The sequence below is a fragment of the Myodes glareolus genome, chromosome 22, assembly GCF_982192425.1.
Source record: "Myodes glareolus chromosome 22, mMyoGla1.1, whole genome shotgun sequence".
NCBI classification, from domain to species: Eukaryota; Metazoa; Chordata; class Mammalia; order Rodentia; family Cricetidae; genus Myodes; species Myodes glareolus.
In genome coordinates, this window is record NC_142047.1 from 765,652 (window position 1) to 1,314,171 (window position 548,520).

Consider the following 548,520-nt stretch of genomic DNA (forward strand, 5'->3'; position numbering starts at 1 on the left):
TGAAACAAAGGAACTCCGCCCTGTTTCACTCACTATCCTGTCCCAAACCTGAGAGGCTGAGCTGGAGGAGCTTATGACCCCGAAGAAGGGAAGGGGTGCCTGGGAGCAAGCTGGGATAGACTAGGAAGTAGCCGGGGAGAGAATACCCTGCAGAATGACCAGAAAGTTTAGGGGGTTGAGGAATGTCTGTGCTCCCTTTCCGGGGCTTCTGCCGGCAGGTCAGGAACACACTCCCATGTACAGGTATAGGATCAGGGTCCCTTGCTGGCCAGGGACCTCACAGACAAAAGGACTAGCTTAGTGAAACAAAGCCCAGTACATATATTTTAAAAAAATGGCATATCACTTGTGTGGTAGTCTGAATAAAAATAGCTCCCATAGGCTCAAAGGAAGTGGCACATTTGAAAATATTAAGAGGTGTGGTTGTGTTGAAAGAAATGTATCACTGAGGAGTAGAATTTGAGTTTTCAGAAGACCAAGCTAGGTCCAGAGTCTCTCTTACTTCCTGCAGCTTGTGGAGTCAGATGTAGAACTCTCATATACTTCTCCATCACCATGTCTGCCTGTATACCACCATACTTCCCATCATGATGACAATGGACTAAATCTCTGAAATCGTAAGCAAGGTTATGGTGTATTTTCACAGCAACAGAACCCTAAGACAACTTAATTACATGGAGGTTTGCTATAGTATCTCTTGAATGCCAGTCCTGCTATCAGAGTTCCACAAATGCTTGGAAGCAAGTTTATTATCAGAGGCCTCAAGAAAGTCCATTTACCACATGGGGTTGTTAGAAATAGAAGCTCTTGGTGTCTAGTGAATAAATGTGATATTGATGAAATCCTCAATGTTATTCCTACATACAGGAAGATTAAAAAATATAAGTGGGACTGAAAGACAAGATCAATTCCCAATGGCTAGGCCTATTTTGTTCATTAAGATTTATCATCTTGTGTTTATTTGAATCCCCAGAAAGTTGAACAATCAAAGGAATGGACCTGACAGACATAGAGGTCTAGGATTGATTGTCAGGGCCCTTAACTAATCTCTCTGAGGATTTGTTTTCTTTTTTTAGTTTCTTGTTTGTTTGGTTTGGTTTGGATTTTGGTTTTATGTTTTGTTTTTTCAAGACGGGGTTTCTCTGTAGCTTTGGAGCCTGTCCTGGAACTAGCTTTTGTAGACCAGGTTGGCCTCGACCTCACAGAGATGCACCTGCTTCGCCCTCCTGAGTGCTGGGATTAAAATTATGGGCCACCACTTATGCTTTTGATGTAAATGTCATAAAAAAAAACATGTCTATTGAGTCAACAGGAGAGTTTTCTGTAGGTAGGCTGCCCTAATACCCCTTATCCATTAGACTCTTCAAGATACAAGCTCCACCCCCACCCCCAAACTAACCTATCCTCCTGTAACCTCGGTGGAACTCTGAAACACAGCTTGCTGCAATACACAGAGTACCAAGAGGTGAGTGATCAGCCACAAAGCAGGACACCCACTCTCTAGGTCCTCCATAGTGGGGCAAAACCCCAGGTCCCTCCCATACCTGCCGTAGCTTCTCTAGCCAGCCAGCAGCAGAGTTTTCTGCAGGCTTCTCTAACACCTCCATCCCATCCATGGGACCCTGAAAGCTACAAGTATCACTCTGCCTCCAAACCCTCCAATCCCCCAACCCCATACCCTGCAACCTCAGAGGAATGCTGAAACAAGCTGCAACTACACAGAGAGGACCAAGAGAGGAACACTAAAACACAAACTGTGACTACACAGAATGGACCAAGAGAGCAAACCAGGAGAGCAGATCAAAAAAGCAGGCTAAGAGAGACCTCAGTGCCTCCCTGAGACACAGGTATTGATAGTACAGAGCAGAACAAGAACAGTTCCCAAAGATGAAGGCAGCCACTGCAAGGATTGGACCAAGACACATCAATTGAAGGAAGACATTGGTAGGCACCAATGCAAGAATTCATACAACAACCTAAAAAGCAAACTTGTAACACCATAACCCAGTGGTCATACAACAAGAAGACTTGATCATCCTAATACAGAAGATGGAGAAGAAAAGAACTTAAAATGTAACTTTATAAAAATGGTGAAGATCTTTAAAGAGGAAATGGTAAACTCCCTTAAAGAAATGGAAGAAAAGACAAACAAAAAATTGTGAAGGTCAAGTAACCTATAAAGGTAGACCTATAAGAATTATATCAGAATTCTCAATGGAAATCATAAAATCCAGAAGGCCCCAGGGAGATGTGCTTCAGACATTATGAGACCACAAATGCAAGAACAGACTACTATACCCAGCAAAGCTTTCAATCACCATCGATTGAGAAAACAAGATATTCCATAACAAAAAGAGATTTAAACAATATGTATCACAAATCCAGCCCTATGGAAAGTACTAGAAGGAAAACCCCAACCCAAGGAAGCTAACTGGAACTACAAAACACAGGCAACAAATAACCTCCCACCAGCAAATCCCAAAGAAGGAAAACACACACACTACCACTGAAATAACAGGAATTAACAACCACTGGTCATTAATGTCTCTTAATACCAATGGACTCAATTCACTTCTAAAAAGACACAGGCTAAGAAACGAATACGAAAACAGGATCCAGCCTTCTGCTTTATACAAGAAACACACCTCAACCTCAAAGACAGACATTACCTCAGAGAAGGGTTGGGATAAGATTTTCCAATCAAATGAACCTAAGAAATAAGCGAATGTAGCTATCTGAATATCTAACAAAAATAAACCAGAAGAGATGAAGAAGGACACTTCATACTCATAACAGGAACAATTCATAAAGATAAAGACTCAGTCCTGAACATCTATGCCCCTAATACAAGAAACATTATTAAGCTTAAACCACACATCAAACCCCAAACACTAATAGTAGGAGACTTCAACACTCCAGTCTCACCAATGGGCAGATCAACAAGACAGAAACTTAACAGAGAAATTAGAGAACTAACAGATGTCATGACTCAAATGGACTTAACAGACAGCTATAGAAATTCCACCCAAACATAAAAGAATATACCTTCTCAGCACCTCATGGAATTGTCTCTAAAATTGACAACATACTAGGTAACAAAGCAAACCTCAACAGCACAAAAAAACTGAAGTAACCTCCTGTATCTTATCAGATCACTATCGTTTAAAGTTAGAATTTAGCAACAACACTATACTCAGAAAGCCTATAAACTCGTGGAAATGGAACAGTAAACTATGAAACCACCCCTGGGTCAAGGAAGAAATAAAGAAATTAAAGCCTTTCTAGAATTACATAAAATGAAGGCACAATGTACCCAAACCTATAGGACACTATGAAAGCAGTCCTAAGGGTAAAGTTTATAGCACTAAGAGCCCACATAAAGAAAGTGGAGAAAGCTCATATCAGTGACTTTACAGCACACATAAAAGTTCTACAAGAAAAAAAAAGTAGACTCACCCAGAAGGAGTAGAAGATGGGAAGTAATCAAATAGAAAGTTGCAATCAATAAAATAGAAACAAAGAAAATAATACAAAGAATCAATGAAACAGCTGGCTTTTTGAGAAAAATCAATAAGATAGACAAACCCTTATCCCAACTAAGCAAAAGGCAGAGAGAGAACATCCAAATTAACAAAATCAGAAATGAAAAGTGGGATATAACAGACGCTGAGAAAATTCAGAGAATCTTTAGGTCATACTACAAAAACCTATACTCCACAAAATTGGAAAATGTAAAAGAAATGGACAATTTTCTGGATAGATACCATATACCAAAATTAAATCAAGATGAAGTGAACAATTTAAATAAACCTGTAAACTGCAAGAAAATAGAAGCAGTCATCAAAAGCCCAAAAGCCTCCCAACCAACCAAAAAAAAAAAAAAAGGCTCGAGGGTTTAGTGCAAAATTCTACTAGAACTTCCAAGTTCAATACTTCTCAAACTGTTCCACATAATAGAAACAGAAGGAGCATTGCCAAACTCTTTTTATAAGGCTAAGTTACCCTGGTACCAAAACCACCCAGAGACTCAACCAAGAAAGAGAATTACATGCCAATTTCACTCATGAACACAAATGCAAAAATACTCAATAAAATACTGGCAAACCAATTCCAAAAACACATCAAAAAATCATCCACCATCATCACGTTAGCTTCATGCCAGTGATGCAGGGATGGTTTAACATACAAAAATCTGTCAATGTAGTCCATCATATAAATAAACTGAGAAAAATATATGATCATCTAAGTAGATGTTGAAAAAGCATTCTACAAAATTCAACATCACTTCATGATAAAGGACTTAGAGAGATCATGGATACAAGGAACATATCTAAACATAACAAAAGCAATATACAGAAAACTGAAAACTCATAGCAATTCCACTAAAATCAGGACCAAGACTGGGCTGTCTACTCTCTCCATATCTATTCAACATAGTTCTTGAAGTTTTGGCTAGAATAATAAGACAACAAAAGGAGAACAAGGAGGGTTAAATTGAAAAAAAAAGAAGTCAACTTTCATTATTTGCAGATGATATAATAGTATATATAAGTGACCCAAAAAATTCTACCAGGGAACTCTTACTGACAAATAACTTCTGTAATGTGGCAGGAAACAAGATCAATTAAAAAAAAACAGTAGCCTTTCTATATACAAATGATAAAAAAGCTGAGAAATAAATCAGAGAACATCACTTTTCACAATAGCCACAGATAACATAAAATATCTTGGGGAAAACACTAACAAAAGAAGTGAAAGACCCATTTGACAAGAACTTTAAGTCTTTGAAGAAAGAAATTGAAGAAGATATCAGAAAATGGAAAGATCTCCATGTTCTTGAATATGCAGGATCAACATAATAAAAATGGCAATCCTACTAAAATCAATCTATAGATTCAATTCAATCCCCATCAAAATCAAAACACAATTCTACATAGACCTTGAAAGAACAATAAGCAACGTCATATGTCCCAGGAGAGCCAAAACAATCCTGTACAATAAAGGAACTTCTGCACAAATCACCATCCCTGACATCAAGCTCTATTACAGAGCTATAGTGTGAAAAACAGCTGGGTGCTGACATAAAAACAGAGAGGTTGAACAATAGAATTGAATTGAAGACCTGAATATTAATCCACATGCTTATGAATACCTGATTTTTGACAAAGAAGCTAAAACTATACAATGGAAAAGAGTGAATCTTCAACAAATGGTGCTGGCATAACTGGATGTGAACATGAAGAAGAATGAAAATAGATCTATTTTTATCCCCATGCACAAAATTCAAATCCAAATGGATTAAAGACCTCAATATAAATTTGACCACACTGAACCTGGCAAAGAAAAAGTGGGAAGTAGCCTTCAATGCAAGGGCACCGGAGAGCATTTCCGAAATATAACCCTGAGACAGTAGCACAGACACTGAGAGCAAAATAAATAAATAGGACCTTCTGAAACTGAGAAGGTTCTGTAAAGAAAAGGACATAGTCGATAAGACAAAAAGGCAGCCTAATGAATGGGAAAAGATTTTCACCAACCCCATATCAGACAAAAGACTGATCTCCAACATATAAAAAGAACTCAAGAAATTAGAGATCAAAATTCCAAATAACCCTATTTAAAAAAATGGGGTACAGAGAATTCTCAACAGAAGAAGTTCAAATGGCCAAAACACACTTAAGGAAATATTCAACATCCTTAGTCATCAGGAAAATGCAAATCAAAACAACTCTGAGATACCATCTTACACTTGTCAGAATGGCTAAGATCAAAAACACCAATGATAGCTTATGCTGGAGAGGATGTGAAGTAAGGAGAACACTCACCCATTGCTGGTAGGAATGCAAACTTGTACAAACACCCTGGAAATCAGTATGGTAGTTTCTCAGAAAATTGGGAATTAACCTACCTCAGGATCCAGCAATACCACTCTTGGGCATAAACCCAAAATCTGCTCAATCATATTACAAGGGCATTTCTTCAACTATGTTCTCAGCAGCATCATTTGTAATAGCCAGAACCTGGAGACAACTTAGATGCCCCTCAACCAAAGAATGGATAAAGAAAATGTGGCACATTTACACATTAGAATACTACTCAGCAGTAAAAAACAATGACATCTTGAAACTTGAATGAAAGTGGATGGAATTCAAAAACTCCATCCTGAGTGAGGTACCCAAACCCCAAAAGATGTATATGATATGTACTCACTCATAAGTGGATACTAGCTATGAACAAAGGATATTGAGCCTATAGTTCATGATCCTAGGGAAGCTAAGTAACAAGGTGAACTCTTAGAAAAATATATATAGATCCAACTGGAAAGTCATAATAGACAAGATCGCATGCATGTGGGGGTAGAAGGGAGAGTGGAAGGGAAAGAGGAGGCGAGAAGGGGGAAGGAGAACTCGAGGGAATGGAGTAATTGAGATGGAGGAAGGACAGAGATGAGAGCAAGGAAAGAGGTATCTTGATTGAGGGAGCCATTACGGGCTAACAAGAAATTACTAGAGAAATTCCCAGGAACCCAGAAGGATGACCCCAGCTAAGACCTTAAGCAATAGAGGAGAGAGTACCTGAACTGAGCTCCCAAAATTCAGTTGAAGAGTGGGAGGAATGAGAGTATGAGCAAAGAGTTCGAGACCCTGACGGGTACACCCACTGAAACAGCTCACCAACTCCAGCCAGACAGGGAAGGAACAAGCATAGGTCGAAACTAGTCCCTCTGAATGTGACTGACAGTTGCATGGCTGGGGCAGACTGAGTTGCCACTGGCAGTGGCACCAGGACCCATCCCTACTGTTTGTACTGGATTTTGGGGAACTTATTCTCTTTGGATGAATATCATGCTCAGACCAGATATAGTTGGGAGGGCCTTGGACCTTCCCCAAAGCAATGTGACTTACCCTCTCTGTGTAGTGGATTGGGGGCAGTGGAGTAAATGGGGCACAAGTGGAGGTAATGGGAAGAGGGAAGGCAATGGGAACTTGGATTTATATGTATAATAAAGAAGATAGCTTGTTCTTTTTTGAAAAATAAAATAATGAAAAAAAATTAAAAAGAAAACATTCCTATCACTCAGCTTATTTGTTCTCCCCTGCTTCAGTCCCTGACTTACCATTGCCTATGGTATTCAGTGTGATTCATATCCATGTGAAACAACCCCATGAAGACTTTCAATTCAATAAACATCCATCCCCATACATGAAGCACTTCAACAACCATTTTCATTGTCCAGTAGTGAAGCAACTAAATTAATAATGTATCCTATGGGGAAATTCTTTCCCAGAACTGATGGCATTCTTTTATCTTGTAAATTATGGTACCTATCAAGACCACCTAAATATGTCAGAACAAATCAATGAGCAAATCCGCAATTAGAAGTCCATTACCTCCTTTCAGATACCATTAGTTATACTTAGAAACAAAAAGCTGCTTACTGAGAACATTTTTTGCTTAGCATTTAAAAACAAAGCCCATGATATATCTAATATCAGATCTTGTAGGTCTAGAACCTTTGAGATTCTCGAGATAGTTGTGAAATTTCATGAATACTAGTGGCATTAAACTGAAATTTTTCTTAAGATTACAAGAAAACAAGATCAAAGCATGTCACCAAAAACTATATGTAGATATGACTATGGAATCCCAAAGGCTATCTGCAACATTACATGGTAAGGTCATAACATGTATTAGTGCGAGGATACCGGTTTTGAAGCCAGTTAGATTTTGTTCTCATTCCAAAGCATTGATTATTATCTATGGGACCCTGGGAAGAACATGCACATTTTCTAAGACATATCTCTACCAGCTAAGTAAGAAGGACATAATATAGCATGGCTGCCATGACCCAGCAGTGCCAACTACAACTGAAGTTTAGACTCAATAACATGGCTCTTATCATCTTCATTAGTAGAGTGCAGAGATTCCATCTAGGAGGAAGTTTTCTTCATGTTTCTCTACCAACACAGAACTCCCTAAAGATCTGGTTAACAAAAAGCATAGCCTTAACTCAGACAGGAATGTTTTTTGAGAGGAACAGTATCAACGCAGTATCTGTCATTTTACAATAGAGCTCTAAGAATCTATTTTTTTAACTCAGTCAATATGCATTTTATAAGTCATTTCAACGTATTTACTGGCAGTACTTTGAAGTAGTTTGCTAGGCTGGGGCTCAAGGGGGGGGAACCTAAAATTTTATACTTTTATCTGGGTCATTTAGCATTTAGGGAGTCAGTTTCTGTTCCCTAAAGTTGAACTCCTCTTTGCATATAAGTACAGACAGACCAGGTCTAGTTCACATGAGTTTCACGAGGTCCATTAGTACAGTTAGCTTTGAAGAATGGTGGAGTGTCTGATGTTCAGGCTTTGTGTTACTGAATGGATACTGGAGGAGGAAGCTTAATAATTTTCACTAGTAGGTTCAAATTACCCCCACCCCGCTTTTCCCAGTACATATTTATTTAGCTGTTTCTTATTGAGGGAAGCAACTGCAGTATTTTAGGTTATGTGGTTTTGTATTAAGTAGCTAGGATTGAGTTTCAAACCTGGTTTTGTGATATTTTGGATCATAGGAATTAAGGGGAAATTTTAATTTGAGTACACACAGTGTCTTCACTGATAATCAGCAATGCCCAGCACGAAGCTTTGCTCCAACTCCTTATTGAGCTGATATATGCTACTAAAGGCTCTTGAACACAGTTAGTTATTATTTAAAAGCAATTCTCCTGGATACTGAACATTTTGGAGCCAATGAGAGAACCTGCTCTTCCTGTAAACTGAAAGCCAAGCCTATTTGCATGACACCAGGACAATTCATTACAAAGTTTGTTTGATTCTAGGAAGCTGATACAAAGGAATCACCATCCTTGGCAATTACCTTGGCTCAAATGGCTACTTCCCACATATAGGTGTCTGTGCACCTACTGAGGTACCTGCTGAGGACTCATGGTGTTGGCTCCACATACTTTAGCTTCACTAGTTCCCAACTTTTGGGTTGAATTTGGTTGAATTAGACAACTTTTGAGCTCTATTTTTAAGTGGAACTAGATGACAGGGTCAGACAGTCATATTTGAGGAAAGAGGATATTTCTCATAATGGTATAGAGTGTCAGATTCTGGCTCTAATAGATTCTATGTACATGCAATTTTATCATCTACCAGTTTATGGGTATTATATCAAAGTAGTTATCATCTCCTTTCATTCTTGGGAGTGACCTTGCTTGGCTAGTAAATTATAAGGGCATTAGTTTTTCCTACAAACAGGCAAATGAAAACCAGGTGTCTGAGTCTGATTCATGTGCCAGAATAAATGTTTAAAAGAAAGCATCAGAATTTATGTGTACCTTTGGGTATGTGTATACATGCATATGGTGGGGAAGAAGGGAAAAGGCTGTGAGTGCTAAAGGTAAATATTTAATAACCAATGTTTTGTGGAGGTCACTGGAGAGAGTGACCAACTGGAAAGAGACATACAGTCAATTCTATGAGCCTGTGGTAGCTGGCAGTAGCACTATTAGTGAAGAAACTGAACTTAGCATGGCTTTGAACACCTTTTTGTCATGTTTCCCTTTTATAGTGTTCATTCATTACTTTGGTAAAGATAAATTTTGCATATATGCTATACACACAGATGCTTCCTTTATATATATATATATATATATATATATATATATATATATATATATATAATGTGATAGATAATATTGTCAACTTGCTAGGATCTAGAATCAACTAGGGGAATCACCCAAGAAACAAACCTCTAAACATGTCTGAGTGAGATTATTTAGGTTAACAGAAGTGAGAAATCCCATCCTAAGTGTGGGTAGCATCATCCCATTGGATGGGGTCCCTGACTGAAGAAAAAGGAGAAAGCAAGTTGAGTGCTGATGCTCATCTCTCTTTGCTTTCTGACTATAGGCACAATGTGATCAGTGGATTCAAGTTCCTGCTGCCATGTCTTCCCTATCATGCTGGGCTGCATTCTCAAACTCTGAACCAAAATAAACCCTATTGTCAAATATTTTATCACAGTAACAAGATAAGTAACTAACAAAGAAACAAACTTATCTGTGTCTATGTGACAATCCTAATTACAATTTTCTTCATTTTGTACAAATACAGGGGAAACACTGTTAAACATACTGAATGTAGTGGTCTCACTGATTGGACTGTTGGGGCTCCAGGGGACAAGAGAGACCTAAGAGTAGGCTATTTAATTTGCTTCTGATCTCCACGATTTGCATACTTAGAATAAAACATCACCACTACAGTGGTGAGACAGATGTAAAATAGAAATTTTGAAATGAGTTGAGGGTTAGAGGAGAAAGTAAGATCTAACTTTGAACATAGAGAAAAAAATGTAACATTTCAAACAACGAGAAAGATGAGATGAGATAACAGAGTGTGAGGTACTGTGCATGGAACTGACTTTTCCCTCTAGATCAAGGGGCTTCTTTCAAGAGTGGAGGGAGATGAGGAAGAAACAGTCCATACTTTTGTTTATTGAATGCAGCTCTCACTAGTCACATAGCAACTCAATACAAACAGCCCAGCAATGGGTAGGCCATTAACTCTTGTTCTCATCAATGGAAACACAACATTAATAGTGAAGAGTAAAGGAAATGAGTAAAAAGTTCAGTGTTTCCTCCATCTGTGAAGTGAAGAGGCGCTTACCAACCCCAGGACAAGTCCTGAGGGAAACTAAGGTCACTAACTCCTGTGCTTCCAAAAGGGAAGTGCATGACCCTTTTCTGTAAGTGCCAGACCCCTTTCTTCCAGTGGCTTCCATGTGGTCACACAAGTCTTCGGACTGGGTTACTGTGAACTATTAAGTTCTTCTAAAGGCCTGAGAGAGGAATCATACCTTCTGTGAGTACTGAAGTAGTTCCTTGAAGCCCTTTCCTTGTGACTTAGTTACTGTCCATAGAAGAATGTGACTTGCATACAGTTTTGGCTTCATTTTTCTGTAGTTTCTGTCAAAACTCTGGGTCTTGAGAGTGGGAACTCAGCATCAGGGGATCTCAGTGTTCATTCTGAAGGAAGCTGTCCATGTGTGAACATTCTCTGAGGAAGCTCATCTTTGCCGGGCCACTGCTGATTGAGGGAGTTGATTTGTCTTTTAGAGCTTTAATGATTAGATAATTGCTTTAGCTTGGAATCCTAGATCAAAATGAATAGTACCCCCCAAATTCAAACAACTCAAAACAAGAGAGAATTTGAGAATAAAGAATTAATTCATCCTACTTCTAGGTCCCTGCATATATAATGTCCCTGTGCAGGTCTCCAGATGGTAGTTGGGATCCTTGGCTTGCTCTCCACTTGGGTACCTGGCTAGGTGGCAGGGGAAATAAAATTCCCTTCCTAGGAAGAAGTAGCTTGCTTTTATTTCTTGGAGTTATTAATCCGTAGAATAGCCACTTCTTTCTCCACAGCTAGGATTTGAACCGTAATTATTAAAAAGCAATTAGAGCATTCAGAAATCCTGACTTAGTCTGTGATTTTGTGGTAAGTTGTTTACTCTTTATTTGCTTCCACCCTTCCATGTCCCATTCTGGAAGCACCTCATGGTGGTGGACTGGGTTGTTGTCCAAGATCATGGAAAAGAGCAGCTTTGAGGGGCCAAAGAGACAAAGGAAAACAAACCAAAGAAAACAGTGATACAGTTTGTCTTCAATGGCTGGGCCCCAGGCAGCAAGTGGCTCTTCCTCTGTGGTATGTCTCTCACCAGTGGTGGTCTTCATAGTGCTAGCTGTTGTTTTCCGCCGTGAGATATTTCAGGGCAGCAAAGCCGTAGCGTCGAGACATGTCTTGTTGAAACTCTTCCTTCAGGGTTTTGAGACATATGCGGTATTGCTTGTTGGAACGGAACTTAGTGATGTCGAAACTGGGGGCATGGGGCATGTGGATCATGTAGGCATTGGGCAACACGATGAACTCATACTCCTGGAAGGAGGAAGACAAGGTAGTGAGAGATCTTGCAAGTGCCTTGGGTTATATATGACTTTGAATCAAGAGACTGGAGAATAACACTAGAAAGGGGGCACACTAGCTACAGAGTAACTTGTTTCAGAACCATGCCCATGAACTTGTACAAATATCGGAGTCATCTAAACTTTGGTTTGCTCATCTACACAGTGAGAGTGAGAAAATCTATCTTGAGAGACGATTATGAGTGTTTTACTTTCTTAATTCCCTGGAATGGGTAAAATTGTGCATTATGAATACCACAGGCAAATAGAGGAGAGTATATGGTTCGTTTGCAAAAGCGCCGTGAAAGAGTTTAAAACAAAGGCAAATAAGGCCTTGGTGATGGGAAAAATAAACTTTGCTTTAAATGTTCTCCACACAACATTTCTGCTCCCAGAAATACCACTGTTCTATCTAGGAACAGCAAAGGCAGGCCAAAGCTCATGATCTGTAAACAGTTATGTTGGTTATGACATGGGTATCAACGGATGGATATCAAGCTTTGTTTTGTTTAATGAGGACACTATTCCACAACCTTCTCCCAACACCAATAGTTCTCAGTCACCTAGCATGGCTCAGACTCAATGGAACAAGTGTTTCATGGATAGCCATCACTAACCTAACTTAGTGTTCCCAGATTTTGGAGTACTCTTGCTGAGAAATATTAACACTGTGGCAAAAAGGAGAAGCCTAAGAAGAGTATGAATAGTGGGATTCAAGGGATCCAAGTATCCCCCTAACTTAACCAGAGCAGTTTTGTGCCTCTGTGCTCAACACAGGGATGACAAACCACAGCCTTTCTTGTAGCTGTCTGAAGTGGTACTGAAATCCAGCCATGCACATTTATTTAGAGGCCATCTATGGAGGATAAATAATTCTTGATCTGAGCAGGTGCAAGGTAGATTTGCAGGTCCCACACCATCTGGTCTTTTGCAGAAAGTGTGCAGTACCTAGGCTTCACTTATTTAAATTCTGCAGACTTCTGAAGTATATGTTTGTTAAGTATTGTATAAATGAATGAAGGTTTTCAAGATTAAACACAATCTAAAAGTCACTGCTGTTTTAATTGAAGGGTTGAATAATTAACCACATTTTAGTGGCCTGTTTTGTGCTATTTACAGTGACACAATTATACAATTTGAAGGCCAAGTCATCCAGTGCTTGCCTTCCTTACTGGATGGAGGGGTAAGATGATACATTGCAGGAGACTCACATTTGCCTAATCCTGGCCAGGAACCCAATTCTCATGTGCAAGAACAAAAGTTTGAGGTTTAAAGCCTAGAAAATCAGATTCATGTTCTCATTTTTAGTCCCTGACCACATCCTGTTCCTCTGAAGTTTGTTTTTAATCTTCTGTTCTCCAAGGTTCTCTTTCAGTTCTAATATCTGTACCGGTCTCCTTCCCTGAATAATAGCAGTAAGTTGCTCTGTTCCTACCTGTGCATCCAGTTCCATGATGTGAGCCACTTTGTTCCAGCCAAAGCCCACAAATCTTCGATCGTACTCAGGGCAGTCTTGTCTCACAACAACATATGGTTCAAAATCAGCCTCCCACTCAACCCGGTAAGGCATGGTGGCAGTCCGCCACTTGGCAAAGTTTGTGGGTGCATGGCCTTTAGTCCAGACGTGATACCTGGGAAATACAGAGATTGGCCAAGGAATGAAAGGATGGAAGCTGAGCTTTTCCCAACCCTGGTGGTGTGGAAGAAGAAGAAATGCATTTTGATATGTTTTTCCTAGTGGGATGTACCATGTCCCTGCAAAACCTTCATTCAAATTCAAACCTTTAACAGGAAACAGGACCTTTACAGGCACAGTTAAGTTAAAATTAGGGTGGGACTTAATCTTATGTCCCTTTATGAGAGGGACATTTGGACGCACAGATACAGTGAGACTAACGTGCAGATCAAACAGAGCTTAGAATAACAGATCCATCAAAACATAAGGGGGTATCAAGGATTGCTGGCAATCACCAGCAAAAAGGCAGAAAGGAACAATGAAGGTGTCCTTCCTAGAGCTTTGGAAAACAACTTCTGACTCACAAAATTGTTAAATAATAATCAACTGTTGTGTTAAGTCACCTATTTTGTAGTGTTTTGTTACAGGAGCCCCAGGAAATTAATGCAGTTTCTCAGAGTTATCTGTCACTACAGAGAAGACTTCATAGAAATGTCAGTGAACTTTCACACACTTGGCACCATGGAATCTATATCTGATAATTCCCACCAGGGACCACTGGTGATCTGGTGATTCTGCTTGATCCTCAATGATGGGGCAGAGAGTTGGATACCCTCTGTTTATATTATATTCTGTGGCAAGAGTGGATTTTTATAGATATAAAGCTTATTAAGCAGGTGCTTCTGTACTAACAAAAATTGAGATTGCCTAGGTAGGTCTGATATGACTCATGATTCTTCAGATATGGAAGGAAGAGAAGAATCATGTTGTGAGCTCTTTATGAAGTCAGGGTGTGAAGAGCAAGGAACTAGGAGCTAATGAGGATATACATCCAAAAGCTAGTAAAGATGAGACCTTATCCTGTGGTATGAAGGGAGGAAATCCTACCAGTATCTAACGAACAGAAAGAGGAGCATGTCGCATTGGAGGAGACCTGTATTTCTTCAGACATCTGCTTTCCATCCAGTGATACTGTGGGCAGAGAGTTGGCTACTCAGTGCAAGCTGACAGACAGTGAGGCTGAGTCTTTACTGCTTTACAGTGTTGTGTTTATGGAATTTGCTATCTGGTGATGAGAAATGACCACATGACAAACAGAAAATTGTATTAGTTACAAATTTACTATGTATTGGGATTATTTTAAATGCTCTAGATACATATTGTTTTAAATTCAAAAAATGTATCCAATGTTGGGTTGCAAATATTAACAAAGCCCAGGTAGCCTAGCCTCAAGGCCATCATCTGTGCCACTGTCCTCAACACTCATACAAAAGGAGAAAGAGCAGGGGGTTGAGGATAATTAGGATTCTGTTTGCACTCTATGCCCACGAATTTACCACATTCCTTCTTAGGTTCCCAACTCATCTCAAAAAATTTCCTTTCAGCTCTAAGATCCAAAACTCTCTCCTTTCATATCACTAGATTGATGCTCTGTTCTTATTTGTGTGCCCAGTTTCATTATGTGAGAGAGTGCACTGTGAAAGAGTGGATGGATAATCTAAAACTTGAGAGGTGTCTGAGAGGTGAGTGGGTAGGATTTTGTCACTGTTAAGTTGTGGGGAAGGAAGATGTAGGGAGTAAAATAAAGTCACAGTAGTGGCAACAAAATCAGAAAGAAGTTAGAAAACATGGTACCCTGGTGTATTGGTTAGTTTTGTGTGTCAATGTGTCATAAGCTAGACTTATCATGAAGGAACCTCACTTGAGGAAATGCCTCCCTCAGGTCCAGATATAAGGAATTCCTCAATTAGTGATCAATGGAGGAGGGCCCAACCCTTTGAGGGTGGTGCCATACCTGGGCTGCTGAGGCTGGGTTCTATAAGAAAGTAGGCTAAGCAAGTCATGATAAGCAAGCCATTAAGAAGTACCCCTCTATGACCTCTGCAGCAGCTTCTGCCTCCATGATGCTGCCTTGTATGAGTTCCTGTCCTGACTTCCTTCAGTGATGAATAGCAATGTTGAAGTGTAAGCCAAATAAACCTTTTCCTCCTCAACTTTCCTTTTGTGATGATGTTTTGTCATAGCAATAGAAACCCTAACTAAGACACCAGGGATAGATGGAAAAGCTTTGTGAAATGAAAGTAAGGGTGAGATCCAATAGCTTAGTTGTAGGAGAGAGGAATACAGATAATTAATATCTCTAATCTAGAAACATCTATGTAAAGCTAGCATGTCTGAGAGAATAAATGCCCCAAGATAGGTTGCATTTGCAGTGGCTGATGTGGGATGTCCTTCTGCATATGTGTTGCTTTTATTGGTTGATGAATAAATCTGTTTTGGCCAAAGATTTAGCAGAGTAAAGTCAGGTAGGAAATATGAATAGAGATATATAGAGGGTAGGTGGAGTCAAGGAGACACCATGTAGCTACCAAAGGAGAAAGATGCCAGAAACTTACAAGTAAGCCATAGTCTCATGGTGCTATACATATTAATAGAAATAGGTTAATTTAAGATATAAAAGCTAGGTAGGAATACTCCTAAGCCATTGGTCAAATAATGTTGTAATTAATATAGTTTCTGTGTGATTATTTGGGTTCAGGGGGCCAGAAAGCAATAGGGCAGTCAGTCTCTGTTAACAAGTGGCAGGACTGAAACTCTTTCCTAAGTCTTTGTTTCATCAAAGAGGATGAACTTCTTCTAAACCTTCATTAAACCATACAGCAAATTCAATGTTTTGCTGGGTAGGAAGGACAGGCTAAGAAAAGGCAGAAACTTAAGCTTCAGTTTCATCAATGCAGCAATTTTCACTAAAGTCAGATGTGAGAGAAAGAGATAGAGAGAGGGGGGGAAGGAAGAGAAAGACAAAGGAACTGGTACTTTAATGGATGAAGTTAAACTTTCGTTATTTGCAGACGATATGATAGTGTACATAAGCAACCCCAAAAACTCTACCAAAGAACTCCAACAGCTGATAAATACCTTCAATGAAGTGGCAGAATACAAGATCAGCTCATAAAAATCAGTAGCCCTCCTATACAGAAAGGATAAAGAAGCAGAGAGGGAAAACAGAGAAACATCACCTTTCACGATAGCCACAAATAGCATAAAGTATCTTGGGGTAATGATGTAGGAGGGTCATCTGTCTATGTGTTACTTTCATTGGTTAATAAAGAAATTGCCTTGGCTTTTTGATAAGGCAGAATTTAGATAGGTGGAGTAGACTGAACAGAATGCTGGGAGAAAGAAAGCAGAGGCAGGCAGACGCCATGAAGCTCTGGCCTGAGATGGACGTAGGTTAGAATCTTCCTGGAGAGCCACGATCCCATGGTGATATACAGATTACTAGATATGGGTTAACTCAAGATGTGAGAGTTAGTCAAGAAGAGGTTAGATATAATGGGCCAGGCAATGTTTAAATGAATACAGTTTCTTTGCAATTATTTCGGGTAAAGTTAGCCGGGTGGCAGAACACAGCCCATTTTTCCCCCCACGGTAACACTAACCAAGGAAGTGAAAGATCTATTTGACAAGAACTTTAAGGCATTGAAGAAAGAAATTGAAGAGGATACCCAAAAATGGAAGGATCTCCCATGCTCTTGGATTGGGAGGATCAACATAGTAAAAGGAAATCTATAGATTCAATGCAATCACCATCAAAATCCCAACAAAATTCTTCACACATCTTGAGAGAACAATAATCAACTTTATATGGAAAAACAAGAAACCCAGGATAGCCAAAGCAATCCTATACAATAAAGGAACTTCTAGAGGCATTACCATCCCTGACCTCAAACTCTATTACAGAGCTACAGTAATGAAAACAGCTTGGTATTGGCATAAAAACAGAGACACTGACCAATGGAATTGAATTGAAGACCTGGATACTAATCCACAAACCTATGAACACCTGATTTTTGACAAAGAAGCTAAAATTATACAACGGAAGAAAGAAAGCATTTTTTTTTGAGAAACGTTGTTGTTTAATGGTAAAGCTTAGCACACTCCAGCACCAGGACTGGCATGGAATTCAAGCAGCAGGGACGGCTGGGTGACCCCATGGAGCCTCATATGGCAAGAGGATGAGGAAGGCAACCATCAAACAGAAGAGCCCATGGCCTCAGACAGGGCAAAGCCCAGAATGGCATAGGAGAAGAGCTGTTGCTTGAGAGATGGGTTCCGGGCACAGACAATAATCAAGCTACCAAACACTGTTCCAATGCCAGCCCCGGGTCCAGCCACACCAACTGTGGCAGCCCCAGCACCAATAAACTTGGCAGCTGTGTCAATGGCCATGGAAACAACACTGGTCTAGAATTCCCGTCTGGCCACCTGGAGTAGGGAGCTGTTGCAGGAAGGCTGTTTAACCTGTTTAGATGGGGCCTCTGGTCTATTCAAGAGGGAAGCAGACACAGGCCTGATTAGACCCCTGGTGCAGAAGCAGATCAGAACTGAAGTAACAAGCAGTGCCTTGGTGGTCTGCATTTTTCAATCTGCACTCCCACTTCCCTGCAGCCCCTGCTCGGCCCACGGCACTCTCGCTGCTCAGGTTACTGACTCTGAAAGAAAGCATCTTTAACAAATGGTGCTGGCATAACTGGATGTCATCCTGTAGAAGAATGAGAATAGATTCATATCTATCATCATGCACAAAACTCAAGTCCAAATGGATTAAAAACCTCAATATAAATATGACCACACTTAACCTGTTTAGAAGAAAAAGTGAGAAGTAGCCTGCAATATATGGGCACAGAAGACCACTGCCTACGTATAACGTCAGTAGCACAGGCAATAGGACCAACAATGAACAAATGGGACCTCCTGAAACTGAGAAGCTTCTGTAAAGCAAAGGACACTGTCATTAAGACAAAAAGGCAACCTAGTGATTGGGAGAAGATCTTCACCAACTGCACATCAGACAAAGGTCTGATCTCCAAAATACATAAAGAACTCAAGAAGTTAAAATTCTTAATGACACAATTAAAAATGGGTACTGAACTGAACAGAGAATTCTCAACAGAAGAAGTTCAAATAGCCAAAAGATACTTAAGGACATGTTTAACTTCCTTAGCTATCAGGGAAATGCAAATCAAAACAACTTTGAGATACCATCTTACATCTGTCAGAATGGCTAAAATCAGAAACACCAATGATAAACTACGCTGGAGTGGATGTGGAGTAAGGGGAACACTCATCCATTACTGGTGGGAATACAAACTCATGCAACTACTTTGGAAATCAGTGTGGCGGTGTCTCAGAAAATTGGGAGTCTACCTACCTCAGGACCCAGCAATACCACTCTTGGGAATATACCCAAGAGATGCTCAATCATACTTCAAAAGCATTTGTCCAACTATGTTCATAACAGCATTATTTGTAATAGCCAGAACCTGGAAACAACCTAGATGTCCCTCAATGGAAGAATGGATAAAGAAAGTGTGGCACATCTACACACTAGAGTACTACTCAGCAGTAAAAAACAATGACATCTTGAATTTTGCATGCAAATTATGGAAACAGAAAACACTATCCTGAGTGAGTTAACCCAGACTCAAAAATACAAATATGGTATATAGTCATTCATTAGTGGATTCTAGTCATAAACAATGGACTATAATTCATGATCCTAGAAAAGCTATGTAATAAGGTGAACCCAAAGAAAAACATATACAGATACTCCTGTAAATTAGAAGCAGACAAGGTCACCAGGCAAAGGTTGGAAGCATAGGGGTAGGGAGAAAGGTAGAGAGTAGGGAGAATGGGAGGGTCTCAGTGAGGGATTGTACATATTGGGTTGCCCTGTGGGAAAGTCTGTGTAGGGATTGTCTTGATTGCCTTAATTAATATGGAAGACCTTCCCTAAATGTGGGTGTTACCTACTGGTAATAGCCAGACCTGGAAGAAGGAAAGCTTTTTGTTCACTTGGTTTTCACTCTGGCTGACAAATTCATCTATCCAATTCCTCTTACCACTGCTAGTTCCTTCTGTGGTATTAGTACCAGCTTCTTCAGCCTTTCAATGTGTACTAAAGAGAAACAATCTTGGACCATTCTGATTGTATTGCATGTGGCAATCTAATAAATTTATTTTAAATATGTATATTCATTCTATCAATTTTGTTTTTCTAGAGAACATTACCATGTACACCAAAGGCAGAATTCTGAGCTAAGGGATAGTGACAAGGTGCTAAATGGAATTTGTCATGCCTTTTAAAGTATGAACATAAATGTGTGGCTTCTTGCCCCAGCAAGCCTCTTTCCATCTGGATGCAGTCCCTACCATCCATGTATAAAGCAAAGTAAATAACATGTCAGTGAGAAAGAATAGCAGAGTCCCAAGGACACCGGGATTAGTATCTCTCTTTGGTTTTATAGTGGACTAATGCAACACACTGACCTCTTTGCCAACATCTTTGACATCTGGGTGTCCTGGGAGAGAGGTGCTTTGGGAACTGCAGATGTTTGCTGTGAGGGTCACTCACCTGAATGTAAATAGGGTCCCCATGTCCAACATTGACAGAAGCTCTGCTTTTGACTTGGGGAAAGAGAGTCGGTATCGTAGTGTCTCGAATGCGGGAATAATCATTGCTTTCTTCGTGTTGGCAAGGTCAAGCTGGATGACAGACTTCCTAAAAGAGATATAAACAGAGATATAGGGTGCCATGGATGTCAGATCAAGTCTCTTCCTTGTGAAGATAAGTTGATGGACAGTCCAGGGAGGTTAAGCAACTGTTCAAATGCCTCATACAGAGCACAGAGAGGAACTGACAGGTTACCATTGCTAACCCAGAGCAGGCTAAACAGTAGAGGCGGGTCTACTGCCCACAGAATTGCAGTGTGCACTACTATCACAGCCAAGAATAGAAGGGGAAAGTCTCAAAGAACCTATGTCCACCTCTGCTACAACACTACAAGTCATAGAAGACCAGGGATACAAAACCAATGAGAGGAAAGACCACCCATGACCCCTCAACTCTGGGGTAACCCTGACCCTGAACCTGCAAAGTAGGTAGAAACCCTTTCCATATATGGCCAGCACCAGTCAAGGTAAGTCAGAAGTCTGATGGATTACTTGGAAGAGTTCTCCAACTTCATTGACTCCCACCCAGTCTTCTGCTCCTCAGAACCTGGCTCCTGCCCCTGAGTTGGACTGTTGGCTACCAGTTCCAACACTATCTCTTGGAAAAGGAGAAAGGCTCAGAGATAGCAGTATAGCATGATACTTTTAAGAAACACAAACTGCATTTGAATTCTGGCAATGCTACTTTGAGTCTTGTCCTGGTCAAATAACTGAGCTTCTCACTACCTCACATTTCTCCTGCCCAGAATAGTGACAATAATTCCTGCCTACCGTAGATGAGGCAATATCACACCAAGTAGTACACATGGTAGGATGCACGTATGCAGTGATAAGAAGAAAGTATCATCTGCAGTTTTGTTATTATTCTGTGGCCTGATCTACTGATCTACTTTTGGCTATGATCTTAGTACTTCATGTTGTATATAGTCATACCACTGACTTTAGGATCTTAATGCACTCATGGACCTTCTGTGTCTATTTCTACAATAGAAAAAAGAAAACAGCTTGAAAGGCTTAAGGGAATGGCAGACACTGGAAGGCATCTTGAAAAATCCTGGGAGAAGCAGCCTTCATAGCCATGTGAAGCCACTTCACTTAACAAAAGTTGGAGTCTGAACTTAAAGCCCGGACTAGAGATGATATTCAAAGAGAAGTCACATTCTGTTTTAGTCACTGTGTTAACCTGGTCCAAGGCAGAGCAGAACAGGGCCACAGGCTGAGAAGCACATAGTCAGGACTTTATAACAATTAATGGTGATTAATGGTGATGAAGACTATGAACCAGGACAGATAAGGACAGATTTCTGAGACCATTCTTTTAGTCTTATGCGACTTTGGTGAATAGATAAGTGGTGTCCAAGAAGTATCCTGGAAGCTCATCTTGGAATCCCTTGAATATCACTATATTGAGTCCTTATAACTACAGTGATACACAGCCCCACATCACTACTACAGAAGTTTATAAAGGATGACAGAAGACAGATGTCTGTAAACTATACTCAGCAAGTCTGAGAGTCATGGGTGTCAGTCAATCTGTCCTGGCCTGCATTCTTCTCCCCCTTGTTTGTCACATATCTACAGTTCCTTCCTCTGTGGCCAGATACCTAGAATCAGGCTTTTATAATAAACCTACATTATATACACAGTTGAGCCCTTTACCTTTCTCCCAGAAAAGGTATGGACCTATTTTAGATGTAAAATAAGAATCTAAGTCTAAAGAATATTCTTGGGTCCCTGGGACTCTAGGGCATAAAAATGTTGGAGGATAGAGTAGCTTGAATGTAATTGACCCCAATAAGCTCACTGCGAGTGGCACTATTAGGAAGTGTAGCTTGGTTAGAGTAGGTGTGGCCATGTTGGAGAAAGTGTGTCACTGCTGGAGCAGGCTTTGAGGTCCGCTACGCCCAAGATCTACGCCCACTGTCTCAGTTCACTTTCTGTTACCTGCAGATGAAGATAGATTAACTCTCAGCTCCTCCTTCAGCACCATGTCTGCCTGCATGCATCCATATCCCACCATGATAATGGACTAACTTCTGAAACTATAAGTCACTCAATTAAACTTTATAAAAGTTGCTGTGGTCATAGTGTCTCTTCATAGCAAAAGAAACCCTAAGACACAAGATATTGCTACTTAGTCAGTGATCACTGTACATCCATCCATCATGTGCCAGCTACATAGAAATACAGCCACCACACACTGCCCAGATAGTACTTACATGATGGCATAAATGGCTCTATATGCTAAAAGTCTGAGGACAAAGATCTCTAAATTTGAAGCAAGACTGCATCTGTGGAAACTTAAGCTATAAATTGCATGAAAATAGAGTAGGAGGTAGGGAGGGCAAAATTATGAAGGGAACAGGACATTCATTTATATGCATATATAAACATGAGGTTCTCTATATAAGCCCCAGCTATTGCAATCACAGTTACTAATATGTATGTGTGCTTACATATTTCTGGGTGCATTGTGTGGAAGCCAGAGGTCACTCTTGGAATATCTATCATTCCTCATTCCATCTTGTGTTTGGAGACACTGTCTCTCATTGGGAACCAGGGCTTGCCAATCAGGTTAGGTCAGCAAATTCCAGGGATCACCTGCTTCCGTATCCCCAGTGCTGGGTTTATAGGCATACATTACTACATTCTGCTTTTTCTTGTTTAATTCTCAGATCAAACTCAGGTCCTCAAGCTTGCCCAGGAAGCCTCTTTTCTGACTGAGCTTTTGGTTCCCACTTGCAGCTACCCTGAAAGCCATTTGTTTTAATGCCATGCTCAAAACTAATTCTCCTTTCTAAAGGGCTATTTATAAAAGCTGCTCTCAGAGCTGCCTGCTCTGTCTAGGGGTATATACTCGGCCTAAGGGAAAAAACACATTTCTCACCCTTGGCAATTTATATAGAAACAGAGCCTGGGAGACCACACAGATGACTTTGTTGGGCCTCTGCAGGTTTTTGAACTTCTGTTGCAGAGATGCCTAGAGCTGCTCATCTTAACTTTGGTCTCACTGCACTGGCTTTCCAATTCTACTTTGATTCCATTAGAAGATACTTACCATGTGATTTATTTTTACTATAATTATATTCTTATAACAGAACTGCTATCTGTTACTTACAATCAAACACTAAATGGATATATTGCAAAGCCTATATTGCAACAGACAGACCCAATGTGCAGCATACCTTATAAATAGGCTCTGGTTAGTTCCTTTCCCGCCACAGAGAGTATCTGATTCTGCAGGGATTTCTACAAATTTCTTTGATCTCACTGAAACATGAACTGCCACAAGGATATTTCTGTTCCCAGATTGAGTCATTTTGACTCAGTCTTCTATACCAGGTATCCACTGCATGGTCACAGGAAGATTGTCCTATCACTTCTAGCCTTCCTAAGACTCACGAGGAAGAAATGGAATGATCCTCATGTCAAGGAACATGGAGGTACCTAGATGCCAAGCCCAAGTAAATGTTCTCTAAAGAGGTGTGGTGATTTGAATGCAAAATATGCCTTACAATTTCTAGACGTGATCTCAAGCTAGCGGTGTTGTTTGGGAAGATTTATGTGGGTAGCCTTGCTGGAAGATGTATGTAAATTGAGGATAGGTTTGGAGATTAAAAGTCTCACCTATTTTCAGTATGCTTTCTCTGCTTTGTGCTTGTGGCAGAAGATATAAGCTCATAGTCTCTTGTTCTGCAATCATACCTGCTACTTGCTGTCATGTCTCTTTGCCAGGATGGATGTCTATCCTTTTGGAACCATAAGCCCAAATAAACCTTCTCTTCCTTAAGTTGCCAGTGATCATGGTAATTTATCATAGCAACAGAAAAGAAACTCATATATGAGGATAGAATCCCCTTCACTTAAAATGGGGTCACATCCTGATATACTCATCATACATTGAAAGCATGGTGTATGGGAAATCCATTTACTATGCCTAATCTAGTTAACATCATAGCTTAGTCTTGTAGCACAGTGTGGAGTATCAGTTGTCCCACACCACACAGTTGACTGGAGCTTCTGTCACTGTTCAGCCTAGAATCAAGAGAAGATTCTATGCTAATTGCTTGCTGGGAAAACCCGCAAAATTCAAAATCTTTAAGTATGGGTTCTGTAGATACATCATTATATAGTTGAAAAATCAAAAAGTTAACCATCATAGATCAGATACCATTTATCTGTTTCTCATGTCCATGAGAGAAAAAAATGAAATAGTTCCACGCAGTTACCCAACTGTCCTGAAGGTGGCGGGGCATTTGTAAGGGAAGGTCCTGCAGTGAGAACTGGCAAAGGAGTCCCAAACTGACAACTGTGAGCCTGCCATGGGGTAGGGAATTCATTCCTGTGGAACATCTACTATAACCCAGCAGTGGGATATCAGTGCCCCTTCTTTGGCTGAAAAAAAAAGAAAAGCTTTTTCGGGAAAGTTTTGGGAAATGGAGCAAGCTGCCCCAAGTCATGTACTTGTTCAAATGAAGGTCTGTGCGGTTTCTACATGGCCCCTGACCTTACTAACAGTTCTGTGATCAAGCATGAAAGCTGGGTCTCTAACAGCTACTTTACTAGACACAGATTGGGCTGGAAGAGAATTTGGTGATACTCTGCAGCTCTGCCTATGCATAGATACAACTTCATTATTTTCCAAATGAGCTGTTTGTTTTTGCTATAATATTAGCAGTTGCTAAGCAACTGTTCAGTGAGCTGAAATGCTAAACTTTTTTTTAGGAACTAAGAGAGACCTTAAAAAATGTAACATAAGCAGGAGTTTTGGATGCAGGAATGAACTGGTTTGCTGTCCAGTAAGCAAGCTATGCAGGTAGAAGGCCATTTTCTCTTCTTTCTGACATTAATCCTTCACTTCCCTGGGCCCTATGTTTAGTCACCTATAGAAGTGTTTACCTCAGCTGGCAGGGTTTCCAGGGTGTGATATTTGTGGTATTACTATTTGGAGGTTAACAGAGTTTGAATAAAACATTTTTGCTACATTTACATGTGAAAAAGTGAGTCTCTACCAGGTTCTACTGGCCTTCTTGGAAACTACATATATTGTAGCAAATAGTACCCTGAAGCTCATCTTAAACTAGTAATAGCACACTGCTCTCAAATGTACCCATGGGTGATTAACATCAGAAGCAAATACCTGGTAATCACTATATATTTTTTCTTCAAGCAAATCAAATCAATATAGCTGTCTACATTAAAAAATGAGACTGAATTTATTTTGGCCTTCTGATTGAATTTTTACAGACTCTCAAAATTCTGGTGTCTAGAAACAATGTAGGTTAGAGGTTACACACTGGTGAGCAGGTGAGAGAGGAATAATGTTGCCCAGAGATATAGTTTGGTTCCATAGCATTAAAAACTCATTTTCAAATATTTGCACGTTTTTAAGATTTTTATTTTATGTATATTGGTGTTTTGACTATACATATGCATGTGTGTCACAAGTGAGCTTGGGTTTAAGAGAGGGTCAGTTCTCTGGGAAAATGAACGGCTATGAACTACTACTCCTTCACTTTCTTGGTACCCAAGTTTAGCCACCTGTAGAAACGTGGAAAGGTACTGGGAACTGAACCCATGTCTTCTGTAGGAGCAACAAGTGCTCTTAACTGCTGAGCCATCTCTCCAGCTGCCTATTATTTGATAATATTAAAACATTAGAACACATGAAAACTCAGGTCCTCTGAGAAAACATATAGAGTGAGTAACTACAATCCTATTCTAACAGAGGTAATTCCATACCTGGGGAGATGGCTCTTGCTCAGATAAGTCTGTGAACTCTAAATAGTAAGAAAGTGATAGGGTTTGAAGAGCAATCTGTAATATCCCAAAATTTCTGATGAGATTCATAAGGTGACCCTTGAACTAAATAAAACAGATAGTGGTGAGACATGTTGCCTAGCACTGAATTGCCATTAGCAATTTTAAGTCTTTGTCCAATGACAGATACAGATATAGAAGAAACAAACACCTATTCCTATGTGCTGTGTTGTAAAACATGCTGCCCATGAGATAAAGTTGGGAAATGGGCCACTGAGATGAGAGTAGGGCCTGTTAACTTTCAATTCATTGTGGTAAAGACTTCTCAGGAAAATCCTAGGTTATGGATGGGCAGGGCACAGTCCTCTAACCTCTCTCTTCTCAGTCTAAGCCAAGGATGGCCCTAATTACCTAGTTATACCTCCAGTATGTAACCTAGCATCTTGCTAACTGTCAAAATTCCCAAGCTTAGAGGGATAAGGCAGAGTTGAGAGTATCTTCTGATCATATGGGGTACGGGGTGCCTTGTCCTACATACTGGAATTTTGTCACCCAGTTGGAGTTGGACCTGAAGAAAAATCAATGAATGGACTCTGGCAGAGTCAGGAGTCCTAATTCACTCACAGGCTTTGAATCACAACTCTGTGCTGTAAGGTTATATTGCTTGGGGTCAGTCACCCTTTCATTCCCTGACAGCTGAGGGGGCTCGTCCATGATTACCAGGAAGGGACTGATATCTCAAACACCTTGCAATGAAAGTCTAATGTGCTAGAGGTTGAATGTGGATTCAACCTTAACAAGGATGCCTTCTCTTGCTGGAGAGGGAGGGAAAAATGGAGGGAAAATGGGAGGAAAAGGGGTGTCAATATCTGGAGAACATATCCTGGGCAGCTAGAAACCCCAGAGTAGTTAGGCAAGGTCTGAGAGAGGGACCTGTCAGACACTGCTTCAAGTCTTATGGCTGCAAGGTCTCCAGACTTAAAACTGCTATTTTGCCTTTTCAAGTCTTAAAGACCCATGATGCAACACACAGGGCAGCTCCACATGCTTCTGAGGATTAGTATGTGCATCTTAAAAAGACAATATGTACAAAGCATCTCTAGGGATATGGGATTCCAGCAGGCACTATCTTAGACACAGAGGAAATCCATGCTGACAAATGACAGTTGAAAAAGGGCCCTTTAACAATGTTTTTGAACCACGTATACCCAGTGACTTTACTTTTCTCCCACGTACAATTTCCAGCCATATGAATTCTACAGTCCCTTTCAATTCATATTGTTTATGATGCTGCAGTAAATGTAATTCTCTATAGAGCCACCCAGCCTTATACCAGTGTACTCCTTTCTGCCCTGCTATGTAGGGATAGGTAGAAAAGATCACTGGAAATTCATATGGTTCTAATATTAGGTGTCCTGTGCTGTGACTCCCTCTGCTCTAGTTATGGAACATAGAACAGCATCGTCCAGTCTTGTTAAGCAGCTTCCCATTTGTAAAATGAAGACAAAAATATGATCTGTGGCATGGACCACGAGAAAAGGAAACAGAATGAGATCTTATCTGTCAATCACTTTCAGGTACACATCAAGTGCTTCAACATATGTTAGGCATCATAATTACTTAGGTCTGCTTTAAAGAGCAGGCAGTGATCTTTTGAGAATGGTTACAGGAAGTCTGTCTGCTGGAAAACTGGAAGAGGGGCAGGCATTTTGAACAAAAGGAATTTTTCTATACAAAAATTAACATGTCACTATGGAAACTCAGACCCAGTCTATGCATGGGACAATAGAACTTTGTATGCATCTTCCAATCCTGTAGGAACCCTTTAACAAGGGTCCAACTGTAGGGAGGAACAATCTCTGGGCAGACCCCTTTTCCTTTTTGGGTTTCAGTTGCCCTACCTATAAAAGGTGAGTGGCAGACTGGACAATGGTTCTAACTGAGGACCTTCTGCTCTAGTTCTTCATTATCCTATGTGAATGCCAGCCTGCAGAGTGAACAGAGCAGTCAGGTCCCCTGGGGTCCTTACCTGAGGTACTCATAGAGACCATACATGGGCAGGAAGTCAATGTCAGATAAGAACACGTAGGGTGTGCTGATGTGCTTCATAGCCACATTGCGCAAGAGGTTGACAGGATAGAACTGACCCTCCTTATACACGATGTGGTAGCCCACATTGTGGCGGCTCATGAGCACCTCGGATCCCTGGGCATAGCGGAGGAACTGCTGGGCTTCAGCATCGGACAGGTAGAGGGCCAGGCTGATGGGCCCCTCCCAGTGTTTACAGATGGCCTCTAGCATCTGGAGTCTGGAAAAGAGGGGAAGAAAGCAGCATCAGCATACCACCTCTGAGTTTCTGTCTCTAGCATGTCCTGGTCAATCAGCTGCAAATCCAAATCTCTTGACTAAATATGACTAAGTCCATTACCAGTAAAGCAGACACAGAACACCCACCTTGTTGATCCTAATCTTCCTCTACTTGCAACTGATTGCATGACATGTTTCCCATTTTAAGCCTCATATTCATCTCCACTCACTCTAAGTTTCAGATTCATCCTCAAAGATGCTATGACTTGGCTGGGTTTTCTACCCAAGGTTCATAGATTGAAAGTCAGGACCTCTGTGTGGTGGTATTGAGACTTTTAAGAGATGGGACTGAGGGAAGGTAGCTCAGTCATTTTGGGTGCCACACTTAGAAGGGATGAATGTAGCTCTCATTGGATCTCAGTTAATTCTCACCAGCATGGGTTATTAAAAAGTGACTCCCTTTGCTTCCTTTCTCACCAAAGATCTTGCCTTCTTTTGGAAGTCCACTGCTTTTCATTTAAGAGACAGGTGAAGGTGGGCACCTTTACTTCCAGCACTCAAGAGACAGAGCAGGTGGATCTTTGTGAGGTCAAGGTCTGTTTGGTCTATAAAGTGAGTTCCAGAACAAAACAGGTGAGATTTTTGAGATACTTTATCTCAAAAAACTAATCCCCCCAAAATGAACAAGGAGACAGACAGACAGACAGAGAGACAGACAGACAGACAGACACACACACACACACACACACACACAGAGGCCTTTTTAGATGACGCTGTTTTGCTTCCGGCTTATTTGTCATGTTTTGACAGCAAAGGGGGCCCTATGGTTCCTAACATTCACATGCATTTCTGTTCTCCTTGTCAAACACCTAGTTCCCTAGAGTTTGAGCAGACTGCTACATTTTGGATTTACAGTTTCTAATGCTGTAAAGTAAATAGATTTCTTTATAAACATTTAGCCTCAGATATATTGTCATAGCAACACAGAATAAATATTGCAACTGAATATGTGTGGGATTATAGCATAAGGTTTGAACTCTTCTAGTCCAAACCCCTATTCTTTCTCAGCGAAGGCTTAAAAAAGATTGTGGGTCTCCTAAAACACTGACCATCTCCAGAAACTTGGTCCAAAGCAACAAAATGAGAAATAACTATAATTATTGACATATTCTGGTATGCTAAACACCTTCCAGAATTCTCCCAGCACACTTGTACAACTTCTTGTTGAAAACAATGAGGCTCCACCTTTATTTGTGAACTTATTGACCTGATATATAGATATAGGTAGAGATATAAACAGTTACCTTAATGGGGTCTTGGAGTGGGTGAGAAAAGAATAAAATGAATGTTTGGTGAAAGTAACAGAAAAAACACAGTCAAGTGTATGTGAGGTACCTAGGGTGGTGTCATATTCAGTTTTCAGAATTTCCTGCTCCTGGAAGCCCTGAGCAACTTGGCAAAGCTAAGCTAGGCCTGGTGGCTAAGAATGCCTTAATTCAGGAGGCAAAGGCAAGAGAACTGCTGTAAGATCAAGGCTAGCCTATGGGTTATAATAGTCCAGTCATCCTCGGCTCCAGAGTGAGATGCCATCTCAAGAAAACCAAAAAGTGTCCATTTTGATCACATGCTCCCTCACTCCCAGTACAGCTGGCCTTGGTGAGCTCTCATTAGATCAGTCCCACCGTCTCAGTGGGTGGATGCACCCCTTGTGATCCTGACTTCCTTACTCATGTTCTCCCTCCTTCTGCTCCTCATTTGGACCTAGAGAGCTAAGTCCAGTGCTCCAATGTGGGTCTCTGTCTCTATCTCCATCCATCGCCAGATGAAGGTTCTGTAGTATGAAGGCTGGCTTGTTGGGGTTTCTGTCCCTCCCAGTACCCCAACAGCCGGCAAGCAACAAAGAAAAATTACACACAGGACTCCATAAGGTTATAAACTGATTGGCCCATTAGGTCAGGCTTCTTGTTAACTCTTATAACATATATTACCCCATTATCCTTATCTATGTTAGCCACATGGGCTCAGTACCTTTCTCAGTGTGACAGCTTACATGTTGCCTCTTCGGTGGTCTGCGCAGGAGTGGCTGAGAGAGAGCTTCTGCTTCCAGAATACTCCCAGTCTCTTTGCTCCACCCCTACTTCCTGTCTGGCTTTCCTGCCTATACTGCCTGCCTGGCCAATCAGCGTTTTATTAAAATATGATTGACAGAATACAGATAATTCTCCCGCACCAAGGTTCTATGGTGGTATGCAAAATATTCATCAGTATGGCTATGGGCCAAGGTCAGTTCAGGCACCCTCTCCTCTGCTGCCCAGGGAACAATCTGGGGACCTCTCCTTGGACCTGGGAACCCCTCTAGAATCAAGTCTCTTGCAAACCCTAAAACGGCTCCCTTAGTTGAGATATTTACTTCCCTGCTCCCATATACATCCTTCCTCCTTCCCACCCATCCCATTCCCCCAAGCTATCCTGAATCCTCCCCTTCTTCCTTCTGAGACTGATGGAGCATGTGATCAAAATGGACACTCTGAACATGGCTGGCAATGAAGGCTGACTGAGAAGCCAAGGACAATGGCACTGGGTTTTGATTCTACTGCATGGACTGACTTTGTGGGAGCCGGGTTTGTTTGGATGTTCACCTTTATAGACCTGTATGGAGGGGGGAGGACCTTGGACTTCCCATGGGACAGGGAACCCTGACTGCTCTTAAGACTAGAGAGGGAGGGGGATGTGGGGAGGGAAAGGGGGAGGGAAAAGGGAGGTGGGGAAGAGGTGGAAATTTTTAATAAAGAAAGAAAGAAAGAAAGAAAACCAAAAAGTAAATCAAAATCTAGACCAAACAGAAACAAACACATTAAACAACTTTGCAGGGCTACTGTGAAGTGCTGAGGGGATGGAGGAGTCACATGAAGTCCAAAGAAAGAACAGCAACAACAAAGGTGTCTCCAACAGGAATGAGGCAGCAAGCAGATTTGGCAATCAATCATGAAGATTCTATTTCAAAGACATCAGATCATCAGAAATGTCTGGTGTATAAAGCCTGTGCAAAAGACACAGCAAAAGCCTATTTCAGTGCTTTTTCTTCTGCTCAGTAAGAGGTTGCTTTCATGTAATCAGTAATCTCCTTGTCCGAGTGCCCGCTTTATTGGGGCAATTACCAAAAAAAACCGATTATGTGCATAGAAATGCATGGAAACAAAAGGAACAGACATACCTGCCTCTGTTCAATGTCATTCACCCTGGACTTCCAAACTTTCTTTCAATGATTCTATTAGTGGATACTGCCCTGATCTGCTGCTTCTTTTACTGGGAATGATTAAGAGCCTCACCATGGTAAAATACCTTTGTTTTCTGTCCCGTTAACCACAGTCAATAAAATGTGATTTAAAGGCTGCTAGATGCATGGACCCTGAACTTGTGGGTCCATTTCTGAAGCAGGTTTCTGCTTTTGTCTGGTCCCTGAGCATCTTTCTTGATGCTTCTGTGGAGGTGGGGGACTCTGAGCACCCACAGAGAACAATGGCTACGAAACCTTTCGGATTTGCTTCAAATCCTCCTGTGTCGATAGAAGTGCTGCTGGAGGCATGGGGTGCAGGATGTGTGTTTGATTTGAGAGAAGATGGTTTAACTCTGTCTGGTTTTGAATCTGCATTTTATAAGCCAAGGAGCAGGCCCCATCTGGCACAGCCTTACTCCAAGATCCATGAAGGTTTTGGAATGAAAATATAGTCAGAGTACTTAACGTTCTCAGGAGAAAGGTGCTGTTGACACATAAATAAGCCAAACTTTAAAGAAGATGGTGCCAAATGTTTTCAGGAACCCTAGTGAGGCACAATTGCTTCATCTAGCCTCTTCTTCCCCAGAGCTGACCTTTCAGCAAGGATATGCAAACTAATAAACTGAGTTTCCCAGCAAGGACAATGATAGTATAAAAGGTGATACTGTAATGAACTTCTTACTACCAGGTGCCAGCCAATTGGTAGCTGTTATCATATTTATAATATTCATAGTGACTATCAAGTGAAAGAAGGGAAGTGATTCTGTGAGTCAAGCATATGTAAATTAGAAGGGTGACTGGCAGGACCCATGCATCTCCTGGGAGTACACAGGAGTGTAGAGTTTTTAGTATATGGCAAAGTACTGTTGAGTTGCTTGCTGTAAGATAGATCCAGCAAGAAGATTCTGCTCTATCGATAGTCCATGATTCCCCAGAAGGATGTCTGGTTTTGGGTCTTTTCTTTCATGGTCTTACTGATGTTGCTAGAGGGATTTCAATGGTCATTTGGCCAAAGGAGAATAATGAGAGGATGGAGAACAATTCCTCTGGGGAATGTGTGAAAAGATGAAACTAATGGGAATAGTATGGAAATAGATAAACGTTCCTATGCTTCTTTACTCCTATTTAGCATAATTTTATGACTACCCCAACTTGCTGTAAAAAGAAATTGCTTTAGTTGAACCCACTAAGGAATACTTAATGTGTCCTGTTGATTCCAGGAAATATTTCTTGGATAGATGATATTAGGAACTTATTTGTATGTAGGCAACTGAAAATTGGGAACATCTGATTACATAGAGAAGGTTTAAAGTCTATATTATGCCTAAAATACCTGTTATAAGATCAAAGGGACATGGGGAAAGTGTACTTATAATTAAACCCAGAAAACTTAATGCTTACTATGCTACATGGTTCAAAAACTACACCAGTCCTCTTGAAGAATGAAACACTTTTAGATTTGTTTCTTTTTTGTTTTTTTAAGTTTATTAAATTATAAAAGTTTCCATTTCCGCCCCTCCTCTTAAGACTCAATGTCTAGTACCTTGTAACCAGAAAAGACAGCTGGCCAGAATATTTTAGTTAAAATAAAAAGACAGAATCACCTGCTAACCTCAGAGGCCAGCTGTTTCCTGCCTGACCTGCCAAGACAGGTGGTGCTCTTTGAGTGTAGAATTCATGATCTGTGACTAACTTTTGTTCCTCAGACATGGAGGGAAAAACTAGGTAGAAGGATTGGGAAACATTTTGATGTAATCTTGAAAGTTCTTGAGACTAAGTTTTACATGCCTTGTTGCACATAATGGTTTCATTATTAGAAGGACAAATAAAAGGGGTCTTTTCTTAAAAAGACAGAGTATGTATAATCAACACATCACTGTGCATGTCTCTACTCTTTCCACACTAACTCCATAACTACTACTTGGAACTCTGGCATGTGGTGCCCAAATGTGGACTTTATACTCAAGTATGTTTAATGCAAAGTTTGACCAAAATCCAGGTCACTAGCCAATGGATAGGTGTTAGGATCATAACTGACACTCCATGTATTTCATTCTCCTTGCCTGCTTCCCAAATAAATATGTGTGTTAGTTTCTTTTCTTGCTGATTTGAACAATAGCTGACAAAAAGAAACTTAAGGGAGTCAGGGCTTATTTTGGCTCACAATTTTTGAAATGGTTTTCACTGTTGGAAAGCCAAAGTGGCAGGAGTGTGAGGCTGCTTTATAAGATGTCTGCAGGCAGGAAGCAGAGAGGAGAGAGGAACTTCTGCCTGCAGTGATCCTTTTCTCCACAAGGCTCTACCACCTAAAGCTTCTATAACCTTCCAAACTAGCACCAATAGCTGGGAACAAGTGTTTAACCATTTGAGCCTATGGGAAACATTTTACATTCAAACTACAATAAATGTGTTCTTTTCATGTTCTAATCAGTTAGTCTCTATTCCTTTCCCTTCCTTTATTTTCTCTGACTCTGTGACAAAGGACTATGTTTCTCTCATGGCTGTTGTAATTCATTCACACCTGGTCCTTAAGGAGTATCCACCCCATATATGATATCAAATGACATAAAGCTCTGTGCATCTTTTTGATCCCTGAGCTGGAAAGATGAGACAGTCAGGAGAGGCAGATCTGGGCAAACCCATTTTGTTTGTTTTTATTTTCTTATTGATTTTTTTTTATTGAGCTCTACATTTTTCTCTGCTCCCCTCCTTGCCTCTCCCCTCCCCACTTCAACACTTCCCCAAGGTCTCCACACTCACAATTTATTCGGGAGATCTTGTCTTTTCATACTTCCCATGTAGATTTCTTTACTCTGTATGTTCAGTGTTTTGATTATTATGTGTTGAGAGGACTTTTTATTTGGAACTAGCCTATTTGGTGTTCTGTAGGCTTCTTGTATATTCATAGGCATACCTTTCTTTAGGTTGGGAAAGCTTTCTTCTATGACTTTGTTAAATATATTTTCTGTGCTTTTGAGTTGAACTTCTTCTCCTTCTTCTATGCCTATTATACTTAGATTTGACCTTTCATGGTGTCCCATATTTCCTGGATATTTTGGGTTAAGATTTTGTGAGAGTTAATGTTTCTTTAACTGATGAATCTAATTCCTCTATTGTATCTTTAGCGCTTGAGATTCTCTCTTCCATCTCTTCTATTCTGCTGTTCATGCTTGTGTTTGTGGTTTCTGATTGCTTTCTCATGATTTCTGTTTCTATAATTCCTGCTGCTTGTGTTCTTTATTGTCTCTATTTCAGATTTCAAGAAGTTCTGAATAGTTTCTTTTATATGTTTGACCTCCAGGAACATGGAGTGACCTATGGGGTTGCTGGACTGTGGCCCTGACTGCTCCATGAGAACCTCAGATCCACTGATAACGGAAATCACCAGACACACAGACAGCCCCAAGTACACCAGATAGAGGAAAAAATGGGTAGACAAGGTAAAAACACCACAAAGAGCAAGATGACACCAATGAAAACTAGTGTCCCTACAATAGCAAGACTTGAACAACCAAATATACATGAACCACAAGAAAATGACATAAAAATAATTTGAGGTGAATGTTTGAGTCCCTTAAAAAAGAAATAAAAAATTCTCTCAAAGAAATGGAGAAAAAGACAAACAAAAATTTGGAAGAAATCAACAAATCCATTAAAGAAAACCAAGAAAAAGCAATAAAACAGATGAAACTATTCAAGACCTGAAAACCAAAATAGAGACAATAAAGAAAACACAGACGGAGGGAAAATAGAAGTGGAAAGTATGAAAAGAACAATAAGGAATCACAAATGCAAGCAAAAACCGCAGAATGGAAGAGATGGAATATCAGAATTCAAGTGCTGAAGATAAAGGAAATAGACTCATTGATCCAAAAAAATTAAATTGAACAAAAGCTTAACACAAAATATCAAGGAAATATGGAACACTGTGAAAACACCAACCTAAGAATAACAGAATAAAGGGAAATCCAATAAAAAACACAGAAAACACATTTAACAAAATCATAGAAGAAAATTTTTCCCAACATAAATAAAGATATGCCTATGAAGATACAAGAAGCTCACAGAATATCAAATAGACTGGATAAAAAAAGTCCCCTCAATACATAATAATCAAAACACTAAACATACAGAGAAAAGAACAATTATTAAGAGCTGCCAAGCAAAAAGGTGAAGTAACATATAAAGTCAGAATTATACCTGAATTTTCAATGGAAACAATGAAAGCCAGAACATCCTAGTCAAGTATTGTGCAGACATTAAGAGACCAATGACGCCAGCCCAGACTACTATATCCAGCAAAAGTTTGAATGTCCATAGAAGGACAAAACAAGATATTCCATGACAGAATCAGATTTAACCAATACCTAGCCACAAACGCAGCCCTACACAAAATACTAGAAGGAAAACTCCAACCCAAGGAAGTTGGGCACATCAACAAAAACACAGAAAATAGATGATCCCACAGCAGCAAATCCCAAAGAAGGGAAAAACACACAAAATAACATCATCAACAACAAACACTAAAATAACATGAGGTAGCAATCACTGGTCACTAATATCCCTGAATATAAATAGACTCAACTCACCTATAAGAAAAGATCAACAGATTAGATATGAAAACTGAATCCATCCTTCTGCTGCATATAAGAAACACACCTCAACATCAAAGACAGACATCACCTCAGAGTAAAAGGTTGGGAATTTTTTTCAATCAAATGGACCTAAGAAACAAGGTGGTGTGGCTATCCTAGTATCTAACAAAATAGACTTCAAACTAAAATCAATCAAAAGAGACAAAGAAGGACATATCATATTAGTCACAGGAAAAATCCATCAAGAGAAAATCTCAATACTGAACATCTATGTCCCAAAGACAAGGGCACCCTCATATGTAAAAGAAACACTTCTACAGCTTAAATCACACATCAAACCCCACACACTAATAGTGGGAGACTTCAACACTCCCCTCTCACCTCTGGACAGGTCAGACAAAAAATGAACAGAGAAATTAAGAGAACTAACAGATGTTATGACTCAAATGAACTTAATAGACATATATAGAACATTCCATTCAAACATAAAAGAATATGCCTTCTTCTCAGCACCTCATGGTTTCTCAAAAACTGACCACATACTAGGTAACAAATCAAACCTCAACAGATACAAAAAATTGGAATAACCCCATGTATCTTCTTGGATCACCATGATTTAAAACAACACTAATTTCAGAAAGCCCACGAACACATGAAAATCAAACAATGCTTACCTGAAGAAATAAAGGAAGAAATTAAAAACTTCCTAAAATTCAATAAAAAATACCACAAACCATACCCAAATGTATGGGACATAATGAAAGCAGTATTAAGAGGAAAGTTCATAGCATTAAAAGCCTACTAAAAGAAGCTGGAAAAATCCCACACTAATGAGTTAACAGTACATTTGAAAACTTTAGAACAAAAAGAAGCAAACTCACCCAGGAGAACTAGATGTCAGGAAATAATCAAATTGAGAGCTGAAATCAAGAAATCAACAAAATAGACAAACCTTTATCCAAACTAATCAAAAGGCAAAGAGAGAATATCCAAATTAACAAAATCAGAATAGAAAACGTGGACAAAACAACAGACACAAAGGAAATCCTAAGAATCATTAGGTCATATTTTAAAAACCTGTACTCCATAAAATTGGAAAACTTTAAGGAAATGGACAACTTTCTGGATAATTTTCACTTATCAAAATTAAATCAAGACCAGATAAGCAAATTAAATAGACCTATAACTGCTAAAGAAATAGGTGTGGAACATATATACACTAGAGTTTTACTCAGCGGTAAAAAACAATGACATCTTGAATTTTGCATGCAAATGGATGGAAATAGAAAACGCTTTACTGAGTGAGGTAAGCCAGACCCAAAAAGAGAAATATGGTATGTATTCACTCATAAGTGGATTCTAGCCATAATTAAAGGTCTTTGAGCCTATTATTCGAGATCCTAGAGAAGCTAAATAAGAAGGTGAACCTGAAGAAAATCATGTACTTATCCTCCTGGAGATTGGAAATAGACATGAGTCCCAGGTAACCTCGGGTGCATGGGGGGGGTGGTTGGGAGGGTTGTTGGAAGGGGAGAGGGTTAGAGAGAAGGGAGTAGGGGAGGAATGGGGAAAACTCGGGGGACTGAGATGGAGGGAGGGAGGAAGGATGGATATGGGATCAGGGAAGAATATATCTCAACTAAGGGAGTCATTTTAGGGTTTACAAGAGACTTGATTATAAATGGGATCCCAGGTCCAAGGAGAGATCCCCAGATTGTTCTCTGGACAGAGGAGAGGGTGCCTGAACCGGCCTTGGCCTATAACCATACTGATGAAGATTTTGCTTATCACCATAGATCCTTCATCAGAGGATGGATGGCGATACAGACGAAAACCCACAATGGAGCACCGGACTGTGCCCCCCATGGTCCAAATGAGGAGCAGAAGGAGGAAGAACATGAAAAAAAATCCTCAGGACCGCGAGGGGTGCGATCACCCACTGATACAAGGGGACTGATCTAATGAGAGTTCACCAAGGCCAGTTGGACTGGGGCTGAACGAGCTCGTGATCCAACCAGATTCTCGGAATGTGGCCGGATTCTCTGAATGTGGCTGGCCCGGAGTCTTTCTGAAAAGCCATTGACAATGACACTGGGACTTGTTTCCTCCGCATATACTGGATTTTTGGGATCCAGTCTGTCTGGATACTCACCTTCCTGGACCTGGAGGGAGGGGGGAGGAACTTGAACTTCCCACAGGGCTGGGAGCCCTGACTCCTCTTAGGGATGAAGAGGGAGGAGGAGGGGGAGAGGGGAGTGGGAGGGTGTTGGGAGGAGGGGCGGAAATGGAAACTTTCATAATTTAATAAACTTTGAAAAAAAAAGAAATAGAAACAGTCATCAAAAGTCTCCTAAACAATAAAGAAGGATGGTCTCAACACAGAATTCTACACGAATTTGGAAGAAGAACAAATACCAACTCTCCTCAAATTGTAGCACACAATAGAAACAGAAGGAACATTGCCAAACTCTTTTTTATGAAGCTACAATTACCCTTATACCCAAACCATAGACATAACCACAAAAGAGAGTTACAGACAAATCTCTCTCATGAACACTGATACAAAAAACTAATAAAATACTGGCAAAAGGAATCAAAAAACACAGTAGAAAAATCATCCACCATGATCAAGTCTGCTTCATCGCAGAGATGCAGGTATGGATTAACATATGAAAATCTGTCAATTTAATACACTATATAAACAAACTGGAAAAAATGCATGATCATCTCATTAGATGCTGAAAAAGCCTTCGACAAAATACAACCTTCATGATAAAGGTCTTGGAAAGAGCAGGGATACAGGGAACACACATAAACATAATAAAGGCAATATACAGCAAGCAACAGCCAACATCAAATATAGAGAAACTCAAAGCGATCCCACTCAAATCAAGAACAAGACAAGGCAGTCCACTCTCTCCATATCGATTCAATATAGTCCTTGCGGTTCTAGTTAGAGAAATAAGACAATAAAAGGTCAAGGGTATACAAATCGAAAAAGAAGTCAAATTCTCACCTTTTCCTGATACTATTACAGTTTACACAAGCTATGTAAACTTCCAAAAAATTCCACCAAGGAACTTCTACAACTCATAAACACTTTCAGTAATGTAAAAAGATACAATACAAATTAAAAAAAATATCAGTAGCCCTCCTTTACACCGATGATAAATGGGCTAGTGCTACATCCACGCTGTCTCGCCAGTGTAGCAGAAATGCTGACTGGATGGGCAAATATTGCCGGCAGGATTGGGATTTGTGCTTCCAGGAGCTGTGTGTTCCAGGCGGGTCCCTGGCAACCAGTTGTGGTGTAAAGCTACCTGAGTTGCCATTAGTATTGACTCGACCTGGCTGTCCTTGGAGCCATATGTGTGTCTTCTCCTTTGTCTGTGTGTTCTTTGTGATTCTTGCAGATTATCAATAGATCAGACTATTCCAGGCAGTTGCGGATACAAACGAGACTGCTAAGGACATTTTTGAATTCTGCTCCGCTATTAATCAAAGCCTTAAAAAAGTAGCCAGTTCTGAAATTGCCAGAATCATCATTAGGACAATTCCTTGATGATATGGAACAAAAGGAGTTAATTTTACTAGGATACATCTTAGAAGCTTTAGGCATTTGCCTTAGAAATATGTGCAATTGTAAACAGAAGGCCTATGAAACCTTTCTTGTGGGAAAAGAAAGACCTAGCCTAAACTGACAATATCTGAGCCTGGGAATTGAGAAGGGAGGAAAGTTGAAGTTAGTGATATAATGTAAACTTCAGAAAGACTCAAGACTATGTATTAGAATTTTCCTAGCAGAAAGCTTTCCCAGGGAGATAGTAGCCTTTTTTCTTTCTCACTCAGGCACACAAGGTCACTTAGCTCAAACCAACCAGCCACCTGCAAGCTGATAAAGATGGTCTAGCTCAAGGGCAGTGATCTCTATGAAGGCAAGAGGAGAGAGTTTGTTTTGTAAAGTGTGAGAGAGCAGAAGTCCTTGTGCCCAAGTCAAAGCATCTTCAAAGATTCTTTTTGTAAATTATTTTATGCTGTTCTTTTCTGTCTTATGATTTGATGATGTATGCCTTTGCCAAGTTCTTTGATTGTAAAAAATATATATAATCCTGCACTGAAGTAAGTAAATCGCAGCAGCATGTCTCAACATTGAGAGTGTCTGTGTGTCGCTTTCCTCGCCGTATCCTGATCTCTCCTGTGCCTTCGCCCTGATTCCCTACAGTCTGAGTTGCTCCCCTGAGCCGGTCCGTAGCAGGCTAGGAGAGAAATCAGAGAAAAATCACCCTTCACAATAGCATAAAATATCACAAAGAAACTCTAACAAAACAAGTGGAAGACCTATATGACAAGAACTTTAAGTCTTTGAAGAAAGAAACTGAAGAAGACACTAGAAAGTGGAAAGATCTCCCATGCTCTTGGGTAGGTAGAATTAATATAATAAAATGGCAATCTTACCAAAAGCAATGCCCATCAAATTCTAGCAAAGTTCTTCAAAGACCTTGAAAGAATAGTACACAACTTTATATGAAAAAGCAAAAATCCCAGGATAGCCAAAACAATCATGTACAATAAAGGAACCTCTGGAGGCATCACAATTCCTGACTTTAAACTCTACTACAGAGTTACAGTACTGAAAGCAGCCTAGTATTGGCATAAAAACAGACAGGAGAACCAATGGAATCAAATCAAAGACCCAGCTATTAATCCACACACCTACGAGCACCTGATTTTTTACAAAGAAGGAAAAAATATAAAATAAAAAAGGAAGCATATTCCACAAATAGTGCTGGCATAAGTGGATGTGAACATGTACAAGAATGAAAATAGGTCCATATCTATCACCATGCACAAAACTCGAATCTAAATGGATCAAAGACCTCAACATAAAGCCAATCACACTGAACCTCATAGAAGGGAAAGTAGGAAGTACACTTAAATGCACTGGCATAAGAGAACACTTCTTAAAATAACCCCAGTAGCACAGACACTTAGAGAAAAACTTAATAAATGGGACCTCCTGAAACTGAGAAGATTCTGTAAAGCAACGAACACAGTTAACAATACAAAACGGCAGTCTATTGAATGGGAAACGATCTTCTCCAACTCCACATCAGACAGAGGACTGATCTCCAAAATATACAAAAAACTCAAGAAATTGGTCATCAAAAGAAGAAAGAATTTAATAACATAAAATGAGGTACAGACCTAAACAGAGAACTTTCAACAGAGGAACCTAAAATGGCTGAAAGACACATAAGGATATGCTCAACATCCTTAGCTATCAGAGAAATGCAAATCAAAACAACTCTGAGATTCCATTTTACACCTGCAAGAACGGCCAAGATCAAAAACACTGATGACAACTTATGCTGAAGAAGATGTGAGGTAAATAGAACCCTCCTCCATTACTGGTGGGAGTGCAAACTGGTTTAGCCCCTTTTGATATCAATATGGTGATTTCTCAGAAAATTAGGAAACAACCTTCCTCAAGACCCAGAAATACCACTTTTGGGTATATACGCAAAGGATGCTCAATTGTACCAGAAGGACATGTGCTCAAATATGTTCGTAACAGCATTGTTTGTAATAGCTAGAACCTGGAAACAACCTATGTACCCCTCGACCAAAGAATGGATAAGGAAAATGTGGTACATTTATATAATGGAGTACTACATAGCAGAAAAAAATGACATCTTGAAATTTGAGGGCAAATGGATGACTCTAGAAAACATCATATTGAGTGAGGTAAGCCAAACCCAGAAAGAGAAATATCATACGTGGCTTTTAGACATAAAGCAAAAAAAAAAAAAACCAGCTATAATTCACAATCATAGAGAACTTAGGCAACAACTAGGACCCTAAGAGAGACATACCTGGATCTAATCTACATTGGAAATAGAAAAAGACAAGATCTCCTGAGTAAATTGGTAGCATGGGGAAAAACAATTTAGAATGAGAAAGCAGGTCTCACAAGATCCTAAATATGCCAACACTTCAATCTTGAACTACAAAATCTCTAGATCCATGGAAAATGAGCTTTTGGTATTTACAAGTTTTTGGAATATCCTATTTTGTTAAAAAAAACATGGTAGTCTAGGTGTGGTAGTGTACATTTTTAATCTCAGCACTCTGTATGAAGAAGCTGGCAGATTTCTGTGACTTCAAGGAAAACCTGATCTGCAGAGCAAGTTTCAGGCCAGCCAAGGCCGCATAGTGAGATCCTGTTTTCAAGATTAAAAGAAAAAAAAAGGGAGAGGGAGTGAGGAAGAGGGAAAGAGGGAGAGGGAGAGAGAGAGAGAGAGAGAGAGAGAGAGAGAGAGAGAGAGAGAGAGAGAGAGAGAGAGAAAGGGGGGAAGGGGAGGGGGAGAGGAAAAGGGAGATCCTCTTTGGGAGAGTCACAGGGAATAGGTTTAGCAAGAGAGCAACAACTCTGGGTAAAATCAGCTTAACATAGCCAAACAGGATGCTACACAAGTGAGTGGGTAGGTGAGACACACCTGGGAACTTGATTCAAGCACATTCCTAGGGGTTTGGGGGGTCTGGGTTGGGGCTGATACTCTATATTTCTAGTTCTTTCTTTTCTGTGTTTAGAAAGAAATGAGGAGATTCACCAGACCCATGATACCTACAACCATAGTTAATTATCCAACATCTCTGTCAAAGGGACACTAAAGGACAAATCTGTTACTAACCCAACGTATTACTATGGTGATTTTATCTTTTCCTTCCTTCCCTTCCTTCCTTCCTTCCTTCCTTCCTTCCTTCCTTCCTTCCTTCCTTCCTTCCTTCCTTCCTTCCTTGGCATTATAACCTTAATAATATCATCATTCCCAGGTAACAGATAAGGAAACTGAGGTTTAGAAAGGGAAGATGGCTTCTGCAGAAAGTTAAGTTGAAGGTCAGAGCCAATGATAACACACAGTGTCTGCCTCCTAGGACCAGTGTTGTGCATAGCTACGCTATCAATGTGTGTGTAAGTCAGAGGTCAATGTTTAGTGTCTTCCTCCACATTTCTCTCACCTTTTTTTTTTGGGAAAGGCACCCATTTTCATTAATTACACTCAGTAAGTGTCATTCCCAGACAGCCATGACATGGAAGTTTCCACTCATTCCATGCTTCCCAGATGGTGCTCTGTGGCAGCTGTTCTCAGCCAGGTTGTGCACTATTTGTGTTCTCCACCTAGACGTACTATGCAGCAATAGAGTCTTACACTTCACTGTCATCATAAGCAGATTTGGTTAAACAATTTGGAATTCTTAAAGGGGAAAATTAGTTTTAAAAAGATAAGAGTTTTTCCACCATCAAAAAATGGGAAACACTATTATATTGGAGGAAGTTAGGTCTCTGTAAGATTGCACAATAAATGGTTTAAACAATAGAACTGAATCAGGAGATAATTAACTTAGCTAGGATCTACATAATGTCAATTATAAACAGTATCTGTTTGGTAATTCTTGTTTTATCCATAAAAAAGTTGGTTTATATGAGCACCAAGAAACAGGCCTTAGAAAAGTTACTGAGAAAAATAATGCAATTTTGACTGATACATTACAAGCTTTAGAAAAACTTCCTAAAACAGATAGAGATATTGAGACATAGACAGAAGAATTTAAAGGAGAACCAACCTCACCATTATATTAGAAGCAGCCCAAATTTATCAACAAACCAACTTTAATTTATCTAGTCACCCTACAGGAAAAACTACCAAGTAACAGGTATCCCCAAGGCTATGTAAGAGCTGACTGCATTTCTGTGGATATGTTAGCTTTGAGGAGATTTAAGGAGGCAATAGGTTTGTAAGGTATGCATTCATTTTTCGTGAAGGAGATGACAAATTTATGGTCAACTAGTAATAGAATTGTCCATCTGGAAAGACATGATTAGAGCAGTATTGGAACATGGTCCTCAGTTACAGTGGAGGACCAGGTGGAAAGATGAAACCATTGAACAATGAAGTAGGGCTAGAGGTATGGAAATTTCCCATGGCCAATTTCATGGAGAGGGCAATTATTCTGATGTTCAACGACAGTCTCTATATGATTATCACACCTTGTCTCTAAGCCATGCAGCAGTTTTAAATGCTTGGGACAGAGTTTAGGAAGTTGGAAAGAGAATTGAGCCATTTACTAAAATTATACAGCATCCAAAAGAAACCTTCATTGATTTTTTTTTTTAACAAAGATTGACTTCAGTTGCAAATAAAATGATACCAATGAAACCAAATCCAGAAGCCAAATAATCATTGAATCTTTGGCTTTTGAAATGCTAATTTACAATGAAAAGGGGTAATGAGGCAAGATCAACACCTATAGATGAATGGATCCAAGATGCAGCCAATATTGAATCTCATAGCCATGATGATACTTGGATAGGAGAGGTGATTTCCAGAGGCTTGAAAAAAAATTCAAAATGTCATATGTTTTCATTGTGGTAAACCAGGTCACATAAAAAGGGATTGTGGGCAGGGCGTTCCTAGAAACATTTTTTCTAAGAATAATCAAAACAGAAGGCCTGTGCCTTCTGGAGTATTCAGAAGGTACAACAAAGGCCAATATTGGACCAATGAATGCAGATCAACAAGGGACAGTCAAGGTAACCCTTTGTCATCAGGAAATGACTTGCAGGCCCCCATGTCAAATTTAGTTCAGTCATTTCCTGTCATCATAGGGGAAACTCCTCTCCAGAGTACTTAAAGGATCTAATGCCTATTGTAAAAACAAAACAAAACAAAAACATATTGCTCTGGATAACAGAACAATTTTAGAAGATAAATCAAAAATTTCCAGAGATAACATATAGGAAATGTTTTGGCAAACTCCTATAAATTATCAAAGACCAAAGATAAAAATGCAAATAAATGACATTGTACAGTTAAAAAAAAGCTATGGATGCTATCAGCACTGATAAAGATTAGATTAGAGGAAAGACCTCTTGGTTAGAAGAGGTGATAATTTATTAAACAGCATGACCATCCAATCTAAAGTAACTTATAACACTAACAAATGTTTTTCATTTTATCAGATATAATTTGCCAAAAGGGAAACTCTCCAAAGATAGGGTTGGGGCAGGGTTTCACTTTTGCCTTTCTAGGAGAATGAAGGCCCAAACTAAGGAAACTGAAGACCACTGGATAAAAGAGACATCTGAAGAAAAATGATGAATCATCCAGAGAAAATGTCTGAAAGAAAAAAGTAAATTGGTTTTTTGGTATATCATAATTCCAATAGGATAAAATTTCATAAATCTTCTCAAATGTTTGTTTCTGCTGCTCTCTACAGACATATAATGCAAATAATCATTTTGAAGTCACAGATTAATTAATTAAAACTGATTTTGGAGTTGGAACATGGTACTCTTCTCTAAACCCTAGCATGCTTGTTAAAAGGAAAATCTAAAATCTGTCTCATGTCAGAAAAGCCACCAGATATGGGACAGAAGAAAAACCAAAATTAAGGAACTATTCTATTGTCACTAATTTCATAGTACTTTGGTATTATTTTGACTCAATAAAACTCAATAAAATTAAGGTATAAATATTATGTCAAAATTTATAAAATTTATATTTTACACTTTTTGTCATGATATTAATGGTCATAAAGAGTACTACCTAATTTTAGAAAAAAGGCTTCACCTAGCTTCCTGCTCATAATTTCTGATTTGAATCTCTACCAGGAAACTAGAAATCAAGTTTTTCACTCTGGATGTACATAACAAATTTTAGTCATTTAACTTCTTTGAGATATGCTACATATAACCTTTAAAAGTGAACTATGACCATGTCTAATACAGACCTTTGAAGTCACCAAAGGAGTATGAGGCCTTGCAAAGATGATTCCACCTGGATTGTGGTAACACCACTAAGCTGACAAATGTCACCCAAAGATCAGCTTTGGACTACAGAATGCTCAGGACAATTTCAAGGTAGCTAGCTGAGATGGTTGAGCCTCACAGACTACTTTAGCCAGGACTTGAGATAAGCCCTGCACTTTCCCATTAAACAGGAGACTGGAAAACAAATTATACAGCTCACTCTCCCAAAACTTGACAATTATTCAGGGTCCCATAAAGATGCTGCCATCTCCAGAGAGCAGGAAGTAATTTTAAGAACACAACACTCACATTCCCAATAGGTGGGGTGGGCAGGTTTTGGTCATTCAGTAGGTTATGAATATTTGCCATTAATTAGGTGGTTTGGTTACAAGTTTTTATTGGTAATTATCAGGAAAAAATTGAACAAAAGATATTAGATTCATGGATCTCATTCTAAAAAATAAAAGGAGGGCTATAGATATTATAAGATAAAATGCAGATTATTGAATCTCAAAGCCAAAAAAGCATACTACTCTTAAATATTTTACAATGGTATAGGTTTTTGTACAATAATACAAATCTGAAGCTATCTTTGATACACTATATATAAGTTTCTACTCTTATTAAAGACATGTTTATATATTGATAGAAGCTTAAGGTTGTTTTGTGTAGAAAATATTGTACATAGATTCCTACTCTTGTTCAGTGTATTTCACCTATACAGCTCATCTAACAATGTAATATAAATTTCTGATCCTCAAAATTTATTATTACAAAGTATTTAGGATAATAAAGAAATGCAGGTTAGTAGTTAGTCATCTATTATGATCAAGCTTGTACTCAGGTTAGATATATTTTCAAAAACAAATAGAGATATTTTATATAAACAGGTGGTCTTCCAAACCTTGGAAATCTACAAAATATGTCACTTAACATATTTTAATAACATAAGGTTCTTTTTTTAAGACAATGAGACATGTCTGTTCCTGGGAGCACCAATTTACTTCAGAGAAGATGATAGGCATCAAAGAAAATCCAAATGGAGTTTACTTTCTATGTGGTAAAAGTTAGCCACTGGGCAAGAAACTGCTCTTGCCTTGACTGCTGACAGCAGGCTGTCCGAATTGGACAATCCGGGTACAAAAGAAAGTGACTGCCGAACTCTGACAAGAAAAGGTGGGAAAGTCTTTCAAAAATCCTGCTTCACATAAATTTCTGTCATATATACCTGTAGGCCAGGTATGGATGCCCCAAGGTTGCAGAAGAACCTTCGGTGAATTCCAGGCAGTCAGCTGTTTCTGTCCTTTCCTAGTTTGCTTTGCACTTTTTTTTTAACCCAGGTAATATATCCTTTTCAGGTTTCTGATGGAGTTAAGAACAGATAGCTATGATTATTTTCCTTGTCAACAAATTCAGAAAAGAAACTCACAAAAAAGTGTAAAGTGTGAAAAAAGGTTGAGAGATATAAAAAGAGACTTTTGCGTTGGTACTGCAAGTTAGGAAAGAAAGTGAATTAAGTACAACAGTTTGGACTCAACAAGATAAAATGGAGTATTTTCTCTGAATTTGTCAAATGCTATGGATTAGACACTGCTAATGTAATTATTGCCTATATATATTTGTATATAGTTATTGTACATATTGTATATTGTTTTTCCATTAATTACAACCTTTGTTTTTTATTTATATAAAAAGGGGGAAATGAGTGATAATTTGATTGTGTTCTAGCAAATAAAGCTTGCTTGGAGTCAGAGGGCAGAACTAGCTAGGTTTGGAGGACTGAGAGAGAGGAGACAGGACATGGCAAGGCAGGGCTGAGAGAGGAGTCCTTGTCCTTTTTGGACAGAGGAACAAGCTGCTACTGATTCTCTGATCTTTCAGGTTCTTACTCCAATATTTGACTCCTGATTTTGTATTGATTAATAATTAGATTAACATCTCATTCTGGCACAAAGTGTACCAGATAAGGACAGCCACTGAGGATCATGTGTAACTTAAAGAGGAAGCTGCTCAACCAGTATGAGAGTCAGCTATGTCAAATGGTTTGGAAGAGGAAATCCGCTTATCTCTAGGACAGTCACCTCAGGGCTTCAAATTCATTCATCTCCGGTAGTCAGTGAGGTTTGCAAAAATATAAGTAACAGCCGGAGAGATGAATGACTTATCAATTAAGAGCATGTATTACTTTTGCAAGGAACTGAGTTTGTTTCCCATTGGCCACATCAGGCAGTTCACAACCATCTATAACTCAGCTAAAGGTGATACAACACCCTCTCTTGACTCTGTGAACACTGTACACAGCTAAAATTATTTGTATAGCTATGCTTTTCTTCGGTCCAATTGTTGTGCAAACAATCTCCCTCCCAACCACAGGCCCTTTGGACTTGCTAGTTCATCTATCTGGAAAACTGGTGCGTCTAGTTTTCCTCCTTACCTTCTTCATCTCTACAGATATGTCTCTTAGGAAGATTTTGCCTAATGGCATAATCTAAAGAAGATCCCCAAACTGACTGACACTATCTATCCCAGTCCCTTCAAAGACCTTATTGCCACTATAATATTACTAAATTATTTATGGATATCTATACTCCTGATCCTGGGTCACACACTCCAAACTTAAAACAACACCACAACAAGGATTCTGTCTTAATCAGTTTGCTATGGAGCCTGGGTATGAATTTGTCTCAAAAGCTCTCACTGTGACTCAATTATCCTTTGTCATGGTTAAGAACCTGCCTACCAGACTGTAATTGAGAAAGGGCTACCATAACAGCAGTGCCACTGGGAAATGCCCAGTGAAGGACTTTTACATCAGGACACAAGTGAGGAAGAGAAATGAGCCATGTTTTGCTGCCTCCACATTGGCAGTTTGAATAAGAATGGTGCCCACAGTCTCACACATTTAAATGATTAGTCATCAGGGAGTGGCACTTGTGTTAGGAAGACTAGGAGGTATGGCCTTGGTGAATGAAGTGTGCTGCTGGGTATGGGCTTTGAGGTTTAAAAAGTTCATGCCAAGCCCAGCATTTCTCTCACTCTGTCTTCCTTTCAGCAGATCAGGATGCAAGTTCTCAATCCCATGCCTACATTCCTGCCACCATGATATTCATAGATCAATCCTCTGAAACTGTAAGTAAGCCCTCAATTAAATACTTTCTTTTGAAATAGTTTCTTTAATAATGATGTCTCTTCACAGCAGCAATAGAGCAGTAACTAAGCTCCAGTGTGTAGCCTTTTCAGCAGGGCTTTACTCCTGATGAACGAATTCTTATTATTATCCTCAAGCAACACAAAGAGGAAACCCCTGCTGTGCAGTACTAGGGAGATGATTTAGATTTAACCCAACTTGACATTCCAAGACTAGGAGACCATCGCTTATCTTCCATTTTTCCATGGGGCAAAGAATATCAGTTATGGGGACTGTGTGGTGGGTGACATCATTGATCATACCTGTCCATGGAGAGCTGAGCTACCAGGGTAACGTCTGTATTGTCAGCAGCAGGCTCGAACTCATAGTGCAGGAAGTACAGGTGGGTTCGGTGAACAGTGAAGCGTTCTCGCCGGAATTCATAGCACAGGTCATCCTCATCCAGCTCTGCCAGCTGCTTCTGAAGCTTCAAAGGAAGAAAAAGGTTTGGAGAGAGGAGGAAATAAACCAACTGACCCAGGAGCCTGCCTGCAGTTGTCTGTCCTTCCTGTGTTGGTAGTTTAACAAAAAAAAAAAAGACTCCTATTTTATTTCCTGAGCCATTATTCTAACTTCAAAGGGTGATCACAAAGGCAGGTACTTTCTCCATATGAGAGATGAGCCCCCTTGTGACCAAGAGAGACAGCAATGCTCACTGACAAATAGAGTCCACACAAAATCCTCACAAATAAAACAGAGGGTTTTCTGGGGCAAGTCAGTCAAATGGTGATCTAGTTTCAACCAACCCAAAGAAGATACTTCTAGATGAAGAAATCCCATATGTGAAGGTTTCTGAGTGACCTGATGCTTTTGTCTTCCTGGAACGATACACGTCAATCTTTGGGTCAGGTATAGGAGAGAAGAATCAAGCAAATGCATTAATGACACAAAACTCTTTCTATTTATTATTTTAAATTAAATTTAATCAGGATAACCTCTTTCTTTTTTACTTTTCCTAATGAAAGTCTGTCTTCATTAGTAGAATAGTATCTTTAGTTTTACTCCTTTCTCCTAGCTCACCTAACATGCTAACAAGGAACTCAGACTTTACATGGCTACAAATACCCAACCTACTATATCCCCTTTCTGGTAAACCCCACAGTATCACTACCATGCAAATGATGGTGTCTGCTTAACAGAATGAACAGCTGAAATCTCAGAGTACCTGACAAAAAGTATTTATGTCCTGGCAACACACTAACTATAGCAGTATAAAGGGATCAGGATATGTGGGCAGAGTGAGGTAAGTGGCTTGGCAGAAGACAAAAGAGTTTCTGGGAACCATCCAGGATGTGGCTGAGCAAATGCATCAAGAGTTTTTCCACAGTGAATTCTCTTCCAATTCATTTGAATCTCTGCTTACACTAATGATGAGAAGGAATCCAGCTGTTCTCAGGGCAAGAACACACTGCCAATCTATTGCCACAATACATCCAGATGGGGGAACTGAACACACAAATATCAAGACCAAAAAATATTTGAAATATTTGATCCATTATATGGGTGCCTGGAGCAGGCCTCTATACCATCTCGTGATTGAACTGAGTGCCATGCAAAATGTCCCAGAAAGTATACTTTCAAAAGCCAATGCTATTGAAGAAAACAACAGAGAACTCCTGGATGACCTTAGGTGGATACTCACCAAGGCATTTCCTACAGCAAAGATAAAGGAAAAAGATCCTGTCTAGGAATATCTTCCATCCATGAAATCAAATGACAAACTGAATAAATTTTTGGCAGTGTTTAACCTTTCCTACTGCCTACGCACAGATATATTCTACACTGTAAGTCATGTGAGAACATTGAAGTGTCAAATAACTGGGAAAGATTGCTAAGTGCTCATCTACCCTGTCTGCTTTGAAGATGGTCCATAACAGCCCACTGTCAAGAGGTTTCTTTTAATGTTATACCTTACGAATGCACGTGTGCATATAATGGGCCACTTTTTGAAAAATAAAAATATTCTCCAATTAAAAAAAAAGAGTTTCTGGGGAAAAGGGAATGACCTACATCATCACTGTGATGTGTGATGTTTACCTGAGTACACACATTTGTGAATGCTCTGCAAGCTTTGGGCAGAGAAGACTCAGTACATGCAGTTTGTATTTCAATAAAATTAAACTTAAAAAATAATAATTTTCCAAGGATTGCACAAATGATTCTGATTTTTGTCCTGTTACCTCAGCCTTCTCTATCACATAATATCAGATATTTGAATATAGATTAAAGTTTACATGGCTGGACTTACTAGCCTGTCTGAAAGCAATAGACTGGTTTTCAAAAAAAATGTGTCTTTTTTAAATCTCAAAACTGATAGCATAATTTACAAGAAAGCACATTAACCTGCTTCTCTCAGTTCCCCTCCACCACTGAAGACCACTGGGCCTCTGTAGTATTTCTCAAGAGAGTAGCTGTGGCACACATGCCCCTGGAAAGTAAAAGATATCATTACTCCTTTGCTCCTTCCTCTCTGCATCATGGCTTCACTCTGTACAGTGTACTAAAGCCGTGAGTCTGTTTCTCTGTCCTTGAAATCTAGGCTGAACTTGGGAAAGTCTTTTGTTGCTAGAATTCAAGGGAGGTCATATCCTTCCCTGATGAGGCTAGACTCCAAGAAGCAACAACGTGTGGTTCAGTACCACAGCCAAGAGACAATGCTCAGGCTAGCCGGATAGGAGAGGACAGACACCTATGACCAGTATACTTTCCTTAGTTGCCTAGAAAATGTAAGCAAACCCAGCTAAATTTAGCAAGTTGTTCTAATAAACACTTCTTGTAGAACTCTGAGCTACAGGTTGTGAACAATAGGTAACAGATAATATGGTATTAGCACTTAATGTGAGGCATGTTTCATTATGAGGCCTGATAAATCAAAGGAAAGTTTCAGCTCCTCAGCCCTGATTGCTAATAGCTCATAGTTCACCAGATGGTTTTATATAGCCCAGATGTGGCCACACCTTTTCAAATGCTCAGCTGATTATCTGAGATCTAGCGGTCTGAGACACTTCTGGTCACCTAACCAACATAATACCAGGAGGAGGAATAGAATCCTCACTCTACCAACGATTCCGTGTACCACAGGACTCCTTCTGATGTACACAATTAGACCTGAAGATCTCTGGAGACAAGCAAAGAAACCTCTCTGCAGGCTCTCCATTAGTGCTTCTCAGACTTGGTTTTCTCTCTGCCTTTCTGTGACTTCCTTGGGCATCACATTTTTGGCAAAGCCCTACCTCACTGGACTCTTTTTCCACCCCCCTCTATCTTACTTTTGAGATGGCTTAGATGTTCATTTTCTGTGAGACCACTACAGGCCCTTCCAGGACAGCTGTTCCATTTCTTCTTTAGACTTGAAAGAGTTGATCCCAAACTCCATTAGGCACTTGTCAATTTGAACAGAATTATTTAAAGACATCCATTACAAGATGGTTCCCCACATTATGCCTAGTGCATAACAGAATGCCCAATAGCTACATGTTGCAGGAATGAAAAAGATTTGGTAAGCACAAGATGAACATCATCTCTGTGCTGGCCTGCCCTTCAATTTTCCTTTGCTTCCTCTAATTTTATTCATATAAAGTAATAAATAGTTAAGCCTATTATTTTCACTATTTGCATTCAAGGGTCTTTGATGGCAGATCAAGTTTTAGGGAGCAAGCAGATGCATAGCATGTGCTTATCTGCACAGGTGCTTATCACCTTCTGAACACTCTGAGGGAGATCCTTGTAAACCTCACCTAACAGCTGAGGAAGTAGCTTCAAATTCCTAAGGTCCTTTAGACAGGTCACACCTAGGTCCATGTGTACCTATCACTCTCTAGGAAAGATGCTAATTTGGTCTCAGGTAAAGATTCTGACAGAATGCAGACACTAAGATCGCAGGTTGGATCCCTCCTCCCCTACCCCTTAGGTGAGTGGGTGGCTTCTTTATAACTTTTCTGAAGTCTGATTTCCTCAAGTATAAGGGGAAACAGTAAATATCCCCTACATCCACACAATGGAGTGAGGGCTTGGACTGAGGGGTGATTCATTCAACATCACCTGTTAACACCATTAGGAAAGAAGGTAAGCTCCTGAAGACAACTTTGGGCAAGGGCTTAGGCTAGGGAGAAGGTTCAGAGGTTAGATGAGCCAGGGTGTCTGCCATCCTGATTTTATGTATGTGTGTTTGTGTTTGTGTGTGCATGCACATGTAGAAGATAGCCTCGGGAGCAATTAACCTGGAATTTTGAGGTCGGGTCTCTCACTGGGATGTGGTGTTTGCTGATTTTGCTAAGCAGGTCAACAAGTAAGCTACTGGCCTGTTTCTGACTTCTTAGCACTGGCATTAAAAGAGTATGTCACACACCTGGCTTTTTACATGGCTATTGAATCAAACTCATCATGCTTGTATTGCAAGCACCCTAAGGGTTAAATCATGTAACAACTCTTTCTGTCCCACCAGCCCCCAAGAAATGACAGAGACTAATTATTAATTATGAAAGTGTGGACTTAGCTTAGGCTTGTCCGTCTAGCTCTTATAATTTAAATTAAACTGCTTTTATTAATCTATGTTGTACCATGTGGTTTCTTACCTTTCATTCTACAAGTACAGCTCCCTCCATGTCTCAGTGGTGTCTTCTCTGTGCCTTGATTATCTCCTACTTTCTCTCTCTCTTCCACACTGTAGTTGAACAATTTCCCGTTCAGAAAAGAAACATTTGCAAACTCCTTGAAGGAATAGGATTGGCTTTGTCTCTCCTTGGTTTTGCTTTGTGGCTTTAATATACTGAAAAAGGCACATGGCTTCTGCTTTTGTGGAGGGAAGGGAAAAGTATGTATGGATGTTTGTATGTGAGCTTTCGAGACTCACATCTTTCTTTGATGAGTTTTCCAACAAGTATCTTAATTTATGTGGCAAGGATATAACTGAAAACTCAGTGATATGTATGGGGGTTTTACTTCTCTTTACATGGACCAGTGGAAAAGAACTTATCAAGATAATGGCTCTAGGAAATACTTTCTAAATCACCCATAGAATGAATTTTAAAGGCAAGAGCTATTCATTCAAATTAGAACCCCTAAACCCAGGATACCCCAAGCACCTTAAAAGCTATATAAGCCTCTGTTGGTATCAATTACTTCATGCCAAGAAAGGGAGTGACCATCAAGGAAAATGACTCCAGAACTACCAAGGTGTAGCTTGCTCTAACAGAGAGGGCTGGGATGCAGTTCTGGAGCACCTGTGTTCTCCTTTAAGGAAATTCATGGTATCAGTGGTGTGTGATTCATACAAACCCCACTCCCACAGATGACCATCAGTGTGATGGCCTAGGAGGTATGATTGTCTGGATACCACAGAGATGTGCCAAGACAGATCTGCCTGTGAGACTTCAGGGTACCCAGACGCCAGCTACATGTTCGTAGTACCTTTTACTATCACCACCATGGGATGCACCTAACACGGCTATGGATAGAGTGCCTGCTCAGTGCTGGGTGTTGGGTGCCAAGTTAATGTTTTGGGATGCACTGCCTCACATTTTAAATCCCTTAGTACACATCTCTTTTTCAAAGGAGAAAATCTAGGCCCACCCCTTTCGAACGTCCAGCCAGGAACACTCCACACTACACAATTACTTTTTCCACAGAATGGATAGGAACTTCAAATGGAATGGCAGAAAACATAATATGCCTTGAACAAAGCATGCCATTAAAAAAGAAAAAAAATGTATATATAATAAGGTCCCAGCAAAAACAAAAATAAGAAATCCAGTAAAAATTAGTTGAGGAAAACATAAGGTTAACAAAAATTTTTATGTGAGTGATGGATTCAAAGATAAATTTTATTGCTTCTATATATCTTCCTGTAGTTAGCAAATTCTCTGCAATTTTCCCAAATGAGATAATGCATGCAGGAGTGCTTTGTAAAATGAAAAGCGTTGCATGGACTTAAACAATAAATGTGATTGCATTAGTTAATTTTTCAAATTCTAATGTTGGTTGGCTGATTGCTGTATGCGTGGCTGATGTTGTCTCAAGAGGAAAATGCCAGTTGCTTCAATGCAGTGTTTTCTTCAGCCAGTGACTGGGCAATGTCCCCAGGGAGACACTGGGCTGAAGGGAGTGCTTTCATTAACAGGCCTGAAGGCTAATGCACCCTGTTTTCTAGCCATGGAAGAAAAGAGGACTCCCGCCAAGTGAGTAAAAGAAACAAAAGATGTATTTCTTCTAAGATAAAATACATTTCCTAAATTGTTTCTTTGGGCAACCAGATGAGGCACAGGCAAAATCTGACTCAAGAAAATGGTCCTTTAAGCAGTTTGCACTTCTGTTCTGCCTTTCTATCCCGAAGGACAATAGTCTAGATTGGCCTTTGAGCTGCCTGAAGTGATGGCTGGACATGCCTGAGGATTCAGTGGAAGTGTGTTCCTAGCTCTGGAGAAAGGGACTTCTGTTCACAGTAGGGTGAAGAAACTGACTTTATGGAGATATGTGAAAACCAGAACCAGATAACCCCAACCCTCATTTTCTATGTGATGTTAAACAAGCTGCATTTCAACAATAGAACAAAGAGTTTAGGCTTCACAAAGCATCTTTGGAAAATCAGTAGGTTACTTGGAGTAGGTCTGGCAGGTTCTCCCATTTAATCCTCAAACCAGTCCCACATGTTAGGGTGCCTCTCAGTCCTGCGTTTTTGATGAAGGCTTTACAATCCAGAAGGTTCAGCCAAGTGTTCAAGGTTGTATGCTCAGTGAACACAGCAGCAGATACTGAACCTAAGGGCTTTCCGGACTTTCCGCTGAGCTTTTGTAGTCACCATGTCACTAACATGTAAAGAGGTTTTGTCGTTGTTTTTTGTTTTTTGTTTTTAGTTCTAATTATTCAGTTAGATGGTTCTGTGGCTATGCAACAGTGACGTTCCTCTGGTAGCTGCCTCAGTAAAGTTCATTTGGCTTCCTCTTTCAGGCATTCTAAATTCTAAGGAAAAGTCACATCAAGGGTTGGGCTTGACGGTACACTGGGTAAAGGAGAGGACTTCAAGTTTGAGGCAAGCCTGGTCTACATAGTGAGACAATGTTGCAAGAGGGAAAAAGTTAAAGTGGGCTTAAATAATGAAACTGTTAACTGCTAAGAAATCCTTTCCTTAAGGTCACACATCAGAAGATCTGGTGCTTTCAGCTAATATTAGAATAGTTTTTAACTCTAATATTAGAATACTTTTAAACTCTATGCATTATCTTATACAAAAGATATGGATTGTTATGGTCCTTAAACTGCAGTAAGTATGCAACAATGAAATCTCAACAATATGGTTGACTAAACAAGATTTGCATAATGACAGCGTATCTAATCTATGTGGCCATCTCTAAATACATGTACATGAGCAACACTAAAATAAATGTGGACTCAGAATGTTGTGTATGCAACACACACACACACACACACACACACACACAAACTATTAAAATTACAGAAGAGGTCATGAAACTGAGAATGAGGAAAGGGGAAAGGGAGGAGTTGGAGGGGAATAAGAATGTAAATGAAAAATACACTGTGTAGGGTAAAATGGCCAAGGAAAGAACACCCTGACCCTGACATGACCCAAGACAAGGGCCCAGGGAAGAACACACTGCCCCTAGCTTGAATCCAAGTTTAAAAAAAAAAAAAACAAGGAAAAAAAACAAAACCAAAAGTAAAACCACCAATCCCTAAACTTCAAGATCAGGCCATAAAATCCCATCAATCCCTGAGCTTGCCCCAAGATGAGGCCATATAATCCTTCGATCCTCTCAAGAAACTCTGTATATACTCTGTCTTCTGCTTAGTTCTCTGCTGATTCTTACCTAAGCAGAAGCAGCCACCCTCCTGGGTATTTTCCTCCCAGTAATCTCTTGTGTAAAGTTTGTTGTGTGGTATGACTTTGTGGCATTACTTGGCTCCTGACACATGCACTTTAGAGCTTAACACTTGCACTGGAGAATGCCCTGACCCTGACACCAGAGCAGAGCTGTAAAACTTGCATTGGTGAAGCCTTTTCCCTAAGAGCTATAACAGTTACACACTGTACTCTTGTTTAAGGTTATCTATAAACAATATCAACAAACCCCAAAATAAGTTACAGGAAGCAATATATTTGTAACTACTTCTAGGAGGTCAGGGTCATGGGACACAGACACATGCCCTGAATGAAGACTTTCTGCTCTCTATAAAAAGCCCTTTTGTGTTGGAGAGTTCCTCAGGTGGAATTTTCAAGGGGTATCTTCCTTTATTTTCCCAGGGTCAGCCCTGAAATAATTAGATTTCATCTCTATCCACTCCTATCTCCTGACTATTGACTTTTAAGTGGTGAGCAGATAGACTTAGATCTAGTAGACAGCTGTGGAAGACTTAGTGCATGCAGGGACATTATTTGCTCACCAGTACCCACACTTTTTTTGGGGGGGCACACAGCTGGCCTATATTTCCAGCTTCTGGCATTTGGGCAGATAGGCTTGTAGGCTACCACTTTTGAGTCTCACATAGACAAAAATATGTTCTTTTCTTGGCTGAAAGCCAGAGTCAAAGAGTTCCCGAGAGAAATCCAGGGCTTCATGGAAGGCAGAGACAAGACAGGAAGTGGTTTGCTCCTGAACATGGAGAAGAGTCACATGCCAATTATGAAAACTAACATGGATTTTTCTGGGCAGGATGTTGAAGCATGCTATAGCTGTTGGTATTGCCTTACAAGGCACACCCTGCCTAACAAGATAGCAATCAAGACAAAGTTCAATGAACAAAGAAGGAATCTCTGAGGCCACTTGAGAATTCTTTCATTCTGATGTCTTAGAACAACAGATAAAATGTTGATGGGTAAGCTAACAATAAGAATATTGCTCATGCTTCCAAATTACTTTGTCTTTAAATGGAATTCATACCCACTATTTGTTTTCCCTTAATACTTGTATGAGGTGGTAAGGATATGTCCTGTTGCTCTCAGATTAAAGATGAAGAAATGAGGAGGGCTTAGTGGATAGCTCAGTGAGTAAAGCATTTATTGACCACACAAGCACATGGGCCTGAGTCCTACATCAAAGCTAGAAATGATGGTACCCATCTGTAACCCCAGTGCTGAGGGACAAGAGAGGTTGCTCCCTCCCACTCCAGGTCCAGTGAGAGATTCTGTTCCAAAAAATGAAGGTGGAAAATAACAGAGAAGGATATCCAGATATCCAGAGTGTATCACTGGTCTACACAAGGGGACACACACACACACACACACACACACACACACAGTGGGGTGTGTTGCCCCAGAGATTTTCTAAGATAGTTTGGGGCACCATACTCATATCCTGAAATCTCATCCAAGGCTCTTCTTCCTTACGGCTTCTAAAAAGAAGTCAAGTTTTATTGGACCACAGAGACAGGGGTGATCTGCTGTGTGTATTAGTCAATAAGTTCCAGGTACCCTGAACATTTTTTACTCAGAAGACCAAACTGGAAGCCACTTTCAGTCTTTCATGGAAGAGGTCACATTCAAGTGTGTTCAGTGAAGGTTCAGAAGGGTTCTATCTGTAGGCCCAGATTAGACTTGGAGAAGACAGAAAAGGAAAAGGCATGGCCTCCTCTTTTCCAGACACCAGCATTAGCTACTCTATCACACACAATTAATAGTCTCTTATTTCATATCAATCTCTACTCTAGAGATGAACCTAAGGCCTTTGTTTCTGTATTTCAATGTAGTCTAGAAGAAGAGGCAAAAAAGCAAGCCAGCAATTTCTATTTGGGTTGTGGTGCTGGGATTGGAATCTAGAATCTCCTAGGTGCTAGGAAGGATTCTGTCACTCTGCTTCCCAGCTTGAAAGTAGTGTGATCATGAGTGCACCTTGATTTGATGTGGCTGTTGCCACATTGTTATAAAATACCAACACGCCTCTCATCGTTTCTTTGCTGTTTTATTCTAAAATCCTCTGACAAAAAAGCCACTTAAGGGATAAAAGGTTGACTTTAGCTCACACTTCTAAGTTACAATTTATCATGGTGAGGAAGTCAAGTACCAAGGAGCTTGAAGCAGCTGGTCATATATACATAGTCAAAATACAGCAATGAACCCATGAAGCACTCAGCTTTATTCCCTCACTCTTACACAGTTCAGGATCACCCAGAGAGGGTGAGTCTTCTTATACCAGAGCAAGATAATCCCTCTAGGCACGTTGAATGGTCCATCTCCCAAGCGATTCTTGATTTTATCAAGTTGACAGTACTGGCCATTGTACTACTTGGACTTATTTTGTCTTTTGAAGACTATCAAGTTCATATCCTTGATTCCATTGTACAGAAAATTTATACAAGTCATGTTAAATTCCACATATTTTTCATGAGGTAGTCTTATAAGAGTATACATGAGTATATGGGCATGACCACAGAAGTCAGAGTGTCAGGGGAAGTAGACTCTGTACGAGGTGGAGCTGACCCGGAACTAAAAGGCTACAAAGGTCAATCCTGTATCTAGGTATCTGCACACAGAATCTCCTGATCCTAGGCTCCTCTTCTTTTCATCTCCTCTCCTGATCTACCTATCCACACAGTGATTTTTGAGGATTTGGAGATTAACATGTTGACAGAGGGTCACAGATGGCCTTGTTCAGCCCATCTCAAGGGCCCCAGGACTGTCCATGTTGGGATAGTTCTAACTGTGTGACTGAAAAGCTGGTGGCATGCTGCTGACCCATGAGTACAGTAATACATTCTGATTTCCCTCTGAGGTCTCTCTGGGGGTACAGATGTTTCATACAAGCCATCTGTTCCTTGGCAGTGCTCAACAGAACGATGCAATAAAGTTTTTATAGAATTTTTTATATGTGTCTTAGTTTTAAATTCTAAGTGAGCCATGGCGATGCTGCTGTCTCTTCCTCCTAGTGAGCTTAGTACCAGGGAACACAGTTTCAGAGATGGCCAGTCCTTCACCTTCACAGCATAAGGGATCTGAACCTGTAAGCCTTCTTCATTTCAGAGATGATGTGATGTGAGACCTTAGACAGGTTGGAGGAAAGGTGTCTCACATAAGCATTTCTTTCCCAACACACATAATAAGAACTTCCCAGAGTGGTTGGGACACTGGACACCTTAATTTTAGCCTTCTAAACATGGCTTTCGTGGATTAAACTGGGTGACTGTTTTACAGGTGAGAAAACAGAAAACTGGACTACACTCAAAGTCATAGGTCTTGTCCAGGGCTAGATTTCTTTATCTAGCAAATGCACGTTTTAGGCAAACAACTGTTACAGTTCTTATAGTTAACAAGAATAATTAAGAAACAGATGGCAAGCAGTCTGTTCATGTATGCAGATATTCTGATAGAGAAAGAACAAAACTGACATCATGAATTGAGGCTGGGACAATGGAGTGGGGAATGTGTTTGTTACTTTCAGGAAGTAGCATATTTTTTCTACTAAAGGGAGCTCACCCTCCAAGGCTCAGTACTCCATAAACTTGCTCCATCTTGTAATGTATCTATTTGCCCAACATAAAGATATTCTTGGTATTTGACTCTCTCATGCCCTTTCCCATCAATTAGACAACTGAGTCAGACTGTAAGGCTGAGCAGCCACTAATGGGATGAGACCCAGCCACTACCTTTGCTACAACTAAAACTTGGTGAACTTCCTGCTTTCGTGTGCTTGTTAGCCTGGTTTGGATCATGATGTACCTCTCATATTGCCAAAAGAAAATGCCTTGCCAAATTTATTTTGCTTTGTGTTCTCTTTGTGTGTCCTAAAATTATTTTTTCCCACACAATGTAAGACTAAGGACCTCAATTCAAATGTTCAGTTATACATAAAAAGGGTCAGGCATGATTACATATGTCTTTAACTCTAGTATTAGATTGGTAGAGGCAGGTGGATCCCTGAAGCTTACTGGCCAGGCACTGAAGCCAATTGGTGAGCACCAGGCTCAATGATAGCCTGTCTCAAAAGATAAATTGGGAGCAATGTTGACACCCTGGTGCTACATACATGTGCACATACACAAATACACACAGACAGACAGACACACACACACACACACAGATGTCGTGACTATATCAATCAGTACAAGTGCTATTAAGAGGTGGAAGAGTGGTGATTGCGGGACATTTTAACAGTTGAAGGAATAGTGACTGATACAAATGAGAGCTTGATATCAGTTCTCCATCTGCCACCACCCTGTTCTGTGATTTTAACTCTCCATTTCCTTCTCTAAAAATGCAACCAGTAACAAATACCTTATAGGGTTTGCAAAGTAAGAAATACTATGAGAAACAAGAGGGCCTTTTTATCATCGTCATGTCATGGCTAAATCTGCAGTTCCACTGGGATGTCACCATTCTGCTTTGGGGCTTTAGAGTTAGGTAGACAGATTACAGGGACCTGCTGCCTTCGTGGGTGCTTTCTTGTCTGTCCCTAGAATCTACAAATCATTTCAACTGAGCTCTCCATTTCTGCTGCTCCTGATGAAGTTCAATACCATTATTACCTCTCTACCTGGACTGGAACACAGTCTCTGCGTGACTTTGCTATGTCAGTTTTTTCTTTTTTTATTCTGTTCTCTGCATTGACTTCTCTCAAATGTAAATGTGAGAATGCCTATAAAAGCAACAGGCTTTAGCCCAAACTCCCAACCCAGCCAAAGCCTTTATGCTACAGCTCACAGCATGCAATACTGTCAAACAGAAGCCACCATAATACTGCTTTCTCCCTCTGCTTCTGCCTCTTCAATTGCCTGCTTTATCTTTTACCTGATGTTTTATTCTCACTGTAATTCTTTACTATATTCATTCTGTATTTTTTCATGTGCCTAGTTTTGTTAAAGGAGTGGATTTGTGAGGATAATGGTTCAAAGTCTCCAACCTAGAAGCTTTATATTTGAGGAGAAAAAAAAACAGAAAAGAAACAGTCTATGTAATTGCATAGAGTAACATCTGCTATTATGGAAAGATCACAGAAGATAAGATAGATCACAGAATTTTACTTAAGGGGTTACTCTGGGCCACCGTTAAATGAGAACATTTAAACATGCCAAGTAGAGACAAGGTATTCTAGGTGGTGGGAAAGCACACAGATAGAGGACCAATGGGGAAGTGAGGCTGGTACATGGTACTTGGTGAGGAGAGACTGGGGTGCTAAGTGCTTAGACCTGGAAACCCTGGATTCTCTGCTTCACCAGGGGTTGTTAAGTGGCAGCCTGTATATGGCTCAGTGTCTAACGGGCTCTGCCAAGCTCTTGTACTCTGGCTTGCATTTACATATACATAATGAACAATCAAGCACAGTTCTAGTTTTGGAGAAAGGCAGAAAGTGACTGCTTCATCCTCTGGATATAGGGAAAGGGGACAGACAGTCTTTGAAGTCTTAACCCTGAGAACACAGGGCTGCAGATGATGGGTAGACAGTCACAGAGGGGAAATGATAAAAAACAGAGTTTACACACGGCATTTGGGAGAAAACTCCAAACAGGCACTCAACCATCATTGCTGAGAAAAAACTCTGATTTGAGCAACGAGAAATGCTTGGGTAAATGGGGTGAATAGAAAGAGTGCTTCTCAGAGCCCAAGAGATTCGAGTGCTTTCTGGCTTCCCTTCTCTGTTGTCAGCAGAGAATTGTAGATACTGAGGAGTCTAGGAGGATACAGGGAAAAGCAGGAGTAAGTAGCAACTTCACCATGGTTCAGAAGGTGGTATTAGCACTGTGATCACTTACTCCATAAAAGGCAAGGAAGGTCTTCTGACCTTCCATAGGGAGTCTAAAAGACTTCTCAGGACACCTAAGACAGCTATAAAAGCCATGCCAGTCTCAGAGGAAAATTCTAGATTGAGTTACTCTCTTTCATTTAATTTATTTTCTTTAAAACAAAAAACCCTTTGTCAGCTCACATGTCTATCTATCTGGTCATTAGATGCTACGTCTTCTTCTCTGTCCCACCCACTAGTCCTTACCCTGTTCTCCAAACCAGTCCCGTGTCTGTGGCACCAGATACAACATCTGCCTGGAAAGTATCTCTATCTCCCTTATTCAACTACAGCTGAGTTTCTTGTCAGTTAGGTTTCAGTGTCAATTTTACCTCCTCATCTCCAGTTTGTGCTCACCAAAGAAAGAATCTGCCTGGCTTTTCACTAGTCATTGCTATGTAGCACTGGTTATTAGCTAATAATTTTCCTTACAGCTTGGGTAGTTGGTTATCAATGAGCTTGCTGTGTTTTCCTGTTATGAGACCCAAACTCTGAGGGAGGCACTACTGTCCCTTCCTTCTTCCCTTCCACTGTCTGTCTTGACAGATTCATTTATTTTCATTTTAAGTTTATAAGTGTTTGCCTGTATATATGTATGTATGCCACATGCCTATAGTGGCATAGAAGCCATAAGGGGGCATCAGATCCCTTGAAATTGGAGTTACAGTTGATGACGAGCTGCCGTGTGAGTGCTGGAATGGCATCCTTTGCTGGTGCAGTCACTATACTTAACCACGAGCCATATCCCCAGTCCCCCTTTCATCTGTCTCGGTGCTCAGAATGAGAAGAACACCCTCTGTACGTGTTTCTATACTGAATGACTGAAACAACTTTTTCTGTGTCTGATACTGAGAATCTTGGCAAAAAGAGAAAAAGTACCATGTATTTTCTTAGAATCTAATACACAGCAGATGCTGAGCATATATGCCATTTCTTGCCCATTTTGCAATGGAAGAATTAGAGATACAGAGACATAGGGTATCTTGTTTGAGGTCACATAGGTAGAAACGAGAAGTCTGAACAAAAATTCCAGAAAAGAAGCTGTACTTGCAGACCGATTGACTGAGGAGAGTTTTAGGACTCCGGAGAGCCAGGAATGTTGCATGCCTTTGAGGCTAGCTCTGACTCTCCAGGACAGCCATTCCTTGTCTACCTCTGTGAACGAACATCTTGTGACTAATAGATTAAAACCTTTTACAATCTATTAACTTAGCAGTACATTAGCTTCCATTATCCTAAAAGATAAGAGAGCATCTTCGTATAGAAAAGCTTCCCCCATCTTGCAATACCTGTCTCCCTGATGTACCCACCAATGTATTTTAAACTGGTCTTGATTTATTATTATTTTTGTCCTGTAAATTTATAAAACTTCATAAAATTTATGAAACTTCATAAAAATTCCACATTGGAACATGTAATTTGGGGTGACTCAAACTTGTGTTCCTAGGCCAACTAAAATTGCCTCAAGAAACTTTTTTTCTCTTTAAGATGAGACCTGTGTTTTTGGTGTCAACAAAGGTAATGGTTAGAGTTAAACTCAGTTCATCTTGATTCTGTTTCTGTTGCTTTTGACTACCATGTTCTTTTTTTATATTCTTAAGAGTTCAGTGTTAGTCACAGTTGGCATCATTGCTTGCTGTTACCATGGGCAATTTGTTTAATTTCTCTACTTGAACTTTTTCAATAGTAAATGTTCAAAGAAGAAAAATGAGTTACCGCATATGAAAGAATAGGAAATAGCAATAACAACAAAAGCACCCAATATCTTCAGCTATTCCTGTAACTCTTCACTCAACACTTTCCTTGCCCAAACCAACTGGGAAAAAGCCAGTACCTATTGATGTCTCCCTCTGTGTCACCCTAGGCTCCCGCCAATGAATTCTGTGCCTTCATCACCACAAGCTTGCGAATTTCCTGGCCATGAAGCAGACAATGAAAACCTGATAGCTTGATCTGTCTGAAAACTCTTTCTGACCCATTCAACTGAGCCAATTCCTCCTGCCAAGTCCACAGGAAGTGACCAGATGATCTGACCATTGCCACGTTGAGCCATGGAATCTATGGCAGGTAAAGGGTCTTGTTCCTCAATGTATAGTCCTGAGCTGACCCAAAACCCAACAAGGACCCAAAACAGATAATGGAGAATGTGGCCAATCTCTCCTATTATCTGTTGAACACTCACATTTTCACTGTTGACATCAGTTTCGCTGGGGCAGCCAAACAGTTCCCTCCTCAGGAGGTTGCCATCATACTCAAGAAAGGTCAGGTAGAGGTTGCGGAAGAATTCCACATGTTTGTTTTTCACACGGAGCTTCTTGGGGGAGTTCCAGTGGATGACCTAAAGGGAAGCAAAGAAGCTGTCAGAGGGCCACACAACACAGTTCTCTATGGCTTTGGACTAGATGAGCTATGATCTATAGATCTGCAGGTCATTCACTCACCTATTGATTCTAAATTGTGAGAGGAGTGGTGGGGAACCAGTGCAGGTGAAGGATCAAATCTTGCCCCTGTTCTAAGTTGTTATTTAATCATGGGGAAGTTCCCTTATTTTCTGTGTCACAGGAGCATACATGGTTCCTGTGTGTAGAGGCTGGGACTCTTCAATCAAAAACTGTTGGGTGACGCAGACAGTTCAGGACACCTGATACTGAGGAGGAGAAGGCATAGCTGTTCCCTGGAGGTTCCTGGTACTGAGAACATCATGTAGCTCTTCCACCACCATTGGCATTACCTTCCTTTCAGAAATCCATGTCACAAATTTCCCAGTACTTAGAATAAGTTCCAAGGTCCCTGCTTCTCTGTCCAGAACAGCTGCCTGACATTGCTAACCTCTTGGGTGTGAATCTGAATTTTCTCCATGTCTTTTCTCTCGCTACTCTTTAAGCACCACACTGTTAACTGCCCCCTACAATTTCTGATTTATGTTTTATTTCAGGGCCAAATCTATACTTTATGTCTGGTTATTAGTTCTAAACATTAAATTCCCTGTTTAAATAATTGCTGAGATCTCAGTCTTCAGCCAAGACTGAGTGACAACCTCATAGAACTACTATGAAAAGTAAACACATTAGAATGCAAATCTGGCATTTGGTAAGCACTCACAAAGATGTTGGCTCCCTTAGCATCTGTAGTCTGCCAGATTGAGATATGTCCTAAGGAACAAGACCTGGGGAACTGTCCATAGACTATGCAAAGCCCACAAATAGGTAGATAGAAGGCACAGTGCAGAAAAAAGCATTGGAGATAGAAGGCATAGTGCAGAAAAAAGCATTGGAGATAGCTCTGAAATACGCCACAGAAGCATGATAGAAGATGCCTGTTTTGGAGTTCAGAGGAGAGGAACATGGTTCCTAGAAGACATGAGCTAAAGTAAGACATGTGAGGAAGATCACGCTGAAGGGGCATAGAAGATCCAGTTTTGTAGTAAGAGGTTTCTGTTCCACCTGGTCCCGCAATAAACACAAAGAAACCAAATTATTTGCAATACTGTTTGGCCAAAGCTTAAGTGTATCTCTGGCTAACTCTTAACTCAAATTAACCCATCTCCATTAATCAGTGTATTGCCACGAAGCTGTGGCTTACCAGGTAAAGTTCTAGCATGTGTCTCTGGAGGGGCTACATGGCTTCTCCCTGCCTCTGCCTCCTATCTCCCAGGATTCAGTTTAGTTTTCCCAGCCTAGATAAGTTCTGTCTTGCTATAGGCCAAGACAGTTTTGTTTATTCATTAACCAATAAAAGCAACACAAAGAGAGAAGGACCTCCCACACCACAGCTAGGCTGACCTCCTATACCTGAAAAGTCAAAATCTGGAACGCAGAAAGACCTGAACACTATAGTTCCCTGAGAGAGAGAGAAATAACAGACTAGGTTTTAGGGCCTTCATTGTGTGTAAATATGTGTCTGGTAAGGTGAACAGACCAAAATCAAAGCTAGGGACAATGTTGTGATATCCTGGTGGGAAAATGAGGCATTGGGTATACATTTTTTGACTTGATTGCAAAGAGAAAATATGAAAGAGGAAAACTAAGAAAAGTAAGTGAATATTTAAAGTATAATAAGCACCAAAATTATTCTAAATACCTTATTATTAATATTTATTGGTAGGTGCTGAGGAGTTCCATCCAAAGGGTGAGTGTATACCATCCCCAGGGCAGACTGCTCCGGAAGGGAGCATTGGGCTCCCCCAGCTCCTGCTGCAGGGGCTTCTTTGTTACACACAACCCTGCCTCACCCAAGCCTGCCCTATTGTCTGCAAGGTCCTTGGCCCAGGAACAGTTCCTGTTCCTGCACTAAAGCTATCCACCCAGAGGGGTGAATGTCTGCTGGCTAGGCAGGCCGGAAGGTTCCTGCAAGGGAGTGCAGGGCACTTTCAGATTCTGCTGCGGGGACTTCTGTGTTCCATTCGACCCTGTCCTCCCCCAAAGTTCACCCTTTTGTCTGCGGGGTCCTCGGACTACCAGGAGTCCCTGTTTCTGTGCTGAGGAGTTCCATACAGATGGGAATAGTTCCTGCTCTTGCACTGAGGAGATCCACCAAAGAGATAGTCATAGTAAAGATTGGACCAAGACACCAAGACTCTCCTGGCTGCATTTGAAGGAAGAGATGGGCAGGCGCCAATGCAAGAATTCCTCCAACAACCTGAAAGGCAGCATGTCATTACCAGAATCCAGGAATCATGCAACAAAAAGAATTGAACACCCTACCCCAGAAGAAAAAGAAGAAATCGACTTTAAACAGAACATTATGAAAATAATAGAGGACCTTAAACAGGAGGTAAAAAACTGCCATAAAGAAATGGAGATGACAAACAAAAAGGTAGAGGAAATGAATAAATCTATCAAAGATACCCAAGAAAACCAAGAAAAAGCAATCAAACAGGTAATGGAAACAGTTCAAGACTTGAAAAATGAAATGGAGGTAATGAAGAAAACACAAACCGATGGAAGGCTGAATATGGAAAATCTGGGTAAATGAACAGGAACTACAGAGACAAGTATTACCAAAAGAATGCCAACAGAGGTAGAAGAAAGTATCTTAGACACTGAAGATACTATAGAGGAAATAAACTCATTGATTAAAGAACAAAACAAATCAAATAAATTCTTAACACAAAACATCCAGGAAATCTGGGACACCATGAAAAGACCAAACCTAAGAATAATAGGGGTAGAAGAAGGAGAAGAATTACAGCTCAAAGGCCCAGAAAACATATTCAACAAAATTATAGAAGAAAACTTTCCCAACCTAAAGAATGATATTCCTATGAAGGTACAAGAAGCATACAGAACACCAAATAGACTGGATCAAAAAAAAAAAGCATCCCCTCACCATATAATAAGCAAAACACAAAACATACAAAATAAAGAATGAATATTAAGAGCTGCAAGGGAAAAAGGTCAAGTAACTTATAAAGGGAAACCTATCAGAATTACACTTGACTTCTCAATGGAAACCATGAAAGCCAGAAGGTCTTGGATAGATGTGCTGCAGAAACTAAGAGACCAAGGATGCAAGCCCAGACTGCTATACCCAGCAAAGCTTGCATTCGCCATCAATGAAGAAAACAAGATATTCCAGGACAAAAACAGATTTAAACAATACGTAGCCACAAACCCATCCCTACAGAAAATACTAGAAGGAACACCACAAACCAAGGAATCCAACAACACCCATAATAAAACAAGCATCTGACAAACCTCCACCAGCACAACTCAAAGAAGGGAAACACACAAACACTACCACCAGAAAAAATTAACCAGGGTTAAGAACCACTGGTCATTAATATCACTTACTATCAATGGACTCAATTCACCTATAAAAAGGCACAGGTTAAGAGAATTGATACAAAATCAGGATCCAACATTCTACTGTTTATAAGAAACACACCTTAAACTCAAAGATAGACACTACCTCAAGTAGTGATTGGAAAAGGTTTTCCAATCAAATGGACCAAAGAAACAAGCAAGTGTGGCTATATTAATATCTAACAAAATTGATTTCAAACTAAAATCAATCAGAAGAGAAGGAGATGGACACTTTATACTCATAACAGGAACAATTTATCAGAAGGAAGTCTCAGTCCTGAATATCTATGCCCCTAATATAAAAGCACCCACATATGTAAAAGAAACATTACTAGAACTCAGAGCATACATCAAACCCCACACTCTAATAGTAGGAGATTTCAACACTCCTCTCTCACCAATTAACAGGTCAACCAGACAGAAACTTAACAGAGAAATAAGAGAACTAACAGATGTAATGAATCAAATGGACTTAACAGACATCTATAGAACATTCCACCCAAGCAGAAAAGAATATACTTTCTTCTCAGCATCTCATGGAATCTTCTCAAAAATTGATCACAGAATTGGTAAAAAAGCAAACATCCATAGATACAAAGAAATTGTAGTAACCACCTGTGTACTATCAAATAACCATGGAATAAAGTTAGAATTCAACAATTGTAACCCCAGAAAGCCTACAAACTCATGGAAACTGAACAGTTAACTACTGAACCACGCCTGGGTAACGGAAGAAATAAAGAAAGAAATTAAAATCTTCCTTGAATTCGATGAAAATAAAGACACATCATACCCAAACCTATGGGACACATGAAAGCAGTGGTAAGAGGTTCATAGCACTAAGTGCTCACATAAAGGAAATGGAGAAAGCACACATTAGAGACTTAAGAGCACACCTGAAAGCTCTAGAAAAAAAAAGGAGCAGATTCACCAAGGAGGAGTAGAAGATTGGAAATAATCAAACTGAGGACTGAAATCAAACACAGAAACAATCCAAAAAATCAATGAAACAAAAAGCTGGTTCCTGGATAAAATTAATAAGATTGACAAACTCCTATCCAAACTAATCAAACGGCCAAAAGAGAATACGCAAATTAACAAGATCAGAGATGAAAAGAGGGACATAACCACAGACATAGAAGAAATTAAGAGAATCATTAGATCTTACTACGAAAGTCTGTATGCCACAACATTGGAAAATGTGAAACAAATGGACACTTTAAAATAAGAACCATATACCAAAATTAAATCAAGACCAGGTGAACAGTTTAAATAGACCTGTAAGTCACGAGGAATTAGAAGCTGTCATCAGAAACCTCCCTACCAAAAAGAGCCCTGGACCAGATGGCTTCAATGCATAATTCTACCAGAACTTCCAAGAAGAGTTAATACCTATACTCCTTAATGTGTTTCACAAAATAGAAACAGAAGAGTCATTGCCAAACTCCTTTTATGAAGCTACAGTTATCCTGATACCAAAACCACATAAAGACACAACCAAGAAAGAGAATTACAGGCCAATCTCACTCATGAACATCGACGCAAAAATTCTCAACAAAATCCTTGCAAACCGAATCCAAGAGCACATTAGAAAAATTATCCATTATGATCAAGTAGGCTTGATCCCAGAGATGCAGGGCTGGTTCAACATACGCAAATCTATCAATGTAATCCATCATATAAATAAACTGAAAGAAAAAAACCATATGATCATTTCATTAGATGCTGAAAAAGCATTTGACAAAATTCAACATCCCTTTATGATAAAGGTGTTGAAGAGATTGGGGATACAAGGATCATACCTAAATATAATAAAAGCTATTTACAGCAAGCCGACAGCTAACATCAAACTGAATGGAGAGAAACTCAAAGCCATTCCATTGAAATCAGGAACAAGACAAGGGTGTCCACTCTCCCCATACCTCTTCAATATAGTGCTTAAGTTCTAGCAATAGCAATATGACAACATAAGGGGATCAAGGGGATTCAAATTGGAAAGGAAGAAGTTATGTATGGTATGGATTCACTCATATGTGGATTCTAGCCATAATTAAAGGTCTTTGAGCCTTTTATTCGTGATCCTAGAGAAGCTAAATAAGAAGGTGAACCTGAAGAAAATCATGTAGTTATCCTCCTGGAGATTGGAAGTAGACAAGAGTGCCAGGCAACCTCGGGTGCATGTGGGGATGGGGGGGTTGTTGTAAGGGGAGAGGGTTAGAGAGAAGAAATAACGGTGGTGACATTCTCAATAATCTGCACATGCCAGATTATTATTTATAAACTGCCATTTTTTATAGGGGCTACATCTGTTTCCTCTCTATCTAGATGCAGTCTTTTGGTCCACCCCCACCTCCAAACAAATACTCTTTCCCCCTCTCCTTTGTTCTCTTCTGTACTCACTTGTCCTTTATCTCCTGTCTTTGTCTCTTGTTCCCTCCCTCTTGTCTCACTGGAATGGAACAAATTTCCTTTGTGTTGAGAACTTGGTCTTGGGGTGTTCTGAGCTTATAACTATCCTATCTATCTATCTATCTATCTATCTATCTATCTATCTATCTATCTATCTATCTATCTTAAAATGTTACAACAAACCCATTATTTTGTAGTACAGCAAAAAAATTAAAAAGTAGCTTTCAATTGACAGAAAGAGTGTGTGTGGTGGGGGCACTGAGCAAGAGCACTAATAAACAGAAGACTGAGTCCTTGAGTAAGGAAGATGTGGGTTCAGATTTTTCTCTACTTCTTTGTCTCTTAATATACTTAAAATTTTATTTACAAGTATATTGAAAGGAAGGATACTGGCTGCAGATTAGACAAAAGGTGTTAACAGCAATTTAATGATTACATGATTGGGTCACAGGGTTCCCAGGTATTTAACTAAGTATTATTTGTGAATATGTGAATGTTTCCGGACGACCTCATCATCTGAGTCAGTGGACCTCATCAATGGATGTCCCTCTCCTATATGACTACCATCTTCTAATCCATTGAGGGCATGGACAGAACAAAAGGCAGAGAGGCAGGAAAAATTTGCCTCCCTTTTTCTGCTTGCTTGAATTGGTGCACCCTTCTGTTTGCAGACCGAGGGTTATGCAATCATCTTCCTTGGTACTGAGCCTTGGGATTTGGGCTGAAATATCCCAGCAGCCTCCCTATCTCTCCAGCTTGTGGAATCTGGGTCTTCAGAACTTCTGTAATCACAGAGGCTAATTCTCTGTAAGAAAAGGCTGACGTAGATACAAGTAAAGACATATCTACTGGTTTTGCTTTTCTAGAGAACTTGTCCTTATTATGTAAAGATATTACACACAATCTTATCTTTTCTTAAATGCTTTGTAACATTGTAACATGGTACTTAGTTTGCCTTTATACTTTTTAATTTTCTTTTCTGAGAGAGGATTTTATTGCAGCACAGTCTTGCCTTGAACTACCTAAGTAGACGAAGATGGCTTTAACTTTTTTATTCTTCTATTTCTACTGCCTGAGTGCTGGTAACTTATACATGCATGCAACATAACACCTTTTGTTTGTTTTCTTTTTGGTAATGTGGTGCTATGGATTGAACCTAGAACTTTTTGCATGCTAGACAAGCACTCTCCCAACTCAGTTATAACCCAAATCTATTATTCTGTGTTGTATGCACTGAACTCACCTCAGAAACACTCATTGCTCTCATGGTTTAGGGACATAGTAAAGCAAAAACAAGGGTCATGTGGCTACAAGTACAAAAAATAGATCTGATGACTGGGTTAAGTCTAAAGAACCACTATGCAGGTAGTATATAAAGTGTGGCTACTCAGATAAAGAAGGCCTTAGTGGGAGACCATGTGGCAAAGCTCAAGATTACATTTTGCTACTCGGAACTGTGTATAACATAAAACATAAAACTCATTTCTGAGTTTTTTCATTTAATATTTTCAGTCCATACCTGTATTTATTGGTCTCCATCATTGAGCAAGGGGGAGATGTTTCTTGCTTACATGGGCTGTACAAACTCCACAATGCTGTTTCTATAAGGGAAGTTCTATAGTAGCTAAAATGATACTGTGAGACAGCCTGGACTTTTGAATCTTTGAATACAAGACTCAGGTTGAGTCCAACATTAAGCACAAAACGAGGCCTGGTCAACATTTGTGAGTTTGTTCTAGTGCTTTAATTTCTTCATCCCTCTTTTTTTTTTCTTTTCAATCTTAGCAATCACTAGGTATGATGGTTTAAATGAGATGGCCCCATAGGCTTATATATTTAAAAACTTTGTCCCCACCCGATGGAACTGTTTGGGAAGGATTAGGACGTGTGGCCTTTCTGGAAAAGATATGTCACTGGGAGAGGTACTCTCAGTCTCTCTCTCTCAGTCTCCCTCTCCCTTCCTCCATCTCTCTCTCTCTCTCTCTCTCTCTCTCTCTCTCTCTCTCTCTCTCTCTCCCTCTGTCTCTCTCTCTCTCTCTCCTCTCTCTGCTTCCTACTTGCAGATAAAGATGTGAGTATTTAGCTTTTCCTGTGGCCATACATTTGTTTTATCATCATGTACTATAGCCCTCTGAAACTATAAGACAGATTAAATGCTTTCCTTTTTAGGTTGCCTTGGTCATGGTGTTTTATTATAATAGAAAAGATAATAGACAAGTAATTATTACTTGGGATATTGCTATGAAATAAATATAATGTTTTTGACCCTTAGAATTTTCTTTTCCTCTTCTTCCTCTTCTTCCTCCTCCTCCTCCTCCTCCTCTTCCTCCTCCTTCTCTTCTTCTTCTTCTTCTATTTAATTTTTGTCTTTTTTTTGAGACAGGGTTTCTCTGTAACTTTGGAGCCTGTCCTAAAAAATAGACCAGGCTGGCCTCAAACTCAGAGATCCACCACTCCTTCTTGTTATTTTCAAGTCCCAGTCCAAAAAAAAAAGGTTTTTAAAAAAGTACTTCCCAGAAAAAAAAATGTACCATAACCCATGAGGAGGACAGAGCAATCCAGCTCTCCAGTTATTTAGTCAACTTGTCTGGAAAACATAGATGTTAGGATGGTGCATAAATCCCAGATGCTCTTTATTCTGAAACTCATGCTGCTGTCCTGTTTAAGGAGGTAGAGTTTGGACAGAAGAAAAAAACCTAAGAATAAGAAAATGGATAGCTTTGCTAAGATTCAGGGCTGGAGACATGAGGAGTCCTCAGATCCAGATAGATTCCCCAGTGTTCATATGGTCAATGTTTCCCTTCCTCTCACTTCCCTCCCTTTCTTCCTGTTACTTTTGTTTTTCTTCTGAGATAAAAGTCAATCTGAACTCGGCTTGTTATGTGTGAAGAATTCCTGTTGGAACACAGATGGCAGAGAAGAAACATGAGCTGTACTAATTCCTTCACATTGCTTCTTCGCAAACTACCATTGCAAGATCTGTGAGTAAAAATCAGCTCTGTGCTCTTCCTGTCTCTGTGGAATTAATTATTAAAACTGTATTCACTTGTGCAGAATCCCCAGTGTGCCTCTCAGTAGTGTGTGCTGATGTGGACAAGGAAGAGCGAGACCCAGACACCACTAGAGCAAGGCATGGAAGCTCCAGTAGAGGGATTCACTAGGTTGGTTGAAAGATATCTGGGACAAGAGTCCAGAAAAATGCTGTCAATGTGACTGAATGTCAGCAATGCCATTGGGAATACACAACATATGATTCACTGCTTGGAGTCTATGAGAAGCAACTTCTCTCAGTAGGCATCTTCGGCAGTGGTTCCCCACTGCTCTCCTGCTTGCTCAGCACGGCCTTCATTTTAGAACTGGGTCCTGCAGCCACACTCAACTTACCATATTCTTGATATATGATTCACTGACCAATCAGCCAGTCCTAACCACTCATAAAAACATTGAAATGATCATATTGCAACTTACATCTCATGAAAGGTTAACAGGGTCTTTCTGTACAGTCATCAAAAGAAAAATGGTTTCTCTCTGCCATTCAGAACCATAGGTTCTACGCTGCTTTGATTTCTGCATAATCCATTATACTACCTATAGTGACCAAAGCTACCATTTGTTTTCTTCTTAGAGGACTGTATTCCTGAGAACATAAATTCATGCAGAGGAAAAGTCTGCATTATTCCTTCACCACTACACAACCAATGGTTAACAAAATGCAGTGGATATTTGTTGAATAGCATGCTGGCTAGAGGCTCCCTGAAGCCACTTTGCCATCCATAACAGAGAACACAAAGGAGTTAAGAAATGGAGAAGGAAAGAATGACAGAAGGAAGTGGAGATGGGAGAGAGAATCTTATTGCCTATGGTATTTGTACCCTCAAATTTAATCTGGTCCATGTAGACAGTAATGAATGGTGCCTTTAACATAGTGAAGTATAGTGGAGTTTGATGTGCCAGGGAAGTATTCACCTACTCATACTGCTATATGGTGCAGGAGAATCATCTGCAATCTGTCGATCATATTTTAAATAAATGCTGATTGGCCAGGCAGGAAGTTTAGGCAAGAAAACCAGACAGGAAGTAGAGGTGATGCAATGAGAACAGGAGAATTCTGCGAAGCAGGAAGCTCCCTCCTCCAGTCCTGCCCAGACCACTGAAGAAGCAACATGTGAGCTGACCGCTGAAAAAGGTACCAAGCCATATGGCTAACATAGATCAGAATAATGGGTTAATATAAACTACAAGAGTTAACAAGAAGACTGAGCTAATGGGCCAATCAGTTTATAACCTAATGTGGACTCTGTGATTTTTCTTTGGTGTATGCTGGCTGTGGGGTACTGGGCGGGACAGAAACCTCAACAAGCTGGCCCCTCATGTTACAGATGGTGCCCACGTGGATAACTGAATCCACAGAAAGCTTGAGAAAGCTTAGAAAAGAATAGAGTACAGCATGTTTTCTTGGTAGCAGCAATTTCTTGGGTCTACTCTGTTTGCTAGAGGCAAGCAAGCGCTCTCTTCTAAGAGAGGCTTCCTGACTTAGCTTTAGCTGCAAAACCCTGCACCTCTTTTAAGAGGTCCTGCCACAAAACACTAACAGTGTTGATGAAAAGCTGAATGCATTCTTTTCAGTTTTCTGTTGTAGCAGGAAAAAGCTGCACTATTTTAAAATGCCAGCTTTCTGGGCTGTCCTGTCAGGGCAATCTCTGACTCTTTCAGGCAGGCAGTCCGACTTGAGTGTGATCTGTGAGCAGAATGCTGCAGCTTGCTTGCTGGCAAGGACCTTGAAACTCCATAGAGTTGTGGCAATAAAAATGGCTATAGCCGGTACCTCCCTCTGCCATGAGGCTGGAAAGCTAAGGAATGGGCTGGATCCAGCTATCAAAGTCATGGCTTTAATCCTCTCCTTAAAGACTCATGTGGTCAGAAAAAGAGAGATATAAAGTAAAGATAGATTCAAAGATGAAGAAAACTTCTTAATGGTTTACAGTGTGTTAAAAATATATGCAAGCTAAAAGTTAAAGTTCTTAAAGTTAAAAAGAAAAAGAGAGTAGTTGGGTGTGGTGGTACACACCTCTAATCCCAATGCCTGGGAGGCAGAGACAGACAGATCTCTGTGAGTTCAAGGTGTTGTAGCATACACCTTTAATCCCAGAACTTGGGAGGCAGAGACAAGTGGATCTCTGTGAGTTCAAGGACAGCCTGGTCTACAGAGTTATTCCAGGACAAAGATATACAGAGAACCTGTCTCAAAAAGTAAAAGTAAAAATAAAATAAATAGAGGGTAAAATAAAGCCTCATATAGATGGGAAATACACAGAGAATCTTGATACTGTATGCTATTATGCTCTCTTTGAATTGTTTGAATGCTGAGGAAGGAGAAACAGCTGTTAAAAGATATTTGTTTATAAATGCTGCTGAACTAACGCAAGATAGGTATTTTGAAAATACCCTGGCTTCAAAACTGAAGTCAAAAGGTATGTTACTTTGGAGAAGAGATTTTGCTTTTGTTTCCACAGAAAATGAGAGGCTGTGGATTCATTATGAGTTAAGAAAAATTCATTTTGATCAAGGAAGACCACCTGAGAAATCTCCGGTAGGAACAGGTGGCCCGGATGTCTGAGTTCTACATCCAGAACTGATTCAAGACTGCTGCCTGAGATGATCGAGACTCACAGGATACTCCACTCAGGACTTAATTATAACTCTAAACTTTCTTTAGGTCCCCATAAGATTATCAGCGCCCCCAACCAGCAGGAAGTAGCCTGGAAAACTACGCCCACATTCCCCAAAAAATGGACTATGGATATTTTCCTTTGTTAAAAAAAAAGAGGGGGAAATGGTCAGGAGAATCGTCTGCAATCTGTCGATCATATTTTAAATAAATGCTGATTGGCCAGGCAGGAAGTTTAGGCAAGAAAACCAGACAGGAAGTAGAGGTGATGCAATGAGAACAGGAGAATTCTGGGAAGCAGGAAGCTCCCTCCTCCAGTCCTGCCCAGACCACCGAAGAAACAACATGTGAGCTGACCGCTGAAAAAGGTACCAAGCCATATGGCTAACATAGATCAGAATAATGGGTTAATATAAACTACAAGAGTTAACAAGAAGACTGAGCTAATGGGCCAATCAGTTTATAACCTAATGTGGACTCTGTGATTTTTCTTTGGTGTATGCTGGCTGTGGGATACCGGGCTGGACAGAAACCCCAACAAGCCAGCCATCATGTTACAGCTAGATATATATTTTAGTCTATCAAATTATATTATTTGATAAGACCAAATTAAGATAATTCTCAAAAGTGCATACCTTAAAAGGTTTTTGTATTACAATCCAAAGTATAAAATGAATATGTCCTAGTCCATGTGAATGCAAATAAATTACTGATGAATCTTTTTTGTAAAGCAATCTTAATTAATATAAATAGACAATACCCTTTCTTTTTCATCCCCCAATTCTGATGCAGTGTGGATGTAGTCACTCAGTTATAATAAAGTATGGAAGAGGGAAACAGCAGTTTCATAGTACTGGCCTTCACTGTGTAAGAATAGTTAGTGTCCCTAGCCACGTCCTCAATGGAAGTCAAGTTCCTTCTGATGGCATGAGCTGAGGAGGGAACTTTACTTCTCCTCCTGAGACAGTAAAGCCTTAAGCAGCACTTCACAAAACCACTTGGTGAGTAACAAGAAACCAGAAAAGACTGGGCCACTGAGGGCTGATGAGACCAAAGAGAAAAGGTGCCTAGGGCAAAATGGATGGAATATATATATAGACATTAGGCAACTGCACAAATCCCAGGCTCTTTCTAGCCCAAGGAATAGTTAAGTTACCAGAAGTGTATGAAGACTGGTTGGCTAGTTTTGACCAATGTGCCACTGGAGGAACGTTGTCATAAGAGGCAGAATGGAACCAGACGGGAGACAGTGGGGCTCCGCACTACTTCTATAGTCTTAGATTCTTTCAGAGAAAAGTTTATATTTAAAAAAATCTAAAAAGAAAAATAGCTGAGGACATCTATGAAGACAAGCTCAAATGGACAGCAACACAGCTGAGCTACATTTCTGCTCCCAATGTAAGATCATCTTCTACTCCATAAGAAAATCTGGAAATAGGTGGTTTACTATATGGAACATGAAGGCCGGCTTGTTGGGGTATCTGTTCCCGCCCGGTACCCCAAAGCCAGCAAAGACCAAAGAAAATGATAGACAGACTCCATAAGATTATAAACTGATTGACCCATTAGGCCAGGCTACTTATTAGCTCTTATAACTTATGTTACCCCATTATCCTTATCTACGTTAGCACATGGCTCAGTACCTTTTCCAGCGGGGCAGCTTACATCTTTCCTCTCCGGTGGTCTGGGCAGAACTGCGGAGGGAGCTTCCTGCTTCCCAGAATACTCCCAGTCTCTTTGCTCCACCTCTACTTCCTGTCTGGCTTTCCCGCCTATACTGCCTGCCTGGCCAATCAGTGTTTTATTAAAATATGATTGACAGAATACAGACAATTCTCCCACATCAACTATAACTGAGCATTCACAAAAAAATGAATTCTTGTTATGTTTAAAAATGAATTAACTACCAGTGCAGATAAGGAAGAAGTTCATACTGCCCAGGCTTTATGCTTTGAGTAGTACTAAATGTTAGGCACTAGGAATTGCCAAGTCATTTCAAAACAGATCACTTGAGACATGGATACAGTGCCCAAAATGGGGTATTTACTTTTATTGTTGTTGTTCAAACCCTTGTGATAGCAGGGCTTGATAAAGTTTCTCTGAACTCCATGGAAAGATCTTAGAAGTCTCTTTGAAGATACCTTTACCAAAATGAATGATGATGAAATTCAGCAAGGAAAACATTCGATTTTCCTGTCTTGGCAAAAAAGAGCACAAAAGAAAATATTCTGTTTGATATTATCCTTTGCAAGTTCATCCATTTTCCTGCAATTTCAGTACTGAATTAGGGCTTCTCCTCCCCCGGTCCTCAGCAGCATCTGTTATGACATTTCTTGATGATACTGCTCTGATTGGGCGAGACAGTATCTCAAAAGAAGTTCTAACGGGTGGATTTGGAAAGCATACTAAGTTAAGTGGCTCAAACTTAGGAAGGCATAGACTGCACATTCTCTTTCATACAAACTTCCTAGCTTTCAGTTGATACATATGAACGTATGCATGGCATACATGTATGTGTGTCTGTGTGTAATCATGGGTAAAACCTTATAAGTAGAACGGAGACAAAGAAAGGGCAAAATAAGTAATGGGGTAGGCAAATAGACAAATGGGTATAAAAAAGAAAAACAGACCGTGGAAGGAGCTAACAAAAGGGAAGAAGGAATTGAAGGTAGCAGAGGGTGGGTACTGTTGGGGGGAAGGGAAGCCAATAAAACGTAAGTTTGAAAATATCATAATGCATTCTGATACTTAGTATGAAATTTAAAGATTTTTTTAAAAATTGAAATAATGATGGCATTGGTTGATCTAAAAGGGGTCAGAACATAATAATTTAATAATATAGGCAAATAGATATTATTGAGCCTGCCTTATCCTTAAAGAATTCAAATTACTTGGTTATTTGTATGTGTGTACATGTATTTATGAAAAAAACATAGGCATGGTGATATGTGCCTATAATTCCAGTACTGGGAGGTCAAAAAGATTCCTGGGAACCCACTGGTCAGTCATCCTGGCAATTAGTGAGTAACAGGTTCAGCCTGTGCCCTGCCTCAACAACAAAGGTAGAAAATGATAAAGGAAAGCAAGGTTTAAGATTCTTTTTCTTTTGGCCATGTGGGGCAGTGAGTCATTAGGAAAAAGTCAGGGTTTCCATCTGTACACTAAGGCTTCTCCTTCTACCTCCACCTTGCTCTGAAAACATCAGTTTGACTTGATGATATTATGATGCGGGAGAATTGTTTGTATTCTGTCAATCATATTTTAATAAAACGCTGATTGGCCAGGCAGGCAGTATAGGCGGGAAAACCAGACAGGAAGTAGAGGTGATGCAATGAGAACAGGAGAATTCTGGGAATCAGGGAGGTTCCTCAGCCACTCCTGTGCAGACCACCTAAGAGACAGCATGTAACTTGCCCAGCTGAGAAAGGTACGGAGCCATGGGCTAACGTAGATAAGGATAACGGGGTAACAAAAGTTGTAAGAACTAATGAGTAGCCTGACCTAGTGGGCCAATCAGTTTATAATCTTAAAAAAAAAGAGGGAAATGGTGTGGGAGAATTATCTGTATTCTGTCAATCATATTTTAATAAAACGCTGATTGGCCAGGCAGGCAGTATAGGCAGGAAAGCCAGACAGGAAGTAGGGGTGGAGCAAAGAGACTGGGAGTATTCTGGAAGCAGAACCTCCCTTGCCTTTCCTGTACAGACCACCAAAGAGGCAGCATGTAACTTGCCCAGCAGAGAAAGGTACGGAGCCATTATGGCTAACATAGATGAGAATAATGGGTTAATATAAGTTATAAGAGTTAACAAGAAGCCTGACCTAATGAGCCAATCAGTTTATAACCTTATGGAGTCCTGTGTGTGATTTTCTTTGTTGCTTGCCGGCTGTTGGGGTACTGGGAGGGACAGAAACCCCAATAAGCCGGCCCCCTCATGTTACAACATGAGGACAACTGAGGTATCCTAGGCATCACTTTCTGAACTGAAGGCAATCACATTACTTAGTTAAGTCAGGCAAAATGAGTGAACCTCCATCCAATGTTAAAAACTCATAGGCTAAATACATAGGTGCTGAGTATAGCCACAATTAGAATATTTTGTTTTGTGACATTATATACAGCACTAGCCAATATGCCCTGTTGTGCTGTCATCTTAAAGTCAGGCCTTCTTTAGTAGTTGGTACTGGACTTTTCTGCCCAGTCCCATCTCCTCCAGGAGAATGAGACATTTGTGCTTGCTTTCTTCACCCTGACCCTTCTAAATCTGTCACAGCTCCTGCATTATTCATTTCCTTCCACAGTTCTCTGCCCTTCTAAAAATGTTACTTGGAAGCAGGAAGTAATTAACATCACCCATATAGCACTTGGAATATAGTGGACCTCTCCACAATGGTTTTTGCTTGAGTTAAATCAATGGATTTTGGGATCTGGAATGAACCAGAAGTGGCAGCAATATGGGAAGAAGAGAAGTCCACACAAGCTGGTTCTTTATTCCAGGGGTTTTATACTGTCCAGGAATCCCAAATAAGAGTGTGAAAGAAAAGAACCAGAAGAGAGGAAAATCATGTTCTTTCTGTTCTCCCGGGACCATACATCTTCCACCACATGCCCATAGGCTTACAGAAAACTGTTCCCTGCCAGTCCCCGTACCCAGCTTCTCTATGCTCAACACAGGAGTATGTAGCACAATTAATAAAAACCCAGAGACAGATATTGGGGTTTAGTCTGAAGGTCTGAAAAGCAAAACAGGTAGTCACTGACTCTTACCTCTACCTCAGTCTGAAATGGTGATTCTACCTCCAGGAATCTCAGAATGAGACTGAAAGCTGTCTCTTCTCATTTTACATTTCTCTCCAGGGCTGGGATCAAAGGCATGAACCACTACTGTCCAGTTACTATGGCAAACTATTGTGGTTACTGTGTTTAAAGGTGTGTGTTATTACTGCCTGATCTGTAAGGCTGACCAGTGGGGTTGTTTTAGTCTCTGATCTGCAGGTAAGCTTCATTTATTGAAATACAAATGAAATATCACTACAGGAGTAAACTGAAGATATGAACCACGTCCCACCATGACACTTCTTGACCCACCTTTAAATCAGACACATCTCTGTAGCACTGCTCGGAGCGAGTGTGGTCTGACAGCTGTACATTCCAGAAGCAGGGGAGCTGATACACCAGGAAGGGGTTTTGTTTGATGACAGCATTGAAAATATCCTGTGGAATAAAAGCCACGGACACAGTCAAGTGAGTGGGTAGGTTTAGCTTACAGAAGGACATCTCTCAAACACCATGCTCTGGGAATAGGATTGTTCCCATTGTGAACAGTTTTCCCTACTGCTTTCTTCAGGAACCAATGGGTAACATCTGGGTAGGCACAGAGGAATGTCATAGGCCAAACAAGCTGACTTGATGCTTGGGGGGTCCAGCTGGTCATAATCCAGTGAGGTCACACTGGGCAGATAGGTAATGACTTTCCCATTTGAATATCATGAAATAAATCAAGTCTCTTATCTTCCCCTTATCCTACCCTAGGTAGGAGCCCTGTCATATCCTGAGCCTTCATGAGAGGAAACTGTGATGCCAAGTGGCTCAACTCATCCCGAGGGTTGAGACAAATGATAGATCCTTATTTTAAGTACCTCTTTCTCAGGATTTTGGTTGGTCCAGTGATGGATGCTATTGAATTTCTGAAGGCCACGGTACCTAGAATGCAACTCCCTATTTCAAACTCCTGTTCCAACTTGTGTAGAAAGGAATGTTCAAAATCTTTTTTGTGCTCCCTCCAAGCCTAATATGTAACCCCACTTATTAACCAGCTACTTGACAGGTGGTTCTGGGAGGTGAATTATAGGCCTTCATGGCACAAGATGGCTAAACAAACTATCCTCACTGGACATATTTTACACACACAAACACACACACACACAATTGCTAACTTTGGGGGCACACACTTAGGTCACTGCTACCTAATTTGAAATATAAGGACAGCGGACAACTTTCCCCTCAGTTCCTAGATGGCATCTGAGTTATTTTATTTTAGTTTTTCACTCACTCATGCTGTATCTCATTCCTTGGAAAAGGAGGTCAGTTTTTGTCTCCGAGGGAAATACTGAATAATAATGCTTTAAAAAAAAGTTATATAACCTTGCAGATTTTCTTGTTTCCTCTCTGTATTTGAAAACTTTGTGGGACTCTGACAAAGGAGTCATGAGGCATGAACTAATTTCGGAAAGGAAGAAATGAAAACCCAGAGACAGCATCTTCACATCCAAAGATGACCAGCAACATCACAAGAAGTAAAATCTACGTGAGAGGTCTTGAGTTCTGAGGTCAAACAGGTTAATGCCTTTCCCAATCAAAATGAGACATGTGTTTTCATAAAATTAGTTAATCATTTGTTGTAGTTGAAGGACGTTCTCAGACTGTCTGCTTAATGTCTCTTTTTTCCCTGCTTAAATGAAATTCCCTTGAGTTTACGGCTACCAGGATTAGGATCACAATAATAGTTTTATCCTACACATTACATGCTGCTTTTCAGATACATGTGAAATATCTGGGAAATACACAATGGCATTTTCTGGTCATAGGGAGCATGTACATTCCACACTGGTATTGGTAAAGAAAGATGGTATTGGTAAAGATGGTAGTGATGCCTTTTCACATAGTACACTATCATACACTTGTGACTCTGATTCCATAAGCAATGAAATTTCTGAGGTAAAGAGTCTGGTCACGGTTTAGTGGTTTAAAGCACTGGCTGCTCTTCCAGAAGAGCCAGGTTTGATTCCCAGCACCCACATGGAGGTTTACAGGCATATGTAAACTTTAGTTGTAGAGGATCTGACAACCTCTTCTGGCCTCCATGGGCACCAGGTACACATGAAGTTCGGAGACATACATGCAGGCAAAATAAGTTTACACATAAAATAAATAAAGAAAAAATATTAAGTCCTCTACTGTTATCTTCCTACATGCCTTAGTATACAATGTTCATTGAATGTCTTTTGACTGAGTGTATGAAAGAAACAATGAATTGAGACCATTCAATTATTAACAGAAGTTTTTGAGAAACAGACCAGTTCTACTGTGCTTTGGCATCTGGAATATTGTACCAAAGATCCATGTGCTAAACTACTAGTCCTAAGCGCAGAATTACCACTGGAGGTGATTAAACCTTTTATAGGTGGGATATAGTGGAAAGTTTTAAGGTCACTGGGAAAATATATGTGAGGGGGACTGTGGGACCTCGGTGTCTTCTTTGATATCCTTATTGTAAGATGATTTGATCCTCCATGTGCTCACCAGTGTTATGGTTTTAGACCAAGAGCAATATGGTCAACCAACTATGGGTTAAACCTACTAAACTGTGATCCAAAATGAACCTCATAATTTAGGCATAGTGGCATATACACGCCCATCCCAGAGCTTGGGAGACAGAGGCAGGAGAATTGCTAGTTCAAAGCAGCATGGAGTATACCCTGGGAATCTGTTTGAGAAAGAAAACAATGAACTAAATAATATCGTAACAAAAAACCCTTTCTCGGTGTTTACTGTAGTAACAAGACAACAAGCACTAAGAGGAGGGTACTCAGGTGTAAGGATTCCTGTCATTGGCCACTCACCTGGTCAGCCAAAGAGGTAGACAGCATGCCCATGAGTTCCCTCTCTGCTGTCAGTCTCCACATCTGTTCCCATTTCATCTTGCGCAGCTTATCCAGAAGCAATAGTATGACTCCTGGGCAACAGAACAGGATAAAAGAACAAGAGCAGCAGTGAGATGGAACTAGAGATACTAGCTGCTCTAGGACAGCCAATCACCTAAAAGGACGAGCTTTTCCTCCCAAATCTCAAGCAGTGAGCCTTCACCATACAGGGTGCATGGCTTGAAGATGAAGAGTCTTGGCCTCAGCACCAGGCTCTGCCAGATACTGATCAAGTGTAAAACAAAATCATATCTCTGAAACATCCCTACTATATAGGTAAATGAGTAATGCTTAGTACTTTCTGGAGATATTTTGTGATGATAGTTGCACTATTGAATTAAAATAATAAGTTTCTACTACTTATATACTATTTACAAACTATATCATAGTAATAATAACAAGAGATCCTGCTCTCAACTTGATGTGCATTACATTTCTCACAAATAGTAGCTTCTTTTCAATGTTTTTCCCGGAGACAAGGCACCCTTAGTATGGCTGATAAGTGGCACTTGCACAACACACACCATTTGCTTTTTTCAGGAAAAACACAACAACTTTTCTACAACTTTACTTTACTCCAATGACATGCTTTTGTTTCAGTTACTAAAAATTTCTTTTTGTTTGAGAGTTTGTCTTCATGTACGGACAAGTGCATTTGGTATCCACAGAGACCAGAAGAGGGTGCCTGATTCTCTGAAATTTGAATTACAGGAGGCTGTGAGATGCTGTGTGGGTGCTGGGAATAGAACTCAAGTTATGGTCAAGAGCAAGAGCTATTAACCTATAAGCCGTCATTTTAACCCCTTCTAAGTACATTATTTGGCAGTACTGAGCAGTCACACCTCCTTGACTTAGTGTTCCTGACTTGAGAACTGCTTTCCTTGACAAAGATAATTAATATGCATGTCAATTATTGGAAAGGCAGTGCTCATGTTGGGTTTTTAATTCAAATGTCGAAGCTTTGTGTTCATAAGAAACTATTAACAAGAGCCCATTACTTCCTTCTCATCTTTTTTTCATGGTGTATTTATATAGGGATGAATGTGAGCAAGTGGGGCAGGGTGTTGAGTAGTTTTCCATTGAATCCATTCTTGCGTTTGGAAAAAGGGGAAACAATTAAATGTAGTATTAAGGTCAAAAAATTCAAATAATTCTAACAAGGAACATGGAACTTGGCTTAGTTGAGTGAATTGGAGGCAGTTACCTACTAACAACTCAGTCCACGTGGGCAGAAAAAGCCATAATTAGAAGAGGTCACATGGCCAAAGTAGTGAAGGGACTTGCTACATATTTGGGTCCTCAAAGGAATCCAATTCATCATGATCAATTGAGCAGATGGGCCACTGTCTAGGTACGTAAAAAGACAGTTGACACCTAGATATAACTGACTTCCTCCTTCTAGTCAGACACACATATTGACTCTAACACTTTTTACTTATTCTAGTGGTACACGTTTGTAGGAAAAGTATATTCATCATTTACAGAAGGTTTTAGGCAGAGAAAGTTTGACAAATTTGGAAGAGTAGAGTAATACAGAGATGTGTATTTATGAGTCACAAGGTGCAGTACAGTGATTGCCTATCTCCTTCATGCATATTGGCTTTTCTTGAATACCATTTTCTTCAATGTTCCAAGATCCTTTGAAAACAACTGTAATCCTTATTTTGTTGGAGGGGAAACTGAGAGTCTAACTTAGGCACATGTCTAATTTAGAGTTGAAAAACAGGCAGACCAATATGGGTGTGCCTTACTCTAAATGAATGTATATACTCAGATGTATGAAAATGCCACAACAAAATCCCTTACTTTCATGCTAAAACTACTTAGTAAAAGAGTCTTATTTATTTGGGGAGGACAATAAAGTAAATTTGGGGGAGATACAAAATAGGAAAATATAGTGATATAAGACAGGGAAGACAAAAGCAGAACCCAGTCTAAAGTGTGTGAGAGACTTCATCAACTCTTATTGAAAAAGCTAATTTAAATTGGAAGAAGTCAATGCTTTAATATATAAAGAGAGGCTGGGCAAGCTGTAGGTAGTGATGAAAAATTTTAAGGAACATTCTTAAAAGTCGAGGTCTATGTGAATCTATAAACTATGGAGTCTGAGCTTAGCATCAGCACTTTTAAATGGTACTATGTCTTGGTGGATAGGGTGACATACTTGGTTCAGCACCAACAGTTAGGCTCTTTGGAGAGGAGGTGAAGTCTAGAATTGAGAACCAACTGTAGAAATTCAAGACTTCTCTCCCAGTTTCACAGACTGTTATGAGATGTAACTTAATTCTATAATGATTATATTTCAAGTCAACAGCAACTGTGGAAATTAATGTAAGGACTACCCCATACCCAGGCACCATAAATGCCAAAAATAAAACATGATTGATGAACCAAAAGATCCATCATGTCCTTGTACCTGCTCCCTTCTTCAGACACAATCAATCTCCTGAGGTTGTTGTTTTATGTCTTTGTATACTCTCACATTTTTTAATCTCTATCCATATGATAATAAACAATACTTGGTGGGTTTTCTGGTGTGTGTGTTTCATATCTCACATGTTCTATTCTAACTTGCCTGTATACTTATTGTTTATTTAAAAAATATTTAAAATATTTTAAGTGAGTGAGCATGTTCACGTGTATTTGGGTGCAGGCATGTGGGAAAGTACATGTGTACATGTGTTTGTATGTATGAGGAGGTCAGAAGACAATCTAAGGTATTGTTTCTTACTGGTTACTATCTATCTTGTTTAGTTATTTGCTTATTTATTTTCTGAAACTGGTCTGGGAAAAGAAGTTAGCTGAAACTTCTAAACAAAAGCTATCCAGATAAAATCATTAAAGAAGCATAGGAATGATATTTAGGCAGGGGAAGGAAGTGTGGCATGCCAAGGCAGATGCTCTTTCCTGAAGGGCATGTCCCTAGAGAAGGACATCCAGCACCTATCAGGTTATAAGTATTTCCTACCATATCTCAAGAGCAGAACTTAATAGAAAGATTAAAAAGATGCTGGAAAGAACATTTGTCTTTGCTCACAAATCTATAATTAGTCACAAATTATTTATACAATACATATCTTCACACACTCAGACTGATGCCCAGAAGGAGTCTTCTAGAACATGGAACTGTCACCAATGGGGATGCTTAATGCAAGGACAGAATATTGCAGCAAATTTGTCAAATAAGGTCTGAGAACATTACACACTGCTAATGACCCCTGAAAATATCACTGGGTGTCTGAACCCCAGTTTCTTATTTGCAACCTAAAGATTCACACCAGAGGCAGGATTGAATAGGCATGATACTCATGGAAAAATATAATCAGATAATTGATGTCCATAACTAGGAATTTATTTTTCTAGCCTGTATTAACATACCACCCTAAATACCTTCAAAAATGTCCTCTCTCTGTGTAACAAACTGGGCACTTGAAATACTGACATACTTCCAGAGCCATATCTCTCTACTTTTCTGGCAATATTCAACTTAGGGTGTTACAAGCAATTTGTGGTTATTAGGAAACCCCTTGGGGTTATTGAAAGTGACAGTTAAAGGGCACAATCAAGAAAGAGCAAAATTAATAGTGAAGGAAAGAAGATCCACCACATGGAAAATTATGTGCATAAATTATGTTATTGCGCAGTAAAAACAGCCAGCTTAAGATGTCAAATAGAATCACAATGACAAAAGCATCTAACAGATACTACTTTCTTCCAGGGCTAGGAGTTTGTGATAAGAAGGTAGGAGAATTGAAGAGTGGCATATTCAACAACAGAATTCCAAACAACTAAAAAAATAGTCAATACATTGTTTCTAAGAATGAGAGAAAACTCAGCTATTTATTGTCATTAGCCCCATGCTATAGGGAGACACACTCACTGACCACAACAGTCCTCCAAATCATGAATGGCATATAACCGTTTGATAACTAAATTCTGAAAACTGTACATTTCCTCATTAAAGTAATTATAACTTGTTGAATGTGCATAATCCCACTGGAATTGATAAAATTAATGCACATAACTGCAAAATTGGGACAAACCTTTAAAGTGAACTCTGATTCAAATTATGGAATTGGTACCATAGGAACTAGAACCTTTTCAACATCATACTTACATAAATGCTGTGCTCATTCTTTGGCAGTCTTGCAGAAGGTGGTGCCAAAAAACCTTGACTTTGGCCTTTGTCTGCAATTTGCTGCTGTATTATCTACCCATTTCCAGATTTGCTGTTGGTGTTCAGGAGTGTGGAGCCTGCCCTTTGCCGTAGGGTGTTATGCACAGAGGTTGTGGCCTTAAATTTGGCAGGATCTTTCACTGCAACTGGCTGGGATGTGTGGGGCCAAGCAGGGTTTTAGTGACAGCTGTCATGCCAGTAGTATAAGAGACCAATATGATATAAATAAACAAATAAATAATCAAAGGCTTCTCCAGTGGACATGTGGTCTAGTGGTAGACTATATTTTATCTATGGATTAGAAGACAGGGCTGTTATCCTCTGTACCAACTGAGTATGTAGTGAAGCTCACACCCGAAATGGCAAGGAGATCAAGACAGTATCCATGAGAGAGAAGAAAGAGAAGTACCCTTTAAAGCACTGCTTTGTTTGGGTTAAATATTGGGTTTTGTTGCACTATTAAAGGGAGATAAAGCTGAAGACAGTGACGCTTAGCTAGCATCTACCTGGTAACTGCTGTCCACAAGAGTCTGGATACTTTATTTATGTGACCTCTGATTCTTATAAGGGAGATGAAATGTTTCTTGTTTTAGAGATGAACACTAAGGCTCACATATGGCTACTCAGTTGCAAAATTAATCATATTGGATTATTAGTGATCTTCCAAACATGTCATGTTGCTCTCTGTGTGTGTGTGTGTGTGTGTTTGTGTGTGTGTGTGTGTGTGTGTGTGTGTGTTCAAACATGCTCATAAGTAAACAGGGGAGGCCCAGTTCTACCAGAGTTCTCAATCCAATACAAAGTAGTTTCTCCTGGAAGAACGAAGGAGACCATAGGGCATCTGCAGGTAGCCCCTGAATAGATCTGGCAGGACAGAAACATCAGAGCTTCCTGAAGACTGTCCTGTGTGATGATGATGGCAGGCATGATCCTGTGTAAGTGATCATGGTTACTGACTGGAGACCAGAAAGACTGGTATCAGGACTTGCTGAAAGCCAGAACAACTGTCTTCTACCTGCATGTGAGTACACCCAACAGATCTCTTAGCAAGTACGGGACTAGCTCTTACCAGCAAGGGGAACTAAGAGAAAATTTCCTCAGTACAGTAGTTGTTCCCTTGTTGCTATGATCAAATATGTGATGAAAGAGACTTAAGGGAAGAAGTATTTTAGCTCATAGTTTGAAATGGCATGGTTAGGTCATAATGGTGGGGAAGTTGTGGCCCCTGGGGCTTCATGGCAATAGAGGTGCGAGGCTTCCTGCTCACATTTCAGAATACTGGGAAGCAGAAAAATGAGAATGCTGACATACAGGTGTTTTTCACACCCCCCACCCCTTCTAATCCAGAATGGAATCCCAGCTTAAGGGGATGTTACTGCCCACATTTCAGTTACCTTCTCAGCTATTCTTCCTTGGAAATGCCCTCAAAGGCACATCGAAAGGCATGCCCAACTAATGCCACCTTACCTCTCAGATGCCAATCAGTTGCAAGATTTGTCTCTGTTCAGTTGTCATTCAAGTGTCCCCACCCTGAGATGCCTAGTTCTGCACAGTACAGTTGAGGTCATTTAAACACACCAATGTGTATCATAGGCACAGCAGGCAAAATCAGAGGATGCTTCTGAATGAGTTGACTAAAGGAAAGAGTTCCAAAAGAGCCGTGCTTTTTGTGACCCAATAAAGGCTCAAAGCCCATTTACACACAAACTGCTAAATGTGCTGTGATACTCAATGCCTAAAATCAAAAATCCTCTGGACTTTTGATGAAGCAGAACTTGGATGAAAGAAGCTGGACAGCTGCCCATCAGGCCCCTGCCTTAAGCCATGACAATAAAAAAGGCCATATGTCAAAATAAAATCTTCTACTTAATGACTGCCCATCTCTCACAGGATGAAAAGTCCCACAAATTTTGTTATTAGGAAGTTTTCTCAAAACTCTGGTTCAAGCAAAGGGTTATAGAAAAAACATGGGCACTGAGAAAGATTTGGGTGAGAATCAGATCTTTGTAACCTCCTGTCTGGGTGGCTTTGGGGAAGTGGCTTAACTCTCTTTGCCTCTGTTCTCATCTGTGCAGTGTGGGGCAATATAGCCTTAATCCTTGAAGAAAAGGTTGTTCCTAAGGATATTCTACTTCTGCTGATACTGACCACAAACCAAAGACAACATTAATTAAACAAAGAATCTAACTCTATCTATTGCTATTAATTCCCAAGAAAGGAAGAAACCAGGAACAAGCTAGAGAAGCTCTGTCTCACATAAACTGACTCCTCTGCTCCCCAGTTCCATCAGAACCACTGGTCTTTGTGTCAGAAGAAGCCACAAGAAGCTGGGACAGGGCAATGAAAAGAAAGCAACTTATTACTCTAAAATACACTGATTAATTAAAGCACAGTATCAGAGATGTGTGTCTCTACAATGACAGGAACATTTGGAGAGAGAAGAAATGTGTGTGGTAAGGAATTGCTTCTCAGAATGCATAGCATGCCAAGTACAGAAATGCATGTTAATAAACACCTTATTGAAATGCAAGAGAAACCAGGTAGTGGTTGCATGTGCCTTTAATTGCAGCACTCGGGAGATAGAGGCAGGTGTATCTCTGTGAGTTCAAGGCCAGCCTGGTCTACAAGAGCTAGTTCCATGTAGGCTCCAAAGATAAAAAGAAAGAGAAGGGTCCTGCAAAGTTGCCAGTGTATAAAGACTAACTAAAGGAAATAACTGCTCAATGTTCTTAGTAAGATATAAAGTAACAAAGATGATTGAGATTTTCAGTCAGGTATGGCTGTCACTGTTGTTGTAAAAGAAAATGCAAGTGTTTGTAATCATTCTATCACAGTCCAAGAAGCCCTGTACAACTCTTCCATCTTATCTCAGCTGACTCCTCTGGTTGCCATTTTCAGTCTAGGCCAGGCTAATACCAATATCAAGCCACTTTGTTCTTGCCCCTATACTCTATGCATGGCTGGTTCCAGGTTGCTCATTAGGTCACTTTCCCAGAGAGGTCTGCCAATTCTGGTTAATTGCTTTAGGTAGTAATCATAATATATCATTCCTTTTTATTCCCAGCTTGGCTCCCTCACAAGTGAAGAATGAAAACTTGGACAGATGTCTTACATCAGCACCAGAGTTAAAAGCCACAAAAAGCTCCATGGTCCAGCTGTGGCACTGCTTTACCAATGGGCAAAGCAGTAGGAATTTTGAATAAACTATGTGACACTCCTTACAAGTGGGGACTAAAGAGAAAAAACATGAAAGACTACTAGCATAGGCTAGTATTCCATAGCATACGGAATCAACCAACAAGATGCACACATACTCCTTTCCCTGTTTTATTAGGCACTTTTCTTTGTACTTCACAAAAAGTTTATGGGAGGAAGGGTTTATTGTAGTTCATGGTTAGGAGGGTATAGTGCATCATGGCAGGGAAGGCATAACCGAGGAGTGTTTGTTGGTCAGTCAAGAAATGTTTAAATTTAGGAAACAGAGAGATGAATGCTGCTCAGCTTGTTTTTTCCATTCTATTCACTCTGGATCCCAAATCCTTTGAGATGTGTTGCCTACAGTCAGGCTGAATCTTCCCACCATAGTCAAAACCTTCTGGAAATATCCTCACAAATATACCCAGGGATGTATCTTCTAAGTGATTCCATCTTCCATCAAGTAGATAATGGAGATGAACCTTCATATGTTACCTATGTGAAGACAGGTTAACAGGTTCCTGTTAACCCATCTGTGACTAAGGTAACCCACTCTACTTAATGAACAGCCAGTATAAAGAAATTTCTGGACAAGTTATTAGCTACAATGGGAATGGCCTGCCATTGTATCATCAACCAAACATTATAAAATAAATCCAGAGAATGTGGAAGACAGAAATAAGCTTTCAAATCATAGCAAAGAACCAGAAACTTTATCCAAGTGATCATAGGATGAGGTAGAAGGGGTCCAGGGAACACATTCTTATCTGGTCTCTGGTTGTCTCTCACATCTGACATGAAGCATGTCATCCTCATGCCCAATCATGCAATTGTTCAGACATATCAGCATCCATGGCTAGACTCTGCCTATGTATAGGCTTCCCTGCCCACCTTTCAACAATCCTTGTGTCCCCTTTCCCACAGACTTGTACCACTCAGCTCTTGTACCACTGGCTCTTGTCCATAGACTATATTTGTACTTTGGAATTTTTCTCTCATTCACCCCATTTCAAGAGTCTGCCAACATTTTCTACTCATTCTCAAACCAACAGTACATACTTGAAAGACATCTGGGTTTTGAAATGCTAGTGTCCATCATGAATGACTGCAGGAGTACTTGGATCTTATGCATTTTCCTGTTTTGTGTTGCAGAAAGATCTGGCAGCCCTTAAACCTCTGGGTGTTGACACTAGATTGCCACTTTATTCCTCATGATCTGCAATATCAGATCACAGAGGCCTAGAAATCTTATATGAAAATGCATAGAAGAGCAGACTTTGGTGTTTCTGTTTGATTTGCCATGTCTATAAAACAAGATTTGTTTCGGTATCAACTGTTAGTGGACTTCGGGATGAAAATGTACCCTCTCATTCAAAGATATTGGTTAATAGGCATCCATCTGTCAGGACTTACTGTACACAATAGGTAATGAGAGGAAGAAGTCCCTGATAGTAGATACCTTAAGGCCAAATTGAGTATATCTTGTTCCCTTCCCCTTTATCTTGTGTGTGTATCTCACCAATCTAAAGTACCATTAGTTCCTTGCCAATTTATTATTTTGTTTTTTTCCATAGAAAACTGTGCATAATTAATGAGAAGGGGGTGTCTGATATTTACTGAGCAACAATACTGGTTGTACATCAATAGGTTTTATGTTACATTTACAACAGCTTAGGTAGACCTCATAACAACCTATTAACTCTGGGTTATTACTCCCATTTATCAGATGAAGAAAAATAAGTGGCACAGACAGGACACCAACTCAGTTCTGCCAGAACCAGTGCGTCTGCTCTGCTATAAAAAGCTGCTGTTGGACACTCTTGTTCTTAAAGGGCTAGAAAGTAGATACTTTTGGCTTTGGAAACTACAAGACAGAAACTAGTAGTTATCAAATTCTGCCATCATGACCCCCAAAGCAGTCACAGCAAACATGAAATCAATGATGTGGCAGAAATTTTATTAATGGACATTGACATTTGGGATTCATACAACATCCATGTGTTACAAAGTGGATTATTTTATCCCCATACATAGCATTCTAAAAATGCAAAGTCTATCTCGGTTTTAGGACACAAAATTGTGCAATTTTGGCCAACCCCTGTTGCAGGGCAGACAGAGACAGGAAAATGGAATTTGACTTGGAGCATAGTGGTTTATGTTTTTATGGTGTGCTTTCCTGACCATCCCAGCTTGATTCTGGGATTCATAAAGATGGGTTCTGTTTCCTATTTCTTCAGCAAATAGTAGAGTCTATCTAAACCAGGCTGGGATTAATAAACATGGGTTCAATAAGCACAGCCTTCCTTGATAGAACAGTCATGTGGGATAAAAGACAGAATATTCCCCTTGATTATTAGTTTTTTTGTTTGCTTTATTTTATTTTATTTGTGTGTGTGTGTGTGTGTGTGTGTGTGTGTGTGTGTGTTGGAGTCAAGTTTGGATGATTCTCAATGAGTAGAATTTCTTCTATGCATGATGAATACATTCTAGGAATCTGCTGCACAACATATTGCTTGTGGTTAATAACCCACCAGTACAAAACAAAGTATGCCATTTGATTGTAATAAAATGTAGCTTGGGAATGCTGACGCTATGCAATTGCAAGTGTATGGGTAACCTGTTGCCAATCAAGATTTGAGGAGGACTCATGACTCTTTCAGATATAGAAAACAGGCTGTGGCTTATGTCATGCAACTCCATGGCAACATTAACTTCTCACTTTTTTTTTCTCAGCATTTTGTTTCTCTATCAGGGTGGTACTGACTACAGTCTCAATGTGTTTATCTCCAAATTCGAAAATTGAAACTCTAATCACCAAAGTGGTCACTGAGGTCTTTGGAAGGTGTAAACAAGATATAGAAGAATTCCTTCATCCACCCCCCCCCCCTTTTTAAAAAAAACAAACAGAAAGGATACAGGCAGAAGTTTGAATCCGCCTGAATCTGACATCCTGGCCTCTGAATGAAGTGAAATACATCCTTATTGTTCATGGTATTACTACAGCAGCATGAATGCACCAGGGCAACATTAGTATTCTTAACTCACAGTGGTGAACAGGGTATAGAAAAATGGTCTGGTTACTTTCTGTCAGGCTGTACAAGCCTGGAGGATGGGATAGTACCTATGTGCGGCAGGCCCACAAATCCTATCATGCCTCCGTACTTGAGACAGGAGGCCCAGCTCAGCTGGAGGAATCTTTCTTTTGCATTTTGCTTCTTCTTGCTTCAACTTTCTGTTCAGCAGGTGGCAGCCTGTGTGGGATTCCTCTCCGTATACTATGAATATGTTTTATTACCATTGGTTAATAAAGAAGCTGTCAGGCCTATGGCAGGACAGAATATAGGTAAGCAGGAAAAGTAAACTGAATGGAAGGAGAAAGAAGGCTGAGCAAGGTAGATACCATGTAGGTGCCAAAGGAGAAAAATGCCAGAACCTTACTGACAAGCCACTGCCTCATGGTAATACACAGACTAATAGAAATGAATTAATTTATGACATAAGAGCTAGCTAATATGCTTGAACCATTGACCAGTGTTGTAATCAATATAGTTTTTGTGTGATTGTTCACGTCTGGGTGACCAGGGAAAGAAAAAGGTCTCTGATTACAATAGCCTTGTGATCTACTTAGCAAAATGAGGAAAACATCAGACTCCAAGGCCAAAATTTTCCAGAATATGGGATCATGCATAAGGAAAAATAGTTCAGGAGATAAGAATTACGGCTGAAGTTGGGTTGCACTGAAGGTTAGTATTGACAGAGGATTCTGTCCCGTCCAGTGAATTGTAGACTGGCTTTCTTTGTTTTATGTCTAAAAGCCACTTATGAGTGAGTACATATGATATTTGTCTTTCTGGGTCTGAGTTACCTCACTCAATATGATGTTTTCTAGATCCATCCATTTGCCTGCACATCTCAAACAGACATTCTCTAGCTAACATGTCCTTCATTTAAGGACAACAAACTTCTACTTGGATCCTTTGTGATGTACAAATAAATGTCTGTTGAACATGAATATGCTACTTAATGTCCTCTCAGTCTGCCTTGCCTTTCCCAAACTCTCATCCAAGAGTTTTCATCCCTCCCTTCTTTCCTGTTGTTTACTTTTTAAGATAATCAGCCATTCATCACCATATGAACAGAAGTGAGATGAATTTTAATGAGCCTGTTAAACCTGTTTTATTTTCCCCTTTAGCTGAATGCTGAGTGAATGGCATCTTCTTGCACCCAGGAAGTGATGCATGGACAGAGGAGATGGGAATGTTCTTTTTCTCTGCCAAGAATATGGAAGGTGCCCTTAAATCCACCTGAACACTTACTGGAAAGAGTTCTGTTCTGGCACTGCCTAGTCATCTCATCTACAGCTGTTCCAGCTCCATGACACATGAGCAGGAGAACGAGTTATAACAATCGCCACTAAGAGTCAGGTGTGGTGCCAACACCAGTAACTATAGCACTGGGGACAGCAAAGCTGAGGCAAGGGCATTGCTGCCAAGTTTGAGGTCATCATGGGCTACACAGGGAGTTCTGAGCCAGTCAGGCTATGGTGTTGAGACTCTGCCTCAAACATCTTCAAGATGAAGAAAGAGGAGGTGGAAAGAATATTTCCCCATATCTCTTTAGGACCTCTGTGCTTTATGAAAGTCGACTGGAAAGAAACACAAACAGAGATGAAGTGGAAGCCTACCTGGATCTTTCAAGGGGAAGGTTTCCATTAGAAGATAACCCTAGAAATCAACCAACATTGAGAAAACACAAGCTGAGCTGCATGGGAATGGGTCTGGTGGGAAGCAGGGGCATTTGAGGAGTATAGCTAAACAGTACTGTAATGATCTGTCCTGACTTTTTAAGAGACAAGCCATGCCCACTCCCTCCCCAGTCCACTGAGGCAAGCTCATCTTAGCTCCCCCAAAGAGGCAGCTTCTGCCTTGTTCCATTCTCTCCCTACTTCTACCCTTTCCCCCTTCTGTCCCTCCCTCTCTCCCTCCCTTCCTCCTTTCCTCCCCCCTCTCTACCTCTCTGCTCTTCTCATCTTCTCCCTTTCCCCTCCATAACCCACTAAATAAATAAATATCCAACCTCACCTTGCACGGCATGCCTATCCAAGTTTCTGTCTCTCACCTGCCACGTGGCTCCCTGCCTGGGACCAGCCGCCTTCGGAGACCTGCAGCATGGTCTTGTGTGTCATTCCTGCTTAGGACTGTCTGCTCTCAGGACCCCTGCCCACTGCCTGCCCCAGCTCAGGGACCTGCAGCATGGTCTCATGGTCTACTACCTGCTGTAGCCCCTTGGGATCCTGCAGCATTTTATTTTTACCATTACAAGTACGACCTTGACAGTTAGACTGGTTCTGACAGAGTAATGGAGCCAAAGCAAGCCCCCAAAATGTTCTGGCTTACAGGTACTTACAGTGACACCCTCACAAAGTTGCCCAGATTCTGACCAAAAATTATCAAGCTTTTGGTAAAGACTATGAGCTTACAATGTTGAGTATGCTTTGTAAATTCAGAGTTTAAAAATAGAAGTCAGGCCTAAGAGGCAGATCTTGCAGCTCAAACATGTCATGCTCTGTTTTTAGAGATTTTAAGAGTGAAATAAAGTTGGGAAATTGGTATAGTTACTAAAATAGGTGTTATTTCCTATTAATTATAGCACTAAATGCAAAGCTTTACCAGACAGTGGAAAAAGGTGCATACTTGTATAAAAATAGAATGGCTAATTATTTTTCCCTGACTTTGGTGCTGAAGAGACTGTGATAAACAGCTTATTAGTTATGTACCCATCATTTCCTGATTTAATAACTGATGAAATACACATCAGGACAAAGACTAGAATGAACTGAGTACCTACTCCATGACTGACACCAGGCTGGGTTCTTAATAAGTTTCTTCCAAAGCAAGTGGTCTCCACAAGATGAGGGTACTGACCTGACAAGGCAGAAAACTAACTAAGCTAATCAAGCTGAGTGATCAAGCCTATAGTTAAGACTCAGTGGTCAAGCTGTGATTCCAACCCAAATATGTTAGAGCTTACCAGTAGCATCCACAGGAGACCTGTTACATATCACAGGGCTTTTCCCTACCTGCCGTACCCTTTCATGACCTGTCAGGGGAAAACTCACTGTCTCAACATACTAATACGAACTGAAGGTGGTTAAGACACTTGTCTATTATCATGCTATGAAGAAATATATATAAGGGAGGAACTTGCCATAGCAATTTTCCATGGTCCTAGACTTTTCTTCTCCATGCAAACCTAGATTGGTGATAAGTGCTTTAGTTTAATGAAGATAACCATGACTTGATACTGCATCCTCAATATGCTGTAGTTTATCTCTACATGAGAATTTTTATTAGCATAGGTCTCGAGGAACAGGAAGTCTGCACGACGGGCATCACATGAAACCTCCCTTTTCCATGCAAAAATATAGAGGTATCTATGTCTCTTTGAAAGCCTAGACATTAATGAAAAGATGGCTGTTTTTGCTTCATCTACATACATGATGCCTTCTCACTGACCTACTGTGAAGTCATACACAGTCCAATCTCAAATGCATTAAGAAAATAGTGTTCATGAATCTGAGGGACACAGCTCAATCAACAAAGTGCTTGCCATGCAACTTTGAGGATCTGAGTTAGGCACTCTGTATCCATGTAAAAAAGCTATGTGTGTGGGTGTTTGTATGTGTGTGTGTTTGTGTGTGTGTCTGTGTGCACACGCATGCACGTATGTGCACATATTTGTATTCTCAACTCTGTGGAGGCAGACAGGCAGATTCTTAGGGCTTGCAGACCAGGCAGTCAAACTTAATCATTGAGTGCTAGGTCCTGATAAGAAACCCTGCCTCAAAAAACATGGTGGAAGACACAGGAGATTGCTTTTTGGCCTCTATACATATGAATCTGGAAGCATGTATACACACACACACACACACACACACACACACATACAGGGAGGTGTCTCATTGTTCTTGCTGGAAGAGAGACAATATGTCCTATTTCATTATAGAAGGGCTTTGGATATTCTGCTTCAGAAACATCTCAAAAGCTTCTTAAAGTGCAATATTGACTCCTCCACAGATCCACTAGATTCCTTAAGGACAGAGCCCATTATACTTTACTTAAGAGTATTAGTATCACATATGTATGCAATGTCAGGACATTAAGGACAGTCTGGGATACATAGTAAATTCTATGCTGGCCTGGGCTCTGTCACAAAATTTAAAACCAAATACAAACAAAAAGTATTTGATGATAAAATGTTTCAATTTTGAGCTATCCAGGTCAGTAGCTAACCTTGCAGGCTTCCTTAATTAGGGTTGTACTCTTGAAATCTCTAAGCATCAATTTTCTCTAGCATCAGGATCCTATGATGCTAATTCAAGTTAGCACCTACTTCAATGTCAGACTAATGCCTAATTCTTCCTACCAGGTAGGAAGAAGTGCTGTCTTGCCATTACTGATTCAGAAGTACTTCCATTCATACTATCCTGGTCATCCTATCTTCAGTTTCCCATTCCTGACCTTATCAGAGAGTCCTCAGATTCCTCTATTATGTAGTAATATACTTATCCATTCCCTGAAGCTATGGGCTGATCTATGGTACTTAGAATTCAGATATGTGTTGAATAAGGAATGGATGCACAAATAACTATTAACAGAGAAAAAAAACAAGAAACAAAGAGAAGTTCCAAGATTGTTGGTAGTAACAAAGTAGAAAAAATACTTGACTTTAGACATGATAGTTGAGGAATGCAGTACCTAGAACTAACAATTTTCAAATACATCTGCCTATTCTTCTGACACTCGGTAGGCTATATATGAACCTTTTAGAGATAAGAATAATCAGAGAAAATATGAGCTCCTGCTGCTTTCCCAGCCTATACATGGAAGACTGCAGTAAGATAAATACTGATATGTATTGCAAGTGCAGACCCCTGAATATCCAAGCTACACATACAATATACAAGACAATATCTGTTCAATTAAGGAACTGAATATTGAATTTAATTGCTAGAGACTGGTCTCTAATTTATACCAATAGTTAAAGACATTACAGGTCAAACTGATAAAGAATTCAATGGGAGATCAGCATTAAAACCAACAGAGAGGCTTTCTGGAAAGACTGAACCATACTTCCACAGTTCAACTGCTTATTGCTTGCAGCATGACATAGACTAATAACTGAAGTGCCACCTGTGCATGTCCTACGCTCTGATGAAACAGGAAACTGGATGTCCTCCTCCACATTGCTACACATCCACTCTCTTTTAGGAAGGGACAATGAGTCTAAACTTCACTGTCTGTTGTCCCCCACCTACATTGCCATTATGATTTACCTGTGTTGTAGCCCCTTCCAAGGGCTGGCCATGGACGGTGATTTTTCCAGAGATTTCCAAGATACCAGTCACTCTGGTTCTCTACCAAGCCCAGGACCTGTTGGCCTGTAAAACACAGAGAATACAGATGTCTTGGAAGCAGCAGCTCAGGCATCTAGGGCTGGAGAGTATCAAACACAATGAATAATTATGCAGATCCTCATAATAACAGCTAACATTCACTGGGGGCTTTTATTAAGTGCTCGGTCCTGACCCAAGTGTTTAACTTGCATAAACGCATTTCATTCTTATAATTAGGCAGCTGCTTTTATTATCTCCATTTTACAGAGAAGAGACAGCTTCCAAAATGGTTAATTATCTTGTCCAAGGTCATCTACTTTTGGTAATGCCATAGTCTCCAGTCATCCATCCATGTACCCAAACATCTGTCCATCTATCCATGCATGCATAGTTTCATTCACATGAAACATGAGTATATCTTTATGACCTGACATACTAATTTTCAAGCATTCCAATATGATGTTTTCTTTTATATATTAATTTATTGGCTTTCTGCATATTATTTTAAATTAAAGAATAAGGAATTATCCTTGTTTGATGAGAGGAGAGTCCATAGTGAAGAACCACCCGGTGGCCAGCTTGTCACAGGCTTCTGTTGTTATTACTTCCAAAATACATCCGTCTATGTTTTGTTAGAGGCTACTTGTTCATTTTCTGGCTGCCCAGACCCAAAATAATCACACAGAAATTGTATTATTACAACATTGCTTGACCTATTAGCTCACATTTCTCATTTGCTAGCTCTTGTATCTTAAATTAATCCATTTCTATTCATCTTTGTATCGCCATCTGGTTGTGGCCTACTGGTACGGTTCTGTCTGATGTCCAGCATCTTTCTCCTGTGGCGGCTATATGGCTTCTCCCTTACTATGTCTACTCTCTTTCTATGTCTTTTCCAGCCTAATTATATTCTGTTAAGCCACTGGCCGAAAGCAGCTTCTTTATTAACCAAAGGCAGTAAAACATATTCATAGCATACAGAGGGGAATCCCACATCATCTATGTTACTAAGCACCATGTCAACCTCATGCCAATGCAATAATGTCATCTGGATGGATAAGTACTTTTCTGCCACCATAGTCAGCCTTGTCTCTGGTGAACCATAACATTTCAGATGGGTAGTCTATCATTTAGGGCTGTGTTTCTAGGGTATCATTAATCATATTTGGCTGTGTTTAGTGAGTATGGTCCATCACTAAGGGATGTGTGTCTGGAATGTAGGTAGGACTGAATCTCTGAGCTTTTCAGGCATGTTATCAAACTTACCTAGTTTCATTTAGACATTCTAATATAAGATATCAGAAAAAGATATCTTAGAATTATCTCTGCCATTTTATTGATTGGGGAATGAGACTTTCACACAACCAGTGATTAATACAATTACAAACAATTACTGATGGAGCTAGTATGTAAATCTGCATTTGTCTGACATCCACATCCTTTTCTTTTCAGAGCTTCACAGATCCACATTTCACAGAATGAGAAACTAAGGTTTAGGAACTTTAAATGATTTGCTAACAGTCACACAACTAGCCACTGATGGCTTTCAAAGCTAACCTTCTTAAGTGAACCTTCTCATGCTGTTGACCAACCTTAGAAATAAAGAGCTTTCTAACCAAATGAAAACCCAGCTGCATGCTAAGAAAACACAGCAGTACTGTTGGAACACAACACTCTGTGATATAGGACCTTGGTTTGATGACAGCTCTCTGAAATGATGGTGCAAAAGTTTGCTGCAATTTATTTGATCAGTTTATTAAGCTGCTATCTAAATCATTGTTCCTGCACAAACATATAAATTAGAGGCACAGGAAAAATACTACCGCCTACTTTGTCAATGTAGATGATTGCAACCCAAACTTGTAGAATCCCTTCATAAAGTGTATATTCAACTCAGTGAGTGGAAGAGCCAATAAATGCCTCAAGCAATAACCTTGGGGTTTATTGCAAAACAACCAGCTCAAAAAGACTTGGCCCCTTAGTTGAGAAGCTCTATTCAGAATCCTTGCACTGGAGAACAATTTGATATACCTACATAGGAGGATTAGACAAAGCTAAAATAGTCCTTGGAGGTAATGGCATGCACTAATTAAGGAGCCTGAGTTAGTATCATCAATGCTTTTGAACTGATAAAGGGCATCACAAATTCAGACCTGGCAAAGATGTGGTGGTTTGAATGAGAAATGCCCTACCATAGGCTCAGGCATTTGAAAATTTGGTAAACAGTTGGTAATGCTGTTTGGAGAGGTGGTGCAGCTTTGCTGAGGGAAATGTATCACCAAGGGTGGGTTTTGAGAAATTTAAGACTTGCCCTAATTCTGCTTCTCTCTCTGCTTTATGTTTGTGGTGGAAGGTGAAATCTTAAAACTCATCCCATCCCTGATCCCATCCCTGTTGCTTGCTATCACACCTTCCTGCCGTGATTTACTCTCATTTCCCTGGAACCTTAAACAAAAATAATCTGTTCTGTAAATGATTTTTTGACCATGGTATTTTGTCACAGCAACAAAAGAGTAACTAGCACAGGTACCATATACTCAGAGCTGACAAGCAGGGAATAATGAGGCTTTACTGCATTGAGGATGGCTAAATACATCTCAGGAAATATGGACTTTCAGTATCTGAAGTCCAAATTCTGTATTTTGGCACCACCCACATTTTATTTGTCTCAAACTATTGCTTCAAACAATTATTCTCCTAGCTAATGCTTCATTCCTACCCAACAAAATCGTAGGGTGTTACTTGTGTTCTTGCCTTTCTCATTCACTAATGAGACACAATCACTCCTGGCAACACCGATCTATTCCTGAGAGAATGTTGAGCACCAAAGACACTCCACCTGGAGCCTTTCTTCTTGGCAGAACTGGCCTTTGGGTAAAGAAATGCTCATACCTCAACTACTGAGTTACAGAATATCCGTAAATGGATAAAACAGGACTGTCATATCCTGCCAAGACAGGGTAAGATAGTTTTGAAGTTTCTTGCCTTTGAAAATGGTATGTCAGTTACATCAGGCCTTAGCCAAAGTTGTTTGCTTCAATGCTGCAAACATGACTTTGGGTATTTGCCCAGGTAGCCAGTTGTCTCTGTGATTTGTTACATGTTCTGGAAGTTGTTTGATTGCACTTCCTAATTACTCAGGTAACATTATTTCCCTTCTCAGATCTTCGATGGGATTGAAGATTATATAAATGTAATTACTTTCCTTTCATGACTTGGCCAAGTTATTTGTTATGCAAGACTTAAGCTAGTTAGAATAGGATATTTGTATTTATTGTATATAATTTCATAGGTTTGTACTTATTGTATATAATTTCGTAGTAGGCTTAGAACTCTCTTACTTAAACAAAAGGGGGAGATGCTGCAGGAGCTCCTTCCGCTCCTTCAGCCAATTGCCACTGAGTTATCAGCCCATTGGGGCGTGGTCTCTCTCTCTTTAAAAAAAGCAGCGGTGTCCTCCTCTCCCTCTCTGGCTTCCGGCTCTGCTTCCGGCTTCTAGACTCCTTCCCTGTTCACACGGAGGGGCTGTTGTCTGGGATGGTAATCTGTAAGTTTTTTCCCCTTTGAATAAATAACCATTCTATTAAACATAATTGCAAACTGGTGTGGTATTGTCTGTGACTTACGCCTTCATCCCTCGGCAGGGATCATACTTGCCCCTGCTAGTCCTTACCCACAGTCCTCTCAAAGTCAATATTGAGCTTGACACTTAACATATAACTCCAAGTCTGAGATATATTTTGTATTTAAGGCATCATGGCATATATTTTTATTTGGTACTTTTTATCAGTATTTGTGCCTTCAGTAGATTTACATCCCTTAAATCACCAACTGAGTAGTAATAAGCATACATGCCCCTCATGTGTACCTGCCCCATATTCCTATATTAGCAAATAGGCAAGGTCTGGGTAATATTTCAATATTTCACATACAGTAAGTTTTTACATACATACTAGTGTTCTTTCATGTCTTTGTGTGTGTGTGTGTGTGTGTGTGTGGTGTATGCATATGTATAAACAGGTATGCATGTGTAAGTGTGTGAATGGTAGAGGTTTACATCAGATGTATTCCTGTATTGTTTTCTACCTTAAACTTTCAAATTAAGTCTCTCAATGTACCTAGAGTTTGCTGCTTCAGCTGGGCAGGCTCACAAGCCCCAGGGACATTCCTATCCCTGTCTTCTAGACATGTTACAGATGTGTTCGACCAGTCTTAGGCTTTTGAGTCAGATTCCCATGATTGACCTCATTACTTTACTGACTGACTTGTTCCAATAAAGTACTGTCAATTCAACCAATATATCCACTTCAAGTCAACACTTTCTTTTACTTTCCTTTATTTTTGACTGTACTAGGGATTGGACATAGGCCTCTAAGTATGGTAGACAAGTGTTCTACCAATGTCAAATATCCTCACATAAGCCTAGGAATTTTAATAACAGTTGGTGGTATCCACAGCCCCAGCCCTTGTCCCTGTGATTTTGAAAATGCATGTCATCTCACTCTTTCCTATTCACAATAACAATGCAACTTTTATAAAATTGTTGAGCTAAGGTGTCAGTGCCCCTCACACGGAGAACTGCAAAGATAGAAAATAGCAGCAGCAAATTGCTTATAAAAAGCTTAAACTTAAGAATCTTCAGGAATAACTTTAAGTTGCCTCTGAAGATAACATTCAAATTCTTTTTCTCTCAAGCCTGGGATATCTTTCTTCTGCTGACAGCACAAAATTCCTTCACTTGATGTTGTACAAAAAAATAACTATGAACATGATTATAATGTTCATATTCATTGGCCGAAAAGAGCAAAATATTCAACAGACGATTTCATTTTGCTTTAAGTGGATTCAGTAGCGGTTTTGTCATTTATTGAAACAGTAGTGAGCAGAAGTGATTTTTCCTTATTGTTTGTTCAGCAGCCTTGGGTTCTGCATATAGGCTTGTGAATTCCCTGAGTTGTCTGCTTGGTGTGTCTCCCAAGCCCACTGAGGTCTGTAGCTATGGACAGGGCGCTGTAAGCATTAACACTGTTGGAGGCAGAGGTATAAAATCTGAACTCTTGCCCTGCTGTGTTCTTGCTGTGAAGCTTCTAGAAAACTTTTCAGCTTCTCATTCCCTTGGTATCTCTCTTGGTTCCTATGAAAACATACATTTAAATCATGTTATATGTGTCAAATTGTACAAATTTTTCTTTGGATGTCTCCTTGCACAATGCTTAGAGTATTTTATAAGTTTTCTTTTCTGGGTATGATCAAGGTGTCATCATTTCAGACACATCATGCCCCCACCACACCTGGGAATAGACTCTTGAACTACAAAATAAAAGTCAATAGCTAGTGGAAGGTTATGTCATTCTGATATTCCAGTTCCAAGAGGAGGGACTTCCTGCCTTGTTTTTGATAATGTTTTCTCTCCAATGGGAGGGTGGTGTAGGAAGTCCTACTGTATATGCGTTGCTTTTACTGGTTAATAACGAAGGCATTTTTGGCCAGTGGCTTAACAGAATATAGACAGGCTGGAAGAGATATACATAGAGAGAGGAGGCAGGGTCTGTGAGATGCTATGAAGCACCAGAGGGGAAGAACACAAGCTGTCAGCTAGAACCTTGCCAGTAGTAGGCCACAGGCTTCACGGAAACATATACAGTAATAAAAATGGGTTAACCAAAAATATGAGCTAGCTAACAATACGCCAAGTAGTGATTTAAATAATATAGTTTCTGTAGGATTATTTCAGTTCTTGGGTGACCAGGAACAAACAAGCAGTTTCCTACTACAGGTGGGAATTAACTAACTGGTGAGTTTGAGAAAACTAAGTTCACCACTTTAGCTTCCTTCTATCCCTTTATTCTCTTTATTCCTTATTATCTATTCCTTTTTCCTATGTGTGTCAATATGTGCACTCAATGTGCTCTTCCATGCTCTAGGTTTCAAAGGGCCCCATCTTGATAAGGACATCACTATTCAGAAAGCACAACAACAGGTTAGCAATTATAACTATGTTCTCAAATGTTAAGGAGACATAACATAGATACAACTTAGCACCACTTTTATCAACCACACAAGGTGACACTTTGTTTTCACTCCTTTACATCTGTGCAAGTTAGTGTGTAGTATGTGTGTGTGTGTGTGTGTGGTTAATTTCTTGAGTAATCTTACTCTATTAGATATCAACACACTGGAGCATCAATTATGACCCTGGTGCCTTGAATTCTGAATTATCAATACTTCAGATATACACTTAAACAAACTACTGATGTATCTGGAAGATTGCTTTCAGCCTTAGTTAATTGTGAGGTTCATCTGCAGGTCCTGACATACAATTAGCGTATGTGGTTTTATCTACATTCAACTCACAAACCAGAATTGTTCAGTGCTACATTTACGTCACTTTATTTTAATGTACATGGTTTTGTCTACATGCATATCAGTTCTAAATGCATTCCTGGTGCCATGGAGGACAAAAGACAGTGTTAGATTTCCTGGAACTGGAGTTAGATGGTTGTGAGCTACTATGTGAGTGCTGGGAATCGAATACAGGTCCTCTAGAAAAATAGTCAGTGCTCTTAGTCACCGAATCATCTCTCTAGCCCCAGGTAATATAATTAAGTAATCTTTGAGGAATACTCAAGAAGTAGATATATGAGAACTAGATTTTATTCACCTGTAGGCCTAAGGTAATTCATGTTTACTGAAATCACACCATTGAGAAATGTCTCAAAAGAGAGGCCAGAGAGATGGTTGGTGGTTAAGGGCACTTAACTGTTCTTACAAAGGACTCATATCTGATTCTCAGAACCCACATGGTGGAACACAACCATCTATAATCCCAGTTCCAGGGGTTCTAATGGCCATTTCTTGACTCTGTAAGTATTGAATACAATGGTGCATAAGCATACATACAAGCAACCATTTATATGCATAAATATAGCAAAATGTCCCTTCGACATCTGCTGGTACCATTATAAAAGTTCCCTGGTAGCGTGTGCTGCCCTATGTGTCCAGACTGCATATTTCCTCCATTTGCTCCCTTCCCCAGCTGCTGTTGCCCTTGGTTTGTTGAGACTTTGGTACATCCTGAGATCTACTGAGGATTTGCTTGGTCAGACACCAAACAAAATATGAAGGAATTAAATACAAATAGAATGTAGTTCTTGACCCAAAGGCAGATAGATGAGGAGAAAGATAAAGTTTTGAAGCAGCATGATACGTGGGTGACAGAAGATCTGATAAGTTGGAGATCTGATAAGCAAGCAGAGAATAACTGTTTCTGAGTAGAACGTGAGGGAAGTCTGTCTGACACTTGATGTCTGCCCTGGCTCTGTCTATCAATGCCCTTTCCTGCACAGCAGGCAGTCCTTCCCCAACAAAAGCAGATCAAACACTTAACCTTGATTATACAACCAGCTTAATGGCTAATCATACCATTAAGAAGTGAATTCCCTGGCAAATCCTGTGGGGAATGACATAGGCTTCCACAGGATCCTAAGACATTCAGCATTCTGCAATGCCTTCCTCATCTCCAATGGAGTTATTATAAGAAAACACTGTGACTAAAAGCAAATGCTTTGTCATTGTTTTTGACCCTGTGGTTATGAATTAACTGTGCTGTTCTCAGTGTTCCCTACTCTAGTCACATGCTAACTTATGAAAATAAAGCTGTCTTCTTGCTTATTCATATATCAACAGTAACAACCAGACAAGAAAAAAACGAGCAAACTATGCTGTTGGGCCTCTCCTGCTGGTGTCACCAGCCATCAGATGAATGGTTCCAGGCTCAGAGCTCCCTATCTCCCTCTTTCTGTACCTACTGGCTCCACGCAAGGCTTCTGCTACTAGGTTAGGGGGTAAGAGGGGAACAAGGAGGGAGAATTGGAGAGGTATTCTGCTACTTACAACACATGGGAAGGTGAGGATAAACAATTGTTCATTGCTGTAAGTAAGGAAGCAAACATGACCACGACAAAGATGGAGGGATATATGTACTAATTAATGTTGTTATTAGCATATATTTATTGTAGAGTATAAAAGGTTTCATAAAAATATTTTCATTAAAGTATATGATGTTTGTTAACCATATTCACCTTCAATTACCCTCTCCTGTCCCAGTTAATCTGTCCGTTCATTTCTTCTTTCCGAAGGACTTACTTCTATTTTCAGTATCTATCTCATTCATCCTATCTATCTACCTATCTATCCATCCATCATTTTTCTATCATCTGTCTATCTAATCTATCATCTATCTTCCCTTCTATTGTATCCATCCATCCATCCATCCATTCATCCAAGATTCCACATTTAAGAGAAGACGGTCAGCAGACCAAAGAAATACCTACAAATCCATGTTTTCAGCAGTACTTACAACTACTGTATTACTATACCAGCTGGTGTAATAATCAAGACATGAATGAAAAAACAAATATGGTATATACAAAGATTCAAGATTTATTCAAATATAAAGAATAAAGAAATTAAGATTGTTATTAACAGGGAAATGAGTGGAACTGGAGATCATTATATTAAGTAAAATGAGCAGAGACAGAAAGACATGGAGGTCTAAAATCAGACAAAACGATGTTAGCTCTAGTCTTAGCCACAGTTCAAGGTGATTGATCAAGGCATAATTCTACTGGAGTTTAAGTTTCTTTAAAAAAGCAAAGAATAAAATCTAGTTTTTAATCAACAAGTATGCAGATCAAATAAGATAACATATGTCTAATGCCTGGTTCATGGTAGAACCTCAACTAAAGCCATTTCTCTTACCCACTTCTGATAGTCATTATTAATAATTTCCAGGTTTTTCTATCTAAGTATTATCAATATTTACAGAGGAGGGGTATGTAAAATATATCCCTGGTACCTCCACCCCCACCCTGCTGGCCCTGACCTTGCTGTGATCAACCATTTAAAACTTTTAGCTTCTGGAATTGTGATCTCCTTGTGAACACTCACTGTCTTTTTAATGGATCCAGATCTCAGACAGTCCCCTAATCCTGCTGATTTGTACTGATTCCTTTCCTTGGTTTCTTTTCTAAATTTTAATAGGATTCACTTGGATGGCTTCAAACATCACTGACTAAAAGAGCCTTACTGATTCTACCCTTTCTCCAGACTCCTTTCTTTCTCTCTTACTTTATCTATCATCTGGATGCTCTGCAGTGACCTTAAACAAATGACCTAAACCCAATCTACAATCCTTTTCTCCTCAATATTGGTCTCCTCTCTCATCCCACCCCCTCCCCCTTAATAGAAGCCAACTCAATTGTCCTAATTTGTATTTCTTAGATTCATCCCTTTTCCTGATCCATGTTGCCTTCATCATCTCTTTCTGAACTGCCTCCTCAACTCTGATGATTTTGTTTCCTTGATTAAAATCTCACATGCTCTTAGGGCAGATGAACAGATAAATCAAAAATGAACCTTGCACACAGCCCGTCATCCTAGTCTACCTGAACCCGTGAACTCTGATGCATAGAGTGAAAGTGGGTGGATGTAGATTAGCTAATTTCCCTAGCTTGCACAACAGGCGGCACATACCATGTTCTGTAAGGTATCTTCAACACTCTTTCCCTTTCTTATACCCAAAAAAGGTCTAGCCTACATACAAAAATACTGTAGATCATTGGTGCACATCAAGCCATCTTTTCTTGATTGTATCACCTGAATACTAAATGTTGAAACTAGAATTTTCCCTGAGTATGATAGAGAACAATGACCTATAACCTCATATTTATTAGAATATGCTATTTTTTGACAGAAACCCTTTCATAGGTTATTGAATTGCATGTTTCAGTGCAGGATGTCTATAAGAAAAACACTTATAATAAGTCCTATTTACTAAACAACCTGAGAGAATAGTGTCCCTGCCCCAGGGGCACCTAGTATGTTGGTGTAAAATAGTAATTCTGAAATGTGCACCAAAAGGTATTTAAACAGCTGGTATTGAAATGGGCTGTTTATGAACTTCTATGTTTCATGGCACCTACTTCAGGAGTTCAGCTCCAGCTCCAGGCACTTTCAGATGACACACAATTAGAAGAGCCATGGGAGTTTAGCAATTGCTCTAGAAGAATCTTCTTTGAGAGATGCACTGGCAAGGGGACTGAGGTGGGCAGACACAGAATCAGTGGAAGAAATAGGTTTCTGATGTTGACTCATTCTTCCTTCCTTCCTCCTATGCTTCTCAAAGAGAGACACTGTGTCCTTCATTGAATCATAAGTTCTCACCTAAGTCAAATGCTAAGTCTTCCACATATAAAAGGCTGTCTTGGTTAAAATCTTGGGTCTTACTTTTCCTTACCTATAAAATGGTGATAGTGGCTATGCTCTGGGCCTTCTCTGGAACACTTCACCAGAATCAAGTCTCCCAATTTATACTGCATATCCCTAGGATGATGGAATGTAGACACTTCACATAATTGTTGCTCATATTAATTCTTTGGGATTCATTTTATAATGGCCAACTTTATGGGATATAGAATCATCTAGGAGACACACCTAAGTGCATTATCTGTGAGGGACTTTCCAGAGCAGTTTTACTGAGTGTTGAAGACACAATCATGTGGATTGGAGTCCCTGATTAAATAGTGAGAAATGGACTTGATCACCAACACTTTTCTCTCAGAATCTAGACTGGACATGATGTGATAGCCATCTTACATAGGTTACAGCTAGAGCTGCTCTTGCTGACATATCTTCTCTATCATAATCTAAACCCTTTCTTAGGTTGCTTTTTCAGATATTTTGCCAAAGCAACCAGAAAATTTTTATTCCCATCTATTCACTGCCCACTACAGATCCAGTGGGAGAGTACACCTCAAAGGCCCCGAGATCTAATGGTGAAGTTGATTCCTCTACAAGAAATTAGAATCTGTGTAGTTTGAAAAGTTGAAGGAATAAAGATTAAAAGAGAAATTTGCCTTGTAAGTGAGATGACCAGGAGCCACTAAATTCACCAATGCAGAAAGGACCTTCTTTATCTCGAAGAACTGTCAGGAAGTGGGTTAAGTTCAGAAGAGCTACAGGGCTCATCTCTCATGCACCAAGAATTTATTGAGTTTCTACTCTGCACTATGCTTTTCTGACAACCAAGAACACAATGGTAAACAAACCAAACCAGCCCCTGTACTTCTGGACTGAGATCTGCATAGAACTTCAATAACTGTCTTGCTTCTATTTTACAGGTTCTGTTTCAAGTGTCATTGGATAGTTTCTTTCTGGGTGAGTTTTAAAATAGTCACTTCATAAACAACAGCTGTCTTGATTCCAATGGACAACAGGGTTGGGGTGTCAAACCTCTGGCCCTGCAGGAGAGAGGGTGCATGTATGCAATGAGCAGAAGACCAGACATGATGACATGGATGATCCTTTCCAACCTTTGATGGTTATTCTTGATTATAAATCTGACTATATCTGAAATTAAGTAAAATACAAATAACTGGGTACATCTACAAGAATTTTTTTTCTCAATTAAATCATGTGAAGTGGGAAGAATCACTTCTAATCTATATCTCTGGGATGATAACCTTTAATGCAGATCTTCTGAAGTTGGAAGATCTACCTTTAATCTGGATTACACCTTCTGCTGGCAGCCTATATAAAGGACAAGGAAGGAAGCTTGATCTCTTTGCCAGCTAGCTCTTGCCCCAGCTTTACAGACTAATAATGAACGGCTAGCTGAAAGGATTAAAATTATTGAAAACCAGAGGTTATCTGAACAAGTGGATACTATGATAGACAAAATTGACTCCACATCCAAGGGTACTAGGAAGTTACCTGAAAGGATTCAGGCTGTTGAATTTGACGTTCAGACATTATCACAAAGTTTTGATAAGATAACAAACATAATGTACCTCCAGGATGGGAATCTACATGATACACAAGAAAAGTTTAAGGAGGACATGTTATCTTTGAAGGAAAAATTAAAGCTTTGGAATCACAGGTGCAGAATGGGAACCAAAAAATTGATACCTTAGGGAAATCACTAGAAACACATGCAGGTCAGGAGATTCAGGATTTAAGAGAGACAATGATAAAAAAGATTTGAAATGATTGAAGAAATTATTGGAGTTGGTGAACAGAGTAAGAAGGCAGAGTAAGAGTAAGTAAGAACACGATACAATGCCACCACCAGCTGTTAGAACTGGCTTACCCAAGACTTTAATGACATACCCTGTAATTCATTCTGACAAAGCATCAACTTCTAAAGGCTCAAAGGGAGTCAAAGAAGCCAGATGGATGCCAATAGGAATGAATGATCTAAAAGAAATTAAGCAAGCTGTCATTAATTATGGCTTGCACTCTGCATTTGTTAAGGAAATGATAAGGACTTGGGCCTCAAATGTCAGAGCTACTCCCTGTGATTTCTCTCAGTTAGTGTCTGCAGTTTTAGATGATGGACCTTCCTTGATGTTTGAAATTTATTTCAAAGAAAAATCCAAAATATGGAACAGCAAGAAAGGGCAAAAGGTGTGGAGGTTTCACAAGATCAAATTCTTGGTGTAGGAGCATATGCTGATCCACAGGTCCAAGCTCTTTATGACGAAGAAGTACTGTCCCTATGTCACAAGGCAGCCTTGAATGCTTGGAATAGAATACAAGATCCAGAAAAAAAAAGTCAAATCATATACCAGGGTTAGGCAGGGACAGGGAGAACCATTTACTCACTTTTTGCAAAGATTAATTAAGGCTCTAGATATAGGCGTAACAGACCTAGAAGCTAGACAAATAATTCTTGACTCTCTGGCTTTTAAAAATGCAAATATAGAATGTAAAAAGATAATTGGGCCTTTAAAGTCTAGATCAGCACCTATGAAGGAATGGATTCAGCATATGATGAATGTTGAGACGTTTAGCTAAAATAATGAATCTTGGGTAGGAGAAGCGATTTCCAAAGCAATGAGGAGACATCAAACTGCCAGGTGTTTTAATTGTGGTAATTAGGACATCTGAAAAGGGATTGCAGGCAAAGAATTTCTAGGAATAATATCTCCTCTGTGAATGACAAAAATAGGAGACCTCGGCCTTCAGGTATATGTAGGAGGTGAGGTAAAAGCCAACATTGGTCCAACAAATGTAGGTCAACAACAGACAGACAAGGCAAGCCGATACCATCGGGAAACCCTTGAGGGGCCTCTCGCAGGTCCCCAAGCCAAAAGTGGCCCAGTCATTCCAAATTACAGTGGAGAACGTGTCTCACCAAGAAAATTAGAAACTCCAATGTCTGCTGCAAAAAGTAATACTGGTCTAAATGATGAGTTATATGTGGAGCATGAGTCAAAAAATCCAGTAGGACAGAGTAAACGTACATTTTGGTAGACTTCTACTAACGATCAAAGACCAAAGCTAAAAGTCTGTATAAATGGCATTTTTATTGAAGGCTTATTAGACACAGGTGCGGATGTAAGTATCATTACTCCAGAATCTTGGCATCCGAATTGGCCTCTTCAAGAGATAGATGTTCAGTTCCTGGGAACTGGAACCCTATCTTGTATAAAACAAAGTACAAGTAGGTTGAATGTATAGGGCATGAAGGACAAAAAGAAAGACTAAGGACATATATATTGCATAAGGAAAATATTGCAATAAATTTAAGGGGCCGTGAACTGTTACAGCAATGGAATACCCAGATTAACATTCCTGTAGTTCCAGGAACTCACAATTCTGGGAAGGATATAATGAGGTATTATGGAAAAATGTCACCAGTCATTCAGGCTGTACAAAAACATACAGAACTAGCAAACTTTTAGAGGTACCAACAGCCCTACCTTTAAAAAGGTTAACTGAGAAGCCAATATGGATCAAGCAGTGGCCTCTAGCTGAAGATAAATTACAGGCTTTGGAACAACTGGTACAAGAGCAACTAGATGCTCACCATATTGAAGCATCAACCAGCCCTTGGAATTCTCCTGTGTTTGTTGTAAAAAAGAAATCTGGTAAACAGAGAATGGTGACAGATCTAAGAGCTGTCAACAAGGTAATTCAACCTAAGGGTCCACTACAATCTGGAATTCCTTTTCCTTCTCTATTACCGAAAGGATGGCCTCTTATAGTTATTGATTTGAAAGATTGTTTTTTTTTTTTCACTATACCTTTACAAGAAAAGGATAGAGAAAAATTTGCCTTCACACTACCTACTTATAAATAATTCTCAGCCTACTAGGAGGTATCAATGGACTATCCTCCAACAGGGGATGCTCAATAGTCCGACACTGCGCCAATATTTTGTAAGTCAGCCATTGGAAATAATCCGTAAGCAATTTCCCAAGTCCATAATTTACCATTACATTGTAACATGAGGGCCTGCTTATTGGGGTATCTATCCCGCCCGGTACCCCACAGCCAGCAAGTTCCAAAGAAAATCACACAGAGGACTCCATAAGATTATAAACTGATTGGCCCGTTAGCTCAGGCTACTTATTAGCTCTTATAACTTATGTTAGCCCATTATTTTTATCTATGTTAGCCACATGGCTCAGTACCTTTCTCAGCGGGGCAGCTTACATCTTGCCTCTCTGGTGGGTCTAGGCATGAAATGTGGAGGGAGCTTCCTGCTTCCCAGAATTTTCCCATTCTCTTTGCTTCACCTCTACTTCCTGTCTGGTTTTCCCACCTATACTTCCTGCCTGGCCAATTAGCATTCATTTAAAATATGATTGACAGAATACAGACAATTCTCCTACACTATTACATGGATGACATTTTGTTATCTGATTCAAATAAAGATACTTTAGAAAGGATGTGTGAATAAGTAAAGAAAGTCTTGCCTATATGGGGATTACAAATTGCTCCTGAAAAGATTTGAAGAGGAGATTCTGTTAATTACCTAGGTTACAAAATAGGTTTACAAAAAATTAGGACACAAAAGGCACAAATTAAAAGAGACCAGCTATGGACTCTTAATGACTTTTAAAGATTGTTAGGAGACATTTCCAGTCTACGACCAGCTGTTGGGTGTAACATGTGGGCCGGCTTGTTGGGGTATCTGTCCCGTCCAGTACCCCACAGCTGGCAAGCCCCAAAGAAAAAAATCATACAGAGGACTCCATAAGATTATAAACTGATTGGCCCATTAGGTCAGGCTACTTATTAGTTCTTATATTCTCATTGCCCCGCCTCTACTTTCTGTCTGGTTGACCTGCCTATAGTCCCTGCCAGGCCAATTTTATTTTTTTGATTTTTATTAAATATTAAATATTAAAATATTAAATTTTTTATTAAAATACATGATTGACAGAATATAGACAATTCTCCCGCACCAGTTGGGATATAATAGTTCATTTAAACAAAACCTTAGATGGTGATAAAAATTTGAATAGTCCCAGAATATTAACAGCTGAAGCAGAAAAGGAACTGACAATGGTTGAGAAAAAATTACAAGAGGCACATGTGGATAGGGTGAACCCAAATCTTAGTTGCATCCTAGTCATACTGCCTTCCAGAATTTCTCCTACAGGGATTTTAATGCAAAGGGAAGACATTATTTTAGAATGGATATTTATACCTCATAAACCAAGTAAAAAATTAAAAACTTATTTGGAAAAGGTCTCTGAATTAATTATAAAAGGTAAACTGAGACTTCGTCAACTAGCAGGTATAGACCCAGGAGACATTATAGTGCCTTTTACTACTGAGGAAGTAAAAGTAAAAAAGTTATGGGAAGATAATGAACCATGGCAAAGAGCTTGTGCTAATTTTTTGGGAGAAATTAATAGAAACTATCCCAAAAGTGATAGACTTAACCTCATAAAAAGAACTTCTTGGAGATTCTTCCTCGAATTGTACGTGATGCACCAATAACCGGAGCCCGTACATTTTATACTGATGCTAATAAATCAGGGAAGGCAGGTTACAAATCAGAAGAATTGAGTAAGGTGGAACAAAGCCCTTATGATTCTGTCCAGAAGGCAGAATTATATGCCATTCTTATGGTGCTAAGGGATTTTAAAGAACCTCTTAATATAGTTACTGGCTCGTAATATGCAGAAAGAGATATCTTGCATACTGAAACCGCTGAATTTATACCAGATGATACAGAACTGACTTGGTTGTTTATCCAGGTACAAGACATGATCAGGAACAGTCTTTGCCCTATGTACATAACACACATCCGATCCCATAAGGGTCTGCCAGGTCCTCTAGCACAAAGTAAAGCAGAAATGGATCAATTGTTGATTGGAAGTGTGCTGCAGGCCTCTGAATTTCATGAATAACATCACCTCAATAGCAAAGGCTTGAAGAAAGTGCTTTCTATTACATGGCAACAAGCTAAGGAGATTATAAACAAATGCCCTACTTGCTCTTTCTATAACCAAGCACCACTACCTGCAGGGACTAATCCAAAGAGTACTCAAAGGAATGAAATCTGGCAGATGGGTATGTTCCACTCTGCGGAATTTGGCAAGTTAAAATACGTACACCACACCATTGACACCTATTCGGATTTTCAATGGGCAACTGCTTTAAGCTCAGAAAAAGCTGATTCAGTAATCACTCATTTATTAGAAGTCATGGTCATTATGGGTATACCTGCACAAATAAAGATGGATAATGGTCCAGCTTATGTCTCTAGGAAAATGAAACGGTTTTTTGCTTATTATAATATTAAACATGTTACAGGTATAACATACAATCCTACAGGTCAAACAATCATAGAAATATCAAATTGAACTATAAAGGATATGTTAAACAAACAGAAAAGGGTGGAAAAAAAACTCCAGAAATAGATTACATAATGCTTTATTAACCTTGAATTTTCTCAATGCTAATGAGAAAGGAACAATAGCCGCAGAAAGACATTGGATAATGGAAAAGTCTGCTGAATTAAATCAACCAGTTTATTTCAAGGATGTGCTGACCTCACAATGGAAGCTGTGTTGGGAAAGGGGTTTTGCTCTTGTTTCCACAGTATAAGAAAAATTGTGGATACCATCAAAATTAATAAAGGTTCGGTTTGAAGAGGAGGAATCTCTTGGAAAGACAATTCATCCACAATGATGATAATCATACTGTTATAAGAAAAACATATAGGATGGGGGCAGGGTTATCTTCTCATCTCCGCAGGAAAACACTGATCTTCAAAAAATTCAAGGGACCCTAGATATTTGAATACTGATGGATGGAAACTATTTACAACCCAATAAGAATCAGAAAAAAAACACTAAATAGGTTCTGTAAGTAGAATTATTCTAAACATATTTTTAAATATGTATTAATGTACATTTATTCATTAATATATAGAGCTGGTTTTGGAGATGGTCTCTGGCTCAGTATCTCACCCATTCCAAGTCTGTTGGTAAGAGAAATCCCAGAGTTTCTGTCTCATGTCAAGAGCCATGATATGGGACATAATAATAATAATAATAATAATAATAATAATAATTTATAAAATTTCTTTGCCTTTCCTCATATCTGTTTGTCTTTATCATACCTTTAATTGAATATATATGTCTGTATATGTCTATATAGATAATGCTTAAGTTTCCCATAAGAAACAATAAATTTTCCTGAAGTAATCTTTGAAGTTTCCAGGAAGAAGATGGGTCCCCACAACATCAACTCCACCTGGTTAATATGACGTCACGATGCTGATAGCACTACTACAAGACCTGTTTTTTGGTACCAGCTACACAAGAGAGTTCCAACTCAGTTAGCATAAATGGTGCACATCTTTTACAACATTCTGGCCAGACCTCCACAAAACACTCAGAGACTATTTGAAATTTTACCAGACAAAATATTAGGCTTGGAATTAACCATCATGTACTTTCACAGGACCCCCTAGAGAGAATGTTACCCCCATGACAGCTGGAAGCAATTTTAGAGGACAATGTCCCCTCTCCCAGCAGAGTTTGCCCTCAGGTTTAGGGACATCATTTATGGGTTGGTTATACATGGTATGTGGTTGAGGGATGGGGGAGGTATTTTATAGGGTCAGGGGTGTTCTTGAAAAAAAAAGTGGGATAATTGGTAATGGGATAATAGATTGCTTTCTGTGAGTTATTGTTGTTAGACAATTATATTGGTATCTATTCTTGTATGTTGACACAAAGTTAAATTATATTGAATATTGTATGTGAGTATGCTTCTACCTGTTTAAAACATTTTTTATGTATTGATATATATATATATATATATAGTATTGATATATGTATATTACCATATTGCAGGGTACATTTTTACCTCTGATTAAGATACTTATATATTGTTTATGTAATGATATACATTGTTTATATTTGGAGGTCATTGTTATCATTTATTGCACAGTTGTTTATTCTCTTAGTCTTTAAGTTAGATAAGTATTGAGAATTATAGATCAATAGTCATCTATGTTTGTCATATTTATATTTAGGCTAATCAGATTCTTTAGATACTTAGCGATTATATTCAGTATATATAGTATAATCTTCAACCTCTTCAAAGAGCTGTAGAAAATGGCCTTTAAGCCTTTAATCTAACCTAGAGTTCCGTGGTAGTGAGACATGATCACTCCTGGCAACACCACTCTACTCCCAAGAGAATGTTGAGCACCAAAGACACTCCACCTGAAGCTTTTCTTCATGGCAGAACTGGCCTTTGGGCAAAGAAATACCCATACCTCGACCACTGACAATGATATAGAATATCCGTAAATGGATAAAACAGGACTGTCATATCCTGCCAAGACAGGGTAAGATAGTTCTGAAAAGTTTTTTGCCTATGAAAATGGTTACGTTAGGCCTTAGCCCAAGTTGATTGCCTCAACATTGCAAATGGGACTTTGGGTCATTGCCCAGGTAGTCAGTTGTCTCTGTCATTTGTTGCACATTTTGGAAGTTTCTTGATTGTACTTCCTGTTGACTCAAGTAATATTACTTCCCTTCTCAGATCTTTGATGGAGTTGAAGATTAGATAATTGTAGTTACCCTCCTCATGATTTAGCTAAACTTAATTTCAATACATTATTTAGACTCCTTGAAATAGAATGTTTAGTAAAACTTTTGTTATGTATTTCTTGTTTAATATTGTTTATTGTTTGTAATTTTATATTTGGTATCTGTTCCTATTGTATATACTTGTATTGTGTTTGGATCGATCTTATTTAGACAAAAGGGGGAGATGATGAGGAATTCTATTAACCAATCACATTGAATTGAGGGTGTGGCGATCTGGGCCCCAGGGAAGAAAACCTGGGGATCCAGTGCGCTTGCTCTCTGCACACGGTGTTTGCCTGACCCATGTGGACATCGGAACTTTTACCCCGGTTGCGTGAGTTTCCCCATTTTTCAATTATTAAATTATATCTGTTATTTTGAGCTGGTCTGTTTATTTTAGCGTACTGGTCAAATACACCATCAGTTAGCTACAGGAAGCAATTGCTTTTTCAGCTGCTCATACTGAAAAAAAATAAAACATAGAACAATTACTAAAGAGCCTGCATTTGGGGTTAACTCAGTACATAAAATGACTGCCACGTAAACATAAGGATGAATTTAGATCCTCATCATTCACCTAAATGTTGGGTGGGCATGGCAGCCTCCTGTAATCCCAGTCCTCGGGAGGCAGAGACAGAGGATTCCTACAGCAAGCTGGTTAGCTAAATTAGTTGAATTGGTAAACTCTAGATTCAAGTGAGAAATCTGGACCCAGTGTTATATATTGGAGAGCAACTGAGGAATTAATCTCAGCTATTAATCTCTGGCGTTCACAAGCAGGTACACACAAAGAGAAAGAGACACACACAGACACATTGATACACACATTTTGTTTTGTTTTAAAGAGACTGCATTTGTCAACCCCATTGGGACCAAATGATCATGCAACTTAAGCAGCCTGCCCATTCCATTCCTGTCTTTTCTGTCCAATTGCTGGAATAAAGGCCCTGTTAAAGCAGTGCATCCTCCCTGTGGGTCATCAGGACATGGAGGCTTTGGACAGATAAGTGTGCACAGACAGACAGACATCTGCCTTGAACAATTGGTCTGCCCATTATCACAGAAGAGATGAGAAAGCCTAAATAATAGGCTCCTGTGTAGCTAGCATGCCATCTCCACCCTTCAATGCACTGCTGAGACTAAGGGTAGTTTCCAAAGAAGAAAAGGTTCAGTACAGATGCTAACAGCATCTGAATGGTAATGCTGGAGAGTAGGATTTGTATAGCATGGTGAGAAGTAAAAACTGGAACAAAAAGGGGCATGACAGGAGGAAGTTGGAGGTTGAATACAGAGAATGTTCAAAGGCTAGATAGAACTCTTTGGCCACACAGCAGGCTGTCCTGAGAGATGAAGGGTTTTGCAGTACTACTGTGAGTCCATCACTGGCTGCTCGATGGCTCGAGCGAGGCCAGCCAGGCTTTGGGAACTCCTTGTCATCTGAGACTGAGCCCATTCAGAAATCATGTTTTGGCTCCTGTTATTTGGAATCAATTTTCTTTCTCACCCCATACTTACTGATGCACACTGCTCAAAGTGTCCTTGGCACTACTCCATAAAGCTCAGGGTGGGCTATGTTGAATGTAATCAAAGGTTGAACATCCCTGATTCAAAAAAAAATCAATGCCAGAATCAAAAATGGACTACAATCTTAAACTTTTGGATTCCAACATGAAAAATTCCTTATCACAACACCCTGTTTCACACTCAAATTTATTTTCAAATATAATTAAGATTATGTCCAAGATCCCTGAATCACAGTAGATGCTAAATTTGCCAAGCAAGGTGGCAGCATCCCAGAATTCCAGTTGCCAAAAGATCATGGGATTCAGAGACAAATTCCTCTTGACACTCATCCAGAGGCTCACCTTGGAAATAAGGTCTTCCTTGACTGAAAGAACAGAGTCTTATTTCAAACCTTCTCTACTAAAGGTGTGTTAAAAGTGTGCAAGTGTGACTGTGACCATGAGCATGAGCAAGTGTGAGTGTGAGCATGAGGGTGTGTGTGTGTGTGTGTGTGTGTGTGTGTGTTTCTGAAAAAAAAAAACAGCTACATTCTTACTTGCGGCTACATTTTTACCTGGTGCTCTGGAACAATTGTCCCACTTAAGCCTGGCAATAAAGGACAACTCTCGTAAGGGTACAAAAATTACATATACCCTGGAACCAGAGACAGTGTGTCCCAGAGCATTAGGGCTTTAGGGATATCTGTCCTACAAAGGACCTTACTTCTCTGTCTAAATTGGAAGTAACTTGTTAAATCTGAGGAGGAGATGGGAGCTAGATGAAGAATCTATATGGTTACAAACACATTTAACTCCTTTAGATAAAATCCTTATGGTGTGCCTTCTCCGTCTGACTGCTATTTAGCAAGTTGACTATTTCGTCTTAAAAACTATGAGAATTACTTGGACAGGAAAGAGTCTTAAGCAGTGAGGAAACTTACTCAGAAAGCAAGAAAGAAGCTGTTTACAGACACTTACAGGCTGGAACATGGGATGGGTAGTCATGCATAGAGATGAAAGAATCATGATAGAGGCACATGTCATGATCTAAATAAATGTGTCTCTCTATCCAGGTTAACAGCTGAAATGAGATGCAGCTGAGCAGGTTAATGACCCAAAAAAGGATCAGGTGTAGTGACATTTGTGTTTTAATAAATAAAGCTTTGCTGAAGATCAGAGAGTAAAAGAGCCCCCCTGGTCAGTCTTATAGACCAGGCAGCAGTAATGCACACCTTTAATTCCAGTAGTCACACTAGTTGCCATAGAAATCAGTACATGGTTTTAATTCCAGCCTTAGAGAGGATTATAAAATGGGAGGAGACAGCTCTCAGACATAGCCTCATTCTGAGATTCCTGGAGGCAGGATCGCCATTTCAGACTGAGGTTGAAGTAAGAGTGACTGGCTGCTTTGCTTTTCAGATCTTCAGTTTAAACTCCAATTTCTCTGAATTTTTATTAATCATGCTTCATTTGGCACCCAACTTTTGGGGCATGGATTTACAAAAAAAAAAAAAAAAGCCATTTGCTTGAGACTTTTAAGCCATCAGCCGAGTCCAGAGCTGGGAATGGAATTCCAACTCCAGGAATTAGAACACAAACTTAGTCACCTGGGTTTGGAAGAAGCACTAGCTTTCCCAGCTCCTATCTGTCCAGGCTTAGCTTCCTCTCCTACCATGACTGTCCTTGCTACCATAACACTCTGCAGGGTGCCCACTGGGCCTCCTGTGCCCCACCAGCTTCCTGTGACTCCCACAGTCCTATGATATACCCTGCCCCCCACATGCCTACAGCTCCTTTAATAGAGGCTTCTTGACTCAGCATCAGGAGCAAAAAACTTGCAGCTCTTTTAAGAGGCCCTGCCATCAAACACTTAAATGGTGTTTATGAACAGCCAGTTGCCTACTTCTCGGTGGCAGCATAGACCTAGAAATCCCACAGAGTTGTGGTAAAAAGCATAGTTCCCACCAGTGCCTCCACCATGGAGTTAATCTCTCAGAATGTCAAGAAGTAGAGTGGATACAGACACCAAAGCTGCAGCTATAATCCTAGCTATATCACTTAGCATATTAAAAACTCCTATGGTCAGAAAAAGATAAACAATAAAGACAGATTCAGATGAAACAAATCCCTATAAACAGTTTTTACTGTGTTAAAAATATATGTAGGCTTGGGAGAGAAAAGAAAAAGGATAGGAAAAGTTCTTTAGAAAAAGAAATGTAGTTAGGTGTGGTGGCACATGCCTTTAATCCCAGCACTTGGGAGGCAGAGGCAGGTGGATCTCTGTGAGTTTTAGGCCAGCCTCGTCTACAGAGTGAGATTCAAGACAGCCAAAGAAACAGAGAAACCCTGTCTCAAAAAACCAAAACTTAAAAATAAAAGAAATAGAGTTTTAAAAAAAGCCATGTAAAGATGGAAAATACACAGAGAATTGGATACTGTATGTTATTGTGTTGTCTTTGAATTGTTCAACTGCTGAAGAAGGACCAACAGCTGCTAAAAGACATTTCATTATAAATGCAGCTGGATTAAACTAACATATATTTTGATAATGCCTTGACTTCAAAATTTAAGTCAAATGATGTTAGAGAGAGGTTTTGCTTTTGTTACCATAGGAAATCAGAGGCTGTGGATACATTCTGTGTTAAGAAAAATAAGGTTTGATCAAGTTACATCCCCTAAAAAATCTCCAATGGGAAGACATGGCCCAGAGGATGCAATGTTTCAGAGAACCTCTGTTGCAGTTTCCTCTGAGTTCTACATTCAGAACAGCCTGAAGATTGCTGGCTGAGATGATCCAGCCTCACAGAATACTCCAGTCAGGACTTAACCATAATCCTAAATTGTCTTTCTGTCCCTATAAGATTATCAGTGACCCCAATCAGCAGGAAGTAGCCTGGAAAACTACATTCTTGTTCCCCCCAAAAAATGGATTATGAATGTTTGTCTTTGTTTAGTGTGTTGGTTACAAGCTGTTATAGATAATGGTCAGGGGAAAAAAAAGCTAAACAGAAGAGATTAGATTCAGAATCCTTGTTTTTTTAAAGAAAAAAAAGAGGACATGATGTGGGATAATGCTCTTGTATCCTGTAAAGATTTGTCACTTGTATTGGTTTAATAAAATGCTGACTGGCCAGTAGTCAGGTAGGAAGTATAGGCGGGGTGATCAGACTAAGAGAATTCTGGGAAGTGGAAAGGCTCAGTTTGCATTTGCCACCCAGATGTAGAGGAACTAAGATGAGAATGCCTCACTGATAAAAGGTACCAAACCACGTGGCTAAACAGAGACAAGAATTATTGATTAATTTAAGTTGTAAGAGGTAATTAATAATAAGCCTATGCTAATAGGTCAAATAGTTTATAATTATTATATGTCTCTATGTGATTCTTTGGGAATGGCTGTGGGACCAGGGAGGACCAAAATTTCTATCTAGAATCAGGATTAGCAGAGGCAAAGTCCTCATGGTAAGTGAGCTGCTTGGTTCAGAAAGTTGCAAATAAAACAAAGTTCTCTACACAGTATGTGATGATGAATGTGAATCCTGAAATGGGCTCTGAGCTCATGGCTAAAGATGCTGACAGTTCTAAAATATGCTCAACGGACTGAAATCTGGTGTCTGCTACAATAAGGATCTACTGAAAATAGTTGGCTAAGAGATATAAGATAGGCACAATAGAAACACCCTGAAATCCCATTTATATGAGCCTAAAAGAGAAAAGCATGTAGAAACAAAACAGAAGGCTGGCCTAGAAGAGGAATGGAAAGGAAAACATAGACTGATGGTTCAGCATGAAGGTACATCTTGGGAAGGTACTGCTCTCCAACCATTCAGTTGAGGAACTACAGGCTGCTCTGCACTGCCATCAACTCTACCATGGGAACTAATGAACACACTCCATACAAATGATACAGCAAACCAAAAAGACTGTCACTTCCTGAAGGAGGGGACCTTTAATTCACAATTTCTACCTTCTCTTCCAATTTCTTACAAATGTCCTTATTTTTATGCCTCTGAGCTGAGGGCAGAAAGGGAGAGAATAAAAATAGCCACATTTTCCTTTGATAACCTACTCAATTCTTCTCTTAATTAACAAGACCCCATACTACCCAACAGTTTCCAGCTTCAAATGCTTCTGTAGAGGAGAGATCACCGTATAGTGCAGTGTCCATAATGAAAAAAACTTTATATAGCCTAAATCAGACAGTCATAGATCCAGTGGTATACCTCTTAACCAAGTATTCTAGGAGAGTGTTACTCTGGGCATGACATGGAGTAACTACAGACATCAGTGAGCAAATGAGATAGTAGTTCATCATCCCCAACCTGTAGGACACTCATGGATCATCAGCCAGCATTTCTCTCCTTCCATTGAACAATATATTCACAGGTGATCAGAGTCAGATGTCTGAATACTAGTTTGCTATCCAAATACATTTTTTAGTAAGGATTTCCATTTGGCAGATGAACACTGAAGTTAATAAATTATATTTTCTTTTTGAAAATATTCTCTTAAGTTTCCATTCCTTTTCTCTGTTTCCTTTCTCATTGAATGCAGAGAAAACAATCATGATGACTTCATCCAACAATTTCAGCCCTGCCTATAAATCACTTTATGCTTCCTGGAGAAAGTGCAAATGCCTATTTGCACTTTTCTATTGCTATAGAAAAGATTCACATGCACCAAGAAGGGGGTGAATCATGACTTCCAAGTTCCCTAGTAGGAGAAGTTCTTCCTGAAAAGCATGAAAAACATGACCTCAAATTATGTCTTCATGCAATGTTGTCTCTGGAGATGTTTCTATCCAATTGTGAGAATGTTTGCATGTAAAAGAAAACTATGGCAGAAAAACACTGAAGGAAACAGAGAAATGCACAGTGGATTCAGATGGTAGTGATGTCTCTGAACCACAACTATTTTCCTCTCCTCAGTGATGAGTGCTAATTACTAACAATCAACCTGGTGACAAGAGTTGGCAGTGACTAGCTGCTAATTGGCTTCAATTTACTCCTCTGATTGTGTGGTTACAGGCATGTATTTGCTTGAGAAGGGATGGGGGTTTACAGGCAGATCTGGTTTAAGACTGTCCTTAGAAAACATACACCTGCTGGAAGTGTTCAACCTAAGACAGGATGAGCTGAAGGTGCATATTTCAAATTGCTTGGGCGTCATAATCACTCATAAGGCTTGCAGAGGTACAGACTGCAGAGGTACAGACCTGCCCTAACTTTAATTTAATTTAATATGTCCCTGAGAGGAACTCATGCTGCCAACCCAGAGCCACCTGATGAGAGCCACTGTCCCAATCAGGACTGAGCCAAGGCCAGCTGTCTTTCACCACTTCAGTGGCTGTGCCTGCATGTACCACACTGAAAATTACAGGGTTCCATGTTGAACACAGGAGTATATGGTCAAAGATGAGTTTTAGAAATAGTTCATGTTTTCCCAAAACAGTCTCTTTAATCTCTTTCTCAACTGGCCAGAAATTAATTATGACAAGATAAAGAAAGTCAATAATGCATCTTTACCTGGGCTTCACCTAGCTAAGATGTCTAGATAATTAGAACAGAGCCCCAGGCTACACTCTGGATATCATCTGTGACCTTGAATTTGATCCATATTTGAGATATAAAGATCTAGAATGCTTGAACAAAACAACAAAATAAATAAGTCAGAGCATACCTGATCAATTAGAGAATAAGCCTAAGTAACAAAATATCCTAGGCAGTCAGTGTATGTGCAGTGACAGTGGTTCACAGTACTTCCCTCTCTTAAGCCCCAATCATCTCTGTGAGTTTGAGGCCAGCCTGGTCTACAAAAGTTAGTTCCAGGATAGGCTCCAAAGTTACAGAGAAACCCTGCCTCAAAAAACAAAAACAAAAACAAAACCCAAAAATACTCCAAAAAAACCAACCAACCAAACAACAACAACAACAACAACAACAACAAAACCCAACAAAGCCTCAATCATACTCAATGTAATATAAAGACATTAGTCCTAGTACCCACAGCAACCTTGTACAAGGGTGGTAGAATGGCTGGGGATGGACATTTGCGCATCTTCTATTGCTTACCACAACTCTATCAGGACTTCATAGATAAGGAAGATAAGGTTAAAGAACTTGGTCAATATTATTTTCCATTAAAAGATGAAGTTAAAACTTCTGTTCTATTCTGTTCTGTAAGATATGTAAGCAATTATGCTAGATTCTACTGCATCAGCTAGCAAATGACATTTAGCCTAGGTACCATTTTTGGGGTTTTGTTTGCTTGTTTTTAAGACTTGGAGATGAAAATCCAAGCCTTCACAGGTTAAAACTGACTTTGCTTTGTAACTGAAGTCTGTGGCACTTGCCAATCTCCTCTAATAGTTCCATGACCTTGGGATGAGAGATGCATGGCACATGGTGCTAGGACAGTGTTAATCTGCCACACACACACACACACACACACACACACACACACACACACAGTTCTCTGAATCAGCTATTAAATAACTAATTTGAACAAGCTGCAACAACCATATTTTGTCCCATTTGAACAGATGTTTCCACATGCGGCACCTGTACTCAGACACTTTCACATAAAGCTTTCATGACTGTTATTTCTCCATACTGTAATGCCACACACATAAGTTGTACATGTGTGAACATTGCTAGGATGTGGAGGGGTCTTCTTTAAACAATGAAGGAAAGGGGAGACCTGATGCAACTCAGGAGTTATTTTCTTACCACTTAAGAGGTTTTCTCCATGTTAACCATGTTGCTAGTGTGGAGTGCAAGGTATGGCTCAGATTTGCATGGTTAACACCAGAGTACTTCAGACTGTTATAACAGCTCCCAAACATTCAGAGGATTTAGGGGTCCTAAGCATTGCCACAGCTGCCATTAATCTCATAAAGACAGGATAACTAAGGTTTAGAGAATGAAAGCCCCCAAAGCAGGGATATGCACAGGCAGTCACGGCAAGAACAGAATGTGCCCCACTGGAAGCAGACAGTGGAGAGAGATTATTTATGGGGAGGGGACACACACGCACACACACACACACACACACACACACACACACACAACTTTAACAAATAATAAAAGTCTTAAAACAATAAGGAGTAGGCTTTGGTGCTGTGGATAAAGTGTTGGCTGCATGAACATAGGGACAACCTGAAGTCAGATCTCTAGCACCATGAAAAAGTTGGGGAAGGGGGTGTGAACGTGTAGCATTTTTCAGAATACAAAGGGATTGCTTAGACAGGAGGATCTCTGGGATTTGCTGGACAGCCAGTTGTAGTAGGAGTTCGTTTGTTCATTTCCCGGCTACCCAGACTCCCAAAATCACCACACAGAAATTGTATTAATTAAATCACGGCTTGGCCTATTATCTCTAACTTCTTATTGGCTAGTTTTTACATCTTAATTTAACCTATTTTTATTATTTTATATTTTATCATGAGACTTGTGGCCTACCACCAAGGTTGTGGCATGTCTGTCTCCATTGGCAGCTCCATGGCTTCTCTCTGACTCTGCCTTCTTTCTCCCAGCATATAGTCTAGCTTTCCCTGAATAGTTCTGTTCTGGCCTGCCATAGGCTCAAAGCAGTTCTTTATTAATCAATGGTAATCACAGCATACAGAGGGGAATTCCACATCAGTCAGTCTAGCCAATTAGTGAGATCTAGGATCAAAACATAAGGTGTTGAAGTATTTGGAATAAATTAGATAGATATTCAGTACTGACTCTTACACATGTATGTCTACTTGTCCATAGGTGGGTGCACATGACTACACACACACACACACACACACACACACACACACACACACACACAGTGCAGGTTTTTGTCAGTCAAACTGTTTTTGAAACCATAGCCATTCCACAACATAACTAGAAAAGCCCTTCTGAACTCTTGATTTTACACATGGGAAGACTGAAGTTTAGGGAAGGAAATGATGTCCCTGTGAATTCGTAACACAAATGACTTTCCAAAACCATTATCATTATTAGTTAGTGAAAAAGGTACCTTAAGAAAATAAAAGTTATGCACAGAGCTTCATAATGATGTAAACACACAGAAGTCTGAGTTCCCACTCAAGCCTTTGGTCCTTTACATGCAGCCACAGTTTTTTCTTAGGCATACTGATAGTTCATTATAAACCATTAAAAAACAAAAACAAACAAACAAACAAAAACTAATCCTAGCTGGGCAGTGGTGATGTATTACTTTAATCCCATGATTGGGGAGGCAAAAGGCAGACAAATCTCTGTGAGTTTGAGGACAGACTGGTCTACAGAGGGAGTTCTAGGACAACCAAGGACAGTTAAGGCAACACAGAAAAATCCTGTCTAAAAAAACAGAAGAGGAGAAGGAGGAGGAGGAGGAAAAGAAGAAGAAGAAGAAGAAGAGAGAGAGAGAGAGAGAGAGAGAGAGAGAGAGAGAGAGAGAGAGAGAGAGAGAGAGATCTCTGATTTGATAAGCTACAACAAAAACCCAAGAATTTATTTTTGTTCTTTTGAGGTCAGAGGGTCTCACTTTGCAGAACTTCAGGCTGGCCCCCAGATCACTGTGTAGCACAAGGTGGCATTGAATTTGGTAGACAACTCAGCCTGGCCTTCAATTCATAGCATCTTCAGCAATGGGCTTACAGGCAAGAACCACCACTCTCAGGTATAAAATTTTGATAACATTTTCAAATGAAGAAAGAAAAAAAATCAGAGACATTTTCAGTGGACAGAAACAAGAGAAGGTCTTTGAAGGATAATGATTTAGTAGTAGACAGAAACTTCCTCAGCCAGCAGCCATTAGAAAAATCAATAATGCTAAATGGAAATGAAGAGTGAGGAACCAGAGCTACACACAGAAGAAAAAAAATGTCATTAGAAATATACAGAAGGAAGACTAGAAGTGAGCACTAACCTCTGAGGAGTGAGGAATGCTTGCTTTATTTCACATTTCTCTTTCTCTAATCCCTAACATTCTCTTACACACAAGGCTTTTCTTAATAAAGAGGAAAAAATCTAGTGCTATTTCATGATGACTCATGTGCTATCTATTTATGGGCACTGTTTTACGGGGGGGGGACCTGAAAAATCTGAGGGCTGGTAATATCTGTTTGTTCCTGTCTGGTGTTTGTGGTATGGAAACACAAGAGAAAGCATGGCCTTCAGGATGTTTCCAGCATGGCCATTCATTGGGCATAGGCATATGAGAAAGGTGACTTAAGATAGGCCTTCTTACAAGGAAAAAAATCTTGTACTGGCTAGGAGAAAAGATTTATAACACATTCAGCCAGCTAGTGAGATTAATGCAAGGGGAAACCACTTTGAATGGTGGTCAATTTTCAAGTAATTTAAGGGTACTCAAGACTAATTTCAAGGTAATAAAAGAAAAAAGCTAGCCATGTCTAAATTTTCGTTTAGATTCTACTATGCATGAAATGGATTGAACCTTGAGAAACTAGTGCAGAACTGAATGCAGAAACTCACTCTGGTTCACCGTATGGGTTCTTGAACCTTCTTAATGACATGAACCTTACCAGGAGGCTGAAAAACAGCTACAGGAATAGCTCAACTCGTATGCACCCAAAGCAGTGATGATCCAGTGGGTAAGTGATGCAGGAAGAAGAGAGATACCTTCCTCCTGAACTAATAGTATGATGATCAAACCATGAATATGGTACACTGGAAGAAGAGAAAGTTTCATCTTATTGGGGGCTGCCTAGAACATGTTGACCTGTAGGTTCATCTGTGGGGCAGTGCCTTGAGTGCCTTAACAGACAGAAGAAGACAGCTTGAAAGTGAACAGCAACATCCCCTGGTTTGGGGGACTTGTACAAACAAGAGCAGAAATAGGCAGCTGAGCACTAAGCATGCATGCTTATGTCTCTCTTCTCCTGAGTGTGGACATGGTGTAACTAGCTGTTTTAAGCTCCTGTTTCCTTGAACTCCTAGCCATGATGAGCCTGTAACCCATAACTGTGAGATAAAATAAACCAATTCTCCCCAAAGGTACTATTTTCAGGGTATTTTATTACCATTGGAAAGAAAGGAGAACAAGCAAGAATACGACACACCCAGAATAAGGAATTGAGTGCCGCCCCCTAGGTATTAACAGGACCAGCAGAAACTGGGAGCTCGAAGAACAGGAACTAAATTTTCTTAGTTGGGAAGATTTTCACATATGTGAAAATGTAGGGTGACATGGGGCTGGAACTCTGGCTGAGAGATGACAGTGACATATGAGGAAGATCAAGGAACTTAAAAGCTGATGATGACCTTGTTTCAATTTCTGTGATTTATGTTTTCTAATGGTAATATACATGCACAGACATACATACTTAAACATTCATAGCCTTATTTCAGGGGCAGACTACACAAACAAGAGACATAATAAGCCTAGCTGCAACACTAACTGAATCAGAAACACAGAACTAGGAAGATCTGATACCAGTAGATCACTTATAGAGAAGGACAGTGATTGGCCAGGAAAAGTGGTTTGCTAAGTTCCCTACTAGTGACAATGCACATACCAACTGCTCTGAGTGCTTTAGGTTATATGTCCTCACAGGAAAGTATACTACTGTGAGGCGATCCCTGGGTAGAGTTTAGACTTGAACCAGGCTAGATTCAGTATCAGAGCCAAGATGGGTCTCCATACTGTGACTTCAGATCACAAGCTCCTGACTCCAAAGGTAGCTGGGTCTGGCTTTTAAGAAATCTAGACTTTGAGTCCATATGCTGATTTTTTATCATTATAATTGCAAAGATCACTATAGATAGATGACAAGTCCTTGCACACAAGGGTCATCCTCCCATACCTCCTAGTGAAAGCCAATCATGGAAAGGCAGAGGGCTAGGTGGCATGTTATTAGATTCAGTGAATCCTGCATTCTAGAAGAATACTTAGGATCTGATGGAAACTCCATACATGTTTACTTAGTAGATTAATTCTGTAAGGAAACAGAAAGCTGGCAGTGGAAGTGGGAGTCATTTTCAGCATGTAATAGACAGTAGCTCTGGGCTTATTGTGACCACAGTCAGAAATGGTGACAGGTGAGAAACTGCACCCTTTATGGTCTACAGAAGATTCAGTTGGAGGTCCACAGTGCATTCCCTCCAAAGGTGATGTTGACTCTTGGGGCAGAGCTTGGCCTTTGCCACAATTACATGAATGACAAGAATTCCACAAAGGAGTATGCTAGGTAAGCAGAGACTTGGTGCCTTGACTTATGACATTTACTGAGTACTAGCCCAGAAAAAAGCTCTAAAAAAAAAATCAAGAAACTGATTGTCTTTTGGGGAATAATATTGGAATACATTTATTTGACAGTGGCAAAAATACATAAGGAATTCTTACAACTCAATAATAAAGGCAAAGACATTTTCTTCAATTTTGCAACGGGGTCTTCTATAGCTGAAGATAATGTTCAATTGATATATAGCTGAGGCTAGCCTTAAACTTCTGAACTTCTTGTCTATATGTGTCAAGTGCTGGGACTGCAGGAATAAGTCACTTATGTCTGGCTAAACAACACATTCTTGGGGGTCAGAATCTTTTAATAGGCATCCTATTGTTATTAGGTACATAAGTAAGAAGTAACTTATATATAAAGAGATTCTCACATAACCTCATTAGGTGTTTGAAATACTACAGCTTAATGCCCAGAACAGCCAAACACAAAAAGACTGTCATTTTAAGTAATGGCAAGAAACTGCCATACAATATTGGAGGAAATTGAAAATGGTATAATTGATTGGGAAAAGTTTTGTCATTTCTTACAATGTCCAAGAAAACCTACCATACAATTCCATTATAGCAGACCTTAGGAATTTGCTCCAGAAAAGTATAATCATATTAAAAGGGTCTGAGAATAAGAATATAAAAATGTAGATTCCAAAAATAAAAATGCATAAATAAAGAAATATAAAGTTACAAATCTAGGAGAATAAGAACAGACTGTCAGCAGCTCTCTTAGCAGCTTGAGGATTAACTATTAACAGTGGGTTACTCCACTTTACAACCCATAACTCTATTCATGAAGCCAAAGCATCTCTCTGCAAACTGAGAGCTAGCCTATGGATATGAGCCAAGTCAACTTTTAGGTAATAGATATATGACTTCTGAGTTACATATTATCCCTGCTATGTGAAACTGGCAGTATCAAAGGGAAGAACCAAGAAAGATAATAGATTAAGTACAAACACCAGTTTAACTGAAAAACTCTGTTAATGGAGATTGAAAAGTAAGACAATTTGTATCTGAGTTTTACCTTGAGATTGTAAAAATTCCTTTGTCCAGACCTAATGCTTGGTGCTTGTACTATAAAAAGATGGGTTCAGAAACCAGACTCAGTCACAGCCTTAAAACTCATTCCTGGCTGTGGCCTCAGCTAACTGATAAGCTTTGTGTGCCCCATGGAGAATTTTTATTTTATTTTTTAATTTTTATCCCTAGATTCTGGTTTCTGGAATAAAGTTTGCTTCTGGTTTATTAGACTTTTGTGGTCTGTCCCCATCTTTGCACAACCCCCCTGGAGCCATATGTCTCTATGAACTTAACCCAACTTCCCTGTAGCACAATGGCCCTCAGCACATTCCTACACTCACAGAAGGGCATGTGCTGACATAATCTGCAAAGGTCCTGATGGTGTCTGTAATGGATCCCTGAGTGGCTTCAGTGACAGAAGCTCTGCAGGCCCCCAAGCAGTAGCAGAGGGCAGCAGGTCCTGAGAGAAGCAGGGAGGGAACAGTTCCCAAGTGGCTGCAGTGGGCAACAAGGTGCAGAGAGTCCAATGTGGAGAGACAGACAGATGGCTACACCAAAAGACCACACAGCAGGTCTCCAAAGGTGACTTGTCCCAGGCAAGGAGCCACGCGGCGGGTGAGAGACAGAGACATGGATAGGAATGCCACGCAGAGTAAGGGTGGATATTTATTTAGTGGGTTATGGAAGGGAAGGGGAGAGGGAGTAAGTGAAGAAGGGGGAAGAACAGAGAAAACCAAAGAGACAGAGACAGAGATGGGGAAAGAGGAGAAGTGGGGAGAATGGAGCTAGGCAAAAACTGCCCCTCTGGCTTCCAAGTCTTCCAGACTGGATCCAGTAAGGCTGTAGCATCCAACCTATAGGCAGAGGACACTCTCTTATAGTTCTTGTGGTATTCGCTGCCAATTTACAGCCCACCTATGGGGGAAATTTCCTGTTATAGGCCTTGTGGTGTTGCCATTTCGTGAGTTTTCACGGTTTCAGATATGGGCAGCAAGCCATCCATGTGCGTCAATCCAGAGATGTTTTTAGAGACCCTAAAACCCCAGACCTTAATGCCCTACTTCTTCAGCTCCAACCCTCACTCTGCCAGTGTCCCACTGGCTCCACTTTTACAGGAGCTTTCTAACTATTGTCAGTGCACAGGCAAATGGAAGGAGTTTTCTCAAACTGGCCCTGCCACCGCTGTTGCTGCTAACAAGGTTGGCTGGATCCACAAGGTGGCTGTTTTCAATTCCAGCTTTTTGCTCCACACTGCGGCTTGTGGCAAGGGAGCACAGCAAGAGGGTGTATCATGCCTCTAGATCTCTCTTATTAGTAAACTTGAAATCCCTGTAGCTCCAAAATTGTGGCTATTTCAACATGTGACCAACCATTTTGACTGAGATCAGGAGACCTTACCACCATCTTAGCTAAGATCAGGTGACTTCACCACCATCTTTACTAAGGGGTTTTTCTATACAACATGTGACTGCTGCCATTTTGATTGAGGTCAGGTGACCTTACCACCAAGTTAACTGAGGTCAGGTGACTTCGTCGCCATCTTAACTGAAAGCAAGGTCAGGTGACCAAGTTCTGTCATCTTTACTGAAGTATACCAAGAGCATCCACTTCACCCAATTTCTGTTCACTCTGTGTGTGTGAACATGTAATTTAAATGCACCTATGCCTACTGTTAAATGTTATAATTGTCTGTTCATTGTATCTCATTCTGGACTACAAAGCAGTAAGTCTCATGTTTTAAACTGGTATGTACTTTTAAATCTCTTACAAAAATCTTTATATTTAATCCAACCCTGCTTTACCTGTAAATTGAGAGCCAGTACAGTCAAGCTTGGACCCAGCTCTCTAGGCAGATTCTATACTGTAGTTATAACTCATCTATACGTAAAAAACATCCTCAACTGCTCAGTTGGAATGCTTTGGGAAATATGTCATTTAAATGTTTAATTAAAACTTTTCATAACAAAAAGAGACAGGTTAGCTCCTAGCAGCACTCTATTTCCTCCAAAGTAGAAAGAAGCCAAATGGGCACAAAACAATGTCCATCCATAACTCACTTCAACTTCCAAGTGCTGACCACTGGAAAAAACTGCCTTTCATCTAAACTGAAGATCTCCAGACGTGGACAGAATCACTGGAATCAACAGCCTAGCTGCTCAGGTCAAGGTAAGCTTGTCTTCCTACAGATTTCTTAGCCCACAGGATCTTCTGGAGCCTGACAGGCCCTGCACTAAACAGCAAAAGGCAAATATGACCTTCACTGACCATGGAGGACCCTGAGGGCCATGGAGGATCCTAGTTCTAGGTGCCAACCAAGGAAGTTCTCTGTCATTTTTTAATCAGTAACTCAAGTAAAATTTCATTCTCCAAGATCTCTGATGCAGTTTGACAGGTGAGAGGGTTTGTCAGTTTAAAAGGACAACCTCACCAAACAAATTTCAGTAAAATACAAACATAAATATGAGACCTGCAAGTTAAAAAGTTGTGAGGACAAATACAAGTTATCAAATTTCTCTCCCACGCTGCCTTCCAATAGTCTTAAAAATACTTTTCATTGTGCAAAAATATCTGTCACAGTCATTCTGCTACTGTTTAAAACTTCTGTTTTCACAAATCCAAAGAATTTTTTTGAGTTCCAGGGAGCTGAATTGAAGGATTCACCTTAAACAGGTCAGATATACCCCTCTCAATTCCCTGGTCCTAATTTTTTCCCCTAAACTTAACATTGTCCTCTGTTCTGCCAATAATTTAAGGAGGTGTAAGAGACACTAGACATTTCCATACCACAAACACCGGACAGGAACAAACAGACCAGCTATGCCAGGATGTGACCAGTATCCCGCTTTCTCAGGTTACCCCTGTAAGATGGTGCCCACAAATAAACAAGAAGCAATCTCGAGAATCCACGCCCCAATTCCTTTAACCTGTTGTGCCTAAACTCCCACCTTTTTTATTATGAAAAAGAGATGGGAATGTAAAAGTCTATTTGTCCCTTTAAGAGACAAGGCACGCCCACTCCCTCTCTTGGCTGAGGCAAGATGATCTTCAGCTTCCAGCCTGAGTTCTTTCCTTTTCTCTCTCTCCAAAAGAGGCAACTTCTGACTCGCTCTTTCTCCCCACTTCTCCCCTTGACCTCCTCTCTCTGTCTCTTTCACTGTTTCTCTCTGTTCTTCCCTCTTCTTTCCTTACCCCCTCACCCCTTTCATAACACACTAAATAAACATCATGGCATGCCTATCTGTCTGTCTGTCACTTGCCACGTGGCTCCCTACCTGGGACCAGCCACCTTCAGAGATGAGCGGTGTGGTCTTGTGGAATGCCCATCTGTCTGTATCTCTTCATGGGACTGGCTGCCTCATTGAGGTCTTTCAACCACCATGCTGCTCCCTGCTTGGGACTCATGGCCCACTGCAGCCACTCGGGGAACTGCACTGTGCCTGCCAGGATTGGCTGCTCTCAGGACCTACTGCCCACTGCCACTGCTTAGGGACCTGCAGTGTTTCTGCTGCTACAGCCACTTGGGAATTTGCAGCATTTTTACTTAATCCATTACAGTGTCTGTCCCTCTCAAACAGCCCCTTTCTCTGAGGTTTCAGCAACTAGTTTTGGATCTTATAGGCAGTATTCAGAATGACAGAATCTAGTAATCTAGTAATAACTAGATAACTGCCCAAGAAGACTCAGGAGGAATGAACATTTGCTCTCTCCAGGCCCTCTAGTCTGTCTTGCCTTCTAAGCACATGTATCCAAAAGAAACGTGCATCCACAAGTACTTGCACACACATGTACTGTGCATAGCATTCTGCAAGCCTCAGAGATGAGAAAACAACAACACCATGTGGAGTCCCATCCTGAGAGCTGACGTATCCTGAGGGTGAGTGCAGGGGTAAATCATAAGCCCCTGTAAACAAAAGGTCATCTGTTGAAAAGACATCTGAAAAGAACCTCAGGGAATGAGGAATGACAAACCTGTCTGGGTATCTCCAGCCAGAAAAGAAAGCAAGCGGGATGCTGAGGGGCGCACATGTGCTAGTAAGATAACACTTTGATGGACATGATGACCTGGAGATGCAGAGAAGACACACCCAGTGTTCCACTCAGGGTGGGGCTCAGAGCTGTGCCATCTATGATGCTTGAACTAAGTATGCATGAGAACTGCTTTTGGTAGTCTACTGCTACCCACTTGAAGTACATAAAGATTTTTTATATTTATTTATTTGAATCTGCCGACCCCTGCAAGCTCCATGAAGACCAATACTACGTGGACATTAGAGGTGAGTCAGCACTGGTCCTGTTTCTCCAGAACCCCCCACTCCCTAAAGCCTCCATGTGGGAGAAAAGACAGGCCCCCATCCCCAGCTGCCTTCAACATTCCTAGCCACCAGCAGGGAGCTGCCTGGTGAGCCTTAAATCAACCATGCCCCAACCTGCCTTTCGCTGCAAGCCCCTTGAAGAACAACACTTAGTGGACATTAGAGGAAGAGATGGGAAGGCACCAATGCAAGAATTTCTCCAACAACCTAAAAAAGCAACATGGTAGCACCAGAACCCAGCAGACACACAACAGGAAGGCTTGATCATCCTAACCCAGAAGATGTAGAAGAAAACGACTTTAAATGTAACTTTATGAAAATGATGGAAACCTTTAAAGAGGGAGTGAAAAACTGCCTTAAAGAAATGGAGGAGAAGGCAAACATAAATCTGGAAGAAATAAATAAATCCCTCAAAGAAACCCAAGAAAAACCAAACATGTGAAGGAAACAGTTCAAAACTTGAAGATTGAAATACAGGTAATAAAGAAAACACAAAATGAGGGAAATCTGAAAGTGGAAAATCTGGGTAAATGAACAGGAACTACAGAGACAAGTATAACCAACAAAATAAAAGAGATTGAAGAAAGAATCTATAGAGGAAATAGACTCCTTGGTCAAAGAAAACACTAAATCCAACAAATTCTTAACACAAAACATTCAGGAAATCTGGGACACCATGAACAGACCAAACCTGAGAATAATAGGGGAAGAAAAAGGAGAACTCCAGCTCAAAGGCACAGAAAATATATTCAACAAAATTATAGAAGAAAACTTTCCCAACTTAAAAGATCTGAAGGTACAAGAAGCTTACAGAAGACCAAATAGACTGGATAAAAACAAAAACAAACAAAAACCCCAAAAATCCCCTTGCCATATAATAATCACAAAACATACAAAGAAAGAATATTAAGAGCTGCAAAAGAAAAAGGTCAAGGTCATGTAAGAAATAAAGGTAAACCTATAAGAATTAACTTGACTTCTCAATGGAAGCCATGAAAGCTAGAAGGTCCTGGATAGATGTGCTACAGACACTATGATACCATGGATGCAAGCCCAGACCACTATACCCAGCAAAGCTTTCATTCCCCATTGAAGGAGAAAACAAGATATTCAATGACAAAACAGATTTAAATAATACGTATCCACAAACCCAGTCATACAGAAAGTACTAGAAGGAAAACCTCAACCCAAGGAAGCTAACTACACCTACAATAAGACAGATACCTGATAATCCCCCACCAGCATAACCCAAAGAAGGAAACACACAAACACTACTACTGAATGATAACCAGAGCTAACAACCACTGGTTGTTAATATTACTTAATATCAATTGTCTCAATTCACCTATAAAAAGACACAGGTGGGCTGGAGAGGTGGCTCAGAGGTTTAGAGCACTGACTGCTCCTCCAGAGGTCCTGAGTTCAATTCTCAGCAACCACATGATGAGATCTGGTGCCATCTCCTGGCCTACAAACATACATGGAAGGAATGTTGTATACATAATAAATAAATAAATCTTAAAAAAAAAGACACAGGCTAAGAGAATGGATACAAAAACAGGATCCAGCATTCTGTTGCTTACAAGAAACACACCTCAACCTCAAAGACAGACATTACCTCAGAGTAAAGGGTTGGGAAAAGGTTTTCTAATCAAATGGACCTAAGAAACAAGCAGACATGGCTATCCTAATATCAAACAAAATTGATTTCAAACTAAAATCAATCAGAAGAGATGGTGAAGGACATTTTATACACATAACAGGAACAATTTATCAAGATGAAGTCTTAATCCTGAATATCTGTGCCCCTAATACAAGAGCACACACATATGTAAAGGAAAAATTACTAAAATATAAAGTACACATCAATACCCACACACTAATAGTAGGAGATTTTAACACTCCTCTCTCATCAATGGACATGTCAACCAGACAGAAACTTAACAGAGAACAAACTGAAGTAATGAATCAAATGATCTATACAGACATCTATAGAACATTCCACCCAAACAAAAAAGAATATACCTTTTTTATAGCACCTCATGGAACCTTCTCTAAAATTGATCACATTCTCAGTAACAAAGCAAACATCCGTAAAATACAAAAAAGATACCAAAAAATGGAGTAATCCACTGTGTCTCATCAGATCACCATGGAGAAAAGTTAGAATTCAACAACAATACTACTCCCAGAAAGTCTACAAACTCATGGAAACCAAACAGTCAATTATTGAACTGTTCCTGGGTCAAGGAAGACATAGAGAAAGAAATTTAAACCTTCCTTGAACTCAATGAAAATGAAGGCACAACAAATCTGAAACCTATGTGACACTATGAAAGCAGTGCTAAGAGGAAAGTTCATAGCACTAAGTGCCCATATAAAGAAAATGGAGAAAGCTCACATCAGTGACCTAACAGCATGTCTGAAAGTTCTAGAAACAAAAGAAGCAGACTCACGCAGGAGGAGCAGAAGACTGGAAATAATCAAATTGAGGACTGAAATCAACAAAATAGAAACACAGAAAACTATAGAAAGAATCAATGAAACAAACAGCTGGTTCTTTGAAAAAAATCAACAAGATTGACAAACCCTTATCCAAACTAATCTAAAGGCAGACAGAGAATATCCAAATTAACAAAATCAGAATTGAAAAGGGGGACATAACAACAGACACTGAAGAAATTCAGAGAATCATTAGGTCATACTACAAAAACCCGTACTCCACAAAATTGGAAAATGCAAAAGGAATGGACATTTTTTTTTTTAGATAGACACCATCTACCAAAATTAAATTAAGACCAGGTAAGCAATTTAAATAGACCTTTAAGCTACAAGGCTTATACGAAGCTGTCATCAAAACCCTGACAACCAAAAAAAGCCCAGGGCTGGATGGTTTTAGTGTAGAATTCCACCAGAACTTCCAAGAAGAGCTAACACCTATACTCCTCAAAGTGTTCCACATAATAGAAACAGAATGCCCACTGTCAAACTCTTTATATGAAGCTACAATTACCCTGAAACCAAAACTGCACAAAGACTCAACCAAGAAAGAAAATTACAGACCTGTCTCACTCATGAACATGGATGGAAAAATTTTCAATAAAATTCTGGCAAACCGAATCCAAGAACACATTAAAAAAATCATCCATCATGACTAAGTAGGCTTTATCCCAGAGATGCAGGGCTGGTTCAACATACAAAAATCCTCAATGTAACCCATCATATAAATAAACTGAAAGAAAAAAACATATGATCATTTTATTAGATGCGGAAAAAGCATTTGATAAAATTTAACACCCCTTCATGATAAAGGTCTTGGAGAGATATAAAAACAGTATATAGCAAGCCAAGAGCTAACATCAAATTAAATGGAGAGAAACTCAAAGCCATTCCACTAAATAAGGAACTAGACAAGGCAGTCAGCTCTGTCCATCTCTCTTCAATATAATTCTGGATGTTTTAGCAATAGCAATAAGACAACATAAGGAGATCAAGGGGATTCAAATTTGAAAGGAAGAAGTTAAACTTTTGTTATTCTCTGATGATATGATAGTGTATATAAGTGACCCCAAAATCTCTACCAGAGAACTCCTACAGCTGATAAATACCTTCAGTGAAGTGGCAGGATACAAGATCAACTAAAAAAAAATCACTAGCCCTTCTATACACAAAGGATAAGAGAAGCTGGGAGGGAAACCAGAGAAACATCAACTTTCACAATAGCCACAAATCATATAAAATATCTGGGGGTAACACTAACAAGTATGTGAAAGACCTATTTGATAAGAACTTTAAATCTTTGAAGAAAGAAATTGAAGAAGATACCAGGAAATGGAAAGATGTCCCATTCTCTTGGATAGTAAAAATGGCAATCTTATCGAAGACAATCTATAGATTCAATGCAATCCACATCAAAATCTCAACACAATTCGTCACAGACCTTGAAAGAACAATACTCAACGTCATTTGGAAAAACCAAAAATCCAGGATAGCCAAAACAATACTGTATAATAAAGGAATTGCCAGAGGCATTACCATCCCTGACATCAAGTTCTATTACAGAGCTACAATAATGAAAACAGCTTGGTATTGGCATAAAGACAGAGATGTTGACCAATGGAATTGAATTAAAGACCTGAATATTAATCCATACACCTATGTGTAATTATTCAGCCACAGATAAGGCTGCATTTCTGGGTTCTAAAGGCAGGCATGTGCGGTCAGGCCCTTGGGCACAAAAGGCCCCGTGTGACCCACGTGCGCACATGCGTGGTTGCATCCACATATGACTCAGCTAAACCCTTGTGCACATGTGTGAGTCAACCGTCATCTACGTCATCAGTGTGACATAGTCTCACCAACGACCTATGCGCCTATGTGGAGCAGCCTTTAAAAGCTGGACATGCCATTTTTCTCCCTCTCTGGACCTCGATCTCCAGGCTAGTGCACACTCCCCTCTAATAAACTCCTAAGCATGTTTGTTGGCATTCGGTGTCTCCTTCTCACTCATGCCAGATAATTTCATTGGTGCCAAGTCTCAAGAGGCTCTCACACCCCAGGCCGATCTCACAGGGTTGGTATCTGGAACGGGGGAATTTTCTCAAAAACAACCACAAGTTCCATATGCCTGAGCGCGATTTCTCTGAACAACACTGGCTTCAATTGGTGAGTCCCTCCATTCTGGCCAGCTTAACCGTTTCTTCGAACCCTAGGAATTGACCATTTAGATTCGGCAACCCTCTGCTGGTCCTTGAAACGGGGGGGAGGGGGAGGGCACGACTGCCCTCAACCAAGGTCTTCAAGGCTACCTTTGTTCCCTGTGTTGGCATGTTGGCATTCATCTGTGGATTGCTTCCCTCGGTGGTGATTGTGTTTGGAATAGCCCGGGGCCAATCCACCTGTGACCGAGGGCCCAGGGTCCCTCAGATCCTTCTTTCTCTTTTTTTCCCATTTCTTTTCTTTTCTTTTTTTCCCCTCGCAGTGAAAGGCCTCTTGGAGCAGCCCCCAGTTTCTATACCTGTCCCTTCAGGCCCTGTCGTTTCTCCTATAAATCCTGTTTCTATTCCTGTCCCTTCAGCCCCTGCCGTCGCTCCTTTAACTCCAGTTCCTACTCTTGTCCCTTTAGCTCCTATTCCTGTTTCTATGCTGGTTCCTTTACCCACTGTTCCCGACTACGCTAAGGAATCCATGTCTTCTCAACCTCAACAGGCAGATACTTCTGCTCCTTTACCTCCCGCTGCCTCACCACCCCCATCTGAAAACTCGTCATCTCTCTCTGAGAATCATTCTTCCTCTCCAGTGCCTGGCCACAGCAGCCGCCCTGCTCTGGCACCCACCTTTACCCCTCCTCTCACATGCTCCCATGCTGCTATGGAAGCTAACCCTAACAAAGCCAAGTCCGTTACAGTTCTCCCATTGCAAGAGGTGGCTGGCGTAGATGTATTGATTAGGGTACATGTTTCTTTCTCACTCTCAGAACTCTCCCATATAGAACAAAAACTGGGGTCCTATACATCTAATTCTACCACTTTCATAAAGCAATTCCAATATCTTATCTAGTCTTATAATCTTACCTTTCATGACATCTATATGATCTTATCGGATAACCTACTTCCTGAAGAGCTCAGGCTATTTTGGAAACAGGCCAGACTACATGCAAGATGAGATTCATCAAACTCTTGCCTCCCTCCTCCTGGAGCAGAGGCGGTCACAGAGCAAGAGCCACACTGGGATTATAATACTCCGGGTGGGATTTTAGGTAGGGACCGGTTTTTGACATGCCTCCTGACGGGTCTCCATAAGCCTGCCCTCACTCCAGTAAACTATACTAAGCTCTCAGACATCATTCAGGATATAAAGGAAAATCCTTCTGCATTTTTGGAACACTTCACAAAAGCTCTGTTATAATATAGTAACTTAGATCCAAAAACCATGTAAGACAGACAGTTACTAATGACTCAATTTTTAATCAGTGCTACTCTGACATTAGGGCTAAACTTAAACTTTGGAGAAAGTCCCCTTGACCCCACAGGCAGAAGTCTTCGAGTTGGCTTTTAAGGTGTACCATGCGAGAAATGACAAAGCCTGAAATCACTGTCATGTGCCTCCTGACCAGCCAAGGTGATATACTGCCCAATCCGTGTTGTCCGTGCTGTTCCCTTACCCCCCCACCCCCACCCCCGGGGCTCGAGAACCGCCAGGCCTGTGTTTCAAATGTGGCAGAACTGGTCACTGGGCCTGAGCATGCCCTAATCCTCATCTTGGTCCCATGAGACCTTGTCCGAGATGCCACAGGGAAGGACATTGAGCCGATTGTCCTCGTGCACATAGTAGCACAGAGACATCAAACCCAGAAAATTCCCATGTTGACCTTCTAGGTCTGGCCATGGATGAATGAGACTGCTCGGGCTCCTTTGACCCAACCACAGCCATCATCTATAACAGGGAGTCATGGGTAAGCATCATGGTGTCAGGATGGCCAATCTCCTTTCTCTTGGACACGGGAGCCACATACTCAGTACTGAGGGAATTCTGTGGGCCCACCTCTCCTTCTAGTTTCCCTATTGTTAAGGTAGGTGGACAACCTTATCTACCTCAGCAGACCCCACCACTTAACTGTGTTTTTGGGGTATTTATCTTACTCATTTATTTTTAGTCATGCCAACCTGCTCGGTACCTCTCATGGAAAGGGATATTTTAGCAAAAGTAGGAGCTTCCATTTCATTTGCTCCTCCCATTCACCTTACCCCAGACTCACCAGTAGCTCCATTCCTCCTTCTCCTAGCCTCCCAATCTCCCAGCCCCAATGTGTCTTTTCCTCTACCAGCCTCCCAGGTAGAACACCAAGTCTGGGACACCCAAAACCCCTCTGTTGCCAAACACCATTTGCCCATTGTTATCCAATTACAAGATCCTACTAAGTCCTACCCAAGCTCAGTACTTCCTCTCTCCAGAGCTTTAGGGGACTTAAGCCTATTATCTCTGACCTCTTAAGAAAAAACCTACTTTGCCCCACCTCTTCTCCCTTTAACACCCATATACTTGCTGTTAAAAAACCTAATGGAACCTATTGCCTGGTTCAAGACCTTCAGCTCATTGACTCCTCAGTGGTCCCCCTTCATCCTGTAGTGCCTAACCCTTACACACTTCTTCCCACTATCCCTCCTGGAACCTCCCACTTCTCAGTTCAAGACCTCAAGGATGCTTTTTTCTCTATTCCTCTCAGCTCTCAATCTCAAAACATCTTTGCCTTCACCTAAACTGATCCTGACACTAACCTCTCCACACAGTTCACCTGGACTGTCCTTCCCCAGGGATTCCAGGACAGCCCACACCTGTTTGGTCAGGCATTAGCTTCTGACCTGCTCTCACTGTCTCCCCTAAATCTAAACTCATACAGTATATAGATGACATTTTACTTTGCAGCCTATCACTGGAGATCAGCAAAACTGATACCTCCACTCTTCTAAATTTCTTGTCCAAAAGGGGCTATAGAGTCTCACCTTCTAAGGCCCAACCTTTTACTCCTCAGGTCATTTATTTGGGATTAACTACAACCCCAACTCAAAAGTCTATTACCCTTGACAGAAAGAAACTAATTCAGTCCCTTGCAGTTCCTTCCATGAGGTTTTATCATTCCTAGGAATAGCTGGCTTCCTGCATTCCTGGATCCCCTTTTTCTCTTCTCACCCACCCCTAAGACAAGGCAGCTCTCAGGTCTCTGCATGAGTCCCTACTCCATCCCATTACTAAACCTTTGCAGAGACTCCAGCAAGCCCTTATCCAGGCCCCAGCTCTTCATCTCCAAGATTTAACATGTCCTTTCTCCCTCTATGTAACAGAGAAAGAGGGATATGACCTTGGGGTTCAAGGATATCAGCTGGGACCTTCTTTTGCACCTGTAGCATTCCTGTCAAAGAAGCTGGACCTCACCACTCAGGGCTGGGCACCCTGCATATATGCTTTAGTGGTGCTGAGTTTCTTATTTGTGAGTCAAAGAAACTAATCTTAGGGTCACCCACCACTGTCATCTCCCACCACAATCTGTCTCATCTATTAACTTACAAAGATTTACAAACCTTACCCCCTTCCCGAGTTCTTTCCCTCCAGGTGGCTGCCCACCCCTTAATATCTAAAATCTCCTACCTCAACCTAACATTAATTACTCCCCATCTCACTCATGCATAGAGATCTTAGAGAATCCACTGCCCCACCCCTCACATATACATGAGGACAAACTGTCCCAGGCCACTTATACCTGGTACACAGATGGCAGCTCCTTTTTATGTGAGGGACCCATAGAGCAGGGTATGTCATAGTATCGGATACTGGGGTAGTGGAGATACAGGCACTCCCTACCCATACCACTCATCTGTTACTACAGGGACCATCATTAAACATAGAGCCAGAGGAACAAGGGCTGTCAAAAGCCCAGGTGGTAAGAAACAATAACGAGTTTGCAGCCCCAAACTCCAAAAACCTCACAAAACAGACTTTAACATAACAGGTTTACCACTGACTACAGCAGTTTCCTGGATGTTAAGGTAATACCATGATGCAAAATGAAAACCAGTGCTTCAGGATTTACTTCAGGTAAAACATTAAAGGGTCTAATAATTATCTTTTTCATTAATTTCCTACTTCTTCTCCACTTCCACAATCTTTCATTCTATCATCGTAATCATAAAACTTTTAATATGTCTAAAATTTAATTCTTTTCGAACATTTTTTTTCATAAGTTCCAGGGAGCCAATTGGACCTACCTAAATGGAACAGACTCACCTAGAATAAGTATCATCTAATTCTTCCCTTATCATTCCTGGTCTTGGGAACTCCTAGGAAATTCCCTCCTTTATCTTACATCTTGGGACTCTCTTCTCTTAATCACTGGGATCTAAAAATTTTTCCAGACATAATTTTCTGCCTTTCCAGCATCTTGTGAGGTCCAAGCTGCTAGCAAGCCAGTTCCTCAGAGCCTGGAAAATACAACAGTAATCAGCACCCCAGTACATAGTCCTCGACGACCACAAAGCCAGCATGAAGCAGTCACGAGAGATCTTACGGTGCCCCATACCCATCCATTAAGACCCCCCAAACCTCCCAAATCTTTATTATAAACAAAAGAGTGGAATGTAATTGTTCAGCCACAGATAAGGATACACTTCCAGGTTCTAAAGGTAGGCACATGCGGTCAGGCCCTTGGGCACAAAAGGCCCCGCGTGACCCTCATGCGCATATGCGTGGTTACATCCACATATGACTGAGCTAAATCCTTGCGCGCATGCATGAGTCACCCATCATCTATGTCATCAGTGTGATGTAGTCACACCAACTCCCTGCACACATGTGTGGGGAATTCTTTAAAAGTTGGACGTGTGATTTTTCTCTCTCTGCACCGTGATCTCCAGGCCTGTGCACACTCCTCTCTAATAAACTCCTAAGCGGTTTTGTTGGTGTTCTGTGTCTCCTTCTCACTCACGCCAGGTAATGTCACTATAAACACCTGATTTTTGACAGAGAAGCAAAAAATATACCATGGAAAAAAAGCAAGCATCTTCAACAAATGGTGCTGGCATAACTGGATGTCAACCTGTAGAAGGATGAAAATAGATCCATACACAAAACTCAAGTCCAAATGGATTAAAGATCTCAATATAATCTGACCACACTGAACCTGATAGAGGGTAAGGTCTCATCTTTACTGGCTTTTGGATGAATACCTTCATTAGCTCCTAGCTCCTTGCTCTCAAAGAGCTCACAACATGATTCTTTCCTTCCTTCCACATCTGAAGGATCTTGAGTCAGATCAGACCTTCCTAGACAATCTCAATTTTTGTTAGTACAGAGGCACCTGCTCAATCAGCTTTATATCTATACAAATCCACTCTTGCCGCAAAATGTAATATAATATAACCAGAGGGATGGAATTAGAAAGCACTATGCTGAGTGAGGTAACCCAGACCCCAAAGACACAAATATGGTATGTACTCACTCATAAGAGGAGTGTTTATTAGTCATAAACAAAGGGTATAAAGCCTATAGTTCATGATCCTAGAGAAACTAGGTAATAATGTGAACCCAAAGGAAAAAAAAATATAGAACCACCTGGAAAACGGAATCAGACAAAAATTTGGGAGCAGGAGGGCAGGGAAGTAGAAATGAAAGACCCCAGGTATGGGCAGTCTCTCACTCAAGTCTCAGGACAACACAACCCCCACCCCAGTCACTCATGAGAGACCATCCTTGCTGTAATGGCATGAGGTTTACTGACAGGACAGGAACCAGTGCACTGGGGCCGAGACTCATAACCCATGCAGGCAAGGAGTTTGAACCCGAGTAACTTGGAGAAGGGGTTTTTAAGGGAAGAAACCACAGCCCAGTAATCCGAAGGGAGTAGGGAGAGCATCATAGAAAATTCCGAAAATTCAGTGATGATCACAAGGGGACAACTCCCTGTTTCTCAAGATTATAATCAGTTAGTTCCTGAAACAGAATATTTCAAAAATACTAATGATAATCACAAGGGGGAAACTCCCTGTTTTTCAAGATTATTATCAAGATTACAATCTAACTTTATCTTCAGATAGTTCCTGAAACAGTCACTGAACCGGCTAATCCTAGATTTCTAATTCTTCTCTTCCTACTTAGATTTTTGGCTCTATTTTTTCCTGCTTTGGGGAGGGGGGTCTGGATTTATCCAGGTCTTTCAGAAAGAAGGGGAGAAAGGAGGGTTGAGGAGAACTTGAAGGATTGGAATAGTTGAGACAGGAAGGACAGATATGAGAGCAAGGAAAGAGATATCTTGATTGAGGAAGCCATTATGGAGTTAGCAAGAATCCTTGCTCTAGAAAAATGTCCAAGAACCCATAGGGATGACCCCAGCTAAGACCCTAAGTAATAGAGGAGAGAGTGTCTGAACTGGCCTTACCCTGTAGTCAGACTGATGATTATCTTAAATATCACCATAGAACCTTTGTTCAACAACAGATGGGAACAGAGGCAATGGCACACATTGGAGCCCTGGACTGAGCTCCCAAGATCCAGTTGAAGAGTGGGAGGAGTGAGAGTATGAGCAAGGAATTAAAGACCATGAGGGGTTCATCCACTGAGACAGTCTGCTTGAGCTAAAGGTAGCTCACCAACTCCAGTTGTCCTGGGAAGTGAAAGAGCATGGGAACAACCTAGCCACTTTGAAAGGGGTTGACAGCTGGGGCAGATTGAGGGTTCTCTGATGGTGACACTGGGATTTGTCTCTACTGGATGTACTGGCTTCTTGGAATCTTATTTCCAAATGTAAACCTTGCTCAACTTGGATGTAGTAGGGAGTGCCTTGGACTTTACACAGGGCAGGGTGCATGGCTCTCTCTTAGGATTGGAGGAGGTGGGGGGAGAGGGAGGGGAATGAGAGGAGAGGAGGGGGTAGGAAATTGGATTGGCATTTTTAAGTATTTATTATATAATATAATATAATTATTATAATTATATTATTATATAATTAGTATATTATATAATAATATAATAAATAGATAAAAAAATATTTGTTCTGCTGAAGATCAAACCGAGGGCTTTCCACATGTCAGGCAAGAGCTCTACCCATAAGCTATATCTCTGGCCTGAAATTCAAATAATTTCTCTTTTAAAATTTAAAGATTTATTTTTATTTTAAAGTTATGTGTGTCCAAAAGATGGAGTTGGATCCTCTGGATGCTGGCTAGAAATTGAATTCAGGTCCTCTGCAAAAGAGGTATATGCTTTAAAAGCATACACTGAACCAGAGTACAAGGCCAGGGACCTTGCTGGGCTCTCAGTGTGTGTAACCCAATACCATACACACTCTGTTGGAGCCCACAAGACTATACAGTGAATGCAAAGCTGACAGATCCACAGTAAGTGTATATATACACATCCACATGGAATAACCGATTTTGAAGAGATGCATGAACACTTGTCTTTTGGAAAAGTCACTGTCACATCTGTGGAAACCTCGTAAAGTCGTGATTCTTCCCTTCAAAATGGGATTCATTCCCAGAACACCTCAGCAGTGTAACCTCTGCCCAGGCAATGGAATGACCTTGCTTCATTACCCCCACTGCCCTGCCCCCCCCCCCCCACAATGAGGCCTTGGAGCAACAATCAAAATTTACATCGAGTTAATCCCACAAAATTACCTGCTAATAGACAACATAAAAATTTCTATAGAAAGGTACTAAGCATGAAGGCAGCACACCACACCTTTGCAAACAAACAAAGCTGAGCAGCCCCAGAGCTGGTTATCACCACAGAGATTAGATGAGGAGACTGGGTAAACCTAGGATTCAGGGCTGATTAGTAACTTTATCTAATGCCTTGGAATGTCAGGTACTTCCCCTTGAATGCTGGCTCTTTCCTGAGTGGTGTCACCTGTTCCTGGAGTACAGTTTTGTCAAGTTCTACAGGCCCCTTTTTGTGATTTTGATATGCCCTCGCTATGGAATTTTACAATTGTTCTGTAAAAACTAGAAACCTCATAGAGATCACCTCTTACTCTTAGTCTTCTTCTCCTTGCTACTTCTATTTCTTCCCCTTACTCCTCTTCCTCCTCCTCCTCTCCTTCTTGTCTTTCTCCATCTCCTCCTCTTATTCTTCATCTTTTACTTCCCCTTTTACTTTACATTCTCTCCTCATGTGAAAATAAAGAACATATAAAGGTAAAGTGTTTAAGTTAATTTTTTTTACTCTCAGATCCTCATCTGTCATAGACAACCCATTCTGAGCCCCAAGGGGGTACTGAGGCTGTTACTCAAGGTCCCCCGATAACACTCCAAGAAATAAAAGCTCCATTCATTCTGAAGTTGCTTGACTGGGTACATTAGGCTCCCAAAGTGGAACCCAGCATCACGGCTAGAGACCCAAATCAGAACTAAATGACACTGAAAGTTCAGCTTCCTTGCTTCCTTGCTGTATTTACACTGCTTCGATGCAGTGTAATCAGAAGGGCTCAGTGTAATCAATGGGGCTCAAGATGTGATCTGGGGAAATACACTGGGGAAAACAATCTAAGGACAACTTCCAGCTTTCATCTAAGACACAGGAATAACAGCTGGAACTTAGTTGGTGTTAGTGTGATGTGCTTCCTGCTGAGCTATGTTCCAAACAGACATCAAGTTCAAAGGGAACAAGCTCCTCCATTTTACATGAGTCAATTGATCCGCAAAAAAGTTCAGTCACCTGTGACTAAGACAAATAATTTGAGCATGCCTCTTATAGATACGCTGGCTGCCTTCAGATTAATAAAATAGGATTCTAGGTCAAAACTGAGAAATCTGGTTTTGGCCAAATGTGGAGGTCCCTGAGTTGAGCACATATAGGAAGCTCAAGATCACACTGGAAAAAGGGGCCCAATGGTTTCTGTGCCAGATATATTAAGTTCTGTTTTAGAGGGCCTCAGGCTTTTTTTTTTTTTTTTTTTTTTTTTTGCTCATTCGCTTTTTTCTACTCATTTGTACCAGAAGGGGGCGATGTCACCCTTAAAACTCAAGCCATAATCAAGAGCCAGTTATCTGAAATAACCCAACAAAACGCATGCCTGGGTTATGCAGAAACTCGAGGCTGCAGTGCCCATTCTTGTATGTGTTCACTTCTAATATTAAAAACAGCAAATAAGTTGATTCTCTTCCAGCTTTCTTCTAACTTACCGCTATTTTTACATCTGCTACTAATTCACCATAGTCCTTTAGGCAAACAATATATATTTCATATTTTAAAAGTGAAGATCAAGAATGAAACAAAACAAATGTAATTTACTTTTGTATGTGCATGTGTTTGTGCCTGTACGTGTATGTACATGTATATGAGTTCACATGTGAATATATGTGTGCATGTGTGCAAGCATGTGTGTGTCTGTTTTCCTGTCTTCCTTCACTGATATGTGGTTGCTCTCCACCTTACTTTTTGGACAAGGTCTCTCACAGAACATGCAGTTCCCCAACTTGGCCATTCTTGCTGGCAGAAAAGCTTCCACCTGTCCTCACCTACCTGAGTCACTGTGATCAGATGTTTATGGGCATGTAGCAAATTTGAACTCAATCCCCAATGATTATGCAGCATGCATCTATTTAGAAAGCCATTTCTCCTGCTCAGTCACCATATGAAATCTCACCACTTTCACACTATTGGGCCAGCTACAAAACTCCCTTTTCTGAAGTAGAAGCAGCTTTTTGTCAATCTTCAGGCTATAGGAAGGCTTATCTGTCATGTTTTTCCTACTTCACTCACTCTACCCAATCTGCCTCTTTCTCTAGGACAATCTTCTAGCCCAGGGGGCTTGCAGCCTGAAGGTTTCTCTTTTCATTGCAACACTGGGGAGAAGTAGAGCACCCAACTTCGGGAGGACTAAGAAAGCTGTTTTGTTTTCCTGATTGTTGGTATCACACATCTAGAAAAGCATACAAGGAAATTAATAAAAAAAATTAAGGCAAACAGAAAGCAAAGGCTAATTTCAGGCCCTGGAGGCTCTGCAAAGGGGTCTATCATACTTCCTACAAAATGCATGTCTCATTGGTGAAGATTTTGTTGTAGAACAAATTGGACAAGAGGGACCTTGGGAAGTTCTTTCTAAAATGCCACTGGGGATTGAACAACTGAGACTTTGACACTTATTAATTTGGTGCACAGGTTTTCTTGCTTAGCAAGGTTTAGATGTTAATGCTTTGTTTGGAATTCTTCTGTTATACAATATGTTGGTATTATCAGGATGGGATTCCATTGTCAGTAGAGAACAGGATAAGTAGGTAAAATAGGAAGGAGTCCCTTGACTTTCCAACCATATTCTCTGAAGGTTGATTGATCCCAAGAAGGTTCACATGCCACTAGGATATGGTCTCAGGAAATCTGACAGCAGAAGTCCAACAGGAAATGGGAAGGATCAAAACTCTTGCAGCAGTGCAAAGTAGAAAAAGACAGAAGCAACCAGGAAGTTGTGGGAAACAGCTACCTAATAATGCTGCCCTGTGATGCTAAACAAAGAAAATAAAAGCGAGGGTTACTAACCTGTGATGAGAACATGTGAGAATCCTTGAATGTCCCTACTGCCTCAGTTAAAGGCTAACTAACACTATCTATTTGTAGCAGACTCCTACAATCTGAATCCCTAGCACACTGGACCCCTAGTTAATTGTGAATTGCTGTTCTGAGTGGCTACAGAGAAGAGAAGAGCATTAGAGCATTCTCTTCATTCCTCACCTGTGTCCATCTGTCTGGTCTCCCCAGTAGGTGAAGATTCAGTGTACTGGTATCTTACGCATTGGTATTCCTTGTTCATGAAAAGAGATGCCTCAGATACAGAACTACAAGTATGGCAGACATTCAAAAACTTAGAGTCTTTATATGACACAGCAATTTAACTCTTAGAGAATTGAAATGTATGCCCACACAATAGCTATGTACATAAATATTCATGCAACATTATTCACAATGGCGAGGGCCTGAAAGTTGCCCAACTGGTTACTAAAAGCATTAAAAATGGTGCCTTGTGCACAAAGTAGAATACCAGTTGGCCTTGAAAAGAATGAAGCACAAACTGATGCTATACACATGAACACTGAGAATATTAGGCTGGGTACAAGCAGTCACTAAAGATCACATACCAAAGAGATCTGTTTATATAAAATATCTTGTACCTCAAAATCATACAGACAAGGGGTGTGTGTGTGTGTGTGTGTGTGTGTGTGTGTGTGTGTGTGTGCACATGTGGAGGAAGGGAGGGAAGGAGGGAGAGGGGAGAGGGGGAGAGAGAAAGAAAGAGAAGTTTGCTCACATGTATGGGCTCTCTATTTGGGGGGTGATTAAAATGTTCTACCTTTGGTGATATTGTCACTTGCACAAGTGGGTATCTGAACACACTAAAATTCATGGAAGTATAACTCAAAAATGTGTTTTATGCCTTGTGATTTACATTCCAATAAAGTTGTTGTAGAAATAAATAAAGCAGTGCAGTTTGTCCATAAAACACTTGAAGGTGGACTGGAGAGATAGCTCAGTGGTTAGGAGCACCAGCTGCTCTTCCAGAGGTTCTGAGTTCAATTCCCAGCAACCACATGGTGGCTCAGAATCATCTATAGTTGGATGCAATGCCCTCTTCTGGTGTGCTGTCATGCATACAGATAGAGCAGTCATACACATAAGTTAAATCTTTTAAAAATTTTTAGAAAAAAAAACACTTGACGATTCAGTAAAATGTACATCATTTGAAAAATTAACTAGAATGGGGGTAGAGTCAAAACAAAGTTAACTAATTAATAGCTTTAAACTTTGGACAGGATTTTCCTCTGTGCCTCTGTTAAATGTTTGTTTTTCAAAACATGGTTTCTCTGTGTAACCCTGGCTGTCCTGGAACTCACTCTGGCCTTGAAGTTACAGAGATCCACCCGCCTCTGCCTCAGGAGTGCTGGTCTAAAACACATGTACCATCATCACACATCCTCTGTTAAGCATTTCTGAGTCACACCAGGTTCTCCTACTTAATCATTTATTTTTCTGATATTCCAGAAAATCAAATAAAAGAAGATTAAATGAAATAAATTCTAGGAACAAGAGAAAACATCAGTACAATCATTATATGAATAATGTAATCCATAAAGAGTTCTTGCTGACCCACTGTGTGCTGGGTACATCCCTTTTCTTTCATGCATTTATCCTGAAACACGGAAGAATTCAAGTAACAGAGCAAGAAATATTAGGGCAGTGTAGTCTAGTGGCTTCTTCCTGTTTTCCCAGCAAGTGAGAGGCTGAGGAAGGACGATTACAAGTTTGGCCACCTTGGGCAACAAAGCAAGGCATTATCTCAAAAATGAAATAATAAAGAGGCTCATTTTAGTAACAGCTGACAGGTAAGGAAGAGCTGGATGCTGCTAGGCTTTTAGAAGGGAGAATGAACTCCAGAGAAAAGGCAAACTTACTAAAGACATGGGATTTTCAGGGTTTATCTGATGAGTATACCTAGGGTGCTCATTGGTTCACATATCAGGGTCTCCAACAAAGATAAAAATTCCACCGCTGTGCAGCATCCAGAACACAATCTTGACTGACTTCACGGAATCCTGTGCTAGGTGAGTCTTGGGGAGATCTGGGAGACAGCAGAGCAGGAGTCAATAAACTGCCGGTTAATGCCTGAACAAATGATTTTCTTTATAACAATGAGTTCTATATGGGACACCGTCCTTGTTTCAATGAGCAGGTCATGTAGGAGGTTGCCTCCCATCAGTTCCATAGAAGCCAGTGGTTAGCTGCCTTAATACATGTGTGGGTTCCTTCCTCAGAGGTGGAGGCCTATAGAGGCTTTTGAGGCCAGAGATCAATGCAATAGCTGCAAGATGCTCCTTTAAAATTTTAAATATTTTACATATATTTGTGTCTGTGTGTGTGTGTGTGTGTGTATGGTAGTGAGGGGTGTGTGTATATTTGCACGTATGTAGAGATCCAGAGGACAATTTGCAAGAGTTAGTTCTCTCCTTCTATCATGTGGATTCTGAAGATCAAACTTAGGCCATCAGGCTGAGTGGCAAGAGTCTTTTCTCCAGAACCATCTTACTAACCTGATGCTCTGGTTTTATGTTTAACTCTGTTTATTTATCATGAGCCTATGTTTATTTTCAAGAAACTAGATAGTAAGCTATCTAACTCTGAGTTTGGGCCATTTTTTAAGTGCCAAATTTCATGTTTAATTTCTTAACGTTGTAGTTGGGAAGATGGCTCACCCAGGAGAGTGTTTGCTTTTAAAGCAGGAAGATATGATGTATATAATTAAACCACATTTAGAAAACTTTGTGTAATAAGCTCACCGGTAATCTCAGCACAGAGGAGGGAGAGACAGGCAAGTCCCTGGGACTTGTTGGCTAGCCAGCCTTGCCTATTTGGCAAATTTTGGGCCAATATAAAAAGTGACACTTGACGTTATCATCTGTTCTCCTCATGTGTGCACATATACCTATGCATGTGCAAATGTACACACATGTGCATACAAATGTGCACACACACATACACACACACCATAGACAAAAAAAGCGAAGTCCAAAAATTCTTGCTCATTTTTCAAGTGTTCTTTTATTTATTGTTTTTTAATGTTAAAGCTTCTGTTATTTTTTTAAAGATTTATTTATTTATTATGTACACAACAGTCCTTCCATGTATGTGGAGGGCCGGACCACATTCTCCATTGCTTCAAGGAACAAAGGTAGAGATTGACCTCTGTGACCCCAAGGTGTGGCGGTACACGCCTTTAGTCCTGATGCCTGGGCGGCAGAGGCAGATTGACCTCTGTGACCTCAAGGCATGGTAGTACACGCCTTTGGCCCCTATGCCTGGGAAGCAGAGACAGGCAGATCTCTGTGAGTTCAAGGTGATGTAGCACACGCCTTTAATCCCAGCGCACGTGCTTGGTAACTCTCTACCGCTGCGTCCCTGCCTACTCCCGAGGCATCATCTGGGATAATGGGCAGCGGACCAATCCAAGAGTGACACGTCAGAAGCGAGGACTGTTTCCTTTATAAGGGCTGGGTTCCCCTCATTCTGGGTCTCCGCCATGTAAGCTTATGCTCTCCCTCTCAAGACGCATAAAGCTTTACTGCAGAAGAATCCTAAGTGTCCCGCGTCGTTCTTGCTGGCGAGATGGTAGCGTGGGACACATGTATGCTTGCAGGCCAGAAGAGGGCACCAGATCTCATTACAGATGGTTGTGAGCCACCATGCGGTTGCTGGGAATTGAACTCAGGACCTCTGGAAGAGCAGTCAGTGCTCTTAACCTCTGAGCCATCTCTCCAGCCCTAAAGCTTCTGTTTTATGAATGAAATTTTTGTTTCAGTTCCAGGATGATTAGATTAAGAAAGCAGTTCTTTCTTAACTGCTTCTTTGTACAACAGAGAGCCTCTGAGACTCTTCCTATACTGCCTGTCAACTCTTCACAATACACATATGTAGCACTAGCAAAAGCAGGTGGCTTGTGATCAGCAGCTGCCACTATATGCTGATGAAGTAAGTGCTGAATCATCACTGGTCCCTCAATCAGCCACAAATCAGGATTCTTCTGAAAGAGCCACCTGCTTGTAGGTATGCAGATTCTAAAGCCTCACCTTCACAATGATTATAAGGATCCATTGGTACTTTCAGAGCTTACACAACAGAGGGATGGAATCAACATGAGAACTCAGGAGTTAAGAAAGAGCACCACACAAAGCTTCACCTCTGAGGGAATGGCTCACTAAGGCATGTACTAAGCTTGCAGGAAGTCAGGTGCACTATAGCTCCACATGGCAAAGCAAGGAGACTGGGCTGGCATGAAGTTGACAGAGGCAGGCAATAGCCACCAGGAGCACATTCCTTCTGCCTGCAGCCTCAATCTCTTCATAGTGCTGATCTTAGAGAAACTCACATGAACTGCTAAGAAGGCTATGTTCTCAGAGTCCTAGATTTAGTAGCTCAGAGCAGAGCCTGGAAGAATGGGCTTCAACCTGCCCTTAGGTGTTGGCGTGGGGTGGGGTGGGGTATATTACACCCTGAGGATCAACCTCAAAATCTTGGACTCCATTGGTTCCTCAGTTTTCAAAGGGAAAACTGGAATGGAACCTTCTGACTTCTGCCCCAAGGAAGGTCTTCTGCTGCCTGGAGGGGTACAGCTTTCATGTTGGTCATTAAAGGTCTTCCTTTACACTGAAGGACCTGCAAATCATGTGATCATAGAAAGCTTCAAACAGCATGCATGAAGAGAATATTCGGCCAGGATTCATGAGCAGGGGGAGAGTTATTAACCCCTCATAGGGATGCCTATCACATGTGGTGGTGTCTGCAGCACCTAACTGTTGAATAACGTCTGAATTCAGCAAAGCTAGGTAGTCCAGATCCTGCCTTCAGTGCTAATAGGGCACTGGTCTGTGATGTTCCCATTTTTTCCCCATTCATACTGATGCTCCCCAGATCTGCTCTTTTCTCCTGACTGCTGTGGTTGCTTCTTCTGTTCTCATTCTCTCTAATGTATTTGACATGTATCTTCTTCTATTCCCTACCTGCAATACTGGAGGGATTAGAGCAGGCTCAGAGAAAAGCCATGTATTTCAGATGCCATGTTTTATAATTCAAATGAAACAAAAATGAATGCATGGATCACTTAAAAATAATGTATAAGTTGAATTGTCTGCTATCATAAAGCTGTTCTCTGATCAATATATAGAAAACCAAAATAATTTGGGCCATTCTGTTTGGAAAAACAAATCAGTTCAAATGAACAGCAGCAAAGCAACTATCTAAAGAGAGTTACAGCTGCTGTCTTATTCTGAGAACAGAAAGGAAGGCCTGAACATGAAGTACAGCATGAAGGATGTCATCCAGATGTGAGCCCTGTCACTGAGAATGGCTTTACACCTATGTTGATTTTTTATATTATCCACCTGCTGTTAACCTGAGAAACTAAGGTCAACTACAAATGTGTTCTCATTTGTATCATGCCTTACCTAGACATTCATGGCTAATTTTTAAATAGCCCAAAGTTTGTGTAGACCTCTCCACCTGAGTTTAGCTTTGTCATAAGGGGCTCCCAGCCAGAACGCTTTGCTTCTCGTTCTACACTTCTCAGTATATGGAAACTGTCCATGCCTTTCATGACAGCAATAACATTGCCCTTTAGTATTGAGGGCTAAAATTTGATGAGGTTCATGTTTTTGCTGTAACTATCAAGGCAACCAGAAATGCCATCTCTTCCAGAATCGGGCTCCTGTTTAAGATTAAATCCTCCACCACCCTTCCAAACACCCTCCTAACATTACCTGTTTCGTTGTCCTCCACATTTCTACCCCAGAGAATCCCAGATATCCAGGAAGCATCGACTCATGCTATTTCATGTTTCCATACTTTTGTCTCTGTCCTCTCCGTGGAATAGCTGAGTTTTCTTTGGCCAATAGAGAACTCTAGCGGTTTGTGGTTAGCATTGTTACTTGTCTGCAAAATCATTAATATTGCTCTCCCCATCATAGCTCACTATGCTTGGTATGCTCCCCATCTGTCACCAATCACTTGTGTTTCTAAATCCTACGTTAGAATTAGATCCACACTAAGGTAGGGAGATCTGCTTATCTCATCTGTGAAATTATTGTTGATGCAGACCATCATGGAGGCCTGTCTACAAACCTAGGGAATGAATTAGTGAAGGAAAGTAGACACATACACACATACACAAGCATGCACACTCTTGGCTCTGCTACTGACCAGATGAAAAGTTTGAGTATGGTCCTTAATCTCAGTAAGCAGAGGGCTTTCCCTTTTCTAAAATGGAGACTTGGATATATGTGTGTTAGAATTGGTGATATGATGAAAAGAGTTAATGTATTTTTCAATTTCTAGGTTATATATCACAGTCTCAACTATGTCATAATTTATGCAGTATCTTACAGAATTTCTAGATTAAAGCAGGATAAGACAGGAGTTAGAATATGGTATACTGAAACTCTATATTCTGTTCACACATTTTCCATAAATCTAAAATTATTTCAAAATAAATTCTATTTAAAAATTAAAATTCCTACACTGAGGAACAATCTTCTCATTCTGCCATTCACATGTATATTACAGGGCTCTTTAAAAAAATATTCCAGTAGGGTTTCACCTCAAAATAATACTCAAGGTTCAGGACAGATGGCTCAGAGGTTTACAACAGTTACTATTCTTATAGAGGACCCAGGTTTGACTCCTAGCCCCCATATGGTAATCCTTCTATAACTCCAATTCCAGAGGATCTGACATGTTTTTCTGGTTCCCAAGGAAACAGCATGCATGGGGCATACATACATACATACATACATGCAAAAAATACTTATACACAGGAAAATTTTAAAACTCTCAAAGTATTTAAAAATAATATTTCTAAATATGATTATTGGCTAGGTATACTTATTCTCTACTTTTTATAGGAATTTTGCTCTCACAGATACCTATTGTTTTTAAACATTTAAGCAGTAAACAAGCAAATCCCTAAAGTATCATTCTTTTATGGTCCCTGAGGCTGTTAAAAGAAAATAGGCAAAACTTGATCAACAAGACAAAAATAGAAAAAAAAATCAAATAAACAATAATAAAATATTTTCTCTTTGAGTAATGTAAAACACATATATGTACACATGTGTGTATATACTTTGTGCATGTATGTTTTGTGTGCATATGTATCTTTATCTCCCTTTCATCTAGGGGAACACTGTGGTCTGGCGAGGATGTCCATGTTCCTGGAAAAGGCCCTCCATCCACCTCAGTGCTCTGGTCACTTTATTCTTCTAGAGGAGCAAGCCTGCATGCTCTGCAAAGAATAGCCTAAAGCATTTGTCTTCTTTGATAGCACACGTCTGTCCTTGTCAAATAATAGCTTTTGCTAATTATGTATGACACTTAAGACGAAAAAAATGTCATGTGGACCTGACAGTTCCAGAGTGACATGCACTGAGTTCTTCTTTTCGTGAGTATACAGATTCGGAGCAAGCTGTTCCCTCTTGTCATTTCCAAGGCAGACCAGAAACTCTTGCCAAATCTGTGGTCTTTGGCATGTCTAGTTAATACAACTGTCTCTCGTTTATAGACTAGAGAAAATTCAGAGTTCAAATTGATTTGTTTTTTTAAAGGCTAGTGTTGAATACAAACATAGAGATGAAAGCACGAAGGGTATTCAATATGCATTTGTACATAGTGTTTATTCAGAACGTTAACTGAAGGTTTATGCATTGTTCATAATTAGAAACAGCTAATTTAGCGGTAAAAGGATGTAGAGAAAATTACTTTACTCTATTTGGCCTTATTCACACTGCACACCACCATGACCACCACTGTAACCTCCTAATTGAATTCTATACGTATCCATCAGCCACACCAGTTCATCAAGAAGTGGTTTCCAGCAAGAAAACCTGCCAAATTTTTAGTGGTGCCTACAGATACTTCTGGCTGTCACAGATGGCAGAAAGGATCTGGGAGAGTGTCTGTGCATTTTACTTATGTATATATGTGACAAATACTGGAGAAAACAGCTTTAAGAATGAAGGGAGTAGTTTGGCTTATGGACTCGGAGGACTTAGGCCTTGGCCCATGTACTTGTACAGAACTCGAAAGAGTCTTTGCCTCATGAACTGAAAGCAAACATACAAAAGACAAGGGACTAGGCTAGACAATGCCTGCCCCCCATTCTCCAACTGAATTCTAATTTTTTAAGTGTCTACAACCTCTCAAATGGTGCCACCAGCTGGAGATCAAGTTTTCAACATGAAAGTCTAATCTGTGCTGCAACGAAGATGTTTCTGATACCTCATGGGCAGACACCAAGGACACTGCACAATATCCTACCATGCATACATAAGTGCCTCGCACAGGTCAACTGAGCCAAGGTGGGCAGTCAACATACCAGAGAAATAATTCTCAAGTTATCAATGCAGTTAGGTCATTGTGGAACCTGGCAGAAGGCAGTAACCATACAGGTAATTTTAACATCAACATCACCTTCCACCTTGTAGCTCAGACCAAGTGTTCAATGGACAAAACTATAATGATCATTAGGTACTGACTGCTCACTACTCAGCTTTCCTGTCCATTTCCTGTGCATATTAAGTCAATCTGGTACATGGCTAATACAGAATGAACCTTCATGTAAGGTTCCTTAGGCAAAGACACTTGCAGCAAAAAAACAAAAAAAAGAAAGAAAGAAAGAAAAAGAAGAGAAAAGAAATTGGCCTCTTTCAGGATCCTAAATGCAGACTTGTACTTTGTCTCTATGAATTCATTCTGCAAAAATTTGTTTCTTGCCTTCATGTATTTGCTTCTTGTTTAATACTTTTATTAAAAAGTCTGATCTTCCTCGCATGACTCCCTCCCTCCTCAAGACCAAGGATATCTCAATTGAGGAATCTCTATGTACCAACAGTAGACCCTTAAATAAAGCATCAGACAAGTCAGTCAGTGAGCAGAATAATTCACAGGTATGATACCTATTCCTATAGTGTTCCCAGAAGCAACAAATGTTGTTGAAGGAAGATGAGTTAGGTACTACCATAGTATATGAGCATAACTTGTGCATTTGGCACCAAGTAGGTGCTCAATAAATATTTACTGAATGTGTGAAAAGGGCCAGGCAGTGGTAACACGCACCTTTAATGCCAGCACTTGGGAACTTCTGGGTGGAATAACCTCCCTACATTTCTGAGTTAATGCTGATATCCAGCTTTTCAAAATCTCTTACTGCAATTCTCAAGAGAATCCTCCAAAGTTTATTTCCTAGGGCTTCATGCCTATTTCCGCTCTTGCAGTCCATAACCTTGTGCACACTTGTTTCCAGGAGACAAGCACGCAGTCTCCATAATTTGAGATTCCAGAGGTAACCATTCCAACTGGTGAGATATAAGTGAGGCCTTTCCTTCAAATAGTAATGGCACTGATTATCCCATACCCATGATCAAAGAATAACAGTTAATCAAGGGATATCCTGCCAAGACCCCAAACACTTCTTTATGGGGGGTTATGTGGAAGTTAATGCAGTGGAAACTCCCTGGAATCTACAAGAGTAGACCCTAAAGAAGACTCCTAGTAATAGGGGATACAGAGCCTGAACCGGCCATGTTCTATAATCAGGCAAGGCTTCCAGTTGGGAGTCACAGTAGTTTGGCTGTGACACCAACCCAGTCACAAACTTTATGACCTACAATCTGTCTTGCCTAAAGATGTGATAGGGTAATGGTGGCCCAGAACTCATGGAAGTGGCCAACCAGCGACTAGTGCAACATGAGGCCCATTTCATAAGAGGAAGCCCATGATGACACTGCCTGGATGTCCTTGAACCAGAAGCTGAACATTCCAGGATAAAACTCAATATGACTGAAAAAATCAATAAAATGATTACTAATGATAATCTTTAATACTCACAGATTTATAACTAGCCCAATTATCATCAGAGAGGCATCATCCAATGATTGGAAGGAGCAGATGCAGAGACCCAGAGACAAACACTATATGAAGTTAGGGGAACCTGCAAAAGAGGGCTAGGAAGGATTGTAGGAGCCAGAGGAGTGGAGAGCACAGCCCATACAATCAGCTAAGCAGGGTTAATAGAAAATCGAAGAGACTGAAGCGACAATCATGGATCCTGTTCTGTTCTGAGCTAGGTCCTCTGCACAACACTACGGTTGTGCAGCTGGGTGCTCTTAACAGTGGGATTCGGGGGTAACTCTGATTCTTCACACTTCTCTCAAACCCTTCTCCTTCTACTGGGTAGCCTGGTCCAGCCTTGATATGAGGTTTTGTACCTAGCTTATAACTTATGCCATGTTTGGGTGATACCCCTGGGAGGCAGGCTTTCTTTTTTCTTTTCTTTTTTTAAGTGAAATCATGGAGGTGTAGATCTGGGGTAGACGGGAATTGGTAGAGGGGAGATTGTAGTCAGGATGCAATATATGAAATAAAATAATAATAGTAGGAAGAAGAAGAAGAAGAAGAAGAAGAAGAAGAAGAAGAAGAAGAAGAAGAAGAAGAAGAAGAAGAAGAAGAAGAAGAAGAAGAATTCAAAGACAATCAGTCTTAGTGTTCAATTGCTATGAGGAGATAATATGACAAAGGCAATTCTTATAAAAGAAAGCATTTAACTGGGGGCTTGCTTACGGATTTAGAAGGTTAGCTCATTAGCATCATGGAAGGGGGCATGGAGGCAGGTAGGCATAGTGCTAAGCACTTATATCCTGAATCACACAGGCAGAGACAGAGAGGGAGAGAAAGAGATAGAGACAGAAACACAGACAGACAGACACTGGACCTGGTGTGGGTTTTTGAAATCTTAAAGCCTAACCTCCCAAAGACATATCCCCTCCAATAAAGATATATCTCCTAATACTTTCTAAACAGTTCACCAACAGGGAACTAAGATTGCAAAAATATGAGCTTGGGGGCATTATTAAACCAATAATTCAAGTATTAATTTAATTTTTAAATTAATTAATTAATTAAACATCTTCCCACTCTCCCTTCTCCACTATCACTGAAGACTTAAAGGAGAAGCTAGAGAAATATACTGATAAAGATAATAATGCTCTTTTTTTCTTCAGAATTCTAAGAGGCCGCTGATTGTAGAAGCTATCAGAACATTTTCCAGAAGGTGATTATCTGTCACCTTCTTTTGTAATCCACATCTCAATTTCCAAAACCTTAAGAGATAAAAACCCAGCATCATGGAACTGAGATAATATCACAAATACCTGCAAAGTAGTCTAGGAGAATTATATATTTTGCTCATTGAAGTACTATTCCCATTGAGAGTGAGAAGCTGAAATATAACATGCAAGAAGAGCCAGACTTCTAAGGCAGCTCTTGGCTATTTCCAAAGGAAAAAAAAATTACCAGCTCTTCTACATATGGACTTTTCTTCACTCAAGGAGAGCAGGGAATGACTCCTCTAGTACCAAAGGGACTGTGTTATCCTGAATCTTTTTAAAGTGACTGTATTCCTGTGATGACCACAAAGTGACTCTAATCTGGTGATATTAGCAGCTAACTCTGGCAGGTGCCAACTCTAGTCCAAGTACTTCCAACTAAGAAAATGAAGCAGATCCACTCAGTTAAAGCTTCTTGTAACATGTATGTAGTGTGTTTGGCATTCATAAAATTCTAGTTCTAGAGAGGCAATATTGGGGGTATTGGAATCTTTAAGATGTTGAACCTGGCTTTAGGTCATTAGGAGCATGCCCTTGGATGATAGTTTTTCTGTGAGGCCTTTAGTTCTCCCCTAGAAGACCATTAGAAAGGCCTGATGGTAACCATAACCAGGTTCTCTACTCTTGGTTCAAGATTTTATTACCTGTTCTTTCCTTAGTGGGCACTGGGGCAGGAGTTAACCTTATTCCTTGGCCTGTACTGCAGAGGCTTCCAATTGCCACATGGGAATATCTTCATCCAGCATGGATGACAGTCAATGTTCTATTGCTGGGAAGATATGCCATGGACACAGCAACTTTTATAAAGAGAAGTATTTAATTTAGTTTGGCTTATGTTTCAGAATATTAAACCATTATTTTCATGGTCAGATGCACAGTGGCACAAAGGGAGACATGGTGCTAGCAAAGCCAGGAGTTCTACATCTGGATCAAAATGCAGCAGGAAGAAACACTGGGCCTGGTTTGAGCATTTGATACCTCAAAGCACATTTCTATTGAAACATTTCCTCTGACATGGTCACATCTATTTCAACAAGAAAATACCTCCTAAAAGTTTCACTCCCTATGAGCCTAGTGGGGCCATTTTCATTCGAACCAACACACAGAGGCCATGTGCAATTAGGGTGAAACTGGACAAATATCTGGGACGTGTGACTAAAATATGAGATGAGGATCCAAAGAAAATAACACACATTATCTTGTGCAGGTCTCACAAGGACCCCTTTAGCATCATTCCTACTTCAATTAGGCTCAGAAGTAAGGTAGTCTCCCCTGTAACAAAGCACCTTAGATTGCATCATTTATAAACAACAGGTTTATTATACTTCCCGAAGCTTGAAAAAGTCCCAAGACTAAGGCCTCATCAGATAACAATATCTAGGGAAGACTAGTTCTCTGCTTTAAGGTTACTGCCTTCTAATTGTGTCCTTGTGTAATAAAAGAGGTGGACAAGCTCACACATCCCCCTTCTATATGGGCACTAATCTCATGCTAGTAACCTTGCTACTGTTCTCTTTTGCCTCTTACTACTAAGGCAAAGGGGACTAACATTCAACATGTAAATATTTTTTAAAAGGTCAAGTTACTGGTATATCTCAAGACAGGCTTAACTTATCTCTCCATGATAAGTACAAGCATAGAGTTCTTGGGTCCAGAGCTACTTCCAGGCACTCAGATGACAGGCAGGGTCTAAAATCCCAGGTTCTACTTGAATTCTGGTGAAATTGTTCATTGTAGTCTATGCCTTGGGGTCTGTTCTGCACCTTTACATGCAGGATCAGGATGCCTTCATTATCATGGCTCTGACTTGAACAAACTGGCTTACATTGAAGTTCTGTCTTTCAGCATCTCCAGAGACAGCTCCCTTCACACAATGTTGTTTCATACTCTTCATCTCAGGTGTGCAGAGGAATTAAGGTGGACTATGTGAGTTAGAATCTCAGTTATGTCCCTTGAAAACTCAGTTCCTGGGTTTACTGTACCTTACTGTACCTCACTGTACCTTACTGTACCTTACTGTACCTTACTGTACCTTACTGTACCTCAGTTCACTGTACCTTAGCGAGTACCCTCTCTCAGATAGTTGAGAGAGGGACTATAGCAGTAATCGCTTCATGCTAGGCTGTGAGGAATGAGTTTATTCATGGAGTGCTTGACTGAGTGCTTATGCAAAGCAAATATGGGAAATGTGAGGAGTGATCCACCCCAGTAAGTCAGTAAGGCCATTGAAAAGATACCCAGTGACCTGAAAAACAAGTATCACAGGAGGATAGACCGAGTAGTAGCAATATAAGCTTGAGGCTGTACATATTAGTTTAAAGGTCACTTTGTACTCTGTGGCAACATGTTCATCTATTAGAATAGGAATTGTCCTTGTGGGTCTGAATACCATCTTCATTATTCAGCAAGGCTTTCTTCTAAAAGCTTCAAATTATGAGCACACACCTATATTTATACCCTCGGAAACCTTCCTGTAAAGGCTGCAGTCAGGTCCTACATCAAATGCATAAAGCTTTACATGTAGTTATCCCAGGCACTCAGGATGCCAAGTGAACTTGATCTAATTATAGGCCCCACCCACAAATTGGTAGGAGCCCCATTTTCTACCCCAAGGGCAATCCCAGAGATGTGATACAAAGTAACTGAACCTAGACTCTAAAACTGAAGAGACTGGAGTCAGTAATGACTGTCTGGACAAGAACAGTCATTTAATTGTTTTCAGGCCCAGGTTACTGAACTTTGAAATGTATAAAGCTTCTAGCTTGGTTTCTAGAAGAGAAGTACTTAATAAACAATAGTCAACTTCTCTTTGCTTTATAAACACTCATCTCTCTGCCCACCTCCTTACCTCTCCATGCTGATGTCCAGTTGGCCACTCAAGTTTAGCCAGACTTACAGCCAAGCCCTGGCTTTCTCTTTGACCTCTGACACACCCCAGTATGACCCATATCACAGCACTGGCTTAGACACCTTGGACTATCTTCCACCTTATTTTCTGGCTCCCTGAAATTTACCGATGATTCTAGAATATGTCCCAAATGTGCCCTAAAGGGGAAACTTCTAACTTTTCATAAGTTATACCTAGTAGAAGCTCACATCATAATCCACTATAGAGACTAGAAATCTCCTAAATGTTGTTCTTGCTTCCTTCTATTCACCTAAGCACAACAAAGATGTTCCATTACAAAGAGAATGCAGATTAAGTCACATCTCTGCCAGTTTGCTGACAGATCCCCAAAGTACTAAAAGCAAAAGCAACATCTCATTGTCCTATAAAGGTTCCATGATGTGATGCTGCAAAGACTCTAGCCCTTCCCTGGGCTTACTCATTCCATTCTGCGGTCTGCCCTGTTTCCTATCTACTCATAGCAGTTTGTCTCTGATGCTCCTTGTGCTCAGGACAGCAGTCTACTCTTCTCACACACACTTACTTGCTCACTAATTTTGCCTACTTCTTCAGGTGTTTGCTTAAACATCAGCTTTTCTGTGTGCACCCTCATTACCACCCTGTCTGCATATTAATCACCCTGGGAATCGCTTCCTCTTTTCTCTTATTTTGCCTACAGCACTAACCACCATCTAATACACTACTACACGTTTGACTTATTTATTGCCTAACTCTGCACCTACATATAAACTTCCAGAAGGGAAGCTTGGGTCCTTATACTCTCACAACATTCCCAACTGTCAAAAGTCTATTTGACAATCATAAGAATATATTATTAAATGGGAAGTTCAAGATCTTATTCATCATCTGTTTGCTACTTAGTTTTGCATTACAAATATTTGACATATATAACTTAAAGAAGAAAAGATTTATACAGGTTCACTCTCAAAGGCTTTGGTTTGTGATCAGCCTAAGGTAAGACAGAAAACCATGGTACAGAGGGCAGAGCAAGGCAGAACTCACTTCATAATGGCCAGAAGTAGGCAGCTAGGAAGGAGAATGGGAAGGGGTAAATATTTCAAATCCTGCTCCCAATAACTCCAGCACATCCACAAACAGTACTACAGCCAAGGAGGACTTCAAGACACACGCCTGTGGGAGACAATGTATACTTAGGACAAATGCCATTTCTGTTGCTAAGGATTAATAGCTCCTGAAAATCCTTCAATGGCCAGCACAAACCTGAGTAACGTGCAGCCTGTATATATTTACAGGGAATGGCCTCATGCTGAGGAGAATCTGATGCCAAGGGATATGGAGCATATCCCAAAGGCAGAAGCTGAAGAGAGGCTTGAGTCTGTAGTTGATTTTCCACGGAATAAAGTTAAATAGAGGGAGATTCTGTAGTATCAGCAACATTGATGGGCACAAGAGTCACTGGAACCTGGAGAGCTAGCTGCTCTTCAGAAGACAAGGATGGACAAGGCCACTCAAAATGTTAACAGTGAACTAATCAATACCACTGCCTTGATGAGATGGAAATTCTCCACTTTGAACCAGAACATTCTACATTCTTAGATGTGCCCTATGAAGATTTCTTCTTACTTAGAACCTTCCTTAGTTCTAGTTTAGAAGACAAAAGATATATAAAAACATTGACATATGAAGAGAAGAGAATCTTATCAATTTTATTTTTACCTCTTTATTTCCTCAGAAGAAAATGGGATGGGGTCGTGGGGAAAATCTCACATTTTATACTCCTAGCAATTGATAGGCAGAGATGTAGTATAGTCTGGCCTATCTGTGAACTCTCTGAAGGCAGGTGCCTTGTTTTGGGTTGCTTAGGACAGTGGTTCTCAACCTGTGGGTCAAGGCCCCTCTGAGTCATACAACCCTCTCACAGGGGTCACATATCAGATATTCTGCATATCTGATGTTTATGATTAATAACAGTAGCAAAACTACAGTTGTGAAGTAGCAAAGAAAATAATTTTATATTGGGAGTCACTATAACATGAAGGACTGTACTAAAGGTTATAGAAGCACTCTTTTAGGGAAGAGTGGGATCTAATATACTCCTTTGTACAACAGAGGGACAAGAACTGGAAATAAACTAATAAAAGAATAAATAAACATAGCCCACTAACTCAGTTAGATTCAAGGGTATTCCTCGGTCTCTGTCCCTGTCCTGAGCTTGACTAAGTACTCTGTGTTCAGGCCCAGTACTCTCCAGTTCTAAAATCTACAACTATTACTGTGAGTTACAGAGTCCAACTACCTTTCTTCCCTTTTAGCATTCTTGGCTTCAGTGATTTGAAGAAGCAACATAATACCTGGAACACAGTAATTCTGAGCTCTCAGCTATAGCTTGGCCATTGGAGGACTCCTGCTCCACTGTATCTCCTGAGTTTCACTTCTCTAAAGGAAACTCAGAGCTGCTCCTGATTTGGATGGATTATGTTGTTGAGAGGATGATAAGGAAGCTAGCACAGTAGGGGTTTGGCAGTGAGGTAAGTGAAAGAGAGGGACAAAAAGTAAGACTGTGAAGACGAGGCCTGAGGCAGTCTCCAAGGAGTACTCCAATGGATCCCACTTTTAGTCTGTTAATTTAGGACAAGTACAACCCAGCAATGGCATTTGATCATAGGCAACATGAGTCTCTTCATTTCAGGATGTCCTCAGAGATAGCTGATGCTTGGCTCTCTATATAGACAGAGTCAAACATGTAGAAGCCCTAAGTTTTCCAAAAGAGGAGTGGTGGGCTGGTGCAGCACACAAGCATTCCCCCGATCCAATAGCACAGCACAGCTATCATCTCTGCAAGACTCTCTAGCCGACTTCTCTTCTTTCCACCAGGATAGAAGACAACTCTCATTGTCCCTTTATTACTCACTATCTTAATTCTAGAGCTGGGCACACTGCTTGGCACCCAGTAGAGATGCAATAATGCCTGCAGAATAAATGCACCATTAAACACAGAACATCAGCATAAAAGCACAGATCAAATTACACACAATTAAAGAGAAACTGTCCCCAGATGAGTTCAATGTAGCTTTGAAAGGAGGAACAAACAAAAATGACAGTAGAATTTGAAAAGAGCAGCAGGCAGGAGCCAAGGTGCATTCCTTTTCTGAATTTGCTCTTGAGTAAAACCCTGTACCTATGCAAGCTTATTCAGGAAGTAGAAGGAAAAGACACACTTGTTTTCTGCTTTCCTAGTTTTGCCAAATGATCTCTTCTTATGGGCTGTCCTATTGACACATATAAATATATTTTCATCTTGATAAATATATCTTGGAGAATCCCAGGGGTCACTATGTCATCTGTATGCTTTGCCAAGTATTTAGTTCAAATAACAGAGAACTACGAAGCCCCCAGAAGGAGTAGGCAATAAACAGAGTAGAGAAAGAATTTACTCTCTTGTCATGAGAGGAAAGAGAAACCAATAGGAATACCCCATAATTAATGAGAATACTGTGATTGAAAGTTATTTCACCCTCCAAACAGCCAAGGGAGGAGGCAGAGAGATTTTAAACAAAGTATAACTTAAAAAAGAAATAGAACAAACAAAGAAGTAAAGTATATCAGCCTCACTACCAAGCTTCTCTCCCACTGAATTTGGTCATGGTGTGGAAGAACGTTGAAAACTTGGTAACAGTAAGGAAGACCCTTACTATTCAGGGTCTTCCTGAAATCAGGACCGCGAGGGGTGCGATCACCCACTGATACAAGGGGACTGATCTAATGAGAGTTGACGAAGGCCAGTTGAACTGGGACTGAACGAGCTCGTGATCCAACCAGATTCTCGGAATGTGGCCGGATTCTCTGAATGTGGCTGGCCTGGAGTCTTTCTGAAAAGCCATTGACAATGACACTGGGACTTGTTTCCTCTGCATATAATGGATTTTTAGGATCCAGTCTGTTTGGATACTCACCTTCCTGGACCTGGAGGGAGGGGGGAGGAACTTGAACTTCCCACAGGGCAGGAAACCCTGACTACTCTTAGGGATGGAGAGGGAGGAGGAGGGGGAGTGGGGGGAGTGGGAGGGTGTTGGGAAGAGGGGCGGAAATGGAAACTTGTATAATTTAATAAACTTTGAAAAAAAAGAAAGGAATAATTACCTCACAAATTATATAAATATGTATTTAGTAAAAAATTGTCATATGAAATATACTTTTCCCATGATTGCAATAAAGATATTTGAAATACAAAAAAAAAACTAGGCATATATGAATACACCTGCAACTCCGATATTCAGGGGTAGAGACAGATATTGAGAACTCACTGGTCAGATATCCGATCAGAAAAGCACGTTTCATATTCAAAAAGGATCCTTCCTCATGGTAATAAAGTGGAAAATGATAGAAAACACCTGATGTCCTACTGTGAACTCTGCGTGTGCAAGTACAGGTGTATCTATGTGTATGTACCTCTCACATTTATGACAGCAATAAGAAAATAACTAGGCCAGAATAGCAATGCTACAAATCCCGCCTTACATACACTCTTAAAATAACAGTCCACAGTACTAGATACAGCAAAAGCCATAGAACATTTCAAACACGACAAAATTAATAGCCTTTACTATGACCTCCTAGGCTTTCTCAGCAAAAAGGCATCATTTATTAAAAAAGAGAAAGAGAGAGAGAGAAAGAGAGAGAGAAATGAAGAAAAGGAAGGAAGAAAATAAAGAAACAAAGAGGAAGAAGAATATTAAATGTCCATCTCTACATATATATATATATATATATATATATATATATATTAACAATTCAGAATCAGAATGGGAGGATCAAGTGGGAAGGGAAAAGGGGATGAGGGAGAGAATATAGAAAGATACAGTTAAAAAAAAAATCAAAGGTCATTTCAAGGTTAGAATGGAAATCCAAAACAAAAGAAGCTTCCTGAAATACCTGAAGCCAAAGAATGGGGAAGATAGAGCTACAACTGGTATTTTCTCACCAAATGAAGTGTCCAGCACCAGAAATGGGTTAAATCTAACTGTGCTGTTGGCAAAAGGGGCCCCATCGGAACCCCCAGACAACCCAGACTGTGGTCAAGACTATAGGTATTCTCCTCAAACTGACAGCTAGAACCTACTGAGCTCACTGAACATGGACATGGAGATGCAGAGCAAGTGCCACATAGAACCTTCACTCCAATGGGCTAGTGTCTTTGGTGTAGGAAGGCACACTACACAATGAGAAATGTAAACACTTATCCACTTTCAAACCCTTTAATCCTAGTGTCCTGTCTTCAAATATTAGTGACTTGAAAGAACTAATCTTGTGGGAATAAATCTAACCTGTATCTTATTTGACTTGGGGTTCACCCCACAAGATGGAATCCATATCGGATGCTGTTTTGGTGAACAAGAACCTAACATTAGATAAGCACAGAGACTGATGGTAAAATCAAATATTGCTGTTATACTAAAAGAACAAAATAACAAAATGAGTCCTGGTGACATTTTGCTATACTCATAGATCAGTGAGCTCAGCTATCATCAAAGAACCTTCCTCCTTGGAACACTCAGCCCTAAATGGAATATCACTATCAAATCCATTCCCTCAGGGAATCAGAGAATCCTGTGAAAGAGGAGGGGGAAAGAATGTAAGAGCCAAAGAGGAGGGAAAGAGGACAGCGAGGAAAAATAAAAGGTTCTCTAAATCAACTGGATAAACTTGTATATGCACTCAGAGACTGAAGCAGCATGCACACAGACCGCAGTATCTGCAATGGAGTCTTCAAGCTGAACGGTGACGTGAACACCTGCCCCATCCCAGGCCTAGCCCAGTCTCTAGCCCCAGTTGATAACCACTTGCAAATCTTAATTTTGTTTTATCTAAAGGAGTCTCAATGGGAAAGCAAACTACATTTAAAGGTAGGCCAATTTGATCTTACTGTATTAGATTTTATTATATTGTTATCCCTTTGAAGTCTATTTGCTTTCTAATAGAGACGGAAAAGGGGGGTGAATCTGAATGAAACATGGGAAGGAATTGGTAGGAGTAAACACAGACAGAGGCGAAAGTGTACTCTGAATATATTATATGAGGAAAAAATAAAATATTAGCAATATTTTTTCAATAAAAGGAAAAAGTTTAAAAACACACATACAAAAAGGTATATCAACATTTGGTCATGTGCATAAAAATATACACAGCTAATTATTTGCTGACTACGAAATCTCCTAAACTGAAATTTTCAATAAAAATGCATCCAATCTCTTCAATTGCTGAATAAATATAAAATTCAGTTTTACTTTAACTAGTCTGAAATTAGAGTAGAGTTGATTTTTATGTGTGTGATTTCTTATTGATGCTATCATTAAGTTCATATCCAGGCATTGGCTCAGTGGTAGCATGCTTGCCTGGTCCATATAAGGCCCTAAATTCAATCCCCAGAACCACATTAAAAACAAACAAACAAACAACAACAACAACAAAAAAAACACTGCCTCTGAAGATGGCTCCATGAGTTAAATTGCTAGATTTGCAAGCCTGGCCACCTGAATCAAACCCTGCCATTAAAAGAGGAAGGAGAGACCTGACTCTCAAAATTTGTACTGACCTCCACATGAACTCTATGGCATGTGCAACAGTGGACGTGTTACACACACACACACACACACACACACACACACACACACACACACGAGATAATAATTAGAATACCTTTAAAAACATCAGCATGTCTTATTTAACTCCTACCTTTAAACTTATGGAACACGGCCCATAGCTCTGCAATGTCAGTTGCAAAGGTAATGTCAGTGTCTAGGACAATGACTCTCTCAAGGTTGGCAGGTAGAGTCTTGGTCAGAACCAGCTTCATCAGGCCATAAATCCCAGAGTAATGTTTGTTGGGGATCCAGGACACTTCAGACTGGACAGGATAGAATAGAAGGAAAGAAAGAGAGGGAGAGGGAGAGAGAGAGGAAAAGAGAGGGAGAGAAAGAATAGGTAAAATAAGAAAAAGGAAAAAACATCACCACATGGATTCTTTATTTAAACATTATAAACCATGCAGAGACAGAAATAAAATCCAAATTTACAAACTTGTTAAATAAATAAATGAATTTTCTTTAAAGATTTGTCCATTTCATTTTGCCACATCGTTTATCTGGTAATGCATTTGGTTCAAGACAGGGATAAAATAATAGTTGTGAAGTAATTTTTAAATATAAATTCTATGCTGAGATTTTGAAAATACACTTTTTATTATTATAGAAATTACATGGATCCATTGAAGGAAATAAATATGCAGAAACAAAACAATAACAGAAAACCAACCCCCCAAAAAACTAGCACCGCATTGTTCATAGGTAGAATTCTCTCCTTAATTCATTAAACTTATGTGCCATTAAAGATCACTATACCTTGTGGCATTTTCAATGCCTATACTTATGTCTAATTTAAAGTTATAATGGGTTCAGTTGGTACCTGAACCTCCTCTTCATCTCATAGAAATAAGGACCCAGTCAGATTCTGTATAATGCTGGTCATCTGATAGTAAGGAAGGGTAGAGTTAGATGAAAAACCTCAAGAATGTAGGGCTAACAGGACAGGAACAACCACTGTCCCAAAAGTAAGTGGTGTCAGCTATACGTACACACTTTCATAAAACTTGCTATCAAAACGCTGAGGTCATTCAGTGGGGGGAAATATTCCTTATTTATGTGAAGACCATTGTGGAAAGAATGGCATGGGGCATGAATGTGGAGGAATTCCATGGAACTCAAGGCCCACATTTTAATTTAACAGATTAACATACACCTTCTAATGATCCACCTCAGAATTCCAAACAACACCCACCTCTTTTATCCTAATAACTGCATTTACAAGACACTGGCCTTTAAGGAAGTGAGTAGGAGTTGGGTTGAGTAGGAGTTGGGTGTGGGTAACTCTCGCCTATCATAGAACCTAGAAGGCAAAGGCCTGAGGATTGGTGACAGATCAAAGCTAGTCTGAGCTACAAAGTGAGAGCCCAATCTTACTGCTGCTCTAATCACAATAGCTAAGGAACTGAAACAACCTAAATGCCCTTCAGCTGACAAATGATTAACGGAAATGTGGTACATATAAAGAAAATACAATTACAAAATTTGAAGGAAAATGTATGGAACTAGGAAAAAAAAACAAATATTACAAGGTTTCTGACATCTGAGGTTCCTAGTTGCAAGACTTCAAGGGTGACTATACAACCTGGAGCAACTACAGAAACCAGGTAAGTAAAAAGGGCGAAGTGTACGGAAAGTAAGGGGAGTACCAAGGCATAGCCATAGTGTTGAGTGGGAAAAGAAACTGAAATCTGGTCAGAGTAAAACATAATAACTTAAAGATCTTAGGGGCAAAATGCAAAGTTAGGTTAGATAAATGGAGGGCAATAAAAGAGAAGAGTAACCATCCAACCCCCAACCCACTCTATAGCAGGCATGATGAACCTGCTGAAGGAGGGGCTGGGAAGATAGCTCACTGAGTAAAGTACTTGCTGGGCAGTTAGGAGGACCTGAATCTGGATCCTAATAACCCACAGAGAAGGCATACATCTGCAATTCCAGTGTTGAAAAGAAGGAAGTATAGACATAAATGGATCATTAGACCTCACTGACCAGCTAGTCTAATTGAATTGGTGAGCTCCCAGATCAGATAGAGCATTTCTCAAAAAGTAAAGTGGACAAAGTTGAACAAATGCTTTTGTAGTATGATTGGGCATCTCTTGGGTATATTCCCAAGAGTGGAACTGCTGGGTCCTGAGGTAGGTTGACTCCCAGTTTCCTGAGAAACCGCCACACTGATTTCCAAAGTGGCTGCACAAGTTTGCATTCCCACCAACAATGAATGAGTGTTCCCCTTACTCCACATCCTCTCCCACATAGGCTATCATTGGTGTTTTTGATTTGAGCTATTCTGACAGGTATAAGATGGTATCTCAAAGTTGTTTGGATTTGCAATTCCCTGATCGCTAAGGAGGTTGAGCATGACCTTAAGTGTCTTTTGGCCATTCGAAGTTCATCTGTTGTGAATTTTCTGTTCAGATGAGCACCCCATTTTTTAATTGGGTTAATTAGAGTTTTAGTGTCTAGTTTTTTTGAGTTCTTTATATATTTTGGAGATCAGACCTTTGTCTGATGAGGGGTTGGTGAAGATCTTCTCCCAGTCAGTAGGTTGCCTTTTTGTCTTAATGACAGTGTCCTTTGCTTTACAGAAGCTTCTCAGTTTCAGGAGGTCCCATTTATTCATTGTTGCTCTTATTGTCTGTGCCACTGGAGTTCAAATGAGGGGCAGAAGGAGGGAGAACATGAGCAAGGAAGTCAGGACTGCGAGGGGTGCATCCACTCACTGAGCCGCTGGGACTGATCTAATCTAATGGGAGCTCACCAAGGCCAGCTGTACAGGGACTGATGGAGTATGTGATCAAATCAGACTCTCTGAACCTAGCTGGCAATGAAGGCTGATTGAGAAGCCAAGGACAATGGCACTGGGTTTTCTTTCTACTGCATGGACTGGCTTTGTGGGATCCTGGTTTGTTTGATGCTCGCCTTCCTAGACCTGGATGGGGGGGGGGCTTGGACTTCCCACGGGGCAGGGAACCCTGACTCCTCTTAGGACTGAAGAGGGAGGGGTGGGGGGAGCGGGAGGGAAAAGGGAGGTGGGAAGGAGGGGGAAATTTTTAATAAATAAATAAATTTTTAAAAAAAAGTAAGGTGGAGAACAACTGAGGGATACACCTCACATCAACTTCTGGCTTCCAAATGCATGCACATACATGCACACCACCACAGAGCCAAGCCAAGAATCTGACAAAGAAAGGTTCTAGTTCTTTTTCTGAGTTTGGATGTGAGACTGGGTCATCATAATCTACCACACCCTTCTCTACCACACCCTTCTCTGCGAGTTAGCTTCCCAGGTAGCCATCACCTTAAGATTTAAGACCTCAGCAACCAATTCCCTCCAAAGTGCTTTATAAAACTCTTCCTCACATAAGCCCTGGCCTTTGGAACTCAGCTCCATTTCTTTCTTCCCTAGAGATTCTGCCTGGACTGAAGCCTGGAAATCACAACTTCATGCCACATAGCTGTGCTATTTAATCAGACCTTTGATTAACTTATCCATCTAATTTGGTAACCATCAAAGCAGCAGAGCTTGGTGAAGACTGAGAGCCACAGTGTTGGGTTAAGCCACCTAATTAGACTGCCCTGACTCTGAGTTTTATTTTTAACACAGATGTGAGACATTTGGATGAACTGCAAAACTATGAAACTACAGGAATAAATTAATATCCACAGGAGCTCAGTCCTGAATGCTACTCCAAGTCCCCAACTTAATTCATCATCAATTAAGTTCAATCTTCAATTAATTGCAAAAAAGGCATGTGAATGAGTTTGAATTTACAAAAAGGATAAAAAATGAAGGACTATTTGGGGTAAAGAATGTAATGAATGGGAAGGAAATACATGTATTTCATCAGCTCATCCCAGGATCTGCATGTCTTCTACTGCTTACCACATCTTCCCTTTCTTTGTACTTTTCCTTACTTGAAAGCCACTGTCACATAAGGAGGCATCTCCTCTCTGCCTCAGGATGGACTGGAACTCCTACAGTGAGCTATCTCATTCACTCACGCACAGCACAGTAACACACTACTTTTAATTTTCCATGCCTGTCTCTTGCATTTGACTGAAATTCTTGAGGTTGGGGAAATGTACTTTTCATTCTGGTAGTAATCCACATTGTCAATGCTCAAAATAAACTTGATGAATGTACAAGACCTTAGCTTTGCTTGTGTCTGGGATTGAACCCTACCTTCAACACCCCGTTTCACTTCAAGCAGAAATGTCAATAACTGGAAAATACAACTCCTCTAGGGTAGAGTGTCAAATACAATGGCACTACTAGGTGGAGGAGATTAAGTGTAAGAGTCACCCATATGACCTTTCTGGGCAGTGTCTTAGGACAATCACAAAGGGTGATTTTCCTCCTACCCAGCAACAAGCTCCAGTACAACAAACGTCATTAAGTCATGGAGTCCATGGCAAAAAGAGCATCCTGGATAAAAAAAGGAAGTGGAGCCTATAAAAACCACTCGTCCCAAAACAACCAACAGAAAAAGAGCACCCGTTGGAGTCATCCCCACAGTGGCTAATATGCCGAAGGGTCCACATAATTATAAATATAGTAATGATGAAATTAGCCTCATTGTAAGGGACAGGATAGTAGTCCTGTGGTGACTGTTAATAATTCTAAGCAGCATGGCTGAGGCTGAAATTAGCAATAACGCAACTGCACCCAAGATTACAATATGCTGCGCATGCATAAGGGAGAAGAAATGACCAGAGCTTACATGTTCCTTCTCAAGTGGGGGATGGAGGATACTGGCAGTTTAAAACTCACTTTGCTAAAGCTAACATAACTTATTATGTTATTGCTAAATAACATAATTATGTTATTGTTAAATAACATAATGTCAGCATTATGTTATTCATTGGGAACTAAACGGGAGTTTTCACAAAGTTCTGTAGGTGACTTTTGAGAACATTGAACATTCAGTTACCCTGTAAAAGTTACCTAGAAAATTTGACCAGTGCATGAGGACTCAGTTGACTGATCTCCAAAAGAGACTAATTCCAACCTAAGAAATGCAGGGCAGTGGTGTGCGAGACATGATGCCAAGGTTCTGAACTTTGATAGACAATACAGAGGCAGGTGAGGAGGCTGGTTTGGTCAAGAAAGGATGCCCACTTCTCATCCAGAAATGATGATTCTCAGTAGTCCATACAATACTGTAGGTACCCAAGTCTTTTTCCCTTTTCTTCCTTGGCATTTCGCAGGGCTGTTTGACCTCTGGCCCCTGGAGATTCTGCACTAGCACTGGCTTGAGGGTAGCTTAGAAAGAACTTGGCTGTCTTTGTTATGGTAATTCCACCTGTAAACAAGGTTGCAGCTGCAGGCCCTACATGCCTCCCAAGCCTGCCTCCCCCATAGCTGATTCTGCCTGAGGCGCTGGGAATGTATTAATCTATTCTACTGCTCCTGATGGGAGGGGGCCATGCCCTTTTGAACCCTCTTGCCTCCTGGTATAAATACCCGACTTGAGTTTAATAAAGGGCTTTTTTTACTCTTTGGCAAGCGAGCAGGTCTCTTGTGTTTGTCTGTTTAAACCCTTAGGACAGTCGTCCATTCTCGTGGCCCTGGTTCAGGAAAGTACGCTCCTGGATTAGGCCTGGGTATCCACAGAAAGTGCGGAGGCTTACACAATACTGCAATAATGACAACAGGGGAAAAAATGTATTATCATTCACTGAGTGTCAGGCATTAGGGGGAGAGCTTGTTAATTTATTAAACCCCTCCTAGAAGCCTTTCCTCTGGTTGGACAGTATGCATACTGTTAGTAGTCGAGGCAAGGGCAGTTCTTTTCCCAAAGACAGTTTTTTTTTTCAAGAAGAAAGGCTCCAAGTTGAGTGTCTTCAGTACCCCATGTACTGGGGTGCCTGGTGTTTCTAGAATAGTTGTGAAGGTCAAATCAGATCCTCCTGCTTAAAAGCCAAGTTCTTCATACACAGAACCATTTACTTCATACACAGAACCATTCTCTCCAGCCAGGAAGACCTTCATTTTTACAATTACATTAATTTATTTAGTGTGTATGTATGTTTCTATACCATAGTATACGTGTGGAAGTGAGAGGATAACTTGTGAGAATCTCTTCTCCCATTCTACAATGTGGATCTCAGGAATCAAACTAAAGCCATTAGAATTATGTGGCAAATGTTTTAACCTGCTGAGAGTTTAGTTGGCACAGAAAACCTCTCCATTTTCCTTTTTATTTTTTCTTTATTTTTTAAAAGGCAATTAGGTACCAAGGCTGTAAAGTTAGTCATTGCTGGTTTTTAAATCTCCCTGGGTCTTAATTTTCTATAAAATAAAATTACTCCCTTATTCATAGGGAATAACTATTTATTTATAGTCTGTAAGTTTTTCATTCATCACTATGGAAATATTTACTTCTAAAAAATAGGTCCCATATCCATATGAATCTTTTTCTGTAAAAAATTCCACTGACCCCCAAAGAAAGAATAAATTTTAAAATGTGGTAAATTTACACAATGGAGTTGTTAGGAAATGGTAAATTTACACAATGGAGTTATTAGGAAAAAATGATATCATGAAATTTTCAGGCAAATAGATGAAATTAGAAAAAAAACAAGCAAATCCCAAGCAAGGCAACCCAGTCTGAGACAGACAAACATGATATGTAGTCACATATAACTGAATATTAGCTGTTGAGTAACAGATAACCATAACCATAACCATGATACAATTCACAGGCCCAGAGAAGTTAAATAAAAAGGAGGGGTGTGTGGGGTGGGCACATGGATATCTCTGGGAAGGAGAAATATAGATTTTGTAAATGGGTTGAGAGTGGTAGGGATGGAAACAGGAGGGAAACAATACAGGGAGAAACACTGGAATAGGTGTATTTCAGAGAGAATGTGAAAACCTAGTGTAGCAGAAACTTTCTGACCTATGAGAATGAGCCTAGTGTAGACTCCTGGTACTGGCCATCTTCTGTAGTCAAGGCTATGTTTCCAATGCTGGGACTGGGACACCAACCCAACCAAAAAGAAACTTATACTCATAACCTGTCCTGCCTGCAGGATGCACTGAGACAATGGGTGGTTCGGAGCTTATGGGAGTGGCTAATCAATGACTGGCCTGACTTGAAACCTAAGTCACTACAGAACAGATGTTCTACACTGCCTGGATGTTCAGATCAAGAATATAGATGGTTGAGAGACCTAGGGTAGTACCAAACATAACTGGCAAAAAAAGAAAAAGGAAAAAGAAAAAAGAGAAATAAAGAAAAGAAAAAGGAAAAAAGTCAATGAAATTATTCCTAATGATATTCTGTTATACTCATAGATCAGTGTCTAGCTGAATCACCACCAGAGCTGCCTTCCTCCAGTGCTTGATGGGAGCAGATATAGACACCTACAGCTAAATATCAGCCAGAGCATGGAAACATGTCCCCCAATCAGCAGAAGAGTGGGAGGAAGGATTGTAGAAGTCAGAAGAGTCAAGGACACCAAGAAAACACAACCTATAGAATCAACTAGGGTTCATAGGGGCTCACAGCAGGGACTGAAGTAACCACAGAGCCTGCATGGGTCTGTACTTGGCCCTCTGAATACATGTTGTAGTTGTTTAGCTTGGGGATTTTATTGGACTCTTAACAGTGGGGGTGGGGGTGTGTCTGACTCTTTTGACTGCTCATGGGACCCTTTTCCTCCTGTTGGGTTACCTTGTTCAGCCTTGATATGAGGATTTTATGAGTAGTCTTACTGGACCTGGCTTGTTATGCTATGTTCAATTGATATCACCGGGAGGTCTGCTCCTTTCTGAAAGAAAACAGAGGAGCTGTGTATCTGGGGGAGAGGCAAGATGGACAGGACTGGGAGAAAGAGAGGAGGAGAGGCTGTGGTTGGGATATATTGTATGAGCAAATACTAAAGAAAAAAAATGACCTTGACACATTTTTAAACAATTAAAAGTCATTTGTATGCATAATTAAGGAAGTCCACCAGAGCCCTCCCCCAAAAAAGGATAACCAATATTTATTTTGGGGAAAACTCAAAACAAGGGTAGAGATCTGCAGTCTTTTGTTTTGTGGGCCCTGGAATCTGTGAACAGAACTCCTTCTACCACCCAAGAGAGCTCGCTCGCTTCCTGTCTGTGCTTATCAATTCTCACACCACTTCATAATGGGCTGGTACCCAAAGGCTATTGGCTGAAAAGATTCCCATAACACATCCCCCTTTTGTCTAAATAAATTTGTCTAATAAAAAACTATATACAAGCCAGGCAGCAGTGATGCACACCTTTACTCCCAGCACGTGGGAGGCAGAGGCAGGAGGATCTCTGTGAGTCTGAGCATAACCTGGTCTATAAGAGCTAGTTTCAGGACATCTAGGACTGTAATAAAGAGAAACCTTGTCTCAAAGAGAGAAAACTATATACAATAAGAACAAGTATCAGACATTGTTCAGGAGAAAGAAAGGAAAAAATACAACTACAACCAATATGAACAACATTAAGCAAGAAACACATGCTAAATGTCCAGTCTAAGGTAATTAGCAAATAACAGACTATTTCAATGTTGTCCTATCATGAGGAGTCTATATCTTATACTAAAATGTCTTAGTTAAGTTATGAGAGCAAAGTAGCTATGACAAACTCATCTCCAACCCCATCAAAGACCTGAGATGGAAATTAATATTACCTGAGCAAGCAGGAAGTGCAAACAAGCAACTACCTTCTGGGTAGCTTAACAATCACCCAAAGTCTCTTTTGTAACATTGGGGCAAACAATTTAGGCTAAGGTCTAGAGTGTCTGACAAACCATTTTCAGAAGCACAAAAATTTGAAATACTGTCCTACCCTGTCTTAGCAAGGTTTGGCAGCTGTTTTGTTTGTGTCCCGCTTGCCAATTTGGACAGCATGCATACTATTAGTAGTCGAGGCGAGGGCAGTTCTTTTCCCAAAGACAGTTTTTTTTTTCAAGAAGAAAGGCTCCAAGTTGAGTGTCATCAGTACCCCATGTTCTCTTGGAAATAGATCAGTGCTGCCAGGAAGAATCATGGCTCACTTCAACAGAATCCTGAGTTATTTAAATGTCATATTTTACAGTTCTTTGAAGTGTTGAAAGATTACCTATCTATGCAGAGCACATCTTGTGCATCTAGAGAACCTGACTAACATAACTAAAAATATGACAAACGTGTAACTATTAACCTGTAGCTCTTAACACTTATATAGCTCAAAGACTAAAAGTTCACATTATAAAAAATAAACAATCTTTAAATAGATGTGCATCAATGAGGACAATGACCTCAAATGGTAACAATACATATAAATATCTAGATCAGAGTTAGAAATATACAGTGCAATATGATAGAAGTAGCCTAAAATTGCATCAATATGCAAATATTTTAAGCAGATGTAGAAACGGATATGTATATATATGTATATATCTGTGTGTGTGTTCATGCAATATGACAAAATAACTTTATATTTGTATACAAATATTATAAACAGAAATAGGAGCATACTCAATATAACAAATAAAATTTGAATTTATATCAATATATAAATTATCTTAGGAATACAAAGGCAATTTTATATGTGTATCAATATACAAGAATCTATAACAATGCAAATTGCCTATAACTAGAAGTTTACAAGTACACATTTTTTAAACAATTAAAAGTCATTGTTGTGGGGAATTTTTTACATCTCTCACATTGTGATTGGTTGTTCTGGAAATCACACCGCATGTGTAATACAGTGTGAGGAGGAATGGGAGCATGCAGTCATAGGATGAGAGCTCCTGGAGAAACTGGAGAGGAAGGTCATGACATGAGCACAAGCTTGGAAGTCCTCTGAGATGAAGTCCAAATCCTGTGCTCATTACAGCCACTCTGGCAAATCCACCTTCTTAAACTCAACATCCTGACTCATAAAACAGAGAGAACTAAAGGACATACCCATTGCACAAGGTTGAGAGAAGCATCAGATGAGAAAGAAGAACTGAAGTGCCCACCAGAATATGTCCCACAGGGTATGGGCCAAAGATGAACTTTTAAAATACCTATCAATATAGTCTGCAGAGTTGCTAACTAGGTTGTAGCTTTTGGGAAGTGGCTAGAAGTTTATGTACATCAGTTGATTTCAATTGTTAGTTGATAATACTTCCAGTACACCCTTTCAAAAAAAAGTATGAACAATCTGGTGCTTCATGCAAGCTCTGGGTACTTCCCTACTACTAGCAACAATGAGAGCAACAGAACTGGTAAGATCCATACTTACTAAATAGCTATCTGTATTTGTGGTTATTTATTTTCCCATTAAAAGGTAACTTTAGAAGGCTTGCTAAATGACTTAGTCAGAGCTATACATATAATACATACGAGGGCATGAGTTTAATTGCTGACAACCTTTGTACAAAATCCCAATGGGATGCTACACAGCATGAGGTGGAGACAAGATCCCCTGAGTCTCAACACCTAACTAGTTTAGCTGAAATCAGTCAGGTCTAAGATCAGTGAGACTATCTCAAAAAAATAAGGTGAAAAGCAACTGAGGAAGGCTTTGAAAGTGGACTTTTGCCCTCCCCTGACACATGCACATACTCCAGTATAGATACATATACACAGCATTTTGGGGATACCTAATGAACCATTGGTGTTAAGCAAGAGGCAGAGGTCAAGATCAGTGGTCTAGAGATATTCATACCCATCATTGTATAGTGTCACTGCATGAGATATACCCACCACAAGCAGCAACAGCTACTTATCATATCGTATGGTCTTTGTATGCCAGAATTTGGGAACATGTCTGTTAGATGCATAACCTTGTAAGGTTATGCACAAGAAGGCAGTGGAATCTCTAGTCATCAGAGTATGGATTGGGGCTGAAATATTTGATCTTATCACAGAGATCTTATACTTACAGTGTGCTCCCCTCACATTGTATGCTAATAGACTCTGTTTCTCAGCACCTGGGTGACCCTAGAGTCAAGTTTCAACATGACAAATGGCTTTCCCACAGTGAGAGTCCAAGAGAGACAATAGAAGCCAGCTGTCTACTACAGTAGCAGGCCTCAGAAGCCTCACAGATGCTGTGTGGAAAGGGACTAGACAGAAGTATTGATTCTAGATACTAGAAGATTTATTGAGCGCCATCTTGGAAACAAGCTCCCACATCTGTAATTACAGAATACAGTGAACTGTGCTGGGATAAATGCTAATTGTCTGTACAGCAGCCATGTGGTAGAAAGACAATTAAAAGGGAGGAGCAGGAAAGAACAGCAAAACAATCAGATTGGAGATGAATTTTCAATTTGGTCTGTCAAAGTGAGTTGGAAGTGGAGTTTCTCAAACAGCTGAAGGGAAAAAAAAAAGGATAAAAGAGGTGTCATTAATGAAGGCCCAAAAATATAAAAAGATAGTCAAGCACATACACACACGATGCAAACTTGGCTATATGAGTTTATGTAAAATAATTGACACCTTTCTAATATTTATGATTACTATATGTGTACATATGTGTGAATATGTGACATGGTGTGCATATGAATGCCAGAGAAGAACTTGTGAAGTCAGTTTTTGTGTGCCTTTGCCTGTTAAGTCAGCCATAGTCCAGGGCTATCCAGGAGTTGGAAGTGATGCAGGAGCATATGGAAAGGGGAGAAGGTTTAAAAGTATGGGGCAATACCTTAGACAGAGTGGAAAATAAAGGAGTTTTCACTAACAGACTCTCATCTGTGTTTTAGGAATGCATGATTTACAGAGGTTAGAGTAGCAGAAGGCAACTACAGAGCATCAGAGTCCCATGACGGATTATTTATCTCGAGAGATATAGCAAAAAGTCGGGTTCCTGGGCTCATCCTAGATTCATTAGGTCTGAGGCAGTATTCAAGAGTCTGAAGTTTTCTGTCAAGATTTGCAGGTCATTCTAAACCCCACAGGTTATAACCTGAGTAACATTAAACTAAGGGCATCCAGAAAACAGGACTTCTTTAAGTTTCCTGGCTTGGTTTGCTCGTAGTGGCACCCAATTAGCTTAGATCCCAGAACAGGCCATTGAGCTCTGAGCCACAGTGTCCATTGAAAGGCAATAGCTGTCTGCGACTGCAGTGTGGGGATCCCACAAATCTACAGGAGTATGGACACTCCACATCGGGAAACTCTTTTGCAAAGCTGCGGGAACACCTATCTTTTGATAGGTCAATTTTGTAGAAACCTTGTGAAATCATGGCATTTCTCCCTTCTATAATATCACAGCAGAGCATAAACCCGACTTTTCCAGTAGGGTAAATGGATAAGTTCCCCCTATACCATGAACACTGGTATGAAAGCATCCACTCAGTCAAACCTTTGTTCTCATATTGACAGGACTTGTTGAGAAGAAAGGAGTCCCAAACAGGAGGCATAGAATAGAGGGACAGAATGTGTGCTCTAACAGCAGACTCAGGAAGGTATCATCTACTGGTCTTCTGTTCTAACCTAACAAACATATATTCTGCATTTACCGGTCAAATTGGTTTCAATTAACATAAGATCGTAGCTCAGAACTAAATGTTTATACAGGAAGAGGGCCTAAGTTGCTAAAACCAGCCTCAGAAAGAAAAAAAATCTCATTTGGACACCCTCCTGGAGTCAAAAGCAAAGTCTCCAAAAAAGCTCCTTTTATTTTTTAATTAATTTATTTATTAAAAATTTCCACGTCCTTCCCTCTTCCCATTTCCCTCCCACTTCTCCCATTCCTCCTTCCCTCCCTCTCCAAACCTAAGAGAAGTCAGGGTGCCCTGCCCTGTGGGAAGTCAAAGGCCCTCCCCTCTTCATCCAGGTCTAGGAAGGTGTGCATCCAAACAGACTAGGCTCCCAAAAAACCAGTACATGCAGTAGAATCAAAACCCAGTGCCATTATCAGGATCCAGCAATTTCACTCTTGGGAATATACCCAAGAGATGCCCAATCATACTACAAAAGCATTTGTTCAACTATGTTTATAGCAGCACTATTTGCAATAGTCAGAACCTGGAAACAACCTAGGTGCCCCTCAATAGAAGAATGGATAAAGAAGGGGTGACACATATACACATTAGAGTTTTACTCAGCGGTAAAAAACAATGACATCTTGAATTTTGCATGTAAATGGAAGGAAACAAAAAACACTTTACTGAGTGAGATAACCCAGACCCAAAAAGATGAATATGGTATGTACTCACTCATAAGTAGATTCTAGTCATAAACAAAGGACATTGAGCCTATAATTTGTGATCCTAGAGAAGCTAAATAAGAAGGTGAACTCAAAGAAAAACATATAGTTATCCTTCTGGATATTGGAAGTAGACAAGATCACCGGGCAAAAGTTGGGAGCACGAGGATGGGGGAAGGGGACATGGGGAGAGAGAAGGGAGAAGGGGAGGATTGGGAAGAGGCTCCTTTTTAATTCAGGCAGTTAGACAGTAATGCAAATCAAGCACCCTGCATTCCTCCCAAGCCCAGACACCAGGTAAGAAAGCTGAATTGCTCAGGAACATAACAGTGCTGCTGTTAATCAGAAACTTCTAGTTACACTTAAGAAATGTAATTAGTGCATGAAAACTTCTTAGAATTCTGCAGTGATTGATTTAAAGTCCCATTGTTAATTACTCCTCCCTATATCTGCCAGGGAACTTCAAAAAGACACCCCATCTGAGACATAAGGCATCTCAGATCCACTAGATTTGTGATTCTAAGAAATGCATGTTTGATACTATATTGCTACCTATGGAATTGCTAACTTGTTTGTATGCCTGTATAAACTGAAAGCTTTGTGGAAAATGGCCCTTTTCTTCTTCTTCACACAAGGAATAAAAAAACTTGTAGGAGGAACATGCTTGAGTCAGTCAGTTTATTCCACCCCTCAGACCCCTTTCCCCAGTCAGTTTTCCCTTGCTGTAGAAGTCCTGCTTTGAGCCCTGGGAAAGTGCTGAGACTGGTACTCAGTAGCTCCACATTTTTCAGAGAGAGAAGATTTTTCTAGAGATTAATAAAAGACTGTGTTGAGACAAGCTTGGGAGTTGCTTCCACATCTCTGTGACATTTGAAATTTAGAAATCCTGTTTATATATAAGTAGCCAAGGTTTTGGTGAGGTTCTTAAAAACCAACATTAACTGTAAAACTGAACTGAATTGAATGTCCCAACATCAGCATGTTTGAAAGAAACTTTGAGGGACCTCAAAGCTGGTCTTTATAGGTAATAAAGCATCATGGGAAACTTATTTAATGTGTGATCAGACTTTCTGAATTCCACTTAAAAAGTCATAGAAACCTACTAACTAGCAAACCACCTCCTGTGACTACAAGTCAGCCTATAAGGAGAGAGGCCCAGTAAGCACAGAGGAACAGGATCCCAGACCTACCTACAAGGGGAGATTCCCCCCTCCTATCTGTGCAGAGTCCCTTCCTTTCATCACAGCATCAGAAGCATCTTCTGTTTAGATCTGGGGAGTTCAAGGGGGACTGGCCACTGGGGCATTCACTGACTGCTTGCACACTCTTCAGCACTTCACATTCTAAAATGCAGCTTGGCTCAGCACCCGGAGTTCTGATTTGTGAATTGAACTGTTGCAGCCATTTAATTTCTTAAAATATTGGTGCCTTCTCAACTAGTAGATTTTTCATTGCACTGAGGAAAAACATTCCATTAGCTCCTGCATCATGTAAACTTATTTTTTTTTTTAGAAGCTGTAGTTCTTAGTATACTGCCAGTATCCATTTATATGTGTATACTTAAAACAGGGTTGTGCACAGGGTGAGCACTCTGCAAATAGTTTCCAAGTGAAACAATGCAACTACACAAACCGTGCTGGCTAAAAGGACAAGGACTCAGTTCATTTAGCAGACTGCCTGCCTAGCATGTAGGAAGCTCTAGGCTTGATGTTCACCTAGCACCATGCCTACACCAGAAGCATTCCTGCAATCCCAGCATTGGAGGATTGGAGTCAGAAGACCCAAAGTTCGAGGAAATCCTCAGTTACACAATGAGCTTGAGGTCAACCTGGCCTACAAGAGACCTTGCCTCAAAAACAAAATAATGTCCAAAGAAATAAATCCACCATTTACTGAGTGCCTTTCCTACCATGAGTTATGAATTGTCAAACTAGATGCACTCATGTTTTCAACTAAATATCCAGTGGTTTATAAGTCTGAGGCTCTGGGATTCTACTTGAAGGGAAAACTGATAGTTTCAGGAGACCTACAAGTATTTTGTAAGGCCTTTAACACTGGGGATGATGTCTTGCCTGGAGTGATATAGAACTTCCAGGACATGGTTCTAGTTCTAGGCTAGCCACACAGACTGTGACCAGTCTATAGCAGAACTGACTTTAATCATGAGAGTGTATAAGCCTGCGAGGGAAGACCTGACATGTGATCAGGTGATAAGAGTGTGGCCAACAGAGAAAACACACTGATCAAATTGCCTGCCCAAATGAAAACTTTATCTTGTATTCATATTTAATTTTCTAAGAGATAGTTGCCTAGTGAACAAATAGATTGTGTATTAATATGTATGTGATTATGGTACACATGCATACACACTTTTAAAATTATATTTAACTCTTAAAATTAATGAAGAGAATTAACCTACATTAAATGTAATGAAAAAGGAAAATAAGGCCTGTGTTTCTTTTACCATCAATGTACCCTATCACACACATTCTTAACAAGAGCACACTATGTTTTGTATGGAGGTGGAAAAAAGATCAGTTGTTTCCAGGGTTTGATATTAAAATCTAATGGCAGATAGTAGTGATTTAATTAATGGGAAAACTAACTCTTTATGAGAGGAGCAATCACTTCAAAAAGAAGCTGAGGACTGATGTCTGTTAGATGACACTACACCAGCCTAGACTCAGACAGGAAGAGGAGGGGAAGAAGACACATCAAAGTTACAGCCCATTACTGCTTGCCATTCTGGATTTAATCACCAGGTCGGTTCATAAGAAAGCACCTTTCTCTGTCCTGAGCTTCATCAGAGGAGTCTGGCACGGACTCTCTCTGCACTCCTTTATTCTCCCTCAGCTCACTTCACAAGACTCCTATCTAAAGGAGTCTTTAGAGTTCAGGTAGGTGAACTCTAGACACATGAGAGGATTAAGGGATAAGAACCCAAAGAGCAACTTGGTTAATTTATGGTTGTTTTAATATTGTTTTCTTCCTAAAGACATGGAAACAAACCTCTCTCATGTGGTAAAAAGATTGACAGGCTGAATTTCTTCTGGCTAACTGTGGAAATGATCCTCTTCACTGGTTAGTCATGGAAAGAAGATATCTTCACTCTGCTTACGTAAGATACCCAACTAACATTTACCAAAAAACTTACTATAATTTCAATTAGTTTAATCCTGACATTGAAATTTTGCTCCAGGCTACTATTATGATAATGACACTCACCCTTCATAAAAGGTCCTTACCATTTATATGATGGTTGTCAAAGAAACCAGAAATTGAGGATAGCTAGCTGCCTAGATGTAGAATTTACCATCCATGAGAGTGTAGAAAGGTAAATAATATCATCCTTAGAGAATACAATAATAAAACATAGCTAGGGGTATAGCTCAGATCTCAATCCCATCCCTAGCACAATAAAATGGGGGAAAAGAATAGAGATAATACATAGAATAAAATAATTCCATTGTTCCTTCACTTCACTTGAGTATTTGATCAAATAAAAACAATGAAATTGGATTCCTAATGACCTGGTTCTTTGGGCCATGAGATGGCCTTATGGATAAAGGTGCTTGCTGCCAAGGCTGAAGACCTAAATTCATTCTCTAGACTTACATAATTAAAAGAGAACCAATTCAATTCCCAGTTTGTCCTCTGACTTCCATATCTGTACCATGACAAGGGTCTACCTGTCCAATAAATAAATAAAGATGTAAAAAGAGTTCACTTAATTCTTCAAGTGATTATCTAGCTAATAATTCACGTGCTGCCCAATATTATATGACAAAGAAGAATAGTAAAGGTAGAGTATTTCTAGGTCTCAGGAAACCAACTAGAAACAAGAAGGTATTATTGTACTTATGTGAACAGTAAGGTCACATTGGTAGAACGCTATGTAAGAGACACTATTATGAAGCAACTTACACATATTACCTTCCCTTCTACCTGATAATCCTGAAGCATATGCCAAAGAAATTACAGAATTATAAAGAATTACTGGAGCTGGGTTGGAAAAGTCATATGTGCAATACTGTGAAGCTCTTAATACTTGAGGAAACTGATTCAAATAAGATGTTCAAAAGAGCACTGAGAAGTAAACGCAATAAATAAGTTATTAGTACTATTACAATTCTTGGGATGGAGCATGAGATTGGAGATGGGAAATCAAATCAGTAAATGTGAAACTCATAGCTTGTATTTTGGCATAAATGAGCACTGTCCTCAAGGTAATAGCAAATATTACTAATAGTCACTATTTTTTTCTAAATACAATCATGTCTCCAAATGCAGGATCATAAAGAAGCTAGTAAAATTTTATTATGGAAACTATAAAAACCAAAGCATCAAGAAAGCAACCAAATCCAAATTATAAATGGTTCTAAAGTCTGTTCTTCACTACCTACCCAGTATGCCATGGTGACCTTTGCTACCTAGACTTCCCCAGTGTGTGCATCTGAACAGTGGCTGACGACCTGGAGCACATGTGAAATGAAGTTTGGAGATTCCTCTATAGGTGAGGTTGAAAATCAGTTGGAACCAAAACCCAGGACTAGCCAGCTCTGTCCTGGAACCACATGAGCCAAAGAAAAAAACTAAATTTGAGTATCTAGAAGTTGTGTCTAGTATTGCAACTTGGTGTGGTTCATAGGGAAGAGCAAATAGAGCCAACTCCCAGAACCACCTTGAGGTGTACTGTTTTGAGTTATTAAAGCGATTCTTCTATTCAACCATGCCTGAAGGCCACAACTGGGTAAATGACTTGACATATCAGCCCTAACTCCCAATTTGGAAAAGAAAGAACAAATTAATGATGTAGCTTTATAAACTGTAAATGATTGGGCTTTGCTCTTGTTTTATTTTCCCACAAATATTGTCAAGTTACTATATAGTTTGTATTTTTAAATTCTCTGTAATATTCAAAGCAATCTTTATGTGGAAGCACATTGAATAATGAAATGAGCCCTGAAAACATATTTCTGGAGTAGTGACTCTTAGGCACTACATCTGAGACACACAGAGGCACCACCTTATTCCATGAGATCTACAACTAAGATGCTATGTAGGGAAGTACTGAGCAGAGTGCCAGAAACGGCACACACACAAACAGTCACTGATAATTAATTCTGAAGTACTGGGATACTTGAGCATATCCCAAGTATAGTAGGTAACAAGTGGAATAAAAGGCCTGATTACAATGAACAAGCACAGAATGTATATCACTTGCAATATCTGTTAGCTACTGTGATTTCCTGTCCTTGGTTATAATGGCTGGTTTTTAAGGGTAGGGCTTATGTATTACGTATATGTAACGTAAATGCAATGAGTATCCTCTGGAACACAATGTACATTAAGTAATAACACCGTACTGATAATAATAGGGTATAAAAAAGGGCAGTTTCAGCAGGACTGTTATGCCTGAGAATAAGATGTTAATCACTGCTTGCTATTTTCTCTTCAAACACATTATTTATCCAGTAGTGAACAGATTTAAAATCCAATGGGGTTCTTGAATTCAACTTTGGTTAGTGGTTAAATCCAATGAAAATATCTCAAATGAGTTTTTTGCCAAGGAAGTACTGCATACAAAAGGATATTTATCAGATCAGATTGTGAACGTGTCCATCTTTAAAAAATGACCCTAAAATAGCAATAATAATAAATACTCATAGCACATGTGTCACAATTGGGGTTGGCAAATTCTTCTGGAAATAATTGTGAGAAAAGGGCAAGGAAGGTGTTCAAATCTCCCTCTATCATGGAGGACAATGTGTTTTAAAACACTATAGACCCAATTTACATAGCCAGTAAGCAGCAGAATAAAACCCTTCTGATCTTCCATAAAATCACTGTTATAAGGTGGAGAACTTTCCTGATAACACTGTGCCTGAAAACTCTGGGAGAAATGAGGGAAATAGAATAAATCGGCTTTGTTTTTCATCAAAGAAGTACATTCTGACACCCAGGCAGGCCTTCCTCCGGAATCAAACTGGTGACACGGAATAAGGGCTCAAAAGCCTGGAGTGTTTCCCAAGTCTTCTGTCTAAAGCTGTCTCTGGGAACTCTTGGCTTACTTCCCATACTTCAATTAGAAAACAAAGGGAATCTGGTCCTGGGGTAGCCAGCTGGGCTAAAGGGCATGAACAGAAATCACTCTGGAGTACAGTGGGGATGGACCCAATTGCAATCAACACTGTGCTTCATGTAACTGGATTTATCAAAGGACATAATCTGCTTTCTGCTCTCTGAGTTTAGTGTTTTGAGTTTGTCATTCTATCTGCTCTGAAGTCACAGTAGTCAGCACTTGGTGGGCAACAGGGTCACCCCAATGTTTTAAGATTCCAATTTGAGAATGACTATTGGCAAAGCATTGAGATGTTCTCAGTTGTCACAATTTGTGTGTGTGTGCGCGCGTGCATGTGTGCACGCACAAGTGTGCATACATAGATGGTTGCCATAGGTATATTCCTATTTCTGTCTTCCTAGTGCTGGGATTATAAGTATGTGACACCATACTCAGTTTATTACATGCATTATTCATCCTAGTAATCCAAGTCAGGCAAGCATTTCATTGACTACCCTTCCCCAGGTCTCCTTCATCTGTTCCTCTGAGGCACTGTGTTCATTAGGTATACACCATTACTTCAGAGGTAACAAAATACATAAAGCATGAGCATCTTACTCTGCAGTGGGTAGTATGTTACTCACACTTATACTACTGAACACCTGTGAAGGAAATCTAGACAGCAAACATAACTATCGTCTTTCTAAGAAAACTTTTTCTGTGTCAGTTTCTCCAACTTTTCTATCAGAGTGCCCACCTGCTTGTACCTTGTACTAGAACTCACAGTGAGGGAGCGAGATCTGATTCCTCTATTACATTTCATATCTGTTACATGTCTTGTCACAGCAGCTGTTAGCCTATCACCTATCAGGTGTCTCCTGACAAAAGAGACATCTGCAGAGGGAGCTTCTAACCAAGGCGGTTCAGGACCTTCTCTTAAGGAACCATTTAGAACAAAACAGTAAGTTTAGAGAATGTGAAGAAAATTATTTCATTCTTCGTTTATCTGCTAAGAACCCATCCCTTCGCTGAATACCTAGAGCTGACCATCTCACAGCAGTCATTATCTACCAATAGCTCTCAGGGAGGAGTGGGCCCTTGTGATCTCCTCCCTTGTTCCTAAATGGAATATTGGCTGGCTTGATCATGTGCAGGTCTTAATCAAGCAAGCACTGCTAGGCGAGTTCATATACAATGACCATGTCATGTCTAGAAGACACTTTTGCAGGACTCCTTTCCAACTTTTGGCTTTTTCTCCTTCCATGCTCTCTTTAGCAATATTCACCAAGCCTTGGATGGAGATGGTGTGCTATAGGTGTCACATTGTTGTAAGATTGAGCTCTCAGCCATCATCTACTCTCTATACTGTGACCAGTAGTGCTGTTCTCTGTTGAATACTGTCCATTGTAAAAATGGACCAGCTTTCTTGATAAAGACTGAGAAGATGCAAACATTCTTCTAGGTAAATACAACTTCACTTTAACAAAGCAGCACAGACTTTGCAGGGAAGAATGAGGTCCCTTTCTGGCACTTCATAGTTATGAAGCCTTGATCAAGAAAACTCTGGGCCCAGGTTTTTCATTTGAAAATAGAATCCTAACAGTACTCATTCCCAAAACTCACTGTCAAGATAAACAAGTTAGTCCACTTAGTGCTACATGATGAAGTACATGACTGACTAATGTTTGTGTGGTGTGTGTGTGTATGTATGTATGTATGGAGAGAGAGACATCCTCCATCTCAGAAATTGTTTTCTTTATTAGCATTTTCTACATTGTTATTCAATCACAACAAGATCGGGCATTTCCCTGCTTTTAAATTAATTCCTTTACCTGTCATGCCTTTATTTTTCTTACTTCCTAGACATTTGCTGCTGACTTTATTTCCTTTCTACTTTCCTTGGGTCACACCATTGCTCTCATGTTTCAATTACTGAATTGAAAACTACTTTCATTCATCATTGTCTTTGGTTCTGAATAATGAGCATCAAAGGATGTTAACACATCTCCATTGGTAGTTCTAGGTGAATTCTAGAAACTTAAGAGTTCAAAGTCCATGTACTGGTTGCAACATAGCCACCATTTTCATTTTTTTCCTTCTGAATTAAATAAAAGTTTATGAAGATACTGTTACTTTCCCTGTTTTAATTGGGTCATTTTCCTCCACTGGAGTCAGGTCCAGGACACTAGCAGCATTGTTGGCCAGAAATTTAATGAGGCATTTTGTGTGTCCTGGGACATAACAACAATATATATTTGTCATAAACATTTAAAAATCCATTCATCCTCTGCATAGTGTATATGGAGATTGATAGTTGCTGACCTTGATTATATTTTTAAACCTCTCCTAGGTTTTAGTTCTTTGCTATAACCATATTGGTGGTGAAAACTGCCACCACATAAGCTGTGCTTCTTCGAACCTATGCTTCATCCAGAAGCGAAGATATAAAGACAGGTACAATATTTAGCTATGAATTTTCATGTACATATCTTTTTTTTCAGTTTCTTTTTTATTTTCTATTTTCATTTATTTATTTATTTTATTTTTTAAAAAAGAAAACAAACTATCTTTTTAAATTATATATACCAATACCAGTTCTCACTTCCTTGCCCCTTCCCACTCTTTATACTCTCCCACCCCACCTCACTCCTCATCCACTCCCCTAGAGAGCAAGGCACATTACTCCAAGGAAGGACAAAGGCCTTTCCCACTATATCCAGACTAAGCAAGGTATCCATCCAAAGAGAATGGGTTCCAAAAAGTCAGTACAAGCAGCAGGGAGATATACACTGGTGGCACTGTCAGTGGCCTTACAGGCTACTCTATCCATAAAACTCTTATCCACATTCAGATGGTCTAATTTGGTCCTAGGCTTATAAGTGAGTACATCCATGTTCAACTTTCTGAGTCTGTGTAACCTCATTCAGGATAACACACAATCAGAAAGATGAAGCCCGAGGCAAACAAGTCTGTGAGAATTACTAAATGTGACAAAGATACTTTGGAAGAAAATTATCTCAAATTTCTGGAAGCATTCAAAGATGAGCTAATCAAAAATGAAATACTTGAAAATACGAGGCTATAACAGAGGACCCTAATGAAGAGTCCGTGATTCATTAAGACCCATTTATAAAGATGGTTTGATATATCTCAATTTAGTGGAATATGCCCTCAGTTGCAGCACTTGGGGTTCAGAAGCATAGAGGCAGGTGGATGTCTGTCATTTTGATGTCCAATTGGTTTGCATAGGCAGTTAGTTTAAGGCCAGGCAGGGCTAAAAGCAAGACACTGTTTCAAAACAAAGGAAAGAAAAAAGTGTGAGATAGAAGAATAAAATTTTCCAAATCTAAATTGAAGGGAAGACCTGACAAAAAAATATTGCTTTCTAAGGCGGATGACATTTATGCTGTCTAGCTACATAATTATACACATGAAGAATATAGCATCCAGTGACTGATCTTCTACACATAAAATACATATACTTTTGAGTTACAGCTCTTGTCTATGCACAGCCTGTATAGCCTGTGACCTTGCCCTATGTCTCTTTGACAAGGTTTAGAGACGTACTATTGGTATGGGAATCAGACTGTTTTTCAGAAACTGGATCATTAATCCAAGAACCAGATACATAACACTGAGCATGAGTTAATGGTACCTTTCCTGGTCCTGCATGTATTTAAACATTCTGGAAAGAATAAGACAAAGAATGAGGGGAAGGAATTAAATCCTATGAATTATTCTGACAACCAAGCCTTTTTGAGAGGTCAGAAATCACGCTGGAAGTAGAAGTGATGAAAAAATAATAATTATCTTCAAAAACAGATGTTTCTTGACTTCCGGTGAGGTTTTGTCTTGATTATGCTATTTTAAATCAAAAATGTTGCAAATCAGAAAATGATTTAATGCATTGGACCCAGAAATCACAGCTGAGCAATATAACTGTGGCTGTTTCCTCTAGTAGAACAGGGCTAACTGAGTACTACAGCTCTCTCTTGCATTATAGGAGGAATCTGTTACATGACATTAGTCAGTGAAAGACCCATTTTAAATCTTAGGTACACTTCACTCTATGCACAATGCTTTAGCATTACTGTAAAGGTGAAATATTATAAGCTGAACTGTCCTGATGAGAGTCTATCTGCATGTGAACGACAGCCATGTGAGGAAAGGTAAGTGCCCACTGTGTTCCAAGCACTGTGCTACCTAGTATATGGTATGATTTAAATGCACTGAGTCATCACTCTAAAGGGAGCTACAGCTATGCACTGACAGACTTAAGTGCTGTGTCACTCTGGTTACTTTAGCATGTATCAAGAAACCACACGTCATATTTCCCCTCTGGGACCTCTGTTGGACATCTTACAGATCAGAGCCTCCAAAGGACATGGAACTGCCCAGGCAATCAGGGATATCTAGTCACATTAACTAAAGCAAACCACTGCCAGTGTGGAACCTCTATATTATATCCAACTTTGGGGAAAAGGTCTATGTTAGATATAATCATTAAGGAGATCTTGGATACCTTGCTTGCCTTTCTAGGCCTCATTTTTTATAAAACCTATGAATATCAGGTCTCCTTCAACATATAAAATCTATGTTTGCTTCTTTCGCGGCAATTGAAAATTCCATACTCAGGAGTTTATCTTCATAGGATAGAGAGGGTAGGCAGATTTTCACTTAATGGTTCCATGGAGAGGAACAATAGAAGTGTTCTTCCTGAAGACCCACAGGGGTCAGAGAGATTATAGCTATCTAAGGAGAAAACTTCCTCTCTTTTCACAGAAAGCAGCACAAAGACAATTAGAGATGAGTGGAGTATTAATCTGCAGAGTCAACTGTCAACATTTTCTGTAACCACTATCTGGAGTTGGACTTCATAACCTTTGTAACATGGGTAATGAGCAGGCATCAGGGCTAAGAGAAAAGGAGATAAATTAAGACTCCCCACCAAACAGGTGAGTCAGGAAACAGCCACTGCCTCAGCCACTTCCCTTTATGAACTCAGCATCAGAGGTCCTAAGTGGTGGCGTGAGGATGACTTTCTGGGCCAGATGGGGCAAGATAAAAGTCTAGCAGACACACAGGGCCTTGTCTGAAAGCTGGCAAGAACTGTTTTGTTTAGAGCAAACTGTCTACAGTGATGATCATTTAGTTTCCTTAGATGACAGCCACTGGGCCACCCCAAACCTCAGCAGCATCACTAGAGTAGGTCACGTTTATCCCTAGCAGGAAGGTCTGTTCTCAGCAGGCCTTTAAATGGAGGCTTCATGCTTAATTCCTTTGTTCTTTAGGGATAGTCTGAAAAGAAACAGCTTCAAAAGTTTTGGAAACCTTTGTCTAAGCAGACTTATATCTTAGGCTACATAAGAAATGAGAACACAGACAGATTCAACAAAGTGGAGTTAAGACAGTTTTGGGATTAGAACCACTATTACATGACTCCAAAGTGTTCAGCTAAGATTTGGAGTTGTTTTATTTTTATTTTTATTGAGCTTTACATTTTTCTGTTACCCTCCCTGCCTCTCCCCTCAACCCTCCTCCAAGGTCCCCAAGCACCCAATTTACTCAGGAGATCTTGTCTTTTTCTACTTCCCATGTAGATTAGATCTATGTAAATCTCGCTTAGTGTCCTCATTGTTGTTTAAATTCTCTGGGATTGTGGTTTGTAGGCTGGCTTTCTTGCTTTATGTTTAAAAACCACCTATGAGTGAGTACATGTGATAATTGTCTTTCTGTGTCTGTGTTACCTCACTCAAAATGATGTTTTCTAGCTCCATCCATTTTTCCTGTAAATTCAAGATGTCATTATTTTTTTCTGCTGTGTAGTAAGTACTCCATTGTGTAAATGTACCACATTTTCCTTATCCATTCTTCGGTGGAGGGGCATTCAGGTTGTTTCTAGGTTCTGGCTATGACAAACAATGCTGCTATGAACATAGTTGAGCACATGCCCTTATGGCACAATTGAGCATCCTTTTATATACCCAAAAGTGGCATACTGGGTTGTGAGAAAGGTAGTTTCCTAATTTTCTGAAAAATCGCCACACTGATAATCCAAAGAGGTTGTACCAGTTTGCATTCCCATCAGCAATGCAGAAGTGTTCTCTTTTCCCCACAACCTCTCCAGTATAAGTTGTCATCAGTGTTTATCCATATAATGGGGGTACTAGAACTAAGCCCATAAAATTGTGGGAGCAGAGGAGCAGTAGGGAGAACACTAGAAACAAAACATTCACTCTAAAGGGAATAGACCTTAGAAGCAGTTCATGAGCCCAGGGACCCAAAATGAGAACAATTCACGTGCACTGAGCAAGGGTATCATTATTTTCTAATGGCTACAGACTTTTCCTTCAGATTAAAACTCCATCTGTGTCTAGTAAATTATGTAACTTCCTATTTCATATTATCTCATTCAAAAGGGAAAAGTCAAATATCAGCTTTAGCATTTATCAGTTGTCTGATCTTAGGCAAATAATATTCAGGGTGGGGTTGTAGGTTTATGAATTATATGTGAGATGGAAGTAATCAAACTTCACTCTCAAGCCCAGAGAGTTGTCATGAGAACTGAGTGACAGTGTGCAGCCATCTACAAAGCTCTGTATCAAAATAAATCCCATTCTCCAGAGGCTCCGAGCTCTAAGCTTTGAGCACAGCTCAGGGCACAGAAAGTCCAGTCCTGGAGACCAGAAGAGGGAGGAGCATTCTACAGGCCTCAGAGATGGGGAAACCTGAGACTCCTACTTGCAAATCCACACAAATTGATCATTATGGAAAGAAGTCCATGCTGGGCTTCCTACAGTTTGTTTTTAATCATGTACCCATCCCTCATAAATTTCCTATTCCCTCATACTCTATCTTCCACACTAACAGACATAATAAGGGGCCCACAGGAGTGATTCTGGGAAATGCCGTTTCCAAGAGCTGTACAAAGTAATTTCTTAGAGCCAGCCATAAAAGGGGATGCTTACTTGTGTCTACAGATGTGCCATATGACATACTTGTTGAACAAAACTGCAAAGCACATCTCACATCTGTTTTCCTCCTTCCCAGATATCATCGAAAGTGTGACATATGAATGTGCTCTGTTCCTGATACTTTTCATAGAAAAATAATCATTCTGGTTTCATAATGAGTTAAAACTAGCACAGGCTTACATGATAAGTTCGAAGCCAATGCTGACTACATAATGAGACACTGCCTGAAAAAGAAACATGGAATAGTCAAAAGAGAGAAAATGCTAGGTGATAGGGGCAGACACCTTTAATCCCAGCATGTGGGAGGCAGATGCAGGCAGATCACTGTGAGTTCAAGGCCAGCCTGGTCCACAAGAGCTAGTTCCAAGGCAAGCTTCAAACCTACAAAGAAACCCTGTCTCAACAAACAAAAAAAGAAAGGGGAAAGGAAGGGAGGAAAGGAAGGAGGGAGTAAGGGAGAGAAAGGAAGAAGGGGGGAGAGAAAGAGATAAATGCTTACTTACTGGTCCCAGGGCTACTATTGAAATTATGGGCTGGTGGATAGGCTGGTGCACACACAATCACTATTACAAAGCCACAGGCAGGCAGATATCTGACTGCCCACACAGACCCCAAATCATACTCAGAAATGTTGTTACCCTCTTTTGAGATCAAAGATAAATATTGCCTTTTTGTTTTAAAGAACCCAGTGTTAGAGCTGTACATTGTGACCCAGGCCCATAATCGCAATTCCTAGAAGGCAGGGGAAAGATAATCAGAGGTTCCAGACTAGCCAGAGAAATTTAGTGAGGTACTCTGAAAACAAAATGTGAAATGAAGGAGAGGGAATATAGCTCAGTAGTACAGTGCATGCCTAGCACTTGGGAGGGCCCTATGTTAAATCCCCAGGACTAAAAATAAAATTAACAAAAGAGTTCTGAATGTACTATGTATCAGTTATATAGCAAATATTTTCTTAACCAGGTACCTAATTAGGCACAAAACAGGGACAAAATCCAGGGAACAAACAGATATTAAATGATTCTTAGCTACATTTCAAATATTGTGATAAGACACCATGACCAAGAGTTTATTTGAAGTTTACAGTTTCAGGGTGTTAACATTCCTTGAGATCATGTCAGGGAGGAGGGCCATAGACAGGTATTCATGGCACTGGAGTAGTAACTGAGAGCTCAAACCTTAAGAAAAAAACTACAAGGTATAGGGAGTTAAAACTGCGGGCATTTGAAACTTCAGAGTGTGAGACGCTGACTTTGCAAACTCTATTAGAGGATTCATTTTAAGCCATATAATGAGTGGGGGGAGTGGAGATCTCAGCTCCAGAAATGTTCTGCAATTTGTACGAATATCCTGAAAATTGACAATTAAGGAGCTAAGGAGCAGGGTCATAAAATTTAACAAGGTACAGGTAGTTTCTGGAACCCTGTGCCCTCCTTACCCAGTTCTAACATGACAGGACAGGAACTCTCCCGACTATGGCGTTTCCCCTTTAAAAGTTCTCCCCTTCCCCAGGCCAGGCCCTTCCCTCATCCACTTGGTTGTTATACTGCAGGTATTGTTCAAACTAGAATTTATATATTAGAAACATTCGTGTTTCACATCAGAATCCCATTCCATGGATTTTCTTTTTGGGGGATCAGTATCTTGGGCACAACAAAAGCATTCTTCAGTGACACATCTCCTCCAACAAGGACACACAGCCAAATTCACGCCAAACAGTTCCGCCAACTGTTGGCCAATTATTCAGAAAAAATGAGTCTGTGGGAATCATCCTCAAAATATCACAAGCAACTTATCAGAGGATGGTATGAAAATACAGTCTTTGGCAAGTTTCACGGAAAACATGTAATCCGACAAATGCACAGAACAGAGAATCTTCAAGGTAAGGATGAATTAGGCAGTTTTCCCCAATAGCACAGCCTCAGCAAAAGGACAGGGAATTGTCAGAAACCAGCTTTGACAAGTATACCACTTACAAAGTTAGGGACATGGGCATTAGAAAACACAAGTAAAAAGTATGAAGATACAAGTAAAAATAATAAAAAGGGAAAACATAAGATGGTACTGGAAGGGAGTTTCAGTGAATACTGAAATTCACTTGTGTTTAATTTTCCATAAACTTTTATACCCCAATACAACAGGGGGAAGAAGACAAAAGACTGTTTTAACATGATAAAAAGGACAACTAGAACAGTTATTTGCTTCAATACTTTGATCCATCAAGCCATTAATCTATGAGAAAACCGTTTTGTTGTTTAGGCAGTGAACCCACACTAGACCAAGTATCCTGAAGGCAGTCATTCCCTAGGTCAAACTCCTAATTCAAAATAAGAAGCATAAGTATGCTTGAATTTCCTGACCTTTGGCCATCTTAACATCAAAGGGACCAAGCAACCACACTGTGGGTCAGGATGTGTGGCCCTAGTTGCTGTCAACCATTTTGAGCAACCTTAAACCCTCTGACCTTCAGACAATTATCTAAGCCCATTTGACAAGTAAGTTAGCCATGGCTCAGACCCAATCATGTAGTTTGTCTGTGGAAAACAAATATTTGAAATTAAAACTTAGAATTTGCTGTCCCATTATTTTATTATAATTTTTGAGACTGACTTTCACTAAATCATTCAGATTGGCTTGGAGATAATGATTCTTCTGCCCCAGCCTCCTCATTTTCTGGGAACACAGGCCCATGCCATCCAACCTGACTTCTTTTATGTTTTAAACAAACCTGGGTGGCTTCATGACTGGGACAGGAAAATGGAGTAATAAGTGTGGAGGCAGAGGCTCTGTTTCTCCTCTCTCTTTATATTTCTCCTTGATGCTTGTACTAGACCCTGGGAGACAGAGTGATTTGCTTTTCACTTTAATTAGTACAGCAATTTGCTAAATTTTGTTTTTGCCTTTATGTTCTTATGTGTTGATCAATTTTACCTCAGAATAGATTGGAATGACACACAAATTATGAGAATCACCAAATGCAAAACATCTTGATCAACCTCAGAGCCTAAAATACGTGAAAATCAGAAATTCTAGCCTGCATCAACATGATCAATCTATTTAAAATGTTATTACTTTGAAATAAAATTATAATGGTTTTGTGGCTCTAAAAAGAATCTATTTTCCAGAATCAGTCCCAGGTATCTGGCACTAGGTATCTGGTCCTTCCCAAAATGCTTAGAATAGAAAGTCAGTGGTTTCCTTCAAAGCTATAAGTTCCTCTAACAATAGCAGTATGCTAAACCTCCTAGTATATGGGACACCTACCATGCCCCACCTATCAGAAAAATAAAAAAAGAAGGCATGTTCTGATCTTCTTACTTCATTAAAGAGGTACTACTAGACTCCAATGGCAGGCTCATCATTTTAACACTGTGACACAATATGGTCATTTGCATATTACATGCTCAAGATTTATGCAAGTGTTTTACAAAAAAATAAGAAAAAATTTTAAAAAATGTAATACATACAAACACAACTTACCATGTTTTAAGTAAGTTTACATTTTGTGTTATGATGCATTTATAGCTAGATACCTTTGGCTGCATGAGGTCTAAGAAACACAGACTAGACAAAATGCTGAAAGACAAGTGGACAGAAAGTTTCTTGCTCTTTCTTGGAAAAGAGAAAGGAAACCAGTGCCACTGAGTATAAAAGGATGGGTGAGATTGTGACAAGATATTAGGAGAGAAAGTTTGATAGAGGGAACAGAATATGCAAAGGAGTGCAACACTGGAGAGAAGCTACATATTAGGTATCTTCTAATAGTTATGGTTAAGTGTTAGGGAGTTTATGGCAATGAGTAGATGCTGTGGGAGCTCCTTACGCTCCTTCAGCCAATAGCCTTTAAGATAACAGCCTACTGGTATCTTATACCTTAAAAAGCAGTGGGAACCTGGCGATCTCTCTCTTGGTTCTGGCTCCCTTTCTGGCGACTAGACTCTTCCTGTTTGCAATGAGAGGACTGTTGTTTGGGATAGTGATCTGTAAATTTTTCCCCTCAAATAAATAACCCTTTTTATTATCCCTAATTCTTAACTGGTGTGTGATTGTTTTGCAGCTTCAAGTAGAGATAGATAAGAAGTGGACTTGGGAGCCCTAATCAGTCAGTGGTCTTTAGACCACAATCCCAAATATCATGCAGGTGGCACTAAAGAAGAACTTGAAGCAAAGGAATCAGATGTCCACATGAATTTTATTAGTTGAAAAGTTTGTAATGCAGTATTTATTCAGCAATTCTTCTTGAGGCATAAGCATATATCCTTTCATCAGAAACTCCTACCCCCAAACTTAGGATTGTAACATTTCTGTCCCTAAAGACCCAGGCCACCATGGGTAGGTGGTTGATGTGTGTTTTGTGATCAGCAGGTAACAGTACATACAGTTAAGGCAAGATCTGTCACTCTAAGGTCAATGTTCACCTCAGTGAACAACAGAATGATTATCTACCATTGTACCAGGGACCATATTCAGATAGATCCTGAGGTGAGTGAACTTCAAAATGTTCACCTCAGTAAACAACGAAATGATTATCTACTATGGTACCACAGATCATGTTTAGATACAAACCGAGGTCAGTGAACATCAGCTTCTATGGAGTTCCTTGGTATCTAGAATTGCCCAGACCAAAGTGGATTGTGTGTTAGAAGGTCAGTTTTGCTAATACATTGCTTAATGATAAATTCAGGTAAGAAGAGTTACAACCTGAACATGTCCTACTAGGAGATGAGGTCTGTGTTCTTATTATAGTCCAATAATTATGCACAACAGAGGTTCCCAGTTGCAACAGATAAGAGAAACTCTTCTCCCTTTCTCACTTCTTCCTTTCCATACCTTGAGCTCATCAGCATTATAGAAGTCCACACGCACTGCAGGTACCATCCAGGTTTGGAAGAGCGTAGCCAGGATCTGCTCCGCAATAGAATCAGCAATGAGGTGGAAATGCAGAGGGTTCCGCCTGTGGAATAAAAAGGAGAATTCCAAAAAAGCATTAACGGATTTGAATCTTGTTGCAAAATCACCCCTTTCCAAGCTGATGATGTGGGACAGTGTCACAAGCCACTCTGGAAATAAATCAGGCATGTAGCTCCATAGTGCTTTTTGATGAGGATTTTAGAGATGCAAGAGAGAGAGGACATCTCCGTCAACCTCTGCATTTCAGAGTGTAAACAACCAAGCACCACAGAAGGCAAGATCCAATTCTCACATCTGTTATGAGGAAATCTGGATTCTAAGAATCTAAAGTAGGACATATTTAATAATTGCTTCAATCATTGCATCTTCCAACTTGACATACCATCATTAATGCAGAAACACAATGACAGCAGGCCATGTCTTAAGCAGTTGTGGATGGCTGTCAACATACTTCCCCAGTAACTCAAAGACATTTGTGTTTTCTACTTGTTCTTTTCCAAAATAAGGCTATGTTTGCATGCCAAAGTCATCTGGAGCTTCACTGAGGATACAAGCTTGCCCCTTTTGTCGTGGGTAAAAGCCTTGTGGTCACTCAACTGTCTACGATGACCAGCCCTTACAAGACAGCTCGTGATAGTATGACACAAAGGCAAAGATTCTGGGGGCTTCAGTGGCTTGAATATAAAATGCCCCTTATGTGCTTGAATACTTGGGCCCCAACTGGTGGCACTGTTGTGGTAGGACCTTTAGGGGTAGCGTTTTGCTGAAGTAAGTGACTAAGAGTAAATATGAGTTTTTAGAACTTAAGCTCACTTGCTGTTCATGTTTTGCTTGTGCACCTGCCTTCCCCTTCATGATGAAAGGCATCCCCTAGGATTTTTCGGCAACTTCAAGCCATAATAAACTATTCATTTCTTAGGTAGATTTTGTTAGGGTATTTTCTTACAACTATGTGATGAGTAAAAAGTGCCAGAAACCAGAATCAGAAGAAGAGTTGGTTGTAATGTATGCTTTTGAACATAATACAGAATAAATCCTTCCTTCCTTAAACTGATCTATCCCAAGCCTTTTGTTGTAATATGAAAAGTAATCAATACAAGGAAAAGTGGAAATGAGTTATAAATCTTTCTACAGCATTTCCTTCTTGACTCTGATAAATGGTGAATCAGCCTGTCTCCATTTTAGGCTTAAAACTCATTCTATAATAAAAACAAAATAGGTCCATTCCTGTTTATAATTAAACCTCTATTTCTCAAGGATTGGGCTATGATCCACCAACCTTAACTACAAATGATTCTGTACAGCCTATTCCAGGAAACATCAACCATGCCTTTGTTTCAAAGAAAAAAATTACTAGACTATCTATGACTACCTTGCTATGACTTCTTATTGTTATTTATACCTTGTTATAACCACCTTCCAACTACATCGTTGTTTCAGGATGTTGTTATAATTAACTTCTTATGATTATGTTCTGCTACGATAACCTGCCATTTTTGGGAGCTGCGGGGGTCTTTCAAGACAGGGTTTCTCTGTTGCTTTGGAGCCAGCATTGCAGAAATTAAAGATGAGTAAACCATTGCTTTCCCTCCTGCCTCACTTTCTTATCTTGCAAGGAAAGTGCCAAAAATCCCACAAGGCAATCCAAGGATTGTTTTCATTAAAAATACAAAAGGCCAGTGGAACACAAATAATCTTTATTTATTAGGTTTACAACACAACATCAACTTTACACAAAGAAAAGAGCCAGTGATGGCACTGGTAGTCCTCTGTGAATCGTTGACACATAACTATTTCAGAGAGAATTCCGGCACTAGGGATATGGGGTCAGAGCGTTCTTTAATTGGAGGAGGCAAAATGGCTTCAATAATATGGGAAGATTCACAGATAGCTTAATAAAGCACTTTACTAGATAAAGGATAAAAGAACAACTCTCTAGAAAAATCAAAAGAACATCATGGATCCTAGATATTGGCAGGGCCAAGACTAGAACTGATGGACTAACAACTACTCAATGGTGACACTAAACTTTACTAGAAACCTGGATGCCCAGGCTTTTAAATTCTTTGTGTATGCAATATTTGGCACCTCACAAGTACAAATCTTATGGCGAGAAAGATAATGATGACATTACAACAATGATATCTACACCTCCAACATAAAATGATGATGAAAAGTAAAATGATGGTAATGATATTAAAAGCAGGAAACTCCTTGCTTCTGAGTAAAGACTCAGAAGTCAAAAGACTGACATTAAATTTGACTCTGTCTATATCCTGGACATGTGATCCTGAGCAATGGCTTAACCATCTTGGTCCTCAGTTGTATTGTCTGTGAAAGAGGGGTTTACAACAGCACCTTCCTTCAGCAGGCACAGAACGGGGCACATTAGTATCCTGACAACATTTAGAACAGAATTTGGTGTAGGGAGATAATGACAGCAGTGTTTGTTGAATAGGTAAACAGTAGAATATCTCTGTATTCTATACTTCATACTATACCATAATAAGTATGATAAAAATGTAGGCAGGGTATTGTGGGCTATAAACTAGGTGATTAAACACACACTGAGAGTTGTAAGGAGGCATTCTGTTATAGTTAGTGCCAGTGTGGAATCTTAAAGGTAAGAAGACAACTGATGGCTTGGGATTAGGGAAGGAATGGGTTGACAGGACATATGACAGAGAAAGTAGGGAGCTAAAAACAGGCCAGAGTGGCAAAGCATAACAGCACCACAGACACAAGAAGAAAACATTATGAAGAATGTATTGGTGCCTGATTGTCTGACTATTGGGATAATAAAGTTCTAGCCTCTTTAACACTGATAGAATAGATCATGAATAGATTCTGCAAGATCAGACATTCCTTTCTGAAACACCATTCTTGAGTAAGAGAGGATGGATATAAAGAACAGAAATCTGGGAATCAAGAATGGTATATGCAGGTTACAAACTAGTGGGCCAGAGCTTAATGGGAAACAAAGACACAACCTGTCATATCTCCAAGAGGGAGCACTGCATGCTACCACAGACAGAAGGAATGGTTGGGAAACTGAGACAGAAGGTGGGAGAAAAGCTATATCCACATTCTTGCAGTGTTGATAGATCTAGGTGGTGAATTTGAGTGACTATGCTGTGTTCTCTACTCGGGTGAACTGAGAATTATTCTTAACAGGTTCCTACTACAGAGAATGTTCAGGATCCTGACTCAACCATCTCATAGGCATTTCTGTCTCTATTATGGGTTGTAACTAGAGATGAACTTTATCCAAATCTCTGATGAGAAGTCAGAACAGGGCATTGCCTGGAACTTCAGACTCAGTTCTAGATGTGACCTCAAATATTTCCAGGTAATAAACTTGAATATCAAAGGGAAGGAAGAAAGGTCCATAAGAAAGCAGAAGCATAGAGAAAAGATGATGCCTCAGAGGTATCCCTACTTCCAAGTGGAAAAGAACCAAACTGATCTAATGGAGATCCACAAGGGCTACCAGATATTACCTTTAGTCTTACATAAAGAAGGATTTCTGACAGTCAGAAGTACCCAGAGAATGGGCACGTCAACCTGGGGTAATATTTTATAATAACCAAGTGCCATAGCAAATTGAAACAACTGACTAGCTGTAACAGAAATTCAGTTTGCCACAGTTCTAGGAGATGGAAGGCTGAAGCCAGTGAAGTCAAGTTCCTTGCCTAGGTACTTTACAGTCTTCCTTCTGAATGTGTCTGTACTAATCTTATATTTTTAACACTAGTCATATTCGATTAGGGTCCACCATAGTGTACCTACTTTAATTTAATCCTATCTTTTAAAAACTTTATCTACAAACAGTCTTATTTCAAAGTACTAAGGGTTAAAACTTTAATATGAATTTTAGATGGGACGTGGTGCAGATCACAACATAATCCGACAACAGGAATATAGAAAAAGAACTGTGAGGTAGCAGAAACTGAAGCATCTAAGTTGGGATGTCCTTGGAGGCTCCCATAGTTCTAAAAGTTACAAATCTAAGCATGGCTTGGCAACACTAAATACCTGCGATTAAGCATTGTTAATGCAACATCCTTCCTCATATTTTGGAGAAAAAATACACTTTCACGGCAGTCTAAATGGGTCAAAAAGCACACTCTTCTATAGCATTGTCCAAGGCATTGTGCAGGTGGTCAGGGATACACAAATTCACAGGAGTACAAGCAAAGACTGTTCTTACCTGTGAAAGAGGACCGACTTGACCAAGGTGACAACATCCCTGCTGGCGTTGTATCCTGCACAGACAATAGCCACATGGATGGTCTGAGAGAAAAGGAAAAGAGAAGATGAAATATCATACAGATAGAAGCAGGCCTTCCTGCTTTGTAGGACCACAGGAGAGAAAAATCGTCCTAATTTCTTTTGGGGATCATGGATAATTATTTGAGACAGTTTTATTAAAGTCTTTTTAATCGGTTTATGGAGCTATCATCATTTGGAGGACACCAAGACTCGTTTCAATTACATTTTAGAGATGGCTGCAATAGTTATTGCGCAAATGGGTGATTCCCTAATCTTCAAGCCAGGAGAAAATGGCAATGGGCAAAAGAGAAGAAATGTGCCCTGTTGGACCAACAATCAGAGCTTTCAAACTGAGAAGTTATGGTTCAGAGTGCAAACTCACAAAATACATTTGTAAGTCTTAACATCTTTACCGTTGTTCAAATGTTCAGATCAAAGCCTCTTTTGAGAAGCAAGCCTATCTCGTAACTGTGAGGATTTATGAAATTAGAAAATGAATCAGACATTTCTAATATAAAGTGGCACAATAAATATTCTCATTTGAAAATGGAGTCATGAAAGAAAACAAAAGACAAACTAGACAACAGCAAGAATAAAACCAAGCAGGGCAAACAACAAAGGCTAAAGTTACTTGTCCAGCAACTATGACTCATGATGACATTACTTAGGTACAATATGTTCAGGAAGACCCATCCTGCCAGTAGAATTCCTTGTGGCAACTGTGATTTCCCCTTTAAACTACTTCTATTTCATACCTGAAGTTTTTCTTGGGGGTATATCTCTGGTTGGTAGCATTGCTAGTGTCTGTACTGCAAAATAGTTTGAACTTCACAGATTCATACCCATTCCTATTAGGCAGAGCACATAAAAATCTAACTCAGCAACACATTACCTCAAATAAGTGGTTTGTGGAGCGTTTGTTCAAGTCCTTATGACTGATTATTAAATTTTGCAGGTACAGTGTTGTTCTGTAATTGAATTACAAGTGACAAAAAAAAATCTCTTCATTCTCTTAAAGTTGTCAGTCAGGCACATTTAGGTTGGCTCTTCTCTACGGTTTACAAATTTTGTTTTGTTTTCTAAATTAATTTGGAATGGGGTGGGAATGAGGAGAGAGAAGGGGAAGAGAGAGAAGAAGAAACGGAAAGAGGAAAATAAAGAGGAAGGAAAAGAAAGAGAATCTCTCTCTTACCAAAGATGGAGAGCACTTGAGTATTCCCTGCTATCTAGAATCATGCTTTTGGCTGATTCCCATGTATCCACCTTGTCATTAACTTTCTTTTGATACACTGCACTGTACAGACATTGTCTTCTATTTCTGGCACATTTTAACCAAGACTGGGAATAAATTCTCTAGTTTAGTATGAATTTATTAAAACGTTATGATCTGTCAAAGAATGCAGAGTCCTTGCTTACCAATTTTGTCCCTCTTCTTGAAGCACAACATTCTTTGAGTTAAAACATATCTCTTAAAAGCCATTCCAAGATATTCTGTACTACAAGCCTTGCAGAAGGATGATCCTTCTAACACCTAATAAATAAAGTGAAGAATGGGTGCTTGACAGATGAAGTATTAGACTCTTTCACTGCTGCTATGATAACATAACCTAACAAATACCATTAAAGAAGAATGAGTTTATTTGGCTCAAAATTTGAGGATAAAATTCATCACTGTAGGGAAGTCAAGACTGCAGGAGCTCAATAGAACTAGTCATAATTTATCTAAATTCAAGAGCACAGAGCAATGTATTATTAATACATGTATACTAGTTCCTTGACCCTGTCTATATGCATAATGCCCAGAATAGCAAGTGAAGGAAATGGTGCTGCCAACAGTGGGCAGGACTTCTGACACCAACCACAATAATCAATACAATCCCTCACAGATATACATAGAGACTTTTCTCAGGTGATTTCAGAATGTGTGAAATTAAAAATTAAAACCAACCCTAACAATGGGCCACCTGACTACCTATGCTGTCACATCACAACTCCTCACTTCCCACTCTCCTGGGAAGCCCCTTCTAGATGTTCCTCTTCTACCCTGATCACACCACTAGATGCTTTGAGCAATGACTTCTGGCCAACAGGAATTCTTCACCACATTTAGTATACCGTGGGAACCACATGACATCAGGCAGAAACCATAAACTGTTCATCAACCTCAATCTACTACCCCCATAACTTCTCTGATCCCAATTACCTTCACTCACTCTGACCACTCCCATCACTCCAGTGTTAGGAGAACTTCACTTCATCAGAACATCACTATCTATTGTTATGTGGTTGCCACATCTACAAGATTTTTTTTAACTTTCTTTTTATTCATTTTTTGTGTCTTTCACATCAAGCATCTAGATTCCAATCATTTCCCCATCCCTTTATATCAACCCTCTGCCCTTGCTACCTCCCCATCAAAATAAAATTAAAGAGGAAAAAGAAAACAAAACAAAATCTTTTCACAGAAGCTGTAGTGTGACACAGTGAGTCTGGTGGTAAACCTTTTTACTCATATCTTGTTCACTGTAAAGAGTCATTGTGAAGGACCAGGAAGAATAGAGCCCAAAAAATTTGCAAAAAGAGTAGAGCCAAAAATCTAGGTTAGCCGGTTCAGTGATTCCCAGATTATAACCTTGAGAACAATCTTGAGAAACAGGGAGTTACCCCCTTGTGATTTTCACTAGTATTTTTGGAATTTCCCAATGATGCTCTCCCTACCCCTTTGGGTTATGGTTTCTTCCCTTAAATACCCCTTCTCCCAGCTACTCGGGGTCGAACTCCTCTACCCCTGTATGGGATATGAGTCTCGGCCCCAGAGTGCTGGTTCCTGTCAATAAATCTTGTGTGATTGCAGCAAGGACATCTCATGAGTTCCTGAGACTTGAGTGAGAGTCTCTCTACTCCGGGGGGGTCTTTCAATTGGTCTGGCTATAGGCCTTTGGTTTCTGCTATGCTGTGGATGCTGGGCCCTCACCGGGATTCTTCTTGGATATCATGTTATGGCCCTGTGTCATAAAGATCCTACAGCTTTGAGCCTGTAGGAGCAGCCCCTTTCACATGCTCCACCAGATCACAGATGGTGTGGATCTTGGAGTGGGTCAACTCATAACCCCGGTTCTGGGCCTGGGTAGTTGCAATCCACCATCTGTCCCTTGTTTTCACTAACAGGGTGAGGTCTCCCACATTGCCCTAATTAGTTCACCACTTGCAGCTTGAGCAAGTGGCGGGGTTAATCCTCCTGCTTTCATGCACCATCAGAGTCCACTCTACTGTATTGCCCTGATAAGGTGAAGGGCCTGCTCTCTTGTGTCCAGTAGCAGATGAGAGGCAGGGGCAGCTTTCCAGGTCTTTTGAACTCAGGGCCAGCTCTCCTACTCATCTCAGCTGTGAGGAGGAGGGGGGAGGGCATATCTCTCCTGCCCAGGCCACCATGTGGTAGATGAGGGGTGAAGTCAGATCTCTAATGCTCACATTCTGAGGGTGGCAAACCTGCATCTTCCATCAACATGGTCAGCTCCACTACATTGACCAGATGAGATACAGGGCCTTCTTCCCTGAATGTTGCAGCTGATAAAGGGGAGGGTCAACTCCTTAGCCAGCTGGAGGCAGTAGAGGCAGAAGGAGGAATCTATAGGACTCTGAGAGCCACTATAGCAGATTCCTCTGCTATAGATGTCCTACTTTCCAAACACACTAAAATAAGCTACCCAGCCCCGCCACATCTGGCCTCCATTGTTGCTCATCTAAACTGCCCTCCCGTTCTGTCCCCAGCCTCTTTCTCAACATGATTTCTACCAAAGACACAAGTCACTAATCCCAGGTATCTGTTGCAAGTCTCATGCCCTGCTCTTGTACCTGAGTGCCAAGAAAGATGAAGGGAAAGACAAGACATTAGTAGCAAGTACAATGAGAGGTGGCATCAATCCAAAAATGACTACAACCCAGGTTTTATGTATCATATCATATGAGCTTCAGTACACTTAAAACTCACAGCTGCATGAATCAAGTATAGTATTTCATTTTTCTATCACAGATAGGAAACAAGGGCCTGGAGAATATTATGGTTTGAATGTGAACTGACTCCTCCCTATACTGCGCCAAGTTCCTTTGCTTGAATAGTTGATTCCAAGATGGTGGCACTGTTAAAGGCTCTGTATGTTATTCTTCTGCTGTCACTTTAAGAACTAACCATGCCCACCCCAGCCACTTCTGACCTCGTAGCTATCTTGGTCTCTCTCTTTTCTGTCCGTCTCTTACTGTGTGCACATGTGTTTCTTTTCTCTCTCTATGTTTGTCTATGTCTCCACTTCTTTAAGTAATAAATGTTTAGCTTTATGTATAGCCTTATGTTTATTTACTCTGCCGTCCACCACATCCAGCCTCCTGACTCTGCCGCTCGCCCGGAGACCCTGACTCCCCCGGCTGCATGGCACTGCCACCCTGGAGATCTTGCAGGGACCCACAGCCACTAGCAGCTGCTCCGCGAGCTGCCCGGGACATCCCATCATGGTATTCTTTTTAAAAGAACAATACTGTAAGCTTCAGAAAGTGGAGTTCAAATCGAGGAAATAAAGAGTACAAGAATAAGAATATAGAAATGTAGGTTCTAGAAATAGGAATATAGAAATATAAAAATATAAAGTTGTGAGCCCAATCACATTTTGGGAAAAATAAATAAAGCTGGTAGTAACTGTTAACCTTTAACAAACACTTTCTGCCTTTAGAACAGACATTCTGGAAGCCACTGTGTATAGAGGTAAAACTTTTGTCCGCTGCCTCCCAGCTTCCCTGCTATGCAGGCATTAAAGACAAAGATTAGCTTCTAACTATTGCCTCTATGGGACCGTCTGATTGCCTTCCCTTAATTTTTAGCTGTCCCCCATTTGACTCTTCTCTCTGTCTTGCATTCTTTCAGGGACAATGAAAAGTGGCTGTGTCAGCCACAGACTTTGACAAACATCATAAGTTGACATCTTATAACCAAAAGTTGTAAAACTTAAAATGTAATGTGACCTCAAGGTTGTAAAAGCTCTTTGAACCTGGTGTTGATTTTACTATAATCAACACCCCAAACCAACACCCATTGCCACAGCTACAGGAGTTCAATTTCTGGCTGTACTCACAGCAATAGCTGATAAGCTTTGTGTGCCCATGGAGATTGTTTTTCTTTCTTTCTTTCTTTCTTTCTTTCTTTCTTTCTTTCTTTCTTTCTTTCTTTCTTTCTTTCTTTCTGATTTTCTGAAATAAAGTTTGTTTCTGGTTTAATAGACTTGGTGGACTGTCCCTTCATCATTTGCACGAACCTCCAGGACCCAACAGAGGTAAGCAGAAGGGTGGAAGGTTGACAGTTATAGGCCCACTCTGTTTCTGTCCTGGGTTCTGTTTCCTAGATGCCTATAAGGTGTGGGGAAATGTCTCAAATTCCCATTAGCCCAGTTATGAGCCTTTCTCACAAATATGTGTCCCCTGACATGATAGACTATATCCTCAAGAGATCTGAAATAAAATAAAGCTTTCTTCTCTCAAATGGCTTTTATAAACGTAAGTAATATATAAGTTAACATTTAAATTGTATAACAGAGCTTCCAAAAATATATACAGTGTGTCTCAGCAATATCTCTTAATGAATTAAAATACAGTCTCTTAAAAATACAGAATTTTTAAGCATTCCGTAAGAAGGTCATGCTCTCTACATGGAGCACTTGACCCAATTCCAAGATCCAGGAGTTATAAAATATAATTATTTAGGATAGGAATGTTACTGATATCCTGTAGGTAGAGCGAGGGATGCAGACAAACATTGCAAAGTACACACACACACACACAAATCTTTACCTTGACTAAGAATTAAGGATTTTTCTTACTCCATGGTAAACTATACTTTTGTTAAGGGGCTAAGAAACAGCTCAGGGGTTAAAGCATTTGCTAGGCATTAGAAAGATCTCAGAATCTTTGTGAATTCCCAGCAAGGGAGGCCATTTCCTGGAATACTAGCTCTTGAGCAGTGGAGACATGGAATTCCCCCAAGCAAGCTCCTGGATGGCTAGTCTGGCTGAATCCTCAAGCTCTGGGTTCAGTGAGAGAGTCTGGAAGACACTGACACCCATTCTCTGTCTTTATATACATTCATTCACACACATTGTTAAGAGACAGCTGACTCCAGTTTTCTTTTTAGTTTTACAATGTTAGACTTTGAGCATTTCCTGAGCAAAATGTCAACATTTTTTGACTGGTTTTTCCTTAATAATCTTGTGAATTACACATTGTAACTTGTTTCTGTTTTTCTATAAATTGATTAATTTATAAAATGCATAAAATTATAATAAATAAATACTTATTAATTATTATTAATTAATAATTAAATAAATAATTTGTAAAATTAATTTATAAAATGTATAAAATGCTTGTGGTATATTAACTGTCTCACCATAACCCCATAACATGTACCTGTCCCACAGTCATAAAAATAACTGTTTGGTTGGAAGAGTCATCCCAGTCCCTTGGCATCCATATATACAAGGAGTCTGGAATATTTGGTGGCAAAGTTCCAAGCTCCTACCCTCCCCCCAGAGTGCTGCAGTCAAGAATCCACCTCCAAGAAAGCCTGCCAAACAGTGAACCCTCCCCAGGGAGGGTCAAGATCACTCCCATAGACTATTTGAACTCCCCCCCACCCGCCCCCGAGGATGAACACACGGTTTCCCTGCTTTGCCTTTTCCCTCTCCATGTTTTCTGGAGGGCCACCCAGGAGCTCCGGCATCCATTAAACCTGGGCTTTTTCTAATTTGGTTTGATTTGGATTACTGCATTGGCAGAGTGGTTTGTTGGGCTGGAAGAAACAATAACTATAAAATTCCACTTTCAATCACTTGCTTACTTTGAGGTTCCTTTATTTGGTTGATTTCTGTTGCATTCCACTAGAAGAGACTGAAAATATGGCCCAGCCATTAACAAATTTTCAATGCAAATCTGTTTTAGCTCCTGGTTTTTGAAGGCACAACATGAGTACAAGCATATATACCACATACACACTGACCGATATGTCAACTTAATACAAGCTAGAATCCTTGGAACAGGGCACCTCAATTAAGAAAATGTTCCCATCAGATTCATCTGCAAGCAAACCTTGACTTGTTTCCTTGATTAATGATTGATGTCAGTGTGCTGCTATCCCTAGGCCTGTGGTCTTAGACAGTATAATAATAAAACAAGTTGAGTAAGCCATGGGTTAGTAACCCAGTAAGCACAATTCCTCCATAGCATCTTCTTTTCTGCCTCCAGGTTCCCTGCCCTGCTTGGGTTCCAACCTTGGCTGCTTCCCTGATGGACTGTGAAGTAAAACTGAAGGATAAAATAAACCCTTTCCTCCCCAAGTTGATTTCAGTCATGGTGTTTTATCAAAGCAACAGAAAGGCACAAATACACACACACACACACTCACACACACACACAGAGAGAGAGAGAGAGAGAGAGAGAGAGAGAGAGAGAGTTTTTTTCATTAAAAAAAAGATACTTCTGTTAGAAAATTTCATCCAGAAGAAAGGTGTGTGTGAGTCTGTGTGTGTGTGTGTGTGTGTGTGTGTGTGTGTGTGTGTGTGTGTAGGAATTGGGGTGGGGTGAAAGTAGACGTGTTTAGGTTCTTCCACATCTTTCAGCTATCCCGGCTCAGTAATTTATGCATTTCTTAATTTTTGCACCTGTAAAAGGAAGGCATCATCACTTACCTCTTTGTAATATCTTGTCTGAAAGATTCAGAATGAAAGATAGCAGGGGGTATGTGATAGCCACCATTTTACTTGTGTAAAGAAAACACTTGCATATGAGGACATGCATCCCAGAAGGGGAAGAGGAGGCAGAAAACACTAGAATTGGGCTCTTCTGAATCACAAATATTTGAACATGTGGCTTTGAAATAACAAACTTTGTCTTGCCTTCAAGGTTCAGAGACTTTTGTAAATGGACCCATTAAATATAAGCAAAGCACACACAGTATCAAATATTTTGCATAATTTTCCAATCTCTTCAGTTTTAGCCAATACACCTCCTACTATGAATAAATTTATCATCTGGAGCCAGAGCAGCAGGGAGCAGCTACATAAGGAGAAGATCAGCATCATAATATATGCTCTTGGAAGGGTTCTGCATGCTCCACATTTTTTTAGCCCCAGAAAGAACAAAGGGCTCAGGGGCTGCAGTAGAATAGAGAGAGGAAGAACCAGAATTAATAACATCATAACTAAGTTTTCATAGTAAGAAGTAACAGTTTTGCACGTTTCTCAATATGGTGGATTAAACACCCCCTCAATGACTAAGAGAAACCAATTTCAAAGACTGGGCCAGAAGGACTGGGTTCTGTGGCCACAGGTCCTCACCCTAAACCTGTGTTTGTGTGGCTACTGGTGTTTTAAGACATTTTTTGTCACTAAGTCTGACAGGAGGGTAAGATGGTGTTCCTCTTTGCCCCACTGCACTCATCAACTACCTAGCATCAACTTGTTGTGTGCCCTTAAGACCTGACCTTAATAGAGTAAATGAACCTGGTTTCTTTGCCTTCCACTTCAGGTTAAGTGTGCAAAATAAGAAGCACCAATAGGATTTCAGGACCAGTATCCCTGCTTTGGCTCAGGGTGTGATTGCTTCCTTCATGTGTTGGCACTGCAGCACCCATTCGATGGGCTTGTAACCACCTCTGCACAATTTTCTTATTCTATCTTATGCTTTGGTTCTCCTTAAGTTCTTGCCACTCTTTAGTACACTATGTAGTATACCTGTCAACACCTAACCTCACAGGGACCGTTCCTGAGCACTGCATTAGTATAGCGACTAAGGAGTATGACATACTTTTCGGTCCATATAAGTATTTGCTAATCTTTAAGGGTAGGACATTAATGGAAAAAAAGTAAAAAATGTTGATATCATTTATAAGCATTAAGATGGTACTTTCTAAGGAAACCTTGTACCTCCATCTTTCATACAAAATACATTGCTTAGTACATCTTCAATCTCTGCAACATGGATCTACAGGTAATGTAATGTCAAAGCTGTGAATGGGGATTCATTCCTAACAACTAAACAGTGAATGGGTGACCTTTGGTATAGAATCTGTGAGATGGACTCAGAACTACAAAGCTGTTTCCTTTCCTGATATGCCAGAACTGTGATGAGCTCACCGAATATAAAAGGAAAAAAAGTTAGACCAGGGTAGCCAGGGGGCTCTGATAGCAGCAGTCACAGTGTCTACATTCCAGGACAGCCCACACCTAGAGGAGAAGTATGCAGGGAGATGTCTAGAGGGAGAAGACTGCAATGGTCAGACAAAAGCTCTATGTCACCTGTGACATACATCACTGTCTGTCAATTCTAGAGTTTCTGAAGTTGCTTACAATGCACTTCCTGTTTATTTAGGTAACAGTATCGTGTAGGAGATCCTGCTGTATTTGTGTTGCTTTCATTGGTTAAATAAAGAAACTGCCTTGGCCTTTTGATAGGGCAGAACTTAGACGGGGAGGACAGAAATGAATTTTGGGAGGAAGAAGGCAGTGTGGCAGATGCCATGAAGCTCCTGCTTGAGATTGATGCTGGTTAGAATTTTTCCTGGTAAGCCACGACCTCATAGTGTTACAAAGATTGGTAGAAATGGGTTAGATCAGAATGTGAGAGTTGGCCAAAAAGAGGCTAGATATACTGGGCCAGACAGTAGTTTAATTAATACAATTTCTGTGTAGTTATTTCGGGTATAAGCTAGTTGGGTGGTGGGACACAGCCCGCTCCCTTCTACAACAATAGTATATCCCTCTGGAGTCTTTGATGGAGTTGAAGAATAGATAGTTATAGTTTTCCTTAGTTATAATAAAAATAAAGTATATATAAATATTGTAACTATAATTCTTGCTTGATAACTGTTTCTCACAATCACTTGGACAGATTTTTTAAAATACCCACATTCATTGATTTACTACCACAAACTCCTCACACACTGGATAAGGTGTCTGGATAGGCATTTTAGTATATAGTAATCTTTATGCCCAGTCAAGTTTGTGAATAATACACAAGACAGCGAGAATGTTCATTAGTAACAACATTAACATAGCTTCAAAGTGTTAGTTCATTTCCCTTATATTTCTGACTCCCTTGCAGTTTATAGCTCAGGAAGCCTTGAGGCTAAGTTCTGTCAAAAAGATCTAAAAAGAATTGAGGTATCTCAATGAAGAACTGTCTGGATTGTACTGGCCTATATGAATTCCTAAGAGGTTTTCTTAATAGAGATGGAAAGACCCATCCTGAATGCAGGAGACACCATTTCATGTACTGGGTGAAAAGGAGAAAGAACACAAGAACCATAAATTCTCTCTGCTTTTGACTGTGAATACATCTAACTATATCAAGTTCCTGCCACTTTGTTTTCTCCAGTTATAGACTGTGATCTGTGAGCCAAAGAAATACTCTCTCTTACAGTTGCTTTTGTCGGGGTAATTTTTTTTTTAAAACACAGCAACAGAAACAAAACAGAATAGACAACTTCTAGATACCTCCTACTAGGGCATGTTCCAATTAGACTTATTAGACTAGACAACCTAGATCCTCTCCTTTCCATTTCTTGTTTAAGTTCTCCTCTCTTGATATTAGATTTCTATACAAGTTCATCTTCATCTTCACCACTTAATAAGCCCTCCTGTCATGTGACATACAGATGGTACTACCAATATCATTAATAAATATATTCATGGAGCAGATGCTATAGCTTAAACTTAAAAAGAAGAGCTATGACTTCAGTGTGGATAAAGCTGAATATTATTTATTCTAAGAAACAGCATAAGAAAACCCAGCCAGTATCATCTGTACTTAGCTAAAAAGAATACTAATTACTTTAACTGAAAGCACACTAAGTGTCTTTGGCATTAGCCATTGCTTTAATGACCTCCAAAATTCCATAAAAATCAGCCTTAGATGTTCACTGCTGAGGCACCCATGAGTTCCAAGAAGTTAAGCAAAGTGCTCAAGTATTCAAAGCAGAAACTACCACAGCTGAGTCCTTATTCACCCTTGCTGTTAACAAGCACCTGCCTAACTCACCTACACAGAAAGAACCAGAAGAAGCAGGAAATGAGTGTGTGTATGTGTGTGTGTGTGTGCGCACATGTGTGCGGGTGGGCATGGCCACATGCATGTTCTTGGTGCATATACACACATGTTAAAAAGGACGTTGAGTCTGAAAGCCACATTACGGAAAGATGGATAAGAATTGAAAGATTCCTTAGGTTCACTAAGAATGAAAGTACATTCCAGGAAGAAAATAGTACTGAGATATGAAACCTCAAAGAGTGGCTTTTGATAGGCAACAACACTCTAGGTCTGAATTGCAGAGACTGTTCATACACAGAAAAGAGAACGGGGGCCAAAGCAACTAACTACATAATGCAACTATAACTCTGGGTGAGCCATTCTACACTGTAAAGAACTGAGTTCACAGGATGAAAACGGGGTATGAAAACCTGAGCATTTCCTAATGAGACACAAAGAAACCAGAGACAGGTTGCATCCATTATGCTTCTGTGGAGTAGACCTTCTTATCCCTGTTTACCAAATGGAGAAACTGAGACACAATGAGATTAAAAGTCTTTGTGGCCATTCAGCAAAGTTTTATGATCAATCTAGTTTTGCACTGAATTAAGAAATCCACCTCTTTGCAGGGCCCTGATAATGTGTCCAGGACGCATTTGCAGGGAAAAGCAGTAACAGGGGCTCTGAGTAGCCACTTCTCCCAATGCCTGTACACCTCACCTCACACTTCTCCACAGCTGGCTGCTGTCCACACTCAGAGCTGTTGCCTGCCACGATGGCAGCCCGCAGGTTCTCACTGTCCCCGGTTCCCTCTTCCATGGAGTAGGTCTTGGAGTGATTCCCACGGCGTTGAGCAGGGCCCTGACCCTGGACCAGGCTGAGCTGCCTGCGCAGAGAACGGTTTTCCTCCTCCACCTCTCGGACACGAACCTCCAGGCTCTCCCGCTCCCGCTGGCTGGAGGCAGTGTACCTGGGACTGTGGGCTTGGGACTCCAGGGGAGACAGAGACACCGGCTTCCCATCTAGTGGAGGAGAGACCAAGGAAGCATCAGCTTAGCAAACTTACCTCCATGAACCCCAGGCTCTTGACACAATCCCACTGCTTAGCAGGAAAGCAGACGGACTGTGAATGATAATTCAGAACATACATATTAAAATGGGAAAAATTGAGAACAGGATGGTTTGTTACGGTAATAAAAATAGGACTGTTTAGAAAAAGACACTCTCAATACTGTTCCTAGTTGAACACAATGCCTTCTTCTCCATATGACATGTTTGAAAATGGACATTCTTAACAAGAAGTCACATCACATGTATGAATAAGGAGGAATGGAAAGTTTGAGATGTGAAAGCTTGAGAATGTAGAAGAGCTCAAAAGGAAAAAAGAGGAATAAAGTGAAGTTCTTAAGTGAACGCCTAAAGTCATCTTCGAAACCCTGTTTCGAAAGCATCACCTCCCAATGAAAGCCTCCTCTGCCTGTATAATGCTACTTATAAACATATGATCTCAAGGCTGACCAACTGGGTTTCTTTTTTAATTTTTATAATCTGAAAAAAAAAACCACTTTGCAAAGGCAATTAGCATATCTCCATATATATATATCAGTACCCAATGCATGCTGACTAATAAAAATTCCAGAGACACAAGGCTGCCACTCCTTTTTCTTTGATCCAGCCTGAGTGCAGCTGTCTCAGAGGCTTCCAATCTGTAACTCTCATGACTGGAGAATGACCATCTCCCTGCCTGGCTAAAATGAACTTCTGTTTGTCCACAACCCAAGTTGTCTTGCTTGCAGCCCAGTCCAGGCTGAGATTGCGAACTGTACCACCAAGGTATGAATCACACACACTATGTGTTTCACTTGTGCTACCCATGCTGCATGGACATTTGTCTCTGCCAAGGACATTTGATGTCCTTACAGATAACTGCTATTTTATTTAACCCAAAGTCACTTTAGGGTTAGCTGTATATGCTCCTGATCCTATCAGTGCAATAAGTAAGACTTACAGAATTCCACTGCCATAAATTACAAATCAAAGGTTGAGGCAGAATCTGTAGAGGACTTTTATAAAATCACAGATGGATCAGGAGGGCACTGTAACTGGGCTAGTTAATTACAAGCCCCCTCCACAGCTTTTAAAATCAGCTTCCATGTTTGCTTCCACCAAGAGAATTAAACAGGACAGGACAGGACTATGCTCAGTAGAGAGGATGCTTGCCTGACAAGTGTGAGGCCTTAGCCTCCTTTGATGCACCTGACCTGTATCCCGAGCACTGAGGAGGATCAAAAGTTCACGATCATCCTCAGATACACAGAGTTTGAGCTCCCATCTTTAAAGTGTGTGTGGGGGGGGGGGGGAGATAGGTAGAAAAACAGCTTAGTAAATGTGGACCTTGGAGAAGGGTAGATAAAGATGAACATCTCATTGTTAAGAAAAGGCAAACTCCCAAGGTATGCAGAGAATAACAACAGGGGTTTCTTGCACACTCTATCCTACACACACAGTGCCTTAATTATCAGAGGACAAGGTAGTTGTAACATGAAGGGCAGTTTGTTGGGGTTTCTGTCCCACCCAGTACCCCACAGACAGCAAGTCCCAAAGAATATCACACAGAGTCTACATTAGGTTATAAACTGATTGGCCCGTTAGTACAGTCTTCTTATTAACTAACGCTTACATCTCACGGTAACCCATAATTCTTGTCTGTGTTAGCCATGTGGCTCAGTACCTTCTCCAGTGGGGCAGGTTACACCTTGCTTCACTGTAGTCTGGGCACGAATGGAGGAATGGGCTTCCTCCTTCCTAGCCTTCTCCTGTTCTCATTGCTCTGCCTCTACTTCCTGTCTGGTTGCCCCGCCTGTACTTCCTGCCTGGCCAGTGAGCATTTTATTAAAATACATGATTGATTGACAGACTACAGATAATTCTCCCGCACCACTTCCCTTCTGTAAAGCAAAGGACACTGTCAGTAAAACAAAAAGGCTGCCTTCTGACTGGGAGAAGATCTTCACCAACCCCTCATCAGACAAAGGTCTGATCTCCAAAATATACAAAGAACTCAAGAAACTAGACACTAAAACTCTAATTAACCCAATTAAAAAATGGGGGTACTGAACTGAACAGAGAATTCACAACAGATGAACTTCGAATGGCAATCAGGGAAATGCAAATCCAAACAACTTTGAGATACCATCTTACAGCTGTCAGAATAGCTAAAGTCAAAAACACCAATGATAGCCTATGCTGGAGAGGATGTGGAGTGAGGGGAACACTCATCCATTGTTGGTGGGAATGCAAACTTGTGCAGCCACTGTGGAAATCAGTGTGGCGGTTTCTCAGGAAACTGGGAGTCAACCTCCCTCAGGACCCAGCAATTCCCCTCTTGGGAATATACCCAAGAGATGCCCAATCATACTACAAAAGTATTTGTTCAACTATGTTCATAGCTGCACTATTTGAAATAGCCAGAACATGGAAACAACCTAGGTGCCCCTCAATAGAAGAATGGTTAAAAAAGGTGTGGAACATATATACATTAGAGTTTTACTCGGCGGTAAAAAACAATGACATCTTGAATTTTGCATGCAAATGGATGGAAATAGAAAACGCTTTACTGAGTGAGGTAACCCAGACCAAAAAAGAGGAATATGGTATGTACTCACTCATAAGTGGTTTCTAGCTATAGTTAAAGGTCTTTGAGTCTAGAATTTGTGATCCTAGAGAAGTTAAATAAGAAGGTGAACCTGAAGAAAATCATATAGTTATCCTCCTGGATAGTGGAACTAGGCAAGATTGCCAGGCAAACTCGGGTGCATGGGGGGTGGGGGAGTGGTAGTAAGGGAAGATGGTCAGGGAGAGGGGAGAGGGGGAGGATTGGGGATGGCTTGGGGGAATGGGAGGGGGGGAGGGAGGAAGGATGGTTGTGGGAGCAGGGAGGTTTATATCTCAGCTAAGGGAGCCATTTTAGGGTTTGCAAGAGACTTGATTCTGGAGGGGTTCCCAGTAAAAATTAAATAAAAAAATAAAAAACTTAGAAAAAAATTAAAAAAAATAATAAAAAAAAAGAAAACGCTTTACTGAGTCAGGTAAGCCAGACTCAAAAAGAGGAATATGGTATGTATTCACTCATAAGTGGATTCTAGCCAGGATTCTAGAGTCCCAGGTAACCTCGGGTGCTTGGGGGAGTGGGAGGGTTGTTGGAAGGGGAGAGGGTTAGAGAGAAGGGAGCAGGGGAGGAATGGGGAATGCTCAGGGGGACTGGGGGGGTGGAGGGAGGAAGGATAGATATGGGATCAGGGAAGAATATATCTCAACTAAGGGAGTCAGTTTAGGGTTTACTAGAGACTTGATTATAAATGGGATCCCAGGTCCAAGGAGAGATCCCCAGATTGTTCTCTTGACAGAGGAGAGGGTGCCTGAACTGCCCTTGGCCCATAACCATACTGATGAATATTTTGTTTATCACCATAGATCCTTCATCTGGCGATGGATGGAGATGGAGATGGAGACCCACATTGGAACACTGGACTTAACTCCCTAGGTCCAGACGAGAAGCAGAAGGAAAGCGAACGTGAGCAAAGAAGGCAAGATCAGAGGGAACCTTCATCCGACGAGGGATGGCGATACAGATGGAGACCCACATTGCAGCACCAGACTCAGTCCTCAAAGGTTCAAATGAGAAGCAGAAGGAGGAAGAACATGAAAAAGAAAATCAGGACCACGAGGGGTGCGATCCCCCACTGATACAAGGGGACTGTTCTAATGAGAGTTCACCAAGGCCAGTTGTCTGGGACTGAGAGAGCACGTAATCCAGCCAGATTCTCTGAATGAGGCCAGATTCTCTGAATGTGGCTGGCCCGGAGTCTTTCTGAAAAGCCATTGACAATGACACTGGGACTTGTTTCCTCTGCATGTACTGGATTTTGGGGATCCAGTCTGTTTGGATGCTCACCTTCCTTGACCTGGAGATAGTGGGGAGGAGCTTGAACTACCCACAGGGCTGGAGACCCTGACTGCTATTGGGGATGGAGAGGGAGGAGGGGAGGGAGTGGGGGGAGTGGGAGGGTGTTGAGAGGAGGGGCAGAAATGGAGACTTTTGTATTTTAATAAACTTTGAGGGAAAAAAAAACAAAGGAAAATATCCATAGTCCATTTGTTGGGAATGTGGGCATAGTATTCCAGGCTTCTTCCTGCTGGTTGGGGCACTGATAATCATATGGGGACCTGAAGAGAATTTAGAGCTATATTCAAGTCCTGGCTGGAGTATCCTGTGAGTCTTGATCATCTCAGGCAGCAGTCTTGAATCTGTTCTGGATGTAGAACTCGGACATCTGAGCCATCTGTTCCTACCATAGATTTCTCAGGTGGTCTTCCTTAATCAAACTGGATTTTTCTTAACTCAGAATGAATTCACAGCCTTTCATTTTCTGTGGGGAAAAAAAGCAAAATCTCTTCCCCAATGTAGCACATCTCCTTGCTTCCTTTGAGAGGTCAGCATATCTTTGAAATAAACTGGTTGTTGATTAGAGAGTGGCTGTCCAATGTGGTAACTAACTCCACGTAAAACCTAAGAGGAATTTAAAAGGAATTTTAGACACAAATATAGAGTTTAACAGAGCTTTTTGCTGTTTGCTAGGACATGCTATAGAGAGATTTCCTGCTTCAGCAATAGCTGCAGAAAAAAAGCCGCGACATTTTTAAATGTGGCTTCCTGAGCTGTGCCTCCAGTGCAAACTCTGGCTTTAAAGCATTTCAATGGCTTTTATGAGACTGGATGTTTGTGTGCCTGCTCGGATTCGGGAAGAAAGTACTCTGAAACAATACCAATGGCTCAGGGCTCCCTGCCTGGGCAGACTGTGGAATGGGGCTTATGCAAGTGGGAGAGCATGGCGGATTCCTGCCGCCATACAGAGAGATGTTTCCAGGCTGTGCGGTGCTCTGCATGTCAGATTTGGCTGTAACTTGGATGGAAAGAGTTTCTGTGCTGCACGCTCAGTCTCAGAGTTAAACTGCTAAGTGCAGCTCCTACCTGGTGGCCCCAGAGCTAGCAGAAAATGGTATATCCAACATTTTGAAATTGGAGAGAGGCGGAGCCAACATCCAGAGCAGCCACAACCAAGCTACTCAGTATTTTAAAAGTTCTTCAAGACAGTAAAGAATTATAGATTCACAATAGGACAGATTCAGACATAAAAGACCTCTAAATGGGTCACAGTGTTGGATGAGTGTATGTAGGCTTGGGAGAGAGAAGAAAAAGAATATAGAGAATAAAGTTAATGCCTTAAAAAAAGGGTAAAGTCTTTAAAAAGACAGAATACAAATAATTCTCCCACACCAGGTAGTCACTGTGCCTATATAGACAAGGAGACTGACACTATTAAACTTCACAACAGGAAGGAAATGAACTCTCCTTGATGCCACACCTGGCTATGACACCACATAAGGGGCTGAGTTAAAGGTCTCTGGAAATAAGAGGGCTATTTCTTTCATGAAAGAATTAGGAACACAGGAAGCTCTGAGGACCCAAGGTCCTGAGGAACTCTGGAAACTTAGCAACAGGACCTAGCAGTTTACTTTAATCTTCTAATCCCTTTTGTGAAATAAAAACATAAATGGTGGCATAGCAACAAGGTTGGAGGCTTGAGGTCTAAACAACAACAAAATGGCTGTGCCTCTTCCTAAGAGGCACCTGCCAGATAGGGATTCCTATAATCCCCATCTCAAAGAGGGTAATACAGAGTTGCAGATAGAATTTAACCTGTTAATAACAGCAGACGTTCTGAGCATAGGACTGCAATGTATAAGCAGGTGGCCACAAGCTTTGACTTCCTCTGACATAATTTTCACACAGGACATTTCCCATCATTTTGCACCCGGCCTTTACTATGCCAAGGTTCACACACAAGAAAACGTAGAAGGAAGGTCCAGTAACAGGTTCCTTTCCTATCCTCTTGCTTCTTTGCTCACAGCTCACAAGCCTGTTTATGAAAATTACAAGCTTTAATGACGAGGCTATAGAAAATCACATTGATGATGAATCTGTTTCGAACCTGTTCTGGGCCATATTTGGTTGTAATTAAACTTAGTTCTTAAACATTTGCAGAAGTTTTCTTGCTTTTCAGGTCTCTACAAATTTGTCACCTATAAGTACATAGAAAAGAGATCTCCAAGAGTTTGAGACCAGTCTGGTCTACATAGCAAGTTATAGAGTGGCCAAAGATAGATACTAAGAAACAAACAAAAAAGAAGAAAAAAGAAAGGGAAGGAACGAAGGAAGGAGGAGGAAAAGATAAAGGAGTGAAATGCAGACTCCCTCTAAGCTCTGGCTTCCTGTGCAGAGAAATTCTGCAGTAACCTGGCTGTGTAATCCTGTCACTGAGCAGCTAGATGTAAGGGCTAGGAGGCACCATTGCTTTTCCTTGTTGACAGTCTTCTCCCTTGTATTTGGACTATTTTATTTGTTCCTGATGTGCTGGTTACTAGCTTTGTTCAGTGAGCTTCACCAAACCTTTAGTGGGAGGTACTAAGAGTAAAGAGTAAGTTGAAGTCTTGTTGACATAGCCTTTTCTTGCAGTATGTCTTATGGGTCAGATTCTATAATTAACCCTCCCAGGATTAGATTCCACGGTCTAAGTAAACAACTGCGACCACTCCATGTTTTCTTAAGCTATCAGTTGTAAAGACCCAGCAATTACCCCTGTCATCCCACAATTACAAAGTCTTGTCCCTAACACCTTTGGCTGGTATAGTGCTGCCACACATGCAACTCCTTCTCTACCTAAAGAAGTCAGTGGACACCATGCTCAACAGGATGTTCTAATGAGTAAAGAAAAACTCCTTCTCTAGGGCACATGAGCCTCATCCAAACAGTAAAAGAGTGTGGGGACTGGTTAGAGCAGCAAAGTCAACTATTTCTCTGAGGAACAGAAGTCCTTCTTGCCTGACCACTTTTGTACCTGGACTTCAGATTTTTCCTGCTTAAACACTCAACAGAAGGAACTAAAATACTTGTACTGTCAGGTCTCTAGGCTGCTGGCATGTGGGTTAGACTGATCACTACCTCTACTTGACCATAGGCCTCCAGACTGCAATGGCTGCTATGTGCTGGCTCACCTTGAGCTTCCAGTTTGCTGCCTTACCTGCTGATCTGCAAGGTGTTTATTCAGTCTAGTCAATCAAAAACACTCATTCTCATATTCTCTCTGTCTCACTCTCTCTGTGTCTTCTCACTCGGGGTGTGTGTGCGCATGTAGGCACTCTCATGTAAGTGTGTCAGTGAAAATACCCATACATGGTTCTGCTTCTCTGGAGGCCCCTGACTGATAAAAAGACCATAATAATCTATAGTCCAATCATGGCGGACATTGTCCGATACCAGTTTCTTTAGCTGGATTTAACAGGGATGTGAAGAAGAGATAGAGGGAAGAGTTTGTAACCTCTAGAGATAAAATATTTAAAAAGCTATGAAAAATACAAACCCAATAAATCTCAAACAACCGGTTATTTAATGAGAGACTATAATAGTTCATGTTGAAGGAAGAGCAAGAGAGAACCAAGGCCACTAGAAAAATCAAAGGAAGTGGAGAACAATGAGAATTGAGAATAACTAAGCTTAAACTATGACCTTCTATTTACTAGTTAACAGACTTAAGCAAAGTATTGCATTTTTCTGCAACTCAGTGTGTACATATGTAAATGCTGAGACAGAGTTGTGGCTGTATGTACTTATTAACTAGCAATGAGACTCAGCTGAGATCATGTAATGTATTTCTTCATTCTTCCTCCGGTCCCATCCCTAACCCTAACTTTGTTCTCTATTACAGTCTATTTATGAACCCATCTATAATGAACTTTAAATTGCCATTCTTGTTGGATATATTCAGTGCTCAAAAATGATAGGAATGATTTCCTTTAAGGAAGAGTATGGGCAACAACATCCAATTCACATCATAGAGAAATAAAAAGCTGAATGGCAAGTAGCAGACAGACAAAGATCTGACACCATCCACCCCTACTTCTAAAGTGTGACAGTCCAGCAAAATCCAGACCTTCAGGGAAGAGATAAGAGCTACTACAAAGAAGAGTCCAAAAGGGTTATAACTATAGACTAAGGGCACTCGCTGCTCTTGCAGATGACATGTTTAATTCCCAGTAATCATGTCCGGGGGCCCACAAACACCTATAACTATAGCTGCAGATGATCTAATACCCCCTTCTGACCTTCTGAGCACTTGTACTCACTTGTACATAGAGATACAGTCACATACATATAATTTAAATAAAATCTATATTTTAAAAGGGTTCAATGGTGGGCTAAGGATGTAGCTCAGTTGGTAGATGGATTGACTAGAATGCCAGAAGCCTGGGTTCTATTCTCAGTACTATATAATCTGGGTTTTGTGGTACACACTTTTAATTCTACCACTTTGGTGGTGAAGACATGTAATCCCTGACTATCCAGTGAGATTGGGAAGATTTCAATTTCTATTCAATGGTGCTGTATGAAGACTGAACTACTGTGCTTTCTCTCCTAGCATGTGATGGGAATGAGAAAATAGCCCACCCAGATTTTGGTAACCTTCTCTCAGATGAAGCTCACAAATGCCATGGACAATCTGGGGCTGAAAGACTCAATCTGAAGAGAGAAAAGATCAAAAAGCACTAGAGTTCTTTCCGATTTATGTCAGTGACAGTCAGTTTCCATACTGATCATTAGAAATTATGCACAGGAAGTTTTCTTTTCTTCTCCTTGGTGTATGCATGTATGTATGCATGGTATGTGCATGCATACGCACCTGTGTACATTTGAGTGTGCAAATGTGAGTTTACTCTGAGCATCTACACTGATTGTGCTCTATCATATATACAGAGGCAGCATCTTTTTGCTGAACCCAAAGCTGATTGGTGAGCTAATGTAGCTAGCCAACATGTTCAAGGATTCCATGCTCCTGCAAAAAGCTGGGATTACAAGCAGGTTGCCATATTTATGCTGGATTTATTTATGTGGATGCTGGGATTTAACCTCAAGTACTCACACTTGTGCTGTAAGAGTTTTCTGCACTGAGCCATCAACCTAACTTATTTCCACTTACTTCCTGTAAATGAGCAATCACATGGGTGATCAGACCCCATCAGCAAACCTTATAGTATTGCTGAGGGATGACTTGAACCATATTATCAAGGCCCTCTGATAGTTCTTTCCTCTACTCCATTCAATTGACTTTGACACAGATCACAGCAAGTACCATCATCTTTGCTTAACCTGAGAATGTCAACTTGCATGTAGGCCACCTTCACCATTAAATGTTCATCAGGAAGCTAAACTCAGTAAAGACACTGAAAAGAATAGTTTGGATTATCAGGAAGAGCTTGATATCAAAGACAGATAGGAATCCATTTGTATTTGATTAATGTTAGTGATGACTGCAGAGTCACCCCATGGCACCACATATGCAGAGCTTTTCTACATTTTAGACAGAAACTGAAGCAATCCTTTTTGCCAATATAGACAATTTTTTTCATACTATCCAGCTGCTATAAATTGCCATATGACCTAAATGAATGCTATCATGCTCAGTTTGATTATAAACTAAAAACAGGTAAAGCTTGCCTGGATAGCCTTTGCGTAGAAATAACAGCTCCCTTTTCTTGTGCTCTCTTTCCCTACTGTCAGTCACCTTAACTAACATTAGTGCTAGAATCCAATTAGTGAGAGTTACATTGTTAGAGAAATACAGAAAGAGGACCTCTATCAGTTACTTTCTCCACAAATCCAAATGAGCAATTTCAAGGAAATCAGAAATGAAAGACGGGTTTTTATTAGGGTAGACTAGGGAAGAAGGCAGCAGGAGATATTTATCAGGAGTTCAGCTTAACAAAATGTCATTGTTTCAGAACATCACTTCACATATTGCATAAGTGCTCAGGGTGCTTTTTTCTCTATTCTTCTCAGCTCTCAATCTCAAAACATCTTTGCCTTCACCTGGACTAATCCTGACACTCACCTCTCCATACAGCGCACCTGGACAGTCCTTGCCCAGGGATTCTGGGACAGCCCACACCTGTTTGGCCAGGCATTAGCTTCTGACCTGCTCTCACTGTCTCTCCCTAAGTCTAAACTCATACAGTATATGAATGATATCTTACTTTGCAGTCCATCGTTGGAGATCAGCAAAACTAATACCTCTGCTCTTTTAAATTTCCTATCCAAAAGGGGCTATAGAATCTCACCTTCTAAGGCCCAAATGTCTACCTCTCAGGTCATTTACTTGGGATTCACTATTACCCCAATTTGAAAAGCTATTACCCTAGACAGAAAAAAGCTAATTTAGTCCCTTGCAGTTCCATTCACAAAAGAAGAGGTTCATTGTTCCTAGGACTAGCTGGCTTCCTGCATTCCTGGATTCCCTCATTTTCTCTCCTCGCCCGCCCATTATACTAGGCAGCTCTAGGCTCTCTGCATGAGCCCCTTCTCCATCCCATTACTAAACCCTTCTAGTGACTCCAGGAAGTCTTTATCCAGGCCCCAGTTCTTCATCTCCCAGATTTAACATGTCCTTTCTCCCTCTATGTCAAAGATAATAAGGGATATGCCCTTGGGGTCCTAGGACATCAGCTGGGACCTTCTTTTGCACCTGTAGCATACCTGTCAAGAAAGCTGGATCTCACCACTCAGGGCTGGGCACCCTGCATATGTGCTTTAGTGGTGCTGAGCTTCTGACCTGTGAGTCAAAGAAACTAACTTTTGGGTTGACCACCACTGTCTTCTCCCACCACAATCTATCCCATCTCTTAACTTACAAAGGCTTACAAATCTTACCCCCTTTCCGAGTTCTTTCCCTCTAGGTGGCACTAATAGAAGATGCCACACTCACTTTCCAATGCTGCCCACCCCTTAATATCTCAAATCTCCTACCTCTCTACCTAACATTAATTATTCCCCATCTCACTCCTGCATAGAAACCTTAGAGGATCTACTATCCCACCTCTCACATATACAGGAGGGCAAACTGTCCCAGGCCAAATTATACCTGGTACACAGATGGCAGCTCCTTTTTATGTGAAGGGACCCATAGAGCAGGCTAAGCCATAGTATCAAAATACTGGGACAGTGGAGGCACAGGCACTTCCTGCCCATATAACTAATCAGCAGGATTAGTTAATAGTCCTTACCCAATGCCTTACAGCTAACAAATGGACAATCTTAAAATGTTAACACAGACTCCAAATATGCCTTTCATATCCTCCTATCCCACACAGCTATCTGGAAGGAGCGTGGGCTTTTTATGATGAAAGGAGGATCCATAACTAACTCAGGTTACATTATGGACCTGATAAAAGTCTCCCATCTCCTCTAAGCTACAGGAATTATTCACTGCCGGTCTCATCAGACTGACAGTTCCATTATTTCCAAAGGAACTAACTGAGCTGACCAAGTAGAGCTCACATTCTCACAGACACCTCCTGACAACCAACAAATTCTGTCTTACCTACATCAGCTCTTTCATCCTAATAGCAAAGCTCTGTTTCCTTTTGTCAAGACTCACCTCCACCCACCCCTGAGGACTTAAAAGTTCTTAAAAGCTATTACTGCCTCTTGTAAAATCTGTCAAAAGTCAGATCCCAAGATCAAATATTGTAATTTCCCTTTTCCAACCCACCAGGCCAGGGGTTACCCTCCAGGAACTGACTGGCAGATGGATTTTACTCATATTCCCAAGGTCAGAAGAGTTAAATATCTCCTGGTTTGGGCTGAATTGTTTCCCCACTAACAAGAGGGCCCAGACAGTTTCCGATGTTCTTTTCTCCAAGAAATCAGCCCCCAGTTTGGCAACCTCTCTTCAGTTGGATAATGGCCCAGAGTTTACTTCCAAGATTTCCCAAAATTTGTCTAAGGCTCTTAACATTCCCTGGCATTTTCATATCCCATACCACCCTCAGTCTTCAGGGAAGGTAGAATGAACTAGTTGTTCCTTTAAAAATGTTGTTGTTTCAGGCACCCTCTCCTCTGTCCAGAGAGCAATCTGGGGGATTTCTCCTTGGACCTGGGATCCCATATATAATCAAGTCTCCTGTAAACCCTAAAATGGCTCCCTTAGTTGAAATATATTGTTCCCTGATCCCATATTCATTCTACCTCCCTCCCCCCCCCCATCCCCGGCCACCAAGCTTTCCCTGTTCCTCCCCTACTCCCTTCTCTCTAGCCCTCTCCCCCTCCATCGACCCTCCCACCCCCCCATGCACCCGAGGTTACCTGGGACTCTTGTCTATTTCCTACCTCCTGGTGGCCCATGACCATACTGATGTATATTTTGCTTATCACCATAGATCCTTCGTCTGGCGAAGGACGGCTATGCAGTCGGAGGCCCACATTGGAGCAAGGGATTGAGCCCCCCGAGGTTCGGAGGGGGAGCGGAAGGAGGAGGAACATGAAAGACGAAATCAGTACTGCGAGGGATGCTATCACCCACTGATACAAGGGAACGGATCTGATGAGAATTTACCAGGGCCAGTCGGACTGGGACTGAACGAGGACGTGATCTAGCCAGATTCTCGGAATTTGGCCGGATTCTCTGACTGTGGCTGGCCCGGGGTCTTTCTGAAAAGCCATTGACTATGACACTGGGACCTGTTTCCTCTGCATATGCTGGATTTTGGGGATCCAGTCTGTTTGGACGCTCGCCTTCCTGGACCTGGAGGGAGGGGGAGGGAGCTGGAGCTTCCCACAGGGCAGGAAACCCTGACTGCCCTGGGGGACGGAGGGGAAGGAGGGGGGGAGTGGGGGGAGTGGGAGGGTGTTGGGAGGGGGGGCGGAAATGGAAACTTTTATAATTTAATAAAATTTACTAAAAAAAAAAAAGAAGATTCATGCTCAACCAAAAAAAAATAAATAAATAAAAATGTTGTTGTTAAAATGTCACAGGAGCTTCACCCTGACTGGGTAAAACTTTGCCTCTGCCCTTTCTTAGGCTTAGGGCTCTCCCAAAACCCCCCTTTTCAGCTTGCCCTTTGAATTCATGTAAGGCCAGCCAGTTTTAATCCTCAGCCCCTCACCTAAAACCACTCCCCTTCCTGATCACCTGCTTACTCCACTGTTATCCCATCTAAACTCCCTATTATGGGATTTTATCAACTACTCATTACCTCACCAGGTGCTAATTCATGCCCACTGCCAATAGGGGATCAGGTATTATTCTCTCCCACAGACCAATACCCTAACCCCTTTCCCCTAAATGGCAGGGCCCCTTTAAAGTAATTCTTGTAACTCCCACAGCTGCCAAGGTCAAGGAACTTCCTCATTGGAGTCACCTGTCCCACCTTAAACCTTTTAATCTTCTTGCTCAAGATACTCCCTCTAAAAGAGTAACTCAAACAGGGCCCTGTTCCCTTAAGTTCTAGAGGGCACCAAGATCAGCCACTCTTTCTCCAGTTCCAGAAAAATAAAAGTCTCGTCCTTACTCAACTCTCCTGTGCAAAAAACCTCCATATACTCTCCCCTCTTACACGTTCTCCTACATGCTTTACCAACTTCTTCACATTTTCAATGTCATGCCTAAATTTCCAGTTAACCACTCAGCTGTTATTACAGGGACCATCATTAAACATAGAGCCAGAGGAACAAGGGCTGTCAAAAGCCCAGGTGGTAAGAAACAATAACGAGTTTGCAGCCCCAAACTCCAAAAACCTTACAAAACAGACTTTAACATAACACTGACTACAGCAGTTTCCTGGATGTTAAGGTAATACCATGATGCAAAAGGAAAGCCAGTATCTTAGGATTTACTTCAGGTAAAACATTAAAGGGTCTAATAATTATCTTTTTCAATAATTTCCCCCTTATTTCCCCCATCTTCCATTCCAACAATATATCATCGTAATCATAAGTTTTTAATATGTCTAAAATTTAATTCTTTTCAAACACTTTTTTGCATAAGCTCCAGGAAATCAATTGGACCTACCTAAACTGACCAGACTCACCCAGAATAAGTATCATTTAATTCTTCTCATATCATTCCTGGTCTCAGGAACCCCTGGGAAATTCCCTCCTCCTTTCCTCCCAAAGAACCCCCCTCTATCTTCCATCTTGGGACTCTCCTCTTTTAATCACCAGGATCTAAATTTTTTTCCAGATATAATTTTCTGCCTTTCCAGCATCTTGTGAGGTACAAGCTTCCAGCTAGTCAGTTCCACAGAGCCCGAATAACAACAGTAATCAGTCACCCCTGTATGTGGTCAATCATCGCAACTCCCTAATGCCCAAAAAATCAGCAACAATGCCCACAAAGTCAGCATGAAGCAGTCAGGACAGACCTTATGAAGCCCCATTCCCACCCATTAAAACTTCCAAACCCCCAAATTTTTATAATAAACAAAAGGGTGGAATGTAGTTATTCAGCCACAAATAAGGCTGCACTTCTGGGTCTAGAGCCATGTTATGCAGAAGGCCCTGGGGCGCGGAGGTGCATGAATGTTAAAAGGACCCCCTGTGACCCACCTGAGTGCATGAGTGGTTCCATCCAAGTAAGATTCAGCTAAACCCTTGCGGGCATACCTGAGCCTGTCATCTGCATATGACGTAGTCATGCCAACCCCCTGTATGCATGCGCTAGGCAGCTTTTAAAAAGCTGAATGCGCAATCTTCCTCTCTCTCTCTGCACACCGATTCCCCAGTGTACACCCTCTAATAAACTCCTAAGCGGATTTGTTGTGTGTTCCGTGTTTCCTTCTCACTCGTGCCAGGTAATTTCAATAAGAAATTGTTTTTTAAAAGATTTACTTTTTTATTGTTAATTATGTGTGTGTCTGTGTGGTTGTATGTATACATTACTGCAGTTCACAAGATAGATCTAGATCCCATGGTGCTGATGTTACAGTTGGTTGTGATCCATGCAAGAGCAGTGGATGCTCCTAACCACTGAAGCATCACCCACCCCTAAAACTCTTGGCTTGACTTCACTGTGAAGCAAAACTGGGAGTGGTTTGGGGGGAAGAAGAAACCTTGAAAGATACCCAGGACCAAAGTGAAGCCTTTGGTAGTAGAGCCTGCAATGCTAGATCCTAATTCATGGTCCCAGAGAGAAGAGTCATGGCAGAGAAGGTACCCAATGACTCAGAACCAGTGCCAGGATCATAAAGGTATACACAGCAGGATGGGTTATGGCTCAAGAATTTCTGGACCTTCAGGAATTGCTACAGAATCCCCTGCACACTATAATCCCATCTTCACAAAGACATGGTTTTGGGAGTCCCCATATATGCAAGGTGTCAGTTAGGTTCCAAGAAAATGGAATGGACATAGGGAAACAGATCTATGTCATTTACTGGTGCGGGAGAATTATCTGTATTCTGTCAATCATGTATTTTAATAAAACGCTGATTGGCCAGGCAGGAAGTATAGGAAGGTCTACCAGACAGGAAGTAGAGGTGGGGCAATGAGAACAAGAGAAGGCTAGGAAGGAGGAAGCTCCCTCCACCATTCCTGCCCAGACCACCGAAGAGGCAACATGTAAGCTGACAGCTGGAAAAGATACCAACCCATATGCCTAACGTAGATAAGGATAATGGGGTAATATGTGTTATAAGAGCTAATAAGTAGCCAGACCTAATGGGCCAATCAGCTTTATAACTTATAGAGATCTCTGTGTGATTGATTTTCTCTGGACTTGTCGGCTGTGGGGTACCAGGCGGGAACAGATACCCCAACAAGCCGGCCCCTTTGTGTTACAATTTACAAGCTTTTTTTTTCTTTTTAACTTGGTGAATTAACAGTGACCCTTCAATACCAGCTCAAGGATCCTGCCTAGGACACTTAACCTGCCTAAGTAGAGCTGGTCTTACATTCCTCTCATGTCCCTAGATGTCCACTGCCTTATACTATACAGGTAATGGAAGGGGAAAATGACTGCCTGCCTGGTCAGCTCTTTGCCTAGAAATGACTCTCTTCTTCTACACATCAAGGTTGTATGTACAACCTGCTTCACATTATGACTCAATAAAAGTCAGTTGAATTCCTGTTGGGGTGTTCACTGTACTGGTAAAAAGTATTTTCTGATGATGACATCACTATGATATTTGTTGCAACATTGCACTGAATTCCTCTCTTCATAACCCATCAGGAATATATTAAAATATTAGTTCTTTCTCTAGATTACACCTAAATTCTCTAGATTACACCTAAATTGCTGCTCTAATCTCAGTTCTGACCACATCACTCTTGCTTGGATGTTTGCAATGGCCACTGAACCACTCACCTACCTAACTCAATCTCTTCCCCACAGTTCCCATCAAACATAAAGCCAGACCCAAGGACTTTACAGTGTCTCACAAACAGTTACCTGGCCTAAGCTATCTATCTGACTTCAATGCTGTCCATTGTGGCCTCTCTGCCTGCTACACTGGCGTTCTGGATGTTTCCTAGCAATGCTTCCCTGAGAGTGATGGCTCTGATCCTTTCAGAAAGAATCTGTTTCAACACCACTCCTTAGAGGAGCACTTTGAAGCCTTGGGTCTCTCCCTTCAACTATGGCACATCTTCCACTGCAAAATATCACAAGGCTCTCTCCAAAACTAATGCTTGTGGTGATACTTTGTTTATTTCTGACAAATAAAGCAAGTCTGGAGATCAGAGGATGGACCTACCCACTACTTAACCATAGAGGCCAGGCAATGGTGGTGCACACCTTTAGTCCCAACATTTGTGAGGATGAAGCAGAAAGATCAGGAGTTCGATGCCACCTGGCCTACACCAGATTGAATCAGTTTAAAAGAGAAATAAACCCAGGAGGTAGAGATCTTTAATACCAGAAGAAGGGAGGTGGATACAGGAATATAAGGCAGGAGGAGACAGGAGCTCATATTATTGAGTCTGGGAACTTGTAGAAACAGGAAACACCATTTGGTCTGAGGATTTCGTGGAGGTAAGAGCTCTAGTGGCCGGCTGCTCTGCTTCTCTGATCTTTCAGCTTTAACCTCTTAATATCTGACTTAAGGATTTTAATAACAGACTAATTAGGATTGCACAACAAACATTTATGTTCCCTTCCTCTTGGTCTGTCCTTACCTCTCAAGCATGAATTCAACAGCGACAGGGTTTCTGTAGACCTGATTAATCCACCATGCTATTGCCAGGGCTTAGAGACAACCAAATATACCTGAATATCACAATCAGGAATGTATGGAAGTAATTACTAAACCTGACACTTACTAGAACCAGGTTGAAGTGAGGATGGGTGTGCCACTTCTCTTACCTACCATTGACTTTGCCTGGATGAATCTAACATAGCCCAACTCATTGCTGTAGTTCTGAGGCAGGTTTTATTGTCCATATATTAAAGAGAAAGAAACAGAAGCCTGCTGAACTTGAGTGACTTGCCATGTGTAAGCTCTTTCTATAGTTCATTTCACATTCTGCCTCTAAACAGCATTTATCAGAAAATAAAGGTTACATTTTCCAGTAACAAGGTGGGAACATCTCACTACACATACAAGAAAGAACTGAAAAAGGATAGTTTCACTAAGAATCAGAAAAGTGAAGAAATTCCTATAAAATGATGAACACTAAGAGCTTTAAACGAGTGCCTTTCTAAAGTCCACTGAACTCCACACAGGTTCATCAACAGCAACATAGTGAACAGAGATCGCCCACTATGCTATGAGATACCCCAGATGGAGAGCACAGTTGCAGAAGACTGGAAAATGAAGGCAAAAGGATACCTGGGCCTGACATCCTGACCACACCATCCAGGGCACCCTGAGAACTTTTAATAGTAAGCTGTGGGAGTCGGGGCAAAGCAGCTGCAAGGTAAGGAGGAGGCCATTACTTCTGGAGCTGTAGGCAATGGTGCTCCTGCAAATAAAGCTGAATCTCCACTGTCCCTTGAACTTCTAACACAGAAGGAGGATGGTCAGGGGCAGGATACTAAAGAGCTGCCAGACTCAGGCCAGGCAGGATAAGTGAATAGGGAAAATCAGCATCTAGGGTCTGCAATCACCAGAGTATTCAGATGCTGATGTGAGGCAGCAGCCTCCAGGGGAACCCACAAATGGTTAACTTACAGATTCTTCCCTGATGAGTAGCTTCAGCTGCTCATCAATAGAATCTCCAGCTGATAATTATTAAGTGAAACTTGAGGCTTACATTTGCATATGTAAAGCACACTTCCTTTGGAAGCCACAATGAGAGGGAGAATGTGCTTCCTGGTTGTACAGCATGAGAAGGATGAGGTTGGTGGGGATCTAGCCTGCTCCCCATGTGTTGCTCCATGCTAATAAAGTCAGATATTCAGCAAAATCCAGAGCTCACATAAGAGACCTCTCTCTGAAAATTTGAGGAGGATGCATTTCACAAAGAGTATAGCTCCAGGATGGGTAGTTACCAGGCTGGGTGCATGCTAGAGCACACCCTGCCCACTCACACACCTGGGCTGACTCACTGCATCATGGAACAGGGCTGACTTCCTAGAGAAAGCTTCCATCACTGCCACCAACTCCCAAAGCTTTGAATCTCTGCACCTGCCCATGGAGATGCTTCAGCACTGAGGAACAAGTTAGATGGGAATGCCAGCAATGTCCCTTTCACCTCATCTGATGATTTAATTCTGTTATATTTATCTTGGCTTATGAGGGGAAACGTCTCTAAAGAGCATGCCTCTCTTTCTCTGGGAAAGTATGCTATAGCAGAGGATGTAAACATGCCCAAAAGGATAAGGAGAATACTGTCCTTAACATGCTTTGAAAAAAATCAGGGATTTCAAAATATCAGTGTCAGTTGAAGGTTCTAGTGCCTGGGAGTAATAAGAAAGCCAAGGGAACCAAGAACAGGTGCCTAAAATCATACTTATAATATTCTAAAGAAACAGATAAGTAGGACAAAGTAATAGCAAAAGTATTAACTAAGGCTTTCTTTATTCATGATTGGGCTTGTGACCCTCCTAGTGCCTTGCCACCTTTGCTGAGAAAATTGAAGAAAAGAATTCTTTACTAGTCCTTATTATGCACCTTGACTTCAATTTATAGTATTTAAACATATAATGATTCATCAATCTGATAATCTTCTGCTATGGAACTGAAGTCCAAAATCCCACATTGTCCTTTTCATATATGAAAAAGACACTACCAAACACATCCAGTTTGGATTTTTTTTTGAAAATACAATTTAAATGTAAAAGACATTTAAAAAAAAAAAAGGTATTTCAGTAACAAAATCTCTTCCCTATTTTTTTTGGCTTTTCTCTCATTTTTTTTCTTAAACTTACCTTGCTTAGCAGCTTCTTTTAGAACAATTTGCCTTTTGTCCATGGTTTAAAGTATACAACTTAGTTGGGGGGGGTTGGTTTTTTTTGTTTTGTTGTTGTTGTTGTTTTATTTTGTTATGTTTTTTGTTTTTTGAGACAGGGTTTCTCTGTAGCTTTGGAGCCTGTCCTGGAACTAGCTCTTGTAGACCAGGATGGCCTTAAACTCAAAGAGATCTGCCTCTGCCTCCCAAGTGTAGGGGTTGAAGGTGTGTGCCACCACAGACCAGTAACTTAGTGTTTTTATAGACACTTCCTATACTTATATGCCAAGGCTAGAAGTAATAATGAAATCCTATTATTTAATAACATAATAAAGATCTACCATACAGGTATGATAATGTATTTACATGACTCTTGCTCCTTACACAACTGAGCTGGTATCATGAGCTATGTCATATGGCTCTGGAAAGTAGGCTTCTGGCAGAAATACTCCATTCATATTGGACATTGGAGAGTATTCTGACAGAAAAACTGCTACTGCATTTGTTTTTATATGGAGATGACTTAAGAATCTCCTGCTGAGAATTTCCCAGGGGTCCTGTAGGGGAGAATGAACAGGAGCACACACAGCTTGATATCTTTTGCTTCTCAGAATAGGTACTCAGTAAGAGCAAAGGGGCTCACAGTTCTCTACTACACTGGTCAAGGTACTGTTTCCTGTAAACTACAGATGTTGGATCAGAAATAGTCACCTATGTGCTTCCGATAAAATAACTGTGTCTATGTGATGGCTCACGTCTGCTCGACAGAATCTATAATCACATGGAGAATAGGTCTCTGGTCTTGCTTGTGAGGAATTGTCTTGATTACGTTAACTGATGTGGAATGCTGCTTCTCTAGATAGAGCATCATGGACTGTACAAAGCACGAGAGTGGGCTGACTACAGCATCCCATCATTATTTTTCTCTCTTCAATGGGCCCAGATAAACTCTTCCTTCCTTATGCTGCGTTTGTTAGGGTATTTTATCACAGCAATAGAAAAAGGTTTAAAGATACTCTACATGACAGAAAACCACGAGACCAAGTGCAAAGCATCTTATGTTCATATGTCTGTCTCTTACTTAAGATGATGCAAACATGGAGGACTGCCACTGTGTCTATTCTGCATGATGTAATAGAGACCCAGAAGACCACAGGTTATTGCAGAATGTTTCTAGGAATATAGGGAATAGAACCTGGAACAATCAAATCCTAGACTGTGCTAGTTTCTAACCCCTGAAATTGCTCCCTGTATATATCTTATAATATTGAAAACGAGAGTAGCCCAAGTATTTAATAGCATCAAAGAATCATAGGCTCACATTTCCCTGAATGGTTTTAAGTCCACGTGAAAATCCTTCAGCAGACCTCTGTTTTACCACATGAGATTTTAGCTGACCTTGAGTGCTGCTGAGTCACAGACTATTCTGATGGCAACAAGGCTAGATAGGTCTAGTGCTGGAGAAAACAGGACCCTTCAGAAGTAAGTGACCAAAACAGAGGAGATCAGAGCAAGGAGATCAGCTGAACTGACATTTGGAAACTTATTTAATACTTGTGAGTCTCAACCTGTAACTAAATGCCTACCTTAGAAGGATTTTAGAAGGCTTTTTTGAAAATGTTCTTTAGAGTAAATTTCTAGCCAAGGTAAAAATGAAACCTTATGGGAATAGCTGCAATATTCTTAAATGAAGAGACAGGATTCTGTTGAGATTCTATTGCTATTACGGTTATTATTAGTGGGAGATCATGTATCTAGTTATTTAATATAGCAATAGAAACAGCTATCTGGGCTAGATTACAGCATTAACATTTTCAGATTATAAGGACAAAGTAATTCCAAAGCACAGCAATGTTTACAGAACTCAGAAAAGTCATTTGAGTTATTGTAGCCTGGTGGAGGAAATAACTTCTCCTTATATTTATTATACCAGAAGGCTTATACCAGATCTGGGCAGCAAAGCAAGAGATACAGAGAAGTAATATGGGGGCATCTATATGACCACCACCTGCTCACCAAGTTCTAGAGAGACGCTTTTCACTTTTTGTGTATAAAATTCAAGCTAGACCTCATAAAAAAACCACACCACAGTCCCTGGGCCTCCGTCACCTCTAGATTAAATGACTATAGCATAACATTATTTCCTACATGCTTTGCTATACCAGAAATCTGAGCCATTAGGAAACTGAATATATTTTCCTCTAAAGGAAAGAACAAACACATTTTAAATAAATGACATCTATGGTTTCTAACTCAAAACATTGTGTACATGGGTCAGAATCTTATGTCATGAATAAATGCAAGAGGCAAAATGAGCTATTATTAAAAAACTATGTTAATAGTTTCATAATTTGTGAGGCTGTATGAATATAACCAGAGATATCTACTGATTGCTACCTGTCAGGTACGATTATGTTGGTTTTCTGAGTTAAGCTCAATCTAAATGTCCAAGACCCAGTACATTCATTCACTCCATAAATTCTTGAGGCATACAATATATAGTCAGTATTCTGTATCTTTCCCTAAAAGAACTCAAAACTCAGTGGGAGATAATGTGCAATGAGATAAAGTAACAGAACAGAAAATCATATGCTAACAAATCATGCCAAAGCACCCAGTTAGTATGGTCTTAAAGGTGAAGGAAAGTCAAAATCTAGAACACATATTGTTCTTACTAAGATCAGAAACTGGCGAGAGGTATTCCATTAGAAGAATCCAAATGCTGAGATGGGACCAAGTTGCCCCAGGATGCCAAAGAGAACCAACAGTGGTATCACAGAATTATCTTCAATTTCGAAAAATAAAGAATTTCCAGCACATTAAAAAAACCTCAGGATCAGTTGAACATGGTCCCAAAAAATAGCCCAAGGATAACAGTGACTGTAATATGTTACTGCACTAATTGCTTCCAAGGCCACGTTTTTATGAAGTTGGACTTGCAGCACTTGCTAGCAGAAAACTCGGTAACTGCATGGAAATCACTGTCCAGTATGACCCAGCTTCAACAAACTGTGCAGTTCCCAACAGCCATATCCATCCATTCATCAAATAATCATGGTCCTGCAAGAGAGAAGTAACAGCATCTCCCTTCAATTGTTTCATATTCTTCTTTTCCGGTAGCTGTTATGACATAAACATTTGATGAAAAGAGAAGCTGAACATTTATTTGGACTACCAATACCATGAAAAATAATTGCTGGGATAGCAAATGTATTGAGAACACAACAAGAACAAAACATGCAACTCAATGACTGAAAACCAGGAGGTAGAGTTTCCACCGAACACACACTGACATGATTGAAGTGCAGATATAAAAGTAAGAAAGATTACAGAGGGTCTACAAAGGAATGAACAAAAACAACCTTCATCTTGAGGTTAGAAGGAGCCACAGGAGGGTCTAGATTGCCTTGTTGCAAGAAATCACCTGAGATTTGCTAGACTTTCCTTTAAAAGTGGCTGCATCTCTTAACTTGTCACAGTGACAAGTGTTACATTGTCCTTGTTGATTTTTTGACAACTTGACAGATGCTAAATTCATTTGGAAGAGAGACTATCCATAAGACTGGCCTATAGAATACCCTGCTGGGCATTTTTCTTGGTTAGTGATAGATGTGGAGGGCCTAGCACTGTGTGGGTGGTGTCACCCATGGGCAGGTGGTCTTGCATTATATAAGAAAGCAGGCTGAGAAAGTCATGAGGAGCAAGTCAGTAAGCATAGAGGAAGATCTATGACCTCTGCTTCAGTTCCTGTCCCTAGGTCCCTCTTTCCTCTCGTTTGGTCATGGTGTTTCCACAGCAATTGAAGCCCTAACTAAGATACACACATTAACATGGAGTAAAAATTCAGTTTCCAGGTAATGGCCTTCAATTGTACCTAACCCACTCAACTGAAATAAAAACTCTATGTAAACTTCAAGATGCTTTATGAAGCTATTATGATCCCACATTTATACATAAGCAATCTGGATTCCAAAATTTAGGTAAAACTGCCAGAAGTTAAACCCTGATCTGACTCCTTTGTGCTAGACTATTTTGGGTCTCTTTTCTTTATACTATGTTATGTCCAATGTCTAGATTCAGGATAGTCAGACATGATCATTCTCTAATTGCTAAACTGACTTTAGGGTCTGAGAAGAAAAAAAAAAAACAGATGGTGAAGTCCAAACTGCGCCATTCCAAACTGTCATGGCTTGTTCAGCCTGCAACCAATGCTATCATTTCTTAAAGCACTGATTCTCATTCCTCTTACTGCTTCAATCCATTAACACCTCATATTTTGGTGATTCCCCAACCATAAAATTATTCCATTACGACTTCATATCTGTGATTTTGCTACCATTTTGAAATGTAATGTAAATATCTGATATGCAGGATCTCTGATATGAGGCCCCCAAAGGGGACTCAACTCTACAATTTCATTTAAAACTGTAAGAACACTGTCTACATTTGTGATATTTACTAATAAATTGAAAAAGAATTTTGAATCCATTTTATATACAAGTATTTTTTCATTTGAAATGCAGTATTTGTGCTGAGAATTCATAAAACATATCATAAGGTTATAAGAGAAGCCATATACTTAACAAAGACCAAGAAAATGGTCAAAATAATAAAATGAAGTCTATAATAACAGATTATGTACATATTATTATGTAATGCATTTAAGAATGATATTTTACCCATTGAGAATAAAATCATCAGATTTTTATTTCCTACAAAGGATCAAATACTAAATAGTCTGGACTTAATTTTTACAAATTCTTATTCTATCAAATGAATCTCACTCTCATAACAAAAGAAACTGCAACACTAAGATTTTTATACAATCACACAGGGCTGCCAAGCTGTTTCAGCCTTCCGCTCCGTCAGCCAATAGCCGCTGAAATACCAGCCCACTGGGGTGTGGTATATTTCTCTTTAAAAGAAGAGCGGCAAGCTCGGCTAGGCCTCTTGGTTCTGGTGCTTGGTTCCGGCTCCAGCAACACTGTAGGCTTGTGCTTCAGCGACTATTGGCTGAAGCAGCGGAAGGTACTCCCACAGCATGCATCACTGCTTTGTCTCTATTGTCTATTAAGAGCCAGGTAAAAAGGACTCAAAAATGTAATAAATCTGATATTTTCATAACAAGAAATCTGTACCCTTCCCTCCCCCATGGTCAGCCACTTATGTGTGGACACATGAACAGCGTTAATTGGACTCAAGGGTTATTAACAGCAGTAGTGTCATCAAAAGGAGACTTGGTGGAGGCACTAGGGAAAGTTGAAGGAAGGTAGTGGTAGATGCAGATGATCAATATACATTCTATAAATGTTTGATACAATATACTACTTTTAAAAGGAAGACATTTGGAACAGGAGAAACTAGGGGAGGCCAGAAGAGGTACTTAGAGTAGTAGCCCTTTGCTAAAGCCTAAATAGGCACCACAGCTTGTTCAAAACCTAGACTTCCAGACTTCTGGACTCCAGCATCAGAAGACAGTAAGGTAGTATCATTTTCACCACTCAGTCTTTGGTCCTTGGTTGTGGCAGCAAATCAACATACAGGAGGTTCAAACTGAGATAATCACATGGTAGGCGTCCCCTCACATACAATGGATCCCCTCCCCCAAAAGATTGGGATCATTACAAAGATGGACTAGAAAGAGTGTAGGAACCAAAGCAGTGGATGACAGGGAAACTTGTCTTTTGGACACAGCAGGGCAGTAGCACATATGAATTCCCCGAAGTTGTGATAACATGCACAAGATCTCTGTAAACCCAAGCCAGACCAATCCTAGCTTGAAGAGGGAAGAGCCAGGCACAAAATCCCACCTCTGTCTGCAGAGTTACAGGTTACTGATAGATGTTGCGAGAGAGGCAGTCAGTTATTACTTAAGAAAACTGGCCCCTTACCAATGGCCCCTGGTAAGTCAGTCATGCTCCAGTGGGAAGTAATGCATTTAAGAGTATTTGGGAAACACAGATTGATCTTGACAGATATTCTTTTAAAAAGTTGAGAGGGTAGGAAATGGAGATATGGGTCTGCAAACAGTTGAGGGATGAATATAAACAAAACATACAAAATTTTCAAAATAACTACCATATACATCTTGTATTTCCAGAGAGTTCATAATCCATGAGGATTAAAAAAAGGATAAGTAGACAGGTAAGTGAGATGACTGAGTTCCAGGGTTATCACTTGGATAAAAATGTAAAAGCAGGTGTACTTATAATAACTAATCAACATTTTGTTTGGGCCTTCAACCAGGATAGGGTTTTGGGGCGGGCGGGCGCGCACGCACATACACACACACACACACACACACACACTTTTAAGATTGTTTAAAAATTATTTTTAATCAGGTATAAGTATGTATCTGTGTTTCTGTGTGGGGATTGTACACATGAGTGTAGGTATCCATGGAGGACAGAAAATAAAATTGGATCTGCTGGAGCTAGAGCTACATATGGCTATGAGCTGTTTTACATGGGTGCTAGGAACCAAACTTGCATTGACACATTCAACCATGGAGAAGTCTACATAGTCACTCAAGGAGACCTTGGACGTACAGATCCATATAGCTCAGTCCTTCACTTCCAGGGACTGGATAAGACATCACTCCATCCATATAAAGCTTTTAGATAAGTTTTGAAAAACGATTTTAACCATAGTACTGTACTCTGGGATTCCCACTAACAGATTGCAGGCTTTTGAAAAGAGTGAACTGTGTCTGTGAGTGTGAAAGAACACCTTGTCCCTGGGTTAACAGGATTCCTGACTTTCACCATCTCTTTGACACACTACTCAGTAGGTGAGTCATTATTTCAACTCAGATGGTGTCTCAAAATACCCTCTGTCATCTGCTGAGAAACGGAGTGGGGCTCGTTTTTAGAAATGTCACCTGCCTGAAAGCAATCTTGGTATGAAGTATGACAATCATGCCACTTAAAACAAAGCATAAATGTTACCAATACCCTCAGCAACCACCCATCCAGTTATGAGCTGGAAGGAGGTGTGAAGACACATCCAGATTTCTTAATCTTGCCACTTTTTTTTTCTGGCTAATTTAAAAATATCACAAGGTTTTAATTACACTGCATTTAATGTACTATACTTGCCAGCTCCAACATCACTTCATTATTTATATTGCTGAAAATGTACTTAAAACTTAAATGGCATATTTTGTTCTCATACACCTTTAAGGTATATTTGCATCTAAAACTGTCAAAGAGCTGTGGTAAGCAACTGCTCTTTGAATATTAACTTTAACAAGCTGTCAACACCACACCCCACCGCACCCCAAAATAAGTCCTTGTAAGGAATAAAGTGAATAGGTTTTTAGTTATATCTGTGGGAAGCCATTAAAGCAGAAGTTGAAATTTTAATTCACACTCTCAGTCCTAAAGAGTCAGAGGTCCAAGGCCACATTAGAAGGGTGTGAATGTTACAGCTGCTGTTTGTCAGCCTTGTGTTTCCAGTCTTGACAAACATTTTAGGTTTACCTCTCTCCTGATAAATGAGAATAAAAACAATACACTTTTTATAGGAGTGCTGGCAATAACTAATCCAGACAGCATGGATAAAGCTTCTAGAATACTGTCTGAATAATTCAACACTTGTTAGAATAAGCATTTCCAACATTGACAATAATTAACACTATTTATACAATAATAACAACTATCTGTACTTTACTCTGTATTAGCATAATTTAGCTAACCAAATCGCCCCCAAATTGGTTTGACATTTACCTCTCCAATGTAAATGCCTTTGAGATTTCCTGTGCTTGTTAATTTGAAGTTTCCACTTTAGCATTAATATTTTCCAGTGCACTTTTATTTTATTTCATCTATATTAAATGTACAATGGGATTTCACTGTTACATTTTCATTTATATGTGCATGTAAAATTCTCTGAGCATTTTCCTCCCATCTCTCAAACATATTCAGGTACTCAGCACCACCGTCTTTTAGTGGAGTCCAATGCCACACAATCTATTTTCAACCTATTTTGATAGACATGCTGCCCATGGCCTTAAGTATCTCAGGCTAAAACAACAACAACAACAAAAAAAAGCAATCAGAGCAAGGCTAAAAAATCACATAACTGAGTAGAACCAAGCCAAGGTTAAGCATCTGGAAGTAACGACAGAGAGACTGGGCACTGCCTTCTTAGATGTAAGAAAGTAGGGAAGGTAAATCATACTGCAGTGAGTAAGCAGTCTAAACCCTAGAGCACACTGATGCATCCTATGGCCATGCTGGGAGGCTAATATATCATTACTAGACCTTGTAAAATAGTCATGATTTCAAATTTGTGAGGTCTTTGTTAAAATTCATATATTGAAACAGTTATATACGCTGTAAATTTTATTTTTAATCATTTTATCATTATTACCACATAACTGGACCAACGATATTCACAGTGAGTGCTCTATATGTGTATAGCATGTGTTAATAAAGACAGCTTACCCTTATTCTACCTTCCCTTCATTTCCCACCTAATCAGGACCTTTCCCAGTCCCTAACAATATCACTCTTCTTCCTAAATGTCTTATTTATTTACTAATGTAATTATTTATTTTCTTCATATGAATTTTTTCATACTCATTTTCTGTTGTCTGCCTTATTTCACTTAACATGTCTCTGCAGATAACAAGAGCTCATCTTTCTTGACAGATCAATAATGATGCATTACATACATAAAACAACATAATTCTGTATTTTTTAATCCATTCTTCTTCTAATAGCTACCTTGACTGAGTCTATATCCAAGCCATATTAAACAGTGCCATAATAAACAGGAGGATATGGGCATCACTTTTGTATCATTTACTCTTATAGCCTGTTCAAGAGGCTGAATCAAATTGCATGTTTAAACAATACTACAATGCAAGCACTTCAGTCATCATAGATTTCATGATAATCACGTACTTTGAAAAAGGAAATTACTGAACTGCTACAAAGTGGCCAGTGATCTAGCCAAAGCCTGTGGTCTGCTCCCCTTTTCCCTCTAATAATGTGTGTTCCTGCCTACCACCCAGGCTTTCTTGCTCAACTCTTAAGTTCCCAAAATAAATTCTTTGCTTTGCTGTGAAGTCTCCCTGACCCTACATGCAAAGAATACCTATGCACCTGACTGGGTCTGCTGACCTTCCATTTTGACAAACATCTCTTTTAAATCCTGTGCTCCCTGCACCTTGACCCCTCCTCAGAGGAGGTCAGGACCACTTCCCCAGTCTATTTTAACTGCTCCCCAGAAAGTCAACATGTGGTGTCCCCCCTCCCCAACCCGTAACTTTGTTGGCTTCCTGGTTCCCCTCAGGGCCACCCCAGAGAGCAGGAGTCCTATTAAACCTGGATATCCTTTAATTCAGCTTGTTTTGATTCGGCATGATTTGGATTTTTGTGACTGGAATTTTTGCGTCGACAGAGAGCTCGTGTTAGAAAATATTTCTAACATCTCTTAGCATGAAATCCTATTTGTTTTCTTTTGAAGAATGAGTATCCTGTAGCCAGGACTCACGTAAATTTAAACTCCCAGGCTTTCACCAACTAACATACTAACACACAGCATACAATAGAACACAGTCTAAAAATGTGATGTGGTGAGCTTCTGCAGTGATCACAAGGAAGAGGTGTTGACAGAAAGCCTTTGTAATAGGACTACAGCAAGCTTAGGAATAACCATGTTCACCTTTAATTCGGCAGCACCCGGAAAATATAGTGTGTTTGGGAGTAAAAATGATGTAGATATCCTTACTGGATCCATTCTTTTGAGAATCTACACCTTCCCTTGCTCAATCTGCCTACTGTTTGCAGGAAACTTAAGGGGACTAGGATATCAAAGCCAATGAGCACACAAGCACCATACCACAAGCACCATATACAGGCAACTTTATAGGAACTACTCTCTTCGAATGTTCCCGTTGGGGGCTGAATATGAGTCTGACTCATATGCCCACATATTTTTAAGATTATTTTTATTTTAAGTGTATGCACGTGTAACTGCATGTACATAGGCATCGTGTGCATGCGTGGTGTCTATGGAGCCCACCCAGGAACCCATGTGTTCTACACCCTTTATATCCTGACACCTACAGGCCAACAAATATCAGTTACAAAACAACTTTAGAGAGAAGAAAATCCTGTTGTGGGATGGATATTTGTAAACTGTGTGAAAATGAATTTTCTCTGATTGGTGTAATAAAAATCTGAACAGTCAGTAGCTAGGCAGGAGGTACAGGAAGGATTTCCAGGGAGAGAAAGTGAGAGGAGGAGAATCTAGGCACACAGGAAATGCCAGGAGACAAAGAGTGGGAACAGGAGGTACAAGATGGAAGAGAGGAAATGCCACATGATTTTTAGGATGTAGATTAATATAAATAGGTTAATTGAAGTTATAAGACCTATTAAGGAAAAATCCTAGGCTATACATCAAGCTTTCATAACCAATAAGAAGTCTTCATGTCATTATTTGGGAGCTGGGGGGGGGGTTAAGAATATCCACATAGGACCTGAGAAAGATTAGAAGAAAAAGCTCCAAAAATGCAGACATGGAACCAGACATGACTTCCTCGTCCCAGTCTCTCAGATGGACCATAGGATATAAAGATGCGGTTCCTAGCTACTACCTGTGGGCTGGGGCCGGCCGCCATTGCCACGCACAAGCTCCATATGCTAACCTGAGCTGTGCGGTGGCTGACATGGCATTTTAATATTTTGCTCATGTGATCAGAGAATACTGCATGTGCTGAGAAAAAGCCAGTTCCAGACACAGAAAACCTCTGGAACAGTATGTTTAAAAATTTGCTTAGATGCTGAAGAAAGAAAAGAAAATGGGTATAGATAGTCATAGGAAAAAATAGTTGAAAAGTAATAGTCTTTAAAGAAAGAGCAAAGTAATCTATGAAAAATAAGCCACATAAATATGGGATATACACAGGGAATAAATAAATAAACCTGGAATGCTTTGTTTTGCCTTTGAATTTTTTGGATGCTAATGTACAAAAACAATAGCTACAGAGAGACATTGGATTATGAAAAGTGCTAAATTGAACCAACCTATATATTTCAAGAATATCTTTAGTTCAAAATGAAAGTAAGAAAAAATATGCTGCTTTGGGGGAAAGTTTATAACTTGGTCTGCACAGGAAACAAAAGGTTATGCTTCTCTTCAAAATTAATAAAGATCAGATTTGATGAGGGAAGACATCCCGAGTATCTTAGCTGCAGACATGAGAGAAAGAGCCAAGGAAGACTACAGGACAGGTGACATATATGCTGACCTTTAGACAAGGAAACACCTCTGAGACTGGATGAGACATGATAAATCTTGTTGGCCACAGAATCCACATGAGTTATTATTATATGCCATCATTCCATATAACATGAATAGAAATTTATATTACAGTTTGGTTATACAGTCTAAACAAACATCTATGATAGATGCCTAACTCAAACATAGCACAAGAAATCATCCTTAGCTGACTTGTGCAAACCACACATTTCATACAAGTGTTAATGTAGATATATATGTTACCTTTAAAAGTTTGTGTCTTTTCACAGCAAAAGAACCAGGCAACAATGAAAACAAGGAGCCCAGAAGATCCAGGCTCTCAGAATGGCTTTCTTGCAGTTTCCTCAAATTTCTGCATCCAGAACAATTTTAAAGCTGCTAGCTGAGATGAGCTATCATCAAAGACTATCTAGCCAAGATTTCAGATAATTCTATGCTTTCCCACCACACAGAAACTAAACAAAAAAAATAATAAAAATAATAAAAATAATACAGCTAGGTGTCCCAGAACTCAACCATCATCTCAGCTTTCTCAGAATTGCCCTAAAACGCTGTCACCCAAGACAAGAAGAACTAATTTTAAGAATACAACACCCACATTCCCAAAGAGAAGAACTGTAATCTTTGGTCATTTGATGGGTTATGAATGTTTGTCATTGTTTAGGTTAATGGTTGCAAATTGTCACTGCTCGTGATAAGGGAGGAACCTAAGTAAGGAATTTGTATTTAAGGATCTCTCTCTGAGGGAAAAAAAAAAAAAAAAACAGGAGGCTGGGTATGGACAGGATAGAATAAAAGGGTAGACTACTGAAAATACTATTAAACTAAAAAGCAATTATTAATCTTGAATATCTTATATTGGTATGCATTTTTGTATACTGATATGAATTTAATATTATTTTTGGTAGATTGTTGAATCTACAAAAATAAAAATGCAACTAACAGTCTCAAATAGTTTACACTGGCATGAATTTTTGTCTATTGATACAAATTTAAGGCTATTTTTGTTATACTGTATAAATGTTTCTATTCTTGATTATGGTACCTATCTAGCTCCTTTAAAAAATACAATGTATAATTAAAAAACAGGCTAGTAGTTAGTAATCTATAATAATCAAACTTATGGTAGATTTGTTTTCAAATTTAAACAGAGGCACATTTTAGATAGATAGGTGGTTTTCAAACACTTCAGAGACCTAAAGGCTATTGCATTTAGGTTGTTTCAATAAGCTAAGGCTTTTCATGACAGTGAGACACATCTGATTCCAGTAGTACTACTAATTTACTTCATAAAAGGATAATGGGCACCAGAGAACCTTCATATGAAGTTTGCTTTTTTGTGGTATAGTTAGCCATTGGGCAAGAAACTGCTCTTGCCTCAACTGCTGACTGTATTCTGTCCAAAGTGGATGAGGACACACACAAAAAAGGTGACTGCTAAACTTTGCCAAAATAAGGTAGGTCAATCCTTCAAAAATTCTTGCTTTACAAAGTCTGTTAGATATTTTAGGCCTGGAGGCTGTAGATGGATGTCCCAATGTTACAGAGGAACTTTGGATGATAGTTCATGCAGCCAACTGCTTCTGTTATTTTTATAGTTTTGGAAGATGTTTATTCTACAATTCCTGCTTACTCCGGTAAGATTATATCATCCTCAGGTCTCTGATGGAGTTGACGATGAGACTGATATACTTTTCCTTATTACCAAGTTCAGGAAAGATATTTACGTAAGAGATTAAAAGTTTAAAAATAAGAAAAATATAAAAGCTTAAGTAGTTAATCTAAGATCTTTTATGTGAAATTGTTAAGAATGGTAATACAAGTTTTGATACAAGGTGGTTTATGTATAAAACTTTAGACTCACCAAGATAAACTAGATAATGGAATACTTTCTTTGAATTTGCCAATCCTAATGGACTGGATATTATGAATGTATTTCTTACTTGATAATTGTCCTTATTGTATATAGTTTTACTACATTAAAGTTAAAACCTTTTCTCTTTATTTAGACAAATGGGGAAATGTTGTGGGATATTTGTAAATTGTGTGAAAATATATTGCTGTGATTTGTATAATTAAAAGTATAATTAAAAGCTAAACAGTCAATAGCTAGGTAGGAGGTATAGGAGACACTTACAGGCAGAGAGAGATTGAAAGAACTCTGAGGAAAAAGGGGAAGTTATGACCAGATAGAGAGGAAAGAGGAGGTGCAAGATGAAAGAAAGTTAAAAGCCATGAGGCAAAATATAAATTAATATATAAGGATTAAGTTATGTTATAAGAGTCAATGGAACAATCCTAAATTAAGTCCTAACTTTCATAATTAATAGGAAGGCTCCACATCATTATTTGAGAGTTTACTGGCAGGAAAGAAAAAGACTTCTTCCAAATTCTACAGAGACATCCTGTGGACCTCTTTTGTAAGAATGAAGCTAGGGTTTCATTGACCTTCTAAGTCATAGTGCTCGTTTAAAAGAGGATAACCCACTCAGTGGGCGCCTACAACTCCATGAGGAACGTTTGAGGATCAGGCACTAGCTCACCAGTGATCTCTGTGTAAATAATGCTGGTTCCTCAGTACTGGATCTGAGGAGGAAGAAAAGCCTGGCTGAGTCTGATAAAAGTAGGTAAGAAGCAAGGAATAACACTGCAATGTGTACTGCCCTTTCTCAGGACCCCTTATTTCTGCACCAAGAAGACTACTCCAATGCCATGTGCCTGATAAAGCAGTGTCCTAAATACACACTTTCCCATAAAAAGGTTCTGAACTTCTTCCTTCACTTCTTCAAGGTTCTGGGTGATACCTGTTGATGCTCATAAAATTCTTATTTTGAGCACTGCCTAGCATCCAGCCGAGCACAGATCAAGAAGAGAAGCCTAACCATTCAGAACCCATCCTGAACTGTGCTTAGGGAGAGGTAGGAGAGAAGTCCAGCTAATCAGAAACCATCCTGGTTAAAGCAGCAGCAGTGGCAACTAGCACAGCTTCCAGTAATGAGAACCATGACAGGGACATGATACCCTGGGAACAGGGTATTACTATGTAAAAGAATTCCAAGGTAATTTTGCCAGAAAGCTGCTTTTAGAGACCTCTACTAAGCCTGTAGAAATTCCCAGAGTCCCAAATCTGAGTAGCACATATTATCAGACTGCATTGAAACTCCCATCCCTGGCATCTCTGTTATGGAATCCAGGCATGTACACTAGGGATGTGAGGAACTCAGGGGATTTCTATATAATAATGTAAAGTCAGGAAGCATTTCTCAAAGCACAAGGTAGAATAATGACACCTAGATCAACTATGGGTTTGATTAAATTGAGATGTTTTGAATGCTTTGGTCTATTCTGCCATTGCTATGTCCAAATATCTGAGGATGGCACCTTTTCTGGACAGGAGGTCTTTGTAGTTCACAGTTTGGGGAAGCTAAAAGGTCATGATCAGAGATTCTTTCTCAGATCCAGTACTGAGGAACCAACATTATTTACACAGAGATCACTGGTGAGATAGCCCCTGAACCTCAAAAGTTCCTCATGGAGTTGTAGGCGCCCACTGAGTGGGTTATCGTCTTTTAAACGAGCACTACGACTTAGAAGGTCAATGAAACCCTAGCCTCATTAACCTCTACTGTGGGTCTTCAGGCAGTCCCACTGCATGCTAGGACAACATAGTGGATACATAAAAAAGAGAGTGATAGAGAAAGGGGGATCAGGATCAGGTTCCTCTTTTATAACAATGTTCTTTTGGGAGCTACTCAACTCAACGCAAGACCAGTATGAATCCTTGTGTTAGAGCAGTCATGACATGGCCACCTTTTACTACACGGCAGCAGAAAACAAGCTTCCAGTTCTCCAACCTGTTTAGATAAAGCAAATCAAGACTATAACATTGTGAGCTTCATCCACATCTAAACAAAGCAGAATTTTGTCATGTGGCCAAGGATTACTCAGTGTTTGTTTGTTTGATTTTGCTGCTATTAATACAGGAAATTGAAGTTAAAACCACATACATACAGATCAATTCTTTGCCACTAAGCTAAGTCCCATAGCAATTTAGGAATATTCATTGTGAAGAAACTCCCTTAGTTGGCTATTCCCACTATCATCTGAGAATGATGCTGTATATAAAACCCAGGAATCAGACAGAGCTGGGGGTTCTTGTGGCATTTAGAATACAAGCATCTTTATAGGTCATAATCTCAACTATACAGTGCCCCTGTTAAGGGCTGAGTATACTCAAGTGTCCACATAATATATTTTTTATTTAGTGTGTATGTGTGTATACCTACATGTATGTATGTGCACCATGGGCATGCCTAGCATCCATGGATGCCTTAAGTGGGTGCTGGACCCCCTGGAATTACAGGTGGTTGAAAGCCATTATATGGGTGGACCCTGTTCTTATATAAGATCACTAAGTATTCTTTACCACTGAATCATCTCTCCATGAAACTAAAAAACAACAACAAAATAATCAACTTCAAAAAAGAGAACAGTATGTGTACTGCCTTCTCTCTGAGTCTCAGTTCTAACAAGAGTCTGATTACAGCATGATCCCATCAGTTTAGGTGAGCCACAGACATGCAATGCAATCAGCAGGGGATCTGGCACAAGTTAGTCCTCAAAAGATGTTGGATATGCCAATGATGGTACCTATTGCCTCATCTAGTCACATGGGGAGCATATAAATGTACTGAGAGCAAAAGAATGTGATAAAACATGGCAAATTAAATCCGCTCATTTTGTCTGTCTGGGGGTATGCAAATCTTTAACTATCAGAGGCACTCACGTACCCAATTGCTAACACACTGAAGAGCCTCCGGACTCTAGACTGACTGCTTCCTCCCAGTAAACTAAAGCTTAGGCTCAGCCCTAACCCCCCTTTCTCTGTCATAGCAAAGCAATTTAGCAGCACCAAGAGGCATCACAATAAATCCCAAATACAAACACTTCTCCCACCTCTGCTGGGACTACCATAGGGTTGATCTGGTCTGGATCTCTGTTCTGGGCAACAAAAAGCTTTCCTGTCTCATTACTTAGAATGCTCTCTTCTTCTTTCTCTGTCCCTTTCACTTTCCCCACCAGACACTTACTCCTGAGCCTATGAACACACATTGCCAGAATTAATAAGAAACATAAGATTCCAAGTTGCATAGAACTTGATCATTGTATTCATTGTTATCTACGATTCAAGTTCAACCTGCCATCTTGGACTTTGAGTGGCAACCCTATGTTGATGGCTTGCCATTGCCACCATTACTGTCTCTTTATGAGTGAAGACCTAAATCACTTGCAACAGCCTAACCCTCCCTGTACTCCTCTCTTCCTATTAAAACTGCCCTTTAAGCAAGGCCATGTCTGACCTTAGGATATCAGCATTTGGTATTCACTACTCTGGAATATCTTCATTTAAATCATCACTTTGCCTATCTTCCAGCTTCATGGACATCCCTTTTCCAAATCTTCCCTCCTCTGCAAAAGCTCCACATTGTACCCATCCACTGTTCCTTCATCACACACACACACACACACACACTCACGCATATGCTAGAAAACAACCTTACCTGTCATTCCTCAGATTTTGCCTATTTTTTCCTTTGGAGCAGGGTCTCTCACTAGCCTGGAACATTCACCACACTCAAATTTTCAATATGTGCGTTCTAGAAACTTAACTCATTTAGCACCTTTATCACTCAAGCTAACTCCTCAGTCCTACCTATTTATTATTTGTTTGCTTTATTTTAGTCAGAGTCTCATTGTCTATCTCTGGCTGGACTGTAACTCACTATATAGACCAGGCTGACCTCAAATTCACAGAGATCTGCCTGCTTCTGCCACATGAGTCCTGAGATTAAAGTTATGCCCTATTATAACTAGTTGGCTTTCTCCCTTATTATTTTTAATGACCTTTCTTACTGGTAGATAGAATTGATTTATTATCTACTTCCCTCACTGAAAAGGAAATCCTAAGAAGACCAAACTCTGTGTGTTGAAGCCATCAATGAAGTCCCATGAGCTGAGAACACTGGGTGGCACACAGCAGGTATAAGGGAAAAATTCCCTAAAGAAAGGATGGATGTTCATGGAAAAACTATGCTCCTTTTCTCCCAACAGAGTCATGACAGAAGCTATGCCAGCACAACACACCCAACAGGTGTTGTTGACTTCACAGTTACATCTTGTGCTGGGCAAAGTGTGGTGTACTGAGAAGAGGAGAGAAAATTGAAAAACCAATGCACCCTCTCTTGTGGATGACAGAGGAGGTGGGAGGAAGGAAGAGAATCTGTCATTTGTCAGGTAGGACCACTGCCAACATGAGTTCCACCCACTAAAAAAGTAAAATTATTCTAATACTAATTTATTTTCCTTCTCTTAAAAGAGTTCTCTTCATGGTAAAAATTGTATGGCAAACCTACTGAGAAATACCATATGCTTATTCTCACCCAAGATCCCTCACAACCATGAGCATTAATTCTTCTCATCTTTCTGAGGAGGAAGTTGAAACTCACAAGAGTTAAGAAACTTACCTAACACAACATTGCTTCATACAAACTAAAGTCAGAACTGGGGTGAATCATCTACATAGCACGTGCAAGGCCTAAGGTTCTATACCTGAAACAGCAAGCAAGCAAGCACACATGCACACACACTCAAATACACAAACACACAAACACTGACACATAACTCTAAATCCAGAGTCAGTCTATTAGGAAAAAATCTAGGTCTTAAGACCCAGTGTAGTGTATCTTAGTGTCTATCTGTCTCTTGGAGTTGCAATGAGAAGAAATAGGAGAGCACTGTCTATAGCAAACAGTGTTCAGCACTGGGGCAGAGTGTCCATCATTATTCTCACCTCAGCTCTGCAAAGACCAAAGGGCTTCCAATGACTCCAAGCTCCGTCTAATTTCCTGGCAAGTCCCATCATCCTGGCCAGCACCTGTTCCAATATTTCTACTTCTGATATAAAGAGTAGACTGGCAAGGACCCCTAGGTCTCATCAATAAGTTCCATCCACTAAAAAAGTAAAGTTATTCTAATACTATTTTTTTCCTTCTTTTAAAAGAGTCCTTCTCTTCATGGTAAACACTGTATGGCACACTAATTAACAATCAATTAATTAATCCATTAACCATCTACTGTCTCCCCTTTGTTGACTTCCCAAAAATTTCCTGTCTAAGCATGAAAAGTTATATCAAACATTTTAAAAAAAACACTAAATTGAACACAAAGCCTAGTTTAGAGTTTTGAGCCAGTAAATTAAAAATTATGGCTCCCACAGTAAAGGGATAGTCTCTTTTCTAAACAAGCCCATATTTAGAACTGTATGCCATACTATGGGCTAGTAGCTTCACTGACTTAATGTGTATCCATTTCTGAGTGTGAGTGAGCACGTAAAACTGCATGTACATGTCCAGATAAGTTATTCAGGGTGCTGAAATGTAACTTTGGAACTTTCCAGAATTTGAAATGGCTGAACTCTCAGCACTAGACATGTGCTTCTTGTTTGATCCATTGGTGGCACATGTGCTGCAGAAGGCGGAACTTCGGATCACACACTAAGGAGTGCAGAGGCAGTGCAGCTTACTGGTTCTGTTCAAACTGGGTACTGGAGACCCTCTGACAATGGATGAGGGTTGTGTTCATCCCAGAGAGAGATCAAGAGACTTTACAGAGTACAAAGACAAATAAAATCAAAGAGAAATGAGACAAAGAGCAAGGGAAGGAGGAAAAAGTTGAGGACAGGAGAGAGGCATAAGAATAAAAAGAAAAAATGAAAGAAGAGGAGAAACAGGGGAGGAGAAAGAGAAAAGGAGGTACCAGGTAGGGCACAGAGTAAAGGGCGATGTGTTAGGGATGAAAAAATAAGATAAAAAAAAGAAACTGGATCTCAAAGAGAGGAGATATCTGAATATATTGGGGACAACAAAATAGAGAAAGGCAAAAAAAGAAAAAGAATGGGAACTGTGTGAAATCTTCCAAAGGAGGAATGAATAGAAGTTGTCTTAGTGTTTTTATTGTTCTAATAAGGAACAATGATCAAGGAAACTTAGAAGAATTTAGTTGGGCTTATGGTTCCAGAGAATGAGAGTCTATAATAGCAAAGCAAAGGCATGGCATCAAGTGGCCAAGATGAGAGATGAATAAGACATGAGAGTTGCTGAGAGAGCAATGGGCAGGAGGCAGAGAAAACAGTGAGAATGGTACCAGTCTTTGAAAGCCCAATCCCCACCCCCAATAACATACCGCCTCCAATAAGATCACATCTCCTAATCATTCTCAAATAATACCACCAACTGGGAACAAGAATTCAAACATATGAGCATTTGGGGACAATTCTCATTCAAACTACCAGAGAAGAATAATGAGAAGGCAGACAAATGAGAGAATGTTTGGAGTTTTAAGCCCTTACAAGAACATCTCCATGAACATGCTCCATGTCTACTGCCAGAGGTACCACCAATTACACACTAACCTCTCAGGCACGCTACATCTTTGCTGACATTTGTTATATTGTTGCTATTTGATTGACTTTTTTCATTAATATACATATTTTGGTGGCTTTGTAGTGACATCTTATAGTTTCCTGACTTCTGCTGGTACATCTGAACATGGTTTTTAGACTTCCGCCTCCACTAATCTTATTTTGCTGTTGTTTACTGCATTTCACTATATACCTTTCTGAGTCACTGTTCTTAATCTTTTATCACAAATGAACAATTTCACAAACATCACTGTATGTGAAACTTCCACAACATGACAACATGTTTTCTCCTTTAAATAGGACTACCTCAAACAATTCTGTACATACTTGAGAAAGTCATGTCATTCCAAACTCCTTTATGTATTGGGCTCCTGTGTTATGCCAACATCAGATAGTAGAACCCACTCCCACATTAACCACTGCTGTGAAAGCACAGAAGGCTCAGGTCATCCTTTCTGAAGAAGGTGGAGTTACATTTGGCCTGCATCAAACTTCTCAATTTCCAAATGCTATGGTGCCACTCTGCTGACACAGGCATCCACACACAAAGTATATGGTTCTGATTTGGTGCTTGGTAGTGGCTTCCTTACTAGTCTCCCAGCTTGTCCGATCCTATGTGGTTCTGAGCTTTGTACATTGCTTCTTAGCTCAGAGTCTCCACTGAACTCTGTACATAATGAACTCGTGGATAATAATAAATCCATTTTTGCTCAGACTCGTACATTTTCTTATTGGAGTGAACTCTGATGGGCACAGTACCTTGGCTAATTACTGGCAGAACAGGGATCAAAACCCAGGTCTTTGTACTTAGACTCCAGTGTGCTGACAGCGTCTCTCCCTCTGCTGTGTCTATTTCTCTTCAAAGAAGGATGAGTTGAAAGCCCCATGCTCTTTTTTAAGAACACACTCATGAAAGAAAATGTTTGCCTTCCATACCCATCTACTAGTGTGCTTCTTTCTCTCTGGGTTAAACTGCTGTTCATGGACAAGATGCAATGAGTCCTTCTGAGAAGGAAGGACATTGTAGGTTCTCCCTGGGATGACATGACACACAGGAATGGGAATATCTGTCTGCTGTGAGTTATTTCTGGAGAAGAATCAGTTAAGACATTTGTTTCTTTAAAGATTAAACTCACTCCAGTAAATGAGGGTGGGGGCCTCATTTGCAGTCGATGCTCATGGTCACCTACATATGGGCAAAACCTCAAATTAGAAAATATCTAGAAGCACTAGCTGTCAACATCCAAGCCTAGGTCACTGGGATGAACTTCCATTCATCTAAGCCAATAGCTTACTTGCTGTTCATCAAACAACATAAATATCCTCTTGCCAAAGAAGATCTCTACATTATCAACATTCTATTAATAGAATCTGCATGCCAATAATATTTCATGTAGTCCAATCTGGCCACAAATTCACTATATAACCAAAGATGAAATTGAATTTCTGAATAATCTGCCTCAATTTCCTGAGTGATAGGATTATAAATATGCATGTACATGCATGCATATATTACAACATGTCCAGTATATGCAGTGTTGTGGATCAAAATTATGTGTATGCTGAGCAAGCACATTACAAACTGAGCTACATACTGAACCAAAGTATTTGTACTAAAAGTGCCATAACTTCATCCAAAATTACTCAAAAAGTTCTTCCTACAATCTTGCAGAAAAGAAATTAATTTTTTCCACAGCACTTTACTGATTCATTATTTTATACCCATATATATATTGATGCCTAGCTGCTTGTTTCACACAGGTCTGGGGCTCCAATCCAAAACCAATCTTCCTATTTATATGAACACCTATGGCAAATATTATCTGAGAACCCATAGCAAGACAAACATGCATTTCATATGCTGGCATTAAAAAAAAACTTTTCCTACTGACTAAAATATCTCATATTCTAGAATAAATGCAAGGAAGAAACATCTACTAATGGTCAGAAGCCACCCAACCATGATGACATGGCTGGCACCACTATCACATTCATAGATTTCCATAGTGGGCACTAGAGTCTGTACCAGTTACTTCTCTTGTTGCTTAAACAAATAAGCAGACAGAAGCAATATAAAGAAAGATGACTTTAACTTTCCCTCATAGTTGGAGAATATAATCCCTTGGGGCATATACATCATAGTGGCTGGCACTGTAGGTCACAGAACATCTGCAGTCAAGAAACAGAGAGAGAAAGAGATGCTGACGTTAATTTCCCTTTCTTCATTTTGTTAAATTGGGTAATTAGGATGGCTCTCCCCTTTTCAACTGACAGGTATTACCAGAGCTCCTTTCCCAAGTGATCCCTAATCCTGTCAAGTTGACGGTCAATATAAACTATCACAATGGCCTCCACAGCAATCGTGTTGATCACTCTTCCAACTGCTATGATCTGGATGCTACTGTAAGATGTGGTTCAGAATCAGATGTGGTCAGCAGTATTCCTGAAAGAGAAGCCAGGAAGAAAGAGGCAAAGCAGGTCTCAGTTTATCCTTTGAAGGACTGCCCGAAGTCATGGCACCCATTGAGAGTGCTTCCAAAGCAAGTGGAAAGAAAGAAGCACAGATAAGTCGACACTTATCAAATGAATGCCAAAGAGTGAGACTAAGTGAGGAGAGAAGCTTCGGAAATTTGCAAATCTGCACATTTGCCTTTATTTCCCCTTTCATGTGAACCTGATTCTAAAAAGGGCAATTAAATAACCCTGAAGAGGCTCTTTTACAAGCAAAAAGAAAGATTTGAGAGGATGAGATAACACTGTTACATAGTTTATTGAGCAGCCTTTTTTTTGTCTTAACTATATATGAATGACAGTGTATCATACAGTCAGTGGCATCGAAAATGAGGAGAAATAGGGATTGTTTTGTCAAAAAAAAAAAACAACAACTTAAAATAAGACTTGAATCACTTTGGCCACAAATATTTCTCTGTTGTTCAATTTTAAATTTATCCCTCTGTATTTAATTCCCAGGTCTATTTCCATCACAGCACATGGTCCCCTGAGGGATAAAAAATCATCATCACTAAGGGTTGTTTTAGGAAACTAGAAATTCCTGAAGCTTATGATATATGCACACTCTCAGGTTTATTCAACACTGGATAATTGAAAAGCTGTGCGTAAAGATGCTATGATCATAGATGGGCCAGTGATCAGAGGCTGGGGAGTGCTACTCTAGTATAAACCCCTAAACCATGCTCCATCCTGCCAGCAAGCTTTATAGGATATACACTGAGTTTCAACTAGTACAGCATGTGCTGGGACTACATATAGTACCAGGCACTCCAGGGATCAAATACATGAAGAAGAGGTATAGTGTGTTTGGAAAAAAAAAATGTAAAATGGAACATGAGGACCACATTGGGCACTATAAAACCTCAGCCTCAGAACAAAGGTTATGAAACAAAGACGAGATTCTGGGAACCTCTGACACCAATAAACCAGCACACCACCTATATGGTCAACCTCCTGATAAACAGGAGATAAATACTCCTATAGTGCAAGCCAGGGTTTTTGGATAATCATTGTTATATGCTAATGTATCTTGCTGTAGAGAGACTACTAAATCTCCAACTCTTTCCACATATAGAATCAAGTTTTTCTTCCATTTCACCAAAGAGATTTTACACCAATTTTGCTTTCTGGCTTCTACTTATGCCGTTCTCCATAATGCTACTGCATACTCACTGAACCATTTAACCATACAGCAACATGAGTGTACCATTCTCCCACAGCACCTGTCCTCCATCTACTCCCTCATGATACCAGGTATGACTCATACATCAAGAGCATCAGTATACCCAGAACTAGCCAGAAAAAGAGATCTCTTAGTAATCATTCTGCATTTTGAAAGCCAAGTCTATATCAATGCGCTTCCTAACTTAGGAAACACTGATGATCACTCAAGTCTTCCTCCCAGACTCCATATGCTTAGCTCTAGACTAAGGCAGAAATGCATTCTCAGGCTGTATCCTCCTGTCCTTCCATGCATCTTACTCCTTATCAGCTTCTCCTAATACCTTATGGGAGATCTATACCAGCTTATAATTTTAAAGTATCCGCCTTGAACAAAGTAATTACCTTCACAGTTCCCTGATTTTGTTTTCATTATCCTTTCTGCCCTGGGAATCCTTACTGTCCTCAGTTCACCTGCAGATCTTCAAATTATTTATCTGCTAATTCCTAGAAAACATTTTAGATCAACTCTCTCTAACTCCTCTTCCAATAGTCGGCCAACACAGACTCCATTTTTTAAAAGAAATTGTTTCTCTTTATCTTTTGTGTGCGCGCACGTGCATGTGCGTGCACTTTTTTTGATTTTTGTGGCTTTGAAAGGAGAGAAAGACTGGGAGATGCGGTCGATAGGGACAGAAGTCTGGGGAGGTTAGGGATGGAGAAATAACATGACCAAATATATAAAAAATTTTAAAATAAACTTACAAAAGAAAATATAAATAAACTGATATGCATATAAAAAGGATTATTTTATGAAATGAAAGAAATTCAGGCTAGGAAAGTACTCTAATTGATAGCATGCTTATTTAGCATAAATAATTTTGCATAAACCAGGCTTACTGGTGCAAGTCTGTAATCCTAGAACTCTAGAGATGGAGGCAGCAGGTAAGTTCAAGGTAAGACCTTGTCTCAAAAACAAAGAAAAGAGAGAGAGAGAGAGAGAGAGAGAGAGAGAAGAAACACTGTAGTCAGTGGAAAATGAGGACCTTCATAACCACTCACTAAGTACTGGATATTAATTCTCTACACCACAGCCCAGCACAAGAGCACACAATTCAGTGTGCACTCGACATGAGTGGAAAGCATCTAACATGCAGTTTCTGGTCTCACCTTCATGCCTCTTTTCCATTCTGGGTTTGGAAAACCCCCACACCTCTTCTTTTCTATAGCCCAGCAAAAAACCAGATTCCAGCTGCCAACAGGGACATTATTTAGATTAAAGAACATTTTCTATAGTCATAGTTTGCAGAACCTTGCCAAGAAATAGCAAAGAAAAGCAATATAAATGTTAATAGGAACTTGTCTACTCACTGTTATTTAGCCTAATCTACTGCAGTTCAACAAAGAAGGAATTAGACATCTGAAGGGTCAGGAAAATAGGGACCCCAAAATGCAGAAGCTCAGAGGACGGGGGAGATTCGGGAGGATATCCAATTTTCAGGTCAACAAGCTTCCATGGAAAACAGAACACGGAGCTTCTTGGGGCTTTTCCATGAAGGAAGGCAGTGTTCTTGCTCTGGAACCTATGCTCCTGGGAAGGCATGAAATCATGCCTGCCATGTTTGGTTATGGTGTGTGGCAGAGATAAGAAGTGTTTCCATGAGCCTCTGTCCAAACAGGCAGATAAATAAAACAGTAGTGACAAGACAGTATGTGGCACATGTTCCTAAGGGGCAGGCTCCAGATATTACATGAACAAGGAAGAAAAGGGCACCACTGCCTGGTAGTGTTAGGACACACTCTTCATCTCAGAACTTGGGAGACAGAGACCGGAGCATTTCTAAATTTCAGGCCAGACAATTCTACAGAGTGAGTTCCAGGACAACCAGGGCTACTCAAAAAAAAAAAAAAAAAAAAAAAAAAAAAAAAAAGACAAAAACCCATCTCTAAATAAATGAATGAATAAATAAATATTTTTTAAAGTTTTTTTTTTTAAGGTATCACTGGGTTAATGGTGCAGGACAGTGCAAGATCAGGGAAAGAGAAGCTCACAGAGAGGATGCTATGGCAGATAAGCAGTAAGATGGGCATAAAGACTGATGTACACATTATGTTTCCAGAAAAGGAGGTCTGCATGATAATTCCTACAACGTGAATGCTGCATTCCATGGTACAAGGAGCTGTGAAAGTACGATGAGTGCCCAAGATGAGGATATTATCCCTAAAGAGACTTCATGTCACTGCAAATGTCCATATAAGAGAAGTATATGGGGAATACACAGCATTGTGGCAGAAGGTAAGAGATTGGAGAGATGTGCTTTGTAGAAAGAAGAAAAGAAGAAACAATTACAAAGCAAGTAATGTAGTTTATAGAAGCTGAGAGCAGTAAGAATAAGAACTATCCTTACATCCTGAACCTGACACGCTGCCTGTAAGGATGATTTTTGAACTTCAAACCTCCAAAATGATCATCAAATGTGGATTATTTTCAGCAAGGAAGCATTTGGTAATGTGTGATAGCTGCAAAGGGGTATATCTTTAGAAATACTGAGAGATAATGAAAATGGCCAAGAAAACCAAATCCATGATGGAAGGGTCTGTTCACTGGCCTGTATTCATGGATCCTGACCAGGGACAGGAAAGGCATCAGCTGAGGGATACCAGAACAAGACTGCCCATGGTTAGTACTGCATCTATTCATTTGAGCTTCTTAAATCTTAGGAATTACAATGTGTCTAATTCTCCATTTTACTGACTTTCCTTTCTTTTATTGTAGACTATAATGAATTTTATGGAAAGAGAGAAAAGCTGGTGTAATAGGTGATGATCTCATCCCTCCCAATTCTACCCTAACGTTTCCAAAGATGCAGCCATGCATGGCAGAGCTATGACATGGGTAAGCATGTGTGCACACTCAGAACTGTACCAGAAGTTAGGAATTCTCCCCACAAACACTAGCCAGAGCACTGTTGGATGAGAAAAAGACCCCAGAATCTCACTCAGCTCTGACTCCAGGAAGGGTAATGGTAACCAACACTTACTGAGTACTCACCTTGCACCTAGACTTCCATGGTCATTCTCCTGTAGACCTTTTGACCGTCATTCTTTCTCAAAGTTCTCTCATCTATCAAGAAATCTGAGCTTCATATGACTGAGTCTGATTCCTTGAGCACATATAGTATGAGACACAATACCCATCAGAGACCAAAGATAATCCAGTAGCTCACACACACTCTAACCTCTAACCCAGTCCTAGTCTACATTCACAAAAGGTTTTCCAGCACTTCTTCCTTTCCCTGTACACCCTGTGTCATGTGCACACCTCTGCAGTCTACTACTATCTGCTATTCCTTAGGATAAACGTTGCTTGCAGCTAAAAGAATCACCAAGCAACCCTGGATGTGATCAAGCTGCATCTGCTCGAGCACTGTCTCTAGACCCTGAGGTCACAGGCCAGACACACAGAGGTTCCAAGCCAGTGCCTTTCTGTCACCAAGAGAAAGGGCCTGAAGGCAGTGGGTTTCCCGATCAAAGGGAGATTCGAGTTGAGCTCTGATCCAATGTCTTGACACTGGGAAGTCACTGGATCTCAAACAAAAGATGGATCACTGCTTTTAAAGTTCCGCAACAACAATATGTGACACAACTGAAAAGCAAGGACGCTTTCTGAGCATCCAACTTCCCAACCACAAAGAAATGTGTGTTGGTAAAACATCAAGTGCTCCATCTGAGCTGTTTAAAGAGTGTTGTGCTCACAGTTAACACCACCTTGTGGGCAACAGTAAGAAAGCAGCATTCCAAAGATGAGCATTCTGTTCGGCTCTGTCTTCCGAGAGAGGTGATGGCTGTGTGTAGTTTGATCGGGACAGTGTTTATTTAATCCCATCATACTGGCTGCATACAAATGCTTGCTGTTCTCCTCTGGGAGCTTTTCCTATTATAGCCAGCATGGTTCATAAGGCTCAGACTCCCACCTATGACAAGCCACAAGAATATTGCCTTCGTGGCTAAATGAAGTCTTCTCACCAGCCTGAGGAAGAAGGAGCTCCCTAGAAGGGCACCATCTGATGTGGGGTAGGCAGCCTCAAGGTGATGACTGGGAAAAGTGAATCTTTGCAAGGGAAGCACTCTAGGCAAGGAAAAGAGGCCACAGGTTCAAGTGTCTTCTCTTCCCCACTACTGTGTGATTCAGAGCAAGTTAGCCTTGGCCATATGTAAACTAAGAACATTCCTAAGTAAGTGACTTCACATCATTGCAAAATTCCTTTGCTAGTATTAAGTGGAATCTAGAAAAAACAGCCTATGACTTTGGGAGAACGATCTATCTCTTCAGGGGTGGGGATATACAGGGGTCTAGGTGGTCTACAGAAAGGTTATATTTCTCAAAACACATGAGCAAGACCCTAAAAATGTACCTTTTTCTACTCAAGAGCAGTCACCAGCACTGATTCTTTCTGATCCTAACACACATTCTGGACTCACTGCAAAATGAAAGCAACCCAAAACACCATGGCTACCCCCCACCATGCAGTATGAAGTCTATCATCTACAATTGATCCAGTAGAGGTACACAAGAGCAATGATTGCTGAATGATGCTATGGCTGGCAAAGAAAAAGGGGGAGAAGAGGTAAAAGCACCTGGGCATCATCCTGCACTGCCTCTCAGGATCATACTGGCCTCATGTCATTCAATGAGAAAACCCAAAGAATACTGAGATGGGTAAGAGAAGCACTCAGGTGCAATATAATCAAATTTGTAAAAATCAGTCTTACCATGTCTTTGGGACTGAGAATGGCTCCAAGTGTTAACAGCTGAAGAGCCCAAAATTACATGTGCAGGACACAGCCAAGACTTTCCAGACACAGGAATTCAGGCACATATGTTTCCGCCTGCTTCCTGCCTCCAGTTGCACTGGCTTCCTAGCCAATTTCACACCCATCTCCCAGCTCTTTGAAACCATAAGAATTTTTTAAAATATGAAGATAGTTTAGAAAAGTGTCAATTTGGAAGTATCCTGATTGGCAGTCTCAACCTGAAAGAATACAGACAGGTTTGGGGGAAGGAAAAGAACATGATTATGTTGCTCTATTTAGCTTCCAGATGGAGCTGCCTCCCACAGGCAACCCACATAACCAAGAACTGATGTCACTACTGGAATTTTAGTAGTACTGTGTGGGTGTGGGGGTGAGTATCCCCATAGGGATTAACAACAATGAACACAGCTGAGAAAGTTGGGGAGACAGAAACTAGGGAATCACAGTACATTTAGCTCAGGAAATATCTCAAGAAGAGTCACCAGACAGGGGCCCTTCAAGTGGTTTTTGTGCCACTCTGATAGAACACGCTTATAGTGAGAGAGTGATACTTGAGCAGGCTGCTGAAATCTGAAGTACAGGGAATGATGCAGCTTCAAAGAGCACCTAGTAGGACCTTTAGCAAAAATTCCCCTCACTGTCTTATGCAATGAGGGAATGAAGCACAATCCTGTTTTCCATTGTCATGATCTTGACACCAAGGTTAGAACAGAGCCTACTGACAGTGAAGAGAGAACAAGGAAGTCAGTAGATGAGGGGAGTAGGAAGAAAAACTGGAAAGATAAGAAAGGGAAAACAAGAGACAGAGAGATGAGAGGAAAAGAAAGGTTAAGAACAAGGCAGAGTAATTATGATGGTGTATCAGGCATACTGGTCTTTGGAGAAAAAGTGACATATAAGGTGTGTAAGGTAATGACTCCAAAATATCCCAGTCTGGGCTGGCTGGAGAGAGAGCTCAGGTTTAAAGTACTGGGTATACAAACCGCTTTTAAAGCCAACATCCATGTTCAGAAGCAGATGACATACATACACACACACACACACACACACACACACACACACACACCCCACACATATACAGGCATACATGCACACGAGAGGACATCAAGAAAAAAAAATCCACGAACAAAAGACCTCAGTGGCATTTATAAATGTTCTTTCTCTCACAGTGCTTTGTTGGGGCTTCTTTATTTTTTTACAGATTCTTTGCATATATATTATGGTTTCTGATTTTATGTTTTTATGAGATATCTGTATATGCAAATATGTGTGTCTCTGTCTATATGTATTTCTTTGGCGCTTTTCCATATTGAAATATTTACTCAGCTCACATGCTTACATGTTATCGAAACACGTAGCCCTGGCTTTATAAAGTGGGGAGAAACCTATGAACTCTAATCTAGCTTCATGGAAATACAATTTTAACTCAAGTAAACAGAAAATAGCAATCACTAGTCGTTAATAGTCCTTAATATAGATGCACTCAACTCACCTATAAAAAGACACAGGCTATCAGATTGGATGTAAAAACAGAATCTATCCTTCTGCTGCATATAAGAAACACACCTTAACCTCAAAGACAGACATCACCTCAGAGTAAAGGAATGGGAAGAAACTTTTCCAATCAAATGGACCTAAGAAACAACCTGGTGCAGCTATCCTAATATCTAACAAAATAGACGTCAAACTAAAATCAATCAAGAGACAAAGGAGGACATTTCATATAAGTCACAAAAAAAAAAATCCATCAAGAGGAGAGCTCAATACTGATCATCTACGACCCGAAAACAAGGGTATCTCAGATGTAAAAGAAACACGTCTAAAGCTTAAATTACACATTAAACACCACACACTAGTAGTGGGAGATTTCAACACTCCACTCAGACCACTGGACAGGTCTGTCAGACAAAGTATTAACAGAGAAATAAGGGAATTAACTGATGTATGACTCAAATGGACTTAACAGACATCTATGGAATAGTCCATCAAAACATAAAAGAATGTATCTTCTTCTCAGCACCTCATGGAACCTTCTCAAAAACTAACCACATACTAGGTAACAAAACAAACCTAAACAGATGCAAAAAAAATTTGCAGTATCCCCGTGTATCTTATCAGATCACCATGGTTTAAAATTAGAATTCAATAGCATAACTAATTCCAGAAAGCCCCAAAACATATGGAAATTAAACAGTGTTCACCTGAATCATCAATGGGCCAAGGAAAAAAATGAAGAAATTAAACACTTCCTAAAATACAATGAAAATGACCACACAACACCCAAATTTATGGGACACAATGAAAGGAGTGTGAAGAAGAAAGTTCATAGCACTAAACACCTACATAAAGAAGCTGGAAAACTAGTGAATTAACAGAACATTAGAAAACTTTAGAACAAAAAGAAGCAAACTCACCCAAGAGAACTTCACTGCAGGAAATAATCTAATTGAGAGCTGGTCAACAAAACAGAAACAAAGTAAACAATACAAAGAATCAATGAGACAAAGAATTTGTTCTTAAAAAAAAATCAACAAAATAGACAAACCTTTATCCAAACTAACCAAAAGGCAGAGACAAAATATCCAAATTTACAAAATCAGAAATGAAAAGGGGGCATAACAGCAGACATGGAGGAAATCATACTTTAGAAATCTGTACTCCACAAAATTGGAAAACTTAAAGGAAAAGGACAACTTTCTGGATAAATATCGCTTACTAAAATTAAATCAAGACCAGATAAACAAATTAAATAGACCTATAACTGCTGAAGAAATAGAAACAGTCACCAAAAGTCTCCCAACAACAAAAACAAAAAGTCCAAGAGCATATGGTTTCAGCTCAGAATTCTACACGATTTTCAAAGAAGAACAAATACTTCTTAAATTGATCCACACAATAGAAGCAGAAGAAACATTGCAAAACTATTTTTATGAGGCTATAATTACCCTGATACCCAAACCACAGAAAGACATTACTAAGAAAGAGAATTAAATATCTATCTCATTCATAAACATTAATGCAAACAAACAATAAAATACTGGCAAATCAAATCCAAGAACACATCAGGACCATCATCCACTATGATCAAGTCAGCTTCATTCCAGAGATGCAGGGATGATACAACATATGTAAATCTGTCAATGTAATTCACCATAGAAACGTACTGAAAAATCATCCCATTAGATGATGAAAAAGCATTTGAGAAAATACAACATCCCTTCATGATAAAGTTCTCAGAGAGACACAAGGAAAATACCTAAACATAATAAAGGCAATATACAGCAAGCCAACAGCCAACACCAAACTAAATGGAGAGAAACTCACAGCGATCACACTGAAATCAGGAACAAGACAAGGTTGTGCACTCTCTCCATATATATTCAATGCAGTTCTTGGCGATCAAGGGGATACAAATTGAAAACGGAAGAAATCAAACTCGACTATTGACTGATATGATAGTCTAAATAAGTCATCCCAAAAGTTCTACAACGAACTTATACAACTCAAACCACTTTTGGTAATGTAGCAGAATACAAGATTCAGTCAGAAAAAATAAATCAGTAGCCCTCCTTTACACAGATAATAAATTGGCTAAAAAAGAAATCAGAGAAACTTCATCCCCCACAATAGCATAAAATATCACAAAGTAACTCTAACCAAACAAGTAGAAGACCTGTATGACAAGAACTTTAAATCTTTGAAGAAAAAAACTGAAGAAGACACCAGAAAGTGGAAAGATCTCCCATGCTCTTGGGTAGGTAAAAATAATAGAGTAAAAATGACAATTTTACCAAAAGTAATCTACAGATTCAATGCAATGCCCATCAAAATCCCAGCAAAATTCTTCACAGACCTTGAAAGAATAGTACTCAACTTCATTTGGAAAAGCACAAAACCCAAGATAGCCAAAACAATCCCATACAAGAAAGGAACTTTGGGAAGTACCGCAATCCCTAACTTCAAACTCTACGACAGAGCTACAGTACTAAAAACAGCCTGATATTGGCATAAAAACAGACAGGAAGACCAATGGAACCGAAAAGAATACCCAGATATTAATTCACACACCTAAGAACACCTATTTTTGTCAAAGAAGGAAAAAAATATCAAATGGAAAAGAGAAAGTATATTTAACAAGTGGTGCTGGCATAACTGGAGATCAACATGGAAAAGAATGAAAATAGACCCATATCTATCACCATGCACAAAACTCAAGTCCAAGTGGATCAAAGACTTCAACATAAAGCCAGCCACACTGAACCTCACAGAAGAGACAGTAGGAAATACAGTTGAACTCATTGGCACAGGAGACCACTTCCTAAAAAGAAACCCAGGAGCACAGATACGAAGAGAAACAATTAATAAATGGGACCTCCTGACTGAAAAGCTTCTGTAAAGCAAAGGTATGGTCAATAAGACAAAATAGCAGCCACAGAATGGGAAAAGATCTTCATCAATCCCATATCAAACAGAGGACTGATCTCCAAAATATACAAAAATTCAAGTAGTTGGTCATCAAAAGAACAAATAATCTAATAAAAAAAGTGGAATACAGACCTAAACAGAGAACTCTCAACAGGGGAATCTAAAATGGCTGAAAGACATTTAAGGAAATGCTCAACATTCTTACCCATGAGAGAAATGCAAAATGTTACAGAATGGCACCCACGTGGATAACTGCATCCACACAAAGCCTGAAAGAGCTTGGGAAAGAATAAAGTATTTCAGTTTTCAGTCTTGGCAGGAAAAAAGCTGCGCTGTTTTAAAATGACGGCTTTCTAGGCCGTCTGGCCAGGGAAAACTCTGGCTCTTTCAAGCAGGCCATCCTGACTATGGAAACATTGTTGCAGCTTGCTTCCTGGCAAGGACCTTGAAATGCCATAGGAGCTTTTGAATGTTGTCTTCTCCATATTCCTTAGCAAATTAAAGACCCATGTGGTCAGAAAAAGAGAGATATACAGTAAAGAGAGATTCAAAGAGGAAGAAAACCTCTAAACGGTTTACAGTGTGTTAAAAATATATGCAGACTTGTAAAAAAAAAAAAGGTTTAAAGCCTTAAAATAAAAAAGAAAGAAAGAGAGTAGATGCTTTAATCCCAGCACTGGGGAGGCAGAGACAGATGGATCTCTGGGAGTTCAAGGATAGCCTGGTCTACAGAGGGAGTTCCAGGTAAGGATATGCAGAGAACCTGTCTCAAAAAGCCAAAAGTTAAAAGTAAAAATAAAAGAAATAGAGGTTAAAATAAAGCCACGTAAAGATGAATCTTGATACTGTATGCTATTATGCGCTCTTTGAATTGTTTAAATGCTGAGGAAGGAGCAACAACTGCTAAAAGATATTTGTTTATAAATGCTGCAGAATTAATCTAAGATAGGTATTTTGAAAATACCTTGGCTTCAAAATTGAAGTCAAAAGGTATGTTACTTTGGAGAAGAGATTTTGCTTTTGTTTCCACAGAAAATAAGAGGCTGTGGATTCATTCTGAGTTAAGAAAAATCCAGTTTGACCAAGGGTGACCACCTGAGAAAACTCCAGTAGTAACAGATGGCCCAGATGTCTGAGTTCTTCATCCAGAACATATTCAAGACTGCTGCCTGAGATGATCAAGACTCACAGGATACTTCAGTCAAGACTTGATCATAACTCTAAATTTTCTTTAGGCCCCCATAAGATTATCAGCGCCCCCAACCAGCTGGAAGTAGCTTGGAATACTACGTCCACATTCCCAAAAAATGGACTATGGATATTTTCCTTTGTTTTTTTTTTTTTAAAAAAAGAGAGGGAAGTGGTGCGGGAGAATTGTCTGTATTCTGTCAGTCATGTTTTATATAAATGCTGATTGGCCAGGCAGGAGGTGTAGGTGGGGAAACCAGAAAGGAAGTGGAAATGATGCAAGAAGAGCAGGAGAATTCTGGGAGGAGGAAGTTGATTCCTCCCACTCCTGCCCAGATCACCCAAGCAGCAGCATGTGATCTGCCCCACTGAAAAGGGTACTGAGCCATATGGCTAAAATGGATCAGAAAAATGGGTTAATCAAGATGTGAGAGTTAGCCAGTAAGAAGCCTGACCTAATGGGCCAATCAGCTTTATAGCTTACAGAGACCTGTGTGTGATTTTTCTCTGGGACTAAACAGCTGTGGGGTACTGGGAGGTACAGAAACACAAACAAGCAGGCCCGGCCTTTTCATGTTACACAAAACAACTCTGAGATTCTATCTTACACCTGTAAGAATGGCCAAGATCAAAAACACTGATGACAATTTTGCTGGAGAGGTTGTGGGAAAAAGGGAACACTCCTGCATTGCTGGTGGGAATGCAAGCTGGTACAACCCCTTTGGATGTCAGTGTGGCGATTTCTCAGAAAACTAGGAAACAACCTTCCTCAAGACCCAGTAATACTACATTTGGGTATATATCCAAAGGATGCTCAATTGTGCCACAAGGACATGTGCTCAATTATATTCATAGCAGCTTTGTTTGTCATAGGCAGAACTTGGAAACAACTTATATGCCCTTTCACTGAAGAATGGATAAGGAAAATGTGGTACATTTATACAATGGAGTACTACACAGCAGAAAAAAAAATGACATCTTGAATTTTGCAGGAAAATGGATGAAGCTAGAAAACATTATTTTGAGTGGGGTAAACCAGACACAGAAAGACAATTAACACATGTACTCACGCATAGGTGGTTTTTAAACATAAAACAAAGAAAACCAGCTTACAAACCACAATCCCAGAGAACTTAGACAACAATGAGGACACTAAGAGAGACTTACATAGATCTAATCTACATGGGAAGTAGAAATAGACAAGATCTCCTGAGTAAATTGGGAGCATGAGGACTTTGAGGGAGGATTGAAGGGGGGAGGGGAGAGGCAGGGAAAGAAACAGAGAAAAATGTAGAGCTCAATAAAAATCATATATATATATATATATATATAGTATATATACACACACACACACACACACACATACATATAGTATTAAAAAATATTTTGTTGTTGGGGGTCACCACAAGAAGAGAAACTGTATTATACTGAGTGAGGTAACCCAGACCCAGAAAGACAAATATCATATGTACTCACTCATAAGTGAATTTTTGACTTAGAGCAAAAAAGACTAGCCTACAATTCACAATCCCAGAGAACCTAGACAACAATGAGTACCCTAAGAGAGGCATACATGAATCTAATCTACATGGGAAGTAGAGAAAGACAAGACCTCCTGAGTAAAATGGGAGCATAAAAACCATGGAAAAGGGTTGAAGGGGAGGGGAGAGGAAAGGAAGGGAACAGAGAAAAATGTAGAGCTCAATAAAATTAATTAAAAATTAAAAAACAAAAAGAGAGATTGCAACATTAGGAAGACTGAGAACTACTGGCCTAAAGGATACTACCCATGTTTCATGTTTTGTCATACTCATAAAAATAAAAGCAGCAAGATCAAGTATTATCATAGGAGGAAAAGTAATATTTGGAGTATTTCAGAATAGGAACCTATTTAGATAGTGTTGTCATGAAAGGACACACAACAATGGCAAACTGAGTGTAGCACAGTAGAAAGAATGCACACTTCATTCATAATACACTTTAATTCCTGCCTTCCCAAAAGTGATGTGAATTACAATTAAAATATGTATGTGTATGCAACACCAAAATGCAAAGTAAGCAAGCAACAATTTGCACTGCAGTGGGGTGATGAAGGAAATGATCAACAGAGATTTGGCAGAGAATACTGACTACAATCAGAGCACACAGGCTTCTTCTCCAGCAGCAAAGGAGGAGAGATAAACAGAATATGGTCACTCTCTGTGACAGAAGGGACATGGAACAATGTCATGAACAATTGGGGTAAGCACTAGCCTTTCTGGGGATACAAAGTGTCACCAACACAACCCACAACATGATGAATCAAATATGTTTTCAGGTGGATTATCCTATGAGAGAAATAAACTGCTCAGATGATGAAGTGGAGCGGATATCTACAGCCTGTCTCCACACAATGATACTCGCCTGCACAGCTGCACAGGTGGTTTGCATTGAGTCTAACTCAAAATGCCTCTGATACTCTAAAGAGGAAGTATTCTGTATCCTTCAAAGCCCATTCCCAAGCAACAGAGGATGATGAAACCTAGGATAATCCATAGCAGGAACTCAGGGTATGGTGGGCACAAGACCCTCCCCTACTGTGAACCTAGATTCCTCTAAGTTTATAAATCCCACTGTCTCTGTCCACTGAGGAGGAATGCCACAGGAAGCATACAAGTTATGATATTCAGGTCCCTAAAGAAATGTGGAAGTTTAAATATAACTCTGGTGCCACTTTAAAGGATGTTCATGGAGATAACACTCTTATGGTGGGGTACATAATGAGCAAGTTCCCTGGTATTAAAAGAGTGTGTGCGCCTGTAGTGTGTGTGCATGTGAGAGACAGAAAGTCAGAGATGTGTGAGATAGACATGAATGTATGTGAGACAAGAGAGAGACTAACAGACAGACATTCAGACTATACACACACACACACACACACACACACACACCTATCTATCTATCTATCTATGGATGGAGAGACAGAGACAGCGACAGAGAGAGAAAGGAGAGATGAAAGATCCAGGGATACACAAAGTAACCATAACACAACATATTTAAAAGTATCAAGAGCCAGGCATGGTAGTGTCTAGCACTCAGGAAGGAAAAGAGTGAGCTTGAGGCAAACCTTAGTAACACAAAAAATTCTAGGCTAGCATGAGCTAAACATAAGACACTGCCCCCCCAAAAAAATTTAAAAAGGAGCAATGACAAAATCAAAAGGTAGAAATAAGTAAGGACTAAAATACAAATAGATAGCTCGGTAGCTGGATGTCAGAACATGTTCCCATAAATGCAGCACCTGGGAGGAGGAAGCAGGGTAATCAGCAGTTCAAGGTTACACGCCACTCTGTTTCCAGGAGCTAATAATCACAAAGTAAGGAAGGGTAAGAAAAACTAGGAATGGCTTTCAATCTTTCGACACGGTGATTGGAGGAGACGGAGGGAGACAATAATATTAAGCAAAATTTGGAGAACTAAGAGACAAAATGAGAGAATGAAAATGCCTAGGGGGTACCTGCAGGAATTCTGACAAGAAAACAGCACACTACAATTAGGAACCTGAAGAGAGTGTAGAGTGGACTGGTAGTAGCCAGAGGCTGGGAGCTGTGAATCAGGGAGGGAGTCAGCACCCTGTAGGGTTGCAGCTAAGCACCAAGAGCATGGAAAGCTGCAGCACAGCACACTGACTAAAGTCAGCAACACTTTATCCCACAAGCAGAACCTTGCTGAGATGCTAGACTTTATGCTAACTGTATTTATCTCAAAATAATAATGATTATAAACAAGGAAGGGAAAAGAAAACTGTTGAAGGTGATGGATCACAGACTAGAATAATGGTTTTGTTTCATGGTTATATTTATCTGCAAATCACTTTTTTCTATCCCAATCATGACTCAATAAAGTATTTGGAAAAACAAATAAATGAGGAATCATCGACTATAGTTAGGAAATCAATAATTAATCTACTTAATGTTTTGTGTAAGGGTGATATCTGCCTACACGAAAATGACAAAGCAGTCAAATACTTGGGCTTCTGTCACATTACACTGTGCCTTCTGAAATTACCTTATCTATGTACCAATAAATTCATTAACAGGAAAGTGGAGTTTAGAAAAACTGAATGATGCTCCCTGGAGTCCTGAGATTGTTTGGGAAGATCAGACAGTGCCACCTGCGGGCACTGTATTCTTCATGCTCCATTTCTTCTGCCCACAGTCAAGAAGAATGGAAGAAATGCCCAGCCTCCCTTCCCTCTCATTCATCTCCTGCCAGGATCCTACCAACGGGAAGCTGGTGGATATCCTCCATTCATGTCAGGCTGAGGGCATAAAACAAGGTGGAGAATGGTATTTAAGTCTGGAAAGGAAAAAGAAGAAACCAGGTGTAAAGGCCCCAGGGAAGGCCTATGCTGCACGGGTAGTAAAGTGGGGGATTTGGTCCACTGGCAAAGAAAATGAAGTGTCTTCACCTTACCAAAGCCTTGGGATTATCTGAATCACCCACTGCAGCTGTCACATAACTGTGCTCAGCCTGGTGCAAGACACGGACACATGCAAGGCAGAGTCAGATGAGACTTAGACAAGCCTTTCACAAAGGGGAGAGAGAGAGCTTTAAAGAGAGGGGGAGGAAGGAAAGAGGGAGAGGAAGATAAAAGGGGAAGGTAAAAGGGGGAGGGGAAGGGAGACAACATTTTCAAGAAATATCCTAGAACCTCTGTAGCCACTTGCAAATCTCCCACCATCAGAACGGGTCACTCACCTGCTCTCTCTTAGCTGCCCCTGCTGCCATCAATCTCAGCCTTGCTGCTCACTGAGCTTTCTGACAAGCCTTGTATAGACCTCTGCACACACTTTTCTGTGTGTGTGAAATATCATCCACACCCTGAACACTGAACAGTCAAACTTGCTTCTTGTGTTGATACCAACTGCTCTCTAAGCCATCTCTGATAACTATCTTTGGAGCAAGCATATCCTAGTCCATACCTGCATGGCGCTCTTTGCCAGTCTCCATCAAACCGCTGACAATTCGACACCTGAATCTTGTTTTACTCACAGTTCTTCCACCAAGTGGGTAGAGGAGCAGGTTCACCTTGAAGGGGGTACTTGGCAATACTACCCTGTCCTGGTGTATAGGAGATAGGATTGAGTTCCTCAGTTTCCCTGAGTCAATCTGACTTACTCCAACTGCCACATGGGACACACTCATCTAGATCATCTTGCAATCTGAAAAGAATCCATTTTTACTAACAAATTATCCAAGACATCCTAGGTACCAAGAGTGGAATGTGACAAACAGGTCAGAAAAGTGAGGCAAGAATTGAGGTTCCTAACCTAGAAAGCTGTGTAACCTCAGCAGAGATTCTTGAACGCCTCAGACTCCAGCTTTTGCATCAAACAAATGGGACAGGGGTATGTCTCTAGCAACTTTCTGTGAGAATGAAATAGAACAGCATGTCTAGTGTGCTGTGCAGGATCAAGCCTAACATCTGTCCAAACTCTACTGATGATAAACTGTTGTTGACAATTGGTTCAAACAAGCAGGACTAGTGTTTAATATAGAACATGCTTTGAGGCTATCTCTTTCTATCGTAATTTTCTAGCTAACCTCCAAGCCTCCCTGCCTCCTGCTGCCCTGCATCCAACATGCTCAGTGTGCTGACAGTCACGGACAGTGTGTGCAAAGGGCCCCAAGAGTCTGTGGGCTTCTCCAAAGACTAAGCTGGATTTCATACACCAAGAAGGCCCCTGTCTCCACCTATAGTCCTGCCCTGTCTAAAACATACGGTGACAAATAAAGCAGAAATTTTTGTTAAAAAGTCTTGTCCTCTCCCTTTTCCCTCTTGACTCTCCCTGGTCTTGAATGACAGAAGGAAACGTTCTCAGGAAGGCAGAGAAGTAAAGCCTCTGAAAGGTATCTACAGAAACAGATTCTTAAGCTTCCCACAAACATGGGTGCAACTGACAGCGCTGAACACCACAAAGGCAGCAAGGGAAGGGGTGAGCAGAAACTAATTAAGTTCCTCCCTGTGCCTGAGGAAGTGGAATGCATCCTCCCCAGTGACATGAGGTGGCTTAATTACTGCTATTAATACAGAATCGCTGAAAGCCAAAGATGGAGACTTGCACAAAGGTAAGGGATGGGGAGAGACCTCCAACGTCTACAAAAACAGGAAGATATACCAAAGAAATACTGAAGACATAGATTTCTGGCAGGCTCAGAAGTCAATGCAGGAGGCTGCTTGTTGCAGCCCTAAGCTGAACCTAGTTTCTAGCAAGATCATCTCATCTTGGTTAATTAAGCATGCTGGTCTCTTAGACCACACCTGCTATCATTCAATGATCTCAGCAAACAGACCCCTCCTATCACCCCCTCCTCTTATAAACCAATGGCGAAGGTTCATTACCACATGTGAAGACTCTACCCGTGGCATAACTTCCTCCCCCTTCCTTTGATGTCTCCAGATGGCTATGTGTTCTTCCTCCTGGTCCCCAAATACAAGCATACACACATTCATCAAAGGAGGAATTTTAGATTGCAATTCTGAGTCTCTTGTAGAGACTGCTGCTCTCAGCCTTAATTCTGCCATCCCTTGATTCCGCTATCATTTGTCAGCCTTCAGATCCTCATCTGGGTTCCTCCACAGACCCACTACACACACAATGAGCAAGTGGAGGGCAGCTATTACTGCTCACAACTATAAAGACAAGAGTTTATTTGAGGTCAAGAGCCAAGATTTAATCTTACCCCTGCTTCTCATACTCTAACAAGCACATATAGTGCTTAATTCAAAATTATGATAATGGAGGGCAAATGGGGGTAGGGACACCCAAAGGGAAGCATAGCATGAAAGAATGCACAAACTTCTTAGGCCCAACTAGTAGGTGTTAGTGATATGAAGGCATCAGAATCTTTCTCAAAGGTCTCACACTGAAGAAGAACAAAAATAAAAACTTCAGGCTAGGATGAATTTAGTTGGTCAAACATTTGCTAGCATGCATCAAGCCCTGAGTTCTATCATCAGCACTGTATAAAACCAGCTATGGCAGCATGGTGGCAGGTACATGTAATTCCAGCACTTGGGAGGAAGAGACAGGGAGATCAGGAATTCTAGGTCATCCTTTGTTACAAAAAGAGTTCAAAGCTAGCCTGAGCTCAGAGTTAAAGTTAAAGAGTAAACAGCACTGGCTGTTTTTCCAGAGGACTTAGGTTCAATTCACAGTGCCTACATAATGGTTTATAAGTGTCTGTTATTCCAGTTCCAAGAAACCTGACCCCTTTTCTTACCTCTAGGAACACCATACACACATGTAATGCATACGCATCACATGATGGTAATACATTCATACACATAAAATAATTTATATAAAATTTATGTGTGCCTCCCATATCATCCCAATGTTCTCTTCCATTCAAGTTCTGCATAAATCTTCATCTGGAATATACTCAGGGTTCCAACTCCCCAGACGCCGCATCCCCAACGCCTGGTTTTAGGTTGCTCCCTTGTTATATGGAATGAACATGTGTGAAAAGTTCAAAGATTAAGATGATCAAGCAGTTTGGGGTTCATACAAGAAAACAACCATCATCACAGTGGCATGGATAGACATCCTTATGTATGTTTCCATTCCCTTTGTCCACATATCACTGTCTAATCCTGCCAGGGATGTTTTGCTCTTGTCATCTAAAGTAACACCATTGTTTCCCCTGTATCATCAGGACACTAAAACTGGCCTTTCAAGGCCAAGCAAGATAATCAACTTCTCTGTGCAGCCCCTTTCTATTTTCCAGCCATGCAAAATTCTACCACCCCAGCCTGTGTTTTCATGGCAGAAAACTGTCACTTCTGGATCTCAACGCCATATGCAGTCCCAGGACAGTATTTTGTTCATCTGTTTCCTGCGGACACACACAATGTTCAACACATGGGAACATAGACTACTCGTTTTATGGGAAGGGGCACAAGAGCAGTACACAGGCAGGGCAGGAAGAAACAGACCTCATGATGAGGAGAGTTCAGATTCTGAGCTAGATGCCCACTTGCTTCAACTTAGGTCAAGCAAAACCAACACTCAGTACGTCATTTACAATAGGAGTAGGGGTTTAGGGAGAGTGTGATGCTAGTGCCTGCCTAAACAATGTCTTATGAAACACAATCCAAGCACTCAGAAAGGTACATGTGATGAAAAATCACAATGTGTCAACATTTATGATCTTACACTAAGGATAGGAAGAAAGCACAGCCTCAAAACCTACAGGCCTATAAGGAATCACTTTAAAAAAAAAAAAAAAGCAAGTACACGATTCAAGCATCTCCTTCTGATTCTCACCTACCAGAGAAGCACGTAGAAAAGAAGATGGGCTGTCTAGGGCAATGGCTGGACAAGAGGGGAAAGGAGATAAAGAGATTCCCTTTTATTCATCCAAGAGTCCTTAGAGCAGGTATCTATGAGGAGAGTTCAGGAAATGAAGCACAGCATGGAAATACTCCCTGAGACACTTACTTATCTTCCTCTTCATGTCATTCACCTTTGAGTGTTTATCAAATACGTGAAATTAAGGTGGGTGAGATGCTGTGTCTCTGGAGACCAGGCTCTATTAGCTTCCTCTGAATGGGATCCCATGTGCACACTTAAAAATCCCACTGTCCACACATGCACACAGTCATTTCTGAACTGGAAAATCTAAACCATTCAGGAATCCAACTGCCCCACAGTGCTTTGTGTAGGTCACACACAGGCTTCTAGAAAACATGCATCACAGCCTGACTCCTAGGAATTTCTCTCCAAGGACTGAGCCTAGTCATCAATAGAAGAATGTCAAATGGCATGCAATTCCAAGATATAAGCATGAAAATCTGAAGTTCAAGAATGCCAAAGCAGACTCTTCATTCTACCAGAGACCACGCAAACTGGAAAAGTCCTGGTAGGCTGCTTGTCAGGCAAATTGCCCCACTCTCTCACTAATTCCCATCCTCCCACCCTATCCCAAGTTTCATGACCTCCTAGTTGCCTTGTTCCAGCCTTTAATTTGGGTGCAGATTACCCACTGTATCAGAGGCCACACAGACTGTAAGAAGTTCAAGCCACACCTACCAGAAGACTAGAGATGAAAACAGAAACCAAGGAACAAAACACCCATTCAACAAAAACAAACTGAGGAATTGGCACCTAGACCTATAATCACCCTAAACCCAGAGCCTAGGCACAATCAACACAATCAACAGCAGCCAAGGCAATGTATCACCACCAGAACTCAGCTATCCAATCACAGCAACATGTGAATATTCAAACACAGTAGAAATAACAAAAATAAAAGACCTTAAAAACAACTTTATGAAGATGATTGAGGTCCTTAAAGTGGAAATCGAAAATTCCTTAAAGAAATTCAGAAAAACACAAAAAATAATAGGAGAAAACTAATAACTTTATTAAAAATGCAAAGAAAAACAAGCAGTTGAAGGAAACAAATAAAACCGTATAAGGGATGAAAATGGAAATAGAAGTAATTTTAAAAAAAACACAAACTAAGAGGATTCTAGAAATGAAAAATCTTTGTAGAGAAACAGAAACCATGGGCACAAGCATTACATCACCAACAGAATATTAGAGACAGAAGACAGCATGTCAGGCATTGACTATATGGTAGAAGAAATGAATACATCAGTCAAAGAAAATGTCAAATCTAAAAAGTTCCCGACACCAAACATCTAGGAAATCTGGAACACTATGTAAAGACCAAATCTAAGAATAATAGGAACAGAAGGAGAAGATTCCCATATCAAAGGCCCAGAAAATATTTTCAACAAAATCACAGTGGAAAAATTTCCTAGTCTATAAGGTACAAAGAGTTTACAGAACACTGGTGCGGCCCTCATGTTACAGAATGGTGCCCACATGGACAACTGCATCCACATAAAACCTGAGAGAGCTTGGGAAGTAATTCTAGACAGAGAAAAAATAGAGTTAAGCATGGCTTAATGATAGCAACAATTTCTCAGATGGGCACTGCTTCATAGATGCAAGCAAGCACTCTAATTTAAGAGAGGTTTCCTGACTCAGCTTTAGCTGAAAAACCCTGCATCTCCTTAAGAGGTCCTGCCAAGAAACACTTAAATAGTGTTGACAAAAAGCTGACCACATGCTTTTCGGTTTTCAGCTGTGGCAGGAAAAAAGCTGTGCCATTTTAAAATGCCGGCTTTCTGGGCCAACCTGCCAGGGCAAACTCTGACTCCTTTAGGCAGGTGGTCCGACTACAGAGTATTGAGTGTGGTTTGTGAGCACACTGCTCCAGTTTAGTTGCTGGCAAGGTCCTTAAAATACCATAGAGTTGTGGCAATAAATGTGGCTACAGTCAGTACCTCAGCCATGAGCCTGAAATTTCAGGAAGTAAAGAAACGGGCTGGATCTAGCTATCAAAGTCAAGGCTTTTTATCAAATTAAAGACTCATGTGGTCAAAGAGAGATATACAGTAAAGAGAGATTCAAAGATGAAGGAAACCTCTATATTGTTTACAGTGTGTTAAATATATATGCAGGATTGAAAAAAAGGTTAAAGTCCTTAAAATAAAAATGAAAGAGAGTACTTGGGTGGGATAATACACACCTTTAATCCCAACACTTGTGAGATACAGGTAGCCTGACCTCTGTGACTTCAAGGTATGGTAGCACACACCTTTAATCCCAACATTGGGGAGGCAGACAGGTGGATCTCTGTGAGTTCAAGGGCAGCCTGGTCTACAGAGTGAGTTCCAGGACAAAGATACACAAAAACCCTGTCTCAAAAAGTCAAAAATAAAAGAAATAGAGTTTAAAATAAAGCCACACAAAGATAGAAAACACACAGAGAATCTGGATACTGTATATTATGCTCTATTTGAATTGCTTGAATGGTGAGAAAGGAGCAACAGCTACTAAAGTATATTTGTTTATAAATGCTGCTAAATTAATCCAAGATAGGTATTTTGAAAATACCTTGACTTCTGAATTGAAGTCAAAAGGTATGTGACTTTAGAGAAGAGATTTTGCTTTAGTTTCCACAGGAAATGAGAGGCTGTGAATTCATTCTGAGTTAAGAAAAATCAAGTTTGATCAAAGAAGACCACCTGAGACATCTCTGCTAGGAACCGATAGCCCAGATGTCTGTGTTCTACATCCAGAACAGATTCAAGACTGCTGCCTGAGATGATCAAGACTCACAGGATACTCCAGTCAGGACTTGATTATAATTCTAAATTTTCTTTAGGTCCCTATAAGATTATCAGCACTCCCAACCAGCCGGAAGTAGTCTGGAATACTACGCCCATATTCACAAAAAATGGACTATGGATATTTTCCTTTTTTGTTTGTTTGTTTGTTTTGTTTTGTTTTATTTTTTAAAAAAGAGGGGAAAATGGTGTGGGACAATTGTCTATATTCTGTCAATCATGTTTTAAATAAATGCTGATTGGCCAGCAGCCAAGCAGGAAGTATAGGTGGGACAACCAGACAGGAAGTAGAGATGGGGCAATAAGAACAGGAGAATTCTGGGAAGGAGAAAACCCATTCCTCCACAGTCCTGTTCAGACACCTAAGAAGCAGGATGTGACCTGCCCTGCTGAAAAAGGTACTGAGCCATGTGACGGACATAAATAAGAATAATGGGTTAATATAAATTATAAGAGCTAATATGAAGCCTGAGCTAACTCGCCAATCAGTTTATAACTTATATGGAGACCTCTGTGTGATTTTCTTTGGAGCTAAACAGCTGTGGGACCTGGTGAGAGGACAGAAACCCCCAACAAGCAGGTCCCCATGTTATAGAACACCAAATAGATTGAACCAGAAAAGAAAGTTCCCCTTGTGACATAATAATACAAAAATACTAAAAACTGTAAGAAAAAAAAAGTAAGTAACATATAAAGACATACTTATCAGAATGACACTCAACTTCTCAATGGAGACCCTAAAAACCAAAAGAACCTGGAGAGATGGCCTGCAGACTTCTAATATACCAACCCAGCAAATTCTAAGTTTCCAACCCAGGCTACTTTAAAACCCAGCAAAACTTTCAAACACTATACAAGGAGAGAAGAAGACATTACATGGCAATGTCAAATTTAAACAAAATCTATCTATAGACACAGACCTATAGCACGTACTACGAGGAAATTTTCAACCCAAGGAAGTAAACTACACACACAAAAAAAAACAATAAATAATCTCATATCATATCAGCAAAAACCAAAAAAAGGAAACACACATAATATACACACACATAGCACACACAACAACAACAATAAAATAAAGGAATTAACAATCACTGGTCACCAATATCTCTCAATATTAATGGACTTAATGCCCCAATAAAAAGACATAGGCTAATAGGATATGAAAACTAGATCCATCCTTCTGTAGCATACAAGAAAGACCTCAACATCAAAGAGACACATTACCTCAGAGTAAAGGGGTGGGAACAGATTTTCAAAGCAGATGAATCTAAGAAACAAGCTAATATGGCTATATCTATCAAAATAGACTAAAAACCAAAGTTAATCAAAAGAGATAATCACGGACACTTCATATTCATCAAAGGAAAAAAATCTACCAAGATGATTTCTCAATTTTAACATCTATGCTCCAAGAACAAGGGCACCCACTTTTGCAAAGAAAACACTACTGAATTTTAAATCATGCATCAAACCTCATACATTGATAGTAGGAGACTTTAATACATCACTCTCACCAGTGTACAGGTAATCCAGATAAAAACTAAACAGAGAAATATAGGAGTTAACAGAGATTATGGACAAAATGGACCTAATAGATATCTACAAAACATTCCCCCCAAACACAGAAGAATCTTCTCAGCACAGCACAGAACTTCCTCTAAAATTGATCACATAATCAGTCATAGAGATAGTCTCTATAAGTAGAAGAAATGGAAGGAAGGAAGGAAGGAAGGAAGGAAGGAAGGAAGGAAGGAAGGAAGGAAGGAAGGAAAGGAGAAAGGGAGAGAGGGAGGGAAGAAGAGGAGGGAAGGAGAGGAGGGAAGGAAGGAAAGACTTCCTCAAATTCAATAAAAATAAATGCACAACATATTCAAACTTATAGGACACAATGAAAGCATTGCTAAGAGAAATTTATACCACTAAGCACCTAAAGAAATCAGAGAGATCTTATACTAGTATGGAGCTTCCTGGGAAGGGGAAATAAAATAGATTTTGGCAAATGAAGTGGAGGCAGGTGGGAATGGAAGCAAGAAAGTTCAGGCAATGGGTGGGGGAGATAGAAGAACAGAGTACTAGGACAGACAACTGAAATTGGTGGGCATCTGGGGGTTGTGCAATGTAGAAACATTAAACAGTAGAAACTCCCTGGAATCTACATGAGTGACCCTAGTGAAGTCCATTAGTAAGGAGGGATATTGAATCTGAATCAATCTTCTATAGTCAATCAAGGATCCCAGCAGTGAAACTTGGACATCATCCCAGTCACAAAACCTTTCACCTATACTATGTCCTGCCTGCAAGATGTGCTAGGGTACTACTGGTGAAGAACTTGTGAGAGTGGCCAATCAATAAGAGGTCCAACTTTAGGCCAATATCATGAGAGAGAGGCCATATCTAACATTACTTGGATAGCCAGGAATCAGAATCTGGTCATCGCAGAGACACAGAATAGTATCAAGTATGACTGAAAAAAAAAAAAAAAGACAGTGAAATGATATTCTGTTATACTCACGGATCTATCTCTAACCCAATTGTCATCAGAGAGTCAATGTCCAGCAACTGACAGGATCAGATTTCGAGAGTCATAATTAAACACTAGGTAAAGCCAGAATGCCCAAAGAGGAAGGGGAGGAAAAATTCTAGGAGCCAGGCGGGTCAGAACATCATGAGAACACATGACCCACAGACTCAACTAAGAAGGGCTTATAAGGGCTCACAGAGACTGAATTGACAATCATGGAGCCTGTATGGGTCTAGGCTAGGTTCTCTGCATATACATTATACTTGTATAGCTTGGTTTTCTATTTATTTATTTATTTATAAAAATTTCCACTTCCTCCCCTCCTCCCAATAACTCCAACTCCCCCCACTCCGTCTCCTCCTCCCTCTCCAGTCCTAAGAGCTTGGTTTTCTTGTGAGACTCCTAACAGTGGGAATAGGAGGTGACTCTTTTGCCTGCACTTGGGACCCTATTCTTCCTACTGGGTTGCCTTGTCCTGCCTTGATAATGAGGGTTTGTACCTAGTCTTATTGTAATGTACTATGCCATGCTTAGCTGATATCCATTGAAGACCTACTTCATTTTTAAGGGAAATGGAGGAAGAGTGAATGGGGGGATGGAGAAAGAGGAAACTATAACTGAAATGTCACATATATAAAGAATTATTTTAAAAATAGCATTTCTCATTTAAGGTGATATAAAGAAAATTTACTAATTGTCCCAACTTCTATGGGTAACAAAGCAATAGAGAGCAATCTGACATCAAAGAGTAGTGGGTCTAAAATCTAGCCTATTTAAGAAGTGGAAGAACCCAGACCATGCTGTAGAAGACACGATTACTGTAGCAGACAGTTAAATTTTAGCACCCCAATCCCTAACTCTCAAATTTGAACTACTTATTTCCATTTCCTTGTCTGTTAAATGAGAACTCTTTGGGGCCTGACAAGGCAGCACTGAGAAACAAAGAAGTTGAGGCAATCCCAGAACCTGATGAAGTTGCTGAGTGTGTGTATGTAAAGCAGAAAAGTCACTATTAAAGCAGTATTTCCCACTCCCTCACCTAACTAGGCCCTTCAACCTGTCACCTAGGCTTGACACCATGACATCTTGATACCATGCTTTAGTTACCATTGTCGTCTTGTCACCACTCAGCACAGCATGAATGTGCTCACAACTTCTCTCCCTGTTGGGAATTAAGTTTTATAAGAAATGAGGACATTCTTGGGTATGAGAGCTCTAGCTCCAGTCCTGGTTGCGCTTGATAAACAAATGAAGAACCATAGAAGATCCAACTCCTAGCTCTGAAATTTAGTGGCTGCATTAAAAATGAATATGCTCCATCACTAATGGGTGGCAAGGAGTGTCCTTTCATATGGACAGGGAAGCCCATACGCAATGGTGCATCACTATATGAACACTATGGTATCAACAGGGCCAACAGGAAGCTTCCAAGCAGGACATCATCTCAAGCTCTACTGGCTGTGCTCCACTCAGGTCATTCAGATTCCTGTGAAATGAGGCTTTTAGTGCCTCTGCTGGACCAAACAGAAAGCAGTCGTGCTCTAAAGGCAGGACTGACGAAGTCTGAAAAGAGGTATTGGGCATCCCCAGTATTCTTACCTCCAGAGTGGCTTTCGTTAAATTCCATTGATTTCTTAAGGCAGTGTTGCTTGAGAGCATGGACAGAATATTCAAAGGACCCACTGAATCTAAAATGATGCTGGACCAACTCTCTGTGAAGCATGAAGGGGGGCTCTTGTTTCCCATCAAGCAGTTATTAGCACTCCTGATTCTGTAGGCCGAAATTATATCTAAGATAGATGAAGCATCAGCTGAGAATGTATTCTATTTCAAGTGAAACACAGGGACTATAACCAACTATGTCAACCCAGTCACAGCAACATCAAACTTTTTGTCATCTCTAAAGTTCTCACACAGTTGGCCCTTTAAGTGCAGTAATTTAATTTTCTCCAAACATGGCCACATACAACTGCTGAAGGGACACTGATGACTCAGGCCCTCCCTAGCCCTCTACAACATTGTGCTAACAAGGTCTAAAACTATACATGAACAAGAATAAATGAGAGAGTCAACTTGAAGGATAAAAATCTTATAAAAGCACTTTAAATTCAACTATGTAATTAACTATCTAGATTTGCATGAGGGTCTGTAGTGTGTGTGGCTGTGTATGTGTGTGTGTGTGAGAGAGAGAGAGAGAGAGAGAGAGAGAGAGAGAAGGGGTTGGAGGTATGCACTTATTCGTGTGGAAGTCAAAAAACAACCTCCTTGTTCTTTCTTCATGTTTCTTCCACCTTTTGAAACAGGTCTTTCACTGGTCAAGAACTTAGTAAAGTCCCTGTCCAGGGAGCTCTGCCAGTCTCTGACTCCCTTCTCAGCATCTCTGGGATTAAAAGTTTGCACCACCAACCAGTTTTTTAAATTCTGGTGATCCAAAGTCAGATCTCACATACTTGCCAGACAAGTGCTTTAATGAGCGCTTGATTTGCATAAGTTTTTAAAATAAACAAATCATATACATGGCAAAGTGACTACATTAAGTGCAAATGCTTAATAAATTATCACAAAGAGGTACACCTGAATAATTGATACATGAGTGGAAAATCCAACATCTTCTTTGTTCCATGCCCCAATGTTAGGCTAACCTGTACCCACAAGACTTAACCACCACAACTGGTTGGCAAGGGTACAGATTAAGCCTTGCTTGGGTTTAACCTCTGCACCATTGGAATTACACAGTATTCACAGCAAGCAGTGGCCTCCTTCTAGTCAACACCACAAGTCTTGCATTGCTTTATGGAGCTTCAATATATAAAAATGTCGCTATTTGTCCATTTTACTACTGCACTGCCATAAATGCCTATTTACAGACATCCTACAATTTCCTACTTGGTACTTCCATGAACAACACTCATGTAAGCATCTCAGTTTAAGGTTTATGCATACATGAATACTGAGAATACTAAAGGGAATGAAGAGATAGATATGATGGGTTATGGGTATGCTTGGCTTTGACAAAAGCAATTTTTCCAATGTAATTGCATCAATGGCTGCATTTTGCTTGTAATTATCAGAGTTATTCAACCATCAGTAGGCTTCTTGCTAAAACCATCAAAACTTTTTGACAAATTGGGATCTGAAATTATTAAATAAGTTAAAATGCCTGTAAACCCGGGACCAACAAATTTCAGAATTTCTTAATCTTTCTTGCCAGAAAAACCTTGATGCATCTCTAGTCAAATTTCATGGTAACATGATGGACAATTGAGATCAACTGAACGTGTGTGTGTGTGTGTGGTCTTAATATATATAGATGTATATGTGTATGTATGCTTGTGTGTATATATGTATGTGTGTGTGTGTGTGTGTGTGTGTGTGTGTGTGTGTATTTTTTCTTTTTTTTTTTTACTTAAACTCTTTCAGGGAAACTAAGATATCTTTATAAGGAACTAGATGACAGAACATCCCCTCACATCCTCTTAAAAGAAGATAAGGAATGGAAAGAACAGAGATGCTTCCTCCCACCATAGCTAATATCTAACAACCACATTGCATGCATCCATTGCAGGGCCAGTGGATGCTGAGATGAGCCGATTATATCACAAGCTGCTTTGGTGGTCAAGTGCAGAGGTAACAATCCTCAGAACAAGAAAGCCGGGCGGGGGTCACAGACACAGAAAAGAAGTAGACAGAGCAGAGTTCTGAGAGATGAGAGAAAGTGGCCTGAAGACATAAATTTTCTGGCTGGGAAATGTGAAATAGGCTAAAACAATGACAGTATGTGGCCACTTAAAGCTAAAACTCTTAGGAGAGGGTTCTTTCTGGGGCCTACACAGGAAACAAACCATACCCACGCCTTGACTTTAGTCTATTGAGAATGCTTTTAGACATCTAGAAAGGTGATTTTATTATTCCACCAAGACTATGATAATTTGTTATGGCAGCCATAAGGATCAAAGTGGTGGTAACCTTCTCACAAATGGAGATGTGTACTAAGACCTCCCAGACATGCCTGGAACTGTACACAGTAAAACTTGAAATTACAATGTTTCTTTCTATACATGCATATACTAATTTGGTGACGTTTTTCATCTTACCTCAGCAATACCCTGAGAGCTGACATCTAGGGAAAGTGGTGGTCACAGCCTGAATACATGGATTCAAGAGTAAGTAACAGCCATGACTCACACTAAGTAAAACATGTCAACGGAGTCTTTCAAGGGCTCTGAAGAGAGACCTTAAGAACTATGTCGAGTAAGCCAGGCAATGGTGACACACACCTTTAATCTCAGCACTTGGGAGGCAGAGGTAGTTGGATCTCTGTGAGTTTGAGGCCAGTCTGGTCTACAAGAGTTAGTTCCAAGACAGGCACCATCTTAACTCAGCATGTCTGGGTAATCAGTCACATTTGAGCAAGCTCTCATCTACACTCCATGCCTCCTGCCCTGCCCCACAGCCTATGTTTTATGACTTAACAACTCTACTTCTCATTCTAACTCTGCAACATGATCAGATGTCAGAACCCTTTGCTTTTCTGTTGAGATTCAATGGGATGGCTGTCAAACACATTCAATTGGGAGACTTTTGCTTCAATAAGAATAAAAGAAGCAGTCAACAGAGGCTTAAGGAATGCAAAGTATGAGTGCAGGCTGAAATCAGCTCAGAAATTAATATTCTCTACTTGCTCAAAACACTGGTTATAAAAGACCTGAACTTTACATGCTCTAGAGATGGTGAGGGAGAACTGTTTGTATTCTGTCAATTGTGTTTTAAATAAACGCTGACTGGCCAGGCAGGAAGTATAGGCGGGTCAATAAGAACAGGAGAATTCTAAGAAGGAGGAAGTCCATTCCTCCAGTTCTGCCCAGACACCTAAGAAGCAGGATGTGACCTACCCTGCTGAAAAAAGTACTGAGCCATGTGGCTAACATAGATAAGAATAATGGGTTATATGAGCTACAAGAGCTAATAAGAAGCCTGAGCTAATGAGTCAATCATTTTATCATTAATATAATCCTCTGTGTGATTTTCTTTAGGGTTTACAGGCTGTGGGAACTGAGTAGGACAGAAACCCCGACAAGCAGGCCCTCATGTTACATAGAGACATATGCCTTCAAGCAATACCCACAATCCTCCCTTGTCTTGCCTCTATGGACAAGGAAAACATATGCACTGAGCTGGTTATGGGTTATCTATCATAGGCAGCAAATGTAAACATCATGATAAATGGCTTAAAGTATACTTCCTCCACATGTTGGCGACTCACCAAGAGCTGAATACCAGCCCCTGGGGTACAGAAAAGAAAAACTATGCTGCAGGAAGGTTTACAGCTAGTAATTATAAGCCTACTGGGGTGTGGCCTCATAGATTATTTACCTGGATGCGGAAGCACGTCCAGCCCTTCTCTCCTCCCCCTGGTCCTCATTTTGCTGGTTCATTTTGTTTTGGATCTTATCTTTATCCATCATTCAAGCAGAGAATCCTGATTTTGTAAGTTTTACCCCTTAATAAATGACTGTCTATTTCTTAGTTCTGAGCTAGTGTGGGATTCCTTTTTTAAGCATCCTATCTCTCAACCAGCACTTGGCACCATGTAAGTTTTAACTTCACACCCTTTGGACTGGAGGTTTAGTCCTCCCAGAGTCCAGAGAGATTTGCTTTTGCCTGAACAATATGTTTTTTATAAATACCCGTCACAACGGAGTTTGCAGCGTGAGAGCTGGCGGGTGGATAAAAGCATTGTTTGCCAGCCGCTAAAAACTCCCTGGGACAACCCTTTGTCATGGCGGTGCGAATAGAAGCGCTGTTTGTCAGCTGCTGCAACCCAGGCATATATGGCTTCAGGGTTTCTGTTCTCTGTGCCTAGAATCTGGGTTTTCTTGCTCTGTGTATAGAACTGATTTAACTACATCTAAACTCTTGAGCGACTCATTTTTACTCAGATTTTTAACAAGTATTAAGGAGGATTTTACCACAGGACCTGTTGTGACACCATTGCATTGATTTTAGTCGCGACTCAGAAGCAGAACCATCTGCTAGTTAACATGTAATATGGCAGATTTTGATTCTAAAAGAACTTTTGTGTCGTTTTTTGCTATCACGATGGAAGGTATTACATGAGGCCTATATGACTTTGGAGATACCTCAACTTACTGGTTACTAGGTTTCAGATTTCTTCTAAATATTTTATCATTAAGGAAGTATATGGCTCTAGTTGATGGGATTAATACAATTGAAAATCAGAGATTATCTGAACAAGTAGATACTATAATAGGCAAAATTGACTCCATATCCTAGGGTACTAGGAAGTTACCTGAAAAGGTTAATGCTGATGAATTTGATGTTCAGAAATTATCACAAAGTTTTGATAAGGTAACAGACAGAATGTACCTCCAGGATGGCAATCTACAAGATATCCAGGAACAGTTCAAGGAGATGCTATCTTTGAAGGGAAACATTAAATCCTTGGAATCACCGGTATAGAATGGGGACCAGAAAATTGACACTTTAGGGAAAACACTAGACATGTATTCAGATCAGTAGATTCAGACTTTTCAAGAGACAATGATAAAAAGATTTGAACTGATTGAGGAAATTGTTGGAGCTGATTAACTGGGTGAGAAGGCACAAGGGCAGGATACAATGTTACCACTGGCTGTCAGAACTGGTTTACTCAGGGTTTTAGCATCATACCATGTAATTTACTCTGACAAAGTGTCAACTTCTAAAGGCTCAAAGGGAGCCAAAGAAGGTAGATGGACAGCAATAAGAATGAATGATCTAAAAGAAATTAAGCACGCTGCCGTTACTTATGGCTTGCACTCTGCATGTGTTAAGGAAATGATAAGGAGTTGGGCTTCTAATGTCAGGGCTACACTCCATGATATCTCTCAGCAACAGCAGTATAGGATGATGGATCTTCCTTGATATTTGGAATTTGTTTCAGAGAAGAATCCAAACATATGGAACAGCAAGGAAGAGCAAAAGCTATGGAGGTTTCCCAGGATCTAATTCTTGGTGTACGAGTGTATGCTAAAACACAGGTCCAAGCTCTTTATGACAAACAAGTATTGTCCCTAGGCCACAAAGCACCCCTGAATGCTTGGGATAGGACACAAGAACCAGGAAAAATTATCAAATCATATAACAAGGTTAGGCAGGGACAGAGACAATCCTATAGTAAGTTTTTGCAAAGATTAATTAAGGCTCTGCAAATAGGAGTAACAGACCCAGAAGCCAGACTAATAATTCTTGAATCTCTGGCTTTTGAAAATGTGAACTTAGAATGCAAAAAGATAATTGGGCATTTAAGATCTAGATAAGCACCTATGGATGAATGAATTTGGAGGTGTTTAACTACGATGATGAATCTTGGGTTGGAAAAGCAATTTCCAGAGCAATGAGGAGACATCAAATTGCCAAATGTTTTAATTGTGGTAAATTAGGACATCTGAAAAGGGATTGCATGCAAGGAATTTCTAGGAATAATATCTCATCTGGGAATGAGAATAGGAAACCTCGGCATTCAGGTATCTGTATGAAATGTAAAGGACGACATTGGACCAATGAATGCAGATCAACAACAGACAGTCAAGGCAACCCAATACCATCGAGAAACTCCTTGAAGGGCCTCTAACAGGCCCCCAAGCCAAAAGTGGCCCAGTCATTCCCAGTAATTGTGGAGGACATGTAACACCAGGAAAATTTAACTCTAGAACCTTCTGTGGAAGACAATAATGTTCTAAATGATGCCTCAAATTTGGAGGAAATAAGAAGCATATATTTTGGCAAACTTCTATAAATAATTAGAGACCAAAGCTGAGAGTGCATATGAATGGAATTGTAATTGTTAGCTTGATAGATACAGGAGCCGATGTGAGTGTCATTACTCCAGAATCGTGGAATCCAGATTGGCTTCTTTAAGAGGCAGATGTTCAATTACTAAGAATTGCAACCATATCTCAAGTTAAACAAAGCACAATATGGGTTAACTGTATTGGGCCTAAAGGTCAAAGCGGAAAGCTGAGGCCATATGTCGCTGATATTGCAATATATTTATGGGACCATGATCTGCTACAGCAACGGAATATCCAGATTAGCATTCCAGTAGTCCCACGAACTCATAATTCTGAAAAGGATGTACTATGAACAAAGGTCACCAGCCATTCATGCTATACAAGAACATTCATGCTTTACAAGAACTAACAAACCTTTAGAGGTACCAACAGTCCTTCCTTTAAAATGGCTAACTGAGAAGCCAATATGTGTTAAGCAATGGCCACTAACTGAAGATAAATTGTAGGCTTTATAACAATTGGTACAGGAGCAATTAGATGCTCAACATATTGGGGAATCAACTATCCATTGGAATTCTCCTGTGTTTGTTGTAAAAAGAAATCTAGTAAATGAAGAAAGGTGACAGATCTAAGAGCTGTCAAAAAGGTTATTCAACCTATGGGCCCTCTACAGTCTGGAATTTCTCTGCCTTCTCTGTTACCAAAAAGATGGCCTCCTATAGTTATTGATTTGAAAGATTGTTTCTTCACTATACCTTTACAAGAAAGTATAGAGAAAAATTTGCCGTCACAGTGCCTACTTATAATAATTCTCAGCCTATTAGTAGATACCAGTGGCCTGTCCTCCTACGGGAAATGCTCAATAGCCCCACCCTGTGTCAATACTTTGTAAGTAACCCAAATTCTTGGAAATAATACATAAACAATTTCCTACATCTATAATTTATCATTACATGGATGATATTTTGCTATCTGATTCAAACATAGATACTTCAAGAATTATATTTGAGGAAATAAAGATAGTTTTACTTAAATGGAGATTGCAGATTGCTCCAGAAAAAATACAGAGAGGAGATTCCTAGGTTATAAAATAGGTTTTTAAAAAATTAGGACACAAAAGGCACATATTAGGAGAGACCAATTATAGACTCTTAAAGACTTTCAAAGATTGTTAGGAGACATTTCCAGCATATGATTGGCTGTTGGGATAACACCTGATCTAATAATTCATTTAAACAAAACCTTAGATGGTGATAAAGACTTGAATAGTCCCAGAGAATTAACAGCTGAAGTGGAAAAGAAACTGACAATGGTAGAGGAAAAATTACAGGAGGCAGATGTGGATTGGGTGAATGCAAATCTTAGTTGTATTCTAGTCATATTGCCTTAAAGAATTTCTCATATGGGAATTTTAATGCAGAGGGAATATCTTTTTTTAACACATAAACCAAATAAAAAATTAAAAACTTATGAGGACAAAGTCTCTTAATTAATTATAAAAGGTAAATTGAGACTTCGTCAACTAGCAGGCATAAACATAGCAGAGATTATAGTGCCTTTCACTACTGATGAAATTAAAAAGTTATGGGAAGACAATAAACCATGTGAAAGGGCTTGTGCTAATTTTTGGGGAGAAATTAATAGCAATTTCCCCAAAAGTGATAGACTTAATCATATAAAGAGAACTTCTTGGATTCTTCCTCAAATTGTATGTGATGCTCCAATAAATGAAGGTCATACATTTTATACTGATGGTAATAAATCAGGGAAGGCTGATTACAAGTCAGATGAATTGAGTAAGGTGGAACAAAGCCCTTATAATTCTGTCCAGAAGGCAGAATTATATGCCATTCTTGTGGCGCTAAGGGATTTTAAAGAACCTCTTAATATATTCACTGATTCACAATATGCAGAAAGAGTTATCTTGCATATTAAAACCGCTGAATTTATATCAGATGATACAAAATTGACTTCATTGTTTATCCAGGTACAAGACATAATCAGGAATAGGTTTTGTCCTATGTATATAACACGCATCTGATCCCATACAGGTCTGCTAGGTCCTCTACCACAAGGTAATGAAGAAATTGATCAATTATTGATTGGAAGCATGTTGCAGGCCTCAGAATTTCATAAAAAACATCATGTCAATAACAAAGGTTTAAAGAAAGAGGTTTTTTTTATTACATGGCAACAAGCTAAGGAGATTATAAAGAGATGCCCTACTTGCTCTTTATATAACCAAACACGGCTACCTGCCTGAACTAACGCAAAGGGTACTGAAAGGAATGAAATCTGGCAGATGGATGTGTTCCACTTTGCAGAATTTGGGAAATTAAAATATGTACATCACACCATTGACCACTTATTCAGGCTTTCAGTGGGCAACTGCTTTAAGCACAGAAAAAGCTGATTCAATAATTACACATTTATTAGAAGTTATAGCCATGACAAATAAAGACAGATAATGGTTCAGCTTATGTCTCTAGGAAAATGAAATGGCTTTTGGCTTATTAATATCAAGCATGTTACAGGTATACCACACAATCCTACAGGTCAAGCAGTTATACAAAGATCAAATCATACTATATAGGATATGCTAAACAAACAGAAAGGGGTAAAAAATGGCCCCAGAAATACATTACACAATGCTTTACTAACCATGAATTTTCTTAACACTAATGAGAAATGTACAATAGGTGCAGAAAGACATTGGATAATGGAAAAGTCTGCTGAATTAAATCAACTAGTTTATTTCAAGGATGCCTGGATCTCGCAATGGAAGCCAGGAGATGTGTTGTGTTGGGGAAGGGGTTTTGCTCTTGTTTCCACAGTAGAAGAAAAATTGTGGATACCATCAAAATTAATAAAGGTTTGGTTTGAAGAGGAGAAACCTCTTGGAAAGGAGAAATGACAGCTCATCCACAATGATGATAATCATACAGGTGGTAAGAAAAACATGTGTGTGTGTGTGTGTGTATACATATACATAAATATATACAGCTGGTTTTGGAGTTGGACTCTGGCTCAGTCCCTCTCTAATTCCAAGCCTGTTGTTAGGAGAAAAACCCAGAGTTTCTATTTCATATCAGGAGCCATGATATAGGACAGAAAGAAAAACAAATTTAGAAGACATCTTTGCTTTTCTTCATATCTATTTTTGTCATTATCATGCCTTTCATTGAATATATATGTCTGTATATGTCTATATAAATAATGTTTAAGTTTTCCACAATGAACAATGAATTTTCCTGCAGTAATCTTTGAATTTTCCAGGAAGAAAATGGGGCCACATAACAACAACTCCACCTGATAGCACTACCACAAGACCCGTTTTGGGTACCAGCTGCACAAGACGGATCCAAGTTGGTTAGCTGAAATGGTGCAATGGGTCACTGTCCTCATTTATTGCACAGTTGTTCACTGTCTTGGTTTTTAAGTTATAAAGGTATTAAGAATTATAGATCGATAGTCATCTATGTCATAATTATAGTTAGACTAATCAGGTTCTTTAGATACATAGAGATTATATTCTGTAGAGATAGAGACTCTTCAACCTCTTTAAAGATCTGTAGAAAATGACATTTAAATAACTCAGAGTTCTGTTGAAGTGAGACACAATTGCTCCTGACAACACCTGTCTGTTCCCGAGAGAATGTTGAGCACCAAAGACACTCTACTGGGAGCTTGTTTTCTTCTTGGCAAAACCGGCCTTTGGACAAGGAACTGCCCATACCTCAACCACTGACAAAATACATAGTATCCGGACATGGATAAGCAGGACTGTCAAATCTTGCCAAGATAGGGTAAGATGGTTTTGAAAATTTTCTTGCCTTTGAAAATAATCTGTCAGTTATTCTAGGCCTTAGCCAAAGTTGGTTGCTTCAACATTGTAAATGTGACTTTGGGTGATTGCCCAGGTAGCCAGTTGTCTCTGATTTGTTGCATGTTTTGGAAATTGTTTGATTGCACTTCCTACTCACTCAAGTAACATTATTTCTCTTCTTGGATATTCGATGGGGTTGAAGACTAAATAAATGTAGTTACTTTCCTCTCATGGTGTGGCCAAGCTATTTATTATACAAGACTTAAGCTAGTTAGAATAGGATATTTGTTCTTATTGTAAATAATTCTGAAATAGGTTTAGAACTCTCTTATTTAAACAAAATGGAGAGGTGCTGCGGGAAGGTTTACAGCTAGAAACTACCTGCCAACTAGGGTGTGGCCTCATAGATTATTTACCTGGTTGCAGAAGTATGTTCAGCCCTTCCCTCCTTCCCCTGGGCACCGTTTTGCTGGTTCAGTTTGTTTTGGCTCTCATCTTCATCTATCGTTCAAGCAGAGATTCCTGATTTTTTTAAGTTTTACCCCTTAATAAATGCCTATCTATTTCTTAATTCTGAACTAGTTTGGGATTTCTTTTTTAAGTGCCCTATCTCTCAACCATCAAAACTACAACTGCAAATAAAATCAACCAGGCCAACAAGAAAACATGGGTCTGGGTGGAAGTAACAGAATGATCTCAATTCAAATGCAAGTTACCTATGCACAAGTGCTCAAGTCGAAGAGTCAGTATCACCACCACAATGAAATAGAGGCTGTAGAGTTGTGGCCTGGGTCTCAGCATCATAGATGCTCACAGCACCAATAACTAGGAGCTCCTATCCCTCTCATCAGGCAAAGAACTCTGCACAAAATGCATACTAATTAGGGAGGAAGGTTGGGAGTTCAGTGGCATCACTAACTACATGGCAAGTTCTTGATTGGCCTCAGGTTCATGAGGCCTTGCCTCAAACAAACAAACTAACATACAAAAACCGTTCAGTAAATGTCTGGAAGGAAGAGCCCTTCTCATTAAAAAACAATTATTAAAGAGTCAAAGAGTTAACATTGGGTTGGACACTGGTACAAAGGCAATGAGTCAAACAGGCCATTCCTACAAGAAACTCAGGCACACAGTTGCAGAGATATGAGAACAGCAAATGACACTTGCCATATGCAGGTCACAGCATCTCCACATAGGATCAGGGAGAAATGTCACCAATCATGGGCACAAAAGGTGTTGTCTTAGAATAAATCTATGGGCAAAGAACTACATATGAGGCAGAAAGAACAAAGTAAAATTTAAGAAACAAAGTAGTGCCAGGCAGTAATAGAGTACACCTTTAATTCCAGCACTCTGGAGGCAGAGGCAAATGGGTCTCTGATTTGGAGGCCAGCCTGGTCTACAAAAGCTAATTCCAGGATAGGCTCCAAAGCTACAAGGAAATCCAGTCTCAAAGACGGGGGGAAAAAGAAAAAAACAACAACAACAAAAACAAAAACAGAGTAGTTTTCCCAGGGAGGTCAATGAGGCAACAAAACCCAAGTGAACACAAAAATGGTATATTTCAGAGGAAGAGAAGGGAAAGCAGAAGCACCATAATCACAGTGAGGGCTCAGAAGTTCATCCAGGAGACAGTGGAGACAGTGGTGAGACACTGTCTGCCACACTCAAGGAATGGGGTGGGAGAGGGGGCACATGTATTCATTCATGCCTTCACTTAGCAGACATTTGAAGACCAACAATGAACATGAAGACCAATTCTTCTCCTGATACCATCACAGGTGCTGGAAGTCAGCAGTAAAGACACGTGATGACAAAAAGGAAAACAGAAAACACAAAAAACAAGGAGCTATGAGTAAGAAGGGGAAGCAGAGTCAGTAATGGATGGTCATGAGCACCGAGGCTGAGATCCAAGGATCTTAGTCAGCTGGACTGAAAAGGCAAAGAGAGGATGGCAGGACCAAAAGTGTCTCTGAGGAAGCAGAACCCACAGATGACACCACAGACCAGGTTCTAAGAGAGCCCAGGGTGGCCATACAGAGATGGGAAGATACCAGGAGACAGTCCAGGAAGATAAGGGTAGAGCGGTGCCCTGGTATCGCTCTGAGTACTCTTGGGGAGGAAAAAAGAAACACAAAGCGTAACAGGAAACAAGGAGCCAAGGTCAGGATGTGACATCTTCTGAGGGAATTAGTGGGAAGGGAAGAGTGACTAGGCCAAAGAAAAAGACAAAACAGGCATGGGTTGGAGATGCTCGCTCACAGGGTAGAGGATTAAATGACAATTAGCAGTGTGAAATAATAAGTTGAATTAAGAACTCAAGGTTTAAATAATCAAAGAAAATGCACCAAGGTACCATCTTCCTCCTGAGCTCCCTTGACCCTCTTCAAAGGGCTCTAGCAATGAAGAACACCATGCCTGGTGACCTAACGTTTAGAACTGGCATTCTTACAGTTATGAGTCAGATCTTGATTCCATAAAGTTTATGTACTGAGCCTGTTTCCATCCTTAGAAGCATGATTGTAATAGCAGCTCCCTTTCCATTTATACCTCTTTCTAATTAGGGAAGACTCTAGTTGCTTCCAATTCAGTATGTCAGATTTCCAATATAATTTGCTTGTTTTATGTTGTATGTGTAATTTTAGTATGCCAACCACTGGGCTTCATTTTAAAAATTTTATTTCATGTTAAAGACACTAAAGCTAAGAGAAGGGAAATACCATGCTCCAAGAAGTCAGCTATGCCTGCCTAAGCTGACTTCACAATCTGGAATGCCTGATTCTGCTCACTGCTCTACCTGTCTCATAGTGTCACTACAGGTAATCAACCAACTAATCAGACTACTAAACCTTAGCATCCAGAGTATCAGCAGTTCGGGAGATTCTGGGTTTGCTCTCAGCAGACTCAGTGAAATTAATCAGAGTTGGAAAATGAGAAAGTCCACTGAAAACATGAATCATACTTCCACAAATTCAAGCAGCAATGCTCTGTTAGTTATGGCACCACCTACAACTAAGCCAAAACCTTAAAGCTGTCAATCAGTGGGGTGTAGGGAGCACTGTGATGATTAACAATTGAGAGAGGATCATATCTGCAGCAACATACAGTGTACATCAAAAAGAGATGACTTTTGAGTCCTGATGGCAACAAAGCCTCCTCTGCAGTCTACAGATCTCGGAGTCAGGTCATGCAGGTCATCCTAGATGATTACCACTATATCTCAGAACAATAAACTTCTGCTACCACATCTCTCCCAGGGGTATTTCATACTCTCTCTGGACAGCTCATTACAGCCAGGCATAGAGCAATCTTCATTATGAGGGACTCAAGATCTAACTTCTGGCCACACCCCTGGCTTTGGGCCATTGAAACTTTTCTTATTTCATGTCCCAGTGACAGCCTTGACTGTTTGCTGAAGCTGATCTTGTGCATGCTGAGCTTCTTGTGTCTCCAGGGTAAACATCCCAATTCCTTCTACTACTTCTTATGTAACCAACTTAAGCTTACAATGATGTTCACCTATGTCTTGCTAAGCATGCTGACTCATCTCTAGATCATTCTTGTAGTATACAGCCTATAAATAAATGCTACAGGCCAAGTGAGGAAGTGAGGATCCACAGTCTTTGTCATTCTGCCTACACATTTTTGCTACTTTGCTCATGTCACCTTGTACTCCACAATGCAGTTTGTGACTAAGAGACTTGAGTTTATTCTTACATACTATGCTGATAGGTATAGCACTCACATTCCAATCTGGGTATGTTGTCCTAAATATTGCCTTTATTCTCACATTTCTCATAATTTTCTCAACAGTGGTAAGATCATTACATTGATGACTCCAGGCATTCCTTTAACTATGTGGTTGAACCAGGTATTTTGATGCTTCATACCAAATCATAAACACAGCTACAAGCTCCCAACAAACTAGATCTCCTCATTGTTATTAGGGAATGTTTTTCTTACCAGCTTGCACCCATTAAAAATATAAGTATTACAGGGATCAAGGGTAACAACTATAAAGTGCCAAATTACTCCCTAGCCTCTGACTACAGTGACTGTGTCTTATGTTACGATTTCCAGACAAGTAACCACACATAATCCATTCAGAGGCAATGCTCTAGAATTAGGAAGAGAGGAATAAGATGCAAGCTGCAAATACCTTCCATGTACGAAACACTATCTAGAGAGACACCAGTGCAGAAAAGCCAACCAAGGAAATGGAGGAAGATCTAAGAACACAAACATCATCTGAGCAATCTGACTCAACCCTTCCTTCAGCCTAGACTGGCTTTAACTCTCTTGTATTAACCATTTGTATTACTTACCTTTCTTGTTGCTGTGGCAACTTGACAAAAACAACCTAAGGAATGAAGAGCTTAACTTGGGTCAGTTTACTAGATTCATTACAGCAGGAAAGTCATGGTGGCAGGAGTTTAAGGCAGCTTGCTTTCTCCTTTTCATTCATTCCAGGATCCCAGGTCTTAGAATGGTGCCACCCACATTAAGGGTGAGTCTCCCAAACAAAATTAAACCTGTGTAGGAACTCCCTTACAGACCAGAGGATTGTGGAGAAGCTTCTCCCTTAGGTGATTCTTGAACTCATCAAGTTCGTAAGAATTCAACCATTTCATTAATAAATACCCCCCAAATCTGTTTAGATTAATTTGTACCACTGAACAAGAATCACAATTCTATAGCAGTGTTTCCCCAGTGTTAGACCTCGCAAGCCACAGTACCAACTTGGTAAGCAAGGGATACAAGAACACAACTGAATGGCAGTTAAAGCCTAGCCTCATGAGTAGAAAAGGTACTGAGAAAAAATGACTATTGAGTGGACAGCATTACATAGAACACACATATCACCCCACTACCACCCACCACCCACACAGCACTGCACAGGGAACGTCATGGGGGAGGGATTGCATAGAATATAACAACTAATGAATAAAGAGAATGGCCATGACACTCATGAATTCATAACAGCTATAACTGCTTATAGAGAGTCCACACAAGACTGACTCAGTAAATTCATTCATAGATGAGGGAGGGGTTCATGGGGAATTACAGACTGCCATTAATGGCAGATGAAAGCTACTAAAGAAGTAAAAAATTCATTGTTGGCACTGATGCTCCCTGTGTTTACACAGGGACCATGTGATCAAACAGGCTTTGGACATCTGTCTTCCCACTTCCTGCCACTGCAGAAACTTATATTTTAGTTTTAGTCTAGTTTTTTCTTTAACTCCTTGCCTTACTGATTTGCTCCAACTACCTGTGGGATTCCAGATGTCATTTCTCAAGACAGGCAATATTAACCTAATATTTTACCCAAGGAACACTAGGGCTTCCAGGACCTTTCTAGGCCTCTAACTGACTGTCTCTCCCCTGCACCACCTTCCCTTTCACTTGGCTTTTGTTCTTACCTTCAAAGCTCCCAGCAAATAAGTAAATCCAGGTGATGGCTGGGATGCAGAGCAGAGTCAAAGAGGCAGCCAAAAATTTCCGTCTCCCTCTGAAAATTCCCAGCATCCTCTCAGAAGTGGCAATTTCTAATTTCAGCACCTTGTCTCAGTCCAAAGCATGAAGTCCTCAGTATCCCTCATAATACTTTCTGGAAGGAAAAATAGAAGAGGAAGAACTGAATCCCATCATGATGAGCAGACCAGGCAAAAATGAAAGAAAAAAAATATCCCATAAATCCTAAAAATAGATTCCCAGGGCCATGGCTTCCTGCTCACCTTTCTATCTCAAGAGATGATAAATGATGCTATAGTCTTGCCTGTCAAAACAGAGACACTTAAATAAATGATGAGGTCTCTGCCTCCCTCCCCCCTTCTCTCTCTCTCACATGCATTAAGATAGTATATATTATAAACAAAATACTAAACAGATATGCTATCAAAACTAGGACATAAGCTGATATCAAAGAATAAAGTGTCCTGAGTGACCAACTAAAGAACATGATCCCCAAGAAATTTATATGGACCATTGATTAAAGAAAGAAAAAAGTGTTAGTTTAGCCATGTATGGTCAACATGGCACACAGCTCTTGTGTTCCTAATAGAAAACATCCTGATAGGCAGCTGAAGCAGAATGAAGAACACACTTAAAGAACAAGAGCTTGGTTAGGTCACAACATAGCCTATTGAAACAGGACTGTGGTCAGAGTTGAGCAGCTAAAAATATCTCAATTGTGAATTGTCGGCATAGCCCCCTACTCTGGTAGATCCAGAAAAAATAGAAACCATGAGAATGAACAAGAGTTAACCAGCTTGGACAATTACAATAAATAATCTTTAAACCAAAACAAAATGGCAGTAATGAGTTCAAAGAAGAGAAATAAGGTTGTTGGGCAGTGTTGGTGCAGGCCTTTAATCCCAACCTTTAATAACGAGGCAGAGGCAGGTGGATCTCTGTGAGTTCGAGGCCAGCCTGGTCTACAAGAGCTAGTTCCAGGACAGGCATCAAAGCTACAAAGAAACCCGGTCTCGAAAAAAACAAAAAATAAAACAGAGATAGCGTAGAGAGCTCATGATACTCATCTCAACATTTACACACACACACACACACACAGAGAGAGAGAGAGAGAGAGAGAGAGAGAGACTCTCTTCCTGCTGACTGCTGATCCAGATGTAGAACTCTCAGCTACCACTCTAGCAACTTGACTGCCTGTGTGCAGTCACGCTTCTCACAATGATAATGACTAAACCTGTAAACTGTAAACCAGCTCTAATTAAATACTTTGGAAGAGTTGCTGTGCTCATGGCACCCCTTCACAGCAATAAGACACTGACTAAGACAGACATTGGTACCAGGGTTGGGAGTATTGCTGTGATAGGCCTGACCATGGTTTTTTTTTTTTTTTTTTAGAGGAATGTGGACATTGGAACTGGACTAGGAAAACTTTTAAGCTGGCCTTAATGGGTCATACTAATGGAAGATAGTGCTGCTGAGGGTGATTTGAACTGTGGGAGTTCAAGGGGTTTCTGAGAAGGAGAGTATTAGTATTAGTTCGTGGCCTAGAGACCATTCCTGTAACATTCTGGCAAAGAATGTGACTGCTTTATATTCTTGTCCAACAAAACTGTGCCTGAGGTTAAATTGAAAGTTTGGGATTAATAGCTCTGGCAGAGAAGATTTCAAAACCACCTGGTATTGGCTGTTTTGTGGCTATTAGTGGCCAGGTTTATGCTAATCTATAATGAAAATAAGCAAGTGGAGAAAGGAAAAATAGAAAATGCACAGTTTGATAAAGAAACACTAGAAAAGAAGTGTGTTTTTTTTTTTAAAAAAAAAGCCTGATGCTAAATGGAATAAAGGGAGTGGTGACCTCAGGGTAAGATCCAACTTAGCTAAACTTCCAACTTGTGAAAGGGAATTAAAATTTATGGCTATGAGTGGTGGCACACGGCAAACAGATCTCTGAATTAGATGCCGGTCTTGTCTACAAAGAGTTCCTGGAGCTTAGACAATTAAGGAAACCATTAAAATCAGAAAATGGTGAAAATATATTTGAACAAGGGGGCCATGTTCCAGCCCAAGCAAGCAGCAGAGTTAGGCAGCTTCAGTTACATGGTTCAGGATTTGGAGTCAAGATTACAAGAAAGGGGTTATGGAATCTCCCTCTGCAACTAAGGAGAGCCATTTAGGCCAGGCATATGTCAGGGTTGTCCCTTCATTGAGGCCTAGAGAAGCCACTGACTGAAAGTGAAGCCTAAATTGCCTTGGAGAGCTCTGCAATGCTTTGTCCTGTCCCTTTGGAAGATAAGCCCAGCCCATTCCCTCGCCCTCCCCCAAGGCAAGTTGATCTTCTGCTTCCAGCCTGAGTCCTCTTCCTTTTCCATCTCTCTCTCAAAGAGGTAGCTGCTGCTATAGCTCATCTCTCCCCTCTCCGCCCATCTTCCCCCTTCTCTCTCTCTCTCTCTCTCTCTCTCTCTCTGTCTCTCTCTCTCTCTGTCTCTCTCTCTCTCCCTCTCCTCTTCTCCATTCTCCCTTTCCCCTCTATAACCCAGTAAATAAATGCCCACTTTCTCTGCATGGCATGCCTATCTGCCTCGTCTCTTACCCACCATGGGGCTCCCTGCCTGGGATCCGGCTGCCCCCATGGCCCACCATGGTATCATGGCCTGCTGCTGCCACTAGGGGATTGTAGCATTTCTGCTGCAGCTCCCTCAGGGACCTGCAGCATTTTATTTTTACCATTACAACCCCAAGATGGTGAAGATGCCAGAGTTGTTGGATACCTGCCAAGGAGAATTTCCATGTGTGGAGCCAGCCCAGGGGAGAGAAGTGTGTTGTAGTCAACAAGGTTGAAAGGAGCTGGAGATGAGAAAAGGATTTTGAATTTAGTCATAGACACAGTTTAGAATTTGCCACCTGGTTTTCAGTCTTGCTTTTGTCCAATATTTCCTCACTATGTTCCCTTTCCTCCTTTTTTGGAGTTGGAATGTATATCTTGTGCCACTGTACATTGAAAGTATGTGAACAGCTTTTTCATTTGGATTTTACAGGGCTTACAGTTAAGAGATTGTCATGAGTCTCATGAAACTTTAAACTCTGGAGTTTTAAACAGTGTTGAGGCTGTGATAGACTGATAGATGGGAACTTTTGAAGTTGGACTTAATGTTTTCTTGCATTATATGACTATAAGTTTATGGTGAGAGCAGTGAGTAGAATGTGGTGGTTTGACTGAAAATGGTCCCCACAGACTCATAGGAAATGGCACTATTAGGAGGTGTGGCCTTGTTGGTGTAGGTGAAGCATTGTTGGAGGAAGAAGGCCACTGGAAATGGGTTTTGAGGTCTCAAATGCTCAAAATAGGCCTACTAGCTCTCACTCTTCCTGCTGTCTGTGGTTCCAGGTATAGAACTCTCAGTTACCTCTACAGCACCATGTCTGTCTGTATGCTTCCAAGCTTCCCGCCATGACAATAATGGACTAAAGCAGCCCTGATGGAATGTTTTCCTTTATGAGAGCTGCTGTGGTCATGGTGTTTCTTCCTAGCAAAAAAAAAAAAAAAAAAAACCCTAAGGCACATGCATTAACACATTAATTGAAAAATTAGACCATAAAATATCATCTAGAGTTACCTGGCATAAATGTCAGCTACAGATGGAAAAGTTAATCCAGGTAAAAGAATCACCCACACTAGTCAGTTATAAAAGGGTTCAGATTCTCAAAGACCAGCTGTCCATGAAATGGACAGTCTCTGGGTGTCCCATGGTACATTCCCATGCAGCCTGTCTGTCACAGCCTTCATATTCTGTGATGGAGGTCTATTTAAACCTGTTTTACCACCAGCTGTGGAGTCTCTATAATCCAAGTTCAGATTTCCCCATCCCAATATGTCCTCCTGGCATTCCCTTCTTTATAATTCTGTAGGATATTTATAGAAACCTAAAATTGTCTATTAAAGAAAAAAACTGACTCAGAGTCTAACTGAGACAATTGGTAAGACTTCAGGCCTGTTTCCAGTGATCACCACCCAAAGGAGCCCATCAACTTGTATGTACGATCATTCCAGAAATTTTCTAAAGGGACTACTTGAAAAAGATAGAAGACCACAGGGCTGGAGGGTATTGTTGAAACAATACTGAAAAGCACAATACTTTTGAACAATGAATGTTGATTTGATAAAGGGCTCCCCTGAGGTTTGATCATGGTGAAACCTGGGAGACAGATGCTGAACATAAACTCTACTGGCCACGGGAATGAGAACCACTAAAACACAAGCATCTCTAAGGAGACGGAAAGTTGATGGGGAGGTTATGCTATCAGGCAAATATGGATTCAGATCTATACGATACATTCAACTTTATCCCTCTATAAACTAATACAATTATTGTAGATTTAGACATGAGTAAGTGTTAGGAAGACTTGGCACAAACTCAACTGACATTGACATTTAAAGTAACACCATTTTCCTCCTTTCTTCTCACCATCTAGCAAAGGTAATGTCAATATGCATGCTTTGTGCAATGGCAGGCCTTTAAGCTCTGCTAGTAGAAAATCCCTTAATGAATTTCACGTTTAAATGGTACATTAATGTACAAAAGAACATATTTTAAAAGAAAAAATTTCAATTTTTATTAGGAGATACTATAGGAAGTCAACACAAGTAAAACAGAAGACCCAGAAAATGGTCTGGAAAAATACTTCCCACAGTGTATACATTAACTAGAAAATCCACCCCCAACCGATTTCCCCTCTACTGCTGACTGGTGAAGAGAAATCTTCCATCTGTTCCCCTAGAACTGCAAGTCATCATTAAAAGTTCCAACCTCAACTCCCAACATCCAATTCATTGGCCAAGATGGTCAGTTACTCCTCTATAATCTACCCCATGGTAGATCAAAACTCTTACTCAATAAGATTTATATTTACATGAAGATTGAGAAGAAAATAATTATCATCGTATTTACATCACAAAACTGGTTTTAAATTTCAAGGATAACACAATCATGAGTATATTTCCAAAGGAATAAACTTGATACAGTAAGGCAAATATCTATCTAACCAAGCAGCATCTGAAGTACAAGAATATATTCTATAAGTATAATAAAACATATAATAAAAATATCCATAATAAATATGATGAAACATATATGTTTTATACACATGAAAAATGGTTTTCATAGTAAAAGTAATTGCTGGGCACAGGACATGATAATTTCACTATATATCACCATGAATTTTTCCAACTGTTATACAAGTAGCACTTATTCCTTTTATAATTTAAAAATATTTAAAAATCTATTATAATGTTACATTATATTGTTTGTCATTCAAAATACCTCAGCACCATTAGTATTTGCAGGCTCGATACAGGAAGTTGAATTTCGTTGTACCCTAATTGTAAACACAATTGACCATCACATAGGGAATCTATTCAAAAGTCCACATTCTCTACTACAGTCAGTTCTCATCACTACTAGAGGTCAGCTTTTCATAGGAAGCATGAAAGAAATGATGTATCATATGTTCAAGATGTGTGGATTGTATAGAATTACTTAATAGGAAGACATGGTAAACATTTCTGAAAGTAAAAAGAAAGAGTATCTAAGGAGAAAAATGGCCCCAAACCTTAAGACTATGGACCCCAACTGATATTCTAAGTGCCTGTTATGATTAGAGGATCAGTACCACTGTTCACTGTCCTAATGACTGGTCAAGTCTTGCCTGTCTCTTATACCATGCAATACAGCATCAGATGCTGTCCTGGAGTGTTTTTCATCATTTCTAGAATCTGATAATGACTTTTGAGTCCTTGGTGCCTCTATGAAAATATCCTAGTAAGTAAGGCTGACCTGGAGGCTATTTGCCTTCTACTTGTGAACACCAGTCTCTCTGGCCCTGGACACTCCACTGAGTCTCAAATTCATATATACAATGGATAGATACACCTGTGTCTAGGACCCAAACCTTCCTTTCCCATTACCTGCTGCTGCCTGGACCTTTCCCTCTTCACAAATGTCAGCACCATTTACTTAGGTGATTGAGCCAAATACTTGATCATTCTTAATTCTATGTTCATCTTTCTCACCTTGTCCAATCCCCACAATCCTTAAGTCCTGTCATTTCACTTTCAACACATGCTTCAAATACATCCCAATTTTACCACTTTTTCCTGCCACCACATGAGGTATGGTCACCACCACCTCATACTCAGTCCTACTGTATCAGTTACCTAATTCAAATTTCATCTAAAATTATTCATTGTTTCTCAACAACTCTTAAAATGAATCCCAAATGCTTGGTTGTGTCCATGATCATCTAGTTAGCCCCTAAAAACTTCTCTAACCTCCTCTGACATTTCTGTATTTGGTTCTCTTCTGTTCAGCATGTCTCCCTTTTCACCTCTGGACCTCACCTCATCAACTTCGCCACTCTGTTTTTAATGTCACAAATCTGAATCATCGTGACCTCTGCTCCACTGTCTTGCTCCCGTCCATGCTGAGATCAGAGAACTCTTTGCTAGTAATTCTATACCTAGGGAGCCCTCCCCAATTTGTCTATCACCATGCCCTGGTCATTTCCTTCATAGTTCTCATCAAATTCCAAAGTCACAAAATTCTCTAAAAAATTGTTTTTCTATCAACCATAATATCCAGTAAATCTTAATTTCCACTTGGGCATAAATTTTAACAGCTTCATCATTAGTATATACTTGTCCTAGTCAGAGTTTCAATTGCTATGATGAAACACCACAAACAAAAACAAGTTGAAGAGGATAGGGTCTATTCTGTTTACGCTGTCCATTATTGAAGACAGTAAGGAAAGAACTCAAACAGAATGGGAATCTGTAGGCAGAAGTAGATAGAAAAGCCATGAAAGACTGATGCTTACAGAACTATTATGGCTTGATCAGCCTATTTTTTTATGGAACCCAGCACCACCAGCCAAGATGTGGTCCAACCCATTGGGACCCTCCTGCATCAAATACTAAGAAAATGCCATAAAGGTTTACCTACAATCTAGGAGTGCATTTGCTCGATTGTAGTTTCTTCCTGAGATGACTTTATCTTCTGTCAAATTGACATAAAAATTATCAGTATAACACTCGTGGACTCAGGCAGCAATGTCTAATGCTTGCTGAAGACATAACAAAATGTGCTATTAGATACATATTCTGTACTTAGTCTAGGATTCTTTAAATGTGTATTTTTTAAACAGTGGTCTGGCAGCCAGGTTTATAATATAGGAAACAAAATCTGCCCACCGTTCCTGAAACAGGTCCTACAGCAATGATATATCCTGCAGACACCCTCGGGTGCAGGGCAGGTCAGCAGCAAAGTCTGTTTTGGTAATTTTCTCTCCTTCTCTGCCTGCAAGAAAGACTACTTCACACTAGGTCTTTAATCATATGCACATGTTCTGCACATTACAGCTATAGCATCTCCTGCTGCAGATAGTCTTCAAACTAAAAGCACATACAGTCTGCCTAGAATAAACACTGAAACCCAGCTGTTCCTTGTATTGTAAAGGTCATTCAGGGTCATTTCCCATCATCCCAATTTGTCCTGATCCCGCTGTGAAATCCAGTTTTCTGGCTGTAGAAAAGCATGGGGTTTTTTGTTTTGTTTGCTTCAGAACCACTGTGCTGTCACAGATCAACAGCAGTGGCCTACCCAGAGCTTCCAACTCTACTACTTTCCTTTCACCCACTTCCTTCAGCTCTATGACACAGACATATTTACTGTCAACAGAGAATTCCACTCATCCTGCCTCTTTCATATGAAAAGAAAGCTATAAAATGTGATCTGCATGTGGCAAGAGCCACATGTGTCATTCACAAAACACAGGAATCTGGAAACAAGGTTAAATTGTCAACGAGCACCTGTTGGTCAACCTAGAAAAGCCATTTCATATACTGTGCCTTGAGCACTTTGATGTGAGAATCCATGGCTATATCAAGTGCAGGTGAAAGGAGCCAGAGGAAGCCAATAAAATAAAAAATACACCAAAGGGAGATCCATGTAAGACACTATGAAATTAAGATTAAAATTAATTGACTACATTTTACAAAACACTTGTCCAATAAAATTCTAGGGCTAGGGAAGACACAAATGACTTCTTGAATTATATCTGTGAATCAGGAAGGGAGGAACTAACAATGCATGCTGTGTGCTGTGCAGTTGCCTCTAGGCCACTGCTTCTTTGTAGTGGAAGAATTACTAAAATGAAAAGAATGTTCTTTTACTAGAGAAGGGAAATGGAAAACACTCTAAACTCATCATTCAGTATGTTACTACTCCCTATAAACCACCTACATTCATTGTTTAAAAAGAGATGACCCTGTGAAAAAACTTAAACAGTAGTACTTACACCCAAATACTTCCCACAAGTGACTAAACCATGGCTTAAAATATCAAAGGGAAAATTCTAAAAATTAGTTTATAGTGTGATATATCTGTGTGAAGATGTATATGAATGACCCTAGTATCCTGAATACCGAAGCAGTATATGCTACCTGCCTGTTAGTCAACTACCAAATGTCTCTGTTAGTCACTTAACAATTGTCTCGGTTATGAGATCAACAAAGAGAAAATCTTAGCAATGAGGGCAGGAGATGAAAACTAGTTAGGCAGCTTACACAGGAAACCCCAAAGCAACAGGCTCAGGAATGTCCTTATCTGGAAAATGAACTTGTGACAAAAATAATGAAATTCTGTATCAGACATTAATCCCTTCTGATGAACAGCTTTGGAATTGTATTCCTAGATATTAATGGCAGAAATAGATTATGTCTATTTCCCAATGTCAATCCATCTCTATAGTGCAGAAGCCATGTATAGGCATTTCAACCATTCTCAATTCTGGTTCTTCACCACTTACGTGTGGTTGTCTTTTAACCCACAGTGAACTGTAATTTTTCTGATGTGTCTAATTGGATAAAGGTACACAAATACTGGGAGTTGTAGGAAGATGAAATGAAATTGTGATTACTGTCAACGGGTTACAGCCAGGTGTTTAATAGGCACCACATTGCCCTACTCTGTGCCAATTCTTTGTAAGCCAACTTTTGGAAATAATATGTAACCAATTTCCTAAGTCTATAATTTACCATTACATGGATGACATTCGCTATCTGACTCAAACATTGATACTTAGAATGTTTGAAGAAGTAAGAAAGTTTTTTCCTAAATGGGGATTAAAAATTGCTCCTGAAAAAATACAGATAAGAGATTCTGTCAATTACCTAGGTTATAAAATAGGTTTACAGAAAAATTAAAACATAAAATGCGAGGGTCCCGGTGAGGAGGAGCTTAGGTGTTCCCCGACCCCATAGACGCCCAAGTCACCCTGCAGTGCTGGCTCCCCCCTCCCGCCTGCCTTCCCAGCTCCCATCCAGGCACGAATTTCTATATTTCTCCCTTCCCCCTGGGGCCATAAAATTTCCCCAGCTCAGCTGACTTGCAAGCCAGGCCTGGGCTGTAGGCTCATCCCGGCTGGAGGCAGTTCCTGGGTCTTAAAGGCCTCCCTGAGGACAGGTGGACCAGGTGCCAGCTCAGCCACATTCCTGACCAGCAGGGGCCCTGACTTCTAGCAGAGGGCCATGAGAGGGGTGAGTTTGCTTCGGGTCCATGGCAGGGTCCCGGTGAGGAGGAGCTTGCGCGTTCCTTGCGCGTTCCCCGACCCCATAGACGCCCAGGTCACCCTGCAGTGCTGGCTACCCCCTCCCGCCTGCCATCCCAGCTACCATCCAGTTACGAATTCCTATATTTCTCCCTTCCCCCTGGGGCCATAAAATTTCCCCAGCTCACCTGCCTTGCAAGCTGGGCCTGCACTGTAAGCACATCCCGGAAAGAGGGAGTGCCTGTGCTTCAATAGCCTGCCTGAGGAAAGGTGAGCATTCTGTCAGTGAAGTTCCTGCCCAAGAAGGGAACCTGAACCGGTACCAGAAGTTCCAATAGAGAGCATTTGAAGGAAGAGATGGGCAGACGCCAAGGCAAGAACTCCTCCAACAATCTGAAAAACAACATGAAAACACCAGATCCCAAGGACCCTGCAATAGAAGGACTTGAACACCTGAATCCAGAAGAACTGGAAAAAAGTGCCATTATGAAAGCAATACAGTCCCTTAAACAGGATATGAATAACTCCCTTAAAGAATTGGATGAGAAATATAACAAAAAGTTTGAAGAAATGAGTATAGAAATAGATGAGAAATATAACAAAAAGTTTGAAGAAATAAGTAAATCTGTGAATGAGACCCTGAGAAACCAAGAAAAAACAATCAAAGAGGTAAAGGAAACAGTTCAAGAATTGAAAACTGAAATGGAGGCAATGAAGAAAACACAAACCGAGAAGCAGCTGGATATGGAAAACCTAGGTAAACGAACGGAGACTACAGAATCAAGCATAACCAATAGAATACAAGAGATAGAAGAAAGAATCTCAGATTCTGAAGATACCATAGAGAAAAAAAATGCTCTGGTCAAAGAAAACGGAAAATCCAACAAATTCTCTTCACAAAACATTCAGGAAATCTGGGACACAATAAAAAAAACCAAATCTAAGAATAATAGGGATTGAAGAAGGAGAAGAACTGCAGATCAAAGGACCAGAAAATATACTCAACAAAATTATAGAAGAAAACTTTCCCAACCTAAAGAACGATATTCCTATGAAGGTTCAAGAAGCATGCAGAACACCGAATAGACTGGATCAGAAAAAAACATCCCCTCGCCATATAATAATCAAAACACAAAACATACAGATTAAAGAAAGAATTTTAAGAGCTGCAAAGGAAAAAGGTCAAGTAACTTATAAAGGTAAACCTATCAGGCTTACACCGGACTTCTCTATGAAAACCATGAAAGCCAGAAGATCCTGGATAGAGGTACTGCAGAAACTAAGAGACCATGGATGCAAACCCAGACTACTATACCCAGCCAAGCTATCGTTCACTATCAACAGAGAAAACAAAATATTCCAGGATAAAAACAAATTTAAACGATACGTAGCTACTAATCCAGCCTTACAGAGAATATTAGAAGGAAAATCACTACCGAAGGAATCCAACATTCCCAACACTGCCTACAATAACTCAAACATCTAGCGACCATTCACAAGCACAAATCAAAGAAGGAAAACATATACACTCTACTACTTAAAAAAAAAAATGATAACCGGAGTCAACAACCACTGGTCATTAATATCACTTAATATCAATGGACTCAATTCACCTATAAAGAGGCACAGACTTAGAGATTGGATACGAAAACAGGATCCAACATTCTGTTGTTTACAAGAAACACACCTCAACCACAAAGACAGACACCTACTCAGAGTAAAGGGTTGGGAAAAGGTTTTCCAAGCAAATGGACCTAAGAAACAAGCGGGTGTGGCCATTCTAATATCTAACAAAATCGACTTCAAACTAAAATCAATCAGAAGAAATGGAGATGGACATTTCATACTCATAACTGGAACAATTCATCAGGAGGAAGTCTTAATCCTGAATATCTATGCTCCTAATATAAAGGCACCCACATATGTAAAAGAAACTCTTCTAGAACTCAAGGCAGTCATCAAACCACACACACTAATAGTAGGAGACTTCAACACTCCTCTCTCATCAATGGACAGGTCAATCAGACAGAAACCAAACAGAGAATTAAGAGATTTATTGGAGGTATTGAATCAAATGGACTTAACAGACATCTATAGAACACTCCACCCAAATAGGAAAGATATACCTTTTTCTCTGCAGCTCATGGAACCTTCTCGAAAATTGACCACATACTCGGTAAGAAAGCAAACTACCACAGATACAAAAAAATATTAGTAACCACCTGTGTCTTGTCAGATCACCATGGATTAAAATTAGAATTCAACAACAATGCTTCCCCCAGGAAGCCAACAAACTCATGGAAGCTGAACAGTCAACTACTAAATCACCCCTGGGTCAAGGAAGAAATAAAGAAAGAAATTAAACTCTTCCTTGAATTTAATGAAAACAAAGACACAACATACTCAAACCTATGGGACACAATGAAAGCAGTGCTAAGAGGAAAGTTCATAGCACTAAGTGCCCAATTAAAGAAAACGGAGAAAGCACACATTGGAGACTTAACAGCATACTTGAAAGCTCTAGAAAAAAAAAGAAGCTGATTCACCCAGGAGGTCTAGAAGACTGGAAATAATCAAACTGAGGGCTGAAATCAACAAAATAGAAACACAGAAAACAATCCAAAGAATCAATGAATCAAAAAGCTGGTTCTTGGAGAAAATCAACAAGATTGACAAACCCCTATCCAAATTAATCAAACGGCAGAGAGAGAACATGCAAATTAATAAGATCAGAAATGAAAAGGGGGACATAACCACAGACACAGAGGAAATTCAGAGAATCATTAGATCTTACTACGAAAGTTTATATGCCACAAAGTTGGAAAATGTAAAAGAAATGGACATTTTTTTAGATAAGTACCATATACCAAAGTTGAACCAAGACCAGGTGAACAATCTAAATAGACCTGTTAGTCGTGAAGAATTAGAAGCTGTTATCAAAAATCTCCCTACCAAAAAAAGCCCAGGACCAGATGATTTCAATGCAGAATTCTACCAGAACTTCCAGGAAGAGCTAATACCTATACTCCTTAACGTATTCCACAATATAGAAACAGAAGAGTCATTGCCAAACTCCTTTTATGAAGCTACAGTTACCCTAATACCAAAACCACACAAAGACACAACCAAGAAAGAGAATTACAGGCCAATCTCACTCATGAACATCGACGCGAAAATTCTCAATAAAATACTGGCAAACCGAATCCAAGAACACATTAGAAAAATTATCCATTATGATCAAGTAAGCTTCATCCCAGAGATGCAGGGCTGGTTCAACATATGCAAATCTATCAATGTAATCCATCATATAAATAAACTGAAAGAAAAAAACCATATGACTATCTCACTAGATGCTGAAAAAGCATTTGACAAAATTCAACACCCATTTATGATAAAGGTGTTGTAGAGACTGGGGATACAAGGATCATACCTAAATATAATAAAAGCAATATACAGCAAGCCGACAGCTAACATCAAACTCAATGGAGAAAAACTCAAAGCCTTTCCACTAAAATCAGGAAAGCGACAAGGCTGTCCACTCTCTCCATACCTCTTCAATATAGTGCTTGAAGTTCTAGCAATAGCAATAAGACAACATAAGGAGATCAAGGGGATTCGTATTGGAAAGGATGAAGTTAAACTTTCGTTATTTGCAGACGATATGATAGTATACATAAGTGACCCCAAAAACTCTACCAAAGAACTCCTACAGCTGATAAACACCTTTAGTAATGTGGCAGGATACAAGATCAACTCCAAAAAATCAGTGGCCATCCTATACACAAAGGATAAAGAAGCAGAGAGGGAAATCAGAGAAACATCACCTTTCATGATAGCCACAAATAGCATAAAATATCTTGGGGTTACTCTAACCAAGGATGTGAAAGACCTATTTGACAAGAACTTTAAGTCTTTGAAGAAAGAAATTGAGGAGGATACCAGAAAATGGAAAGACCTCCCCTGCTCTTGGATTGGGAGAATCAACATAGTAAAAATGGCAATTCTACCAAAAGCAATCTAGAGATTCAATGCAATCCCCATCAAAATCCCATCAAACTTCTTCACAGACCTTGAGAGAACAATAATCAAGTTTATATGGCAAATCAAAAAACCCAGGATAGCCAAAACAATCTTATACAATAAAAGAACTTCTGGAGGCATTACCATCCCTGACTTCAAACTCTATTACAGAGCTACAGTATTGAAAACAGCTTGGTATTGGCATAAGAACAGAGAAGTCGACCTATGGAATCGAATAGAAGACCCAGATATTAACCCACAAACCTATGAACACCTAATTTTCGACAAGGGAGCTAAAGGTATACAATGGAAGGAGGAAAGCATCTTTAACAAATGGTGCTGGCATAGCTGGATGTCAACCTGTACAAGAATGAAAGTAGATCCATATCTATCACCATGCACAAAACTCAAGTCCAAATGGATTAAAGACATCAACATTAATCCGTCCACTCTGAACCTGATAGAAGAGAAAGTGGGAAGTAGTCTACAAGATATAGGCACAGGAGGACTCTGCCTAAGTAGGACCCCAGTAGCACAGACAATAAGAGAAACAATGAAAAAATGGGATCTACTGAAACTGAGAAGCTTCTGTAAAGCAAAGGACACTGTCAGTAAGACAAAAAGGCTGCCTTCTGACTAGGAGAAGATCTTCACCAACCCCTCATCAGACAAAGGTCTGATCTCCAAAATATACAAAGAACTCAAGAAACTAGACACTAAAACTCTAATTAACCCAATTAAAAAATGGGGTACTGAACTGAACAGAGAATTCACAACAGATGAACTTCGAATGGCCAGAAGACACTTAAGGTCATGTTCAACCTCCTTAGCGATCAGGGAAATGCAAATCAAAACCACTTTGAGATACCATCTTACACCTGTCAGAATAGCTAAAGTCAAAAACACCAATGATAGCCTATGCTGGAGAGGATGTGGGGTGAGGGGAACATTCATCCATTGTTGGTGGGAATGCAAACTTGTGCAGCCACTGTGGAAATCAGTGTGGCGGTTTCTCAGGAAACTGGGAGTCAACCTCCCTCAGGACCCAGCAATTCCACTCTTGGGAATATACCCTAGAGATTCCCTAACATACTACAAAAGCATTTGTTCTACTATGTTCATAGCAGCACTATTTGTAATAGCCAGAACCTGGAAACAGCCTAGGTGCCCCTCAATAGAAGAATGGTTAAAAAAGGTGTGGAACATATACACATTAGAGTTTTACTCAGTGGTAAAAAACAATGACATCTTGAATTTTGCATGCAAATGGATGGAAATAGAAAACGCTTTACTGAGTTAGGTAAGCCAGACCCAAAGAGAGGAACACGGTATGTATTCACTCATAAGTGGATTCTAACCATAATTAAAGGTCTTTGAGCCTATTATTCGTGATCCTAGAGAAGCTAAATAAGAAGATGAAGCTGATGAAGATTATTTAGTTATCCGCCAGGGGGTAGGAAATAGACAAGAGTCCCATGTAACCTCGGGTGCATGGGGGGGGGGGTTGTTGGAAGGGGAGAGGGTTGGAGAGAAGGGAGTAGGGGAGGAATGGGGAAAGCTCAGTGGACCGGGATGAGGGCGAGGGAGGAAGGATGAATATGGGATCAGGGAAGAATATATTTCAACTAAGGGAGTCATTTTAGGGTTTACAGGAGACTTGATTATATATGGGATCCCAGGTCCAAGGAGAGATCCCCAGATTGTTCTCTGGACAGAGGAGAGGGTGCCTGAACCGGCCCTGGCCCATAACCATACTGATGAATATTTTGCTTATCACCATAGATCCTTCATCTTGCGAAGGATGGCGATACAGATGGAGACCCACAGTGGGGCACCGGACTGAGCCCCCCATGGTCCAAATGAGGAGCAGAAGGAGGAAGAAAATGAAAAAGGAAATAAGGATTGCGAGGGATGCTATCACCCACTGATACAAGGGGACGGATCTAATGAGAGTTTACCAAGGCCAGTTGGACTGGGACTGAACGAGGACGTGATCTAACCAGATTCTCGGAATTTGGCCGGATTCTCTGAATGTGGCTGGCCCGAAGTCTTTCTGAAAAGTCATTGACTATGACACTGAGACTTGTTTCCTCTGCATATACTGGATTTTGGGGATCCAGTCTGTTTGAATACTCACCTTCTTGGACCTGGAGGGAGGGGGGAGGAACTTAAACTTCCCACAGGGCAGGAAACCCTGACTGCCCTAAGGGACGAAGAGGGAGGAGGAGAGGGCGTGGGGGAGTGGGATGATGTTGGGAAGAGGGGCGGAAATGGAAACTTTTATAATTTAATAAAATTACTTTTTAAAAAAAACATAAAATGCACAAATTAGGAAAGACTGATTACGGACTCTTAATTACTTTCAAGGATTGTTAGGAGACATTTCCCATCTATGACCAGCTGTTGGGATAACACTTGATTTAATAATTCATTTAAACGAAACCTTAGATGGTGATAAAGTCTTGAACAGTCCCAGAGAATTAACAGCTGAAGCCAAAAAGGAACTGACAATGGTTGAGAAAAAATTACAGGAGGTACATGTGGATAGGGTGAATCCAAATCTTAACTGTATTCTAGCTATATTGCCTTCCAGAATTTCTCCTATGGGAATTTTAATGCAGATGATGATATTATCTCAAAATAGATCTTTTTAAACACATAAATGAAATAAAAAATCAAAAACTTATGTGGACAAAGTCTCTGAATTACTTATAAAAGGTAAATTGAGACTTTGTCAATTAGCAGGTATAGGCCCAGCAGAGATTATAGTGTTTTTCACTAATGATGAAATAAAAAAAGTTATGAGAAGACAATGAACCATGGCAAAAAGTCTGTGGCTAATTTTTGTGGACAATTAATAGCAATTTTCCCAAAAGTGATAGAGTTAACCTTATAAAGAGAACTTCTTGGATCCTTCCGCAAACTGTACTTGACGCTCCAATCACTGGAGCCGGCACATTTTATACTAATGCAAATGAATCAGGGAAGGCAGGCTACAAATTAGAAGAATTAAATAAGGTGAAGCAAAGCACTTATAATTCTGTCCAGAAGGTAGAATTATATGCCATTCTTATGGTGCAAAGGGATTTTAAAGAACCTCTTAATATCGTTACTGATTCACAATATGCAGAAACAGCCGTTTTTATATTGAAACCGCTGAATTTATAACAGATAATATAGAATTGACTTCATTATTTATCCAGGTGCAAGACATAATCAGGAATAATCTTTTTCCTACATAAACAGTACACATCTGATCCCATGCGGGTCTCCAGGTCCTCTACCACAAGGTAATGCAGAAATTGATCAATTATTGATTGGAAGCATGTTGCAGGCCTCAGTATTTCATAAAAAAATCATGTCAATAGCAAAAGTTTAAAGAAAGAGGTTTTTTTATTACATGGCAACAAGCTAAGGAGATTATAAAGAGATGCCCTACTTGCTCTTTATATAACCAAACACTGCTACCTGCAGGAACTAACCCAAAGGGTACTCAAAAGAATGAAATCTGGAAAATGGATGTGTTCCGCTTTGCAGAATTTGGAAAATTAAAATATGTACACCACACCATTCACACTTACTCAGGTTTTCGGTGGGCAAATGCTTAAAGCTCAGAAAAGGCTGACTCAGTAATCACATATTTATTAGAAGTTATGACCATCATGGGAATACCTGCACAAATAAAGACAGATAATTGTCCAGCATATGTCTCTAGGAAAATGAAACAGCTTTTTACTTATCATAATATTAAGCATATTACAAGTATACCACACAATCCTACAGGTCAGGCAATTACCGAAAGCTCAAATCGAATTATAAAGGATATGTTAAGCAAACAGAAAGGGATGGAAAATATCTCCAGAAATAGATTACATAATGTTTTATTAACCTTGAATTGTCTTAACACTAATGAGAAAGGGACAACAGCAGCTGAGAGACACTGGATAACAGAAAATTCTTCTGAATTAAATCAACTCTTTTTTTCAAATATGTGGTGACCTCATAATGGAAATCAGGAGATGTGCTATGTTGGGGCAAAGATTCACTTTCAAAAAAAGAAACCTCTTGAAAAAGAGAAATGACAGCTCATGCACAATGGTGATAACCATACAGGTGGTAAGAAAACCTCAGAAGAGTTGGGGCAGGGTTCAGTTCTTGTCTCTGCAGAAAAATACTCATCTTAAAAAATCAAAAGATCCTGGATATTTGGATGCTCACAGAAAAAAAAATAACTATACAATAAGGATCATCAAGAAAAAGGAATATGACTCATAAGAAGAGATGATCAAAACATATACATTTAAATATATACATGTAGTAGAAAGAGCTCAGGCCCTTTGTTTGTCCCAGCTGCCCCACTAGCTTACACCCAAAATAACCACACAGAAATTTTATTAATTAAAACACTGCCTGGCCCATTAGTTCTAGCCCCTTATTGGCTAACTCTCACATCTTGATTAACCCATTTCCATTAATGTGTACCACCAGTTGACTGTGGCTTAACAGCATGAGTCTAACCAGCATCCATCTTGGGCAGGAGAATCATGGAATCTCCCACACTTCCCCTCTTCCCAGCATTCTGTTCTGTCTACTCCACCCACCTAAGTCTGCCTTATCAAAAGGCCAAGGCAGTCTCTTTATTCAACCAATGAAAGCAACACGTAACAGAAGAACGTCCTACACCACATACATACATATGTGTGTATATATACACACACATACATATATACATGAATAAATATATAGAGCTGGCTTTAGAGTTGGACAACGGCTCTGACCTTCTCTAAATCCAAACATGAAAGAATTTAGAAAAATTGTTGGAGGAGGGTCTGCATATTCTTCCTGGCCACCCAGCTATCTTATCCCCAAAATAACTACACAGAAACTGTATTAATTAAATCACTGCTTGGACCATTAGCTTTAGCTTCTTATTGGATAACTCTTACATCTTAATTAACCCATTTATATTAATCTGTGTATCACCACGAGGTCTTGGCCTACCAGCAATGTTTCAGAACATCTTTCTCCAGTGGCAGTGGGTCCATGGCATCTCTCTGACTCTGCCTTCTTCCTCCCAAAATTCAGTTCTGTCTTCTCTGACTACCTAAGTTCTGCCCTATCAATAGGCCAAGGTAGTTTCTTTATTTATTAATGGTAATCACAGTACACAGAGGTGACTCCCACATCAAAATTTTATTTTTATTTATACCTATTTTTGTCTCTATCATACCTTTCATTGAATGTATATGTCTGTATATGTCTATATAAATAATGCTTAAGTTTATCCCAGTATAATGAATTTTCCTGCAGTAATCTTTGAAGAGTCCAGGAAGAAAATGGAGCCCCATAACAACAACTCCACCTGGTTGACATGACATCATGATGCTAATAATGCTACTATAAACCCTGTTTTGGGTACAAAGTGCTCAAGATGGTTCCAACTTGGTTAGCTGAAATGATGCAGTGTTTTACAATGTTCTGGTCAGAACTCAAATAGGAACCTCAGGAAAATCCTGCTGCATCCTCAGAGACTATTTCCAATTATACCAGACATTAATCTTGGAACTTAACCATCATTTTACTTTTACAGGATCCCATAGAAAGAACATCGCCCCCATGATAGCTGGAAGTAATTCTAGAAGACGTGCCCTCTCCCAACAAAGTTTGTCCCCATAAATAGGAACAACATTTAGGGGTTGATTACAATTGGTATAGAGTTGGGGGTTGGAGGAAAATTATGTAGGCTCAGGGATCTCTTTGAAAAAGATGGGGAAATTGGATGGGATAATAAATTAGCAAGAGCTTACTCAATCTAATAATAGTGAATGCTTGTGAGGAATTATTTATAGGCAATTTTCAAATTTAAACTTACATTGGATAATTGCCTATAAATAATTCATGTATATTGATACAAACTTAAATGATATTGAATATGTTCCTATTTTCATCTACAATATTTGTATATCTAGGCAAAGTTATTTTGTCATATTGTATGCATGCATGCTTCTACCTCTGCTTAAAATATATTGATACAATTTTAGGATATATTTATAATATTGCAATGTGCATTTCTACCTCCGATCAAGATACTTATACACTGCTTACATTTTGAGGTCATTGTCCTCATTTGTTGCACAGTTTATTGTATAATATTCTAATATGAAGTCTTGGTCTTTAAGTTATATAGGTATTAAGAATTATAGATCAATAGTCATCTATGTTTGTCATACTTATAGTTAGACTAATCAGGTTCTTTACATACATAGAGATTGTATTCTTCATAGACAGGTAATCTTCAACCACTTCAAAGACCTGTAGAATATGGAATTTAAATAACTGATAGTTCTGTTGATGTGAGAGACATGATTGCTCCTGGCAGCACCAATCTATGCCAGAAAGAATGTTGAGCACCACAAACACTCCACTTGGAGCTTGTTTTCTTCTTGGCAACGCTGGCCTTTGGGCAAGTAACTGCCCATGCATCAACCACTAACAAAATGCACGATGTCCAGACAGGACAAGCAAAATACAACAAAAAAAAGACTGTAAAATCTTGCCAATACAGGGTAAGACAGTTTTGAAAAATTTCTTCCCTCTGAAAATGGTCTGTCAGTTCTTAGCCAAAGTTCGTTGCTCCAATGTTGCCCAGTTAGCCAGCTGTCTCTGTCATTTGTTGCACATTTTTGGAAACTGCCTGATTGCACTTCCTACCTATTCAAGAAACATTATTCCCCTTCTCGGATCTTCGATGGGGTTGAAGACTACATAGTTGTAGTTAATTTCCTCTCATTACTTGGCCAAGTTATTTATTATACAAGACTTAAGCTCATTAGGATAGGATAATTATTGAAACATTTATCACATTTCTTGTTTGCTATATTTGTTCTTATTGTATATAATTTTGTATTACACTTAGAACTCTCTTATTTAAACAAAAGGGGGAGGTGCTGTAGGAATTTCTGCCACCAGTAGTCCTTAAGTTGCCCACCCACTTGGACGTGGCCTCTTACACTATTTATGCCAATGTAAATCGCACATCCACTCTCTTTTCTGGCTGCAGGATTCAGTTGCTGTTCTCCGTTCCAGCAGAGGATTGTGATTTGTGAGTGTATGCCTAAATAAATAACCCTCTATTATTCTCAATTCTGAGCTACTGTGGAATTTCTTTTAAGCGTTCTTCTTCAGGAACTGGACCTGGGTCCACTCCAAGAGAAGCAAATGCTCTTAACCGCTGAGCCATCTCTCCCCACCACACTTAAATGACTTGTAATGAAACTCCAGTCTGTAATTCAAAGAACCATTTTAAAAATCAAACATTCTAACATAATATAATGTAATATAAATATATAATAATTTGATATTTATATGCAGAGAAAATAAAAGTAGGAACATATTAAAGTCTTTGTTTCCTTTTTGGGTTTTTTTTTCTGTTTCTGTGTATGTATCTGCTGTGTATATGGGACACATGTGTGTGCATATCTGCAGAAGCCAGAAGTTAACCTCAAAAAAATTTCTCAGAAGCTGTCCACATTGATTATTCAGACAGGGTTTCTCAGTAGCCTGGAACTCGCTGAATAGGTCAGGCCCAAGAGAACTGCTATCTATTTCTCCTCAGTGTGAAAATTATAGACATATGTGACCACTCAACATTTTCCCATAGATTCTGGGTGCCAAACTCACATCCTCATATTTGCATGGCATGGACTTGACCAACTGAGCTGTCTCCCTAGACCCCAAGTATTTGTTTTCTAAAAGTAACCCATTGCATTTCTATGCCTGCATGTGTTTTTAACAAAAAACTTGTGTACAATAAAACAATAATTTATAGCAGACAACAGTCTACAGTCAATTTGTGCTATGGTGTTTCAGGCAGCATCCACTAGTGCCACATGATGTGACAGCATACTCAGTAAAAACTGCATGTTGTGTTCATAGTCTGCACTGAAATCAAGCAGCATGACATGGAAGGACACTGACAAATACCTCAGGTATGTCACACAACTGAATTCATTTTTGTTTGTTCAGCATTTAGAAACCTCGCTGTTTCCAATTTTTTCATAACCTCCACATTGGGTCACATATGGAGTCACAACTCTCCATCTGAAAATCTGTAACACAAAACACTTGGTGGATTGTTGTATTAGTTTGTCAGCAGTGATATTAAAAAGTACCACAAAGTGAGGAGCTTGAAAAAGGCTAGAAGTTCAAGATCATGGTTTAAGTAAGGCATTCCCCTCTGCAGGTGCTAGGGGAAGCCATGCTTCAGGCCTCTCTCCAGCTGCGAGTAGTTTCCTGGCATTCACGTAGTGTATATGTCTATATCTCTTTCACACTAAGCCAAAAGTCCAGTCTAATCCAGTACGACCTCATCTGAAATAATTATGTTTTCATATATACAAAAGGAAGACTGTATTTAATTACAAATTAAAAAATAATATGAATTACTGAATCCAATAAATACTGTCCTATTTCTGAATAAATTATCATTCTTAGGCAAATGGAGGGGGAGACCTTTATTGGCACATAACACAAAATGTGTTATCGCAAATAACACAAAAGAAAACCACAATGGGAGAGAGGAGAGAGGAAAGGGGTGATGAGAGAGGGGAAAGGAGGTGCTAGAGGTAGGAAAAGAGGGAGATGAAGATTTAAATTCCAAGGGGTCACCTGCTGATAGAGGGCACAACTGACATGGACAGCTGGAAAGTAGACAGAAGGGTCAGAAAGGTTACCCAAATTCCCTCTAATATTCCAAAGGAAGAAGAATCACAAAGTCTTCTGGAGCACTCAGCCACCAAATCACTCTATAACCTAGCTAGGCGCTCATCTTCTTTAGGCTTCGCCCTCCAAATTCAACAGGGAGCTCAAAAAACTCATCTCCAGCACCTCAATCAGAGCACCTGTTTTCCCTGCCAGAATTTATCCAGAGATATAAACCACTCCTCTGCAGACCCATTCAGGATCTAGAGCAATTCCAGACATTTCTCACCTCTAAGCAAGAGCTAGCTGCCAAACTCTTCTACTACTTTCAATATCAGAGATGAAGCTTCAATAACCCTAGTTTCCATAAAAAGATCAAATTGTTCAGTGATATCTCACTTGTGCCACACAGACACATGAGGCACAGTCCAAATAATTTTTAATAATTGTTAGTTCATTAGTTGTAGGGCTTTTAGGAGAACCCAAGAGCATTGATAAGACGCAAAGTTGTTTCCATCAGAGATGTTAAACGCTCTTCACTCTTATTACTCAATTCATAATCTTGCTGTCTGGCTTTAAGAATCAGTACATGATTGGCTTTTTAATAAATCTGCCTTCCTCTAGATGCTGTTTCAATCCCCTGATCACCTGAAAAGAGCAGGATAAAGTAAAGTGTTTCTTTTGCAGCATTCCTTTCTTAAATCTATAATTTTACACTGATATATTCTAGAAACTACCAAAGGCAAATCAGGAAAGACAATGAAGAATCAGAGACACAGGTTCAAATATCAATGGTGTTTCTAGCTGGAATCACATGGGACAAGTCACTGAATAAATTTATATGAGCAAATGTCAAGGAGTCAGCCAAGGGAGCCATAATTCACCTAACAGACCAAAGGTATCCAAGTCCTTTCCATGTGCCAAACACTGGGTCAAATGATTAGCATTAAAATGATTTGCAAAGCCTGTTTTCTGCCTGAAACTGTTCCACTGTTTTGTACAAACACTTAGCACACCCATAGAAGTAATTGTACGCAGTATAGTCATTATTTATTGGCATACTCATATAGAATACTGAAACTAAGTATAGAAAGCAATGCCAGCTGTGAGAATAAGAGCAAGCAAACAAGTAATATAAATAACTACTGAAAATAACGGGACATACGAACAGACTAAAGACTGCAAGACTACTGTGCAAGTTCTAGAAGTGAGCTAGGGTACATCCTCCTATCAAAATCACTTATGTAGATAGGACAAGAGACTCACAAAGAAATGTCCTGACCAGTTAGTTATCCAGAGTGCAAATGTGAAATGAACCTACAATCTAAGTACTTGGTTTCTTCTGCTGCTATTTCTGTTTCATCAGCAAATCAATTCCTATTCATAAAAAATTTTGGAGTAAATGTATCTTTTTAATGTATATTTTATTATTTGAGAATTTCATTCATTATATCTGAGAGCGTTTATTCAAGATTAAAAGAAGATAAATCCTTCAAGAATCTGTTAGTCCATATTGGAGAAAAGGAAGAAGCCAGGGAAAAAGAGGATGAGAGGGATTGAAGAGGGTGTGATTAAGGCACATTTATATATACGAATGAAAATATATAGTGAAACACATTGCTTTGAATAATCAATATATGCTAATGGAATATTAAAAGACACTATATAAAAAATATAATTTTTACTAGCATACTCAGAAACTACAGACTTGACTAGGGAGATGGCTCAGTCAGAAAAGAGCTTGCCGTATAAGTATGGGGCCTGAGTTTGCTCCTAAGACCCATGGAGAAATGCCCAGCATAGTAGTACATCTTTGAGATACCAATGCTGGGGAAGCAGAGACATCCCCATGGCTCATTAGACAATCATCATAGCTGGATTGTTAAGCCCCAGAACCCAATGAGAAACCTTCCCTAAAAAAAACAGAGAAATAACACAGTGATGGCTCCCAAGGAATAACGTGAGATTGACTTCTGACCTCCAAACACATACACATGAACACCTGCACACACAAACATATGTACAAACACACACATACATACATAAACACACACACACATACACACACAGAGTAGAGAAAATAAAAAGAAACCATAAAACTAGAACAAAGAGAATCAGAATGTAAATTCGAGATATAACTTCTGAACCATTAATTACACAAAGGTTAGTTAATAGTGAGAAGTGGTAGTCAGCTAAGGATGCCACATTCTTGCTCTAGTTTGAGTGACTAAATGTTGAAGACAAAGATCTCCAAAACAGTAATCTACTTTTCAAAATCCACTTTAGTCTTTAGGTACCCCAGTTCAAGACTCAACAGTGCAATGAAGGGCTAAGCTGCAGGTGCCTGCCAGTCTACCCACTAGGAAATCTGTTCTTCTGCTTAAAGACATAATTGTTACTAATAAGCACAAAATGACTCTTTAGGTCATTTGATATATGCATGCAGAATTAATATTTACATGTATGTAATATACTTTATATATCCATATATTACACAGTATATACTATACAAAATATATGCAGTATGTATCTACATAAAAATAAACACATTCAAATCATTTTACCCATTTCTTTCAGGAATTAGAAAACTGATGTACACACTGTGCACACAGTATCAGACTATAAAGGAACTTGCAAAGCACGCCATGAAACCTTTGTTACCTTGAGGCTATGTGTATATAGTATGTTCAAAACACCCAAACATAAATGCACTTTGTCCTTAGACTCCAGCCCCACAAGGGAGACTTCATTATTTATATGCAAACATCCCATTCTAAAATCTGGTTCCAAGCCCTTCAGATAAGGGAAATTTAACTTGTGATTGGTAGCTCTTTATCTGAAGATAAAGTTTGTCTCCTATGAAGCCAGCGCTTTAAATTCTGTACCAGCATCTAAATCATGTCCTGGAAGAAATGCTAGCAACATAGACAATAGGTGTTCAGATCTGAAGAAACCAGCTCCTTAAGCTTCTAGTAGATCACACCAAGAGAAATGAACATCAACAACAGCATGTTCACTGATCACAGGGACAACTGACCTGGGAGGGATGGCAATCTGTTCCTGTCTACAAATACTTTTAGAGCCTTTGTCAAACAAAGCAAGTTTGTCTGCCAGAAAACATCTCAATTTTCCAAGTTCATTAGCAACTCTTGTCAAAGCCACTTAAAAAGAAAAAATGCCAGTTGTCAAAAGAAAAAAGAAAAAAGAAAAAAAAAAGAAAAGAAAAGAAATGCTAATCTAATTTGTGTACTAGCTCCAGGCAAACAAAAAGTAAATAGCTAAAGACGTGTCGAAAGTCTCATAACCAGTGCAGGTGAAGAAAGAAGTTAAATCCTGAGACTTTGGAAACTGTTTAAAATATGCCTATTTGAAAGCTACAGGCAGTAATGCAGTGCCTAAAAACGAAGTCTGAAATCTGCTTTACTATTTTTATTTTTTAATCTAGTGGGTTACCAAAAATAAAATAAAAAAACGATTTTAAATTAGAAAAGTCGGGTTTGGTAGGTAATGACTTCAGAGAGAACCAATATCTGGGAGAACAAGGGAATCACTTGCTAGGGAACAGAAAAGATCCTAACAAGATCCATGTTAGAAGACCACTAATCTACATCTTTCCTGTTACAATCCTTTTATGATGCAAGAGAAAACTAAGACTCAGATCCAAATGTATTAGTTGAACAATAAAGTATTAGTTGAGCAATTTTTCTCCCAATCATTTCCACTGCACTATAGAAGTGATGTTCACTATTGCCACTCCCACCCCCACCAAAGAGGGGTTCTCTTTTGAGGAATTCCTTATATTTCATTGTGGTCACAGTCCTTGGCATTCTATCTCAGACTGGGCCCCAGCCCAGAGAGGCTACCTGGGAATGGTAATGGAAAGGTAGAGAAGAATCACAAAGAGGCTGACGATCTGACTCTTTCTCTACTTAATTCCCTAGAAAGGGAATTACTAAGTCTCTGTTGGCAGTGGGTGTAGTTACTGGTAGAGGACATGCTTAGTGTGTACAAAGCTCTGGGTTTGAACCTCAGCACTGTAAGATCATAAATAAGTTAGAAAAGAAAAGGCTCTTTGAAAAGGTCGTGTTTGATCTATGATTGACTAAATCAAGCCCCTTTAATTAAATAAGTGGGCAAGAAAATTGCAGAGAAAGAGAATATACAAGGGTGATAAGCCAGGTGAGCCAGTTAAGTGATGAGCCAGGTCACTGAGTGAAGACAAGGACCACACTGATTTTTATGTATGGGTATCCAAAACTCCACCCGTAGGCCAAAAAAAAGGCGAAAGACAGGAGAGACAGCTCAATTTGTACAGTGATTGCCTCACAAGCATGATCAGTCAAGTGTGGATCCCTAGTACACACATCAAGAAAAGGAGAAGAAGGCAGTGGTGGTGAAGGTAGTAGTTGGGAATCCTAGCTCATGCCTTCTATAGTCACAGCACTAGGGGGCAGACCACTAATTGATCCATCTAGTAAGATCCAAGTCTGGTGACAGACTTGCTGGAGGGGAAATGGTCAGTCATACAAAGAGGAAGAGAAGGAGGAGGAAAGGAGAAAGGGAGTGGGAAGGAATGAAGGAAGAGAAAGCTTAGAGAGACAATGTCATAGAATATCCAGCCTAAGTCAAGTACAATGTCCTTTAATAACTATTAACAGCTTGGCACCAGAAGAACCCAAGATGTTAAAGGTGGCCAGAGGATACTGGGACCATTGTTCAGGAATGGGTCATGCTTTTTGTAATACCAGGAATATTGATGAACTGCATACATAGGCATTTCAGAGATGAGTGTTCAACACAGCATCATTATGCTCATTATTAACCCAAACAAAGGCCAGAAAACATGTTCTAAAACTAACATCAGTCCCCCTCATCACCTGGGATAACCACAATGCTGTAGTGTTAAAAATATACTGGCTGAGAGAAAAGAGGACACAGCCAAAATCATACAGTTGATAGCAGAGACCAGGCTTCAAGCAGAAAAGATAAAAGTCAGTCTCAGCTCCCACCTAATATATGTAATATTCACGAAGATTAAGGCAAAGAAAACCCACAAAACAGGAAAACACGGTTTCCACCAATTTGTATTATCTATTTACAACAGTACTTAAAGTTGGTTCTCTTTATTACATTAAATGTAATGGAAATGAATGGCTTAAGTCAATAGCTGCCACCATTAAACCTGAAACAAGCTCAATCCAGGATTGAGGTCCACTGCCCTGGATAGATGGCTTAGTGGATAAAAACCACTTGCTGTGAAAGCAAGAGGATCTGAGGTCAAAGTCCCAATGCCCATGGAAAAGCCTGGGCTTTGACGATATGTGTCAGGAGCCCCAACATTATGAGGATAGAGACAGACTGTTCCTGAGATCCTAGTGACCTCACTTTCAGCCTCGGTGAAACAGGAAGTTCACATTCAGGGAGAGACTCTGTCTCAAAAGAATGAAGTGCAAAGTAACAGAAAACACCCAGCATCCTCCTCAGGCCTTGTACCCACATATACTCTGTGCATACATCACACACCCACAAGCCCACAAAGACCAGAATAGTGATGGTCACTGCCACTTTCAGTGTCCCTTCAGTCCTATCCCAGACACAGGGAAGCCCTTCTCCCTGGCTACAGCCTACTCAAGGGTTTCTGTTTACATTATTTTGTCTTAATATAAGTCCTCTGCCTCAAATGAGGCAAACCCAACCCCTGCTCTTTTTTTCAATTCAGAATCTTGTTTTATCTAAATGTATTGTTCATGCTACAATACAACCCTTCAGAGTCAATCAAATACATAATGTCAATAATTTCCTCAACATTTAAAGACTCTCAGCCACAGTTCTAAACCTCTATAAGGAGGCTTCATTATCCAAAAGATCACAGCACAGTAATTATGGCATTAAATCCCATTTTATGCAAATACAAAGAAAATCAAACAAAATATTATTAAATTCCCAAAAGTCAGTGACAACATTATTGAGTATGTATATTTCTCAACTTCATAAATTTCTTTCTCAACACTGGGGAGTTGCTCCCACCCCCAGTTTTTCGAGACAGGATTTCTCTGTGTTGCCCTATTCTTAGGACTCTGTCCTTTCATTACTTTCTTGTCACAAACATAACAATGGAGGGGGGTAAGAGTCACTTGCTTTCGTGAAAATGAACCAAAAAATAAAGAAATCTATAAAGAAGGAATTGGCAACCGTGGCTTTCTTCTTTCCTTTTTATGTATGAAAATGTATTTCATTTTCCAGTTTTCTACAAGGCATGTCCTTCTGTGCTACAGCATGAGGAAAGTTTACTAGTGCTAAGGCAAAATCAGGGCTCCTTTATTTTAAGACTGTGGACCTAAAGAAGATAAGTTTGTGTTTGATGAGATACTCACTCCCTACTCAGATCAGAACATATCTATGTGATGTCTATGCATATAACTGATGAATAATTTGAAAATGTTGATGAAGACTTAGCTGTCTTTTCCCAAATGCTAGACCTCAAAATGCTAGTAGTATTTGGTCCCTGATCTATCTAATCTCAGGTTCTTGGCTACCAGAGCAGTGCTGGGGATGGGTTCCCTATCATAAAGTCGTCCTTCAATCCAGTCAGACACTGATTGGTTACTCTCACAGCTTTGTGCAACTATTGCACTATGTAGACACGTCATCTATTTAGCTCAAAGTATTTGTAGTTGCACTGGTGTTTACCTTTCCCCTTTGGTATTGTGTAGAATACTACACAGCACCATGAACACTAGTCAACAGGGGTGAAAGCACTAGGTAAGCACCAACTCAACTTCTTGTTCATTGAGTTATGTAGGTATTGGCTTCAGCAATAGGGCCTTGCCATCAGTTTATGGACAGTAACCAATGGCCTTGGCTATTTGAGGGTTCCCATGAGGTCCCTTTGGCCAACAACTCAGTTTGATATAATTCATTCCTAGAACTGCAAACATCATTTGGGTATGAGAGATGTCTCCTCCTCCCCTGTAATTTGTCAATCCCATTTAGATATCCTTCATACATGTAGATTTTATGAAGCTTCTACTGTGTTAGGTTTCTTTCTTTTTAGATGGAAAACATAATTCTTTATTGATCCTTGGGAATTTCACATCATGTACCCCAGTTCCACTCACCTCCCAGTCCTTCTATATCCTCCTCTTACCCCTGCAGCATCCACCCGCCCCCCCCAAAAAAAATCAAGTAAAAACAGAACAAAAAATCACCTCACTCCTCTGTCTTTCCAACACCACTGCATTCATCCTACTGACATTGGGTGCTGTGGGGTATCACACAGTATTATAGCCTTTTGTCCCATCATCCCCACCCACAAAATGTTCACTGCAATGAGCCATTGGTCTGGTTCAAGGTCTCTGACATAACATCAGCACTGGACCTTCATTGAAGCTTCCTTTGGATACCCTGCCTGTATTAGGTTTCTACACAACCCCTAAAATGGCCCTTAATTTAAGCGATTCCTCCCTATGTATTTTCTCTCCACTCCTTTCTTACTTCCATCTCCTGGTTTAAAAGACTAGAAGGGAGGGATCTCCCTAGGAAGGGGAAATAGATTACATAGCTATGGATGGACTAGTGTAGGTAACTGAAACAGGACTAAATGAAGTTTTTGAAGGACAATTTCAAGGAAAAAAGAAATAAAACCTCACCTTACCTGAAACATTTTGCAAGGCTGATTAAGTGATAAGAATGTCAATGACTGTGGAGAGGTTCAGATGTTGCATGTCCAGAGCCTAATGACAATTATCTGGGCTATCCCTATTGCTGTAACCTATCTACCTGATATTTCTATCAATGCACTAAAAGTGCCTTGACTTATTACTTGCCTTTTTTTATTAATAAAAGTGTGTGCATGCTGAAAATGGGATTTAGAGTTTGTAGGAGCCAGCCATGATAAGCTAAATAGAAACAGACCACACAAAGGAAGTTCTTTCCTTCCTAACATTATCACCTGCCAGAGTAAGTTTAATGGAGGTCTGAGTCTTAGTAGTTTACCCTGAAGCAATACCCGGTTGCAGGAAGGACCAAAAACTAAGAATACCTGAGCACCACCCAAGAACAGACCATCCAAAGGAAAGGATCACCTGCCAGCACAGTCATCAGGACACTCCTAGACAAATGTCAGTCAATCAGAGGTCCTGAACCTTAGAAACCCCTCACCCCTACCTTTACAACTATAAAAAACCAACTCTAACTGAGCTTGGGGCTCTCTGTTTATCCCAATACTTTGGACATGTGGAGAGATCAAGTTTGCAAACTTGCATAAAACAAAGGCTCTTTGCTTTTTTACATATGGAACTCAGTCCTTGTTGACTTGGAGATATGGGCATAACTTGAGTTAACCGAAGCTGTGTTTCAGTGACTCTAGAATAAACCCTCTTTTATCCCCTCTGAAGAGAGAACTGTGTTTTTATGTGGATGAGTTTTATAAAACAGAAAGTGTGTGTGTGTGTGCATGTGTGTGTGTGATATAGAGACTGGAGGAAGAGACTATCTGGGCTCAAGTTCTCTGCTTTTTCCTGGCTGTGTGATTATATCAGTCAGTCACCATCTCTAGGTTTTGATGTCTTCCTGTATAAAATAAGACAATAACTATATATACTCCTAACAAAGATTCTGTGAATTTAATAAGTTAATATATATTTATGACAATATATTCTCTTCAGGTTGACAAAGGTATTCATTTACATTCATGTACAAGAATGAATTATTTACCATTCACTGAGATTCACTAAGATTCACTGTGATGACTAGAAGGTTAAAGGGCATGGATCCAGAAAGACCAGAAGAGATGGAAGAAAGAGCCATGGACTTTTATCAGATCTAGCTAGTTGTAGTTTATTTTTTCACCGTCTTAACAGAATCAAAACAATGTAATAAACTATTTTTAAGTTCATTCTATCCATTTTTGTTTTGTTTATAAATTGTCCTCTCATTACTCTTCTTTAAAAAATAAAGAATTAGTAAAGATACATGGGGAACTAACTTCACACATACCCCATATCCCAGTGTTTTAAATGGGGGAATGACAAGATTACCTATGTGCTACTGTAAAAATTAAGAGTTAAACCAAATACCGGGTACAATACTCAAAGCAATTCTGGACATACATGGTTCCCTGCTGTTATCATTTTACTCACTTGTGAAAGTAATGTCTTTTGTTGCTCAGATTACCTGAGGAGAATCCCAAGAGGAAACCCCTAATATTTAATTAACTTTGGAAATAATAAATGACTTAGTAGAAGGGATGATTAATGGATCCTCCAGACACAGGAGTCAGGCCAATATTCTCAAATAAGTCAACAACAAAAGGCATTTTGACCTTACATTAAAGCCAAATCTGAAGGAACTAATCTGGTTTCTGTATCTCCCAATCATACACACTTACACATACTGCAAAGTCAGTGCCTCAGGACTGCAAGCTATGCTCCAGGGAAGACTCAGGTCCCATTAGCCTATGTGGGGAGAGGAGTGGATTTCTTAGCAACCAGTGAATATTCCTGACCTCTCACAGAAGTTGCCTTCTTCTCATTAGCACCTGTTTGTGAATGAAAGCAATTGCCATTTGCCTTGAGCATGGTTAGAATCCAACTGAATAGAAGAGCTATCCTGAAGCCAAATAAAAGGACTATTTTAAGTTAATCCTGGAAAACTACTATAAGATAGGATCTCTGTACTATCTTTTACTTAAATGGACATGAGGCATCTCCTGCTCTGTTCCCTTTGTGGGAACAATCTCTTTGGACTATCTACTTCTCTATAGAACAAGAGGAACTCTTAGCAAATTAACCTTGGCATCTAGAATTTCCTAAATATAATCAAAGTTCAGTAATCTAACCAACTGTCTAGCAAAGTTAAGTGAAAGGACAGGTAAAAAGCTAGACTGGTGGACAATTGGAAAATAGAAAAATGAGTATATAGGAAGGTGGGTGTTAAGTTGGGGTCAGGACCACTCCCACAGGGTATTTAAGTGGTTTCCTAGCAGAGATAAACGTGCTTTTTTGGTCTGCATGGTCTCCCTGCTGTCCTGTCTCTACGCCATGAGCTTGGCCACCCAAGAGCATCATTCTTAATAAAATGATGGGCATTTAGATTTGGTTTGATTCGACCTGATTGGATTTCTTGCTCTGGCGGAGCTGCTCTATTCTCATCAAATGGAGTATTCCACCGAGGGGCCTTAAATACCCTGTGTGAGTGGTCCTAACTCGCCCCCAGAGAGGGGTCAGGGTCTGGAATGCTGGAATTCGGAGTCCAGAGCAAAGCAACTCCCAGGCCAGGGGCTAGGGCTATGCTCCCGACTTAACAGTGGGTATACAGATGGACAACTGAAAAGATGAGAAGATGGAAGGATGAGTGAGTAAGTAGATAGATGACTGTATTTGGAGACAGAATGGATAAAAGGTAGACTGATGGATGGGTGACTGGATAGATAGGAAAATGAATCAGCAGACAGATGGACAGCTGAAATAATATGAAGATGAGTAAATGGATGGAATGATGGATGACTGAACAGAAGGGAAGACGGCAAGATAAGTGGGTTCACAGAAGAAAAAAATGAATGAATGTGAAAAGGATAAGATATGATTTAGGGATGAATAGATAGACAGACAGATGGGAGAGAGAGAGATAAGCAGACCTATGGAGAAATGGAAGGATATGAAGATGGATCAGTGAGAATGTAGATAAATTCACAACTTAGTAACTGAAAAGATGGGTGGGGATGTGGGTAGACAGAAAACACTAAACAAATGGGAAAATGACAAGTAAGTAGACAGACAGTTGGATGGATCAAAAGCTGGGTGTCTAAACAGATACATTAATGGATGGAAAATGGGTAGCAAAGCAGGTGGACAGATTGGCAGCTAAACAGATGGGAACTTGGGTGGATAAATAAGCACACAGGTAGACAGCTGGATGAATGGGAAGTTGGATGGGTGAGTTGGTAAACAGATAGCTATGTAGATGGAAAGATAGTGAGAGAGTTTTACAACCTGATGAAAACTAAAAATAAGAATGCCAGGCAAAAGAAATATCTACTGATGCCTTAAAGCTACTTCTACAAATCCAAGTAGGCAACATAAATTCATCCTGCTTAACAATATTGCTATATCACAGAAGTACAGAACTTCATTCTTCTGAACATTCTAGGAAATCTGCTGTCTTCACCTTACATCTTCTCTTCCAAATTAGTATTCTTATTAGTCTAGGTTCCATATCATCATATATTTGGAAGTGTCTTTCAGTTACATCTGGTGGTGTAACATGGATTGTGCAGCAAATTCTCTAAAGAGTTTTAACTGCTTTACCAGTGTAATGCACATTGTTGAGATTCACTAAATGTTAATGGAATTCAAAAGTCTGCAAAGTGCTAAGACTGATTGTTTAACAAAGTAAACAGCTAAAAGTAGAGGGAAGATGTCAGGAGTTTCAAGACCAACCTCAGGCTTGTTAATCACTGAAAAAAAAAATCTAAGATACACAGTCATGGCAATGACTAAATGACAAAATGACGAGTGGTATCTGCAAAGGGAAACAATGTAAGGTTAGGTTAAGAAGAAAAAAAGGAAAAGGGGTTTAGCCAAGATCCCTCCCTAGCAGAGTCACACAAGATGCACTGAATTCCTTCAGAAGTCAATGATGGTACATGTGAAGGCATGTGTATCACTGACACTCATGGGTAGACAGAGGACTGGACAGGTAGGTCTCCTTTACCTGACAAATGGCAAATTTGCAAACTCTGGAAGTGAACAGCATAGGCACAATAAGCCAGTCATATAAGCTGGGAGAACAGTTCAAATTTCCAGAAGATGGTTTCAATCTTGTTCACACCTCTTCCTGAAGACAGAAGTTAGGACACTATGCTGTGTCTCTGGTCCAATGGGATTTAGGGCAGAACATTCCTGTTGGTATTCTTTTGCCATTCCAATAATGTTGTCTTAGCTCACAGCATCTTTAGGTTTCTCTGTGTGAACTGCCTTGGATGCTTATCTATCCATATGTGGTAAATCTCCCAACTTCTGAAGGCAGACCCTATATCTACAAACAAATTATATAATCTATAAGCATCTTTGGTTCAACCTATGAATTAATAATAAAATAATGAATCACATTTTTCCACATTAGTCTCCAGGCTCAGAGGGTAAGGACTATATACCCTGTCATTTCACAAATGTGCATTTGTCATCTCCTGAATACCAGATGATATGTTGGTCTCTTGCTTATGTTGGTCAGTTTTCTGTTACTTTAATTAAAATACTTGATATAATGTAAAGCAGAGAGAGGGTTTATTTTGGTTTACAGCTATGGTGCTTTCGGTATATAATCAATTGAATTCACTGCTTTGGGTCTACAGTAGGGCAACATGTCATCATGGAAACCATGTCACAGAAGAAGCTACTTACCTCATGAAGTCCTCAAAACAAATGAGAAAGGGGCCAGAGTCCCAAAAGTCCCCTTCAAGGGCAAACTCCCTATAAGCCAACTTATTCCCACTAGGACCCATCGCCTGAAGTCTCCATTATCTCTCAGTCATGGGCTAAATGTCACTTGCCACATGGACCTCTGATTGTCATTTATCGAGACCATAGCACTTGAGATACAAATAAGAAAAGTATAACTAGCAGATCTCAGGGCCTAGTTCACCGCTGCTTTGTATAGCAAAAACTTTACAAGCAAGCACACACACACACACACACACCAAGTAACACCTCCCATGAAGCAAGACACATATCTGAATATTTGAGAAAGCTACCTTTATTTTCACCAGGGTGTAAGACTGAATATTTATGTTTAAATTTTTCAAATCTCAGTTTAATGGACTGACTCGGAGAGTTAAGTCTCTGCTGTACAAACACAAGGACTTGAATTTGTATTCCAAGCACCATGTAAAAGACAGGCACAGCAGCATATATCTGTACTCTCGTACTGGTTGGAGGACAGAGATAGGTAGATCTCATGGATTTTCTAGCCATCAAGTCTAATTGAATCAGGAAGCTCTGGTTCAAGGAGAGACCGCATCTCAAAAAAATAAGGTAGAAAATAATGGAGAAAGATTCTTATGGGCAGTCTCTGAACTGAAGTATATGCACACACACACAAACAAACATACGTGCACACACAATTTTTAAAAGTAATTAAACTAACCCCATTGTTCTACACATCACTTGGGTTTCATTTCTCCAGACACAGAATCCAATCAAATTCAGAATATTCTCTTCCACCTGTACACTTTCCTCAGCTGATTTCATCAGGTTCATGATCATTGGTATCATTTAAATGTTGGCTACCCCACAATCTATATCTCCCAGCCTCACCTTGCTCCAAGCCACTAGCTTATGTACAGCTTCCCAACCCAATACATGTATTTGGACATGTCTAAAAACCACCAAAAACTCAATAAGAGTCAAACTAAACTCCTAATGTCTTTTTGCAAGCTATTTACTCAGAGAAGGACATAAGAAGAACATTAGCAATCTTTCACATTAGCATTAATGGGATACTGATGACCCCCAAACACCACACACATACCTACTTCTAGCATCCCAAATAACAAACCTCCTTTTTGACTCCTTTCTCATTAGTCTCCACATTCCAATATCAAGAAACCCAGCTGAATTTACCTGAAAACATGCTGGTGCTCAGATGATTTCCCATTGTTTTCATTCACTCATTCAATCATTTTGCCACTGTGCTTGTGATCCAAAGCACCAACATATCCTGTCTGAGTTACTATCTCTCATCTTTGATTCCTAATGTAAGTCACATATTCTACAAAGCCTTTTCAAATTAATAACCAAAAAGATTGTTTTAAAAAGCAGGCAACATTCCTCTCCTCTGCTTGTCCTCCACACAGCATCCAACGGCTCTCCCAAGTCATTTAAAGTAGAAACCTCATTCAGAATTTTCTCTTCCCTAGGTTCTTAGCAGCATGACTATGTGGGGGATGTACATTCTGTTCTGTAGGAGTAGATGAAACCCAGTGACCACATCCTTTCCTACAGCTCTGTAATCAAACAAATGTACCTTGTTGAGGTTTCTTTCCAGTATTTGGACAAAGGCACCTTAGAGTTGGATGCAACAATGTCGCTTTTTATCCACTCACCTTCAACCTGACAGGACACACCCTACTCACACAGTCACCACCTTTGGGTCTCAAGTGTCTCCTTATTTTAATAACAATCCAAGTGCTGTCTGACTTACTGCTTCAACAAGCCAGAAGACAAGTAATTATGTATGAATAAATAAAAAGACAGGAATTGAAAAAAAAATAACAATCCACCATTTTGCCTGATGATACAGACTGTAACCCCAGCTTAGGCAGGAGGATCAGATCGTCAAGATCTTCCTGGATGGTAGAGCAGGTTCAAGGCTAGCAAGAGAAATTTAGCAAGACTCCATCTCAGAATAAAAAGCAAAACAATTGGTTTGGAGATATAGCTTTGTGGTAAAGAGCTTGCCTCGCATGTAAAAGCACCTGGATTCAATCCCTAGCACTGGAAGAAAAAAACCAAAAGTCCAATATTGTGCATAGCATAATGCAATCCCTGCACTTCCAAATTTTTTTCACTGTCAATGTCAACCTCAGTTCCTATCTATCTCCCTTCTCTGTGATGTTTTGTTATTTTAAAAATAAATTAATGTGAAATTCCCAGAAAATAAACTCTTTAAAATAGCACAGAGATATATAGTATAGTCACAGATATATAGTGTATGTACCACAGAGATGTATAGTATACTCACAGTACTGGAAGGCCACAACCATTCAATTCCAAATTTTTCTACTGCCCCAAAATAAAACCTCAAATTTGATGTTATCCATTGTCTTTCACACACACCCAGGCTTCAGTAAAGACAAATCAGCTTCTGTAGATTCACTTACTCTATATTTTACAAATGAGATCAGACAATACACAGTCTTTTGTGTCTGTCTTCTGTCACAGTCCCTTCCTAGAATTTAGATTATGACAATAGTCCGTCTTCATTCACCCATGGAAATCCACTGTCTAAGAATAATGCTAACCAAAATGAACACTGGTTCTGTGGATGGGTGGTGTAGGACAATTCTGTATTCTGTCAATTATGTTTTAAATAAATGCTGTTTGGCCAGTAGCCAGGCAGGAAATATTGGCTGGACAACCAGACAGGAAGTAGAGGCAGGGCAAGGAGAACAAGAGTATTCTGGGAAGAAGGAACCTCTCTCTGCAGTCCTGTCCAGACACCGAAGAAGTAGGATGTGACCTGCCCCGCTGAAAAAGTTACCGAGCTATGTGGCTAACATAGATAAGAGTAATGGGTTAATATAAGTTATAAGAGTTAATAAGAAGCCTGCACTAATGGGCCAATCAGTTTATAACTAATGTAGATTTCTATTGTGATTCTTTGGGGATTTACTGGCTGTGGAAACTGGACAGGACAGAAATCCCAACAAGCAGGCCCTCCATGTGACAGGTGGTGTATAAGTGGGCACACAAGAGAATAAACAGGTGGATGAATGCTTGAACAGAAGAATGAGTAGAATGAATGATGATTGTTGTATGAATTGATGAATGTATACAGGCAATACATTACTCAGAAGGAAACAAGAAAAATGAGAGCCCAAAAAGCACTTATATAAGGTCCACTTGGGGAGTTGAGATAACCAGACAGAAAAACCAAAAGCAGAAGTGCCTAAGGTAAGCTGTACTATAGAACCATGCTAGTCCAGTGTCACTGGACAGTTGGCCTACAGAATAGACTGCATTTTACAAGTCAACCTGCATATTTCAAAAGCTACACTTGCAGAAGCTTCAACAGCAACACTTCTTCAAACAGTCACCTATAGGAAGAAGACAAATACCTCTTTGAACACATTCCAGGAATATGACTGGAATATTATAACAAAATTGCCTGTAGTGAAACATCTCCCAACTATATATACACTCTTCAAAAACAGCTTGTCCCATTTTCAACATATCCCACCCAATGTGTCATAAATTGCAAAAAAACTCACAGCATCACTTCCAAGTCCACAGTGCATGAACTTGCTCACCTTTGATTTAGTTTTAAAGAATGCATAATGCAATGTGGCTACCATTATGACAGAGAACTGTTTCACTATCCTAAAAATCCTCTATCAGTTAATTCATCTTTTTCTCTTCTTTAACCTCTGACAATCAGTATCTTTTTTATTGTAGCCACATTTACCTTTTCCAGGGTATCAGTTAAAATGCAATTTTCAGCAGTTGAGTTTGGCATCTGTCACTTGGTAATAGATCAGGATGTCCCTTCCCTGTATTACATAGCCTGACTGATTATTTACTTCTTCTATTATCTGCATGTGTCAGGCTATATGTGCACATATCCTCTGAAGGACATCTTGGCTCTTCCCAAGTGTGGAATCTGATGAGGTTCATCCACTAAAGTAACGAGAAGATGGTCAGTTATGGGAGGCTAGGATGAAAAGAATTGGGCAATGTAGGGCAGAGAAAACGAAGCAAGTGAAAGGAGACGAATGTATTTCAAGAGATTTACAGTAAAGCACAAGAATGACTGATGATACACCACTGTATTATTAAAAGGATTTCAACAGAATGAATGTTATTTATTCTCACCATAAATATTGATAACAATGTACAGCAATATATTTGTTAAGGAATTGCACTGAAGCAACCTATAATACATATATACCTCAAAACATGCTAATGGAGACACATGACTTAGCTGTCAATCTAAAAACTAATTTATTTTCTAAAACACATGAAAATTAAAGAAAAAATGAAATCCCAAGATAAGTGACTCAGTTCCATTGATAACATTTCACTCAATAGTCTCATAAAGGAAACAGTCTTCACCAGAGAAGAATAGACACACCAATTATCCAATACCAAAAATTAGCCCTAATACATACACAGAATATTATATGCACTGAACAGGTTGTATTTTCAAATATACATATGCATGTAGTAATAATTAGTGTAAAAGGAGCCCAAAATTTTTGAAAGAGTGCAAGGAGAGGTATATAGAAGAAAGTAAAAAATATTTAAAAAGTAATGAAAATTAGTTTCACAATGGTATGGCTACTGTACAACAAAAGACCCCTCACTCTAAATGAAATTTGCACTGGGAAAAGAGATCAAAATCCAACACAGTTTGCAACAGAATCATAATGCTTTCCAATGTGTGTATGTTACTGACTCCTCCCCAGTTCTATATGCAGTTCTTTATGCTAAGCATTGTTGCAAGTGAAGAGACCGGGGCGGGAAGCATTTAACTTGACCAAAGTTACACAGCTAGTATGTGATGGTAATTTACCAGGACATAGTGAATATAAGACAGTGTAATAATACTTTCTGAGCCTCAGATAAGATCTCCCTATGGACTGTGTAGAACCAGATTTTAAGGGCAGAAACTTTCACAAGCAAGCCACAGAGTGGTGGTTCCCCTTTATTCACAATGACATAAGAAGTTCTGTGGACCAGTATGTCTCTCTCTGCCATAGTGTTCCTGAGAGCAAGTGCCTAACTATGCTGTATCCAAAAAGCAACATGGGGTAGAACTACAGGGAACCTGAGACGACATGAACAAGGCTTATATGGTTGCCTTATCTGTCACTGCACCATGAGCTAGCCTCATGCTGATCCAGACATGGTTCCCATGCAAGTGGAACACGGGTAAACTTAAATCCAAAAATTCATGCATACCTATGAGCCATTCTCTTCGTGGAAGGAATCCTCTAGGTTGCTCCCTAAAATCAGTCAAAGGGCTATTATCATACGAGCTGTTGCAAGGTCTGCTTTCATTATGACTGGCTTTCATTATGACCAGTATTACTGTATTTCTTACAAATAATTCGTTAAGGCAATTATCAGTATTAGCACAGTAACCCAAGCATCAGTTCAATCATACACATTAATAAAGTACAATTTAGCAGAGCAAGTGAAGACATGCATGGACAAGGCTCCCTTGTGGGGACTCATGGCTCCAGCTGAGAAGAATCTCTGCCGTGTGATAGCTAAGACGACAGTGGAGTGCACCCATCCCAACAGCTCTGGGGTGACACTTGCCAGGTAATTTAGTTTTAACAAAGCCTGAACCTTGAAGGATTAATAGGTATTTGATGATTAGAAGTTCCTAGGCCTTACATGGAATAAACGGACTACTACATCTTGACAACATGAAAGAATATACATGAATGACACAGGGAAAGAACCAAGGTTTGACAATAGCGGTAGCAAGTAGTGTCGTGTGAAGTTATTTGGGTACTTTCTAGTAGGGGAGGGGGTTCCCATCAGGCTTACATAATGATACCAGAAGCTGCTTTGATCTTTACAAAACCACAGCAATGAAAGAATGATGGTTGAGAAAACAAAGGAGATCATGTCACAGGCTAATTCAATCTCCCTTACCAAAGCTGACTGACAGAGAAGGAAAAGGTCACAGGAGATGTCATATAGAAAAGGCCCCACCAATTAAATGGCAAAGTAGAAAAAGGACAAAGAGAAAATGACTTTGAGATTTTAACCTAGGTATAAAAGGACATATATCATTTTAAAAAACTTTTGCCAACTATTCTGATAGATTTAATCTGGGAAGGCAAATACACAGACCCTTTAACAATGTATGCTTGTGCATAATATCTAAATATATGTGGCACATGCCACAGATGGTTGAATGGAGGAGAAAGCCTGTGCTAAGCACTAACAATACTTTGAAAGTCTCCTCTGTTTGTTTGTGCTTTTGATGTGGCATCTCGCCTGCCCATAATTCATGATGGTCTTTTGGTTTTCTTTTGACAAGACTCCTTTCAGGATGTCGTATCTTTATTCATTATATCCCAGATCCACATATAAGCCATGCCTTTGTCTCTGTATAGAGTGGCATCTTTTCCTTCCATTCACGTGTCCAGTGAAACTCTGTCTCTAAAGAATAGCGTAATGTGCAGTCTCTATCCAGGTTGCACTATTACTGGAGAAGCCTCACTCCATAACTTAGGCATCTCTGATACACTAGTAGATACAGATGGTACAGAGCTTGTGAGTCACTGGACCATCTATCATATCCTTGAGGAAAACCCACAGGGATACTGGCCCATTACTTGTTTGTGAGTAGTATGCCATTTCATAAACAGAGTCAAGCCTCCACAGCTGTTCAGGATGGAGGACAACATGGAACAAGACATTTCTTCACAGTTTATTCACTATCCAACAAACAAGTATTGAACCCCGAAAACACACCAACACATTGTCCTGTGCTGAGCAATGAAGTAGAGATGAGAAGAAACCATTTGTCCTTCAAAGAGTGCACAGCTTCCTCAGGGACAAAAAATGTAAAAAGACAAATAAAGTGCAAAGCGGTTTGATTTCACTAGTTCTGCTTTTGCTCTGGCTTTTCCCCAGTAGGTGAAAGCTTCAGCTCCCATCCCTGTACCCTCAGCTCCTACCCCAGTTCCTTTAGCTACTGCTCTGGACCTCACTAAGGAATATACACCTTCCCGACCTCAACAGACAGATACTTCTGCTCCTTTACTTCCTGCTGCCTTGCCACCTCCCTCGACTCACTCTTAAGCTCCCCCACCCCAACTAACTACTCCATCATCCCCAATGAATCATTCTTCCTCTCCCTGGTCGCAGTAGTCACCCAGCTCTGGCACCCACCTTTACCCCTCCTCATGTGCTTATGTGCTGCTATAGAACCCAACCCTGACCAAGCCAAGTCGGCTGCAGTTCTCCCATTGCGAGAGGTGGCCTGGGTAGATAGACTGGCGAGGGTACAAGTTCTTTTCTCCGTCTCAACTCTCCCACATAGAGCAAAAACTGTCTAATTCTACCACTTTCATAAAACAACTCCAATATATTACCCAGTCTTATAATTCTAAGTCCCAGTCTCTGGCTTCCATCTTTGTGCCCGCCAAACCTTGACCCCTACCCGGAGGAGGGTCAAGACAGCCCCCCAAAATCTTGACCACTCCCCCAGTCTATTTAAACTGTCCCCCCCCAAAAAAAAGTCTCTTCGTGGTCTCTTTCCTCTCCACCAGTAGTCACATTCGCGGCTTCCCAGTTTCCCATTGGGGTCACTCGAGAGCTCAGGAATCCCATTAAACCTGGATATTTTTAATTTGTCATGTTGTGATTTGGTTTGATTGGGATTTTTGCATCAGCAGAGAGCTTGCATTAGGAAAATTCCTAACAATAATCTCACCTTTCATGATAGCTATATGATCCAACTTAATAACCTACTTCCTGAAGAGTGCAGGTGAATTTGGGAGCAGGCCAGGATGGAATGTAATTACTCAGCCACAAATATTGATGCATTTCCAGGTTCTAGAGCCAAGCATGTGCAGACAAGCCCTCAGGCAGAAGTGCCTGAATTTTAAAGGGCCTGTATAACCCATGTGCGCATGACTCAGCTTAGCCCTTGCACACATGCATGTGCCCCGTCATCTGCGTATGGCATAGCCATGTCAACCCCTTGTGAATGTGTTAGACAGATTTTAAAAGCTGGACACGCCTTCTCTCTCTCTCTCTCTCTCTCTCTCTCTCTCTCTCTCTCTCTCTCTCTCTCTTTCTGCACACTGATTCCCCAGGCCTGTGCATGCCCCCTCCAATAAACTCCAAAGTAGGTTTGTTGTGTGTTTTGTGATTCCTTCTCACTTGTGCCAGGTAATTTCAGTGGCTACTGACCTGAAAATATAGAGATATGTTGAAAACCCCACCTAGACACAATACTGGGAAATAACAAATGGATTTGCTCTAACTCTGTTCTCCATGGCAGCATTTCAGGGTGTTCTGTGAAGGTCACAATAAGTGCACAAATGCATTTTTTTTTTGTGAACACCAGAGTCTCAGATACCCAAGAACTTATATGCTTTTTCATCTTGACTAATAATGCCAGCATTTCCGAACTTTTCATCTTGCATCATACCCTACCTCTACCTCATGAGAAAACCTCTACATTAAAACAAATGTCACAATTTAATGATTCAATGAACAAGGAATCAGTATACAGTGTGGTGGAAACAATTACTGACTATTTACCCACTCTTGCATCAAACCCCAAAGCTGTACATTATTTTCCAAACTTGATGTCTAGCTATTAAGATTAAATCTGAAATGTAAAGAATAAGATAAACTAATGTCACCATTCCAAGTTAGGTCTGCCTGACTTCTGAAACCAATAATCTCTATTGGACTCTCATAGTACTATTTCATGTTCAGTATTGTGTTCAAAGAAGGCTAGGCTGATGGCCTCTCCAAGTGTTCAGGGAGCCTCTAACAATTAAGTCATCCTCAACCTGACCTCCTCTGCCAGAGCTGTGCAGCCTAGTCTTGAATCAGCATATGACTACCTGTCCAACGGGTTTCCTCAAAGCAAGGCAAATGTGGAAATGAACTCTCACTTGGCAAGGACAGCCATTCTTGGGACAGCGTTGGAATTCGCAAAATTCCTTCAGCTTGCAGGCTCTTTTCTCTCTCATTACATTGGTGATTCTTTGGGAAGATTTTAGTTTTACTTTGTCAATCTCACATTCAATAGCTGTAATTTTCCCTGGAAATTCTGCCCTTTCTCAAATATCTCCCCAAGGATTCAACATGAGGCTAATGCTTCTCAAATCTCTTATCTAGAATTATTAACTAAAACTCCCAATCCTGAGAACTTCTCTGACTCAATAGAAATAGTAAGGTACATATGAGAAAAAAACACTTGAAACATTAACCGTGTCTCACGGTTCTGGACGGGAGAGTAAGGCTGCATCCACAGAATAGGGAAAAGGCCTCAGGAACACACATAGAGTCAACTATTGAGAGTTACGTTCTCTGGATTCCATGCATAGAATCAGTGGTAGAATTTGGTATGCTCCAAGAGGAAAAAAACACAATGAAAAATGTGGGATAGATAGATCCAACTTTGTCATACTTATATTGGTGGAAGAAGTATGGCATAGTGACATGGAAAAAGCATACTTTATCAAAGTCTACCTTTCACAGACAGACTGAGGCATGGGACTCTCTTGTAGAAAAGGGAACTGTATAAAAGTGTATCCTGCACACAAGAAAGAATTGTCTGGGATTGAATATTATTGTCCATAAAGCATTGTGCCAATGTGGTGTGGGAAGTCCTTCTGTATATGTGTTGTTTTTTCTTTTACAATGAATAAAGAGGCTGGCTTGGCCTGTGATAAGACAGAGTAGAGCTAGGCGGGGAAAACTAAGCCAAATATAGGGAGAAAGAAGGCAAAGTAGAGAACACCATGTAGCTGCCAGAGGGGAAAGATGTGAGCTGCCAGCTGGAATCTTGCTGGTAGGCCACGAGCCTCGTGGTAAAACATAAAATAATAGAAATGGGTTAATTTAAGATATAAGAGGAAGTCAGAAGAGTGATTTAAGTAATATAATTCCTGTGTGACTATTTCGGGAGTCTGGGCAGCCAGGAAGCAAACAAGTGCCCTCCTACAACACCCATGTATATTATTTTTTAACTTTGTAACCTCAGGCAGCTGCCAACTGACATAAGTACTGCGAGAGCAGGATATGTCTGACTTTATATTTAGATAAACATGCAAAAATGCTGAGCTCTATGTCTAGAATAAGGTTATGTAGGGTGTGCGAAGGTGTATTTGAAGACGCATAAAGGGGAACAATGGGGCTTTTATAGTGATCACAATGTATTCCTTGAATTATGATGCATTTCTTAAAGTCAAAATTAGAAGTCAATAACAAAGCTACCCTGGTAATCATGCAACCCTGGGAAGAAAAACTAAGTATAAATAAGGATGGCCTGAGCTATTTGGGACCACTTGAGTGTGATCCACTTGGTGGACAGAAGTTTTCCTTGTACCAATGCTTCTTCCCTGCCTCAGGACTTGAACTTGACCCAAGACTGGACTCTGATACTCCTCTACACAATCAGCCCCTAGAACAAAGACACTGGGTGTCTTTCAGACTAGCAACATATTTCCAATGGCACCCACTGATGTCTTAACGTAATATATTGGTATCTATTGTGATGACTATGGCAGCTAGTTTCATGGGTCAACCTGTCTAAGCTAGAAACTTCAGTGGTTTGTGTTCAGTGATTGAACACAAGTCAAGAGTGATTATTTTGTGGGTATCATTAACACACAGTTAACTTAAAAAAAAAAAAGTTTCCTAAAACTATACCAATGAGCATTATCCAGTCAACTAAAGCCTTTAAGAGCAAAACTGGAGATTTCTGAAAACCTTCATGTATGCCTTCATGTATGTCAGTCTACTATACTCACAAGGTAATTCTTTACAGCACAGCTTCTAACAATATGCATGTGTGCCTGTGCATATGTGCAACATCTTACTAGTTCTGTGTTTCTGGGAGACTCTGCCTCGTAGAGCTAATATTTACATAATAAAATTTCATGTAAATTATTCTATTTGCAACTGCCATCCTGGTGGCTCCCTTACATATCCAAGAGGCACACAGACATCAAGTCTGGGCTGTGATTTTGAACTCTGACCTCTGTATTCACTGCTGCCTAAAGAAACTATACCCCTAATGGGAATACCAGAGAAGAAGAGGAAAGAATTTCCTGCCAGCTACACTTTGAGATAAGACCCAAAGAATATGCAAACTTACAGACTAAAGAACGGGCTAGGAGATGCTAGGATATTTCTCATCACCTGTCACCCAGTCTATGCCAAGGACACTCTCATCTGCACCCTTATCAAACTGTCCAGCTGTTCAACAGAAATGCCAAAATCATTGTTCTTCATTAATTCACTGTAAACCTTCATGTAAACCTCATTAACAGGCTCAGTAATTGCTCTGTGAATACTGCCCATTTTCCAATTATATTCCTTTTCCTTGTGTCAAGAGAATGCCATCAGAGGAAATGTGCCATGTTGCATTGGTCCTTTTTATGACAAGTGAGTAAATTCCTTGTTTTTGACAATGGCTCCCACAATACAAAAAGATTCTTTCATCAAATCTCCATTCTTGGGAGTTTCACGGTGTTTAAAAGGCAGGCACCTGACTGAATCTCTGGTCCCCAGACACAAGCTCACAACTTTAGGAAACACAATGGCTAACCAAAAGGGCAGGTGGGGGAATCTTCACACAGACTGCAAGAAGGATCTGAGCTCTCCCTTTTCTGTGAAATCTCACAGACAACAAAGAAAGGGTGCATGTGCTTCCAGCCATGCGATGCCTAAGCAGTATCTGGGGGATGTTCAGCCTCTTGCCTCTGCAAAGACCCAGGAATGTTTGCTGAACAGGGAAGTCCTCTGAGAGGAACTTGGGAAGCCAGGGATTCGACAACTAAGCACTGCTTATGAGACTATGAACTGCACATCCACTCCAAAAACAGGCGACCCTCTCCTGAGTCCATTATCTTCAAACTTTTCCTGTTTCGCATTCAATTTTCTCATTAAAGGAGCACACAAAGATGTGGCCTGGTGCTCAGTTATCTGCACTGTTTCACAAACAGAACATGTCCAAGTAATGGCAGCTCATGGCCAAGCTGAGTGAGCATCCCTGTAGCCTGTGAGAAAAGAAATGAAAGGAGGTGGGAAAAACACCCTTTGAGCAATGCAGGGCAGTGTCTAGATGTTCATGATCAGTTTCATCCTAAACAGTTACTTCAGATTTACCAAAGACACAGATAGTGCCTTAGACTGCTCATGCTGCTTGCTGTAACAAAGAATCACAGCCTGGGCAACTAGAAAACAGGTATTCACTGCTCCCAGTTCTGAAGACTGAACAGTCTAAGATCAAGGTACTGAGATCCCATGAGGGTCCAGATGGCATCTTTTCACTGTGTCTTCAGACGGTTAAAGGAGTGCAGAAGCTCTCCAGTGTCTGCCTTCTATCAGCTCTTACTTATCCACACTTGCCTCAAAAAGGCTCCATTTCTCAACACCACGGTCACATTGGAGGTTAGAGTTTCAGAATTGAGAAGGTAGGTGAGCAATGAGCAATAAATTTTGAGGTGTCAGTAGACAGTCTGAGATACATGGACAGATAGACAGCAAGAGACAATGAACATGTTATTGATTCTAACCCAAACACATATAGCCACCAATTACTTTCATGTAAGTTAGCTTAAATTCTTGAATAACTTCTGAACTGACTGTCAAACATCTCTATGTACCCATATCAAAAAAAAAAAACAAGCTCTTTTCTCTTCAATCCGATCCTTCCTTCAGTATAACCTTTCCCTAGCTGTCTGACTGTGTATATATATAAATAAATAGAGCTGACACATATAGAGGTATACATATGTTTATGTGCATGTACCCATGCAAGTATGGCCGTGTAGTCAAATACGTACACTGGGAGCTCAGTAGCCTCCTTAGACTGACTCCTTTGTTAGTTAAACAAGTTTCTTCATAAAGTGGCACTTACCCTCACCCCTGTTGAAAGTCATTCTCTCTGCATGTCCAGGCATGTACTCACAGCCTTTGCATATACTAATTCATTTTATGCTCTCAACAGCCCCCCCCAAAAGTAAGCAGTGGAGCCACTCCACTGTAAAATCAGAAAAAAAATATGAAATGATCAGATCAAAATCCACCAACCAGAAAGCAGTCCCAGAGTCCACAGTCCAAGGCCTTGCTCTGAACTGTTTAGAACCCTGTCTAGTGTCGCTATAGACACTTCCTTGAGCTGTCTTCTTCTCTTTTCCACCTAAGCTAAAGATCTCCTGCAAACCTCACTGTCTTGGGTATCTGTCTTGGGTGTAATCACTCCCAGCAGCACTTAGTCACTCATCTGTCTCTCCTTTCTAAACCAGAAGACCCTGAGTACAGACCCACCATTTCTCTGGCTATGGAACAATTCACAGTGCAAAAGGTCTTTCAATCGGCCCAGGAACATATAAGCAGAGACCAAGAAAAATAACAGAGCAGAAGTCCAGCTGGAACTGTATTCATCTGCCTTGTCAAACTGGGGACAGAAGAATCATGCTAGCTTAATAGCTGCCGAATAAATCTGCCCTCTCATGGCAGAAGGGTTCTCCCTGCATTCGCATGCAGCAGCACGCCTTCTGGTCACAAATACTTCATTGTTATTTTATTAGTTATGCCACTTCCTCACTAGGTCAATATTATCAAAGGGGTCAGCAGAAAGGTAGGACAAGATCATTGTCCACTTATGACAGATGGAGAAGCTTGGGGAAGCAGGGGAGGATGACAGAACAGTGAAGGCAGCTTCATTTCATGCAAGAGGGACCTTTCCAGTAATGGGCTTTAGGCCAGGCTCTTGTCCTAGAAGCCTCTGCCTTGTTTCTCAAGACAATACTACTCACATCACTGCCCTTGAGTTATCAGGGGCTTCTCCTTACAGTCCGTTCTACAGGACTTAGACACTCCCTATACTACTGGGACCATGGGAAGCTACTCTCCTGCATTTGTTCAGTGCACATATAAAGACCTGAACTCAACTTATCTGTTTAAATGTTTACAGTCTGCTGTTCTAAGGGGAAGATAAATGGACTCTGTCACTTATTTCTCGCCTTCTCTACAGAGTATCACTTATTTCTGCATCTTTGGGACTAAAATCTCTGAGAGAAGCAACTTACAGAAGCAAAGCTTTATCTTGGTTCCTGGTTTCAGAGGGATTTTACTTTATCAGGTGGGAAGCCGTTGCATTACACATGGCAATGGAAGCCTGTGGTGGACATTCATCATATGGTGCCACAAATGGAAGCAGAGTACAGGTTGGAAGCAGGGAAGACTATAAAGTTCAAAGGTCTGCCCTAGTGAACCACTTCCACCATCCATATTCCACCTTCTAAAGGCTTCAAAGCTTCAAAATAACATCTCAAGACAGGGACTGAGCATCCAAAACACAAGTGACAGGTGATAATTCACCTTCAGGTCATAACAGTAAGTCTTTTCTAAGTGGATAAAGGAAAAGGACACACTGTCAGGTGGACTAGATGGTTCCGAGCTTAGGAGAAGTCAGCAGACTACCTCCTGCCTTATTCAAGAGGAATGACAACAGTCACCAAAGTTGCTGTAGCCTAAGAAAGAAAGCTAGCTTTCCTTTCTCTTTTCCTTTTCCTTCAGGTGTTAATCAAATTCCTGTGTGACTTAAAGAAAGTAGTACTGGCACCTACCAACCTATGCCCCATAGATCCAAACAGATAGATAGCAAACACATGCAGAATAAGAAAAGCAAAGCTGCCTCCCCTAATCCTTTGTGTTGATGTTTAATCTGATAATATGTCTAGGACCAGAAAGCCCAGAAACTTGTCCAAGGTACCCAAGGACACAGCACAATGACAGGCTCAGTCATTGTCCCACCCTTTAAGAACTGAATGGGTGAGCTGCATTCTAATGCCTCCACAACTAGTGTGGCTCAGACTGCCCTTCATTACTCTTTCTGTTCCATATCTACACACACAGAGAGAGAGAGAGACACACACACGGCTTCCCTGATTCCCTGGGATGTAATGCTTAACCAATACTTTTATTGGATGATTGTCCCCACACTCCAAAACAACATGGAAGACATAAGGAATAATGGGCTGACTGATTTCATTTCAACAGCAGCAGGATTTTAGACATCAAACATCAGACTTTACAATGGTTCCATGGTCTTTGTATCAGAAGGTATTTTTCCACAACAGTCAATTTCTGCCAGTCAGCTATATCACACCTCACTTTCTTTCCTCCCTATGGCAAGCACTCTACAAAGCTTAAGGCAGGTTGTAAAGAAAGCTGTAAATGTTCTGAACATAAGTTCAGACCTTAGCTACAAGTTCTTTATCCTTTCTTGTCCTCTATCATGCATTACAGAATTCCCTCTCTTCCAAATGAACATAATCTGGGGCTGTCCATCCACACTAATGCTGTATCAAACCCTTGATTGTGATGGTACCAATGACCATCACCTCCAGTCCTCCTGAGGTCCAGTGTCAGCCCTTGACATCACCTAGGAGTTAGAGCCAATTATCTTGCTTTCAACTTCCCTGTCATTACTAACTAATTGCCTCTATTAGTTCATCCCACTAAATCTACTTGTTTTAAATCCACACCTCCATTACCACTCTTTCACAGTTCCCAGGGGGCTAGAAAAACAACCCAAATGCAAATCTCATCTACACTATTGATAATTTCTGTGATCTAAAAAGCTTATAAAGAAGGCCCTCTATGGAGAACAGAAAGCTGTTCCCATCCTCTGTGTAGAAAATGAAATATTTCATAGACTCTGAAGTTGGGCTAGCTGTGTGACTATGCTCTAACCCCTATCATGTGAACCGCAATAATGTGGACTCATTATCAGGATGGATGACTGAAGGCCAACGTGATAAGGGAGGTCTCCATCAGTCTGGGTCTCTGTGAAGCAGAGACAAGTATATATGTTCCCAACACACTAACTGTGCAACTGTAAAGTAAATAAACTACCCTAGTCTGTGCATTCTTGAGACAACTCAGGCTGACTGATGTACTACTATTCTTCCTATTAAACAATAATAAGAGACAAAGGTCAAATTAAGAAAACCCTGGCATCTTACACAAATGCTGCTTTTCATTAGGGAAGAGTGATAAAGTTGGCCATCTTCTCCAGTTTTCACTGACATTATACAACAGAAGAAAATTGCCAACTACTATATGAGGGTTACTATAGAGCTAAATGAGTTAACAAGTAAATATGAGAGCAGAGCTTGGCATTGAGTAGGCAATTACAGACAGCCTGAATTCAGCATCTATGAACTCAACTAAAAGAAGTTTAAAAATATCCCCCAAAGAAAGACAATTGTGTCTGCATCGAATACATACAGATTTTCTTATCGCTATTTCCTAAATATAATAAAGCTATTATTTATACAACAGTTACATTGAATGAAGTATCTGAAGTAACCTAGAAAGAATCATGTAGCTACAAAATATTATGCTGCTTCATATAAAGGTCTCTGGTGTGCAGGGATGTTGGTAAATGCTAGGAGCTTGGAATCCAGGCAAAGATACAGAGGAACAATGATACTCTCTTCCAATACCAAAACTGTGAACACCTAAAAAGTAGCAATAAAGAAAGACTTACTCAGGAAAAATCTTTCTGGTCAAGAGAATAGAATCTCTGGGAAGAGACCTAGTAGTCCAACTGGGCCAACCACGCAGCAACGGATGGTCCTAGGAAGGTGGGTTCATCTTAATTCATGCAAAAGAGATGAGCAGGTTATCCCTTTAATGAAATACAGCACTTTTCCTTCCCAGAAGTCTTACTCTAAGCAGTCTCCTACAGAGTACAATCAGTGCCCAATTTTCTGAAATACTAAGAAAGAGTTACTTTTTCTTTTCTTCTTTAAATCTATATTCTAAGCATGTTTTCTGTAATGCTGGGCTTCCAAAAATTTTAGGTCTCCTTATCTTTTCTATAAAGCTCTCCTACTCACCATATATCTGCTTGTTCACCATGTCTCAACTCCATGTCAGCTTAAATAGCATGGTTGGTTTGTGGTTTTGTTTTATTTTACTTTTTGTCTCCATTCTTATCCTTTCGGCAGCTGCTACGATTTACAATTTTCCTGCCCTGGGGTGATTTTCTTTTAAATGCTAAAAATTGTCCTTAAACTTATATTTGAGTATTGTTGAGTATATATAGTGTATATATTATATATCATGTATGTTTTATATATTGAGTGTATATTAATAAAACAATTTAAGATATATGTGTATATATATACACATTCATATATACATACATACATAGATACACATATATAACTTAATGAGACTAAGAATCACAAAAGGGTTTCCAAGTTTATCTAGTAGCATCTGGTGACCACAAAGGAATTTCTTAAAACTCCAGTATCATGGGGGCCATATATTATCATTTTTTTTCTGACCCACAATGCCTGGGTGAGTAAAACTATGACTAACGAACACTTGCTTAAGTGACAAAGTAATAAAGGACTCCAAGAAAAGAAATAAAGGAACTTTAGAACTTTTCTTCCTAAACAGCTGCAGAAAACATGCCTTAGAGCCTATGGAGAAGGAGAGTGAAATGTCAGGCAAGGATACTCCAAATGACACCTTGTTCTATCCTTATACCCATGGTCTGTTTGCTGCTCCAGGGGACAATGTTTCTCATAACACAAAGATGGGATGGGTGTGTATGGATATATGCTTATATTAAAGGAGCTTAATTTTCAACACCCAGTACTGGAAATTCTAGACAATCATGAACACAATGAGCAAACAAAGAAGAAAACAGGAAGAATTTAATTATAAAGCCTGCAGTAAGTCTAAGTACGTTAAAATGGCATTGTGAAAGAAAAGGAAAAATATAAACAGCAAGGCATCAATTACCCACAGTGCATTTAAGTCACTTTTTAGGTTACAAAAAGCTTGCTGTTTTGCTTACTAAAACAAAGTGAAAAGAAACTCCCATGATCAAGTACTGTATATAATAAATACTGGCTATGTTTTCTTAATAATTTACTAACTATATGCTGCCATTCTGGCATGGTGCCTTCTACATTGCCACAGGATTACACATGCTCTTGGAAGTCACAAAGGTATCTGGACCATCAGCCCTGTGCTGGGGCTTTATCTACACCTGTGGGTGAACTTGGCTTTCATATACTTACCAGTCTCACTGTCATGTCTCCTCTGTGTTTCTTGCCAACTTTGGAGGTAACTTGAGATTTATTATTTGCAGCAGCTGTTTTATCTTTATTTTGTTTTGAGACAGGCTCTCACATTGAAATCCATGGAACTCACTATGTGACCCGCCTGCTTCAGCCTCCCAATTGCTGGAATTGTAGGCAGGAGACACCGTGTCATGTTTAGAAGCTGTTCTTCCTTGCGAATACATTATTTTATATATCTATATCTACAAATTAGGAATTTGAATACAAAGCCCATCAGGATGTGAAATTCAGTAAGATCTGAATCTGCAGACTCCTAGTTTTCCAGTCACAGGTTAAAATTGGTCGAGCTAGCCCTGTTGCCCTGCTGAGCAGTTCTTCCCAGAGAGGTGAGTGGGTGCTAGCCTGGGCAGCCTGCCTGCCTGTCTGGGAAGGGAGCACAGCCCTCCCCGCCTCAGCTTCTGCGGCAGGGTCTTCGGTGTTCCAAGGGACCCCTCCCCTCCCCCCACTGCTGCGGGCCCTTTGTCTCCTGAGTCCTGGGAAGACCAGCTAGCCCTGTTGCCCTGCTGAGCAGTTCTTCCCAGAGAGGTGAGTGGGTGCTCACCACTGCCCAGGAAGAGAGCACAGCGCCCCCCCAGCATCTGCAGCAGGGTCTTTGGTGTTCCAAGGGGCCCCTCCCCTCCCCCCACTGCTGCGGGCCCTTTGTCTCCTGAGTCCTGGGAAGACCAGCTAGCCCTGTTGCCCTGCTGAGCAGTTCTTCCCAGAGAGGGCTGAGGAGCTCTATCCAGAGAGTGCTGTGAAGTCCTACCCAGAGAGTGCTGAGGAGTTCTATGCAGAAAGTGCTGAGGAGTTTCATCCAGAGTGGAAGAGATGGGCAGGCGCCAATGCAAGAATTCCTCCAACAACCTGAAAGGCAACATGACATCGCCAGAATCCAGGGAGCTCGAAACTAGAATTGAACACCCTACGCCAGAAGAAATAGAAGAAATTGACTCTAAGTGCTTCTTTATGAAAATAATAGAGGAAATTAAACAGGAGGTGAAAATCTGCCGTAAAGAAATGGAAGATAAGTATAACAAAAAAATTGAGGAAATGAGTAAAGAAATGGAAGAGAAATATACCAAAAAGTTTGAAGAAATGAGTAAATCCGTAAATGAAATTCTGGGAAACCAAGAAAAAAAAATCAAACAGGTAATAGAAACAGTTCAAGATTTGAAAACTGAAATGGAGTCAATGAAGAAATCACAAACCGAGGGCCGGCTGGCTATGGAAAATCTGGGTAAACGAACAGAGACTTCAGAAACAAGCTTAACCAATAGAATACAAGAGATAGAAGAAAGAATCTCAGACTCTGAGGACACCATAGAGAAATTAAACACTCTGTCCAAAGAAAACAGCAAATCCAACAAATTCTCATCACAAAACATTCAGGAACTGTGGGACACAATAAAAAAACCAAATCTAAGAATAATAGGAGTAGAAGAAGGAGAAGAATTGCATTTCAAAGGTCCAGAAAATATACTCAACAAAATTATAGAAGAAAACTTTCCCATCCTAAAGAACGATATTCCTATGAAGGTTCAAGAAGCATACAGAACACCGAATAGACTGGATCAGAAAAAAACATCCCCTCGTCATATAGTAATCAAAACACAAAGCATTCAGACTAAAGAAAGGATATTGAAAGCTGCAAAGGAAAAAGGTCAAGTAACTTATAAAGGTAAACCTATCAGACTTACACCAGACTTCTCTATGGAAACCATGAAAGCCAGAAGGTCCTGGATAGAGGTACTGCAGAAACTAAGAGACAATGGATGCAAGCCCAGACTACTTTACCCAGCCAAGCTATTGTTCACTATCAACGGAGAAAACAAAATATTCCAGGATAAAAACAAATTTAAACAATACGTAGCTACTAATCCAGCCTTACAGAGAATACTAGAAGGAAAATCACAACCCAAGGAATCCAACATTCCCAACACTGCCTACATTAACTCAGACATCTAGCGACCCTCCACAAGCACAACTCAAAGAAGGAAAACACATACACGCTACTACCCAAAAAAATGACCGGAGTCATCGATCACTGGTCATTAATATCACTTAATATCAATGGTCTCAACTCACCTATAAAGAGGCACAGACTTAGAGATTGGATACGAAAACAGGATCCAACATTCTGCTGTCTACAAGAAACACACCTCAACCACAAAGACAGACACCTACTCAGAGTAAAGGGTTGGAAAAAGGTTTTCCAAGCAAATGGACCTAAGAAACAAGCGGGTGTGGCCATTCTAATATCTAACAAAATCGACTTCAAACTAAAATCAATCAGAAGAGATGGAGATGGACATTTCATACTCATAACAGGAACAATTCATCAGGAAGAAGTCTCAATCTTGAATATCTATGCCCCTAATATAAAGGCACCCACATATGTAAAAGAAACTCTTCTAGAACTCAAGGCAGTCATCAAACCACACACACTAATAGTAGGAGACTTCAACACTCCTCTCTCACCAATGGACAGGTCAATCAGACAGAAACCTAACAGAGAAATAAGAGATTTACTGGAGGTACTGAATCAAATGGACTTAACAGACATCTATAGAACACTCCACCCAAATAGGAAAGAGTATACCTTCTTCTCTGCAGCTCATGGAACCTTCTCGAAAATTGACCACATACTTGGTAACAAAGCAAACTTCCACAGATACAAAAAAATATTAGTGACCACCTGTGTCTTGTCAGATCACCATGGATTAAAATTAGAATTCAACAACAATGGTACCCCCAGGAAGCCAACAAACTCATGGAAGTTGAACAGTCAACTACTAAATCACCCCTGGGTCAAGGAAGAAATAAAGAAAGAAATTAAAGTCTTCCTTGAATATAATGAAAACAAAGACACAACTTATTCAAACCTACGGGACACAATGAAAGCAGTGCTAAGAGGAAAGTTCATAGCACTAAGTGCCCACCTAAAGAAAACAGAGAAAGCACACATTGGAGACTTAACAACACACTTGAAAGCTCTAGAAAAAAAAGAAGCTGATTTACCCAGGAGGAGTAGAAGACTGGAAATAATCAAACTGAGGGCTGAAATCAACAAAATAGAAACACAGAAAACAATTCAAAGAATCAATGAAGCAAAAAGCTGGTTCTTGGAGAAAATTAACAAGATTGACAAACCCCTATCCAAACTAATCAAACGGCAGAGAGAGAACTTGCAAATTAATAGGATCAGAAATGAAAAGGGGGACATAACCACAGACACAGAGGAAATACAGAGAATCATTAGATCTTACTACGAAAGTTTATATGCCACAAAGTTGGAAAATGTAAAAGAAATGGACATTTTTTTAGATAAGTACCATATACCAAAGTTGAACCAAGACCAGGTGAACAATCTAAATAGACCTGTTAGTCGTGAAGAACTAGAAGCTGTTATCAAAAATCTCCCTACCAAAAAAAGCCCAGGACCAGATGGTTTCAATGCAGAATTCTACCAGAACTTCCAGGAAGAGCTAATACCTATACTCCTTAATGTATTCCACAATATAGAAAAAGAAAAGTCACTGCCAAACTCCTTTTATGAAGCTACAGTCACCCTAATACCAAAACCACACAAAGACACAACCAAGAAAGAGAATTACAGGCCAATCTCACTCATGAACATCGATGCGAAAATTCTCAATAAAATACTGGCAAACCGAATCCAAGAACACGTTAGAAAAATCATCCATTATGATGAAGTAGGCTTCATCCCAGAGATGCAGGGATGGTTCAACATACGCAAATCTATCAATGTAATCCATCATATAAATAAACGGAAAGAAAAAAATCATATGATCATTTCATTGGATGCTGAAAAAGCGTTTGACAAAATTCAACACCCTTTTATGATAAAGGTGTTGGAGAGACTGGGGATACAAGGATCATACCTAAATATAATAAAAGCAATATACAGCAAGCCGACAGCTAACATCAAATTGAATGGAGAGAAACTCAAAGCCTTTCCACTAAAATCAGGAACACGACAAGGCTGTCCACTCTCTCCATACCTCTTCAATATAGTGCTTGAAGTTCTAGCAATAGCAATAAGACAACATAAGGGGATCAAGGGGATTCGAATTGGAAAGGATGAAGTGAAACTTTCGTTATTTGCAGACGATATGATAGTGTACATAAGCGACCCCAAAAACTCTACCAAAGAACTCCTACAGCTGATAAACACCTTTAGTAACGTGGCAGGATACAAGATCAACTCCAAAAAATCAGTGGCACTCCTATACACAAAGGATAAAGAAACGGAGAGGGAAATCAGAGAAACATCACCTTTCACGATAGCCACAAACACCATAAAATATCTTGGGGTTACTCTAACCAAGGATGTGAAAGACCTATTTGACAAGAACTTTAAGCCTTTGAAAAGAGAAATTGAGGAGGATACCAGAAAATGGAAAGACCTCCCCTGCTCTTGGATTGGGAGAATCAACATAGTAAAAATGGCAATTCTACCAAAAGCAATCTACAGATTCAATGCAATCCCCATCAAAATCCCATCAAACTTCTTCACAGACCTTGAGAGAACAATAATTAAGTTTATATGGAAAAACAAAAAACCCAGGATAGCCAAAACAATCTTATACAATAAAGGAACTTCTGGAGGCATTACTATCCCTGACTTCAAACTCTATTACAGAGCTACAGTATTGAAAACAGCTTGGTATTGGCATAAGAACAGAGAAGTCGACCTATGGAATCGAATAGAAGACCCAGATACTAACCCTCAACCCTACGAACACCTAATTTTTGACAAGGGAGCTAAAGGTATACAATGGAAGAAGGAAAGCGTCTTTAACAAATGGTGCTGGCATAACTGGATGTCAACCTGTAGAAGAATGAAAATAGATCCATATCTATCACCTTGCACAAAACTCAAGTCCAAATGGATTAAAGACATCAACATCAATCTGTCCACTTTGAACCTGATAGAAGAGAAAGTGGGAAGTAGTCTACAAGATATAGGCACAGGAGGCCACTTCCTAAGTAGGACCCCAGCAGCACAGACAATAAGAGAAACAATGAATAAATGGGACCTGCTGAAACTGAGAAGCTTCTGTAAAGCAAAGGACACTGTCAGTAAGACAAAAAGGCTGCCTTCTGACTGGGAGAAGATCTTCACCAACCCCTCATCAGACAAAGGTCTGATCTCCAGAATATACAAAGAACTCAAGAAACTAGACACTAAAACTCTAATTAACGCAATTAAAAAATGGGGTACTGATCTGAACAGAGAATTCACAACAGATGAACTTCGAATGGCCAGAAGACACTTAAGGTCATGCTCAACCTCCTTAGCGATCAGGGAAATGCAAATCAAAACCACTTTGAGATACCATCTTACACCTGTCAGAATAGCTAAAGTTAAAAACACCAATGATAACCTATGCTGGAGGGGATGTGGAATGAGGGGAACACTCATCCATTGTTGGTGGGAATGCAAACTTGTGCAGCCACTTTGGAAATCAGTGTGGAGGTTTCTCAGGAAACTGGGAGTCAACCTCCCTCAGGACCCAGCAATTCCTCTCTTGGGAATATACCCTAGAGATGCCCAAACATACTACAAAAGCGTTTGTTCAACTATGTTCATAGCGGCACTATTTGTAATAGCCAGAACCTGGAAACAGCCTAGGTGCCCCTCAATAGAAGAATGGTTAAAAAAGGTGTGGAACATATACACATTAGAGTTTTACTCAGCGGTAAAAAAAAATGACATCTTGAATTTTGCATGCAAATGGATGGACATAGAAAACGCTTTACTGAGTGAGGTAAGCCAGACCCAAAAAGAGGAACACGGTATGTATTCACTCATAAGTGGATTCTAACCATAATTAAAGGTCTTTGAGCCTATTATTCGTGATCCTAGAGAAGCTAAATAAGAAGACGAACCTGATGAAGATTATTTACCTATCCGCCAGGAGGTAGGAAATAGTCAAGAGTCCCAGGTAACCTTGGGTGCATGGGGGGGGGGGAGGGTTGATGGAAGGGGAGAGGGTTAGAGAGAAGGGAGTAGGGGAGGAATGGAGAAAGCTCGGTTGACCGGGATGGGGGGAAGGGAGGAAGGATGGATGTGGGATCAGGGAAGAATATATTTCAACTAAGGGAGTCATATTAGAGTTTACAGGAAACTTGATTATATATGGGATCCCAGGTCCAAGGAGAGATCCCCAGATTGTTCTCTGGACAGAGGAGGGGGTGCCTGAACCGGCCTTGGCCCGTGACCATACTGATGAATATTTTGCTTATCACCATAGATCCCTCATCTGGCGTTGGATGACGATACGGATGGAGGCCCGCGTTTGAGCACCGAAATGAGCCCCCCAAGATCCAAACGAGGAGCAAAAGGAGGAAGAAAATGACGAAGGACTGCGAGGGATACTATCACCCACTGATACAAGGGGTCGGATCTAATGAGAGTTTACCAAGGCCAGATGGACCGTGACTGAACGAGCATGTGATCCAACCAGATTCTCTGAATGTGGCCGGATTTTCTGAATGTGGCTGGCCTGCAGTCTTTCCGAGAAGCCATTGACAATGACACTGGGACTGGTTTCCTCTGCATATACTGGATTTTTGGGATCCAGTCTGTTTGGATGCTCACCTTCCTGGACCTGGAGTGAGGGGGGAGGAACTTGGACTTCCCACAGGGCAGGAGACCCTGACTTCCCTAGGGAACAAAGAGGGAGGAGGTGAGGGGGGGGGAGTGGGAGGGCGTTGGGAGGAGGGGCGTAAATGGAAACTTTTTATAATTTAATAAAATTAAAAAAAAAAAATTGGTCTACCTTGGCAACTAGAAAGAAACAGTGGCCATGTTACAAGCTTTCATCAATGAACTAAATGAGCCCGTAGGACACAGCAAAATAATCCTTAATTTTCAACATTCTCTAGTCACAGGGATCTAGGACACTACACTTAGTAGGATCCTGCTGTCTCTCAAAGTATGTGTGGAATAAGACAGACATATCATTTGCAGCTGAATGTTTTGCATATCTAAGAAGTGTCCCTTTATTGTGTAAGACACACAGATAATGGGTTTGTCCCTACAACCCTGCCTGACAAATAAAAGTGCTGCACTAAAAAGAATAGCAGAAATACTCATGGCTCAAGCTTGGCTTCTAGTCCCATATGCATGTACTCATATACACACAGGCACATACAAATGGACAGGCACATTTATGACTTTTGCCAAGAGGCTTTCCAATTAAGGGTCAAAAGCTTGCAACCAGACCAAATCATACACTTTGACATCAAAAAAATGTTTATGTACAAGGGAATGAGTTTGTGTATATACATGTTCACAGTACCACAATGTACCTTTTACTCTTGGCTTCCATGCCTATGTCTACTGAAACTGTCTTCAATCTAAGGACCTAAACCACATGTTTTCTTTGTGTCTGCCTAAAACAAAACACAATATATAGTATAAGCTAATAATTATGCATCTAAGTTAATAGTCTCATTACATAGACTAAGAAAAAATTACAACAGCAGGACAAAGTTCACATGGAACACATAACTGGGAATAGAAATGAAACAATCTATCATCCCAGAACAAAGGCTCACCCATTCAATTAGACATGTACCATGTCATAATGTGTTCCTAGTCTTTGTCCTCTAAGGACTGAGCCAATGATGCAACCTATACATGGTATAACTGTGCATAATTCCATGTACATGCAGCCATCTGCTCCTTCTGCCCTTTCTACCCTCCCCTTAGATAGCAAGGAATTTTCCAGGTAGACTCTTTGTGGACAGAGATTTGTCTTTGTGGACAGTTCTCTCTGCTATCTTCTGACTCATATGCACTCCATGCCTCTGTATTGATGTCTTCATAGTAAGTCTTTTACATTTACCCCAGAGATCCACACATTCAGTGATGATATGTTCCCCACTTGCCTTGGTAGCAGCTATTAATAACTACTCTATTTATTGAATGCCCACCGATATCAAGACATTGTTCTGGGCACTACGGCAGGTACTTAGAGTTTCATCACTGAAACAGAATACCTGGGACAGGTAAGTTTTAAAACAAAACAAACAAAAACAGGTTTGCTTGATTTGCAGTTCTAGAGATTTACAGGTCTGGTGCAACACATTTCCTATAGATAAATGGCATCAACAGAATGAAGACAGATCATGTGGTCAAATAGGAAGGCATATAACTCAGGAGTTCCACAAAGGTACCTGAAACCCTCCCAAGGACACTCCCCTCTCAGTGACCTAAAGAGCTCTCTCTAGAATCCACCTCTTACAGATCCCACCACTTCACAGCAGCCAGAAACCACAGCTATATCTCACCTATATCATTATTCCATTTAATGCTGACAACAGTACTTGAAGGCAATTATAACTAACTTCATTTTGCAGATTAACAAATTATAAAACTGAAAGGTATCAGCCACATACAGTCAGGCCCTTGGGCTCATCTAATATTCTATTGACTAATATTTTCTAAAATACATGTACTTCCTTGACTTCTCTATCCACTTATTTTTTTCTTCCTTTCACCAATAAACATCCACTGAGGAGTTGTGCTAAGGTGACATTATTCCCATTTCACACATAAGGATTAATTTAACAAGCTGTAGAATGTAAAGGTCTAGCCAATTACAAAATCTAAACACTGTCTACTAATAATAGCACCAGGATGTGACAAGAACCAAGTGTGGAATTTAGCAGATGTGCTCCTAGCAGGACCTGGGCACACAGTATAGCCACAATAAATGTTTGTTTATAAAGCTGAATGACAGCTGTGGTACACCAACACAGCATGGCAGAGTTTTGAAGGACAGGAAAAAGAAGCAAGTGGCATTGTAAGTAAAGGCCAATGGCAGATATTACTGTAGATCATCCCAGACACAACATGCTTGGCCTTTATTTTCCTATATACAAAGTGAAGAAAACAGATACAGTCATCTCCAGGAATGAGTTTTCAAATTTTACCATTTGTGATTTTAGTGGTTGATTATTTAAATGAGCAATACTATGACTAAGCCTTCCAGATAATCCTCAAGTCTACCTGCAGAGAATAGTAACTTTTGCTACAGAAAACTACAGAAAGACCCCAAATGACCATGCCACCATGAAGAACAAACTTCCCAAAGGACATATTACAGAGAGCATTTTATTCATTTCAGGATGTGAGTGACCACCAACTCCCCAAATATGAAGCAGTGACAGAAATAGAGGCATCATCTATCAATCACCTATCAATCCTGACTCCATCATACTGGAAGCAATTAAAGTTCCCAGCTGCAATTGGCAAGAATAAAATGTGTGCATGCAAGCATCATTATGGGAGAACAGATGGGAACAGTGAACAGAAATGCCGCCCCTTGGTACGAGGGAGATGGGGACACTGAGTGACTGATCAGAGCCTATGGGAAAGGTGGAGTTCAGGAACTATGTACCTTCCATCATGTATTCATGAACTCCAGTGCCAGGGTAGACAGACACACCACCTAGAATACTGAATGCAGAAGTATTCATTGTTGTCAAGTAATCATAAAGGCCTTTCTCCTTCTAAGTTTTCAATCCCCTGTGACTTTTCTCTTAAAAGGTCCATGAGAAGACCTTGAAGACTGACCGGGTTCATAACAATTATTTCCTTATCTCAAAAATCATTAACTTGATCTTTGCAAACTTCCAAATAAGGTAACATTTACAAGATCTAGGTGTAATGATTTCAGCCACATACCGCTGATACTTCCCGGTTCTAAGGATCATACAGGTGCAGACAAGCCCTCAGGCAGAAGTGACTAATGGCCCCCGGAGATGCTAAAGGACCCAAGTGATCCACGCACATGTGTGGATAACATTATCTACATATGATTCAGCTAAGCCCTTGAGCGCATGTGTGATTGCATCATCCACGTACGACTCAGCTAAGCCTTTGCACGCATGATAAGCCCTGTCATGTGCGTATGACATAGCCACATCAACCCCTGTGCGCATGTACCAGGCAGCTTTTAAGAAGCTGGATGCGCCATCTTCCTCTCTCTCTCTCTATCTGCACACTGACTTCCCAGGCCTGTGCATGCCCCCTCTAATAAACTCCTAAGCGGGTTTGTTGTGTGTTCCATATTTCCTTCTCACTCGTGCCAGGTAATTTCATTGGTGCCATGAGACTTGAGAGGCTCTCCTGTCATGAACCCCTTTCCCGGTGTCAGGATCCAGAATCAGGTATTTTTTCAACAACAACCATGTGTTCCATATGCCTGAGCATGATTTCTCGGCACAACGCCAGCTCCAATTGGTGAATTTCCCCTATTTCAGTCAGTTTAACCACTTCTCCAATCCAAGAAATAGACCATTGAGCTCCCAGAAATCTTCTGGTGTTCCTAGAAATGGGACGGACAACCCCCAACCATGGTCTTTATGGCTACAGTTGAGCCCTTTGCTGACATTCATATCTGGATTGCTTCCCTTAGCTAAAATCATGAATGGACGATGCGGGGTTGGTCCTCCTGTGACTGGGGGCCCAAGGTCCCTCAGATTCTTCTTTCTCTTTTTGGTGTGGAAGAATTGCCTGTATTCTGTCAATCATATTTTAAATAAACACTGACTGGCCAGGCAGGAAGTATAGGTGGGTCAACCAGACAGGAAGTAGAGGTGGAGCAATGAGTACAGGAGTATTCTAGGTAGCAGGTTCTGCCCAGACCACCAGAGAGGCAAGATGCAAGATGTAAGCTGTCCGCTGAGAAAGGTACTGAACTGTGTGACTAACATAGATAAAAATAATGGGCTAACATAAGTTATAAGAGCTAATAAGTAGCCTGAGCTAATGGGCCAATCAATTTATAATCTTATGGAGTTCTTTGTGTGATTTTCTTTGGGATCTGCCGGCTGTAGGGTATTGGGTGGGACAGAAAACCAAACAAGACGGCCCTCATGTTACATCTTTTTCTTTTCTTTTCTTTCTTCCCCTGCTATGAAAGGCCACTTGGAGTGGCCTCTGGCCTCTCTGGCTTCTGAGTTATCCCGACTGGATCCAGTCAGGATGTAGCACCCCACCCGTAGGCAGAGGACGCTCTCCTACAGAACCTGCAGAGTTCGACGCCCATTTACAACCCACATATAGGAAGAGCAGTCCCATTATAGGCCTTGTGGTATTGCTGTTTCACGGGTTTTCACGGTTTCAGCTATGGGTAACAAACCATCCAAGTTCATCAATCCAACCTCTCCCCTGGGATGCCTTTCAGAGGCCCTAAAGCCCCAGGCCTTAATGTCCTACTTACAGATTCCTACACTTTTCCATCTTTGTTTAAAAAAATGTTAAAATCCCTGCAGCTCAAAAATTGTGGTTTTTTCATACAACACGTGATTGCTACTGTTTTGACAGAGGTCAGGTGACCTTACCACTATCTTAACTGAGGTCAGGTGACATCACCGCCATCTTAACTTAGAGCCAGGTCAAGTGAACAAGTTCCACCATCTTTACTGATGTATTCCCTGCCTGGTTCCCCAATGTTAATTCTATTACATGGGTGAACTTACCATCATCTTAACTGAGGTCAGGTGACTTTACCACCATCTTAACTGAGGTCAGGTGACTTTGCTGCCATCTTAATTGAGAGCCAGGTCAGGTGGGACCAAGTCCCACCATCTTTACTAAAGTATACCCTGCCTGGTCCCCGGTTTATTTACGTTTTTGTCTCTAAATTCCTCTTGTTGACTCTGTTGCATGTGTGTTTTGTGCAGTGGCATGCCTTTGGTAGAGCCCACCAAGAGCAACCACTTCACCCAATTCCTGTTCACTGTATGTATGTGTTCATACATGTAATTTAAATGCACCTATGTTTACTGTTAAATGTTATAACTGTCTGTCATTGCATCTCATTTCAGACTACAAAAACAATAAGTCTCATCTTTTAAACTGGTATGTACTTTTAAGTCTCTTACACAAATACTTTATATTTAATCTAACCCTCATTTAAAATATATTAAAATGTCCTCTACAATTTTTTTGTTTCTGTATTTTATTTTTCGAGAAAGGGTTTCTCTGTGGCTTTGGGGCTTGTCCTGGAACTAGCTCTTGTAGACCAGGTTGGCCTCAAACTCACAGAGTTCCACCTGCCTCTGCCTCCAGAGTTGTGAGTTCTCCAGAACTATTGTGAGTTCTGCCACTAACCTTCTACTGCAAGCAGTATTTTCTTCTTTCTGTCTTTTTATGAGTATAAATCTTACCTGTTAAGAGCCAGTACAGTTAAGCTCAGGCCCAGCTCTCTAGGCAGATTCTATACTGCAGTTACACCTGAAAAACAGCCCTCAACTGCTCAGAGATCTGGGGAATATGGCATTTAAATATTTAATTATTAAAAGACTTTTCATAACAAAAAGAGACAGGCTGGCTCCTAGCAGCAGCACTTTACTTCCTCCAAAGAAGACGGAAGACAAATAGGCATAGAACAATGTCCACCCGCAATTCACTTCAACTGCCAAGCGCTGACTATTGGGAAAAACTGCCTTTCATCTTAACTAAAGATCACCATACTGTGGAAAGAATTGCTGGAATCAACAGCCTAGCTGCTCAGGTCAAGGTAGGTTTATCCTCCTACAGATTTCTTAGCCCACTGGATCTTCTGGAGCCTGGCAGGCCCTGCACTAAACAGCAAAAGGCAACTACAATCTTCAGTGACCATGGAGGACCCTGAGGACTAGCTCTAGGTGCCAACCAAGTAAGTTCTCTGTCGTTTTTTAATCAGTAATTCAAGTAAAATTTCATCCTTCTCAAATATCTCTGATGCAGTTTGACAGTTGAGAGGTTTTGTCAGTTTAAAAGGACAACCTCGCCAAACAAATTTCAGTAAAATACAAATACAAGTACAATACCTGCAAGTTATAAAGGTGTGAGGACAAATATAAGTTACCAAATTTCTCTCTCCTGCTGCCTTCCATAGTCTTAAAGATACTTTTCATTATGCAAAAATATCTGCACAGTCATTCTGACGTAAATATGCTACTGTCTATACAATGCATATGTCTAAAACTTCTATTTTCACAAACCCAAAGATTCTTGTGAGTTCCAGAGAGCCAAATTGAAGGATCCACTTTAAACAGGTCAGATACATCCGTCTCAATTCCCTGGTCCGAAAATTATCTTTCCTAAACTTAACTTTGTCCTCTATTCTACCAATACCTTAAACAAGTGTAAGAGACACCAGACATTTCCATACTACAAACACCAGACAGGAACAAAGAGACCAGCTACACTAGGATGTGATCAGCACCCAGCTTTCTCAGATCCCCCCAAATGATGTCCACAAATAAGCAAAAAGCAGTCTTGAGAATGTGCCGCCCCAATTCCTTTAACCTATTATGCCTAAACTCCTGCCTTTTTATTTTAAAAATGAGATGGAAATGTAATGGTCTGTTCTGTCCCTTTAAGAGACAAGCCATGCCCACTCCCTCCCCTGTCTGCCGAGGCAAACTGATCTTCAGCTTCCAACCTGAGTCCCTTCTCTTTTCCGTCTCTCCCCCAAAGAGGCAGCTTCTGCCTCACTCCATTCTCCCCACTCTCCCCTTCCTCCCCTCTCTGCCTCTCTCTCTCTCTGTTTCTCTCTGCTCTTCCCCCGTCTTCCCTTACCCCCTCTCCCCTTCCCTTCCATAACCCATTAAATAAATATCCAGCCTTACTCTGCATGGCATGTCTAAGTATCTGTCTCTTGCCGGCTGCATGGTTCCCTGCCCAGAACCAGACACCTTCGGAAACCTGCAGCGTGGTCTCATGGTACGCCCATCCATCAGTCTCTCCTCATGGGACTGGCTGTCCCATAAAGGTCTCTCACCCACCACATGGCTCTCTGCCTGGGACTCATTGCCCCTCATGGCACACTGCACTGTCCCGGCCTGGGACTGCCTGCACTCAGGACCCACTGCCCACTGCCTGCCGCCACAGGGACCTGTGGCATGATCTCATGGCCCATTGCCTACAGTAGTCACTCGGGAACCTACAGCATTTTACTTAATCCATTTACACTAGGAACCAGGACCTGGTATTTTGGGGCTACTAAAATAATAGCCTTTCCACACAGTTGAATGTGAGACATAGAATTGCAAGCGGAAATGGCCTTGGAAATCAGTTCATTTAGCCAGGGATAAGAGACTTGCCCAGCAGGATTACCCAAAACAGCCACCCTAGACAAAAAAAAAAAAAAAAACAAAACTTGAAAACCACAACTTCTCCCAAGACAGTTCCCTCCCCACCAAAAACAGGCAAAAATAAATCCTACCATATATAAATTATTAGCAGTGACAGTAAAAATGAACCATATCTACACAAAAGGATATGGTTTAAAACAAAGAGGAAAAACAAAACAACAATGTCTAAGTGATCCTAGTGGAGCATGAGGAACTCAAGACTGCACTCATTCACTACTATACAACGTGAACTCAGGACTACCACACCGTGGCCTGTGAAGGAGCCTTGTGCAGAGATGTTCTTTTAAAATAGGCAGCTGACGCAGAGCAGACAGCATTACAGACAGATTAAGATGAAGCTAGATGAACTGCCAGGCTCAGAGGTTCTCACTGTAAGAGCAAAGCAGTCACATGGGTAGTTGCTGGCAGACTGACTGGCCCATCCCAACTTCCAGTTCTGTAAATCTAGATGCAGCTCATGAGAAGACACTGAGAACATGGTCCCCAAATGATGGAACATTACTGCTCTGAGAACAAAACCTAGAAAGTCAGTGCTCTGGATGGGCCCTGCAGAGAGAGCCAGAGAATAGAACAGAGGAGAGGAACCAGAGATAAGCATTGAAGTATTCAAGCAATTTGGGCATAAAGAAAGGGAGGGGGGCACAAAAAGAAGACACATGCAAAAGAGGTGGAAGGTAAAGACGACATCAGAAGAGAGAGAGTAGTGAGTTCTGCCTGTGACAAGATCAATTAAAGGGCGCTAGCAAAACAGGTGGGAGAAGGTACTCAGAACCAAGTCAGCACCTCCATCTATGGTAAACCACAGAACCTTCAAGTTACTTGCTTTGAAGTGCTCACTGACAGTGACTGTGATTGGATGCAAAGGTTTTGCCCTCTTATTTCAACTGGTAAATCTCTGAGGACAGAGATGGCCAAGAGCATGTTAAGACTACAGCAGAGTTCAGAGAAGAGTAAATGGGAAAGGGTCTTTAAAACCCACACTGAGGTTACTGTAAGAGCCAGCCATGATAAGCTAAATAGAAACAGAGCAGTCAAAGGAAGATCTTTACTTTCAACCATTATCACATGCCAGAGTAGGACTCAGCCATAGGTAAGTTTAAATGGAGGTCTGAGTGTCAGTAGTTTTACCCTGAAGCTGCACCTGGTTGTGGGAAGAACTGAGATTACCCAAGCACCACCCAAAAATAGACCATCCAAAGCAAATGCCTAATATTCCAACCGCTGTAGAGAGGATCACCTGCCAGCACACACTCACCAGTACAACCCTAGACAAATGTCAGCCAATCAGAGGTCCTGAACCTCAGAAATCCCTCACCCCCACCTTTACTACTATAAAAACCCAACTCTGAGTTCAGGGCTTTCCATTTATTCCAATATATTGGACATGCAAAGAGACCGAGTTTGCAAACTTGCATAAAATAAAGGCTCTTTGCTTTTACATACAGGACTCGGTCTCCTTGTTGGCTTTTGTGGGACTTCGTGGATTCGAGCATAACAGTTACCCTCTGAAAGCACACAGCAACCAGGGGAACAAAACCATGTGCCAAAAAAGCTAATGTTCTTGTTGGAAACTCCTCTGTGAAGCTTGGTAGTAGAGGATAAAGGAGAAAAAAGTACGGTTCAGAAGACAACTCTGGGCTACTCTAAGTTCCAGAACATTTTCGTCAAAAATCCTTGAAAGTAGTTCCTGATGCCAAGGGCATCCCTACTGAAAGACATTAATAAACAAATGGATGGATGGATGACAAGACATAAAATCAGTGTGGTTCCTTGCCTTCACTCAATGACCTGGCTTATCATTCACCTGGCTCACCTGACTCATCACCCTTGCATATTCTCTCTCTCTCTCTCTCTCTCTCTCTCTCTCCCTCCCTCCTTCCCTCCCTCCCTCTCTCTCTGCAATGTTCTTCTGCACTTATTTAAGGGGCTTGCTTGACTCAGACATAGATCAAGCACGACCTTCTCAAAGAGACTTTTCTAACTAACGCAGAGGATAAACCCAGAGCTTTGGACATACTAAGCAAGTCCTCTACCAGTAAACTACACACCCTGCCAACAGAGACTTAATAAATTCCCTTTATAAAATCATGAGTTCCTACCCTGCACATATGCCCAGTTAGTCTCTACTGCCCTTTTTCTTTCTCATCATGTTGTGTAATTCACTGTGCTCTATCCTTTTTATCCGTTTTCTAGAATATGCAGTTCACTGAGAAAGGGATGCTGCTTGGCTGTTTTCTGCATACCTGGTGCCTACTACAGCTCCTGACACCCAGTAGGTATTACATGTTTACTAAGTGAATGGCTGCATTATCTTAAGTCTCTGCAACTCTCCCTGCCAGAACACAGAGTCTCTCCCTCTCACACCTGCTCAACAATCAAATGGAAACTGATGACTGGCAGAAAAATCCAGCCACTATCTGACTGTTCAAGCACCCCTCCTGGGTGTTGACAGCTTTGTCATTCAAGATAATGAAGACTAAAACCAACAAGGATCCAACCAAGGAAGTTAGCTACAGCCACAAAAACACAGAAAATAGATGATCTCATATCAGCAAATCCCAAAGAAGGGAAAACACACACACAATAACATCACCTCAGAGTAAAGGATTGGGATAAAATTTTCCAATAAAATGGACCTAAGAGCTGGTGTAGTTATTATAATATCTAACAAGAAAGACTAAAATCAATCAAAAGAGACAAAGAAAGACATTTCATATTAGTTATAGAAAAAAATCCATCAAGAGGAAATCACAATATTGAACTATGAATCTATGCCCCAAATACAAGGGCACTTTCATATGCAAAAGGAACACTACTAAAGCTTAAATCACACATTAAACACCATACTATAATAGTTGGAGACTTCAACATCCCAGTCTCACCACTGAACAGATCAGACAGAAAATTAAAAGAGAACTAAGGGAACTAACAGATGTTATTACTCAAATGGACTTAACAGACATCCAAATAGAACATTCCATCCAAACATAAAAGAATATGCCGCCTTCTTAGAACCTCATGCAACCTTCTCAAAAACTGATCACATACTATTTAACAAAACATATGTAATAAAACAGATATAAAAAAATTGGAATAAGCCCATGTATCTTATTGGATCACCATGGCTTAAAATTAGAATTCAACAGCAACACTAATTTCAGAAAGCCCACAAATACCTGGAAATTAAACAATGCTCACTTGAATCATCAATAGGTCACAGAAGACATAAAGAAAGAAATTAAACACTTCCTAAAATTCATTGAAAATGACCATACAACATACCCAAATTTATGAGACACAGTGAAAGCGGTGTTAAGAGGAAAATTCATAGCACTACATGCCAACATAAAGAAACTGGAAAAATACAACACTAGTGAGTTAACAGAACACCTGAAAACTCTAGAATAAAAAGAAGCAAACTCACCCAGGAGGACTAGATGGCAGGAAATAATCAAATAGAGAGCTGAAATCAACAAAAGAGAAACAAAGAAAACAATACAAAGAATCAATGAGACATAGAGGTAGTTCCTCCAAAAAAACAATCTACAAAATAGACAATCTAACTTTATCCAAACTAACCAAAACACAGAGAGAGAATATCCAAATTAACAAAATCAGAAATGAAAAAGGGGACATAACAATAGATATGGAAATTTAGAAAAACTCAGAGAATCATTAGGTCAAATTTTGAAGACCTGTATTCCACAAAATTGGAAAACTTAAAAGAAATGGACAATTTTCTGAATATCACTTACCAAAATTAAATCAAGACCACATAAGCAAATCAAACAGATCTATAACTGCTAAAGAAACAGAAAGAGTCATCAAAAGTCTCCCTATCAAAAAAGGGCCAGACAGTTTCAGCTTAGAATTCCGCAAAATTTTCAAAGAAGAGCTAATACCAATATTCCCCAAATTGTTCCATACAATAGAAACAGAAGGAACATTGCCAAACTCTTTTTATGAGGCTACAATTACCCTGATATCCAAACCACACAAAGACATTACTAAGCTAGAATTACAGAACAATTTCACTCATGAACATTAATGCAAAAATAATCAATAAAACACTCACAAATCAAATCCAAAAACACATTAGAAAAATCATTCACCATGATCAAGTCGGCTTCATCCTAAAGATACAGGGATGGTTCAACACACACACACACACACACACACAAAAAAAAAATCTATTAATGTAATCTACCATACAAACAAACTGGGGAAAAAATCTATCTTATACCTGTAAATGGCCAATATCAAAAACACTGATGACAACTTGTGCTGGAGAGGTTGTGGAGTAATGGGAACACTTCTGCATTGCTGGTGGGAATGCAAACTGATACAGCCCCTTTGGATATCAGTATTGCGATTTCTCAGAAAATTAGAAAACAAACTACCTCAAGACCCAGCAATACCACTTTTGGGTATATACTCAAAGGATGCTAAATTGTATCACAAGGACATGTGCTCAACTATGTTCATCATAGCCAGAACCTAGAAACAACCTAAATGCCCCTCAATCAAAGAATGGATAAGGAAAATGTGGTACATTTACACAATGGAGTACTACACAGCAAAATAATGGTGATGATGATGATGATGCCATCTTGAAATTTGTGGGCAAATTGATGGATCTAGAAAACATCATATTGAGTGAGGTAACCCAGACCCAGAAAGACAAATATATTACTCACTCATAAGTGGCTTTTAGACATAAAGCAAAGAAAAACCAGCCTACATTTTATAAGCACAGAGAACCTAGACAACAAAGAGGACCCTAAGAGAGATATACATGGATCTAATCTATACGGGAAGCAGAAAAAGACAAGATCTACTGAGTAAATTGAGAACATGGGGACCATGGGAAAGAGTAGAAGGGGAGGAAAGAAAAAAGGAGGGGAGGGGAGAAAAATATATAGCTCAATAAAAGCAATAAAAAAAAGTTTAAAAACTCAAAAGAAAAAAAAACTACCCCCACTCCCACCTCAGAAAACTGGACACAGGTGAGAGTGACCACCTCCAGCAATCGTGGGTGGCAGCATGGTGTCTGTAAGGAAAATTGAATACTGCGGACACTGACCTGCAAGAGCACCATGGAGGCCCTCCCTGCCCAGCAGGGCACTTTTCACCTCCCTGGTACACTGAATAAACTTTACCATCTTCCACACAGCCTGTGGGCAAGAAGGTTCTACAAATTGCATAGTCATGCAGAAGTCTGCAAACTTTTTTATGGAAAAGGTCAGATTTTAAATCCTTAAAGCTCTGCCTGGCACATGATCTCAGTTGCAGCTATACAAGTCAGCTGTGACAGTAGGCAAGTTGGCAAAAGGATAGAATATATGTGGCTATGGGCCAGCAAGGCTTTACTGGTGGACAGAGAAATTAAAATTGAGTCATTTCCTTGTGACAGAAAAGAGTATTATTTTAATGTCTTGAGAGACCATTTAAAATATAAAAGTTATTCTTAGCTCATGAAGACAGACTGGCCCAGTTTGCAGACTCCTACTCTTGACCACTACCCAGTATTTTATCACCTAGTTGGATGTAAGGGTTTCCTTTCATTCTTGCTGGTACTGTGGCTGCCAGACTCTCTCCTCTACTCAATTTGTAGTCACTTGTATAACACTGGGGTAAAATAACTGATGATGATGTTTCCTTGAGTTAGGGATGTAGCTCCGTTGGTAGAATGCTTGTGTATCACACAAGAAGCCTTTGACTTGACCCTCAGCCCTGCATAAAAGTCCCAGTGCTAGAGAGGATGAGGAAAGAGGCTCAGGAACTCAAGGTCTTCCTCAGCTACGTAATAAGTTTTTAGTCAGTCTGAGCTACATAAGATCCTTTTTCAGACAGACAGACAGGCAGGTAGGCAGACAGACTGCTTTCTGATTTTTAACAAAACACCTTTGGCAGCATAACTCAGAAACATTCTAGAATAGCTCATCCCACTAGGGGTGGGATCCAGCTGCCAGTTCTGAGTTGCTGTCTATTCCCTTATCACTCCCTTAAGGGCTCCTAGATGTCACTGATGGTATTCCAGAATTAATTTCATTCATCTTCCCATGACAGCTCCCCCTGGTTTTTATTTGCATCAAGGGTGAGGGGGAAATGAAAGAAATGAATTACTTCCAGGACAGAAAAATCCATGTCATGTCAGGAAAGAAAACACAGATATCCAGTACCTCAACAGCAGCTTCAGAAACAGCCCTGACAACAGAATATACTGTGTCAGAGGAAAGGGGTAATCTATGCACCTGGGAAGGCTGGTCCTCTCCCACACTGCTCATGCTAAGCAGAAAAGTTAAAGAGCTCAGAGATGCCTTCATCTTAGCATATTGGCAGAGAATACTGTCCTCAGTAATACTAAGACTCTCACAAATCACAAAAGGGGAGCATCTATTGAAAACAAGACTTATTCACTCAAGAATTAAAAGACAAATGCTGGAGGGGTCCGTTGACTTCTTAACAAAATTCTTAATTTCCCTACAGCCAGAATGGCTTGCCTTAAAATAATCCATTTACATGGTTATTTTTTTAAAAAAGTGATTACTGCCTGGCTGCCAGGTATGAAGCCCTGTCACATACATCACTCACTGTAAAGAACCATGACCCTCACTGACCAATGGTAATCACCTACCAAAGTGGGCAGGAGGTCGGTGTTCATACAATAGCCAAGCACTTACTATTGCATAGGATATAAAAAATCTGTTCACCCTACTAACTCATGTATTATGAAACTATTATGGAACAACCCATAGGCTAAATCATTAGAGAAACAGCCTCCACAGAGAAGAAGGTTGAAACAATGTTAAACAACATAGGAAAAGCATGTGTCCATAAAGACTTGCCTTAGCATTCTATCCAACTTCAAAGTTACCCAACTTAACAATTTCACCAAACTGACACTCAAATCGACCAGGTGGACATCCAACACCTTAAAATCTAGACAAATAAAGAGAAGTCCCACAAGAAAGTATTTAGTTCCAGAAAGCAAAATTGGTCCTCAAAATGAACAGTCTATGGCAGTTTTACAGTCTTTAGGACCATCTCATATCTATACTAATTTAAAACTGATTTTGAAGTCTGTCTCCTCAAATACTGAGAGTGATGCAATTCAGTCTCTCACATCAGTTTTGACCTATGAACAAAAACTGTTAAGGCCTCTATGACAAGGAAAGTCAAATGTGAAGCAAGAGATTCTCTAAATGCATCTAACAATATAGTGTTTATAATAGCTTTTGGATATTTGCCCTCCTACATCCTTACAGCAGTCATAGGTGAGTTCCCATCTCTAAGTTCCTATCCCTCCTAATGTCTCTGCTTGGCAGACACACAGACATCTGTTTTGAGGCATTTCTAAGGGGCCTCTTTCCATCAAAGCTACAGAAATTCAACTAAATCAGCCTTTAAAAATACATCCAATGGCTTATGATCTGTCTAGCCCTGTCAGACAAGGTATGGTGTGGTCTAGAACTTTTGCTCTTGGTCATTTCAGTCTATGTTATGATTCAGACATCATATGTTAAATATTTGCCCCCTCCCCAGATGATGGTGCTGTTTGTAGAGGCTGTGTAACCTGTGAGATGTGGGAACAAGGGGAAGGGTTTGCTGGTGTGGACCATAAAGGTTATATTCTCGCAGGAGCTTTCTTCTTCCTGGTACAGTTAAGAGCAAGTCTGGCCACATACTCTCACCAACCTGGAAAGCAACTGGTCCATTCCACTGCTGGAATGTGTAAGCCAAAAACAAAAACAAAAACAAAAACAAAAACAAAAACAAAAACAAAAACAAAAAAAAAAACACCTTCCTCCTTTAAACATGTAGTTCAACAGTTCCTGCCAAAGGCTTACCATCTTATGATTCTGGCCAGTTCATGGGTTATCCTTTGGGCAAACACTAGAACAATCATCTTTACCCAATCTCTTACCCAGAGCCCTGTATCATCCTCCCTGAAGCCATCATGGATGGGTGTGACCATGATTCCTCCAGAGCAAAACAAAGCAAGATGAATGCTAAGGTAGAAAACCAGGAGATATGCAGAAGAAGAGAAGGACTTGCCTACACCATGGACACTAAGGGACAGAATCAGGACTCCAGCACAAACCACACATCCAAACTAGGGACCAATTATTTGAAAATGCAGGAATGAGTCAGAAGTTTTCCAAACAGAATTTCTTGGCCACAAATAAAGTCTGAAATATTTAACAACTGTCTATAGCTCTTCAAAGAGAACCAGGCTCTTTTTACAAAACAAAGTTTATAAAATTAAACAAGGTTACAAGTATCTAAATAAAAATCCTTTTCAAACTGCTAAATGGCTTCTCTACATCTGGAAAGTCAGAACATTGTATTTGAAGTAGAAAAAGTTTTTTGACCTATTTTTGCCCGACAATAATGTAAAGCACCAAATCCTATTTCTTAAGAGCTTCCAGTACATGCTATTTTGCTGGCTATTCACAACTCTAAAATGACACCTATTATTCAGTTAGAGATTATGATCTTGAGCAGTAAGGCGTTTTTAATAAAAAAATAAAATTAAAAATAGATTTGCCACAGCCTTTTTAATGAAACTAGCAGTTCTCTTGGCTTACAGGAAAAATAATATATTTTGGAGAATTGTTTTATATGATGTGCTGCTTGTAAAATGTCACAATATTCACTTCTGGAGCAACTGTACATTATACACACACACACACACACACACACACACGTACCCCATCTCCAACCACTCACTTTAGGGATAGGCAATCAGCACCCAGGCTTCTACCAGAACAAATCTTCTGGAATTCTGCAGTCTTGAGAGCCAGGGAATAGCAGCTGAAGCCTGCCAGACATGTGTCAAGTATGGAAATGAGTTAGTTCTGTACTATCCAAAAGAACTTTTGGGAATGATATACAAAATCCAACATATGTGCCCTCTACTGCAGTAGCAATTCATTGTATGTGGCCACAGAGAACAAGGAAGTATATTTTTAGTATTATTTAATTTCAATTTAGTTAAAGTAGCCAGCCACATGTGACTAGTGACTACATAATTGGAAGACAGTTTGGAGGCTACCCTTGAGAGTTCTACAGCGTGGTGGATCTCTTGCTTCCACATTTTCTACCCCAGCATAGACTGCCACCCACATTTCTCCATACAGGCCTGTGCTTGCTACTCTACACTCTAGCTGGTCCCTTACAGCCATACTCCTGGTCTCATGCTCTGAACTCACGCAGTCACCTTTTCTGGGAAGTCTCCTCTACTTTTTCCCTATAAACTCCCCACTCAAGAGGCCAATTTTTCTCTCCTTCCCCACTGCCTGATGGGTCACAGCAAGTCCCTCTCACCATGTAAGGCAGTGGACTATTGTGATTCTGCAGGTATTCTGTAGACGGTTGGCAAGCATAAATCCTGTCTTTGGCATAAACTCACCACCATCTCTCTGACCTCCTGGAAGTTATATGCTCTTTACAAACCCTAATGCTGCAGCTGTAAAATGGGCTATTAATGGAAACTGTCCTTTCTGACTGTTTAAAGAGAACAGAAATGACAGGACATAGGCATATCATTAACAGAGAGCCTGGCAAGGAGCAAAGACTCAATAAAATTGATCACTCAGTCTTATTTTTCATTACATTACTAGACTGTGTAAGTTTAAGTATAACGTAGATCTCTCCCATACCTCAAACCTAACATACCATTCTCATAACATACAGTAAGTACTCATTAAAGATTAAAGTTATTAACAATGCCTCCAGGAGATGGATGCCAGGACTGAGCTCAGTTCTCTAAGGATTCTCCTAAAGCTGAGCAACCTTACTCTGAAGGTAGTGCTTTAAATTTATATATAGATTTCATCAGAAATAGACACGGTAGGTGAGCTAACAAAATTTATGCACGACTAATTCAATCTGTACACAAAGTGGCTGGCACCATCTTCACTGCCTCTCCAACCACTACCCCAGACCCTCTCACTCAGAACAGGCCAAATCTGTAGCAAAAATGTTATGAATGGAAACAAGCCTTATCATGTAGATTAGGATGCAATAAAGTAAATTTAAGGTCTACCACTAGTCTAACATAAGGAAAGACATTCTTATCCTTCGAGATTACTCCACCCCCTCCTTTTCTAGATAGCTACTGGTTCTGGGGAAAACATTCTAACTTACTAAAACATTCCTATAACCCTGGATTCCTACTGTGCCCCGTAGGTGTCTCTGGCCCTGAAAGATGGGCTCTCCTCAGGCTCTTCTAGGCTGCTTGGTTTTATTGAAAGCAAATATGGATAAGCAGCAGGTGAAGCAAGCATTAAAAGTGATTCAGTGTTCAATATAGAGCCTTCTAGCCCATGCGGACTCCCAAGGAGACTGTTCATTTCCCAAATTTGCCATCTTTGGCTGTCTTCTGGTGGAAGTGATATGGCACAGCTGAAGGGCCAAGGACTGAAAGGAGCAAGGTGGGGGCTCTGAGCACACAGCAAGCACTGCTCAGGTAGAGAAGCAGTTCAGCAGTTCTGGATAAAGAAGGAAGGCAGCCCTGGAGTACAGAGTGCAGAAAGCCCATGCAGGAAGCTAAAAAGCCTACAGATTTAGTGGAGAGCATGACTGAGAACAGATCAGGAACAGCAGCCAGGAAGCTGAGATAGAGAGTTGCCTCCTGGTTCTCTTCTCTCTCTGGGCTTCCATTTCCTCCTTTATAAAAGCAGATGGCAGTTTCTGCCTTTTGCTTTTTCTTTCTTTCTTTTTTTTTCTTTTCTTTTTTTTTTTTAAAGCAGGAACTTCTTTTTGCTTAAACAATATCCTAGCGGAAAGTTCTAATGCAGAAAACACAGAGGTAAAGAGCTGGGACTAGAACATAGTTTGGAAATTCTGGGTCCTATTGATCTGAGTCCTCACCCTCACCCCTGGCCCCAGTCCCAGAATCCATGAGGTGCAAGGTACAATGTTAAGTTGTTAGATTATCTACTTAATATCAATCACATCAACCTTAAACATTTCAGGATGTTACCTGTGACAAACCATACCCTGTCTGTTCACTAGCAGTAACCAAGAAATAAGCTTATTGCAGTTTGCTAGGCCTCTCTTCAAGTGGATGCCGACCCTGGCATGCAGTACAACTCAGCTGCTCTCCATGATCTCATCATGCCTGCAAAGCCAGGATCACATGGGAGATGCCTCTACATCATTTGCCAAGTCCAGCTGCCAGCTTGATGTGCAGCCTTGCCACACTCCCTACTGGACCACAGCTTGTGTGACCCTAAGGAAAGACTTCCCAGATTTCACCTCAATAATGTTGGTCCCTTATTAATCACAGCTGATTTATCAACCTCAACTAACCCGCTTCCATTTTCCCAGCAAAACACAAAAGATTTCATATTCACAGATTCTTAATTGTAAATATCACACAAACAACCTTGATAGAGTCTCTGTTTCCCTTTGAAATTTCACAGGTCAGGCCTCATTGTCTGTCTTTCCCTCAGCATTATCTTCCAAATTCCCACAAAGGCTCATTAAGCTCTGAGCACTCACTGGCTTTTTCAGACACAGTGGCAAATGCTGTCACAATCCTCACCAAAAATTACATGGTCAGCTCTATCACAATAAATACCCTGTTGCCATGACAAATGCCATAGCCAAAACCAACTTGGGAAGAAAAAAATTTATTCATCTTATATAGTCCATCATCAAGGGAAGACAGAGTAGGAGTTCAAGGCAGGTCCCGAGGCAGAGACCAAAGGAGGAATGCTGCTTAACTGATTTGCTTTCCTTTTTCTGTTCAGCTGTTTCTTATACAACCCAGAACCCTGCCAAGGGATGTACTATTCACAGTGGGTTAGGCTCTCCCAGAATCATTAATCAAGAAAATGCCCCCATAGACATGATCACAGATAATTTCTAAATTGTGGTTCTTTCTTCCTGTCTCCCTGGGTCTGCCAAGTTTACAACTAAGATTAGCCACCATGGGGCTACACTATTGCATTAGAAAATTTTATTACAAAAATGTCAATTAGGGACTGGAGAAATAACAATGGCTCAGTAATTAAGAGCACTTGCTGCTATTCCAGGGGTCTAGGTTCGATTCCCAGCACCCAAATGGTGGCTCGCAACCTTCTGTACCTTCAGTTCCAAGGTATCCAATGCCACCTTCCACATTCCACAGATACCAGACATGCACCTTGGCGCACACACATATATGCAGGTAAATTATCCATACACGCAAAGTTTAGAAAAATAAATAAATATAGAAGAAAAGGAAGAAGAAGGCAGCAAAACCGGAGGGAAAGCGTGGAAAGGGAATAGGTCAAAGGTATTCAGAATAAAATTGCTATGTATCTTTAGTGAGACAGCAAAGAGCAAGCAAAGACCAATTTCATTCCATCTTTGCCCTACTCCGTCTTATATCCTTCTCAAGATTATTTTGGAACAGTTCCCTGATGCACTATAATTTTGGAAATGAGTACTTAAAAATCTTTTTCTTTCAGTCAAAAACTCAACTTCATTTTCAAAAGCTCACAAAGAGAAAGAAGCATCGGTCTCTTACCCTCTGACACTGCACCAAGTCAATCAGTTTCCCTCTCTTACAATGGACGTGATAAGGAACCTTCTAGAGGTTCCTACCCTCTGCATTGCTGTCATGTAAAATGTAATTGCCACCCTCTCTGGTTCCTCTGGAAGCTAGGTCTAAAATCTTGATCAGTTTCAAGTCTTCTCAAGAGACACAGCATCTGGCAACCAATGATTAGTCTGTCATTGGTTATTATTAGCCTATTTTTAACATTCTTACCCATCTTCCAAAATATGTCTATACAGTTATATGTTCCTATTTTTAGCCACATTAAGTCAAAGTCATTCAGAAACTTGTTTAACAATGCAAGTTTACTATTTAAAGAAACCAGAATTCCAGAGAAAGCAGATTTCACAAATCAACATCAGGCGGAAAATGATTCATGCTGGGCCTTTAGGCTCTGTTTTTTAAACAAAATGTGGAGCTGAGGAGAAAGTTCAGTGGGTAAGAGCTCTTACTGTACAAGTGAAGCATGGTCAGGATTACCTAAACCCCAGAATGGGGCAGGGGCAGGTGTCTTGATCAGCTTTAAGTTAGAAAACTTAGCAAACGTGCCAGGAGCAGTGGAGTGGAGAAAACAAGTAGCTGCTGATTAAACAACCATGAAGATTAAGCCAGATGCCTTCTGACACACAGGAGGATTCCAGATGGGTGTACACGTTGTAAAAACTAGTCTCTATCATTCTGTATCTCACTCCCCTGAGACAGGGTCTCTCACTGAACCTAAAGTTCACTGTTTACACTATGCTGGCTGGTGAGAGGTCTTGGGATCTACCTATTTTATCTCTGCCACCTCCCCAACTAGTGCTGGAGTTACAGATACTCCAACCATGCCCAGCTTTTACATGGGTTCTTGGGATTTGAATTTAGGTCCTCAGGCTTGTACAGCAAGAACTTATATACACTAAACCAACTCATCAGCCCCATGTTTTATTTAAAAGAAAAAAAAGATGAAAGACCCAGCATGAACCATTTCTTCATCTTAACTCATTCTCTCATCAGCTTTTTCCCCACCTCTGTCTAAACCAGTTATTTAAGTCACATACCTTGGTCAATACTCATGTATTCATCAAATCACTCCTGCCACCCCTGCTGATGCTAACCAATGTTTACAACCAACAATATGCTTGAATGTAGCCAGAGTATATAAAACCATTCTGCCACACCCCTCCCACTCCCACACACAAGCATCTTAGTCTCTGTTCTGCTTCATGACCAGCCACTCCATGAAAAGCAAAGGTGTCATCTGGCCAATTAACATTTCTGTGAGAAAAGCCAGAAACATAAGAGACCAACATGAAATCAAGCAACAGGTTGTTATTCAAATCCATCTGAGGTTCTCTTTTGATAGAATGATGTGGCCCTCTACGCTGAGAGCTCACAATATTAGCACATAGGCATTTAAGTGGAGCATCTATTTGGAAACCTCTACCTAGTGTATTTTAGATCCTGGGAAATTTTTTCTTTATCATCTTTTCCAGTCATTTACCATATTTACATTGTATGTACACCCTGGAGAAAACAAAATTGGGAATGGGGTGGGGAATGATGACTTCACCCATTACATTTCTAAACGATTACTTAAAAAAGAAGAAAGAAGAAAGTGACCCACCACAGTCTGTTCAGCACAAGGCCAGCCCTAACTGTCATGGCTCCGGCTATCCCAATGAAAGAATGGGGAGCTATTCCTAGAGTCACATGTTAAAAATGACAACTTTCAGTGTGCAAGGGGCACATAAATTACACTGTGTACTATCTTCCAACTAAGCGCCCCTCATTCTGAAAAAACTAGTATGTACTTAATTACTCATGTTACAAACCCTAGAGTATCACAAGAAGAGGGGACCTGAACTCAAGTCAGTGGTTAACCCCTAACAAAGCAAAGAACTTTCTAGGAATGTCGTCTATTCTCGAAATGGGAAGGTCATTTCCACTGCCTCATAGAAATTCTCAAAGGTGAAAGACTAACTGAATAATAAATATTAAACCCCTTTCTCTGACACCCTACCCATCTTAACTCCTCCTTCCATAGTCTATGGATACTCACCTACTTCACCCCCTCTCATTACTGAGGCAAGAAGACCTGTACCAATCCATTCTGGGAAACTTCCTGGTTATGACAGAGGAGAGGATGGGTACAAAAGCCTACCTGTATTCCAGCACCCTCCCTGGTAAAGGAAATAAGGATGATGTTACCAAAGCCACTACATATGAAAGTCAAATACAGTGCCTGATACTTGAAAGATCCCAACAAATGTACGGTTCTACTGTTACTATCATCACCACTGATAATGGACATTATAAAATAATCCCACACTAGCTCAGAATTGAGTATAATAAAGGGTTATTTATTTAGAAGTAGACTCACAGATCACAGTCCTCTGCTTGAACGGGAAACAGGAACCAAATCCAGAAGCCGGGAGAGAGAGCAAGCATGCACTTTACGATGGCATTTATACTATAAGAGGTCATGCCCAAGTGGGCTGGTATCTTAAAGGCTACTAGCTGAAGGACTTGCCCTAGCACCTCTCCCTTTTGTTTAAAGAAAAGAGTTCTAAGTCTAATACAAAACTATACACAATAAGAACAAATATCAAGTATAAAAATTAGAATTACAACCAGGATAAACAATATCAAACAAGAAATATATGCTAAATGTTTCAATAATTATCCTACAATAAGGCGTATAAGTCTTGTATTACAAATAGCTTGGCCAAGTCATGAGAGGAAAGTAACTACAACTATCTAGTCTACAACCCCATTGAAGACCTGAGAAGGGAAATAAAATTACTTGAGTAGATAGGAAGTGCCATCAAGCAACTTCCAAAATGTGCAATAAATGATAGAGTCAACTGGTTACCTGGGCAATCACCCAAAGTCTCATTTTCAAGGTTGGAGCAACCAACTTTGGCTAAGGCCTAGAATAACTGACAGACCATTTTCAGAGGCATTAGTTTATAAAGAAGCTGCTTTAAGTCAATGGCATAACACAGTAAAGCCAGGTGGGAATTTCAAGCAGAGATAGAAGAGAAATAGGCAGAGTCATGGAGAAGCCATGTAGCTGCCACAGGAGACAGAAGCCTCTGCAGAGAATGCCCAATCTTTGCTGGTAGGCCACGACCTTGTGGTGATGCACAGATTAATAACGGAGATGGGTTGGTTTAGGATAGAAGAGCTACCTAGAAATACACTTAAGCTATTGGCCAAAGTATTGCAAATAATACAGTTTCTGTATGATTATTTCAGGTCTGAGCGGCTGAGAAGGAACAGCCTCCAACAATACACCACTGCACATCATCAAAGTGTTCATTATCAAAATGTACAGTCCCACAGGAAGACTTTCTCTTCTGACAGTGCAAGCAGCTCCAGAACTCTATTTGGAAGGACAGTATGGTCAATACACTCCTTGTTAGATCCTTGAATACCTAAGTCTGTGTCAAAGTGAGAGAGCCAAAATAGGCAGCATCAGTGAACAGTTAGCTCCTGAGCGCTTTTCCCGATGAGTAGGGGATCTAGCAGTCTCCATCCTCATGATAATCCCACCCCTGCCTGGGTGTACCTTGCCACCACACTCCTACTTCCAAGAAACTACACAAATTGTAAAGGAGCTTTTAAAAATTCCAACACCTGAGCAAGTCTACTTCTGATGAATGATAATGACAAGGTTCCTATAGCAACCCTGGATTCTGGATTTGGGTTGAAGACATACAAGGATCAGTGGACACCTGACTGCTGGTAAAATGCCTTGGAATTGTACATGATTTATTTATCTTCACTGTTACAGCAAGTTCTAATCCTTCTACAGTGCATTCCCACATTAGGATGTTCTCATATCAGTCAATTATGATATTATGAGAGAGATTGTTGACTCTGTTTAACAAATTTAAAATCTGTGAGTGGCATTAAGAGTTCACATTCAAACAACAAGGATAAGACTTGGTCTCCTGAATCCCAAACCAGTACTCTTCAAGACTGCCACCACATCCTGCAATAGTGCTTCTAGTCTCTGTCACTCCAATCTACCTCTTTCCCCATTCTTGCTCACACTGAAGCACATACAACCTTGACTCTTGCCTTTTCAGCTTCTAACACATCTTGGTTTGTTTCAACAAGCATCAAATGTTTGACTTGGCTCTCCAATTGAACTGTGCACTCTTTAAAATACAATTCAAGGTAGAGATTTTAGTATATTCTTGGGCCACCTGCTAAGTGATAATAATCTTAGTTTACTAAAGTGATGAGATTTAGAATATGAAGTTTAGACTAGGGAGATAGTTCAGTTGGAAAAGTGTCTTCCTAAGTTCAATCCCCAGAAACCAAGTCATAAAGCATTTGTGGTGGCATGGGTTTTAATCTTAGTCATGAATGTTATTTGAGGCTTTCTTGGTGGTCAACATACCTACTCCAATTAGCAAGTTCCAAACTCATGAAGCACTCTGCCTCCAGATAGACAGCAGCTGTAGAATGATACCGGAAGTGGACTGTTACTTTTACTCTTTTTACTATTTTGGCCTTGGGGGTGGGCACCTAGCTCCAAATAAAACACACACGCAGTTTATTCTTAGTTATGAATGCTCAGTCTTAGCTTGGCTGGCTTGCTTCTTGCCAGCTTTTCTTTTTCTTTTTTTTTAACATTACATTTCAAGTTTATTTTTTTAAAGCAGATGTCACTTTATTAGGTGTATAGCTAATTAAATTACACATACAATATTAAAGATATAATGTACACGTTTCCATATGTATGCATTCATCTATATCCTCATAGCTCTTTTCCATTTTATTTATTTATTTATTAAAAATTTTCACCTCCTCCCCTCCCCCCACTCCCCGTCCCACTCCCTCTCCAGTCCTAAGAGCAGTCAGAGTTCCCTGCCCTGTGGGAAGTCCAAGGTCCTCCCCGCTCCATCCAGGTCTAGGAAGGTGAGCATCCAAACAGACTAGGCTTCCACAAAGCCAGTCAATGCAGTAGAATCAAAACCCAGTGCCATTGTCCTTGGCTTCTCAGTCAGCCCTCATTGTCAGCCACATTCAGAGAGTCCGGTTTGATCACATGCTTGTTCAATCCCAGTCCAGCTGGCCTTGAATTACCCCCATCTAACTTTTTCTTACTTCTGTAATCTTACTTTCACTTTTACTCCAGGGCTGGCTGAGTGGATGGCCCCTTCTTTTCTCACTCCTTGATCACTCTTGCTCCTAGATCATCTTTCCCCAGATTTCTCCTCCTATTTATTCTCTCTACCTGCCAGCCCCACATATCCTTTCTCTTGACTTGCTATTGGCCACTCAGCTCTTTATTAGACCACCAGGTGTTTTACACAGGGAACAGAACTAAATAAATGTAATATAAAAGAATGCAGCACATCATTGCATCATTAAAATAAACGTTCCACAGCATAAATGTAACAGGAGGGGCTGCTTTTGGTCCCACCCAGCTAGCTTACACCCAAAATAATCACACAGAAATTGTATTAATTAAATCACTGCCTGGCCCATTATCTCTAGCCTCTTATTGGCTAACTCTCACATCTTGATTTAACCCATTTCTAATAATCTGTATGGCACCACAAGATCGTGGCTTACCAGGAAAGATTCTAACCAGTGTCAGTCTCTGGCAGGAGCTTCATGGCGTCTGCCACTCTGCCCTTCCTCCCAGCATTCAGTTCTGTATACTCCACCTACCGAAGTTCCACCCTATCAAATAGGCCAAGGCAGTTTCTTTAATAACCAATGAAAGCAACACAAATACATTAGGACCTCCTACACCACATAAACAAATGTAACATATCTTAAAAGAATATCCCACAAGTTGACCTCTGTACAAACACATACATATCACACATATAAGAAAGAGAGAAAGACAAAGACAGACAGACAGACACACACACACACACACACACACACACAGAGAGAGAGAGAGACAGAGACAGAGAGACAGAGACAGAGAGATTAGTTTAAGCTTTGAGAACAGAGAGATAGGCTTGAATCCCTGTTTTGTTCCTTTTTATCTGTGTGATTCTAATAAAGTTTTTTTACCCTCTGTGTCTTCATTTCTTTCTGTATTTAATGAAATAACAGCACTTACAGGATTAAAGAGGGAATTAATCAAATCTTAGGTGATAAAACACTCATCTCTTAGAAACTCTGTTATTTTCATCATTAATTATTATATATCAATATTATTAGTCATCATCATTATAATTTCACAGTTAATAAAACTTAAGCTCAAGGTTTAGGGTCTTATACTTGTGTCAAATCAAATACAAGCACTGTAGCATTAGTCAGAAGGAATTCAAAAATAACACCTTACTTTCTCTTGTAGCCCTCACTAGGTATAAAACATAGGAAGTACCTAGGAAATTTCAGGAAAAGCTGAATATGAGAACTACTGAACCATCTAGTCGACTCCCTTACACCTTGTCCAAACATAGTTCATCAGAATCATTCAGTGCAGAGTGAAAAACTACCCATGCCTATAGTAATGGATGTTTTATCACCACCAGACTGTGCCCCAGGATCCAAGGTCTACTAGGAACACACATATGCTCCAACAAAATTGGGTTTAGTGTCTCAGTGCAAACAGGAAGACACCACACCTCAGAGAATTGAAGGTATATACCAGGGAGAGGATATTCAATGTAGAATGCCCTTGAGTGAATGCTGTCAGAAATCCAGACTTCCATTAGTAGGTATCTCCCTCAATATAAACAGAGAAAACTGAGGCCTGGAAAAGTAGAACTTGTCCATATGATCCAATGAAAACAGTGGATGGAACCTCACAGGCTCTCTAGATTTCCTGCCACAAGCTGCTTTTCCTTAAACAGTACTCAAGGTCAAGCTTAGGCAGGACTGATGCAGAGAAACTCCCAGACTCAGGGTTAGAAATATAAATTCTGAAACCAAAAACTTCTATGCTTTGCATTCCTTTTCCCCTATTGTCAGGTCCACAAAACGCTCCTGAGTTCAACCTACCTACTGACTGTTATGAAGAGATTAAGCCATTACCCTGAGCGAAAGAGGAGCATCAGGCTCTAATTCAGATGTCCTCAAATTATGGTTTGCATCACCTTTGGAAGTTAAAAGATGCTTTCACTTGGGTCACCTAAGACCATCAGAAAACACAAATATTTACATTAGAATTCATAACCGTAGAAAATTACAGTTTTGAAGTAGGAACAAAGGTAATTTTATAGTTGGGGGGGTCACCACAACATGAGGAACTATTTTAAAGGGGTGCAACATTAGCAAGGTTGAGAACCACTGCTCTAGGTGTTTAAGGGCTTCGTAAAATATCACACAGAGAGTAAAGTTATTTCCAAACCTCAATGATAGAATTACATAGCTCTAACTATTATACAAAACATCATGTACCACTATGATAATCAACAGGTGTAAGGGTGTGTGGGAAAAATAAACAAACAAACAAACAAAAACTTAGAAAACATTTTTATCCCAGAATTGTGAGACTGAAATAAGCATGCCTGCATATGCCCAAGAACAATTAAAACTAGTGCCTTTCCCACCATGCTGAATTGGAAAGAACTTGATATTAGAAGTATACACAAATAGACAGGGACTTTGTATCCTCAATATCAGCCTTGTGGCAGGCCTCGAAAATTGACTGAATGTGGCTATATGTATGTGTGTATGTATGGGGGCAGTGGAAGGATGGATGGATGGATGGAGGAATAATTCAAGCCTTTCCTTCTTTCTTTTGTTCCAGAGACTCTGGGCACCACCAACAAAATCTCTCAGTTCAGCCATGGACATGAAGAAATGCTTGAAAGTGGATCTGGCCTCAGCAGGTCCCAGCAAGTTCCCCTAAAGAGAGTAGAGACCCATCCACCCATACCCATACCTGCCTCCACCATCATGACCCAGATTGACTTTGTACCTGGATACTTCTCTTACATGTTAAAAGAGACCCAAGACCACAATGCAGACTCTTGGGGATTCAGCAGGCTACCAAGGTACTCTGGAATTTAACAAAAACATCCACCTGTATCAAACTAATTAAATAAAATACAAGTATCATATTTAAGCAGCTAAAAATTCTACAAAGCAGTGCTGATGAATATAATTATTAATGTGCTTTTTAAAGACAGACCTTGCCCTGGACACAAAAGACACAGCCACAGGGTGCCTTGTTAAGTATAAAACAATCTCTAAAATAAAATAAAAGTGACTATTAATTACTTTAGCAGTTGATTGCAAAAGATAAATTAAAAAGTCTTGTTCTGAGAGCTTCTCCTGCCCAGCCCCTGTTATGGCTCCAGACTGAAATTTCTCTATCCTCTCTCATCAGCCCCTTCCATCATGATCCCTATTTCTTAAAAAATGCAAAGTAAATCCCCACAGTGTTCTAATCAAATTCTCTTGCTCTCTTGAAGGACAACCTTTGCAGAAAAGAGGTCACTTGATAAATTCCAGGAAAGCAAAAATAAAACATAATGAAAAACATAGTCATCATCAAGGCTAATTACAAAGGAAAAGTAAAGAGCTTTTCTCCCTCGAGTATGTGGGTTAAAAAAAAAAAGCAATCTAATAAAAATGAGCTACAGTTCTAGTCTGAAAAGGAAAGAAGTATCTTGGGAGAGACAGTGGTACTTATAAAACCAAAGACTTTAGAAAGTCATTCATAAATTAACTGGGGATATATCTAAAAATATGATGAGTTAACTAGATCTAAGACTCTGGAGAAGGTACTATGGGGCACCACATTGAATCAGGTAGTACTCTACCCCTCTGCAAGTTTATGGCTGGTCCAGCTGGTCTGGCTGACCTGGCTGGTCCTGGGATTATAAAAGCAGAAAGGCTGGAATATAGGAGACATTCTGGGAAGACAATGATTTCTAGCCAAAGAGCCTCAGAGGTCTTTCTAGACAAGGAAGCACTCAAACTGGCCTGGGAGGGTGGGTAAAGTAGTACACTGATAGAACCCTGTTTCCTGGTCATAACATTCTCTGTTTTCCTCATTTATCAAACCAGAGATTTTAAAGTCTGAAGAGTCCATTGCTCTTCACCCAGACTACTGTCAAGTTCACACCATTTCAGAACACATGCTAATGAGTCAGTATTAAATTCAGTCTCAGGTGGGGAAGAATTCTATGTTAACAAGTGGTGGTGTCGACTTGACTACACTGAAGAATGAAAAAAGAACTAGCAAAGTATTACCTTTGATAATTCTATTAGACTAGTATGTGGGTCAGTAAAGTGAAGGAGAAGACCTACCCTCAGAGTGGACAGCACTGGTCAGAAATGTCAGGCTAGATGTAGCAAGTAAGTGGAAGGAGGGTGATTGGCTTCTGAACCATCTTTCTGGATGCATTTTGATGTAGTCCTTGGACACCAGGCTCCAGGTTTGATACCCCTGGACTTTAGAACTTACACCCTGACCTGGAGCCCTGAGTCTCCCAGCTACTGGACTGAGTCAGCTACCAGTTTGCACAAGACAGTGACTGTGGTACCTTACACCCTCTGTGAGAATGAAAGCAAGTTACCTAGTAAGTTCTCTCTTACAGATAAACACTATACTAATTACATTCTCTGGACAACCCTGATCCTGAGAGTCAGTTCCTGAGAGTCGCACGAGCATGTCACTTTTCAAGGTAGGACAAGAGGAGATTCCTTACTTAGTCAATGACTATTTGTTGCAGACCCATCTTGGAATATAACTGTGAATAAAGCAAAAACACATGACCTCACTGCATATTTTTACTCATTGAGTCTGTGTAGTAACTAATACCATTAAGCATTACAGCCATCTCTCTCCTTGCTGACAGGAATTTGCAGTACATAAAAGATTAAGAGACACACACAACAAGTCAGAGCTGAGCATCAGCATGATGAGAAGTAGCCCCACACTATCACATCAGCACTGCTTGCCAAGGCAGGGCATCAGCCTATACTAGCACCAATGGAGAAGGATGTATAAGGTATAAGGAATGGCCTCCACCTTGTTGAATAGAGCCAGGCTCACAAAGAAAACATCTCAGAGGGTTCCAAAGACAAGATTGACTAAAGAGTAGAAGTGGATGCACCTCTTGGGGGTACAAGCACTTCTGGAAATATTTACCTCTGAGATAGCTACATATCCCTCCAGAAAAAAGAGAAAAAAACTGTTTCCAATTGAATGAGTTGGGAGACAAGTCTAAGGGGTCACTTTCCCCTCAGGGACTGAGTTCAAATTTAGAGGATGAGAGAAAACTTGGTGATCTCCCCAGCTCTGAGAAGTTAACTAATAGAATAATCAATGCACTAGATGTCAGCAAACAATACCAGGCACAGAGAGAAAGTTGTACAGTGGACCCACTTCCAGGTTCTGTAAAGAAACCAGTCATGGTAGGAACAGAACTGAGCTGTGAGCTTGGAGCAGGCTAGTATTTCTACTTTCAGTCCAGGGAAAGCAGGAAAGCTCTCTCACATAGCTGAACAATGGTGACTTACAAAGGTTTCTGTGTGGATTTTAGAAAACAGATTTGAGAACACTTCACACTTTACCTGGCACAATATAGGCTGCACAAAGGACTTATGTGTTTCAATTTGCTTTTGGTGTTTTGCTTGCTTTTGTGGTATTAAGGATCAAACCCAGGAACTTGTGGATGCTAACCAAGTGTTCTTCTCAGGGCTGCATTTCTTTTATGTGGGTACCAGACTTTAATGTGGAGGCCAGACTTGGATGCCCAGGGTCATCTTCGATCTCTCTCCAACATATTTTTTTAATATTTATTTACTATGTATACAATATTCTGTCTGTATTTATGCCTGAAGTCCAGAAGAGGGCACCAAACCTTATTACAGATGGTTGTGAGCCACCATGTGGTTGCTGGAAATTGAACTCAGGACCTTTGGAAGAGCAGGCAATGCTCTTAACCTCTGAGCCATTTCTCCAACCCCTCCAACATATTCTTTTTGGGAAAAGATCTTTCAGTGAGTCCAGATCTCGCTGACTGGCTATCCAGCAACCTCTAAAAATCACCATGTCTCTGCCACCCCACCACACCCCAGCCAGCACAACAGTCATATACACACATCACCATGCACATCTTCTATGTGAGTGCTGGTGATCCTGAACCTCAAGCTTGTACAAGGGCAAATACTGCACTGACTGAGCCATCCCCACAGCCCATAATTTTTTTTTCCTTAACGCAGATTGAGGTGGGGGGGGGGAACGGGACAAGGTCCCTTTAATACTAGCTGTCAAATAGGCCCATATGTCACTATCTTTCTGTTTTGCTTGCATCCTCCAATTTTTGTTTTGCCAAAAGCATGCAGAAAAAAAAGTTAAAGTCACATCTTAAAGTCAGGTTCAGAGGGCAGAAAGAGAAGAGAGACCACTGGAAGCTCCCTGCATGGGTCACATATGCCCTTTTTTCCAATCTGGCTGTGCTACCAAAAGAAGCAATGGGTTCCTCAAGGGCAGCAGAAAATATATTATGAGCTTTTGATACCCAAATAGTGAGGAGACCTCAAAAGACTGGAATTCAAAAGATGCAAGCAATAAATATCCCTACTGGACACACAGTTGCAAGAAATCATGTGGTCAGAAGCATGGGAAACTGAATTTAATGTGCATCGGGGAAAAGATGAAAAAGAAATGCTTACTTAAATCTTTCACAGAGTGATTTAGAAGTAAGTGTCAGCCATTAGGACTTAGAACTCCCCCAGACAAACAAAGCACTTATTTTAAATAGAAATTGATGATCAATCGGGTAGGAAGGGAACTCTGGCCAATCACACAGCAGATCTTGCCTTGGTCGCAAAGAAGTATCTATTTGTCAGGTCCTTGGCTTGATGAAGCATGCCAGCTCCAGAGAGCTGTCTTTGTAAACTTATACCTAGATTGGGACCACAATACTGATGCTGGATAACGGTGTTTGCTGTTTTGAGAACGGTGCCTCAGGAGCCTTTGGCCGGAAAACAGTGGGCATAAATCACAATATAAGCTAAAGCCTTCACCTCCTACTGTGGCCTCTAGTAGTAAAAAGAGAATCTCCAGAAGACTTCTGGAAGTTGTGTTAGTAGGACTCCGAAAAACTGCCTTGCTTAAAGGTTCATAGCCACTCAGGCTTCATAGGCGCCACATTAGTATCCTTAACCTGGGACAGCTCATGCAGGACCAGACTCCTAAGGCATCGGAAACCTCTAGGTTTGGAAACCAAAAGGTGTCCAGACCTTCATTCTGCAGGTGACAAACTGACTTCAGGGCAGTGAAGGAATGTCCTGGACTTCATACCATAGGTTAGATATGGAATCAACCAATGACTCAAGTGTTAAAGCTATGGCCTTCAGCCTATGGGTGCTGACAAAAGAGAGTGGAACATTTAGGACTTAGGACCTAATATAATAAAGTTAGGTCATCTGAGACATGACATCGAACTTGGGATGTTGAAACAGTGGCCCAGGCTCTGGCCCTGGCCCCAGAGCCCTGTAGTCTCTCACTTTTGACTTCTAGTTGTCATGAGGTTAACTGTTATTCCACCCTGTATTCCTATTGTAATGTGCTACATGAACACAGAGACAAGAAGCACCATGTTAAATAACCACGGGTTTTTCTTCACCATAAAGTAGTCGTCTTACATATTTTGTCGCAGTGATGGAAAGCTAAGAAACAGGAAGATCAAATGCTTTAAGCCCTGATACATACACACACACTGGCAAGTCCAGGGGACCCACAGACCCAACAGTAAAGCCCAGGAGAAACCCAAGAGAAAAGATACTGGAAGCCAGATATCGAAAAGATTCTGTAAGATCCTCAATCAACATTTCTAAAATTTTCTTCAGTGGTCTCTTTACAAAGTATCCTCCCTAGGGCTGGACAGTTGGCTCAGTGTTTAAGAGCTCCTGCTATTTTTACAGACAAGTCAGGTTCAATTCCCAGCACCTACAGCAAACTGCTCACGACCACCTATAACTCCAGCTCTAAGGGATCTGATTCCTCTTCTGGTCTCTGCAGACTCTTACATGTATGTAATGCACATATATACACTTAGGTACACACACATACACGAAAGTATCATTCTTTGCATATCAAACTTGTTCTTGACTCTTAGATCTAGAAAAGCCTTCAAAATAAAATAAGTCAAATGTCAAATACACTGGTATTTCACAGCAACTTGGTTTATACTCACTTGCAAAATATATAAAATACAGACAGAAGAGAGAAACCACCATGCTAAATGTTTCCTCAAAAACATATCAATGAATGGAAAGTAAATAAACCTGTATTATGCTTATAACAGAATATATTCAAGCTTTAAAAGGATGGAAAACCTGTCACACAATACCATATGAATTAATCTACAGGACATTATACTAAGTTAAATCAGCCAATTACCAAAGGACACATATTAACTGACCTCACTCATATGAGACACTTCCAGTAGTCAAATCACAGGGAATGGTGATTTCCAGAGGCTGGAGAAAGGACAGAATGTTTAATGAGCATGACATTTCAATACTACATGATAGAGAGATTTCTTGAAATTGGGTACACAGCAGTGTAAATTATTTATCACTTCTTAATTGCACAATTAAGAATGGTTAAGATGGTACATTCTTTAATAAAGAATACTTAATAAGTGTAAATTTTTTATAAATTTTAGAAAACATTTTAAACCAACAAAATGACAACTAACCTCAGAGCTTAGATTGTTATGATAATGTACATGACTCAGATAAACATTTGCTTCTCTTACTGTCTCCATTTTCAAGATAAGAAGTAAGGCTGGGGAAAGGGCTGGAGAACTATCTCAGTGTTGAGCTCTGGTTGCCCCTACATCCATATGGTAGCCCATGGCTATCCGTAAGTTCAGTTCCATGGGATCTGACACCCTCTTCTGGCCTCTACTAGCACCAGGCATACAGGTAGTACACATATATGCAGATAGAATACATACACACAAAGAAATAAATTATTTAAATGTTAAAAAAAAAAGGAGAAAGAGGAGGTTGGTATGCTGGCATCCAGACACATGCTGCCCTGTGACACAATTATGTAAGCCATGAACTCTGGAGTCCTGATCCAAAACCTGCTGATATACGAATCAGCAAGGGCCACTGACTTCCCTGGTCTTCAGTGGACAGCAGAAGCAGAAACATCAGAGGGGACAACATTCTCAAGACAGTGGTATGCAAGTAAAGGAGATCAGTGAACATCTAGAGAACCAACCTACTGCTCTGACACCACTGTATTAACGAATCAATCCCATACCAGTTATGTTTTAAGGGGTTATTTATTTGGCGGGGGGTAAAACTTACATACACCATAAACCGTCAGGAAGGGAGCCTAGTCGCTGGAGCAGGAGCCGGGAGCAGCAGCCGAGACCGAGCACCGGAACCAAGAGCCGGAACCAAGAGAGCCTATTCCGGATATGCTTCTCTTTTTAAAAGAGAAATATACCACGCCCCAGTGGGCTGGTATTTTAGCAGCTATTGGCTGACGGAGCGGAAGTCGCTCCCCGTTGCACTGTGGGCTCGTATTTTAGTGACTATTGGTTGAGGCAGCGGAAGTTACTCCCACAACACCTCCCCCTTTTGTTTAAGTAAGAGAGTTCTAAGCCTACTACGAAATTATATACAGCAAGTACAAACTTACACAATTATATACAATAAATACAAATATCCTATTCTAACTAGCTTAAGTCTTGTATAAGAAATAACTTGGCCAGGTCATGAAAAGAAAGTAACTATGTTTATATAATCTTTAATCCCATCAAAGATCTGAGAAGGGAAATAATGTTACCTGAGTAATTAGGAAGTGTAATCAAACTTCCAGAACATGTAACAAATCACATAGACAATTGGCTACCTGGGCAAACACCCAAAATTATGTTTGCAGCGTTGAAGCAACCAACTTTGGCTAAGGCCTAACGTAACTGACATACCATTTTCAAAGGCAAGGAACTTTTTAAAACTATCTTATCCTGTCTTGGCAGGATATGACAGTCCTGTTTTATCCATTTATGGATACTCTGTAACTCTGTCAGTAGTTGAGGTATGGGCATTTCTTTACCCAAAGGCCAGTTCTGCCAAGAAGAAAGGCTCCAGGTGGAGTGTCTTTGGTGCTCAACATTCTCTCGGGAATAGATCAGTGTTGCCAGGAGCGATTGTGTCTCCCTACCATAGAACTCTGAGTTAGATTAAAGGCCATTTTCTACAGCTCTTTGAAGAGGTTGAAGATTATCTATCTATACTGAATATAATGTCTATGTATCTAAAGAACCTGATTAGTCTAATTATAAATGACAAACTTAGATGACTATTGATCTATATTATTTTCAATATCTATTTAACTTAAAGACTGAAATAGTAAACAACTGTGCAATAAATGGGGACAATATGACCTCCAAGTATAAACAATGTGCAAGTATACATTGCAATATGGTAAATATATATATCAATACATAAACAATATATAAGTATCTTAATCAGAGGTAGAAGTGTACAATGCAATATGGTAAAATATACATATATCAATACAATATATATATGTCAATACATAAAAATATTTTAAACAGAGGTAGAAGCATGCATGCCTAAAATAGTCAACATAATTTAAGTTTGTATCAATATATAAGAATCAATACCAATATATTTGTCTAAAAACAATAACTCACAAGTACAAAGCTATTATCCCATAATCCAATTATCCCTCTTTTTTTTTTTTTGGATTCCTGGCGCCAATTATTAACGAATCAATCCCATACCAGTTATGTTTTAAGGGGTTATTTATTTGGCGGGGGGGTAAAACTTACATACACCATAAACCGTCAGGAAGGGAGCCTAGTCGCTGGAGCAGGAGCCGGGAGCAGCAGCTGAGACCGAGCACCGGAACCAAGAGCCGGAACCAAGAGAGCCTATTCCGGATATGCTTCTCTTTTTAAAAGAGAAATATACCACGCCCCAGTGGGCTGGTATTTTAGCAGCTATTGGCTGACGGAGCGGAAGTCGCTCCCCGTTGCACTGTGGGCTCATATTTTAGTGACTATTGGTTGAGGCAGCGGAAGTTACTCCCACAACACCACTGTACTAATTCACTGCTCCAGCTGCCTCCAAATGGCTGGAAAGGTTCATTCACCTGTCAGCAGAACTCAAGACACAGTTCTCCCAGGTCCACGCACACACACACTCTGCAAGGACTCTGGGGTGTGAGGTCCATGCTTTCAGATGTTCTCTTGAGCCTTCATCTCAAAGCTGTAGATGAGGCTTCCAAGTCTCCAAACAATATCCACTATCTCCCCAGTAGTGATGACCTGAGTGAGACACCTCTGTCTCCTTTCCTCCTACATCTCTCATTCCCCTCTGCACAGTTAAGAAAAGGTCATGAAGCACAGACTCTTTCTTGGTATTATTGTTGCTTAAATATGCAATGAGAAAACAGACAACTCTACCCTAAGGCACTACCTGGGCTTAGGATACCAACCTTTCCCATCAGCCTAACTGCCAAAAGAACTAAAGACTGCAACTATGCAAGTTGTTCTCATTCTTCTATGCCTACCCTACTCACACCTCTACACACACACACACACACACACACACACACACACATACACACACCCTTAGCCTACAACTGCAAAAGCACAAGAAATTAGCTAAATGAATGAGAGCATATTGTTACAAAATAAGGCCAATCTCGACTTGGATCCTCTGTGCAACCTCAGACCTCTTCTTATCTGCAGAATGCCATACCAGCATGCCCAGTCAATCTAAACATCTCCCCTACCTTGTCTGATGACATTCTCAGATCCTTTGCTCCACACCCGTTCCAGACCCCAAGTTCTTACACCAGCCAATAAATGTTTCAGTTGCTCCAACCCTTAAGCCAAATGAGATACATGGCCCTCCCTAATAGTAACGGTAATGACCACTGGGCGGTGGTGGAACATGTTTTTAATCCCAGTGTAGTATGAATGGGCCTGCTTGTTTGAGTTTTCTGTCGTGCCCGGCCCCCCAGCTGTTTAGTCCCAGAGAAAAATCACACAGAGGTCTCCATAAATTATAAGCTGATGGGCCCATTAGCTCTAGCCTCTCACTGGCTAACTCTCACATCTTGATTAATCCATTTTTCTGATCTATGTTAGCCATGTGGCTCAGTACCTTTTTCAGTGGGCAGATCACATCCTGCTGCTTCGGTGGTCTGGGCAGGAGTGGGAGGAATCAACTTCCTCCTCCCCAGAATTCTCCTGCTCTCCTTGCATCATTTCTATTTTCTGTCTGGTTTTCCCGCCTACATCTCCTGCCTGGCCAATCAGTGTTTATTTAAAACATGATTGACAGAATACAGACAATTTTCCTGCACCATCCCAGCACTCAGGCGGCAGAGGCAGGTGGATCTCTGTGAATTCGAGACCAGCCTGGTCTACAGAGTAAGTTCCAGGACAGCCAAGGTTGTTACACAGAGAAACACTGCTGAAAGAAAGAAAACAAGGGGGGGGCGGGGAGGGAAGGAGGGAGGGAGGGAGGGGGAGGGAAGGAGAGAAATATTCCTATAATAACCCTAAGATAGAGAAGACAATATCTGGGTGACACCATTTCCACACAGTCAAGTCTTCTGGCTTCCGTGAGTTCATTTTGAATCAGCGAAGAGCCACACACCTGAGACAACATCAAAGAAAGGTCACAGAAGAGAATGTATAACATCAAACAGAGCAAAGGAAGACTCTCCCCACTATCCCTGAAAGCATGCTGGGAAGATGCACGACATCTCTGAGAAAACAGTCTCTAAGCCCATCACGCACAACCCACAGGACATTCCAGGGAAGGGGTCTACAGTATCTCCTGAGCAGAGGCCTGAGACAGCTCTAGACTTGAGCAATAAAATTTTATGTTTTCTTCTTCTTTTTCTAGGATTGAAATGGGGATCCTCCTCCCCAGCAAGATCATGGCTTCTCCTGACATAACAACAGCCACCAGAGTCATAAGAGACAGAGCTAAATCCCAGGAAAGGCAGTGTCAGTTCAGAGGCCAAATTTCAGCTCAGTTTTACATTTTCAGTGGCCACATGGTATTATACCTATATTTCATGTTACAAAGCAAAAGCCCTTTTTCATTAATGTAGTAAGTCTATTAATAAATAAAGGCCAGTGCATGATCAAAATTAGCAGAAGTAAACATACCCACAATGTTAATGATGAGTAATGCTCCTCTTATAGCAAAATATGTATTAGAGGTCAATGTGCCAGGCATTTGCTAATGAACTTTTTTAAATCCTTATTCTACCATAAGAGAAACAGATAGGGGAACGGGGCGGCGGGGTGTGTGTTAAAGTCTGAACCCAAGATCTTATGTATACTAGTCAAGCACCCTCCATTGAGCTCCATTCCCATTCATTTTGTTTGTGCTGTAGCCTAGGTTAGCCTTGAACTCATCATCCTCCTTCCTATCCCTCTCATTCTGAGATTACAGATGAGCATCATCCTACTCAAGATAAAATCATCATCACCATCATCTCATTATTATTGTTATTTTATAGAAGTCAAAAGTGAGACATATCAGCATATCAGTCAATATATAAGCTTGCACAAGCATGTTTCAAAAAGCAGGTATCCTACTTTTTTTTTTTAATCTCAGTAGTAAATTTATTGCCCCAAGCCCTCCATAAGGCAAAGCTGCAACAAGAACATTGTCACAGACATATTAGAGTTCAAGTACCACTCTTGCATCCAAATGCTGTTTGATCTTAAGCTGAGCCCCAGTGTTAGCCTCTCCCCACTCCTTTCTCAAGTAAGATTAACATAGCCTCCCTGTGTTAACTAAGAGAATGACAGGAAGAAACATGGTGCAGAGTAAGCTATGCTGGTGTTCTACATTCAGTGCCTGCTGAGCCCAGCCACCAGCATTTGCCTCAAAACAGCACCCTGGTTATACCTGGATGATACAATCTCCTTTCCTAAAAAACCTGAGAACCCAGTGAATTAACAGCTTTCAAAACGTTTAAAATCATAGACCTTAAATTTCAAGACACTAAAAGCACCCTGGGGTTCTGAGGTACCAAGAAATTCTCTACCTTGTTCATACCTGACAGCAGATTTTCTTGAAGACTTGTCTGATTGCCAGTCCAACAAGACAAATACCTCCAGGTCACCAGGTCACACAGTATGTGCACAGGTAATGGGTATTGTTGAGCTTCAGCTTCAGTGAGGACTGCAGGTTCCCTTGACTCTTATCCTGGCTGATAATAGACCACAAACTAACAGATGCAGAGAGAAGAAAGGTGGGACCTTAGAAAGGACAGGGAGTTCCTTCAGATCAATGATGACCCTTTCAAGTTTAGCGCTCCCTGCATGCAAACAGTTCCCTTCTAGATCAGCATCCTAAACACTGTCTACAATTGAGCTAAGACTCGAGGACATGGAGGGCCCTATTATCAAAATGGATAAAGATCCAATGAGTATAATGATTATAATGAGTCTAAGCACAATACAGATACAGACAAGAGCTGAAGTGGGAAAGTCAGCGCTGACTACATATTGCTAGTTCACAAGCAGCATGGATACAATACCATTGGCCCCTTGACTATTTCAAAAATGCATGCCTGGGAATTCCCTGAGAATAAGGCCAGTACCTGTACATCACCATATGCCCTATGCCACATACAGATAAGAAATTAAAATGCTGTATTCACAGATGTGTGGATATTCGGTGAGTCAATGGGTAGGCAAGTGGATGATGTGTGCAGGAAGGTGAGCTGACAGACGGACAAATGGATGGATGGATGGATGGATGAGAGCTAAATGATTGCCTTGAATTAGCAGAGGGAAGAGAGACATTTGAACTTAATTCGTCAATCAAAGTCTACATATCAAGCCTTTCCCCAGAGGTCCTTGGCCACATCACCCCCATATTTACTCTCAGAAGCTAAAACATTCTTACCCTATACTTGCTGGGCCACAGAGCTGTGCTCATCTGTGGTCTCACCCTTTGGGTTCATCTCTCTGGCTTTCCTTCCAAGTATCTCTCTTGATTACTTTCACCCAATTCTGCTCCTAACCTGAATTCCTGGCCCTGCCTCATGTCACTTCATGGTTTCCAAATAAGCCATGTTTCATTCACAGTTCTCATCAGCATACAGAACACACTGAGGCAAGTGTATACACGAAAGTACTACTGACATCTGGTGTAAACAGACTGCAGTAGCTTTCACTTCCATCCAGAAGCACGATTTCTCTGCTCTCTACTCTGTAACCAGGCCTAGTGTGAAACTCCTCTGAACCCACCTCAGGAAAGGAAGGCTCAGCAGGGAACTGTAAATGTCATCAAACTCATAAGATCCAAGTTTGTTCTACCCAATGAAATTTCAGCCCAACTCAACTTAACCTTCTCTTCTTCCCATCTTAACCTTGAAATATTTTAACCATCACGCAAAGTAGATTTTGTTTCATCTGTCAGGAAATAAAACAGAATGTCCTATGAAGGATATTGGTTTCTTTTTTTTTTTTCAAAGTGACATTGGCATAACTTCACCTAATGGAAAGAAATGTCTTCAATCTAAACGAGTCATGTGGTGGAGACAGTGAGTTTGAAAATCTGCATATGGTTTGACCCCTTTAGAAAGATCTGGGGAAGGGGAAAAAGAGCTATTCTGTTGATAATTGACAAACAGTTAAAAGAATGAAATCTTCATTTCTGCAGCAAGATCCAATGCTGTAAACACGGAAAACAAAGAGAAACAAGGAACTGGTTAAAAACTTTGAGGTTAGTTCACTCTGGGCAAGAACCTAGTCAAAATACTTCCTTGCTATACGATATAGGATAGGTATAGATATAGAGTGGATGAGGTAGCCTGGCCCTTGTGAATTCACCCAGGGCTTTGAGATTTAAAACATTCAATCCATGTCTCTGAGTGGACCCAGAGCTTGAAATATAGTAAACACTCAATTTTGGCAGTTATTACTATTTAAGGACAGCCTTGTACGGATTGGTACTGTCCTATATGGTAGCACTACTCAGGTGTGACTTTTGAGATTTAATTTAAATGCAATGTAAAACTTAGTTCCTCCTCACACAAGCTCCCTTGCAAAGATGTAGTAATTACCTGTGGTTGGTGGCACCTACAGCAGAGAGTGCACAGAAAGAGCCTTTCTGGTTCAGAAATAAAGAAATAGCATGAGCTAGAGATTTGTGTGACTTTTATCCCAATTTCCTCACTCATCTGTAAAAAAGAATAATTGTAACCAAATTATTAGATGCTATTGAATATATCTGATGTACAAGTATTGGAACCAGCTTACAGCAACTGTACACATGCAGTCGATGGTACCCTAGAACAGGGACAAATATATAGAAAAGTACAAGAAAGACAAACAAGAAGATTATGGAAAGTACTTTCCATGGGGTCGAGCATGCATCTTGCAGCTGGTTAACTCTTCAACACATGATCAGTGCATCAACAATGCACTCGTCACTCTTCTAAGCAGCAGGGGGATGTAAAGAAGAACTGTGTCCTTGTGAACTTATGGTCGTAATAAAGATGCTGCCCTTGCTTATTCAAGTGTATCAGCAACACATCCATTCTCCTACCCACTAATGCCTCCGCCAAAAGAACATGAAGAAGTAAAGTTACCTAAGATGGAGTACCTAACAAAAGGGCACTATCATGGGTTGTTGACAGGGGTTTCTGTCCCACCTGGTCCTGCAACCGTTTAGTTCCAAAGAAATACACAGAGGTCTACATTAACTATAAACTGGTTGTCCTATTATCTCAGGCTTCTTAGTAACTCTTACATTCTACATTAACCCATAATTCTTGTCTGTGTTAACCACATGGCTTGGTACCTTTTATCAGCAAGGCATTCTCATCTTGCTTCCTCTGTGTCTGGGTGATTACTGCAGACTGAGCCTTTCCTTTTCCCGTAATTCTCCTATTCTGGTTGCCCCTACCTATACTTCCTGCCTGGTTATTGGCCAATCAGCATTTTATTAAAGCAATACAACTGACAAATCTTTACAGAGTAGAAGACCATTGTCCCACAGCAATTGGGTGGATAGGTGGACAGATGTATAGAGAAACAGACAGACAAGATGGGAGTAGAGCTTTAAATAGCTGAAGCAGTGACCTAAACTCCTGGGATCCATGATTAAGTATCCCCTAGTAAGTGGATATTGCTAAACTGGGACACTCTTACCAAGCAACACTAATAAATAATCATAAAGCAGTCTGCAAACAGTATCATATATAAATGCTTCCTCACTGAGAGCAAAAATCTGACAATCCAAATGACTGGCATACACATGCCCTTCATATACATGCCCTTTGGCTTTTATTCTGGGATCTTCTCTGACACCCTGTCAGCTGGGGCTGCTCCCTAAGTTAAGGAACAAAACTCCCTTATCCTAGCCCTGGACAAATAGATTTTACTCACAGCCCAGGAAAGCCCACCCAGACCTGGGCTCTCCTATGGCTTGAACAGTAGATTAGGAAGATCTCTGCCAGGAAGCAAGTGCCTCAGCCACTTATCTTCCTTCCAAAATCTATAGCTCCTATCATTTGATTTGTAGCTGCCTGATAAAACTAAGTAGGGCTGGATCCATGCTGATGCTCTGGATCTGTTCTTACCAATGGGTAGCTTCCCCATATGATCACTGGTCCTCTAATCTTAGAGACTCCTTTCATTTGATAAGGAAAGGCCACATTTACTTCACAATATTGTTAGCAAGATTAAATGGCATCAATAAACAGTGTCCTACTAGTCTATTTTTGTTGCAATAGAAAACCACTTGAGGCTGGGTACTTTATAGGGAAGATAAGGTTATTAGATCATAGTTTGACAAGTTCAATAGCATGACACCAGCATGGAGCTATAAAATCCTTCTAGTTACATCACAACATGGCAGATGGCACTCTTTTAAAGCAAATGTGAGGTGGAAGTCAGAAGGATTCAAGGACAAGAGTTGTTAGAAAATAACCAACTCTCAAGAGAACATACTTGCTCTATGGAAAACTCACTTTAATTCTTTTTGAAGGCAACAGCCCAAGGGCATAGCACCTTTCACAATATCCACTCTTGAACGTTACCCCACTGTTCACAGAGCACTCGGATGAACAATCTTCTAAAACACAAACCCTTGGAAGTCACATTTAAAGTATATCCAAACATCAGTAACCAATAATTCAAAATAAGCTAACATACATTCAATGCATGCTGAGACAGAGGAAAGAGAAAGTTCAAGTTCTAGTGGTCACACCTATAGGCATCTGGTCTACCTGTGTTTCACTCACCTTCACCAATCATTCACAGGGGGGCCCCAGCCCAATCTTAACTATTCTCCCTGCAATCCCTGGCACAACACTTTTCCAATTTTAATACAACTCATCCTACTTAAAGAACACAATGTGTATGAAAAGACAGTATAAGAACCAGTCACATCTTTAATGCCCAAAATCTAGATTCCAAACAGTTACACAGGACAGTCACTCACAGATTTCAAGTGTGTAGAGCAGGTGGGAACATTACCATGTAGTCCTGGAAACTGAGCACGGAACCCATCTTACCAAAATAAATAACCAGAGATTAAGGTAAAAATATTAGTGCTAAATATGCTTCAAAAGACACAAAATTAGATGATGTTTAAAGTTATTTCTCTGTCTGACAGTCTACAGGGGTTCTTGCTAAGCTAGAAGGACAAGGTCACTTCCCAAGTGTCCTGAAATCATCTCCTCACAGATCTCACCTCACACCCAACATCTTCCATGCTATGGGCTCCACACGTAGTAACCCTTCATAGATCGTCCTTACTAGAACCACAGGTCATTTCTGTCTCTCATACAAACCAAATCTTTCCATTTAATAAACAATATATATTTTATTATATTCTGGCTGCCCCAAGCCCTTGGTTGGGTAAAGCAGAAATAAATAATCTTTTCAAATCCCTTGGGCTGTGTATTTTCTGCATGTCTACTAGATAGCCAGCTCAGTATACAGACATGAATGACAATAATAACCCTGGCTGACTCTTAAGGTATAAAAATTATTTCTGGGTCTTCAAGGCATGTGAATCAACCTCAGAATTAAAGATGCTGCCACAGGACATGAACATGATTATGAAAAATGCCAGTAATTCAGGACAGGAGTAAGAATTATGGAGATGGAGACGAGAGAAACAGGGTCAAGAACTGGCTTACAAATACGCAGAATTTTAACAAGACATAAAAATAGGGAAGAATCCTGTCCTTCTGATCAGGGCTTCTCTGTCCAGCCCTGTTCAGATATCTTCCTCTGTAGTTCAGACTGGTCTGGCACTCACTGTGAACTAGAACTCAGTCACAGCAATCCCCCTGCCTCTTCCTATTAAGTTGTGAGATTGGGCATGCATGATGCTCAGCTGTAGCTGACCTTTTTTAGATCCACTAAAGATCCCTGTAGTGCCCTTCCAAGTTTGTCAGTCCCTGGGCCACTCTGTGCTTGATCTGACCCTTCAGCCTGTTTATGTTCCCAATTCCCTGGGCACTGACCCAAAACAGCACTCTCTAAGTCGGTATTAAGTATGGCAGGGCTAAAATTAGGGCTGTTTCTATAGATATCTACACTTCTATGGAGCAAATCTGTTTAGCTCTTAAGTGGAATGAAAGTCAGGTTTCCATTCTGACAGCAAAGTAACTCTGGGATCTGGGAAAACTAAACGAGTTCATGTGTGCCAGCACTTCTGAGCATTCCCTTGGTCCACAAAACATCACATAGGTAAGGCAAGGAGGAATACAGCAACTTCGGACATTCCTGGGCTAACATGTGCCACCAGGACCTAAGTTTTCTTACCTCACGCTAGAGGAAAGGAATTTCTTTCCACCTCATTCCAGAAAATCAAAAACTAAGGAATCCACTCCCCTGCACGCCATCATATCACTCAAAGTCAAGAGTTAAGAAACTTGGCTTCAACTTGTTCAAAGAAACATCCCAAGATTCTGCAGCCAAATGTGAAGATGGAGTGATACCAGACCTACCTAGCACTGATCACCACTGCTTCCTTCTAGACTCTGTGTTCAGAGTTTCAGCAGATAATCTCTGCACCCAAGCTAGGGATATAGATGTGTATCCCCAAAGCAGGTATGTTAGAGACAAACCATTAGCACTTCAGAATGTGACCTTATTTGGGAACAGGGTTACTGCAAATAAAATTTAGGTGAGGTATACAGGGATAGGATAGACCCTTAGACCACATGGCTGATGGTATAAGCAGTTACAGAGGGAAACATGGGGATAAGGCCTAGGGAAGCCAGTGATGCCTTCACCAGTCAAGGAGCACAAAAGACAGCAGTAAGTCACAAGAGGCTAGCAAGACACAGGACCTAGATGGTCCTGACAATTCTCTGAGCTTAAGACTTCTGGCCCCTTTACTTGTGAGACAATAAATGTCTATGAGTCTGAGCCACCACTTTGAAGCACTTTATTAAGTCCAATTTCAGGAGACACTCTGTCCTTGTTACAATGTCATGTGACCTAGGCTCTGGCCATCTGGGTTTTCCATGAGGACAGTAAAGCTTCCTTTAATAACAAATAATACCAGCAGTGAATACCAATAGTGATCCTGAATGCTGTATACACAGTAACTCATTTAATACCCAACAACCTGCTGGGTCTGTGGCATGTTATAGAAGAGGGAACTCATTCACAGAGAAGTTAAGTACCTTGCTCAGTATCACAAGGTTGCATGTGATGAAATCTGAATTAAAGTCCAGACCCAGGATGTTCTTACCCAGCCATAACTGCCTAAATCAAAAAGCAAGTGATTGATGGAGACTTACACTGGTGGTCAGCCTCTTTCCATTTTGTATTTATTCTACCTGCACAGAATGCTTTGCACTAGTAACCACACACACCATAAAAACAAAAACAAAAAAAAACTGAATTAAACTGCAGTGGCTTCCACACATCTCATAATTTCAGCACCAGTCTATATGGCAACAGAGATTAGGAAAAGAACTTAAGCATCTCCAAGAAGGTAGAAAAAAACAGCTCATCTCTCACAAAGTTTTTCTGCACCTGAAATTCAATTAACATTTAATGTGTACCTGTGATGTGCCAGCCCTGTGTCAGGAAAGTACACAAGTGACAGCCCCTGCTCACTCACCAGAAATGTTGGTTAAGTGTCAGAATTGAAGTTAGAACCCAAGTACAGTTGCAGTACAGTGTGGTTAAACTGAGATCTACACAGTGGGAAGGACTTCAGGACAGGGCATGGAAACCTCAAATTTTATTTGCAACTTTTCAAAAACTGCCATGATGCAGGTATTCCCATACAGAATCCATCTTCCCTCTTCCACCCTCTCTGAAACTTTTTCCCAAAACAATGAGCTTTTTTTTTTTTTTCCACTGAATGAATCACACTGAAGAGGTGAAGAAACTTAACATTAGACTCTGGATTACTGCTATATAATGAAGTGCATAGAGTTTAGTTTATCAACTTTAGAAAATATTTAAGAGCAAAGCTAGGTAAATTTAGAGCCCACCAGCAATGGTGCTGTGGCAGTTATACTCTTCAGTACAAAGCAAATAGCACAGGGAAAGGTGGGGAAGATCTAAAAGTATCTAGAAGAGAAAGTATCAAATCAGACAGCCATTATTATTATTACCTATACAGAGAGCTGGTGTGACCATCATGAGAGCTATGTGGCACAGCAAAAATAACCAACACACCCTTAGACTTGACCCTGCCTCTATCAGTGACCTCATTAAGTAGGCATTTGAGCATCTATGCCCTACAGAGTCTTTCTTAGAACATAAAAGCAAAGGATTTAGAGTCTTGCCCAGCACAGGGCAGACATGTGATGGTGTACTCAGTCTCCAAATAAGAGTTCAACATAGAGCCTGGAAAAACTAAAGGCAGTTGTCTTTCTCCTTCAGCACCACCATAGCCACCACCTCAAACTGTGTTACTTATGTTCTTGAACCTGAGTTTCCACATGAAAGCACTCTACAATGTAGGAACTAGATGTTCAGCAGAGGGCATCCAAAGGCCTCACCCACCTCCTGCTGGGAATTGGAGGAGGGGTCGGAGCAGAGTGAGAGGTAGCATCAATAACTTCAGGTAACCTAAGAAAACAAGCCTCTTTCATTGAAGAAAAAAAATTACCACACACACACACACACAGAAGCTGACCAACTCACCTCTGCCCCAGCTTCTCATAGAGCCCTGACAGTTCTTAAGGACACAGACTTAGCCACCTCTCTCTGCTAAGATGATAAGCTCCTAAGCAGACAGAATCCACACAATTGAAGCACTCCTGCAGGTCTGACTATGTGTTTGGTGTTATTATTCTGCCCTGTCCACAAAAAAAAAAAGCCCTTGGATCAGCCTGAGTACTTCTTTTTTAATGCCTCCAGTACTCCATAGAAGCACCCAGAGAAAAGCAAGCACGCGCTCTGGATGAGAGACACATGGTAGAGTCTACTTATGTCAACTCTTCTGAAAAATGTAAAAGGGAACACAGGGTTGGAAAAAAACTCACAGATACATTCGTTCATGGGGATCTTGCTGGGAAGCAGAGATGTAGATAATAGTAAAATCTAGGTCTGGGCTAGGGGTCCTGACCCACACAGTCTTCCAGGAAATGCAGAGCAAGTATGCTGGGCTCAGAGTTAGTTCTCTGTCTTCCTAGGATCCAGTCCACACAGAAACTGAAATCAGCTTTGATAGTCCTTCTCTACACTCCCACTGCACCCTTGCTCTGCCCTCCCATCACACTCCCCAAGAAGGCCCAAGGTCACTGGTTTCTCCTCCTCTGCTGGCTGGATCCATCCTCTCCCATCTCACCTCCGACCCTGACATTTCTCCTCCTTTACCACCTCCACCACCCCACTTCTGGTCCTGTGTTTTCCTTGCTCCCCACAGGCCTTGTTTTTATTGGTTGATCTATTACAATCTTAAGCTCCTGTAACCCCCTGAGTATGGGCCACCAAGGAGTATAAGACAGTCAGAGGGTATAGCACTCATCAGGGCATGCCTGTCAGCCAGGACCTAGGATGAACAGACTAGGGAGACAGTTTTCCTTTCTTTAATCCTCTCCTTTTCAGGGTAGCTGCAGTGAGGAAAGATGCTTCATAGGATGACCCGACCTCATAACTTTTCCCTCAAATAATATCTATAAATATGTGTTTTCATTTAAAGGGGCTGATTATAAATGGTCAAGTAAATGTAATAAAAGAAACTTCCAATCTTCATGTTCTAGCTATGCTTAGTATTTTGAGTGGACCATAAAGTGAATGGCATTGGCCCCGTTATCCCCAGAATTATTTAGGGGTGAGGGAAGTATGTTAGTTACACTTCTCATTGCTCTAACAAAATAACTGACAAAAGCCACTTCTGGAATAGAGGGGTATTGTGCATCATGATAAACAAAATGTGGTGGCAAGAACATGAGATGGAGGTGGCTACACTACATACAGTCAGAAAGCACAGTGAGATAAACACTCCACCTTTTAGTCAGTCCAGTATGACAACTCATGGAGTGATGCTGCCTGCATTCAGGGTGGGTCTTTCCAGTGCAATGAAGCTAACAAAGATAACCCCTCACAGGCATGCTCAGGGTTTTGTCTCCTGGGTAATTCAAAATCCCACCAAGCTGAAAATCAATACTAACTACTACATGGAGTCTTCCTCAAAGAAACATGCTCTTCAGTTTATAATAATGGGCAAGGCACAAATGATTCTGGAACTATTCACAGGAAAATGGTCTCTGGTTCAAACCCTACCTCAGCTGTGGAAGTCTGAAGCAGGAACTAGGCCAGTCTGTGCCTCAAGCTCCCTGTCTGAAAACCATGAATAATAAACTACCTTCTGCACCTGAATGATTCAGAATCTACAGGCAGCTATGTTGCAGTTTTAGGAATGCTAAAATGTATCAAGCCTTCAATGGGCTATTCTAAGAGATTTACTCTGAATAGTGAGCACAACATGAACAGATTCAGACTGTAGTGATCCCTATTCTGCTCAGGATCAGAGAAGTCAAGAAACTTACCCAAACTCACACAGCTAAGTAGAGGGTGCAGGACTTTCTTCCCCTGTGATTCCAGAGTGATGCCAAGCAGTATCTGCTGCAATGCTATGATGCCATTCCCTGAGGACAGCAAGGCATAAGTTGTTCATTCTGTAACTGGGATCATAGCTATAAACCACACTGGCTTCATTTCTAAGAATCCCTGACTTCAGACAAGAGATCTTATTTGGCATTTGGGTAGTTAAATTCTAGCTCCAGGGGTGTGGAGGCTTCTGTACGCTTGTGCTTCTGCCCACTTCCCACCCGCACCACTGTGATGAAAGAGCAGGGCTGAGGGAGCTGCTCCAAGCTCTATGAGACAAACTGCAGTCTCTGGGCCAAAGAGGCCAGGAAGATCTCCATCCCAAAACTGTTGGCAAAGCACTCTGTGGACTGTAGCCAAAGCTGAGTGACAGCCACCTGTCCTTGACTGCAGAACTATGGGGCAGAGAGACACATCAAAGCTCCTCTGCCTGAATACATGTGTCACCTCAACCATCCAAGGGGACTCCAGAGGTGAGGGAGGCTGCCTCCTTAGTGACCATGCCTGATCCATCCCCTGAGCATTAAAATCAAATGCAGCAACAGACTCAGTCTCAGTCCAACCTGCAGTAGGTAGGCGACCAGGGATTGAAGCTCACATGGTGAACACAGTACTTTGATGGGAGGGAGATGTTGAGCTGGCTAAATTAAAGACATCTTATTGCAATTTGTTATGTCATGTTTAGTTGATATCTTTGGGAGGCCTGTTCTTTTTTTCTTTGAAGGGAAGCAGAGGACTAGTAGATCTGGAGGTGGCGAGGAAAAGAGGAGAAGGACTGGGTCCCAATAGTGGAGAGAAGAGAAACTGGTTGGGATGTAATGTATATAAAGAATAGAAATTGAAATAAAAAAAATAAAGACATCCCTTGCCAGTGCCTCACAGCATTTGCCATCAGCAATCAGAAGGAAAATCCCTGCATTGAAGGACCATCCTATCTCCTGATCTAAAGCCTCCTGTAGCCCCTACCCAAGACAGGAAACTCTGGCAGGTGGAATGCAGCCATCAGTTCTGGGCCAGGAACATGCCTGCTTCTGAGTTGCAGAAGCAATGGTTGGGTCCTTACAGATGTATAGCAGTCTCTCCCAAACATCATTCAACAATAATGTCACTCCAAAATCAGGATGCACACCCCTGAAGGGATCTGGAGCCATGGTGGAGGCCAGGGTTGTCTGTGGCTTTGGTAATGTTCTGTTTCTGGGTCTCAGAGTTGATCACACAGGAACATGGCTTTTGGGAAAATGCACCAAGCTGCACAGTTGATAACCTTAATTATCTACTCAATTGGTTGAGAAGTGCCTCAGAGATTAGGGAAGTATACCTCTGGATGCATTTGTGGAGGAATTTCCCGAGATAGATCACAAGGGCTCTGATCCAGTCAATGATGACATCCACTGACAGGCTCAAATTCCCCCTAGACTGCCAGGAGGTGTCAGAAATCTCAGTGGTGGGGCCTGGCAGAAAGGAGTGGACTGCTGAGGAGTGGAGTGCCTCTGAAGGGTTATTTTGGCCCTGGTCTCTTTCTGCTCGTTTTTCTGCTTTCTGACTGTCATGCAGTATGCCTAGCTTCCCTGAGCCATGCATGCTCTTCCTCCATAGGGTCTTGTCAAAAATTAAAAGCAATAGAGCCATCTCACTGTATACTGAGACCTCTGAAACTCTGGTTTAAAATGCATGCTTGCCATTTTAAACTGTTTCTCTCAGGTACCTGTCATCACTACACCAAGTTCAAATGATACTCAGATGAACCAGCCTTTGTTCACAACTTGGAGGAAGAATTCTAAATTTAAACTGAGCAAGGTGATACATAATCCCAGCACAAAGGAAATACAGGCAGGGGATCAGAAGTCAAGGTCAGCCTCAGCTACATAGTGAAATCCAATCAAAAAAAAAAAATCAAGCAATCAAAACAACAAAAAAAAAACACTGTAGATATGAACATGCCCAGTATTATTCTTTGTTTACCCAAGGTTATATCCATAAGGCTTTCATCCACTGATACAACAGCACCTGTAGACATACTATTGGTGCCTAAATTTGGGGACTCAGAATATGTTCACTAATTCTACAAATACATCCTGTGTATCCATTATGTGCCAGGCACAGATCTAGAGATGGACAACAATCAAAAACATCATTTCTTTTAAAAAGTTTATTTTATGGTCCCAAACAGGGAGGGCTATAGACCATGAGGCCCTGTTTTGTGTGACAGGTACCCAGAAGGTGGAGCTGCAGCAAAATTAACCCTAAGAATGCTACAGGCAGTGATAGCACACACCTGGAATCCCAGCACTTGGGAAGCAGAGGCAGATAGAGTGCAAATCAAACAGGTATACAAATCAATTTCCAGGACAGCCAGGGACAGACAGAGAAACCCTATCTCAAAAAACAGAGAAACAAGGAAGAATGTGGCAAGGATCTGCCTACAGCAGATAATCCCTTGAGCCTTCCCACTCTAAACCCTGTAATATAGACAAAGCAGAAGCTCAAAGTCTTTTCCAAGATTTTGTTTTTTTTGAGGAGATCACTATAACAAGGCTCTTGGAGATAAGATTATTCAGCATCTACTGTGTGTCTCTGGGTAAGTTTCTAGACCCCCTTGTACACCAGGATTCACATCTTCAAAGTAGAAGAAATAATGATTAGTAGTGTTCTGGAAACATTAAGCAATTAATAACAGTTATTACAGATAACACTTATTACAAGTTAGCTAGTACTGTTTTCACAATTTCTATGGATTCCTAGTGGGCTGTCTCTCTCAATGTCCTCCCATGAAATATTCCCTAGGCTTCACGCACTAACCAAATTCAATGACACAAAGTATTCATAGTGGTCAGCATGAGTCCTTCAATGCCATGTCTCTCAAGAAGAGAAGCAGATGAAGAGACAGGTGGTGCTATGGTTTGAATATGAAACATCCCATAGAATTTCAAGTGTTTGATCACTGGGTATCCAGCTGGTGGTGTTATTCTGAGAAGTCATGGAACCGCTATGGCCCCATGGCAATGAGGACTGGAAACAGGAAGCAGATCGCTGAATGGGATGTGCCTTGAGGGACACTGGCCAGCTCTGCTTCTGAACATTCTTTTTCACCCACTGAAATGTGAACAAGCTTTTGTTACCATGGATGAAAACCTAGTCACCAAGGTCTCCATCTTCAGTAGATTGTATCCCTTAAACTGTGAGCCAAAATGAACTTCTCACTTGAAATGCTTATTCTGGGGAATTTATTCAGAGTGATAAGAAAAGTATCAAAACAATACAAGAAAAGAGAACAGACTGGAAAGATGGGGAGGCAGAAGGAAAAAAACTCAATTCCCTAGAGAATCACTCCATCTTTGTCTTGGTTCCTACCAACCACACTGTTAAACACTGCAGCATGAGCCACAAATACCTAGAGAAATGTTCAGAGTGTAACCAGAGTGAACCAAGCTGTGTCACAAATTAAAACACACCAGATGTCCAAAACACGGTATTAAATAATGGCAATGTCTTAGTTAGGGTTTCTATTGCTGTAACAAAACACCATAACCAAAAACAAGTTGGGGAGGAAAGTGTTTATTTGGCTTATACTTCAGCATTGTTGTTCATCACTAAAGGAAGTCAGGACAGGAACTCAAACAGGCCAAGATCCCAGAAGCACCAGATGATGCAGAGGCTATGAAGGGGAGCTACTACTGACTTGCAAAACCCACCTTCACGTAGAACCCAGGACCAGCAGCAGGAGTGTGGTACACAAGACAAGTAGCATGGCTTTCTGCCCAGCTTAACGAGTAAACTGCTCCAAGCCTGCAGCAGGCTCTGTGCCCCTGAGGTCTTGTGTTAAGCAGCCAGGTAAAGTCACATACAGCTCTGAGTGAGCAGGTGGAGAACTCAAAGGGGGAATGAACATATGTACAGAAGGCTTGTCTAAACCTCACTATCAAGGAATTCTGAGAAATAGAAAGTCAAAGAGTTAGATTCATAACAAATTTTATCATACATGATTATAAACTGATCCTTTCTAAAGGCACAGAGGAACCTGGTTCAAAAGTCTGAGTCTTAGTTTATGAAAATACAGTTTAATTCCAAGTGATCACTGTAAGGAATCATGGCAATTTGGTTTGTAAGTGCTATCAAAATATAAGCACCAAGTTTATATGGTTCTCTTGAATTGACCTTTTTCCCTAGAAATGCTAAATAAAGACATCCACTTTGATAGAGACTATACTTTGAAAAAAAGACCCACATACAGTATACATTTCAACCATGTGAGTGAGTTAGGCAAACAAGCGGTAATAAACAATGACAAGAGGTTAAAGCAACAGTTAATGAAACAGGAGTCCTAAGGAGAGGTGACACTCCCATGGTATGAACATGACAACGATGGCACTCTGGGTTTGATGTCCAGAAGATAGGCTGACACCAAAGAAACCAAGGGCAGTACTATACCCAGGATACACATGCATGACATCCAGTGCATGAGCAAAGCAGGTACCATACAACTTCTTAACCAAAACAAGGGTTTCCCATCAATTCTGTCCATGCTGAAAGTCAGTCCAAGCTATATCCAAATTCTTCCAAATGGCTCCCACTTCTGCCTCTTGCAGTCTCAAATGAATGGGTAAAAGAGAGCCCAGTCATTCAGAGGACTTGGCCTAGGAAACCCACCAAGATGAGCTTTGGCCCTAAAAGTAAAAGCTGTTTTATATCAGTAAACCAAAGCAGCAGCATTGGCCTTCACAACTAAGATGATGGTGGCTAAGGCAAAAAAATCCATTGTTATGAAAGTGTCACACTTCCATGGAGCAGCAGACATGGCTGATGTAGGGTTCCCCTTTGTATGCTGTGATTACCATTAACGAATAAAGAAAGCTAGTTTGAGCCTATAGCAGGGCTGAACAGAGGTAGGCAGAGAAACTAAACTGAATGCTAGGAGAAAGAAGGGGGAGTCAAGAGAAGCCATGTAGCCCCACCAGAGAGAGACATGAGACAGAACCTTGCCAGTAAGCCACAGCCATGTAGCGATACACCCATAATAGAAATGGGTTAAATTAAGATGCAAGAGTTAGCAAATAAGAAGCCAGAGCTAACAGACCAAGCAATTATTTAATTGACACAGTATCTGTGTGATTATTTTGGGGCTGAGCAGCCAGGAACAAACAAGTGGCCTCATACAACTCACGGCTAGTTTCAGGACTAAAACTACTGCTGGGCACTGGGCATCACCTGCTGAAATAACAAGGCAAGACTTTCCACCTGCCCCTGACATTCTGTGACCACCTTGAACTCAGAGCTTCAAAATATAGGCATTTTAGTAGATGAATTGGGTACTCTTATAACTTATCCCTCCATAACCCAATTTTCTTCACACAGAACCACAAATCTCCCCAGTGCTCCTCAGATCCAAGAGGGCTGTGAGACACAACACACAGCTAGATGAATTATTATGCTGGAAATGAGAAAACTAGTCACGTTGGGATGCAGATTTCATTAGGATTGAGTTAGAACACTCCTACCAATCTGCTTGGCCCCAACACTGGAGTTGCCTGGCTAGCAAAAAGCAGCAAGTAGATCTTTATGTCTCAGTCTGCTTAAATGCAGACCCTTCAAGGGCATGACAGTGGGACAACACACACACCTCCAACATGCAAAGATGAGGCAAGTGCCATTCAGTGGCTACCATTCTGCCACCATTCTGGGAAATTTCACTTCATCTGTGTGCTGAGAAAAATTAAAAAGAATTAAGTGAGTAAACCATCACAGGACTAGAGGGAATTAAAGCAAGAGAGACTGAGATTGAAGTATTCCCCAACACGCCCTGACATACTGTCTCCAACTGTAGTTAGAGTTAAGCACCTCCTTTTTTGCTTCTCATTTCTATTTTGATGTAGCAAGATCTTGCTATGCTGCCCAATAGCTCAGGCTGTTCTCAACCCCATTCTACCTCACTGTCCCTAGTACTAAGATAACAGACATGTCTAACTACTGCCAGTTATGTGGTCTGTCTTTGAGACAGTCGACAACATGGGAGTTAGCCTGCACAATCCTGAAAGAGATGAGTTGACTCATACCAGTTTCCCAGCGCCCATGAGACCCAGAGTGAATGGGCCTCTAATATCTCTCACTACTTTTCTAGGCATCTGTTCCTTCCAGACACAGGACCCCCAGATAGTCTCTCACTCAACAACTGAAGAAGAGCTTAGGGGCCTCTGCTCTTTCCTTATGACTCATTCTTCCACCTTCTTCAAGTGTTCAAAGTCATCTCCACAGACTCCTGCTTCAAAAAGCAAGCTCAGCCTGAGAGGTGGCTCAGCAGGTAAAAACACTTGCTGCCTAAGACCAGCAGACTTAGATACCCATGCATTCAAGTCACATGACGTGGCACACATATGCAATCCCAGCACTCCTACAGCAAGGTGGGAGGCAGACACAAAGGCTCAAGGCTCAGCTATCCTGGAATACAAGACATGGCAGAAAAAAGAGGGCCTCAGACTCAACAAAGTGGAAGAAGAAAATAGACTCTCAAAGGTTGTTCTCTGACCTCCATGCACATATGCACATGCGCACTATACCCCCCCCACACACACACAATTTTAAAAGCTAATTTTAAATGTATGTTCTACCCCCTACATCCCTACATACGCAGATTTCCCTATCATCTAAGGTTAATACATTACCTTTCTTTGTGGTATTTCACTCCAAAGAAGGCATGTTCTCCTTGTTTTGTATAAATTAATTGTGAGCTTCACAAGGACAGGGCAAACAATAACTTCATCCACTAATGAACCCACAGTGCTTAGGGCAAGTCTCATACCAACTGGTGCTCAACAAATAGCTGGAAAATAATTCAACAAAAGAATGAAAAAGAAAAAGAAGATCTAAGTCTACCACAGGTTGGTGTCAGGTGGTCATACAACTTCAAAGTGTCATACAATGTCATTCAGTGAACTCCCTTACTAATTCTTCATAGCTGAACTGTACCCTCTTTCTCTCCAGGTTGCTAGAAACACAAGATTTGGAAGTAATGGTTTCCATGGATTGTTGTATGTCCCTGGAAGCATTAAAGAAAGTGCACTTTGCACAGGGCTATCCCTGGGGATGAGTAAGCCTGAAGGAGCTGCCCACTTATCAAGCTTCACATGCCTTCTGAGGGCCATGCATCATGCCAACTCCAGCAAAGGGCTACCCTGGAGGAGGCCTGTACCACCACTAAGTCCTGAGTATTTAGCTAGAATGTCACAACTATGCAGGAAATCAGTAGGATACCAGGTAAAGCCAGACTGGGAGACCATGAAGGTTACATACCACCATCATGCAGAGCTGGCAGAGTCTCAGGGTCATGGCTTACACTGCAGGCTGACAACATAGCCTTTCATCTACTGGCCCAAGAAGAGAGGTCCACACCTCCTTCAAATCACTGCCTTGCTGACACACAGTCACTGACTCCAAAGTCAACCTTCCTAGAACAACTGAAGGCTTATGAATGTTTGAATTGCCCCCTCTTCCCAAGCATAAAGGGGGTGTCACCTGAACCTCCATAGCACAAGTAGCACATGGACTGTGAAGTTTTTTGCATGGAGAAAAACATTGTTTTTCAAAAAATAAAAGCACAAGTAACATCTTTTGAGGAATACAAATGAAAGCTGTGATGTATGAGCCCTGAACTCAGCAGGTTTGGTTTGGGTTTGGGCTTTGTTCTTGTTGTTGCTGCTTTGTGAAGGATCAAACGTGGGGTCATGCACAAGTCAAACAATCATTCTCTCTACCACTGAGCTCTATAATTTCCTTTCTAAGGGTCACTTAGAGTGACAATAATTCTCATCCCCTTTCTAAGATCTTCCCACAAATTTCCACTCCACACCTACAAAACCCTCTCAATGACCATGCTAATAATATTCCCAATTTTACAACAAGGAAACTAAATTGCAAAGTGACTTAGTGGGTGTTTAAGCACTATGCTTTCTTCCAACTTCTCCCCTATAGGGTCTTCATCAGTCTGAGTTTGAAGTCCTGTGCTATATATAATTCATTGCTTGATCACCCTATAAAATATTGTCAGGGAACTAAGGGAAGCAGATTATCATCTGCCTATAAGAAACTAGGAGGACCCTTGGGGAGAGCAGGAAACTTCATCCAGGGTTCTTGTGTTCACTCCATAATGTAAAAGCAAAGAGGAAGACAGAGAGGGAAACCTTGTGGCTGTTGGGCTTTCCCTTCTTCTACAAAAAAAGCAAGAAAGGACCCCAGGGCAATTGTTTAACTCACAGTTCATGTTATTCTAATACTCTGATTAAACATGTATTCCCATTTGTCCATGGAGAAACTAAGGCTGATTATATGTAACCAACTCAAGTCCCAGGAAGTAAGTCACACATGCTTTCAAACTCAGGGTTGCCTAGTTCAAAAGGTCTTTCAAAGGCCACACCAGGCTGTCCGACTTCAGCCCAGGAGCATAGTGGGCAACCTTGCTTAGGCCTGTCAGATGACAAGGTGAGGTCGAAAAAACTCAGAGTCTGTCCATCTATAAAATGTTTATTCCCTAGAGGCATCGCAGGTGCCATACAAACTTTGTAACCTTAACAAAGAGACACCGGTTCACTGACATACTTTGCAACCTGGAAAAAGCTAGATATGAAAAAAGTCAGGAGAAAAGTAAGATTCTCCTGGAGGAGGATTAGGAGTAGCTCAGCTGCCTCCAGAAGGTCAATACTAGCACCCTAGTAACCCCTGCATTGTACTGCAGATTTCTCTGGCCTTCTAACAATGTAAAGAAATTAAAACCTAGAAGGTTAGTTCTAAGTTGCAAGCTCCCTCTTGAGAGCTAGGCCTCTCTTTTCAAAGTCCATGGAGTCAGGGTTTCACAGAGATGAAGGATGCGAGTAGCAATAAGAATAAAGAATAATGATATAAATGTATGAAACTGTTAGTTGGTATTTCCTTGTATGCTAGTCAAAAACTTTATTTAAAATAATAAAAATATATAAATTAATAAATAAGTCACAGAGAGCTCCCTTGTTCCTTCTACAAAAATAGAATGCTGAGAACCAAGAAGCAGCCCTAATGAGATATCAAATCACCAGCACCTAGACTGTTTCAGTGGCTGATGCTTGGTTCTATTCCTCTCAAGTCTACCCCACCTCCCAAAGGGAGTCTGATGCAGTTATTCAAGCCAACCAGGTTCTTCTGTACCGAGTCCCCAGCCTGGGTACTAAGATCATCCTATCAATAAACCCAGTATAGTAGCACCTGTGGCCCCTTGCTACAGTCATGCACCTCTGCCCTTTATCATGAATATCCTTCAGTCCAAGAAGGAACATTAGATACCAAGGCAATGACTCACTGGTGCACCCAGTATAACCATTCACATGAATGCCTAAGAAAGTGCATTAATTTTCGATAAGATCCAAATGACGGCTTTAAAAATTAAATGAAAAAAAAACCTGAAAGTATTAGAGAACATGTAAAATCCCAAAGATAAACAATGTTTTGAGTGAAAATATTCAACATCTTCAAAAATCCCTCCCTGTGGCTTTCACAACTACCTCCATTTCTCTTCCATTGTAAGCACTGGCATGTGCATGGTGGGTAAGTGTTTAACAAGCTTGTGATCACATGCAGTGTCTATGTCACAGACAGTGGTGAAGATACTGTTAGTATTTAGAGCCCTAAACACCTACAAACAACCTTCAAATGAATCCTCACACAGTACTCTCCAGAGTCTAAAATAACATCATCTACTTTACAGATAAGGAGATGCCTGTCCAGTAGCTTAAGGTTGTTCCAAAAATCACGTCATGTGCCTGACCAGGTCTGCTTGGTCCTAAAGCCTGAGCTTTATTCAATTTCCCATACCTCACTTACCCACAAGGAAACTCTGTTGCAGAACTGTCCTGCATGGCAGCACCACTGCCTTGTTTAAATAAGACCCTCACAAGATTGGGCCCAGCAGCATTTCCTTATGGAATAGGAAGTGAGTTCTCACAAGGTACACAAGGCCTCTTCCCTCCCAGTAGATCTACAATCCACTAAAAACTGCTGAAAGAGATTCTCTGTTGGTGGTACAGCTGCCCATAAGCTGCCTGTACCTCAGGAGGTATCCCCAACTCCAGTGAGACTCACAGCTCACCAAAGTAGACTTTGGTAAAAAGGTTTCTGTGGTCTATTGTTATCCTCTATCTGCAGTGAACAGAAACACACTCCCAAGGAAACATCACACAATGAACATATACTGAGAACCATAATCAACAGGTGACACCTACTTTGCAAATTCTCAACATACTCCCTTCAAAAGCACCACTGCTCTACTTTTAATTACAAGAGCTGCTCCCAAACCCCCTCATTCATTATAAAGAAAAGTGTTCACATTCAGCTGTTTTGTCTTAGGTTTTATTGTCACATTGGCAAATGCAGATGTCTTGACAATTTTTGTGGCAAAGGTCCAGGAATCCAGCTCCCTCCTGGTTAGGCAGACTTTCTGCAACAACAGCATTCCTCAGCTCCACTTGTGACATATTTTTTACTGAGAGAAAAGAAGGCACATCTTCTACAGTCCATTCATTCACAAGTTTGAGATGTAGGAGCTGGCTTAACTTGTGCTGTAAAAACCATGCATGATGGTGTCCTTAAATAACCCCCTCTCTTTTTCTTTTCTCTTGCCTTCTGAAGCTCCAACACAGGGTAAATCAGGCTTCTTGGAGGTGTCCTCATTCAGTCCACTAACATTCAGACCACTAAATAAGAGTAGAGAACATGGGAGGTAAGTCATGAATCTGGAGTCACCAAGGGATCTTATAGTGTTCATGGACAAGGAGGAAAGGAGACCTAAATGTAGTAGTGTATGTGGGTCGTATGGAGATGTGCAGGCATACATGCTGAAGTGCACACATTAAGAGTCCAGAGGAAGAAGTTTGGTGTCTTTCTCTATCACTCTGCACTTTACTGTCTTGGAAAGATTCTCTTGCTGAACTAGAAGCTCACCAGTAGCAGTAGGCTGGCTGGCCAGTTAGCTCTGGAGACTGACTTGTCTATGTCCCTCAATATTGGGGTTATAGGTATATGCAACAATGACCATCTGTTAAATGGGTGCTGGGGATTTTAACTTGGGTCTTCGTATTTGTAGACCAAGCACCATTACCTACTAAGCAATCTCTCCAGCCTCAATTTTGCTTTTATTTTATATCATTGCTAAAGGCAAATGCAATCAGCTATGTTTGCTACAAAGGGATGGGACTTTAGGATGAGGACTTGAAAGAAAATGACAATGGTGGGTAGGGGGACATGGCAGGACATTTATTCATTGTTTCCTTGATGCTTCAAAGCTTGGCCTAGGAAATGCAGTGTGGTTCGGGAAGGCTGAAGGCTCCTTGTCCTGTGGACTGGATACCTTCAGATACAGAGGGATGAAAAACACAAATGCGAATATACATGACTAGCCACATCAATACTAATATAGAAGACTCAGGTTTTTCACCAGGCTGGAGCTCTGCCAACCCCAGCTGATAGAATCCCTCCTGCTTAGTAGATGAGTATCTAATTGTGTGCTAGGTACCATACTCTATGCCAGTATCATGAGAACAAATTGTGAGGATGCCAACAACAGGAACGGAAGGTGTAGAGAAAAGAATGAAACTTTTATATCTATAATGAATAACTTTAGCAAGTAGCTGGCCTGCTCTAGATTACTTAATTTCTGCAAACTACAATCAACATTAGTACTGGAAGCTCATACCATGATGATGCTTTTATGAGATCATACCTATAAAATGTACAGCAAACATATGTCTTGCAAAAATATACATCGGGTTCTTCATTGTGAGAAGCTGTTGCGGGGCAGGGGTTGTTGCTCTCTGACACCAGTTTTACTTTGCAAAGTAAGAGTCTTTCTTTGGTCCAGTCAAAGAAAAGTCTTTAGATACTTAGTGGGAAATTGGCACTAATGCTCTGGCTTTGATGTAAAAATCTACTTTGAAATGGTTCATTTTAACTGGGAATCCTCATCAATACTCACCTGTTCTGGACTTTGATAGCACAATCTGAATGCAGCTTCTCCAAAGTCCATCTGGGCCATGAAGTCTTCTCTGTTCATACCCTGCAGCTTCCCTCCTAAAACTCTTTACTGAGTCATTTTAGAGGGTACTCAGCACCTTCTCTACACTATATGACAGTTAATGATATCATCCTTGAAGGGACACTAGCCCACTGGAGCTTGTGGATCTTGCAGGTCTTATCCCTCTCCCCCATTCCTAATGCCTTGCTAAAAAGAGAAAGATTACATGCCTAAAGCTAGCCACCAAGTTCTATTTGCTATTTGGCCACTTCCTTCTCCTGAGGCTACTACCAAAGTTGCACAATCAAAAGTCCCCTTTTGTTCACCTAATTAACATTCTCAATTAAAATTAAACACACATCCTAACGCGCGGTTTCTTCCTTTGTCTTTATAAACCGCCATTTGCCTATATGCTCCATGTCTGTCTTCTCTCTATCCAGAGACAGACCTTCAGCCCTCTGGGACAAATATCCCTGCCCCTTTGCCTTGTCCCCTTCCCGTTCTCCCTCACCCCTATCTCCTTTATAACCGCATCCTAATCTATTCTAACACAGACCTCCCCTTTCCCTCCTCTTAAAAATTACACCTGCAAGATCAATTAGCTGCTGTTTTCTGCCTGAATCAGAAAGCAGTCACTTTAAATTTTCTTCCCTGCTTAATAAAAGATTTATTTGTGAAAACAGGTATTTGGGTATGGTTTGTGCCTAATCCAGGGTCCAGGAGGGAGCCCCTGCTGTGTAGGAGTCCCCTTCAGTCTTGACCCTCCCATCACCATCACTAAACTCTAAGACTTCTCCAAGTAGGCCCATCTTAAATCACATAAATCCTATTAATACCCACTGCAGCAAATATTGACTACACAGTGACGTCTTAGACCAACCATCTCTTTACTCACATACTGTTGACTAAACAGTGATGTCTTAGACCAATCATCTCTTCACTCACATACATTCATGGCTGGAACAGAACTAAGCTGATGGCAGATCTGACTTCTCAGTGGTGCAGCCTAAGGTGGCTGCTCAGACCAGAAGGCTAGCAGAGCACATTCTTTTCATAGTAAACACAAATACTTACCAGGAAATAGAAACATTCAGATCTTGCAAAGCACAAACTTAGACCTAGAACCTTCACTCCCATCTATGGGTCAAAACTAAGGACCACAGTAAAGAACAAATTCAAACGTCAAGGAACCTGGGCAGGAAATCAAAGCATAGAGGATTGAGGTCATTCATGCAAATTGTTTATGCCATGTACCTCCTAGGTGCCTCATACATACAAAATGGATCATTAGGTCCTGAATAAATGAACAAATAAAGGAAAGAATAAAGACTGAGTACTCTTCAGAGCCATGTCAGGACACATGCCAATTTCACCAGCAGTTACTGTGAATCCTAGGTGCAGTATGCCAGAAGCACTCTTGTTAAATACTAGTTTGCAAAGTCCCTGGGTTCCATGGTACTTTAACTGAAGAGGAGGCCATTCAAAACCTTGTACACTCATATTGTTATTTTTTTCATGAATCTGATTATGAAATAAATCAATATTCCCATTCATGCCAGGAGCTCTTTACACACATACCATCACCTCAGTCACCAAATAAATGGGGCAGTGATTTGCATAAGAGGGAGAGGGGAAGAGAAGGGATCAGAGGGGGAAAGGTGAAGAAGTGAATTTGCATCCAATCTACAGTGGTTAATTTTTCTTTAACTACCTAGCTGAGACTAGAGGTGTCAGCAGCAGCACATTAAAGTCCATGAACTTATGAGATGATGCATTATTGAAGCCCCAACAGGGAAAAGGGCTCAGTTTAGAACACATAAAAACTAAAGTCTGCAGAAAAGCATCATTTTCCATTACAAGGTAAAGGCTTAAAAAAAAAAAGAAAGAAAGAAAGAAAAAGACAGGAGAAAGGAATGCATTTTAATTAAATACGAAGACACCTGCTCCAAACGAAAGGGTAGTAAAATCACATTATGCCATAGTGCAGACCCTAGGAATGCTTGCAGTTCTTTCTGGAACTCAACCAAAGTTGAATCTTAACTTATTCCATTTCCCACTCTGAATTCTGCTGACACCAGAGACAAGCCACCTCAAATATGTATTGAGACACAAGACAGAGGGAAACAGAAGCCTGCCATCAACAGTTTATCTTCACGGAAATGACACAGCACATTAAAAGTGTTGCCACAAACAGAAGAAAAAAAAATATGTAAGCTAAAAGCGGCGGGAGTGCAGCTAAGAGAAGTATACTTTTAAACAGGTAATAATCGCAGAAGGCTTCACATCCCCAACGCACTTTAGATTCTCTGCGCTTTCGACTTTCAATGAATACTCCATTCTTTGAAGATCACTTTGAAAGATCGCTAAATTAAGATATACAGAGCACCAAACACACCACACACTCTAATAGACAAAAAATGATGTATCTACACAACATGAGGCATCTATAGTTTGGTACCTTCTCTAAAAAGCCAAAAGCCACAGATTAACCACGAACTAGAAGCAATGGCTAAAGGCATTTGTGCAACTCGAGCATCATACTCAAACTTTCTTGGGAAGGCATGCTGGATACACATCTCAGCCCCACAAGTACCCTGTCCCCTTCACAGATATGTTGAGAAGGAAGTGGAGAGACCACAGTGAAGGTTCAAGGGTCTATTGAGTCCATAGGGAAAGTAAAAGCCTACCTACCTCTGTTTCCAGATCCAAACCCAGGAAGCTATCGCTATGGGCCTGGACCATGCCACTGTAAGACTAAAAAAGTTGTGATTGTCAGACCATACCCTCAACCAAAGCTGTATGTTCTTTGTTTTATCCTCAACCTCCCATATATAGAAGCCCTTCTTCCCAGTATTCTGAATTAAGGTACACACCTCCATACCTATGGTGTGTGGGACCCCAGTAGCTAAGATACATACAAATGGTCCAAATAAACCTTGACTGGTCGGACAGAACAAGGAACAGCAGACATTCTAGCTTCTTGACTTTTCCAGCACATAGCCAGGACAAAAGTCGCTGTAATCTTTAAAATTTAGAACCCAGGGAAGCTATCCACAGCCTCTTCTTCTAATTCCCTGGTCCCCTTGCATTATTCAACGTTGGATTTTTACCACCCATGGGGTTCCATTATGGAATGGATTTTTAGAAACCCCGAGCAGCCTCCCAAAACAACAGCTCCACCTTCCAAGTAAAGCTGAGTCAGAAGACTTGAAAGCAATACCTCTCTACTCCCTTTGGCCTAAGTCCAACCAAGTGAGAACATGGCTGGGAGTTCCAATCCCAGCCACATAAATGCACTGTGTGACAAGAAAACAAACCCCAGTATATCTCGGTGTGCTCCTCTGTATATCAGGTAGTTTGACACCCACTCATCAGGTTGCGGTGAAGACACAATGAGAATCATTAATCAAGTGGCTGACATATTACCAGTGCTCCAAAAATAATAGAGTCTCTTTTAATTCACTGCATGGGAGTCAGTTCAATGAAAGCTTATACACTGAGTTTGATTTTGTAGGATACCTCAGCAGATTATAATTATCAGCAAATATGACAGAATATTTTAAATTAAAATTACCCCAGCAAATATGATCACCCATATTTTGTGCTATAACACAACAGAAATGCAAGACACGGGGTTATGCCTGTCAACAAAGGAAGAATAGGGAAGTAAATTCACCTGCCAGAGGTGAGCAGACAAATCTGTGTCTCTGGTAGGGCACACAAGTCAGAAAGGAGAAGAGGAGACAGGAAGGAAGTAGGAGGAAAGATTCACTCTAACCGTGAATGTATCTAAGTCTACAAAGAAAATGCAAAAGCAGAGATTTATATGTTTCCTCTGTTGCCAGCATCTGAACAACAGACGATGCAGGCTGAGGTAACCAGTGAAAAAGGCCAAGAAGGAGTGAATTCAGGCTCTTGTGAGCTGTTGCAGCACAGCAGGCTATCATCAACCCGTAGTTCAGAGCAGCAGACCTGTGTGATCTCAGCTTTTGCAGCTTTGGCATGAACCTGACCATGGCATAATAGATACTCAGGGCATCAACTTGCAAGGCTGCAGTCAGTGTCACCAGGTGGTATTCTTGTGCATGGAGCCCTGGTAAAAATCTATCCATAAGCCCATTTCAGTGTCCATTTATTTCCTTGTACCTGAGGGGCCTGCCTGCTTGTTGACTGATACCTAGGGTCACTTTCAGTCCCTGAACCAACTGAAGTTCCTTGCTGTGTGTACTCCAATGTGTGGCAACCTCATCAAGGCAGCACTAGTCTCATGCAAGAGTAACGGAATGGAATCCCAAAAATGCCCTTCCAGTCCCTCAGCCACTGACTATTGATTATGAATAGGCCAAGTCTCTTGTACACAGGTGGGTTTATCTAGAAGAGTATCCATCTCCTGCTATTACAGTCTGGCTCTGTTGCACTGTTTGAAATTTCTGCAATTAGATATTTATTCTCTTGGCTTTCAAATGAAAATTGAGCAAAGGAGCTTAAGTGTAAGAAGCAACAGAGCCAAAGTGCCTTCCTGCCAGCCAGCCCTGATGACAGACTAGGCAGAGTTCCCCAAAGAGAAGAAATCTGGAGTTAGCACTCTGCTTTCCCAGCCATCACCCTAAGTCTCCATCAGGACCTACACACCTACACAGGTAAAAGGCAGGAGCCCCCTGAAAGGCCTCTACCTCCCTTCGCCAAAAGTACAGAAAAAAGAGCAAAGAAAATCTGACTGGACACACCCATACTGGCAAAGCATCTGCTGCCAGGAAGCAAACATGTTACAGCCTTTAGATCAAGCCCATTCTTCTGGGAACCTTTACATGCCCACTTCTCTGCTTTATTTTGCTTACTCTCAAAAGCTAAAAGTAGTAAAAACTCTCACTGGTGATATATGAGGATGAAATCCCACAGACCTGTCATACCATGTATGATAGGGGTTCTTCTTTTGCCATTTTAATGGATGCATCTTAGTAGGACTGAGTGTATTCTGCTCTTATGCAACCATCCATCTCAGAACTTGCTATCTACCCGCTGAAACTGTCTTCTGCTGCTGTTCCAAAGCCGCACAAAGTGAGTGAGCAAGAAAGGCTGGGCGTTGGAAACCACAGTGAGTAAGTCAGAACAGAGAGGCATGATGAAAACATGCAAGGAGGCAGAGAAGCCCTTATCCGGCTCCATTCTATCTTTGCCAGAGAAGGTGAAATCCCAGGGTGAATGCCAACCAATGCACAGACAGATGAATGGTGGTGCTTTATTACGGAATCTAAGTGACTGCAAACAGGCCATTATCAAATCTCTTTGGTGACAAAGCTCTGTGTTGAAGGGGACAAATAAAAATAAGTACATTAAGCACAATAAATCACAGGGACCTGTCGTTGAGACCTATTATCCCTGGGGCATTACTGGGCTGTTTTCCTCTGGGCTTCCAGCTATTGGATCCTAGTTTATTCCTCATTGTTTTAACATCGCATACATTACTCTCTGCACCATGAAGAGCCTGCTGTTTCTCTGCACTTCTGGGTAGCAAGAGCATAATTTGTTTTATGATTTGCTGAGGAGGGTGGCTGGTTTTTTTTTCCCTCATCTTTAAAGGATGCATTCAATAATTATAGCAACAAGACTCTGATTTAAAAAAACAAGACCTGATAGTGCCATTCCCTCCATTGTGGTCCAGTGATGTGATCACAGCTGCAGCAACTCAAAGGCACCCAATAGGAGGGCTCTATAATTTCTTTGAGGGGCGGCATGTGAAAAAATGTTGCTTCAAAGAGTCACTGAATCATGATAAAGGTAGCCTGGGCTGGGGAGAGTCAGCAAGCAGCTGGAACTCCAGAGTGGAGGTTTTACTACTCCATTGGTGTGACCTTGGACAAGTCCCATGATTTTTCTGGACCTATAAGTAAAAGGTATGAAACCATAAATGTTTTATGGTTTGTCTTATTGTCTACACAATAATCCAGCTAATCCACATACCTCTTTGAAACTCTAGAAACTCCTGTCTTTCAATGAGACACAGAGGAAGTATGAAGCACTTTGAAAGCAATACTTCTATTTCCTCCTTTCTCCCCACCAAAGAATGCATCTGAAGAGAAGAAAAATTATGTAATGGCCCAAAACTTGTGCCACTAGATCCTTCCCTTACCCAAGCAAAGACCTTCTTCTCCCTGCCTTCTCAAACTGCGAGGTAATATCTTCTAGAACACCTCACTGCAAATCTAGTCAAGTCCTCTTCTGATATTACCCATCAGGAAGTAAGCAGAAGGATGGGTCTTTAAGGAGAGGCTGTACTGGGTCAGAACACCACAGCGGAGGCCATTAGACTCTTCCCCACTGAAAGTGAACAAGACAGCAAATTCCCTCAGCTCTTCTGCAAGATGGTTGCCAACTACTGCATGTAGTGAAGAGACATCAATAGTCCTTCCAGGTATCCCCATTTCAATTACTGTATCTAAATCTCCCCATGAAAAAGAACACTTCTTGCAATGTAACACTTCCAAGTGTGGCTCTGTATGAGGCCAGCATATAACCAAATTGATCCCAGAACGTCATCATTCATCTGAGAGGCAGTGACATAAAAATCTGCCAGCTGACAGTACCCAACTATCAAAATACTCCATAAAGGACTCACATTCAGAAAAGAGAAGAAAAAAGTTACAAGCTTTCCTGCGTTAGAAATAGAGCTGGGTTTTACGGATCATCAAAGCTCGTTGAGCAGCCTCTTGGGAGTGGAATAAAGATTCTGTCTAGCCAAGCGATGCCTCTGGTTTTGCAAAATTTGATGTAACAGCCCAATAAATACCAAGTGGAGTTAGATATATGGTAGTTTTTAGCCCAGAATTGCAGGTGGCAAGTTAAAAAAAAAAAATGTGGCTTTGCCTAGAAACAAAAGGGTTACAAACAGCCTAACCTGGTCAGGATGAACACTGCCTCCCTAAGTAAAAGTGTTCCACGTAAAGACTTTATTTTATTATCCTCCTCACCCCAGAGGGGGGTTGATGTACAATGCTGGCACACTGCAGATGGTCAGCAATTGCAGGCTACTGAATGAGTGAAAGAAGGAATAAGTCTGGGCAAAGTGACATTAACTACTGTGTCCCTCAGAAATGCTAATCTGATGATGAAAATTAGGCTAGCATATATTTAACAAAGAAGTGAGATTTCTGCAGCAGTTCAAGAATCTTTGAAAAAAAAAATGAAGAGCTAAATGTAATAGCACATGCCTGAAATACAGGCATTTGGTTGGAGAAGTAAGAGATGATGAGTTCAAGGCTAGCCTGGGCTACACAAGACACTGTCTCAAAAAAAAATAAAATAAAAAGAGCTACAAAACAAACAAAACACAAATTCAAGACATGCCTACCTCTGACATTTGTGTTACCATTGAAGTTAAAAGAAGCCAAAGGAACACTCCCCTCCTTGAACTGTCAGTGTGAAGGTTTCCAGGGTTTCTAAGGTTTGTGGCTTTTGTCCCTTACCATTACAAGTGATTAGAAGATGTAAGAAAAGAAACTTTTTTCTTAGCCTCTGTCCTCAATGAAGCTCTTTTGAATACCAAAACCTAAATCACAAAAATAAATTAATAAATGCAGAATGTACCCACATGCTATGCTCCCTATAAAAGAGTCAAAAGCTGGAATGTATACCCCAGGATCCATACCAATTTACACCAATGGCGGCAGTCAGTGCCCACCCAATTCAGTCAGAGCAGGCAACCAATCCATAAGTTTAAGGGTGTAGACCCCACCACAGTGATGTGTCCCTCTCAATCCAGGACCAGAATTCTCTGAGTCCTACCTAGCATGCACCTCCATTCAAAATTCATACTTTACTTATCAAAGAAGTTTTCATTTAAAAAACTCACAGAGCCTATCATGGGTAAGGCCCAGAACCTGGTTTGATATCATAGACTTCATATGGAGCACTGTGCCATCAGCCTGGGAATACATACAGATGCTCATTACCTACACTAGGCTTATGTCCCAATAAACCTATTGTAAAAGGAAAATGGCGTATGCCATATACTTAACCTAACAAACTCAGCAGTGTGCTACACTTCAGACCACAGGTAGTTTACCACCCTGGTATACTGGATGACAGACAGCTACAGCTCCATGCTGCTTTACACCATCCTGGGGAGACTCTACTCTGTATCACCCAGGAAAAGATCACAGTTTAAAACCCAAAGAGTAAGGTTTCCACAAAGGTATATCACATCCACATCATACCAAAGTCAAAAGATTCTAAACTGAACCTTATAGGAAGTCAGAAACTATCTGTGCTCTAGGATGCCTTCTCACAACATTATGCTTGGTCTCTGAGCTGAAGGTGGGAAAGGATGATGGCCCCTGTTTCACAGATAAGAGAATATGAAGCTGAGAGGACACGGGTTTTATTGTCACACTTTCTGCTTCCAAAAGATAACCCAGAATATCTCAGAAAGAATTCTTAAGAATAAGTGACAATGTCTTGACAAAACAGATAAATAGGAAGGTCTGTCATCTGTTTAGTGTTAAAGATAATGAGCTGAGAAATACATGGACATCATTCCAAAACAAAAGTAGCCCTTTGGGATTTGGTCAACTCATTTATGAACCCCTACCTTTGCAAAATGTGATCCCTAAGACACAGAAAACAAGATAACAGAACTGTCACGCATAGACACACCAACTCTAACACCTGAAGACTTCAGTTAAGTTTTTGACCACAGAGAATCTGCTACCCCATGCAAGAGTAGAAAGGACAGTTCTCATAAGTGCAGCTACTACAAAGTTGTACCTTAGGGCCTCTGTAAGTTCATTTTACAAACAAAGACCACCCTTGGGATTTGTTTTTTAATGATAATGGCAATGCTACAAGTCCAATGAGTCAGCACTGAGCCTAAGCAGATAATTGTCCACCTCATTCCAAGCATTTTAAGCAAGCCAGTTGTCCTCTCTCTATTCCCTCAAAAGGACAAAGTGTCCCCAAACAGCAGCCTGCGAAGACACCATCCCTGGATTGCTTTCTATACATTGACAGACCAAAATCTACAACGAATTTGTGTTTCAAAGTTTGCACAAAACTGGTCAAATATAAACTACTGAACAGCATTAAAACACATCCCTGCTAAGGGCAGGATTATGGCTCCTCACCAAGCTCAAATACTGAAGGAAGTCTGTAAATGAAGTCAGCAAATCAGGATGTGACTGTGTTTGGAGAGAGGGGGTTTCATGGAGGCTACAAGGTTACAGTCATTATCGTCACCCAGTGTGGTTTCATCCATAAAAGAAGGACAGATTAGAGATCCATAGACAAAAATAAACAAAGATTCTCTTATTGTCTGTGCTACTGGGGTACTACCTAGGAAGTGGTCTCCTGTGCCTATGTCTTGTAAACTACTTCCCACTTTCTCTTCTATCTGGTTCAAAGTGGTCAGATTAATGTTGAGGTCTTTAATCCATTTGGACTTGATTTTTGTGCATGGTGATAGATATGGATCTACTTTCATTCTTCTACAGGTTGACATCCAGTTATGCCAGCACCATTTGTTAAAGATGCTTTCCTTCTTCCATTGCACACCTTTAGCTCCCTTGTCGAATATCAAGTGTTCATAGGTTTGTGGGTTAATATCTGGGTCTTCTATTCGATTCCATAGGTCGACTTCTCTGTTCTTATGCCAATACCAAGCTATTTTCAATACTGTAGCTCTGTAATAGAATTAGAAGTCAGGGATAGTTATACCTCCAGAAGTTCCTTTATTATATAAGATTTTTTGGCTATCCTGGGTTTTTTGTTTTTCCATATAAACTTGATTATTGTTTTTTCAAGGTCTGTGAAGAAGTTTGATGGGATTTTGATGGGGATTGCATTGAATCTCTAGATTGCTTTTGGTAGAATTGCCATTTTTACTATGTTGATCCTCCCAATCCAAGAGCAGGGGAGGTCTTTCCATTTTCTGGTATCCTCCTCAATTTCTTTCTTCAAAGACTTAAAGTTCTTGTCAAATAGGTCTTTCACTTCCTTGGTCAGAGTTATCCCAAGATATTTTATGCTATTTGTGGCTGTCGTGAAAGGTGAAGTTTCTCTGATTTCCCTCCCTGTTTCTTTATCCTTTGTGTATAGGAGGGCAACTGATTCTTTGGAGCTGATCTTGTATCCTACCATATTACTAAAGGTATTTATCAGCTGTAGGAGTTCTTTGGTAGAGTTTTTGGGGTCGCTCATGTATACTATCATATCATCTGCAAATAACAAGAGTTTAACTTCTTCCTTTCCAATTCGAATCCCCTTAAGCAAAGGACACCGTCAGTAAGACAAAAGAGCTACCTTCAGACTGGGAGAAGATCTTCACCAACCCCTCATCAGACAAAGGCCTGATCTCCAAAATATACAAAGAACTCAAGAAACTTGACACTAAAACTCTAATTAATCCAATTAAAAAATGGGGTGCTGATCTGAACAGAGAATTCTCAACAGAAGAACTTCGAATGGCCAAAAGACACTTAAGGTCATGCTCAACATCCTTAGCGATTAGGGAAATGCAAATCAAAACAACTATAAGATACCATTTTACACCGGTCAGATTAGCTAAAGTCAAAAATACCAATGATAGCCTATGCTGGAGAGGATGTGGAGAGAGGGGAACTCTCATCCATTGTTGGTGGGAATGCAAACTTGTGCAGCCACTGTGGAAATCAGTGTGGCGGTTTCTCAGGAAACTGGGAGTCAACCTCCCTCAAGACCCAGCAATTCCACTCTTGGGAATATACCCAAGAGATGCCCTATCATACTACAAAAGCATTTGTTCAACTATGTTCATAGCAGCACTATTTGTAATAGCCAGAACCTGGAAACAACCTAGGTGCCCCTCAATAGAAGAATGGTTAAAGAAGGTGTGGAACATATATACATTAGAGTTTTACTCAGCGGTAAAGAACAATGACATCTTGAATTTTGCATGCAAATGGATGGAAATAGAAAACGCTTTACTGAGTGAGGTAAGCCAGACCCAAAAAGAGGAATATGGTATGTGTTCACTCATAAGTGGATTCTAGCCATAATTAAAGGTCTTTGAGCCTATTATTCGTGATCCTAGAGAAGCTAAATAAGAAGGTGAACCTGAAGAAAATCATGTACTTATCCTCCTGGAGATTGGAAATAGACAAGAGTGCCAGGTAACCTCGGGTGCATGGTGGGGTGGGGAGTTGTTGGAAGGGGAGAGGGTTAGAGAGAAGGGAGTAGGGGAGGAATGGGGAAAGCTCGGGGGACTGAGATGGGGGGAGGGAGGAAGGATGGATATGGGATCAGGGAAGTATATATCTCAACTAAGGGAGTCATTTTAGGGTTTACAAGAGACTTGATTATAAAGGGGATTCCAGGTCCAAGGAGAGATCCCCAGACTGTTCTCTGGACAGAGGAGAGGGTGCCTGAACCGGCCTTGGCCCATAACCATACTGATGAATATTTTGCATATCACCATAGAACCCTCATCTAGCGATGGATGGAGATAGAGACAGAGACCCACATTGGAACACTGGATTTAACTCCCTAGGTCCAAACGAGAAGCAGAAGGAAAGAGAACGTGAGCAAAGAAGGCAAGACCAGAGGGAACCTTCATCCGACGATGGATGGCGATACAGACGGAGACCCACAGTGGAGCAACGGACTGAGCCCCCCAAGGTCCAAATGAGGAGCAGAAGGAGGAAGAATATGAGAAAGGAAATTAGGACCGCGAGGGGTGCGATCACCCACTGATACAAGGGGACTGATCTAATGAGAGTTCACCAAGGCCAGTTGGACTGGGTCTGAACGAGCATGTGATCCAACCAGATTCTCTAAATATGGCCGGATTCTCTGAATGTGGCTGGCACGGGGTCTTTCTGAAAAGCCATTGACAATGACACTGGGACTTGTTTCCTCTGCATATACAGGATTTTGGGGATCCAGTCTGTTTGGATGTTCACCTTCCTGGACCTGGAGGGAGGAGGGAGGAACTTGAACTTCCCACAGGGCAGGAAACCCTGACTGCTCTTAGGGATGGAGAGGGAGGAGGAGAGGGAGTGGGGGTAGTGGGAGGGTGTTGGGAGGAGGGGCGGAAATGGAAACTTTTATAAATTAATAAACTTTGAAAAAATTTAAAAAATTTAAAAAAAAATAAAGATCAAGTAAAGACTAACAAAGGAGGCAGGCCTTGGAAGACACAATCCTGCCACACTGTTGCCTCAAAACTACTAGAAAACAAATTTCTGCAGTGGTGACAGCACTTTTCCTGGAGAAAGGTGAACTAACATCTATTCACCCAGATAGAATACTAATAACAGTCCAAAGAAATTACCCCATCCAAGCTCAGTTTCATAAACCCAAGTTTATTGGGCTCACTTATAATAGGAGCATGGGTAAAGTTGTATAACACCAGTAAAAACAGCACCACCAAAAAAGTCCCACCCAAGATAGGTAGTGAATGACCTCAGGAAAACTGTATCACTGGAATTCCCATTCCAGCAACCTTCTACTATATGCTGTAGCATCTCCCAAGACCATAAACAACTAGAGAAGGAATGGGTGGGAGGGAGAGACTAGAATCACAGAAGGAGTGTTCACAGGCCCAGTATTGTGAGGGTCTCTGAACATGGGCAATCATGCTGCTTAGATTCAAAGGATAGTGATCAGTTTCTACAACAGTTGTTGAAGTCTTCCCACACACACACATACAGTACTGTTATGTCATCCCGAGCAAACTAATCTACATGGGGCCCACCATTTTTAAGTTACTTTTTTAAGATGTTTAAAGATTAAAACCATGTTGGGGGGGGGGAGTCACAAAATGTACTGTGTTGAGGATTCCTTGTTCTTTCGACTAAGGTTTTGACATGACAAATGTAGGGAATGGAAGGCAACTCCCAGGCCATCCTGTCAGTGGCTATGTGGACATCCCAATAGGAGAAGCTGGTGGCTGGGACAGTAGAGGAAGCACACACAGGAGAATAAGCATAGTGGCATATAATCTTCAGGGGTCTGCGTACAGAACTATGGAAAGCCATTCAAACACGACTCATGCCCTCTCCCAACCTGCTCCTGAGATGTGACTCTTCTACCAGGATAGGCTATTGCTTTACTAAATAAGACTGGGAAAAGACACTCCCCTTCAGCTGAGATGGTGAGTTGGGTAAGATGGAACACGGGCTACAGGAACCCTCACAGTCACACAATAGGGAGATCTTTACTAAGAATGAAGACAACATGAGAAGAAAGCAGAGGAAAGGATCAACTGATGTACAAGGACACTAAGAACCTGGCTGGCATACCCTGCCACCTACCCTGAACTCTTCAGTCCAGGGAAAGGACTGCCCTTCCCTATATAATCCTGCCATTTTGGCTACACCTGTCCTTTTTTATTCTTTTTCACCCTTTACCCTCCTAGCCTCTTGGTCTCCTGGCTCTCCCCTCCCCCTTGTCCTCACATGGCCCAGCTTAGGGTCATATTCACTGTGGACTCTCCAGATGTCTCTGCCTCTAGCTACACTCCACTTCATATCTACAATAAATCTTCTCCTCTCCCATACCTAGGAAAAGTCAAGTCCTGCTTTTATTTCTTTTTTCATTCACCCTCTACCATGACCTCAGGGCATCAGTATATCCCTTATATTTATTGCTAAGGACATGCAGCCAATAAAGTTGAGAGTGCTTTAAGAAACAAATTCACATCATCCTAGCTACCCCTGCAGGAAAGGAAGGCCCTCCAGGTCTAGCAAGAAAATACCACATTACACCAGCCCAGTCTACACCAGACTAAAATAGTAGTATCACCATTTATTGGTCAAACAGTACTTCTGGGTTTAGGATAAAGCCTTAGGTATGGTGGGAGCTTAAGACAGGTAAGCCGCAGGCTAGTGAGAGAGGCAGAACTGTGACAAGGTGGCAGCACTCAGCAGAACAGACAGTACCAATGTCATTCAACACCCAGAACCAGGAAAGCTAGGAAGGGCTTCTTAGGCTGGTTTCAAGTAGGAACTAGAAATGTTCTATGCGGAAAAGAAGGAAAAAGTTGAACAGGCAAAGGAAGTAAGTACAGACCTCGTCAAGTTTGGGCAAAATAACTTAATAAATAGGGAAACTATGAAGTTAGAAATTGGAGGTAAGTGGGGAGTGGAGGGAAGGAGATGAAGCAACTGTGCTGGAGATGGTTCACAACAAGCTCTGTGTGTCCCATAAGAAAGGTAGATGCTTTCTAGTCACTGGCTATAAGCCAGTGAGGGTAAATCCATAGACCATTCTAGTTCTTACTCCCCAAAGGTAAGTAGAATGCCCTACTTTAAAAAAAAAATGTGGCTGTCTAGAATGGCTTACTCTACCATTATACAAAGAATGTCCCCACAGTCCAGCAGAAAACAACATAGCAGACATGTGGGTAAAGGGCAGAGCCCTGACCAGGCTTCTAATGTGAAGCACAATCCAGATGGAAGAATTCTTGCATCTGCTCTCAGCCCCTGCAGGTACCATAGGAGCCACTTGTGAAGAAAAGAAATTTCTCTATTATGTCCCTTACTGAGTATCAGACAAAACCCAGAAAAAGATTGTTCTATGACTCTGGGTCCATTTAAACAAACCTCTAATGAGAGAGGCTCAAGACGACCTCACCAAAGTCCCATCCCCATCACAGTCTAAGGAGAAAGTGCTATTTTTAGATTGTGGCTGGGTCATGAGTTGACTTTATTCCAACGAGGCTGCCTTTATGATGAGTAATGATAATCATCTCCAACAGCAATGTCAAGCTTAAGTTGAGCCAATGATGAAGACTGGAAAATTTTTCAGAAACATCTGTTGGCCTCTGTCCTGTGGCAACAATTCCAGCCAGGGATTTTCAGACAATGCATACTGCTACACTTGAGTGGGTCCCCAATTGTCATCAGACAATGGAGCCTACCTACCATGAGGTGTTTGGGTTAAGCAGTGTATATTAGTTACTTTCTGCATTGCGTCTGCAATGATTTTGCTAAAAGACTCTAGCTGGTTTCTTCTCAAACCTCAAGTTAGATATTTGTGCTTTTGTCACCCTCACCTGACCTGACTTCCCTTGAATCCTTCCAGTCATGGTTTAAGTACTTCACATCCACGAGCCTGACTTTAATACTGCCTCTTCCACAGAATTTTAGAACAACTCTTACTTCTGGTTCCCATGAACACCTTCAACTAAACACTCCTCAACATCATCCCCCGCTTTCTATTCGGGCCCGCAACTCACCTGTATCTTACTTATGTTGTGCTTCACTCAGACACATTTTCCCCAAACTCTCCAGCTGTTTCTTAACGTCAACAGCAGAAGTCTCTAGTCTTAATTCAACATGTGTCTGTGAAGTATCTCTAAGTGCTAGAAATTTATGGAATGCTCCCATGAATTAAGATAGGTGTGGCATCAGCACACAATGAGAGAAACAGAGTAAGACAACAGTAAGGGATGACAATGCCAGGGCTCTGCTCTGGATTTGGCATGGCCCCCATCACTCTATCATCTCATCTCATATTCACAAGGATTCAAATGGAATATCATCCTCTTCTTTGATTCCTTCAGGCTACCAAGCAGTGTGCCAGTGTGTATCACCTTTTGTTCCTACTTTTGTAGCATTTACTTCCCTACCCTGGTCAAGGACATGGGTGAATGATCTCTATTCCTGCACATGGAAGAATCTGGTAGATGTTGGCTCCATGAGCCAAGGGAACACCATAAAGACATGGAGTGTCACAGAGCCTGTAGTCAGGAAAGAAAGACTATAGAAAGACAGCAAAAGAGTAAAGGTCTAACTAGCAAAGGGAGTAAGTATATCAAAGTCATCTAAGAGGGCAAGTAGAACTTGGGAGTCACACAGGAAAGCCAGGGTAAGGTCAGCCCTCAGATAACCAGACTGAGGAAAGATAACCACTAAGACCTGAGTCCTGGTGACCTAGTTAAGTGTCAGTTTTGCATTTTTCTCATGTAAGAATGAGCCCCCACATTTTATGGGGGCTGTGAAAATAAAGTCACTAAAAGTGGCTTTAATGGAGACTTGTCTGTACTAAGGAACACTGAGTAGGTATGAAACACACTGAAGTAGAGAGTATGGAAAGACAGGAAGGGAACTGAGGACAGAGCCTAAAGATAAGGTATATGAGACTGGAACCAAAGGCTGATAGAGATGGAGGACAGGAAGCCTGGACTCTAGTCCCACCTTCCCAGTGGAGAATCCTCCTTACCTCACTGGCCTCAATATCCAAGCTTTAGGGATGCAGGAGCTGATCTCAGGCTTCAACTGCCCCCCTCAGGCTGAATGAATGAAGGAACTGCCCTGGGGACTCAGCTCTCTCCCAGCACAGCTGCTCTGATCACAGCAAGAAGCTGTCCATGCTAACTCATGATCCTGAGGAGTTCAGATGAAGCAACACAAGTTAACACAGATGGGCAAAGACATCTACTGAACAGAGGCCTCTTCCCTGACCTTTTCTCACTGAGGCAGTGTCTCTCCTGGAAATCCATTTCACCCTCCTAACACAAAAGCCATAGCCCCATTCACAGTCACATCATTGGCACTGTCATTAGCACTAGAGATGCCAACATCCCCAGTAACTCTAAGGCTTGTATTGAAAATGCTTTAAGACATTTTCAACACATCTTAATATCTGAATGTGAACCAGCTTGAGAATACACCCATTCTTCTCATTCCAAATAAGTTAAAATCCCTATATATCCAGAGGAAAGAGCATAGAGCCCAATCCATTATGGCACTTTACAGAGATAAGCCTTCAGAGAATTTATTTTGTTGATCTGAAATGCCAATGGTAAATTGAAAAGAAAAGCTTTGTAAAGTGGCTGCAGGTAGTCCAAGTTCATCCCATGTACACTGGGATCTGCTGAAATGTCCCTCTCCCTGATCACTGCACCTCAACTGTGAAAACAGGGCTACCCTTTCATTCACTAAATTGATCATTCAGGGCTGATACTGTAACTACTTACTTCAGTGCTTAGTAAAGCACCAGTCATCATACTAGAGGTAGGAAAAAACCCACCCCATCCTTCTGCTGGTGTCTCCCAAGGAGAACAGTAAATGCCTCTCCCAGATAAGGGTCAGTCTCTGTCAGCAAAGCTGGAACACACTGATGGCTTATTAAGGATCCATACAACTGTTCTGGTAAATAATGTAAGGGGTGGTGATAGCTTCCAGTCAGTCACACATGTCGCCCTTATTCAAAAGAAAAAAATATGCATCTATATGTCTGAAGCAGTAGTCATCACTAACAATAAAATAACACTCAAGACCCAACACCTTTATAAATAATTTTTAAAAACCTAAGAAATGTGCACAAAGCCTTATGCTTCAGCAAATCCTCCTAAATGCTAATGCTACTACCATGGAGGGCTGGAGAGATCGGCCAAGCTATTTCTTTCCAATTGGCCTTGGTAATTCAGAAAAGGACCCAGTTAAAAGCAAAGCTCTCCCAGTAGTCAGGGCTCCATTTGCTTTGGCATCTGCTACTTGTCCAAAGCAAAGCCCATAATGTGACAAGAGCAGCTCAAATTATGGATGAGACTGTACTTGCATTCTACCCCAGGCTGTGATTACCTGCAACTCCAAAATTACCTCTGCTGCCTTATATGCCTTTATTTCACTTCATTCCTAGAACAAACACTCTTCTGAGGACTTGATAAGAGATACAGATACTTGGGGGTCAGAGACAATATAACCACAAGCCCCCTGATAGGACTGTAGCAATGACAGAAGTGACACACACACTTATACACACTTTCATTGGTTTTGTTTTTTTTTTTTTAACTGTGAGAAGTGAACGAAGAAAATCGCTCAGTGGCTAAGAGTATGCAGTCAAGTCTCATGACCTGAGTTCCATCCCTGGGACACAAACGCTGCAAGAAAATTCCCAGGAGTTGTTTTCTAACTTCAACATACGTGCCCTGGCACAAGTACAAATGAATACACACCCAATTTAAGAGAAAGACAAAAAGAAGAGTCAAAACTGGAACTATGAAAGTCAGAATCCTGGGAATACTTAGCTAACTTAGTTACTTGCTCTGGTGGCCAGTGAGTGAACTTGACCATTTAAATAACTCCTGTTCTGCAACACATCTGATATTGGGTTTCATGGCAGGTAAGTCAAGTTGGCTATCCAGTAAAACATCCTAGTTTATGACTCAAAAGTCTTGATATTACCTAATAGGTGAATCTCCTCAAAGTGTCCCATCAGGATTGTATTCATAAAATAATTTCAAATACAATAAAAAGAAGCAGCTATTAAATGGAGGCCACAATAAATCACTTCTGTAAAATAAAAATCCTTTCATAGCTCAAACAATTACTTATATTAAATTACTTGGTCTTAACAAAAGATTTTATACGCCAAGTTCTCAAATACAAGACTCCCCAATTTAGTTTCAATATTAACATAATAGCACACATTCACAGATTCACATTGCACTTGAGATTTCTACTTTCCAATAAGCAGTGCACTCTGCCCAAGGGAGACCAGATCCAACTCAAATACAAGTTGTGGTGCACTCTTCCTGACTTTCATCTTTATCCAACCTCTCCCCTACAAGGTCAAATGGAAGGACTTCCTTCTGAAGGTATCAGGCTGAAGACTATAGAAGGGGCAATTCTTGTTTTTATTTACTTCATTTTGAAACAGTTAAAATGATCATTGTCTTTGCTTTGTTTTCTTTTTATCACAAAGCTCTTCTTTCTCAAGTAGTACCTAAGTGGTGTATGAAGTCCTTCTGTATCAGATGCCATGGTTCTCCTGCCTGAATCAGACGCTGTTTAGACTCATGCCGGGGTTAAGCTAGCAAGGCCGCAGGACGCAGCCCAATCCTCCTTACTATGCCCAAGGACTAGTGTAAGACTCCAGGGTCAATCTGTTTGCAAGCAAGCAAGCTTTTTCATATGTTCATGGCCTCATGTACTAGGGGCTCTATGAAGTTTGCAACAAAGAGCAAAGGCTGACATTGTTCTTAAGCACAACTTTCAGAGCAGAAAGCTAAAGCCCTACTTGTCGATCTAAATCTCACCGTTAACTACCTTAGGTTGGCCCCCTTCCTCTTCAGGAGTCTAAACTGATAGATATAAGGTAAGCAATGCCTTATGGACAGATGAGGATATTGGATTATCTTAAAGCAACCCATCCAATACAGGCATAGAAGATGCAAAGCAAACGAGCAAGTACTAAAAATAAAGGTAGACACGCATACATATACACCTTTTATTACCTCTGTCCTGGCTCCTGATCTTAATTAAATATACATGGTCCTGGAAATTACAATTGCAACTTTGAGTTTCTATTCTTTCTAATATCCCTCAGAGAGCATAGCTTCACTATTGATTCTCTTCCTTACCACATGCAGGCAGTCCTAGAGAGTCTAGACTAAGAGGATTTGCCATTAGGTATGCAACCAGCAGCAGACAGAAAGCATTAAAAATTGTGTCCAGAGCTGGAGAGATAGCATGGCAGTTAGGAGTACTTGCTGTTCTTGGGTTCAGTTTCCAATATCCAGAGACAGTTTATAACTTCAACTTCAGGGAATTCAGTGTCCTTTGATGTGCGATTCCCCTCTGTATGCTTTGAATACATTTTATTAGCATCGGTTAATAAAGAAGCTCCTTTGGCCTATGGCAGGGCAGAATATAGCAAGGCAGAAAATCCAAGCAGAGATAGAGAAGGAAAGAAGGCAGAGTCAGAGAGATGCCATGTAGCTGCCAAAGGAGAAAGACACCAGAACCTTACCAAGTAAGCCACAGGCTCATGGTGATACACAGATTAATAGGAATGGGTTAAATTTAAGATGTAAGAGCTAGCTAGGAATATAACTAAGCTGTTGGCAAAACAATGTTGTAATTAATATAGTTTCTGTGTGATTATTCTGGTCTGAGCAGCCAGAAATTAAAGTACAGTCTCTATTTACAGTCCTCTTCTGGAACCTAGGGGCACAGGCATGTATACAGTATTTTACATTCAGGCAAGATACTCATAAATGTAAAGTGTAGTGAGTGGGCTGCAGGCAGGCCTGCTTTTCGCCTCACCCGGCTCCCGCACGGCTAGCTTAGCCCCGGAAATAACAACACACAAATTTTATTCATTTAAGCACTACCTGGCCCAATATCTCTAGAGAGTTAGTTACTAACTCTCATATCTTGATATTAACCCATTTCTAATAATCTGTGTAGCACCACGAGGTGGTGGCTTACCGGAAAAGATTCAGCATGTCTGACCTGGTGGCCGGCTCCATGGCGTCTGCCTCATTGCCCTCTTCCCCAGCATTCTGTTCTGTTTACTCTGCCTACCTAATTTTCTGTCCTATCAAGGAGCCAAGGCAGTCTCTTTATTGACCAATGAAAATAACACAATAGACAGATAACCCTCCTCCATCAGTAAAGTAAAACTAAATCTTTCAATAAAATTGAAAATAAAAATTGTGACTATATTAAACATGTAGACATTTTTGCTCTGTCATTTACTTTCTAAACATCACACTGTAATAAGAACTCATGTACCATTTACATTGGGGTAGGTATTATAAAAAATGTAGATGTTAAAAAAATGTAGATGTTATAAAAGTATATAGGAGGTGTACATAGTTTATATGCAAACACTAGACCATCTCATAAAAGGAGCTTTAACATCTGTGAAAATTGGTATTAACGGGGAGGAACCTAAGAATCAATGACCTACAGATACAAGACCAAGGAACAAACTAAGAGTTTACCACTGCAACACACAAAGGCTGATAGACATGTACGTGCATACTCCCATTTTCAACATTATAAAACTCTTCTAAACAACAAAGAAAGTTGAGACTAGAATGGAAATGATTATAATACTGAAATGCTGTTAAGGTGTGAAACACAGCCATAACTCTATCTGGATCTAAAGCTGACAAAATGAATTTAGTCTAATAGGAGGCAGTTTTGTCTTCACTATACTGTATTATGTGTTAAGTAACTGAGGTTTTTTTTGCACTACTGTGTAAAAACACAATGAAACCCTAGATGTCATTCATGTACACAGAAGGCAGATGTAGGGTTGAGAAGGGACCCTTTATTTGCATGCTAATAGCTTTTGAAAGGACATGAAAAATTCTACATGGAGAACAATGGACACCAAAACATTTGTCTATGTTTAATAACAATATGGGGTAATCAACTAGTATTCTTGGAACTTGCCTGACAACCATTTTTGCCCTCTTTTAATTATACAGAGCATGAGGCTAAGATACAATCTCTAGCATAGGGCCCAGTTAAGTTACTAACCTCCCAACTCCAAGTTTTCCTTTCCTAGAAATTCTCCTTTTCCAGCTGCCATTCCACATGATTGATGTACAATGGGGTACATGCTGCTGTCTCCCTTATTCCCACTAACCCGGGAAACACCCGCACAGTAGTACTCAGCTTGCAGGAGTGGATGTCTGTCTGCTACCCATGACCAACAACGAGCCAAATGAAGAACCTCCATTGTACCAACATTCAGAATCAATCACTACTTCCCAATACAGAAGGGTACAGCAGGGAAGCCACATAACCCAAACCATCATTATTCCTGCCTCTCTGAGAATCTTTAGCCACAAAACACATCCACCTTGTTCGCCAACCATACAGAAGGCCGGTATTCTGCCTCAGCTTCCTCCTCCACCTCTGCCAAAGGGCTTCCCTCAAATTCGTAAGCCTCCCTTCCTGCCTTAGAACCACAGACCAGATGCTCTCAGGCTTTCACAGGCTGTTACTCAATGACAAGTATAACAGCATTCCCCTTTTCCAATCTCTTACCTCTTGGTTATATTACACCTATAAGAATCAATCTATAAAGCCTTAATGAAAGGTAAAACTCTGTTTATCATTTTTCCTAGACGACAATAGCAGTACTCCTTAAACTACCTACACAGGCATTATACTTTTGAGTAAAAGGTCACAGATGCAATCTAACAGACCCCAGAGTTCCAGGCAATGAAATGACTTGCAGAATTTTGCAGGTTCCAAACAAAATTTAATTCTACATGCTGAATCAGGCTTCTTGCTTGGTGTAATTTGTCCTTTGAGTGCCAATATTTTGGAATGAACAATCTCTTAAGACTCTTCTTTCTTATCTTGTGTGTCTTTCATAAGAATTAGCTGCTACACAGAGACCTGAGCCAAAGTGCTTTGTTCTTCAGGGAAATACAATTATCTTCTAATTCTGCTAGAAGAATCCAGACACTAATGATTTAACACTGTTAAAATTGCAGAGAGCATCTAAGCCCAACCATGCTGTCAAATGATATGTTACCATCTGTGTAAGGAATGTACTTTTAAGAAGATGACAGGAAGAAACTTGATAGAATTAATCTCAGAGATGTTTTTAAGAAGTGTTATTTTTGAAATCTGGGTTATATAGTCCAAAAGTCCCCCTCATCTCCCAAGAAAGAGGGGCTGGGTATGTCACTCAGAAGAAGTATGAAGCCATGAGTTTGAACCTCAGAACTACAAAGGGGATGGAGGGACAGTTACAAGTAATGTTAGGTAATTTAATATTAGCATGATCCCATGAAAAAGGCAGGAGTTTACAGGAGACTATCTTCCCAAAATGTATAGTCATTATACGCTTGAAACACTATAACTGAATCTGACCAGCTTTTCCCGTAACACTTTGTAGTTAACAACCAAGTTGTCCACAAGACACCATAGATTAAACCAGGCCCACCACCCAAATACTGGAATCCACTCACTTGTGCAAGCACAAGTTGGGTACCAAAAAGTTAAAATCATGAGCTTTAACAAAAAGCCATGGCTGTTTCTAGCATCTGTTCTTGGTCTTTGTGCTTTGGTGGTGGAATAGAAAACCAGTCCCCCCTAGTGTCCTGTAGGTGGCTGGAGGGCTGAGACATTGTGAAAAGCAGCCTCCTCTGTGAAACATTAAGTTAAAAACAACTCAGGAAAGGAGAACCTAGGAAAACGTTGGAAACCTAGAGAAGAATACTCATGGCCTATTAGAGGATTAAACCTTTGATTTTATTTCTAAGGTTCTTCCAGTTTCAACTTAAAAGTCAAAGGAATCCATATCTTCTCACATCAAAAATATTAGTCCACAATTCAGACCACTCACAGGCTGTCTGTGCTGACCCAGGTTGGAGGGACTCTCTGCTTTAGAAGCCTCTCTGCCCTACTAAAGGAGTTTGCTGCCTTTTTTTGACACTGGCAAATTCTGATAGCTTCTGCCCTTCTGAATGGAATTAACATGTCCCAGCTAGATAAAAATGTGTGTTCTCCTCAAGCAATTTTCACTAAGGTAAAAAGCACACTTCAAAACTAAAGGTACACAAGAGATGTGTAAAACCATCACCCAGGTTTTCCTTTAGTCTTTTTTCTCTCCCAGTGAGGCCCCAGCACACTGATGAGTAATTCATTCATGTCACCCATTTGTAATGATGAGATGAGAAAAGAAACCATCGTTTGTCCTTTTCCAAATTTAGAACCTTGCCCTATCAAGTCTATCAAAGGGTTCCTGAGTTGGGAAGGCAGGAGAGGAAAGGAGAAAGAGGAACATTAGCCTCAGGTTACTGAATCCACCAGAGAATAAGCACTTTGGGTCCCCACCTATGTCAATACAGGCATCTGCATTTAGGCGATGTGCTACACCCACCCCTCTCTACTCCTCATGTCCCCTTGAAGGGAGAGTCTGAGTTCTTTCTTGGGAGACTTACATAAGACCCTGTAAAACTTCCTGTGACATTCACGGAAAATGTAAGCTTCTATTTTGCTTCTTTGGGAGATCATTTTAAAGGTCTGAGTGACAAAATTCACAGATTCAGAATTCAGCAGAAACCTACTCAACCCAGGTGCATCAGCACAGGAACAGGAAAAAATGCATCCCTATTAAACAGGGTCACCCAGGAGATGGACTGGATGTGCAAAAGACAATCTGCTCCCTTTGGCGTGACCCATTTAAAAGCAGATTGTTTCGTGTAAGCCCATAAGTTTAAAAATTCTCACTCTGGCAAAGACATGGCTTGTAGAAAGAACTGTGGTTATATAGTGGGAGCGTTTCAAAGCAATGAACAGCATAACTTCATGATACTCAAACTTTAGTCATCATCCCAACGTCCAGAAGCAATGGGATTCACAAGAAATTCTGTCTAGATCAGAATGGATCAAGAATAAACTTCTTGATCAGTACAAGAAGTTTAGACTAACAGGAAGGATCAGGTGTGCTGGCTGTTCTTCCTCTGTGGGTATTGACGAAAACCAACCACTCTAACCTAAAAAGCTTCTTGCAAAATGTGAATGCACACCCCCAAACCGTCCTCTCTTCAATTAACTGCAAAGCAAGTTCTAGGGGCAACTCATCATGAAAGGTGGGTAGGTGAGCAGGGCAGAATGGCGGGAAGGGTCCCAGGGTGGTGGGAATACAGCACCTCCAGATGTTAGAGAACTCCCACACATACACATCCCACCCTACCATTGTCTACCAACATCCTGTCCGCCTATCAGCCTATCATACCATGAGACAGGTCCTGAAGACACCAGAGATTTACGGTCTTCAACCTACTGCTTTTCCAGAACTCAAAGCCACGTCAAAAACTGTGTGCCCTCCGTCTTCCACAGTAACCTAAGCACACCGGGTATCAGCCACAGGTATGCGTAGCTTGTTACGGCACTTCTCACCAAATCGCCTCACAAAGAGGTTCTCTCGCAAACTAGGGCTCTTACCTTGGCCTTGATTACCCAGGAAAAGGAACAATCCGGAAGAGCTGACACTGGAAAGCTTGGTGACACTGATGCCTAAGAAATGTAAGGGGGTCCTGATCGGTATCCCAGCAGGTGCTGTTTTAACCCGACCGTCGGTGCCAAGTGTAGACTTCGAGACAGCCTTAGGCTCCAAATACCACAGCCGCGACTGAGCACTGTCCCTTCTTTCTCTTCCTCCTGGGCTGCTGCCGGGAGCTGTGTCTCGCCAAAAAGACTCTTCCAAGCCGGGAGCGTCTCGCGTGGGCAGGGGCCTGGGGCGGCCCAGGGTTGGGTCCCGCGGGAACCAGCGCCAGGAAGAAACGCGGAGCGAACACCCTACCAGCTCCACCTCCCGCGCTTCTAGCCGCTTAGTCCCTTCAGGGTAGGGCCTGCCCAAAACCCTCCGACGAGGCGACTGAGTCGTGCGGCCGCGCCCCGGTACCAGCGTCCGGGCTCGGGAACAGCAACCAGGCCCGGAGCAGCTCAGCGGGCCCTGGCGGCGAGAGCAGCGAGCCTGCACAGGGACCGGCGGTAGCTGGTCCCAGTGACCCTCCCCCCACCCGGGCCTGCGCGCCCGCCCGCGAGTGCACGAGAAGCGGGAGCTGGAGCGGGCCTCGCCCTGGACTGGGGCGCAGGACCGGGGACTTGGGGCCGAGGTAGGCGACCCTTGGAAGGTCAGAGTCGCCGCAAGCGGGACGCAGCACTGTGGGTGAGGGGAACCCGGACGGGCGACCCCCACCGCCGCCGACGCCTCCGAGACGCGCCGGCTTCCCGGAGCGCTCGGATTTGGAACCGCGCGTCGGCTGCAGCCGCCGTGGGCAGCCTGGACTCGCGAGCCGAAGGCGCGCGATCCCCGCTTCCCGCGCGCGGCCGAGTGGGAACCTCTGTGCGGGGACCCGCGTGGGAGCGCGCTGGCGGGCGCTGGGGTTCGAGCTCCGAGCTAGTCCGGCGGCCACCGCGTGCCTAAAGCGCCCGGATCGCTCAGCAGCTGCAGTGACTGTGTGTCAGTGTCACGTCTGTGCAGCTGGGGGTGGGGGATGCAATCCGGACTGGGTTCCGAGCTGGGGAGGGACCGGAGCCTGCCTCGGGCTCCGCCCCTACCCCCGTGACCCTCACAGACGACCAATGAACAGCGCCAGGAATGAGCGTCTCAAGTGCCCGCCCTACCTAGGCTCCGCCCACGGCCAGGCGCCTCCCTCCACTCCTTGGCTGGCTGGATAGCAGGAAGAAGCAACACACGGAGCGGGAATCCCGGGCCGGGTCGTGGGGAAAGAGTGCTGGCTGGAGTTTCCCACCCTTCTTCTCCCACATGGGTCGCTCCCATCCGCTCCGGGATTGGAGGAAAGAGAGGGAAGGAAGGCAGACCGGATCCTCAGCTGCTTCTGTAGGACTGCCTGCCGTGGGGGTCACCGTGCCACCCACTCTTTTACAAAATTGCGGTCTTTAGGAAGTAGGAAGTTTCTCCTGCTCTTTCTTCTGCTGGGGACACGGCTCTCCCCTAGGTGGACAGGGTATGGAGCAGCTGGAGCTGCGAAAAGTCCCTCCAGAAGGTTTTGACTGCATATGTTAGGATTCTGGATCCAGGAATCCTCTGTAAGACATTTTTTTTCTCAGGGGTATTTACAGTTTTGCGCCCTCCCCGATACACACAGATGGGCCCCTTTCTAATTTTATTCTTGCTCAAAACCCTGCGTGCAACATCCCACTGGAGGTGAGGTTGGGGAGATGCCGAGGGTCCGCCCATGCAGCGGAAGGAGCGCAGGAATTTGATCACGTACTGTCCCTCGGGGCGGGGGGGGTGGGGGGGGAACTGAGGCTGAAGCAGAGTCTGGGAGTCTGGGGAAGAGATAGAAGACACCGGCGGAGAGGAAGAGATAGAAGACACCGGCGGAAGGACAACTCCGACTGGAAAACCGAGCTCCGAGAGCGGAATCCAGCTCCCAGATTTTTTCCTCAACTCGGTCCCAGGGTTTCTGGAGTCCCCTTCTTCCTCCCCCCCCCCCCCCCCCCCGAGTCTTCACCTCTCCACCAACCTAAAAGCCTTTGAATCTCCGCTTTCCCCGTGCCTCTCTCCGCAGGCAACCCACACGCTTTCTTTTGAAGGCTGGGAAGGGTGGAGAGTGGAGGGGTGAGCAAAAAAAAAAAAAAGGCCACCTAGCCTTTCCTCCTGAGGTGGGGAACCACTCCTCCCTGGGAGTCGGCTCCTCTCTCACACCCCGCTAGCTCTGGCGTTGGTACTTACACCCCTTGGGCGGTCCTTTGACTAGTCCAACACGATTCTGCTCACTCCAAGTTTTCCTCCAGCCTCTAGAAACCAGGACCCCTTCCACCACCATCAGGGTCTCTCCCCTAGTTCCCAGTAATATTTACCTAATCAGTGGTAGCCCCAGTGGAGGAGAAGGCGAAAGGAAGGTAGCGATTGCACAGTACAGTCCCTGGCAAAGAATTAAACAACGTTTGCTTCCGAGCTTAGGGATAGATAACCGTGATGCCTTGATATCTTAACTCTGCCGGGATGACTTTCAACGTGAAAGAAAGCAGATCGTACCTGGTGTTGAAACCATTATTGTGCCAGAGAAGAACATTATATAATAAATTATTATCTATTATCCTAGAAACCATTAAAGTGTCAAAGTTTAATGTCAACCCTTTAGCTGCCTTGAGCTCAAAGGCAGCTCAGTACTTCCTCTGACGTACAGCTTTGTTCTAGAACGCCCAGAAAACAAGATCATTTTGTATTTATCTATTTATTTATTATGCGGAGCAAAAGACTTTTCTACTCTATTCACCTACACACCAACTCTCGCCCTGGAACTCGATAGAGATAAATAGAAGATAAACTTTTTATTTATCGCCTCGCTTCACTTCATATTAATGGTGTAAAAGTGCATTATTATACATTAGCATGCTAATAAGGGGTTAGGGAAGAGAGTCTCGGAATTTACAAGCAAAGGAGAAAATCTAATTGACATCAGAAACTCAAAAGATAAAGAATGTGGAAAGAAACAACTCCACTGTAATAACACAAAATATCTTCATTGTAATAACACGAGAGTGGTACTTTGTCTAGATCTTTGAAAGATCTGAACAGGGTACTGGGAGGGAGCGTTAGTCACTGGGATCAGTGAGGTACCATAGTTACTAGGGGTTTCATGAGTTGGTTATCATGGGCCATTAAACTCCTTAGTTGCTGAAGAGCTTCTATCAACTCAAGGTTCCAGTTGTACAGCAGCAGTGTATGTAATAAGCTAAAGGAGAAATGTGTTAAGACTGTTATATCCCACAGACAGCACTGGTTAATTCTTATCATAGGAAGCTCCACATTGTAGTTTTTTCCTTTGGAAAACTGTTAAGCTCTTAAACCTCCCAGTCCAAGTGTGTGTGTGTGTGTGTGTGTGTGTGTGTGTGTGTCCTGAAGTTGGAAGTAATTGCCTAGAAGTTAAATGTCTTAGACATAAACCAAGATATAAATGTCAAAAAGTGATTTTGATTTTGAAATAATATAGTATGAAAATGCAGGAAAAATTTGTAAGGAAATATATCTGTTATTTCTAAAAAAAAAAATCAGCCTAGGTTCAACTGAGAAAGAAAGTACACTACCCTCTAAACCAACTGCTATTTATCCTTGCACCAACTTTGCACCTGTTACTGAAAAGTCTGAACCCCACCCTCCACCCCCAAATCTCTCTAGTCTCCTCTTTTCTCCTCTTTATTTAATAGGGTCATACAGAACTCATCTTAAGAAACCAGAGGTCTTAAAACAGCCACTAGGGGCCCCTAAAGGCATCTCAAAGTGGAAGGCAGAGATGTCTCTCATCTCCCTGGTTTCAGACCTGCTTTCCTGAGTACTTATTGTAACTGGGATCTAAAGAGAAGTAAAGAATGAGCATGGTGTAAAGACAAATTCAGGCCTTTGGCTTAGGAGTCAAGAATTTTGTTTCTACCTATTCTGACATCTAAAGCCCTCATTATTCCACAACAGGAATTTTGCATCCATTGATGGCAGCATCTCAAAGTCAAAGCAACAATGTCTACCTTTCCAGACTAGACTCAGTCTCTGATTTGGTACATTTTTCTGACTATCTGACTATTCCTCAAAAGCTGGTAGTTAGACTGAATGTTTGCAGAGAGAAACAACTTGCATACTACCAATGCAGCTACCAATAGAAGTCAAGCCAACTTCAAAATGTATGTGTGTTTTATGTAGAGGGCAGATGTCCATATTAAACTGGCCAGAAAGCCACAAAGAGCTTCCTCTCTCTACCTCCTCAACCTTAGGATGACAGACACACACTACCATGCCAACTTTTTATGTGGGTTCTAGGAATCCTAACTCCAGTCCTCATATTTGCAGAGCAAGCCACTTACCATACTGAGCCATTTCTCCAGCCCCGCCTTGGAGACTGGGTGCTAGTGAGTTAATGATGGCATTAGTGGGGTGCTGGTGCTGTAGGAAGAACAAAGACAACTGATACTTAAATATAGTGGGAATGATTCAACTTGGAGACTGCAGCAGAGGACAATGACCAGTTAAGAGAGAAAGGTTACAATATTTTAATAATGTTGCATTTGTCAAAAACAACTAAATATCAGGTAACCTTAACAATCACATAATCTCTGTCCCCCATTTTACCACTGAGTAAGGTTAAGAAGTCATTTATGAGAGTTGAGAATCGAAGAGTACCCATGTAGCTCAGGTTAGAGAAGCTGAATTATTCTCCAACCAGCGCTGGAGAAATAAATATCTGTAAACAATATTCTATGTAGACATGTTTCCAATGAAAATTTTCTCACCACGCATGAAACATTCCTGTCATTCTGGCCAATAATAAAAAGACATTCCTAGGCAAAGCAAAATGCACCCATCAGGAAAACAGAGGGAATAAGCCACTTACTTGGTGAAGAATTAAAGAATGTTAATATAAGTCATCAAATTAACACTAATGGAAGTATAATTTGAACATAATTTAACTGAAAACCAAGCAAGTCCAAAAGTGAGACATGAAACAGAAAATGAGAATAAAGTCTTTCTGTGTGAAATGAAAAAATATTTTATGTTCTCTGCATCATGTTCATTAAGTAGGTTGAATACAGGTGATCCCAAAATAGCATTATTAACTTCTGGGAGACTTTCTACCTCAAACTTCAGAGCCTTATAATTAGAATGGATTTGGCTCTAGATGGAAGATGCAATTGTCTGTAAGGGTGAGGGTGTATTCACTTATGGGCTGTGAGAGGCCATCAGAGTCCAACCTTGTCAGGTAGATAGCTCCCTGGACACCTTAAGGAAAAAACAAAAACAAAAACCAGGAATGTCAGGGCCTTTGCTGGAAGGATACATTAGTGGCTAGAGAGGTCAAAAGAAAAGGCAAAGCAAAATTCTCTTCTCAGGTCCTGGCAAAGTGGGACTTCAAGCTAATGTGACATAAGGCCCTAAAACAGAATTAAAATTATAAACATGTTAGCTTTTGGAACTGGTAAATGAGTTAAAAGGGTAGAAATGACTGGGTGGGCATATTTACAGCCCCTGCTACCTGCCATCTTTTATTTGTTTACAAAAGAAACAAAAACTTGCAGAGTGAGAACACCTGCTGGTTCAGTAGGCCTGTGCTGGATCCTGGGGTTCTGCTTACTAAGCAGAGCTGTCCACAGACCACACCTTGACTGGGATGTAGAAAACATCCATTAGCAGTATCCATCCCCCTTTTCCTGTTTTGCTGAGTTAGGATACCTCAAAAGGTAAACCCAGATGAAAGGATATGAAATTGAAAAGCTAAATTGGAAAGTAACACCAAAAAAAGAAAAAAAAAGGGGGGGGGGAGGTTTCAGTGTCCACAGCAGCCATGTGTTGGATGTGCTGGACACTGCAGACGTGGAACACAGCTCAAGTCCCTTCATGGGTTAATGGTTGCCCCTGACAACTGACTAGCTCACAGCTTTTCTCCTCACCTCAGAAGAGTTCCCAGTGCTTAAGGTGGGACTGTTTCATGGTATATGAAAACTGCCCACCATGGTTAGAAGTGATCACCAACGTGAACCTCGAGGAGTGCAAAAGACAATGACATCATTTGCCATAAGAAGTGCTATGGATGTAACTTAGTTAAAAGAGGGCCAACCTATGTAAGGGAGGCATACAATCCTGTCATTCCAGCCACTCCACTAGTTGGATGAACAGGACTTAAAGCTCATGCTAGGCCTCAGCCATCTTCAGGTTCACCAAATGAAAGACCCCCGGAGTGGAGAGACTCTCACTCAAGTCTCTGGATAACACGACCTCCCCCCCCCCCAGAAATTCACGAGAGACCATTTTTGCTGTGAAAGAACTGGATAAATCCAGACCCTCCTAGCAGGAAAAAATAGAGCCAAAAATCTAAGCAGGGAGAGAAGAATCAGAAATCTAGGATTAGCCGGTTCAGTGTTTCAGGAACTAGCCGAAGATAAAGTTAGATTGTAATCTTGAGAATAATCTTGAGAAACAGGGAGTTTTCCCCTTGTGATTATCATTGGTATTTTTGGGATACTATGTTTCAGGAACTAGCTGGTTATAATTTTGAGAATAACCTTGAGGAACAGGGAGTTGCTCCCTTGTGATCATCACTGGTATTTTTGGAATGTTCTGTGACACCCTCTTTACCCCTTTCGGATTACTGGGCTGTGGCTTCTTTCCTTAAAAATCCCTTCTCCCAGCTACTTGGAGTCGAACTCCTCCTCTGCGTGGGTTATGAGTCTCTGCCCCAGTGCACTGGTTCCCCTCTTGTTGAATAAACCTTGTGTAATTGTAGCAAGGACAGTCTCTCGTGACTTACTGGGAGGGTCGTGTTATCAGGAGACTTGAGTGAGAGTCTCCCCCACCAGGGGTCTTTCACACGGGGTTTATTGACAGGACAGGAAACAGCGCGCTGGGGCCAAAACTCATTTTCCACGCAGGGGTAGAGGAATTTGATCCCAAGTAGCTGGGAGAGGGGGTACTTAGGGGGAAAAAAACACAACCCAAAGGGGGTAGGGAGGGAGACATTGGAAAATTCCGAAAATACCAGTGATCATTGGAAAATTCCGAAAATACCAGTGATAATAACAAGGGGGGGTAACTCCCCATTTCTCAAGATTATATTCTAACTTTATGGTCAGCTGAACTGGCTCACCTAGATTTTTGGTTCTTCTCTCCCTGCTAGATTATTGGCTCTAGTTTTCCTGCTAGATTTTTGGCTCTATTCTTTCTGCTAGAGGTGTCTGGATTTATCTAGGTCTTTCATCTCCCCATTTCTTCTAATACCTAGTTCTAATCATTGAACTAGATTTCAATATCTTCCTGATCTTGGAAAGGCCTATACTGGTAGCATAACATCAAAATCTGAAAGCACTTATTCTTTCTCTAATGAAGGTAATTCGTTTATTTAATATACATGGACCTATAATCAGTAGCAGAAGCAAAATTAGGAATGGTCCCATAAGGGAAGTGATCAGAGTAGTCATCCAAGGAGATCTACTAAACCAGCTCTCAAACCATCCCTGATGCTCTTCTCTGTCTCTTTGTCTTTTGTCTAACCTTTCTCCAAGTTTACTCATGGAGTCCTTAATTATTCCTGAATGGTCCACATAGAAACAACATTCTTCTCTCAGAGCAGTGCATAATCTTTTAAGAATCACAAATTTAATTCCCTTCTAATCTGTAAAACCACTTCTGAGAGGGAGTCAATAACTCTTCAGGTTTGGAAATATATTGTTCTAGAGCCGTCAAATCTTCATCCATGGCTATTTTTAATTCATTAAAATACTAAGGGGCCTGTATTAGGGCAGCAGTACCTGTCCCAGCACGAGCAGCTACCCTGAGGCCCAGGATGAGAACCAGAGAAATAGGTTCTCATCGAAAGCAAGTTGGGTGCTTGACAAACTCATCTTCAAGCGTGTTGGCTGGATGATAAAAGACGCTAGATACCACTTGTACAAGCACACAGTAATCTTTGGTGTCATTAAAAAACCGATGTCAACACACAAGGTATGAGGCCTGTACTACAAGCCCACCATTTGTCTAAACTGGGAATCAAGTACCTAATGTCAGGAGTTTTTGGTCTCTTAAGAGTCTCATTACATAAACATTTATAGGCAGCAAATGGATTTCCCAGACATCTCCCTATACCTGTAACCTCAGTAAGAGTCAGCCTATGATTAGTCCCCCAAACACAAGCCTCCTGACTGGTAGTGTTGTCAAAAGCACCGAATACTGCAATGCATCAAGAGTACCAAGTATGACCCTTTCCAATGAGGTTCAAGAGTCCAAACTCGATGCTGCCAGACAAAAACGGTGTCCCTTACTTGGAACTAATGTGGCATGTGTGAATCTTCAGCGTTATATACTTCTTTCAGTCGCTCCCAGATCTGGCATCTTGCCACTTCAAGGGTCTTAAGGCAGACAAATAAAGGTCTAGAAAGAATAACATCAGGATTATGCACTTCACCTGACTCAGTGAGCAGTAGCGGTCCTCCAGATAGGATCTCATAATGGGTGAGTTTAAATCACCATGGGGTATTCTGGACCCAGAGCAGGGCAAAGGGAAGGAGGGTTGTCCAGTCATTCCCGCTGGTCTCTAGGGCCAATTTTGTCAGGGTTTCTTTTAGGGTTCTATTCATCCTTTCTACCTAACCTGTGCTCTGGGGTCAGTAAGCACAATGTAATTTCCAATTGATCCCCAGTTGGGTGGCCAGTCCCTAACTTCCCTGGGCAACAAAGGCAGATCCATTATCAGACCTGATTACCTTGGGTATCTCAAACCTCAGGAAGATTTCTTCTGTGATCTTCTTAGCCACCACATTGGCCTTCTCAGTCCTGGTAGGAAAAGCTTCTACCCAGCCTGAAAAAGTATCTATAAAAATTACTAAGTACTCGTTACTATATCTGGCTGGCTTAATTTCTGTAAAATCTACCTCCCAGTAGGCCCCAGGCCAATCGCCCCTGAGCCTCTTCCCAGGAGTATATATGGAGTGTCCTGCATTAGTTATAGCACAGGCCTTGCAGCTTTTGACTACTTCTGCCAAGTCAGAGAGTCCTATAACATAATGGTTGGAGGACCTAACCACATCTTTTAGTTTCCTGGCCCCCAAGTGGGTCAGGTAATGTAAGTTGGTAACATACTTGTGTACTTCCTTCTGTGGGAGGACTAGTTTTCCTCCTTCTGTCTCTACTGCCCCACATGGGGTTCTTTACCAGTCCTAATTTGTCCATAACTTGATAGTCCTTGGGGTATATCTAAAGTTGGTTTCACTGATATCATGATAATTTTTAGGCTCTTTAACTGCCAGGATCATTGCTCCTTAGGCTGCCTGTTTAGCAGTTAGATCTGTCATCTGATTTCTATTAGCCACAGCATCTCAAGATTTTTGGTGTCCTGGACAATATTTGATGGCTACCTTCTTTGGCAAATGTATGGCCTTGAGGAGGCTCAAAATTTCTTCTTTATTTTTTATGTCTTTTCCTGCAGATGTCAACAGCCCTCTTTGTCTGTATATTGTTCTGTGTATATGGGCAATGGAAAAAGCACACCTGCTGTCAGTATAAATGTTGATAGACTTCCCCTCTGTCATCTGTAGAGCTTGTATCAAAGCCACAGGTTTGGCTTTCTGGGCCAATATCCCTTTAGAGAGGCTACTGGTCCAGATCACTTGCTTCCCGTCAACCACTGCTGCTCCCGCCTTCCACTTGCCTTCAACCACGAAACTGCTGCCATCCATATACTAGCTCGAACTCCCAGGCCAAGGACGATCCTTAAGATCATTCTGGGTACCAGCTTCTTTTGCCAGAATGTCAGTGCAGTAATGGGTAGGTGAGGAGTCTCAGTCTTGAGCAGTAGAGAAGCAGGATTGAGGACAGCAGGGGGAGTGAAGATCGCTTGCTCAGTCAACAAAAGGCTTTGATAATGTGTCATATGAGCATTGGTCATCCATCGGTCAGGGGGCTGTCAGATAATGTTTTCTAGAGCATGGGGTGCCACTACAGTTGTCTGTTGTCACAAAGTGAGCTTATTAGCATCTTTGACAAGCAGAGCTATGACAGCAATAGCTTTCAGGCAAGAAGGCCATCTGTTGGCAACAGGGTCTAATTTTTTGGATAGGTAAGCTACTGGCCTCTTCCAAGATCCCAAAGTCTGAGTAAAGACTCCTCTGGCGACCCCTGCTCTCTCATCCACATAGAGAGTAAAAGGTTTGGTTAGGTCAGGCAAGGCTAAGGCTGGGGCCATCAGTAGGGCCCTTTTAATTTCTTCAAAGGCTTTCTGGTGATCTGGGGTCCACACAAACACCCCCTTCTTTGATTAGAGGGTACAATGGGGCAGATAGGGTTGCAAACATGGGTATCCATAGCCCGCAGAAGCCAGCAGTGCCCAAGAGTTCTCTTACTTGCCTTGGTGTAGTTGGAGTTGGGATCTGAGTTACAGTCTTTTTCCTGGCTTTCGTTAGCCACCACCTCCAGTCTTGGAGGGTGTATCCCAAATAAGTAACCTTGGTCTGAAACTGCTGAGCCTTTTGAGCTGAGGCTTAGTACCCCAACTCACCTAATTCCATTAGTAAGTTTTCAGTTCCTTGTCTGCACTCAAGTTCAATAGTTGCTGCCAAAAGTAAATCGTCAACATACAGGAGCAAGGTTACCTGTGGGTTTTCAGCTCTGAAGGTGGCCAGGTCCTGGTGGTGGGCCTCATCAAAAAGAGTGGGAAATTTTTTGAACACTTGAGGTTGTCTGGTCCAGGTCAATTGGCCTACCAGTCCAGTTTCTGGGTCTCTCCATTCAAAGACAAAAATAAGTTGGCTGGAATGATGTAACCTCAGGCAAAAGAAAGTATCTTTTAGATCTAGAACAGTGTACCATCTCTTGTCTGGTGGGAGTGAGCTGAGAACGTTGTATGGGTTGGGGACAGTCAGGAGTATGTCCTGGACCCTCTTGTTAACTTCCCTTAGGTCTTATCCTGGTCTGTAGTCATTAGTGCCAGGCTTTTTGATGGACAACAAGGGAGTGTTCCAGGGAGACTGGCAAGGCACCAAAATACCTTGTTGTATAAGCCTCTGAATATGAGGTCTAATTCTTTCTATAGCCTCTTGGCTCATCGGGTACTGGTGTACTCCTATGGGGGAGGTATCGGTCTTTAGTCCCACTACTACTGGGGGAACTCTCACTGCCATTACCATACCCCCAGTCTCTGCCCAAGCCTTAGAAATGTCACTAACCATCCCTTCATGTCAGGGGTCTATGCCTGACTTGAGAGCTCATGTAGCCGATACTCTTCTTTGAGTCTCAGGGCCAATATCATGGAGGTGGGAGTCTCCCATGTCACCTCCAGCCTGGGTTGAGTAAACTTGATCTGGGCCTTCAACTTTGTTAACAAGTCTCGTCCTAATAAAGGTGTGGGACACTCAGTAATAACCAGAAAAGAATGAGTCACTTGTCCTCTCCCCAAATCTACATTTCATAAGGTGGTCCACGGATATTGTTTCTGTCCAGTTGCTCCAATTACTATAGTCTTTGTATTCTTTAGCTTCCCCAATGGTTGTTTCAGCACAGAGTGCTCAGTCCCTGCGTCTACTAGAAAATCCACAGGGATCCCCTCCACAGTCAGGATTACCCTAGGCTTGGGGACCCATCTCCTCTAATCATCTTCTAGAGCCAGTACCTTAGAGGCCCTTCCTTTCTTCTTTGGACATTCTCTTGCCCAATGTCCTTTTTCTTTGCAATAAGCACATTGGTCTTTGTTCAAACAGTGCCTCTGTCCATCTTTACTCATCTTTGGTCTTCTGTTGCCCAGGTTTCCTATCTGTCTAGGTCCTGCCTTTCCTTTCTCCCCTTCCACTGTGGCCAAAATTCTAGTCAAATTTCTCTCTTGTCTACAATTCCTCCAATCCTCTCTTCTGCTTCCCGCCTCTCTCTCTCTCTTCTCTTCCTCAGTTTCTCACTTATGAAACACTTTCTCTGCTTCCTTAACCAAATCCTGAAAGGTATAATCCTGCAACCCTTCTAACCACTGTAACCTTTCTTAATATCTGATGTTGACTGTCCTATGAAGGCCATAGCTACTGCTGCTTGCTGACCCTCAGAGGTTGAGTCAAAGGGAGTATAATGCCTGTAAGCCTCCATTAAATGTTCAAGAAACACAGATGGCGGTTCAACCAGCCCCTGAAGAACCTCTCTTACCTTGGCCAAATTAGTGGGGCATCTTGCGGCCCCTCGGAGACCTGCCGCAAGAGCTTGACAATAGACTGTCGGCTACTCCCTACCTGCTGTCACATTGAAGTCCCAATCAGGTCGGTTCTAATACTGAAGGGGTTGGAGGTGGGGTGGGTCGAATCTGGTTCTCTGGGACCATGTGCAGGACTCTGAGCATGCCGACTTCGTGTGCTCCTTGCAGCCCCCCCCCCACGCCACCACTAGCAGCAGGATCAGGTATCTGGGGCAGCGGGTAAGAGGGTGTTGGAGGGCTTGGTCATTCAGGTGGCTCCTCAATCTAGGGAGAGATTTTAGGAGGAGCCAAAGGTTGGTCCTCAGGCGATTTCTCAGGCCTCAGAGCTACAGGTTTTGGTTTGCACTCTTACTCTGGGAGAGCCAGGTCTCGGGAGCCTGCCTTCTGTCCACACACCTAGGGCTTAACCCAAGCTGGGGAATCCTGGACCAAATCTTGCCATACAGTAATGTAAGGTTGCTGATCGGGATGGGATCCCGGTCCTTCCTGAAAAAGAATAGCTTTAATTTTAAAAATAATGATTAAATCAAAGATGCCCTCTGGAGGTCAGCCGACATCAAGTGCCAGCCACTCTGAGGAGCAAAAAGGCATTCATGGCCCTTTCTTAACCTCAACTGACAAGTTGTGTACTCTAGCCCTAACTCAGTCCAATAATCCAGAGTCAAACTCAGAGGGGTAGTTACAATCTGCCCCATCATCAAGGTCACAAGTAAGACAAAACAAAACAAAGAAGACACACAAACAAAGGCTAACAAAACCTAGACAGACAAAACCACTCCAGAAATACAGACGGCCAGGAGGGTACATAGTTCCTCCAACCCAGGAGAACTTCTGTATCCTCACCAGTATCCAGACAGGAATCTCCCAGGCATCCCTGGGGTCCCTCTTCTCCTCCTGGGATGTCTCCCAAGGTGGCAGTCGGTGATCTTCTAGCACATCTACTGATCCCTCCATCTCCTCCCAAGACACAAGTGACTGCAAAACCAAAACAGAAAGTACAGAACCTGTACAGAACCTGAATTCAGCTGACATGGAATCACAAAGACACAGAACAAAGACACAGACAATGTCTCACCTCCAAGTAGGTCTCTGGAGACTAGGGTGGTTGCCAATTCCAGACGAGCCCCCAAATGAAAGACCCCCCCACCCGGAGTGGGGACACTCTCACGCAAGTCTCGGGATAACATAACCTCCAAGGAACTCATGAGAGAGACCGTCCTTGCAGCAACCACATGAGGTGTATTGACAGGACAGGAACCAGCATGCTGGGGCCAAAACTCATTTACCACACAGGGGTAGAGGAGTTCGGCCCCAAGTAGTTGGGACATGGGGTATTTAGGGGAAGAAACCATAACCCAAAGGGGGTAGGGATGGCGTCATTAGAAAATTCCAAAAATACCAGTGATCATTGGAAGATTACGAAAATACCAGTGATGATCACAAGGGGGTAACTCCCCATTTCTCAAGATTGATCTAAAGATTAGAATCTAACTTTATGGTCAACTAATTCCTAGAACAGAGTTACTGAACTGGCTAACCTAGATTTTTGGTTCTTCTCTCGCTGCTAGATTTTTGGCTCTATTTTTCCTGCTAGATTTTTGGCTCTATTCTTTCTGCTACAGGGGTCTGAATTTATCTGGTCTTTCACAAGAATGCATAAGACACTGCATTAAAATGATAAAAGCATTTGCAAAAAGTCATGGCTTTAGTTTGAAGATTCAACATTGGTTCAGGACTGATGATGGTGCAGTTGAGGTGGCTCAGGGTTCTTGTCTCTGATGGCAGATTGCTCAAAGTATTCCATTGCCATTAAAATACTCTCAAATACATTGCTTTTGTTTGTCAAAAGCCTCATCTTACCTCAAACCCTCATTTCTCTGTTGGGTCCATAGGGGTCATGCAAAAATAGGGACAGACCACCAAAGTCTCATAAACCAGAAGCAAACTTTATTGCAGAGAAAAAGTACCAGAACCAGAAAAAAATCAAAATAAAGAAAAAAATCTCCATGGGGCATAAAAAGCTTATTGACTAGTTGAGACCACAGCCAGAGATGGATTGCTAAGGCTGTGGCAAAGGCTGGATTCTGGACAAACCTTTTTATAGTAAGGGGCACCAATCATTAGGTCTACACAAAGGAAATTTTACAATATTGAGGTTAAACTCAGATATAGATTGCCTTACTTTAGAATCTTTATTAACAGAGATTTTTAGTTAAACTCGTGCTTGTAACTAATCTATTGTTTTCCCTGGTATTTTCAGGTGGTGCTACCAAAGCTCTGCGCTCTCCCCTTTGATGCTGCTAGTTTCATATGGCAGGGATATTGCATAACCCAAAAGTTAATTCACATAATATTCATTGTTAATCACAGACGGCCAGGGAGTTTTCTTAGACCAGCTCTCAGTTTGCAGAGAGATGTTGTAGCCTTGTAAACAGAGTTATGGGTTGTAAAACAGAGTAATCCACTGTTAATAGTTGGTCCTTAAGCTGCTGAGAAAGCTGCTGACAGTCTGCTCTCATTCTCCTGGGCTTACAACTTTATATTTCTTTATTCCTACATTCTTTTTTTTTTAACTTAGTATTTTTTTCTTTTATTATTATGAAAGTTTCCATTTCAGCCCCTCCTCCAAACACCCTCCCACTCCCCCCACTCCCTCTCCTCCTCCCTCTCCATCCCCTAGAGCAGTCAGGGTTTCCTGCCCTGTGGGAAGTTCAAGTTCCTCCCCCCTCCCTCCAGGTCCAGGGAAGGTGAGAGTCCAAACAGACTGGATCGTCAAAATCCAGTATATGCAGAGGAAGCAAGTCCCAGTGTCATTGTCAATGGCTTTTCAGAAAGGCTCCAGGCCAGCCACATTCAGAGAATCTGATTGGATCACGTCCTCGTTCAGGCCTTGGTGAACTCTCATTATATCAGTCCCCTTGTATCAGTGGGTGCTCGCATCCCTCGCAGTCCTGATTACTTTTTTTATTTTCTTCATCCTTCTGCTCCTCATTTGGACCTTTGGGGGCTCAGTCCGATGCTCCAATATGGGTCTCCGTCTGTATCGCCATCCAACATCGGATGAAGGTTTCCTCTGCCCTTGCCTTCTTTGCTCACGTTCTCTTTCCTTCTGCCTCTCATTTGGACCTAGGGAGCTAGGTCCAGTGTTCCAACGTGGGTCTCTGTCTCTATCTCCATCCATAGCCAGATGAAGGTTCTATGGTGATATGCAAAATATTCATCAGTATGGTTATGGGCCAAGGCCGTTTCAGGCACCCTCTCCTCTGTCCAGAGAACCATCTGGGGATCGCTCCTTGGACCTGGGATCCCCTTTATAATCAAGTCTCTTGTAAACCCTAAAATGACTCCCTTAGTTGAGGTATATACTTGCCTGATCCCATATCCATCCTTCCTCCCTCCCCCCCATCCCAGTCCCCCGAGCTTTCCCCATTCCTCCCCTACTCACTTCTCTCTAACCCTCTCCCCTTCCAACAACCCTCCCACCTCCCTCCATGCACCTGAGGTTACCTGGGACTCTTGTCTATTTCCTACCTCCTGGCGGATAGGTAAATAATCTTCATCAGGTTCATCTTCTTATTTAGCTTCTCTAGGATCACGAATATAGGCTCAAAGACCTTTAATTATGGTTAGAATCCACTTATGAGTGAATACATACCGTGTTCCTCTTTTTGGGTCTGGCTTACCTCACTCAGTAAAGCGTTTTCTATGTCCATCCATTTGCATGCAAAATTCAAGATGTCATTATTTTTTACCGCTGAGTAAAACTCTAATGTGTATATGTTCCACACCTTTTTTAACCATTCTTCTATTGAGGGGCACCTAGGCTGTTTCCAGGTTCTGGCTATTACAAATAGTGCTGCTATGAACATAGTAGAACAAATGCTTTTGTAGTATGTTAGGGAATCTCTAGGGTATATTCCCAAGAGTGGAATTGCTGGGTCCTGAGGGAGGTTGACTCCCAGTTTCCTGAGAAACTGCCACACTGATTTCCACACTGGCTGCATGAGTTTGCATTCCCACCAACAATGGATGAGTGTTCCCCTCACCCCACATCCTCTCCAGCATAGGCTATCGTTGGTGTTTTTGACTTTAGCTATTCTGACAGGTGTAAGATGGTATCTCAAAGTGGTTTTGATTTGCATTTCCCTGATCGCTAAGGATGTTGAGCATGACCTTAAGTGTCTTCTGGCCATTTGAAGTTCATCTGTTGTGAATTCTCTGTTAAGTTCAGTACCCCCATTTTTTAATTGGGTTAATTAGAGTTTTAGTGTCTAGTTTCTTGAGTTCTTTGTATATTTTGGAGATCAGACCGTTGTCTGATCAGGGGTTGGTGAAGATCTTCTCCCAGTCAGAAGGCAGCCTTGTAGTCCTACTGACAATGTCCTTTGCTTTACAGAAGCTTCTCAGTTTCAGTAGATCCCATTTATTCATTGTTTCTCTTATTGTCTGTGCTACTGGGGTCCTACTTAGGAAGAGGCCTCCTGTGCCTATATCTTGTAGAATACTTCCCACTTTCTCTTCTATCTGGTTCAAAGTGGTCAGATTAATGTTGAGGTCTTTAATCCATTTGGACTTGATTTTTGTGCATGGTGATAGATATGGATCTACTTTCATTTTTTTACAGGTTGACATCCAGTTATGCCAGCACCATTTGTTAAAGATGCTTTCCTTCTTCCATTGTATACCTTTAGCTCCCTTGTCGAAAATTAGGTGTTCATAAGTTTGTGGGTTAATATCTGGGTCTTCTATTCGATTCCATAGGTCGACTTCTCTGTTCTTATGCCAATACCAAGCTGTTTTCAATACTGTAGCTCTATAATAGAGTTTGAAGTCAGGGATGGTAATGCCTCCAGAGGTTCTTTTATTGTATAAGATTGTTTTGGCTATCCTGGGTTTTTTGTTTTGCCATATAAACTTGATTATTGTTCTCTCAAGGTCTGTGAAGAAGTTTGATGGGATTTTGATGGGGATTGCATTGAATCTATAGATTGCTTTTGGTAGAATTGCCATTTTTACTATGTTGATCCTCCCAATCCAAGAGCAGGGGAGGTCTTTCCATTTTCTGGTATCCTCCTCAATTTCTTTCTTCAAAGACTTAAAGTTTTTGTCAAATAGGTCTTTCACTTCCTTGGTTAGAGTAACCCCAAGATATTTTATGCTATTTGTGGCTATCATGAAAGGTGATGTTTCTCTGATTTCCCTCTCTGCTTCTTTATCCTTTGTGTATAGGAGGGCCACTGATTTTTTGGAGTTGATCTTGTATCCTGCCACGTTACTAAAGGTGTTTATCAGCTGTAGGAGTTCTTTGGTAGAGTTTTTGGGGTCACTTATGTAAACTATCATATCGTCAACAAATAACGAAAGTTTAACTTCATCCTTTCCAATACGAATCCCCTTGATCTCCTTATGTTGTCTTATTGCTATTGCTAGAACTTCAAGCACTATATTGAAGAGGTATGGAGAGAGTGGACAGCCTTGTTGCGTTCCTGATTTTAGTGAAAAGGCTTTGAGTTTCTCTCCATTCAGTTTGATGTTAGCTGTCGGCTTGCTGTATATTGCTTTTATTATATTTAGGTATGATCCTTGTATCCCCAGTCTCTCCAACACCTTTATCATAAATGTGTGTTGAATTTTGTCAAATGCTTTTTCAGCATCTAGTGAGATGATTGTATGGTTTTTTTCTTTCAGTTTATTTATATGATGGATTACATTGATAGATTTGCGTATGTTGAACCAGCCCTGCATCCCTGGAATGATGCCGACTTGATCATAATGGATAATTTTTCTAACGTGTTCTTGGATTCAGTTTGCCAGTATTTTATTGAGAATTTTCGCATCGATGTTCATGAGTGAGATTGGCCTGTAATTCTCTTTCTTGGTTGTGTCTTTGTGTGGTTTTGGTATTAGGGTAACTGTAGCTTCATAAAAGGAGTTAGGCAATGACTCTTCTGTTTCTATATTGTGGAATACATTAAGGAGTATAGGTATTAGCTCTTCCTGGAAGTTCTGGTAGAATTCTGCATTGAAACCATCTGGTCCTGGGCTTTTTTTGGTAGGGAGATTTTTGATAACAGCTTCTAATTCTTCACGACTAACAGGTCTATTTAGATCGTTCACTTGTTCTTGGTTCAACTTTGGTATATGGTACTTATCTAAAAAAATGTCCATTTCTTTTACATTTTCCAACTTTGTGGCATATAAACTCTCGTAGTAAGATCTAATGATTCTCTGAATTTTCTCTGTGTCTGTGGTTATGTCCCCCTTTTCATTTCTGATCTTATTAATTTGCAAGTTCTCTCTCTGCCGTTTGATTAATTTGGATAGGGGTTTGTCAATCTTGTTGATTTTCTCCAAGAACCAGCTTTTTCATTCATTGATTCTTTGGATTGTTTTCTCTGTTTCTATTTTGTTGACTTCAGCCCTCAGTTTGATTATTTCCAGTCTTCTAGACCTCCTGGGTGAATCAGCTTCTTTTTTTTGAGAGCTTTCAAGTATGCTGTTAAGTCTCCAATGTGTGCTTTCTCCGTTTTCTTTAATTGGGCACTTAGTGCTATGAACTTTCCTCTTAGCACTGCTTTCATAGTGTCCCATAGGTTTGAGTATGTTGTGTCTTTGTTTTCATTAAATTCAAGGAAGACTTTAATTTCTTTCTTTATTTCTTCCTTGACCCAGGGGTGATTTAGTAGTTGACTGTTCAGCTTCCATGAGTTTGTTGGCTTCCTGGGGGTAGCACTGTTGTTGAATTCTAATTTTAGTCCATGGTGATCTGACAAGACACAGGTAGTTACTAATATTTTTTTGTATCTGTGGAAGTGTGCTTTGTTACCGAGTATGTGGTCAATTTTCGAGAAGGTTCCATGAGCTGCAGAGAAAAAGGTATATTCTTTCCTATTTGGGTGGAGTGTTCTATAGATGTCTGTTAAGTCCTTTTGATTCAATACCTCCAATAGATCTCTCAATTCTCTGTTTGGTTTCTGTCTGATTGACCTGTCCATTGGTGAGAGAGGAGTGTTGAAGTCTCCTACTATTAGTGTGTGTGGTTTGATGACTGCCTTGAGTTCTAGAAGAGTTTCTTTTACATATGTGGGTGCCTTTATATTAGGAGCATAGATATTCAGGATTGAGACTTCCTCCTGATGAATTGTTCCAGTTATGAGTATGAAATGTCCATCTCCATTTCTTCTGATTGATTTTAGTTTGAAGTCGATTTTGTTAGATATTAGAATGGCCACGCCCGCTTGTTTCTTAGGTCCATTTGCTTGGAAAACCTTTTCCCAACCCTTTACTCTGAGTAGGTGTCTGTCTTTGTGGTTGAGGTGTGTTTCTTGTAAACAGCAGAATGTTGGATCCTGTTTTCGTATCCAATCTCTAAGTCTGTGCCTCTTTATAGGTGAATTGAGTCCATTGATATTAAGTGATATTAATGACCAGTGGTTGTTGACTCCAGTCATTTTTTTTTTTAGGTAGTAGAGTGTATGTGTTTTTCTTCTTTGATTTTTGCTTGTGAATGGTCGCTAGATGTTCGAGTTATTGTAGGCCGTGTTGGGAATGTTGGATTCCTTCGGTAGTGATTTTCCTTCTAATTTTCTCTGTAAGGCTGGATTAGTAGCTACGTATTGTTTAAATTTGTTTTTATCCTGGAATATTTTGTTTTCTCCATTGATAGTGAACAATAGCTTGGCTGGGTATAGTAGTCTGGGTTTGCATCCACGGTCTCTTAGTTTCTGCAGTACCTCTATCCAGGATCTTCTGGCTTTCATGGTTTCCATAGAGAAATCCGGTGTAAGCCTGATAGGTTTACCTTTATAAGTTACTTGACCTTTTTCCTTTGCAGCTCTTAAAATTTTTTCTTTAATATGTATGTTTTGTGTTTTGATTATTATATGGCGAGGGGATGTTTTTTTCTGATCCAGTCTATTTGGTGTTCTGTATGCTTCTTGAACCTTCATAGGAATATCGATCTTTAGGTTGGGAAAGTTTTCTTCTATAATTTTGTTGAATATATTTTCTGGGCCTTTGATCTGCAGTTCTTCTCCTTCTTCAATCCCTATTATTCTTAGATTTGGTTTTTTTATTGTGTCCCAGATTTCCTGAATGTTTTGTGAAGAGAATTTGTTGGATTTTCCGTTTTCTTTGACCAGAGCATTTATTTTCTCTATGGTATCTTCAGATTCCGAGATTCGTTCTTCTATCTCTTGTATTCTATTGGTTATGCTTGATTCTGTAGTCTCCGTTCGTTTACCTAGGTTTTCCATATCCAGCCGGTTCTCCGTTTGTGTTTTCTTCATTGCCTCCATTTCAGTTTTCAATTCTTGCACTGTTTCCTTTACTTGTTTGATTGTTTTTTCTTGGTTTCTCAGGGTCTCAATCACGGATTTACTTATTTCTTCAAACTTTTTGTTATATTTCTCATCAATTTCTATACTCATTTCTTCAAACTTTTTGTTATATTTCTCATCCAATTCTTTAAGGGAGTTATTCATATCCTGTTTAAGGGACTCTATTGCTTTCATAATGGCACTTTTTCCCACTTCTTCTGGGTTAAGGTGTTCAAGCCCTTCTGTTGTAGGGTCGTTGGGATCTGGTGTTTTCATGTTCTTTTTCAGATTGTTGGATGAGGTCTTGCCTTGGCGTCTGCCCATCTCTTACTTCAAATGTTCTCTATTGGAACTTCTGTTTCCGGGTCAGGTTCCCTTCTTGGGCAGGGACTTCACTTACAGAATGCCCACCTTTCCTCAGGCAGGCTATTGAAGCACAGGCACTCCCTCTTTCCTGGATGCGCTTACAATGCAGGCTCAGCTTGCAAGGCAGCTGAGCTGGGGAAAATTTTATGGCCCCGGGGGAAGGGAGAAATATAGGAATTCGTACCTGGATGGGAGCTGGGATGGCAGGCAGGAGGGGGTATCCAGCACTGCAGGGCGACCTGGGCGACTGTGGGGTCGGGGAACGCCAAAGCTCTTCCTCATCAGGACCCTGTCAAGGCCCGAAGCAAACTCACCCCTCCGATGGCCCTCTGCTAGAAGTCAGGGCCCCTGCTGGATGGGAGCCGGCATGGCAGGCGGGAGGGGGTAGCCAGCACTGCAGGGCGACCTGGGCGTCTATGGGGTCGGGGAACGCCCAAGCTCCTCCTCGCCGGGACCCTGCCACGGCCCGAATCCAGCTCACCCCACAGAAGGCTCTCTGCTAGAAGTCAGGGCCCCTGCTGATCAGGAATGTGGCTGAGCTGGCACCTGGACCACCTGTCCTCAGGGAGGCCTTTAGGACCCAGGAACTGCCTCGAGCCGAACTGCGCCTACAGCCAAGGCCCAGCTTGCAAGGCAGCTGAGCTGGGAAATTTTATGGTCCCAGGGGGAAGGGAGAAATATAGGAATTCGTACCTGGATGGGAGCTGGGATGGCAGGCAGGAGGGGGTAGCCAACTCTGTAGGGCGACCTGGGCGTCTATGGGGTCGGGGAACACCCAAGCTCCTCCTCACCGGGACCCTGCCACGGCCCGAAGGAAACTCACCCCACCGATGGTCCTCTGCTAGAAGTCCTGCTTTACTTTTTAAAACCATTAACTTCTTTTTTATAACTGTCCATATTCTTTTTCTTCTCTCTCCAAAGCCTACATATATTTATCCAACACTATCACCATTTAGAGAAATTTGGCTTTATTGCATATCTGTAACTATTTTCTGACCAGAAGCGCTTCTTTTTTTTCAAAGTTTATTAAATTATGAAAGTTTCCATTTCCGCCCCTCCTCCCAACATCCTCCCCCTCCCCCCCTCCTCCTCTCTCTCCACCCCTAAGAGCAGTAAGGGCTTCCAGCCCTGCGGGAGTTCACGTTCCTCCCCCCTCCCTCCAGGTCCAGGAAGGTGAGTATCCAAACAGACTGGATCCCAAAAATCCAGTATATGCAGAGGAAACAAGTCCCAGTGTCATTGTCAATGGCTTTTCAGAAAGGCTTCGGGCCAGCCACATTCAGAGAATCTGGCCACATTCAGAAAATCTGGTTGGATCACATGCTCGTTCAGTCCCAGTCCAACTGGCCTTCTGAACTCTCATTAGATCAGTCCCGTTGTATCAGTGGGTGATCGCACTCCTCACAGTTCTGAGTATTTTTTTCATGTTCTTCCTCCTTCTGCTCCTCATTTGGACCATGGGGGGCTCAGTCTGGTGCTCCAATGTGGGTCTCTGTCTGTATCACCATCCATCGTCGGATGAAGGATCTATGGTGATAAGCAAAATCTTCATCAGTATGGTTATGGGCCAAGGTCGGTTCAGGCACCCTCTCCTCTGTCCAGAGAACAATCTGGGGATCTCTCCTTGGACCTGGGATCCCCTTTATAATCAAGTCTCTTGTAAACCCTAAAATGACTCCCTTAGTTGAGATATATTCTTCCCTGATCCCATATCCATCCTTCCTCCCTCCCCCCATCTCAGTCCCCCGAGCTTTCCCCATTCCTCCCCTACTCCCTTCTCTCTAACCCTCCCCCCTTCCAACAACCCTCCCACCCACCTCGCCATGCACCCGAGGTTACCTGGCACTCTTGTCTATTTCCAATCTCCAGGAGGATAAGTACATGATTTTCTTCAGGTTCACCTTCTTATTTAGCTTCTCTAGGATCACGAATAATAGGCTCAAAGACCTTTAATTATGGCTAGAATCCACTTATGAGTGAACACATACCATATTCCTCTTTTTGGGGCTGGCTTACCTCACTCAGTAAAGCGTTTTCTATGTTCATCCATTTGCATGCAAAATTCAAGATGTCATTGTTTTTTATCGCTGAGTAAAACTCTAGTGTATATATGTTCCACACCTTCTTTAACCATTCTTCTATTGAGGGGCACCTAGGTTGTTTCCAGGTTCTGGCTAATACAAATAGTGCTGCTATGAACATAGTTGAACAAATGCTTTTGTGGTATGATAGGGCATCTCTTGGGTATATTCCCAAGAGTGGAATTGCTGGGTCTTGAGGGAGGTTGACTCCTAGTTTCCTGAGAAACCGCCACACTGATTTCCACAGTGGCTGCTCAAGTTTGCATTCTCACCAACAATGGATGAGAGTTCCCCTCTCTCCACATCCTCTCCAGCATAGGCTATCATTGGTGTTTTTGACTTTAGCTAATCTGACCGGTGTAAAATGGTATCTCATAGTTGTTTTGATTTGCATTTCCCTGATCGCTAAGGATGTTGAGCATGACATTAAGTGTCTTTTGGCCATTCGAAGTTCTTCTGTTGAGAATTCTCTGTTCAGATCAGCACCCCATTTTTTAATTGGATTAATTAGAGTTTTAGTGTCAAGTTTCTTGAGTTCTTTGTATATTTTGGAGATCAGACCTTTGTCTGATGAGGGGTTGGTGAAGATCTTCTCCCAGTCCGAAGGTAACTCTTTTGTCTTACTGACGGTGTCCTTTGCTTAAGGGGATTCGAATTGGAAAGGAAGAAGTTAAACTCTCCTTATTTGCAGATGATATGATAGTGTACATGAGCGACCCCAAAAACTCTACCAAAGAACTCCTACAGCTGATAAACACCTTTAGTAATGTGGTAGGATACAAGATCAACTCCAAAGAATCAGTTGCCCTTCTATACACAAAGGATAAAGAAACAGGGAGGGAAATCAGAGAAACTTCACCTTTCACGACAGCCACAAATAGCATAAAATATCTTGGGATAACTCTGACCAAGGAAGTGAAAGACCTATTTGACAAGAACTTTAAATCTTTGAAGAAAGAAATTGAGGAGGTTAACAGAAAATGGAAAGATCTCCCCTGCTCTTGAATTGGGAGAATCAACATAGTAAAAATGGCAATTCTACCAAAAGCAATCTAGAGATTCAATGCAATCCCCATCAAAATCCCATCAAACTTCTTCACAGACCTTGAGAGAATAATAATCAAGTTTATATGGAAAAGCAAAAAACCCAGGATAGCCAAAACAATCTTATACAATAAAGGAACTTCTGGAGGTATAACTATCCCTGACTTCAAACTCTATTACAGAGCTACAGTATTGAAAACAGCTTGGTACTGGCATAAGAACAGAGAAGTCAACCTATGGAATCGAATAGAAGACCCAGATATTAACCAACAAACCTACGAACACTTGATTTTCGACAAGGGAGCTAAAGGTGTGCAATGGAAGAAGGAAAGCATCGTTAACAAATGGTGCTGGCATAACTGGATGTCAACCTGTAGAAGAATGAAAGCAGATCCATATCTATCACCATGCACAAAAATCAAGTCCAAATGGATTAAAGACCTCAACATTAATCTGACCACTTTGAACCAGATAGAAGAGAAAGTGGGAAGTAGTCTACAAGACATAGGCACAGGAGACCACTTCCTAGGTAGAACCCCAGTAGCACAGACAATAAGAGAATCAATGAATAAATGGGACCTCCTGAAACTGAGAAGCTTCTGTAAAGCAAAGGACACCGTCAGTAAGACAAAAAGGCTGCCTTCTGACTGGGAGAAGATCTTCACCAACCCCTCATCAGACAAAGGCCTGATCTCCAAAATATACAAAGAACTCAAGAAACTAGACAATAAAACTCTAATTAACCCAATTAAAAAATGGGGTGCTGATCTGAACAGAGAATTCTCAACAGAAGAACTCCGAATGGCCAAAAGACACTTAAGGTCATGCTCAACATCCTTAGCGATCAGGGAAATGCAAATCAAAACAACTATGAGATACCATTTTACACCGGTCAGATTAGCTAAAGTCAGAAGGGCTTCTTAAAATGCTAAGCCCTTCTTATGAACTTAAGCTGTGCCATTGCTAGGGGAAATACAACACTGCCTGCTTGCCCTGCCCAGCCCAGCATGGTGGATCTGCTGGAGAGCCAGGCACAATGCCTCATTTCTAGGCACATAGCTGGTCCATGTTGCTACCAAGTAATGTTGCTCACATACCCCATTCAAATACTCGGTTTCCTGAAAGAATCAGAGGTCTCATTGGCAGCATGGCCCAGAAAAGCAGACTTTCAAAATGGTGCAGCTTTTTTTTTCTGCTACCGATGAGCAAGAAACCCTCTTTTAAAGGAACTATGATATGCCACCAGCAAACAGCTAGAAGCTGAGTTCTTAGGTTTTTAAGTGGATTTTAGTTGGCCATGTGGGTGCCAATTTGTTGGAAGAGAGATACGCTTGTTGGTTCTCAGCCACTTAGCCCCAAAATAATCACACAGATACTGTATTAATTAAATCACTGCTTGGTCTATTAGCTCCAGCTTCTTATTGACTAACTCTTATATATTAATTTAACTCATTTCTATTTATCTGTGTATAGCCACAAGGCTGTGGCTTACCCGGAAAATTTCCCATTTCTATCTCCAGTAGGGCTACATGTCTTCTCTCTCCTCTACCTCCTTTCTCCCAGCTTTCATCATTCAGTTTAGTTTTCCCCACCTACCTAAGTTCTGTAGAAGCAATTTGTGAAGACCGAGCATCCAGATGGAGGGAACAGCATGTACAAAGCAATGAGGCAGGATAACTCAGCGTGATTGAGTGACTGAATGAAGGTCACTTCATTCAGTATCTGGAGCTTATTGACTAGGAGGGAGACTCTTGAAGAAAAGAATGGTATATGAACAGCTGTTTTGGATATTTAGGGAAATCAACAAGAGATAAACAAATGGATTGCCAAGTAGCAGTGTGGTCTCATTGAATTTAGCACAAATTAATGCTGACCCGAGGCAGTACAATTCTGGGACTTTCTCCAGCAGCAGAATTTGCACATTCTGCTTGTCTTCAGTTGGTCCTCAAGAAACCCAGCTGAACCTTTTATGATGGTCCAGCTGGTACTCTTCTCTCTACCCTTCTCAAAACCAGGTTGTGAAGGCTGCTTTACCTCCCAAATAGGCTGACCTTGAGCTATAGCCTGGGATCTTCTGCCTTACACAGGGGAATGATATGAAACTCATCCTCTCACTCTAAATTGAATTGGTTTATGTTATTCCTCTTTCCCATCTCCCTCCCAGTGGGATGTGTTCATGGAATGTCCTTTCAATAAGTATGAACTTGCTGCAACAACCTCCATCCAACTAACCTTCCTCTTGGTGAACCTATGCATATCCCAGCCTCCATTTAGAACAGTAGTTCTCAACCTTCCTAATATTGCAACCCTTTAATACAGTTCCTCATGTTGTGGTGAACCCCAACCATAAAATTATTGTGTTACTACTTCAAAACTATAATTTTTCTACTGTTATGAATCATAATGTAAATATCTATTATACTGGATATCTGATTCAGGACCCCTGAAGGGATCATGACCCCACAGGTTAAGAACCACTGATTTAGAATAAAGCCCATAGTCTAATTTCTAAAACATTTGTCCTTATTTTAGTGAAAACATCCATATGAAGTTCTCATTCTGGAAGTCATCAACTACAGAATGGATAGGATCCATATAGGACACCTCTAATCCTACCAGTGGAGTGACTTGAGGTATTTCATAGGATCTACCTAATCTCTTATTTCCTAGGATTTAGACCTTGACAAAACAAAACAAAAACAAAAATAACCAGTCATAACCTCCCCACAGAGGCAATGTTCATATCGTTCACGCATACAAAATTTAAACCATTCTGCTCAATCTTTCTTTTGTCAGGTTAATTTGAACCCACAAAACCTTTCTTTTGGTAGGTCACATGTTTAAGAATTGCAAGGGTGAGTCTTATTGTTTCCCAGGGTAAAAGCTTTCTAAAAACACTAAAATCCTCAAAGATAGTAATATATTGCATCTTTTTAGCACTTAGCATTTCTCTGCAGTGCTTTTTTTGCAAATACACCATCTCATTTTGTTCACTTAATGACTCCAAATTAAGAAAGATGGATATTATCTTTTCTCAGAAGAAAAACTAAAATTTGGGATTGATTTACTCCTATAAAAGTTTGGGATCCTACTGGAGCTTTGTGAGACTTCACCTACATGGCTAAGTCTCCCTTAGAATGCTGAGCTGATTTGATCTTTATCCAATATTTGGCCTTTGGTAAAACCAAAGGTCACCCAAGGATAATAATAACCATCCATTCTTCAGCATTTAATAAATTGAGACACCGTGTTTCTGCCTGATTTCTATATACTTAATCTTTTAATTCTTGATTATTGTGATGGCTGTTCAGGTGATTCTGCTTAGACCTCATAAGTTTCAGTGCCGGAGACTTCAGACCCTGTGCTCTGAGATCATGCAATGTTGCCCGGCATTGAAGAATTCTTGGTGAGGGCATTGTTTGTTGTCCTATGAAATGTTCCTGTAAGAGTTTTTGTTAATATTGGATCTTTTGTGTGTGTTGTGTTTTTTCCTTTCAGTTAATGAGAAGATGTGTTATGGTAAAAATCAATTGACAGGAATTGAGAATTAGAAAATCTGGCTTGAAGTACTGTGTGGGCTACAGCCCTCAAGGGGATTAATCAGTTCTACCACATGCTTTCTCAGGCCTTTCACCTTTTTCTATCTCTTTGCTTTTCTTATAGCTTTTAAAATGGAGGTAGTAATAGAAAATGTAGTGATCACTGTAAGTGTTAGACCTAATGTATGGGAAAGTACTATTGCAGTATTGTCTTCTTCATTTATTTATGTTTTATAAGTACTTATCTGGTGGAAGAGAATCATTGGGATTACAATTTAGTGGGAGGTAGAATTCTGTCCTTTGGTGTGGAAATCAAAGCAAAATAGACATGATTAGTCCATGGGTCTTGATTGTGATCTGCACAAATTGACTGTAGATTACTAAGCAAAAGAGAACTAATTTATAAAATCATTGGGATGGCTGAAGAAATAAACTTGAGAGATAAGGAACCAGGGCCAAACATTCCCAAGGGGACAGCTGATGTACTCCTCGGTTGATTGGCACGAGAATGAAAACTTGCTGTTCCCAAAGAAGTTCAGGTTTATGGTACAGTTAGTTAGTTCATAAGTCAATTTTATATGACATAAGCCACTTAGCTGTGAGCAAAATGGATCTAGAAAAGTAGGCTTGCATGGCAAGGGAGCAGATTACTTAGTTATTGTTAGGTGTTCAAAAGGGAAAGCCAGGAACACATGGCTAATATAAAAAGTATCTACTACAGGGTAGATGGTCCCTCTCTATGTATATACAACTGATAGGGAATGATCATGTAACTGAGGCCAAGTTAATCAAATGTCTCAATCAAAGATTTTGACTTGATAGAGAGTAAAGAAGACATAACACAGTGGTCCTAATACACTAAGGACTCCGGACTATCAGTTACATTCCAGAGATAGTAGCTCTCCCATCCTATAAAGATTGTCTGAGAGACAAGTGATGTGGGAGTCCCCTCTGTATGCTGTGAATATCATTGGTTAATAAAGAAGCTGTTTTGGGCCTGTGATAGGGCAGAACAGAGCTAGGCAGGGAAAACTAAACTGAATGCTATGAGAAAGAAAACGAAGTCAAAGAGAAGCCATGTATCCCTACAGAGAGAGATGACAATCAGAATTTTGTTGGTAAGACAAAGCCACATGGCAATACACAGATTAATGTAGATGGGCCAGTTTAGGATATAAGAGTTAGCCAGAAATATGCTTAAGCTATTGACCAAACAGTATTGCAAATAATATGGCTTTGTGTGATGATTTTGGGGCTGAGCAGCCAGGAACTAACAAGCAGTTCCCTACAACAGATAAGTCCTGGATGATGTCTTGGTTCCTCAGATTCCTTTAATGTGTACATTAGCTTAAACCTTTCTCTCTTTTCTTTCTATATTGTCTATGAACTGTGCAATAGTCTACCAATCAATAAGAAGAAAAGGCCTAGTGTGGTGGCTCATTCCTTTAATTTCAGCATGGAAAGCTGTGGCAGGTAGATCTTTGTGAATATGAGGCAAAACTGATCTCCATAGCACTTTCTAGGCTAGCCAGGGCTGCAAAGTGAAACCCTGTCTAAATATACTAGTAATAGTAGTAGTGGTAGTAAGTGTAGTAATAGTAATAATGATACCAGTTTTTAGTTCTGAAATGTTTTCTAGCAAATGGGTTGCTGATGATAGTCAACTATTGGAAAATAATATATAATTGTTTCTGTTAATTGAAGCTGTGACAAACTGGTAGTAGATGGTAGACATTGTTAATTACATCAATGCGTTTAATGACCTCAAATGCATAGTGAGTGTTATGATAACAATCCAAAAGGAGTTACTCTGGGATACTCTACTCAAAAAAGAAATTCAAGAGAGTAAAAGTTTTCTTTGTCTCTTTTAATTACACCATGTAGAATAAAGAAGAACACGATTAAAACTCTTCTGGCTTATCAAAGCAATTCCACAAGCATTTGTAACCTTTATAAAGTGAGATCTGCACTTTGTATTATAGTCAGTCAGAAAATAATTAAAATAATAAAAACGATCGCAACCATCTGAAAGGCCAATGGTGGCTTTCTCAGGCCACTGAAACTACTTGAGGTCTGAGCCTTTTACAAGTCCTCTTTGTTTGGAAAAATACCTGATTGGTATTATCACACAAACCATCTCTGTCTTCTCAAAACTGAAGGAAGAGTGACTATTTAACTACTGATTTTTTTTCAGTTCTCTTTCTTTAGCAGTGAGAAGGTCATGCTGCTTTGCTCTTAAGTAATGAGATCATATAGCTTCACAGTAAAAAAAATGACAGCATAAAAACCTGGACACAAGGGCTGAGGAGCCTACCTAAATCCTACTTTGAGAGCCACTAAATTTTAATTATTATGTTTAAGAGATCAGTGAAACAAAATCTTCTCTGATCTTCAAGACCTTTGCCCAAGGGCAAACAGTCCCTGAAATGTTGGAAACTATTGTTTGTGGAAGATAACAAACCACTGTTTTTCATTCTCCTAAACAAGGACGCATCTGCACCAGATGTGCTTGATCACATGGAGGCAGGAGGTTCACAAGCTGGAGGTAAGTCAGGATGTATGCTTGCTCCTGTTTGGACCTAATGGGAAATGCAATGAATTATGGGTTTTCCTTCTTAAGTTATTGTGATTCTGGATCAGGTTCCCAGGAACCTGGGTATGGACATGGCCAGAGTCCATGGCCTGTATTTAATTAAAACTTGCTTCAAATTTGACTCTAAACTGTTGTAGTGATCTTATTCTCAATCAGTGTGATTAACACTATCTCACAAGAAAGAGAACAGCATGAATACAATAATGTTTATTTTCAAACTCAGGACAAATGGCTGAGGAGCCTCTTTAACATATCAAGGCAGTCCTGACCTCCAGGTTTCCCCAGCATCATTCAGTCCCTTCTTGTTACAGAGTATAGGTGGCAATACCCAGGGGTTGGGCTGTCTGTCATTCCCACAGAGGCTTTTCCCTACATGATGTAGATATTTTGGTTTCCCATCCCTTTTTGTACCTTTGGCCTCCTGGCTGCTGCACCTGGCTTCCCTTTTTCTCCCTCTCCCTGTCCCTACCTATCTCCCTACATGGCCCAGATTAATCATATTCATCTGGACTCTCTCAGATGTCCCTGTCTCTGCCTCTGCTCTCCCTTTTATCTACAATAAACTTTTTTCTCCACCATAATGTTAAGTTTTTTTTCGGCCCAACAAACCTCTCTGCCAATGCAATAAGCAAATTCAAACCAAATTAAAAAAAAAAAAACACCTAGGTTTAATGGATGCCAGCACTTTTGGGCTGCCCTCCAGGAAAACACTGAGAGGGGCAAGGGAAACTGGGAAGACCTCGTGTTTGTTCTCTGGTGTGTCGTTTAAATAGCCTGTGGGAATGGTCTTGACCCTCCCTGGGTCACCATTTGGCTGGCTTTCTTGGAGGTGGAGTCTGGACTTCAGCAACTTTCAGGGAAGGGGGCTTGGAACTTTCTACCAAACATTCCAGACTCCTTGTATATATAGATGCCAGGGGCTGGGGTTACACTTCCAATCAAACATTCCAGACTCTTTGTATAAAGGGGGGCACTAGCTCAAGTCTGGCTACTTCCTGTTTGCATGGGGCAACGTGGGAGAGGAGAGAGTTGGGAGCTGGTGGGCTCAGCAAGAGGTATGGCTAGAGAGACATTTGGTTTACTGCCATCGTGGAGACCTCAGGCATATGTTCCTTGAGGGAGATGAGAAGGCAGGGACTAGGAGAAAGAAAATATTGTTATTATTGGCCCTATGAATGGGGCTAGCCATGAGAAGGGTCATTAACTGACAGAAAGAATGGGACAGAGAGGTGTCTTCTTTGGTCATACAGGTAAGACTCGGGTGAATAAGTGAGACACCAGAGCAGATATGCCCTTTATAACCAGATTTTAGTTGGTAGGTGTCCTTTTGAGCCAGAAGAATTGGTACCAATGGTGAAGTTCCAGGAGCTGGTGCATGTGTTGGCAATAACGGGAAAGTCTGTAGTAAGGAGAAACGGGCTACATCCAGTCCCAGACTGGCTTACACCCAGGCCAGAGGGCTGCTTGTCATTCCAGCCACCTGGCTAGCATATACCAGAAATAACCACACAGAAAACCTATTAATTAAATTACTGCCTGGCCATTAGCTTTAATTTCTTATTGGACAACTCTTACATCTTGATCTAACCCATTTCTAATAACTTGTGTTCACCATGAGTTTTCCAGTCTCAGGCAAGAGAACCATGGTGTCTTCTACACTGTCCTTCTTCCCAGCATCCTGTTCTCTTTTCCATGTCTATCTAAGTTTTGCCCTATCAAAATGCCAAGGCAGTTTCTTTATTAACCAATTAAAACAACACAAATACAGAAGGACTTCCAATACCAAGAGTCCTTTGTACGTTGGTCTTGGCCCAGACAGCAGGAGTGACCTGTAAAATATGCCTGAAGCAGGTCTCCTGCTTTTCTCTGTCAGTTTGTGATGCTAACAAAACTGGAGGCTTTAAAAATAACCAGAAATAACTAGAAATGTTTTTCATATTTTGCTTGACTAGATGGTATAAAATGATATGCTCTTAACTTAATATCCAGAAATCTGACTTAAAATTAGTAAGCCACACCTCTACATGTGTCTGTCATTTCTAGACAAATGAAATTATGAGTGCTCATATCTACTCAATGATTTACTCCATCGATGGAGTCAATGGTGAATAGACGCTTTGGAGATGGTGGAGTTGCGGACAGTGAGGTCTGTGGATAAGGGGTAGAGTCATCATTGAATGGGTATGTACAAAGGGAATATCTTGGCCTGTTTTTTTTCTGTCATCTCTCAGCATTTTGACTGATACAAATTGAAAGGTCAATCTCCACCATACTTTTTCTTCCACAAAGAACTGAAACCTCTGAAGGACAGCAGAACAAATCCTTTCTCCCTTGACTTTTTTTGGAGGGGAGGGGGTTGGAAATTTTATCACAATGTCAAAATGGCAACTGACAAAATAATATATAAGTCATCCATAAAAACAATTAAGTTCCGGGATTTAGAGCTACTTGGAGGACATTGTGTGACAAAAAGTGTGGAAGACAAAGACCACATGCTTTCATTCATTTGTGGAAGTGAAAATTGTCAAACACATAGAAAGAGAAAATAGAAAATGATTATTAGTGCCTAGAAAAAGTATTAGAGGGTAATCAGAACAGAAGGGGATTAGATGATGGGTGACAAGATAGTGTTAGGTAGAAAAAACACATTTTACTGTCTACAGCACGATAGGGTAACTCAAGTTTATCATATTTTATTATATATTTTATAAAGATCTGGAGTAGGGGGTACTCAATGGCTCCAAACACAAAGCAAAGATAAATGTTTAAAAAAATGTAATGCTAATTATCCTGCTTTGATTGTCACACATTGTATATTGTATTGGATCCCCATACTATACCTCATAAAAAAAATTAGAAGAAAAGAAAAGAAAAACACAGCATCAGTAAAAGTGGAAGGTAAATGACCACTTCTCTCCCACCCCTAAAAATACTACAGTCTAGTTGCAAAGATATGCTGTATTTGCCTAGCACCAAGTCTCATAAAGAGGGAAAGCTTTCACGCTTAGGTTTTAAAGGGCAAGATGCAGATTTCTGTGGGAGGAGGGCCTGCTTGTTCATCCTGGCCCCTCGGCTAGCTTAGCCACAAAATAACCGCACAGAAATAGTATTAATTAAATCACTGCTTGGTCCATTAGCTCTAGCTTCTTATTGGCTAACTCTTACATCTTAATTTAACCCATTTTTATTAATCTGTGTATTTCCATGTGATAGTGGCTTACTGGCAAAGATTCAGCATGTCTGACTCTGGTGTCTCCATGGTGTCTCTCCTGACTCTGCTTTCTTCATCCCAGAATTCTGTCTTCCCCGCCTACTAAGTTCTGCCTTATCAACAGGCCAAGGCAGTTTTTTTATTCATTAATGAAAGCAACACATAGACAGAAGGACCTCCTACACCAGATTTTTAGCTAAGACTCACACTGCTAAAATTCTTTCTTGCATTATGAATGTCTTAACTATCTCTCCCCTCTCCTTTTCCACTTAACCTCTTCCTAGCCTATTTCTTAGGGATTCCTACTATTGTCATTTCATCTATTGGTGGTTTATTTTTGAATGTTTTTAAATCTACCTTAAGAAGTTGTAATGAATTAGATCTTTTGGCAAAATGTATTAAGATGAATTAGTTGAGTCTGTGGTGCATGGAAAGATTTTCATCAGTTTCTATAAAAGTGTGCCCAACAGAAAATAACTTCTGTAACATTTCCTTACACTCCTAGTCAAGAACCCTATGTTTTTGTGAATTTTAAAAACACTCCTAGCCTGGTCTATATACCCTTCCACTGAAAGAGATGCAGGAATCTGATTGTTCTCTCTTTCCTAAAGCATAACTGGTTTGCAGCTGTTCACACGCCATGGGTGTAGTAATTGTATCATAGCCATGGTATTCTCCAAAAGTCATTCTATTTTCAGCCTGACTAGCAAGGCCTTCTGCTCCAGAGTTTATCCTAATTAGTTTAAAATCTACTCTTAAGATACATTTTGCTTACTAGAAATGTTACTTAACACAGTTCTGTAAGGAAGATGGAAGAAGTACCTTAAGGTTTGAGGGACAGGCTTCATTATTGACAAAAATTAATGGTGAGGGTCACTCCTCCACCCTCTTTGGACATTACAATGCCTGTGGGTGATGCTTGGAATGGCAGTAGCCATCCAAGGGTAATGATTTCACTAAAGATACAACCAATAAAACCAACACTGGGGGACAGTCAAGAATTAGAAGACATGTGGATTCTTGTATCTTGAATTAACCAGTTCTGAAGTCACCTTAGGTCAGGATGCTTTCAAGTAGAAGTTTGATTTGAAAAAAAAAGACTTAATTTTTTTTAAAAAAAAATTAGTTATATCTCTGTGTGTATGCATAAGAGAATGTAAATGTGCTCAGAGGTCAGAGGAGGGCACTGAGTAGCAGGCAGTTTGGGTGCTGTCTGATTTGGGGCTGGGAAGGAAACTCAGGTCCTCTACAAGTGTGGTAACACTTTCTGTCAGAGCCATCTCTTCAGCCATAAAGTTCTTTTTGAACTTTCAGATTGGGTAGATGTCTTAGTTATTTTTCTCATTCCTGTTGCTGAGAAATATGCTATGACAAAAGTGACTTAAAGGGGGAAGGGTTTGTTTTTGTTCACAGTCCATTATTGCAGGGAAGGCAAAGCTACAGGAGAATGAGACAGTTGATCACATAGTGTCTGTAGTGAAGAGGAAACAAGCGATAAGTGCTGGTCCTCAACTTGCTTTCATCTTTATATTCAGATCGTGACCCCAGTTGGAGTGGTACTATTCACATTTAGGATGGGTCTTACCTTGATTAATACAATGCAGAAACTCCCTCACAGGTATGTCCAGAGGTTTTTCTGCTGGATGATTCTAGAGCCTGTCAAGTTGGAAGTCAATATTCAGTGTTTTTTCTTCTGTATCACAAAATGTATCTTGGGAACAGACTTTTCCATTATTCCAGCAATGGACCTGCCATTATCAATTTCCTGATTTTTAAAACTCATCTGCATATACAATGTTTCTTTTTGTTAGTTCCCTGTGGTAGATCATCTTGCTAACACTCAAGAATCATCAGTAACATGTAAAACACCCATCATCAAGTTCCTAACTGGAGATCTGGGGGAATTAAGTCCTAGAAATAAGGCAACAAGCAGTTTAAAATATATACTTTAGTAATACACCTCCAAATGGAGAATGTAATTAATAGTGTTTACAAGATTTTTCCAGCACCAGCCCAATAGTTACACAACTTAAGAATATGTAAATCTCACAGGGCTGTGGCAATGACTCAGAGGGTGAAGTACTTGGTGCACAAGCATAAGAACCTGAATTCTGATCCTTAAAACCCTCATAATGCTGAACACAATTGCACACATCTTCAATCTCAGCTTACCTATAATAAAATGTAAAGTGGAAACAGGAGAATGTCTGGAAGCTCATGTGCTAGGCAGCATGGTGTAAACATCCTCAAACTAGAAGAAATTGTTTCAAACAAAATAAAAATAACACCTGAGGTTATTTTCTTACTTCCACATTCAAGACTGAATATGTTAGTCTTCAGATTGCCTATCAACTATTTCAAGCAAAAATACTTTCTAAATCCCAGAACCTATTTTCTTCTTACAAAACCATAGCAATGAGTTAGTGGTATCTAAGGACAAGTGTATGGACAGAAAAGAAAAATTCTTCAGTAAGACTTACCAAGATGGTCACCATTCTGTGCCAGTAGTACAAATTACCCATGGGATATAAACTTCACGGGGAGAAATCTCCTTCATCTACTTAATGAATATGAGTTCTGTCTGTTCATTATATGTCTATATATATAAACCTATATGTCTATAGGAGAAAGATATATATATGTCCTATATGTCTATAGGAGAAAGGCTTGTCCTATAGACCACTTAAACTCTTGGATAGAAAATCCAGTACTTCGTTGAGTGAGCAATACAGATCTGTTGCCTTTCCTGAGAAATTTAGCAACACTCATGGGCCCTTGTTATCTCCAATTTTTTTTCCTGCTAGTCATTCTTCAACCCACTTGAGTAAACCTTCTGTTGTCATTGCTTCCTGGAAAACAGTTCTTGCTAAGGTCAACAATGACCTCCATCTTGCTGGGTGCACTCTCATTTTTACAGGATCTCTCAACAGCAGGAGCAATCTCTAATTTACCTTCTTACATATTCTTGGTGCTATGTCTAGGTCTTTGAATATAATAAGTAATCAAAAAATATTTATGAAGGAATAAATGAATGAAAATGTAGTCTATCATAATTTGTACACTAATACTAAAGAACATATTGTTGTATTTTCTAAAGAACAAATCAACAACAAAAATGATTTTGTTTTAAACACCAATGTTTTTGCCAAGCCTACTTCAGTCTCCTCTTTTAAAACATCATTCTCAGACACATTTCCCTGTCCAACATCAGGTACACAGTTCAACATTTTTATTAAATCTTTCCATTGACCTTACCTTTCTTTGACTTCTTTACCCTCCTTCATCACCCCTTCATGTTCTGAAAGGGTAGTTGAGACTAAAATATGTAACGAGAGAGAGAGTGAGAAAAACAAATGTCTTTCAAAGATTATTTATGTATTACATCAATTGCCAGGTAATTATTGCATCATAGCAAGTAGCCAAAATTGATGTCCTTTGTAGAAACAACTCCAACAACTGAGAGCTGGGCCTAGAAGAGTCAGCTGGGAGATCCTGCTGTTCAAACTAAAGAGAAGTCACAAATTCCATGTAGCTTCCAAATTAATCACTTAGGCAGAAAATACTATTTCTCTTTCTCTGGTTCTATTTTTCCCTTCCTGGTAAATTACACAAGATCCCAGGTAGAAACAAAGTCAGTAGACCACACTGATTATTCTCATTGCTAACCTTTAGAGAAAAATAAATGTTAGCTTATTTAGGACATTTTATGTTTGACAATTTGTTTTATCTTTTACTGTATGGGTACATCATTCTAGTATCTAGTTTTCATACGTAACTGGTAAAGCTATTTACCCAAAGCATCCAAAGAGAGGGCTTCTGAATGTCAGTTAATGTCATAACTTGTAAAGAGAATGTATTAGTTTTTTTTTTACTGTTGTATCTAGATATCTAACGAAAAGCAACTTAAGGGAGGAAAATTTTGAGCTTACAGTTCAAGGAAATGCAGGCCATCATGGTCCAGAAAGGTGAGCTGGTTTTTGTCACATGGCTTCAGTGCTTAGGAAGTAGAGAATGTAAATAGAAAGTTCACAGAGCTATAAAATCTTAAAGCCCACATCCAGTTATCCACTTCCTCCAATGATTTGTTTCCTGAATCTTCCACAATCTTCCCAAACAGCACTACTAGCTGGAGATCAATGGTTAAAACACATGTGAGATTATAACATGTCTTAGGGTTTCTATTGCTTTAATAAACAAAATGACCAAAAGCAACCTGAAGAGGAAAGAGTTTATTTCATAGCACAGCTGTAATATCAAGGAAGACAGGGCAGGAACTCAAGGCAGGAATCTGGAACCAGAAGCCATGGAATAACTCTGTTTACTCGATTGTTTCTTACATCTTGCTCAGCTTGCTTTTTATAAACCCCAGGATGGTCATCCTAAGAACAAAAGCACTCATAGTAACCTGGATACTCCCACAGGACAGTATGTTGAGGAATGGACATATTCTCAATTGAGGTTCTCTTTTCTCAAATGACTTTAACTGGTGCTAAGTTCACATACAGCTAACCAGCACAGGAGACATTTCACATCAAACCACAAAGAAGGGATTGAATTAGGAGGAAGAGATCTTTAGAATGGATCAAAATCACTAACTGGGAAAGAGATGATGGAATTGCAAGCTAGAGGAACTGGGATCAGGTTGTAATGCAATATGCTGAATGGATCTGTGTAGGAGGTGATTTTCTCTTTTAAGGCTAAGTATACGCTCAAGTGTGTTTTCACCAATTCTTTAATTTCCTACAGTTCAGAAAGCAAACGCTGTGGTTATCACATGGTAACTAAACATAGACAAAGTAGCACACCTCAAAATCAGGCATTGCATCCATGCCTTTCCATCACTCTTTCTGGTGAAGGTGTATTTGTGGTGAAATTTTTAAGCGAGTGTCTTAAGTTTGCTTTAAAACAGAGGCCTTGGGGAGAAGTTGAACATTCATACTAAATACAGTTATATAGTCCTTTGCTTTGACATTCCCAAAGAAAGGAGAACACCCAGGAATCTCATGATGATGATGGAACAGGAATTTAGGAGAATAGTAAGAATGCTGCAGTGAAGACCTGGAAGATGAACCTGATTATTTAGCAAGAACAGGGAAAGTGGGGGTGAATGTGAGGGTTAAAATAATCCCATTTGTAGGAATGAAGCATAGTTCAGTAAGAGAAGGAAACATTTACATGTTTGACTCTCGTAACCCCACGACTCAGATTCTCCAGCAAATGGGTTAAAGTCAACTCCAGGAGCTTTTTCATTAAGATTTTAATTTATATATTCTTTGATAATTTCTTATATCTATAAAATATATTTTGACCATATCTACCCACCTGCCTAATTTATCAGGTTCTTGCAGTCATCTCCTATATCTCCTTCCCAATTCCATGTCTTTTTTAAATTTTATTTTATGAGGCATTTATCCAAGTAGAACATCCTATATATGCATGAGTGTGGGGCTGAACATGGGCAACCTAAGAAAGACTACATCCCTGAATAAAACTAAATCTCCCTCCCCCAAAGCCATCAATGGTTGATAATTCTCAGCTGTTTGTCTAATGGAACCAAAAAAGTCACTCTCCTATTCTTGCTAGAACATTTATTGACTTGATCTTGCGTAGGTCTTGTGTAGGATGTCCCAGTAGCAGTGAGCTCATGAGTGCAACAGCCCCATCCTGTCCATAAGTCAGCATTGTACAGCACTTCTGCTTGACTTTTGGCTTTTATAATCTTTCTGCTTTCTATTTTCTGATGTTCCCTGTACTTTCAAGAACTTTGCACACAGCAACACATGTATATCCAAACAGAATATTGCTTTGAAAAAGGACCATTGGCATATTGTCATCCCTGAAACAAGTTGGGCTGCAAGTAGAAGGATTTTAGTTTTCCAAGGTTAGGGATTGTGTGAGACTCATTTTAAGAATCCTTGTGAAGTGCTGATGAAAAGATCCATGAGTGAATGGCAAAGAAAATTGTTTTGATTTGCATTTCTCTGACGACTGAGGATGTTTAACATTTCCTTAAGTGTCTTTTAGCCATTTTAGATTCCTCTGTTGAGAATTCTCTGTTCTTTTGAACTCAATTTCATGAGTTCTTTGTATATTTTGGAGATCAGACCTATGTCTGATGTGGGGGGTTAGTGAAGATTTTTTCCCAATCTGTAGGCTGTCATTTTGTCTTGTTGACCATGTCCTTTGCTTTATAATTCCAGGAGGTCCAACTTATTAATTGTTTCTCTCAGTGTTTGTGCTGCTGTGGTTATATTTAGGAAGTGTTCTCCAGTGTTAATGCATTCAAGTGTATTTCCCACTTTCTTTTCTATAAGGTTCAGTGTGGCTGGCTTTATGTTGAGGTCTTTGGTTTATTTGGACTTGAGTTTTGTGCATGGTGTTAAATATGGGTCTATTTTCATTCTTCTGCATGTTGATATCCAGTTATACCAGCACCATAATGGCGAATCAATCCCACACCTGTTAGATTTTAAAGGGGGTATTTATTTTGGGGGGTAAAACTTACATACACACAAAATGTCAGGAAAGGAGCCTAGTCGCTGGAGCAGGAGCCGGAACCAAGCACCGGAACCAAGAGGCCGAGCCGAGGCTTGCCGCTATTTTCTAAAGAGAAATATACCACGCCCCAGTGGGCTGGTATTTCAGCGGCTATTGGCTGAAGGAGCAAAAGGTGCTCCCGCAGCACCTCCCCCTTTTGTTTAAGTAAGAGAGTTTTAAGCCTACTATGAAATTATATACAGTAAGTACAAACCTACAAAATTATATACAATAAGTACAAATATCCTATTCTAACTAGCTAAAGTCTTGTATAATAAATAGCTTGGCCAAGTCATGAGAGGAAAGTAGCTACATTTATCTAGTCTTCAACTCCATTTAAGATCCGAGAAGGGAAATAATGTTACCTGAGTAATTAGGAAGTGCAATCAAAGAACTTCCAAAACATGCAACAAATCACAGAGACAACTGGCTACCTGGGCAATCACCAAAGACCTGTTTGAGTGTTGAAGCAACCAACTTTGATAAGGCCTAGAATAACTGACAGATTATTTTTAATAGGCAAGAGATTTTTCAAAACCATCTTACCTTGTCTTGGCAAGATTTAACAGTTCTGTTTATCCATTTCTGGATTTTATCCATTTTCGGATTTTAACAGGCAAGAGATTTTTCAAAACCATCTTACCCTGTCTTGGTAAGATTTGACAGTTCTGCTTATCCATTTCCGGATATCGTGTATTTGTCAGTAGTTGAGGTATGGGCAGTTCCTTGTCCAGAGGCCAGTTTTGTCAAGAAGACAAGCTCCAAGTGGAGTGTCTTTGGTGCTCAACAATCTCTCAGGAATAGGTCGGTGTTGCCAGGAGTGATTGTGTCTCACTACACAGAACTCTAAGATTAAATTAAATGCCATTTTCTACAGCTCTTCTAAGAGGTTGGAGACTATTTATACAGAATATAATCTCTATGTATCTAAAGAACCTGATTAATCTAACCATAAATATGACAGACATAAGTTAACATGTATCTAACTTAAAGACTAAGAGAATAAACAAATGTGCAATAAATGAGGACAATGACCTCCAAATGTAACCAATAAATATCAATACATAATCAATATATAAGTATCTTGATCAGAGGTAGAAATGTACACTGCAATACATACATATATCAATACAATATATATCAATACATACAAAAATGTTTTAAATAGGTAGAAGCATGCATACATACAATATTCAATATAATTTAACTTTGTATCCATATACAAAAATCTATGACGATATAATTATCTATAAACAATAACTCACAAATACCATTATTATCTATCCAATTTTCCCTCTTTTTTTTCAAAAAGATCCCTGAGCTTATAAAATTCCTTTCCCAACTCTCAACCGTATACTAACTATAATCAATCCCTAAATATTGTTCCTAAACCTGAGGACAAACTTTGCTGAGAGAGGGGACATCGTCCTCTAGAATTACTTCCAACTGTCATGGGGATGAGGTTCTTTCTGGAGGATCCTGTGAAAGTAAAATGATGGTTAAGTTTCAAGATCAATGTCTTTTAAAATTGTAAACAGTCTCTGAGTATTTTGTGGAGGTCTGGCCAGAATGTTGTACAAGATGTGCACCATTTCAGCTAACCAAGTTGGAATCATCTGTGCAGCTGATACCTGAAACAGGACTTGTAGTAGCACTATCAGTATCATGACATCATATCAACCGAGTGGAGTTGTTGTTATGGGGGTCCCATCTTCTTCCTGGAAACTTCAAATGTCAGTGCAGAAAAAACTCATTGTTCAATGTGGAAAACTTAAACATTAATTATATAGACATATACAAACATATATTCAATGAAAGGTATGATAGACATATTCAATGAAAAGTATGATAGATATGAAGAAAAGCAAAGATGTTTTCTAAACTCATTTTTCTTTCAGTCTCATATCAGGGTTCTTGACATAAGACAGAAACTCCAGAAACTCTGGGTTTTTCTCCTAACAACAGGCTTGGAATTAGAGAGGGACTGAGCCAAGAGTCCAACTCCAAAACCAGCTCTATAAATTCAGAAATATGATTTAGTATATTCCAGAGCTTCATACTCACTGAACCTATTCAGTTTTCTTGATAATCCATATTGAGTAGTTATTTTTCCATCTGTCAGTATTCAAACATCCAGGGTCCTTTGAGTTTTTCAAAGATGAGTGTTTTCCTGTGGAGATAAGAACAGAACCCTGCCCCCATTCTATGTTCTTCTTACCACCTGGATGGCTATCATCATTGTAGATGCTGTCATTTCTCCTTTCCAAGAGGTTTCTTCTCTTCAAATCTAACCTTTATTAATTTTGATGGTATCCACAATTTTTCTTCTCCTGTGGAAGCAAGAGTAAAACCCCTTCCCCAACATAGCACATCTCCTGGCTTCCATTGAGAGGTTAGCACATCCTTGATATAAACCAGTTGATTTAGTTCAGCAGACTTTTCCATTATCCAATGTCTTTCTGCCACTGTTGTTCCCTTCTCATTAGCGTTAAGAAAATTCAAGGTTAATAAGGCATTATGTAATCTATTTCTGGGGGCATTTTCCACCCCTTTCTGTTTATTTAACATATCCTTTATAGTTCGATTTGATCTTTCTATGACTGCTTGACCTGTAGGATTGTATGGTATACCTGTAACTTGCTTAATATTATAATAAGCAAAAAACCGTTTCATTTTCCTAGAGACATAAGCTGGACCATTATCTGTTTTTATTTGCGCAGGTATACCCATAATGGCCATAACTTCTAATAAATGTGTGATTTCTGAGTCAGCTTTTTCTGAGCTTAAAGCAGTTGCCCACTGAAAACCTGAATAAGTGTTAATGGTGTGATGTACATATTTTAATTTTCCAAATTCTGCAAAGTGGAACACATCCATCTGCTAGATTTCATTCCTTTCAGTACCCTTTGGGTTAGTCCCTGCAGGTAGTGGTGTTTGGTTATATAAAGAACAAGTAGGGCATCTCTTTACAATCTCCTTAGCTTGTTGCCATGTAATGGAAAACTCTTTCTTTAAACCTTTGCTATTGACGTGATTTTTTTTATGAAATTCTGAGGCCTACAACACGCTTCCAATCAATAATTGATCAATTTCTGCATTACCTTGTGCTAAAGGACCTGGCAGACCCATATGGGACTGGATATGTGTTATGTACATCGGGCAAAGCCTATTCCTGATTATGTCTTGTACCTGGATAAACAATGAAGTCAAGTCTGTATCATGTGCTATAAATTCAGCAGTTTCAATATGCAAGATAACTCTTTCTGCATATTATGAATCTGTAACAATATTAAGAGGTTCTTTAAAATCCCTTAGCACCATAAAAATGGCATATAATTCTGCCTTCTGGACAGAAGTATAAGGGCTTTGTTCCACCTTACTCAATTCATCTGATTTGTAACCAGTCTTCCCTGATTTATTAGCATCAGTATAAAATGTATGGGCTCCAGTTATTGGAGCATCACGTACAAGTTGAGGAAGAATCCAAGAAGTTCTCTTTATAAGGTTAAGTCTACCGCTTTTTGGATAGTTGCTATTAATTTCTCCCAAAAAATTAGCACAAACCCTTTGCCATGGTTCATTGTCTTCCCATAACTTTTTTATTTCATCATTAGTGAAAGATACTATAATTTCTGCTTGGTCTATACCTGATAGTTGATGAAGTCTCAGTTTACCTTTTATAATTAATTCAGAGACATTTTCTACATAAGTTTTCAATTTTTTACTTGGCTTATGTGGTAAAAAGATCCATTCTAAAATGGTATCTTCCCTCTGCATTAAAATTCCCGTAGGAGAAATTCTGGAAGGCAATATGACTAGAATGCAACTAAGATTCAGATCCACCCTATTTACATGTGCCTCCTGTAATTTTTCCTCAACCATCATCAGTTCCTTTTCTGCTTCAACTGTTAATTCTCTGGGACTATTCAAATCTTTGTCACCATCTAAGGTTTTCTTTAAATGAATTATTAGCTCAGGTGTTATCCCAACAGCTGATCGTAGACTGGAAATGTCTCCTAACAATCTCTGAAAATCATTAAGAGTCCATAACCGGTCACTTCTAATTTGTGCCTTTTGTGTCCTAATTTTCTGTAAACCTATTCTGTAACCTAGGTAATTAACAGAATCTCCTCTTTGAATCTTTTCAGGAGCAATTTGTAATCCCCATTTAGTCAAAATTATCTTTACTTCCTCAAACATTTTTTCTAAAGTATCTATGTTTGAATTAGATAGCAAAATGTCATCCATGTAATGGTATATTATAGATTTAGGGAATTGTTTACATATTATTTCCAATGGCTGACTTACAAAGTATTGACACAGGCTGGGTCTATTGAGCATTCGCTGTGGGAGGACAGTCCACTGGTATCTCCTTGTAGGCTGGGAGTTACTATAAGTAGGCACTGTTAAGGCAAATTTTTCTCTATCTTTTTCTTGCAATGGTATGGTAAAGAAGAAATCCTTCAAGTCAATAACTATAAAAGGCCATCCTTTGGGTAACAGAGAAGGCAGAGGAAGTCCAGACAGTAGAGGGCCCATAGGTTGAATTACCTTGTTGACAGCCCTTAGATCTGTCACCATTCTTCATTTGCCAGATTTCTTTTTTAGAATAAACACAGGAGAATTCCAAGGGCTAGTGGACTCCTCAATATGTTGAGTACCTAATTGCTCCTGTACCAATTGTTCTAAAGCCTGCAATTTATCTTCAGCTAAAGGCCATTGTTTAACCCACATTGGCTTTTCAGTTAGCCATTTTAAAGGTAGGGCTGTAGCTACCTCTAAAAGTTTGTTAATTGTTTTATGTTCTTGTACAGCCTGAATGGCTGGTGATCTTTGTGCATAGTACTTTATTACATCCTTCCCAGAATCATGACTTCCTGAATCTGCAGGAATGTTAATCTGGGTATAACATTGTTGTGGCAGGTCACAGCCCGATAAATGTATTGCAATATCAGCTATATATGGCCTTAACTTTCCTCTTTGACCCTCTAGCCCAATACATTGAACCCATCTCGTGCTTTGTTTAATGCGAGCTATGGTTCCAATTCCTAGTAATTGAACATCTGCCTCTTGAAGAGGCTAATTTGGATGCCAAGATTCTGGAGTGATGATACTCACATCTGCTCCTGTGTCTATCAGGCCAACAATCACAATTCCATTTATAAGTACTCTCAGCTTTGGTCTCTGATCATTTATAGAAGTTTGCCAAAATACATGTTTTTTATTTCCTAATTGAATTTCTGACTTATCCTCTAAATTTGCATCATTTAGAGCTTTATGATCTTGTACAGAAGCTTCTAGAGTTTTTTAATTTTCCTGGTGTGACATGTCCTCCACGGTTACTGAGAATGACTGGGTCACTTTTGGCTTGGGGGCCTGCAAGAGGCCCCTCAAGGAGTTTCCCGATGGTATCAAGTTGCCTTGTCTGTCTTTTGTTGATCTGCATTCATTCGTCCAATGTCTTCCTTTACCACACCTCCTACATATACCTGAAGGCTGAAGTTTCCTATTCCTGCCATTCCCAGATGAAGTGTTATTCCTAGAAATACCTTGCCTGCAATCTATTTTTAGATGTCCAAATTTACCACAATTAAAACATTTGGCAGGTTGATGTCCCCTCATCGCTTTAGAAATCGCTTCTCCTACCCAAGATTCGTCATCGTAATTAAAGGTCTGAAAATTTATGGTATGCTGGATCCATTCATTCATAGGTGCTGATCTAGACCTTAAAGACCCAATTATCTTTTTGCAGTCTAAGTTTGCATTTTCAAAAGCCAATGATTCAAGAATTAGTCGTCTAGCTTCTAGGTCTGTTATTCCTGTGTTTAGAGCCTTAATTAATCTTTGCAAAAAACCAGTATAGGGTTCTCCCTGTCCCTGCCTAACCCTAGTATATGACTCTACCTTTCGTCCTGGCTCTGGTAATCTACCCCAGGCATTTAAAGCTGCCTTGTGGCACAGAGACAATACTTCATCATCATAAAGAGCTTGGACCTGTGGATCAGCCTAAGCTCCTACGCCAAGAATTTGATCCTGTGAAACCTCCACACCTTTTGCTCTTCCTTGCTGTTCCATATGTTTGGATTCTTCCTTGAAATAAACTCCAAACATCAAGGAAGGTCCATCTTCGAGGACCGCTGGAGCTAACTATGAGAAATCGTGGGGAATAGCCCTGACATTAGAAGTCTAAGTCCTTATCATTTCCTTAACAAATGTAGAGTGCAAGCCATAATTAACAAAAGCTTGCTTAATTTTCTTTAGGTCATTCATTCCTACTGGCATCCATCTAGATTCTTTGGCTCCCTTTGAGCCTTTAGAAGTTGATGCTTTGTCAGAATAAATTACAGTGTATGTCGCTAAAACCTTGGGTAAGCCAGTTCTAACAGGTGGTGGTGGCATTGTATCCTGCCCTTGTGTCTTCTCACCCAGATCATCAGTTCCAATAATTTATTCAATCATTTCAAATCTTTGTATCATCGTCTCTCTTAAATCCTGAATCTCCTGACCTGCATGTGTTTCTAGTTATTTCACTAAGGTATCATTTTTTTGGTCCCCATTCTGCACTTGTGACTCCAAGGTCTTAATGGTTCCTTTTAAAGATAGTATCTCCTCCTTGAACTGCCCCTGGATATCACGTAAATTGCCATCCTGGAGGTATATTCTGTCTGTTACCTTATCAAAACTCTGTGATAACTTTTCAAAGTCAAATTCAACAGCTTGGATCCTCTCAGGTAATTTCCTAGTGCCCTTAGATAAGGAGTCAATTTTGCCTATCATAGTATTAATCCTATCAATTAATGCCACATATTTCCACAATGATATAACATTAAGAAGGAAACTAAAACCTAATAATCAGTAAATCGAGGTACCTCCAAAGGCATATAGGCCACTTGTGATTTCCACCAAAGTGGCAGCAAAAGCTGCAGCTAGAGTCCCATTCAAAAAGAAACCTGCCATTTTACCTGTCAGCCACCAGATGGGGATGGCTCCGAGTCACGACTGGAACCACTGTAGGCCTCACAACAAATCCTGTTTTAAAATCTGCTCTTTTATTTGTTTAAAAACTGGGGAAAATGAGTCAATTGAGAGGTCAGATATACACAGAGAGAAAATTCAGAGGCCAGGCACAGAGCACAAAAGGTCAGAGAACTTCTAGTGCCAATAAACAAGGAAGCCTGGCCTACCCCGGCCGGGCTCTCTTGCCCTGCTGCTCTGTTCAACCCGATGAAGACGGTCGTGACACAGCCACTGCGCTGTTGCTAAAGAGACCTAGTGCTTTGGGCCCCGCGTCCCTGTGCTGGGATTAAGGATCAAGCTGCTTGCAGCGCTCCCAATCAGTTATAGCTGATGGCGGGGATTTCAAACAGCATTGCTGGAACTTCAAAGGGAGCTTGCACTGTGAGCTCTGTGACTCACGATGCAAGGGAAAAGTTAAAAATCCATGCAGAACAGATCAAAGTAGGCCGGCAGAGACTGTCCGAACCTGTGTATCCTGGGAGGCGTGAAGGTTATGGCTGAGGGAGGGCTCATGCCAAGCCGAGCTGGCGACAGGCAGCGAAGCCAGAGGCTGGCAGTTGAGCCTGGGGTGGGGAGTGTGGGGTGGTTCTTAAACCAAACACTGGGTGCCAAATAATGGCGAATCAATCCCACACCAGTTAGGTTTTAAAGGGAGTATTTATTTTGGGGGGTAAAACTTACATACACACAAACCATCAGGAAAGGAGCCTAGTTGCTGGAGCAGGATCTGGAACCAAGCACCGGAACCAAGAGGTCGAGCCGAGGCTTGCTGCTTTTTTTTAAAGAGAAATAAACCACGCCCCAGTGGGCTGGTATTTCAGCGGCTATTGGCTGAAGGAGCAGAATGTGCTCCCACAGCACTGTGGGCTCGTACTTCAGCAACTATTGGCTGAAGGAGTGCAAGGTACTCCCGCAGCAGCACCACTTGTTAAATATGCTTTCTTTTTTCCATTTGACATTTTTTCTTATTTCTCAAAAATCAGGTGTTCGAAGATGTGTGAATTGATATCTGGGTCTTCTCTTCAGCTCCATTGGTCCTCCTGTCTATTCTTAAGCCAATACCAGGCTGTTTTCAGTACTGATAGAGTTTGAAGTTAGGGCTTGTGATGCCTCCAGAAGTACTTTCATTGTACAGGATTGTTTTGGCTCTCCTTTTTTTTTTTTTTTTGCTTTTTCATATGAAGTTGACTTCTTTCAAGACCTTTGGAGAATTTTGCTGGGATTTTGCTGGGTATTGCATTGAATCCATAGATTGCTTTTGGTAAGATTTCCATTTTTACTATCTTAATTCCACCTACCCAAGAGCATGGGAGATTTTTCCCTTTTATGGTGTCGTCCTCAATTTCTTTCTTCAAAGATTTAAAGTTCTTGTCATACAACTCTTCCACTTGTTTGGATAGAGTTACTCTGAGATCTTTTATGCTATTTGTGGCTATTGCAAAGGGTGTTGATTCTTTGATTTCTTCCCCAGCCCTTTTATCATCTGTGTACAGGAGGGCTACTGAATTTTTTGAGTTAATCCTGTGTCCTACTACATTACTGAAAGTGTTTATGAGTTGTAGAAGTTCCTTGGTAGAATTTTTGAGATCGCTTATGTAAACTATCATATCATCAACAGTGAGAGTTTCACTTCTTTTTCTATTTGTATCCTCTTGATCTCCTTCTGTTGTCTTATTGATCTAACTAGAACCTCAAAAACTATATTGAATAGATATGGAGAGAGTGGATAAACAACTTTGTCTTGTTCCTGATTACAGTGAGATCACTGGGAGTTTCTCTTCATTTAGTTTGATGAATGTTGGCTTGTGTATATTGCCTTTTTTTTGTTCAAGTATGTTCATTGCATCCCTGATCTCTCCAAGGCCTTTATCATGAAGGTAATGCATTTTGCCAAAAGCTTTTTCAGCACCTAATGAGATGATCATGTGGTTTTTATTTTTTAGTTTGTTAATATGGTGGATTATGTTTTAATAATTAGATTTTCCTCTGTTGAACCATCTCTGCCTGCCTGGGATGAAGTCAACGCGATCATGGTGATTGATGGTTTTGATGTGTTCTTGAATTTGATTTTCCAGTATTTTATTTAGTATTTTTGCATCAATGTTCATGAGTGAGATTAGTTTGTAATTCTCTTTCTTAGTAATGTCTTTCTCTGGTTTAGGTATCAGGGAACTCATAAAAAGAGTTCCTTCTGTTTCTATTGTGTAGAACAATTTGAGGAGTATTCATATTAGTTCTTCTTTAAAGTCTTGTAGAATTCTGAACTGAAACCCTCTGGTCCTGGGATGTTTTTGGTTGGGAGACTTTCGATGACTGTTTCTATTTCTTCAGTAGATATAAGTCTATTTAATTTGCTTATTTCATCTTGACTTAATATTGGTAAGTGATATTTATTCAGAAAGTTGTCCATTTCCTTTGAGTTTTCCAATTTTGTGGAGTACAGGCTTTTGAAATATGACCTGATGATTCTCTGTATTTCCTCCATGTCTGTTGTTATGTCCAACTTCTCATTTCTGATTTTGTTAATTTTTATATTTACTCTTGCCTTTTGGTTAGTTTGGACAAAGGTTTGTTTATTTTGTTGATTTTCTTGAAGAAGCAACTCTTTGCCTCATTGATTCTTTGTATTGTTTTCTTTGTTTCTATTTTGTTAATTTCAGCTCTCAGTTTGATTATTTCCTGTCATCTAGTTCTCTTAGGCAAGTTTGCTTATTTTTGTTTCTAAAGTTTTCAAATTTTCTGTTAATTAATTAGTGTGGGATTTTCCTAGCTTCTTTATGTAGGTGTTAGTGCTATGAACTTTTCTCTTAACATTGCTTTCATTATGTCCCATAAATGTGGATATGTTGTGTGGTCATTTTCGTTGAATTTTAGGAAGTCTTTAATTTCTTCCTTAATTTCTTCTTTGACCCATTGATGATTCAGGTGATCATTGTTTAATTCCCATGTGTTTGTGGGTTTTCTGAAATTAGTATTGATGTTGACTTCTAGTTTTATGCCATGGTGATCTGATAAAGTACATTGGGTTATTCTAATTTTATTGTATTTGCTGAGGTTTGTTTTGTTACCCAGCATATGGTCAATCTTTGAGAAGGTTCCAAAAGGTGATGAGAAGTTATATTCTTTTATGTTTGAATGGAATATTCCATAGATGTTTGTTAAGACCATTTTAATCATAACAACTGTTACTTCTCTTATTTCTCCATTCATTTTTTTTGTCTGATTGACTTGTCCAGTGGTGAGAGGGGAGTGTTGAAGTCTCCCTCTATTAGTGTGTTGGGTTTAATGTATGATTTAAGCTTCAGAAGTGTTTCTTTCACATATGAGGGTACCCTTGTATTTGGGGCATAGATGTTCAGTACTGATATTTTTTCTTGATGGTTTTTCCTGTGACTAATATAAAATGACTTTGTCTCTTTTGGCTGATTTTAGCTTGAAGTTTATTTTGTTAGCTATTAGGATAGGTATACCCAATTGTTTCTTAAGTCCATTTGATTGATATATCTTTTTCCCAACCCTTTACAATGAGACAATGTCTGTCTTTGAGGTTGAGATGTTTTCTTGTGTGCAGAAGAATGATGGATTCAGTTTTTGCATCCAATCTGTTAACCTGTGCCTTTTTATAGGTGAGTTGAGTCCATTTACATTAAGGGATATTAATGACCAGTGATTGTTATCTCTTCTTAATTTAGTTTTCTTTGTTGTTGATATTAATTTGTGTGTTTTTCTCTTCTTTGGGATTTGCTGCTATGAGACCATCAATTGTCTGTGTTTCTGTTGGTGTAGCCAACTTCCTTGGGTTGGAGTTTTCCTTCTAGTATTTTGTGTACGGTTGGGGTTGTAACTAGGTTGGTTAAATCTTGATTTGTCATGGAATATTTTGTTTTGTCCTTCTATATTGATTGACAGTTTTTCTGGGTATGGTAGTCTGGGCTAGCATCCATGTTCTCTTAGTATCTGCATAGTGTTTGTTGTTGTTGTTGTTGGTGGTTTTCCTTAAGTGATTTGCTGATGTCTTCCAAATTTTTTGTTTGTTTTTTCCTTCATTTCATTGAGGAAATTTCTCATTTTCTCTTTTAGAGTTTCAAACATTCTCTTGAAGTCATTTTTTAGGTCATTTTCTTCTGCTTCATTCATATTTGGTTGTTCAGGTCTTACTGTTGTAGTGTCTTTAGGTTTTACTGGTGTTGTGCTGCTCTTTGTGGTGTAGCATGTGTTCTTACCTTTTCTACTCATCTTTTCATCTCATAGGTGTGGTTGGGGTTTTCTGAGATTCTGTTGAATAATCTTTCAGGTGCCAGTGATTACAAAGCTCAAAGGTTGTTCCCCATGGTACAGTTAGTTTCACAGTTCTAGTTAACCCATTGGTTACTTTGTGTTTTTGGAGATAGCTCAGTACTCCTGTGCTTTGCTCTGCTTTGTTGGAGTTTGCTGTATCAGGCCTACTTTGGCCTAGGTTGCTGGCTTTGCCTTGTTTCTGTAAATCTTGGTCTGGAACCCCTCCTGCACAAGTCCCTGGTTTGGAGTTGGACCTGGAAAGGTTTCTGGCTCTGATCTACTGCCTCAGATGTCCCAGGCTCAGGTGGGCCCAAATCTGCAGAGGACCTCCTTACACCCTCAGAGGTCCCAAATTCATGCTTGGAACCACAGAGGTTCCAGTTTTCTGCCTATTCCCTTTGATGTCCCAGACCAATTCCCAGACCCATAGAAGTCCTGGCTCAGGCATACTTCCTTTGAGGACCCAGATTCATGCCTGGCACCACCAAGATCTCTGGTTCCTACTTATTCCCTCGGAGGTCTCAGGTTCACTCATGCCCATACTGGCAGAGGTCCTGGATTAGGCCTAGTTCCTCAGAGGTCCTAGACTCATACTGAGACCCACCAAGTTCCTGGCTTAGGTCTACTCCCTTGAAGGTCCCAGATTCACATCTGGACCCTCAGTGGTCTCTGGGTCTGGCTTACTAGCTTAGCAGTTACTCCCCTGTACCTGTTCTGGTGGAGATTGCTGACTCTGGATCTGGTCACTGGCTCAATTCTGATCAGCCAATGTCCTGGGATTGGGTTGCCTTCCAGGACTGGAATTGATCCTCTGTACAAGTCTATTTAAAAAGAATGTGACATACACAGACTAAGAAGAAAGCTTCAGGGGTCTTCGCAGCATGATCTCTGTGTCAAGCTTGGCTTCCTAGATGAACCTGGACTCAACGGGGCACTTTCTTTCCTTGTGGGAATGTGTACCCTTCAGATGGCAGTGCCTGCTCATCATGTTCCATGTTCCAGTGGAGATCACTGACTCTGGATCTGGTCACTGACTCAATCCTGATTTGCCAGTGTTCCAGGATTCAGTTGGTTCCTGGGACCAGATTTGCTTCTGGTTTCTGATTGGTACCAATCCTATGTGGATTATTTCCCTTCCTTTTGTCCTTCCTTCCTACCTCCCTCTGTCCCTCTTTCTCTCCTTCCTTCCTTCCTTTCTTCCTTCCTTCCTTTCTTTTTTTCTTTCCTTATTTCTTAAGTTTACTTTCATATAGATACAGACAATTGTAGGCTTTGCTTAATAATGTTGTCCAGTATTATATGGCTCTTCCTAAACCATAAAACTTCTAACACATTTACAACTGCTGTTCTGTAAGACACTTAGAGGTTAGCATTATATCATATGTGTAATGAAAGCTTTTCACAGAAGGTGGGAAGGATACCACAACAAAGACCTAGGCTGGTGTGGGAGAATTGTCTGTATTCTGTCAATCATGTGTTTTAATGCCTTTAATTCCAACACTAGAGAGGCAGAGGTAAATTAACCCCTGAGACTTCAAGGGGCAGAGGTAGATTGACCTCTGTGAGTTCAAGGTGTGGTAGCATACACCTTTAATCCCAGCACTGGGGAGGCAGAGACAGGAGGATCTCTGTGAGTTCAAGGACAGCCTGGTCTACAGAGTTATTCCAGGACAAAGATATACAGAGAATCTGTCTCAAAAAGTAAAAGTAAAAATAAAAGAAATAGAGGTTAAAATAAAACTGCATAAAGATGGAAAATATACAGAGAATCTTGATACTGTATGCTATTATGCTCTCTTTGAATTGTTTGAATGCTGAGGAAGGAGCAACAGCTGCTAAAAGACTTTTGTTTGTAAATGCTGCTGAACTAATCCAAGAAAGGTATTTTGAAAATATCTTGGCTTCAAAATTGAAGTCAAAAGGTATACTACTTTTCAGAAGAGATTTTGCTTTTGTTTCCACAGAAAATGAGAGATTGTGGATTCATTCTGAGTTAAAAAAAAATCCAGTTTGATCAAGGAAGACCACCTGAGAAATCTATGGTAGGAACAGATGGTCCAGATGTCTGAGTTCTACATCCAGAACGGATTCAACATGCTGCCTGAGATGATCAGGTCTCACAGGATACTCCAGTCAGGACTTGACTATAACTCTAAATTTTCTTTAGGTCCCCATAAGATTATCAGCACCCCAACTAGCCAGAAGTAGCCTGAAATGCTATGCCCACATTCCCAAGAAATGGACTATGGGTATTTTCCTTTCTTTTTTTTTTAAAGAGGGAAATGGTGTGGGAGAATTGTCTGTATTCTGTCAATCATGTGTTTTAATAAAATGCTGATTGGCCAGGCAGGAAGTATAGGCAGGTCAACCAGACAGGAAGTAGAGGTGGGGCAATGAGAATAGGAGAAGGCTAGGAAGGAGGAAGCTCTGTCAGTCATTCCTACCCAGATAAACGAAGAAGCAACATGTGAGCTGACAACTGAAAAAGGTACCAAGTCATATGGCTAACATAGATCAGAATAATGGGTTAATATAAACTACAAGAGTTAACAAGAAGCCTGAGCTAATGGGCCAATCAGTTTTATAATCTTATGGAGTCCTGTGTGTGATTTTCTTTGGGACTTGCTGGTTGTGGGGTACTGGGTGGGACGGAAACACCAACAAGCCAGTTCCTTATGTTACACTAGGCTACTCTTCCATGACTAATAGTGGGATGGTAAAGGTAACCTTGAAAGGGTACTCTGCAAGTGAACTGTTGTCTGTTCCAGATGAATTGGACTCAGAGCTCAGTAATAGGTAATTACCACACACTCCTCCACACACATTAGTAAGGTTTCAATAACATATGGAAAGATCTCTTACAATCTTTTATTTGTCCCTGTTGTTTCCTCAGAAAAGTGATGCTGGGTGGTAGTGTGGATGGAAGAATATGCTTTAGCACACTATCATTCTCTATGAACTTTTTTCTTTCTCATTAGGGGTGCTGCTGTACACCTCCATTGATGGGATGGGCAGGGCTAGCTTATACTGCTTTGCTTTGTTTAGCCTGAGGCCAAGGAAGAATGGTACTGTAATATCTCAGCCATATTCTCTTCTGCTATAGGCAGGGACCTCAGACTTATGAGGCCTAAAGACAGCAATGTAGACATCTGTTGCCCTTCTATTCGTCGCACCTACGTGCTCAAAGACGATTGTACTGGGAAATCTCCATCCTTAGAACACTTTCTTGCAGGAGAGAAATGTATACCATATCACCTGGGTAGATGGTATCTGCCTATCGCTAAGGCAGGCCTAATCTTTCTCAGTCGCTTTGCTTTCTTCTTTCTACCTTTATTGAACAACAGTTCAGATTTTAAAATTTTCAGATTCTTAAAAGCATGACTTTAGCTTCCATCCAAATCCTTTTCCTTAGGACCTCTGCTTAGATACCCCTTGCCACAGCTGCTAGAGTGACCTGAATAAATTACTTTCCTTTCTTTTCATATTACTCATTCTTGACTTATTTAGCATCATTTTTAAATCTGACTTGCATGCCAGTCTCAATTGTCTGAATTCTACCAAAGTTTTTCCTACTTCATAAAGATCTTCCTACTATGTCTCACCATGGGGCTCAACAAAGCCATTGAAGGGCTTTAACAGTCCTAAGGTCACTGCTGAATTAATTTTTCTTCACTTCCCTATTAATTCCTCATGGGCCCAATCACAGAGATATTAAACATTGCCACATACATGCACAGTTCCTTCCATAGCATCTGTCCCTCTTTTGTCTTCCAATCCCTGATATTCATGGGATAACCAAGTGTCACTAATGGCTCATATAAACCTGTCCATCAAGACCAATTACCCTCAGATTACATACAGTCTTTGTCTCTAACAGGGAAGGGTATTTTCTCTGCTTTCTCCGCACTCTGACTGATCTCCTTTCACATCCCACAACACCACATGACAGGCTGTTGGGTACTTTTTCATGACTTGTTTAAAAGTCTCCATTCAAGCAGTTCAGATGCTAAGTATTCTCTAGTAAACATCATGTCTTATAGTGATCCACCACAAAGGCTCCTGTCTGCATACAAAATCACGGATTTCCCCTTCCTCTATATTGGAAGTTGGGCCTGGGAGATAGTTTCTTTCACTTCTATCTTGCTTTTTCCCTCTTCTTTGGTATCTGATTCCTCTAGGTTCTGTGTTTTTTGGACCCAGAAGAAACTATTTGGCACAAACCTAATTTGTGTTCTTTACCTTACTCACTCACCCTGGACACAAAAATGACAATCTGATGTTTCTATCTAATTCTTCTTCATTTTCCTTGGCCAGTTCAGAGCCTAGGGTAAAGGATAGCATCTACCTATCTTTTTTTTGCCTATAATTTCCCTCTTTTGTGGGCATGTTCTTTCTAGGCAAAGAACTCAGCTTCCTTTGTGTCTAATGGCCTAGAGTAGGAGCCACACAACAGATTCCTGTTTACAATCTTATTTTAGGCTTTGAAACCTATTTTCTAATTTGTCATATACTCATATAATGGATTCCATTCATTAAGGAGGCACAAAACTCCTATGTGTAATGATCTGTTCTATCTCTTTAAGAGACAAGCCACGCCCACTTCCCCATCTGCTGAGACAGGCTGATCTTTGGCCTCCAGCCTGAGTTCTCTCTCTTTTCCATCTCCTTCTCAAAAAGGTAGCTTCTGCTTCTCCCCACTTTTCCCTTTCCCCTTCTGTTTCTACCTTCTCTCCCTCCCCTTCTCTCTTTCTCTCCCCCTCTCTCTCTGCTCTTCTTTTCTTCTCCCTTTCCCCTCCAGAATCCACTGAATAAATATCCAACCTCACTCTGTGTGGAATGCCTATCCATGTCTCTGTCTCTTTCCCACCACTGCATGTCTTCCTTCCCCGGGACCAGCCACCACTCAGGGACCTATAGCCATCCCTGCCTGGGACTCGCTGCTCTGAGGGCCCACTGCCTGCAGCCACATGGCCTGCTGCCACTACTTTTGGACCTGTAGCATTTCTGCTGCCTGCCACCACCAGAGATCTGCAGCATTTTTAATTTTTCCATTACAATATGCATACTGAAGAAGACAGCCTCCATGGTGTAATAGGAGAATAGAAACTAAAGATAAGTCCTAAAAAACAATGGAAAGAAGTCTCTTTACAGAGTTCTGGAATCCCTTTCTTTCCTTGCATCATCTAAGAAATAGAACATTATGAAATAAAGCCTAAGAAACTCATGCAGGAGGGGCTCTATAAAAGACCATATACTATTTGGACAGATGCTCACTAGCCCAAAGATTTTTTTCATTTCTTCCCATGCAAGTACTAACAAGGACAGACCCTGCTTAACTTCGAGTGGTAAGGCCATAGACAAATTTGATACCTCATTGAAAAACTTCAAGTACAAAATTTGAGAATAGAATCTGGAGGCCAGAAAAGACGTGAGCTGACGTTTTGTGTTTTTTGGTTTGTCGGGGACCAACCTCGACAAAAAAAAAAAAAAAAAAAAACAAAAAACAAAAAAAACCTTTCTCCAGAGTGGTGGCATGAGAAATTTAGAAATATAGTAAAGAATACAAAGATGCGAACAAAAATAATAAAACAGAAATATATAGGGCAGTACCAGGAAGGAATTTTCCAGTGAGTACTGAAAATTCACCCAAACGGTTGATATACCCCTGACCTCAAAAGGTGGAAGCAAAACAAAAGAATGCATTAACATACAAATTGAAAGTCATGGGTACATTCATTTCTAATGCCCCTGATTCATGCCCTAGACCAAACACTCTGTAGATAAACCACTCCCTAGGTGGAATCCCAAGTTATTTCCACAAAGGGAAGTGGAACTTAGTTGGGTCCTTAGACTTTTGTTTTAGGTAGGAATCAACAACATCCCTATTTCAGGAGCAGGAAGTCTGGCAACTAGTCACACTTGTTGACAATAGCCTTGAGAGAGCAGAACTCTGATTTACAACATGGTGGGACCTTTGTTAGAAGCACAATAACCTTGAATGAACTGGAAACAAGTCCCAAACTCTTTGGGCCTCCACATTGGTTCAGTTTTTGTATTTTCTTTTAATATGAATATATATATTCATATATATATATAACATACAAATGTATAATACATACAAATGTATAATGTATAATACATACAAATGCATATGTATATATGCATTTGAGTACAGGTGTCTGTGGAGGCCAAAAGAGGATACTGGATCTCAGCTGGAGCTAGAATTACAGGTGGTTGTGAGCCCCTTTCCTATAACATGGGTGCTAATAACAAAACTATGGTCCCCTGTAAGATCAATATACACTTTTAAACACTGAGTCATCTCTCAGAAGGACTGTTTTTTCCCTTCTTAATATGCAACCGCTTAATTCCATATCTAACTTAAAAGGAATGGCATTTTTCACTATTTCATCCTAGTAAGTTACTGGGATTTTCACCTAACCTCTATACTTTTTGCTGTTCTAATGAAGTTGTCTTTGAACTGTTTTTTGCCATGATATCTATATTTTCTTATTAGTAAAACCAGGACCCCAAAAAGGAATCTCACTTTCCTCCGTAACAATAGGATTCTCCATCTTCAGACACAGTAACCTTGGATGGATGTCTTGCCATTTGCAGTGGGAACAATAAAACTGTTCCTCCCTAACTCATCTTCTGTTTTTCCACGGTCTTATTTGGGCAGTAAAAGTTTTACTAACTTATCTTGGAAAGAAACCAACAAACATATATTCAATCAATATAGATTTCTGACAATAGACCAAAGAAATAACTCAACCAAGCTGAGTTTAGTGAATCAATTGGTTTGATTGGGATTACTTACAGGAGTGTGGTCAATTTGTCGCTGGGAATATCACTGAAGAAGAGTGTCTCTCTTATAGAAGATGCTAATGTGTTATATATTATCAGAAATGGAAGAAGGCTCATTTCCCTCTAATGGACCCAGTGCTGTGTCTCAAATGCATAATCACAGTTTCTCTGATTTAAAAATGGAATGGTCATGTTATGGGTATAAGAAAGATTTTCCCAACCATGTGCCATTGTTAAAAACTCCACATACCATAACTTTACTTGGATATAGACTCAGAAGCATGGTTTGTTGAACTTGAACTTCAGAGACTAGGGACATAGTATTCCTGCATCTAAAATACTGTCAGCTGAACACTCCTTAGACTTAGTTATACTCCTAATTAGTTTGACTTCTATGCTGTGATGCCATTGTCTCTTTGTCAGTTGGTGCCAGCTGACAAAAGAACAAAAAAAGGGGAGGGAGGTATTATAGAAAAGCTGAACATTGATAGACTGAGCCACAATGAACCAACCTATGTCTGACATCTTTCAAGAATGCCTGCTGATTTAACAATCCATTTCCTGTGGGAATAATTTTGCTTCTAGCTTTTCTTTTCATCCCCTGAAGTATTTGGAGGAGACAGGTACCTTCTGAGTTAATTATAAGAGTACAGTTGGGGTGGAGTGGAGAAGCAGGGAGGGAGAATAGGGGAATAAAAATACAAATGTCTCTGAGAACAGCAGTGGGAGAAATTAGTAAGAAGGCTGAATAACTCAAGTTTACAAAACAACAAATAGTGGAACCAGCAATTTAGGACATGGATTACTTATTTTGACAGGTGTAGTCTATCTGAGCTCACTTACAAAATTATTGTTGAGACTCATTGTCCTGTCACCCCTTGTCTCCCTGCAGCTAAAAGTAAATTTTACTGGTCTTGAAGGGGGAATGAAATAATGCATGTCAATGACCAAATGGGAAATCTATACTTGAGCCACTTGCTGAGAGGGACGCTTGGGGAATCAGATCCCACAGGGGTGCAGCCAGGCCTTTAAATAATACTTTGAAACTCTTTTGAGCTTTTTTTTTCCTATCAAGTTTTCATTTGTATGCAATTCATTAATAGGCTCACTTTCCTATTTATTTTTACTCTACCCTCTTTTCATATTAGTATTTTTTGAGTTGAAAGTTCAAAATACCATATATTAAAATCAATGATTTGTAGTCAAGATCAATATAGATCATTTTATATATGGATATGTTCATTATTTTGTCCAGAGAATTTGAGCAGGTAATAATATTTATTGGTTAAGCCTATAGATGCTGAAGCCAGCCAAATTATAACCTTCAGTTTTTAGTTAATGTGCTAGTTAGAACTCTATTTTTGCTATCATGTTCAAGGGGCATAAACACAAGTCTATACAACAAAAGGTTGTTAGGGTATTAGGTTAATCAATATACCAAGAACTGTTGAGCTCAGCTATAGAATATGCCAAACACTATATGTTGCCATTATTGTTATTTGTAGAAGAAGGTAACACCAGTATCTACTTCATGAAGTAGTCTATAATAATTTAAAAATATATTTTATACAGAATAATATACTTCATACAATTCTCCATAGTGATTGCTTACATTTGGTACCTTTTCTGACTTTTTAGTAGTAAAATTGTAAACTCAAAACTGTCTTATAGCTAATTGCAGGAAGTATTTAGTAGAATTTAGTCCCATAAATATTTTCTAAGTACCTACTCTTGGGCAAGTCATGGTCTGTAAGACTATGATTCTGACTCTCAGAACAGGAAGGAAGACACAAGTCAAATATAATAGCCAGACTAGAAGAGGCTGAGAGATCCTCTACTCAACCCCAGGCAAAACTGTAAAGAAAACATCCCAACTACATTTCTTTGAAAGACATCCTGAAAAGGCTGTTCCCTAAAACCCCCTTAGAACCAGATAATTGATCTCTTTTTACTTATTGAATCTGCAATCTGTTATCTCACAAATGAGCTGCACATCTGCCCACTTCATACTAATGGTCAAAAACTTTGGTGCTTCTTAAACAGTTGTTTTGATTTTACTTTCAAACCTGACTTAAAATGGACATGGTACACATGATAGTCTCTCCGACTTATAAAGGACAATCACTCGTGGTTGGGGTGCCATTGACTTTGCATAGCTTTTTGGGAAAGCCCAAATCTCTTCAGTTTCTATCTTGGCTTGGTGATATCTCAGCTCGGAACAATTCTGTAAACTGACATAGCCTTTGGCATCTCAGTGCCCTCAGGAGAGGAAGATAGAAGAGATTTGTAGAGACAATTGTATAGAGAGACTTTGTTCCAGTTGTTGCCTATATCTTCTAATCCTTCTGGCCATATTCTCCATGATAACTTTGTACCTGTGACCCAAGCTCAGATGATAGATTCTTCATATCCATATTTTCATGCAGGAATTAGGTAAACTTAGGGTAGACCCATAAAGGGATATTATTTTTTTTTCTGCCTCTGCTTTCTTCATACTCTTAATCACATGGAATCTGCTAAAAGGGACTCAGCATCCCTCAATGATCTAATGATTAGACTCAGGGTGGGGGGGGGGAGATTCAATTACCTAGCCATTACAAACTGACTGTTTCTTGGAGGAGGGGTTCTTATCAGATGTGGGAATATTTCTTGATAAACCTACCGCCATATTTAAGAAGGTCTGAGAAAATGTTGAGCTTCCAGTAAGACTCTTGAATCTGCCTCACAACTGCAGACTATTTGCTAACTGACTTCCTGAAAAAAGCCCACAATGAAAAAAGCCCATAATGAAAATCTCAAAATCAACTTTCCTGACAAGATTCTAAAGTTGATTCCAAAATGCCTCCCACCTCTGGTATGTTAATTACTTGCATACTCTCAAGCCTTTCTGGACAGCTATGGCTCCTTGACCCATCCCAAAATGATCACATGTATCCTCTAACTTGGTCTAGTTTTATATTGCTGAAGTTAATTCTTATTTTTTTTTAAACTCTTAGGAGACTCACCACATAGTTCCCAAACCAATACACAGAGGCTTATTCTTATTTATAAATGCCCAGCCTTAGCTTGGCTTGTTTCTAGCCAGTTTTTCTAACTTAAATTATCCCATTTCTCTTTAGCTAGGTTTTTATCTGGGCTTTTAACTCTCTTTATTCTATATATCTTTCTTTCCTTCTTACTTACTCTCTGGCTTTGTGGCTGTGTGGCTTTCCCCAGGTGATCCCCTCTCTTCCTTTTTTACACACCTCCCTCTTCTCTAGATTTCTTCTTCTAATTATTCTCTCTTCAAACCAACCACAACTCTCCTTTTTCCTGCCTAGCTACTGGCCATTCAACTTTTTATTAGACCTATTAGGTGTTTTAGGCAGGTAAAGTAACACAGCTTTACAAATGTAATGGTGCAGATGAATTATCTGTATTCTGTCAATCATGTATTTTAATAAAACGCTGATTGGCCAGGCAGGAAGTATAGGCGGTTCAACCAGACAGGAAGTAGAGGCGGGGCAATGAGAATAGGATAAGGCTAGGGAGGAGGAAACTCCCTCAGCCACTCCTGCCCAGATCACCGAGGAAGCAACATGTAAGCTGACAGCTGAAAAAGGTACCAGGCTATATGGCTAACATAGATCAGAATAATGGGTTAAGATAAGTTATAAGAACTAATAAGTAGCCTGACCTAATGAGCCAATCAGTTTATAACCTTATGGAGTCTTTTGTGTGATTTTCTTTGGGGCTTGCTGGCTTGTTGGGGTACCGGGCGGGACAGAAACCCCAACAAACCGGCCTGTCATGTTACAATGTAACATAAAATAATGCAACACATCTTTACTTCATTAAATGAATATCCCACAGTATAAATAAATGTAAAACATCTTAAATTAATATTTCACAATATTATGCCTTACCTGAGTCCTTTTCATTTTGCCTTCTTGTAGTAGGAATGAGCGAGCTGTGTCCTGCCGCCTGGCTAGCTCAACCCCCAAAATAACCACACAGAAATTGTATTAATTAAATTACTGCCTGGCCCATTATATATAGCCTCTTCTTGGCCAACTCTCAGATCTTGATATAACCCATTTCTTTTAATCTGTGCTCACCACGAGGTTGTGGCTTACTGGGAAAGATTCAGAATGTCTTACCTAGAGGCTCCATGGCAGCTCTCTCTCCCTGCCTTCCTTCTCCCAGAATTCTGTTCTGTCTTCCCCACCTACCTGAGTTCTGCCCTATCAAAAGGCCAAGGCAGTTTCTTTATTCAACCAATGAAAGCAACACAAATACAGAAGAACCTTCTATACCACCTTCTGTCTCTCATACAGATCCTACAGCTGTAACTCTTTTTGTGTATTCTCCTTCCTTCACTGATGTAATCCCCTACTAGAACCCCTCCTTGGATATCTTCCCCCAAAATATTTATCTACCAAGAATAGCAAATGTGTTATCTCACAGCTTCTCATGGACTCTTAGAAAACCAACACCACTACCTTCTGTTATTTTGTTATTGTTGTTGTTCGAGATAGGATCTCACATCACTTAAGCTGGGCTCCCTACATAGCTAAAAAAGACCTTGAACTCTGATCTCTTCCCTGTGATTACATACATACACCACCATGCTTGAATTATTTGGTTCTGGTAATTGAACCCAGAGTTTCATGCATGCTAGGCAAGCACTTTACCAACTGAGGTACAGCTCCAGATCCCTCCAAGTCATGGCAACAAGGGACAGCCTCATCTTGCATTTTATGATCTTTCTGACAACCTTTAAGTCTTTCTCTGACTCCTGTGCTGAGACAATGAATACAGGGACAGCTAAACATTCAGTTGCTGGACCCTGCATCTCTTTCTGTCCCACAGGGAAGATTGTTGTTCCTTCATTTACCCTGCCTATGTCTTCATTAATCACTCTTTTGATGAGTCATTTCTACCTGTCTACATACTTCAGGAAATCCCTGTGATAGTGACACAAAATTAAACCAATTGTAGTTAGACTTTATTTCTTATTCCAGATCTATGTGAGTTCTTCACTACCTTTGAAGCAATACCAAAAAAGCAGAAATTCCTGCGGACATACCATAAAACCTGTATCCACTAAACTGAAAAGAATCCAAAAGAATTGGATGAATGTCTAGATATATATGAGCTACTAAAATTTAACCAAAATAGAATACATAATTTTATCAGATCTATAACCAGGAATGACATTAAAACAGCAATTAAAAAAAATCACTTCCCTAAAGAAGTCTAGGACCAGATGGATTCATGGCAGAATTCTATACCAAATCTTCATAGAAGAACAAAAACCAATACTTCTCAAATTATTACATAAAATGTAAATAAAAAATTGCTTCTAAACTCTTTTTGTAAAACAAGTCTTATTCTGATGCCCAAACATGGTAAAGATACAACAAAAAGAGCACTAAATTATAGACTGATCTCCTTGATGAACATAGATGCTAAAATTCTTGATAGACTTGCAAAATGAATTCCAGATGACATAAAAGAACATTATAGCTAACATTCCCTTCCTACAAATACTTTTATTGATATAACTATCACATGCTTTATCTTTTTTCTTTTAACAAATTCATAAACCATTTTAGTTTGAGACAGAACACATATAGGTATTTATAAAAATATTATGCAAGTGGATATGTATGTGTCATATACATGTGTAAGAAATATATTGAAATTTTATTTAATTTTCATGAAGGCATATTTTAACATATCTTAGTTATTGATACATTAAATTTTATTCTATCAATTAATTTTATTTTGAGAACCATTGAGGATCATTTATATGACCCTTTGTTTAGAACTATTATTGCATGAATGATAAAAGCCCAGTGACAGATATTGTCGATCAAGCTGGAGGTCAGAAAAGCAAAGCAGCCAGTCATTAGTTCTTTACCTCAGACCAAAATGAGCAACTCTTTACCGCCATGAATCTTCAAATTGAGGCTTGATGTGAGACTCCTCCCAGCTTCTATTCCTCTCTTTTGCTGAATTAGAAGCATGCACCACTTTCACCCAGCCTGTGTGACTAACTAGTGTGACTACTGGGATTTAAGGTTTGTGCCGTCACTGCCTGGTCTGTATGACTGACTAGTGTCACTTCTTTGCTTTCTGACCTTCAGGCAAACTTTATTTATTAAAACACAAATAATATACCAACTATATTTCTCCTTATGTCTAAAATAAAAAGAAAGCTATAAATGATATAAGAAAAACTATATAAAATAAGTATAATAATTATATATAATATACAGGCAATAAATTAATCAACAATGTATAGTCCATTTACGTTTGACAAATTCAGAGAAAATACCCCATATCTATCCAATATTGATGAGTTCAAAAGGTTGTACCTAATTCACTTTTTGTTCTAATTTGCATTATCAAATTATCTTTTAATGTCTCATAACCATTTACACTTTACACCACTTTAGTCAGTTTCTTTTCTGAGTCTTGTAAGCAAGGAAAACTATAATTATAATTATGTAGTCTTCAATTACCTCAGAGACCTAAGTAGGAAATAATATTAACTAAGAAAACAGGAAGTGCAAGCAAGAGAATTCCAAAAGATGTGAGAAATGACAGAAACAGCTGGTTGCCTGAACAATCACCCAAAGTTCCTTTGCAACATTGTTGTATCCATCTTTAGCTAAAGGCCTAGAAAAGTCAACAGAATTTTCTATAAAGCAATATTTTTGAATAACCGTCCCACTTTGTCTTCATAAGGTTTGGCAGTCACTCTCTTTTGTGTCCTGCTTATTCAATTAGGACAGCATTCTGTCAGCAGTTGAGGCAAGGATATTTTCTTGCTCAGTTGCTTACATTTGCCACAAAGAAAGTTAAGTCCATGTTGAGTTTCTTCAGTGCCCATCATTTCTTGTGAAGTAGATTGGTGCTGCCAGGATTAGACATGTCTCGTTGTCATTAAAAAATAACCTGTGTTATTAAAGCATCTTAAATGCCATATTCTGTAGGTCTCTGAAGTGGTTGATGATGACCTGTCTATCTAAAATATATCTCTCCTTGACCTTGAAAACATACCTATTATGACTACAAGTTCAATTGTAATAGGTGACCAATTAATAACCTCCATTTTCTTATCCTAAAGAGTTGGTGATAATAACTTTAAAGTATAAGAAACTTGCATTACATTGCTAAATGAGCTGTTTAGGTGCAATATCTTGAACAAGATTAGAAATTTATGTACACTATGTTCCAACAAAATTAATCTCACATTTATATCAATATACAAAATTTCTATACATTATACAAAAGTTCAATCCAAGGTAAAATATTTAAAATTTTTAGTTGTTTTTAAATGTAAATTCAATAACATACCTTTTTATCTTATAATATCTATATCTTCCATTTATTCTTTTCAGAATAAATTTTATAACCTATTCTTTTATCCTATCATATATGTATCCCCTTTTCTCTTTTCAAAGCAAGAACTCTGAATCTAATCTACTTTGTTCAACTTTCCTCCTGACCATAACCAGTAGCAATTTATAAACTACCCCTAAACACAATGACAAATATCTATAACCCACTGAATAGTCAAAACTCACTCACCTCACCTCTTGGGAATGTGCTGTTTGGGGGTGAAGACATCTTTAGGAAATCCTGTAAAGAAAAATTTGGGTTAAGTGTCAAGTCCTGGGAGAGGTAGCTGTATCATTTGTTGTCCAGTCTCTACATAATGGGAAGTGCAAGGCTTGTCTCAAGTCCTGACTCGAGTAGTCCATGAGACTACCATTTCAGTTGGTCACCTCCAAATTGTTCTGAGCAGTTTGTAGTCCAAAGCTAATCTTTGGGTGGTGTTTTTCAGCCTAGTGGTGTTATCATAGTCCTGGAAGAATTACCATTGGGAGGTCCCATCCATGTTTTGGAGATTTTAATGGTTACTATTAGGCATGATCATTGTTTAGTGGAGAAAACTGATAGAGACCAAATCTGACATCATGTACAGAAAGATAGATTAAACCTTTTTTAAAATTAGTTAGTACTTTATATGACTATTAATATTATGATAAAAATTGAAAATGTATATATAGAAATCTCATAAAATTTATACTTTAAGAAAAGCTGTTAAAGAGTCAATACAAAACCAAAAATTATTAGACTAGTGATAATAAAATAGTCCTTAAATATTTGTTTTTCTTCTGTCCCATATCAAATGACTCTTCTGACATGAGGCAGATTTCACTTTAATAAGCATGCTTGAGTTTAGAGAAGTAGAGAGCCACAGTCCAACTCTAAATCCAGTTTTAATCTTTAACAGAACTGGGACTTCAAAAAGACCATTTGCATTATGTCTCTGTAGAGAATAGCAGAAACAAACATTTGGCATTTGGGAAGATTGATAAAATTTTATCCTATTTGGAAATGTGATATATCAATAGGCCAATTTACTCTTTTTTTCTTGAGACATTCTTTCTAGATGATTTGTCCTTTTTCTTCAAATGTCTCATTTGTCTATTGGTCTTCGGATTTGTTAATTGGATGCCTTTATTCTCCTGAAAATACAGAAACAAAACCCTTCTCCAACACTAATTTTGGGGAGATTCTCTTTTGACAAGTTATATCTGATCAAATGAAAGGCATTTGCTAGTTTTTATAGGTTAGTTCAGATTAAATGACCTTGTTTTTGATGAACTATCATTTATTCTAATTAAGAGGTGTCTCTTGCTCAAATTGAATCTTTATCGATTTTGATAATATCCATAGCTTTTCTTCTCCTGTGGAAACAACAGCAAAACCCCTTTGCTAACATAACCCATGTCCTGGTTTCAATTCTGAGGTCAGTACATCTTTTCAGTTTATCAGTTGTTTTAATTACATAGTTTTTCCTATTATCCAAAGTCTCTACACAGCTGTTGTTTTTTTCCCATTAGCATTTAGAAAATTCAAAGTTTATAAAGTTAATAAAGCATTATACAGTCTATTTTTGGAGGGATTTATCATCACTTTCTATTTATTTAGCATATCCTTTAGAGTTTGATTTGATCTTTCTATAACTACTGGCCCTGTAGGACTGTGTAGTATACATGTAATATGCTTTACATTATAATAAGCAAAAAGAAGTTTCATTTTATTTAAGACATATGCTGGAGTATTGTCTGTCTTTATTTGTACATGCATGTCCTTGATGGTCATAATATCTAGTAAATGTGTGATTCCTGAATCAGCCTATTCCAAATTCAAAGCAGTTTTCCATTGAAACTTGAGTAGGTAACTGATGTTGGATTCCCCTGTGCATTCTATGAATGTGTTTTAATATCACTGGTTAATACAGAAGCTCCTTTGGCCTATTGCAGGTGACAATATAGCAAGATGGGAAGATTAATCTGAATGCAGTGAGAAAGAAGGAAGAGTCTGGCAGATGTCATGTAGCTGCCCAGTAAGGAAGAGGTGAGGTAACAAACTACAAGTTTCGTGGTAAAATTCAAAATAATAGAAATGGTCTAATTTAAGATGTAAGAGCTAGCTAGAAATATGTCTGAGCCCTTAATCAGTGTTGTAATTAACATAATTTTGTGTGATTATTCACATCTGGGTGGCCAGGAAATGAAAGTGCATTCTCTGTTTAAAAATGGTGCCCAAATATTGGGCAAAAATATTCACATAAATCCTAAAAAAGATAAAAAAAACCCATAGGGTGGGGCTTATAGACCTATAAAAACTGTTACTGAGTTAACTAATAAAAATATTTGATTCTGGGGTCTACAAATCAAAATTAACATATACATTTTAAAGGTATCTTGACTTCAAAATTTGAGTCCAAGAATATATTATTTTGGAAAATAGGTTCTGCTTTTGTTTCTGTAAAAGATCCAGTGGATTCTTACCAGTCTAATGGGTTTGATTGATCAAGACCACCAAAAGGTCTCCATGAACCCAAAAAATACTTTGCCCAACAAACAGCAGGAAGTAGTTTGGAGAAACCTATGCCCAAATTCCCGAAATGATTGCTTATAAATGTTTATTTTCATTTTAAAAGGGTTGGTTACATACCATCACAGTCAATTTCTTTTTTAAAAAAAGGAGGGGATATGGTTTAGAAATGAATATTTTGCATTAGTATATGGATCTTGGCAAATTTAAGGTTGATTTTGTTACACTGTGTATATGTATTTCCACTCCTGTTTAAGATGTGTTTATGAAGCCCATTTAAAAATGTAATGTATAGTTCAGAAATACAGATTAATAAATAGTCATCTATAATAATCAAACTTATAGTTATACTTGTTAGGTTTTCTAGATATACAGAGATATATTTCAGTTAAATAATCTTCAACACTTCAAATACTTACAGAATACAGCATTTAAAATATTTTAGGAACTTAGACTTTTCCTGACAGTGAGTTATGTCTGCTTTTGGCTGCACCAATTCTTTTAGAGAGGTTGTTGAGCATTAAAGAAACTCATTGTGGAATTTGTCTTCAATGTGACAAGGCTAGTCATTTGGGCAAGAAATTGTTCTTGTCTGGATTGCTTGATGGTATGCTGTATAAACTGGATATGCAGAACCTACAGAAAAATGACTGCTGAACTTGCCTATGCAGGACCCACAGAAAAAATACTGCTGAACTTGCCTAAAGAAGGTGAGACAGTCCTTTAGGGTTTTCATGTAAGAGTCTGCCAGACATTCTGCAGGACACAGGAGAATGTGACTGACATACTGCCAATATAGATGGAACAGACTTTCAAATTTCCTGCTTCATGAAAAAGTTTGCCAGATACTACAGGCCTGTAGGCTGAAGATGCCTCAATTTTACAGAAGAATTTTATGTGACTGTACAGACAGTGAGATATCTCTGTCAATTCTAGTGTTTTGGAAGTTGTCTACAATGCACTTCCTTTTTACTCAGGTAATATTATATCCTTCTGGGGTTTTTGATGGAGTTGAAGACAGATAGGTATAGTTTTCCTTAATTATGATAAAATATAAATTAGATACTAAATTTAGAATAACAAAGATAAAACAGCTGATGGAATATTTTCTTTAATTTTGTCAGATACAGAGAGACTAAATATTATAACTGTAATTCTTGCTTGATACCTGTTTTGTTATATGTAACTTTGTTATTAAAGTTAAAACCTTCCTTTTTATTCAGACAGAAAAGGGGAGATGATGTGGTATTTCCCTCTGTATGCTGTGAATATGTTTTATTCCCATTAGTTAAAAAAGAAGCAGATTTGTCATATGGCAGGGTAGAATATAGCTAGACAGGAAAGTTAAACTCCTGAATGCAGAGAGAAATGTAACCACCTAAGAAGGAAGATGTGAAGCAACAAACCATGATAATAGAAATAGGTTAATTTATGATGTAATAATTAGCTAGGAATATGCCTGAGTTGTTGACCAATCAGTATTATAATTAGTAAGCTTTTTGTGTGATTATTCTGGTCTGGGTGGCCAGGAAGCTAAAGTATACGGGTATCAGTGGTGGGGTGTACATATTTTACTGTCCTAAATTCTATGAAATGAAACACATCCACCTACCAGATATCATTTCTTTGTGTCCCCTTTGGGTTACTTCGTACAGGTAGTGGAGTTTTGCTGTTTAAAGAAGAAGTAGGCACTTCCTTATAATTTCCTTGGCTTGTTGTCATGTGATGAAATAGTCTTTTTTTTTTTGTTTTTCCAGACAGGGTTTTACTGTAGCTATAGAAACAGTCTTGGATCATGATCTGTATACCAGGCTGGTTTCAAACCCGCAGAGAGCTGACTGCCTCTGCCTCCTTAGTGCTCTGATTAAACGCATATGATACCACTGCCTGGCCTGTAAGACTGACTAGTGTGACTTCTTTGCCTTCTGATCTACAGGCAAACTTTATTTATTAAACCACAAATAATATTCTACTATAAACTATCTGTCCTCTGGTAGACTCCTCAGTGGTTATGCAACTGAAAATGTCCACCTCTCCTCAAAAATCCTTTAGTAGCCAAGAGTTCAGCAGGGAAGAGTTGTGCCTTCTATTATTTAGTCTGCTCTATTCCCACTGCAAGCAGACAGTTGCTCTGAGGTCATGACTGCATTGCCTGTTTCAACTTTTCACCTTCATCTCTCTTGGCCTCTCTTGGCCTCTGGAAAAAAAGGACTCCTTTTTCAAACCATTGCTTCACGTGGATTCCAAGCCATTATACTTTAGTTGTCTTCTAGCTTTATTTTCTCTTCCTGATGCCACATGTGTTGGAATTTTCAGTGTTTAGTCTTTCTATTGCAGTGACAAAGACAAGGACCTAAAGAAAAAGGAAAGGAATTATTTTCTTTTAGAGTTTATAGTCCATCATGGAGAGATATCAGGCCAGGAACAGAAGAAGAAGCCATGGGGGAATGCTGCTTACTGGCTTGCTCCTCTGGTTTGTTCAATTTACTTTTGCATAAATGCCAGGACCACGTACACAGTGGCAACCTCACCCGCAGTGAACTGGGAACCCTCACATCAGTGATTAATCAAGAAAATACCCCCTCAGACTTCACTCCAGAACAATCTGGTAGAGGCATTTTCTCAATTAAGGTTTTTTTCAAGATGACCCTAGTTTGTGTCAAGTTGATACTTAAAAAACTAGCTAGAATATACAGTAAGAAGTTCTATTTATCCTTATTTCCTCTGTGAACTTACCTAGACATGTAAAGTTAAATTTCTAAGTCGCAGTTTTTTCTTTAATCACATCTCTTTCCACTGATTCAGAATTGTATATAGAATCATCTCTTTTAGAACAACATTACTAGGTCCATCTAAAGTGGTAAAGTTTTGTTCTCTTTTCTGCTTCTTTTCTGCATCCTCAGTACCCTAAAGTACAGAGTTGCTTAGGGTATAAAATCCAGATCTACTTTCTGTATTCTAACTTCTCTTTAAACTGATAGTAATCAAACTTTCAAAACTACATCTAAGTGGGTCATGTTTTTAACCATATCATCTATTATCATTCTCTTCCAGCATTCCTGTGGAACAATCAACTAGTCTTTCCATTCCATTCTTATTCAACTCTGTACAACAGTTGAGTGATCTTTTAAAGTCATAAATCAGTTTATGGTGTGCTTTCACTTAAAATCTGCTGACGAACTTATATAATTCTAAACATATAACCCCCTAAACAAGGCTTATATGACCATTCCATAGTCATATCTACCAATCTATCTTTTTCCATGTGTTGTTCAGATGGCAAATTCTTCATGCTTTTATGCCTTCTGTAGAATGGATGCTTAAAAGAAATCCCACATTAGCTCAGAATTGAGAAATAGATGGTTCTTTATTTAGGGGTAAACTCACAAATCAGAATTCTCTACTTGAACAGTGAACAGAGAATGAATCCAGCAATTCAGCAATCTGAAAGAACAGCCAGGAAAAAGAAAGAAGGAATGGATGCAGACTCTGCATCTGCATATATTGTCTAAGAGGCCAGGCCCCAGTAGGCAGGTAACCACAAGCTGTAAGACTTCCTAAAGCACCTCCCTCTTTTGTTTAAATAAGAGAGTTTTAAGTATAATGCAAAATTATATACAATAAGAACAAATATCCTATCCTAACTAGTATAAGTCTTGTATAATAAATAACTTGTCCAGGTCATGAGAGGAAAGTAACTACAATTATCTAGTCTTCATCCTCATTGAAGATCTGAGAAGTGAAATAATTACCCGAGTAAGCAGGAAGTGCAAACAAGCAACTTCCAAAATGTGCAATAAGTGACAGAGACACCTGGCTACCTGGGCAAGCACCCAATGTCTAATATACAACATTGGAGCAACCAACTTTGGCTAAGGCCTAGAATAACTGACAGACCATTTTCAAAGGCAGGAAATTTTTCTAACCATCTTCCTCTGTCTTGGCAAGATTTGACAGTCCTGCTTATCCATTTCCGGATACTATGTGTTTTGTCAGTAGTTGAGGCATAGTTATTGCTTTGCCCAAAGGTCAGTTTTTCCAAGAAGAAAACAAGTTCCAAGTTGAGTGTCTTCGGTGCTCAATATTCTCATGGGAATAAACCCGTGCTGCCAGGAGCAATTGTGTCTCACTTCAACAGAACCCTAAGTTATTTAAATGCCATTTTCCATAGCTCTTTGAAGTGGTTGAAGATTATCTATCTATGCAGAATATAATCTCTATGTATCTAAAGAACCTGATTAAGTATGCCAAACATAGATGACTATTGATCTGTAAATCTTAATAACTACCTAACTTAAAGACCAAGACAATAAATAACTGTGCAATAAATGAGGACAATGACCTCCAAATGTAAAAAATGTGTAAGTATCTTAATCAGAGGTAGAAATGTACATTGCAATATAATAAATATATATCAATATATAAAAATGTTTTTAACAGAGGTAGAAGCAAGCATGCATACAATATTCAATATAGCTTAATTTTGTATCAATAACCAAGAATCTATACCAATGTAGTTGCTTATAAATAATAACTCACAAGTATTCACTGTATTACTCACTATTATTATTAGTGTGAGTAAGCTCATACCAATCTATTATCCCTTTCAATTCCCTCCCCTTTTCCCCCCAAAAGATCCCCGAGCCTATAAAATTCTCCCCAGCCCCCGACCCTATACCAATTATAACCAGCACCTATATGATGTCCCTAGCCCTGAGGACAAACTTTGTTGGGAGAGGGAGTATCATCTTCAAGAATTACTTATAGCTGTCATGGGGGTGACATTCTTTCTATGGGATCCTGTGAAAGTAAAATGATGGCTAAGTTCCAAGATTCATGTCTGGTATAATTGCAAATACTCGCTGAGTATTTGGTGAAGGTCTGGCACCATTTCATTTAACAAAGTTGGAACCATCTTGAGTAGCTTGTATCCAAAACAGGCCTTGTAGTAGCACTATCAGCATCATGATGTCATATCAACCAGGTGGGGTTGTTGTTGTGGGGCCCCATCTTCTTCCTGGAAACTTCAAAGATTACTTCAGGAAAATTCGTTGCTCATTGTGAACAATTTAAACATTATTTATATAGACTCATACGGACATATATATTCCATGAGAGGTATGCTAAAGACAAAATTAGATACGAAGAAAAGTAAATTTTTTTCTAAATTCTTTTTTCTTTCTGTCCCATATCAGACAACTTTTGACATGAAACAGAAACTTTGGATTTTTCTTTTAACAACATGTTTGCTTTTAAAGAAGGACAGAGCTGTTGTCCAACTCCAAACCCAGCTCTATATATTCATATATATAAATATATATATATTTTAACAATTGTGTCTGTAATATTTTAGTTTAATACAACTCATATTACTAGATGGTAAGTCAGAACACTCAACATTGTGCCCTTTTATAAAGAAATTAATGCCACTCATCTTGGTCTGGGAGATTATTCAGCAGGTGAAAAAAAATAAAAGGAATATGTAATGATTTGAATGATGATGGTTTATCCAAAATTAACATGAAAACTTATTCTCCAATGAAACATAACAAAAACTATAACATCTCAGAAGTTTCTAGTTCCGAGGATTATATTTTCCTGAATGGGATTAATACTTTATGTTTCTTTAATTGAAAATAATTTTTCACACATAATGTATTTTAATTATAGTTTTCCTTCCCTCTACTCCAACCAGTTTCTCTCCACCTTCCTTCTCACCTGGATTCTCTCCCTTTAGTATCTCTTAATGTCTCTTCATTAGCAAACAAAATGTCTTCTATGACATAATAATAAAATAAAATAAAATGAAATAAGACGAAACAAAAACTAACGGAGTGGAATAGGACAAAATGAGCCAGACCCCCCTAAAGCAAACAAACAACAACAACAAAAAAAAAACAGAAAAGAAAGAAGGAAAAAGAAAGAAAGGAAAGGAAAGAAGAGAGAAGGCACAAGGAAGAAAACCCACTCATTCACATACTCAGGATTCCCATGAAAACACTAAATTGGAAGTCATAACATATAGGCACAGGATCTGATACAGACGTTTGGGGGCCTGGTGCATGCTGCCTTTGTCTCTGAGTTCATGTATGCTTTGATTATGTGGATTTACAAGGCCTTGATTTCTTGGTTTCCTCCATCCCCTCTGTCTCTCAAACTCCTTCTGCCCCTCTACAACAGGGCTCCCTGAGCTCTGAGGGAAAATCCTGATTTGATGGATAAATCCCATTAGGGCCATGAGTTTCAAGGTCTCTCACTCTACATAATATCTGGCTCTGGTTCTCTGTATTTTTTTAATTATTATAAGAGTAACCTTCTCTGATGATGGAACAAAGTGTTGATGTATGAATATAGCATAATGTCATTAAATGTCATTTTATTGATCTTTCTTTTCTTTTTTAAGAATTGTAGTCTTTAATTTTTCCCTAGGTTCATGGGCTTTCTAGTCTCAGATTCTTAGTCACCCCAGTAGTGACAAATGTGGGTTCTATCTTATAGAGTGGGCCTTAAATCATTTTGGCAAAAGTTTCAGAAGATACTGAGGGGGTATTTTTTTTTTAAAATGTGTGTTTGGGTGAAATGTTCCTCAAATATCTGTTAGATCCATTTTTTATATAATAGCAGTTAACTTACAGTATTTCACTGTTTAATTTTTGTCACGATGACCTGTCTATTGGCAAGCAGGGGTACTGAAGTCTCCCACTATCAGTGTGTGAGGGTCAATATGTGACTGAAAAAGAGTGTTTCTTTTATGAACTTAGGTAACTTCATGTTTAGCACTTAGATTTAAGAACTGCAATGTCCTCTTGGTAGATTTTCTCTTTGAGTATCTAGTGTCCTTTCTGATTGATTTTGGTTTGAAGTTTGCTTTGTCAGATATTAAAATGCCGACACAATCTTGTTTCTTAGATCCACTTGACTGGAATATACTTTTCCATATGAAGATGGTGTCTGTCCTTAAAGTTTGTTTCTCAAATGCAGCAGAAGGATAGATTCTGCTTTTGTATCCAGACTGCTAATATATTTTTATTGGAGGATTGAGACCACTGATATTGAGAGATATCAATGATCTGTGTTTGTTCATTTCTGCTATTCTGTTGGGTGGTGGCAACGGTGGTGTATGTATGTGTTATTTGTTGGTCTAGGAATATTTATTTATTTATTTATCTATCTATCTATCTATCTATCTATCTATCTATCTATCTATCTATCTATCTATTTATTTATTTATTTTTAGGGAATGCAGTGAACTTTATTGATGTTATTCAAGAGGGTAGGGCTCTCTAAGCCCCTCCTGCTATCTGGGGTCTGGAATGGAAACTGTGAGGGAGACCTCAGTGTCAAGGGTTGAATTAGGACAGGGACTGCTCAGCAGCTGAGGGCCTCTCTCTTGCTGTGTCCTTGCTGGGGTGGGTGGTCCAGGGTGGGCTTCTTACTCCTTGGAGGCCATGTAGGCCATGAGGTCCACCACTCTGTTGCTGTAGCCGAACTCATTGTCGTACCAGGAAACGAGCTTTACAGAGTTGTCATTGAGAGCAATGCCAGCCCCAGCGTCGAAGGTGGAAGAGTGGGAGTAACTGTTAAAGTCGCAGGAGACAACCTGGTCCTCAGTGTAGCCCAGGATGCCCTTTAGTGGGCCCTGGGATGCCTGCTTCGCCACCTTCTTGACGTCGTCATACTTGGCAGCTTTCTCCAGGAGGCATGTCAGATCCACGACGGACACGTTAGGGGTAGAAACATGGAAGGCCATGCCCGTGAGCTTCCCGTTCGGCTCTGGGATGACTTTGCCCACAGCCTTGGCAGTGCCAGTGGATGCAGGGATGATGTTCTGGGCAGCACCACGGCCATCTCACCACAGCTTCCCAGAGGGGCCATCCACAGTCTTCTAGGTGGCCGTAATGGCATGGACTGTGGTCATGAGTCCCTCCACGATGCCAAAGTTGTCATGGATGACCTTGGCCAAGGGGGCTAAGCAGTTGGTGGTGCAGGAAGCATTGCTGACAGTCTTGAGGGAATTGTCATACTTGTCATGGTTCACACCCATCACAAACATGGGGCTATCCGCAGAAGGGGCGGAGATGATGATCCTTTTGGCCCCACTCTTCAAGTGGGCCCCAGCCTTCTCCATGGTGGTTAAGACACTGGTCGACTCCACAACATACTCGGCGCCAGCATCACCCCATTTGATGTTGGCGGGATCTCGCTCCTGGAAGATGGTGATGGCATTCCCGTTGATGACAAGCTTCCCATTCTCAGCCTTAACTGTGCCTTTGAACTTGCCATGGGTGGAGTCATACTGGAACATGTAGACCAGGTAGTTGAGGTCGATGAAGGGGTCATTGATGGCAACAATGTCCACTTTGCCAGAAGTGAAGGCAGCCCTGGTAACCAGGCGTCCAATACGGCTAAATCAGTTCACTTCGACCTTCACCATCGTGTCTCTGAAACGAGACTGGCACTGCGCGAAAAGAAGCAGTTGTCTCTAGAACAGGGAGAAGCAGAGAGCCTGGGATTATTTATTATTATTATTATTATTATTATTTATTCCTTATGATTTCTCGGGTGTGATTAACTTCTTTAGGTTGGAAAGAAAAATTTTTTAGGGCTGGGTTTTAAGACAGATTTTGATAAAATTTGATTTTATCATAGAATACCTTATTTTTTATCTATGTTGATTGAATGTTTTTCTGTACATAGTAGTCTAGACTAGCATCTTTTAGAATCTGCAGCACATCTGACCAGTCACTTGTTTCTTCTAGATGTATGAGAAGTCAGGTGTTATTCTAATAGGTCTGCTTTTATATGTTACTTGATCTTTTTCCCTCGCATTCTTTCTTTTTCCTGCACATTTAGTGTTTTGATTATTATGTGCCAAAGATACTTTTTTTCTGGTCCAGTTCATTTGATATTCTATATGTTTCTTGTATTTTTATAGGCATCACCTTCTTTAGGTTAGGGAAATTTTCTTACATGATTATGTTAAAAAATATTTTCTGTGCCTCTGAACTAGGTTTCCTTTCCTTTCTCTAGTCCTAATCATAGTGTCCCAGATTTCCTGCATGTTTTGCTCTAGAATTTATTTAAATTTAATGTATTCATTGACAGAGGTATCCATTTCTTCTCTTGCGTCTTCTATGCCTGACAGTCTCTCTTCCATCTCTTATATTCTGATCATGAGACTTATTTCTAAGGTTCCTGTTAGAATTCCTTAATTTTTCATTTCCAGATTTCCCTTAGTATGGGCTTTATTTATTGGTTCTATATCTGCTTTCAGGTCTTGAATTGTTCTATTAATTTCCTTCCACTGTTAGTTTGTGTTTTCATAGATTTCTTTAATGAATTGATTTTTTTCCTTTGCAGACTTCTATCATATTCATGAACACTATTTTAATGTTTTTTTCGCTGTATTTCAGTTATGTTGCAATACTTAGGGCCTGCTTTGGTAGGGTTCTTGGACCCTGGTGGAGACATACATTACTATATATTACTAATTATATTTTTAGGCTGGCATCTAGACATCTGGTTTTGGGAAGACTATATAATTCTAGGTGCTGATATGTGACCTCGCTTTTGTTGATTGGGTATTTTGTTCCTAGGTTTCTGTTGTCCTCTCTGATTCTTAGAAGAACGTGGTAGCTGTGTGTTTCCTGATAGAAAATCTTTTGGGATCCTAATAACAGTGTCTACTGGAGGTTCCAGGTAAGTTTGTTTTTCTGGGCACTGGTGGCTGTCACTTAATAATGGGGATGAGCTAGGACATGGGGCTGAGGGGCTTCACAAGACGGAGGAAAGCAAGGTGTTCTACAAAGATCCGCTTAGTCCCCTGTGAATGGGAGCACATGAGTAAAAAAGAGTTTGTAGTAGATGGTCTGCTAGAGATCTGGGGTATAGACTGGGGATGGGACTTGGAATAATGGAGGGAGATCTGAAACTAGCTTTTCTGATTTCCTGGCCAGAGCAGTCTGGGTGTTCCCAAGGAATGCAGGTTGGAGTTGGGAGCTGGGACAAAGCAATAAGTAGTGGGAACGGAGTTTGCAGTTGTAGGATGGTAGATCTGTGTGACCCAGTCTAGAAGGGGCCAGGATAGAGGTGAAAAAAAAACCTGCAGTAGGTGGTCTGTCAGAGAGCTGGGATAAGACTGGGAGTTAGGCTTTGGAGGAACTGAAGGAGAGGTGAAGCTCTGCAATTAGCCTATCTGCTTCCCTGGTTGTAGTCAATCTTTTTATTTTTTTTAAATTGTATTACATATGTTTATTGTGTGTGCGTACGTGCGTGCGTGTGTGTGTGTCTACCTCCCATAACTATTCTCTATCCCTACAGGTGAAGGCACTTTTGTGTTGTGCACTTGTGGCGGTAAGGACAAGTTGAGGGAGTCTGCTTTTTCCAACATGTGGATCCTAGAGGTTCAGCTCAGACTGTCAAACTTAGTGGAAAGTGCCTTTTCTCTCATGATCCATCTCCCAAGCCTATTAAATATGATTAGCTATTTTTATAAAGGACTCAATGTTAAAGGGAATGCTGTTTCACATCCTCTCTTCATGTGCCATGAGAGACCAGTGCCATTCGTCTAAAGAATGCAACAACCACACACCATCTTATTTGCAAGAAATGGCCCTTACCAGACACAAGTTCTGCCAACATCTCAAACTTAAATTTAACCTTCTACCTCTTCACAAACTTCACATAGGGCAAAAATTTCTTAGGCTTATGAATTTCTCACCATTTTTATTATGAAAACTGAAATGGTCTGAGAAGCTATGTGTTCATTTCAAAGCTAACTAAATACATTTGGGAAAATAAACAGAATGCATAAATCCCTTGCTACACAAAATATCTAGACAAAATGCACTTTATTGCTTATTTATGAATTTTTTTTGAAAATTAGGAAGAGTCATTTATTTAAACTGTTAAAAGGAGTCTATTCTTCACATTATAATTAATAGTGACATTTGAATGCCTTTTTCACAAAATTTTAAATAAGATAAGGGTACTTGTCTTAGTCAAGGTTCTCTGGAATCACAGAACTTATGAAATGAATATCTATCTATCTATCTATCTATCTATCTATCTATCTATCTATCTATTAGTCTAATCTGAAGGAAATTTATTGGAATGACTTACAAGTAGTCAACAAAACAATAGCTAGCTCTGTACAGAAAGTTCAAGAATCTAGTAGTTGCTAAGTCTAATAAGGCTGAATGTCTCTGCTGGTTTTCTGAATATTGTGAAATACCAAAGAAGTGGGTTTCAATGCCAGTGAAGGAATGAATGTGTTAGCTAGGTGAAGGCAAGCAGGAAAGGCCAAAAGCTTTCTTCCTCTATGTCCTCATAGACATTTCCAGAAGTATGAAAGTATGGCTCATATTAAAGATATATCCTTAAGATACTAAAACTACAATTGAGCATTCTTTGGATATATACACAAAAGTGGTAACATTGTGTCTTGAGGAAGGTTGTTTCCTAATTTTCTGAGAAATTGCCACACTGATATCCAATGGGGCTGTACCAGCTTGCATTCCCACCAGCAATGCAGGAGTGTTCCCTTTACCTCACAACCTCTCCAGCATAAGTTGTCATCAATGTTTTTGATCTTGGCCATTCTTACAGGTATAAGATGGAATCTCAGAGCTGTTTTGATCTGCACTTCTCTGATGACAAAGGATGCTCAACTGTGCCACAAGGACATGTGCTCAACTATGTTTATAGCAGCATTGTTTGTCATAGTCAGAACCTAGAAACAAGCTAAATGCCCCTCCACCAAAGAATAAATAAGGAAAATACAGTACATTTACACAATGGAGTACTACACAGCAGAAAAAAATAATGACATCTTGAATTTTGCAGGCAAATGGATGGAGCTAGAAAACATCATTTTGAGTGAGGTAACCCTGACCCAGAAAGACAATTATCACATGTACTCACTCATATGTGGATTTTTAACATAGAGCAAAGAAAACCAGCCCACAAATCACAATTCTAGAGAACTTAGACAACAATGAGAACCTTAAGAGAGACATTCATAGATATAATCTACATGGGTAGTAGAAGAAGACAAGATCTCCTGAGTAAATTGGGAGCATGGGGACCTTGGAAGAGGGTTGAAGGGGAGGGTAGAGGCAGGGAGAAGAGCAGAGAAAAATGTAGAGTTCAATAAAAATCAGGGCAAAAAAGATACGAAAGTTAGTCAATAAGTTTAATAAGAGTGAAAAGTTTGAGGTCAATATGGCAAATATTAGCAAATAGTTGGAAGAAGAAATTTTATTAGTATCTTTTAAAATACAACTAAATTAAATCAAAGTCAAACTATGTACACTGAAATTCTTAAAACAATGCTAATATAAAATAACCAGCTATGTATAAATATAAGCCACAAGCAAGTGCTGGTCATTGGTTGAACATATCTGTCTATCTATCTATCTATCTATCTATCTATCTATCTATCTATCTATCATTCTATTTATGCATAGTTTATCATGTGCATCTCTCACTTGAGTCTAAGCTGTTTGCGGGAAGGAATTTGTTCTGTTTCACTTACTGATGACTCTTCAATGTCTATTACCAGTATTCACCACTGTCATTTTTCATTTAATAAGTTTGCTGAATAAATGATTGTGCCATGTAATAAATAAACTTTGATTTCTCTTTGTCTCAAAATGTTTCTGATGATTAAAAATAAATCTATTACTCTCATTTCTTCTAGTCTTCTAGTTATTGATACTCAGACTAATTCCCATAACCAACTAGATACATAGCTCCTTCTTTATAGTCTTTACTTTCTCTCCTGCCCCGTGCCTCAGGCAAGAACTCTAGACTCTAGCTAGGCTCTCACTAGAAGATTACTCTAAGTAACTAGAAGCTTACTAAGTGAATAAAATGCATAGATTGGATTCCAGGGAAAATACACTATCAGAATGAGCGGCATCTACCAATGTTATAGAGGAATTGGCTGGGGTCTAGGCATACAATTATATAGGTATGAATATAAACCCTGATGAAGGAGCCAGAACAAAGAAGAAAGTTAAATTTTGTATTGGTTGCCAAGGGCTTGGAGATACTGACAAGGTATATTCGAGTTAGGGATTAATACTAAGGGAAAAGTCAGAATCTGGATAGACTTCATAATATGAAAGGAAGGGAGAACAGAGAAAAATTGTTATAACTAAGCATGCCTTTGTCTTGGTAAGCTTCAACTGTCAACTTGGCATAGCCTAGAGTCATCTAAGGGAGTCTCAATTGAGGGATTTCCCAGATCAGATTGACCTTAGATTATGTCTATGCATTGTCTTGATTGATGATTTAAGAAGCAGGGGCCAGTCCATGTGGGTGACACCATCCCTGGAATGGTGGACCTGGTTGTATAAGAAAGGGTAGCTGAGCATGAGCCACTGTGTGAACTTGAATATAGCCTTCCTTCTCGGTTCCTACCTCCAAGTTCTTGCCTTATGTTTTCTGACCTTACTGACTTTAATAATGGACTCTGACTTGAAAGTAAACTTAAGTAAACTCTTTACTTCTCTACATTGGTTTTGGCTAGTGTTTTATCATAGAAACAGAAAGCAAACTTGAATATTCTTCTTCCAAGAAGCATAAGGTGCCTCATACAAAGATTTACCAGCCTGTTGAAGGTTTTAGAGCAACTCTTGCTTCCCCTGAAGTTTAAGTTACTTCTCTATTAGATACAAATTTTAACATAATGCCATGTTTTCTTTATAGAATCATTGTGATGATCAAATGAGATGTAGTAGATGCTATATTCAGAGTATTGTTATGAATCAGCCAGCGATTTTGTTTCTAAGATTCTGAAGCATGTCCAAGCCAGGTGTGATCATGCATATTCAGCATTCAGCAAGTTGTGGAAGAAGGGTCTTGAGTTTAATGCTGGCCTGGTCTACATGGTGAAAAGCTGTAGCAAAGAAAACCTCCAAATAAACTAAAAACTCAAAGTAAAGAGTGCCCAAAATAAAGTATTCATATTCATTGTTAAATTTGAAGTGAATTTTTTTGAGTATAAGATACTTTCATATAAGCTTAAAAATCTATTTTGCTGCTTTACATTACAGGACAAATAATTCATATCTTTGATTGTCTGAAACACATATTCAGAATTGGGATTATACCAGCTTGCCATGTGAGTAGAAGCCATTTTTCCCAACTTCTTTTCTTTAATTTCACTCTTTTATTCCAACTGCATAGTCCCTGTCACAGGCTTTTCTATAAATTAAACACATTTTTTTTTCAAAACAGAGCTCAGAATAAGAGTCCAACAAAATGAACCCAATATCTGGAATATAGAAAGATTTCATACAAACTAATGGCAAACATAAATCTCCCACTTAAAAGTCTCAACATCAGTTTACTGTTAGACACAACATTATGTAGTCAGAACATGTTCAGCACAAGTTTGCGATGAAATATGCATGGTGAACTCAATTATTTAGCAACAATAACAACAAAAACAAAAACAAGACATACCCCTGGTTCAAATGATAAAAGGCACAAAATGACTGGAAAGCATCATTAAAATTAACTGTATATTGGGATAAAATAAAATATGTATCAGGATTGAGAGCATTGCCATTCATTCTTTCCATGTAAGAGCTCTAAGGAGGTCAGATCAATGACAAGAAATAGCACATCACTCCCATGTGTCTCACAGTTGTTCTACTCTTCTGTCTTCAACATTTCCTCTATGAAATTGTGTTTTTCTTAGCAAATTTACCTGACTGTAGACTGACTCAAAGCTCCTCTACCACACTAAGCAGAAATTCACACAATGTCATTTTGAGGAATGGATACACTACAAGCAATTGTTTCTACAATGCTGATAGGTAGAAAAGTAAGACTTAGGTATATTTAAGGGAAAGAATACAATTTCAACTTGTCTAGCTTCTAATGGATTCTGAATATCAACCATGTAACCAAACCTCAAAGCTAGGAAGTGGGCAAGCTTGAGTTTTAACTCAGACTTGACTCTAGACATTGTTCTTTTCAACAATTACAATATATCTTATGGGAAAACTCACATAATGCTCATATAAAGAATCTGGATGGAAACCAGAGAGCACCAGAAATAACAAAAAAAATGCCATTTTGTACAGTGATTTGAAATAGTCTGTTCCCAAAAAGAAACAAACTCACCCAAGAGAACTAGAAAGCAGGAAATAATCAAATTAAGAGTTGGAATCAACAAAATAGAAACAAAGAAAGCAATAAAAAGAATCAATGAGACAAAGAAGTGGTTTTTTTGAGAAAATAAAAAAATAGAAAAAAACTTTATCCAAACTAACCAAAAGGTAGAGCAGGGATATTCAATTAAACAAAGTAAGAGATGAAAAAGGGGGCATAAACTGGGTGGTGGTGGTGCACACATTTAATCCCAGCACTCGAGAGGCAAAGGCAGACAGATTTCTGAGAGTTCAAGTCCAGTCTGGTCAACAAGAGCTAGTTCCAGGACAGGTAGCAAAGCTACAGAGAAACCTTGTCTTGAAAAAACCAAAACTAACTAAATAAATATTTAAAAGAAAAATGGGACATAACAACAGATGCAGAGGAAATACAGAGAACCATCAGGTCATATGTCAAAAGCCTGTACTCCACATAATTGGAAAACTCAAAGGAAATGGACAACTTTCTGAATAAATATCACTTACCAATATTAAGTCAATGTGAAATAAGCAAATTAAATAGATTTATATCTACTGAAGAAATAGAAATAGTCATCGAAAGTCTCCCAACCAAAAACATCCCAGGACCAGAAGGTTTCAGCTCAGAATTCTACAAGACTTTAAAGAAGAACTAATACGAATACTCCTCAAATTGTTCCACACAATAGAAACAGAAGGAACTCTTTTTATGAGGCTACAATTTCCCTGATACCTAAACCAGAGAAAGATATTACTAAGAAAGAGAATTACAAACTAATCTCACTTATGAACATTGATGCAAAAATACTAAATAAAATACTGGAAAATCAAATTCAAGAACACATCAAAACCATCAATCACCATGATCATGTCGACTTCATCCCAGGCAGGCAGAGATGGTTCAACATAAGAAAATCTAATTATTAAAACATAATCCACCATATAAACAAACTAAAAAATAAAAAACACATGATCATCTTACTAGGTGCTGAAAAAGCTTTTGACAAAATACAACATTGCCTTCATGATAAAGGCATTGGAGAGATCAGGGATGCAAGGAACATACTTAAACAAAATAAAGGCAATATACACAAGCCAACATTCATCAAACTAAATGAAGAGAAACTCCCAGCGATCCCACTGTAATGAGGAACAAGACAAAGTTGTCTATCCACTCTCTCCATATCTATTCAATATAGTTTTTGAGGTTCTAGGTAGATCAATAAGACAACAAAAGGAGATCAAGGGGATACAAATTGGAAAAGAAGAAGTGAAGCTCTCACTGTTTTCTGATGATATGATAGTTTACATAGGCGAGCCCATAAATTTTACCAAGGAACTTCTATAACTCATAAACACTTTCAGTAATGTAGCAGGATATAAGATTAACTTAAAAAAAATCAGTAGCCCCCCTGTACACAGATGATAAATGGACTGAGAAAGAAATCAGAGAAACATTACCCTTCACAATAGCCACAAGTAGTATAAAATATCTCAGAGTAACTGTAACCAAACAAGAGGAAGACTTGTATGACAAGAACTTTAAATCTTTGAAGAAAGAAATTGAAGAAGACATCAGAAAGGGGAAAGATCTCCTATGCTCTTGGGTAGGTAGAATTAAGATAATAAAAATGATAAACTTGCAGAAAACAATATTCAAATTGAATGGAATACCCATCAAAATCCCAGCATGATTCTTCACAGACCTCAAAGAAACAGTACTCAACTTCATATGAAAAAGCAAAAAACCCAGGAGAGCCAAATGAAAGAACTTCTGGAGGCATCACAAGCTCTAATTTCAAACTCTACAACTGAGCTACAGTACTGAAAACAGCCTGGTATTGGCACAAGAACATACAGGAGGCCTAATGGAACCAAATTGAAGACCCAGATATTAATCCATATGTCTTCTAATACCTGATTTTTGACAAAGGAGCAAAAGATATCAAATGGAAAAAAGAAAACATATTTAACAAATGGTGCAGGCATAACTGAATATCAACATGTAGAAGAATGAAAATAGATCTGTATTTAGAGCCATGCACAAAACTCAAGTCCAAATGGATCAAAGACCTCAACATAAAACCAGTCACACTGAACCTCATAGAAGAGAAAGTGGGAAGTACACTAGGAAAAATTGGTACAGGATACCACTTCCTAAATATAACCCTAGTAGCACAGACACTGAGAGAAACAATTAATAAATGGGACCTCCTGCAACTGAAAAGCTTTCGTAAAGCAAAGGACACAATCAACAAGACAAAACAACAGCCTACAGAATGGGAAAAGATCTTCACAAACCCCACATCAGACAGAGGTCTGAGCTCTAAAATAGCCAAAGAACTCAAGAAATTGATCATCAAAAGAACAAATAATCCAATTAAAAAATGGAGTACAGACCTAAACAGAGAACACTCAACAAAGGAATCTAAAATGGCTGAAAGACACTTAAGGAAATGCTCAACATCCTTAGTCATCAGAGGAATGCAAATCAAAACAACTCTGAGATTCCATCTTACACTTCTAAGAAAGGTCAAGATCAAGAACACTGATGACAACTTATGCTAGGGAGGTTATGTGGTAAAGGAAACACTCCTACATTGCTGGTGGGAGTAAATGCTGGTACAGCCCCTTTGGATGCCAGTGTGGTGATTTCTCAGAAAATTAGGAAACAGCCTTTCTCAAGACCCAGTAATACCACTTTTAAGTATATATCCAAAGGATGCTCAATTGTGCCATAAAAACATATGCTCAACTATGTTCATAGCAGCATTGTTTGTCACAACCAGAACTTGGAAACAACCTAAATGCTCCTCGACCAAAGAATGGATAAGGAAAATACAGTACATTTACACAATGAAGTACTAAGCAACAGAAAAAAATAATGACATTTTGAATTTTGCAGACCAATGGATGGAGCTAGAAAAAAAATAATTTTGAGTGAGGTGACCCAGATACAGAAAGACAATTATCACATGTACTCATTAATAAGTTGTTTTTAAACATAAAGCAAGGAAAACCAGCCTACAAATCACAATCCCAGAGAACCAAGACAGCAATGAGGTCCCTAAGAGAGACATACATAGATATAATCTACATGGGAAGTAGAAAAAGACAAGATATCCTGAGTGAATTTGGAGCATGGAGACTTGGAAGAGGGTTGAAGGGGAGGGGAAAGGCAGGGAGGAGATTAGAGAAAAATGTAGAGCTCAATAAAAATCAACAAAATTTTAAAAAAAGAAACATTCTGTTCCCATTTGATAAAAGAATTTGTAATGGTCTTCATGACCCACAACTAGCTACAAAAATAACCACTGACTCAATTGCTTAGAACTTAAAGTAAATTAAACAAATGGAATTAATGAATCAATTGTGTTTTGAGTGTCTTCTGTTTGTTCAACCTTATACTGGAATATCGGAAATGATGAAATATCAAAGTTCTTTGGAAAGCAGAAAGAGAGTGTGAAACAGTATTATTAGAGAAAAACTACTACACAAGAGGGTGCAACTACAAAGAACATAAAATCTTAATATGGGGAAGAGACATGAGAAAATTAGTAGGTCTTTACTGCCATAAACATTGAATTCGATATTTGTAATAGGTAAGTAGGCCATGGACAATAATCTTTTTCTATAAAGCTAGAAGATTTAAGGTTTTGTAGGTCATAAACTCTTTGTTGTAGCTACCCAATACAATGATGTAGTATGAAAATAGTCATAGACAATGTATAAAGTAGTGATCAAAGCCATATTTCAATAAAACTTCATTTGCAAAATCAAGCTACCAAATGCATTTGATCTGAACTTGCTTTGTAGCTGCAGTTGACCTTGAACTCGAGATCCTTCTCCCTTCTGTAGGAGTCAACCATAGTAACCTAAATATGAAAAGTCACCCAAAGGTCACTTTCATTACTTCGAACCATTATCACCTACCAGACAAGGACTCAGCCATTGAAAAATTAAATAAGAGGCCTGAGTTTCAGTAGTTAACCCTAAAGCAATACCTGGTTGCAGGAAGAACCACAAACTGAGATTATCTGAGCACCACACAAAAACAGACCATCCAAAGGAAATGCCTAACATTCCAACCTCTGTAGATAGGACCACCTGCCAGCACACACTCACCAGGACACCCCTAGAGAAATGTCAGCTAATCAGGTGTCTTGAACCTCATAAATCCCTTACCCTCACCTTTACTACTATCAAACTGTATTCTAATTGAGCTCAGGGCTCACTGTTTATTTCAATACGTTAGACATATGGAGAGACCAAGTTTGCAAACTTGCATAAAATAAAGGCTCTTTGTTTTCACATAAGGGACATAATCTCCTTGTTGGCTTTTGGGGGACTTTGCATAACATGGGCATAACATTTGGAGATCTCCCAAGCCCACTGGGACTACTACTGTTGAGCCTTCAACCATTTGGTAAGTTTTTTGTGTTTTGTTTCATGTCTCCTGTCTGTGTCTGTGTCTCATGGCTTTCTGTGAGCATGCCCAGGAGTGCCTGAAGATTATCTGTGAACATACAAAAAGATCACAGGCGAGGCACCTGGAGGAGACATTCCCACGGTCCTTCTGCAGAGGATGGTTCCCTCTGGTGAGACAAGAAAGTAAAGATCTCAGAGACATGTGGGTAGTGTTCTGTTCTGTAGAGAGACACGGGTAGCGGTCTCAGGTCTGTGTAGAAACATGCAGGTAGTGGTTCCATTTTGATAGGCGGTTCACACCTGCAAAACAGCTTGAAGCTATTGTCTTTGGCTTGGTTTGGCGCCATTGTCCTGTTCATTGTCCTGTGTATCTGTTGTGTTTTTGTCCTGACTTAGACAGACACTGGCGATATGGGGCAAAATCAAATCATGACTTCTTTGACTTTGATATTGTGATCACTTTAGAGATAGGGTCATAAGCACAGGGTTATGTTTTCTCAAAAGTGAAAAGACAAATAACCTCTACCTGCTGCCTTAAACATTTCTTAAAAAAGAGTCAGCCTTGGCCCCAGGTAGGAAGCTGTTGGTTGGGGGCAGCGTGCTTGTGTGGATGGGTGGCTAGGCTATGCAGCCTTGTTGTTGCAATGTAGCAAGGCTGCCAGCCACAGTTGTGGGGAGTGGATGTACCCCAATAGCATTCCAAACGCTGAACAGAGAATCTGGGGTTAATTGCTATGGCTTGTAGAGGTTAACAATCTCCCTCCTCCCCCCACATGATAAATACCACCCTTTCCCCTCCCATGCTGGTGGATGAGTTCCCTCTGCCAGCCCTGGGAGCTCTGTGCCTCAACTTCTGTCAAACCTGACCAAGGTTTGGCTCCACAGGTCAAGGTCCATGGTTATAGGTGCTGTGACACTATAGCCAGACTTCCCTCCACCAGAGCTTTCTTCCATCATTCAGATCCAATGTGTCAAAAATATCTGTCAAAATTTATAGGGGCTGGTTACAAATTATTATTGGCTAGTATATAAAAAACACTACTGTTGGTCTCAAATGTTTTACATTGATACAGGATTTTATTTTGTGTAAATTTAAAGGTTGTTTTCTTATATACATGTTTCTGTTCTTGTTTAAAATATTATTGCCAGACATCATTGAGAAAAACCACAAAAAAGACTTCAGTAAGTGTTTTTATGTTGTCTAAAACTATGTTTGCTGTGGTTTCTCATATATGCAAATACTGAATATGCTTATTTTGTTGAAGAGTTTGTCTATGTAAGTTTTCTTGCAAGCATGGAGCTGAGACAGAAATGAACTATTTTTGTTGTTATGGGCCTGCATTCAAAAATTTATCACTAAGCTCTAATTGCTAAATTTGGGTTAGCAGGAATTCAGATGACTTTTTGGTACAGATAATGTTAAAACTGTTATATATGCTGGGTTTTTTTTTTATTAAAAGCTGGTTCTAGAATTGGATTATGGCTCTTTCTTTGTTAGACCCATGCTTTATTTACTTAAAATCTATGCATGGATAACTTTTTAAAATTATGCCACAAGGCATAATTCCATTTTAAAGTTTAGCTTGCCATTTTGCTAGAGTTAAAAAAATTAATGCAACATAATTTCACTGCCATCTTGATTAAAGGTGACCATGTGGAGTGGGCCTAACAAATCTCCAAGATAGTTTGCATTGAGATAGATTTTTAAAAATGCCAGTGCCAGGTGATAGTCACCAGAAGCACCAGCTACAGTAAAATGGAGCAGGCTGAGATCTAAAAGACAGGCTATGTATATGTTGCTGAAGGTGGGACCAAAAAAAAGGACTTTATTTATGATATTCTTGATATTGCAAAAAGACATATAAGAAATTTTAATTTTTTAAAAAATTAAATAAATTTGTTAGACTATGATACATCTGTTCTATAAAGTGTTTTATATTATGTTTTATAATGTTAATATTTAAGCTTAAAATAAGAGGTTAAAAATTAGGGTTAGAGCCATTAACACCAAAAGCTAACCAGAAACATAATTGTTCATTTCTTGTGATACAGAAGACAATGACCTAAGCAGTTTGATAAAGGGCTTGGAACAGTGTACAAGCCTATGAATCTCAATCTTTAAGGGTTGTACTGGGGTAGTCTGGGACCACCTGCATTTCAGATGTTTGAATTGAGATTCACAACATAGGCAAAACTACAGTTGTAAATAACAATGGAAAAATTCTGTAATGGGAGGATCACAGTAACATAAAAAATTATAGTAAAAGGCAAAAGCATTAAAAATATTAATTAATGGTTTAAAAATATATTTCCTTGTTTAAGGTCTATTCAGGCTTAAAAATAAATGATTTGCCTCCTTATCTTTGCTAACTTTGTTGGGTTTAAGCTATTTGGATAGACTGAGTCATAAAGCTTTATATTAATACTAAGAGGTTTGAACCTCCTCTTCTGGGGAAAGAATGTTGTTTCTATGTCAATCATTTCAGGGTAATTAGATATTCAATGGCCTTGTTAATGGTAGAGAACAGAACAGTCACAGGGAAGCTGGATAAAAACTTACTCCTTGGTTAACAACTTTACTTTCAGCTCTTAGAGGCCTGAATGACCTTACTTCTTTTTTTTAAAGTTAATACATTTTATGTTTATTTATTTTTGTTATTATTTTATTTTATTACTTTAAAAAATATCAATCCAAATTCCCATCCCCTCCCCTCCTAACACTCCCTTCCTACTTCCTAAATACACCCTGCCACCCCACTCCCCTTCAATCCTAGGAGATGGCAATGCACCCCACCCTGTGGAAAGTCCACAGCCCTTCCTACTACATCAAGGTTGAGTAAGGTATACATCCAACGAGAATAGGATCCTGAAAAGCCAGTACATCCAGGAGAGACAAATTCCAGTGCTACTGTCAGTGGCCCCTCAGTCTGCCCAAACTGTCATCCACATTCAGAGGAACTAGTTTGATCCTGTGCTCATTTACTCCCAGTCCAGTTGGAGTTGGTGAGCTTCCATTAGCTCAGGCAAACTATCTTAGTGGATGAACCCTTCATGGTCTTAACTTCCTTGTTCATACTCTCCCTCTTTCTACTCTTCAGCTGGATCTTGGGAGCTCAGTCCACTGCTCTGATATAGGTTATGCCTCTGTTTCCATCTGTTGTTGGATGAAAGTTCTATGGTGATATTTAAGGTAATCATCAGTCTGACTATAAGGCAAGGCTAATTCAGATGCCCTTTTCTCTATTGTTTAGGGTCTTAGCTGGGATCATCTTTGTGAATTCCTGGGCATTTTCTAGAGCCAGGTTTCTTGCTAACCCCATAATTGCTCTCTCAATCAAGATACCTGTTTCCTTGCTCTCATATCTGTCTTTCCTCCATTGGTGTGGGACAATTCTGTATTCTGTCAATTTAATGGTGCCCATGTGGGCAACTGCATCCGCATAAAGCCTGAGACAGCTTGGGAAGTAATTCTAGAACAAACTGACAGCATTGTACATGGTTTCTTGGCAACAGCAATTTCTCAGGTTTTTTCCTTAAGAAATCCTGCCAAGAAACACTTAAACTACATGCTTTTTGGTTTTCAGCCATAGCAGGAATAAAGTCATGCTATTTTAAAATGCTGGCTTTCTGGGCCATCGCACCAGGGCAAACTCTGACTCTTTCAGGTAGGCGGTTGAATTACAGTGGTTTGTGAGCACATTGATGCAGTTTGCTTGCTGGCAGGGACCTTGAAATGCCATAGAGCTGTGGCAATAAACATGGTTCCCACTGATATTTCAGCCATGAGACTAAAATCTCAGAAAGCTAAGAAATGGGCTGGATCCAGCTGTCAAAGCTGTGTCTTTAATCCTACTGTATTGTTTGGTAAATTAAATACTCATGTAGTCAAAAAAAGAGAGATATACAGTAAAGAGAGATTCAAAGAAAAAAACCTCTGAATGGTTTACTGTGTGTTAGAAATATATTCTGGATTTGGAGAGAAAAGAAAAAGGTTAAAGTCCTTAAAAAATGAGAGTAGTTGGTTGTTTTGCTATACACCTTTAATCCCAACACTTGGGAGGCAGAGGTAAACAGACTTCTGAGTTCAAGGTGTGGTAGCACACACCTTTAATTCCAATGCCTTGGAGACAGATGCAGACAGTTTTCCGTGGGTTTATGGTGTGGTGGCACACACCTTTAATCCCAGCACTGGGGAGGCAGAGTCAAGCAGATCTCTGTGAGTTCAAAGATAGGCTGATCTAAAGGGCAAGTTCTAGGACAAAGATACATAGAAACCCTGTCTCAAAAGGCCAAAAATTAAAATAAAAGAAATAGAGTTTAAAATAAAGGTGCATAAAGATGGAAAACACACAGAAAATTTCGATACTGTATGTCATTTTGTCTTTGAATTGTTTGAATGCTGAGGAAGGAACAACAGCTACTAAAAGATATTTGCTTATAAATGCTGCTAAACTAATCCAAGAAAGGTATTTTGAAAATACCTTGACTTCAAAATTAAAGTCAAAAGGTATGTTACTTTGGAGAAGAGATTTTGCTTTTGTTTCCACAGGAAGTGAGAGGCTGTGGATTCATTCTAAGTTAAGAAAAATCATGTTTGATCAAGGAAGACCACCTGAGAAATCTCCAATAGGAACAGATGGTCCAGATGTCTGAGTTCTACATCCAGAACAGATTCAAGACTGCTGCCTGAGATGATCAAGACTCACAGGATACTCCAGTCAGGACTTGATCATAATTTTAAATTTTCTTTAGGTCCCCATAAGATTATCAGTGCCCCCCAACCAGCACAAAGTAGCCTGGAACACTATGTCCACATCCCCAAAAAAATGGACTATGGATATTTTCCTTTGTTTAAAAAAAAGGACGGAGGTGTGGTGTGGGACAATTCTGTATTCTGTCAATTATGTTTAAATAAATTCTGATTGGTCAGTTATCCGGGCAGGAAGTATAGGTAGGACAACCAGACAGGAAGTAGAGGTGGGGCAATGAGAACAGGAGTGTTCTGGGAAAAAGAAGCTCTTCCGGCAGTCCTGCCCAGACTGCAGAAGAAACAAAATGTTACCAGCCCCACTGAAAAAAGGTACTGAGCCATGTGGCTAACATAGATAAGAATAATGGGTTAATATAAATTGTAAAAGCTAATAAGAAGCCTGAGCTAATGGGCCAATCAGTTTATCATTAATAAAGACCTCTGTGTGATTTTCTTTGGGACCTTGCTTGTTGTGGGAACAGGGCAGGACAGAAATCCCAACAAACCTGGCCCTTATGTTACACTCCATCTCGACTATCCCATTCCTTCAAGTTCTCCTCAACCCTCACCTTCTCCTCTTCCAATTACCCCCTGCCCAAATGCTCCCAAATTTTGTCAGGTGATCTTGCTTCTTCTTATTCAACAGACTGATGGCTTTTGTTTGAGATGGGTCAATACTGTTCAACTGATGATATTGAGGTTTTATTATCAACCCCTTGAGCCCCTGGATAGACAGGACCCATGGTTGAGGCCAGTCATCGATCTGTGTAAAGGGGAAAAAATAGAACCTAGGGAAGCTTTCCTAGGTCAACTTAGTACACACCTGTCAAGATGGATTCTATAGATTAGCTCAGTTTACTCCAGGACAATACTAGCTCTTAAACTCCCTCCTGTTCCCATTTCACCTTGACACCTGTTCCTTGCCTTTGTAGAAGACAGCATTAACAGCTAGATATAAACTTGTTCTGTGTTTACCCTTGAAATGATTAATTCAGTATCTTTATTAGCTTTAATTCAAAATCAATACAATGTATGGACTTCTAGTCTTGTGAAAGCTGCTAGATTATTATAGACTGTTAGGAAGTACAAGTTTAGTCAGTCATCTTTAGAGTACTGATATAATTAGTTACAGAAATAAGTCTTATTTAGTTTCACTCCCTGTATATGTTTTCAAAGTCAAACTTAAAACAAATGATTAAAACCAAAGTTTATCTAATCAGATATACCTAGGCAGCCCTCATACTTCAGAGATCTGCAAAATATGGAATTTAAAATAATGGTTAAAAAGCTTGTTATTTTAGACAAAGACTTCAAGATCCTAGCAGCAGCCCAAGGTCTTCAAAGAAGATTATGAGACACCATGATGACTTCACCTGGATTACAAAGATGCTGACCACTGGAGGAGATGTCTCAGTGCAACAACTGGCTTCAGGACTTGGTCTAGATTGTAGATAAACATCAGGATCTTGGAGAATTTATTGCACCACATTTGCTTGACAAAATAAGATCAGTCTTTTCCATGTCCCTCTTCCATAGAAAAAGAAAAAAAATCACCTTATGTGCTGGCTTAGAGAGCAAGACTGCTGTTCTAGATATTTCTGCCTCCAATTCTATGGAGACTTGGGTATGACTAACTATATATGGACTCTGGTCCCTGTCATTTCTAATAGATTTGAAAACTATTTGGTCTGTATTCAGATATACTTTATTTATCCTTCTGAGATCTCTGATAGGTTAGGACAGTTATAATGTCAGTTTAATAGTAAAATGTATCCAGATTCTTCCACAATTCTATATCCAGCTTGTTAGCTCATTAAAATATATATTAAAGTCTGAGGATATAAAAGTTTATAAGCTTTGAGGGTCTAAAAATGACTTAAGATATAAAAAATGTTTCTGATTCATCCCCACCCTCCTCTATGGTAGTTCTAATAAGCTAATAGAGCAATGACCACTTACTGTGTGGGTTACAAGCTCAAGATTTTAGATCTCTTCTGGTTGCTATTTAAATACGCACTTAAAAGTGTTTCTCATTGGGCCAAAGACATCTTTGTCCAAACCATACATGGTTATCTGGACAGCAGAAAAACATACATGCTTCTCACCAAAATCTGTAGTTTCTGCAAGGACTCAAAGGTATGAGTCTATTCCTTCTGTTTACAGATACCTGCTATCTGCTCTTTTTCTACAGCATTTTTTTAAAGTAAATAAATTTTAACTTCTGTTTCTAGTTTAAACTTATCTCAATAGTCTCCCACTTGGCTGGCAGATGCATCTAAGTGTCAGCTGCTAACTACAACCGGCTCTAAATGGTGGCAAGCCCTGGATTTCCTGAAAGCTTATATGGACCAGCCCAGCTGATATGAACACTCCCTGTTTCTTCAACAAAGTCTGATGAGTGCCCCATTGCCTAAATGCCCCCCCAACTTTGGCTAGCCTTTCAACCTGCTTGGGCCTAGATAACAATGTCCCAATGTCAGCTTGAAGTAATTGAAGAAAGAAACACGTTGTTGCATGCCCCCTGCCCAAAACAGGTTGAAACTCCCTGGCATGGGACACAAGATAACTAACTACCTATAGTGCCTGTTAATATACTAGGTCTAGTGTAGAGAGCTGAGTGTAGCCGCTCCTTTAAGATGGCGCCTGCTGCCGCCCTCCGCGAGCCTGAAAGCTAGCGCTCTCTGTGATAAACAACTCCTTTTATGGTTATGGCCCATAACTTGCTGTGATCTTGTGTTGCTTGCGTATGCTTGAGCCTATGGGCGATGTCCACGTGGCACTCCAGGATAGGCGACCATAGGCTATATAAGGGCTGGGAGAGGTCTGCCCGGGAAGAGAAATGGGAGAGAAGCGAGAGAGAAGCCATTGTTCGAATAAACTGCCTGCAAGAAGAGCTCCGGCCCCGTGTCGTCATTGCTGGTTTGAGGCGGTCATGACAGTCCAGAGCTGTCAATTAATATATTTATTAATTTAAGTAGTTCAATGCCTCCTTAAAACCAGGGGCAAACAGGACCCAATCTTGGTCCTGTCATTGGTGCTGTCATTGGTGCTGTCATTGGTGATTGTGAAGTGGGAAATGTGGGAGCCAGCCATGATAAGCTAAATATGGGCAGGTCACCCAGAGGAAGTTCTTTACTTCCAACCATTATAACCTGCCAGAGTAGGACTCAGCCATTGAAAAATTTAATAAGAGGCTTGAGTCTGTAGTTTACACTGAAGATACCTGGTTGCAGGAAGAAACACAAGCTGAGGTTATCTGAGCACCACCCATAAACAGACCATCCAAAAAAAAAAATACCTAGCATTCCAACCACTGTAGATAGGACTATCTCCCAACACACACTCACCAGGATACCCCTAGACAAATATCAGCCAATCAGGGGTCCTGAACCTCATAAACCCCTCACTCCCACCTTTGTTACTATAAAACTGCATTCTAACTGAGCTCAGGGCTCTCTGTTTATTCCAATATGTTGGACATGTGGAGAGACCGAGTGTGCAAACTTGCATAAAATAAAGGCTTTTTGCTTTTACATATGGGATCCAGTCTTCTTGTTGGCTTTTGCAGGGACTTCTCAGATTTGGGCATAACATCTTCATCTTCCAAGTCCTGGAATTACAGGCTTGTATCACCACATCTGGCACATCATTAAATTTTGAAGTCACCAATGTAAGCTGCCCATCCTTTAGTAGATAGGGTTGCCCAGAGTACAAGCTACTTATAGCCAAATCTCAATTCTCTAACTTTTGCCAAAATAAACCATCACCCTTGGCTTGCATACCCATGTTCCCCATTACTGTATAGTTTTAGAGAACATAGAATTGGCTTTTAGTACTATCCTATCACATAATTCAGGCAGGCTCAAAACTAACCCAGACTAAGGATTAATTGTCACATTTTTGTATCTTAACCTCCTGAGATCATAGAAAGTCGCACTGTGCAGACCATGCACTAAATCAACAAAAAAGAACCTCAGGATGAGTACTAAACATTAGATTCTTTTTGCTATACCTCACATGATTCCAAAGTCCAGATAAATTTGAGAGTTAATTATTGTTGTTTTGGTTTTTGGTTTTTGAAACAGGGTTTCTCTGTGTAACAGTACTGGCTGTATTGAAACTCACTCTGTAGACCAGCATGGCCTCATACTGACATAAATCCACCTGCTTCTGCCTCTCATGTTCTGGGATTAAAGGTGTGTACCACCGCTGTTTCCTGGCTGAGAGTTACTATTTTAAATTCTATACTTATAGAACCTCTTCTTAGTGCCCACACAGTTACAGACTCTGCTGAAACAATGAATCAGAAGAGGTGAAAGTAACATGGAAGAACCAGAAAGTTTTGCTCAACACTGTCATATTCTTATACTTCTTGACTTTTCCTAATTTTCTTTTTGTGTCTACTGGTCTTTGATAAAGGCATTTGAATTCCCCAACCTACCTTCCTTGACAGTGCAAAGCACTTTATCTCATATACCATTAAGAAGAAAAATGTGATCAACACATGAGTACCTTTCTTAGATATTTGCATGATGGCACATCAAATCTGTGGTCATGTTTACTAGGCTCATCCCTAGTTCCCATGGGATTAACAGCTTTTAAGAGTTCCCTGAGATCACCTAGTGAGACATCCTTCTGATCTGTTTAATCCCTGAGAAGTTCCATACAAGTCACCTCTTCAATAAACACTGGTTATCTATTGAAACAAGAAGTCTGTAAGTGAAAACAATAACTTTCTTTTGTGGGAGATCATTAATTGTGCCTAGAAAGTACTCTCTTAAGCTTGAGAAAGGGATGGAAATGGGAAACAACATGAATAAAGAAATGAACAAGAATTGTTTTCCTTGGCAGCCTCTTGCCCACCTGCAGGGTTTCATTATTTTCTCTTCAAATGCTGTCATCTGCATTGTAAAACAAGAAGCAATCTGCAGCCTGAAGAACGAATGAATCAGAATAGACAGAGAAGACTATCTCTCAGATGCAGATGCTACCCTTTCATTAAGGAATTCTCTTTCTTTTTCTTTCTTCCAGCCATCTAAGAAGCAATAAATAGCTCCTTCCCCTCCAGGTCTAAATCATAAGACTTTTTTCCCCAGCTTTTTCAAATTATTATCATTCTTCTCTTCTCTGCCTTCTCCATTACACTGTAATATTGCTATGAGCAGATGTAATAGCACATTAGCCTACAACATCATTAGTCATTCCTCAGCTTAGCATAGGGCCAGGAATGGAACAGTGGTCAAAGGATGTTTGCTTGGTTCCAGAAATAATATTTTGAACAGCACATACTAAGAGCTAGTTTTGAGTGCCAGCAATTTGCTAGGTATTGAAATTTACATTTTGAGGAATTTTGCTCTTTGTTCTCATTTTTGCTGTCAGAACAAGCTGTTGTTACCTAATTATCCTGTCAAGAAAAAATTCTTGTTGTTGTTATTGTTATTGTTATTATTATTATTATTATATTATTTTGTAGTATTGGAGGTTTACTGGGTTCCTATCAAAGCCAACTTTGTTCTCTGTCACATTCCCAGTCCCCAGTTACTCATGCATGTGGTAATCACAGCACATCCATGATCACGGCTTAAAAGCTCATTTTTTTAAAATCCTGTTATAACCAGCAGCTGCTCACGAAAGACACAAAAGTCACATCCAAGGACTTTGACTCTACACTAGTGGCTCTTGAGTTTGGAGGTAGCCAGTGAGGTCATGTTTATATCAGCATCACTGATGACCTCTATTGCTGCAGTGCCACTTTTCTGAGGTTCTATCTTCTAGAGGCTTCCCAAACCTTTACCAGTTTTCCAACTTGGTCTAGCAGTGTCTCATTGACTCTGATACACCTGAATTAATGCCCTCCATTCAGTGTAGTAGCATTCAACTCTTCATTTCTTCTGTATGTACATTTTGTGTTTGTGTATGTGGTGTGTGTGTGTGTGCAATATGAATTTGGTATTTGTGACAAGTATATGTTTTATGTTCATGTATGCATGCTGTGAGTATATATGTGGTGTGTGTGTGTGTGTGTGTGGTGTATATGTATGTGTGTTTTTGTATGCATGTCTGGGTATATGTGTATGTGATGTGTGTATGGACATGTGTGTATGTGTGTTTGTATGTGTGTGTGTATGTGATAAAAAAAGCAAATTTAGCTACTTTTTAAGTTGATTTTAAAAAGTGTATTTCTCACTTTCATCATAAGGAATGCTTTTCATTTCCAGTGAGAAATACCATTGCTTAAGCCACATAGCTGGAAAGATAGTCAGAAAGCCTGTAAGGCAGAGTTGGTAATGCTGTTTTTAGAGAATCTTTGAACAAGACTATTTGGTAAAACTGGTTTAGTACATAAAGCTACACTTATTCATATGACAAACAGAGAAATTAAACTCTATTAAAGTGAAAAGAAATAATCGAATTTGGAGTTTCTAAATAAAGATGTCTGGTACTTTAAAATGTGAATGGATAAAGAAAACTAACACTTGCTAAGTGTTAGCCATGAGCTAGGTACTTTCACTGCATATCTTATTTAATCCTTTCAAGAAAAAGATAAATATTCATATAATATTTTTAAAAATTTTGTCTCACAAATATTTATTGAACACTTTATATGTGTCTGAATCAAGTTTCAAAGAAGGTAAGTACTTACCCAGAATTGAAATTTATTTTTGGTCTCCTACTTTTTCTGATAACTGTATCATTTTTCACTACAAT

The 548,520-nt window shown here is 40.3% G+C and overlaps 1 protein-coding gene and 3 pseudogenes across 9 annotated transcripts; 1 reads left to right on the forward strand and 3 right to left on the reverse strand.

Moving 5' to 3' along the window:
- Positions 1-10,482: 10,482 nt before the first annotated feature.
- Large1 (LARGE xylosyl- and glucuronyltransferase 1) lies at positions 10,483-449,701 on the reverse strand. 9 transcript variants are annotated; one of them, XM_087900591.1, is made up of 18 exons: positions 449,562-449,700; positions 397,203-397,260; positions 307,618-307,737; positions 306,982-307,057; positions 304,162-304,349; positions 220,003-220,304; positions 208,160-208,242; positions 203,869-203,992; positions 172,939-173,110; positions 100,114-100,218; positions 84,326-84,438; positions 81,792-81,917; positions 65,004-65,159; positions 49,361-49,524; positions 27,950-28,228; positions 20,063-20,209; positions 13,405-13,600; positions 10,483-11,943 (listed from the first exon to the last, which is right to left on the reverse strand). In XM_087900591.1, the coding sequence occupies exons 5-18, from the start codon at positions 304,265-304,267 to the stop codon at positions 11,746-11,748; spliced, it is 2,271 nt and encodes a 756-aa protein (XP_087756717.1). In that variant the 5' UTR covers positions 304,268-304,349; positions 306,982-307,057; positions 307,618-307,737; positions 397,203-397,260; positions 449,562-449,700; the 3' UTR covers positions 10,483-11,745. The 9 variants fall into 9 exon arrangements, with proteins under 9 accessions (XP_087756717.1, XP_087756718.1, XP_087756716.1 ...); XM_087900592.1 differs by lacking the exon at positions 307,618-307,737 and having other exon boundaries at positions 49,361-49,518; XM_087900590.1 differs by lacking the exon at positions 307,618-307,737.
- LOC148118378 (ATP synthase F(0) complex subunit C1, mitochondrial pseudogene) lies at positions 17,612-18,120 on the reverse strand (annotated as a pseudogene).
- Positions 49,902-50,932, forward strand: LOC146890312 (prolactin-8A9 pseudogene; annotated as a pseudogene).
- A 75,099-nt stretch (positions 449,702-524,800) lies between the features above and the next one.
- Positions 524,801-525,901, reverse strand: LOC146890313 (glyceraldehyde-3-phosphate dehydrogenase pseudogene; annotated as a pseudogene).
- Positions 525,902-548,520: the final 22,619 nt, after the last annotated feature.

Coding starts and splice junctions, on each gene's coding strand:
- Large1 (XM_048438254.3), bottom strand. CDS start 304,267: ATGCTGGGAATTTTCAGAGGGAGACGGAAATTTTTGGCTGCCTCTTTG. Junction 81,918..84,325: donor CTACCTCTTTGGCTGACCAG/GTGAGTGGCCAA, acceptor TTTATTCCACAG/GATATTTTCAATGCTGTCAT. Junction 28,229..49,360: donor GCTCAGCTCTCCATGGACAG/GTATGATCAATG, acceptor CCTCTTTTCCAG/ACTCCAGATGCTAGAGGCCA.